The sequence below is a fragment of the Urocitellus parryii genome, chromosome 4 (genome assembly GCF_045843805.1).
Source record: "Urocitellus parryii isolate mUroPar1 chromosome 4, mUroPar1.hap1, whole genome shotgun sequence".
In the NCBI taxonomy this organism is placed as follows: domain Eukaryota; kingdom Metazoa; phylum Chordata; class Mammalia; order Rodentia; family Sciuridae; genus Urocitellus; species Urocitellus parryii.
Window position 1 is genome coordinate 188072843 of NC_135534.1, and position 576716 is coordinate 188649558.

At 43.2% G+C, this 576716-nt stretch overlaps 4 protein-coding genes, 1 non-coding gene and 2 pseudogenes across 9 annotated transcripts; 3 read left to right on the forward strand and 4 right to left on the reverse strand.

The window, feature by feature from the left end:
• The first annotated feature begins 127974 nt into the window (after positions 1-127974).
• Palm2akap2 (PALM2 and AKAP2 fusion) lies at positions 127975-462021 on the forward strand. Of its 3 annotated transcripts, XM_026391105.2 has the most exons (9): positions 127975-128251; positions 197756-197836; positions 206024-206154; positions 247139-247253; positions 248315-248336; positions 322268-322353; positions 430531-432952; positions 447866-448044; positions 458400-462021. In XM_026391105.2, the coding sequence occupies exons 1-9, from the start codon at positions 128207-128209 to the stop codon at positions 458496-458498; spliced, it is 3180 nt and encodes a 1059-aa protein (XP_026246890.2). In that variant the 5' UTR covers positions 127975-128206; the 3' UTR covers positions 458499-462021. The 3 variants fall into 3 exon arrangements, with proteins under 3 accessions (XP_026246890.2, XP_026246891.2, XP_026246892.2); XM_026391106.2 differs by lacking the exons at positions 127975-128251; positions 197756-197836; positions 206024-206154; ... (1 more) ...; positions 248315-248336; positions 322268-322353 and adding an exon at positions 354312-354448; XM_026391107.2 differs by lacking the exons at positions 127975-128251; positions 197756-197836; positions 206024-206154; ... (1 more) ...; positions 248315-248336; positions 322268-322353 and adding an exon at positions 420565-420629.
• A 13565-nt stretch (positions 462022-475586) lies between these two features.
• On the reverse strand, positions 475587-480199 carry C4H9orf152 (chromosome 4 C9orf152 homolog). The gene is made up of 2 exons (XM_026391150.2): positions 480004-480199; positions 475587-476110 (listed from the first exon to the last, which is right to left on the reverse strand). Exons 1-2 carry the CDS (start codon positions 480197-480199, stop codon positions 475587-475589), a joined length of 720 nt encoding a protein of 239 aa, XP_026246935.2.
• Positions 480200-493767: 13568 nt separating this feature from the next.
• On the reverse strand, positions 493768-495062 carry LOC113184431 (large ribosomal subunit protein eL31 pseudogene; annotated as a pseudogene).
• A 7241-nt stretch (positions 495063-502303) lies between these two features.
• Txn (thioredoxin) lies at positions 502304-513635 on the reverse strand. The gene is made up of 5 exons (XM_026391102.2): positions 513522-513635; positions 507562-507666; positions 507068-507127; positions 502931-502996; positions 502304-502422 (listed from the first exon to the last, which is right to left on the reverse strand). The coding sequence occupies exons 1-5, from the start codon at positions 513543-513545 to the stop codon at positions 502360-502362; spliced, it is 318 nt and encodes a 105-aa protein (XP_026246887.1). The 5' UTR covers positions 513546-513635; the 3' UTR covers positions 502304-502359.
• Positions 513636-513726: 91 nt separating this feature from the next.
• LOC113184408 (cAMP-regulated phosphoprotein 19 pseudogene) lies at positions 513727-558336 on the forward strand (annotated as a pseudogene). 2 transcript variants are annotated; one of them, XR_013343445.1, is made up of 2 exons: positions 513727-514335; positions 558006-558336. The product of XR_013343445.1 is annotated as a cAMP-regulated phosphoprotein 19 pseudogene, transcript variant X2 (transcript). The 2 variants fall into 2 exon arrangements; XR_013343444.1 differs by lacking the exon at positions 558006-558336 and adding an exon at positions 528502-529650.
• Positions 547286-547358, forward strand: Trnav-cac (transfer RNA valine (anticodon CAC)). Its single transcript has one exon. It is a non-coding gene; the product is annotated as a tRNA-Val (tRNA).
• Positions 558337-558472: 136 nt separating the features above from the next.
• LOC113184432 (thioredoxin domain-containing protein 8-like) lies at positions 558473-571926 on the reverse strand. The gene is made up of 4 exons (XM_026391152.2): positions 571858-571926; positions 569973-570077; positions 563214-563273; positions 558473-560026 (listed from the first exon to the last, which is right to left on the reverse strand). The coding sequence occupies exons 1-4, from the start codon at positions 571924-571926 to the stop codon at positions 559919-559921; spliced, it is 342 nt and encodes a 113-aa protein (XP_026246937.2). The 3' UTR covers positions 558473-559918.
• Between the last annotated feature and the right edge of the window lie 4790 nt (positions 571927-576716).

Genomic DNA, 576716 nt, shown 5'->3' on the forward strand with positions numbered 1-576716 from the left:
TAATCCAGGTTCATTCTCTCATTTCATCTGTTCTCAGTGTCTGTTATCTGTATTGGTTTCCCTTCTTCAAAGGGATACTATGAAGATAAATAAAAATAATAGCTATCCAGGCGCGGTGGTGCAAGCCTGTAATCCCAGCAGCTCAGGAGGTAGAGGCAGGATTGTGGTTCAAAGCCAGCCTCAGCAACTTATCAAGACACTAAGCCACTCAGTGAGACCCTGTCTCTAAACAAAATACACAAAAAGGGCTGGGGATGTGATTCAGTGGTTGAGTGCCCCTGGGTTCAATCCCTTGTACCAGAAAAAAAAAAAAAAAAAAAAGCTAGTAAAATGTTTATAATTTCAGAAGAAAGTTCTACTTTGACAACAATGATCATAATAGAACTGCTCTTTATTACGAATCCACTAAGTACTGCACTTAATAGGCACTTACTACACGTTATATCTAAATTTTTCTAACAACATTAAAGATAGGCACAATTGTGTTCATTCTATAGGGAAAGGAACCTGAGACTTAGGTTAATGAATGGGTTCAAGCTCACAAAGCTAGCAAAGAATATGTTGGAATTTTAAACAGTCTGTTGAATCTAATGCTTGTTTTTCCAACAGTTAAAATAGCAGAAGCTACGTTTATGACTGTTAATAAGGTATCGCCCAGCCCTATAAAATGAACACATTCTTGTTTTTCTGTTGCACTTGAAGACTGTTACACTCAATCTATTAACTTAAAAGAACTTAGGATGTACCTAATTTAACCTTTAATTTTTTTTTTTTTTTTGTGGTGCTGGGTATTGAACCCAGGGCCTCTACCAACTGAGCTATATCCCCAGCCCTTTTAACCTTTAATCTTAATTCAATTTAACTTTTCTCTTAAGGTTAAGTAATGTCCAATTGATAACTTTTAGGCAAGAAAACAATATGATTAGATCTGTGTCTTTGGAAGCTTGCTGTGCTCTAGGCTTGAGTGAATTGGAAGAAGATATGTTTGGAGGCAAGGAGGCCAAGAGGGAGGCTGCTTAAACACTGGAAGTAGGACTGGAGAGAAGTAAAGGGCTCTGGCTATTCAGGAGGGAGCCTGGGAAAAGGCTGGTTGGCGGTGGGAGGTCAGGATGGTAAGGCGGAAGGCAGATGCCCAGGGGGACGCATGCCCTTTCAGTTGCTAAGATAGGCAGGCAGGCAGTAGGAGAGGTTTGCAGGTGAAAACTGGGTTTCAGGTGTTTGTGAAGTGGCTACAGTGGCCTTGGAGGTGCACTTTACAAGTTGAGGTGAGTTGTCTAGGCTACAGGCTTAGTTTTGAAATGAGCACCATAGGTGTGGTTAAATACAGCCATGGCAGTGGGTGGAATTGCTCAGGGAGGGTGCCTATGGCAAGAGACAAGGAAGCTTTGGCCAGAGCCCCACGGAGCACTGGCACAAGACAGAGAGGCTGGGAGAAGGGGTAGCCAGAGCCCTGGACTCCCATCATGGAAGACAGTGTTTCAGAACTGAAAGCTCGACCCCAGGTGTTTTCCCAGAACAACAACAGAAAACATTTGTCAACCCAAAGACCTGGGCACGAATGTGAATGGTGGTTTTATTTAAATTTGCTACAAACTGGAAACAATCTAGATATGGTAAGTGAAGAAGGTCTGGTACGTCTGTACAGTGGAACACTCAGCAATAATAAAAAGGCACCATCTATACACGACACTGTCTCGTGGATGGTTCTCAAAGGCATTCTGCAAAGTGAAAGAAGTCTGTCTGCTCCATTATGTCCCGCTGTGGGGAAAAAAAAAAAACAGCAACAACATGGGGCAGAAGTGGCTGCCGGGGCTGGGGGTAGGGGAGTGCGGTGACTGTCGAGGGACTGTCGGGGGCGATGGGGATGGCCTATCTGGATGGTGGTTGGTCAGCACTGCGCAGGGTGTGGAGCTCACAGACCTGTGCCCCGGAAAAGGGCGGATTCCACGGTATGTAAATCACACCTCAGCCCACCTGAGTTCTAGTAAACACCAGCCAATAAACTGGAACGAGGAGTGGTGAAAATATCAGAGATTGCTCATCAGCCACGCAAACAGGGGACTGGGGTGTTCCCTTGTATGTGGCACTGGGGACTTTACGATGAGCGGTAGTAGTGGCAGTGGAGAGGCACAAGCCAGAAAGCTAAGAAGTGAGGAGTATGGCAATGATTGATTACTTTTTAATACCAATTTCCCCTTATTTCATGGAAATGGACCCCCCCTTTTTTGCTAGCCTCTTGACTGTGCACAGTTAAGTCCATTTTGCCCAGTGTCTCTGGAAACTGAATACGACCATGTGACTGAATTCTGGACAAAGAGATGTATTGAAAATGCCCTGAGGCAGCCTCTGGTGAGCCTTCTTTAAGAGGAAGCTAATATACATCCTTTGTCCCTTCATCTTTACTCCTTCTACCTTTGTGCTGAATGGAATGCAGATATGATGGCTGGAGCTAGAGCAGTCTAGTTGGACTATGAAGTGAATTAGGAGGGAGACCACAAATGACAGAGCAATATTTTGAAAGAGTCTGGGTCTTTTAACTCTCCTGGGAACAGAACTGCTCAACTAGCCCAGGACTGTTTATCACTGAACTTTTAGAAGGTAGAAAATCAACCCTCTCCCCTGGGCAAGTTTCCTCATTATGCACAACTGAACTTAATCTACTACAGGGAGGAAACAAGAAGCTAGTGGGTGTGGACAATTCTGTCAAGAGGCCCGACAACTGAGGGGAAGAGGAAAGGGAGGATGGTGGACAGAGAGGGACAGGGGTAGAGGGAGGGTTTGAGGGTTTCCAAATCCACACTAGAGACTGTGAAGGGAAACCTGAAGTTGATGGAGAATCTCTAGCCACAGGCGGCTCAGTGAACCTTCACGGGGTCTGGCTGTGCTTGCCTTCCAGAGGGAAAGGGGGAACAGAAAATCCACTTAGAAGGTCTGGCATTGGCCTCCTTAGTCCTTGGCCGGGTAGCACTCTCTTTCCGTCTATGGCCATCCGCTGTTGCTGGCTGGCCTCTGCTCTTCAGGCCAGTGGAGCAGGGAAGTCTCCCCGCCCCCCACCTAAGCGAGTCCACTCCCCATTTATTCTCCATCAGAGCATGTTTCAAAAACAGCTTTGTAAAGCTACAAGTCACTAACTGTGAAACTCACACAAAACGTACAATACCAGGTTTTTTAGGTTACTCACAGAGCTGTGTGATCATCCCAAATTAACTTTAGAACACCTGTCACAATATTTTCATTAATTTTTTTTTTGTACTGGGAATAGAACCCAGGGGCGCTTAACCACTGAGCCACATCCCCAGCCCCTTTTATATTTTATTTTAAGACAGGATCTTGCTAAGTTGCTTAGGGCCTGCTTAAGTTGCTGAGGCTGGCTTTGACCTTGCAATTCTCCTGCCTCGCCTCCCAGGCTCCTTATTACTTAACTTTTACACCAATATTTTCAGCCTTTGTTTTTCTCCCGTCTGTGCGTTGTCTTTCCACTTTGGCTGGTGAGCTCCACTTTGGGCAGGGACTGTGATGGTTATTCATATGCTTCGTGCTGCCTCCTCAGCACCCAGTAGATGCCAAGTCAGGGACTGGGCAGTAAGATACCAGGGAAGCTTAAAGCTTGTCCCAGGTGCTTTTTATCGCAGCCGCTGGGCACCTGGAGGGGAACAGGTTCCCGCTTTGGAAACTGTTGACACAGGCTTCCCGGAGGGGATGGGCAGGGAATACACGTCCCAGAGGAGTTGATTATGACGGGCGGGGGCTGCGGTAATTTGGGAAATCGCATTCAATATAGCTTTTGTTTTTCAAGAAACAGAGTAGGGAATAGGGACAATCATCTTCCTGGCAGGCGCCAATACGGAGTGCCACGGGGAAGGACGTGGGGTCACCAAAGTGATGAAACACTGCACTAACTTGCCGCAGCGCAGCTGGACTTTTCCTTGGGAAACTCAGATGCCCGCGGGGCTGGCCCAGCGGGGCTCCTGAGCCTGTGCCCAGCCCACTGGGGGCCGTCCTTGCTGGTTGCAGAGGCCAGGAGCCTCTTGGCAACTTCCATGGGGCGAGAGCCGCAACCTTGCCAATGACTCAATTATGTCCCTGCGCCCTCTGGGCTGTGCCACCCGCGGCAGCCGCCCCTCTCCCCCTCCCAGCCCGCTGCTGCCCCCAGGCTCTGCGCAGCGCCGCCTGTCCCAAGGGAACGGCGGGCGCACCTGGCGCCGCGGGCGGGCGCCTGGGCACTGCGCGCGGGTGGCCCCATCGCCTGGCGCGCAGCTGCCGGCGCGCTCCCTCCCGAAACCCCGAAGTGGAGTGGCTTGTCTAGCGCCCGGCGAACAACATTATCCAATTGCTTCCCGTTTTATTCGCAGGCTGGGAGCCGAGAAAGCCTGAGCGTTCACTTTCAACCCTCCAGGGGAGGAGGGTGCGGACGGGGAGGGCAGACGATTCCGGCTCCACCTCGCGCTCGGCTCGGGCAGAGCCAGCAGCACCGAGAGCCCCGCAGCAGCGCGCCCGGCCTCCCGGAGCCCCGCGATGGAGTGAGTATCCCCCCGCCGCGCGCCGCTCGCTGCCTCCTCTCCGCTCGTTGCCATGGTGACCGAGGCAGCAGGCCGATCCGGCTCGGTCCCCGTCCAGCATGGGTGTTTCATTTCAGCCCAGAGTGTACGCCTCGCGTTTCTATAGCAGCCGCCTGGGCGGCAGGAGGCCAGGGGTAGGAGCTCGGGCGTGCGGGGGTTTGGTGCGGCTCCCCTTGGCCGGCAGGGCCTCCCCCGGGAAGAGGCTGCTAAGGAGCGAAGCACGTTCTAGGCGTCCCCTAGACTGCTCAGGGAGTTGGCCGCAAGAGCCATTACTTCCGATTCCCACCCTTGTCAGCATTATTGGACTGCAGTTAAAAAGGTGGGGGGGGGGGGCGGTCACTGCGGATCGGAAGCAAATGTGGCTCTGTGCGAAGCGCGTAATGGAAGGATGATGAGTTAGTGGGTATAGGAGCCAAGGCTGCAATGTCCTGGCTACCAGAAACCAGGGGAGGACCCAGAAGAATTGATTTGCTTCTGGGGTAATGGAGAAAAGGGACAAGAAATGTACTACCGGCGGCCAGAGGTTCAATTACAAGGTTTGGCACCACGCACACTGCATGGGAGGGGTGGGGAGGAGGTGGTATGAAGACAAGAGAGGCGTCACCCAGAAAAAGACACAATAAAGGGCCCCCGGCGGTGGGTCTGGGCTAGGGTTACCCTCTCCTCTGTCTTTGCATCCCTGCGTTGCTTTTTGGTCAGTCTCCCAGCTGCTGCCGCAGCAGGGCCACTCTGACAGGCGACAATCGCTCCCTGAAAGGGTCAATTTTGGAGCCAGCTATTAGAGCCCCGTTCACTTGGTCAGCTTCTCCCCTTCCTGATCTCCTTCCACGGATACTCCCTGACATTGGAGCTGCATGAAATCACATTTCACATTGGAGATAATGTCATGTTTTCAGGTATCAGGACCTTCATGCTAAGCCCCATACACCCGAGATGCTGCTTTTATTCTCTGCGTATCTAATCGCGTGGATGCAATTTAATCCTCACCAACAAGCTCGCTAAGGCAAGGTGAGAGATGCTGTTGGCCTTAGGAGTGGTGGATTTCAGGCCCTACCTGCTACTGGTGCTATTGATGTCCTATGCCAATATTTTAATACCTCTGAGCCTCAGTTTCCCCATTTGTATAATGGAGACAAAGATATTTCTTACTCCCTACTAAGCATGACTGAGAGGATCTGATAATTTTTGTATATCTCCTAAAGGGCTTTGTAAATTATAAGCTATGTGCAAATCTAGAGAGCAGTTAAGAGCTGGGCTCTGGAGTCAGAATATCTGGGTTTGAGTCCTTGAACACATTGCTGAAGGGGGTTAATCTTTCTGGACCTCATTTTCCCCATCTGGAAAATGGGAATAATAATAGTAACTATTTCATGTGATTTTTGAGAACATTAATTAAGATAAATTAGTGTGTGTGTGTGTGTGTGTGTGTGATTCTTAGAGCCTAGCACAAAATATATTTAATATCATTTATTTTCTGTAACTACAATCTGTTATTTATTATTATGACCATTTTTTATGTTATGACTATTTTATGGGGAAACAGGTTGGCAGCTAGCTTTTTTTTTTTTTTTTTTTTTTTTTTTTTTTTTTTAGATTATACAGAAACAGAATGTCCAAAGGGCAGTGAGAATAGCACAGTCCCAAGTCACCATGGTCGTTGTGGGCAGCCAGTCAGAAGCGGTAGCCGGCATGGTGTACAGGACAGGGACCAGGCAACGTGGCCTCTGCCTGCTCCATTCTGGCTCCTCATTTGTTTTCCTAGTCTGTCTGTAACAGGAGATTGACAGTGGCCCTGTCACCTCGCTGTGTAGGGTTAAAGGGCAGTTCCTTTCATCCTCATGCTCTGCTATTCATGTCATGTATGGTGTATTTCCCCTGGGCAGAGCACATGGCCACTTCCTTCTGTGGAACAGCATAAGGCTTGCGTTCAGTTTGCTTCCTTGGAACTTTCCACCATTTCTCCTGGACCCCAGCTAAGGTTGCTGCAGGAGGCCTGTCCAGCCCTCCGACTCCTGTGCACACGATTCCTCTCCCTCTCAGGGTCCAACAGCCTCCTTCTCACCCGATCAACCTGGCCTTGACTTTCCCCATTCCACTTGAAGCAAATGTGGCTCGGTGCGAAGCGCGTAATGGAAGGATGATGAGTCCAAAGTCCTCCTGACCTTTCACATACCTCCCCAATTTCCATCTGCTCTTGGCCCCACTTCCTTAATGTAAATAGCTTTTTAATTTTCCCCACCCCCTTCCGAATAACACTTTTTTCTGTCCTTTCTTGCGTCTAACACTAGTCCCCATGTGCCAAGTCCTGTACTTGCCCTCAATCCAAATCGTCACCTCCAATCTCCCCTGTAGCACACAGGTTGCTTTGAATTATAAGTGAGACAGGGACTTGGTTTCCCCCACTCACTGTGTCTACCTTCTAAATTAACTAGAAGAGGAAATGACATTCACTTTTTATTTTTTTCATTTAACCAACAAATTTTTGTCAAGAATAGCAATGGTCAATAAAATAGTCATGATTCTCATCATCTGGAGTTCGAAGTCTAATAAGGGGTAAATTTCAAACTAGTAAGCCAGGCACAATAACTTCCACAAAAGGAAAGGACACATACACACACACACACACACACACACAAAAAAAAAAAAAAAATAACAGGAAGAGAAAGTAGGTTAGATTAGGGGCTCAGAGAAGCTTTTCTGACAATCTGATTGTTTTTATTTGGTACTGGACATTGAACCTAGGGGTTCTCTACCACTGAGCTATAGCCCCAACTTTTTTTATTATTTACTTTGAGAAAGAGTCTCACTAAGTTGCTGAGGCTGGACTCAAACATTCAATCCTCTTGCCTCAGCCTCCCAAGTCATTGGGATTACAGGCATGCAGTGAGAAGCTAATATTTAATTGGAAAACTGAAGGATGAGTAGGAATTGTGCAGGTAAGAAGTGAAGGGAGAGACTGGGGTTGTGGCTCAGTAGTAGAGCACTTGCCTAGAGCACAGGAGGCAATGGGTTGGATCCTCAGCACATAAAAATAAACAAATAAAAGAAAGGTTTTGTATATATACCTTTATATATACTATAACTAAAAATATTTTTTTAAAAAAGAAGTGAAGGGAAGAAGCATTCAGGGCTTGTACTAAGACCCTGAGACAGGAGCTACCTTGGCAAGTTGGATGAACTGAAAGAAGGGTAGTTGCGGGAGCTTGGAGTGTGGGGGAAGATGGGCTCGAGATGAGCCTGAAGAAGGAGGCAGGTAGATCACAGAGGGTAGGATAGTCCATGCAGGGACTTTGGATTTCACCCTGAGTGCTTCAGAGGGCCACCAAAGAGATTTGTGTTCTACGGTACCACAACTCAGAAATTTAAAGAAAAGAAAGAACATCTTTTCTTCTGAAGAGATTTAAAATACATGACATGGAAAATGTATCAGAGCTCAAGGAGAGGGGACGATCGATTTTCAAAGCCAGACCTTGGTTGGGCCCCAACATCTGAGAGTTGGGAGTAATCCTTAGGTTGTCAATGGAAAGGAAATGAAGTGAAAATAAGAACAGATAGTCAGGCATTCCCGAGCATTATTGGTTTTGATAAAAACAAGAGCTTCTTCAGTAAGAAAAGCATCTGATAATAAATAAGCAACCAGGACACCAAATGACTGGATCTCAACCTTTTCTTACTGAAGTGTCCTTTACGGGATGTTTGGATCAGAGAAGACTCACGCCTGGAGAGCCAGAGGCAGGGATGTGTCGCCTTGCGTTCAGTGCCCGTGTTCTGGGGCAGTACCTAAGTATCAGGCAATGGCAGGTCCGAGGCTGGCTCCCCTGTGGGCGGGGTGTGGGGCTGATGTGCTTGGGAGAACACACTTCAGCACATGCAGTTACTAATGAGACGCCACTTGGAAGCTTTGCCTCACACTTCTCTGGAGCAGTCATCCAAACAGCGTGGGCTGAGAAGCAGCCCAGAGAGTACAACACAGGGAGTCTTCCATCATTGCCATCCCTGCAGTCCCGGGGCTCTGACGACACGGATGGCAGCCTCAGACTGGAAGTGACATGCCCCACCTGCTGACAGGTACCTGTTTTTCACATGCACCTGTGACACAGAAGGAGCTCAAGGCATCCAGAAGAGATGGTGAAGCCTCTAACACGGAGTTTTGCAAATGAGCAAAACTGGGCTATGAAAGGGTGTGGTGGGGACTTGGGATCACAGATCAGTCCAGGTCCTGACCAGAAGCCTTCCTTTGCTCACGGAGCTCTCCGCTTGTGCAGCAGGATTTACTGAATATCTTCTCTGTACCGGATAAATGGTGGCCATCCCTCCCCTGTCCCTATCTTCAAGGACCTTCCCGTTGGGCCTATGTGACTATGGAGGCGAGGTGCTGTTGAACTGGTTTTCTTGCTAACCCTGCCCTGTGGCATTTTGTGTGTTCAGCACATGGTGAGCTTTAAAGAAATGTGTTCAAACACACATGTAGGGGCTGGGGCTAGAGCACATGAGGCAATGGGTTGGATCCTCAGCACATAAAAAGTGGAGTGGAGCACACGCTCAGCCTGCTAGAGGCCCTGGGTTCCAGTATCAGCATCCCCAAAAGAAGTGTGCAAAGGTTTTGAAAGTTAAATTTTATGATAATGTATGGCTTTAAAAAATAGAATGCTATGGAAGTTTGTAAAGTAAACTTCCCCATTTTCCATTCTTTCCTTCGAATCTCAGTCTTTGGGGTGGTTACCAAGAACAGTTTGAAAATATCCTTCCAGAGAGTCTTCCTGCAAACACAGAGTTGGGAACAAATAATGACATAGGTTAATACGGGTGACACTTTTACCTATGGGATGCCATAGACTGTTCTACAGTTTGCTTTTTCCACTTCTGTTATATTGTGTATACTTTTATGTATCAATATACACATGTCTACTTCATTTGCTTTTATTAATTGCTTAGTGTTTACTTTGGGAATATAGTTAATCAGCCCCTCTTTTTTTTTTTTTTTTGTACTGGGGATTGAACTCAGGGGCATTCAACCACTGAGCCACATTCTCAGCCCTATTTTGTATTTTATTTAGAGTCAGGATCTCACTGAGTTACTTAGCACCTTTGAACTTGTGATCCTCCTGCCTCAGCCTCCCCAGCAGCGGAGATTATAGGTATGTGCCACCATGCCTGGCCCAAATCAGCTCCTCTTTGATGGAAACTTATATGCAAGGCTACAACGAACATCCTTGTAAACCTTGAAAATGAATCTGAATACCATTTTCAAGAAATGAAATTGCTGGGTGAGGGAATATACACATTATAAAAATTTTCCAGGTCATTTTCAAGTCTCTAAAAATCTCACACATCACCACCTTTAACCTTCGAGAGCACCTATGACCCCCAATCCTCGACAGTCCTAGCCACATTATATATTTATGTCTGAAGTTTCTGTTGGCTAGTCTGGCATCCCGCATTGATGCCATCAGTGGTCACTGGTCCTCACTACTTGTTGGTGTCTCAGAGAACACTAGCCAGCCGTAAAATACAAGGATCCAACCGGAGCCAGAGATAATAAAATTCACAAAGGCAAAACTCAAAACATCTCTTCAGCTTTTAAAAGTGTTCAAGGAGGCTTTTCTAGAATCTGTCGGATTCAGACTTGGTAGATTGATGGCTTACTCTTAAGGTTGAGGAAATCTTTCATCCTGCATTTACCAACGGTGGCCGTTGTATTGTTGGTTTGACGTTTCCAAGGTTTTTAGCATTTGCAGTTTTGAAACATTTATTGTTCAATCAACATTTTTTTTTGAGTACCTTTTTCATCCTCAGCACAGTTCCAAGCACAGAGAACACAGCAGTGAACCCTTAAATGCTATTTAATTAGATGAGACAGACAGTACATGCAAAGTTCAATGTCAGACAGTGGTAAACGTTAAGAATAGAAATAAAGCAGGAGGATGGGGAGAGTCCTTTTTGGTAGAGTTGTCAGGGAACAGGATCCTGGGGTGGAGATTTTGAGCAGACTTGAACAAAGTGAGGGGTGAGCCTCACCGTAGAAGGAAGAGCCGTTGCAAAGGTCCTGAGGCAGGCTCATGTTTCTGGCTCAGCAGCCCTCTTGGATCTAAATGGAATCAGATCACCAGCAGCCCTTTTGTTAACTGTACTCTTTCCTGAATTTCTTATATTGATTCAGTATTTAGTTGGAAGATTCATTTTTAAGCAGGGACCAAAGGTGTTCTTTTTCCTTCTATAAACAAACAAATTGTATATAAAATGATAGAATCCTGTCTTTTCCTCCTCATAATTCTGTAAGACTCCGTTCCATTGTGTTCCGGTATTGACTGCTGCTCTGGAAAAATCTGAGGCTCGCCTGATATCCTCTTTGTAGGTGGCTTGCTTTCTACTTTCCCTCCCTGGCCCCTGTGATTTTTATTTTTATTCTTTTGACTCGTCGTTGATAGAATTATTTTTAAGCACTGAAAGCTTTGTAACTTCTCTATGATATTTCTCACTGCAATCACTCTGTTGGGTTTTCCTAGACAATGGTCATTTTTTTTTTACCAGAAATTTGTGTTTTTCATAAAGATATTTTCTTCCTGGTGTTCAGTTTTAAAAAAGATCTATTTGTTCTGTTATCTACGGCAGGGACATCTCACGGTTAGTATTGCCATAACTATTCATTTTAAATTGCTTTCTTTCCTTTCTTCATTTACCCATGAGTTTATTTATCTTTAAAAATCCATAGGTAATTGACTGTCTTTTAAAGCGATTTTGATTTCATTCTAATGTAGCTTTCATATCTGAAATAGTTTTTTAAAAATATATTTTAGTTGTATGTAGATGGACACAATATCTTTATTTATTTATTTATTTATTTATTTTTATGTGGTGCTGAGGATTGAACCCAGTGCTTCACACCTGTAAGACAAGTGCTCTACCGCTGAGCTATAGCCACAGCCCTGTAAAAGTTTTATTCTTACCTTCAGTTTATTTCCTGACTCTGCTAATTCAGTTTGCACTTGTTTATTTTTTTTTAAAGAGTTCATAATTTCAGGGCTGGGGTTGTGGCTCAGCAGTAGAGCGCTTGCCTAGAATGTGCGAGGCCCTGGGTTCAATCCTCAGCACCACAAATAAATAAGTAAAATAAAGATATTGTGTCCAACTACAACTAAAAAATAAATATTAAAGAAAAGAGTTCATAATATTTTAACTGCTTTGTATGGAGGAGAATTTATCTGAAAATTTTATGTATTCTTGTGCTTGTTCCTGAAATATATTTATCTGCTTATAAACCTTCCTTTAAAAAAAGCAGTAACTATGCAAAATAGAATCTGTGCCTATTGAAGGATTTGCATTTGTCACCCATTTGCAAATGGACACAGCTCTATCCAGGGAACCTGTTTGACTGGGAATAAGGTGGAGACTGCCATTATGGGAAGACATTGACGTTAGATCAGATATTTTGTCTCATGAATTTTTTTTTTTTAAACTCTGCAATGTCTTTTGTTTAAGAAATGCTTCATGAGTGATCGGTTTACTCAAGTGACATATCGCTGCTGTGTGGTGTGTGTGTGTGTGTGTGTGTGTGTTGGGATAGACCTTGGTTAGCATCTATGGAGCAGGGTGGGGCAAGTCATCCATCAAGGTAATTGTGATTCCCCATTTCTTTCCCTATCTCTTGCCTCCAGACTATTCTTCCATGTTACATTTTAAGTTTTAGGGTTTCATGGATAACAAAGATGCAGAGTGCACACGGAGCTCAGTTGCTGTCACTTCCTGCATCACTGTGGGGTGGAACCAGTCCCTCCACATAGATTACCCCATGACTTACCTGTCCCCTACCTCCCAATCAATCCTGGCATCCCCTGTATTCTCTCCTTATTTAGAGAGAAATTTTAAAATCAATGGAGATCTGTGGAAGTGCATAGCACTTTTAAGGGTTGTTCACTGATTTAATCAAAAAATTTTAGTTACTCTTTTTGGCAGATGATTGTCATAGCCTGTGATATGAGACTCTTAGTTCTTTGCTACTTTCAAAAGAAACACACTTTTTTTTTCATTTTTTATTTATATATGACAGCAGAATGCATTACAATTCTTATTACACATATAGAGCACAATTTTTCATATCTCTGGTTGTGTATAAAGTATATTCACACCAATTTGTGTCCTCATACCTGTACTTTGGATAATAATGTCCATCACTTTCCACCATCATTGCTAACCCCCTGCCCCCTCCTGTCCTCTCCCACCCTTCTGACGTATCTAGAGTTCATCTATTCCTCCCATGATCCCCCTCCCTACCCCACTATGAGTCAACCTCCTTATATCAAAGAAATCATCTGGCATTTGATTTTTTTCTAAATTTTCATTCGTTAGTTCATTCTTCACGTTTCAAGCAGATGGAAGACTTTCCTTTACCATATCTTTGAGCGAATGAATCCGTGAATTTTGCCTTCCTACAAATATTGTTTTTGACAGAGTCATCCTATCTTTTTTTCCTTTCTCAATTCTTAGGAATATGCATGGCATAAAAGCTCATGAATGAGACAGTAAATGCTTTGCAGAAGTTTTTGGGAGGGGTGTGGATATTCTCCACCTCACACTGCCCCTCTCTGCCCACCTCAGCTCTGTGTCCAGCGAGGCTGACCTCTGCGCATTGCATCAGCTTGGCTTTCTTGCCTTTGGACTTCCTGATGGGCCTGTCAATGGAGGGCACCAGCAGGAGAGCCAGGTCTGGGAACAGTGGGGTCAATGCACTTATTGTTCAGTCTCCCTTCCTGTCGGGCGGTGGGTGGGCAGCTTCGGCTCTTCTCTTCTGAGGGCCAGAGCTCCTGCCTGAAGCCCTCCCTACAGCCTTTGCTGCAGTTCTTTCTCTGACCACTTCCTTCCTGGGCTCCTTTAGGATGATATGTGGCAGGGGCTCCTCCTGACGCTGGGTTAGCCCCTGACCTCTCCCCCATCCCTGTTGATTTCCTTTAGCTGCCCACGGCTTTGGGAAGCCATCCCTTTGTGAAGCTCATCTCAGTTACCAGTCTGACTCTACCACCTCTTTCCAGCTGGGCTCCTAACAGAACATAAGAAGGCTGGGAGTATTGGAAGACTTACGGTAACATATTTTGTATTACTGAGATGGAACTTGGGAACTTTTGCTTGTGCACATGTTGTGATCACCAGTTTTCCAGGCTCCAATGGTGGAAAGAGATACTGGAGCATTGATGGTTAGGAGCACACTTACAGGCTACCAATGAGTTCATTCGCTTCTCATTGAAGATGTCATTTTTCTTATAATAAAAATTTTCCTTAATTTGATTCCTCAGAGGGAAGTCCTGTCTCAGTTATGAGGAGACTTAATTAGAATTTTGTTTTATTTAAGGAAATTTTATTTTATTTCTTTTTGTTAAAGGAAGGAATTTTCTTAGTCAAAATTCTGCTTTTGTGAAGGGACCTTCCTAGTGTTTGATCTACTGTTTGAACAGAGGTGACAATTTAACCTTTCCATGGTGTCCAAATGAATGCTTCCTAAATTGCTGCCATGTCAAATAAATCTACACCATCTTATTTAATCTTCTTTTTCACAGATAGTAAAAAGGCATAAAATGCAGTCTAATCAAAAGCTATTTTACAAGTTCTGAATTAATATGCTCTAAATTAAGGATATTACAGTCCATCTATTTTAATCTAGCATTTCACACTTGGATAGTTAAGTTGTTATTTAGGCTGCTTGTTCTGCTTTCAGAACCTCCATTTCTCTGTCAATTATGTTATTCCATTCATTCCTTCAACCTGCAATTATTAAGTACCTACTATGTGCTGGACACTGCACTGGGTAACTGTATTACAAACATAAATAAATAAATGTCCCTGATGTCACAGGGGTCACATTCTAGGGAGGACCAAACATGACTCTTTAAGTAATTGCAATGAGATATTCTGTGTTTGGTGTCAGGAAAAGGTCTGAGAAGCTACTGTCTGTGAGAAGCACAGAGCAGGGGGGAGAGGAGCCAAGCTGGATATTAGGAGTCCAGATATTCTAAAAGGGGATAAAATTCCAAGCTTGTCCTTAGATTACTTTAGCATCAAAGCATTGTGCTTAATGTCTACACTAGTTATCTTACCACTGGCTAAGCTACTTTCTAGAAAGAAGAATCCAAGTCAATTCCAACATTAAAACTGGCTTGAACAAATTGACCTAATCTTTTCATGTTTCTGTCTGCACTGCTGAGTCTGAGTGACAGTTCCCCGTGGTCCTGGTGCTGCAGCACTGTGGGGCTTGTCTGCCCCCTGGAGGAGCAGAAGCTGTTTTTCAGATGACAGTGCAAAGTGGGATCACAGCGAGACAAAACAAAGATTAAAAAGCAAACAAAACAAAATAACAAAGCAGAAGAAAATATTGCCCACACATGTGGCTTTATTCTCTATAATTCATATGTGCTAATAAATAAAAATAAAAACCAAACAACTTGGGGCTGGGGATGTGGCTCAAGCGGCATGCGTGCTGCCCGGGTTTGATCCTCAGCACCACATACCAACAAAGATGTTGTGTCCGCCGAGAACTAAAAAATAAATATTAAAAATTCTCTCTCTCTCACTCTCTCTCCTCTCTCACTCTCTCTTTAAAAAAAAAAAACAAAAAAACAAACAACAACAGACATGAAGATTTGTTGGGCACTGCAGAACCTTGTTAGACGCTTGGTTTGTTTTAGCATCTTTGATAAAATCACATCAAAAGTCTCTGGACTTTTAGGAGTCCAGATATTCTAAAAGGGGATAAAATTCCAAGCTTGTCCTTAGACTCTCCGGGGTTGTGGCTCAGAGGTAGAGCGCTTGCCTAGCACATGTGAGGCACTGGGTTTGATCCTCGGCACCACATGAAAATAAATAAATAAATAAATAAAAAGATATTGTGTCTATCTACAACTTTAAAAAAAAAAAGTCTCTGGGTTATTGAAAGACATCAAAATCTGCCAAACTGTAGCTATGACCCATTACAAGAAGCACTGAAGAAGTGAGTCTGGAAACGATTTTGAAGTCCCTTTAATGCCTGTCTCACCTCTTCTCTTCCAGAGGGAGGTGCACAGCTTTGAACATTAAGGGCATCAATAATAAGGTCTCATTTCCTAAGACAGCACAGGGATCAGCTGGATGTTGAATGCACAGGTCTGGGCTGGGGGTTCCGTTTTCAGGCTCTCAGTAAAGGTCGCCCAAGGTGCTGCTGCTACTGCTGCAGCTGGTTGGCGACCACATTTTGACCATGCATGTTCACAGGGCAGATGGTGCAAGGCTGGATAGAAAGCTATAAGTGGGGTCTCCTCCTTTTACACTTCCCCCAAACAACTCTCCTGGTAGGGAATTTTGCTCATGAACTAGAATTTAGCAATTCCTGGTCAACCAGGTAAATAAATATGCAAAGCAAAACCTACTTCATTTTATTTGGCGTTAACTCAGCAGTTCCAAAAGAATGAGTTAGAAAAACAGATTTAAAAATAATTAAAGCAGGATGGGGATGTATAAATGCTTATAAGGTAGAAACAGGTAATCTTATATTTTAAAATACAAATCTGAAAAATTTTGTGGTCATAAATTATTTAGAATCTAAGTATATTTTCCCTTGGGTAGATTTTTTTGACATTAAAAAAAAAACAACTGCTGAATCTAATTATCTGTGGCCTCATGTGCCTGAAAATCAGTAAGAAAACACTTGTTGTAACTGTGAAGTTGTAATTACATGACTGTGGTGGTTAGATGAATAGGATGTGCTAGACCAGGAAGCTTATGATATTCTGTTTTCTGAACAAGATGAACAAATGTGGAGATCCTTCCGATTAAGTGCAAGGGAAAGGATAATTCAAACATGTTATGGTTTTAAGTTGTGTTTTCACTTATGTAAGTTGGGATTCGCTCCTCAAATTCTTTCATTTTCAATGTTTCAAGCTAAACATTCTAAAGATATTTGAGAGGTAAGCGTCATGAAACAAAGTTCAGGCATAGGTTCTCGATTGCCTAATGAAATGATGGTTCTTAGGATGTGGGCAAATTAAAGCACAGTTTCTCAGGATGCCCAGCGTGTCTTCCCTTCGTCTTGTCAGTTATTACAAGTGTGTTACTGTACCAGGTGGTATGTGTCTGAATTCAGTACAGTAGAGCAGTAGCGACCCATGCTTGGGAGAACAAAAAACGTATGTGTGTGTGTGTGTGTGTGTGTGTATGAGACTCTCTACTTAAAAAAAATCATCTAAAGATTTTTTATTTATTTTTTAGCATTCTTTTTAATTGTAACACAACACCAACATTCACCTTGACATAATCACCAAAGCATGGAACCCGGCCTGCTCCAATTTAGTCCCCAGTACTTGCTCCCTGCTGCCCCCCAACCCACTTCCCTCCCTTCACTCCACCAATCCCTCTTGAATCCATGTACAGTTTACTTAAAAAAAAAAAAATTAGTGTCCTGTGGACACACCTGTTGCTGGACCCAGCTTGTCCTATCCAGGCACATACAGAAAGTTCTGTCAGATCATTCCACCGTTCTTCCCTTTCCCCGTCCCTTCTCCTGCCTCAGTCTCCTTCTCTGCTCTATTGGCCTTTCCCTATGTTGATGAAGTCCCCCTCCCCTCTTCGTTTTCTTCCTTTCTCTTTTAATTAGCTCCCACCCCTCCACCCCGGCCCCAGCAGGCCTCATTTTGGATTAGCTTCCACTTATCAGAGAAAACATTTGACCTTCGACTTTTGGGGTCTGGCTTGTTTCAAATGCCACCCTTCCAATATGCATCTCTCTGTCCTATTTCGGCACTTCCCTTCCAACTTTTTTCCACATTTATCCTTCTCTTGGGAATTAGAGAAGGATACTGAAGACCCAAATCCCAGGTTGTTGGAAAAACTTTGACACTTGTCAGTCTCAGCCAAAATTTTTCCACTGAATGAGATTGGCCCAAGGTATTCATGGAACCTCTTGTTTTTTTTTTTTTTTTTTTTTTTGTAGTGCTGGGGATTAAACCCAGGGCCTCATGCATGCTAGGCAAGTGCTCTACCATTGAACTACACCCCCAGTCCCCAAAGAGAGACTTTTAATAGTCTATTTCACAAAATAGGTTATTGTATATAGAGAGAATATATCTATACAATAAGTATATGTACAGAAATATAGGTGACATAAAATTTAACATTGTAACCATTTACATAAGTGGCATAATTTATCATGTTGCACAGCTACTACTTTTCCAATGTGCTTTTATTATCCCAAACTGAAACTCTATATTCATTAAATAACTCCTTATTCCCCCTTCCCCAGTCCTCTCTTCTACTTTGCTATGAATTTGCCTAATCTTGGTACCTCATGTAAAGAGTTTTATACAGTATTGTCTGTTTGTGTCTGGTTGATTTCATTTAGTATCCATGCACATACAAAAAGTTCATCCATCTTTAGCATATGTCAGAATTCTACTCCTTTTAAAGTCTGAATAATATTCCATTGTAGACTATACTACATTCAACTATATGTTCATTGGTTAATGGACATTTGGGTTGCCTAGACCTTTGGGCTCTTGTGAATAATGCTTCCATGAATATGAATGTACAAACATGTTTGAATCCCTGCTTTCAATTCCTTTTTTTGGAGGTGGATACCAAGGATTGAACCCAGGGGCACACCAGTGAGCCACATCCCCAGACCTTTTCTCATTTTTTATTTTGAGACAGGGTCTCACTACATTGCTTAAGGCCTTGCTAGATTACTTTGAACTTGTGATCTTATTGGCTCAGCCTCCCCAGCCTCTGGGATTACAGGTGCACACCACTACACCTGGTCCTGCTTCCAATTCTTTGGGGTACAGAGGTCAATGAATCATTCTTGAAAGCCTATTAAGAGTCAAATATAGTATTCTCTAGAAGCTCAACTGGACAGAGTGCCGCAGTCCGGCTGCAGCAAAATAACTGGGGGGTGACGAACAACCTGTGTAGATTGATACAGCAGGAGTGGGAGCCGTTTATTGTAGGACAGGAGGGGTATATATACATTCCACACAGCTTATCTTAATTAACATAAACTAGATACAGCAGTCAACCAATAAGGAATCTCCACAATCAATGGCTCTCTGGTGTTACTTCACAAACCACTCCCTCTGCAAAATGCCAGGCGCCATCTTGACTTGTTTACAGACTCTAACATTTCCCCCTTTTTAAAAATTTAAATAATGACCATAGTGGTTTTTACACAAACACCATAAATAATCTGCTACAAGCAGAAGGGGAGGATACAAAATGCCACAATACCAAGCCAACTGATGGCTCCATGCAAGAAGCCCTTGGAAAAATTATACCAGCAATGACACCGTTAGCAAAGATACCAAGTTACAATTTGTTGTAGATTACAGTTTGTTGTCTCAATCCAGGTAAAGTAGTGTCTCAATAGATTAACTCACAATCCAGGTAAGTTCTGCAGGCAGCTAGCTTGATCCGAAGTTTCATCCGGTTCTCAGCAACACTGGAAATTCTTCCACCTTCGTCCTCACCAGCACTGGGATGAAGGTAGGAACTCCAGCAATGAAGCTAAAGAAAATCCTGTAGTATTCCAGCAGGCACTAAGAAAACAACCTTCTGAACAATTTAGTACATTATCTCAAGGTTTTTTACATTTGAAATAAGCCTTAATAGTGCTTCCAGGTGTGGGAGAACCACTGTAGTTACTGGCCTTGGAAATGATCAGACTTCAAGGACACGGGCCTGCCGTCTTCTGCCTGCAGCGTCCAGGGCAGCCCCAGATGGCCCCGGGGAGAGTCCGGGGAGTGTTCTGGACTCAAACTGCCACTGGGCACAAGGGAGCAAGAGCCTTCGAGACTGTACCTCCTGGTCAGGTCTGGATTTAGGCTCTCGAAGTGGCGCCCTGCTCCCTGAGCTGGGGGGGGGGGGGAAGAGCTGGCTGCCGCTGCTTGGAAAGTCCTTGCTGCGCCATGACCGGCTCGCGCACGTGGCAGCCACCTCACCGATTCACGCACTCTCTGGTAACAAAAAGTATTCAGTAATAGCCTTTTGCTGCAACTTTTTTCCTGATAATCCTTCCTCCTCTGAACTTTCTTCTTTCTGACTAGAGTTCCCGGGCTTCCATCAACACATGCCCTAATTATTCTTGGTTCCACTGGGGTGCCTCCTTCCTTAGTAACTTCTCACCCCTTCCATATTTTCATCACCAAGACAATACAATACACTGAGACAAAACAAGACACAAACATACTGTATCAGTCTTCTCCATTTTCTCAAAATGGCCATTTTTCCTCTCACCCTATCTGCCTAGGGACGAGCAGATTTGCTCCCATCCTATCTATGGATGAGCAGCTTTTTTTTTTCATCATTTACCCCCGAGTGTCCCTGGGCTCCTGGTATGGGCCACCATCTGCCGCAGTCCAGCTGCAGCAAAATAGCTGGGGGGTGACCAGCTACTTGTGTATGTTGATACAGCAGGAGTGGGAGCCGTTTATTGTAGGACAGGAGGGGTATATATACATTCCACACAGCTTATCTTAATTAACATAAACTAGATACAGCAGTCAACCAATAAGGAATCTCCACACTTAATGGCTCACTGGTGTTACTTCACAAACCACTCCCTCTGGCAAAATGCCAGGCGCCATCCTGACTTGTTTACAGACTCTAACAACAGAGTCCCAGGTATCATGTGCACACAGGAATGATACAAGAACAATTTTGTATACCAATAAGTGGTACTGAAAAAAAAATTGAGGACCTGATTATGTTATCTTGGGATGCAGCAAGAGGTATATTTGGGCAGCCTCACTTAAGATAGAGCAGAAGCAGTTGGTGCTATATGCACACCTGTAACCCAGTACTGAATCCCAGTGTGAAACTGGTGATGGAAATGAGCACATGGTGGTGGATGAAGATGAGGTCAGAGACAGGTCAGGGGGACCTTCCAAGCCACTCATGGGTGTATATGGGTGTCATGAGGCCTTAAGTTCATGCAATTTTGGAGACCCTTTCTAAGAGAAAGGATACAAAACTCTCCCTTTTGCAAGTTTTACCAACACATCCTTGGACCATATAAATACCAAGTTCCTTCCAGAGCTTGTAGGGGCTGCACAAGAGAGGGGCTGTCACCTCAAGCATCAGCAATGCCACAGTGACCTGCTTCTGAGTCCTGAGAGAGAGGGGTTGGGTTTTGTTTTTGCCTTCAGCTATTTTCTGTTGCTATAACAGAATATCTGGCACTGGGTAATTTATAAAGGAAAGAAGTTTGTTTTGGCTCATGGTTCTGGAGGCTGAGAAATCCAAGAGCAGGTTCTGGCAGCTTTGGTGTTTCTGGTGAAGCACTTCTCACTGCTTCACAGCACAGTGGAAGGAAAGAGCCACACCAGTGGAACTCACTTTCATGACAAACCCCTCTCGTGAGAATGACCTCCCTTGGGAAGAACGGTGTCGTCCATTCATGTGGCAGGGCGTGGTTAGAGGCTGTTCTGGTGCTGCAAGTGATATTGGATGGTGCCTGAGTTGAGGGCTACGGCAGCCCCGACAGCAGGAAGTGGTCAGATTTCCTAAGATCTCAGAGGAGAATTCCAAGCTGGGATCCCCGTGGACAGCTGGCATCATTAACTCACTGTTTCTTCTCGGCCTCCTGGAGCCCGGGTCTCAGCACAGCACTGCAGCCATATTCAGCCGAGTTAGGAGCTCACTGGGCCCTCCAACTTTGTCCACGCGGTGTGACATTAACCTAGACCAGAGCTGCCTGCTCTTTCTCTACCCAGGTTTCGTTGTCTCTTGACGGGACGCCTGGGACATTGAGAGATGAATTCTCTGTAAGGGAGGTGCCCATCTATCACACCAAAGGTCAGAGGCCCCGGGGCCAGGATCTCTGTGGTCCACTCTCCACACAGTTTTCAACACTATGAGATGGCTTCAGATTCAGGAGGAGAGCTGCCATTTGTCATTTGCAATTTATGAATGCTCACTTCTCCAGCCACCAGCGGATGGCCTTTCGTCTGGGCGGTGAAACATCATATGACTGATTGGTTTTCTAAGGCGGCAGAATGCTCCCACTTTCTAAACCAGCACATCCGGGAGCTGAGGAAAAGCTTTGCCTGTGAGGAATCCGCCTGTGGCTTAGCCTAGTGGATTTATGTTTGGTGAAAGTAAAAGTGATATGGGGTGTGTGTGTGTGTGTGTGTGTGTGTGTGTGTGTGTGTGAGAGAGAGAGAGAGAGAGAGAGAGAGAACAGGGGAGAAGAAGAAAAGCAGAGACTTTCCCTGCTCAGACCAGCTCTTCTGTGGGTCTCAGGAAGTCCAGTGAACTGTGGGGACAGGGGACTAAATCAATTAGGGTCACTCCAAGTGAATTTGGGCAGACTAAATAAAGACACAGACACAGAAAGTACCTTTTCTTTGAGTTCAGTGACTGCTCCTCAGCCACAGCTCCCACATGGGGGCAAAGCAGGCAAGAAAGAGGAGGAACACACCTAGAACCTGGGTTTTATTAATGGGAGGAGCTAATGCACGAAGCATTCTATCCAAAAACCTGCAGAAGGGCAGGATTCCAACAAACAGGTGGGTATAATTCAACCCTTCAGGTGACCCCCACTCCCAGAGCTGCACCTTTCTTTTCCCAGGGGAGGTAAGGTCCAGCTGCATTGCAGGTGCAGTACCTGCTCAGCACCTCTTCACTCAGGACTTAAAGGTGTGTGCGAAGCTCCTGAACAGGGCGGCCCCCCGACAGTGAACAGTGACGGTGGTTGGCAGCAGGGCTCGGCAGTGGTGGTGATGAGAAAGGTATATGCTTTGAAGACTGGCTCACAGAGTAATGTTTTTTTGGGCAGATTCTTTGTGTATGTGGCAGGAAAAGAGAACTCAGGACGAAGGCCAAGGTATTTGGCTTGAGTGGCAGATAAATGATGTGCCATTTGTTCAGAGAGGGAACCCCTGTTTGGGGGTGGGGAGGCAAGGTTGGGTCCGGGCCAGGTTTTGTTTGAGATGCTTGTTAACATCCAAATAGAAATGTCAGGCAGGCAATCAGCTGTAGGAGTCCTGTGTTCAGGGAGGATAAGGCATTCAGCTGGGGAGTCTTCAGGCCATAGATGGTGTTGGAGGTCATAGATGAGGTCGTGTTGGTAGAGTGTAGACAGAACTCCCATCGATAGTCAGAACTTTTCAATAGTTTTCATGTCCTTTATCAACCTGACCATTTTCATAAATATCTCTTCTAACTATTTAAAAAATCTTATTTAAAAGCATGCATATGGCACATGTATAAATAATGTCTGCATATCTCAACACAATATAGGGATAATGGGTTTAGCACCTCTATGCCCATTCATAATGAAACCCTATAGTAGACCAGAAGTAGAAGAATTTATGTACTAAAACTCTACAGCAAACACAATACTTAAAGGAAACAGTCCCTTCAAAGGTACTTTAATTCATTCACTCATGTTTAATAGATTTCTCTATTCTGGAAATAGGGGGAAAAATACAATATGTGGTGCTGTGTGTCTAGCTTTTTGATGAGCATCAAGTTTTCAAGGTTCATTCACATTGTGGCATGTATCAGATTTCATTTCCTTTTTATTGCTGAATAATATTTCATAGTTAAGCTTTTAACACTTGAATAATTATAAATCATATTTTATTCCAACTCAAAGTATGTTGTCCCATTAAAACACTTTTTGTAGAAAATTCAGAGAAAAACGTACCCAAAAGAATTGTACATTAACAAATAAAATGAATGCACAAGGGAAGAAAACTTTTAGAGGAATGAATTTATTTTAACAGTGTTATCACTGACTTCTTGATATGTGAATCCCAGCAAAGTATCTTTCGAATGTAATGAGAGATGCCGCTTCTGGGTGAATCTCAATTTAGAAAACAAACTCATGTGTTCTCTGTATTTTCCATGGGCTAGAAGGGTATGGGCCCAGGTGAATGAATAGGAGTGCTCTTACATTCTTGTTTTGAACAGAACTTGGACGTGACATCACAAACACACACCTTCCACCTTGGTTGGTGCTAGTAGATCTCACTTTTCTCCCCTCTCGCTGGGGGGCTGACTCCACACTTCATTCCATTGCTCCTGGTTCCAAAAGTGCATGCTCCCATTGGACATTGGGATTTGTCCTTGCAGGTGTCTGTTCCCTTCATGTCTATCATCCTCACTAACAGAAGCCTCCAAATCAATAGCCAGCCTGGGTTTCCAGCGAGAAGTGACAGCTGAACAAGGGTGGTGTTCCCCAAGGATAACTGTGTGTAAAAGGCAGCCCAAGGAAGAACCCAACAGGGATTCTCAGTTGGGTGGATCCTCTGTGTGCAAGCAACAGAAGCCAGCTCTGACTGTGCAGGAAAGAAAAGTTTGGGAAGGATGTGCGGGTGTCTAGGAGACTGAAGGAAGAGCGGAAGCACAGTCTCTGGGAAGGACAGAAGCCAAGGCAGCTCCAGGTCTCCAAGCACAAGGTCCAGTGGCCAGGCCTGCAGCTGGGATGAACAACTTCCAACCCCATTCAGACTCTGAGCCACTCAATTCAAGAGTCATAGGTCCACCCTGGAATCAGAGGGAGAGCGGAAAAGACAAATAGGAGAATAAGGAAATGTAGGCTGTGATGCCAGAAGAGAGAAGGATGATGGATAGATCAAAGGAACAGCTGTCCCCAAAGGAGGACACAGACTCTATTCTACCAATACCAGAGTGACCTGAGTGAGTTCCTGTGGGCGAATCCAAGAGTCTCCTTCGGAGTTACTCTGGATTTTCTCTAAAATATGAAGACATGGATGATCCAGGCCCACTGAGTGTGGTAGTTCACGCTGGACATGGTGGCACATGCTTGTAATCCCAATGGCTCAGGAGGCTGAGACAGGAGGATCGTGAGTTCAAAGACAGCCTCAGCAACTTAGCAAGGTGCTAAGCAATCCAGTGAGACCCTGTCTCTAAATAAAATACAAAATAGGGCTGGGGATGTGGCTCAGTGGTCTAGTGCCCCTGAGTTCAATCCCCAGTAACCCCCCTCCCCCCAAAAAAAGTTTTACCCCAGAGAACCTGGATCAGTGATTTTACCCTAAGAACAGAGTCAACCTATCAACCAAGAAAAGCCTTTTAAACACATGAAACAAGAAAATTATAACTCGGGGTAAGTTATCTGAAAAATATAAACGAATGAGGTAATATACAGGGAATTATTGGGAACATCATTTTTTAAATGATGGCTTTGGTTTTGGAGTAATTGAGTGACACATCTTTTTGCCAATTGTTGGGAGCTGCCACATAGGAGTTGAGCGCCCCCTAGCTTTGAGTGATGGAAATGCAGAGACTGGTGTCCTGGGCACAGGGAAGCGGGTGGATCCCCATCTCCCTATCTCCACTCAGCATGGGAGTGGGCATTACCCAATGGGAGTGGGCTGCCTTCTTGTTCCTTTGCAATACTACCCCTTACCTTTTTTGGAAGAGCTTCTTCTATGGAAGAGCTCCCCTCAATAAATAGCATGGTTTCAGGCATGTGCTCTCTTTTATCTGCCTCTCTTGCTTCACTTGTGGGAGGTGGGGCTGAGGAGCCGAAGATGAACCCCAAGAAAAATGTACTTTCTGTGTCTGTGTGATTATTCAGTGTCAGCCCAATTTATCTGGAGTGACCCCGACTGATTTAGTCACATGTAGTGATAGCCAATAACTAGAGAGAAAAATCTAGAAACTTTCTATTAATCTGTTTATAAAACTATCATTTGCATATATAGAGGAAATTTTGGTTTGCCGTTCTTTCTAGCAGGAGGGTTTACAATCAGCTCTTGCAAAAGAGGAAGGGCCAAAACACATCCTTGTTTTATCCAGGAGGCAAATATCATGATATCTATTAAGCACAGCGGGGGCTTCATCATATATGGGGGAGATTAATTAGGCATAGGTTGTGTTTGTGGGCAAAGGCAGAGATGGGATGTATGGAAGGGAAATCATGGTCTGGGGGGGACTGACTAAGCAATCCCCACGGGGGTATGTTGTGAGGGGTGGGATTTCAGTTCTCTGAGGGCTTCTGGGAACGCGGTGATTTCAGGTGTGGAGGGGATGTGAGGTGCAGTGGCCCTTCCCTGTCATGGTGCCTCCACCTCCACCTCAGTTAGACCTGATGCAGTTTAGGACCATCTAAAGGCTTATATATCCCCAGACCTTGACTTTGCAGGTGACATTAAGATGCAGGTTCCAGGTGAGTATCGACAGCAGGGGCCTGTCTTGATACTCTCAGGACTTGGGGTCATCGCTCATTTTTGTTCCTTGAATGAAAGGTCTCTGGGGTAGAAAATCATACACCAGAAATCAGAGATAACATTATTGACCGAAGTCTGCCTAGTAATGCAGAGGAAGCCAAAATCTCACCAACGCCATAAGCATTTTATAAATAGATCTATATTTGGAGTAAAAGATTGTCCCCTTTTCACCAGTCAGTGTGATTTTAGTTGCAGGCTTTTTTTCATAGATGCCCTTTTTACCAAATCCTGTATGTTCCTTTCTATTCTTTGTTTGCTGGCAGTGTTTTTTTTCCCATTTAAATTTTTAAAAGAATAACTGTTATATTTGCTAGATCCACTTTCCTAGATCCAATGAGACTACGTGGATTCTCTATGCTAATATTTGTAGAGGCTTTTGTATCTATGTTTATGAAAGATTTTGCCTGTGATTTTCTTTTCTTCTAATCCTTTTGTCAGGTTTTGGTGTCAGTGTGGTGTTGGCCTCATAAAACCAGCAGGGAGGGGAGCCTTCCTTCTCTCTTTTTTTGAAGACTACATTTAGGTGGGGGTGTTATGGTTTCTTCTTAAAATGTTTGTGGGAATTCAGTAGCAAAGTGGACTCCATTGAATTTTTCTTGATGGAAGATTATAAGTGCAATTTCAACTTCCTTAATAGATATAGGTGTACTCCGACTTTAAAATTTCTCTCCATGTTAGTTTTAGAAAGTTGCGTTTTCCAAGAGATTGGTCCATATCATCCAAGTTGTTACATTTGACAAAATTTTTCATAATAATTTTTATCTTTTTTTTAATGTGCCTATGAATCTAGGCTGATGTCCCTTCTCTCATTAGTTTTTTTCAGATATAATTAATTTTATCAATTTTTCCAATGTACCAACTTCTGTTTTTATTGATCACTTTATCGTTGGTTTTCCATTTCATTTATTTCCATTTTTTTTTCTTTTTCATTTCCTTTCTTATATGTACTTTGGGTTGAATTCATTCTAAAGCATCTTAAAATGAAAACTTAGGTGATTGATTTGCACAACCGTTGATTGTTGTGATTTTGTTATCATTCAGTTTGAAACATGTAAGAGTTTCTATTGTGATTTCTTCTGTAACTTATGAGATACCATTCAGTATCTTTTTCCTCTTCTGCAGAATTCCTTTAGCATGTTTCTATGTCACATGTTTGTGCTGGTGACAACTTCGCTGGGATTTTGCTTATCCAAGAATGTCTTTCACCTTCATTTTTAAGGAATATTTTTGCTGTACATACCATTTTAGGTGGATAGTTCTTTTTCTTTAAGCATTTTCAGCAGTGTTTTATGCGATTCTATTGGCCTTCATTTTCATTAATTTTGGTGAGAAGTCACTCTTCATTCATGTCATTGTTCCCTTGTATATGTCTTTTTTCTTTGATCACTTTTAAGATTTTCTTGTGTTTCAGTAGTTTGACTCTGGTGTGTCTAATCATCATCTTGTAATTTTTTTTTTTTTTTTTGCCTGGGGTTTAGAGAGCTCTTAATGCTTTTTTTTTCTTTTTTCTTTCAAATGCCTTTTCCACCTCTCCTCTATCCTTTTATCTGGAACTCCAATCATTCATATATTAGAATTCTTGACCGAAATTCAAATAGATATTTAAATTTTAGAATAGTTTCAGATTTATAGAAAAACTGGAAAGATAATTCAGATAGTACCCCTTTTTATTATGTTGTTAACATTTATTATCAAAAAGGAACTAACAGTGGTATATTTTTATTATCTAAACTACACAGTAGATTCAGATTTTACCAATTGTTCTCTAATGTTCTCTTTTCTGTTCCAAGATCCCACCCAGGATACCACATTGCCTTTAGTTATCGAGGCTCCTTAGTCTCCTCTGGTCTGTGACAGTTTCTCAGACTTTTCCTGGTTTTTATCATCTTGACAATTTTGAGGAATACAGTTAAGGTGTCTTTTAGAATTTCTTTGCATTTGAGTTTGTCTTGTGTTTTCTTCGTGGTGAGAGTGGAGTTATGGGTTTGGGGGAGGAAGACCACAGATATGGAGAACCAATCCCATCGCACCATCTCAAGGGTACAAGCTAAAAGCATGACTTACTCCATTACCTGCCCAGTTCACTGTTTGCCAGTTCTCCATTGTGAAGCTACAAGAAGGGGCAAGAAGTTGAATTCTATCTCTTAAGATGGGGACTATCTAGATAATTTATTTGAATCTCTTCTATATGGGAAATTTCTCTCTCCTCCCCATTTATTCAATCATTGATTTATATCAATGTGGACTCATGGGCATTTATTTTATACTGTAGGGTATAATTAAGTGCTACCTTTTTCATTTTGTTGCTCAGAATCTTCTGTTTTGATCAGTGGGGGCTCTATCAGGTGGGCTGTTATCTGCTTAGGTTTTTCTATATTTTTACTTTTGGGAACTTTGGAAAATTCTTCACTTATGTTTTTTTCAAATGTGTTTCCATTTCTTTATTATTTTCTTGTAGGGCTCCAAGTTTTAGTACTTTAGAGTGCTCAATATTATCCCATAAGGCAGTATGAGGTGATGGTCATTTTTTCTATTTTTTTTTTCCTGATTGTACTTCCACTTTGATCATTTCTCTGGACCTATCTTTAGGTTCAGTAGTTTTTTTTTTCTACTGTATTTTCCAATCTGCCATTGAATTTTTGTTGCCAGATATTTATTTTTAGTTCCAGTTTTTTTTTAATTCTATGTTTCTACATTACTACTGAATTTTATTATCTTTTCTTCTTCAAATTATATCAATATGCCTGTAGATTCTTTGACATATTTTTCATAAGGTTCTGGTGTATTATTTTCAATATTTATCATCTGTAGGTCTGTTTCAATTGACTATATTTTCCTCATGACTCTGGGTCACATTTTCCCCATGTCCAGTAATTTTTGAATTATGTACTATATATGACAGATAATCCATATAAGAGGTTCTGGGTTCAGTTATGTTTTTCTGAAGACTGCTATACTAACACGCAGTTAATTACTGTTGGCTTCCCTTAACTTTGTTGAAGGTTGATTTTAGGACTTTTGAGGAGGTATTGCCCTTTGGCTTAGGGAGGACCCACTCTTAAGAAAGACCCTCCTGAGATTTTGGTGGCATGTCCAAGGTGTTTAACAAGCCCCTTTATGTAAGTAATTGGCAATAACATATTTAAACAAATTGGTGGGTGTCTTCTAAGAAAATCTGGCCTGCTTCCTATTCTGTATAGACTCTGGGCCTGGTTTGTTTGTTTTAATCATACATATGTGTATGTGTGAGTGTGTATGAAGAAATATTTATGAAAATATGAATAAAGGAAAAATATCTGAATAGAGGAACTCCTATGCTCTGTGTTCTTTTATTTACTGTTATGCAAATGACATCCATTATATTCTGATTATTTTCTAAAGCTTTTTCTGAACCTCTAGTTATAGTTAAAGTCATACCAAAAAAATAATATGACAATTTATTTAACTAATCCCTTATTAATGCACATTTAGGTTGTTCCTAGATTTTTTTCGTTACTACAAACAACATTACAATTCTTGACACACACCTTTGTATATGTATTCAAATTCCTAGAAGCAGCATCGCTTAGTCCAAGAATTTGTGCTTATATAATTTTATGATTTTTGCTAGTATGCTTTCTTTTTTCCTTTATTAAATTATTTATTTACTCTAATTTGTTATATATGATGGCAGAATGCAGTTCATTTCATATTACACACATAGAGCACAATTTTTCAAGTCACCGGTTGTACCCAAAATATTTTCACACCATTCGGGTCTTCATAAATGTACTTAGGGTAATGACGTCTAACTCAGAGCCCTGTGTTCTTTTAAGCACTTTGTTTTACTTGTAACATTTCCAAATGCCCCAAGCCTATCATGTATTGAAAAACACTAGGACACTTAAATTTTATTTTTTGAAAAATGTACCTATATCTTTCTAGCAGTGGCCATCAGTTAATTACCAATTTGGGTGACTATGTATTGATAGGCTACATGCTACTCTGGTAATCTAATAATGGGAAAAGCTCTAAATAACCAAAATGCTCCCCCGTACTTTGTTTGGTCATCATGGGTTACATGTTGATTTTTTTTTTTTATTTTTAAGCATCTCTAATCTTTACTACGTATTGACAAAATGTCTTATTATTATGTTGGCGTAATTAGAAGCACAGAACAGTTTGACTTCAGCTTCTCAGTCATCCTGGGCAAAGTTCACTCTTAGCAACTCGCCATCATTGTTTTAATTTAATATATGAGGACAGCTTGTGGCTGACAGGACCCAATTTAGTTCTCCTTGTCAGCAACATTTTGCCATCAGTCTTTGCTCAGTCGATACTTTCTCTTTCCAGTCTCACCTGGACACAAGTGGGCATTTGGTACCCCTCTTGTCCATTTGACTGTTCAGCACTCACATATCCTTGCCTCCCTGTCATGGTGGTCTTCACTTTTACTATATCTATAGAGACATTTGGAATGACAAAGGAAAACTCCCCATTCATTGGTATTCTAAAAGCATTTAAGTCCACCTGCCATGCTAAATTTCTTTAAAAAAAAGAAACTCAGAAGAGATAAAAAAGATGAAAATTTTTAGTTCATAAAATTGAGACAAATGACCTCTGGAAGGAATTCTCACTAATTATGGAGTTTGGCAGAAGAGCAGTCAGTGTCCTGTCCATTGCTTTGGGAAAGATCAACTTCACCTCCCTAAAAGAGGAAGTGAGATCTCCTCCCTCCCTCCCTCTCTGCCCCATCACCTGTACCATTCAAAAAACTGGGCAGCTTTATGTCCATTCATTTCAGGGCACAAATTCTATGACTGCTATGCCAAGGAAACAGGGAAGAAGATAGGGAGGAATTACTCTTTGTCCACTGTAGTCTTGGTGTTTAGCTACGAGAAAGTAGAAGACGACAAGGGAGAGACAGTGGGGTCCACCGGTGGTGTCTTTGTTGAGAGGGATGGCAAGTTTCCTTGAACAACGATGAATTCAGTTTTGTACCTGCTCCATTTGAGGCTCAGATTATTAAGATTTGAGGTGCTATCATTTTATTATAATCATTGAGACATTTCAAATAGACTCAGGGGAAATGACTGGGAGGAACTTGGACATGGGATCAGAGTTTTAAGACAGAATTGATATGGATTTGTAATGCATATAGTAGCTGAAGCCATGGATGTAGAAAAGAGAAAACGGCACCTGAATAAATCACCATGGAGAACCAACATGTTAAGTGCAGGCAAAGGGAAAGAAATAAGCGAAGTTGGGGGTGACATAAAAAGAGAGAGGGAAAGAATTCAAGGACAGAATGATGGCATTATGGAGAACCGCTTTTCTTAATTTCGACACTTGAGAGACATTTCTCTCTCGTGTTTTCTCTACATTTCCACAATAAGTACACAAGCAGATTTTGTAGGAATTTCCTTACAATGACCCTCATTGAAAAAAAAATGGTAAAATAACTGTAGGATCATCTTTTGTAGATGGAAGGCTTAGCAGGGATCATTTAATAGGTGCTAAGATTTTGGCCGTTTTCATTGGTCTGAAGTATTTCTCAAACATCTGTCCAGGGTCCACTCTTAATTTTCATTCCTCAATAAGCCCCTATATTAAGATGGTTTCCATTTCATTTCAGAATGGACTAAATGTATTATCTCCATTTCTAAAGTTGCCTTTTTCATTGTTCACCATAGTTTACACTCAAGGTAGGGTAAACAAAGCATTTGGTAGTAGGAGCAGAGGAGAAGGTTGGGTTTCATTTATAATCATTAAGATTTTCAAACAGATTGCCATTTCTCAGGACACATACTTATCTAGGAGAGGTGATCGATGGGCTCTTCCCAGTGTCCAACAGAGACAAGGTACAGACAGAGGAAATTAAAGCTCTGGAAAGAGGAAATCACTGTTAGCCGACTGTTATAGTGGCTTTTTTTCCCGATGAGAGGTAAGTCAAAATTTAATTATATCGCTGATGGCTTGGGTTTGATAAGTGTAATGGATGGTAAGTCATAGATGGCTTGAAATCAATTTTTTTTGTTCAGTGAGTAATAACGTGTTTGCTTTGAAATATGTTATCTATATAAGATTCAATGGGTAAAGCTGTCCAACCGTCTCTGAGGAGAGAACTCTGAGAATTGCAATATGGCAGCCACAAAAAAATATGAAATATATAAAATCTGTTTTAAAAAAAGGAGGAATCTATGCCAGGAACCCCTCCAGATGCCATGTCTCTGGTTCCTGGAGACAAACTCTGGACCTTTATTGGCTCTCCACTTGCTGCTGCTTCCCACGAATATTCCACACCACATATTGCCAAGCTGCGGCTGCAAAGGGCTTCGTATGGAGAGTGCTAACTTAAATGGAAATGGTCTCACTTGGAGCTGAGCCAGAGTAGAGGAAAGACAGTCTTAAAGACAATTGTTTCAGAAGTGTGAGAAGAGCAAAGCAAGAGATCAAGTGGGACGAGATGGGGAGGGAGCGTATGGAGCCAGAAGCCTCGAGAAGAGCCCCGTGTGTCTCCTTCACCAGCCAGGTGGCCACAGTGGCCACAGTCTCTTCTGTGCACAGACATGGACGGGCCTTGTCCTTCACCAGGAGTGAGAGCCTCACAGGGGAAGAGAGATTCTTGTATTTATGTTATTTTATATTTCATTGATATTTATTCTGGGAACGATCCAGTTTTCATCGATGACTCACATTTGCTTTGTGATCCACCAAGATGCCCAGGTGCTTCTCGCTGCACCTGGGTCTGTTACCTTCCTCTCACCTGGGATTTATGTGGTTGGGTTTGGAACAAATGGTGCAGATGCCATTTAAATGCTGTTCTCCGGTAATAAAACCCAGGTATGCTCAGACAGCCGCAGACTCAGGTGCACACGAGTCCATTTTTTCTCACTGGTGGTCATGGTGGGATAGGCCTGGCCGCATAGACAGGCAGTGTCTCACCTGCTCCCAACATGTGGCTGTTCCACATCAGGTGAATGGTCCACATTTAGCTTAAGTCTCAAAGCTCAACCCTGTCTTTGAATGTTACCTCAGAGAAGATTTCAACTGTGCGCTCAGAATAACCACTATCAGGACAGAGATCAAAAGCCTTGCTTTCTTCATGCCACATATCACTTTGCCAGTTAGGTGAAGGCTTATGGACTCCTTAAAAAAGAAAAAAAAACCTATAAATATATAGGATTATAACTTTTAAAAATCATATTGACATGTAAGTTATTAACATTTTCTAAAAACTCATCTGTGATGTTGTAAGGCAGGTGGTTTTTATTCATGCACTAAATACAAAGCCTAACGGAGGATCAAATAACTAAAAGTTGTGATATGGGTAACATTAGTTCAACCTATCTGCAACAAGTGTAATAGAATACAAAAGAGGCTTTGACTTCATGGGTAAAAAAAAAAATCCACTGGTGCCGCTAATCCCACTGTGGTTTATTATCTACATTCATTATTGAAAAAAGCAAAATTTCAGTTAGAGATTAGAGAAAATACGTAGCTTTTTTTTCTCTCCAAGTTCAAGGATCCCCTGAATTCTATCCTGGGTTAAGAATTCTAGATTTCGACAATAAAGAAAACGGGAGAGAATATAAGAACAGAAGAAAACTGTGAGAGATCAACCTTACATGTGACTGAGTCACACTCCCCGGCTGGGTGCTGAGGCGCTCAGTCGAAGAAATGTGGCAGAGTTTTCCCCACCCTTTTGGGTCCGAGGGTCGAGGTCTCGTGCATGGGTGTGTCTTGCTACAGCCCCATGGGTGAAGCTATGCTCACCTGTTCCTTTGTAATATAACCCCTTGCCCTGTTTAGGGTAGAATCTTCCATGGAAGTGCCTTGTGTGTGTCCCCTTCTCTTACTGTGCCCTTGGGTGTGGCCTACCCAGGTGTCAGTCAACTTGCTGACAGTGGACATCATGAAGACAGACTCAGCCCCCTGAAACCTGACCCCTTGCCTCATTTGAATAGCTTCCCTCAATAAAAGGGGTCAGCACGTGCTCTCGCTCTCTCTTCCTGCGGACCCTTAAGGTCAGAAGAGCCGACACAGTAACCCCAAAGAAAAAGGTATTTGTGTCTCTTGTGTGGTTATTTCATGCAGCCCAATTGGCCCAGTTTAACTGGAGTGACCACTGAGCCTTTTAGTCGTGAGAACAGAAACCCGGCAATTACCTTATATTTCAATGTACAGTTATCAGAAATTTTAATTGTATTTCAAACCAATGCAATAATGTGTCCCAGCTTAGTGATTGGCACAGCTTTTTTTTTTTGCATACAGTCATCTCTCAATAAATATCTGTTGATGGGACTAAGAAAAATATTGCTTTGCTACTGCAATTCACCCACGGACATGTCTTGGTCTTCCACTGAACTCTGAGCTCTTCAAGGGCACATTAATAGCATTGTGGCAAAGGAACTTAGTAAATGTTTGTTAAATAAAAAAATTCGTGTCATTCATATTAAGAATTATACATGTAATTTATATCTAAATGGTATGTTGTGATTGTTTGTATAATTATGATAGAATGCTTGGATTGTCAGAACATCTTCAAAATGTCACCTGCATAGCTTTGTAATATCTGTCAGCTAGGAAAGAGAGCTCTCACTAATTTCTGGCAGAGTTCTGTTTCATAGCCCCCATTTATTATATGTCAGAAATATACTGACATTTAACACAATAAGCTTGCAGGTGTGCGTCATCCCTGTTCACAGTGCAATTCAATGCCGTTGAGGGTTCACACAGTGATCCATGGCAGGCATTGCGCTAAGCGCAGTGGCACAATGTGGTAGAGATGAGAGAATTCTTGCCTGCAGATGGCATACAGTGCAGTAGGGTGGAATGACATGTCTAAGCCCAGATATGAGACAAGGCACACAGGGCAGGCTGAGGGATCCGAATGACAAAAGACACTGAGGTAATATAGGGTATTTTTTTCTGAAAATGGAAGACTTTTCAAATTGCTAAAGAAAGATAGGTTGAGGTTTGAATTGTAGACCTAAGTGTTTTAGACTTGTATAAATGGTTCTTAAATAGAAGATACCTCCGCTACCTTCAAACTGTCTCCCAATTCCATGTCTCACTCCGAGTCTTGTTATCTCAGATGATAAAGGTTTTGTAGGAACTTCTCAGAATCTTGATGTTCTCAGGTTAAGTTTAATGAATACCTATTTCACCATTCCCGATGGAAGGATTGCTCAAAGAATTCAGGCAACTTCAGATTTCTGCATGTAAATGCTTTCTTTCCATTACCAACCCAACAATGCTATCCTGAAGCTCTGCTTTGCTGTCAGACACTCAGTTGTGAAGCATTATAGTAGGTGTTCGTAGTAATTTTCATAAATCAAAAATTTAAGACAACAACACAATTTAATCTGGCTTTGTTCTCTTGGATACTTGAAGCAATTAAGAAGCTGTCATCTGTGTCATGTACTCTCGATGGAATACCCCGAGAAGCTCCCTGATCCATACTGAACATTTGCAGCTTAATGTAGATCAAAACATCATTTGTAAACTCTAATGGCCAGAGTGTTAGCCATAAGAATGGTATAAAGGGAACCATTCCAGAGAATATTTTTTGTGTTAATGTTTCTGGATTACTGTGCTTTGCTCACACTAGGAATACAGGTATACAGGTCACTAGGTAATCAGTCATATCTTCTACTGAAAATACATTTCTCATAGAATCATTTGCCTGTACATCTTTGACCTTTGAATGCATAGAGTCATGGAATATTTGATTAGGAAGGGGCTTAAAAGTTCTCCAATGCAATTGCTTTATTTTTACAAATGAAGATTCTGAGGCCCAGGGAAAGAAAAGACTTGCCTAACATCAAATGATCTGTTACTAGTAGATCTGGGATAGAACCCAGGCCAATGCATTTGCCCTCACATGTGGGCAGATTTTATAAGGGACTTGATTTTTTTTTTTTTGTTTATTTTTGGAGTACGTTTTGCTGTGTGATAACATTAATTCTCTGTCATGTTGCTAGGCCGTCTGACCAAGTACTATTTTGTACTTTGAACTAAGTGGGGAAGTGATCTCATTGATTAAAAAGCCTCCTTTCCTTTCCTCTGATTTCTTGCCTTTGTTTCTGAATTTATTTCCTGGGTGGATTGAATACATGGCTTTCCAAAAAGATATAGCCACGTCCTAGCCCCCAGAACCAGTGAATGTCACTGTATTTGGTAAAAGGGCCTTCACAGTACAATTAAGGATCTCAAGATGCAGTTATTCTTGATTTAGGGTGGATCTAAATCCAATGCCAGTGTCCTCATAAGAGAAAGGCAGAGAGAGTTTTGAAACATAGTGAGCCATAAGAGAAAGCAGAGATTGAAGTTCTGCAGCAACAAAGTGAGGAACACAAAGGAATGGCCACCGCCCCCAGAAGTTAGGAGAGAAGCCTGGAACAGATTCTCCCTCAGAAACTCCAAAAGGAATCCACCTGGCAGATACCTTGATTTCAGACTTCTGGCTTTCAGAACTGTGCGAGTCAAGTTCTATTGTTTTGAGCCACCTAGTTTATAGTTATTTGTTATAGCAGCTTAAGGAAACCAATACACTTCCTAGGCTCTTTTCCTTGGGCTGCTCTGAGGACTATGTACTGTAGAGGTCAAGAGTGTGAGTCCTGAGGGGAACCAACTCGTGTTTACACTCTCGCCCCCACAATGGCTGGGTGCATGACCCTGGGTTGGTTGGATTTACTGCTCTGTGACTCAGGTTTTTCTACTGTAAAATGGGGATAGTATCAGTTATCGTGGCTCGATGAATTGCAGCGGTCTGACTTACCCACAGGGATACATTCCAAGACCCACAGTGGATCTCTGGAACTGCAGATAGTGCTGAACCCTGTTGTATACTATGTTTTCCTCTCTACAAACATAAGTACAATGAAGTTTCTGAAATAGCACAGTATGAGATTAACAATAATAAAATAGAAAACTTATAACAATACACTGTGAAAAAAATCACATGACTACATGCCTTCTTTCTCTCATAATATATTACTTCCTTATTGCGCTATAGTAAATTTTCAGACTGCAGTTGACCATGAATAACTGAAACCGTGGAAAGCAAATCCACCATGAGGAAGGACTAGTGAATGTACACAAAGTTCTTATCCTAGGGCCTGGAATGTGCTCAGTGCTTCAGAATGTGAACTGATATTGTCACGGGCCCAGCCTCCCCTGCTGGTTCCTTGGCTTGTGCAAAGGGGACGCCTAAGCATTTCCTAGGCAGATGAGCTGTGGATGTGTTGCTGCGAGTTTGTGTGTCAAGCTCTGCGTGGGGAGGAAGACTTCTCTGACATGTGGGCTCTTCTCTCTTATCTGCTGGGGACTTCTTATAGCCCCAACATATCTTCAGAACTGATGGGCTTCCTCAAGAGCATCTCTCCTTGCCATACCTAGGGCAGTGGTTCTCAGCTCTGGGGGCATGCGGGAACCACCTGCAGAGGTTTCAATGTGGCAATGCACAGGCCCCACTTCAGAACCCCCAAATTATATATATATATATATATATATATATATATATATATATATATATATATCTGTTGTTTATAGGACAGGTTTAGTGTCTACAGTGAGGAGGACTTGGTTACATTTTAGGCACCACCTCTTTGGAGTTTCTAATCTGAGACAGGAAGTAGGAAAGACAAGTGAGTTGTCACCCAGAGTGGAGGTTTGCCAACTGTGGTGAGTGATCAACATATAAAACATTTCTCATCTCTCAGAGCCAATGTTTTAGTAAAATACTATAAAAAGTGAACTGTACATCCTATAGGATACTTGGCCAGTTCTCATCATTGAATGACTCAAATATGAAATTTGTTTATTTCTCACACATGAAATTTTAAAGATATACTCAATAAAACCTGTGAATTTTTTATTATTAAAGAGATGTAAATCATTTTTGTCAAATTGCTAAAATCAGATTTAAATGTCTACTTACCATACGATCTAGCAATCCCATTTCTGGTATTTACCGAAAGGAATAGAAATATAAGCATAGACAGAATTGCCCACGAATGCTCATGGGAGCTTCTTTTGTATCAGCCGTAAACTTGGAGGAATCCAAATGTCCGTCAGCAGATGAGTGGCTAAGCAAACTATGGCATATCTATACCACAAAATAGCCTTTATCAATAAAGACGTAAATTGCTGACCCCCACAAAATGTGGATGAATCTTAATGCTATTGTACTAAGTAGATAAGCTAGACTCCAAAGACTATAGTCTGTATGATCCATTTATGTGGGTTTAGAAACAGCAAAAATTTAGTGATGAAAAGCAAATTGGTCCAAGAATTGGTCTGCAAAGATGCAGAAAAAACTTTTTGAATGGATAGAAATGTTCCATATTTTAACAATGAGGAAAACCCTATGACTATATATATTTGTCAAACTCACTGAATGGTACACTTAAATGGATGAATTTTATTGTACCTAAATTGTATCTTAATGAAGCCGATTTTACATTTCCTATAAAGCTTTCTAAACATGTATTCTTGATTTTTGCACATATCTTGTTGCTGTTGAGCAATAAATAGTTTGGCACCACTTGTTGGACCAAACTTTGTGAAGCATTGTCCTGGGAGGTGGGGCCCCTAGAGGCTGACATGCACAGTCTTGCTGTCTCCAGGCCCAGTGTCTTAGGAGGTTATTATCAGAAACTTGAGAATGAGGGGCAAGATAGTCGCCTGATCCTTTAAGATGGTCCTGAAAAGAGTTCAAAAGAGCTGCTTGGGTGCATCCTTGGAAACACCACATTAGGTATTGCTTGAGTTAGGGGAGGTCTTTGGACCCTCATTTTAAGAAGGTGATTAAATTTTGACCTCCCTGAAAAGGGGCTGCAAGATCAAGCCTGCAGCAGAGACTAGACGATACTTTATGGAAAGTAGATGCTAGTAAATATTTATGGGTTGAATAAAAGGCTAATAAATGCCTTCTTCCGAAGGGCACACAATGGCCCAATTCATCAGGTTGCCAAGAAATTAGGCACTGCAGAGAAGATAATAAAAGGTTGAAACTCAAAGGAGAGGCAAATTTCATTAGAGCCTTTGGGATTCCAAATAATTCATAATGATCGGTGATGTGAGTTTGAGGCTGCAGTTGCTATTGTCATCTCTGCAACAGCCCATGTTTTTCCACACCTGTCCGCTGTCAGCCAGTATGGGGATTCATGAATGTCCCCCGCTCCAGGCAGAGTAGGTGTTGCAGAATCACATTCCCACGAGAAGGCTACTGGTGATACTGGTGATGCAGTCCATCCCCTGTGACCAATTCTTGGACTCAGGTAATCAGCAATACTAAATGAACTCAGTGAGTGGTCGGTGCTAGGTCCCTCGGTCCTTCTAATCTTCAAATTTTCACCAATAAAATGGACAAAAATAATACCCTCCCATGTGCATGTATGAATATGGCAGAACCAATCCCACTATTATAATTATAATTCAATAATAAAACAAATTTAAATAAATGAAAATAAAACCCTCCTGAAGGTCTTGTGGAGGTGACAACATGAAATCAATGTGCTGTGTGTCCGCTGGAGGGCACAGAAATAGCGTTCCTGTTACTCACCTGAGTTATGAAAAATAAGACAGTGAATCAGTAAATGCAAGACAAAAGTATCTCCTTTGTGGTCAGTGAAGGCTAAGCTGGAGTCCACAGCTAGGGTGAGACTCACGTGAGTTGCTAAGGCCCAGCATGAAGAGACCCTACCCTTTCAGCCTTGGGGGCATTCTGGGCCTTGCTGTGGAGCAGAACTGGTCCCTGGCAGAGCTGTAGCTCTTTGTTCTTGATAGTCTGAGCAGAAAAGGGGTGTTACACAGGTTCAATTCACCACTTACCTGAGTGACTCCCAAAGGGAAGAGTGAGGGAGAGGTGGACCAAGGACAGCCAGGAGTGTCCTGGAAATATCAGCTCCTCCACATGCAAAGGAGCACCAGGAGTGGGGAGAGATTACCCACCAGGCCTGCCCTAAGCCAGTGCTCCCTTGTGGCCTGACCACCCCTGGTTGCAGGGGCATCCCTGGGTCAGCAGGACCCTCCTGTTCCCAGTCTCCCAAGGCTGTTCCCCTCACTGCTCACTAGCTCCTCATCCTGGCCCATTTTATGGCCACAGTAATATTTTTGGTTTACTTCACAATCTAGAAACATGAACTTCGAAATTCTGGAGTCGTTGGTAAAAGACCTTGAAATCAGTTGCAGGTCAATATACCTTGATAATTACAAAGTTTAGAAGAGTACATCTTTTCTGGATGTTGGCTAAAAAAATAGAGGCTGGGAATTTTCTCTCCCTTTCTCTTCTTTCTCCAAAGACCCATCTGATTTGCACTCCAACTTTTTATCTATCCATCTCAAAGAATCCAGTTGGTTTAAAAATGCTTCATAATTTTGAAATGGTTTATTTTCCTTTAGTTGTTACAGCTCAATACTCCATAATCAGGAAGACCACCTAAAATTCATGATTTGTAATAGATATGCAATTATAATTGAGCTCACATCTGCATGTAGAGTTCTCTCTTCTCTGAACGGAATTCAAAGATAAAACCAACATAAGATGTGTAGAGACCTGGGATGCAATGTTCCGGATAATTAAATATATATTTGTTCAATAAGTATAGCTTACAAGTGTTTAAATTGCAAAAATTCTTATTGTGCATGTTGTACACACATGGGAACTGGTTATACAGTTGTGATCACACCCTATACCATCCCGAGATGCAGCAAGATCTTAGGGTTTTCTATTATTTATTCTACAACAGCAATTCTGCCCCATCTGACAATTCTCTCACTTCAGTGTGGGCACCCTGGCCACTTCTCAGCATGAAGAATGGATGTATATGTTTCAAAACAAAGACTGTAAAAATGGCTTTTAAGAGACTTCAGGAGGGGCCTGGAAAATCTTGAAAGAAGCAGAGAGGGTAGAAACTGAAAAGGGAATGGGAGAATTGGCATAAAATTTCAGAGGAGGTATACAATATACAAATGTTCTCCAGAGTACATCCATCTCTAGACGTATGTGTGTTCATACTCTGAATATTACACACACGCACACACAAACACACATGGTGATTCATATGTTCTACAGCTAACTATAATCTGTTAGCACAAAGGCAGAGTTAGAGAGAGAATGAGATTGGATCAGTATCTGATTGAATGGTGGAGTATAAAAATTCCTCCCCATCTTCTTTTGAATTCCACTGTGAATATTTTAGCTATGAATATTAACAACATCGCTTCATGGATCTTGGAAGGTGGAAGGATCTTAGAAATAATCGAGTCTTATTTTCCATCGAATTTTGGAATTATCTCACTAGCGTTCCAAATTCTGGTCTTCCTACTTCTATCTACTTAAGGCGATCCAGGAATGGGAACTCCTAAGTCATAAGGACACAGGTGCTCTGTATAGACAGGCTACCGTTGGAAAGCGCTTTCACATCCAAGTTGACATTCCTCCCCCATAGTGTCCATTCTCGGCTCTTCATTCAAACTTTTGTAAATAAGGAACTTGGAGGAATAAATGTAGTTCCTCCTCCTCTCTCCTTCTTACAACACTCGGAGGTTAGACGAAATCCTCATGTTGCAATGACCACCCCCAACTTACATTCCAGTCTTGGCAGTTCAAGGGGAAAATTAACATCTTAACAATACTAAATCTTCAAGTCCACAAAGATTATCCATCTCTCCTTTACCCCTCAGTATTATTTAGTTTGTCTCAGCAATGATTTTTAAAGCTTTCCAGTGTTCAGGTTTTGCACAATTTTGTTAAATTTATCTCTATGCATTTCATAGGTTTTAAAAATTCAGATATAATTCACATTGCGTAATATTTACCCCCATTAAAAAGTGTCAGTATATTCACAAAGTTGTGCAAAACTACCATTCCACAGTTTTTTTAACATCTTTTTTTTTTGTAATTGTAGATGGACAAGAATGCCTTTATTTTATTTCTTTATTTTTTTATGCGGTACTGAGTATCAAACCCAGTGCCTCACACATGCCAGGCAAGCACTCTACCACTGAGCTAAAGCCCCAGCCCATTCCATAGTTTTTAAGTGCTGTTTTAAATTTCATTCCCTACTATTTATATATAGCATATATAGTTGCTACTACATAGATATTCAATTGATTTTTGCATTTATACTTTGTGTCTTTTCTTGGTAAACATTATTAGTGCTAATAAGGAATTTAAACATTATTAGTGCTAATAAAGATTTTCTACATAAATTATCATGTCATCTTTGAAAACAGCAGTTTTAATTCTTCTTTTTCTATCCTTACCTTTTACTTCCTTTTCTTAAAATGCCAGTAAACTGCTGAATATTGGTGGTGAGAGTAGACGTCCTTACCTTGTTCCTGATACTAGGAGGAAACACTTAGTTTTTTCCAGTAGGTATCATGTGGTTTTCAGGTTTTAAAAAAAACACTGTTGATCTGGTTTATGGTTTTTCTTTCATTGATTTCTGATTTCATTTTTATTATTCCTTCCTTCTGCTTAGTTTTAATTTGATTTTTTCTGTCCCCATAAAATGGAAGCTTAGATCTTTGATTTAAACTTATCTTCCCTAATATTGATATTTTGTGCTATAAATTTCCTCTAATCATTGATTTTGTTATATTGCACTTTCATTTGCATACACTTTTATGCATTTTGCAACTTACTTTGATTATTTTTTGACCCATGCATTATGCACAAGCGTGTTGTTTAATTTCCAAATACTGGGGGACTTTTCCAGATATTCTTCTAACGTCAATTTCTAGTTTAATTCTATTATGGTCAAATTTCTGTCCTTAAGTTGATTTGGACATGTTTTACGGACTAGAATGTAGCATCTTAGTTAATGCTTTATATATGTGTGAAAAAAAAACGTATTCTGCCAATACTGAGTAGTGTGTTCCATAAAAATTATTTAAGTCAAGGTGGTTGATAATGTTGTTGCGGTATTCTATATCCTTATTGATTTTATTTAGTTACTTCTATCAATTATTGAGAAGGGAGCATTTGAATAACCAGTTACAATTGTGGATTTCTTTTTCTCTTATTATTTCAGTTTTAGGTTTATGTACTTTGGAGCTCTGTATTTTGGTGCATATACATTTAGTTTTGCTATGCTCTTTTGTTGAATTCATTCCTTAATCTTTGTGAAATATCCCCCTTTCCTCCATGGTAATAACATTCCTTGCTTTAAAGCCTCCTTCATTTGATTTTAATGTAACCACTTTAGCTTTCTTTAGGTCAGTGTTTTTAGGTTATAATATTTCCATTATTCAACTTTTAATTTATATCTGTCTTTATACTATAGTAGGGATTTGGGGCAAGCAAAATAAAAATTTTGTTTTAATCCAGTGAAACAGTCTCTGCCTTTTATTGGTTTATTTAGATTGTTAGTCATTGATGTAATTATTGATTTGGTTTGGTGTAAATACATCATTTTTGTTTTCTATTTGAACCATAAATTTTTCTTTATTTTTTCTCTTTTCCTGCTTTCTTTTGCCTTCACAGATATTTTTATTATTCTATTTTATCTTCTGTATTGATTTGTTAGCTATATGTTTTACTTTTTTTCATGTGGTTGTTCTAGTGGTTTCAATATACATTTTTAACTTATTACATTCTACTTCAAATATTATACCTCTTTAAAAATAATGCAACACCTCAGATAATTAATTATACTACCAGTTTCTCCTAATATTTAAGCTATTATTGTCATTCATCTTATTTTATATATGATACAAACCCCTTATTATATTATTATTATTATTCTCCAAGGGGTTGATTAAAGAGATTATTAAAATGAGAAAAAAATCTTTTATATTTATTCACATCTTTACAATTTCTGTCATTCTTCACCCCTTGTGTAGATCCAAATTTCCACACAATGTGTTTTGTTTCTACCCAAAGAACTTCCTTTAGCAATTCTTTTTTTTTTTTTTTTTTTCTGATGGGGAGTGGGATTGGAGATTGAACTCAGGGGTCACTGAACCACATTCCCATCCCTATTTTGTATTTTATTTCAGTACAGGGTCTCACGAAGTTGCTTAGCACCTCACTTTTGCTGAGGCTGGCTTTGAACTCAAGATCCTCCCACCTCACCTTCCCAAGCTGCTGGGATTACAGGTGTGAGGCACCATACCCTGCTTCCGTTAGCAATTCTTGTCATTCAGGTCTGCTGCCAAAGAATTTTCTTAGCTTTTATTTGTCTGAAAAAAATATTTATTTTAACTTCATTTTTCAAAGAGTTTTCAATATTTAAGAATTCTAAAATGGCTATTTTTTTCCTTCGGGGTACTTTTTTTTTTCTTTCTTTGTTTTTGGTACGGGGGATTGAACTCGGGGGCACTCAGCCACTGAGCCACATCCTCAGCCCTATTTTGGTATTTTATTTAGAGACAGGGTCTCACTGAGTTGCTTAGTGCCTCACCATTGCTGAGGCTGGCTTTGAACTCGTGATCTTCCTTGTCTCAGCCTCCTGAGCCGCTGGGCCTTTGGGTATTTTAAAGATTGAATGTCACTATCTTCTTGCATATTTTCTGATGACACGTCAGTCTTCTCTGTGATCCTCTCTATATGTGTCTTTCTAAATGGTTTAATGGTTTCTCTTTAGGACCTGGTTTCAACAATTTGGTCCTGATGTGCCTTGGCCTGGTTTTATTTTTATGCTGCTTGGGGTTGATTGAGCCTTTTGAATCTATAAGCTTTCAGGGTTTTTGTTGTTGTTGTTATTTTGGTCTTTGTACCAGAGATTGAACCCAGGGGTGTTTAACCATCGGAAACATCCCCAGCCTTTTATAATTTTTTTTTGTTTTGAGACAGGGTCTCATTTAGTACCTGGATAAATTGCTGAGGCTGGTTTTAAACTTGTGATCCTCTTGCCTCAGCTGCTGGGATTATGGGCTTATAGTTTTGATTGAACAAATAAGTGGGGTCATGTAACTTTCCTTCAAACAGCAAGGTAATTTGTATGTTAGAAATTATATACAGGCTTCCCTAAGTACATGTATGAAGACACAAATGGTGTGACTCTACTTTGTGTATAACCAGAGACATGAAAAACTGTGCTGTGTATGTGTACTATGAATTGAATTGCATTCTGCTGTCATAAATAACAAATTAGACTATAAAGCTCAGATGAATATTTTAAAACTTTTTCTCTTGAATTAGAATTAAAAAATGTGAACGCTTCTGTCATGCACATATTTACCTGAAAATAATTTACCAAGAAAATATATTTTATGTATCATATACAGTTGCCTCCTGAATCACTTCTAGATGATCTTTATGTCATACACAATTCCTTTTTAATTTAAGAGTCAAGAAAATCACAATCCACTTTGTTTACAGAAACTTATTGATAGAATCAGAAGGAAAAATGTAGATATAAACCAGCTAGACAATATGATGTTAAAATTATTTATAACAGCAACATGTAAAATAAAATATTCAGTAATAAACTTAACCAAATTGTTTGACAGACATGTGAAGAATTTTCAAAATACTATGAAGAGATACAACACTTAAACTAAATAAATGCCTATTCTTAGGGAAAAAAATCTCAATATCAGAAATATATTTACACTAAATTAATCAATAAATTTAAAATGATAACAAATGAAATACTAAATATTTTTTTCAAGTGTCTAAAGAAAAATAAATCTGCCAGAGTAAGTAGGAAAATTCTGAAAAAGAATACCAATAGAAAGGTAGCAGATTAAGACAGTCACTAATATGCCATTATGTAAAAATGTGAGTATGTAACAGATGTGATTCTGCTATCTGTATTTGGGGTAGAAATGGGAGTTCAAAACCCAATGGAGTCAAATGTATGAAAGATGATTTATCAAGAGCTCTGTAATGTTTGGAACAATCAATAAAAAAAAGGAAAAAAAAAGAATACCAATAATGACTAGCTCTTCACAAATGAAAATTTATGACTGTTGCGATTAAAACTGTATCGTACCGAGGCAAACTTGGCCAATGAAGAGATCACTGGAAAACAAAGAGTCTAGAAATATATCCCAACACTTACAGAAAACTTGCTTTTTTCATTTTAGTGAACATATAAGAATTCATTAATGCATGGTATTAGAACAAGTGGCATGTGCCATCTGGAAAAAAAATATTCCAAAAAGTTGGATGCCTACTTTATCCTTATACCACATGAAGTTCCAGCTGGATCAAACATTTCAGTGTAAAAAATGAAACCCTAAACATCAAGAAAAAAATTACTAAAGATATTTTTATAATCCTGGAGGCTGGGAAGCATAACACAAAATATAATGCCATCAAAAAAGAATAACAGCAACAAAAATAACAACACACTCGGTTTATCAAAATGTTTTAAATTTTCTTATAAAATTCCACAAGGAAAATCAAAGGTCTCTTTGGAAAAACATATTTTTTCTTTTCATCACATGAAAAAATATTGGTCATGTAAAGAAGGTTTCTGAGCTGGGCTGGGTGGCATTTGCCTGGAATCCCACTCTGGAGGCTGAGGCAGGAGAATCCTAAGCAGTTCGAGGCCAGCCTGGGCAGTTTAATGAGACCCTCTCTCAAAACAAAACAAAACAAAACAAAAAACACATGAATCAAAGAAAAAGCCAAGAGCCAAATTTTCTAAATGGGAAAAGGGCATAAACAAGCAATTCATATAAAAGGAAATAAAAATCCCTTTGGAACATATTAAAAGACTTTCAGAACATCTCATAGTAAGAGAAACATGAATTAAAGTGGCAGCAAGATGCCATTTTCTACTAGATTAGTAGAGATTAAAAAGTTTGGTAAATTATGTTTCAGCAGGGTGAGAGAAGGCAGAAATCCCCATATGTTTGCACAGAAGTATAAATTGGAGAGCAATTTGGCAATATCTACCTGATTTTTTTAGTGCCTATAGCTTTTGCCCCCTTACTTTACCTCTAGGCATCGATCCCCTTCAGTGGCACAGGCACATGTGTCCCTAGGCATATTTCTACAGGGACATCAGCATTGCTTATACTTGCACAATGGAATGGACTTAACGACCAATGGAGTGCTCCACCCACCCCTTCCCTGACCCACTGCATGCTCTCCAGCCCCCTTGAGTGCTGGCTGCTAATGACTGACAATTCACTCTTCTCCAGAAAATCATCCTCAGTTAAGTACCCTTTTTACCTGGAAAGGGCTGGGTGTTTACCCCACGGTGGCCCAAAGCCAGGGCTTGTAGTAATTGTGGTTCAAAAGCCTGGTCCTGTGCATGCTGCCAAGCTCCCCATGGGACCCAGAGAAGGTCAGACTTAACTAAAACCACGTATTGGCTTAGCTTCTCCCCAGCCCATCTTTACTTTCTGGCTTCTGTATAGGATTCTCTTGAAAGCACTTCTCAGTAAATCACTTGGGTAAGAATCTCTCTGGCTCTGCTTCTAGAATATTCAATGTAACACATACATCAGTAAGACAGGTTAAATAAATTATAGTATTATAGTATTCCATGTAGTGGAGTAATACCTAGAAGAGGGGGCCATAGTTCTCTCTTTCCTGGTATAGCATGCTTCTCCAAAATAGAGTGGAAAAAGCAATTGCAGTTAAATGTGTGAAAACAAAAGGCAATTTACAGTATGGTTGAATAAGCATGGAATGTCTCTAAAAGTGTAGCCAAGAAGTAGCAGCGTTTGCTCATGCAGCAAGGAGCCCAAAGTGGGTGTGTAGGATGAGCTGGAAGTAGACAGCATGCTTTGCACTATATTCTTATCTCTGCCTCTTAAATAGTCCATCATGTAAAGAAGTTACCCATTAAATAATATTTCAATATTATCAAAGCAAAAACCATTAGTGCTAATCAAATAACTGAGGGTTCAGAGAAAGTTACTTATCAGAAGTCTTCTGACCCCAGGAATTGGTCAGTATTTTTACAAATTAACATATCAGTACTCTAAATGGAAACGTGTTTAGAGTCCCTGGAGTGTGCAAAAATTATCTAATTATCTGTATCTTAAGGATTCTCTTTGCAACTTTGTTAATTTGCTTGGTAAACACTCTCCTTACAGTTAATGCCATGGCAACTTCCAACTGGCCCTCTCCAAATTATCACAAATTGCCACTTGTCTTCATTCAAATGAATGTGCCTTTTCTGAACCCAAATTTAATTACTGTTCATTTTATTGAATTAATTATAGTAGATTTCCTGCTGCCTTCATACCTGTGGTCACACAGATATTACTCTGTTATTAGTTACTGCTGACCTTTGGTTACAAATTATACACACATCTGCTGTGAAGTGTACGTTATATTAAGGATCAAGCATCCTGGACTTAGGTTATGTACACAAAGTGATGTCAATGCACAGCCCCGAATCCTGAGTCTACACACTGTCTCTGCCTCATAAAACAGAGGTCATGACTGACTATATAGAAAGCCTTTTAGCAGCTGAAATGTTGTCAAAAAGATTTCAGATTTCTTTCCCTGTCTATTCCTTGAAACCAGAGTTTATACACCCCCAATGACCTTCTCCTTCACCTGCATGGGTGCTACTTTTTGAGGCAGGCAGATGGTCTTGTAAAATGCCTCACCTTACCACCTCCCTTCCCCACTTCTCGCCCCATCTTGTTTTGTATCCATCTGGACATGGCACAGGAAATGCAAGACAGGAAGCTGGTGTGACTGGGTCACTTGTTGGTTCATTTGTTTTCTCATTCAGTAACATTTAATGGATCCTTATGCTGAGCCTTGCACTGTGCTAAAGTCTGGGAAAACTGGAGCAAACGTGGTCTTCAGCTTTGAGGATGTGGGAGTTACTTTGAAAGTCAGACAATAGGCAAATGTCTCCCCGCCCCCACACCTATTAAGCAGTGAAGTTTCTCTCTTTTCTGATTTTTATTTTTTATTTGTTCTAATTAGTTATAATGACAGTAGGATGCATTTGGACACCATTGTACACAAATGGTGCATAACTTTTCATTCCTCTGGCTGTACATAGTGCTGAGTCACCCCAGTAGTGTAATCCTACATATATATAGGATAACAATGTCTGTCTCCTTCTACCGTCCTTCCCACCCCCCCCCCCGCCGCCCCACCCTTCCCTTCGCTCCCCTCTGCACAGTACAAAGTTCCTTCATTCTTTCCTACCCCGCCCCCCCCTACACACACATACACTATGGATCAGCATCCGCTTATCAAAGAAAACATTTGGCCTTTGGTTTTGGGGGATTGGTTCATTTCACTTAGCACGATATTCTCTAGTTCCTTCCAGGCAAATGTCTTTTTAACATACAAAAGGAAAGAGAGAGGGCTGGGATTGTGGCTCACTGGTAGAGTGCTTGCCTCACTTGGGTGAGGCACTGGGTTCGATACTCAGCACCATATATAAATAAATGAATAAAATAAAAGTTCATTAACAGCCAAAAAAAGGAAAGAGAGAAACATTATAAAATTAAACACTATATATATTATATATATAAATTATTGGAGAAATATATAATTATGTATAATATATATAATTATATATCATTTGAGTACATAAAAATTTAAACTTTTGTGCATTGGAAATAACATAAACAAAATTGAAAGGCTAACGATGACACCTGATGTGTCACATAGGACAGAAAGGGTGAGTGGTTCTTAAAAATAGAGGAAAGAGAGCCTAGTAGAAAAATGAACAAAATGCAGCAATGGGAAATTCACAGGAAGGACCACCTTAAGTCAGCACTGAAATACTGATTTCATCCACTAGACTGGCAGAATGTTATAACTGTGTTTCTTCAAGAGGCAAGAATGTGGTTTACCAGATAGCACAGCTGTCAATAAGTAATTGGTACCTCTTTTCTGCGACCTGTCTGGTGGACAATTATATAGTATAAATCAAAAACTGAAACCAGTTCTTGCTACTTGACTCTAATTCCACTTTTCAGAATTTTATCTTGAGGGAATTATCAAAGGTGTAAGTTAAGACTTTTTGTACAAGGATGTTTATTGTAACATTTACTTATAATCATGAAAACTGGCCAACACTCTATTTCAAAATTGGATGGCTAAATTTACTCACAAAATTATAGAATGGAAAAGTATTTCACCATTAAAATCCATATTTCAAAGAGTAAGGATATGGAAAAGCACATAAGACACATTATTAAGTGAAAATAATATGAAAACCCAGTAAAAATCCAAATGGTTAGCAATGTGCACGTGGACAGGAAGTCAGCAAAGTGCACATGGACAGGAAGGATGGAGCCAGAATATTGAGTGGCTTTTTATATCTGATGGAAAAGGGAGTGATTTTAATATCTATTTTGTGCTGTATTTTCCAGTCTCACCTGTGAATAGTCATTATTACTTTGATTATATTTTAAAAGATCATACCAAATGGGAAGAAAGAGACATGAATACCACCAAATGCCTTCTTCTCTCAATCCAGTTATTTATACACAAAAGTGTTCTAAATAACTTTTTTCTCAAACTCTTTGAAGATTCTTGATGTCCTTCAAAATAAAACTGTCCCACAACATCTCAAAATTCCCCTAGAATATGATTTCTTGTTCATAACAACACCTCCAGAGCTTCCCTGGAAATCTTGGGCTATTCCTAAAAACTTACTCTAAAGAGTTCTTAGCATCCTCCCTCAATACTGATTTGAAAATGTTTGCTGGCTGCTCTGTCTCCTTTGAGGTTCTTTGAAGTTCAGGGTGCTTTAATCCAGGAAGGCAGATGTATGATTTCTTTATTTCCTTTTTCTCCACTCTCCCATCTTATGTTTTCAGACTTTGCATTTTAACACCAAATAAAATTATCCTTTCACCGGAAAATCAAAACATGAATACAGCTGGCAAAAATTTATTGAGTCAATAATATGGAGTTATAACAAGGATAAAGTATGGGACATTACAGATGGTAGACGTGGAAATTGAAATGAGCATTTTATAGCTGGAAAGAGGGAAGGTTTAAAAGAAGATTTTTGCACTAAGTATTAAATTTTAAGAGCTAATGTAAGGTTGGGATATAAAAATGATAGCTGGAGACAACAAAACGTTCTACAGCATTTTATGGCTATAAAAAAATCCTTGGACATGATAATGGAATAATTTTTTACTCTCTCTTAAAACCATTTATCATGTGGTTGAATTTAGAAATTCAAATGTACACATAGAGAACTTTTAGTTCTTTTTTTATAGTGTTATAGGTATTCAGGTCAATATTCCCAGTAAAATGTATTCAGCACAATATAACTTAACATAAAAATATTTTCCAGGCTTTGTCTGGAAGGAACAGTTTCAGTTTGGCATGTGTTTGTGTTGTGACTAAAAAGGACAACTTTTCTTATGATCTAAGTTTTGATATATAATATTTTAGAGTGGATTCTCATTTATTAAAAATGAATATATTTCAGGCAATGTTTTTATGATAATTCTAATATGTCTTGAAAATGTCTTAAAATGGCCAGGCATGGCGGCACATGCCTATAATCTCAGCTACTCAGGAGATTGAGGGAGGAGGATTACTGCAGGGTTAAAGCCAGCCAGAGAAAGACCTTGTCTCAAAATAAAAAGGGCTTTGGATGTAGCTCAGTGTGACAGTGCTGGCCTAGCATGTGCAATATCCTGGGTTCAATCCCCAGTACTTAAAAAAATAAAAAGGTCTTAAAATGATATTGAATAATGGCAAAAATTTTGGCTAAATTCACATGTATGCACTTTCTCAGAATAGCATCTTTATTCTATGCCAAAAAAGAAAGAATTGAACAAGCCCTCTTGTCAATTTTAGTGACTAATTTAGAATCACTGAGAATCATCATGCTTATTTATTCAAATCAGAAATAAAAACATTATTGAAAAGAAAGGTAGATGGTGTCAGTGTTTGGTTCATGGAATGGATATAAACTATGTACACACACACACACACACACACACACACACATACATATATTCGTTATGAATTAGGATGATAGATGGCAAAGATCTTTTATAGCACTCACAGAAGGGGAAAAATCTTTGCCTGACTGGTAGATTAAAAATAATTAATCTATAGAAGACATTAACTTAATTACATAACCGTTGGATATTAAAAATTCCATATTCTTTTATATCCTAAAACTATATTAATCTGCTCTGAGCCTCTACACCTATCTGGGGGAAATTTGATCTTAGTTTGTTTTGGAGCCAGTCTCCACTCCGCTTGACAAAGGGTCACGCTAAACGTCCTGTTCTCCTGTAGCCTAGACCACTGGGGAAGGAGCCACCTGGCTCCAGTTCACACTGGTCACTTTGGAAAAGCTCCTTGGCCCAGCCTGTGTATCTTGGACCTCACTCCAGAGCCTTCCAGCTTTGGGACAGTGGTGAGGGGACATCTCTCACAGAACAGAGTGAGGACTTCCTGTTTTGAGATGTGGCTGGAGCAGAAGGTACAAGTGCCCAGGGCCAGAAGGAAGAACAGAAGGTGTTGTTCCTGGGGAGAACAACTCAGCTGGACCGGAGAGCTGGTGCCCAGATGTGGCAGGTCCTCCGTCATGACCATGAAGCCCTCAGATGTGGGTTTCTTCCAAATCTCCCCACTTTTTAGCCCCCAAAACCACAGTTAAGTGAGCCCATGGCTCTGAATTAGCTCCCTAAGTGCAGTCTGTGAATGATAGAAATCATATGAGCCGTGACTGTGAATTCACTGGTACAAATGTGTAAATGATCGACATGGATCTGATTAAATGTGGAAAGGCAGCAAAAGGTAGTCCCTGGTGCTTCACTGCAGGGAGAGGAGGGTCCAGGGAGCACCTAGTGCACAATGGGGTGCCGATAGAATGTTCCTGCCCTCATGGATCTTACCTTCAGGAATGCACCATACTCTTCTTTAGAGAAACCAGTGAGGCCTAGGGAGCTTGGTGAGGTCTAGCGGGTGGCCCTGGTGACCATTTCAAGGTTGCTCTTTCCATCATCTTGGGCCGTTTACCCATCAGTCCCCTTTTACACGTGTTATAATATCCAAACCCAGTTCTGTCACCATCTACGTACCCCATTCCTTTCCCTCTGTCCCCAAAGGATCTGGGACCATAAAGACCCAGCTTCCCATGAGCTGCCTGTAATCCCTTCTACTCAGGAGACTGAGCCTGCCTCTCACCAGTGTTGGACAAGTCTCTTCTCCATTTCTACTCAACAAGTCTCCAAATACTGGTTTTAAACCATTCCTTCTCCTCAATCTCCCCAGTCCCAGCTGCTGAGAGTCCAGAGAGGTAAATGTGTGAGAATGTGGTGTGGGTATCAGACAGAGCCTGCACTCACCAGGGGCAGGATGTTGGCCGGGTTTCCTAACTCCATCTGGAAAATAACAGTGATGACGCTTAGGACTTAACTGTTGAGAGCTTCATGAGCCTAAAGACATCTCATGTCTGAGAATAACTCAGCCCATGAGGGCAGGGCCTGATGCCTGTCATTTAGGATCATGATTACCTTCTCTTCCAATGAGGGACCAGCTTCCTTTCTCACTTGGAAAATGAAGTGTCCATAGCTTATTGTCCTTCAGCTACTTGATATTAATTCCACACACCATTGTCTATTTCCACTCAACAATGCTCTCCAAAATGCACCTCCAAACCTGTTTTCTTGATGCCATTGTTCATGCTTCAGCTTTCTGGTTATCCTTACCCGTACCTTCTCTGGGATCTTCCTTGGCCTCCTGGCAAACTTTCTTCTCTGAAGCAAACTTCTCAGAATGCTGTCCTCCCATGGATTATCTTGTACCGCACACTGCCATGTGCCACGGTGTCCCCCACTTCTTCCTGTGTCACCTTTCATGGTTCAGTGCTCAGCATTTTGGTCTTTGCTTTTGTAACAATTCATTCGGAGGGCTTCCAGAGAGTGTTGAGTCGGACCAGACATGACTACGTGTCCCACATTCTTAGAAGAGCCAAAGAGTTGAAACTAGATACCATCCATGCTGACCAGGGGGAAGGAGAACTGCCCAAGTAAGTAAGGCCAGAGTTGTCATTTTCTGAATATAGTCTAGTGGTTAGGAGCATAGGTTTTTAGAGCCAGATTACCTAGGTTTGAATCCCTGTCTCTGATACTTAAAATTGTATGCCTTCAGTTGAGTTACGTAACCTAGTTGAATTATTTAACCTCTGTGTTTTGGATTCCTTATCTGTAAAATAAAGATAATAATAGTGCCTACTCCCTAGGGTGAATGAACTAAGTGAATTCATTATTAAGAATAGTCATAGTGGGCAGAGGTTGTAGCTCAGTGGTAGAGCACTTGCCTAGCATGTGAGAGGCACTGGGTTGGAGTCCCAGCACCACATGTAAATAAACAAATAAAATAAAGGTCCATCTGCAACTAAAAATAAAATATGTTTTTTAGAAAAAATTGATAATATCATTATAATTCTCCTAACTATCCAATCCTTCTGACCTGCCCTACTCCCACTGGAGTAAGAAAGGAGGAAAGGATTCAACCACGTCTGTCCTCAATTGGAGTCTTTTCAGCAAGGGGTCAAACCTGTTTTGGAGGGCAGGGGAGGGAGGAGATGAGATCTGAATTACATTGGAGATAGAAAGTTTAACTGGCTTGAAATTTTAATACCTTTTCAGAAAATGGAAAGCTATGGGTTTGGTCCAAGATGTTATTAAGATTTTTTTAATAAAAGACTTTATTGCAATTTTTTGAGAAAATGAACTATTTCATATTTTTTTCTCTCTCTACAAGTTGACTCCTTGATGATGAGGGATAAATGCATTGGGTCAGGCTTTCTGGCATATTCACTACGATGGCAAATTGTCAAGCTTAAAATCCAGTTTAGCATTCAGACAAACTAAGATGGCTATATTAAAAAGCACAGACAAGAGCAAGTATTGGCAAAGGTGCAGAGAAGCTGGAACATTCATACATTACTGGTGGCAATGCAGCCACTTTGGAAAACAGTCTGACAGTTTCTCAAAATGTTAAACATGGAGTTACCAAATGACCTGGCAATTTTACTACTAGGTATCTTTCCAAAAGAAATGAAAACTTATGTCCACACAAAAATCTGTCTACCAATGTGCATAGCAGCATTGTCCATGATAGCCATAAAGCAGGAACTATAAAAAATGTCCATTAATGGATAAATGGCTAAAGCATGGTATAGTCACACAATGGAATACTATTCAGCCATAAAAAGAATGAGGTACTGATGTATGCTACAGCGTGCTCCTAATGCTCAGAAACATGATAAATGGAAAAAGAAAGTCTTAAAACCTTATGTATTGTATATTCCCATTTATTTGAAATGTCCTGGATAGGTAAATCTTGAGACACACAGGTAGATTAGTGGCTTCTAGAACTGGGTGTGATTAGGGTGGGAAGCACCAGCTTTCCTTTTGGGGTGACGAAAACAGAGCACATTTGGATTTGATGGTGGTTGTATGATTCTTAAATATGCTAAAACCATTGGATAGAACACTTCAAACAAGTGGGCTTTATCGTACGTAATTTCTTTCTGAATAAAGCTGCTAAAATCAGTTTATTATTATTATCAACCTTTTGAAAATAGAGCCATAGTTTCCATAACCTTGGGTTTTTTACTTTAGGATAAATGATTTTTTCCTTCTCTTAGTAATCAGTGATACCAATGCACCGTGGTCATTTTTCTAGCTTCCCAGATTTTGAATCCATTTCCAAGTTTGGGGGGACTTTATTATGAGTCTTGGAAGGAAGGCAGCAGCTACTTTTGCCATAGTCTGAAGGTGTGGCTCCCCCTCTTTCAAATTCCTGTGTTGAAATTTAATTACTAATTAGGAGGTGGGGCCATTTCAGGGAAGTTGTTAAGTCATGGATTAGTGCCCTTAAAAAGGGTTGAAGAGAGTATTCTATTGTCTTTGCCCTTCTGCCATGAGAGGAGGCAGAAAGAAGGCTGTTACCACTCTCCAAAAGCTGGTGCTGTGATCTCGGACTTTTCATTCTCCAGAAATGTGAGAAATTTTTTTCTTTATAAATTAGCCAGACTCAGGTAATTTGTGATAGGCAGCATAAATGAACTAAGACAATCTCTCATTGGAGAAAATACCAGATACTTTCTTGCAGCAGGGTAAGAGACACCCATTCCAACCTAGGCTAGGCCAGCCTACCCCAGAGTTGGAATCAGGCAGGAGGAATAGATGAGAAGACTCAGGAATGGTGGGACATCTGTTCTGGCAATGGAAGCAATGAAGGCAAAGGATACAGCCCTCAGCAGTGGTGGTGATCTCACTGGATTGACTCGTGGCTTGGTTTGATCTGTGATCAAATGCTGCTATCTTCTGGTCCTGCCTGTTCTGCAAGCCTGGTTATCCAAACTTCAGCAGTTGTATGAGCCAACAAATATTCCTTCCAGTCAATTCCTTTCCTTCCATGATCAGTTTCTCTGGTTGCAACTAAGAATCCTGTTTGATAGACTCAGCAGACGGGATGATATTCATCCCACAGTGTCTCCAGGACCCTTCAGACACTGTAAGGTCTATTCATCCAGTGACGACTTTGTGCCATTCATGATCTTATTTATTCCTCATACTGACTTAGTGACGTAGAGACCAATAGTTCCTGTTTTACAGATGAGGATCCTTCCAGTTAGCTCCACTGCTGCTGTATTTTGCCCATTTGTGGAATAAAAGGTCTCATTCCTCTCCCTCCCACTGTTCTCCTCCTCCTTTAAATCATTGCATGCATTACTGTCATATTTCCTTATAAAATTATTATTGATCCCTCTGTACAAGAGCCCATAAGAGCTCCCCATTGTCTATGTTGAAATGCCACCAGACGCATTCACTGCTGCTTTCTGATGCCTCCTACTCGGTCCACATCTCTTACTAATTCTAAAAGAGTCCATCGAGGTTGAGCTCTGTTTTTTCTTAGTCTGGCTTTATTTACTGGAGACAGTAAGCCCTCAGTAAATATCCTTAATCTCGAGACAGACTGAAGACAAAATATTGAATTCACTCCTCATGTTTCCATCGTAAACTCCAAATTCTATGGCCGTGATGATGGGGGGGGAACAATAAAATAAGCATCAAGCATCATATGGCAGAATGTATTGGAATGTGATATTCTTGGCAGGTAATCATTTCAGAGTGGAAAATGTTTGCTAAATATAAACACTGTAAAAAACACGTGCACCCTCCAGACTTTATTATTAGATTCCCAGGGATTCTTATTTAGAAGCCGAAGAACTTGTGAAGCTATACAATTCCTGGAATGGAATTTAGGTTTGCCTTCTGAAATCAATCCGGGCAAGCCTTTTTGCACACGAGCATTCTTAGAAAGTCTTTGAACATCTATTCTTACTCACTTAACTGGTGGCATAAAGTCCAAAAATAAAAATCACCACCAAGTTCTGCTTGCTTCCTGCTTTAGTTGTACTGGAAAATTTCCAAGGAAAGCTCACGAGCTTTAGAAGTTCTCCTTTGCCTCTCCGATTGCCAGCACCATGTCATTGAAGCCTAGGCTCAGGGAAACATCTGGAATGGTAGGAACCAAAGTGAGTCAAGGAGACTGAGAAGGAAAACGCAGAGGACTGGCCCATACCTGCCAGGGGTGGATCTAGAAGGCAAGGGCAACTGTGGAGGGTCACTCAAGAGGGACAGGGTATTGTGTCTGTTAAGGGTCTGAGCAGAGAGGCCCCACCTGGATCTTGCCTTGTTCTACTTCTATTCCTCCAATGGGACTATCAGGGGCCAAATGGATCCTGGCCACCAGCAGAAGATATTGAACAGACTGCAGCCCACATTCTGGGACACTACAACATGTCTCTTTTTTGGATACGTATGGCCCTACTTTTTAATCACTGAATGTGATACTCTGTGAAAGTTTCTTATTAAATCAGTCTCCCTTGCAAGACCCAGCCTAGGGCCTCGAAGCCCAACTCCCTTCTCTCATTACACTTCCTACCGCCTCCCATGTGATTTTGCAAGACGGCAATTACTCCATTTTTGCAGCTATGAGCTTTGAGCCCATTGGGAGACACTCCTAGGAGCCCCTTGCTCACCTGGGCCACTTCCTATTGTTAAGGTCATGGCTTTCCATCAGTACACTGTCTGTTACAGCCTGGGTCCTCAGGCTTATCTTCCTTCATATGATCCTGCAGCAATTCCAGAGCCTGAGCACATTCTAATTGTCACTAGGCTCTACTCTTTACACAGGTATCAGTGGCTGTCAGCGGCCCAGCTATAGCTTAAATGTTTTGAACGGAAAGAATGGGTTAAAACCCTAGACTGATGGGCAGCAGAAATCAGGTAACACACCAAGGAGACCAGGGCTCCCTTAGCCTATATAGATGTCTTTGTGCTAAAGATAAAATTGTGTCCCCTTTGGGTAGAACAGTTTTTAAAAGCTGCTTCTCCTCTGAGTGTTATAAATGGTAGCCCCAAGAAAATAGGTGCAATTTTTAACCCCCAGTATCTATGCATTTGTCTTACTTGGAAAAAGGCTCTTTGAAGAGGTAATTAAGTTAAGGATCTTGAGATGCCATCATCGTGGGTGTCTCAGATGAGCCCTAAATCCAAAGACAAGTGACTTTATAAAAAGAAGAGGAAGACAGAGATGGAAACAGAGACTGCAGTGGTGTAACTATAAGCCAAGCAACTCCAAGGATTGATGGCACCTTGTAGCCTCCAGCACTGTGAGGATAAATATCTGTTACTTTAAGTCACTTTGCAGTAATGTGTTACAGCAGATCTGGGCAACTAATATACAGCCCTGAGAAGGAGACATAATTTTCTGGGCAGAATGCAGACTGGCTTCCAGCCTCTTCCTCCCCTTAGTCTGTTTTTCTGTGCAAGGCACAAGCTGCACAATGACTGCCCAAGGCTCTGATAGAGTTAAGGAAGTAAAGCCCAAATCCATATAAACATTAAAGAGAGACTTTGTATAGCAGGTGGAAAACTATGGATTCTGGAGACAGATGGAAGCATGGGATTCTGGCACTGTCACAAATTAGTAGGACTTTGAGCATCATTTTCTCATCCAAAGATGGGAGTAGGGAGAGAAGTGGTATACTTATTGATCACCTGCTGAAAATTATTACTCCTCTGACTTCACTGAATGGTCGGCAGAACTGGACGACAGTGCACAGTGCTGTCCTCAAGAGCTATTTGCTTCCTTTCCTCTCTCCACCTTGGGTAACTGGTGTCAGCCCTGTGGGAGCAAGAAGGCTGCTTGGACCTGTGGTGTAAGTTTGGGGTCTCTTGAAGTGGTATCTTCCCATGGTTTCTCTGGCCTTACGGGAGAACGACATGAACATACCTACTGGAGAGAAGAAGAAAGAGATAAAGTAGGAGCTAAAGTTTATCAATATTGTTTCCCTAACATAGCCACAATTTGAGTCTATCCTGTATATTTTATATTTTATTTTATACTCAGCTCTAAGTACACGAGAAAGTGGCTTAAGACAATTTCCATGATGAACACAAGTATTATAATTGCCAGGTAGATCTCTCAATAAGAATTTGAGTGGAAAAAAGAGCTTTTTATTCCAGAAGGCCCATGTTTGGATCTTGTTACTTTTGCAAGGCAAGAGAAAATGACTTTTATTTTCATTAAAAAAAAACAAAAGTAAAGTTGGTGGTGGCAACCTGGGATTAAAAGAGAATGAGTTCATATCTACCATGTGGAGTCAGTCTGGCCATTCTGAAGCTTAGGGACAGTCGTATCTTCTGAACCTGCACAGAAGAGTGTACTGAAATGCCAGTAGTAATATGCACTATGAAGAGGATTTTGGTGGTTCATAAAACTCTTGTGAAGCTTGTATGAGAATGAGTTACTGATGAGTCTTCATAGATCAAGTCATAAGATATACAAAACAGGTCCATTTTTTCATTTGGTTATATTTTGTTGTTACAGATATTTGATGGGTAATGCGAATATTTTATAAAATGACTCTAGTATGACCCTGGAGGATAGTTTGTGTGTCTAAGTTGGAGGATTTTGAGAGCCTCAAGACTAGTCCTGAGTGCTCTGGTCATAGAGATACTCGGGCAACCATCACGACAGAGCTATGATCTGGAAATGGTCAGGAGAGGAATGGCCACACCTCATGCCTCCATGAATCTATAGCAAAGCTAAAGCTCCACCTATGGTGGAGCCAAGGGTGGCTGAGGAGAAAGCTAAGCAGACATTGGCTTTTCCATCCTGGGAAATCCTTAGAGGGCTCTGATAGAGCCCTCAGATTCATCAGGGCCCTGTCTGAGATGATGTTAGACTCTCCAGCAACTGGAGCCTTGCAAGTCCTTTCATAGCAGAAGATAGCAAAACCATGACCTTTTCTACCTTGATGTATGTAGCTATTGATGAAAACTGATTCCAAATGAGCGGTGGTTTACTGAGCTGTGGCAAATGCCTGTCCTTTGTGCACGCTTGGGTGTGTATGCATGTGTGTGAGCTACTCACATTAAAAAGTAAGCTCTAAAGGACGCAGTTCTGCTGTTTGAATTTGCACAGGCATATTTTAGAACTGTGAACTTGAGCACTCAATGAAGCAGGGTTAATATAAGAGTCTTTTATGTTGAGGCTGGGGTTGTAGCTCAATGGTAGAGTGTTTGCCTTGCATGTGTGAGGCACTGGGTTTGATCCTCAACACCACATAAAAATAAATAAATAAAGATATGGTGTCCATCTACAACCAAAAAAATAATATTTTTTAAAAAAGAATCTTTTATGTCTTTATGTTCCATGTCAGCATTATCAGGAACTCTCATGGAAAGTTCATTGCTAAAGGATAGTTAAATAAAGATGCAAAAGGATTTTAGGTAAAATATTAGTCATGTGGTATCCCCAATTCAGTGGTAATATCTACTGGCAAAAGAGAAGATTAATCTCAGGGTCTTTTGCTGAACAGCATGCTGATACCCAAATCACGTTTTAACATGTTTCTTTGCAGGAAGGCTGTTTTATCTCCATCCAAGGTGGGATTGATAGACTCATGAAATGAATTTTCCTGGTCTGCAGAAGCATGTCGACATCCAGTGACATGTTTTTTCAAATAATTCAACTAATCAGGCCCATCTGGAAATAGTTGTTTTGATGCCTCCTGTCTTTCATGTGACCCCCAACTTAAAGGCTGCAGAAAGAATATGGTTTGCAGAAAGACTGAGATGTCCCTAAGTAGTATTTAGTGCCCCGCTGACAGTCAAACAAGCCAGCAGCTTCTTTGGAAGTTCAATATTGGCAAAAGGAGCCACAGGATCCTGGGGGTATGGAATGTTTAGCCCAGAGGGGCTGATAGGCCCGATGCATACCTTCACATTTGTGAGATGTGCCTTCTGTGGCTTCCTGTGTAGGTGGTCTCCAGCCAAGGTCTCTGCATACTCAGGGGAAAGCAAGCTCCTGCTTCCCAAAGCCACTGAGTTTTTAAGGAAAGTTCTTCTGTAAAGCTGAAATATGCTTATGTAATATTTGGTCCTAGTTCTGCTTTCTAAAGCATCAAAGAATAAATCCCTCTCTCTATGATGGGCCATACAGTGTAGATAAATGGATGGAGATGTTGGGTTTGACCCTGCACCATCACTGACATAGCTGGGCAATTTAGAATCCTACAGCAGCTTGGCTTCCTGATATCTTAGATAAGGATCAGAATCCCCATCACCTGGGCTGTTGTGGGGTTTGAACCAGATAATGTAATTTAACCATCCATCATGGTGCTTGGCACTTGGTGGGCATATATTGAATGCTCCCCTCCTCCCTCTACTTGGCAGCTCTTCAGACATTTGGAGGCACCAAGCCTGTTTCCTTTGGTGTTCTGTTTTCCCAGCCACTGTGCTGCAGATCAAAGGGATGGAGATGAAACTGGGGGCTGGGGAACAGCTAAGTCAATGTCTTCTCAAGTATGGGCACCAACAGGTGTTAAGAAAGACTATTTTTAGTTGGCACATGGATCATCATTTTACAATTAAATTTAAATCTATCCATCTAAATGATATATTTGTAGATGTCCTCTATTATGATGTAGATGTCCTCTATTACGCCCTCTCCTTCCCATGTATGATACTGTCTGCTTTAAAAATAAGCTTACTTGAGAATAAAGGCGAATCAAGTACAAAAAAGGGCTCTTATTATTATCCTGTTTAAATCAGCCAGGTGTGGCGGCATATGCCTGTAATCCCAGCGACTCCAAAGGCTGAGGCAGGAGGATTAAAAGTTCGAGGCCAGCCTCAGCAATTTAAGGAGATTCTGTCTCAACATGAAAAGGGCTGTGGATGTAGCTCAGTGGTAAAGTGCCCCACTTCAGGGTTCAGTCCCTAGTACCAATGAACAAATAAATGAATTCCCAAGCAAATCAAATTCTATTTCAAAATCTCATTAGCAAGGCAATCTGAAAGGCTACCGACAATATGACTCTAACTATATGACATTCTGAAAAAGGCAAAACAGAGAGACAGTAAAATAAATGATCAGTGGTTGCCGGGGATTGGGAGAAGGTGGGGGATGAATGGAGGATTTTAGGGCAGTGAAACTTGCCTGTATAATACTCTGTGTTGGATATTTTTACATATTACATTGTTGAAAATCCATGGAATATTCAACATAGTGTGTACATTCATACAAACTATAGATCTTAGTAATGTATTGATACTGGCTCATCAATTGTAACAAACGTACCATGCTAATGAGAGATGTTAATAATAGGAGCAACTGGAGCAAAGGGCTATGGAAACTCTGCACTTTCCGTTCAATTTTCTCTGTAAGCCTAAAACTATATAAAAAAACTATTAATTAAAAAAAATCTCATTAGCTTTGCAAAGTACCAATTTGATCATTTGCTTCCATTTTACCATCTGTCTGGAGGACGTTTCATGTCAAAAACCAAATTAGTCATATTTCTCATTTCACATTAAAAATGGTACCCAGTTACACCAGTGGCCAGCCACTGAGATGTTCGGACCCACGGTCTCAGAGGATACAGCGCTCCTCTTCCTCCTTAATTTGCCACCTTGCATTCAGTGCTGACTCCTGCTGTCCCTCCTCTCCCTCCCTTTGCTCCGAGCCTCTTTAATTTACATGACAGCTAACATGGACCCAGAGCTGCCCTCACTCCATGCCGGGCTACTCTGACAGCCTCCTGGGTGGTCCTCTTATCTCTAATTTCTCCCCTACTCCAAGATCATCCACCCAGATCTGTTAAAAAAAATCATGTTATAATTCCAATTTCATTCCTTTCCTCCTTTGAGGACATCCAAACCTAGGTTTCCAATCATCCAGGTGAGTGGGATGATCAAAGGCCTGGTGTCACCTGTCTGAAGTCAGGACAAGCACTGGGATGAAGATCAGCCATCTGCTGATCCACAGAGACAATTAACAAAGATGATCATAATTATCTATTGAGCACCGTAGTGAATCTGTGGTGTGAACCCAGGCCAGGGTGCTCACTCCCCTGCCCCTGGTTTGTTTATCCCCCATTATTCACATATTGGAGACTTAATTCCCAGTTCATATGTTAGTGGTATTTGGACGTAGGGTCTTTGGGAGGTAATTAGGATTACATGAGGTCCTGAGGCGGGGGTCCCCTAATTAATGGCTTCATAAGAAGAGTAAGAGAGCCAAACTAGCACACTTGTTTTGTCTCACCATGTGATGTCTTCTGCCATCTTATGATGCTGCCAGAAGGCCCTCACCAGATACTGGTAGCATGTTCTTGGACTTCCAGCCTCCAGAACCATAAGCTAAATAAACTTCTCTTCTTTATAAATGACCCAGGCTGTGGTATTCAGTCACAGTAACAGCAAGTGGACAAAGACACCCACCAGTACTGGGAGTGTTGTTGGTCAGCAGCACTCAGGAGAATTCCTCTCTAGAAATTGCTCTCACCTGAAGACAGCCACCTCCCAGGGACAGCCTGCCTCTGAAGACTGAGGATAAGGAGTACAAAGGCTTATCTCCTTGCCTTTAACCTGACGTTTCAGAAAGATCACCTGAGTACTAAAACTCCTGTTGTTGTGCTGTATCAAAACTCAGCCTCCTCCTCCTCCCGGCACTTGCTCCCCAGCGTACCCGCCAATAATCTTCCTGCACACAAATCTCTGTCTTGGCCTCCGCTTCCTAGAGAAGGAGGCCTATGACAGCATCACACCCTGAGCCATCTCTCCTTCATCGTTCAGATCAGTGTCCAGTGGTCTACGCTATTTAAAATAATAATAATTAACTATCTGTTGACTTGAATCAAATGTATGAAATATGATATGTCAAGAGCTTTGTAACGTTTTGAACAACCAATAATAAAAAAAAATTAAATACTTTCTAGGTTCCAGGTGCTTTAGAATATTTTATTTATGTGAGTTTTCTAATCTTTACATCAACCCTGTGACATGGATAGGTCTGCTTTCCAGATGAAAATATTAGCAATGAAAGAATTTGTAAATAAGCAGAATTGATTCACAGAAGTGAAGCCCATACTGTGGCCCCAGGGAAGTCTGGAACGCAAGTGACTTGAGATTGAATTACTCACCTAAGGCTCCTGGACTTCTCCCTGCCCAGGGGAAGACATGGTGCATGGGCCAGGAGATGAGCTCCGTGGGGTGAGAGGGCTGGCAGGGGTCCCCTACACCCTCATTGCCGTCTCTCTTCCAGGGACACAGCCTGGCTCGCTCGTACTTCTTTCTGCACACAGGGCCTCTGTCCTGAGCCAGCTACTCTGCTTTCCCTCCCCTTCCTTAATGTGACCCAGCCTTTTGTTCGTGCCATTTTTGTCTTTGGAAATGCTCATTCTCTAGCCCATGACCATGAAATCCCTTTTGGTTGATTATAAACAAAACAAAGCAAAACAGAAAAACCTATCTCCTTCAACAAGGTTTCCTAACACTACTCCTCAAGTCCTTCAGCCGGCAGAGTGCTCCTAGTTCTGTCCTCTTTCTCATCCCATAGGAGCTTGTCCTCAGAATTGGGAATGCTTCCTCTGGTGAGGTTGAGGATTTGCTTGAATGGAGGGGGCTCTCATCTCCCATGCCTTTTAAATCCATTGAGAAAAAGAAAAATAAGATAATTATAGCACAAATTTGTTATGCTAAAATTCCAAGTTTTGGAATACTGGCTTAGAGAAGGAGGCCCTGGTCTCTTTCTCATTCCTCAAATCTGGCCCCGGGACCCAATGCAGGTGCAGCTATCACAGAAAGCGGGAGCAAAGCAGGAGCCCAGCCCCTGTGAGATCCAGCGGGTCCAAAAGAGAACTAGAGGTTAGGGAAGGAAACACAGGCAGGAGGGGGCGGGAGTCTGAAGTGTTCCTTCAACCTTGTTTCCTGGGGGGCAGTGCCGCAGTCTGGCTGGGCACAATTCACGAGCCACTTGTCAAGCAGAAACGAACTTTATTTTTAGAAAACACACACACACACAACACCACACGAGCTCTTCTTCAGGAATTCCCCCAGAGCCCAACTGCCACCACAGGTTTCCAGCAAGCCTCTCAACCCCCACTCCTCCGGCTCTTGAGGCCAATTGGCTGGGTCACGTGGGCGGAGCCAAAAGAGTCCCCCAATGAGCAGCTCCGTGGTCTGAAAGGGCGGGGAAACAGCCCAATGAGCATCACCGCAGAGGAGCCAATCAGCTGGCAGCTGGAAGTTTGCTGGGGCCGCTGTGAGCCAATCAGCTGGAAGTTTGCTGTGGCCGCTTAGGCTGTGGCTTTCAACAGGGGAGGATGGGGGAGGCTTCTCTCTTCTGTAGAAATAGAGGAAAGGGGTAAAACACCCTTTTAGCCTGCTTCAGAGCAGCGGTGGGCTCTGATGAATGGACCAGGATGTGTGCTCCTGGTGGGCAGCTGGGGTCATCCTCCATTTGTGAGCTCTTGTTGCCCAGCCTAGAAGGTTGGGAGCATCTCAAGAATGGTGTCACCAAGTGTCACTTTCATCCAGTGCCAGTGCTCCTTTGAAAAATAGACCCCAGAATGCCAATCTCAACCCACTCTGCTAAGCACATGAGCTCGTCTCTAGATATTCCCACTTCTAGGGTGCCTCATGAGTTCTCTGTGTTTCTCAAATGCTGCCAGGCCAGGACTCTCCTGCCGGGTTGACTGGATTGGCTGGAGCATTCAACACCGGCAGGTGGGAAAGCAAGGAAGAACCGTCTGAATGTTTTCCCACGTGAGCGGCTCTTACATCAGCCAAGGCAGAAGGAAGATTTTAAATAAGCCGAAACTGTTCCATGATGTGATTCTAGGAGTGAGAATTGTGCAGATGTGGAGAAGCAAAGTTCTGTATTGTGAGAAGGCGGCTTGGCAGAACGCTCTGCCCTTTATGTCAAGCCATTTGTGAGGAGGTCTTCAGGTATCTTCTTATGTTTACAACATTATCAAGAATAAAAATGCATAAAGCAAGGCATGAATCTTTTGAGCCATCCAATCCCTAATGGTCAGATGAATCCTAACATCCAGAACCAAAAGGAATGTTTTAGTTACTTGTTGTCTGGGTCCCACTCATTAGGCTGGAGAAGGGTTGCTGGCTAAGATGCAGGATGCCCATTGGCATCTGAATTACTAGTAACTAGGTATTTGTTGTTGTTTGGAATCCATATCACTGGACATTCTGGGTCTCCTCCTGCCTCACCCCCAAAACTGACTAATGTAGGCTGCCAAGAGGGATCAGAAGGACTCCAAGGAGAAAAAATGGTGGGTGAAGACTTCAGACTGGGAAGACCCTGCTTTCAGTCGTAGCCAGGATCAAAGTCATGCATGTCTCCTTTCTCCCTTTCAGAAACAGAGGCAATTTACAGGAAGGTGAGCAGAACCAATGTTCTGGAAGGCAGAGAGCAACACCTGCAGGCACTTCTAAAGTCAGTTGGCTGATGAGGATGGGTTTGGCCTTGAGTTTTTCTGAGATTCCAACCAAGTGCTGGGGAAGGGAGGGAAGATGAGGTTATAGGGAGCTTGGGTAGCAGAGCTGGCTGGATTGGGGGCTGGTTCCCGGTGAGTTGTCTGGTTATTTAATATCCATTGTTCAAAGTTATAGGGCAAGCTTGGCCTTGATTTGGTGGCACTAAAATCCAACGAGATCCAATGTGGCAGCCCAGTTTTGAGAGAAAGTCCCCCTTCCTAAAGGGAGAGGGCTGTCAAAGAGTTAGGATCAGAGTCAGGACTTCTGACCCAGTTGGGTCCTGGAGGACATGGCAGGTAACCTTGAAAGAGATGGAGGGTTGGATAATGAACTTACTAGTGTGGGCTCATGGGCTCTTGGATTTCTCCCCACACCAAGGACCCTGCCAGGGTAGACTTCCTGACTGTGGGTCCAGCCCAGTGGTTGACCTGGGGCAGCTCATAACCTGTCTTTTTTAGCCGAGTTGACTCAGGGTCCAGGAGGGGGCAGACCTGTGGATTGGGTGGAGGAGCCAAGATCTGAATTGCTCACAGGAGGCTGGGGTAACAGTCTCCAAATTGCCTTCCCTGGTGCCGGGAATGTGTGCGGGGTAGAGAGCAGGCTGTGTACCAGGTGCCACATGAAGAGCTGCAGAAGCAGAGGGAGAGGCAGGTCGGACTGAAGCAGGAAAGTGAGTCATGGTACAAAATAGCGTCAGGTGCCACGAAAAGTCTTCCTCTGGAAAACAGAAGCAGGAAGGCTACTGTAGTCTGAATGCAAGCGCTGGCTGGACTCAGGAGCCCAGCAGGAACCTGTCCTAAAGAGGCTGCCCCTGGAGAGAGCCTGCAGGTTGAGCAGCCGTGCCCTCAGCAGAAAAGCACATCTCCATTGGGTCTGAAGCCTCAGCTGGTTGCAGTTTGCCTTATGCAAAGTCACAGAAAGAAATCCAGGTGCACCGTGGGCCCTGGGCACTGAAGCTGAGAGAGAAGAGGGTTTGCAGAAGGGAAAGAGAGAAAGTGAGGAGATCAAAGGAGAGAGGAGAAAAGACAGAAGGAGGCCACACAAACACGATGGTATTTTTTTTGTTTTGTTTTTTTGCCTTTGATCCACTCATGTAGGCATTTTGACTGATGATTCTGAAGATGAGTGTTTGCTAGATCTTCTGTTACCTAAATTTTCAGTTAAAAAAAATTTTTGTTTTTTAGTTGTAGATGGACACAATACCTTTATTTTACTTACTTTTATGTGGTGCTAAGGATCGAACGTGGTGCCTCACAGGTGCTAGGTGAGTGCTCTACCACTGAGCCACCACCTCAGCCCAATTTTTCGGTTTTTAATTTTCCATTTTTACATAAAAAAATGTGTGCAATGCAGTTAACTTCTGTAAGGTATTTCATACTCATGTGACTTTCCACTACGTTGATTTATATTAAAATGTTGAAAAGTTCACTGGTTGAGAGTGTTGGCCCTGAGTACTTCCTGGCCTAACTCCTCAATGAACTTCCAAATGCCCAAGTTTTCAGAGTGGAGATACCCTCAGCCCATGCCGATGTTTTCCCTCGCCTCGGGAGCCTGGATTTGCCCGCCCTTGGCTTTGGTATCAGTGTGTGGTCCCTGGGCAAGCGGTGTTTTCTTTTCACTTATTTGATTTTTGTATTTACTACATCTCCACTTACATTCTCAAATGTAAAATAAACTATTTCAAAATGATTTTTTCACACTTCTGGAGTTGAAACCAAGGCAAAAAAAAAATACATTGTTCTAGCAAGGAAAAATATTATCGACAGGGGTAAAATAAAAACACCCACTTTCCAAAGTCCAGGCCAAACTCTGGAATTTAATCATCTCTTATAAAAATAAGCCATTTTTGAAAATTACTTCATGTAACACTGATTTAGTCTGGAAATTGGATATCAAGAAGCAAAGACAATAAAAGCTCTGTCAGTGAGCATGGACGGACAGAGCATGTTAGTCTAAGTGTTTAGGCTAATAGACAGTCTCTGTGTGTGCACATTCTCCGCAAAAGTTCAGTTTTCAAGGCGGCTCTAGCGGACATGCCAGCAAGGTGTGAGACTTGAGAACGCAGCCTGGGAATCTGCTTCTGCCTCTTGGCCTGTCCTGCCCTGAAGGCTTTGCTGTCATCTGAGGCAAGTGATTCTGCTGAGGCAAGTGACTTCACCTCTGGTCCTAACATCTTTGTCTGTAAGTGTGATAGTGAGAGAGGTGGTTTAGGTTTTCTCCAAATTCTAGACTCTGATCCTTTCGTGAAGACAATTAAAATTCCATAAACCCCGAGGAGTCCGATGGAGTATTATGGGATGGTTCACAGTTAGGCTCTTGCTGTGGATGAGGTCACCCATATGAAGGTGCCCTGAGGGGTTGATGAAATGTGTTGGTGAGAATTCATGGGGATTTGGGGGACGGAAGACAAGGTCAGTGCTTTGGGGCCTCTTCACAAGGTGGCACCCAGGGAAACCAGGGACACAGATGAGGATGCGGAAGTCCACGGCACCTGGTCTAGTGCCTCGAATCCCGAGGCTCTTCCTGGATGCCCCAAGCTCTGAGAAGACTGATGGCGTGGGCACCAATCCAGTCCTAGCGTACATGAGCACAATAGTCAGGAAGCTCAGGCTAGAAAACAGAATCTATTCTAAAATGGAGAATGACGTTTTCCACCATAAACATGACAACTGCTAGGGATAACACTCTCTTATTTTTTTTTATTCTGTAGTTCTTGTTTTTAAAAATACAGCATGAATAAGAAGGAACAGATTTGAAAGGGGTGAGAGAATAAATCAGTTGATAATACCTTGATTCGGAGGCACCTCTCAAACATCTGAGGAGAGATATTGAGTTGATAGGTAGACATCCAGATCTGGAAGCCGTGAGGGAATCCTGGGATAGAGAGGGTTTGGGAAGTCAGTAGCCTACTAGCTGAGAGTTGAATCCACCATGAGAGACAGACGAGAAGGCAAAGATAAAACTCAAGGAAGCACTGATATTTAAGGGAGTGGCAAAGGCAAGGAACTAGTGAAATCTTTAGAGGTCATGTGGAGCTTATATTAAATTGAATTTTAAATTGTTTCATAAGCAAAAAGCACAAACAAATGGACATGATTTGTATTACATAATGATACGTGTAAATATAGGCAAGGTCCCACACCTTTGGAATTATTCATTCATTCACTTGTCACAGTGAAAGCATTCATTCTTTCAACCAATGTTTATTGAGCACCTACTATGTTCCTGGCATTACGGTAACCATTGAGAATACAGCACTGAGAAAAATAAGTTCTTTCTCTCGGGGAGATTTATTGTAGTCACACACACACGTGCACAGTACTTTAGAACCAACTCCCCAAGACATAGACCATAATGTCCTATACTCTTACAGGGCAAGGATACTCTCTCATCCTGAAGAATTGCCTATCATCACCACCAGCACATAACTTTGGCTCCATTCTTATTTTTGTCTTTTATCCACTTAAAAGGTTAACTGGGTAGTTAAGTTACAGGATTCTAGCCAAAGCATGCTCCCAGCTAGTCAGGAAGCTGAGCAGATCTGGCATCTGTCTCACATTATTACCCAGGAACTGGGCATCTGTAGGCTGAGCTCATGCTGCGGAGGCCTCGGCAGGACCTTGATCTCCCTCCACATGGTCCTTGCTCGATGACAGAGAGCGGCAGAGGTCATGGTTCAAACCTGAGATGATGGGTTCTGAGGACAAAACTTTCAAGGATCACTTTTATTGAAAACGCTGTCATTTTAGTCTATTAGAATTCTGCAGCTTCAAGTCTTCCAACAGTAGAAAAAGTGAAGGCAGATCTTTCTGCCATGGTACTTCTTACAGATTAATATTTTTATTATTATTAATTTTTTATTTATACATGACTGTGGAATGAATTACAATTCTTATTACACAGATAGAGCACAATTTTTCATATCTCTGGTTGTGTACAAAGTATATTCACACCAATTCATGTCTTTATATCTGTACTTTGGATAATAATGTCCATCTCATTCCACCATCATTAATTACCCTATGCTCCCTTTCTTCTCCTAAGATTAATATTTTTAATAGGTTTTTTAGTTGTAGATGGACACAATACCATTATTTTATTTATTTATTTATTTTTAATGTGATGCTGAGGATTGAACCCAGTACCTTGCACGTGCTAGATGAGTGTTCTACCGCTGAGCCAGAACCCTGGCCCACAGATTAATATTTTTATTAAAAATTTCTTAGATAAGTAGGAGACCAGAGATTTTCTTCATTTTGGGGTCAGTATATTTTGGGTTTTCATTAGCTGTTCAGTTAATCCCATGTTTAAAACGTTTTATCAATAGCTATCCCATAATAACCTCTAATCTCTGTGGTTCTTTAAAGTAATTCCCATACAGGACACTCCCTGCTTTTCATCTACCCACCCCACCTGTCCTCTTTTCATCATCTGGTTGAGATCTGGTGGAGGCTTACATGGTGGTGGAGATGGGACCGTTTAGTTTATAGGCAGGTTGGATGTCCTAGTTTTAATTGATGAACTTGGAGTAGCCACACACTCCTTCCTCTTCCATCATCTATCAAATGAATTTTATTTCTTTTCTCTTTTTACCCACCCTTCCTTCCTTCCTTCTTTCCTTCCTTCCCTCCCTCCTTCCTGTGCTGGGGATGGAACCCAGGGTCTCACACATGCTAGGCAAGTGCCCTACCGCTGAACTACATCCCCAGTCCTGAAGTCTAGTCTTAAAATACTGTATGAGCACACATTCTTTGGCCAGTAACTTTAAATGCATCCCTATCACAAATCAGAATAAAAATCGATTAGCCCACCCTTTGACCTAATGATGAAAGAACACTTTTAGGAGTTTGTTTTTTTTTTTTATAAATATGATCATACACATGCATAGTGACCTCTTTGCAGTTATTTACTAAAGCATTGCATATAATAGTAAAACATAAGAAAGCACTTAAGTTTTCTATATTTTTTTTCTCTATCTAATATTAAATTTCCATTCATTAGGAACTGACAAAATTGAATCATGATTAATCCGTACAAGTGGCTTTACCATGTTAAAAGAAAAGTCTATGTTTTGATGGTAATGATCTCTAACCTATATTGAAAAATTTAAAAGTCTACATTTGTGAGAAAAGTATATACCCACACATCCACATGTGCACATATTCTCGTGTACACATTTACTGTCTCTGCATGTAGAGGAAACATCAGTTGTCCCTGGAGTGGGGAGTTGGGTGACTGAGGGACAGGAGTGAAAGGGAGACTTCAGTATAGTACCCAATGGAGCCTTTTGATTTTTGAGTGATGTGGACTATTATAAATAAATATGTAAACAAATAAAAATTTTAAATTTAAACTTTAAACTCTTTCAACTGACCCTTCACAATCATGGCTTTGACAACATTTCAAGTGTATTTCCCAAACGCCCATCTTCCCTTGGCAAGCCTGCTCTTGCCAAATTGATCTTCCCGCCAAAAGACTTCCTAATTGGAGATCCATCTAGATCCCTTCAGGGTCAAGTGGCCAGGTTCCAAGTTGTCAGGCTCAGTTCCTTTTCCAGCCAACCCGCATCTTCTAGGATCTCAGTGAGACGCGCCCTGTCTCAGCCACATTGTATTCCTTCAATGTCCCTGGCTGGGGGCATTCATAGGACAGCATCCATCCCACCTTCCTTTCCTTAAGGCGGCACATCCTGACTTAGAGGAGACAAATGAGGTAGGAGAGCAGAACTCATGCTGTAAGAGGTGGCTCCTGAGTCCAGATGCCCACCCAACACAGCTCTGTGCCAATGCCACTTTGTCTTCCCCCGAGGATGACATGCACGTGAGGGACTACTGCCCCTGTGGGTGAGGGGCCTCTGTTCTCAGGGAGGAAGTCCTGTCTTTCCCCACGCTAGTTGGTGCAGCCACCAGGGACGATGTTGCTCAGCAGGTCTGAAGGTACACTTGTCCCTTTTGGAACTTGCCTTGACCCATAAGTGGCTCCCTGCTCCAGTTAATGGCATATCCAGTGTCTCTCTCTCTCTTGTTGGGTCTGTAGTGACAGTCATTTTGTAATATCTGGATTTCAGAGGAATTTTATGATCTTCACGTGGGACTTAACCTATAAAATGGCAAAACTCTGTGTATGCTCTTGGTCCACCAAAAACAACACCAGACGCAAGGTGATATTGGGATGAAGATGAGGATGAGGATGAGGATGACGCAGTGATAGGTGACAAACATGTAAGTGCTCACTCTGTGCCAGGCACTGGACCAAGCACTTAATATGCATTAGCTCATCTGATCCTCCCCATAACCCTGTGGAGTAGGCAACAGATACAAAATCGAGACTCACAGAGGTTAAGTCCAAGGTCACACAGCTATTTTACAAATCAAATATTGAGACTCCTAGAGATTAAGTCACTTGCCCAAGGTCGCACACCACTAGGTGGAGAAGCTAGGATTTGAACCCGTAAAGTGTCTCCCGTGCCCTTTAAACACTGTGCATGTTATACCCAGTGCTTTGTAAGCTGTTAACCATTCAGTGATCTTCTTGGGGTGATTTTTCCATCTTCATCAAAAATCCCCCTCTTTGAGGGCACTCCTTTGTCCAAGACCTCACACCGCTAATAAGTGGAAGACCCAGGATGTGGACCCAGCTAGTCTAGACCCCGAGACCAAGTACTTGCTCACTCTGCTCTTCTGCCTCTCTGGAGTGAGAATGGCATGGTGGTGTTGACCCAAACCCCGTGCAGAGCCGGAGTGACATAGCATCCGAGGAGCACAAGGTGAGAACTTCGGCAAGCGCAAGTCTGGCTTTATCCACTTCCTCCTGAAAGAGCACTCATGAAGCCAGTATCTTGCTGAGAGCGGTGCTATGGTCTCCCCACATAGGTATATCAATGCCCCTTGCTGTGACCCCAAATTCAGACCCCAAAGTGGTGGTAGGAGGACGTGGGCCTTGGGGAGGTTATTAGGTCAATCCCTCGGGAAATGGATTGCAGAAGGACATGAGAGAATTCCTTTCTTCTCTCTCTTTGCTTTTCACTATCTGAGGATACACAGAGAAGATGGCTTTCTGCAAACCAGAGAGAAGGCCCTCACCAGACACCAGGTCTGCTGGGATCTTGGTCTTCCACTTCAGCCTCCCAGAAGTAAATGTGAGAAATAAATGCTTGTGATTTAAGCTGCCCCATCTCTGGGATATTTGTCACAGCATGCCCAGCAGACTAAGATACCCTTCTGGCTTCACCCCTGTTCCAGTCCTACAAATGTGTCCCTCTAGTGACCTCAGACATAGCCAGAGCCATCCCTTTCTTAGGTGGGAGTGGGAGGTCTTGTCTTTGATTCTAGCCACATTTCTGGAGGAAAGGAGAAAGAGTTGGGTGGAAAGAGCTGACAGAAGCCTCCAGCTTCTTCAGTGGCTGTTTAAAGGCTCATCTCCCACAGGCACCCAGGCCTGCCCACTCAGCCACGGTGATCGCTTCCCCTGAGCAGCTGTCAGTCTAGCTTTGACAGCCCATACCAGGCCCAGAGCCAACGCAGATGATGATGCCAGGGTGCTCACCTGTCCATACGAGTAAGCCTTCAACAAACACTTATTGAACACCACCTGGAACCGTGTCACAAGGCAGCAAAACAGTGATCTCTACCCCATACCCGCCCTCTAGGAACTCAAAGACCAATAAAGGAATAATCGTACTTTAAGAAGTCATTGTGGAGATCAGTGGGACCTCTGAATACTGTCGAGAGTCACAGGATATGAAAGGAGCCTTCTGGAAGGCTCCAATAGAAACCTGTTTGGGGAGAATTACCACCATTTCAGTACAGCTGAAGAACAACAGTGTCTACAAAGAAGCAAAGGCAGAGAGAATGGATCCTAGGCATAGAGGAAGCTCAGCAGTAATTCCTTCTAAATGGAGGTCATAGTAGCCAGGATTTTTGTCTGTTTATGGATGGATCTCTGGTATTCCACAGTGTCTGAGAAGGAAGAGGCACTAAACATGTATTTGTCATCTGGAAAGAAAAAAGAATTTTGGAGATAGATTAATGAATGTATGTTGGGCAGAGTTGGGACTTTGTCCTGAAGGGTTATTGAAGGACCTTAGGCCAGTGCACGACGGATGGCTTAGATATGCATTTTGCATAAGCACATAATCAACTGCAAAAACAAAAGTAATGGAAGGGCTCAATCTGAGCGCTGAAATAAAATGTGCAAACATCATCTGTTTATAATATGTAATTGTTAATAAAATAAATAGCAGTGAAAATTTAAGAGACCAACAATAAGAATATGTGAGATGCACATTTTTAAAAATTGTGAACTTGATAGAAGAATGAGAAGACTTAACAGACTGGAGTAACACCATGTTTCTGGGCAGGAAATTTCATATTGTTAAGATGTCATGCTTCCCCATTAAATTAATATATAAGTTTAATACAGTTTCGATGAAAATCCCAGTGAGATTTTGTGGTACTTGACAAATAGCCTTTAAAATTCATTTGTATGCATAAATGGATGAGGATAGCCAAGAAAAATGTTAAAAACCAAGAAAAATGAGAAGGGAGCGTGTTTAACCAGATCAAAAGACACTATATAAATTTACAGTAACTAAGACAGTATGGAATGGATTAAAGAATCTAAAACCAGACTCTTGCGTATATATAGTTAGCGTGTGATGCTAGCTAGCATCGAGTGTTTACTGTGAGCCTGGCCCTGTTCTAAGCATTTTGTATTACTCATTTAATTCTCACAAAACCCTCTGAAGTAGGTCCTAGTATTGCCCCCATTTTTTTAATGTGATAAAGCACATATAGGTTTTTTTTTTTTTTTGAGAGAGAGAGAGAGAGAGAGAGAGAGAGAGAGAGAATTTTTTTAATATTTATTTTTTCAGTTTTCGGTGGACATAACATCTTTATTTTTATGTGGTGCTGAGGATCGAACCCAGTGCCCCGCGCATGCCAGGCAAGTGTGTTACTGCTTGAGCCACATCCCCAGCCCCACACATATGGGTTTTGATACATGTCTATAGTTACAGAGCTAGTAGATAGCATCCAGGCTATCTGACCCAAAAGTCTTCATTTAAATCACACACAAAAATGGTCCTTTTGCAGAAAAAAAAAAAACAAACCAAAAACAAAAAAATGGAGAATTCAAAAAAGTACTAGAGATTGGATGAATTTAACTATACAACATTTAGAGCATCTATTCTGAAAGAGCAATTTTAAAATGGAAAATAAAAATCTAGGAAAATGTTTGCAAAACATAGGATAGCAAAGAGTTACTAGCCTTAATATACAAAGGGTTCTTACATATGAATAAAATATGAACACCCAAATAGAAAAGGCAAAGGATCAAAATGAACAAGCCAATTCATAAAAGAAGTGATGAAATGGCCAATATGCATATAAGATGCTCAATCTGAATAATAACCCCAGAATGAATTAAAATGAGATATTTTCCTCCTCTCAGAATGAGTAAAAACACTTAAAGAGTAAAAATACTTAAAAATGCCAAGGGTTGGCAAGATCACATTGTTGTGAATAGCAATATTAGAGCTTGAGTTGAAAGGAAAACTGCACTAATATTGATCCTGCCTGTATTTAAACTTTTGACATTTTATTCATCACAGGCTTTTTGCATTATTTTAAAAAAATATGTTGCATTTAAATATTATTTGACTTGATTACTGAAATTTTTGATGTGTTCTTAAGTTTGTGTTCAAAGCAAGATGCCTCACTCACCTCATCCTAACGCCAAACTTACATGGAAAAACAAGTTGTTCCTACCTTTGACGATGATCTTCAAGAACCAATTAAAATATTAGATGGGCTTAGCCACTAGGACAGTAATTCTTTCCCTAGGATTTTTGCCTAAAGGAATGACTGGGTAAATGCATAGAAATATATGCAAATATCTTACTGTAATACAATTTGTAAGAAAAAATTTTATACATCCTAACTGACTATCAGTAGAGGACTTGCTAATAAAGTGTGATATGTTCATACAATGAAGTATTATACAGGCACTAAAAATGATGGCACAGAAGATGACATACGTAAAGGAAAAGATATCCACTGTGCACTAAGAGTAAATTAAAACATTAGAGTGCATAAAACTCTGCATGCACAATAATCCCAGGCACGCAACACACATACCTATGTACAACCCCAAAAAAGTCTCAAAAAGTCATGCAAAGTCTTCAACAGAGTGACAAGCAGAGGTAGCAAAGTGAATATTACATTTCACAAAGATCAACTCACCATGGAAACGGCCGTATGTTCTCTCACAAAACTCTTTTTTGCTAACTTACCCCTGCCTAGTTCTCTGACATATCCTATTCTCTCCAAGTTGAGAGTGCCTCATATGGCAGCAGTTGATCTGCACCCCTACCCGACCCCAGACCCAGTTCCCCCCCATGTCTTCAATTCTGTGGCTCTCCCCATCGCCCAGGAGACCTGGTGCCTCCAACACTTTAGCCTTCATCCCTGGGAGGCAGGTGGGGGAGGGATTTGTTTTATTTGGGGAATTTCTCAGTTTATGAGTCTGCTCTCCTCTCTAGAAACCAATCCTGTTATTTTAACATCCCTTTCAGCTAACCATAGATATGTGGCCTGGCCCAATCTGCTGTCCCTGCCCCAGATGTGGAATCAGAAGCTGGTGACTCAGAGCAGCTGGAACTACACAGGGTCCAGTCTGGCCATGGTGGTAACAAAACCATCAGTTTTCAGATACAGCAATAGAAGGAGACCCTTTGGAGATACCCAGTGCCCAGCATCTGTAGGTCTCCTCCAGGCCGGTTTTGCAGTGTTATGGTGACTGATATCTGGCTACCTAGCTTCTAAGCCCAGTTGCTGACCCTCCCAGAGATTCTATGAGTGACCTGACATTCTTTAATAAATCCTTCTTCGGCTCACATTAGCTAAATTTGCTTTCCACTGGTTGCTATGAACAATCCTGATGGATACTTATTTATGTTGGGCACAGCCATATTTTGTGGAAAAACCTGATTTCGATACACATTATTACACACTCCTCCCCCACAAAACAAGTTTATAGGTCATGTTATGTTGACAAGATGTTTGGGTCAGCTTCCTTCACCTAGACCTCGTAATCTGATACAGTAGCTCCTGGGCACACATAGCTATTTAAACTTAATTAAATGTAAATAAAATAAAAAGTTCAGCCACACGGCAAGCATTCAGCCACACCTGGCTAGTGGATGTCCTATTGGGCAGTGATATTTAGAACATTCCCATTATCACAGAAAGTTCTGTTGGACAGCAGAGTCTGGAAGAATCTTAAGGTCTCACCAGCCTACCACCCTGAACCATCACAGAGAGTAGATCACTTTGGGATACATTCATTGAACTATCTGACCATATAACAAAGACTTTACGTTAACCTAACATGCATATGTTATGTTTTATTTCACCACTTAAATCGGTCTTTCTTGCGCTCTGCCTTCCAACCTCCCATCCTCCCTCTCTCTCTTTGCTAAGTCTGTTGGTGAATTCATCCAAGTTATTTGGGCCTATGCTCTTAGTCTCCTCTACAGTACCTGTCTTGCCAACTTCGTGGGATTGCTCTGAGTATGATAATGGGATCCAGGAGGGGACTTCATGTTCATGATTGGTCTGGAATGAGCCTCAATATTGGATGAATCTAAGATTGTAGCCATCTGACTTTGAGCAAGTCATTCAACTGCTCTGGATTCCAGTTTCCTTATCAGTCAATTGAAGAGATCAAATGGGATCATTTCTGTTATGTCACCAACATTGAAAAGTTCTATGATCCCATAGGAAACCCCAAAGACATTATTTAAAATGTCTTCAGGGGAGCTGAGAATAGAAGCTGGTGGGCAATAGTCTGGGAGGTAGAGACAATAACCAAGGCCTCTTTATGCGAGATTGGATGGGCACTAGCCCATTTTACTGTTGGCAAAGCTTAAACCATGAGAAAGCAGAATGATAAAGCAAAGAGTTTATATCACAATCTCTCTCCCTCTGAAATCACTCCCCGGTCATATTTTAATGTACTATTAATGTTTAAATGCTCAGAAGCAACTTGCAAATAAGTTTTAAATCTGCACTTTTCTTTTTGGGTGGCCCAGTCACGCTTGGCAATTCATCGCTTGCTTTGGGAACACAGTCTACCCGAAAAAGATGAAACTGGTCCAAATAACTAACTGTGTGTTCTTCTAAAAAAAAAACCTCAAACTCACATTTCAAAGTCACCACTTTAGATCAGCCACCTGGTGCATCCCAGAGAAAGACAGCCCAAGGCCCTTCCTATTCAGGAATTCAAATGCCCATAACACAGTCAGCCTGTTGAGTCTCCCGCCCTGACAGTTTCTAATAACAGATTACAAGGTTAGTCCAAAGCTTTTTGAGAAGCAAGTTTATTCTAGGTCAAAGAGTGTTAAGCCCTAGCAGATCTGATAGCTTACAGTGTCTTGTGAGAACTTTCTACCAGGAAAATGGACATTCCGTTGATCTCCAGTAGACAATCAATCATGCTACGGATACAACAGTGACATTCATGAAGCATTTTCTACATGTTAAGCACTTTGTAAGCCTTACAGTTTTTGCTCACAAGCTCTACCCCATTTTATAGATATGGAAACAGAGGCTCTGAGAGGTTTAGCAACTTGTCGTGTTTGATACCTCACCGTTAATCAACGGCATAAAGATGGGAGGATTCAAAGCTCAGAGCTGCTGTCAACAACTTGACCCGCACACAGATGGAAAATGATCATAGCACACAAAAGAAGAGAAATGGGAAAAATCTTGTCCTGATGACAGCAGTTGACTCCTGAAGTCAGCTGTGCCTGAAGCCAGCTCCACCTGGCACCTTGAAACTCTGTGGAGTGGGTCAAGTCGCATCTAACCTCAGCTTTTCTGGGTCAATTTTCCTTTCACGTGTACTATCAAGAATCACAAGTTTTGCTTTGATTATTGTTGCCAATACATATATATATATATATATATATATGTATATATATATATATATATATATATATATATCACCTCATCAAAAGAATAACTTTTAATGCAGGAATGTATAGGAAAATAACTCAGGGTTTTCCCCTGAGTTATGGGGAAGCACATCACCCTCATGGTGGCCTCCAGGGCATGCTGGACGTGGAGGTGTGTCAGACGCGTTATTTCCTCATTCTGGAACTTAAGTCCTGAATTGCACCAGAGGGATAATTTAATGTGGCATTTCGCTGAAACATCCTGTAGATATTTTAGGTATTTGTGCAGGGAATTTTTTGACCTTTGAATAAGATATGTGCTGAGAAAGGTCTTGGGATATTTTAACATGTTAAACTGAGATAGACCCAAAGGGGGTTTATTTTGGTCTCTGTGGCTCCTACTTTTATTTTTTTTATTTTTCCCCCCCAAATCCTATTGGATTTTTAGTTTCTATGAGGATGGTTACACAGTTTTTTTTTTTTTTTTTTTTTTTAACTACAGTATGTTTCATGCTATTTGGTAGTCACTTTTTCAAAGGGGACAGTCAGTTGCTAAGCTCTCCTTATCTCCTGGGAAGGCCTTTTCTCCATTAATAATCCAGGTGTATTACTACTGACCTGCTGTAGCCACCTAGGCCTCCAGTAATCACCTCAAACTTTACATGTTCCAAACTGGGGTGCTGGATACACATTTTTCTAACATTTAAAGCTGCTGCTCAGTTCTTTGAAAATATAAGTACAGGTGATCACAGGCATCAATAAGCCAGTGTAACCAAAAGTACCGTGAAGACTGGATCTCTTACATAGAAAGTTTATGATTGAGAAATAAATATGATCAAACCTACCTTATTAGCCCTTTGGCAGAGGAGACGGGAAGTACTTCCGCTCAGTGTGATAGAACACAGCTGAAACTGGGGATTAATTAGAAGCCTGCATTTTGATGATTCTGCCCAAACTACAAGGGGACTGAATCTCCCAGAGTATAAGATGGTTCCTAGCGAGGGTTTGGCATCTTTGGAGAACCTGTTAATCTTTCTCTGTAATTAGGCTGCCAAAACACAAGACTTCCCAAAGGACATTTTATTTCCTCCAAAAGAATAATGTGCATTGTGGAAATCTGTGGGTGAGAGAGCAATGAGTTGATGAGTTATGTTGTTTGATTTTCTTCTGGATTACTAAAAGGATATGGACTGAACCTCCCTTGCTCATGACTGAATTTCTAGAATCTGTTATACTGATTGCATACATCAGATATCCAGCAACTATTTCTTGAATAAATAAATGCACTAAAGTAGTGAGCACATGCCTTGAGAAGATGGAAGCCACCTCGCAGAGGAGACTTTGGGACTAGAGTGTTAAAAAATGAGCAGCAGTTCTCTTGGTGAAAGGAGGGAGAAGAAAAAGGAGAAGAAGAACCGTAGTCCAAGGATACAGAACGCACAAAGGAATGGAGACCTGGATTTTAAGCATCTGATCATTCTTAACAGGAACCCATGAATAAAATCTTGCACCATGTAATAAATGACAAACTTTCACAATAAAAACTCAAACAAAATCCTAATTCATAAATGTCCTGCTGTGAGTATTGGCCAGAAGTCGGACTGCAGCTAAAACAAAAGTATTGTATTAGGACAATTGCTTTTGGGAGGTGAGGAACCATTTCTAGAAGGTGGTGGGTTCCCTCCCTGCTGGTTTTATAAGGCTATTACATAGTAGGGACTTTCCAGAATTTTGCCTGGGGCTGCATCACAGAGAGTAATAACTTGGGGATACATCAGGAAAATGCACTAACTGGCTGCATCGGGTACAGTGGGGAGTTCTTCCATACTTGGTCTTTGGCTGACTGCTGTGCTGTTGCTAGTACTTCTGAGACTTTGGATTTGACTTAAGCCATCGAAGACCATTTTTAGATATCGCCAGGCCTTAGAAATCTTTTAACACCTTCATCTCCTTTTGTAGAGCTAGTATATGCAGATTAGGAGTCCTTAATGAAAGATGTCATCCTTTTCTCTGCCCAGTCGGACGGACGCTTTGCAGAAGGGAATGGGGATGAACTCATTTCCAAAGGTGTCAGGCTAATGGGCTTACCCGATGACGGGTCCTACTTGTGCAAGTCCAGAGATCTCTGTAATCTTTCTAACCCACAACATATCTCAAATAGCACTCATTTGCCAATGGAAAAAAGAAGTGTAACGTGACATCCCTTACACTAATTAACAAACCATCTGGTGCAGATTTAGATAGCTAGTCTTAAAGTGCTTGACTCTGTTTTCCAATTAGGGACAATCAAATGCTAACCAAACATCCTGGAATTTGGATTTCATATTAGGTACTTCAGACGATAATCGATTATACCTACAGTATGTATTGAAGTTCACTTGGGAGTAGTTTAGTTTCCAGCAAATTTATCCATTATCTTATCTGTCCCATCTTCTTGCTCGCCCCAAAATAAAGAGATATAAATTTAAGAAAAAAAATTACTCATGATTCTAATATCCAAACACTATCACCTTTTGAAATTCAGTGAAGATCAGGGTGAACTACAATGTTTAAATTAAAGTGAAACTAAATTTGAATAGAATTTTCTTTGCATAATCGGACTGCCTAATTGTCTTTTCTCCCACTAGACCTCAGGTGTAGTTATATTACATCTAATTTATTACTAGTGGTAATTAAATACTGAAGATTGTGAAAAAAAATTTATAATATAAAATATAATAAATTATAGCCTCAGCAAAAGCAAGGCACAAAGCAACTCAATGAGATCCTGTCTCTAAATAAAATACAAAACAGGGCTGGGGAATGTGGCTCAGTGGGCAAGTACCCCTGAGTTCAATCCCCTTTACCTCCAAAATATATATTGTGCAAAGACTAATGTACAGATCAGTGGAAGAGCTATTACACATAAGACTAGCTGTCCTTCACTTCCTCAAAAGACTAGGCATGGAACCACCATATGACTTAGCTATCCCATTCCTTGGTGTTAATCCTAAGCTATCCCATTCCTTGGTGTTAATCCTAAAGAACTGAAATCATCATACTAGAGCAATACATGCGTACTCATGTTTAGGTTCACAATTCATAATAGCCAAAACATGGAACCAGCCTAGGTGTCCATCAACAGAGGAATGGATAAAGAAAATGTTATACACAATGGAGTTTTATTCAGCCACAAATAAAAATGAAACTATGTCAGAAGATGAAGGGCTGTATGTTTTCTGTCATATGTAGAAGTTAGAGAGGAAAAAAGAAAAGAAAGGTGTGTGTGATTGGGGGGAATCTCATGAAAATAGAAAAGAGATCAGCAGAATAGAGGAAAAGGACCATGGGGAGGAAGGAAGAGAGAGAGGAGAAATACTGGGAGTGACAATGGCCAAATTATATTGGTAGGTTGTGTGCATGTACAAACCTAACAACAAATCCCACCGTTATGTACAACTGAGATGTAACAATTTTAAAAATGGGAGAAAAAAAGTAGTTGTCCTTCCATGTAAACCCTGCTCCAGGATCCCCTGAAGCTCTTGGGTACATTGCCTCAGAAGAATGGGAACAAGGCCAGCATTGGGGTCAAAAAGTTAGAAATCCCATAGCAGCTCCCTCCCACAGTGACCTCACCATGTCCCATGGGTTCATCAAATGTGAGAATATCTCCATGACAAGGTTTCTGTGATGACTAATGAGATAATTTTTTGGGGGGAGAAGAGATTTTTATCCAGTGGGCAACCAATAAAATATATTTATTAATAAAACCTTGTACAGAATTTATTGCAAATTATCTATATTTATTCATTCAGCTATACTTGTCACTTTGGGGACAAGGCTTGACCTGAGGTTTTCGGACTGTGGTCTGATACTCATTTTGAACTCTATTGTCCGTGCACTTTATTTCCTTTATAGCACATTATAGTTATATCTAATAGGTTCATTTTGACATATTCATAAATGCACATCACATAGTTTCCTCCATTTAATCCCCAGTATTTCCTCTTCTCCTCCCAGCTTCTCTTCCCCCAGTTCCTTCGTCTACCCTATTGGTCTTCCTTCTATTGATTGACTGGTTGATTTTTTAATTGGTGCTTTATAGTTATATATATATATCTGGAATACATTGTGATATATTCATGCACATAGCATAATTTGGTCAGCTTCATTCCCCAATGCTTCCCCTTTCCTCTCCCTTGATTCCCTGTTCCTACTCTACTGCTCTCCCTTCTGTTTTCATGAGATCTCCCTTTTCTCTCCCTTGCTTCTGCATCTGAGATAAAACATTCAAGCCTTGACTTTCTTTTGGGGGGGAAGAGGGTTACCAGGGATTGAACTCAGGAGCACTCGGCCGCTAAGCCACATCCTCAGCTCTATTGTATATTTTATTTAGAGACAGGGTCTCACTGAGTTGCTTAGCACCTCATTTTTGCTGAGGCTGGCATTGAACTCAAGATCCTCCTGCCTCAGCCTCCCGAGCCACTGGGATGACAGGTGTGCACCACAGTGCCAGGCGAGCCTTGACTTTCTGAGCCTGGCTTATTTCACTTAATATGGTGTTCTCCAGTTCCATCCATTTACCAGAAATTATATAATCTCATTCTTCTTTATGGCTAGATAGAACTCCATTGTGTATATATACCACATTTTCTTTATCCATTTGTTTATTGATGGGCACCTGAGCTGATTCCATAACTTGGCTCTGTTAGACTGTGCTGCCATAAACATCAGTGTGCATGTGTTGGGGATAGCATTAAGTCGAAAAGCTTCTGTGCAACAAAGAAACAATTAAGAGCATGAAGAGAGAGACTACAGAATGAGAAAGAAATCTATGCCAGCTATTCTTCCAACAGGGGATTAATAGCAATACTATATAAAGAACTTAAAGTACAAAAAAAAACCAAATAAAACCATCAATAAATGGATGAAACATATAAAAAGACATTTCCCCAAATAAGATATAAATGACCAACAAATATATGAAAAAAATGTTCAACATCCTTAGCAATCAGGAAGTTGCAAATCAAAACTACACTGAGATTTCAATTTACCTCATTTGGAATGGCAGTCATCAAGAATACAAATAATGTAAATTGCTGGCACAGAGGTGGGGGAGAGGTACACTTACATTGTTGGTGGGACTGCTAATTAAATACAACCATTTTGGAAGGCTATATGGACATTTAAAAAAAGTAGGAATGGAAAAAAAAAGTAGGAATGACTCAAATACCCTACTTCTTCATATTTATCCAAAAGAATAAAAATAAGCATACTCTACATATAAAAAGGAGCTTTTATTTATCACTGATTGCTATCATCTGAGGATAGTGCATGATAATAGTCGGGGGACTTTGTTTGCTAATCAGATGGATAAATGGAAGAACTAGGAAAGGGCTAAGTTGCTTCCAGTCATTCATCCAGCACAGGGACATTTGGGATACAGGCCAGGAAGACAACCTGATCATACCGTTGACCTAATAGTGGGGGCAGGAAGATAATAAATAGGTAAATGGAAAAATAATATAATGTGGGTAATGATGGGTCTAGAGAGAAAAAGAAAAGCTGGGGAAGGGGTTAGAGAATGACTGGAAGAGGAGGAGTAAAGTGGGAAGGTGACTGTTTCAGGATGCTTAGAGAGGGCCTCTCACTGAGTTGGGAGGGCAAGTCCTGCACCCCTCGGGGCTGAAGAGTGTAGCAGGCAGAGAGAGCTGAGGGCCGAAGACCTCACAGTGGTAAATTCTCAGGGACAAGCTACAGACCAGGAACAGAGTGAAGGATATGGGCTAGGAGGTGAAGTCTGAGAGAGTGAGTCAGGGCCCAGATAAGGTAGAGCCTCTGGCAAAGAGTTCAGATTTTATCCTAAGTGGAATGGGAAGCCACTGAAGGGTGTTGAAAAGAATGCTCCCCTGTACGTGTTTAAGAAACCAGGAGGGATTTAGTGGCCTGGAAGGGGAGATGAGGGAATTAGCAACAGGAAATAGGGTGATTTTGATGCAGCTGGAGAAGGATTGAGGGAAATACATCCTGTTCCTTATCTTCCCACTGTCTTGACCAAAGAGGGATATTGAGGAGGAGAGAGATGGACAGTATAGTGCATGGTGTGACCTCTCACTGCCACCCCACCTGTCCCACAGAACCTGGAGGACCGTGCTCTAGGGTGAATGGATCTTGGATGGCAGGCAGGAAGAAGTGCCAAGTCTGGCTTAATGCCTAAGCACGGCGAGTGAGGAGAGAGCCTGGGACCCACGTAGAAATCCTGGTGTGGCACATGGTGGAACTCATGGTGTGCCTTTCTTTCTCCTTCCCTCCACCTTGCTTTGTTTCCAATTAGTGTGTTGGGTCATTTCCTCATTGGTGGAAAGACATGAGCCAGCCTGAGTCCCTTTCAAGGCTGACAGTTTATAACCCTATGGCTTTTATCTCCCGCAGAAGGGAACTCACTATGTGTAAGATTTCCCTTAATTTTCATCAGAGCATTTAACACAGTCCTTTGGGGAATCAATCTGGAAACCATCAGGGATTCTTTTTGCTTTTGACTGCTACCACAGATAGCGATTGTGTAATGGAAAGGGGGAAAGATTTTTTGCTTTTGATGTAGCAATAGCAGGAAATGGAAAGTTGCTGCTGTCAGCTACTTGGTCAGAATCACAATTTCTTTTGCACCACAAAAGAGGGCTCGTAGGAGACTGGAACGTGGTTCCAAGTAGCACAACCATACATCCAATGATGGATGCGCCATTGCAAGGGGGAGGTACAGCCATGTTTGCATAATTTGATTAAAGAGCAACTATAACAGATTCTAGATGACTTAACCTTGAGTTAAAATAAGCTCAAGGGGAAGACTGCAATTAGAACCAACTTCCCTTTTCTTGGCAGAGAAAAATCCATTTTGTTTTCATTTCACTTAAGGTACCCCTGGTACTCAATTATCTCCTTTTTAGGTAAACAATCACCTCTTTCCCCCTGCAGTAGTTTTAAATGTTTTAAGAATCTTGTAGTCATTTTTCCTTTCAGCTATATCCTGAGGAATCAATCTAAACTAACGTTTGGATATAAGCAATCTATCATAACTGGCATCTTGGAGCTAGCAAAAAAAAAAAAAAAGAGTAGATTCCAAATGAATATTGAAAATAAAGTAGAACTGTATTAACAGGTCACCATTCAGCACATGTATCTATTTAAATTTAAATTAATTATAGTAAGCAATATTAAAATTTATTTCTTCAGACATACAAGCTACTTTTCAGGTACTCAGATAGCCCCCTATTGCTAGTGTCTACCATATTGATAGAATATTTCCCTTTTCAGAGATAAATCTACTGGACAGACTTATTTAGAAATTTTAACGGTTGGAGTCAAGAGAGGAATTCTTTAGAATGTATAAAGCGGCAGGAGGGGCTTATGAAATGGTTTCCATGACATTTTAATTTCATATACTTTAGCCACAGACCTCTTTAGCAATGGATTAGGTATTAGAATCAATTAGTTACCCAGAGGAAGAAAAGTGAAACTAACTTTTCTGAAATTTTCAATGTCATGGGACTCCCCAGATCTTAGGGTAGTTTTCAAAGTGGCCAGCAACATTTGCAGCAGGTGGAAAGAAGATCCATCTGCCACACCTTCACAAGGCTCTGTCGCAATGAATTCAGTTATCCCCACCCCCAGAGAAGCAGATCAAAGCCCTCCATCTTGTCAAACTGATATGGGAGGCAAACAGCTTTCCCAGTATGAGACTCTGGTGTCCCCAGCTGTATATGGAACATAGAGAAATGATAACAAGGCCACTCAAATATTACTTCCGGTGACACAAGGCAAACGGTAACATAACCTTGTTTTCCATGGTTTAAAGAATGTGCTCTTTCATCTGCCTGGGTTTTTCTCTCGACTAGGGCTGAAGGCCCACGCAGGGCTATCGCCTTGCACATGAGACCCATTGCCAATTTCCTAAAGCTCCTGGGTGACTCAGGCTGACCTTGATCTCCAGCAACTCGAGGTCATGGGGAACTTTAGCCTCTTCTCCTGCACAACCTCTTTGTGCCGTGGGAAGGGTGCAGCGGGGTGTAGGAAGCATGTACTCTGACGGGTGTGGGAGGCATGTTCCGAAGGCTTCCTGCCTCTGGTGAGTCTGGATTAAAGACAGCTTCATGGGACAGTATCCCAGCTGAAACCATGTGGCACAGGGAGTTGCAAGGCTGAAGTACAGTGGTTTCCATTTTTAAGCTGTGGAATTGAGTCCAGAAAGGCTAAATGAAATTGCCTGTAGTCACATAGCAAGTTAATTATGGAACCAGGCAATGACTTTTTAAATCAAACTTCCTGTTGCACGATGAAGACGTTTCTTCTCTTCGCTCTGCCCTGCTCTTTATAAAGGTGCTTTGTGTGCTGAGGGGGAAAGAAAAGAAAGTGTTGATGTTGATTTTTGCTTTACAGAATTTCCTTGGGGCGTTTTTAGTTTTTTTTCAAAGCATCAGTAAAAAGTTGGCCTTCATGGACTTTTCCGCCCTGCTAAAGGCAGGAAAAAGAGACGCAGAAAAAAGAATGGTTCTTTCTCTGCTTTTCAGCAGGCACTTGGGTTTGCTTTCTGTTTGTAGGCCACAGGCTTGGGAAGATAGGTCTTCCCTCTGCTTCTCCAGTGTTAAGACTGGGGCCAAATGTGAAGAAAGCCAAGGAGACATTTCTCCCACGGTGGTTATCTTTAGTCTCTGCTGAGGTCATTGCCTGTTCATGGGCTGTGAGCCAAATTCACACTGATTCTGTGGATCAGGGAAATCAGCTACCATCCCAGCATCCAGGACCAGGCTTCTTCACAGGCAGAAAAGGGTTAAAATCCCCTTCATGTTGTTCTTGCCTTTGAATATCTACGTTGAAGTTGGACCCAGGGGGCAAGTGCTGCACAAAGCAAAATGAATGATCATAAATGCATACCTATTTGTGAATGTATGGATGGATAAACACACTCCAGAAGCAATCTTTTTTTTTTCTATAGTGACTATGAATATGAATGCAATAAGTCACTGACATTTAAATTGGATGGATTGATAATGTATTGAAAGGCGTATTCCAGAATGGTCTAGATGTTAGGACAGTGGTTAGTCTTCCCAACAAAACAAGGTCAGACCTCCACTAGTCACGCTGGCCAACAAGAATGCAAGCAAGATTATGAGTGACCCATTCTCTTAGTAGATGGCAGTGACCACACAGCCACTTTTGCTTCATAGTTTAAAAGCTTGGACCGCCACTTCCTGAAGGCTGAAGAAAGCATTTTTCCCCCTTGACCAAAGCTAAACCATTGGTGTGAGTGTGTAGCCCCTGAGCAGTCCACAGGAAAGGGTTCAATAGCCTCCAAGAGTCGAATTGCTACCCAAGGTGGTCGTATCTTTTACATATTGAGTTGCTCACTCATGTTTAACATCCTTGTGAACCAGAAAGCATTTGACAGTCCGTTAGGAGGAGAGCACAGCACAAGATTTCGTTTCTCTAGGGAAACATCAATTGGGAAAGTTTGCTGAGAAGTGTCCTTTCTCATTCTGAATCCTAGAAGATACAGGAGGAAGGTCAGGGACAACTGTTGTGGATCAGAAGAAACCAAAAGGATCCCGGGAATGCTAGGGTTAGAGTGGCTTACGGAGCTGTGGTAGGAGGGACGGGAGGACCAGTGGGAAGTAGGACCACCCAGAGGCCAGCACACTATGTAGCCTGAGTGATCATCACTTCTGGAAAGAAGTGACCAGTGGATCCATCTGTCCTGTGACAGCACAGCAAAGACTGTGTCCTTGAAAATCTTGAGGAAGTAACTGATGAATCACTGACTTCCCAGCAGTAAGACCAAGAGTGACCTCTGGCTTGATTGTGCAGAGAAGTGTCACTCCTCTGAGAGTATATTTGAAAAAAAACAGAAGCCAATGAAACAGAGACAGCAGCAGCCACTATAAACTGGAAAGAAGCGCCCCGGAGGCCTGTCAGAGCAGAAGGAAGCCAGGTTCACGGAAGGAAAGTTTGAAGGAAGACAGGACCCAGACTGAAACCGGGACTGTGCTAATTTTAGCGGGATGCATTAACTGACTTCGTTATTGCAACAACTGACAATCCAACAGGAATAATACCAGTTAGTTCATGATACAGTGAGTTCCTCTTGACTCCACATGGTTCTGCCAGGCTTCTAGAAGTCTACCCACTGGGTTCCAAAACTTATGCTTTCAAAGAACCCAATGGAAGAGCCCCATTCAAACGTGATTATTTATGTTAAGATGGGTGGTCTCTGACAAGCTTGCAGGTTTTACTCTAATTGTGCATTCCTGAAACCTTTACGATATTTAGGTGAAGGAAACCAGGAAAAGTCTGAGTCCTGGTACATCGACACCAACCTGTAGAGCATGGCTTTGATGCCATGAAGTGGAAATCTTGGTTGAGTCTTCCTTCAATGTAAATATTGAAATAAATAAATATTATGATAAATATTATGATAAATATTATGAAATTTTCTCGCGGTTGTCTCCAGAGCCCCCTGCTCAGCAAGAGGAGTTTGCAAAACAGAAGGCGCCCATTAGGGTCTTGCTACTTGATCCCCTCTCTTTGAAAAACGAACAGGAATAAAACGTACAGTTAGAAACAGAGAACATTGTCTTCATTCACAGAATAATGATTGTTAATTGAGAAAATTCAAGAAATCTACAAAAAAAAAAAGTTGTTAGAACGAAGAAGTGAATTTAGCAAGGTTAAGATCAATTGCATTTCTATATACTAACAATGAATAATTGGAAAATGACACTTTAAAATATTCTATTTAGCAGGACTGGGGATGTAGCTCAGTGGTGGAACACTTCCCGACCATGTGCAAGGCCCTCCGTTCAATTTTCACCACTGCAAAAACAAACAAATAAATAAATAGACAAAATGTTCTTCTCATGAAAACAGAATTCCTGGAAAACATTATGATCTGATTGATTTATTATGAAGGGAGTCCATTCTCCAGAAAGAAAAGAAGGTCAACAGAATAGTTATTAGGAAAACAAAAAGTTGTTCATATTTTATTTCCAAGGAGTTGGGCTCCCTCCATCAAGCCCTTTACACAGACCTAGAAATACTGGATCACTTGCCCAATCACACAGTGATTAGGGTCCCAAACTAGCCTTTGAATTTTGGTCTCTTTAACTGAAAAATATCTTTCTCTCTCTCTTTTTCCATAACACCTCTGCCAATTAACAAAATTCTTGCCCTATGTTTTATGAGTGGAGCAACATGGGCTTTCTTCTATTCCAGGTGCCCAAAGGTTCAAATCTTCTTCTTGAATCCCCAGCATTTCCATTTGGCTTTCAAAATCCAATTGTATAAAAGTACCATTTCATATTTGAACAACTTGTTCTACTTAAGCTTTCCTATATATTCCCATTTGATTCTCACAAAAAAAAAACTTGAAAATAAGGAGCCTAAAATTATTATCTCAGTTTTATAGCTACATATAGATAAGCTCAGAGAGGTATTTTTAATTTTTTATTTGTTCTTTTTAGTTATACATGACAGTAGAGTGTATTTTGACATATTACACATACACGGAGTATAAATCCCCATTTTTGTGGTTGTGCATGATGTGGAGTTACACTGGTTGTGTATTCATATGTGAATATAGGCAGGTCTTTCCTATTCCCATCCTCCTTCCCTTCCTTTCATTCCCCTTTTTCTAATTCAGTGAACTTCTATTCTTTACCCTCCTGCCCTGCCCCCACTTATTTTGAGTCAGCATTCACATATCAGAGGGAACATTTGGCCTTTGGTTTTTTCAGGATTGGCTTACTTCACTTAGCATGATAGTCTCTAGTTCCATCCACTTACCAGCAGATACCATAATTTCGTTTTTCTTTTTGGCTGAGTAATATTCCATTGTGTATATGTACCATATTTTCTTTGTCCATCCATCTGGTGAAGGGCACCTAGGTTGGTTCCATAGCTTAGCTATTGTGAGTTGAGCTGCTATAAATATGGATGTGACCGTGTCATTGTAGTATGTTGATTTTAAGTCCTTTGGATGTATGCCGGGGAGTAGGATAACTGGGTCAAATGTGGTTCCATTCTAAGTTTTCAGGTAGGTTTTTGTCTCAACCAAGGTCACTACTTTTATGTGACAGAGCTAAGAATGGAACCAAAATCTACCTAAAACTATAAATTTACAAAAAGTACCAGACTTAATTGACACCAATAAAAATTTCATTAGTTGAAGTAGTCACATTTCCAACTTGGACAATGTCTGACACCGGAAGTATTTGAGGAAATGCATGTTGTTACAGCCACTAACTTAGAGCAATAGCCTAACAAAGATGGGCAAAGAGATGCAAGGCCTCCCTAGAGAATGCCATCCATTTTTTTAAAGAAACAGCAACAGAGATCTTATAACTGTAGGCTTAGCTCATAAAAAGTTGAACTCTTCTTTGGTTTACAGGTGCAGAGATTATAGATTCAAAAACCAGAGATGGAGGGAGTCTTTGAGGTCTTCCAGTTGAACTCCCTCTTTTCTAATTGAGGAAGCGAAAACTCCCAAGTTTTAACGGACAGCTTGTGTTGGCCCCACTACTTAGGGGCTGAGTTGGTCTTAGAATCCAGAGCCAGATTTCAGTACAGTGCTGCGACACCACATCCCAAGCCTGGGAATTCCCTCCCCACAAACCCCATTTTTAGTTATATGGGACCATTTTAATAACCTTCAGTCTCCAGTTCTGATTGGCTGTGACTTTGAAATGCCAATGATGGCCACTCAGAAATCCTCTCACTGACCCTCTGCAGAGACCTGTGTGAAGGGCTACAGAGTAAGGTCACTCCCAGGGGCTCATCGGCCCTGAACGCAAAAGACTGTCTCTGGATCCTCTCGCCCCATGACTTCTCATCTTAAAAGCTTTGTCAAAGCTGGCTGCGTAAGCCCTAGAAAATATCATGGAGTACTTTGAAGTAGGTTGTTTATTTTTTCGGAAACCCATCTGCTCTTCATCTTATTTGTGTTTTAAAATGCAAATGTTGTTGGTCAGCAATTTGAAAGAGAAGTCTAATTTTTTTTTAAAAAGCACAAAGCCATGGTTTTCCTCTGATCTACCACCACCTTCTATTCATTTGTTCATTTATTCATTCAACAACTACCTAAGGGGCTTTACTACATGCTGGAAACTATTCTAGCTGTTTAGGAAACAGTGGCCGGCAGGACAAAGTCACCACTGTCCAAAAACTTTCTTTGCGGAAAAGAGACCAATAGTAGGCTCAATCTTGTACCCACCAGACGTTGGTGAGTGCTGTGGCTGGGTGAGTGGGGAGGAGGGCTGGAATTTCATACAGGATGGTTAAGGAAAGCTTCTGTGTTGGGGTGGCTGGCACTTGTGCAGAGACCTGATGGAGGTGAGAAGCAAGCCATGTAGCTAAATAGTGGAAGAACGTTCTAGAAAGAGCCAACAGCAAGGACTCATTCCTGAGTTGGGAGACTGCCTGATATGGTAAGTAGCAAAAAAGTCTGCATGGCTGGATCAGAGTGGGGGAGATAGGTGTAGCAAGGTGAGGTGAGGTCTAGGAGACAGCAGGACCAGGTCACGTTGGACCTTATAAAAAAATGAGGACTTTGGTGGCTTTTAAAAAAATTTAATTGAGATAAGATAAAACGTACAGATATTAAACATTCATTTTGCAGAACTTTGGCAATTATATACAGCCTGTACCCATCATGCAAAACCAGATGTAGGTTTTGAGCTGTTTCCATCATCTGAGAAAGTTCCTTCCAGTCAATTCTCCTCTCAACCCAAAGATAACCATTTCTATTAGTATTCTAGAACCTTCTAAGAATGGAATCATGCAGTAGGTATGATTCTGAGTCTGGATTCTTTCACTCAATACATTCTTTTGGAGATTCATGCATACTGGATCACCAGTCCTTTACTGAGCACTGTTCCATGGTGTAACTGTGTTACTGTTATGTTACCCGTTTTCCTGTTGTAGGGCAGTTAGGCTGTGTCTTGTTTTGGCTATTTTGAATAACGTTGCCATGAATATTCTTCAACCAGTCTTTTTGTGCATTTATGTTCCCATTTTTCTTGGGTACATACCCAGGAGTGGAACTCCTGAGCCATGAGTGATATCTGTTTAGCTCCACAGGAAACTGCAAACAATTTCCCCAGGTGATGGGACCATTTTACACTCCTACCAGAGGATGAGAACATTTCTGCTCCACATTCTCACAGGCATCTGGGATTGTCTGGTTGGTTTGAGTTGGTTTGGTTTTGTTCTAATCACTCTGGGCAGTTTGAAATACACCTTGTTTTGGTTTTAATTTGCATTTCCCGGCTGACTTCTGATGTTGAATGTTGTTGTCGGCTCTTTTGGTATCTATATATCCTTTTCTGGTGTAGTATCTTTCATGTGATTTGCTCAGGCTTTTAAAATGGGGCTGTTTGTATTTTTATTGTTTGTGGGAGTTTTTAAAAAAATATACATTCTGTTTATGAGTCCTTTAACAGATCTACATCTGTATTTACCTATCTTTCTACATCATTTATATATGTATATATATATATATAATATATAATGTAAAGTAGTATGTATTATACATATTATATAAGTAACATATAGTATGCACTATCAGTTATGTTTATGTTATATAATATTATGTATAATATACAGTATTTTACCCAAGTCTGCCACTTAGATATTTATTGCCTTAATGTAACTTTTGATGGGCAGAAATTTTTATTTTGGGATGAAATTTGATTTGCCTACTTTTTTCTTTTATGATTAGTATATTTTGTGTCCAGACCAGAATTGCTTGTCTACTCCAAGGCCATGAAAGTATTTTCTTCTAGAAGTGTGTGGTCTTACCATTTAGGTTTAGTTCTAAGATCCATCTTGAATTAATTTTTGTGAAGGCAGGAAGGTGGGGGGAACATGTAGACACCCAATGCCACATCATTTGTTCAAAACATTTTCTTATTAAATCATCTCAGCAAAAGGAATCAACTTTTACTCCAAGTGAGAAGAAAGTCACTGGAGAGTCTGAAGCCTTTCTTAAGGCAATTAACACTTTCTACCCTGCGTCATAGTTGAGTGCGCTCTTAATACACATGTATACCCACATTTACACACAATGACAGGACAAGGACCATGTCTTGTTGCATTTTTATCCCTAGCTTCAGCACCTGGCACAGTGTTTGGCACCCAAGAGATGCTCAATGAAACAAAGAATGAATGAATCCCAGCAACTGCAAAGTCAGCTTTCTTTTCCTTTTTCCCGTGCTTAGCATGTGCATGTACTCCTCTGTCTGTTCTATACGGCTCTCACACAGGCTGTGACCATTTCCATTTAGGGCTGTGAGTCTCAGATTTACAGGGCATTATAATGTGTGTGCAGGATTATAGATTTCTTTGACCCACACCACATAAACATATGGTGGGCCCTGCTTGGTTAACCCAGCTTCTATTTTTGTTTTCATTTCTGCTTGTCATATTTGGGGTAGAGAAGATTAAAAAGCATATGTGAGCAGCAGGGAAACAGCATCTGGAGAGCAGCCCTGCTGCAGCCCTCCCAGCGTTCCTTAAAAATGCCCAGATAGACTCAGGAATGAGAGGAAAGGGTCACCCCTGCATTTACTAAAAAGCGTGATTTTCAGACAGCCTATGGTCTTGATCCAGGAGTGGCCTCCCTGAGAGAATCACAGAAGTGGGAAGGGCTGGAGAGGGGCTTATATGTCAATTCCAGCCAGAAAGTGAAGTACCCTCCTCCTACTTCCAGGAAGCTGCTTCCTTTTAAGGCAGCCAAAAGCTGTCTCATTCACCCTTCCTTCTCTCTCTAACCTCCAACCTCAGCAATTCTGCAAACTGACAGGATGAAAGAAGAGAGGGATCTTTCCATCTCCCATGAAGCCTGTGTGGGGGTGCAATTGCATCCTGGGAAGTGTAGTTTCATAAATTCATCCCAGAGACGGATCCAAGAAGGAGGATTGATGGCAGAAATACTCTATCAGCTGGAGTTGTGGTTTTTCATGTAGGGTGAGTCAGAATCTCAAAGAATCCGAGCTGCATTAGAATCGGGAGTCTGGATAGAAGCTGTGTATCCACCTGTCCTCCAGCTGCTAGGGTGAGATCATTGTGCAAGTGCCGGGAGGGTAGTAACAAGCCAACCTATCCCCTGCATGGCTGCTGACACCAAGCCTAGAGAGCGCTCACCTTATTGAAATAATTATATTGGAAAAAGATACGTAAAAAACTACTGTATTTGGAATCAGTGAAAAAAAAGTTGCTAGAGATGCTAGAAAAAGGAGCATTTATCTTAAAAGTTTAGAAGAAAATGAGACTTCTGAAAATTATCTATTGCAGGAATCAAAAGAATATTTTAAGGATGTATTGCATTCAAAATACTCTCTGAGATTTAAGCCATATTCAAGGAAAGTAGCACTTTCTACCTTACATTGTGATTGTTTATTTTTATTTTTTATTTTTTTATTTTTTTGACAGTATTGAGAATTGAACCCAGGGCCTTGGGCATGCTAGGCAAGAACTCTACCACTAAGCTACATCCCCAGCCCATGTGTTATGGTTGTTAATGTGACCTTCTTAATATACATGCACTTGGATAAGAGAAAACAAGTCCTTTTGCCTTTCTATCCCCAACATCAGAATTGAGCAGAGTGCTTATCATGTCATAAATACTCAGTTAATGAATTCCAGCAAATGACAAAATTTGCTCTTTTGGTCTTACTGAGTGTGTGGATGTATCTTTTGTCTGTGTTTCTCTAAAAGCAGAAAACCACAAGGTCACAGGGATGACGGGAGGAAATGAGGTGGAAATAGAAATGCAAAATGGATAAGATGAGCCTGGAAGCAAAAACCTCAAGAGCAGAATTAAAATTCTTATTAGATGCAGTAAATAACTGAACTGAACCACTAGGAGATCAAATCATTATTGGAGAAGATAAATCTGAAATTTCCCTTCGAGTGGAAAGAAAAAGGAAAACGATATGCAAATAATAGGAGAGATGTTTAGATATACAGAACAGAGAATGGAGTTTCTACCTACAAATTAAAGGGTGCTTCGAGTTAGTAACAACAACAAGGATCATTATAGACTTTGAAGAAACAATTTTCTATACTGAAACACAGAACATGGGTGTCGCACTCCAAGCAAAATGAATGACAATATTTCTCAATTACGAGGATGAAGCACAATATCTTGCAGATCTCAGCGGACACTGTCTAGCTGCAGGGCCTGAGGCCCTTTGCTGAGCCTCAGTTTTCCTTCTTTAAAGCAGGCGGTTATCAGAGGGTTCTGGGTCTCTGCTAGACCTGAATGTTTAATGATTTCATAAATGTTTTATGATTTCATAAATGTTTTGAGAACTATAGGGGCTAAGACAGTCACTGACCACTTTAACATCTCATTTGAGATAAATCGGGCAAACAGGGGTTGGAAGTCTCCCCCATTAAATCTTTATTGTCCCTTAATATCATTTGCTCCAGTGTGTTAATTTGGATTCCAGGAGTGTTCTAAGCGGGCCAGATGTGCTTGTACTCGCATCAGGACCTCACAGCTCTGGTAACGTTGCCTGCCTGCGTCCTCAGGTGAGCAAAACCTGCTGATCATGATGACTCCTGCCAAGTCCAGCATTAACACTTTGGACACATGGAGCCCAACCTTCTCTCAGATTTTTGGTTCACTTCTTGTTCTTTTTCTCTTCCATAATACTCTAAGAGTAGGCATCTTCTCCATCAGCTCCCTTAGTCCTTGCAATGCCCTTAGCCACTATTGTTTTTGGCTCCCAAAGCCCCTTCCTCTCAGCCAAGGCACCAAAACACCTTTTCCAATGATTTATTCAGCATTTAAATCAAGCCTGGACAATGAGCACAGGTTTAATTTTTGCTCATTTTTGGAGCCCAACAGTTTCCTAGAATGGTGGATCCAAAAACCGTTTGGACCTGGCCATGACCAGAGATAGATGCGGGCTCAGGTTCCTTCCCAGTCCTGGCTCCCTCTGGAGAGGGACTCTGGGGTGGTAGGGTGCTCATTTCTCTTCTTCCCTGATCCCTTGATTTGGCTCCACTGACTCTGAGTGTGTAAGTGTGTATGTGAGAGGGAGAATCAGACAAGGACAGACAGACAGTTGCAGACACACATGCTTAGCTCCAAGATGGAACAGACAGGAATTGCAGAACAGACTCCCACACCCTCTCCTGTCTTACCACATCCTACTCTAGGTCATCCAAAATGTTATTCTGCTGCCAAACTTTTAGCAACAATAAAAACGTGCAGAAACCATCAACCCTGTGAGCAATAAACATGCTTAGGGGGAAAAAAAATGGCAGTCGGTAAGGAGTGCTGGGAAGCATCTCCAGATTCTTTTCCTCACAGGAGCAAGCTGCCAGACCCCCTTGGCTTCTGCATTTGATTTATGCAGAGGTCTGGGTGCCGCAGTTGTGACCATGCAGACTGGCTCTGGCTTCATGAATTCAGACCCCAGAATATAGTTTATTTGTGTTATGGCTCCATCCAAAACATGGCACAGAAACCGACGCCCCTCGTTCCATTAAAAGGGTGGATTGCGTGTTTTTACTAGCCCACAGGGCTCAGCACGCAGGAGCAACAATACGCACTTTGTTGCTGCCCAAGCTGGCCATGATGGGAGCTGTCATCCTTGCCAGGGGTGTATTGCTCTTTCCCAAGAGGGGTCGCAGCCCCAGGAACACTTCAGACTGCTTAACGGCCTGCTCAGGACTGGCCTTATATGGAATTTTCACTTCTGCACAAGGGAATGACAGCCACTTAGAGTGTCAGCCAGCAGGGAACAGATGACAGCAAAAATTCCTCTCTGCTCTTAGTCCCAGGAAATCCTATCTGCCCTGAACTATTGCTCTTTGGACCCACTCTCTGATAATGAATTTGGGAATGCCAACTGGTTTGAAGGGAAATACTAATCACTTCCAGAAGGTAGCCCCATAATTCCATGTCAGAAAGCACAGAGAAATGTCCCTTCGGCACTGATAAGTTCTTTAATAAGCAGGAGAGGCCTCCAAGAAATAGAAAGAATGCAGCAAAATACACGCCACAGAGTAGGTGCGTGGCCACATTCGTTAATATTTAATCATGTGATTAATCTTCAGGTCAAAGTTAACAGAAGTAACTATTAATTTTTAATTATTATTAATTAGTGCAACCATACATAAGTGACCTCCCACTCACAAAGTCTAGTGGGCCATTCCCACAGAAAGAAGCACTAGCAATATCCCCAGGAGGTTGAAGGAAGGTGAGGCTCTGTCCCAGGCTCTGTTTTAGTGTTTCACATCAGTATTTCATTTCAACCTCACAGCAACCTATAAGGGAGTACTATTTTTATCTTCTATTTTTGCAGATGAGGAAACCAAAATACAGAGAGGTTAAGAAACTTCCCTCAAGTCACACGATTCATTTGTGGCAGCTTAGAGTTCAAATCCAGGGAGTCTGTCTCTATCAGGATTTTAACAGGATAGGAGGGGCCATGGGCATGGCAGAGATGGCAAAAAGAACATGAGCAAAAGCAAGGTGGAAGGAGGGGAGACAAGTCCATTTGTACTGGAGCATGTGTAAGAGCATTGTGGGAAATCACAGCAGAATGCAAGCTACTGCCGCCCTGAATGCAGATGTTAATTGTAGCATAATCACTGTTACTCCTACTAATGAAAGTCGGCATTGTAGTAGTTTTATTGTTTATATCATCTATAATAGTCTAGCTTTGCTTTTGCAGGTGCCTAAGGAGGCCCTAGTGATGGATTCCACAGCCTCATTTCTCTGCGCCCTTGTTTAACAAGTGGCTGGTGTCAAGCCAGCGCCCTGGCCACCACCCCAATTGACAGTTAAAAAGTCTCAGGTATTGGGCCTCTTGTCATAATTGCCTCCTTAAATAGGTGTTTTACCCTAGAGATGTTTTGAAAATGCTATTCTAGTTCATTTATCATAATGGCTGACAAATTTGCCTGGGTAGTAATGTCTTGGGGGGTCTCAGAATTTGGTATAAAAATCATACACCACAATGCAGAATCATAAGAACCAAACTATTCTTCTTGCCAGTCATTTGCATCTTACAAAGGAGCATTTCTGAGTAGAAAGTATCATGGGACACGATTTCACTAAACATTGCTCATGTGAGTAGGGGTCACAAGTATTAGATCAACTGTCATGCTTTTCTCATTTCTCAAATACTGTCACTGCATAATTCTAAACATCACTAGTTTCCAAATTATTCTTTTGACCAGTGTCATCAAAATATTCATCAGTTGAAAGTGATTTTTTATGCTGTTAGAAGCTAGTGGCCCTGTTCTCAGTTACACGCTCAAATCATTTTAGGACACTTATTTGATTCATTGGAATGAAGTAGGATTATGTTTTTTCACCTTAATGTAGTGTCCACAAGGAAAGGGGATCTGACTATGACAAGCACCAGCCTTGTGCTCTTTCCACTTGGGCTTGGAGAACTGGGCTGCCCTCCTGCAGGGGATGCACATCACCAACCGGCCTCCCGTTCCCTATGGGGATGCTTGATTGGCTTCTTCCAAGTCCTCTTTCTGTGGCTGGTTGATGGCCACCTTCCCCTGGTGTCTTTACTGATCTTCCTTCTGCTCAGTCATATTGGAGTGGTGTGATAACTTCCATTTTATCTTAATTGTCTCTTTCAAGACCGTATCTCCAAACACAATTACATTCAGAGATGCTAGGAATTAGGGCTTCAACATACGGATTTTGGGAGAACACAAATCAGCCCCTACCAAGTGTATTCTTCCTTTGGGCCTCCAACACAACTGAAGCATTAAATATGAGGTGATAGGAGCTGCTCTTGTATTTATGCCTTTATTTTTCTGGCTTGCCAACTAGACTTTCTAGAGTGTATCTACCCATCAAGCTACAACGCCTTTCAAAAGAACTGGCACTTTCATAGTGTGTAGCAGGGCATCTGCAGGCCACTACAACAGGCTATTGGAGTTGGTCATGCACCTGCCATATTAGAACCACTTTCTAGACTGGAGCAAGTCCCTAGTGCTGGGAAATAATCACTGGACCAAGAACCAAGAAATTGGTTCTCATCTAGACTGCCACTAGCCTCCTTTTCAGCAAATCTTTTACTCTTCTTGGACTGGTTGCCTTACCTACAAAATTATAAGCTTTGCAATTTCTAAGCCTGGCTATATGTGATATAATGTAAGAAATACATTTTCATATATATATATATATATATGTATTCTAAAAATTGAGTTTTGAGAATTTGCAATTTTATAATATACTTTCATTATAAAAGTTCAAATATTAGGTAATCTTGTAGAATAGATGTAGGACCATTTTGCTCTTATCTAGAATGGAGCATATGATCTCCATCTTAGTTTGACAGATATCTGCTGGAAGCCAATTCCATGCAAGACTCAGCGCTGAGCATTGTAACCAGGATGTAGGAACTGAGAGGTGAGTAAGTCTTGATACCCTGTTCCCAGGGAGCTCAGAATCAAAATGGACCTGTTTTCATCTTTCAATGTTTTGGAGTCTTGGATAGTGTCAAAGGTCTCCATGTTAAAGAACGAGGGCTTTAATTCCTGGCTGGCCTTTGCCATTTTAAAGGCTAAACAGCTCCAGGCTGGTAAACATCACCAACACTACTTTATTGCTCCCAAAAGTGAAAATTGTACCCTTCAAGTTGCATGAGTGCAGGAGTGGTGATTTCTGGGTGGCCAAAATTGAAAAGGTCAGAAATCAAGATTATAGGTAAACCCCTAGAGGGTTATACTTAAGGACAGAAAGATAAAGAGCTGAAAAACCTGCATGAAATAGGAAATGCCAAGAAAAGACCTGTAGCTTCTCATACTCAAGAGAAGGCTGTTCACAAAAATGTTCCCCAGTGGGGCATGTTTGGATTCTAGAAGAAGAAGGAGGAGGGAGAAGAGGAGGAGGAGGAAGAGAGGGAGGAGGAGAAGTATAGTGTGAGTGTGTGTGTGTGTGTGTGTGTGTGTGTGTGTGTGTGTGTGTAGCATTCATACAGCTCTGCAAAAGTAATGTAAAGAAAGTAGAAGTTCTACCATGTTGTAAAAGGAAAAATTACACAGTTCCAAATAGGGTACCTGAATGAGAATGGCCAAGGTGACTGGCCAAGAAAGACAAACTCTTTTGCTTTCTACACTCCAGGCTGTGTCCTGGAATGTGTATACGTGCACCCCAGAAAGCTAGCCTGAATGAATTAATTGCCTGGGCTAGATGAAAGGAAGTGTTTGAACCTGGAATAATCTAGAATGTGGGTCTTTTCTAAAGGTGTCGATGGCTACCAGGATCCAACCAACTGTTGATATGCAGGATGTCTTCAATGTTGGCAACTGAATTGTGGCCTTCTCTTTTGAGACCTAGTGTGGCCCAGACAAAACAGCCACTAATTTGCAATTCGTGTTCTAGAGTATTAGTCCTATCTACATATTTTCCATTGAGGATCTCAAGCAACAAGTGCAATCTAAGACAAGTTTCCACCAAAGAAACTCTGGACAGAAGCCAGAGACTTCTACCTAGAAATCCTCCTGGCCCTTCCCCAACCTCACTTCTGGCTTCCTAGGCAAACTGTGTAATCCACTCAAGGTGCGGTGTTCCTGTGCGTCTTTCAAAATAAACCAGGATCTAACCAGGCAACCCTGGGTTTTTGCTGGCAGTTCATGTGCTTTCAAATGTTTCTCTCTCGGTACTGCACTCAGAAAATGTCTAAACAGAGGGGGGACCTGTGGAGAGCTGGGCATACACAAGGATATCCTCGGTTCTGCGTCTTCACTAATATCCATGGGGGGGGGGAGAACCACTTTAATAATAAATTATTCAAATGCGTATTCATTCTCAAAGCATTTTAAGGATGTTTACATTGAAACCAGATGCCGGCTGCACAGACCAGGGGGGCCCCCATTTCTGTTGATTTTACAGCTTGACTGCTCCTTGAGTTTTCTCAGTAGGGTCTTTGTTTCACTCACAAGTAGAAAGAATGTTCCTTTTGTTTGCTTTTCTTTGCCATCAGGGCTGGCCAGCCTCTGGAGGGAACCCCAGCCATGCTGCACTTTGGCGAGCACCCCTTAGGCTTCGCTCCTGAAAGTCACATGTGCCCAGGATGGGTGACCGTTTCTGAGGCACTGGGTGCCTGGGCTTTTGCGAGCTCTTTTTACCTCCATGTGGTTGGGATTTTGCAGTAGCTTGAGCAACAGTTAGCTAATGCTCCTAAATAGAGGCGTTGAAGCACTTGAGGAAACCCATCTCAGAGCAAGGTGAGGCAAGGATTTCTAGGGAATTTCTGGGCTTTCAAAAATGTCATCTGAACCCAAAGCTTTTATTTCTAAACTGAGCTGAATCCAGAGCTGGAAGACTCATTTGTTCAAACGCCTGCAGCTATTGGCCTGAGGGAGTGTGTGCAGGATGCCCTTGATCTTGGCTGGCAGTTGAACCTGTAGCAAGAGTCAGAAAGGAGAACCATCTAAGTCTAGGAGAAAGTAAAAGGCAGAAAGACAACCTAGCAAAACTTTTCTGCTCACACTTTCATTTGGCCTGGTTGGTCCTTTCATTTATTCAAGGGAGGTTTATGGAGTGCCTACCATGTTCTGTCAGGCTCTTTGGTGAGCACTGTGAGTACAGGAGCGCATATCTCCGATGGTGTGACAGAAGATTCTAGAATAGTATAATGTGGAAAGTGATATGAGGAGAACACATAAGAGAACTGGAAACTAGAGAAAGGCATTCACCGTAGACGAGACAGACAGAATTGAGGGAAGACTTTGGGACCGAGATGGAACCTCAAGTGACCACGAGTGAGAATTAGCCGGGCCACAGCTGGTCAAACTTGGATGCCTTTAGCAATCCTTTAGGAATCTTGATTTATTGACGATTCTGACCCAGGAGGTCTAAGGTAGTGCCTGAGAATTGGCATTTCTAAGGAGCTCCCTTGTGACACCATGGGTCTTAGTATTGAGGAGATAAATGATGAGATAAAGGCCCCCCCGCCCCCCGAGGAAAACCTTTTGGGCAAAGGAATGGTGTGTCAGGAAACCTGGAGGTTCGGAAGCACTTAGAAACAGGCAGGAAACCTCAAAAAAGAGGGGGAATGTCACAAGATGAACTTGCCACTAGAAGCAGCAGTCAGATCACCAGGGGCCTTGATGGCAGTGGTAAGGGCTGGGGACTTTCCCCCCAAGGGCAAGAGGAAACCCCAGAAGAGTTCTAAGCAAAGGAATGACCAGAACCACATCACTGGAGAAAGGTCACCCTGACTGCAGTGTGACAGATGGGCTGGGGGCAGGAGATCCATTGCAGGGCCATGGTATCTATCCACTTGAGAAAAGATAAGGTCCAGAACCCTAGCAGCACCGTGGGGAGAGAGCAAAAGCGACCAAGCTTGGAGGGTGACAGTGATGGAATCATGACGTAGAGACGATCAAGGGAGGGAGAGGTGAGCTGAAGACCTGTCTGAAGTTCACCCATCCTCCATCTCGTACTTCCACCAAGTAATGACGGGTGAACCAAGATGCCACTTGGAGTTTCCAAGATAAAACATGAGAGCTAAGATTTGCACCCAGGACTCCTTGACTCACAGCCCATGTTCTTTTGCCATACCTTCTGCTTCTCAGAGGACTTAACTCAAAGCCACAGAAGAGAAAGTAGGACGTCCTCATTCAAATTCAGCCATGGAGACCCTGCTGGCTGCAACAAGGCTTGGGTGAGAGCAGGCTCCAGAGTACAGGAGGACCTGAGCTATGCATGTTATAGGTGCTCCCAAAGCATTCAGCTTCTGCTCTCACAGATGGGAGAGGGGAAGAGAGGGGGCCCTTCTTCCCTCAGTTTGTCCAGAGTCTTCCTTTTCTCCCTTCCAAAAACAGATCAGATCAACAAGGCCCTACTATTTGGAGACCATTTGTGACAAGACATGAATTTCTGCTTCTTGGTGCTTTCTGTGAGTTTCTGGAGGTGTCTGCATGATGATCTGGCTGAAGCAAGCCAAGTCTGCAGTTTCTAACATGTTTCAAACTGCTTTGCAGGGCTGGGGTGTGGCTCAGTGGTAGAGCATTTGCCTAGCATGCCCAAGGCCCTGGTTTCAATCCCCAGCACCACATGAATTTCTCAGATGCATTTTGGATGTTTTTCTCTAAATGATGGGAACTTTGATCTGCATACACCAAAGTCATTTAAAGTTAATTCACCAAGGCATGTGGAAGTCTTGCCCATGGCTTATTAAATGACGAAAGGTCATCCAGATGGCAGGGTCCTCAATTGATGCAACATCATTGAGTCTTAAACTTTTCAAAAGTCAAAGATAGTATTTTTTTTCTTATTTCAAAAGTAATACCAAAAAATATAAAAAAGTATAACTAAAAAGAACCAAATTTTAAAAAAATATTTATTATTTTTTAGTTATAGTTGGACACAATACCTTTATTTATTTATTTATTTTTATGTACTGCTAAGGATCAAACCCAGGGCTTCGCTCGTGCTAGGCAAGCACTCTACTGCTGAGCCACAACCCCAGCCCTAAAAAAAAAAAAAAAAAACAGTTTAAAAAAGATTACTGTGTATACTTATATCACTAAAAAAAAAAAAATAATACAAGTTTGGGGTGGAGATTTCAAAGAACAGTACAGAAAAGACAAAAGAAGTAAAAAAGTACTATCATAATTTCACAGCCACGGTGCAGCCACTATCAACACAGTGACGTGTACCTGTTCATCTTGTGGTTTACTCATATTTACATGCTTATCTTTTCAATGATTGATATCATACTCTCCATACCGATCATTCAGTTATAGTATGTTTAAATGTTTTCTCTTGATCTTTTAAAATTAGATTTTATTGGAATATCAAGTATAAAACACATGACATAAGAGATGATGCAGAAAGGGTATCTTCCAAGATATGCAAAACAGCTTGGACTCTAATTTACAAAATTAGGGCCAGTTAGGCTACTACTTCTCTAAATACGTTAACATGAATTAGGGACAGAGCAGGACAATGATCTAGGTACTTGTTGTATTAGCCCATTTTCATTATTACAATGAAACATCTGAGTCAGGCTAACTTGATTTATTTACTTTTTAAACAGGGTTATTTGTCTCCTAGTTTTGGGTGCTATAAATCCAAACAGCTCGGTGCTGGCTCTGACCCCATCTTAGTGCCGCCACAGTGGGCACATATGTAGGGGAGGAGATCACAACAGGAAGCCAGAGACTGACCGAGGTTCCACAAGACATTCAAGGGCACATCCCACTTGCCTGTGAACCTTTCAACACTCGACCTCCTAAAATTCTCATCTCCCAACACCACAACCCGTGAAACTTTGGGCCTTAGTAATATTCTTCAAATAAGTCTGGTGTCTGGTCTACTACAAATCCCATAGCAGAGTCTAGGAGCTGAGAATTGAAAGGACTTTGAGAAATCATCAAATTTCAGCTCTCCTCATTCCCCTTTTCCCTTCTTTCCATCTTTCCCTCCTCCTTTCCTTTTCCTATGGTAGTAAGAATACTGTGGATGGCCATCTCACATGACTGAGGATAGACAGAGAGGAACTAAGCTCTCTGGCGTGTCTTCCTTTCAGGACACTAACCCCACCAGGATAGCACTACCTTCATGATCTAAATACTGCCCCTAATGCCCTGTCTCATTCAGGATTGGGATTTTAACTTGTGAATTTGTGGGGGACACCATCATTCCATCCATAGCACCATCTTCATAAATGGCACCACCATGTCACCCCAAACCTAGACCTTACCCCTGACTCTTATCCCTCTTATTCCATGGGAATTCCTTCTGCTTCTCCTGCCAAAGCCAGCACCCCTCAGCACCCACACCTCCACCACCTTCACCCTGCAGCTGCACAAATCCACCAGCCTCCTCACTCTCCCTGCCCCTGCCTCCAATCCCCACTCCCAGGTGCACAGCAGCCAGGAGCATCTTTAAAATGTAAACCAGTTAATGTGTCTTCCCTACTCATCCTTCCAATGGCTTCTCATCCAGAAAAGTGCAAATTCCCAATCAAGACCAAGGCTCTTTATAATTGGCCCTGCCGACTTTTATCCCTCACCTCCCACACTTCCCCTCCATTCATGTTGCTCTGGCCACAGTGGTCTTCAGCCTCCTCCTCCAAGATGCCGAGCCCATTCTGCCCAGGCTCTTGGTCTCCTTGTTCCCTCCATCTTCCCCCAGATCTTTTCATGGCTGGCCTCCTCACACCATTCAGACCTTTGCTTGTCATTAGAAGACTTAACTTCTAACTGAGCTGAATCCAGAGCCACATAAAGAGCTAGAAGACTCATTTGTTCAAACGCCTGCAGCTATTGGCCTGAGGGAGTGTGTGCAGGATGCCCTTGATCTTGGCTGGCAGTTGAACCTGTAACAAGAATCAGAAAGGAGAACCATCTAAGTCTAAGAGAAAGTAAAAGGCAGAAAGACAACCTAGCAAAACTTTTCCGCTCACACTTTCATTTGGCCTGGTTGGTCCCTTCATTTATTCAAGGGAGGTTTATGGAGTGCCTACCATGTTCTATCAGGCTCTATGCTAACCCTGAAAATATCATCCAGCCCCCACATCCACTCCTCAATATCCCCTTACTATGCTTTACTTTTCTGTAAAGTCCTCATGCAAATATTCATTATTTATTTATTTTTCTATAAAGAGAGCCCCACTCGAATGAAAACTTCATGAGCACTTCAATCCACAATTTGCTGAATCAATGACAAATTGCAGCACCATCTTTGATCACATTAGCATTTCATTCAGGAGCCTCAGGCTGATGTGAATTTCTCACTACTGCAGACAACGCCTGGATGACCTTCTCAGACACGAATCCTTGCATCCTGAAATCAGTTTCTTTAGCTATTCCTAAATACAGAATCACCTACATCAATCGGTATTTATTACATGTCAGGTTGCACCACCAAATAGACCTTCAAAAGCTTGTACTGATTTATATCCACACTCATACCAATAGGCTATGGGACAGTGTAGAATCACTTCTGAAATCTGGTCAAAAGAGATGATAGTCAACACAACAGCATCACATGATTGCATCTTTGAATACCTGTGCAAAGAACGTTTCCCTCATATCTGCTTGCCATATGTATGTAGGATTTTTAATGCGGGGGATTGGACCCAGGGCCTTGCACATGCTAAGTATGCACCACATATATTTATTTTTATGAGTTGGTGATTGGACCCTTCATCTACTATTAATCTTCATTTTTTCTTGTTAATTTGTAAGGATTTATGCTGTTGATCTGTTACACATAGATGTTACAGATATGTTTTTCTAATTTGTTATTTGCTTTCTAATTTTGATTGTGGTACTATTTCTTTGACAGACATTTTAACGGGTTTTGGACCAATTTTATCTATTTGGTTTTTTTTTTAGAATATATCCTGTTTTTTATTATACTTACAAAAAATCTCTTTCATCATGAAATTAAATAGTCACTATTTATGCTTAGCTCTCCAATGCACATGGAATTTAATCTGAGTGTTGATGGTGGGACATGGATCCCGAATATAGTAAATTTGTCCCAAAGATGAGCCATATCTTTTACAAATTTTAGTGGATATTCCATCATTTTGCCACAAATTGAAATTTCAACTTTCATCACACACTAATTGCTTTGAACCATTTGAGATTGTTTCAGACCTGGTTAGCCTTGGGTAATTTTGAGCACCTTTAAATTTTTTAAACATTTCAGAGCAAAGGATACTATATAAGAATGCCATACTGTAGGTCCTTTTTTTCACAACCCATGAATACTTTAATATATAATAAACTTGCTTAAAATAAAAAGACTTTGATCTGGTGCCTTTCCCACATCGTAAAGTAACCATTGGTTCTCAGGGCTAACAGTCTCTTATGGTCAGAAAGTTGTTTGTGAAAACCTAAAGGCAAAGAAAGAGGGAGAACAATGCCACATAGAAATTCAAATAATGCCCTGCACAACTCTAAGTAGTGTCTGTCATATAGCAAGTTATATAAATGGGCCTCTGAGTTTTATATTCTCCTGTCTATACAGTTGTAGGTAGTGATACTGAAAAGATGATCCCTGTTCTCATACCCACTTAACTCTCAAAAAATAAAAAAAAAAACAACACCGCAGAGCCTACTAGATCTTTGAGATCAACTTCATCATTTTATAGAAAAGCATGCCAAGGCCCATAAAAAAAAAAAAAAAAAGAGAATGGACTTGTGACTTGTCTGTGGTCACAAAACTTAGTGATATAACAGGAATAGATTCCAGACTTTTCTTCCTTTGCATGATTTAGTTCTTTTGTTTTTGGTTTATTTAAGATTTCTATTTATTTCTGAATAGGTAGCATATTCACATTGATTGAATTTCAAAAGACAAAAGATCACAGACTCACAAAAGTATCCCACTCATTACCCCCTCTCATCCCTCTAAAATCCCTATAAGTAAACCCTAATGCCAGTTACTGACACCTCTTTCCAGAGAGCATCCATACATAGTCAAGAAAACAGGAACCAGTCCCCCTATTTTGCCCTTAATGCTAACAGACTGTACACTCATCTGCATTTCAACTTTTGATTTCCAATATAACCTGATGATTATTCCTTATCAGCAGGTGAAGAGTTCTCTCAGCCTCTCTTACTGTAAGTGAAGCATATTCTACAGAATGGTATAAACCGCTCATTTAACTCTATTGAGGGACATTAATTTGCTATCACAAACAGTACTACATTAAACAGTGTACTCACATCGTTTTGCATTACAGGTGACCTGTAAGAAAAGTCTTGTGCAAGTGGGATTGCTGGGTCAAAATCATTGTGCATTTGTAAACCTACTGGACATTGCCAATGGTCTCCACAAGGGGTGTCCCAAGGGTACCTGACTGTCGTACACCCTCACTAACACGGTGTTCACAAATGTGGTCCACTTTGCCCATCTGATGCATACAGTGTAGTTTCCTTTTGTCTTCCTCTTAGTGTGGGTGAGTTTAAGCACCTTTTCCTGCATTAAAGGTTATCTGTGGTTTCTCTTCTGGGTTTTTTCTAGCCCTTTCCTTTGCTTACTTTTTTTTTATTGGAGTGCTGGCCTTTTGTCTTACCACTTCATAGAAAAAAGAAGAAATTCTCACTGGTTGTATTAAAATGGAACATCTTTTCATGTATTTGAGAGCCCCTGTGTTTTCTCCTCTGAACTCTGTGTTCTTTGGGGAGTTGTTAGTGATCTTTTTCTTCTCAGTTCGTCAAGTCACTTTTGAATGATAGAACCTGGATCCTTGGGCCCCTACTCCTAATCTCCCACACTGAAGTATGTTATCGTCTCTAATGACATTGCACTTTCTTTTATTTCATAGAATGGAAGAATATTTCATAAGTGTATATGTAAAAACTAATCAATTTTCTAAACACCATCCACTCAGAAAACCTGGCCTTCACACTGCGATCACTCACTCATTCAAGGCGAAAGATAATTCGAATCATTTAATCCCTGGCAAATGCATCATTATATAAGAACTTTTAGAATTAAAAAAAATGATCAAACCTATAACAAATTTTGCAAACAATTTATAAACAGGTACCAAAGTCTAATACATTTGGTAGAGAAGGAAAAAAAGCGGTGATTAATTGAAATCTGTCTGGTCCAGTTTAAATGCAAGGTCCTCTGTGAAGTTGTTCTTGATTTCCCTGGATGGATGTTTCTCTAGCCTCTGAATTCCCACAGAAGCCTGCGCCTGTCTTAGGGGGCTTATCAATGTCTGTCTTTTGTTCTAGTTAGTTACACACATGAGTATTCCTAAGAGCGCTGTTGATTTGCTGTACTGATCATAGATTTTTTCCAAAAGGAAACTTCAAAGGTCCCAAACCACAGTCTTTTTTTTAAGAATTACTGAGGTATAATTTACATACAGTAAAATCCACCCTTGTCAAGTGTGTAGGTCAATGAGTTCTGACAAATGCATATATAGGTGTGTAATCACCTCCCAAAACAACACACAGGACATTTCTGTCACCACACAGTGTTCTCTTGGTCCTTTGTTTGTCCATCTCCGCTCTCCACCATTAGCCCCTGCCAATCACTGATCGGATTTCTGTCCCAGCGGTTTTGCCTTTTGCAGAATGACTTATAAAAGGAGTCATGCATTCTGTAGCTTTTTGCATCTATTTTTACTCTCAAGCCACAGTACTTTGCAATTAAACCCAGGGGAAATAATTTACTTGTGGCTCTGTGGAATGTAGGCTGGGTAGACTTGCTCACCAAAATCATGCCAGTGGTTAGACAGCTAGCGGAGGAAGGGGAGGGAGGACAGAAACTGAGGCAGAAATAGAAGAAAACCCTAACATTTATTATAACATTCTTTTCTCTTTACAAATTGTTATATTCTCTATGCCACTAAGGACAATGAGGTTCATGTTGTTTAAATGGCTTATCCTCAGACAGACCCAACTCTGATTTGAAGGACTTTGTTCTGTGGACTTTTTCAGGCTCCTTCTTTCCTGAAGTCTAGTGAGGGGGCATTGAGGAGAACAGCTGTACACTCATGAAAGAAGTGGTCTCTTTCTCACTCACCCTGTAAACCAGAAATTAACACAAAAGATTGTTAAAGGGATCAATCAACGAGAGAGGCATCTTTTCTTTTGGTCCTTCCAAGGCAAATGCATTTCATTTTCCTTCCCAATACCTCACTGGGAACATCTCAACTCTCACATTTTTCTTATTTTCCTTTTTTTTATACTCAAATTATTTTTGAATTCCTGTGATTTTTGTAATAGAACATGTTATCCCAACACATGCCACAAAAAAACAAAAAACAAACAAACAAAAAAAAACTGTGAGTGAGTTCCACCTACCTCCTTTTGGACTGTCATTTGAATGGATAGTATGGGTCAATTTCAGGACCACTCCAGAAGCAGTATTCTGTTCGCCACTTCTTCCTGTGTTCCCTGTGTAGACCACAGGAGTAAGAATCAACATTAAGTAAATGAACTAAATGAGAATGCCTAGGAACAACTTTAAGAAATAGTTTATGTCTTGGGTCTATTTGGATATAAAATAAGCTAGATATACAACAGTACTAAAATGAATGGAAACTCTAGTCTTATGGAATTTAAAGTGTTGATAAACCAACAAGATTACATGGCAAATTTCTTTCCCAATCATGTTATTGCTTTTCTGCAAACAATCTGAGTGTTTGAAGGAAGATGGTTAGGAATGATGACAGTAGGCATCACTTTATAGGATGTTGTGAAATGAGGCCCAAGAACCAAGATAAAATAGTGTGAAAGAAATCATATTCTATCATATAAACCCAGGTCCTTCCCAAAAGAGGTTTCCAGAGTATTCCAGGTCTGTGGGAAGTTTATCCTTTGAATTTCTCATGATTCCTTTTTATAATTAATTATGTCTCTGACAATGGTTCTTTTTTTGACAATGAACTTTGGGCCATAGAAGGAGAGTGGCATCTGGATTGTAAATGTAAGTTTCTTTTTTTTTTTAATTTAAAATATTTGCCTATTTAATATTCTGGAAATTCGTAATAAAATTTCTTCCTAAAGTATAAAAAAGTTCTGTTTAATACTGGATGTGTGGAACAGTATTTATACTCACCTTTAATCAATTTATGGTGCTCACTGGCAAATATGCTACCCCAAACCCACAGAGGGATTGTAGGAACTGCCAAGTCTTAAAAGAGCTGTGTCTGCATCACAGAGCAGTAATAGACAGACGCGATGCTTTAGCAGGGCAAACCAGGCCAGAAAAGGCCCTAAATCATCACAAAGGGGCAAAAATGACCTTTGTGTGGTTTTTGTTTAGTTTGTTGTGCTTTGAGAGAATCACACATTTTCAAAGAAGAAAGAGGAAAACAACACAGAGGAAGTGACCTGTTTTCCTACCAGCCAGGGGTAGGGACAGGGACAGGGGCAGGGAAGGGACAGGGATGCCAAGGGTAGGAACCAGAGTGAATGTTAGGATTTTAGGTCCAGAAACATTTGAGTATTGGAGAGAGATCACAGATGGAACAGTGTGCCACCTGCACAGGACCATGGTCAGAACAAGGCCCCTTGGGCCCCGGGGGGACAGAGAAGCCAAGAGAGAATGGAGTGGAGTGCTGTTCAGACAAGGGAAGGCCACTTCAAGGACAGACTTGTGGAAAGGCTGGTGGGTCTCAGGAGGGCAAAGGCACCTTACAAGCTTGAAATCCAGAAGGCTAGACGTCTCCTGTCCACCCTGCAGGTGCCTGGTTAACAGCCATGTCCTAGTGATTCTCCCACCTGCTCAAACCTGCACCTTCTTCTCCATCACAGGTCTGAGGATAGAGTTGGGAGGAGGCACCACGGGTCTCCTTGCCTATTGCCCCTACTTGTTTTGTAATCCTGGGGACAATACTCTTCCTCCCATGACTCAATTTTCTCATCTGAAATATGGAAGTGATAATTCTGCACCCTCCTGAGGACCTGTCAGGGATGGTAAACAAGCTAACATGCATGCAACACTCACACGTGTACAGTGCTCCATGTCGTGGGTATGTCCATTTCCTAGGACTGTCATAACAAACCACCACAAACTGCGGGACTTCAAACAATGGAAATGTACTCTCTCATTGCTCTGGAAGCCAGAGGCTAAATTAAGGACTCAACAGGGTTGGTTCCTTCTGGAATCACTGAGACTCTGTTCTGCACTTTCCTCCTGCCTTTTGCTGTCATTCCTTGGCCTGTAGACATAGTTCTCGAGTCCCTCCTCCTTTCTCCACGTGGCCTTCTCTCCAGGTCTGTGTGTCTCCAATCTCTCTCTGCTTTCTCTTATAAGGAAACCAGTCATTGGATTTAGGGTCCACCCTAAATTTGGGGGGAAAAAATCTCATTTTAAGATCCTTAGTTTATATCTGCAGATCCTTATCTCCAAATTAGGTTGTATTCACAGGTCCTGGGGTTAGGAATTGGACTTATCTTTTGGGGAGCCACTATCTCACTCATAACAGCTGTCATGATTATTTCCCACCTCCACCCCCCCAACTGTCATGATTTTTAAAATTCTATTTTATTTTATTTTTTGTGGTGCTGGGGATTGAACCCAGGGCCTTGTGCACTCTACCAGCTGAGCTCTATCCCCAGCCCTATCATGATTATTTTTGATTCAAGATCTTACTGTCTCTGACTATGCAATTAAAACAGGCTCCCTGCTCATAGTCAGCCCTTAGCCTCATTCTCAGTAAAGTAGTCCCAGGTATCTTTCCAAAATGACTCCCTGCTTCCCTCCTTCAGTGCTTCCCAGCACCCACAGAACAGTTGGCAGCTGAACGAGGCTGTGATCTGGGGCCGGCCTCCCCTTCACAGTGCCATTCCCCACACCCCTCCACCTCACCCAGCTTTCTCCCAAGCAGGATGGCTTCCAGTGCCCTGGACACACAGCATGCTTCCCTGCCACCTGGCCTTTGCATAGCCCACCCCTTCTGCCTGATCACCATTCCCCCACCACCAATGAAGGCCTGCACATTCTTGGAGATTCAGTTCTTATTTCATTTCCTTCCTAGACACCCCCAGGAGCTCCTCCAGACCCAAGAATTGGCTTTCCCCTCTATACACCTACGGCATTTTGGACTCATCCCTGTTGCCAAATTGTGCCCATTTCCTTAAAGGTCTGTTCATGTTTGGGTTGCTCCTTGAAGGCTGTGCCTTTTTCAACTCTCTATCTCCAGTGCTGGTGCAGTAATGGAAGGTCTTGAATGATGAGGGAATTGGTTGATGGGTGGGCGCGTGGATGGATGGGGCGCGTGGATGGAGGGGACGATGGGACTGGTGGAGGGATGGAATGAGATGGGATGGATGGATGGAGGAGAGGTGGGTGGATGGGGGAGTGGATGGGTCTGTAGTTGAATAATAAGTGGAAAGAAGATGATTCAGAGTCAGAGATCCTGTGGAACCACAAAGTGAAGGCTGGACAAAAGCTGGAGTCGTCTGTGGTTAGATAAGCTGACCAGTTATTACTGAGGAGGGAAGGTGGCTGCTCAGAATTCCTATCTGTAGAGCACGAAGTAGGACAGCCATGCATCCAAACGGTCCCAGATGCGATGCCCACAGTAACTTGGAAGAACTTACTATTGTTCTCCATTCTGCTTCAGTAGGTCCAGGGTGGGCCCCTAAAGACCCATTGGATTTAGAGTCCATCCTAAATTTGGAAAAAAAAAAAATCTCACTTGAAGATCCTTAGTATCTATTTGCAGATCCTCATCTCTGTCCACAGACCACACTGGGAGCAGCCAGGCTTTCGGGGGTTCTGGTGTGAGGAAGACCCGCAGGCCCAAGAGACACAAATCACAGCTGGGTCAGGAGCTTGGTGTCCACGCGGTGACTGATGGAGGCCTGTGGTTCCTGTGACGCACGGGCTTGTCTCACACCTAGTGCCACTCTCTGCCTGGAAGCTCCTCCAGGCCCTCGCGGAACCGTCACACCCTGGGAGGGGACGCAGGCAGGCACTCTGACTTCCTGTTAAGATTTGTCAAGTGTCCCTCCATGTCGTCCCGGGAGTCCTTTCAGAAAGCACACTTAGCACTTAGCTCTTCAGAGGTAGGCCTCAGGGTCACCATTTTTGCCCATAAAAGGGCCATTTGTGTTTCAAAATGTGGAGTCGATGACCCTGCCAAGTGAGAACAGCTTTGTCGGCCTGGTTTTTGGCACAAATGACTTGAGTGTTTTCCAAACACCATTAAAAGCCAAAGCCTCTGGCTTCCATTTGGTCCAGGTGTCGCAGCTCAGAGTCCCACAGCCAAACAGGGTGAGGGAGGGGGTGGGATATGAGAGCAGCCTACAGACGTCGGGCGATTCCTTCCCGGAGGCGGATCTGCATCTTCTTGCAAACTTGTGGTGATTTCCTCCAAGCAGCCTTCCCCGACGGTCAAGCCATAAGCAAAGGCCCTCCCTGGCTGCCCGGGCCTACAGGGTGGACTTGACCGCATCACAAGATCACCCTCAAGGTGGAGCTGTTGGGGGGTTTCATGCCTCATCCTTTAAAGACCTGCTCACAGAGGCTCTGGCTTTCCACATAGTGGACTCATCCTTTAGGTTTTCATTTCATATTTTTAATTCCTAAAATCGAGAACAACACTGCTTCATTTTAAAATCCACACATGGATTAGTTATCATCCTCATCACCAGAATAATAAGAGCCGGCACAGATCTTCTCGTGGATCAAGTGGACATTGTTATTAGCCTCAGTTTACCCAGGATGACATGGAGGAACGAGAGGTTAATTAGAGGGAGGCCAGTTTTGGACCCAGAGCTTTCTGGTGCCAGCACCCTTGGCCACTGCTGATCGCTGTTAACTAGCTTTGTGAGAGTGCTGAGTACCTGCCGGTACCGATGTGCCATGGGCTTTACATGGCTTACCCCCTTCTATCCCCCAAATGCTCTTAAAGACAACACTATTCTCTCCATTTTCTGTTGGAGGGAACCCATGTGAGAGAAATGACGTCATGAGTTTCTGCTCCATCTCGGAGCTGCGGTGTGAACCCCTCTCTGATTCTGTGGCTTCCTCAGTGGACTTTGGTTCCTCTCCTCCAACCACCATGGAGGGTCTGTCTGCCTGCTCATTCCATTGGCACACACCTGGCCTGTGCCCACTGTGACACTCCTCCCTGGAAGTCCCTTTTACCATGGAAGGTAACAATCAGGTTCCAGGGTGAGCATCTGCGGGGCCATTTTTCTGTCTACCACTACCATAGAAGTCCAGGGGTGGCACATGAATCCTGAAGGATCCTTCAGCAGGTGTCCCCGATCACACCTTCTTCCCTTCCTCATCCCTGTCAGCCAGGTGGCTTTTCAGGTTGAAAATACATCCCTTCACAGCTCGCTTGGCCAAGGCTCACCCTCCCAAGGCCTCTGTGTGGTCCAGCTTCTCCCCGGCCTTCTCCTTGTTCCCTCTGCGCCTGCCACACTGGTCTGCTTGCTGCTCACACTAAGCTGAGCACAGTCACATCCCAAAGTCTGGCCTCTTTTTTTTTTTTTTTTATTGGTTGTTCAAAACATTACAAAGCTCTTGACATATCATATTTCATACATTAGATTCAAGTGGGTTATGAACTCCCATTTTTACCCCAAATACAGATGGCAGAATCATAGTAGAGGATAGGAAAGGTAGCAGAATACAACGGTTACTAATATGGCATTATGTAAAAATGTGGATGTGTAACCAAAGTCTGGCCTCTTAGCCTGGAAAACTTCCCTGGATATTTGCATAACTCTGTGGCTCACTCCATTCAAGTCTCTGGCGGAACGTCATTTCCTCCTTCCATACCCAACCCAGCACCCCACACCGCTTCTTAGTGGGCTTGGTTTTCTGTAGAAGGTTTCTGCAGTTATTGTGGAGATCTCCCTATTTTTAGTTGTCTCTCTCTGTCTTAAGTGCAAAATGATGGCTCATCTCCAGCACAAGAGACAATGCTTCTTTCAAAGCATGAGCCCAAAGCGTGTGCCAGAATGGGAGAGGGAAGGAAAGGAGGAAGGAGGGGGCAAGGTTGGGAGGAAAAAGGGGGAACAGAGGAGGGAAGGAGGAAGGAAGACGAGAAATGAAGGAAGGCATTAAGGAAGAAGTTGGCTCAGTTGACTGTCCTTTTTGTGGTTGTTATCTGAGCCCTCATCCCTTAGAAAAGATCATATTCTAAGTACTTCAAAGGGAAAGGAATCACTTTTACCTTTTCTAGGTGCATTTTTTTTTACGATATTTCTTAATGCTCTCTGTATTTAAATAGTTTCACAAAGGCCCATCCTTCAAACAAGTTCTCATCAGTTGCCATTGTACCGAACACTTAGAAACTCTGTGACTAGAGGTTCTCTGTGCCTCAGTTTCCTTCTCTGTAATGTGAAAGTAATAATACTGTCACCCTCATAGGGCTGTTACCAAGTTTACCTAACGTGCTTATGAAGAACTTAGAATGGATTCAGGGACCCTAGAAAACACCATCTGCTTATTAAATTACAAAACATTCATACTTAAATTCAAACTATTATCTCTGATCCACACTTCAAAACTTCATTCGGGAAGACACTGGCAAACTTTCAGACTTTTACTTGAGCCGGTTTTTCTCTTTCATATCATAACTCATGGGAATACTAGTTTTGTACTCCTTATTAATATAAAATAGCAAATGTGTAATATTTTCTCCACTCATCAGTGGTGATATTCCTACCAAATCAATGTTTTCTCTGTGGGCTAGGGCTCTTACGGTGTTTTTTTTTTAAATAGAGATGATCAGATTTAGGATTTTATTTGCTCAGAAGGCAAGTGTGAAATCTTGAGACCGCTCTGAAGTCCGTGGGTGCTGTGGGGGGCAGGGGCGCTGAAACCAGATTCTCAATTGTCGCTTGCCTCATTGGGTCACCACGATGGAAGTGCTCAGGCCCCTAGCTCCCTGGCCCCCTCATTAATGACATGCCTGCTCCATTTGTTTTGGCTTGAACCAACCTAAGAGCATTTTTAATTCAGCGACAGATTGTTTTCCTTGGAAGCTACAGAATTCAATGGTTTTGGATCCAGCTCAGATTCTGGCTCGAAGTTCCCAACTGGAAGTAAAATGACTTCTGCCAACAGCAGTCGGGGACGAAGCTGGACAGGCCTTTGGAAAGAGGGTCTGGGGTGTTGGAGGATATTTGTAGTGGTGCCTAATGAGGCAGGACCCGATGCTGTTTGAGGGTGATGTGGATGAATCTAGCTGATGAGTCTGTTTCAACACTGTGCTGGGATTATTTGTTTTAAATGTTTCAAGTACAGGGTCGGAATAATTGGTTTTGCTTTTGTTGCTACCTGGAATAGAAACAATTTCAAGCTCACCCTGGGAGGCAAGGATGAATTGGAAGGACACCTACTGGATATAGATGCAAGGTGGGGGAGACTGAGAAAAGTCACCCTCAAGGACTAAAGGGTGTGTAGACACTGAGACACAGGAAGCCCTAGTTGGGGGGAAGACAGTGGAGGTAGCTTAAGCCAGGGAAGGATTCGTTGGTGCTGGCCTCTTTGCTCTGCCAGCAGCTGGGCGTGGGAACTAGGGAAGGGAAGCTCTTGGAGTGCAGAGGATGAATGGGAATCTCAAACAGTCATTGGCTGGCTAGATCTGGGGCTGCAGGAGTTTCTCACAATTCTGTCATTCTTGCATTAACAACCAAGGTGAGCTTCCTAGCTCATGGAGATCAATCCTGTCTCTTGTCACTCCGTTTTTCTGATGCTCTAAGTTCCAGAACACAGACTTTTATTTTTTTAACCAAAGATTCATGGGTCTTCTAACAGTACTCTTGGAAGACTTCAAGGAATTCCTGAAACCCCCCAAATTATATACAGAATGCTATACACATGTGTATTGGCTGTGGAAAGGAGTCCATCATTTTATCAGATTTTCAAAAGGATTTTGTAACCTACCTTCTCCCCAGAGCTCAGAATCACTGTTCTTGGATGGTAGCAAAAATCCACACAGCAGAACACTTTGAACTTTTGACTTTTTCAGTCTTTCCTGATGAATGCAGGATTTGGCATAGCCTACACATTACAAAAACGGTTTGCACAGCATCAAAAGACCTTGGATTGCAGCCTCTGAAGGTGAGAGGCGATGAGCAGGTTAGCAGGAGTCATGAGCAGTCATGAGCAATGCTGGTCTAGGCTGGAGGGCCACGTTGGGGACATGGGGGCATCCCTAGTGCTGGACCAAACTTGCCACTCAGGAGCTTCCTCTGGAACATTGGCACACCTACATGGATACCTATCCAGAGTGACACAGATATCGATCAACAAATAATATTATGTGCATAATTATGAAATAGAATTTGTTGAGCACCTGCCATATGCCAGGAGCTTTGGGTACAGTGCCTCAATTGTCACAAAAATTTTATGAAATGGATACAATTATCCTTTCCATTTACAGAGACAGTAACTGAAACTAAGAGAAGCCACCTGAATTGCTCAGGGTCATGGAGTGGGTGGAAATGGGACGTGTGGTCAGGTTTGTCCTGGCCGGCCGGCCGTGCTTCCTCCCAGCCTGCGGAGCTTCATCACATACAAGCAGCCATCAGAGGGACAGGGAGCCCTCCTTCAAGGCCATGGCTTTCTGCTTTTTTGAGTTAACTGAGAGAATGACAAGCCAAGCAATCAATTTGCAAGTCACACAGGACTCTAGGAATTGAGAGGGACAACCACTTTTCCTTCCCTGGGGAGACAGGCCTACCCCGAGGGGGTGGGATTTCTGGAACTCTGTGAAGTTAACAAGAGGAGACTTGGAAAGTTCCAGAGGGAGGGGGAGGCTGCATTCCAGGCATAGCTCATGGTATGAGAAATCACCAAATTTGGAGTGGGACAAACAGATGAAGAAGGTGTCAAGTTCTCTAGGGAGGAGTAGAGGGTGCTGGAGGCCAATTATAGAGTAAAGCTCTAGCAAGATGCTGAGGCAACTTAGCCGAGCCTGAAACAAAGGAGAGCCATCCCACAACCCTAGGACCCCTCCCCCATCCTAACAGAGGAACAGGAATTTCATGCAGCTGATGGGGACTGAGTCCCAGATAGAAATCAACTGCCTGTTCCATAAGGAGGTCTTCAACTCCTTCAGAGAATTCTTTGGTCACAGGAGAAGCTGCATCAGTTGCCATGACTTTCCATTTGCAAAGATAACATAACAGGATTGGCTTTAGGGTGGGTGAGAGGGAGAAGCAGTAGCTCTAGGGGAGGAAGGGAGACCCTGAAAGACCAAGAGAAGGCGCATGAGTGCCAGCACCGGCACCACCAACCACCCTCCATCCAGCTGTGGGTACACAGCACTTAATCCCACCAGAAGAGTGGAACGCGGCCACCGCCCTCTCCTCCGCCCCACCCCTAGGAGCTGCCCCAACAGAGACACGATGGCTGCGACACCCCAATAGGAAGCCAGCTCAATTCTGTACCAGCAGTGGCCCTCCCAGCCGCTCTTCTCTCCATGGCGACAGACACTGCTGTCACCAGGGAGCTGATGAGCTGCTGAGTCTCCATTTCCCGAAGGCTTGGGCCAGACCTGGGAGCTCAGGGGAGTCGGGGAACTGCTTCCTCACATCCAGAGCTCTGAAAGAGCGCCTGCTCACACCCTTCCCAGAAAGAAGGGTACACACGCAGCTGGGTGAGAGCATCCTTCCACGTGGGGCCAGCGCAGGATCCCTGCTTGGAGCCTCCAGACTGGCTACCTTCCCTGTGGGCTCCCACGCCTTCCGGGGAGCCCCACCGAGCTCCTGGCTTCCTGCCTAAGCGTCTACTGTTGTCCCACCTCCTCAACTACGCCTTCCCCTCTGCTGGGATAAATTTAGCTCTGAATGAATGCAGAAAGCACACATGGAAGCAAACACAGACCAAACAGTCTTCAAATATAGGTTTGGCACACACACAGCTGACCCAAAAAAGATCCAAGCCTTCCCATTTCCTTGTCTTTTGCTCTTCTCTCCTTCTCTCTTCTCATCCTTGGATGGCTCTTCCCTTTTCAGCATCGACTAAATCTAATTAAACATGTAGATCACAATGTGAGGAGGCTGTTTGTCTTTAGAACCGTTGAAGTAGAAATCCTTGGGGGACTAAGGAAAATCAAGGCGTCAAGGAAAGCCCTTGGGGGCTCTGGTCATTTTTGTTTGCTGGTTTGATTCTCTTAGAAACCCATCTGTAAGTCAGAAGCACCTTTTGTCTTATACACATGGCACAGGATTTTCTCCTGGTGGGCTGAGCCCGTGGAGTCCCGCAAACATGCCCCCCTTGTCCACTCCTCATATCCCTAAGTCCCTAACTTTAAAGCCTTGTCTTTCATGATAGCCTTTTATAATCAGAACACTTATTTATTAAAACACTCTCATTCCTGAGCTCCTTTATTTCTAACAAGAATCCTGTTGGGGTAGCTAGCAAACTCTATTCCACACAGAAAAACCTATCTCTGAGTCACAAATAAGAAAGTTCAGCTCAGAGCAGTAAAATGACTTCTCTGAGGTTACACAGCAAGTGGCAGAGTTAGAATTAGGACCTAGAATTGAGCCTTTTGTCTTGTGTTCTTTTTATTGGACCTTGAGCTACTTTGGGGAAAGGCAACTTGTCTGGAAAGCCCCAGCTGAAGTAGGGGTGGGGGTTACACTTGAGGAAGGAGCAAATTTTGAGACTGGCCGGCTGTCACCTCTTAGCAAAACAGACTTGGCTGTGCCAGGATATGGAGGGTCGGCAGGGGGTGAGCATATGAGGTCCAGAGCACTGGATTTCAAAGGGCATCAGGAGGGCATGGTATCCATTGGCGGGAGCAGAAGCTCGGCTTTCCCCATCTCTTTATTCATTCCTCAGCCAGCAGGGTGGACGGGATTTAGTTGATAGGCCACCATCGCACCACTGCCAGCCCCACAGGAAATCTCCCTCTTGTCAGCAGTGCTGACTGGCAGAATGTGCCTGGCATTATAGAGTCCTGGCGAACAATGAAAGTGTCGACGGCCACACTACAGAAAGGGATTCCACGCTGACGGGGCACATCGTGGTCATTGTACTAAGGCAAACTAGAACGGCCCGTAAGCTCTCCGCGAAGCCAGTGACCCAATCGTGTCTACTGGCATCAGATCACCAGGCTGGGGTGGAACCTAGCCTTCCCAAAGACTTTTCTGGTTTGTAGCTGATTCCGTGCACGAGCCTAGAATCAACTCTACCACAGAGCACTTTCAATAACTAGGCAAGTAATGCTTTTCCTGATGCTCAAAGGTTAAGTTTTTCTTTCCATCTGCCAGGACTTATCTGTCTCCTCTTAAGAAATTATAATTATTAAATTGTTCTCCTCCATAAGATAAGATTGTAGGTGTCTGTGAATCATGAAAACGAGAGTCTGGTCAAGAGATTTTTAGATAATAAGTGACACAGAGTAGAATCCTTCCCTTAAAAAGATGCAAAAACCCCCACAAGAAACAACACAATAGAAATACCTGCAATGCTGGGCATGGTGGTGCACACCTGCAATGCTGGGCATGGTGGTGCACATCTGCAATCCCAGCGGCTCCAGCTCAGGAGGCTGCGGTAGGAGGATCTGAGTTCAAAGCCAGCCTCAGCAAGGCGAGGGGCTAAGCAACTCAGTAAGACTCTGTCTCTAAATAAAATGCAAAATAGGGCTGGGGATGTGGCTCAGTGGTCGAGTGCCCCTGAATTCAATCCCTTGTACCAAAAAAGAAAGAAAAGAAGAAAGAAATACCTACTAATAGGGGGCATTTTAAGAATATTAACAGCTCACTACTTTAAAAAAAAAAAAAGACTACATCAAAGGGTGGATAAATCAAGTCATTTACTTAATTTGGTCTATGGCACTTATAATGAAGCAACAATTGCCTCAAGTAATTCGAATCCGCTGTGGCCAATCACAAGCACTTTGCATCTGTTTTCCTTGTTCTCATAATATCCTCTCAGGGGGCCGAGATTTTAATCTGTCTTCAGAATTCATGTCATTTCTGTGTCACAACCACCTCTCGGTCCTGATTCCACTTTTCAAAACTTTTATCATGAACAAAATTATTCTGAACCAACATTCAACTAACATAGTATTGTCCCCAGGAGCCCCTGATATAACAACCCAGTGAGACTGGACATCACGTTTTTTTATTTCTGTTTATAACTGAGGGAACTGCAGTTCTGATCTATCGTGTGATTTGTCCAGGGCATCACCACAAAAGTAAATCTCGAAAAATCCAGCTGCGACGCTTGAACATTCTCTTCCACCACCGTGATCCCTCCTGCAACTCACATCAATCAAGTGAGATTGAGACAGCAACCAAGGGGAAAGTTAACCTACTGAAATGCTAATGTTCATTTCTAGCCAGATTTCCAATCGCTCATTTTGAATCACTATGTAGAGACCTTAGTCAACATGTACCTAAAGCAACATACAGACTAATTTATTTCCCATGCTGGTATTCTACTTTCTAACTCCTTTCTCTATCTCCTTGCTCCACGGGGACTCCCTATATGGATGTGTTATTGGAATCCCATAGAGAAAAACAGCACATACTTGAAATCCCATCAACTTCTCCAAAGATCTAGTAACCACGTGAGCCAAGAAGACCCCAGGCACGGTTCTCCTTTGTAGACTGTATATTATCAAACAATTCAATGCAAAAGATAGCTGATAAAAACATTTTGGGGGACTCTGGCATTCCTTTCAAAAATCACTTTTTTTCAAAGAAAAGCTTCACACTCTTACCTACCATTCCATATTACATTAAATTTTACTCCTGTAAAAGGGCTTGGTGAGTCATTTTCCTCTTGGTTTGCTGAGCTCCTGTTTCTCCCACAAGGGAATAAATTCTGATCATTTTGTGGTTCCCAAAGGGCTCATGTCCTAAAATAGATTCTGAAATTTTTATTAATGAAACATTTATTTTGCATATCTACCATTCTGTATTCTCTCCATATAATGCTTTACAACATAGCATCCATCAGAAAAACCATTAAACTGCTTGAATGGTGCTTACATGCAACACAATTTAATATCCCTGCAAGAACTAGTGATTTGTGACACACATTATTCACCATGGTCGTGTATCATTCCAGATTTTAATGTTTGGAGGGCAGATGGTAACCAATATAGTGGTGAGACTAGACTGACTCCTTCGGAATACCAGTCCATAGCCTAACGTCTAGTATGGACTAGCTACAAAATAAGTTTATTAAAGAAATGGCAAAATGTGAGGTATAAATGTCTGTGTTTGTAATGGATTCAATGATTTTACAATGTTAAAATTTAGAGATTTGAAGGGAGAAAGGTTGGAAGAGGAAATATTTTCCCTCTACCCCTTGGCTAAGCCTTGGCCACTCTTTTTGTAGGTCTTCTGGTTTCATCTAGGGTTCTTAATCACAAGCAACAGAAATGGATTCTAGTTGGTAGTAGCAGAAAAGGAATGACTCATGCTGTGCTCTGTAGCTCACAGAATAGAGGGGAAGTCTGAAGGAGGAGGCTTGGGCAATGGGCAAGACCAAAGGTAAGCCACCAGCCTGAAATCAAGTGACATTGCAAAGTCAACCAAGGGGAAAAGCCATCCTCCTGGGATAGTATAGTGTATTTACAGAAAGAATCCTCTAAAATACTGTCTTCCAGTTTCTTGCTAGCTCTTGTGCCTGACCGAGCCCAAGGTGCACACCATGCCATACCCTCCAGGGGCACCGGGAAAATGAGTCCTTGGCATTTCCCAGCTTTTATGATATTGGGTGTGGCTCTGTCTCTCACTATGGCTTGTAATGTGAGAACTCCCCAGAGGTGGGGAGGGGTTCACAAGGTGGGAAGCCAAAAAAAAGATCTGCATTTGCTACACTTCCTAACTGGCCCAGAACATGGCACCCAGCATCCTGCATTTTCCTCTCTTCTTTGACTTCTTGTCACACCTGCAGCGACCAGCTCAATGCTGAATAAACACAACTGTTGCTTATCATGGGTCTCAGACACTTTGAAATCACCAAGGAAGTACCCACCATCACAAATCTTTGGTCTATTCCTAGTAAATTCCATAAGTACAATGATTCCAAAGCCATCCTCTAACCCTCACTGTACCCCGTGGAATTTAATTCTGTGCATGTATTCAAGAAAGTCTAACACAGACTTCTGGTTAGGGACCATGTTTTAATTCTCCCCATTTCTCCCAGCTCCTTTATAAGCCATGTCTATTTTCTGAAGGCCCAGCCTGACCATGATCAGTCTCAACCAATGACCTTTCCTTCAAAGTCAACCAAGGGAAAAGCCATCCTACTGGAACACTGGGAAAACCAAGGCAACAGATATAAATCCACGCAATGGCTCTCTCCTGAGACTTCAGCTGGAAATTCTTGTCTTTACCCATTCCATCCCTGTGCCCTGCTTCATTCTTCTTCCTTTCCAAGGCTAAACAGCCCGAGATGCTAACCCAGATGCCTAATCTGGTCTAATCCAAGACTTTACCTAACGCTTGTTTTCCCTTTTGACTAGTTTTGGCCTTACTTCTGTGTTATCTAATACCTTTTGACGGCACCCGATATCACTTTAGTCTCTAGCTTGACCTGAAATCCTTCAGCTAGCTCTGCTTCCCAAAGACTACCTTCCTATCGCCATCTTCATCTTTCACAAAGATCTGAAAGGAGGAGTCCGTACTCTCTCTTCTTGCCCTTCTCTCCTAAGTGTTTCCAGGCCTACCCTCTGGACCCGCGGCTCTCCAATGTCACCCTGGCTTCCTGATTTCTGGAGCCAGTGGGTTCCTCTTAGTCTGCACCCTCCTTGGCCTCTTAGATGCATGTGACTCTGTTGAAATCCCCTGTCCTCCTGCTGTGGCTTTTGGTGCAAATCCCTCCTGATTTTTCCTCCTGCTTCTCAGGTGATCCTTTATCAATCTCCTTTGCTGGACTTTGTGCTCTTCTTCTCTGTTTTCTCATCCTGCCCATTCTCATTTCTTCAGCTATAATTGTGAAGTGAGTGGCACTTAGATACATGGCCCAAGCCTGGTTCTTCTATTTTGAAGTCCAGATCTTTCCAACAGATCACAACTAAAGGGGGCCCAGACCCTTTTCCTTCCCATCTCCCTTTCCATCACATCTTTTAAAAATTTATTGAGGCTAAATATACATGATATAAAATTTACTACTTTCTCCATTTTTAAGTGCCCAGTTTAGCAATATTAAGTACATTCACATCATGTGCTCCATCATTCTTTTTGATGCCTATAGAGCTGAGGGGGAAAGGACCATTTCTTGTTTGTTTCTTCCTGGGGCCTGCCACACCTCCCTGTCACTGGCGACCCTGGTGTTTAATGGCTGAGAACATAGGCTCTGGGAGTTCTGCTCAGAGTTTGAATCCCACATCTATGACCCTGGCTGAGGTTCCAGCCTCAGAGTGGCCTCACTTCTGCATCTTGGTATTCTCTGCTTTTGTTTGTTATACATTCTCCTGAAATAACAGCTTTGTTTATTTGTGAGGAACTCCCTGCCACAAATAACTTGTCCTGCAAGGGCTCGGGCTGGAAACAAAGAGAAAATGCAACATTTGAAGAAAGTGATGGGTCTTAGCCAGAAAGTACAAGTTCCTGATACATTGGAGCAGAGTGGGGATGTCACACTTTGGCATTAGCTTAGATTTATGACACAAACAGCTCCACCAACACACTTTATGCAGAAGAGAAAACAATCCCTCATTTAAAATGCTTAGGTGAGGGCTTTCATCCTCAGATCTCCCGTTGATTGCTCATCAAGTGACAGTTAAAAATCTCTGAAAGTTGAAAGGGCAATTCATTTGAAATGGAAAGAATTTGCCCAGAAAACAGATGATTTTTGGGCAAATTTCATGTGCATATCTCCTAAAATGCTTTCTTAACTGCTGCACTTATAGAATCATATGGATCCAAAGAGGCCATGTTGGTTTTTTTTTCTTCTTCCTTCTTCACAGTATTTATTTCATTCTATAGGGGAAATTTTTCTAATGAATGTTGGGGATTCTAGCAAGTCCTTACTGATTGTTGAGAGGAATTTTGTTTGCTTTCAGCATTTCTTTCTTTCTTTTTAGTTTTTTTTTTTTTTAGTTGTAAATAGACACAATATCTTTATTTATTTATTTTTAGGTGGTGCTGAGGATTGAACCCAATGCCTCACACGAGCAAGGCAAGTGCTTTACCACTGAGCTACAGCCCCAGGCCTGCATTTATTTCTTTTATGGATCAAGTCTTATCCATCCCCCATAATCACCCCAGGAAATGTCACAAAAGACTCACTTTAGTACAGAAGACCTTCAAAGTTACCAATACAGAATGTCACAGGATAATAATAAAAGCAGATTTCTGTAACGCCTTTTACAATATACTTGATAATATCCTTTGTAAGGATACTTCTTTGAGGTAACTCTGGGATCCTCCATGTTTTTTCCAGATGAGAAAACTGAGGTTCAGAGTGGTTAACTGAGTTGCCCAAGCTTTCACAGCTTTCAAACTGCCCAACCCAGCCTAGCCAGCAATCCAGGAACTGCTTAAGCCACATTTGACCTCACCAGAAGGGTAACTGGCCCATTTGTAGATATACCCTGCCCTCAGCTGACTAGATGCTTGAGGACCCTGCCATCTACAGCATGTGGGCGAGGCAGCTCTTCCCCGTTGGATACTTCCCAGCAAGGAGCCCAAGCATCTGGCGTGAGCTAGAAGGCGCCCAGAATACTCGGCGGCCGCAGCCCGCACGTAAGGGCACGTGCTGGGGCCCCGCATTCTGCCAGAGTGCCTTCCACTGGCGTCTGCTCAGCGGAGGCGCCACCTTGGTGGGCTGCGGCCCCAGCGCGCGCGTATCCACTGAGTCGCGAGCCGTGCGCCCTGGAGGTTGGTGGAGCGGCGCGTCCCAGGTGCCCAATCTCGCGCGCGTCGCCTATTCGCGTCCTAGGGACCCTCCGCGGCGGCTGTCCCGGCTTCTGCTGCCTGCCTGGAGCCTCCCGGGCCGCGGCCACGGGTCCCCCACACTCCAGGGGCGGAGCGAGGCGCCGAGACGTCAGGGCGGAGGACGAGCGCGGGGCGAGCGCGCCCTCCCGGCGGCTGCCCGCAGCCCACGTCCCCGGCTGGCGCTGCCGGCGGCGACCGTGAGATGCAGTTAGCGGCGGCGCTGGGGCGCAGCCAGGCGGCCGCGCGGGCGGGGACCAGGGGCTGAACCCGAGAGCCAGCCGTGCGCACAGCTCTGCCCGCTGCCCCCAAGCGACCCCGCTGCCTGGGCTCTCCTGGGTTCTAGCTAAGCCCCCCGGGGTGCACGTCAATTTCCTTGGGTGACTACAGCGTGTGTTTTGTTTTTCTTTCCTCTTTCTCCTGCCTGGGTGCCCTTCTCCAGGATGGCAGAGGCGGAATTGCACAAGGAGAGGCTGCAAGCCATAGCAGTAAGTCCACTTTCATTTTATTTTCTTGCTCTATTGTCTGGGGTGGACGGGGACCCCGAGGGTTTTGGGGTGAGCGGCATGCCAGCGTGGAAGCCTCGGGCCATATGTTCCCGGGTAAAGTCTGTCAACCCTCAGCGACGTTGTCTTTTCCTAACCCCCCCAGGGCGCATTTAGGACTGGGGATTTGAACGTGAAAGATTGGCTTAGAAATAAGATTCTTGACGCTGGGCTGTGGGGACAGACTACTCAGGCTTGGGGGCGACTCCTGGAATATTAGCACCCAGTGCTCAGGAATTCACTGGCTTCGTATGCTGGAAAAGGGAGAGAAGGACGACCTGAACCGTGGCTGCCTTCCTCTGCGGAAGCTGTTGGCCTGTTAAGTGGAAAACCAGGAGCCAGCTACTGGGTCAGCCAGCCACGCGGTGAACCTCCTCCCAGAAACCAGGAGTGTTACTCTCCCCTTCTCAATTTGATATTGACAAGGCCCTGGCCCAAGCTACCATCCTAGAGGGGTCTGAGGACTTCTAACAACTGCTGGATCCTGAGAATAATATTCCAAGGGAGCCTCTTCTCTGTGGGGTGTGGATTATCTGCAGACCTCCTTTCGGCATGCAAAAGAGCAACCGGGTTTGGCAAAGTTCATATGCACTTTCAGAAAAGTGCACTCATGTGCATCTTGGGTACAAAAAATAACTCACTGAGACTGCCTAGATTTGAGCAGTCTTGCCAGAGTGTTGCCAATGATCCACAGATGTGGTATTTTTACTGGAGCCACCACAGCTGGATTATATATTTCCTTTGTGGATGAGGGAATGATTATGGCTGTTATTTGAAATAAGAACAATTAAAAGAGAGGTCTGTTAACATAGAAGACTCTCCAGATATTCTTATACCTAAGTCCTTTTCTTTCCTTTTTTTTTTTTTTTCCTAGTCTAGGAGTTCCCTGGAAACACTTATAAATTTGTTGGAGAAATACTGAGTAATGTTTTGGAAGTGAAGTACATGAAAGTATTTTCAAAAGCCTTTGGGCAGATTCTTCTAATGCACAAAGGCCCAACTTTTTAATTTTTTTTTTTTTTAAGAAGCATTTGATGTGGTCTTGGTGGCTCTGAGACCTCCTTTCTCAAACTCTTCGAATCTGAAGGGTTCTGGGGACTTTCTCCCTGGAGGGTGAGAGCTGTCAGCAATGCTGAAATGCTATGGTTTGCCTGTGAGGCTGTTGTGGTCCTCAGAGCTGGGGAAGACTGTCTTTTCTCTCCCTTTCCCCCTTGCATGTGGATTTGGATGGTTAATGAAATTGTTCATGGTTTCTACAGTTATTGGCAAAGCAGTGTGGCAGTTTGTCATGAACTTGATAAGAATGGAGATATTCAGCTATTGGTGCCATGGAGCTGGTGGGTGTTTTGTATAAACTGGATAATAGGCTGCTTTAACTGTTGACCAAGTGGCTGCTCCAGAGAATGCTCAGTCGCTCCCATGGGCTGCTGTTGACCATTTGCAACAGTTGTCACATTTTCTGCCTTTGCATGGGCAGCTTCCCCGGATGCCTGAGGGACAGCTGAACCCCATGAAAGGACTTACTTTCTAAACACAGAGCCAGCAGCAGCTCATTCTGGGGCCACCCCCTTTCAAGTGGAGTTGAAGAATCCCAGCAGAGGCCAAGCAGATTTTCAAGAAAGATCTAGGCCATCTTTTAGAAATCTCTTGAGTGTGTGAGAAGATAAATACCCACTCGTGCCTATTCAGTGGGGGGATTGAGTTGGTCCTGAGGACCTGTGGAGCTGTTGATGATTCTCGTGAGTGGGTCAACATCGGTGAACAGGAATGTGGTCCGTAAAGATTTTCTAACAGTGACATCATTGTGGGGGGGGGGGGGGATTAAGAGACAGAAGGGTCTGGGGGGACCTGTGGTTACATGAGTAGATGGTTTTATGCCACACTTTGGCCTAGAGCACACTTTCCAGATTGGGCGAACCCTGCCTCTCTCTGCCATTTTCCTAGAGTTCTCAGGAGACCCCGAGGAGCTCATAAGTCTCTCCCAGAGCCTAGCGGGCCTGAAGTCTCTGAGGACATAAGAGGGAAGAGAAGAATGAGTTCCTCACATCTTCACCTGCTTCTGGGTCTTGGGCAGTCCTGAGTCTAGGCCTCAGTTCTATGACACGGGCCATGGGTTTTGCCTCCTGGGCTGGCTTAAGGGCCATGAAGAGGCAGGTGAAGCACCTGGCATGCAGCTGCCATGACTTGATGCTGACTGAGGCACAGTGCTCGGTTCCTGTCTTTTCTGCTGCCTGGTCCTGAAAGTTTAGGAGCAATAACCCTGAAGTGGGAAAACCAGGGACGTCCTTTTTTTTTTTTTTTTCCTTCTTGTCTTCAATTCTAAGTGAAGGCCAGGGAATTCCCAGCATCACTTTCTCTAAGTGCTTCAGGCAAGGGGTGGCGCTTAGGACGTGAGAGTTCATTCACCTATTCATTCAGCAGGTATTTACTGAGGGCCTCCTCCTGGGTGACAGGCTGCTTTAACTGTGGACCCAGTGGCTGCACCAGAGAATGCTCCATGGGCTGCTGATGACCATTTGCAACAGTTGTCCCCCTGGGAGGGGACTGGCAACACTGAGAAGATGTGTCCCCAAATTTCAGCCATAAGAGGGAAGATTTCACCCTTTTTTGAACACTTGGTTTTTGAAAAGCCGAGGTGTCCTGTGTCCTGAGGTGTATGTTACATGATTGTGTGTGGGATTCCCCCCGCAAAGGGAATTAAACACTTAGAAACTACAGAACCTTAACTGAACCTTCCATCTGAGTCCAGAGACAATCGATGAGAGAAGACGGCTTTTGTCTTATTTCCTTCAAAAGACAAGCAAGCTCATCTGACGACTGTCTCCACTCCCACCCTGTATGCTCCTTTCATCTCTTGGCACACTCCAAGAGCTCTAAATTTATAACATACAGAACGTCTCTGCCACCGAACAAACATGAATGGTGATTCCAGGGAATAAGAATAATTGCCATTTGTTGAACCTCAAACATTCAGCAAGGCACTGAGTGAAGTTCTTTATTTTTTAACCGACACTTGTTGAGCAACTCATGGAGATAAAAGAAAAGTGCACAAACAGTTGCTGTACCTTACACATCTGTGAGCCCGTGAGCACACTTGTGGGACGTGCCAGCCAACTTCAAGGATGCTTCCCAAAGAAGCAGCATTTGAGCACATCCTGAAAACTGGGCAAAATAACACAAAACTAGTGTTAGAACCTCCTCAATTACTAGAAGGCATTGGTTGATTTGTTGTTGTTTGATTATTTATTTGAAAGGGAAAGCCCAAAGCACCTAAGTTGAGTCAGTAGCTAGTGGCACAAATTCAGTGACAGGGCTGGCATGCTTTTCATCACATAGTATCTTGCTTTAGCCTATGATCAGGCTGCTGAAGGGGGCCTGATTCTGTTATGCTCTTCTAAGGATGAGCAGGTTGTAGAACTGGCCCAGCATTAAGCAGGTACCATCCAGGGTTCAAACCCACACCGCAGGCCACTGGAGCCTGTATTTTGACTACTCCCCTGAACAACCACCCACTTTTGGTAGTAGCATCTCACTTTTCCTGTGAGCCCACCATCCAGGTGGTTCCCCAGCCCCAGTAAGAGCCCATGAGACAGCAGCAGACTGCTTCCGTAGCATTGGCAGAACCTGAGGTAAACCAGGAGGCTCCATCTTTTTTGAGAGTCTTCCAAGCCTGGGTTCACTGCACAGAAACACCCAGTGTAAACCAACCAAATGAGTAACACTCTCTAGGGGAAGAAGCTGTGGAGTCTCTGTGGAAGCCAACTTCGGGGGAGGGTGTTGTTATGTCTACACATCCAAGGAAGAGATAATTTTTCTTGAGCATGAGTGAAAATAGTGAAATGATACAGAGGTCCTTTTGGGTAAAAGACCTAAAAACCACAAGGACAAGGCCACAGGCCAGCCCCAGGGACCCACATGGGTGTGTTTATGTGTGCTGAAATATGAAATATAAATCTAACCTATACTTCTTCTTTAGGGAATTTGGTCATTTACTCAGAACCCACAAGTAGAATAGTAAAAAAGAACTTTTGCTTTTGGACGGTGCTTCTCAGTTTGCATAAGCCTCACACATGCACCCTTTGCTCTGAGGTGCATAGGGCAAGCCTCGTTTTCTCCACTGTACAGTGGAGTGTCCAGAGATGTCCACACTCACACAGTGAGGGATGGAAGCATAGCAAGTCCCAGTCTCTCCTGACTCCCGATTCCCTCTGTTGGTGACACATTCAGCCTTGGTAGGGTGCTTGGACCTGGGCTGGACTTGCCACAGATACTCCTGACCTGAAGTTCACTGGCTGGAGGAGAGGGGTGGGCCTGAATGTCCCTCTGTGGAATCAGTCTTTTTGTGGCTCCCTTCATTGAAACTCTCACCTAAAAGGGGGCAGTGAGTGAACTCTCACCAGGTTCGGAGCTCTGTCCTGAGCAGGCCTGGGTGTAGGTGGTTGACTTAGGTTGGCTGTGCCCTGGACTCTCAGAGAAATATTTGTGGGCTTCTGCTTGGATTCATCTTTTCATGCCTCTTCTTACCTTGGGGTGATTATATCTTGGGTTCCAAGTTTGAAGTGGGGACACAGGGACCCAGGAGGCTACCAGCTTGATCCATGCCATTGAGATTGGCCTGCATTGGCTGGGCACAGATCCTTGCTACCATTTACCTATAACTAAGTCCAACATCCCAAGTCAGGGATTTCTCAGAGAGGTTAGAGAGCTGCAACCAAGCCCTAGTAACAAGTGTGTATTGTGTGGGGACCATCTCCATACCTGTCCCATGTGGCATGGGTGAACTGCTGACAAAGGACTAGAAAATTTACCATCCTAGTCATTACTCTGTTACCTACTTCCATTTCAAAAACATAGATGTCACTGTATTTCTAAGTTCCATGTGAAGGCCTAAGAAATGGTTTTCTGGGGATATTGGTACTTGTCATATGATCAGGTTCCCCCTGGCTGAGTCAACTGGACTGCCAAGTGGATAGGGGACACTTTGGGCCCTGGCAGGGTCATTGCTGGGTCTGGGAGTGCCAAGGCAACCTTACACAAACATGGTCAAGGGCCATACACATCTCTGGCCACTTATTTATACCTCTGAGCATTTTAGTCTCTTGAGACAAAGATCAGTTTCTCTGGCAAACTTGAAAGTGCTCTGAGGAATAGAGCAGTTATTTAAAACAAAAAAAAAAAGTTATTATTACAAAAGCCAAGCCACGGGAATTGTGGGTTATGATTCGTCAGCATCTCAAGGAAAACCAGAGCTCACTAGAGAGTCTAGTACACTCTGATGGGGTCTGTGCAACACTTTTGAGACCCCTGCTCACGTTTCATCACTGATCCCTTTTGGGGATGTTGATCAACTTGCTTGGCAGTAAGAGCTGGTTTTTATGTGGCATCACCTTGGCTAAGACAGCAAATGAGCATTGGTGCACAGAAACTGTGGTCCCAAAGGCTGTGAGTGTGTTGCACAACCTGACAGGGTAGTTACGAACATGGATTCTGGAGTCAAAAAGACTGGGCTCAAGTTCTGGTGTTTTCATTAGCATCTGTATGATGGCATTATCCCTTGGCTTCCTCATTGGTAAAATGGGTGTAATGGTAATGTCTACTTCAGGGACATTGTTGTGAGGTTTTTTTGAGGGATTTCATGGGAAATGCTCTGAGCCGGTCTACAGGAAGCACTCACAGAATTTTCTATTTATAATAGGGAAATAAAAAGTTATTAATGCATGCGTCTTTAAATGGAAAATGGACACAAAGGGAGAAAGGTGAATTCTGCAGTATTTAGCCAAACAAGGAAATTTCAGGTGAACAGAATAAGTACTAAGAGTTTTCAATGCATGGGGATAGTAATAACAACAACAATAAAAGTTGAGATAATGGAGGATTGTTTGCAATAGACAGAACCTGGAAACTTAAAGGGCTGGGGGCGGGCAGTATGCAACTTCAATGAGGGACACAGACAGTGGAAAGTGTGAGGTCTTGGAGAACAGATGCTACTTCATGGTTAAGAGGCAGTTAATTTATGCTGTGCGAGGACGTGGGTCCTATGTTACTACATCAACTCATTTTCAAGAGAAGCCAGAAATCTGATTTTTTTAAAAATGTAGGATCTCCTTTTTTTTTTTTTTTTTTTTTTTTTAGAAAAAGCACAATATCAATTAGTTTAAAAACTTTCAAAAGATTTGTGGTCACAGTGCAATTCCTGTTGGTCATCAGGTGGACGTTTTGTGACCTTTATGCATAGGTGGAGCTTTGAGCTTGACATTATGCTTTCCATATGCATTGGCTCATTTGGATTTCACAACAATGCTGGTAAAGTAGTCCTCCCAGCGTCCCCTAGGTCTTTCATAATGTTGCAAAATCAGGCTGCGTTTCCACCAGGGCTTTGAGAGTTTGGCCTCCAACTCAGAATACTCACATCTAGGTAGGTGACTGTTTTCTAAATTAACAGAAGAATCTGAAAAACAATTAGTACCTTAATGTGTGACATTTTCATTATTATAGAACAATCTTTAAGAATATTTACTTGAGGTATGCAAATCCTACACTCAAATTTGAGTCTGTCTTGTGTCTGCCAAGATGTGTGAGGTGATCCTGATTTATAATCAGTTTCAAGTAACGATATAGGGTGGCCTTGTTGGCATCAGCACCTATAATGTCAGCAACAGCCAGTTGATATAGACTTTTCATTTTTCAGCCAGATAAATCAGCATAGAACAGCCACTCACAGACTTTTTTAGAATCACCTAGAACACTCTTTGCAACACACTCCCAGTGGGTCTGAATCAGGAGAACTGCATTTTTGCCAAGTTCCTGGGTAATGCTCTTCCCAGCTACAATTGCTGGGCTGGGGAACACACTTTGAGAAACAATTGTAAACTAGTAGGAGATCAATAAGAAAAAGAGACTGTGGCCAGTGTTTTGATAAGTATCACCTGCCCATTGGGACATGCCCAGGAGTTTGTGTGGGGTGTATAGTTTGAAGGTATGACGTAGAATAAAAGATCAGCGCAGCCCAGTTTGACAGTGATGCGGATGAATTCTTCACACATCAGAGAAGAGGTCTTTCTTGGGTACTTGTTTTCATCTATTTAAATAAATGTAATTTCTGTCCATTGGTCACTTGAAGACACCTGTTGGGAGAGTTGGCCTGGGATTGGCTAGGCTGGTTGGGAGGGGTTGCTTGTGATTGGCTGAGCCGGTTGGGAGGGTTTGCTTGTGATTGGCTGAGCCGGTTGGGAGGGTTGGCTGGAGATCCTCTGACCAAAACTATGGGCTCCAACGGGCCCTTGGGAAGGTCTTAGTGGGCAGCTCTGTGAGATAAGTTGTGTGGTGAAGAAGACTTCCATCAGTGCAACGGAGGGTGATATGATGGTGCTCTAGATGTAGATGTCCTATTGCAGATCAGCCAGACAAGTCTCCTGGAACCTTCTTCAACCTGCAGGTACTGATTCACGGTGTGGCGGAGTCTCGGTGGGTGGCAGCTCTACTAGGACACCAGGATGAGCAGAAACGGAGATTCACTTACTTACTGATGGCTAATGATTCTCCTAAGTCGATCTGTGTGTACACCAGTAGGGCTTGTCATTGACGTACCCAAGAGGAGTTTATTCTCCCAACCATGTCATGCTGGCCTCCCTTGTCCTTATGTGTAGCATCCATTGTTTGAGCCAGGACTTCATTTTTTGAAGGATTCAGCCTCACCCAGTCTCTTATTTGTCTTAAAACACAAAGCACAGAGGCCTGTGGCCCAAGAGAACAAGACTGTGGGTGATGAGCCAGGCAGCACAGGGCACTTTGTAGAGGAAAGGTCGCTCATGAGCACTCTGGGTTTGGGAGAGTACCACCCAGCTGAGACCTATTTCTGACAGGAAATGCCAATAGGAACAGAGGTTGGTGTGGGGTGGCACATCTCAGAGCTATGTGTGTCCTTGCTTAATTATTGTCAGCATTTTTTAGTGGTCTCATGTTGAGCTAAAATGTTCGTAAGGAGATTATTAAATATACACAAACTAGGGTGTGAGAGACAAACAGAGACAAGACTGAAGCTTATTGGCACAGTGCTTGAACATGTATTAAAAATATTTGGGGCTAGTCTTTGACACCATTATCAGAGCTTCTGAAGCATCATATGAGCTTAGCCAAAAGAAACGAACCGGGCGGCTGGTACTTCTCCCTTGCACATGTGGAAGAGGAAAGAAAAGCCACCTGAGTCCCAAGATTAAACAAACAAACAAACAAACAAACAAAAAAGCCCCTTCTGGAGATGGAGAGGCCTTGAGTCAGACCCCAGAGCACATCTTTCTGTCCCTTCTTTCCCTGCAACAGCCAATTTCATTACCATGTGGGCTTTGGGGTTCTTGACAGTCTGTGCTTGACCAAATATCTTCAAGGGCCTTGTAAAACCTGCCCTTACTTTTTTGCAAGCGGGGAGTGGAAAAGAAGCCCTTTTACTGGTTGATTTACTATTCTAGGTGGGTGGGATTTTCCCCCCCTCTGCTAAACTATAACCAGTCATATAAGGATTCTCTTTATTTTTAAATTCAGGGCTGAAACGTAAAACTTTGAGGGTTACCAAAAAAATGTAATTCTTAAAACATGCCTGGAAACTTAACCCCTTGGGTGCTAGGTAGGCAATTTTGTTTCTCCGGGTTCAGTGCTAATGTTGATAACCTTGAGGCCGGTGAATAGCGGCTGCGGCTTCAGGATTTGGGTTGCTCTGATGTTCTGCTTGTCTCCTGTGGGATGTGACAGCAAGGCCGAGATTTAGGGAAGGTGCCTCTTGGTGGAGTGGCATGGACTTGGTGCAGCAGTCTCCCCCAGGCCCCTGCTTGGTCTGAAACACTGGATTTCTACTGCCTGACTTGTCATCTCAGACTAGTGATGATTGCTGCCTTTAATGGAGTGGGAAGTACTTTGAAATTTTCTTGTCCCAGTGGAACTGTGAGACATATCTGAAAACTCGAGGTTGACCTGAGTGAGCCTTCAGTGGGTGGTTATCCAGATTAGCAAAACCTACTCTAGGATGGTTAGGCTCCCATCCTGTTTCCAGGTAGTTTGCAGATGGCCTTGGCCTTGAACATTGAAGTCGGAGCACACGTGTTCAAAGCCCAATGCTGTTGCCATTAGTCAAACAAAACAGCAAAACTCATTCCAGGTATTAACAATAGATGGCATGAGTTGATGGGCCTGGGTGAGAAGATCCTGAAGTCTGGAGGTAGAAGACACTCTCATCCTTCCCAGTACCAGCAGTATGACCCCAGTCTCCTGATCACCCCCATCCTTATTCACAGTGAGAATGAAGGATATCAAGCCAGTGTTGGATCTGACACTGAGAATGAAGAGAGAGTGCCGGCTCTAGAAACACAGAGGAGAAGGGGCGAAGGTGAAAGCAGCTTCAGTTTCCCGGCATCACCTCTGTCTTGGCCTGTCTCAACTACTGCCTCTGGCTGGCTGCAGCTCTGTGCCCCACTAAGTCTGGGTTATAGTGAAAAAATTGGAAGCACAGCTGGGCGCGGTGGCGCACGCCTGTGATCCCAGCCGCTCAGGAGGTTGAGGCAGGAGGATCACGAGTTCAAAGCCAGCCTCAGCATGGCGAAGCGCTAAGCAACTCAGACCCTGTCTCTAAATAAAATAAAAAATAGGGCTGGGGATATGGCTTAGTGGTTGAGTGGTTGAGTTCAATCCCTGGTACCCTCTCTGCTCCCCCCACCAAAAAAAAAACAAAAACAAAAACTGGAAGCAGCCTGGCTTAGCGGTGGAGGGTCCCTTCCAGGCCTCCCCTGGCAGAGTGGATCAACTCCTCTGTAGGACTTGGGGAACCCTCATGGTTGCAAAAGCTGATCCAAAGATGGTTGCTTCATCTTGTAGCTCCTTTTAAGGGCAGGGAGGGAAGCTCCCAGTTCCTGAGAGCATCCATGTGGCTGACACCCTGCAGAATACCTTACTTTAGGGAGTGAAACCCAGACACACCCAGTGCCGGGTTGACCTGACTGAGCTTGTTAATGATCCAAGAGATCAGGCTCCTGGGGGGCAGTTCCCGAACTGCCAACTCATGCTGATTGGTACTTAGTAGGAATACAAGCCTAGGATCTTCTAGTTTTACAAGAGAACCTGGGAATCCAGCTTTTGAAAGAAATCTGTTGCTATTTAAATGTTCACCATGATTTAAACTCTATATGGGCCAAACCAAACACAATGAGATTTTAACACGGTGTGCGCTGGATTCATTCCCTGCCCGTGTCCCCCTCCCCCCTGGCCCTAGCCTGAGCCGTTAGTTTTCCACTTTTGACTTTCACAGAATATTTCATTTAATTGTAAAGCCAATACTATGTGGGGGTGGGGTGGAGGGATATTATAGCTTGGAGTTAAGTGAGATGTAGATACATGTTTGTTGGGCAGATTGTGGGATGGAAGCCCATTTTTTGTTTTGTTCTGTGTTGGCTTTGGTACTGGAGATTGAACCTGGGTTGCTTTACTACTGAACTACATCCCCAGCCCTTCTTATTTTTTATTTTAAGATAGGGTCTTGCTAAATTGCTGAGGCTGACCTCGAACTTACCATCCTCCTGCCTCAGCCTCCTGAGTTGCAGAACCCCATTTGTCATAGAATTGAGGGCCCTCTGGGAACTGGACCTTATAAGAAACTATAGGTTGGGATCAGAGTTACAGCTACCACTGAAATCAGTTCTTTATCTGGCATGATGTAAGAACTCATGAGTTCTAAGAATTAAACCTGCAAGCACCTTTTCAAAATAAAAAAAAAAAAAGAAGTTAATGAACAGAGATCAAAATTGACTTCAACTTTTTTTTTTTTTGGTATGGGCATTGAACTCATGGGCACTCAACCACTGAGCCACATCCCCAGCCATATGTTGTGTTTGATTTAGAGACAGGGTCTCACTGAGTTGCTTAGCACCTTTCTGTTGCTGAGGTTGGCTTTGAACTCTCTATCCTCCTGCCTCAGCCTTCCGAACCACTGGTATTACAGGCGTGCGTCACGGTGCCCGGCCGGACTTCAGTGTTTGATGTCTGAATTTTAACACATGTATACCTTGTGCTACTACCAGGACACACAGCAAATCCATCACTTCCAAAATTCTCCAGGAAGCACTGCTTTTTAAACTACCACTGGAATGTAAGCAGTTCTGCTCAGCCCCCACCTTGCACCCTGCTTTGAGGGCATAAGAATCAGGAGTGGGAGGACTGACCACAACAGGAAACTGTCCTTCCCGGCCACTGGGAACTGATTCATCATGAATACAACCCCATCCTCAGATGACAAGTTTTTGCGTCACCCTAATAAATATCTAAGCATTTTTCTCTCCATCCTGGCTCATCTATTTATTGTCCCCTACTAGAGTTGTCACATTTAGCAGCTTATGACACAGAGTGCATAGTTATGCCTGGGATAGACTTAAGCCATCATTTGTCATCTGAAATTCACATTTACCTGGACGTTCTTTATTTTATCAGTAAAGTCCATCTCCATCCCATGCCACCTTCAACACCAGGTTCAGAACCTACTCCTTCTGAGTCTGTGCTCGACTCCTCTGTTGTGGGAGTGAATGAACCTTTTAAATTTTAAATAGCATGCTCTGTGGAGCCAAAGGAGGCGTTGGAAGGGCCGGAGTGCCTCCTCCCTATATGGATGTGTTTTCAAGAAGCTTTTTGTGACCAACTCATCCTATCTTTTCTGAAGAACGAGAAACAGTCCCATGTGTGTTGGAAGAGGGAAGACAACTGGATTTGAGACCTTAGTCCATTTCCTAGCTCCCTTTTCTCCCTCTTCTCAGGTCCAACATTTGAATAACATAAAACTGCAAAGACTAAACTAGGAGATTGTTCACACCGAGTGAGTTTAAAAATAACATTGGAACTCTAGCCTTCAGCAAGCCATAGATCTTCCACTGCGTCGGGCAAGACAGTTTCTTGGGGTGTGTCGGGGTGAGTCACGTGGCCCAACCAGATCCTTCCCAGCCTGGTTGCTGCGGTAGAGGTTGGTACAGTGGTTGATTTGGTTGTCTTGTTTGCTTTGTTTTTCACTCACTCATTTTACTACTCTGATTTCAGAATCACATTGAGACAAGGAGGAAAGTCCATTTCAGATAGCAGCTTCAGAATGACGAATGAATGAAAATGGCCAATTTTTAATCTGGCACACAATAGCCCATGGGCCCAATCTGGCTCACAGCCTCTTTTTATAAGGCCTGAGAGCCAGGCAATGCTTTTCATATTTTTTGAGTGATAGAAAAAAATTTTTTTTTTAATTTTGTGACCCCTGAAAACTATGTGAAATTCATATTGCGGTGTCCATAAAGAAAGCTTTGTCATTCGCTTGTGTGTTGTTTGTGGCTTGAGTTTGTGCTGTCGTAGTCATTGCAGCAAAGACCATATGGCCTGCAAGGCCGAAAATGTTTACTCTCTGACCATTTACAGAAAAACTTTGCTGACCTCTGCTCCCTAGACAGCACATTTGCTGTGGCTGTGTTTGTGATTAAGGCTCTAAGAATCTTTTCGCTAAAGAAATAACTGTTGTCTCGTTGCTGGCAGTGTGGAACAATAAAACATCTCAGACATCCTTTCTGCTGTGTTCTGGGCACTATGAGGAGAGGCATTTATTGGAGAGCAAGTATGTGAGCTTTGCCACTATAGAATTTTCCCATTATGTCCTCACTGCCTAAGCCAATTGCTTGTTGTTTTCTTTTGAAAACCAGAAAAAATCTGATCTCTTAGAGGGAATGGTTTGGCCCATCCAACAATAAGGTAGGACACTTTCTATTGGCAGGGACTGAGAGTAGAGATCTTCTGAGTGAATTTTCTTTATTCCCTGGAATTTGCCAGAACCCTTACTTTCCCCTTAAGGGAAAGCAGCCACATTCCCTGAGATTGAGCAAGGAGCCCTAGAGGAGTGGTTTGCAGCCAGCCACGCCTGTGGGTCATTGGCCCTTCACTGAGATCCGTCCCTTCCTGGAACCCACAGGGCCAGTGCCTCGAATTGCTAATAAAGTGACCACCAGGTAAAAGCTGCTGGTATCCAGCAGTGACAGGGTCCATCCTGGCCTCCCTGAATCAACAGATACTTCCTTTGTGCCCCCTTCCATTTCTCACTTGAAAAGGCCAGCTGTGACTTTGAATCTGGTCTCCTGGAAATTTCCAAAGGGACTTTGATGGATTAGTGATATTTTTGAATTGCCCAAGGTTTTGAGAGACAGCAGAGCCATGGTTGTGAAATCAGGTTAAATAAAAGGTTAATACAGGACTTGGACTGGCCGCCTGAGCATGGCGGAGTGAGCAGGGCAGACAGTTGCAGCTGCTTTTTCTAGATACGAATGGCTTTTGCCTCTCTGGTCATACATGCATTTGACCCTAAAGTTCTCTACATGGGCTGCTTCCTAGTAGCTGCTTGGAGAATGGGAAGCCACCCACGGTGTGTGAGCACTGCTCCAGACAATTCTCTGCTGTGAGGGACTGTCCCATGTATTGGGTGAGGTTTAGTAGCATCCCTGGTCTCTCTCCATTAGATGCCAGTAGCATCTCCACTCCTCACCATGGCAATTACAGAGGTCTCTGGACATTGCCAAGTGACCTCTGGGTAACAAAATAACACGTGTGAGAACCACTGATGTGGTATAACACGATCTGTTACCTGACCAAATGAATTCTCCATATTGTCACCATTAGGGATTCATTCCTTTGAGTTTTGACTTTCATCATGAAGGATTGATTCCTTTAAACTTTAGAGGTTTTTTTACATTTTTACAAATGTTTTTACATTTTTCCAGAGTCCCTCAGGAGAATACAAATCTCTCAAAAAGAATAAGAAAGGCTTCAAGCTAGGGGCACAAATAGTTTTCATCTCTGATGTCAACTCTGATAGGCATGGCGGCCTGTCATGCTGTTTGGGGAAGGTCTTTGAAGCTTTATTTTGGGTGTTGAGAAAAGGACACCAGATAGATTGGAGTTGTGTTCCAAGGGCAGGAGAGGAGGAGGCCGCCAGGGGTGTGTGTAGAGCCTTCTAACCTGACTTCTCTGTAGAAGTTGGTTACATCAGGCCTCAGCCGGGCATTGTAACTTGGCCTCACTGCGGTAGGGGCCCCTGTTCACATGAGGTCCCTGTAGTCTGCTGTATTTATTAGGCCAATTTTCCAGCAGGTGCCAGAGGGTAGCTTGAGGAAGGGGCACTTCATAGAGTGCCCTGTGGGCTCGTGGAGGTGCTATAGTCTTTGATGGGGCTTTGATGGACAGGGAACATAAAGAGGTGCAAAGAATTTAACTTCCTGTCTGTTTCCTCCCCTGCCACTTAGCAGCTCAGAGTTCTGGAGTCACCACAGAGGCAGTGGCAGGGATGGCTTCTTCTGAAGGCAGTGAGGAAGGGAATGTTCCAGGCCTCTCCCCTGGGCTTGTAGCATCTTCCCTCTATATGCTGTGTCCATCTCTGTGTCCAGATTTCCTTTTTCCGTCAGGTCCCAGTCATACTGGCACCTGCCCTAATGACATCACTTTGACTTGATGACGTCTGTGAAGACCATCTCCAAGTTGGGTCACCTTCTGAGGAGCTGGGAGTTAGGACTTGAGCCTGTGTGTTCTGAGGAGACCCAGTTCAACCCATGACGGGGTCCCTGCCTTGTGGTCAAGTGGTCTCTGCATCTCACAGTAAAGGACGTCTATACCCTGCCCCGCCTCCAACTATGGCAGTGGACATTGGGCCCCAGGGAAATGGTGCAGTGGGAGGTGCTGCCCAATGGGTGCCATTTGCTTCAGGCCTCAGCCCTGTTTTCGTGTTTGCTCCTTCCCTTTAGCTCACAGCCCTCAGCACTCCATGGCCCTGTCTCCAGCCAAAGCCTTTTATCTGGAAAGGTGAAAGCAGGACGGTATTTCACACTAAGGTGTCACGGATATTACACATCCCAAGATTGTTTAGAACTAGTGAGAAAAGCTGTGAACGGCCTCAGTTGCCCAGGCCATCTGCTTTGTTCAGGACCTTGGGCGGTTCCCCTTCTCACCATTATTAATGAACCAAACACTCCCTGGGGTCACAGCTGTCTCCAGTTCGCCCAGTTCTCGCTTCCCTTGATGGGAGCATCAGTGAGCAGGACAGGTATTATTTTCCATAGAGAGAGCAGGAGCCCAGCTGAGGGGTTTGTCCGGGATCACTCAGGTTGTGGCTTGAGCCCACGCCCTCCTCTCTCTGTGCCAATTCTTTCTGCTACTCCAGTCTACCTGCCCTGCCACCCTCCCTTGTTCCTCCTGTCCCATCCTGCAGTGCAGAGACTCAGTCTCCTCTTGCCCTGCTCCAGAGCCCAATCTGGGGCCCTCTGGCCTTCCCCAAGGGGGCAAAAAGCAGCTTAGCTGGGTGGTACCAAGGGAAAGCATGAGCTGTCACAGGGTGGGTCAGGGAGCAGAAGTGGTCAGAACGTCCTGAAGTCTGGTGTGGCTGGAGCCTGGGAAGGGAAGAGAAGGGCAGGGGTGCTGGGTCGTGGAAGTCTTGTGTACCAGGAAGGGGCTGTGTACCCGGGTGCCACGGGGCCCCTGGAGATAGATGTGAGGCTTCTCAGGTGCTACTCATGGCAGAATGGAGGCAGGATGTGGTGGGGAGCTTCTCTGAGCCCTTTAGTGCCCATTGTGCCAATGCTGGAATATTCCTGGAGGCTTCTAGGTGGCTCTCCATACCATGGTCATCTTGAATTTTTTTCTTTTTGTACTAGTGGTTATTGTTGAACCCAGGCTAGTCTACTACTGAGCTACATTCAGACTTCTTTATTTTATATTAAGACAGGGTCTCACTAAGTTGCCCAGGCTGGCCTCGATCTTGTGATCCTCCTACCTCAACCTCCTCACACTGCAGGGATGACAGTGTGCAGCACTGTGCCCGACCACCTCTAGCTCTTATGACCGTCCCAGTCATTCTCTGTGTACTGCAACCCAGAAACAGCATCTTCACCAACGTCGGCTGGAGGCCTTCGAGTCTTCGGAGAGCCAATTTAGAGTTGGAATGTGAGGCTATTTCTGGACAATATGACATCCTGTTCAACTTTCAGAGGAGCCTGGGAATAAAGGGGTGACTCAGCCTGTATGCTTATTTTTAGGGAAAGCTCAGAAATGGGTCTGGAGCCACTCAGATTCCCCATTGCCCGCCAGTGCAGCGTGCTATTGGAGGAGACTGCTGGGCAGAAGTGCTGTGTTTATCATCAGCTGATGGTTACCCGGCACCTCCCACGCACCAGCATCAGGTTTATGGATGTGAAGAGAGGATGAGGAATCCACGTAAACAAACCTTTCAATCAGAGGAGAATATGGCAGGGCAATTACATTTGAGAGAACTAACTTTAGAGCTAAAGAATTGATATCGCAATTACGTGCTTTTGTTATTGGGCACTTAATACATATTACGCATTATAAGTGTTTTTGCAAAGTTACTTCATTTAATGAGAACATCAGTGCTCTGTTAGAGCATTGTTACCAGTGTTTTAATAGGTAAGGAAGCGGGCTGGGGTTGTAGCTCAGTGGAAGAGTGCTTGCCTAACATGTACGAGGCATAGAGTTTGATCTTTAGCACCACATATAAATAAATAAATAAATAAATAAATATCCACCAACAAGTAAAAAAAAAAAAAATTAAAAAATAAATGTGGGAATGTTCATTTCAGAGGTTAAATATAGACCTAAGACCAGGAATGCAAATCCAGATTTGCACTTCCAAGGCCATGCACGTGACCCTGCCCAGTTTTGTCAAACAGATATCTCGCTTGCCCTTGGGTCCTGTGTGTCACTAATTGATCATGGAAGTATTTCCTGCTCAGCTCAGATTTGGCCTCAGGATCCTTCTCAGCACAGTGCTACAGGTTGCCACTACTCCCAACATAGCAATGGCCACACTTGAAGCCTATCTGCTATCTTTCTTTGAATTTGCTCAAAATAGCAACTTTAAATCTGCAGGTTTATTTATTTATTTATTTATTTATTTATTGCTGATTTCTGTAGCTCTATTTATAATCTGTTTCTTAAATACTTATAGGAAATGAACCATTTGATACATTTTTTGTTTTGTTTTGTTTTATTTTGTTGTTCACTCCGTGGAGACTCTGTGTTGTTTAGTAGGCGGTCCTTACTGCATTGGACTGAAGAATGTCATTTTAGGAACCAAGGCCTTGATGTGGACGATCGGCTTAGGGGTCAGTGTCTGTGGGCATGAGTGAGGCATGGGGAATGAGCTGTAAGAACTCAGGCTGTTTAAGGCAGTAAAGCTTTCAAGTGGTCTGTCTGATTAATTACGGCAGGATAACAAGGTGGGACCAGGAAGGTGATGGGGAGGCTGAGAATGCAAGATGACGTTGGGGCCAACCCTGGGAACACACATAGCTTCTGCTGCTGTGGAAATGTCAGCTCAGCAGGCAATTGCTTCGACCCTGTTCAAGCAAGCCCAGACAAGACAACAGGGAGACAGTCCCCAGGACGGGGGCAAAATGGGGACTTAGGATCCAGCTTTGCTGTAGGATGAGCTAGTACTCAGTCCAGGAGGAAGCCTGTGGACATAACTAACACCTGAACATCAAGAGATGGCAATAGAAGTGTTTGCAAAGAAGCATGGGAGCTACAATGATTTCTTCAAATTCCAGAAAAATGACCAGAAACAGGTTTGAAATGGGTGCACAGTGTCCTTTTTGGATCACCCATGCAGTGTGCATTCAATAAAAATAAAACCATTTTGCTTTACTTTAAAAAAAAAGAAAAAAGAAAGAAAGGCAAGCTCAGGTCAGGAGCCTCTGGAAGCCTGTTAGCAGGGGGCAGGACATCACCATGGACCTGGGCTGTGGGGCCAGAGCTCCAGCCCTAGGAATGGGATAAGAAGAGTAGGGCCAGGCTCACTCTGAAATCTAGTCAAGCCAGGGCTGGACTAGTTGCCCAGGTATTGACATGGAATGTTGGAACATGTGTGTGAATATGCGTATCTTCATGTGTTCATGCATGCACATAGAAGGCAGGCAGGAAACTGCATCTACTTACCTATTCCTTATGCGTTGTTAGGGTTAGCAGATTGACCTGGTGTGGTTCATGGCCTGTGCTGCATGCAGCCTTCCTCTGGACTAATAGGAGGGAAGAGATGATACCCATTTGGGAGAGATGATACCCCCAAATCAAGATGGTAGCTGTTGGGAGAGATGATACCCCCAAATTAATTAGAATTCCTGATAACTGGGTTATTTGTGGCTGACCTGCTGAGCATCCCAATGCCAATGAATATCCCCCAAAGGATGTGAGGGGTTACAGCGCTACTTTGGAGGGTCCATATGTAGACATATCTCTTACATTCTTCTCACTATGGGAGGGGGCAAGAAGGTGCTGAATGTGTTTTCCCAAAATGACATAGTATTCCAGTCTTAATTTCAGCTTCTTCTGACCATTTAGGTTGGGTTGCTACTGGTAACATAATGCTGTGTGCTTAATGGGATGTTGGGTGCTCAGGGAAGAGCAGAGCAGGCTTTGTGGGTGTGTGACCTCAGCAAGTCTCATGGGTCCATAGTCCTGGACACCAGACCTTTGTTGAAATTATAAAGAGAATTTTAAATATAACACAGCACACAAATAAGCCCCAAATTTTAGTGGGTTTACTCTTTCGAAAGCATTTCCCACCACTTAAGAGTCTTCAATAACAGCTTTCTTCCACGTGGTGATTCAGGTTCCTACTATTGGTGATTTTGTTATTGCCCAGAACCTCAGGATCCTTTGCCTGTAGCCTGTCACAGGAGGAAGAGAGGATGGAGAGGGTGTCCTCACTTCTTAACTGCCTTTGCCTGGAAGTGAATCACATCACTTCCGGTCATGATTGGGAGAACCAGTCACATGGCCCTAGCGAGGCGCACTGGAGCTGGGAAACACGGGACCTAGCTGCTGAGTGGTGGCTTCCAGAAAGGCCGTGTCCTATGGAAGGAACACAAATTTAGGTGGATCAGTAGCTTTCCATGCCAAGTAGAGTCTTCCTGACAGGGTCCCTAGTGCAAAAGCAGCCACCTGAAAGCAGAGCATTGCGAACTGAAAAGGAAACATGGGAATCCAGGTCTTGTTTCAGCTCCATCAGATAAGAGTTATCACTGCAATTTCAATAAGAGAGAGAAACAGGAATTGGAGTGGCCCAGGCTTGCCTGCTTGCTTATTTATTTGTATATTTCCAATTATAGGTTTTCAAAACTGCAGATGAGACACTAACACTCTGCCGTGTACACAGAAACTCTAAGATGCCTTGCTACTTCACCAATCTACTGTGCTGAAAAACATAAAAGCTTATCACAGAATTAAGGACATGTAGGAAATGTCACCATGGATTGTTGGGTTAGTTATTTTCCACAAACCCTTTTGCTAGCTAGCCTCGTGATGTCCCTCGGTAACCATGCTCATAGGCGGATGGCCAGGTACTGGTGCCTCAATCTGGTAGATTCTGTCTGACCATTTGAATTAAAATGCTGATAACCAGAGTAGGCATCCCCTGGAATGTTATCCCCTGCTTGCTGAATTTGTGTCATTGAGCCTTTTGTCTGGATGTGTGTTATGCAAACTTAGGAGTCCTCAAAACTGTTTGGATCCAAACCAGAGAGAGGGCTACTTTGGAAATGGTTTTACCTGCTTTCCTGAAGTGCTGGTGATTTGGCAAACGGTGGTCAGAGACCAGACCTCCCATGCTCTCTGATAAATGCAGCCCATTTGGTGCTTTTATCATCTCAGCAACCTGATGTAGGTGCTGAGGTGACAGTGGGTGTGTCTGTGAGCTGTACCAAAGGGGTGGGGAAGGGAGCATGCAAATTTGCAGCAATGTGAGGAAACAGGTAATCCCTTCTTTTGCCCTGCTTCTCCCTCTCTCCCTAGTAGACAGTGTGAAAGGAGGGGATGGTGGCTTGGAATTCCTAGTGTCTGCTTGGGATGGGTATGTGCACTTTGGGAGTTAAGATGTAAATTAGGTTAACTGTGTAAACAAAGGCAGAGGCTATAAATATGCTCCATGATGTGTCCCAAGCCAAGCCCACAGAGTCCAAAGAAAATCAAAGGCTGTATCACGTAATACTTTTTCTGGGTACCCTGGAAGCCCCGCCTTCTCTGAGACATTTCCAGAGAAAGATAATGCCCAGCTCAGCTCTGTTAGCTGAACTGAATGACCGAGTTGTGGCATTGCTGTGACCAAAGCCACTTAGATGATTTCCCCAAGGAGCTTCCAGATGCAGCCAAGTTTCCTGCTTTTCCCTGAGTTAAGGGAAATCTCCACTTGCCTGGATGTTATGTCTGTCATCTCATCATTGGAGAAAACATATTACAGTCTCCTGGAGTTGCTTTCATGAAATGGAGCATGGCATCGAGGAAATAAGATAGCCAGCATGCCATCGCAGCGGGTCAGGAATAGTATCCTCTATGTATTTTGATTACATTTTAAAATTCAGTTTGCACACAATCAGGGTGCATTTAATTAACTGCAAGGCAGATTATCAGTCTTGGTTTGAATGCATCTGCATTTTAATAGCTTCTTCCTTCCAAATAATAGAATGATGGCCAATATTAACCCATTGTCCCGATGCTAAAATCATGGGAACTTGGTTGTTTTCTGCTCATTTTTAAAAATATCATTATTTATGCAGTAGTAATGAAATCAAGCAGTTATCATTTGGCTTTTGGTTAACCAGTTGAGGTTCATTTGTTAATTTTCCGCTAGACTTCTGTTGTGAGTTGAATGAATATTCCCCCGAGGCCCATGTGTTTGGGGCCTGGTCACCAACATGTGATGGATGCTATAGGAGGTGGGGCCTGGGGGAAGGAAGTGAGATCATTGGGGGCATCCCCTTAAAAGGGCTTGTAGGACCATCACCCCTTCCTGTTTCTCTGCTTCTTGGCCATCATGAGCTAAGCAGTTCCCTCCAGCATGTGCTCCCACCATGATGTTCTGCCTCACCACAGGCCCCAAAGCAATGAAGCTAACTGACCAGGGACTGAAACTAAGAGCCAAATAAACCTTGTCTCCTTATAAGTTATCTCAGATACTTTATGACATTCATGAAAAGCTAACACAGCTTCCTTTATGTGCATATTTTTTCTAATTAGCTGATGAATCAAAATGCTAATGATAGGAGAGCAAAGAACACTGGCAAAGTTTACTTTGTAGATTTTTACCCAAATCATAATTAGTTGATTTTTTTTCTCCTTTAGATTTTCCAGGATAAAGTATTTTAAAATTTTACAATTTTTTTTTAAGTTCTAAACAAAATGTGAAATGTAACAAAAAAAAAATGTGGAAGGAATAAAGTAATTTAAAAGTGCCCGGAATGAGGTATCATACTCAATAAATATTTTAACATTTTAAAAGGGAAAAAAAAGGCTATAATCTCATCACCAAACAAATAACAGGAGATTTTCCCTTGTACAGATTTTATAAAGTTGTAATTCACTCTATTTAAATATTACATCAAGCTTTTTTGTTTCATTTAACATGTTCATAAACATTTTCTCATGCTGTTATAAACTCTTCATAAATATAATTTTAATTGACTGTGTAATTGCTTATTAGGGGTATGTTTGGCTGGGAATACCAGAAAACCTGAAGAATAAAAGCTTAAGGGGATTTTTAGTTTCATGGAAGAAGAAATTGGGACAAGAGTGGAGGCTTTTGGGACAGGGGACTGCTCATAGAGGGCATTAGGGAACCAGCTCTTGCAGCTGTGCCATCCCTAATGATGGCAGCTGCACATAAACCCCAGGGCCCTCCCAGAGGAATCAGGAAGTCTGCTTCATGATCACCCTAGCTCAAAAAAGAAATTCCAGGTAGGTAACTTTCCCATCTCTGTATTGGAGGACTACAGGTACCTTAGATTAGAGTGAATTAGTACTGTATCAAAGGGCAGTTGGTTTTTAATTTTTCTTTTCTTTCTTTTTTTTCCCTCAAAATTCCAGTATGTTTGCTTACCTGTAAGCTGCAGGGTTTAAAGGCCTGTCTTTTACATACTACCCTCTAACTTGGCACTGGAAGCACAAATGTACAACTAGCCATGAAAGTAAGATCAAAACCAGCAGATACCAATTTCAGGGAGGCAGCTGTCAAAAAAAGATGGAGGGAAAATTTCTCTAATCTGAGAGCTACCCTGATTTGGGATTAACTGCTTCATGGGATTGTGGTTCCCCTGCCCAAGATGCAGGGACTGAATAGTTACTTGGTAAATTGCAAAAGAGGTCTTTTCTGATCTGGTCAAGTGAACCAGGTGACCTATAAGTTCTATGTGTCTCTATGATTTTAGATTAGGGTATATTTGCTGCAGTATTTCCCCAGCACACAGAATATGTGTTGTATGGCAGAACTTCTTGCTAAGATTGCTTTGGATTGAACATAGTTGGGTGAAATGCAGATGCTTAGAGTAATTGCCTAAAATAGACACAGTTTACCTCTTAGGCTCCTGGCTCCAATATGGTAGAAGAGCTCTCTCTCGGATTTGGGCACACCTGTGATCTGGGTCAAGCCCATACACTGTGACCAGCCCTATCTTAAATGACATACCTTGTTCCTTGATACCTGTTAGTAAGACTTCTTTCTTTCCTAATGCTATGAATTTTCCCTTTGTGTGCCAAAGAACATGTGCATGGAAATGGAGGCTCTGTCTTTGGCATCACTCAATTATAAGGCAAGGAGAAACATTAAAATATTGTCCCTTGATTCATTTGCAAAACAGGTCCTATGGAAATGCCCTTTCACTAATGTAACTCCTTTTATCTGAACTCTTGACTTAATGCTATGAAATCACACAGTCAGTAAACCTGTGAGTTTGAGTCTGTGTAAGGCAGTCCATGATTTTTAAAAAAAATATCTATGCTATAGACACATTTGTGAGTGCTGAGGATATCAGAGTAAATACGACAATCTCTGCCTTCATGGAGCTTGCATTCCAGTTGCATTACAGAATCTGTATACTGTGTCGGTTTGGGGAGTGCTGAGGACAGGGATACCTTTGTGGGATGCTCAGGGAAGGCCTTATGGCAAGGTGATATTTGAGGTATGATGGAAAGCAGGGCACTAAGTATGCAGGTATCTGGAGGACACAGGGGCAGCAGGTGCTGGCCCTGAGATGAGCGTATGCTTGATGTGTTCAGGAAGCAAGCAGAAGGCTGTTGGGGCAGGAGTGGAGTGGGTGAAGAATGTGACCACAGGAGGGGTGACTGGCGCTGGATTATGAAGTCACCTGTATACCCGCACAAGGACTTTGCTTTTAACTTTAAGTGAGCTCAAAATCTAGTGGAGGGTGTGGAGCACTGGAATTCTACAATCCAACCTGTTTTTTAAAAAAGATGCCTCTGGCTCATGTGGTGAGGATGTGGGGGGAGTAGTACTAAGGAGGGGGCAAGAGTGGAAGTGGGGGCTGGAGATGTGGCTCAGCGGTAGCGCGCTCGCCCAGCGTGCGTGCGGCCCGGGTTCGATCCTCAGCACCACATACCAACAAAGATGCTGTGTCCGCCAAGAACTAAAAAATAAATATTAAAAATTCTCTCTCTCTCTCTCTCTCTCTCCTCACTCACTCTCTCTTTAAAAAAAAAAAAAAAAAGAGTGGAAGTGGGAGATCACTTGGGAGGATGCTGTGGTCGTGGGGTGGGGTGGGCGGGGGCCCTGAGCTGTGAGGGCCAAGCTGGTAGCATCGGACGTAGTGAGGCCTGGGTGCGTCTTGATTGTACAGCTAGGGGAACTCTTCATCAGGAAGAGGAGTGTGAAGGGGAAAAGTCAAGGATGCGCCAAAGATTTTGCTGAAACATCTAGGAGGATGGAATTCCGTGGTAATGAGATAGGGTGAGCTCTGGGAAGGCCTATTGAGGAAGGAAAATATTTTGGAAATGTTGAGCAAGAGATTCTGATTTGATGCTCAAGCAGAAGTGTTGACTGGCAGTGTTTCTTGGACTATTTAATCCACTGTGACAGACTTCCATAAACTGGGAGACTCATAACCTACAAAAATTGATTTCAGGCAGTTCTGCAGAGTGGGGAGCCCCGGATCAAGGGACCAGCAGGTTGGGTGCCTGGTATGGTCTGTTTCCAGGTTCACAGTGGCACCTTCTCTCTGTGTCCTCACATAGTGGACGTGCAGGGCAGTTCTGTGAGGCTTCCCTTCTTTTTTTAAAAATTTTTTTAATTTTTTGGAGAGAATCCCAGTATGTGTATGAGAATTTAATAAAGACAAAAGTAGTAGTTTAATTCATTGGGAAGGTGATGGATTGTTTAAACACCAGCAATGGACAAAGGAAGAAAATCAACATGGGCCATGAGACCTCTATAAGGGCAAAGTACATTCATGAGGAATCTACCCTTGCAATCTAATCACCCCAAATACCCCACCTAATACTATCATATTAGCTTTTCCACATAGGAATTTTGGAGGTCATAAACCTTCAGACCACAGCAGGAAGGTAGATATGAATCTGAAGTTCTGAAGAGCCCTGAATTGATGGGACTCATCAACATTTCCAGCCAGGAGGTTGGGTAAGACCACCAAGGGGGTGAAGGTAGATGGAGAAGAGGTCTGAGCCTGATGTGCTAGACTGTTGGGGGAGATGACAAGGAACTAGCAAATGAAAATAAGGAGGAGTAACCAGTGAATTAGGAGAGAATTAACTGGAGACTTGGAATTTAAGAAATAATTTTTTTATGTCTATATCAAAGGCTGCTGATATGCCAAGAAATTTTGGGCCTGGGGATTATCCACTGGATTTAGCAACATGGAGGTTACTCTTGGTGGAAAGGTGGAGGTGTATGGACTGAATTTAAGTGAGAGAGAGGTGAGATTACCTGGGGACAGCAGGAGTGTTGACTTTTCAAGGAACTTGGCTATAAGGGGGAGAAAAAAAGGTATTGGAGATGAAGGGGAATGGACCCAGGAGAGGCTGCTTTTAGATAATAGTTCGTGTGAGAACTGTTGAGGGTGATCTGGAGCCTGGGAAACAGTGATGAGGCAGAGAGAGAGCAGCCTACAGCTGGAAGACAGTCCTTGCACCAGGGTAAGGACGCACATGGAGGTGTGTTCTCCTGCAGGAGCCTGGGAACCGAGGCGGGATGCTGCGGGTGAGCCCTGCTGACTGCTGGTTTTCTGAGTGAGACGGGGAGCAAGGTCATCTGCTGGCAGTGAGGCAGGGAAAAGAGGTGTTAGAAATTTGAGGAGAGAGGAGAAGGTGTGAAGTAATCCTCTTGGACAGTTCAGAGTTATTGGTCTAGGGAAACGCAGTCAGACTTTGGGATACCTCCAGCGACTTCCATGTTGTTGGGGATCCTGAATTGAAAGTAAGAGCAGACAGTAAAACACAGGTTCTGTGTAGTCTTCCCAGCGTTTTCAACTGAATATGTGCAGGTGCAGTAGGCAGAGACCTGGATTTAATTTGAGCTGGGCTCTTGCCAGATGAGGATGGCAAAGGGAGAGGGGCCAAGGACATTGACAGTGTGTATAGGGTGAGGTGAGAGTTATTGATCATGAACCTGAGAGGTGGCCAAAGAGGGAAGCAAGCGTATGAGGTGGGTTAGAGGCAGTAAAAGGATAATCGGATTATAAAAATAACATCGTGCTTTGTTTTCATTAACTGGATTCCCTTTTATAAATAAAATCGTTTCTATGGCACGATGGAAAGTTACTTTGTTAAAAAAAACTATAGTAATTTTTTATAGATGAAACCCTGCTATATAATAGTGATATATATTGCATTTTCTCAACATGTTACGGTCTGCCTGGAAGAATTAAGTGTGAGGCATTATGGACAGATCCTAGTGCTTCAGCAGATGGGGTGCTGCCGCCACACGGGAGCACAAGGTCACTGGCCCAACCCCAAAGGCTGGATTTGAACATGCAGCTGGTGCTTCCTGGCCAAGGGAGCAATCATCTTGGTCACAGTGATAGAGCTAATGATCAATGGGGTGTCTGGTCAAAGGGCAGAGGTTACTAACAGGGAGGCAGGACAGAGCAGCTGGCCATTGGGAGCCAGGATCTGTCTAGTCCAGAAAAGGAAAATTGGCAGCAATTGAGGGTGTCTCACCACAGGAAGATGCTCTTTGAGAAGGAATAGGGGAGTAGACATGTACCAGACACAACCACCCAAGAGGGACAGCAAGTGTGTTGGTGAGCTTTTTATCACTATAATGATATACCAGAGATAAATAACTTATTAAGAGAAAAGGTTTATTTTGGTTTAGTTTTGGAGGTTTCTGCCCATGATTGATTGGCCCCGTTGCTTTACGTCTGTGGTGGAGCACCATGGTAACGTCATGGCAAAGAGCAACTGGCACAAGAGCAAATTTGCTCACCCAATGGCTAGGAAGCTAAGAGGAAGGGGTCTGGGTCCCCAAATCCCTCTAGGGGACATGCCTTTGATGATCTCAGGACCTCCCAACAGGTCCCAACTCCTAAATGTTCCAAAACCTCCCAATAGTGCCTCCCTGGGGACCAAGACTTCAGCACATGGGCCTTTAGGGGACATTCAGCATTAACTATGGCAACATGGAATCCTGATCTTTCCTCCTGAGTCCTCAGGTCTGAGTCTGGGTCCGTTGATGGCAGAAGTAGCTCAGGTAAAAAGGAAGAATTTGAGTTGATCATTTTGTTGGGGGCACTTCCTACCATAGTCTGGGCTGGCTCAGACACTGGCTAGGACTGAGCCCAGGGGTAGAACCACTGATGGACCCAGCTGCAGGATCTGGGAAAGGCAGGGGCAGAAGAAGCCAGGAGCGGCTGAGGAGGAACATCTGCTGTCTTCCTACAGTACAGACGACGGAAGTCCTAAAAACTAGCACACCACTTATTTCATCCTAGAAAAAATCCATGTTTAGCCTCCTTGTCTGGGTTTCATCTGAACCAGGACAGGCTGTGGGGAAAGCACAGGTCCTCTTGTCAGCATCTTTATTCTTCCCTAGGGTAGGTGTGTAAGCCACATTAGCGTCCCGAGAAGCGTGGGGCTCTACTGGGCTGTGAGTCCTCATCCTAATCCAGTAACATCACTACTGTATTAGGTCAACTTCCTGTGCTTGCGTCTCCTCATCCTTGATATGGAAACCACAGCCCCCTTTCCCTCAGTAGCGTGAGATAAGAGGTTTGGGAAATGCAACAGGCTCAGCTGGAAGGCTGCTGTGGTCGGTTGGGATACAGAGGACTTGGTCTTGCAAGATAAAGTGAGGTCAGCAAGGATTAATCAGGCCAAATCAAGTCTGTGATGGTTGAGTGATTTTTTTAGAGATGATTACAGGTCTGCACCATTTAACAGGACTGCCTGTCGTGACTGAAAATATTTTCTAGAGCAGATCAGATAAAGCCAAGTTAAAAAATTGGTCATTACTATAAATCTGATGGTAGATTATCAATGACCTAGATTTCCCCGGAAGTTTTCCCACAGGGAATGAAAGAAGAACCACTGTGTGGCTGCTTCGGCTTGATTGGTCAATACCTAAGAGATCTCCACCACACTAAAAGATCGCCCGTCACTCAGCTTGCTGTCACAGATCAGGACTCACCTAATTCAGAAGCCAGTGAGATGTGTGAACCACATCTATAGATTAAATGGTCAGATTTCAACTCCAGCTGACAGCAGTACAGAACAGACTCTGGTTGCATTGTTCTTTTCCTAGTTCATAATGCTTGGTTCATTGCTAAAGCTGCTTTTTTATTTTTTTTCATTACTTGTTGATGGACTTTTATTTTGTTTATTTGTATGTGGTGCTGAGAATCGAACCCAGGACCTCACACATGCTAGGCAAGCATGCTACCACTGAGCCACAACCCCAGCCCCCCCATTTTTTAAAATATATATATATATTTTATAGTTGTAGTTGGACACAATACCTTTATTTTATTTCTTTATTTTTATGTGGTGCTGAGGATCAAACCCAGTGCCTCACACGTGTAGGTGAGCGCTCTACAGCTGAGCCACAACCTCAGTCCCTGAAGCTGCTCTTTTTAATGCCTAAAACCATTCAGTCAGGATTCCCCCATTTTCTGCCCTCCATTTAAGTAGGTAGAGTTGGTGAACGGTATAAAGAGAAGGCTCACCTGGAGGGCCCAGACCTGGAGGGCCAGAGCCCTGGACCTGAAGTAGAGACCTAGAGCAGAGCTGAGAATAGGGGCCATTCAGAGTGGCCCAGGGCCATGGGAGCTGTTCCAAGTCATCCTGGACTTTTCAAGAGGCATGTAACTCCTAGGAAGAACCAGGAGCCTGACTCTTCTCATCTGTCCTAGTGAGATCTGCAGAGCAGTGTGACACACCTGATACTCTGTACCCCAACTGATGAAAATCATCCATGTCACGACAAGATGGTTCATAATGGTCCCTGGATCCTTCTTATTGGTTCCCAACCGACTTTTGTGCCAGCCTGTCACTCATTGCTGCATCCTGAACTCTCGTCCCTGAAGTTGACTTTAACCTTACCTTTGGCTCTTTGAATTTGTGTGAATGTTAGTACTGTGCTGACTCATTCTCCAACTCCCACCACCTTGTGAGGTGGGAGGTGGGAGTGTCCTTGGTGACAACATCACAAAGCTCCCAATATTGCATTAAGACATAGTGGGTAAGCATGTGCACACAAAAGGAGACACCTAAAAGTGCGTGGTTCTGCATCACTGTGCTGTCTCCTTCCTGTGCTCAGAGAAGTGTAAATGCGTGTGTGTTGAAGTGTACACCTGTTGCACAAGCGTCAATGATAAAACGTTCCAGTGAAGACAATCTAGAATCATCCAAGTACAGGTCTAGACACATTATATGAGTCTGAACATGACTCTGGGGAGGGTTCTAAGGCTCTGGATGACCTGTGTGAAGAACCTCGTAGCAAACAGAGGCAAAGATGCAATATTTGGCCCTAGGATGAAATAAGCCTCCTATCATGGAAGAACTCATTTATTCTCCTTGTTGGCTCATGTGTTGAACAGTGTTAGCCTACTGTGTTCTATGAATTCAAGGACAGCCCAGTGGGAAATGGACTAGTTAAAAGAATTTCCAGGATGATGAAGGGCACCGAGCACTCTGAGCTGAGGGAAGTACGCAGTGTTCCTAGAAGTTGGGTACTTATCCGAGGAAACAAACTAGTAAGTGGCAACTTGATTTTGAATACATGTCTCTCTGACACCAAGCCTCATCTGTCAACCACTAGGCAGGGTCCGAGATAAGAATGGTGAACAAGGATGATGGCTTATGTGTCTGCTAGGGAGTGGATTTTACTCTATGGGTGATGGGACTCTCTCAAGAAGGGTCTAGTTGGATATGCATTTTTGAAAGAGCAATTTCATTGTGGCATAGAAAGTAATTTGAATTGGGAGACATCAAGCGTGGAGGCAAGAGGATCGTTCAGACGTGATTCTACTAATAGTGATCCAGAAGGGGAGAGGGATAGGCTCAGTAGGAAAGAGTCTGTGGAGATGTTGAAGAAGCCTAGTTGTGACAGGTAGGAGGTTGAATTGATGGGTCTTGGTACCCTTGAATAAAGGGTGAGAAACATGGAGGAATAAAGTTGGTAGCCAGGTTTCTGTCATAGGTGAGGAGATGGTTGATGTTAAACACGGGTAAAGGAACATATTTTAGGAAAAGGTGATCAATTTTGTTTGGACGTGTTGAGATCCTCGTGCCTTTGGAAATATATTTGAGATGCCTGGTAGACCACCGGACATACGGGTATGGGACTCAGTCCAGAGGGTTCAGCAGGTTCAGTAGAGTGAAGGAAGTACCAGTTTTCCTGCAGGTGATACCAGTGCTTCCCTCACAGCAACACAAACTGTAGGGTGTATCCAACCAGAATTGTTCACCCCTGTTGAGTTTTCCAAATCAGTAAGTCAGTAATTCAGCAAATAAATCTTAGGCACATAAAACGATAGGAATAAAATGACATGCACCACAAGCTCCTCTAATCAATATATACTAAGCTTATAAATCTTAGATTGCAGTGGGCACTTAAAATGTGAAAACATTCCAGTTGGCACTCCTCTGGCTGTTTCACTGAGATGAGAGCACAGTTGCTGATCTTTTGGACTGATCGGAGGAGGCCAGTTTTGAACTAGAAGTACCCATACTTAGGCATGACATCCTTCTAGCTCTAACAATGCTTAGCTTTCAAGCCTGCCTGTTATGCTGAGAATTATCAGACCAGAGAAATGTAAGTAGCTATGAGTCAGAGAGGTAGCAAATTTAATCTGAAACATTCAAACCTCTGCAATTAAATAATTCTGATGTCTTCATAACTCTATTCCCCAGATTTTTAAAATCTGAAAAACAAAACAAACAAAAAAAAAACGAAATAAAAATAAAATAAAACCAGCTTGTGGGGATTTGCCTCTCTGATGAGCTGTACAGTGTATATGGGTCAAAAAATGAAATCCAGAAAGCAAGTAGTTGGTGGCCTCAGAGCCCACAGGGATGCTCCGAATTCCTTAGCATCACAGTGGTGACCACTGAAAGTTTCATTATGTTTTGTGACTTGACACGCAGCAAAGAAGGTAGCGCAGCTGTAAACCAGCTGTATTTCATTTAGACTTGGAAACAGGGCCCCTTTGTCTGTTCCAAATGTTCTTGGCCTCATCCCTCAATTTCATGGACTTTGGTTGTTGGTGGAAAAGTAGTTGTTGAAATATAGGTTCACTCTAGGAACCTGCCACTCACCAGGACTTCTGGCAACCTTTGGGGATTGAATTTAAGCCTGTGAACCATTTTGTGATACGCAACAAGGTACAGAAGTTAATTAAGTGGGTTTCCCACATGTTCTTCTGTGACTTCATTCATAGAAACGCGTTGACAACTGAACTACAAACGTGCCATCTTCCCAGTGACCTGCGAACATAAAGGATGCAGCGCCCCCTAGTGTAAGAAATTATTTAATGTGTGTTCATTCCACACTTTAAAAAAAAATAGTAATAATAAGGTAAGGTATTAAGGAATGCACTAATGGATGTGTTTATTAAATGTGGGTAACAGTAAAATAGAAAGGGTATAAATAATCCTTTCAAAATTTTTATTTACTACACAATCCTTTAATGGTGCAGATAATGGCTGAGCCATAGCATCTTACAACTACTGGGGCTATAGAGATTCATAATATGGAAACAGGTTGTGGTTACTTCTAAGTGGATGGAGAGGGCTTGGAGTTGGCATGAGCACATGGAGAGGCTTCTGGAAGTGGCTGGCAATTTCTGTTTATTTTTAATTGAGTGGTAGTTGTAAAGGTGTTTGTTTCTTGGGAACTCATTTTGCTAAACATTAATTTTATTGTTTTCTGCATTTGTACATAATAAAAATATTTAGAAAAGGAAAATTTTGATTAACCATATCACCTCTTAAGTTTGTAGTCCTTTTCAGAAAAATCTCAAAAATGCTAAGGCATATATGGTTTTGACACTTTATTTTATCATACTTTCAAATAAGACTTAGGTACCAATGGACACGTATATTGACAGGCCAGATAGCATCATTAAAACTTGAGTTTTATGTTCTGTGTGATGTACACTTTATGTTCTCTGTGAGGCTCTGTGGATAAGTCCAAATTCAGTATTGCACTAATATTTAGTTTCTCTGGAAGTGGCCATTTAGGTTATAAGTTCATTGTTATAAACAGCCAAAGGAAGAAACTAAGATTTACATAAGAAGGGCTCTTACCATTAGAAAAAAGAGTTCCAAATTTAAAAAAAAAAAGGATTTTGCTTTAGAATTCAGAGGCAAACAGATGCTTTACTCTTTATTGGAGCTGAAATATTTGACTGTTTCCTACAAAGTTGAAAATTTCTGGAGAGCATTCTACAGGACACATTATTTAAGAGCAAATCAACATAGTTTAATTCCAAGCTATTTAATTTGTAACTAATTTTCTTCAAGATATATGAATGCATTCAACATTTTACTTTGAAGGAAATATCAAAAAGGCTTTCACATTTGTGCAATCCAGATGAAAAGTGAGAAAGAAAGAGAAAAAAAAGAAGCAATGAAGTTGAAAGACCTAAATTGATTTCAGGTGCACTTGCCAATTTTCTGTAACATCTCATTAGTTGTTTTGGAGACGTTGGAAGAGTGAGGAGTCTTTTCCATGTTCTTAGGTTGAGAAATGAGATTATGATCTAGTCAGTCTGGTCTTATATCTCCATTCCTGTCTTTTACCTTGTCATGGACAGATTCCTCCTTCAGAAGCATGGAGTGCAAGGGAAACCTCCCTGAGTGGCCACTCCTTCTACACCTTCCTGAACTCTGCCAGCCCCCCAGTGGCTGGAGTGCTTGCTCACTCTCTCCTGAATCACAGCTAATCATACATGGGTGTCATGTGTGTTCAATTTTTTTTTAATCTTTTTTCATTCTCCATCACATTGCATATAGAGAGATCAACCACTCTGAATTGAAATTAACTGTCATGATTGTTTGCTGTCATAACCAAACACCAGAAAAAACAAGCCTTTTAAAATGTGCAAATGAGCCAGTCATGGTAAGCACACCCTTGTGATCCCAGCTACTCTGGAGGCTGGGGCAGGAGGATCTCAGGTTCTCAAAATAAAAAAATAAAAAGGGCTAGGGATGTGGCTTAGTGGTAAAACGTCCATGAGTCCAATTTCCCAGTGCCAATCAACAAACAAAAATTTAAAAATAAAAAATTCTTAAAATTGAAGTGAGAACATATGCACAAAAAAACCTGGAATAGAAAATTTAGCTTAGAATTGGTGGGATTGTAAATGAATGCAACCATTATGGAAATCAGTGGAGGTTCCTCAAAGGACTAGGCATGGAACCACCACATGACCCGGCTGTACATGCTCAGTATTTATCCAAAAGAATTAAAGTCATCATGTGATGGGGACACATACCCATGTTTACAGTAGCACAATTCACAACTGCCAAACTGTGGAACCAGCCTAGGTGTCCATCAGTGGGGGGAATGGATAACAAAAATATGGTGTCTATATACACAATGGAGTTTTACTCAGCCATAAAGAAAAATGAAATTATGTCATTTTCAGGAAAATGGCTGGAACTTGAGAGTATTAAGGAAATAAGCCAAACTCAGAAGGTCAGTGGTCATATGTTTTCCCTGTTGGTGGAAGATAGAGAGGAAAAAGGAAAAGAAAGGTGGGAGGGGATCACATGGAAGGCAAAGGGAAGTCAGTAGAACACGGAAGGGGTCCAGGGTGGGAGGAGGGGAGGGAGGGGTGAGTGCTAGGCAGTGATATTGGCCAAATTATATTGTTATATCATGTGCATGTACGACTATGTAATCACAAATCCCACCATTATGTAAAACTATAGTGCACCAATAAAAAACTCTTTAATTGAAAAAAAAAGACTCTCTAATTGAAAAATGGTTAAAAATGACATATCCAGGGTGTATTTGTATAAAGTAAGCCAATATAACTGATAGGAAAAAATACACATATACGCATACCATACATAAATGAATCAAGAGGGTCTGGGTGGGACGTTTAGAGGAGGTGGAGAAAAAGAACTTTAGTCTTTTCAGTAACCTTAAGTTAGCCAAATTTACACCTTGTCGACATCTCCTTTTGAAAGGTTATTTTATACCACCAGGTAGTAGATACACAGACATGGTTGGAGTTTCCATGGTGACCTGAATCCTCTGTCTTGTTGGATGTTTAATCTGAAGATTTTCCAAAGGGTTAGGGAGGAAGTCCATTTGGGGAGTGTCCTCTTGTGTGTGTGTGTGTGTGTGTGTGTGTGTGTGTGTGTGTGATCTCAGCTGTGTTGTTTGAGGACCTTCTGCCCACTGCAGCTCAAGGCCCCTAGACAATGGAGATGAAATCGTGAAGGACCAACAGATCTCCAAGTATCTTGGAACCTTAGAGGAAGATGCTGTCCTGCTCCAGTATTTCTTAGTCAAGAGGTCACCAGCCCTGGACAGTCTATGGAGTGACTTGCCACACAGAGGCTGGGCTCGTTAGCTGCTCCTTTGGCATTTGAGTTGTGCCTCGTGAACAGATCTTCCGTCCAAGACATAAGACAGCCCAGGCCTCCTTCAGTGGTGGGCCTTGGAGGAACCCCTGGAGGGACTGAAGAAGCAGGTCTGACCTTTTTCTTTGAACATCACTTTGCACAGCACCACCAGTGGCCTTGAAGTCTGGCTTCATGACAGAAATGTAGCGTCCTGGGCAGCCACGGAGGTATGCGTCTGTTTCAGTCTCCTCCATTTCAAATCATTTTTAAAGAGCTCCCCTATCCCCATGCCAGGCATGGATTCCACTTCCACTTTCTATCACCCTCAAGGGAGGTGACAGCCTTGGGAGCTGCAGGAGGGACCGGGTAAATCCCACAGCAGGGGCCACCTGTTATCTCAGCCTGTAGAGTAGGTGCTTAATAATTTCCCTCAAAAAGGCTGAGTGAATGAGCACTCATATAATCTGCTCAGATGAATGGACCACCCACTCCTCCATAGAGCAGCTCCTGGGGTCCACCTCATCCAGGAATCCCCCAGAGGTCACTCTGTACTTATTCTCTCATGCATTCATTCAACAAACATTAAGTTCTTACTCTGTGTTAGATAAAGTTCTAAGTGGTGGGCATAGGGGCAGTGCAAAAGACATGTTCCTGCCATCCTGGGCTTTACATTATGGAAGAAAAGATGTTCTGGGATAGATGTGGGATGTCGAATAACCCCAACAAAGGGACAGTGATGCTTCCTCTGTGTTCCTGTTTGGGAAAGCTTTCTTGTGCCCACCGTGGCTTCAGGCCAGCTCTGTCTTCCTCTCCCGCCTGGACATCACTCCACCAAGCTCCCAGGGACCTTTGTAAAATGAGCTTCTCATGTCAAAAACACAAAATGCCTCAGATTCCATTGCTTACAATAGGCACTTTGGGACCAAAGGCATTTTATTTATTTTTTAAGTGAAAAAAAAAAAGTTTTTCATAAGTGAATGTTTTTCCTTCTAGACCTGGGTGCCTTTCTCTTATTCATCCCCTGCTCATGCAGCTAATCAGATTTGAAGGGTAAAATAATACCAGACTCACAGTTATATGTGACATGAGAAATGTATTAGTGAAGAGCCTGGGGTTCTAAGAAATAAAGACCAGCTTGAGCTGGCTCGAGGCAGAAGGGGAGGGGTTATTATCAGGGTGCAGGGGTGTCTCACAGAATCAGAAACAAATGTGACTGGGCCTAAGGAAAACACCAAAGAGTCACTAGAATGTTTAAAAGAGTCACTATCCCTGTTCAACTTCCTTACAGTTTCTTCCCTTCCCTTCCTTCTCTCTTTCCCTCCCTCTTCCGTTCTCCATTCGGCTTCTCTGCTTCTCTGGCATTGGGCCAATCCAATATGGCTGCCCCATAGTTTGTTAAATTCCATGTCCCAAGCCCAGTCATATCAGAGATTCCCTTCAAATCAGCTGTGGCCAGAGGCCTGGGTCACATTGTCCCAGCATTGCTCCTGGAGGTCCTTCTTCTGCATGCAGGTTAGCATCTAGACAAGGGGCTAGCAGGGCAGACAGGTGTGAAAGTACACCTAGATCTGCACTCAGGACATACCTACAGCCCATACACCCAAAGCCCTTGCATGGCTCCACGTCTAACTGGAGATGGTCTGAATTCTTTCGGGAACATGTGGTTCTGATGAGCTGTAGGGTTCAGAAGATTCATGGGAACAGCCCTGGACCTAAACAGAACACATGGTTCCAGTCCTGGCTCCTCCAGTAGAGAACTCTGATATCTTAGGCAAGTCCCTATCCTGGCAGAGCCTTCATTTTCTGTTTAAACTGGAAAGCACAGGGGCAGCTTTTAATTACTTGAAGGGCCATGTGGAGAGAGGGGACAGGTGAGCTGCCTCCCTGGTTCTAGAGGGAACACAGTGGAAACTGTAGAGTCATAACTTGTGGCTGAAGATCCTGAAGCACCTTCTCCAAGTCAGGCTGCTTAACTGTGGAACTCACGTTCCATGGAGGGTTGACACCTCCTGGCTCTATGAGAAAGAAGTGTGAAAAATGTCTCCAAAATGGAGATGCTGCCCTGTTTCCTGACAGGAATATTTTTGTGTGTTGGGGAGAGATAATGGGAATTTTGAGGACTGTATGCACACGAATACTTCTTGCATTATGATCTTCACAAAAAGAACTATTTTGCTCCAATTTGTACATTCTTCCAAAGACTTTGAAGCACAGTTTTTAATACTTATGTCATGGGGTACAAGGCCACTAGGCTGAGAAAGGATAAGGTGGGAATGTAAGTGGCATGCTCCTCTCCTAATGAAGACGATGATCTATGGCTGTAGATGAGCTGTGGCTCAGAACCTCACCAGTGAAAGGCTTTCCCTTCCCAGGCCAGTGCACAGTGATCTGTTGAACACATGGTGGATTAGCAAACACTTCCAAAGCACTTAGGAAGACGATGCCTTGCAAATCTAGCAAAGGAATTAAACAGAACTCTGAAATTAAATTGAAAATAGTTTTGCTTTGTTTGTCATTTTTTTTTATTATGACTGTTAGTGCTCGGTGGAGCACATGTTTAATAGGGCACCAACGGGTCCTGAAGTGTCTCATTGAACTTCTCCACGGGATTCTTGGATCCCTCAAGAGTTGAGAAGATAATGGCCCTGGAATTTTATTATGCATCATTATGCTAGAAAATACTTTTTGATATGGTTATAATTACTTCAGTGTACTTTATAATTTGGGGAGTTTTGCCTTGCAAAGTGGAGATAGGGAAGGCAATGTCTCTGAAATAAGTGGAAGAAAAGGGAGAATTAGGAGAAAGCTGAAGATGTGTATTTTTGTGAGAACAATTGCCTAAGGTAAAAATAGGGTGAGAATGGAGAGGGGAGGAACCTGGCAGCACCACCTGGCCTTCCTGTTGGGGATGTTTGAAGTTGATCTCACGTAATTTTTCACATCTTTTGTAAGTGGGCATAATTGATTCAAAACAGCATGATTGGGTTCTAATACAGTGATTCTCAAAATGCAGCCTTGTCAAAGGAATGCTTTTCTTGACTGCTTATGAACTGAGATAAAAATACAAGTCCTTGCTTTGATGGACGATGAGCAATCCCATAAAATACTAGGTTTTACTTATGATTAAAGGTTGCTGGAGTAACCTACTGAGCAAGACACGAAGGTTCTTTCTGAACCCAAATTGGCCTGTTACTATAGATGCTCATTAGTCCAAGGACTCTAATTAGTTGTATTGAAAAGTCTGGCTGTGAGTCGGTAACAGAGTCCGCATTATGTGACATGCATGCAAACAGCTGGAATTTCCAAAAGGGAGAAGAGCAAGTGGGACATAGAATGTCCAAAGTGAGTAATGACCAGAAAAACTCCGGAGTTGAGAGTGGTTAGTCTAGAAAAGTTACCTTCACTCCTGGTTGGGCATCACAGTTGCAGTGCTTTGAAGAACTATGTGTTGCTGGACTCCATGATGGCCTGCTGAACGAGAACCACGCTGTCGCCTGCGGACTTGGCCTTTATCTCCTCCATCAACCCAGTCACATGTCCACCCCAGGCTAGTCACACGCAAAGGGAAACAGGATTGTGAAGGTGCATCCCCTGGAGCTCAATTCATTGCTGACAGAAACAACTGAAACAAACAAAAATCCACCATAGCTGTATTTTCAGTGTGGTGGCATGTTAAGGTTCAGTTTAAAAACAAAAACAGAAAAAGATTTCTACCCTCAAAGATTGTTATGGCTTAGATTTGAGATGTCCCCCTAAAGCTCATGTGTGAGACAATACTAGAACATTCAGAGGTGAAATGATTGGGTGTTGAGAGCCTTAACCTAATCAGTGCATTACTCCATTGATAGGGATTAACTGGGTGCTAACTGTGGGCAGTTAGGGTGTGGCTGGAAAATGCAGGTCACTGTGGATGTGTCTTTGGGGGTTATATTTTGTCCCTGGTGAGGGGATGTCTTTCTCTGCTTGCTGGCTGTCCTATCCTGAGCGGCTTTCTTCTGCCATACCCTTTTTCCGTGATGTTCTGCCTTTCCTTGGGCCCAGAGCAAGGGAATTGGCCATTGCTATGGTTTAGATGTGAGCTCACTCGTGAAACAGTGCAAGAAGGTTCCTAGGAGAAATTATTCGGTTGTGAGAGTCTTAACCCAGTTATCGAACTAATCCCCTAGTAGGGATTAACTGAGAGGTAACTAAAGTGGTAGGTAGGGTGTGGCTGGAGGAGATGGGAATTTGGGGCATAGCTTTGGGGTGTATATTTGTATCTGGCAAGTGGAGACACCTCTGTGTGTGTGTGTGTGTGTGTGTGTGTGTGTGTGTGTGTGTGTGTGTGGTGTCTTGATCACCATGTGAGCTGCTTCCCTCTGCCACACTCTTCTACCATGATGTTCAGCCTTACCTTGAGCCTTGAGGAATGGAGCCAGCCTTCTATGGACTAAGACTTCTGAAACCATGAGCCCGCTAATAAATCTTTCCTCCTAAAATTGTTCTGGCCACAGTGGTGAAGACGCTGACTAAAACAGGCATCTTTGGACTGAGACCTCTGAAACTGTGAACCCCAAATGAATTTTTCCCTCTCTACATTTTTCTTATCAGGTCTTTGGGTCACAGTAGTGAAGACGCTGACTAAAACAAAGATCATATGATTCATTTAGAAAGACTAAAGGTTGTAAGAAATAACTAGATAACTAATCCATACAGGTCAGGAGTAGAACCAACCTGAATTGAGAGGCTGCCCACCTGTGTGCTAAGTACATTTTGTGCCATCTATAATCTTCAGTCTTCTGAGGTCTGTAAAGTGACCTGCATTTTTAAAAAATGAAGAAGAAGAAGAAATAGAGGTCAAAGAATTTAGTGGATTTGTATTGGATTATCTCTCTGTAATTGAGTAAGCCAGAATTGGTGTCTTTTTTCTTGGTATCTACATTTGGTTTTTGTTTCTTGGTTGTTTGCCTTGTTGTGGCAGCGTGGTGTGCTGTCTCTTAATTAATAAGGAGATGCATCATGACCTCACTCCAGTTTTCTAAAATGTGAGTTGGCCCAATGCATGCTTTCCTGTTCTTTGAGTTTGTGTGCTGGATGGGGAGTGGGCTTGTGTTTCTGTCAGAGTTGACCTTACTCCTCTTTGCCTCCGCACAGTATTATACAGCCTCATTCTCTTTCACTCATCAAATGTTGGTCAGCGACTGATTGACAGTGCCAATAAGTGATCCATTCACAATGCTACGCTCCCCAGACTAGCTTCTACATCATTCAGTATATTGGCCTGAAGCTGTACCACTAGCCAGAGATGTTTGTTTGACTTTCACTATTATTTCACAAAATGGGAATTCATTTTGTAAAGAAGACAAGTTTACACAGATACAATACACGCTGGCTTTTCTCAAGAGATGATGAGTACCACGACACTAGAATAAACAAGTAAGTTCATAGTGTCGGATCCTGTAGAGGAGAAAGAATAATACCAGCATATGAATCTAATAATGGGAGGGAATAAAGTGAGTCTTCAGAAAATACAGACCTTATGGGAGCTCAATTTATGATTAGAAAATGGATCTTGAAAAGGCCTTGCCAGAAGGTCATGATGTGGGGATAGAGTGTCGAGATTTTCTGGGAATGGACTCCTTAATGACCAATAATCAAGTGAGGTGAAAGAAATAGGATTCATTTAATAATTCTTTAGTTGTTGATATCCTAGGAGTTTGCTTTGTGCTTCAGCTCTGGTTCACAGGTGTTAACCGGCATACAGAGGAAATATTGCTTTCTTAGGTAAAGATAGTGAATGTTCCCTATAGTTGGCATGGGGGCATTAAGGACAGAGAAAGCAACATATATATCTCAGTTTCTCCAGTACGGTGGAGCAAAGACCACCGCCCATGGGTGACTGTGGCAAATGTGACTCAGTGAGTACAGGATAACAATTGAGGTTTCTAGGCTCTCCAACTGCCCCAAAGTTCTGGGATGAAAAAGGTGTGAATATTCCTTTCAGCACACAAATCAGTCTTCCATTTTTCCATCCACTCTACTGTCTTCTGTCTTCTTGTCAGAGCACACATCCTCTATTCTGGCCAGAGCATCCTTTGAGGTGAGCTGTCTCTAGTTAAGGTCTGGAACTGAGATAACTAGTTATGCTTGGTAATTCTGTTCATTTACTAAAAAAAAAAAAAAAAAAAAAAATGAGCAATCATTCATTTTTATGAAAAGCATCAGTACAAGAATACTGGTTTAGAATTTGCTCATGTAGGCATTAAATAAATGAGATTAGATAAACAGAAAACAAAGACCAGCAGGACAGAGAAAGGCAAGAATGGCCTATTTATGTAAATGGTGGGGTTGACTCCTCCTGAGCATATGTCCCAAGTAAGACAAGACGGGAGACTCAGGAATTTGCGGAAACCTCTTTTGGCCTCTGTTGAGGATTGTAGTGTTCAAAGATACAGACATGACTAGACCAGGTGGTGCACACCTGGAATCCAGCAGCTCAGGAGGCTGAGGCAGGAGGATGGCAAGTTCAAATCCAGCTTCAGCAACAGGGAGGTGCTAGTAAGCAACTCAGTGAGACCCTGTCTCTAAGTAAAATACAAAATAGGGCTGGGGATGTGGCTCAGTGGTTGAATGCCCCTGAATCCAATCTCTGGTACCCCTCCCCCAAAAAAGATGCAGATATGTCTTTCACACCTCATAGCGTCTAAACACAGCCATCTTTCCTTACCTGATTATCAGGTAAGGACCTCACGGTAGTGGGAGAAAAAGATAGCTGCAGGGATTCCTGTGAGACAGAGCTGTCAGGCACCTGAGGGACATTTTGAGGAATCTTAAGGATGCTGTTGACTAAAGCTGATTTTACCTTATACATCGACTAGAAAACATGCAAATGTATTGACTAGAAATTTGTGGTCCAGCCAGACTCTCAGGTTGGCCGGCTGTGTACATGTAAATCTATGTGCGTGGAGGACTGTGGGGAGCCGGGGAGGATCTGCCCAGTTCCTGGGACCAGGGCCTGGCACTGTTTGATCAACAGAACACATTCATCTAGACCTAAAACTCTGATCTTGGTCGCACTGCCAAGTGAGGCTGCTTTTCATGCCTGCTTTCCCTGCCGTGGTCAGAGGAAGAAAAGAGCTGTTGAGAAAAAGGCAAGAGCGACATTCGCCCAAGCAGTGGTTCCATTCACTGAGCAGAATGGAGTGTGTTTATTCAATATTCACTGAAAGGACTGGGCCAGCAGTTCTGAACCTGGTTTGAAAGAATGGCCTTGGGGGAGGAAGGAGAGGGAGAATGCCTGGATCTTTGAGTCTTCTGTACACTGTGTGCTGTGTTTAATGATCAGGATGGTCCTCCATGGATTGTCACCTTTTCACTAGTGATGCACCTGCAACTCTACCATAAGGCTACCTAGTGACAGGTGCACATGAGGAACAGAAGTCAGAATCATGAAGGCCCCACGTGGTTGGTTGTAACTGGCATGTCTGACACTCCTTGATAATTTCTGGAAAATATTGAACTTGATGATGCTTAAAGGAATCAGCCTTTTTTTTTTTTTTTTTTTTTTTTGGTGAACCAATTCTTTGTCAGTAAAGAACTCTGTTTTGATTGCTGAATTAATACCTTTGTTTTGTTTTTATTCTGAATAGAATAAGATGATCTAAAAGTTTCTCTTTTGGGGTAACTAGAGCTGTCAGTTAAATTTAAAAAGCCAATTTTTTTGAAGCAATAAAGCCTTACGAATTCTAAAGTCACAACCTGCAGCCAACTATCCAGAGTATAAACATTTTGTTCTGGGGGAAATACTGACAGACTCTTGTATTTCATTCCAATTCCAGTGGCTCTTGTCCACTAGTGACAAGGGAAAGCATGGCTAATTGGCGGGCTGAGCAGGTGCAAAGGACCGAGAGCCCCAAGAAGCAAGATCCAGAGTCTCTCAAGGGGTCAAACACTGAGTGACCTTGTACCATGGGAGTTTCCACCACACAGAAGGTGCTAGAAGTTCTCCAGGCTAAGGATTGGCAAGTCTCACTGCCTGGGTTCAAATTCCAGCTCAGTCGCTCACTAGAGTGTGAACATAGTCAAGTTATGTACTTTCTAAGCCTCGGGTTCACTATCTGTAAAGTGGGAGCAGTGATACTCATACCCGGGTCATAAGGATTCCATGTTGCCAGGAAGAAACAAGCCGTCCATGTCAGGCCACAGCACCGTGTGGCCCACACCAGGCACTCAGTGGTGTGAGTGGTTCTTTGGAACTTTCTCACTTTGGTCTTCAGGGTTACATTAATCTCTCTTTCTTGCCAAACAGCAATCTGAGGTTGATTGCCATATTCCAAAGAAAAACGTTCTTATACATTGTTGGTGGCCTGGAAATTAGTACAGCTGCTTTAGAAAGCAGCACAGACATTCCTCAAAAGACGAGAAATGGAACCACCACATAAGTCAGCTGTCCCACTCCTTGGTATTTATCCAAAAGATCTGAAGTCATATACAATAGAGGTACCCATATTTATAGCAGCAAAATTCACAATAGCCAAGTTATGGAACCAGCTTAGGTGCCTGTCAAAAGACAAATGGATTAAAAGTGATATATATTAAAAAAACCCATTTTATGTATATATATATATATATATATATATATATATATATATATATATATACATACATAAAATGGGGTTTTACTCAGCCATAAAGAAGAATGAAGTTATGGCATTTGCTGGTGAATGGGTGGAAATGGAGAATATCATGCTAAGTGAAATAAGCCAGACTCAGGAAATCAAGAGTAAAATATTTTCTCATATGCAGAAGCTGGGTGGGGAGAGATTTTAAAAAGTGGGGGAGCTCATGAAAATAGATAAAAGATGAATAGGGTAGAGCAAGGGGATTGAAAGGTAGGGAGGAAGGGAGGGCTTGAGGAAGTAATGGGGAATGAAATTTTCAAATTATTCTACATCCACGTATGAATATACCACATTGAAGCTCATATATATGTATATGAAATTATAACACACTAATTAATAATAATAATAAAAGGGAGATCAGTAAAGTAGAGCAAGTGGATCAGGAGGAGGGAGAAGAAGTGAAATTGATCAAATTATGTACCTTGGGCTGGGGCTGTAGCTCAGTGGCGGAGCACTTGCCTAGCATGTGTAGGCACTGGTTCGATCTGCAGCATCACATTAAAATAAATAAACAAATAAATAAATAAAATTTGCTGTCCATCTACAACTATATAAAAAAAAATTTAATTATGTGCATTTATGAATATGGCATAATGAATCCCACTATTGTATATAATTATGATGTACGAATGAAAATCAGTTTTTAAAATTACTTTAAAAATGAAGAAAAGCATACCTAGAAATTGCATTTTTATTAATTGCCATACCTTAACAGAATATCCAGACATCTTAAAAGACTTTCATAAAGTACAGATTTCTGATCTAGAAAATTCGTCAGGAAGCATGCAGATGTTTTTGCTAGCCCCGGCTTTCCTTTTCCCAGTGGAACCACTCCATTATGCATTGAGCCATTTCAGAGTAACTCTGATGGGGGCAGTTGAACTTGACGATGCACTGCGATAGGCCTTCTGCTTCCTTTCATCTCTGCAGCACCTGCTCTTCTTGGGACAGATGCCTTCTTGTGTTCCTCATGCTAGAACCATTGCCCCTGAAGACATAGACAGTTGCAACCAGGTTCTAAGCTCCTGCTGTATCACAATGACTGTGATGGCCTTGGAGTTCAAAGATGTGTGTGACAAGGCCATCTGGCTGAGGGTGCCTTCCAGAAAGGGGCGTCCATGCGTAAGGAAGATGTCATAAAGCACTGTGATCGGCATTGGTGAGACCACCCTGTGATGCCAGCCTCTGGGACCCCTGTGCATCCAGGAATATTCCAAGCATGATCAGTGGGGAGTGTTGGTCTTCACCAAGTAGGACTGGTCTCCATATTGCAGAATATTTAGCATCTCTGTCCTCCCAACATTAAATGCCAATGGTGTCCCCTAGAAAACAAGCAAATACTATCACACATTCCAGTCCCACCCCTGAAGACCTGAGAAGATACTGCCCCAGGTTTTAGACCTCAATCTGTAACTCTGCTGGGCAGCTCCTCCCAGGGGCTGCTTTCTCATAACGGTAGTTGATGGAGTATGAGGTTTATATGTTTTAACACACAAATGAAGTTGACATAATATCAGCGAAGGGTAAAAAAGAGTCATTTTACTATAGCAAGAAACTAGTAGAGAGGTACGAAGCCACTTCATTGTTCTTAACCCTTTTCTTCTATAATGGAAGGGGTCTTTCCAGTGATGTGCGGGTGAGAGTCTTAGCACGGTTTCCTTAGTAAATAAATCTCATGATTTGTTACTGGCAGAAATTGAGGTACGAAGTGGGGAGTCTGCGGGTGACCCTTTGTGGGGTGTGCTCCTGGGGGAAGCTGCCTGGGGAGCAAAGGGAGGAGCCTGAGGCCCTGATTTACAGGGAAGGGGGTTCAGATGACTGTCTTGGTTAGGCCTGGAAACACTGCCCTTGGAAGTCCCATAGAGGTAACAGGTCTGATTGCTGAATCATAACGTATGCCAGATGCTAAACAGGGTCCTGTGAGGGGCCTCTTAAGTCCTCACAGCCACCAAAGTGTTAGTATTTTATAGTTGGTGACAATGAGGCCTAACAACCAACAATCAGGAAAGTTAGAGCTGGGATTTTCATTCAGTATCTCCAAACAGGAGGGATTCTTTTTGTTTGTGTTGTTTTTATTGCAATACAGAGGAGCAAACCCAGGGCCTCACACTGGCTAGGCACGTGCTGTACCTCTGGGCTACACCCCAGCCCTTGGAGCCACAATTCTTGACCACTGCATGCCCAGAGTCTTACCCATCTTTTGCTAGATTTGTCCCTTTTAAAAGTTCAGGTTAGGGGCTGGGATTGTGGCTCAGTGGTGGAGCACTCGCCTAGCAAAGGCAGGACCCGGGTTCGATCCTCAGCACCACATAAAAATAAAGGCATTGTGTTGTGTCCATCTACACCTAAAAAATAAATATGAAAAAAAAAATTCAGGTTAGGTTCAGTGTGATTTCCCCATTTCTCAAATTCCTCAGAGGTGAGCAAATATTGTCACAGTCACTTTCTACTTAGTGCTGGAAGGAGTCTCTGCTTAGGTTCCTCCATGTCACAATGCCATGGTGTCTGGGGCTCCTTCACTGCTCAGCTTGTGGCCTCTGGTGCTTTTTTTCCAAGAGCCCTAATGGGTGGCAGAGATAAAGGACTAAAAGGAGTGGGTGGAATAAGAGAGGCTGGGTGGGCATTAGGATGCCTGGTTTAGACCCTACTGGAAACTTCCCTGCTGGGCCACATGCCCAGAGCCTCCAGGCTGCAGTCTCCCATTCACATGTAAGATTATCCAGGGTAAATGGAGGTGCAGCCCCAATTCAGAGCCATGGCACAACACAATCCAATGAGCACTAAGGGCCTCCAGGGGGAGCAAAGGACTGTCCTTTGGAGTATGGGTAGAAAATGTTAGCATTTCTATTTTTTTGAATTTAATTAGAAGTTAAGTTTTATTAATATTCAATATATGGATGGACCCTGGTCCCCCTTCGGTGTAGTACATGTCCTGAGCATTTCCTCAAAGAAAAAAGGGTTTCCTGGAACTGAAAGGGCTTGATAGTTCTCTTCTCATTCAGGCATTTTCAGCATGTTGTGATGTTTTATTGCATATTCTCTCTTCGGGTTTACAGAAGGTATTATCTAGTTTAAACTGAACACACCCTGCCAAATTGAAGTGGTTTAAAAGGGTTTGCACAGAATCCAAGAATTGGAAGCTAGTAACAAGATAAAATGATACATATGAAATGGAATATTGTTCGGGCATAAAAAAGAACGGGGTCCTCTCATTTGTGTCAACCTGATTGGAACTGGAGGATGTCATGTTAAGTGAAATAGGCCAGGCACAGAAAGACAAATAGCACATGTTCTCACTCATCTGTGAAAACTTAACAAATCACTGTCATGGAAGAGAATGGAATAGTGGTCACTAGAGATTGGGAAGTAGGGTGGAATGAGGAACAGAGGGGTCAGGAAAAAGGGCATCAAGACAGAAGGAGGACTGATCTGTGGGGTTCTGCACTACAGTGGGGTAACTCGAGTCTGCAGTAATATGATATATTCCAAAATAGCCAGGGGAGTACAGAGGTCCAAGCACATAGAAATGATTAACAGTTGAGGAGATGAAAACACATATTACCCTGATTTGATCACTGCACAGTGCATCTGCGTATAGAATTGTCATGGTGTATTCTGGGGACTACGTAGAGCTCAGTGTTAGAGTGTGTGCCTAGCATGCACTAGACCTTGGGTTCCTGCCCCAGTGTCCCTCCCCCAAATTATCATATTGTGCCCCATAAATATGTACAAATATATCTCAATAAAATAAAATTGCATTATCTATTTAAATAAATGACTCTGTGTTTCCTTGTGACGCCCCTGCCATGTCATGACCCAGGAGGAAGACCCTCACCAGACACCAAGAAGATTGCCAGCACTCTACTCTTGGACTGCCCAACCTCAAGAACCATGAGCTAAATAAACTTCTATTCTTTATAAGTTTAAGGAAATAAATGGTAATCACCACACCCGCAAAAACCCAAAACACTGCCACCACCCCAAAACCCTAAGCTAAAATGAACACTGATCACACACACCAGACAGTGCAGGGCTGACACTTCTCTCTGGGAAGAAAGTTCTATGTCAGCCCCAGCAAACTGTGAAAGCAAAGACATTATAGTGGACAGGAGGTTGGTCCAGGAAGCTCAAAATTGTCAAGAAGACTGTGTGAACTTGACACTCATGTGCTCTCATTGATAGTTCTATTGGTTTTAAATAACATATTGTTCATTTCATCTGCAGATTATTCCATTTTGGTACAAATTCTTTAACATACAGGTTAGTTCCATAGTTCGTGTATGTAACTTGTCTGTTTCTGTGGAGTGGGGGGATATATATGGGCAAAATATTTTATGCATGGGGATGTGTGAAAATAATTGAAGACCACTGTGCAGGGCCTGGCATGAGGGACTCTCAATAGATGTTCCTTTGTATCCTCTTTTTTTTTTTTCCTTTGTATCCTCTTGTGTCCTAGAATAGAATTGGCAGGACTCATGTGGACCTCTCTGGTGAAAGGAGGGGGCCGATTTGATTTCTAGAACAAGGTGCATCTCCAGCTGACTGGCAGTACTCACTCGCCTAGGTCTGGCCCCATCCCAGCCATTCACTCTGAGCTCCAGACTAATGTGAGAGCAAGATGAGGCCAGCTGGCTGCCTATCAGTGCTCCTCTTCTGTCACCACTCCACAGTTGTCATAGCCCTGGCATCTGACCACTAGACACAGCCAAGGAGGAGAAGCCAGGATTCCAATCTGTAGCTAGTGACCCAAGCAGCCACACCCAATTCTTTGGCTATACACAGGAAATACTGTTTTGTAGATTTGGGGGCTACTTCTTAAACTAGCGCCAGCCTATTCATTTATTGGTGAATCTAAACACAGGACATGATAGCTCTTGTTAATAAAAGCTGATTGCAGTAGCTAACATTTATTGAGCTGGGAGTCTGCCCAGCCTTCCACTAAGCACTTTCCAGAATTGTTTCATTTAATTTTCACAACAATCTTGTGAAGCAATTTCTTTGACCGCCCCATTTTACAGAGAAGCAAACTGAGACACAGATCAAATAACTTTATACAAAGAAAGTCAACTCATCATGGAAGTAAGAAATCTTGGTATCTCATTGATCTGAGAGCCATTTTCTGTTTCCAAAATCTACTTTCTAAGGAACAGAGGGAGCGTGCCATCCTAAATCTTTAAAACAGAAATGCGGTATAGGGCCCTGGATTGGATTCTGGATCAGAAAATGAACATTCATGGGAGGAAAAAAAAAGGCAAAACCCAGAATCTATAATCTGATTAACAGGCCCATGTCAATGTTAAACTCATTGTTTTGGCAAAGGCAACATAGTTGTAGGAAATGTTAGCATTGGGGAAAGCTGGGTAACTTTTGTATGATTTTTATAACATTTTTGTAAATCCTAAATTATTCCCCAAATAAAGCTATACTTCAGAAACGGAAATGCCAAACTTGTGTACGTGCTCCTGCACATGGACCTGTGTCCTTGATATGTGTCCTGAGCCCACCCCTGCACAGCCCTGCTGCTCCCTGCATGTTGTGTGACTCCAGCAGCAGGACAGTCCCATACCCACCTGGGTCCACAAGATGCCATTGAGAGAGAAGCCCAGACCATTCACATGTGACATGTCTGCCACTCTCCCAACATGCGTCACCTGTGCTGTAGAATTCCTGTGTCACAGATGGGAGTCTCATCCCCCAAAATCAGATGTTAGGAAAGTGTGTGCATATGTGTGTGTGTGTGCCCTAGTGAGAGGAATTGAGGAGGTCAGTCTTGAAGATGGGGGTAACTAGCATCCACTAGAATAAAATACCCATTTACATCGTGTACTCCTCTCCTGCGGGGCCTCTGAACAGCACCCTTTAGCAAGTGCATTGAGGGTTCCTCTGTTTTAACCCTTCTTTACCTCCCAAAAGGAGGCAAAGTGATCCCTTGGGTCACCCATCTAAAAGGCACGCCTGGCAGCTGCTGGCCACTGCCTTTGGCTGTCTCCTTCTGTTGTGTCCATGATCTAATGGCTGTCTCCTGGGTAGTGGCAGAAGGCTGCTCTAAAGACACTCAGCGATGTAGGAGAGAGCAGTCACTTCCCAAAATTGCTCTCAGGCAACCACAGAAGTGCTTGGCTTGCTAAAAAATACTGGATTAACTAGACTCAGGGATTTTCAGGATTTATGGGCCAGACTCTGCTGATTTCATTATGCTTCTTGGTGTAATTGCAGAGGCAATGTGGATTCAGCCTGTCCCTCGAAGGCCCTTACTGTGCAGGGAAAAAGAGAAAACCCATTCAGCTGAGTGCTTCCAGAGCAACACAGAAATAACGTGTTCTGAGATCTCAGTGGGGACCTGGTCTGTCACCTCAGGGAGAACGCCAGCTGGGCTCAGTTCCTGGCTGGAAACAACTCGCTGGTGTGTGTTTATGTTCATTCATTCTCTCGTTTATTTATTGAGTGGTTGCCGTTCACCAGACACCATTCCGGGAATTAAGGACACGGTGCAGGACAATCAGACCGACCCAGGCTCAGGAAGTCCCATCCTAAAGAGAGCAGTAAACATCAGCTAGATAACTTCAGACTGGGACTAGTACCTAGAAGGAAAATAAGTGTAAATATAACAGAGCAGGCTGGGGGTGGGGCAGGAAGAGTATGTTAGACTGACTGGGTGCAGCAGGTTGGTAGCTAAAGATGAGGAGATGGAAGAAGCAGCCACCCGAGGATGGCAGGTTCCTTCCCACCTCACTCTGAGGTGCTGCCCAGAAATGGGAAGAGGAGCAGTGGAGAATTCCAGGCTGGGCAGGGAAAGTCACCAGGTCAGGCCAGAAGAGAAGCTCATGGCACCAGGATTAGGGCCTGCGATAATAGGAACCTGCCCCTAGGCTAGGGAAATGGGCTGCAGATTGGTGTCATGGCTGCCCCCCAGATAATTCTAAAGGGCTTCCAAAGGCAGGCAGTTACCCTGCCCAGGGCTCAGCATGATGAGGGGAGTCTCTGGTGGCTGTGGTTCCTGCAGGAGTGCCCCACATTGGCGCTCACCATCTTTGTGATCTAGGATGCAGGTGTGAGAATAGAGAGCAGCAGGCCCTCTCATCCTATACCCCTGAAGCCTTGGCCTTGGGGAAAACATGGTGTAGGCCCAGAGCCAGGCACAGCTGGTGCAAATACCAGCCCCACCGGCTCTGCTCGGTGCACCAGGGAATCCCACCCATTGAGCTTCCGTTCTTCATCTGCAAAGTAGGGACAGTGCAGCTACCCTCTGAAGCTGTGAGACTCAGCGTGACAACTGACAATTCCAGGTGCGTGTAGCCCTCGGTGAGAGTCCTCCCTCCGCATCCTCCCCCACTCCCTCCTCCTCCAGGAAGAAGAAATGCACTGGGCCAAGACTGGTCCTTGTGGTTCTTCCATGGAGCTCTGTTCTGTAAGCACAGTGCACATCAGATGGGCTCCTTGTTTCAGGTTTACAGACTCTGTTGAGGGCTGGCCGGGACAGCATTTCAGCGTTTGGATGATTTCTGTTTTCCACAGGCTCTGTGGTTGATGATCTAACTGGGCATATGGCATTCAGTTCCACCAGCAATGTGGCCAATGGGGAGGAGGCTGCGTTGGTGCCCCTTGTTTGTGGTAGGCAAAAAAAAGAAAAAAAGCCTTCCCCACCCATTAAGGTGTATCTTTGTCAGATCCCGGGAACCTGTGAATGCGACCTTATTCACAAAGGTCTTTTGAAAATGTCATAAAGTTAGGGATCTTGAGATGCAGAGAACATCCTGGATTATCCAGGCGAGCCTTAAATCCAGGGACAAATGTCCTGGTAAGAGACACACGAGAGAGATTCCGCAGATAGACATGGAGGAGGCAGTGTGATCGCAGAGGCAGAGATTGGAGTGACGCTGCCACAAGTCAAGGAGTGCCTGCAGCCACCAGAAGCTTGCAGAGGCAGAGAGTGAATTGTCCCCTGGAACTCTCAAAGGGAGTGTCCTGCCCACCCCTTGATGTCAGACATCTGGCCTCCAGAACTGTGAGGAATTAAGATTCTTTGGCTTCCAAGCCACCAATTTGTGATCATTTGTGATGTAGCCATAAAAAGGAATACAGCCTGCCAGTACCCTGCCCCACCTGGCTCTCGGTGGCTTCCAGGGCCACCATTTGGCATTTCTTTCTGAAAAACTGATTCAGGATCATGGTTCTAAAAATTGTAAACTCCACCCGCCTCCTCCTGTGTTACATGCTCCACAAACCAGCACATGCCTGCCCGTGTGTCACCAACCTGCTCTGAAAAGCCCCTGTACTGATGACACTTTTCAATCCCTTGTCACCTTTTTTGTTATTGTTCACCTCCTTTTACAGATCTGCCTCCTGAGGCCCTGATATGTCCAGGAACTTGCCAAAGTTGCCATGGGCTATGTGTTGAAACTAGGGCTCAGACCCAGCACTCCCTGCTCTTGGCTGTGGGAAATGGGGAGCAGTAGTCCTAGGGAGATACTTTCTCTGCCACATCTGATGGAGCAGGAAGTGTGCCGTGTCACGGACTTGTGAGTCTTCATGGTTTTTATCGTGTTTGCTTTCCTGGTGACTTAGCTGTGTGTTTTCCACCACCTCCAGACACACACGCATACCTCAGTGGCCAGACTGCAGCCTCCTGGAGCCCGTGTCGATAGCAGAGCTGAGGGTCAGCAGCAGTTTATGATGCTCTGTAGTAGTCTGCAGCTGCAGCCTGGGCTGTGTCTGCTAGCTATGCATGGCCAGTAGCTGATCTCAAGCTATTAGAGGTTGACAGGACGAGAAGTTGAATCATGTACAGAGCTCAGCAGTTGTGATAGAGACTGTAAAACAGAACATATGTGCTATGTGAACTTATGGAATAAGTGTGCCAACCCCTGTGATAGAGAATAGATGTGGCCTATTTATAGAGGACATGAAGAGAGAGAGGGGGAGAGCATAGAGGGAGGGGAAGAGGAAGATGAGGTGATGAAGGGAAAGGGGGAGAAGATGATGGAGGGAGGGGGAGGAGATGGTGGTGGGAGGGGGAAATAGGTGGATGGAGAGGGGAAAAGGAGAGAGGGAGAGGGACTGACTTAAGTTTCACAAAGTACTTTATTTCTTAAAAATGTAATTCCCTTGTGGCTTCATGGAGGCTAAGGAATTAGGCTGGTGCAAGAAGCGGCCATCCAACTGTGGCAAAGAACGGCCTCCATTGGAGGTGTCCGTTGGACTCTATCAGTGTATACTGAGCTTGAAGGTTGTGTCCTTATGGGTATGATGTATGGCACATCCAGGTGGAATAAACGGATTCAGAAACACTCTAAAAGGTGTTTCGTACTTGACAGTGTGTGGGGGAAGCCTGCCACCTGCCATGTATTTGACTTCTCATTTTTGCCGTCTTTCAAACTTCTCACCAGAGTGGACCTTTGTCAGATATCAGCAGTGGTTCTTCAGTCTTCACTCTGATGGGGAACTTGCCTGAAATAAATACCGCGAGATCACAGGAAGTGCCCAGGACAGGGATAGAACAGTTCCCCTTGCTCATTCTGCTCTCCTACCCAGGGGAGGCTGAGCGAGCACAGAGACCCCTGGATCTCGAAGGTCTTTGGTAGAACCAGTTCCTTCTCCTTGTCTCAGATTGTCATCAGCCATGGACGGAGACCGATAGGGAACTCCTTGAGGCTTTGGAGGTGTTTGCAGGATCTGTTGTCTGTGAACCCAAATTTGCCTGTACTTATTGGTCTTCTCAGATCCCACCAGGTTTTCTCCTGGGAGATTGCATAGAAGAAGCCCATTCTCAGAGATGAACTGTTTCTTAAATATTGTCTTTTCTGAATTTTGAAATTTAGTAGAGCATTAAGGCATTTAAACAAAGAGTATTTACTGTAATTCAAAACCAGATTCGGTTTCCCCCGTTAATGGTGTTTTTAGCCCCACCCCTACTTTGTCTCTCCAACCTGGTTTATCACCCCCAACCTGAGTAGTAAGTCTAATGTAAACTAATCCTCAGAAAAGGAGGCTCAAGGGACTGGGATTGTGGCTCAGTGGTAGAGCACTCGCCTAGCACGGGCGGGACCCGGGTTCGATCCTCAGCACCACATCAAAATAAAGGCAATGTGTCGTGTCCATCTACGCCTAAAAAAAAATAAATATTAAAAAAAAAAAGAAAAGGAGGCTCAAGGAAGAGAAGAGAAATCAGACACCCATTGCAATGTCGAGGACTCCTGCAATGAGAAGCAGCATCCTCCCTGGGTGCTCCCAGACTAGCTCAGGACAGATCATGGTGACAGTGCCTTGGTGTCTAAGTCCCATTGTCCTGCAGTTCAGACCCAGACTTTGAAGAGCAAAGAAGGCCAGGACTTAGGCTGGGGGTGTAGCTCCGTGGTAGAGTGCTTGCCTAGCATGCAGGAGGCCCTGAGTTCAGTCCTCAGTACTGCAAAAAAATAAAAATAAATAAAAAGCCGGAACTTAGATACAGAAATAGAAAATTGACTGCCCAGTACGGAGTCTTCTAAAAAAATTTACCAAATAGTGAATTTCAGACTGATGAAGGAAGAGTTCAGACACACGTAAGCAAGAGCAGATGCTTATCAGCCTGGACCACGAGACTGTCCCATGCCAGTGGTGATTTTCCACCTCAGCTGACATTGAGACTACCTGGTGGCATTTACAGCCTCCAGTGCCAAGCCAGTGAGAGCCAGATCCCTGGAGGTGGGGCCCGCTGTGGTGCTTTTTAATGTTCCTCAGGTGATCTTAATGGTCTCCTGAAGTTATATGCCGTGGAGAGACAAGGTGAGGAGGCATCAAACTGGCTCATGCGTGTTAAGAACTGGATGAGGCTGGAAGCCAGATGTTAGAAGTAGTGGGGTGAGGGTACCCCTCACACGGCATTAATAGCCAGTGGTCTTGAAGCTTGCCTCGGATTGCAGCCGTAACTCTCAAGAGCTCCCCAAGGGAGAGGGGCCCCTGGGGAATGACAGCAGAGAACAGCGAAGTCTCACTTTACTCCTTTTTTAAAATTGATTTTTAAAAAATAAATGACAGTAGAATGCATCACAATTCTTATTACACATAGCAGCATAATTTTTCATATCTCTGGTTGTATATAAGGTATGTTCACACCAATTCGTGTCTTCATACATGTACTTTGGATAATGATGTCCATCACATTCCACCATCTTTGCTAATCCCCTGCCCCCTTCCTTCCTCTCCCATCCCTCTGCCCAATCTAGAGTTTGTCTCACTTTATTGTAAGCCAGACCTGGCATGGATCTCCACCTGCTTACCCACCTGCCATGCCTCTCCTGTGGCAGATCTCTGGTTAGGTGCTGTGTGGGAGGGCAGCAGATCAATGTGGGACAGCCCCTGGCTCGGCTGGCTGCTCTAGTGGCACAGGTAGAAGAGGAAGACACAGAGAACTGCCCTTGTGGGCTTGTCCTTCTGAAGCAGGGTCTGGTCCCCTTCTGTGTGCTAGGAATTCTCCAGTAAGTGATCAATTGAATTACCAGCTCCTCGGGGGCAGGGAGCATTTGAGGATGGTGAGAAAAAAATCACAGAGTTCCCCTCTTCTAGTCCACCACAACAAGGTTTCATAAGGAATTTCCATGTCGTGTCAACATGCCCAGAGTCTATGCGGGAGATCCTCGCCTGACAATTCTTGATCACCCAAACTTGGACTTGGAACATGGGAAAAGACTGGAAGGAAGATTGGAGAAGATCTGGCCCTTGGGCAGTAGGTGCTCACAAGAGGAAGGCGAGCAAGACTGAAGCTCCTTTCACAGCTTCCTTTTGGAGAGGAGCTCATTTCTGTCACCTCAGAAGTTTGTGGAATGGGGACCTATTGGCTCTTTGCTGCTTGCTCTGAACTGGACAGTACTGATGGACACACTTGTCTAGTCCATGAGTCTAGGCAGCAGAGGGGGGGAATACAAAGTCCAACTTTCTGGGAACACTAGAGATGGCTAGCATGGCTGAATGCTGCAGAGACACAGACCATGAAGTGACTGCCCCTTCCTTGAGTGGACAATAGAGATGAAGACGGTGCTTTTCCTAAGATTCACCGTGGCCAGAGTAAAAGCCAGGGTTACCGTGGTGATAATGGCACTCACACCATAAGTGGAGTCCCATGCCATCTTCTGAGTGTCCTGGACCCTAAGATCAAGAAAAATAAATCCCCAAAGCAGCTATCCATTGCTAGTTTCTCCAACTTCAGCATCCTGAAATTAAAGGAACGAGTACTTTAACTGGGTTACCTCTATTAATGGGTAAATATCTGTGTGGAGATTCACTTCCCAAAAATGCCAGTGTAGCACAACCAACAGCTGTCTAAGAAGTAGCCATGGGCAGCAAAATGGAAATTACCGAAGATGTCATTCTACCTGGCTCCCTGTGAATAAATAAACAAAGTGATTATGATCACAAACTCTGAAGCCACACTGCCGGGTTTGAATTATGTTTGTGCCACTCTAACTGGGGGACCTCAGAGCAAGTTACTTAGTCTCTCTATGCCTCAATGTCCTCATCTCTAAAGAGACAATAGAAGCAACCTCCTACACTGTGATGAGCGTGGATGAGTTAACTGTATCAAGCACTCAGATCTGGGTCTGACACTTGTAAGCCCCCCCATACCTTTTTGTGGTCATGATGAGGGTCATGCTGTTTAAAGCACATTGAGACGCAAGTCACACAGCTAGTGACAAAACCTTTGACAGTTTCATGTACATCTTTCTACTCTTGTCCATGCCTGTTATTTTTCTTAAAAATAAAAGTGAGATCATAGCCACACATGCTCTTTGCTTTTTAAACTGGCTATGTGAGACCATCTTTCTGTCTCATTTATCCTTCCACAGCATCATTTTAAATGACTGCATAATATTGTGGATATTTATAGTTTCACCAAACACCTATGGTTGAATGCTTAACTAACTTTCCCTTTTTAAAAACCAATGCTGCAGAAATATCATTGAGCAAAAACATTTCTCAAAGCTACAATCCCACACCCTTAGAATAAATCCCTAGCAGTCAATTTCTTGTCATATGCTTGGCTACCTTTTCCTCCTGAAGGATTATACCCCCCTCCAATAAGGAATAAAAAGCCACTTTCCCCTCCGTCTACCCAACACCACACTGTAGTTTTTTTTCTTTTTTTTATTTGGTGCTTGTACTTAACCTAAAGCTGAGCTCTGCTGTTTGGGACTTGGCTTCTCTGAACACAGTGTGATCCCGGCTTTCCATGGAGGGTCCACCTGGGATGCTCCAGATGACTCTTCCTTAGTCTTCCAGGACAAGAGAAGAGCTCAGACAAGCTGTCCCTACGCCAGCAGCCATCTCCGTCTTGCTTATTTCATCGCCTTATCCAAAAATATGTCTATGCTAGAAATTCTTTGCCCTCAGGGACTTTCCAGGAGCAGATTATTGAGAACCTGTGCCTTTCCTTTGTTCCCTGATGGACCACCAGGGTTACAACTGGCAGGTATTTGGGCCACTTCCTCATCCCTGGGTGCATCTTCTTAGACTTGAGTGATGACCAGAGAGAAGATATGTAAGGAAAAAAGCAGGAAGAAGCAGCATTGAGAAAGGACTCAGGATAAGCAGTCATTAGCAGAGGATTCTGAATTAGAAAACATTTTTTATTTAGGTTTAAACTAAAAATAGACAAAGGATCCTGTTACTAGCCTCCTGGGAACAGCTTTCTAGCCCATGACAGCTCTCACTGGTGGTGTTTTCTCTTGGCTTCCACTTGCCCCCTCATTGGATGCTGAGGACCAGGGCATCTAAGGAGTGGTTTGGGTGACTTCGGTTTAATCTGAGCTTGGCAAATTATATTGCCCATGTTAACCTACTGTCGCAAGACGGGTTCATGTAGGAATACTAGAAAACACAGAAGAACACAAAGAGAATAGTTAAAAACACTCTAAATCCTACCATCCAGACATAACCTGGTAACATTTAGCACCTCTCTAGACTGAGCTGTGGCACTGAAATTCATTTATCTATATGTGTGAGCACACATATTCATATTTAATTTTCACAAAAATGCCATGATACTGAGCGTGCTGTTCTATGGCTGACTTTTAAAAGAGTTTATTTTTGATGATTGTTTTATTTGCTTTTTATTTATTAATTCATCAATAGATGCTTATTCAGGCCCATTATGTATTAGGCTTGGTTCTAAGCATGCAGGTTAAAGCCAGGAACAAGAGACATGGTCCCTGCTCACGTGCAGTAGACATTTTGTCCTGAGGACAGACAATGAACAAATAAGTCTGGAAGAAGAAAATTTCAGGGGTGATAAGTTCTATGAAGGAAATAAAACGGGTGTATGGAGATGGAAGGGGAAGAATGAATGCCATTAAGAAATCAACCAATCAGGCAGAGCATTCCAAATGGAAGGACTAGCAATACCCAGACCCCAGAGTCTGGATGAGCTTGTTAGACTTAAATAAGTAGCCAAGAGTAGCATGGCTGCTGTGGGGAGTGGAGGGGGCCAGAGGACCAAGAGGAGGTGGCTGGGACAGGCAGCCCTGGGATCACAGAGAGGCTTCCTTTTGATTTTATTCCAAGTGGAAAAGGGAGTTTGGGGATGGTTTATAAGATGCCACCTTATTTAAGTAATCATTTGCCATTAGATTATTTTTGTGTGTTGCATAGATCTCTGCCTTGAATATTCTTTTACATAATTCATTGAGTATATCAAAAATAATTTTCTCTGGATGAATTCTTTATGATAAAGTCAACAAAAACTTTTAAAACGGCCTCACAGAAAGGTGGATTTATAATTCTGTCAGGGATTAAAGAGAAAGTCTTTTTGTCCCAGAAGAAGTGCACATTTCATGTGGGGGTGGCTTTGCAGCTTTTATTTGTCATTTCTCTGGTTATTAAAAACACTGAGCATTTTCCTTATGTTTTGTTCTTTTTATGTATGGAAGTATTCATATTTTTCTTTATAGATCACATGATAAGAATCTTTACTTACTTAAGGTCTTAGCCCTTTCACATATATGTTGCAAATATTTTTTCCAAGTTGGTACGTGCCTTTGACATGCGGTGTTCAGTTGGCACCATAAAAACCATAGTTTTAAAATTTATGTAATGAAGTTTACTAGTTGGGTTTTGTGGATTTCTTTCTATGCATTATGTTTTTGGAGTCCTTTCTCATCCTAAAATCAGATAATCACTGTATTTTCTCATGTTTTCACTATATATGTGACCTGAGTCCATCTAGAAGTTATTTTGGTGCATGGAAACATTTCTCCTTTTAAACCATGAAGGACAGTGACAACAGAAGGGACAAGCTTTTTTTACTATAGACAAGTGGGCACAATTTGGCTGTGAGATCATGCTAACATTAATAGCACAAAGAAAAGAGGCGCAGATTCAGTTTCTCCTGGAAAACCAATAGAGTCCTGGTAGACTGCTGTTCATAAGGTAGCAGATCATCATTTTTTTAAGCTAAAAAGTATTTTTTAACCTGAAAAGACAAAGTAATAGTCTATGATAAGAACAAATAACCCAAGTACATTTTAAGAAAATTGCTGTTATTAACAAAGGGGTAGGTATTTTATTTTATTTAAAAATCCCCTACATCCTCAAGCTATGGCTAACTAGGGTGAACACGGTTAAAACTCTTATTAGTTGGTTGAGTTTTATTTTCTCCTCAGAATGACATCATTAAAAACATAAAAAAAATGTTTTGTGGAGGACAGTTTGACCCTATTAAGTTCTAAAGGTTCAAATCTGTTGATTTAGCAGTTCTCCTGTTTGATTCACCCTCCAGATATAGTCACAAAAGTATATCTAAGGTATACAGAGGGCAAGATTCAGTGCCTCCCTTTTTATGATAACAAAGAAAACAGTGGGAGCCACTTAAAATACTCAATTAGCAGTGGACTGTGGGAGAATTACAGTGCATCTGTGCACTGCCACGCCTCAGTTACATGAGGTGGGGCCCCCTGTGCTGAAGCAGAAAACCTCCCAACCCGTCGCTAAGTGAAGAAGGCCAGCAGCAGAGCTGATCTGTGCTTTAAAAAGACCAGCCTACAGCATGTTGCTGGATTCATTTTTTTTTTCCTGGTGGGAAACAGAAAGAATGGGAATTGCTGTGCATAGGGACAATGTGAAGTGCGATTCAACCATGCATTTGATTTTATTTTTTGCATGTGTTGTGTGAATTTTTTCACCATGTATGTTTATTACTTCCATTTATATTTTTCAGGGCTAACTGTATTTATCTGGGCATATTATGGATTGTTGTATTTTTTTTTTAACTGGGAATTAAACCCAGGGGCACTTAACCTCTGAGCCATATCCCAGCCCTGTTTTTTAATATTTTATTTAGAGATAGGGTCTCAATAAGTTGCATAGTGCCTTGCTAAGTTGCTGAGGCTGGCTTTGAACTCATGATCCTCCTGCCTCAGCCTCCAGAGCTGCTGGGATTACAGGTGTGCGCCACCCCACCCAGGTTGGTATGTCCTTCTTTACACTTTTCTGTATTAAAAAAGGAGAAGGATATATATCAGTTATATTCACCAGGCATGCACAAGGCCCTGGATTCAATCCCCAGCACCCCACTCCCCTCAAAAAAGAAATAGTCATCAGATATTGGTATCTAAGAAACACAAATATGCCAGGCATGGTGGTGGCAGATGCCTATAAGCAGCTCGGGAGGCCGAGGTGGGAGGATCTAAGGTGCAGAGTCAGCCTCAGTAACTTAACGAGGCCCTAAGCAAAGAAGTGAGACTCTGCCTGAAATAAAAAATAAAAATGGGTTGGGGGAAGCACCCTTGGGTTCAATCCCTGATACAAAAAAGAAGGAAGGAGGGAAGGACGAAGGAAAGAAGGACAGATGGACATGATGGATAAAAGAGAAGGCGTGTACTTTCTGGAAATATGCTCATTTCTGGGAGTCTGCATTCCTTTGTCATTTTGTCATTAGTTTGAGTACCACGCATTGTGTTGTTCACTGTCATGCACATGATTTTGTTCTGCCCCAGGACAGCTATGTCCAGGCGCCCAGCGCCTCTACTGCTCACTGTGAAATCCGTGTAGGGCCTGCTCCACTTCCTGCCCTGAGACTTCTCCAGGATTTATACATCTTCCTAAGACAAGGACTGCCAGCCTAGTGGGTCTCTCTGCCCCTTGCTCTTCCTGTCATCTAGTTTTAGGGAGATATTTGCTGATACCCAGAAACCCCAGGTTTAGAGAGTCTCCTCCATTCTTGGCAAGTGACAGCCCTCCCAGCTGCTGCCCCATCTGCAGCAGTCCCTTTTGGAAGAAACTTTCAAATGGAAGAGAAATATTTTGCATTTGCTCTCTTTATTAGGACATTGAATCCCCTGGCAATATCTCCCACCGGGATTAAAGTAAATGAATATATTGGTTCACCAGGATTGCTGAAGGTTCCAACACAGCCTTGACTTATTTTTGTTCAAAATTGAGAGATGCTCACAGATGTGGTAAGAGGCCCCATTGTGGTAAGAGGCCTCGTTTTGGGGTGGGGTGGAAGGACTTGACATCAGAATGTTTTGTATTGTCAACATCTCGTTTGCTCTGGAAGGCTTAAGGCATATGACTGTGAAGTTGCTGCAGTAATTTGCCTGTGTCCAGAGTGGAGTCCACTCTTGAGAGCTAAACAGAGGTCAGTAGCACTGCACCATGGGAAAGTGCTGGAGGGCCAGGCTGTTCACCTTTCAGATCCTGTTTGTCCACTTCTTAGCTTATGACCTTGGGCCCTTCACTCATTCTAGCTAAACTTTGTTTTGTTTTTTTTTTTTTAATCAATAAGATGGGGAACATTAAAGGTCTGTACCTCAAAGTTTTAAAAGGTTAAAGTGAAAAGCTGAAAGGAGCTCCTTACTCTAATGCCCAACACATCACAAGATCAATAAATTTAACTGCCATGATTATATAATTGTCCCTCAACATCCAGGGGATATTGGTTTCTGGACCCCTGCAGATACCAAAATCTCTGAGTGCTCAACCCTCTTATATAAAATGGCTCAGGATTTGCATATAACCTATGCACATCCTCCAGTATACTTTAAATAGGCTCTAGATGACTTACAATATCTAGTTCAATGTTAATGCTATGTAAACAGTTGTTATGCTGTATTGTTTAGGGAATAATGGCAAGAGAAAAAGGTCTGCACTTGTTCAGTTCAGACAAAATCTTTCTCCCAAACATTTTCTATCTGTGGTTGGTGGGATCCGAGGATGTGGACCCTGCCTATATGGACAACCGGATGTATTACCATGGTTTTTACCACCACTGTCATTGCTATTCTTAGGTTCAACCACTAGAAAATCGTATTTTGGTTCCAGGAATAAATTACAGAGTGTCATCAAAATCCTAAGTCAAAACCAGGGTTCTAGGTACAAAGGAGACAGCTTTATTTACTGAGTTGCTGCCCTCCATCAGGTGATATGCTTGGTGCCATCTCTGTTGTCCCTTGTTTCATCCCTGCAATGGCACCCTAAGACATTTCTGTTTCCGTATTCCATGTAGGGTTATAATTCTGCCTCACACTCATGAGTCATGTGACCCTATATTGTTATCTCCCTTGGTTTCTCCTCTTTGAAGTGGGGATAAAGATGGAAGTTAACTCATTGAGTTGTTGGGAAGATGAAAAGAATCAATTTATAAAGCACGCAGGACATTGCCTGGCATAAGTAAGTGAATGCTTGCTGGTATCACAGGTACTTGAATAGGTGAAGAAGGACATCTGTGACCATAAGGACACATTGTGTTCTCCATGGCCTGGTAGAATGTGAGATATGGGAGGAACCTTAGGGCTAAGCTGGTCCAACCTACTCATTGCTCAGGTGGAGAACTCAAGGCCCAAGTCTCCCAAGGAGCTAGTGGCAGAGCCTCTGTCTGAAGTCAGATCTCTTGACCCCAGGTCAGTGCTCAGGAGGCTTCATAGGAGAAGGTGATGTGCCAGTTACATGCTGTGGCTGAACTGAATTGTTACTTCTGGCATTTGGGACTTCCTTGGAGTTTTCTGTCATTCTTCCTCCCTGGATGGAAGATGCTTAGTTTTTTCATCACTAAGTACTTATCAATATGATGTCATAGCAGATATTACCTCCTCATCAGACTATATCAGACTGCTTTCCTTTTCAGTGGTTAGTGAGGAGACTAAAGGAAGCCTTTGTGGCAAAGAATGTGGTGTTAGGACCAGGAAAGCAAAAGTACAGCTGTATGGCTCAATACTTACTTAAAGAGTAACACTGTAAAAAAAAAAAAAAAAAGAGTAACACTGTGACTAGACCTTATGAAGTGGACTTCAGAGATAATCCATATGGTCTATAAAGTGTCTCTAAAGACCTTAAACGAAAACTCTGACGTCTTGTGTATTTGGCTTGGCATTAATAAGCTACATATATTAACTGTTGTAATTACTAACAGTGTTGCCTGTAATCTCTACATGATATTTACTCAAATTTCAAGTGTTAAAGTACCCCTTCAAAAGTCAGTTTTAAAATTTGAACCAATTGATGTTGTCAACAGCCATACCGCCCTGAATGTGCCTGATCTCCTCCGAACTAATTGAGGTCTATTTAAAAGCCTTCTCTTGACCTTATAATCTCCATTAAAAGAGAAACAAAGCAGGCAGTTTCTTCATTTACCAATAGATGGCAAGATCAAGGTCAGAATACATGGGATAAAAGAGAAATTGAGTAAATAGAAATGCTAGTCAAAATTAAGCCAAGAGAAATGAATAGAGAAGTGGAATTCTCCACGTGGTAATGGTACAGGTTGTGTGGTCGCATTGCTCGGGAGAAAGATGTGATAGTGGGAAATCCAGCTCACTTGTCCTGCTGGCCAGGTCTTTTAAGGTTTCCACTTGAACTAGCTCAGGGTTCTAGTCTTTAGTTGTGTGGGATCAGAAAATCACATCCTAACTCAGCTTTCACTATACTCATCTGCAAACCCAAGTGCCATTTCACATTGGATGGACATTGCAGGGCGGGGACAGGATGTGACAAGTGCCATCTCTCTGTTTAGCTAACTGTTTGGGAAGCCTGACTGTAATCAGGATCATGATTGGTGACCTTGACTTTAGAGCCCGGAGAATGCGTTTTAATGCCTAATAGCACTGAGATGAGATAAATGATAGGGACATGTCTGCCAAGCAAACTCAGTGTTCACTGATAACTGGACAAGGCAGCTGGACGAAGTTGCTGGATTTTTCTATGCTTGATCACCATGCTTCTCAGTTTTCAGACAATACACCCTCCTTTTCTGTCCTCAGATATAAATAGCTCTGACTCTGCAGCAGCATTAAACAGGTAATTATAATTCAACCATGACTGAGATGATGTTCTGACTCCTTAATAGATAAAGCTCCTCGGGTCCATGTTTGCAAGTTGGTTTTCTATCATTTAATTCTCAAAAATGTCAATTCATGTGTTAGCATAACCTATATAAAACCTGGGTGCCCTAGTGATCCAGTTGTAGCAAGAAGTCACAGAGGAGCACGGTCTCATTGGCAAAAAAGTCATCCCAGTGTCCTTCCTGGATTCTTCTGGACAGCATTAGAGGTTTTCATTAACCACAGAAAAATTACCTAAGATTCTCTCTCCCTGATCTTTTAATCTTAATCTCTCAGCCTTTCATTTTCACTCTTGACCTTCAAACTATCTGCATGCCATTTCAATTCTTTGCTTTTTCATACCTTCCTTTCTTTTCTTTCCTCCCTGCCCTCCCCAATTCCCTTTCCAAGTGCAAACTATTTAAAATGGCCTGTTGATTCTCATTCTTCAGTACTTTTCCCTTTCTCTCTGATTCTGTTTTGCAAAAGCCTGGGAACTAGCTGGCAGAGAAAGTCACTTAAAATATCAGTGCACTGGGGAGGGACACACAGTCAGTCCCTTCTGATTCACCCTGGGAAGAGTCAAAGTAGAGTTCTCTTCATCTAGCAATAGGAAGAAGTAAGATGGCAGCATTTACCATTTCATGTATTTTTCTTTTTCCTCCTCTTACCTAAATTCCAAGCTCTTACTGGCAATTAGTGCCTGGAGTAGGTCCTCTTGTTCCTGCTGTCTGCTGTGCCCTGAGATCCTGGGTATCAACTCGGGTCGTCGGAATGGAGCTTTAGGAAGGAAAGGAAAAGCCACTTCTCTGCCTCTTTTTGCCCTCCCTGCTTAGCCTCTTCTACGCTCTCCCTTTTTCTCACAAGCTCAGCTGGAGCAACCCCCACCCCATGCCCAGTCACCACCTTGCACTTCCCAATGCCCAGGTGACAGCAGGAGAGGGAGTCTCACCAGCCCAAAGGTGGAGACAGCTCCCTGAACTCCTGGGACACCTGTCTTCCATCAGAGTTTTAAACCATCTGAACAGTGTGTGCTCCTTACTATACTAATAGTTTGCAATGTTTATAGTGTTGCAATGCTTCCAGAAAATGCTTGCCAGGAAAATACATGATTTACAGAAAGACAACGAGAGTGGCTTGCACGGCCTCCCGGATCGTGGAGGGATCTGGAAACCTTTCTAATGGATTGAGATCACTTCGTTCCAGATGTCTCTAGAGGGACCGGACGTATTTCCCCTCCCAGTGGTCTGCTACTGTCAGGGACTTACACTCTTCCCTGCAATGTTCACTCCCCCACCCCCTCTTTCATCCCACAATGAGCTTTCCATGATTTTTTTCCCCAGGAGTAGCTTTTCCAACTCTGTTCTTGTATGCATAGCAACAGTGATGACCTATCTATTCCATGTTGGTTAATGTCTTCATCATGAGGACTCTTCTGGTTTCAAGGATGGATGGCTGATGTGTTTTCAATAATATATTTTGCCACCATCGAAATCATGAGTGTCGATGAAGTTAGTTCCATCGCTCAGCTTCCTAAATTATCTATATTAATAAATCTCCTTTTTGCTTGAACTAATTTGACTAATGTCTGTATTACTTTACAACTGAAAGTGTACCGATAAATAGTGAAGCCTTTTCAGCTCCATCCAAAGAGACCTCCATGATTTCCCCTTTCTCCCTGCTCTGCATGGGCTGTAGATTTGCATTTGAAAGAGGGATACAGACACACACACACCACACACAATTTAGAAATACACATATGTTCATTATGCAATACTCTCTCTAGGCTTTAGAGATGTATCAGCCCAGATTCTGGTCCTTCCAGAGCTTATGGTTTGATTGATGGAGAAGATGTGTAACTGTGAAGTACTCAAGATACTAACGTGGAAAATCTATAGCCCATGCAGAGCAGGGAGAAAGGGGGGAGTGTGGAGCTCTCTTTGAAGGGAGCAGAAAAGGCTTCACTATTTATCGGTACCCTTTCAGTTGTAAGTGATAAAGACATTAGTCAAATTAGTTCAAGCAAAAAGGGGATTTATTAATATAGATAATTTAGGAAGCTGAGCGATGGAACTAACTTCATGCGTGACTAGATCTTGGGTCCAAATAATGTATCAGGATCCTGTTTTCTCTGTCTTGAAACTTTACTTCTCTCTTTGCGTTGACCATATTTTCTCCAACATAGGTTCTTTTTTTCTATGTGGCTTGGGAAAATTGCCATTCAGATGCATATCATCTCAGCTTAACCCTAGTATGAAGGGAGAGTTTTTTAAATGCAAATATTTATGCATCTGACCCTAGAATATCTCTTGTTGGTCTCACTTGGGTCACTGAGCCTCTCTCTCCTTAGAGCAGTCACAATTACAAGGGGATAAGGTAGTATGATTGGCCTAAACTGGTTCAGGTGCAAGTCCCGGTGACAAGGATGAGCTGGGGTATTTGTGACTGACCACAACTAGCATTCCCACTAACTCCATTTACAGTGAGTGTAGAAGTGTTCCCAGGGGAAGGAAGACTGGACTGATCAAAACTGACAGGTGGTCACTATAACTTCATTGATATTTAAGCTGTGCTGTCAGAGATGAATAGTGTGTGTCAAATGAAGCAGTAAGAGGTATCCATTAGTGTTAGAAGAAGCAGTAAGAGTAAAGGAAGGAAGACATGAGCCCAGCCTAGCAAGTCTCGACACTGCAAACTCTTATTGAGCTTGGAGCATATGGCTCAGGGATCACAGCTGGAGATGAGGCTGTGAGATAGGAGCCTCAATGGCCATTGCTTTGTCTTATAGGCCGTGGGGAGACACCTGGGCTTTAGGCAAAGGATGCAGATGGTCAGACTTCAGTATTAAAATGTCACTCTGGCAGTAGTGTGGGAAATGGCTTAGAGAAAGCGAGGCGTGGAGGCAAGATAAGTGAGGAAATGCCTTCAGTAATCCAGATGAAGATGAAATGCAAGCAGCTGAATTCACTGGGGAGTAAAAGGTCCTGATGAAGAACAGTTCCAATGGGCAGGGCAGGAGATAAAGGGGAATGTTAGGGCAGTGTGGAGGCAAAAGATGAGGAAAATGGCAAGCAGAATCAACGGACGCTGCCTTTCAATAAGATGAATGTCTAGGGTGACAGATATCTGAGTTGAGTAGGGTCATTTGCTGAGATGAAGAACATAGAAAGAGGAATGGGCCTGAAGGTAGCCAGCGAGGGATGACTGAGAGAGCGATTGCCTGTGTTGAATTGGAGGGATGCCCTGAAAGGTTGCTAGTTCAATACGGGGACCTGGGCCTCAAAGCGGAGATGGAATCCAAGAGCTTTGGAGTGGATGAGAAAGAAGGACCCAAGAGTCACTGAGTTTGTCTTAGTTAAGGAAGGGAGATATCTGGGAAATAGCAGGCTAGCCAGGTGAGGAGCACAGCTCAGAACGCAGCCATCCATCAGGCCAATGTCAAGGACCAAAGGTGTGTTCCTCAGTGGGGTCCTACTCAAGTTTACCATGATTTGACTTATACATAATTCTTTTTTTTTTTTTTTTTTTTTGGATTCGTACCTGATTCTGAACAGAGGCTGATTGCCTTCTTACCTCTTACCCAATTAGGAATGGCTTCGGGACCTAACCCCATCACTGTGCAAGGGACTCATCTAATAAAGAATCCTCTTCTGCTGTTGATGCCAAACCCAAGGTCTCGCTGAGTCAAACACAGATGGGAACAGGCCAATGGCACAGCCTGGTTGTGTATGTTGACAACTCTTTTGTTTAGAACTTGAATCCAGTTAGGTGCTTCCTTAGGGGAAATATTAATACAGCCTACATGTTTACGTTTCTTTTACAGGAAAAGTATCCCAACCCCTATTCATCCTTCCTTTATACCAACACTAGATTAATGTTCCTAAAATACAATATCATAACATGCTCTTGATGAGAACCTTACAAAGATAGGGCAGTGTCTGTACAATACAATTCAGACTTCATGGTCTAATCATCAATGGGCCTAGTCTTAGCTAATCTTTTGATTCCCTCCCAGTTAGATTTTCCTCCTCATTCTTTCTGGAACATGCATAGCATTTCTACTCTTGCTCACATAGTTCTTTTTGCCTTGAATGAGCTGCCCATTGATCGACATGTACCTATATCCTACCCATTCTTCAAGGACTAACTTGCAACCTACATCCACCTTGACCATATCAGTTTACGGGGATCCCTGATGAGTCTACTGCTTGAGCATGTACAGGTCCACTACAGAGTCCAGCTGGTAATATTGTTCCCACTTGGATTCACTATTCCAATGGGCAACTCTGGAGTGAGAACTTTGCCTATGAGTGAATGCACAGAGGTGGGAATTCCAGGGAAAGTCTTGGAAGTGACAAGATGTGTAGTTAGCACTCAGTCAACATTTGTGATCTGCATCTTGTATTGTAACAAACTGTATCTTGTTCTGGATTTAAATGTAGGAAAATTGTATATCTTGATAGTCAATAGCAATGAGCCATAAGGTCCAATAACCTCATCTAGAGAATTCCTGGGACTGGAGATGGCAGCTGGTCCTGGACATTCTTGCCTTGTCATGTGGTGCCTTTCAGATGCTGGTCAGGTGTGCTCTTCCCACTGGGCCGTACTTTCCCCATTTACCGTCATATTATTATCTGTTCTTGGACATGCTCTGCGATTAAGTAGCATCAATTATGCACCAATGGTTGGAGTCCCTTGGTGACTTATAAGTTCCTAAGATAGTCATGGGTCTCACTTTGGCAGGGAGATTCTATCCCTGACTTAGGTATTATATTCTAGTGACTCAGGATTATGAACTAATATTTCTTTTCTGTCGTTGTTTGGCACATATTTTTATTTGTTCTAATTAGTTATACATGACAGCAGAGTGCATTTTGATTCATTGTACACAAATGGAGCACAACTTTTCATTTCTCTGGTTGTACACAATGTAGAGTCGCACTATATATGCAGTCACACATGTACCTAGGGTAAGGATGTCTGTCTCATTCCACCATCTTTCCTGTCCCCATCCCCCCTCCTCTCCACTCCTTCCCCTTTGCCCAGTCAAAGTTCCTCCATTCTTCCCATGTGCTGCCCGCCCCCCTTTATGGATCAGCATCCACTTATCAGAGAAAACATTCAGCCTTTGTTTTTTGGGGATTGGCTTACTTCAGCATCCATTTTCCTGAAAATGCTGGGCTGGGGATATAGCTCAGTTGGTAGAGTGCCTGCCTTGCATGCACAAGGCCCTGGGTTCAGTTCCCAGCATCTCCCCCACCACCACCACCCCAAAAAAAAGAGCTAATATTTCTCAGTCTATTCATTGCGTGGAAAACCTTGGCTTTAACACACATGATTAGGACATTGATTCCAACAGCTGTGGTGCAGTCACATCTCAGAAACATGGTGTTCCATGAGAGAAAAGCTTCCATCCACGGAGTGGGTGGCCAGACTTTGGCATCCTTGTCTTCCCCAGGAAGACAGTGCTGTAATGTCTTCCTGCATCTGTGAGCAAAGGAGAATGGTCCAGTGCTGTACATGGCTCTATAAATCCTCCTGTACACGTTAGAAGCCAAATATAAACAAGCAAGCTCTCATAGGGGAAGGCCTTTCTATTCTTATGAACCACATTCCTGTGATGTTTGTTGTCTGCACTGGAGAAGGGCGGAGGAAAAAAAAATGCAGTATATGCTTAGTGGAAAGGATGTGGGAATGCCAGGGAAACACATCCCTTTAAAACCAGTTTCTAGGCAATAATTACCTCCCCAGAAGCAAACATGTGACTATAGGAATATTAGCAAATAACGATGATTGAGTGCTTACGGTGTGCCAGGCCTTGTTCTAGTCCTTTTGCATATATCCTCTCATTTAATCCACATCCCAACTGTATGGCTTGGGTAGAGTTGTTATCTCTACTTGAGACCCAGGGAAGTGAAAGAACTTACCAGAAGCCACACAGGTAACAAATACAGAGCTGGGAATTGGAGCCATGCAGACAGATTTCAGATTAATACTTACCAAAACCTCAGGGAGCCCCGCCCCCAGGAAACATTTCCCCCCCATGGCTCCTTTAGGCAAAGATCAAAGATAACTTCTCTTATTTACATTGTTTGGGATGCCTCACTGAATAATCTGTCCTACCAAATTTGAAATTGCAGCATATTATTTATGTATATGATTTTGCTAAAAGAAATCTGACCCTGGGGTCCCTCTGCCCTTGTTTAATTCCCTCCTGTTCCCAGTTTGTAACAACCTGTGTCTTTTGGATTGAGATTTTTATTCTTTGTCTCCAAATTAACACTGCACAGCACAGGGCTGTGTGCGTGTGCGTGTGCGTGTGTGGAAACCGCCTTTTCTTCTGGATTAAATCGTTGCAGTCTGGCTGAGTGAGGAGAATTTCTCCCACTGGCCGAGCCCACCGCAGACATGTTAAGAGAAGGCTGCTGCCTGCAACACACCCAGCAACGGTCGGGCAGGTGACGCTGCGTGTGTGCCCAGCATCTCTTGGAAGTGTCTGCACAGATGTGTGCCGCTCCTGCTCCTGCTCCCTGCCTTCACATTCCTAGAGCCAACACCCACCCACTCTGACAGCCTCTCTCTCTCTCTCTCTCTTTCTCTCTCTTTCTCTCTCTCTTTTTATTTTCAAGGAAAAAAGAAAGCGGCAGACGGAAATAGAAGGCAAACGACAGCAGCTCGACGAGCAGGTACTCCTGCTGCAGCATTCCAAGGTAAGCGGCTGATCCCAGGAACCTGTGCCATTATTAGCCATGCAGATCACACTCGGGAGAGCTGGGCAGAGCCTGCCTGGCCGCCAAGGCGCTGCAACGGCTGAACCAGCCTTTTTCATTCAATCGGGAAACCATCTCTTGGCTTTTCTTGTGGATTTCTGAGATTCAGGGCATCGTCACAGCATTCTGATTTCTCAGATCACAGTGTGCATGTGGATGGGGTGCAGGGTGGTGTGTGCCTGTGAAATGTGGTGGCTATATATAGACATTGGAAGAGCAGACTCCACATGGTCCGGGGCTGCTTCTCCTGTGCCTTTGCTCAGAGGCTCCAAATGTACTTTTTTAAAAAAATTAAAAATGTTAATATCTTTCTTGACACAGAGCAAAGGGAGATAAAGCCCTGGGATCTGAGGAAAGAACAACACTGTGCATTGCAGATTACTCTTCTATTTCATTTCTACTTTAGCAATTTTACAAGTGTTCTGTTAAAATGAGCAGTTGGCCAAAAATGGCTTTTGGATTTATTTGTCTGGATTGGGTCTCCCTTGCACTGTATTAAAAAGAAAGAGGGAGAGAAAGAGCTGTTTTATTTATTTATTTCTCTCTAAAGCATAATGCTCTTAAGCATCATAATTGATTACAGCCCAGGAGAAATCTCTGTCACTGTCACAGGGACTCCACTGGTGGCTGAATGTTGCTTTGCTCATGTTCAGAGGATAAAGTGACCACATTCCATGGCCGTCTACAAGTGGATGCTTGCTTTGGACTGCTCCTGGGCTTTTTTTTTTTTTAAGGAAGACCTTCTGCTCCAGAGAAGTTGCCATGACCTTGTGTACATAGAATTGCTTTGCTCGGGGGCTGGTTGGGAAAGTAGTGCTGAGTCTCTGGGCAATGCAAAGTAGGGATTATTTGGACATTTTTAAAACAAAGTGAACCTTCATGGTTGCATTTCCTATTCCTCTCTAGAAAACAGGGTTGTGCTAAATGAATCCTCAAAATGAGAATCATGAGCAAGCTGGTGGGTGATTTCAAAGAGCAGCATGACCTATATCTGCTTTGCATGCTTATCAGTTTACCAGTAACCTGAACCAGAGAATTGTGCTTAAAAGGGAGAAACGCAGCATGATACTGAGACTGCTGTCCATTGTGAAAATCCATTTTCAAGTAAGGGCCTGACAAGATCCATATGTTGTTACTCTTTCCTGACAACATTCCCAAGGGAAGATTGAGACTAAAATTAGTATCCTCTTCTTCCAGAGAGGGGGACTTAAAACACTGATAGAACAGAGTGAGTTGCTCAAGGTCAGTCTGGACAGGGCAGGATCTGTAGCTCAGAATACAGTCAATTAGTCAATACACTTCGGTAAGAGGCTGACATGTACTAAAACCTCTGTGAACTCTTGGTGAAAAGGTGAGCTGAGCCCATTGGGTGAGAGAGGCTGATTTGACTAGACAGCCTCTCTCCTTTCCAGCTTCAGGCTCATCTCTGCTCTCGCATTCTTTGAATCCAAAATCAGGCAGTCAACATATGTCATAAGACCAGGTTCCTTTTGTCCCACTTCTCATCTTTCTGGGTGCCAAACGAGATACCAAAGACTCATTCATTGCCTATGTCCATCACAGTGTTAGAATGTTCTGTCCATTCTTCATCTGTGCCTCCACTGATCTGTTGATCCATCATCTACCCATCCATCCAATCAACAGACAGAATAGTAAAAAGGCCTGAGTTTTGTGGGAGTAAGCAATGAGGTTCTTTCAGGGGCTTGGAAACAAGGGAATCAGATAGTTCTTCCTGAGTTTGGCTATCTAGGGGTGCACCCAGCACATTATCAAGAAGTCTGGAGTGGGAGGACTAGAGGTGACTGAATCCAGTTAAGTGGAGACCAGTGCATTGGCTTGTCTTCTCTCTGGGGAAAGCTTGTGTGGACATAATGAGGATGGATTGTTAGCCTTGAATAATAAAAAGGAGAGCTTAGAGGTTCTAAAGGTGACAGTGTGTCTTGTACCAGCTGGAGAGAGACCCCCAGCTCCGAAAGGTCCTGGGCTTCCGTGCCTGGGGAGGAAGGGTTGCTGGCAAGGCCAGAGGAGTCATAGGCCTCACTGTGGCCCAGGGGACGCCTCCCTCCTGGTCCTGCCACTCTTTGATCTGAGCCCATCCTCCTTAAAATAGTTGCATTATTTTGATAGAAGGAAGAGAGGGCCTGATGGAGGGATGAGGTCACTTCAGACACCAAAAAGGAATGGGTTCCACTTCAAATCAATTGACAGTTGACTGAACTTGACTAGTGTGAGTCATCTTCCCTAGAATCGTTTGGTTTCCAGCTTGGTGGCCTCACCCCTGGATGGAAGAAGATTCTCTGGGGTTGTATTTCCTCCTCCGGGAGCCTCAGAGGAGAGCCAGCTCTGCCCTGGCAGTACAGCAGCCTGGGAACCTCTTATCTACCCTCTATGGTAGTATTTTTTGAATACCCAGCATGTGCCTGATACTTTAAATGCCTGTCCTCAATAGTGACCACCAGGTGGATGTTGGTCTCCCCATCCCACAAGTACAGAAATACATCCATGAGGTCAAGTAATTGGCTCAAGGACACAGAGACTGTAAGCAAGGGAGCCCAGGCTGAACCCCAGGACTGTCTGCTTCCAAAGATCAGGTTCTTCCCAGGACGCTCTTCTCTTTGAGCCAACTGTTTCCTTTTGATGATTTGCTTAGAAAGATGCCAATTGCTGTCACCACTGTCTTTTCACTCTAACTGTATTTCTATGGGCTCCAGAAAGTTTAGACCATGTGGAGACTTGTCACAGTGATTATTGTAGGTTTCTTAAGTAGAAAATATTAGGAAATATGTCAGTAATTACTACCAATTTCACTAATTTTATAAAATCCCAGATGCTCTTGAAGGGAAAAAAAATATTCTAGTACAAAGAAAAATGGAAAACCATTAGAGTTTGGTTTCCTTTTTATTTAGATGTAATTCTTATATTCTTCATATAATTCTCATATTCCATATATGTAAATCACATATGAGAATCAAGTAGTCTATGGACACTTCTTGTCATGCAGTGAGATATGAATTATTTAGACAGATTCACTGGTCTCTTGTCAAAGCAAATAAATAGAATACAAGGCACATAGTTTTGACATTTTGATGTTTGTTTTATATATTTGCTCATTGCAATATTTAGGTATATACAGTAGCTTCAAGGAGTGGAATATCATTACTTTATACATGTGAGCAAACTCCTTAATGCAAAGAAGGACCAAAGTATGAAATGTTAAAACATGAGCTGCTACACCACAGTGATTAGGAAACCTTGAAGATATTTTAGTTTCTGGCCAAATTAAACTTAAGACTTTTTTTTCCTTTCCTTCTCCTTCATTCCTTCTTTTCTTTTTTCTTTTAGTGGTGCTAGAGATTGAACACAGGGCCTCGTACCTGCTAAGCAAATGCTCTACCACAGAGCTATATCCCCAGCCCTTTTTATTTTATTTTGCAACGGGATCTTGCTAAGTTACCCAGACTGGCCTTGAACTCGTGATCCTCCTGCCTCATCCTCTTGAGTAACTGGGATGACAGGCATGCACCATTGTACCCAGCCTCAGATTTCTTTTTAGAAGATGCCTAGCTCTGTTTAGTAACTAATACTTATGAGGTAGGAATTCCCAAGAAACACAAATAGAACCAGTAAGTAATTTCGGTTGCTGGATTATTCTTGCTTATTATAAAAGGAAGAAATGTGTGGTCATTGCAAAAACTCAATTTAAACGTATAAGAACATACCTAGATGAAAATATCAATTGCATCTTCCCCACCTAGATATAACCCACATGGGGTGTATGCTGCTATCCTTTCCCTGCAAGGTACCTTTATAGATTAAGATATGTAACCCTTGTCTACAGGTCTCACCAGCCTATTTGTAAAATGAGATCATATTAACATCAGAGTCCTCATTACATTAACCTTTACCTCTATTTTGATTTTTACATGTGGGTTCCTTTAAGTTCCCATACAAAAATTTATGATTTTTGTGAAATTACAACAAACCTTGTTTTACTTCATGCTTTCTGACTTGGATGTCATCCTTGGAAGATTTTCAATCTCAAACATTTACCTATGAGATTTCTTATACTTCAGTAGTTTTAACCCACCTAGAACTTATTTTCCCATAAGGTATGAGGTAAGAATCTACATTTCCCTCATCATGAGCCACTGTCTCAACTTGATTTACTGATTAATTCATCCTTTCCTTCCCTGATTTAAATGTCATCGATATCACATACTCCCTTACTCTCAAGTCCACTGTTTGTGGATTCCTTTGTTCTCTCCCTGTGCCCATCCGGGGGCCGGTGCCATTCTTGCTTAATCCCAATGGCTCTTTAATGTTGAAATATTTCATAAGGCAAGAGCCATCAACATTCTTCTTTTGAAAAACTGTCTTGGTTTTTTATTCCATGGAAACAATTATTTATTGTTTATTGTTTTCATAATAAGATTTGTGATCATGTGAGTTTTTTTTTTTAATAAATCAACTACAGTGTTACATCAGAGAAGACTGAATTTAATATTCCCTTTTGCCTCTTGGTTGAAGGGCCAGAGATTTGTCTATTTTATTGGGCTGTTTAAAGTCCCAGCACAGAGTGTGAGCTCTGTAGTGCTGCAACCTGTGCTCCGTGGGGACTTTCACGTTTGTAAAGGTTTGTCTGACACCGTCAGAACTGTCAGAATCAAATTGCTAATATTGCAGCTTCAATACATAAGCTGCCTTTGAATGATTTATTCATGAGCAGGGAACCCCAACTAGAGTTTTCTCCTAACCCAAGCTATGAAAATGGTGGTTATATTTTAAAGGCCACAGTCTTTTCTGTAGAGACAACTGAATGGGAAAAAGATGAAAGGCTGAATCATGACCCTGTGAAATATTTATTGTCAGCCCACCAAGGTCATTTGCTGAGCTGGCCTAAGGCATCAGGAACATTGCTGCAAAGAGTCTTTTGCTATTTTGAACTTTTGGCACTAATTTGAGACTTTTCTTGGTTATTAGTACATGTGAAAGAATGATTTTGAATTTAAATATTCAACAGATAACCATAGCTCACCATATAAAGGAACTTTACATCTTTTCCTTTTTCCCATCAGGTGTCCTCTGGCCCCACAAACAGTTTGAGTGGAGGTGAAACTCTCTTTCTTCTTTCAGGAGTCTTGGGTTGGCATCTCCCTATGTCAAGGGAATCATTTAACAAAATTGCAGAACTAAACCAAGATCATATAAGGTGGCACAAAGGAGGAAGAAAAGAATAAAAGGGTTAGGAGAGAGGGGAAGAGGTAGGGGCACAAGAAAATGATTGAAAATGCAAACACAACTTTTGCCTCACCCTGAGTTTAACCAATTAACCCGATTCCAGCCATCATCCACTGTGGCAGCCGATGTTAGCTTTAGCCAGATTACAGGTGAATGGTGGGGTGAAAGGCAAAACATGAAAGTTCCAGAATGAATCACAGATGAATATTTTTATAGTGCAGCGGTGAGGAAGTCTTAACGTCTGACATCAATGCCAGAATTATGAAAGATGGATTGCTAAACTTGATCAAAAAATAGACACTTGTGAGTCCTGATTTGTCTCTGACCTTCACACCTGCCCCACCCACCTGCTCCAGACACTTCTCACTGTTTGCTTAGGTCACCTTCAAAAGTGGCTTCAGGCTGGGCAAGGTGGCATATGCCTGTAATCCCCGTGGCTCAGGAGGCTGAAGCCAGAGGATCACGAGTTCAAAATCGACCTCAGCAAAAGCTGTCTGTAAATAAAATATAAAATAAGGCTGGGGATGTGGCTCAGTGGTCAGATACCCCTGATTCATTCCCCCATACCCCCCCCCAAAAAAAGTGGCTTTACATCAGTTACCTTATCTGTACATGAGAAAGATTGGGTTAATTCATCTCAAAGGCCTTTTTTAGGTGTATTAGTTGAGGATTTTTATGTTTGTTAAAATGCAGCGTGTGGGCATGGCTGTTCAGAGTCATTCCTTCAGCAGGTGCTTACAACCAGCTGCAGCCTCACATGTCAGTCTCACAGATGAATGAAAAATGCATCACTGACTGCAAGGAACTAAGGGATGGGGTTGGTTATCAAGAAGGAAATGCTACTGGAGAAGCTGGAAAGTAGTTATCCAGGTTAGGGAGAAAGGCAGTGGTGCCTGCCGATTTTGTCAATCTTATTTGGGTGCTTTTCGGCGCTGAGGATTAAACCCAGGGCCTCATACATACTAAGCATATGTTTTACTACTTAACTACACCCCACCCCTACACACACACACACACACACACACAAACACACATGATTCCTGGGTGAGGCAGGATAGTAAAGTACACCCTGTGGCCAATCACTTTAGCAGTACAGTTAGCAATCACTTATATATGAACAAATTACATGTCTTTAAATTTGTATTGGAAAATTGCAGGTCAGTTGCTATAAATTTGTCTCTCTGTGCTGTAAGAATGACCAACAGATCTCTGCAATGATTTATAATGAAATGATTTATAATTAAATGGCAACACACACACAGTAAAAGCCATGGCTGGCTTTACACCCTCTGCTGATGCATTGCTAACAAAGGGTCCATTCTGGACATGCAGGGTTTCTAGACCAAACTGTGCATCTGGCAGAGTCACCACGGTGATGAATGAGTGGCATCTGGATTTCTCTGTAGAATGGTGAATCAGAACCATTAGGGAACTGTAAATTACTGTTGCTAAATACTGGTAATTTAAAAAAACTCCTTGTATAGGCTCATAATAAGCAGCCTGCAGTCCAACAGAAAGATGAGAGTCTATGGAATTGTGCAAGGTTTGCTCATTAGAGCTACAAAAAGTTTGCTCTGAGCCTGCCTGCCCTGACTGTTGGCCTTTACCCTGCTCATCCTGCTTTATCAGACTAAAAAAATTTTTTTGAAAATTGTTTAGTTTTCAATGGACCTCTATTTTATTTGTCTGTTTTTATGTGGGGCTGAGAATCAAACCCAGTGCCTCACACATGCTATGCAAGTGCTCTGCCACTGAGCTATAATCCTATCCCCTCCCCCACCACCGCAAATTTCTTGCCAGAGGTGATGCTAAGGAATCAGGGAAGCTAGTCCTCACTCTGCCTTGACTGATCTCTTAGCTTTTACTCCTTTTGTTCCTTCACTGGCCTCTGTTACTGGGAAGAATCTGTCATGTGCCCTGAGTCCTCATACGGACTGCATAATATATTATACAAGGTGGGGTATGCTTTTAATAATGTTGGGGACCACTGCTAGGGAGGTTTTGGAGTCATTAAAAAGTTTTTAAGAAGAGACACAACATAGGTTAGTTTTTTAAAAGAACACTTTTAACTTGGACTAGACAGTGGATGATTTAGGAAATTTTACAAGGAAGTTGTAATTGCATAGAAAAAAAGGTCCTTTTTTTTAGAGACTCATACTGAAATATTGATGGGTGAGATGTCATGGTGTTTGATATTTACTTTAAAATGCTTTGGTGAAAAACATGTGGGAAAATATGGCATAGTGTTTATAATTGTTTAATCTAGATGAGATCACATGGGTATTTATTATACAGTTCACTTGATTTTTCTTTTTAATAATAGAAAATAGACACCAACAGCTGTCTCAGGGCCACACTTTCTCCAGATTAGAGTGTGGATGGTTCTGTACTGTGTCCCTGTTCAAATGTAACCTATCAATAAGCCCTTTTGGACCCACCCTATAAATATAGCAACACCCTCCATATCCCTCCCCAACCCTTGCATTTCCCAGCAGCACCATCTGGGGGAAAGTAGATACACTGATGTGTGTGTGAGTGTGTGTAAGTGTCTATTATGTGTATATAAAATGTTTGTTGTCTCCTGACTAAAGTAGAAGCTGCAAAAGGACAGAAATTTGTTTTGTTTTAGCAGCCAGAATAATGCTGGGCATGTGGTGGGTTCTTAGGAAATATTTAATAGAATTTTTTAAAATGTGGAAATAAGTCTCTCTGGCGACTCGCTGGAGGTTGGGCTGGAGGGAAATGGGGAGCCAAGTCAGTGAGGAGGTGAAGGCAGTGATCCAGGTGGAGCTGATGAGGGGCGGAGCTAAAACGACAGGCCCTGCGATGGAGTGCAGGATGTGGATGGAAAGGTGTCATCTTGTCTGTTATCCTCCCTCATTCCCACAGTCCAAAGTGCTTCGGGAAAAATGGCTGCTGCAGGGTATCCCCGCTGGAACTGCCGAAGAGGAGGAAGCCAGGCGGCGGCAGTCTGAGGAGGATGAGTTCAGAGTCAAGCAGCTGGAGGATAACATCCAGAGGTAGGTGGTTTGCAGCCCTGGGGCCCCAGGCTGAGGTTGGCAGTGCAGGGACCACTTCTTGCCTCTAGGAGGCCTTTCCCAATGAGGTCACTTTTCCCAGCACTTTAGAATTACCTAGCTACAGAGCGTGTAGGTGTCCCTCAACTTCCCCCATGACCCAGTGTTACTGCTCAGAGTTCTGAGTATTGTATTGGGGTGCAATACGGTAAGTACAGTGATGTCTTCCTGGGCCAGTGAGGTGTTGCGAGTACCTTGTCCTCTTGCAGATTGCCCCATTTTTAGTTCTTTTATCAGCTTTTGTCTTTTTCCTCCTGGGAATGAGGCTGTCAGCAGTTATTGCCCCAGCAGGGGGTATGTTTGCATATTTGCTACAGGGGATCAATTTGAAATGGGAAAATGGTAGCTAAGGGTCTTGGGGTTGAAGTGAAGACTACCTAGGGCAGGGCAAGTGAGAGTGCCTCTGTAGATTGTGTGCCTGGGCTCCTTGAGTCAGCTTGGCATTATCCACTTGTGCTGCTCCGAGGGCTGGTTGCTTTCTTTATGGATCTCATTTCATTCTGGGAGACAGGTGACCTGCTTGTGACCTCTGGGTAGCCATGAGTAGAAATGTACGCTTGCACTTGGGAACTGTTGCAATCATGAGTCTCGATAGTGAACCCCAAAGACATACTTCAGCTTCTGTCCCCATTTTGCTTAGATCCTAATGTCCCCTAAATAGCTTTCAGAGTAGCTTGGCTAAACTTTATATGTGTGGGAAATAGGCCAAGAAAAAGTTGGTGTGTACATGTAAGCACATACACACACGCATATATACACACATGATACATATATACATGTTTTCTTAGAATACTAAAAAGGTTATGGCTGAACTGTTACCAGCCATTTAAGCTATATATACTTATGTATAAGAAAAAGAGTAGGTGTTGTTATTGGCAGAAGGCTGGGAAAAAAAATGAAGACAGATTTGTGAAATAGGAATAAAATTAGTTTTATAAACTTTTCGAACAAAACTAGCCACTTCATTGTGGCCTGAGCCTGAATATGTTGTCATCATGGTCCAGTAGGTATTAAATCTTATCTGTAAACTGAGCCATGCCATATGGAGGCCAGATTCTTAAATTGACTCAGTTTTGGCTAAATGACCATTGAAATGAGGTGTAATATTAGGGACAGGTTTACTATTCGGGTGGGCATGATCATACTCAGAAAGATAAAGGAAATCTCTTTTTACCTTTGAGGATAAAGAACTCACTCAGTGCATGAAGACAAACTCTTTGAGCTCATTTAAGAGTTGGATGTCCAAGCCAGAAGGAATTAAATCACAATAGACTAAAGGGGTGGGTGCTTAGGCCCAGATTCAGGGAACACTTTAGCCCCTGTACTGGCCTTGCCAACATTAGCCAAACAGGAATTGGGTGCTAGGGATTAGCTGTGTGCCCAGAGCAGGGCCACTGTGGGCATCATCTCCTGAGGACTTTCTTCCTACCTCGAAGTCAGTTTTTGCTTCCCCTCATCTTGCATCTTCTCTACCACAGGCCCAATAACCCTTATCCAAAATGCTTATCCAGAAGTGTTTCAGATTTGGGATTTTTTTAAGTTCTGAAATATTTGCATATACATAATGAGATATCTAGAGGATGGGACCCAAGTCTAAACTCAAATTTCATTTATATTTTGTGTATATACCTTATACTCATAGACTATAGGTGATTCCATACAATATTTTTAATAATTTTGTGCATGAAACAGTTTAGTGTACATTGAATTACCAGAGGTCAGGTATGGAATTTTCCATTTGTGATGTCATCTTGGTGTTGAAAATGATTCAGATGCTAGAGCATTTTCAATTTTAGATTTCCAGATTAGAGATGCTCAACCTGTACAGCGTTCAGCATCTTTAGTCCCAAGGGAAGAAAGGATCTTCTCTCCCTCTTCCTGTAGAGGTCACTTGGTCCCCTATGACACCTGCCTAGAGTGGGGCAGAGTTGACTGTAGGGCTCATGGTAAACGTAGACACCCTGCAGTTACGGAATCTGTGGGATTGGCTGCAGACCCTGCAGACTTCCGATTTTAGCTAAGTGGCTCTAAGCTGCAGGTTGGATGTGTCTACTCTTATTTTCTCTTCATTGATAGGTTGCTGTTATTCTGTTTTTATGGCAACAGAAGCAAGGTCTATGCTCAGAACAATCTATACATTCTTAGCTAACGCAAGTCCATGGTCAAGCCCACAATCCAGGGAAGGAGACAGACAGCTTTTAGTGGAAGAAACACAGATCAGAAAAGGGTGAAGGATGGGAGTGGATAATTCCATCTTTTTTTACATGATGGTTGAAGTGAAAACTGTTAGGGAGAACCGAGCAGCCTGAGGGAACTGTAGAAAAGCCAGTTAATAAGAAAGAAGACACACTCAAACAACTCAATAGTACAGAGGGAAGGAAGAGGAAAGTAGACAGAAAATGAGTGGCTTTGGGGTCAGTTTCAGAATTTGATCATTATATAATGGGGATTTCAGAAACTATCTAATTGGATGTGGCAGGACCACTAAATAAAGGAATTTCAAAGGAAACTTTCTTTGTTTGAAGCAAAATATTAATTGGTAGATGTTTTGATTGGGGCCTGCTGGTCTAAGTCACTTGCAAGCAATAAATTAATTACTCCTAAAGAGACATAAACTGCTTTCAAACTGTAAAGTATCTGAGTCCAGTTATTCCCTGAAGGTATTTCGGTTCTCATTGTGAACCAACAGTAGATTGAAGAAACTGAAGGAAGAAGAGAGAATAGTAATCAAAGAACAGGTAAAATTCCCACAAGGAGAAAATCAAAGGAAATTTGTGCATGAAACCATTTAGAAAAAGAAAAGATGATAGTTACCTAATGCAGAACTTCTAGTACATCTGGGGTTTGTCTTTATCTCTGACCATTTCAAATATGATAAAGATAAATTTGCGTGCTTTCAAATAAAGTATGCGAATTTTCACTAAGACGTATGTCTGTTTCCCTAAATACCTTCAAGAAAAAAAGAACATAACCACCTTTCTAATTCTAAGATGCCTTACAACCAATAGCTGCGCCAGAAGAGCCAGGTTCAAGGACCCGTTCTCTTCTGAAATGTCATTCCTACCTGGGTGTTTGCCTTGATGTAGGGAATGTTGTCTCTCTTCCAGAACTATTGTTTGTGATTCTTGGATTTTTAGGGCAACCCAAGAAGAAAGATAGAAGGAAAAGAGGAAAGAAGGAGGGAAGGAAAATATAACTAGAATATTAAAGCCCGGGCATTGGAATTACCTGGGGAGCTTTTAAAACATAAGGATTCCCAGGTCTCATTACAGAAATTTGAATTCAGTGACCCATGTAAGGATCCCTAGTATCTGTGCTTTTTCAAAAGAGTACGATAATTCTGATGTGCATTCAGGTTCAAGAACAACTGCTGCCAAGAAAAAAAAAAAGAAGAAGAAGAAGAAGAAGCTGTAAAGGAAATCCCATCTTAATACTTAAGTAAAACCCTGAAGGAGAGGAAGTAAGTAGTATTTATAAGAAAATCAATAACACACACAGGATAAAGAAGGACAACCCTGACCCTTGATTTCAAACTGATTGTGGGCCTTCCTGCTTTGACTCAAGGAAATTTGAAACCGGCTCTGGGAATTCCTGGAGGTGAGAAGAGTTCTGGCAGAGAGCTAAGTCCCCTCCGCCCCACCATGGAGCCCAGCTTCCATTTGAACTTGATAAGAAGCAGCCTTGGTTTACAAGGCTCAAAATGATACAGGTCAGGAAAGCTGGTCACTCACCAAAGACCAAAAACCTTTTACCATTTTTTGGAGAGTTTTGGCTGAAATTCAAAGCTGTTTCCAAAGTGGCTGGAAAGGCAGAAGAGAAGCTGATCACCACAGTGGAGTAATAGATCATGATTCTTCTGCTCCGTTTTCTCCTGGGTAATGTCAGGAGTGTATTTTTGGCTTGCTGGAAAACAGAGGTAAGAGAGGCTAAATTAGATCCAAATTGTTGAAAGCCTCTGGGCGTGGTGGCATACACCTATAAAATCCCAGAAGTTTGGGAGGCTGAGGCAGGAGGATTACAAGTTCAAAGCCAGCCTTGGCAACTTATCAAATCCCTAAGCAACTTAGTGAGATCCTGTCTCAAAAAATATAAAGGTTTAGGGATGTGACTCAGTGTTTAAGTGCCCCTGGCACAAAAAAAAAAAAAAAAAAAAAAAAAAAAAAAAAAAAATATTGAAAGCAAAATCTATTTACCTTAAAAAATTTTTTTTTGTATGTTGACATCTGTTGTATTTCCCGTTGGTGGACTACTATATTGAGAAAGTCCAAGGGGTCATTTCTGGGTTGGGCCCATTGCCAACCATTATCCATGTCCTCAGTGTATGTGACGGAGCCCTGGGGGCTGCACACAAGCTCATAGTGATGCTCTTGGAGGCTTTAGCAATCAGATCCACACAGACCTTGTCTAATTCACATCTGCTCCAATCAGCACATCTTATTGCTCGTCTTGTGATATTCTTCACTTAAGATTCTATTTCTAATTTCTTCAGGTTTCTTTTTGGAGGGTGGGTCCTGGGAATTGAACTTAGGGGCACTGGGCCACTGAGTCACATCCCCAGCTCTATTTCATATTTTATTTAGAAACAGCGTCTTACTGAGTTGCTTAGTGTCTCGCTTTTGCTAAGGCTGAGTTTGAACTCTCAGTCTTCCTGCCTCAGCCTCCCGAGCTGCTGGGATTACAGGCGTGTGCCACCACCCCCTGTTTTTTATTAGCTTTTATTCAAGCATTTAACATATAGTTTTCTTAACTTTCTTTGTTTAGTAACAAATATGGGAAAAATTTGGTTTAGGATGCAGGTCAAAATTGGGGAAAAAGTTGGCTTCTTTGGAGAAACAAAAGCCCCATGTGTAAGGTACTGATTCCTCACAGAGATGGCTGATTCATCTGAACAGCTGTCAGTTCTAAAATATGTCACATCAAATATTCATTGAATAGAATACAGAAGTCCCCGTTGTTAACCCAGAGAAGAACATGCAGCATTTTTATTCAAATTTAAGATACAAGTGGACTGGTCCATTTCTGCTTCTGATTTCAGACTGTCTGAGTGCCTCTGTTGGCCTCTGGTAGATATCGGAATTCACTCAATTTTCTGCATTATTAAGAGGCTCACAGCAGAAGACAGGTGACATTGGGCATTCTTCTTTGTATGTTATTTTAAGGGATTTGGTCACTCACAACTGTTCTAGAAAAATCAACCATGGAAATCACAGAAGACACTGCTTGGGAGTCATTGTGTTCCTTGCACCGGCTATTTTTAACTCCATAATATGCTGTTCTCTCACAGCAGGGCGTGAAGAAGTCCAGGCTGACATCCCACATCTGTGCACTCCCAGCTTGGGTCCCCATCCCACACTCAATTTGGCAATCCAGCCTAGTTATAGTTTCCACTTTCCCTCTATCAAAATAAAACTGTGTGTACTGTATACACTATAAACCGTGCAGTGATGTCACTGTACTGTATGATATTTATTGGTCTCTTATTCTGTACTGGGTACTGGCCTAGATTCTTTGCCTCCATTTAATTCATAATGTTCCCAGTGAAGCCTCATAACCCTCCCCCAAGGTGGGGGTTGATGATGATGGTGGCGGTGACAATGATGATGGCAATTATGAAATATGGGACGGACCCCTAGTAACCCTACTAATAAGTAAAAGAAAAATACTTGAACTCAGTTCTGCCTAATTCCAAAGCACGTTCTCAAACTCCCAACAGACATTATTTTAAGCTAAGTGTTTGGGGACCTGTGATATTCAGTGAAATGACACCAGAGTTCACTCCTTGGTCCCTATGAATCCCTTTTTTTTTTTTTTTTTTTTTTTTTGGTACCAGGGATTGAACTCAGGAGCACTCAACCATTCAGCCCCAGCCCCAGCCCTATTTTGTAATTAAATTATTTAGAGACAGAGTCTTACTGAGTTGCTTAGTGCCTCACTTTTGCTGAGGCTTGCATTAAACTCCAGATCCTCCTGCCTCAGCCTCCAGAGCCGCTGGGATTACAGGCATGTACCACTGCATCTAGCTCGCAAATCCCTCTTTATGAAACAGTGCAACGTAGGCACCATGACCTGGGAGGTGGAGGCATCAGCCTATTGTAGTTGTTTTCATGACTGGTAAGACTGCCTCCTTCAGGTTCTTTCAGGAAATACAGGTTCCATTTTAGATTTGGTTCTCTTCTGTCTCTTTCCAAAGCCCTTTGCTCCCAAATGCACTTTCTTGGGTGGAGGCAGCCTGTCTTCTGGAGATGGTATGTGGATGTGGCCATGTGAAGAACTCCTCATCACACTGATGAGGAACCTGGTCCTCAGAGTTGGACTAAGCTTGGTTTGGGTCCTAGTTTGATTTTGAACAAGCCATAGAAGTTGACTTTCTCCACAGTGCCCACTTTGCAGTCTTTTCGTGATGTGTAAGGGTCATGTGCATCTGTGAAGGCTGTGTGGCTGTTGTTTTGTCCCTCCATCCCTCTAGTGAGAGTTTTCTCAGTAGCAGCACTGTTGTCATCTTGGGCTGGATAATTATCTGTTGCTGGAGCTGTCTTGTGCGTGGCAAGTTATTCAGTACGTCCATGGGCTCTACCCACTGCTTTCCAGTACCAGCATCTCCCACCCTCAGTCATGATAATAAAAAAATGTCTCCAGACAATGCTAAGTGTCCTCTGGGGAACAAAATCATTCCCGACTGGGAACCACTGCACTAAAGCCTGTTTCTAACAGGTGTTGATGCTAAGATAAAAATCTCACTATCAAGTAGTGATATACAGACACTAAAAAGACTTATAAGATAACATTCGTGATTCTCAGCGTAGACTGACAGTGTTTTAGTTGCTTGAAAACATAAGGCTTCCCTACAGCACCAAAGCATCCAAGTCAGCTCTGATTGAAAAGAAATGGTGACTTTTTTTTTTTTTTGCATCCAATGTTGTGCTCATTTTGCAAAGGCAGTAATTTTATGACAGCTCATAAAAGCCATAGAATATTAGCGTATGCATAACTGAGACAGTTATCAGATCAACTCCCCTCTGAAGCTTGAATCTGTAATGAACCCCGTGAGTGGGAGGCAGTAGGCTGTCTCTCCCTGAATGCTGAAAGTGACAGGAAACTCACTTTTATTTGCAAAGTAAAACTCAAGTCCATATCAGAACAACTCTCATTATTACAAAGGATCCTTCTTTGGGAGGAAAGTTTTGTTCCCTGTACTTTCCAGCCTCTCTCTGGTTCTGTACCCTCCCCTCCTGGGACCACACAGAAAAGCCCCCTTTATAGTTCATAGACTAAAAATCTGGATGCTTGTGGTTTGTGGTCAGCTTTGGAAGCTGTCACAGATCAGGAAGGAAGTGCTCTTAAACTGCGCTTGGGCAGTTCAACGTTGCACGTCTGTTTCTTGGTGACAGTAGCAGATCTGTCAGATAGAGCCCAACCATTGTGCCTCACTTGGGGTTTGTAGAATCCTTTATAATCACCTGGTTTGGTCTAGTGAATTGGCTTACTGTTCAGAACTATGAAAGTAGTAGGATTTCACCCATAAACCAAGCCCATGTAAGAGCCATAATTGGGTAATGCTTGCATTATTCTGTCCTTGGAACAGTTGCTGCAATTGAAGCAGTTGTATAAAGTCCACAGCTAGCTCCAAGCTTTTGGGCCTATGTTTGCTATGCCCCAAGTCTCACCTCTATGAAAAGCTTTGAAAAGAATACTTTTCTGATTTAAAAATCACTGATTTAAAAATCACTGTGTATAGCTCCTCTAGCTTATAATGTGGCCATTTCTAACCCCTCTATGTTCTTAATGGAATGAAAACACTGTACCTAGTGTTGGTACTCCTCTGTCTTGGTTTTCACTAATTGTGCCTTCTGAACATGATGTATGAGATAGTGTTTTAGTCAGTTTTCTGTTGCTATAATAAAATACCTGAGGCTGGGAACTTCATAAAATTTATTTAATTTGCAGAAAATCCAAACAACATGGCGTCAGTTCTGGTTAGGGCCCCCCAACTACATCACATCATGGTGGATGGCATTATGGCAGAAGTAGAAGGGAGAGATCACGTGTTGAGACAGGAAGCCAGAAAGTGATCATGAGGAGGCTCAGTCTCTTATAACAACTTGCCCTTGGAAGAACTCACATAGAGTTCCACATAAATGAGTTCAATCCTTTCCAAGGGCAATGCCCCCAATCACTTGAACCATCTTCTCTAGGATGCCCCTTTTTTTTCCTTTCAACCTTTATTATTGGTGCATTATAGTTGTACATAATATGGGACTTGTTGTTACATATTCGTACGTGCACATAATAGAACAATATACTTTGTAGGCCCCACCTCTTAAAGGTCTCAGCACCCCTCAAGATTGTCACACTAAGGACCTTGTCTCTAACACATGGACCCAAACCATAGCAGATAGTTTTCCAGTGATCCTACAACATGGAGGTCTTATAGTTAGGTCTGGTGGCTGAAGTCTAGTGTCCATGGGAGGCTAGTGCAGGCTTTGAAGGGGAGCAGACCTCCTGGATCTGCTGGGCAGGGATCCTAGTGTCTCCACCACAAAGGTCCAGAGCCAGGCTATCTCTTGAGTGCAACTGCTTTCACTGTGGATCCCCAGAGAAGTGTTCAGTGGGACCCACAAGTGCTCAAGGTTCTCACTGCAAGGCAGACTCTTCTAGGCTTCCCACTTTCTCCTTCACTTGAGGAACTTGGAGTTTCCAGGACAGCAAGGAGATCCAAGATGCACAACCCCCTTCCATTGTAGGATTCCAGTCCCTTAGCAAGCTCGTGCAAGGACACTAGAAGAAGCACTCTTTTTCTCCCACTCCAAGAGCAACTGCAGACATTGAGGATCCTCTGGATCTCCCACCCAAAGCTATAAACCTTACCGGGGGAAATCCAGGCAGGTGGGAGGAAAGGTGAGTTAGGCTTGGTGCAGGTTTATCAGGAGGGGGTTGACTATCTCCTTTTGGAGAAACCATTTTTAGCACACCTGCAGTACATGTTTAATCATATTTGCAAAGTGAAATATTAAAGCATGGAGGCCTAAGCGTGACTCACCCAGAGCCACAGGTGGAGTGGTGAGACCACTTGCCTCCTGCTGACCAGAGGCATCTCCCTCCTTGTTGCCAAACCTCTTCATCTTCTTTGAAACAAAATCTCTATGGAATAAAACCCAGTCCAGAAATCCTAGAGACTCATGCTTGTTCGTCCCAGGTCAAAAGGCAAAGGGGAAGAAGAGAATAATGTCTGAACATTGCTGGTGCACAGAGGACTGTGAGTTACAGGGACATTTCAGCAAGCAAAGAATGTCACTGTTGCCATGCTGGGTAGTATGAGAGCTGCCTCCTTAGCTGGATTGAACCTGGATGGACCAGGCTTCTCTAAAGACCAGTGGTATTTAACCATCTGGATGGGCCATCTGGCTCCTTTGTGCAAGGGACAGTGTAGCTCCATGTGGGAGCCACTGCTTGGGGAGACCCCTGCTTACACTTCAGCCCCCCCTTGCTCCCTCCGCCAGCATCCTTGGGTAAGCCGCGGTCTGTACAAGCATGCACAGAGGCTCTGCCCACCTCCTCGCCTCCTGGCCTCCTTGTTGGTCGTTAAGGATCCACCCCACCCTGTTCTTAACTAGCCTTAGGTAAGGCCTGAGGAGAGGGAGATGGGGCTCTTGTACAGGTCACTAGGGAACACGGACAAGTAACCCATCAATTGGGAGATGGTGGACGAGTTCCTTGATGGACTTGAGAAGGGCCCCAGGAGGGTACTTGACACTGAGGTTAGGCTTTGGGTGGGACTTCCTGGGGGCCTGAGGAGAGGGTGTGTCTGAGCTGTTAGGCACAAGCCTGTTCTTTTTCATGACATGACATGACATCACATTCTTTCACATTCTGCTCATCCCTGGAGCCTAGGAGAGCAAGGACTCTTTGGGACACTGTGTAGGTTCCTGAGGCTGCCGTAACAAATTCCCCACAAGCGTGGTGCCTTCAAACAGCAGAAACGTATTCTCTCACAGTTCTGGAGACCTGAGTCCAAAGCCAAAGTGTCAGTAGGGCTGTGCTCCCTCTATGGGCTCCTGGCCTCTCGCAGCTCTGGTTGCTTCTGGCGTTCTGTGGCCTGGGGCTGTATCACTCCAGTCTCTGCATCATTTCTTCTGTCTCTTTAAGGACCCTTGTCATTGGATTTAGGGATCTCCAAATGATCCAGGACAATCTTGAGATTCTTAAATTAGTTATACCTGTAAAGACTTTTGTTGTTGTCCAAATAAAGTTGTTTTCATTAGTGCCAGGGGTTAGAATGTGGGCTTAGTTTTTATTTTTATTGGTTGGGAGGCAATATAATCACACTTAAGCTCCTTCACTGTTGGTACCAGTTGGTGCTCAGTAAATGTTTTCAAATTTAGTTGGTCCACATTACCCTTAGGTAGTCTATAGAATTGTCGTTAAGTTAAAAAGAAAAATCATTTACATCCAGAGACAGTACAGGGCTCTAGTTAAAGGTGTGAGCGTCAACCTAACACTTGGTGGGGTCAAATCCAAGGTCTCCATAAACTACAAAATATGGCTAGGGATGTGGCTCAGTGGTCGAGCGACCCCAAGTTCAATCCCCCGTACTTACCCCCACAAAAGAAAAGGTCTTAGCTTTTATTATAAAGGTTAAAATGACACAGCAGTGTATAATAGGCACATAACCCACAATTGTTGGATTTTGCCAGAATCCCTCTGCACTTCAGAGCAGCTGAGAGCCATGCCACTGCCCTTCGCTTACCACTCCACACCCAGAGTCACCTGGAGCTAGGTGCAGAGGTCGGGGGCCACCTGTGAAGCACTGGTCCTCACCTCTGTGGTAACGGAGGGCTGAAAGGGGGTGAGCAGCAGCCTCGTGGCCCGTGATGGCTTCTTGACTAGGGAAGAGGCAGGTGTGGGTGTTGTCACCCTCGAGTGGCGAGTTGCATGTGTCATGAGCTGACTGCTAGTATTGTTCTGCGGTGGACCAGAACAAAGCCTGATCCAGAATACTTAAGAACATTGCTATAAACCAGATGGCAGAGAGACAGATATATGCCCCTAAATCACATTTTTTTTCCTAAAAATATTGTCATTGGCATAGTTTTGTACCGCTTTATCTTTAGATCTAGGGAAAAAAAAAAAAAACAAACTTGGAGACTCTTTCCGCTTAACCTCTCTCCATACTGCTCATCTTAAAGGTGGAAGAACCTGAGGCCAGAATAGCCCGCAGGACTCTCAGTACAGTCCCACCATGCTCCTTCTGGAACTCAGCTCAGGTTCTTAGTGTTCTTTCAGAGTCACGGTTCTTTTTCTGTAACAAATGCCAAAGAACATCTTAGCTCCTGAGAAGAAAATCACAAATTCCAAATTAGGGCCTCAGAATGATTGGTTCGAGCAGCTGTTTTAAAAGTACATCCTGGGGGCATCTCAACCTTCCCTACAGGCTACTTACTGTACCAGGGCTGGGGTCTGCTGTGGACTGCAAACGGTGGGAACCTAAGACACCAGCATTTAATCTTAGCTGCACAGATGTCTTAGTTGGTGATCTTGAAAAAAATCAGTTTAATGTCTCAGCTGAATCTGTAAATAGGAACAAAAACAAAATCTGCTCTCCCCGGGGACATCCTAAGAATGTTTGTCAGACCACAAGAGGAGGCTTGGAGAGATAATTTGGTTTGGGAAAGCAGAAGTGAAACTTGACTCTTCATTCTGTAAGACCCCCATGCTTAAAAATGTATCAGGGGGCTTGTGAAGCCCTCTGCCTTCCGGTAGGACTGTGCTTATACCTTTTCTGAGTGACGCACATTTCTCTGATTTTCAAGGAGAGAAGAGAGATTCTACGACAGAGTGTCTATTCTTCTGTCCTGTGCTGTTACAATATTAATGGAGTCCCAGAGTTGGTCAGGGAGGAAGCCTGACTTCCTCAAGGCACTCTCCCCCTGGGTGAGTCAGAAGGGACCTCCTCAGATATCAGGGACAGTGGCGCTTAAATTCCAAGTGTGCCCTGTGGCCAGTGGGCTCTGATACCCAGATGTTCCTCAGCTTCTCCGCAGTGGGTGAAATCTCACTGGCTTTCACATATTCTAACTGGAGTTTTCTCCACACATCTTTTCCTTCACTCAGTAACCAGCCCCTCCGTGGGTATGAATCCCTTGCTAGATACAGAATTCTAGTAACAGGAAAATGTGGATTTTCCACAAAGTTTTAGTATCCGCCACTCCACCTTTTAGCAGGGAGAACCGAGGCCAACCTGGCCTGATGATTATAGGGATGGTTGTTCCTCACTTCACCACTTCCATGCTCTGGAATTGGTTACCCAAGGTTTTGTGGCTCGGTTTCCTCATCTGTGAAATGGAAATTACCATAGTTTGCACTTAGAGGATCACTGTGAGGAGTAAATGAGTTAACACATGGAGGTTGGTTAATTCAAGAGTCTGAAGTGATGAGAGATGCTGAGGTCTGTCATGACCTAAACCTGTGTCCAGATTTTTCACTATTTATTAGTGAAATTCTGAAATGTTTCAAATCATATTCACTTTGTTCAATCTAAAAAACAAGTGTAGTTATATGGCTTTGGAGGGTGAGGATGATTTGTTGCCATTTTTATCAAATGACCTTTGTTTCTCACTCTGTGCATCTTCTGTCACCAAGATTCCATGGCCTGGGCGGGGGATGTGGTGCCGCGGTTGAGCACTCACCTAGCATGAGCAAGGTCCTGTGTTCAATCCCCAACAGTGCAAAAAGAAAAAAAAAAAAAAACCCCACCTAGTTTGTTCAGTAAGAAAAGGAGTGCAGAGAAGCCTGCCTACTGTTTACAGTCAGTGTTACTTAACCACTAGAGCATGAGGAATTGCAATAAAATAAATCGTAGGTAATCACATTTACAAGCCAAGAAGACATGATTTAATAAAAAGGAATAATTTACATAAGTGCTCTATGAAATCCATTTGTGGGTTTCTTTATTCTCTTGAGAATTAATAAGCATATACTTTTCAACAAGAAGGAATTTTAACAAATGTCACCTAAAAGCAATGCTACCCTGCTTCCTCACAACAATTGTGCCCCTCAGGTTGACCCCAGCCAGAGCAGTGTCAAGGTCAAGGTTCTGATCCTTCAAGTGCAGGTACAACTTCATCTTGCACACACCTGTTGTGCACCCACACTCTCCTTCTCCTAGATGTTCTCTCCAGACCGTCTGCAGATCAGGAAACATCTAAAAAACAAAAAACAAAAAAACCCAAAAAGCCTCTTTCCCAACATTTTTCAGGGTGCTGTATTCATAATCCTGCTTTTCTGTATGTTAGAAACAAACTCGCCTGGGCTAGTCCATGTTCACACGCGTAGGAGCCAAATGTCCTTTACTTGAGTCTCTTCCGCCCTGGCTTGTTGAATTACTGCCCCTTTTTAAAAATCAATCTCAAGGTTAGGAATCTCGGTAAGAACAAAACTATTCTGTGAAGATCAAATAGTGATGTCTGACTCTGGAATGGCCATTTGTTAAACGACAACAACTACAACAAAAACCTTTCCTGTCCTTGAGACAAACTGCACCGACTCCATGCCTGTCCCCTGGAGCCCTCCTCTCCCCTCCCCTCGCCCCACACAGCTTGGAGCAGTTGTCTCCGCTGAGCGGCTCCACCCCGCATTCACTGTCCTAGGAGTCACTAACCCTACACTTGCCACCAAGCAGTGGCCGGTTAGGGGCTCGGCTCAGGGGAGACATTTGGATCCTTACCTGAGTGGACTGTTGAATCCCAGTTGAAGCTGCTGACCGCTCCCTATTTCTGCATGAAACACTCTCCTTGGTTACCTGACGTCACACTGTCCTTGCCTTCGGTCTCCTCTTCCTTGTTCCATCCTTGAAAGCTGGCCCTGAGTCCCCTGCTTTCCTCCCCACGTCGGTCTCACACCCTGTCCGAGGGCAGTCACTGGCTGCCGTGGCTTCTTCACGGTGACCATTCGTCCCTCCCTGTTTCTCTCTCTAGCTCCACATACAGCCACTGTCTCCTGACCGTTGCCATGTGAATGTCCCCCAGAAACCTAGAGCTCAACCCGGCAGAGCCGAGCTCCTTCCTTCTCCAGCTGCTCCCTTGTCTTGGGTTCTCAAGCTCCTTGAGAAGGCATTACCATGTCCCCTTTTGTTCAAGTCTAAAGCCAGGCACTGTCCTTGATTCTCCTCACTCCCAAGCTGCGGTCCTCGTCACTTGTGTTACATGGTTCATATTTCTTGAAATCTCCCACTTTTCCCCTCCTGCTGCCGTGGCGCTAACCCAGCCCTTCATTACCGTCCATGTGGATTGTTGCAATGGCCACTCACCTGGCGTCCTCCATCAGCATTGTGTCTAACTCAAACCCTCTCCAGCCTCCAGGAGCATCTTTCAACCCTTTTATCTGATGATGTCGCTCTTCAGCTGAAAACCCCGTCCCTATTCCCCTTGGACTCTAAGGTAAAGTCCTCTCCCTACTGTGACTTAGAAAGCCACTTATGACATGGCATCTGCTGACTAAATTGGCCTTGTTTTCCTTCTTTGCGTCCTGCTGTTACAGGCCCTCCTAGTAACTGCCTGCATTTCTTTGGATACCGCTGTGTGTCCTGTTCTTTGGACATATGTCCTTTCTTCTAGGACTGTTCTTCGGCTCCTCTTTATTTGGTTGACTCCTCCAGGCCTCTGTTAACACACTCCTAAGATCCTGCTTCCCTGATCTCCAGGGTTTTGTTGTTGTTATTGTTGTTTTTGTGTTTTGTTTTGTTGGCTTTGGATGGTGGGTATTAAACATACTGAGCCATATCCCCAGCCCTTTTTCGTTTTTTTATTTTGAGACAGTCTCACTAAGTTGCTGAAGCTGGTCTCCAACTTGTGATCCTCCTGCCTCAGCCTCCTGAGTTGCTGGGATTACAGGCATGTGCCACCACTCATGGCAGTGAGCCCCAATATTTTAATGTTCTGCATTGGCAATTTTAGCCTAGAACACATAAGGAACTGTTTATCTTTCTTTTCTCCTCTAGTCTCAGCTCCCTGGAGCCAGGGAGGGTATAGAATTCACCTGTGTATTCTCAGATCCTGGTACACTGCCTGACTCTGAGAGCTTTCCTATGTATTTACAAAAAGAAGGAAGAAAAGAATGAAGAACAAGTGATACACCCACAGTAACCCGAGGTATAAATGCTGGTGAGATTTCTCTATATAGATATCTTAAGCCAAACGTTTGGGCCTTTGTCTCCATTACTCTGATTGAGATGTAATCATGATACAAACTGATGGAAGGAGACTGTTTCCTTGATGTGGCTTTCACTAGCCCAGAAATATGGACAAGTACTGCCACAAACCATCCACACTTACAACTTATTGCTCTGAAGTGACTGATAGACATTCATTTGGATCAGGATTATTAAATGAATGTCCACTGAGCATCACGCATGTGGCTAGATGTTGGAGTTATGGAAGTCAATATCTTTTCCTCTGCTCTTGAGGGTTGAACAACCTAGGCATCCAGTGGATGGAGTATGCATATAGCAGGTGCTGACAGGTGTCCTATTATTCTCAAGGTAGAAATTCAAAGAAAGGGAGAATCATGGAGGACCTTAGGATTTAGGTTTTATCGCAGTGAGGTTCGACTGAGGTTAACCTTTGTAAGAGTTATTCACCCGTGTTGAAAGCCAGGTGAGGTTAGAGAGGCTGAGATGAGAATGACGTACATAGTCATTACCCTCAAGAGACCTATCATTCACCCAATAATTATGGGAGACAACTCTTCACAGTTTCTGAACTTTGAGTTTTCAGAGGTCTCTTGAAACTTCTGGACTTTAGGTTTCTATTGCATGTGCATCCCATCATTTAATGTTCGATGGTTCCTTTCTAAGAAAAAATTCTTGCCACCAAGAGAGTTAACTTTGATTCCAGACAGTATGCTCCGGTCCCCACCCAGAACCTTCTATTGGAAGATTAATACCTGAATGCTTTAAAACTGTGATGGACCCATTCCAAAAAAAAAGATTCAAAAAAAATTATCCAGAGTCAGGTTCAATGTGTCTTAATTAATTGGAAGGAAATTTCAGGCTCATAGGAAATGAACCTTGAAGGCTGTGCTGGGACCTGAGCTGAATGGCTGTCATTGAGTTGGAGCAAATTGACCCGGATATCATGAGATGCAACCAGAATGGAAAATGAAAGCCCTTCCTGGACCAGAGTGTAGCCGTGACTCCTTTCAGCCTCCAGCAGGATCCTGTCTCTAGAGCTGGACTTGACTTACCAGATGACGCCATCGTGAGGAAACCGGGGCCACGTGGGTGTTGGAACGGAGCTTAACTGGCAGTGCCATGGAGACTTCGTGCAGACCAACCTCATTTGGCTCTTCCCGGCTCAACCACCTGTTGTAAACAGCTGGCAGGACTCAGCTCCCCTCGGCCGTCACTGTCTCTGGAATATTAGCTCTTCTTGGAAATGGAGGGGAGTGTGGACACAGAGAGGAGGATGAACAGCAGATGGCTGCTCTCCGAGATCACTTCCTCCATCAGGAGCCTCGGCATGGCCAGCCATGGGGTGGCCTTCTTCCCAGGGGCTGCTGCTCTGGGATAATCTCAGGCCTAATCACAGAAGCAGCTCTGGAGAGAAGATCAGCGTAGCTAATGGACCCAGGTTGTGGAGGGCTTTGAATGCTAATTGGAGGGACTTAGAACTTATTCTGGAGGCTGTGGAGCACTCTTAAAAGTTGCAATAAATGCAGGGGTGAAGCTAGGATGCTGGTTCCATGCTACAGTTAGAGCAGAAGGGAGGGAGAGAATTCAAAGGCAGACAGTGAACCAGGTGGGCACGTGGCCAGCTTAAGTTGAATCTGGCGCAATTGATGAAGACGCTCTACCTATCCAGGATACCAGAAGATGAATAAAAAAACAGGTTATTCAGAAATCCCAAGGTCATTGGGCATGGTGGTGCCACAGGCCTGTAATCGCAGCAATTTGGGAGACTGGGGCAGGAGGATTGCAAGTTCAAAGTCAGCCTGGGCAACTTAGGGAGACTAATTCTAGGCCTGCTTAATTGTGTTTTCTTTTTAATATCCGCAATATCTTGGGCCCTAAAGGACTTCTACCATGAATTAGAGGTTCTTCTTCCCCAGTAGTTCCCAAAGCTAAACAAGATCTTATTGTAAATGCAACTTTGTTACCAAAGTTCTAGGCCAAAGCCTGATTCTGGGGGGTTCCAGCAAACCACATTCAGCCCACTCATCCCAAAAACCAAGTAGAGAAAGAAACGGTGAAGTCCAGGAAAGGAACTTTAATCGATAGGGCCATATTGGGAAGGCAAAGTGAGATCCAGCATCTTGGCCCTGTCTGCAGGGTGCTGACATGAGCTTTGGAGGAAGAATCGTGGCCAGGGGCAGGAGGTAAACGTGATTAAGTGATCTTGGTCACACTGTGGTCTGGTTGATCATTCTCTCAGTTCTGGCTCTCCAAGGTGGCTGTGAAGAAGTCCTTGTCACTTCATAGGGCAATCTCCATTTGCTGCTCAGGATGTGTATCTGTCAGACCTGTGACCCTGAAGGGGGACAATGTGGTTTCTGTGAGAGGACAGCTGTTTAGGGCGCCAGTCTCATCATGGGGTGATCTGCCTGCAAGTCTCCGCTGTTCCTGGAAGGTGTAGGGCAGTTACTGGAGACTTCTCGGATACACGCCAGGGGCCTGAAACAGGATGCTGTAAATATCCTTACAAACTTGCTTTAGTCTTGAAGGGGGACAAGATACTTAGGTAAATTTAGGTCTAAGAAACATTGTACTATCAGTTTTTAGGTGAACACTCCTTAAATTATTAACATGCTTACATACAGAGAAGTGACTGAGTTCAAGGTCACAAAGTTAAAGGTTATGAAGGACACAGAAACAAAATGAAGATAGAGGTGCCAAGTTTTATCCTGGTTTTAGTTACCCACTGGGCCTAAGAGTCACTGCTGTTAGCAAAGGCAGCTTTTCTTTTTTTTGCAGGGGTACTGGAGATTGAACTCAGGGGCATTCGACCACTGAGCCACATCCCCAGCCCTATTTTGTATTTTATTTTGAGACAGGGTCTCACTGAGTTACTTAGCACCTCGCCATTGCTGAGACTGGCTTTGAACTTGTGATCCTCCTGTCTCAGCCTCCCAAGCTGCTGGGATTACAGGCGCATGTCACTGAACCTGGCCAAAGGCAGCTTTTCTAAGTTCCTATTATAGTATCAGAATGTGGTTTTCAGCATCAGCCTGACTTTCCTCTGAATTTCAGTTCCACACCTTGTTAACTACAGGAGACTTTGGGTAAGCTACTTAACCCATTTTCAAATCAGGAATCAATGATGTGCATCTCATTTGGCTGTGGCAAAGCTTAATTTAGTTAATGTAAGTAGGGGGTCTAATCAATGCTTAGCATAGAGTCTGCCGGCTCACCTTGTTGTTTTCCTCTTATCTTTTTCTCCTTATGCATCAGACAGAACATCCTCTGGATTCTGTTTTCTCTGCCGGAGGCAAAGCCTTCATGGGAGAGATGTGGTCAGAACAGCAGCATTCTCTCATTGTGTAGTTGCCCTTCATTTGACATTGCTTTGGGCCCCTGAAAGGCAGTGCAAGGAAGCTGTTTGTCCATTGTCAGGGGCCAGGCCACCAATGACTTCTTCTATAGTGGTTGTTTCTTTTTGAGTTCAGTTCTTTTACAGATGGAGTGCATTTAGGAACTTGTTTAGCTCCTCAGCCACTTCTCAGCACTCAGAGTGGAGGACACCACAGCCACATTGCAGAACCTCTGTTCCTAGAGATTTAGTGTGCTGTCAGCCCTGGCCGGACTTCGGAAATCCAAAGATGCAGAGGACCATTCATGCTCCAGGAGGAACTCCCTATTCAAGAGGGGACATGGCAATACCCTTACTGAGGTTGGATAGGAGGAGAGCATGAGGAGGCAGTGTGTGCACCCATGGGGGCAGGTCCCCCTCTATCTCCCAGGCACCCCGATTAACTTTGTGCAAGTCTGTGCTCAGTGCTGGGATTGCAGAGATAAATGCCCCCGCTCTGTGTCAGAGCCCCCTAGCCTTCACGAACCTCCTCTCATGTTTGACCTCACAAGCCAATTATCACTCCTGGCCCAGGTCAGTGGGTTCCCAGACATATGGGTGAAGGAGCTGCTCCTTAAACAAAAGACCAGGCACACGTGTTCTGGCGAAGCATACAGAGCCAGCTTCAGGATGGAGAGGGCTGAGTCGAAGCACGTCCTGTAGAAGGAGCCATGGGGTCCCTGTCAGCACTGTATCTGGTCTTTGTGGCGGGGAGTGTCAGAGGTGTTGGGTCATTGGTTGTGTGGTTCATTATTGCCTTTGTGTAGCCCATTTGTCACATGGTCTCTGTAAAGGCAAGGTCTCAGTGAAGATAGTTTGCATATTCCCAGGCTCAACCCTCAGGGGGCCCTCTCAGCAGGTTTTACAGAGCATGTGGCAAATTAGGCTTACTGGCTCTGTGGCTCAGCTGGAGGCTTCTGTATGCAACTCTAGGGGCCAGCTCACTAATCCTGTGAGAACAAGTTTACGAAGTGTTTAGGGTTGTGGACATGTTAACATCCATATGATGAACTTTCTCTTCCCAGGGAACCTCACAACACCACATTCACAGAAGGACAGCCGTTGCAACCAGACACTACCCAAATCGCCAGTCCCTCTGTTTGTGGAGTGACTTTACCTGCCACTAGATGGCTCCCCAAGTGAATATAAGCCTCTCCAGCACAGAGGACTTCACTCCGATTTTCCGGATCAATTTTCTGACTTATTATTATGTTTTTCTTTTTTTCTTTTTGTAGTTGTAAATGGACAGCATGCATTTATTTTATTTGCTTATTTTTCTAATGCGGTGCTGAGGATTATTTTATTTGCTTATTGTTTCAATGTGGTGCTGAGGATCGAACCCAGTGCCTCACACATGCTAGGCAAGCGCTCTGCCACTGAGCTACAGCCCCAGCCCTGAATTATTTTTAACACATAGAAGGACACACAATCTTAACTTTTACGATTCTTGAAGCCAATAATCAGTTCTTTAATTATTCTTTAAGCATTCAAATGATGGAATTTATTCACATTCTCTGGAAAATTGTTTTAACGTAAAAATCTATAGGTGTTCCTGACTCTTCCCAGTCACTTCCCAATCCTCTTTCAGGATTAAGAAGATGAATTTGAATTTATTTTATTAATAGCATGTTCTGGTTTGTCTTGTAAAGTAGTGCATGCAGTATTTAAGATACTAGTCTTTAACTTTTTAACTTTCTTTTTTTTTTTTTTTTTTTTTTTTTGGTACTAGGGATTGAACCGAGGGACACTTAACCATGGAGCTACATCTCCAGCCCTTTTTATATTTTATTCAGCGATAGAGTCTCACTGAATTGATTACTACCTTGCTAAGTGGCTGAAGCTGGCTTTGAACTTGATATCCTCCTGCCTCAGCCACCAAAGCAGCTGAGATTATAGGCATGTGCCACTGTACCAGGCTTTTTTTTTTTTTTTTTTTTAAAGAACTGAAAGAGGAGGAACAAACATTAAATACTGCCTCCATGGCAAGCAGTATTCTGAGTTGTTTTAAACATTCACTCACTTAATCTTCATAATTTTGCAGTTGCTCTTTCACATGATTCATTGTAACCATCTTGTATTACGAAAAGGAGCAAGAAGCTGACCCCAGTGCCCAGCCAGGAAGAGGCAAAGCTGTGTTCAAAAACTCAGATCAGTCAAACTCTTAAGTGCGACTGTTTTTCAGGTACCCTGTTTCTTCCACTGGGCTAAAACAATCAAGGAGACTTAACACAAATCAGATTATAACATAAAAGGTATTTGGAAGCTAATTTCTCTGTTCCCCCCACAACCAATTTTCTTCTCAATAACACAGGAATAAAATAATTCCCAATTGTTGTGAACTCCAAAGCATTGTGCAAATGTTTGTCATTATTGTTGTTGTTGTTAGTAGTAGTTGTAGTAGTAGTATAGTTTGGATTTTGTGGAAATATGAGGATTCTCATATGTGTCCTGGAAGTTTGCAATCATTCATTTGTTCACACAAAATTATTTACTTCTGGTCCCAGGTCATAGCCTCAGTGAGCAACCTCCCATACTAAAGTTTCTGCCCTAGTTCCAAACTAAGTGTAGCCTGCCCTGGAGTTCTGATGGTCAAAGGTAATGGTGAGGTGTCCTTATGCTTTTCAGAAAGTAATTATCCTTTAGTCTCAGGATCCAGAAAAGTCAAATATGATAGGGCAACTTGAGGAGCAGAACCCCTGCTGAATATGGAGATGCCTGGTGCTAATCTTGTGCAAGCCAAATTAGCAGGAAGAGGCAGTCATTTTTTAAAAGAATTATTTAGGCCATCCCTAATCTGAAAATCCAAAATCTGAAGTGCTACAAAATCTCTTTTTGAATGCTGACATGATGCCACAGGTGGGAGATCTCATACCAATGGACTTTGTTTCGTGCACAAAAGTATTTAAAATATTTTCAAAAATTACCTGGGGTTGTGGCTCAGAGGTAGAGCACTCACCTTGCATGTGTGAGGCACTGGGTTCAATCCTCAGCACTGATAAAAATAAAAGATATTGTGTCCACCTATAACTAAAAAATAAATATTAAAAAAAGATTGGCTGTTTAAAAAAACTTACTTTCATGCTATGTGTATATGGTGTATATGAAATATAAGTGAATTTAATGTTTAGACTTGAGGCTTATCTCCAAGATATCTCATTATGCATATAAAAATATTTCAAAATTTTAAAATCCCAAAACTTCTGGGGGTCCCAAGCATTTCAGAAAAGGAGTATTCAATAACAGTGGGCCTCAATTAAAAGTGAAAATCTCTGGATACATTTTGAGTGACATTTTTTTCCTTTGGACCTAACATGTTGCTAAAAGCTACTCTAATTTGGCTTTACCCTTTTGCTTTGATCCTTACCGATAAATTACTTTCTACCTGGAAGCTTCTATTGGCAGGCTCCTGATGTAAGGGAACTCTTACAGAGAGCATTTTGGGCTGGAAACCTCAGAATTCTATATCATTCTCAGAGCAACATTCTCAGCATAATAGCTGTGACTATGAATCCAGCTATCTTTTTTACTGAATTACGGTAAAGTTTATAGGGATGAAGTTCACCAAGGTATATTTTAAACATTTTTAGTTTCCAAAGTTTTTGCCTTAAAACTCCATAATAAATGTGGTGGGACATTGGCCCACTCAGCTTGCCATAGCCTCAGAACACTTGGCAGCCTGGACTCCTCCCCTGAGGCTATTCCATCTCTGGACCTGTGCAGCCTCCAGGCCACAAGGGGGCGCCCATGAGCCAGAGCCAGGATGGTTCTACTTCTGCCTCAAAACCAGCAGAGCCCCTGGAAAAGGATGCTTTAGGACCTTCTCATCTTTTTTTTTTTTTTTATTGAACCCAGAGGTTCTCAACCACTGGTCACATTCCCAGTCCTTTTTATATTTTATTTTGAGCCAGAGTCTCAAGAAGTTGCTTAGGGCCTTGCTAAATTGCTGAGGCTGGCTTTGAACTCACGATCCTCCTGCCTCAGCCTCCTTATTTGCTGGGATTATATCCAGCTGTGACTGAAATTTTAAAGACAGAATGTCTTATTGTGAAAGAATGGCAGGGGGGGCTGGGGATGTGGCTCAAGCGGAAGCGCGCTTGCCTTGCATGCGTGAGGCCTGGGTTCGATCCTCAGCACCTCACACAAAGATGCTATGTCCACCGAAAACTAAAAAAAAAAAAAAAAAAAAAAAAACACTACTTGATCTTAAGAATTGGTGTAAATTAAAAATTTTTTTTAAAAAATGGCAGGGGAATGAGAGAGCGGCTTCGTTGCTTGTGCTAAGGGGAAACCAACAGTTCAGGGTTGCAATGTGCAGCACCGGATGCTGATGTAGCCTCCTGACTCTAAGGAAGAGAAGTCTTAGCAATTGCCAGACCCCATAATAATCCTGGAGTCTGTTCCTCCAAACCATCTCCGTCTGTGGCCAGTGATATAGCCCTTGAGACTGGGGCAGGTTGCCCTTGCAGTGGGAACTCATGGGTTTGAGACACTTTCAGTCCTTTATTAGGGCTTGAGGTTCAAGTTCATGCCCTGGCCAAAACTTTACCATAGACTACCCACCGGAGCAGAAATACCTTTTCTTCAAGAATAGGAGCCTCAGCCTCGTGTGTCTTAGGCAGGTAGGCTGCCAGGGAGGGTGAGAGGTGGGTGAGATGGGAAGGAGGGAAATCCTGGGGTCTCTCTAACCTCATGCAAATTCTAACTACTGGGCAACCTCATCTTTTTTCTTTTGATTATAGTTTCGCAATTTATTGTTGCTTGATTTTTTCCAGCCCAGCCTTTGGGACCACACCACTGACAAAAGATTGACTTAGAAAATCCTCAAAGGTATTATAATGTCAACATCAATAAGTGAAACCTTCTAGCTCCCCACTGTAGACCAGGTTATGTATGGCTTTACCGTCTCTTGCCTGGACAACTTCTAATTGGTCTTTATGCTTTCTGTGCCTCTCTTACACATCCAAATCCATTCTCCTCCCAGACATAGTCTTTCTAGAAGGTAGCTGATCCTCTTACTCCTTTAAAATGAACAAACAGGAAACTCAGATGGCTTCCTGTTGCCTTTAGGATCAGACTCCTTAGGTCAGCATTCATGAGCCATCACATAGGGGACCTGACCCTCCCCATCATGAGTACATTCCTGTCCTCATTCCTTCCCAGATCCTCCTCACTCATTAGGACCCTTCTTGCTCATTCTGACTCAGAGCCTGTCATCAATGCTGTCACCTGGCCAGATATGCCTTCCAAACGTGTCAATGGTTTGTCTCATCCTTCAAGATCTTACAGAAAAGTGTCAAGCTCCTGAAATCCTGCCAGGCCCATTCCCTAAGCCGAGTTAGTGAACACTGGATGCTTTTTCTTCCCATCCCATGGGACTTCCAATTAGAACTTCACTGAGTCCTTTTTCTTCCTTTTGGCACTGGAGATGGGTTCAGTCCCAGGCTGGAGTGTTTACCACTGAGTTATCTTCCCCATCCTTATTATTTTTTATTTTGAGACAGGGTCTCTCTAAGTTGCTAAGGGTCTTGCCAAGTTGCTGAGACTAGCCTCGAATTTGCAGTCCTCCTGCCTCAGCCTCCTGAGTCTCTGAGATTATAGAAATGTGCCACCACGCCTGGCCTGAGTCCCATGTTATAATTGTTTACATACTTTCTTCCTTCATCTGGTGATGAGTTTCCCAAAAGAGAGACCGGGCACCACTCTTTGTCTCTAGCTCAACACTTGCTTGATAAATATTACTAAATGACCCAGAACACTTCAGACTTCTCCTTCAAGTTAACAGAGACCAGAGACCCGGGCTTCCCAAGCATTTTAAGTGCTGTGGCTTCTTCCCTGGCCACCTGGGCCTGGAACCCCCCCTATTTTCACTCCAGGCCCTGGTCTCCCTGCTAGGTTCCTAATCTCTGAGCCTGGTAGACCTTGACCCACAGCAGGGTGGCAGCCCTCCACTCTGGGGAGAGGAAGGGACAGGCTGAGCAGCCCGGCCTCTGAGAACACCACCCAGAACAATAGCAGGAAGCACCCAAGAGGAAACAATCCGCTGGGCTGAGCCCCTGCTGAGGAGCTTCCTGATTGGCTTGATCTCTCCTGAGCAGGAACTCTGAGAATAACTTTGGAATTATCCCAGTGGGGCGACACATTTCTCCTCTGAAAAGGACTTGTCACCTGGCAATGTCAAACATGGAAAACACAGATAGGAAAAAAAAAAAAAAAAAAAAAAACAGAACCAAAACCCAGGATGGAGCTTCCTTCAGGGAGAATCCTTTAGCTTCACCAAGCCTCCAGGCCCTGCCGTAGGCCCTGCCTCCAACCTCCTTCTGAGTCTGGGTCCCGGGTACAGTTAAGCTGTCATTTGTACCTTCCAGATGGAAAAATCCTCCCCTCCAGGGCTCACAGGTCACAAGGGCTGTTGGTTCTTTAGTAGCCTATTGAGCAGCTCATGGAAACCCACAGAGCAGGTGGCGGCAGGAGAAAACGCTCCCTTTCAGAACCGGGCCCTGCAGTAGACGTGAGCTCTGGCGTTGCAGGAGCCACAGCCATACCTGAGATGCGGCTTCCTTTCCTGGAGCCCCGTGTTCTCTTGCCAGCTGAGGTGGGAGATGGTGTGGGTGGAGCTTCTAGTCAGTGCTCTGCTAAACCACAGCACCTCTGTTTGATCAAGATGTTGGAAAAGAAAATTCTGTCCCTGTCCAACCCCCACCATCCCCCCAAAAAGGAAATAACTGAAAACTTCTGGTGTCAGAGCTGTTTCATGTGCAGGAAGGAGGCAGCACCATCTGGCAGTCGGTTTCCCAGTCTTTGCCACCAAGTACTAGTGGTGGGTCATATGTGGCACGACCTTCCTTGGCCTCAAGTTCTTCATCTGTCAAGAGTAGATTATTGTAGTAGTTATTGTGAGGAGTGCAGAGGAATGAATAATGCTTATAAACTAGCACATTGTCTGGCTCCTGGTAAATGCTCAATAAATGTTAGCTATTTTTACCCTTAATTTTGTGGGACATGAAATAATCTTTTTCAAGGAATGACTCATTGAGATGCTAACTCAAGCATCTTGAAAGCAACGAATAACCTCTAGTACAGACAGCAAGCAAAAATATGTTGGTAATTGCCACTTTGGGCAATTATAAGAGCTGTGAGTGAAGCCGTCTGGGGGTACATGCACGCACAGAGAAGCTAATGGGAATTAGCCTTACTCATCAGGAAAGCTATCACAGAATGCTGGGTTTAGGTAAAAACAATGAGTAAACAGGGTAAAAACAATGAGGAAACAGAGAGGGATGCACCCCATAAACAAATTTCACAATCTGATATGGAAGCCCCATGCTTCCTGCATGAAGGGGTGAACTCAACGAGAATCACAGGGTGGAACAGAGTAAAGGCCAGGAGTCTCCACATTGTTCTGACCCAATTCCTGAGTATCTGGATGTCTTCCACCTCTTAACTTATTTAGGTGAGCTCCCGAATGAATAGAATGAATAACAATAGCAATTACATATACACACAGCCATGCACGCCTGGAATCCAATGAAATTGTATATTGGGGGTATTTGTTGCCTTCTAAATTACCTTATCTCAGAGAAGGCAAATAAGAAAAGTTGCTTTTTTTTTTTTTTTTTTTTTTTTGATGGGGGGTGGTTACTGGGTATTGAACCCAGGGTTGCTTAACCACTGAGCCACATCCCCAGCCATTTTTATTTATTTTGAGACAGGGTCTCACTAAGGAGCTTAGGGTCTCACTAAGTTGCTGAGTCTGGCTTTGAATTTGTGATCCTTCTGCCTTAGCCTCCTGGGTCACTGGGTCTGGAGGTGTGCACCACCATGCCCAGCAACAAGTTTCTTTCAAATCAATTGTTTATACTGAGTCCAGAGTCCAGAGTTGCTGTTACTTTGAATTTGTTCTTTTAAGAAATCATTTTCTACTGAAGAAATTGAGCCAATGAATCTGTCTTGAAGCTACCTCCAGTTGAGAAACTTATTTATGCGTTCACTGAAACATTCATTTGCTTAGCTAACATTTATTGGAACCTTTTTTAAAAAATCTTTTTTAGTTGTAGGTGGACACAATACCTTCATTACCTTCATTTTATTTTATTTATGTATTTTTGTGGTGCAAGGCAAGCACTTTACCAACTGAGCTATATCCTCAGCCCACTTGAGAAATTTTAATGAGCCAGTTCCTCATTCCAGCCAAGGTAGCTGGATGCTAGAAGCCATATTCAAAGAAAGAGAAGAAATGGCACTTACTGTCACAGTGTTGATGAGCTTGAGTGAGAGCTTCAATTCCATAAACCAGTGATTAAATTACAATGGGATATGGGATGGGATGGGGTGTGGCTCCGTGGTAGAGAATTTGCCTAGCACACTTGAGGCACTGGATTTGATCCCCAGTATCACATAAATAAGAAAATAAAGGGATGTGTCCATCTACAAAAAAATTTTTTTTTAGATACACTGGGATAAATTTGCAGATAGAAATATGTCCCCAAGATAAGATGGCAAATAAGAAAGGCACCAAGAAGACTTCCAGAAAGAGATGAGACTGGAACAGTGGTCCTTTCGCCTTCGAAATATAACCTCATTGCTCTAAGGCCCTTTTTTTTTTTGTGTGTGTGTGTGTGTGTGTTTGTGTGTGTGTGTGTGTGTGATAGAGAGAGAGAGAGAGAGAGAGAGAGAGAGAGAGAGAGAGAGAGAGAGAGAGAGAGAGACTGGGGATTGAACTCTGAGGCACTCGACTACTGAGCCACATCCCCAGCTATATTTTGTATTTTATTTAGAGATGAGGTCTCACTCAGTTGCTTAGTGCCTTACTTTTGCTGAGGCTAGGATCCTCCTGCCTTAGCCTCCCGAGCTGCTGAGATCACAGGCATGTGTTTTTTCCCTCTCTTCTCCCTTTCCTCCTCCCTAACAAGATTAGGGAGACAGTGCTATCTTTTCTTCCCCTAGATATTTGCCCTTGAATGAACACACCCACTACTGGAAGGAGATGCCTGTAGAAGATCTGGGAAGTGAATCTCTCCCAAATTAACAAGTGAATCCTAACAGCCAGCCGCCAGGGTGCCCAGGGACCCCCTACCAGAGCACACCTGGAATATAACCCTTGAAGTTCCTTTAAAACCCCCTGTCCCTGATCTGGAGAGTTATAATAGCCTTTGGGACAGGAGTCCCCTGTGTTTCTCCTTTGCTAGCAAAGCAATAAACCTTAAATTGTCATTGATTGTCACTGGGGATGGGGATGGAGCTTTCGGTTACTAGACCACAGCAAATTCTTTTTTTTTTTAATATTCTTATTTTAATTTTTTTAGGTGTAGATGTACACAACACAATGCCTTTATTTTTATGTGGTGCTGAGGATCGAACAGGGTCCCACCCATGCTAGGCGAGCACTCTACTGCTGAGCCACAATCCTAGCCCCCAGAGCAAATCCTTAAAGAATACATCCTGTTTACCCAGGGAAAGGCGATGGGAGAGATCAAGGTCAATTGAGGCAAAGATGTGTTCAGAGCTAAGGCACTGAGTGGAAAAAAAAAAAAAAAAAAGGACATTCTGTGTGCAGGGATCCATCCTCCCAGGAGGCTGGGAGTGTGTGTCCTGTGAAGGGGCAGAAGGCCCTGTTTCCACAGGCCATCATCACCATTGTGTCCAGGCACAGTCTGGATTTGAGGGAGATGAGCCTGGTGAGAGGCAGAGAGATTGTTGGGAGGGTCGTTGCATTTACGGGAAAGAAGGAGAGAGCCTGTACCAGGGCTGGAGAGGAGCAGGTGTGAGATTTGTAAGTCAAATCAGCAAGACTTGGTGGCTCATAAGATATGTACAATGTGCCTAACTTTATGATGCCTACTTAGAATTTTTCAGCTTTCTGATGGTGCAAAGCAATACATATTCAGTAGAAACCACACTTTAAACTTGAATTTGATCTTTTCCCAGGCTAGTGATAGGTGGTAAGATCTCTCCATGCTGGGCTGTGGCAGCAAGACGTGTTCCTATCAACCATAATTGTGAGAGGAAACAGCCCATACTCTGCTGTGTACTGTGTTGCTAAAACGTGGCGGGAATGTGGCAGATTAGGTGCATTAAATATATAAGTATATATATATATATATATATATATATATATATATATATATATATATATATATTTGTGTGTGTGTGTGTGTGTGTGTGTGTGTGTGTGTGTGTGGTGCTGGGGATTGAACCCAGGTCCTTGTGAATGCTAGGCAAGCGCTCTACATATCCCCAGCCCCTAAATGCATTTTTGTCTCATGATATTTTCAACTCATGATGAGTTTATTGGAATACACTTCCATTGGAATTCAAGCTGCAAGTGTGTAATGATTGCTGGGGGGGGCAGGTCAGAGGTCAGCATAACATCCTGGTTATATGACTGATAGAATGACTGGCATTGGTAGCAGCCACTAAGCTCAGGAGTACCGAGGAGGAACAGCTTTATGGAGAACAGTGAGCTTGGTCTTGCTTGCATATGGTGGGTTTGAGACACCTGAGATCCATAGGGACAGGGAGGGATTAAAAAATGGAAATGTACATCAAAGCTAGAATTCAGGAGAGATGCTGGAGGTGGAGGTGGTTGGGTAGATGTCGGACTTCGTTAGGAATTACAGCATAAGGCTGGACCTGATTAACTAGGCTTCAGGTGTTGTACAGTGAACCACTAAACCAACTAGACTATTGAACCAACAAGAGCAATGAAAGAAATAAACACTTAAAAAAAATAAGAGGGACTCATATCAAGAATATAGCATCTTTGGGGATATAGCTCAGTTGGTAGAGTGCTTGCCTAACAAAAACAGACTATAGCATCCTGGCCTCCACAGGGGAAGAAGAATGTCAACAGTGTATTTTTTTTGGAGGGGGGAGTACCAGGGATTGAACGTAGGGGCACTTGACCACTGAGCCACATCCCCAGCATTTTGTATTTTATTTAGAGACAGGGTCTCACTAAGTTGCTTTGCACCTCACTGTTGCTTAGGCTAGCTTTGAACTCCTGTGTCAGCCTCCCGAGCTGCTGGGATTTCAGGTGTGTGCCAACGTACCCAGCTGTCAACAGAGTATTTAAAGTTGAAGAAGTTGGGGTTGTGGGGAGTAGTTCAGAGCTCCTGAGTTCCATCTCCAGCAAATACGTGAATGAAAAAATAAAATGGAAGAATTCAGATAGTCACACTGCAGAGGGTTAGAGATTACCTGGCATCCGTTAGGATGTCATGGGATTTATCAAGAGTAGATAAAACAACAGGAGATCGAGGAGACACAAGGCTGAGGACATGAGATGTTGAGGAGTAGGCAGTGACTGCCCTTGGAGGAATCTGGGAAGTATGATCGGGTAGTCATTAGAACAGGATGCGAGGTCAAGAGAAGTTTGCCTATTTTTAGTGTGGAGAGAATTTTTTTTTTTTTTTGGACTATTGAAAGGAGACATCTTGGAGAGAGGTTGAAGACACAGGGGAGAGGGGATGATTGATAGAATGTCATCCCAAAGGGACCTGCCCAGGGGCACAGGTGGCAGCATTGACCTCCAACGGGAAAGTCCAAGTGAGAGGCTGGAGGTAAGAAGGTGAGGCTGGACAGGACTTCCTCTCTTCCTGGAAAAAGAGACGGTTGGGAGGAAACCAAAGCTTAAATAAATCACTGAGAAAAGCAGGGCTTCGAAAGGAGATCATTCCACTTTCCTGTAATCAAAACTCTTTATTTCTGATGAAACAGACTCAAGTAAGAATTACACCCAAGAAATCAAAACTCAGCTCCCGCTTGGAAATGATTTTCTGAAGCAGAAATCAACTTGCACATGCTCTGAGGGTGGGAGCCGTGTGAGTCCAGATGGAAGAAACACTTAGAAGAGGGGAGAAAGGCTGGCCTCCGTGGGCTGAAGAAAACTTAGAGGGAAACAGGTTTTCACTTATACTTCTCTGGGGTTCAACTGGATAGCGTCACAATCAGTAACAAAAAGTGCTTCTAAGTTCCAGTTACATACTGAGATGGAGATATAAATCAATCTGATATTGACGTTATTTTTCTCCCCTCACTAGCTGGATATTTAAATTTGTTATTCAGAGGGGAATGTAAGCCAGGCACGGTGGCATACGCCTATAATCCCAATGACTCAGGAGGCTGAGGCAGGAGGATCATGGGTTCAAAGCCAGCCTCAGCAACTTAGTGAGGCCCTAAGCAATTCAGTGAGACTCTATCTCTGAATTTAAAAAATATAAAAAAGGGCTTGGGATGTGTGGCTTTGTGGTTAAGAACCCCTGGGTTCAATCCCTGGTACCAAAAAAAAAAAAGAGAAAATTTAAAAAAAAAATAGAGGGGAAAGTAGTGAAACCATGCCAAGATTAAAAAAAAAAAAATTATGTTTAACATCACCATCTCCAAGTCAGTTTTACTATCAAACACTTTAAAAGTATATGTGTGTGTTGCCCTTGCCTTCCATTCACTCAGTAAACTGAGCATCTGCCTGCACAGGGCAGAACATGAGGTACAGTGATAGAATATGTAGTCCTAGCTCTCAGTAAGTGTCCACGTGGGACCGGTAGGACTGGGAAGACGCTTAGGGTTTTAGCTCAATTCAAGGTACCTGGTGCCTAAAAGGCTCAACATGCTATGAAGATTTAGAAAAGGGGAGTCAATCCGGTTGGAGGAACTTAAGGAGCACATTACTAAAGCGTCACAAGTCAACCTGGGCTTCTGTGATTGTTTCCAGCAAGTTCAGTTGGGAGCAGGGAGGTGCTCCTTGGCTTTTGTCCCCAGCAGTCAGTTTCAGCAGAGGACAGTGTCAGGCTGGAACAGGGTTGGAGCAGAATGTGGAGCCGTGAGCATCCAGCCTGGGAAGTCTGGTTGGATTCGGGAAGGAGGTGATAGGAAGTCACTAGGAGTTTCTGAACAGGGAAAGGACATGAGCTATACCTATTAAAGGGACTTTATCTTCTCATCCGTGTTTCTGTCTCAGGGATGATGTGGGGAAAAAATAAAAAATGATGAAAAGGGTTTGAATTTCCACAGTCACCTTGCAGTCAGGGAGGTCCTGTTCTTTCACAAGGAGAAGTGGAAATCCTCTGTTTATTTAAGGGCCACAGACAATTTTTCATTATAAAGTGTCAAACAATCTGCCGTGACTCCAGATACACTCATCTAAATAAAAGGAAGCTGTTTCCTTATGAATTGAGTCACAATGAAAATATTTGGGGACTGCCATAGAAACAAATGTACCATCTTCCTGAAAGGTGGAAAAGGGATATTGTAGTGTCCACTAGTTCGAAAACAAAGAGTATTTTTCCAAGTGCTCTAACTGGAATGTAGAAACTGATATTAAGATAGAGGCAGAGAAAGGGGTAAAAAAGGAGGCTTAACAGTCTTAGAATGGGATGAAGAGATTCCCTGGCATCAGTCTCGGGCTGGCCGGGAGATCCAAGCAGCAGGTACTAAAGGGACAATGTCTTCAGAGTCCTTTTGTAGGAGCAGTTTGCCCTTGACTCAAGCCCCAGATTTCTGGGCAAGTGACTAGTTGGCTTGGGTTAGATAGATTGCCACTCCTTGGCCAAGGATATGAACTCTCTGATCAGTCGTTTCACCAAATCCAGTAGGAATCCTAGAGAGATTCCCCCCACCCACCCCCAGCAAAGAAGCTGGATGTTGTTCTCCCAAGGAAAGGGTGGGGGAAAACCTAGGCAGGTGAAACTCCGAGCTGCTCACCGCCTTCGCTTCTGTCTCTACCCTCACGTCTGAACTACATATTTTCTAGCTTCTGTTTCCACCATGTAACTGGAACTTCAGGGTCATGGGTGAGCTCTGTGTGGTTAGATCTTACATGCAGGGTGATTGGTTGGTTGCACTGCAAGGCTGCAGCGGTTTTTAAAATGCATAGATAACCACACCTTGGCTCTTCCTGATAATATTCAGCTGGCAAAGGCTCTTGGAGCCTGACTGACATACAGCACACCAAAAAGATGCTAAGACATGGATGATTATAATTGTGCAGTGAGTCGAAACTTCCCTACTAAGGCTTTGGATGCAGCAAGGATTTGGGGGGCTGAGGGAAAGGACAAAGCACAGTTGGAACCAAGCCCCATTTACAAAGATTGATTAGCAGTAATTAATTCCAAGCCTTGCAATGGCTGATTTTTTTCCCCTTCTGCTGAGTTACTGATAAGACTCCGGGCTGTGACTAGCTGTGGCCCCAGATTCTCAGCAGACTCCTTAGAATACTCATTCAAAATTCAACAATATGTGCAGTATGTGGCAAGTGTCTTGTATTAATTAGGATTTGATGTAGAAGCAGGTGACACAGACCCAGAATGCTTAAACCCATTGTTTATTTCTGCCTCCAGTAAAAATCCACGGGTACTGAGCCAAAGCTGTCTGGTAGCATTGCTCTCTGAATTCCTCAGGGACTCAACTTTCTTTCAACTTGTCCCTTTCTGTCTATAAGGATTGGTCCTTGTTCAAAGGGTTCAAGGTGGGAGTTGGAACTCCACATGCACACATATGCATTTCAAGAAGAAGGGTAAAGGAAGGGCTGAAGAAAATAAGGCTAAGAAAGATTCTAGAAGCTGCCCTACAACACTTTCACCTACATCCTTTTGGCCAGAACAAGCTAGCTGCAGCTACAAAGGATCCTGGGAAATGTGAACTTTCTTCTGTGGGGCAGTGCACCTGGCTCAGCTGTAGAGTTAGTTGCATGGCTGTGAAAGAAAAGGCAGATGGACATGGAATGACCAATAGTCTCCTCTGCATTCTTATGCTAAATACAAAGCCAGGACTTTCCTCTCCTCTGAGCATCTTCCTGAGATTCTTGTTTTGGCAAATGGGTCAGACAGGCACCCCACTTGATTGCTCAACCGGGAAATTGCAGTTCAAGAAAAGAGAAGAGGTTTGAATTAAGCACCTTCAGCCCCGTCAGCACCTCCTTGTATTCAGGGAGTATTTTCTGAGATTCAGATTCATGTCAACTACACAGCAGGGCGTTTGGCCAAGGGTGGGGTAGACCTGCCTTGTGTCCCTTAACCATGGTGGGAAGGGTGCAAAGGCTCACCAGGAAAATGCTGGGCTTGGGGGTTGGGATACAGCTCCATGGTAAAGAGTTGCTTGCTTGGGAATATACCAAGGGTCCGGGGATTTTATGAACATTTCTCTGGTATTGCTTGTGCATAGTTGGTGCTGAGTTTCCTCCAAGAGGGAGCTTGGAAATCCATGCACCACCCCCCCCCCCGGTCTTTCCACCTTTTCTCTTTGACTTTGCCTACTGTTTCTACCCGACTCCTGAGCCTCAATTCATATCTGTGCCCTGCCATGGAGGATGGGTTCCATTTGCCATAGATCCTCCCATTTTCCAGAGTGGAGCTCTGACAAATCATGGTGTGCACTTACCTCCATCTCAACACTTCCCAGGGAGACAACTCAGACAAATAGTGAAAGCAGTAGGGAGACAAACTTGGCCAAGTCTGTAAGTGAACATTCTGATGATCAGTGCAGTCCAAAGAGGGAATGGGTTTCTTGGGAGGTGGCGTACACCATAGGCATGGAGGATTTGGGTTTTTTGTTGTCGCTGTTTGTTTTTGTCTGGTGGTACTGGAGCTTGGCACATTTTAGGCATGCACTCTGCCACTGAGCTACTGCGTGAGGATTTTAAGCATAGGTAAGATCCCTGTTTGGTGGGATACAGTTCATGGACGTCATATTTATGAGGAGTCTGTTGGCATTATAAACATTCCATTCCCAGTGTGAGGGTCAGCTTTCTGTCATTGTGCATAGTACCTGAGTACTGACAAAGTACCTGAGATAATCAACCCTCAAGGAGAGAAGGCTTATTTATTGGTTCAGAGTTTTAGGAGTTTCAGTCCATGGTCAGCTGTGTTGATTTTGGACCTGGATGAGCCAGAGCATCATGGCAGGGAGCATCTGGGGAAGAAACTGCTACCTGTGGCTGCCAGGAGGCAAAGAGAGAGAAAGAGGAGGTGCCAGGGTCCCAGTCTCCCCTCCAAGGGCACACCCACCAGGACCTAACTTCCTTCCACTAGGTCCCACCTCCTGAAAGTTCTGCAGCCTCCCAATGGCACCGTGGGCTGGGGACACATGGCATTTGGGGGACATTCAGGATCCAAACTGTAGCACCCAGTTTGACCCTCTGTGGTCTGGTGAGCCTGGAAAGCATGTTGTATTGCTCTGTGCCTTCTTGTGGGAATGAGAAGTCAAGAGGAAGTGTCCTGGGAGGTGGTCAAGAGTAGTGACAAAAATTTCTGTTTCTCCAGCCAGAACCCCAGGGTCCAGATCCTGGCCCGTCATCATGTCTGTGACCCAGGGCAAGTCAGTGACCTGAGTCTGAGATCCTTTGTCTGTATAATGGGAGTTGAAGATTCTCTCTCTTCATAGGACACTGTGAAGATTAAGTATCATAATGTGTATGGCACTTAAAACAGGGCCAAGGATCTTCATTGTTGTAATTATTATCACACATTTCACTACCTATAAAACAAAAACAATATTAGAACTGTTGGCGTTATAAACGTTGTCACTGAAGTGAAGCCCAGCTGAGTTTACAGGCAAAAACCTGTCCAAGCCGAGTTTGTATGAGACTGTACTCTTTTGGATTCAACAGAAAGACCCCAGACCAAAAAAAAAAAAAAATTATTGATTCTTGTAGGCGAGAGGACAATAGCAAAGGGTTAGGGAAGCAGGGAGAATCCTGGCCCAGCATCTCACCAGCCAGCCTTGCCTACCTCCTCTTGTCTTCGTTTGGACCTTCAGGGAAGCTTGCTTCTCAGCCAAGTCTTGAAGACCCGTTTTATGGGGTCTAGGCAAGGCACAGCAAAAGGAAAGCACAAGATGAGCCATTGGGAAGGAGGACAGGGGTACTGGGGCATCTCTGAGGCCTATGCTGAGCCACAAAACTAGAGCACAGTGTGGCTGACAAGGCCAATCAAGGCCACATGCTCCTGGGTGAAAGTAGGGACATAGGATATTTGGAGCCATGGACCATGCTATTCTCTCTCTTTTCATTTCCACCTGGCGAAGGCATCCTTCAAAACTAGCTAATGTATCACCTACTCAGTCAAGGTTTTTCTTACCACCTGGTGTCAGTTGGAAGTTGCATTCAGTTGTGATCACAACAGTGGCTTAAACTCATAATAAGAAATCTGGGGCCAGATACTCCAGAGGTGGTATAGTTGCTCCATTATACCATCTGGGATCCAGGTAGTTTCTCTCTTTTTGCACATCCAGCTAACCTTACCATCCTCTGAAGGCACAAGATGACTCTTCTGCTTCTAGCACCATAGTCCTTATGATAGAAAGAATGGTGGACCACCAGAGATGTTTGTATTCTAGACCCCAAAACTGTTAAGTTACATGGCAGGGGGGAATTATGGTTTGTATTAGTATGCTTTCTGTTGCTATAAGAAAATCCATGAGACTGGACACTTTATGGAAAAAAATGAGGTTTATTTAGCTCACAGTTTTGGAGGTCGAAAGTCCATCATCAGACAGCTCCATCAGTTCAGCCTCTGGTGAGGGCCTCCTTAGCTATATCACATTATGGTAGATTGCATCATGTGACAGAAAGTGCAAGAGACAGAGATCCCATGATAAGAGAAGAAGCAAAAGGAACTCATGGGCCATTTTGCTCTTTTTATAACAACCTGCTCTTGCAGGAACTAACTGCAATCCCTTGAAAACTACATTAATCTCTTTTGAGGGCAGTTCCCCCAGTGACCTAACCACTTTCCACTAGGCTCCACCTCTTAAAGGTCTCACCACTTCAACATTGCCACACTGAGAGCCAAGCTTCTAGCACAAGAAACTTTGGGGGATGTACTCAAACCACATTCAAACCATAGCAAAGTTTCGAAATAGCTGACTTTAAAATAGGGAGATGAAGGGCTGGGGACATAGCTCTGTAATAGATTGCTTGCTTAACATGTGCAAGGTCCTGAGTTCAATCCTCAGTACTGTTAAGTAAATAAATGGAGATGATTATCCTGGGTTGTCTGGACGAGCCTGTTGTAATAACAGGAATCTTTAGAAGTAGAGAAGGGAGGCAGAACAGGAATGTCAGAGGGTGAGGTGACAATAGAAGAATGCTCAAAGAGATGCAGCATGTTGGCTTCAAAGATGGAAGAAGACTGAGGCAAGGAGTATGAATGGCCTCAGGGATCTGGAAAAAAGGCAAGGAAGTGACTTTCTCTGAGAGCCTCCAGAAAGGGACACAACTCTGCCAACCCCTTCACTGTAGCCTAGTGACCCCCATGTCAGACTGACTTGCACAAGTGTAATATAATATATTCATTTTGTGAATATATTTATTCAATTTTGTGGTGGGTGTTCTAGCAGCAACTAGAAACTAATACATCTCTTTAGCATGAGGTCCCTGCAGCAGGCAGGAAGAAAGGAAAGAGCAAAGGTTCTTGCCACTTACATAAACTCTTCCTTTCTTTATAGAGCTTTCTCAGTAATCCCTCCTAACAATTTTACTTATATCTCATTAGCCAGCTCTGTGCCATGGCTGTCTTTATCTTCAGAAGAAGCTGGGCTCATTGCCATCCCCAGCAAAATACAGATTCTGTTAGTGTAAAAAAAGGGGAGAAGAGATACAGGGCACACTACTTGGAGTTTCTACCACACGGGTCTAGGCAGAACTGCCGATTCCACAACTCATCATTCTTCCCTGGTACCATCTTTTTGGGTTGTAGTGTAATTTATGTGTTTATGTGACTGTGTTTGATTTTTCTCTCTGTCCCTGATGCTCTGCAGAGTCTGATGCAAAGAAAGTGTTGGCATAAAGTGGATGAATATGAGAATAAGTTTTGAATAGAGAACAATGGAGCCAGAGGCCCTTTGTATTTTTCCTGTAACAATGTTCTGTGGCGGTTAGGGACATTTTATAAGACCATTTGACCCCGAAGGGAAACTCATCTCCAGTAAATTAAACCTCCGCAGCTGCAGTATGTCATCTTTCCTTACAGTTTATTACAATCTACTGTTTGCTCAGAAGAAACTGAGCACAGCCGGTCAGAGACTGTTGGTACACCTGTCACAGGCCACAGAGCCTGCATTAACCTTACGTATAAATTACACTTCCTGCCCGTTCTTTATTTTTAGCTCAGCCATATCTATTTGGCACCTCCAGAGAAGACTGCATTAGGTTTCAGACATGAGACTACCAGGCAGCAGCATGTCCAGCCCGGCTGGGATGACAGTTATTAACCCCATGACGCTGTCTCTTGGGAGGCTCCTCAGCCCCAAGACTCAATTTTCCTGAGAAACATCATGGCCTGGGCTATCCAGAGCTCCCAGACCCTGGCCCGAGGCCACCTGTGCATTTGTAGGAAAATCTGCTCCTTGGATCTGACCTCCTGAGACTTGCATAGGCGGCCTGTTTCCCTCAGTCATCCCCTTTAGGGCGAAACTCAGTTGTTATCACCAGGGTTTGGTTTCACCCCCTCCTTCCTTCTCAGTTACGCAGCACAGTATCACGGCCCAAATCTTCAGGGCCTGAACTGTATAGCCCAGTGCCCTGAAACCCATAGGGCAGGGGCAGGCTGTGGCGGCAGGGAGGCCAGCCAGTGGGCATCGGGTCCCAGGGAAGTCTTAACCACTTGGGGCTGTGGCACCGGAAGTGAGTTACTTGGAGACAGCCATTTTTTTTTGTCAGCCATTTTTAACTGTCTCTTGTTTGTTTTAGAATCCTCTGCAGTTCTGTACAGCAGCCAAATAAGCTCAGTAAATGTTGGTTTTGAATTTAAATAGATGTTAGGGGGTGCCATTTAACCTCTTCACTTCAAACAGAGAAGCTCTCAGGATGAGGCCTCAGCAGGTATTTTTGTGTAAGTGAAACAACTGATTAGTTAAGTAATATGTGAATTTTTCACTGTGAAAATTATAAAAACAAAACTAAGATCATCTATAATCCTATTACCCGGAGACAACTACCACTGATATTTTCCTGTTTTCTCAGTCCTGATCCTCATGAAGGAGTGCCCTGTTTCCTTCCAGATTTCTCTGAGGATTTGGGAGTAGGGGGACAGGGTAGTTTATGTTCTTTCTAATCTTGTAGCTTCAGATGTTATTGGGCATATAAATATGCACATGCTATAAAAACACACACATATTATACATATGATTGATCTATATCATTGGAATATACATACACACATTTGTCCTGTCTCAGTGAATGGTTACCATAATAATGCTATATAAAAAACTCCCTTAAGTTCATTGGCTTAAATTGAAAGTCGTTTGTTCTTGCTGACACTTCTTTGAGCAGGCTGGGTATTTGCTGATCCAGGCTGGGCTCTGCCAAGTGGCTGACTTATGGTCAGTCCTGCCTGCACTTGCCTGAGCTCAGGTCTGCTCCATGTGTGTTCTTTTTGAGGCCTGGGCTGAAGAGGAAGCAGTGGCCCAGAGAAGGTCTTTTCTTGGTGCTAGTAAAAGGTACAAGGGGTCAAACTTGGAAAGCCCAGCCAAGCCTCTGGGTCATGTCTGCTATCATCTCATTGGCTACAGCAAGTCACGTGGCTGAGCCCAAAGTCAAGAGGGAAATGTGTCCCCCACCATGAGGCTAGCACCAATGAATCAGGGAAATATGTACTTTTCCCAAAGAGGCACAGGGGAAGAGAAGGAATATTTTTGAGAATAATATAACCTGCACATCCCAAATGTTTGCTGAAGTGCTCTGCCCTTTGAGATTTCAATAAAATCTGCTCAGAATTCACCTGCAGTAGTGTCATCCAGGCTGTTCAGGAGACCTCTAGCTTAGAGCTGCTCCACCCATTGAATTAGGCCAATTTATGGGTCTTTGATTGTCTTGTATTCTCCCTGTTCAACACTCACATCCCTTTTCTAGGTTCTCTTCAAAATAGTTCACACAGGCGTGTGTAGAAGATCTTGCTGAACATTCGGAATAGCAAAGGAGTGTTATACCTCTGTGTAGAGAGTTATACCTCTGTGTACAGGCTCCTCCCGCCTCTAGATTCAGTGCGAATCTCAGCCCACACCCTGGCCTCTCCAGCTTGCTGAAGGTTCACCCTATCTCAGAAATTCCCACAGTCTTGTCCTGGCTAGGCCATACCTTTGTGTAATTTGGTTTGGCTTCTTTTTTATTCATTTGACACATGCATACAGAGTGTTTGTGATCTCCCCTTGGTGTATTGTAGTATAGATGGGGAAGTTAATAATGTAGTTACTATTGGGGGGGGCTAGATAATCCTTCCTCATGGGGGACTGTCCTGTGAATGGCAGGATATTTAGCAGCATCCCTGGCTTCTCATTAGATGCCAGTAACGACAGTCCTACTCCTCTTGGGTTATGAGCAACCAAAATATCTCTAGACATTGCCACATCTCCTCTAGGGGACAAAGCCACCTCAGTTGAAAACCATGCTCTAATATACAATAGATTTCATTTAAAAAATATATACCTGATAAACCAAAATAATACTCTTGAGAAACATTCAAAGGAGGGTGACATTACTTTCTTGGGGTGAATCTCCTTGGGTCAAGGCTCTGTATCAACAAACTGGTTACTTAATTTTGCCAAGCCTTATTGATCTCATATGCAAAATGGGATTCTCTACTCTTAGGGTCATTGGGAAGGTCAAATAAAGTAGCCCATGTGCTTCCTTAGCTCTTGGCACAGAATAAGTTCTCACTAAAAGCTAATGATTATTCTTATCATTTCACTGGAAGAACACGGTTGCTGAGACTTCCCCCAAATCATGGCTGTAGCTGCTCTTCTGTAATATTCTCAGAGTCTCCTGGAAGTGCTGAAATTTCCCTTTTGGAAAATATATAGGAGGCTGCGTGAAAAACAAGGAAAGTTCCAGAAACGTAGGGGGGCAGTTACATCTGTCCCTTCCATCTTCCTTCTTTTTGGCAATAAAAGCTGTACCACTAAGGGAGAGGACAGCAGGCTTCCATGGGTTTTGGGCACCAGCCATTTCTTAACAGTGTTATTTCCTTTGAGCAAGACTGACCCTTCACCTTTTGGCCATCCTGAGAGCAGGGCAGTTATTTTGAAATCACTAGAATATGAAGCTACTTCCTTCAGATATTATGCTCTGTAAACATTGTCCATCTACAAATAAGAAGCATGCCCAGGAGTTGGGCTGGAGGGGAGCTACCAAAGCACATTGCACAGTAATGACTTTGAACTTGTGGAGGTAGCCCTGGGTTGTGTTCCTTTAACCAATATCTACCCAGTGACAAAACTGGAAACAGAGCACTCTGTAATAGAAAACCTTGGCCTGGCTCCTCAGCATAATGTAAAGACTGCTAGGAAGGTCCACGTCACCCCACAGGAAGGACGGAGCTGCTCTCTTGTCCGTGGACGGCAGGACAATAAAGCAACATGTCCTCTGTTTGTTTGTCTTCCAGGCTGGAGCAGGAAATCCAAGCGCTCGAAAGTGAAGAATCCCAGATATCTGCCAAAGAGCAAATCATCCTGGAGAAGCTAAAAGAGACAGAAAAATCCTTCAAGGACTTTCAGAAGGTGAAGAAACCAAATATGATTTCTCTAAGTCCTGTCCATGGGGAAGCAAGCCCTAGGAAGATGTCACCAAAGAGACCAGTGGGTGTTGAAAAGTCAGAGCCACACACTCTGTGAAATGAGGGACAAGGGTGTGAGGATCACATGCCATCCCTAAAGCTGAGTGGCCTGCCTATCTTTGGGCGTGCACCACGTGGTCTGCTGGGAGACCTTGAAGAGAGTCATGAATTAACCCCGTCGACCTGCTGTCCAAACCTTTTTCTGCCTAATGCCTTAAAATCTTCCCCTATTGGACTCCAGAACTCTAAAACCAAATCCTGCTCAGCAGATTAAACACTGTCCCTGGGGCTTTGCTTCTGGAGTCTCTCCTTTATAAAAGGGCCAGAGGCAGTACTGTTATCAAATGGACATGAATTTCAAATACAGAGTGAAATCTAACTGTACATAAAAACAAATGACGTTGTGTAGGAAAGAGCAGAGAATCCAGAAGGCCGGTGGGCCCTGAGTATCTCAGGACCTTCCCTCCATTCTGTCCCTCCTGTTTCCGCAGTACCTCAGTGAGAGACAACCAAACTAATGAAATGGATTTTAAGATGAGATTTTCTAATATCACTTCTTCAGCACAACCCAGGATATTTTCTAGATCATTAATAAAATCAATATGATAATGAATTGATCAAAATTTGGTCTAAGATGGGGATGGAGTGGGGCGTGGTGGCACATGCCTGTAAACCCAGAGATTCAGGAGGCTGTGGCAGGAGGACTTCGAGTTCAAGGCCAGCCTAGGCCACTTAGTGAGACCCTGTCTCATGATAAAAAATAAAAAGGGCTGAGGATGTAATGTGCCCTTGGGTTCAATCCGAGTACCCAAAACAAACAAAAGTTGGTGATGATAAACCTTAACAATTCCCTTAGTTTTGTGGATAATTGCTCAGAAGAAAAGAGAGCATGGGGTTCGCCTGCCACAGTCACATTCTGAGCCAGGGCCTGGGAAGGAGTGGCTGAGGGCTGAGGGACGCACCCCGCATGCGTAGTAATGCTCTGTCCTGCTTTTGTTTCCACAGAGCTTCTCCACTACGGATGGAGGTAAGTTCCGCTGCCCCACTGTAGATGGGTGCTTTTCTCCTGCTTAGGGGTCTCTTAACCCAGGCCCACCAGGAGACGCAACATGTGGCTTTGCCAGGGTGTCAGATGGAAGGACAGCCCTGTGGGCAGGGCCCCGAGAAGGTCCACATTCCCCATCTTTACCGCCTCCCTTCTTTAAGACGTTTCTCCGCCTCCAGCTTCTGTTATAAAGTCGGCCATTAGTTCTCGAAGGCTCACTGCCTGGGCCTTTCGTAAAACGAGCTCAGCAGAGAAGCGAGCTAATGTCAGGACCAGGTCCCTGCAGGAAGGGCCCATTTGTCCTGATTAAACCACACATCAGAAGGCCATTTGGCATTGAGGAAGCCTGTCTAAAGCCCCTGGTGTTTCTTTTCTTCCTTCCCTCCCTCCCTCCCTCCCTCCCTCCCTCCCTTCCTTCCTTCCTTCATCTCTCTCTCTGTTTCTTTCCCTTTCTTTCCTTCCCCTCCTTCCCTCCTTCCCTCTCTCCTTCCTTTGAATCAGAACACTGCAGTTCCTCCACTCTTCCAGGGAAACGGAGCTGGGCAGAACTTCCCTCCCTGTGGAGAGAGCTGGCCCAGAGCACAGCAAGGGTGCCCTGGCTTTCGGACCCCACTGTAGCAGGTCTTTCTCCTCCTGTCCTTTTTGATGCCCTGTTCTCTCCTCTGCCCTGTTCTGCCCTCTCCTGAGCCGTGAAGATGAATATGGGATTATGGGCTTCCGGTCCTTCACTGGGTTCCCCTGACCTCAGCTGCAAGCCTGTGATTCCCACTCTGACTTTAGTCTTCAACTAGATCTTCTTAAAAATATGGGGACTTGTTGAAGGCTCGCTCATAAGCCACCTGCTCACCTGGCTCTTGTGAGGTCAGCCTCTAGACCAGGAAGGTGATGAGGAGCCAGAAGAGTTGGATCCGAAAGTGTTCCCAGTGCCATTTGGAAAAATTTGAGGAAAAATTTTAAAATGCAGTGATATATAGTGCATTTTCCTGAATCAGCCAAAGGCCAAGGACATTTGTGATAAGAATAGTTCTGACTTGGGGTCGGGGGGTAAAGATATGATTTTTTTTTTCCCCTTCAGCACAAAAAGGCAAGAGATCTGGATTTTTGGCTTCTGGGTAACCTTTGGGAAGATATTAAATTAAACTTCCTGCTCTCAGGTGTGTAGGCAGGACAAGCCAGCAGGGACTCTGGGAGAAGAGGACCTATGACAGTTCTAGGAAGAGAAGCTGAGCCCTTGCTCAGGTGTGACCCAGTGGGGGCCCTTGTTCTGTGCTTTGTGGGTGGGGCATGGACTGAGGAGGTGGCCTTGGTGAATTGGGGTTGCTGCATGAGAAGAGAGCCAATCCTACATGATCTGCAAGAATGTAGGACGTGTCAGGCTAGGCTGGGCTGGGACACTGACCACAGACACCCACTTACCTACAGAACATAGGTTGTTCTACACTTTGACTTTGTTCCTTCCTTTCTCAAACCAGGACCTTCCCTGAATTTCATTCTCTCTGATAATTGGGGAAGAGGAGGGCCTGCACATCTTGTCCCCAAGGCTGGAGCCTCTCTAGTCTGTGACTTAATGACAGAAATGAGGCCATGTTATAAGCTCTCGCTGTGTGTCTCTTTTGCACCCTGAACTTCTGCTCTCCTCCCGCGTTCCACCCCACTGTTCCCACCCATTCCCCTATGGGCTCATATTGCTGGGAGGCATCCTGACCAGGACTGAGAAGAGGGCCTGCGAGAAAGTGGCCCTTGACTCTGTCCTCCATCACCTTTGCCAGAGTGCGTGAGCTCAGGCTTGGGAGCGTGTGAAAGTCTGAGGCATCCCAGGAAGGAGTTTCCATGTTTTCAGTGTCACTCTGGATGGCGATTCCTGCCATCTATGGTTCAGACCAAGCCTGGTGCCTTCTCCATCACATCACACCTACTAGCCAAGGAGGAAGTTTGGAGGGGGGAACACAGGCTTGGAAACACGTGATCAAGGTACAGGTCATGTGTGGCCGGCGGGGAAGAACTGAATGAAGCACGTCGTCCCACTTGAGGGATTTGAGGATTACTATTTTCTCATTCTGTGTTTCAAAGGCTCTGAGTTACCCAGACCCTCTTAGAAAGAGCCAATTGTTACTAAGAACTAACAAGAAACTACTGTAGAACAACAATACCTTAAGAATTAACCCTAAATTTCTGAGACACACTGTTTGGATTCTGTTAACTGTATAGATGCTGCACCTGATCAACAAAAGCACCCTCTATGTTTGAGGTGTCAAGGGGACAGCTGGTGATGTGTGTTCACGTGATGACCCTTCTTCTGGTACCCTGAATGCGTCACCCTCCATGTGTCAGAGGAAATGGCCTAATGCACTGCGGGGTCACCAATGGCTTTTGAGGCCATGGTAGCGCTGGTCATCAAGAGCAGTTTATTCCAGACTTCAGTAGAGTTTCCTGTTCATGTATATTCTGATCCTCCCACCCCAACTTTTATCACATAGCAGACCCCTTAGCAAGTGGATGGGTTATTTTTACTGCCCTACACAGACACAGTGTCTTGTGTAACTGTAAACTGCAAATAGTATGTGTCTCCTGTGTCTCAGCTCTTTACCCACTGAGAAGCTGGTATGATGCCCTTGGCCAGAACAGGTAAAGGAAAACGTCAGTCCTGGGCTCATCTCAGTCCTTGCTGTGTGACATGGATCTAGGGTTCCCAGCCCATCCCAATCTTTGGTGGCCTGGAGCCTTCCCTGCATCAGAACCTTTATACCAATGATTTAGAAATCTCAGTCTTTAGTTGCTTGTAAGTCGTATTTTAAGGAAAATTTTTAATTTTGTTTCTCTAGTCTGTGTTCTTTATAGCTACTATAAGTGGCAGTGCTGGAACCAAAGGCATCCTAAGTTTCTGTTCTTTTAAGTGATTGCTCTCTACCTTCTCTGAGAATGGGGAGATAATTGATGGACCTCCTTGACTTTGTAAGGAAGAGGGCAGTTATTGATGGAGGCCACCTAGAAGAGTGGAGGCCCTGTTCATTATCCCTTGGCTGCATAACTGCTTAATGATAGCCAGGCGTGGGGCTTGGCACAGTGACACATGCCTGTAATCCTAATGGCTTGGGAGGCTGAGGCAAGAGGATCACAAGTTCAAAGCCAATCCCTGCAAAAGCAAGGCACTAAGCAACTCAGTGAGAACCTGTCTCTAAAAGAAATATAAAATAAGGCTGGGGATGTGGCTCAGTGGCTGAGTGCCCCTGAGTTCAATGCCTGGTACCCCCCCAATAAATAAATAAAATATTTAATGATGTCCCCTTCTGTGTCCCCTCCCATACCCCACTCTCCTCTCTCTTGTCTTAGCAGAAGCCATGCCACCCCAGACCTCAAGAAATATAACTCCTGAGCTTGTAGCCAGTGAACATTAGGTAAGGGTACCCCTGTCACCAACTCCTATCTGACTGGGTGCCTCCTAGAGGAAGCTGAGACATGAGCCCTGGGATCCACAAGCTCTTTAAGAGGCAGAATCCTCTATCTTCAAGTGGATTTTGTTTCTAGCTGCTAAAACTTGGAGCATGCAGAGTGCCCTAGATGTTGTATATTTAGCATAGAACTTCCTAGACACATGTGTGACCTGTATGTGAGCTCTTACCTGATCAGAATGACTTGAACTTCCGTCTCATTCAAATGCAAGAAGTCAGATTTACTGAGATCCCATTCCACATATTTCTGGAAATCCTCAGTAAAACTCAGAAGTTCTGCAGATCTGCTCTGGCCACTTCTTTGCTCCTGAACTGTCCCTTTGGTCCCAGATTTCCATGGACCATCATTACCAATCTGCCCTGATGCCTCAAGACAAGCTTACTTCAAGTACTGCTTTCTTTGGTCCTGCCTTGGGCTGGTTTGGAGCACCGGTCCTTCCCACAGCTCCCCACAGTGAGAGCTGAGAGATGTCTGTAGTCAAAGTTCAGGAAAAACAGAAGCACAGCTCAGCATGGAAAAGGTGCAACTTCAGACACATGGCCACTCTCGGAGCCCCTGGCTCAAATCCTGCCTATCCTCAGAGGACCCCCCCCCCCCCCGTCACCTCAAAGGCTCAGTTCCCTTCCTTGCAGTGAGAGGAACTTCAACCATGTCTGCCCTGCCTGGGATCCAAGCTCCAGCACACATAGATCCCAGAGAGAGAGAGAGAGAGAGGGAACCATGAGGCTGACTCCAGCCTTATCTTATGTCCTGTTCCTTCTTCCCTTGTGCTTGATGGTGAGGAGGGTTCTATTCTCTTAGAGAAACAACCCCACCTTTGCCCTAAGAACATAAAACAGTGTAATATCAGTACATTCTGGATTGTCCAGACTCGCACACAAATCAGCAAATGGTCTGGTTGGTGTAGAATACAACTAATCCTCACTCAGTGTCTGTTTATAGCATGAAATTTAAGAAAGAAGAAACCTGCCAGAACTAAAGCAATATCAATGGGGAGAAAGAGGGGAAGCAGGTAGGAGATGTGGAAGGAGGCAGAGGTGACAGGGCTGAGTGGATGCTGGGAGTGGCTGGCAAGCCCAGAGACAGTGCAGGTGATGCAGCAGCTATAATACAGGTTCCATTTTAATGGACATTTTGAGTTTGAGGTGATTGGGGGATATTTAGTGGAGATGCATAGTAAGCAGTTAGAAATAATCATGAATGAGTGATTGATGTTCTGGGATTAGCATCACATGGAGCCCAGCTTTCTAGAATCTTCTTGCCTTTGCTTTTCCACTTCTCTCTGGGAATACCCAGATTCTTCTTGTCTCACGCCAGTGATTACGTTTTCTCTTCTGATAGCTTGGCAAACCTGTAATATTCATGGCCTCCAAGTCATACCTTCTATTTTTTTTTTTTTAAAGAGAGAGTGAGAGAGGAGAGAGAGAGAGAGAGAATTTTTAATATTTATTTATTTAGTTTTTGGCGGACACAACATCTTTGTTTGTTTGTGGTGCTGAGGATCGAACCCGGGCCGCACGCATGCTAGGCGAGCGCGCTACCGCTTGAGCCACATTCCCCTGCCCAAGTCATACCTTCTAAATGGGCTTGTCAGTTTGCTTGTCCGTACACCGCTGAGGGTCTTGCTCCTTTCATAGCCACATTTAACTGTTACTGGGCTAACAGGGAGTTCACTGGGTGGTATGATTTGGAATCTCAGAATTTTTTTGCCTGAAATTCTAGCCTGGAGTTTAGAAATCATGGAATAAAATTCTGGAGTTTGTTTTAATGCATATGAAATCAGTCTTTTGAATAAATAAGGCACATGAATTTAGCTGTATTTTCCTGTACTGTGTAGTGCCCCCATTTTCATTGTGAGGATCCATGTTTGGTCAATCCCGCCAAGTTGATAATGGCTTTCACTGGCCCATCTCTGATTCTTTTTTGGCCCCTGAATTCGTCCTAGACTCTAGAACTTTCTGATGACTCTTCCAATACACAGAGCAGTCCTGGGGCTTGAGCTCTCTGGCCGGGATCCCTCCTACCTCAGCTACTCTGCTGAATACCAGTCACTGGGCAAATGCTTGGCTTTGTTTACTCTGATCCTCTTGTCCAGTGGCCATCGAAGCGGTCCATTATGTAGGGCAGACAAGCTGCTGTCTCGGCAGTGAACCCATTGGGCCTCCCGACACTGTGCCTAATTGTATTCCCTGTTCTCTGCTACCAGATGCAGTAAATTACATTTCCTCCCAGCTCCCCAACCTGCCAATCCTCTGTTCACGAACAGCAGAACCGTAACCTGGGCAGGAGGGGACCAGCAGAACGTCTGGTAAGTCCTGGGGAGTGCTTTGGTTTGGCACCAGGACTGTCCAAGGGGCTTGCGTTTCTCTTAATAGCGAGATGGGTGCCTTGATGCCTTTTACATAGGGGATCCCCTCCTTCAGCCCAGCTTCAGCACAGCATGAACAGTGGCCACACAGGTAGGCACTGGCCCCTGATGGGTGCTTGAAGAGCAAATGGGAGGGAATTTGAGGAAATCAGAATTTTGCCTCCGGCTCTATGGGAACCGTTCTCTGATATTATGGTCTTTATATCTGTCTTTACTCTTAATCTGTAGTGTACCTCCAGGGAATTTTATTTCCCTCATTCAAATTGCACAAATTGAAAGCACTCTGATAGAAGCTGGGTGGAAAGTATTTTCAAAGCATATGAGACCATTGCAGGAACCCCTGGGTAATTGAACTGTTTGTATAATTTGAATCTGTAGTTCCAAGTCTTCCCAGTTCGGGAGTTATTTAGATTTTGGGGGGTGGGGGGAAGTAGCAATTTAAAGATTAAATGTTTCTTACTGATATTTCTGACAATGGTAAAGATTCTAAAACAAGACATTGATGAGCATAGAGTCTACAGAGAGCCATGCTTTGTTTCTTGTGAATGTGCCTCAGAAATCAGAACCGGAAGGATGCGAATAATAAACCCCTACACCAACCCATTTGCTCCACACAGAAATGCACCGAGGGCTGGGGATTCAGTGAAAACGTGAGTTTCCCAGAGTCGCACAGTTAGTGACAAGGTAGGCAAATTCAAATAGGAGCAACAGGTTTCACACTGTCTCCTCTAGGTAAGTCTGTTTAAAACAAAGCATGTAATGGCATCTTGTAAAGCAAAATGGTCATGTACTTTTAAGCCAGAAGTCTTTTATATAGGCCTAATCTGAATATTTTATGACATAAGCATAACATTAAAATAATATAAAAAGTTTTAATGTAAAAGTGAAAGGAAAGCAAGAATTGACATAACTGTCATGTCCACTGGCTAAATCTGAATGCCTACTGGGCATCTCTGCAGACACCTCAGGATACTATTTTTACATACAGACTCAGAAAGTTCTAGAACTAGATGGGACTGTAAGTGATGTCTGGCCAAACCTGGACCAGGTCCACATGTCCCTGGACAATTAGAGGATGGATATCCCAGAATCTACAAAGGAACCACTGGCAGTCACTTAAACAGTGGGCTCTTTTGGGTGCTCCGAGACACACTTCTGAGATCAACACGCATACCAAATGTTGAAAAGTCACACGCCTCCCTGCTTGTTACTAGAGACTTGGGGGATTGATTGTTTCCTCCCAACTCCTCTCTGTAAGTTCCTGCCCCTCAAAGGATAGGTAATATGATCCAGCTAATGGATCAGCTCGTGGATGGGGTAGGACATGTATATGGGACTTAATTTTAAGAGATAGGGAAAGGATTTGCACACTGTTGGTGATCAAGGAACATGAAGTTCAAGGATAACAATGTGCTTTGTAAATGGGGAATTCATGTGCGACCACAGCCTGGCATCCTTCATGTTTGAATATACTGCAAAACCATATTCACCTAAGTAGTAAATGCATTTTTAAAAGCATGTGTGATCAGAATCTTTTTAAAAATAAGTTTTCATCTGCTTTTGTTTATTAGCTGAGAACTAATTTGCATAAATGCTTTACTCTGGGAATACATATAAGGGAAGGTGTGGAAGGAATCAAATTTCATGTGGTTGACTCCTTTGTCTGGGCTGCTTCTAGAATGAGCAAACTATCCATTGTAGTTAACAGTGGCCACACAGAGCCCATATGGCATGCCAACCAGTGGCACTCATCAGTAGAATTCTAGATACAATCCATCCTACATTAAGGACATCCTTTTGGAAATTTGCAAGATCCTAGAGCCATTTTTGTGTCATCTGTCATGATGGCATGATGCAGACATTCTAGTTGTTTGGTATTAGAAGGTTTCAGACTCTGTATAATTAGAATTTATTTAGAACCGTTGCTCTTCAGAACCGGGAGGCATGTACCCCAGTCCCTTATACTAATGGTTGAATCCTTGCTATAATGGCCCTCCGCAAAGAGGTCCTCAAACAACAGTCACACTCTTCAGTGGTTGCAGCCTGATCTCCTCCAGGTTGCCCATTCTGTCTCTAGATGGTTCTGACTGTTGGGAAATTCATCCTCTGATGGAGCTATCATTTATCTGCCTTCATCTTCCATCTCTTGTTCCTTCTCCTTCCCCCTGGAGCTGCTCAGAACAAATCCAAGTTGGTGTTCCTTCAAGCATTTGAAAATGACAATCCCTTCCTGTCTTTCCCAGATCCTCACTTTAAATGTCCTTTCCGCCACTGTCCCAGCCCCTGGTCCCGAGATGATGAGACTGTTTGGCAACACCCTCTGCCATCTCTGCCCCTCTCCTCTGCACACTCCCCATTTTGTCTCTAGTCTTCTTGAAACAAGGTGGGCAGAGCTGTCCAATGCACCCTGAGAGAGGCTGACCAACCCCTGCAATGAAGCAGGATGCCACACACCAGTGGCTGCCTCTGTGGCGTCTGGCCTTTCAGCTTCTCTTTCTACAGTAAAGCTTCACCTGCCTGCTCAGCCTTGCTGTTGCCTTTTCTGGGTGAGGCCTCATTTCTGAATCCTTTCAGTGGAAACCTGCAGTCTACCACCTCCCTCCTGTTCACACACCATGTCACCTGCTCAACACGTAGAAGCACCTACAAAAATCATTCCTTCATCTCAAAAGACAAAAATAAGAATGAGCTATGAACCTTTCTGCCCTTTGTCAATTTGATATGACTTATATTTCTTTTTGTAAGCTTGTCTCTAGCAGATGTTGGGGATTCCATGGAGCCAAGGCAGGGAGGTGGAGGGGAAAGTTACAGGACGTGACAGTCTCTGGTGTTCTCTCTCATCTCAAACATAGCGGCTTCCCCTCCTTGTATTTCCATTGTATTTTCATTTCTGCATCAAATTCCATTTGAATAAAGGGTATGGCAGTTTTGAAAGTAGAAAAAAAACTTTATTATATATTGCTAGAGTCTTTGTAACTCATGATTATGGTACTTGATAGCCTCACTCTGCTTCAGTTGAGTACCACCTTGAATCTGAAATGCAATCTTCCATTATTTTTCATCATTTCACATTGAAAAAAAATATTGCACATTGAAACCAAAGTTAGAGCCTGTGGCACACCACAGGGTCCCAGTTTGTAGTTAACAGGCTCAATTGCCAGCACCTTTCCTGATGTTCAGGATTCCTGAGACAAAGTCAGGGAGAAGGAAACTGGGACCCTGAGCCCAAAGTACCGAGGACCTTTCTGACTGTGGTGCTTGGTTGGTTTCAGTCTTCTCATCAGAGCTTTGATCTCAGTGGTATTCTTGCTGGTAATTTTCAGACTAGCATCTGTTTTTCTTTACCAAAAAGATAAACACAAAATCAGAGACGAGAAACTGACTTTTGCCTTTGCTATCCAAGGACATCACACCCATGCTAATTTTTTTTTCAGCAATGAAAATCTATTCTGTCACAGTCTTGGAGGCTAGAAGCCTGAAATCAATGTCTGCAGGACAGGTTCCATGTGAGGGCTGTGAGAATCAGTTTCATGCCTCTTCCCTAGCTCTTTAAAGGGTCATTTATGTATAGACACTTGGATTTCTTTTCACTGACTCATGACAGTTGTACATATCTCTAGGGAACAGTGTAATCGATCAGTGTATGAATACAACATGAAATGATCAAATCAGATGATTAGCATTTCCATCTCTGTTCTTTGTATTGGGAACTCCTGTCCTCTCATTCTTTGTGAAACATGTAATAAAATGTTGTAAACTGTAGTCACCCCACTGTGCTGTAAAATAGTAAGGTATCTTGGGAAGACAAATAATTCAAAGAAAAAGTTTGGGATGAGAGGGAGACTCCACTGTGAATTAATTTCCTCATTTTCATTGTCGTCAGTATCATAAGAGCTGATTTCTCATTTCCAACCTCGAGAGAGGGTGTGCACACCTATGTACGAGTATAATCATGTGCTCTGAGGGTGAAAACTACACATAGGTGTGTTCCTTCAGTCAGCCAAGCACACATGTCACTTGTTAATCACATGTCAGGTTGCAGTGCCAGCTCCTGAATGTTTCTTGTACTGGGGGACCCTAGCTAGGCGCCCCTGGTGGGTGACAGTCGCCATCTGCCTATCTGCCGCTCTCCTGATGCACTTTGCACATCACAGCTGTCCACGGCACCATGACACAGCAGAGCTGTTAGTTTTCATCATACAAATGAGAAAAACGAGGCCCAGAAATGTGGAGTGACCCCGAGTCGGAAGCTGATCCACTGCGTTTCTGCCTCCCCCTGACTAACGACAGCAGACGTGTGGTACCTGTACTTTCCGTGTGAACCTCAGCCTTATTCTTCCTCCCATGATTCCAGAAGGACAAAGGAAGTGAGTTGGGAGAAGCCCCGAGTCAAGGGATTCAGCACTGATGGAATTCTCTACCCTCCAGGAACTTGGCCTTGTTTTGTGTGTTCTTGGATTTATTTCTCAAAAGAAGTCACGTCACTTGCTCCCCGGCCTCCCTGTGTCAGATGACCTCGTTCCTCTTCTCTCAGCTCCCGACAGCCTTTACAGTTGCTTGCTGTTTGCTCGAGGTGGAGGAAACAGGCAACAGGGAGTGGATGGGGCCGGGGGAATGGGCTGGAACCTGGACCCGGCTGATCTGCTCCTCATACCCATCCCATCTCGGGGCCCCTGAGCCTCAGGCCACAGTGGCTTCTGTCCTGAAGCCCTCACCTTGGCTTTTAGGTAGGTGACTTCCCAGGGGCCTCCCTGTCTCCTCCACACCTAGGTGTCTTCAGAACCCAGACCCTAGAATTATCACCCCCCATTGAGGTGAGTCTCCTCCTTCAGGGAGGGTCTCCTACTGATGGAAGAATTAGGGGGAGCAAGAACCAAGAAACCATACACAGAGGCGCAAAATCAAAGCACTTTATCGCTGTTTGTTTGCATCCCTCTGAAGAAGCCAGCCATATCTTGTTTTGTTTGTTTGTTTGTTTTTGCTTCAGAGATTGAACCTAGGATGCTTATCCACTGAGCCACATCCCCAGCCCCTTCTTTATTTTTTATCTTGAGACCATGTCTCGCTGAGTTGCTTAAGGCCTCACTAAGTTTCCAAGATTGGCTTTGAAACTTGCAATCCTCCTGCCTCCGCCTCCAGAGCCGCTGGGATGACAGGCCTGCGCCACCCTGCCCGACTGCCACAGTGGTTCTGATTCTTCACTCATAGTGCTCAGCTGTCTCCCTGGATTGTTGGAAGGGTTAGTGAAAGTGCTTTATCTACTCCATCAGTATGTAATGTTTGGAAATCCACAGTTAAATATGTTGTTGAATAAAAGTGTACTTCCATACCCCAGTCAACCTGTGAGTGAAGTGTTCCTTGAACTGTCTTGTATCTCACACGTTTCGCTTCTTGCCCAAGTTCTTCCTCCAGGAAGTTTTGGAGAACTGTTATTTTTGCATATGTCTATGGGGCTCTTTGGGAATCTCCTTCAGGGGCTCCCCAGAAAGCCCCTCCCCTCAAGAATACTTTTTCTTCCCCACCTCTCCAAGATGAACAGAAGCACCAGGCCCCTCTGACCCTCACCACTGCACGCACTTCCAGCATGGGAAAGCCTGAGGGCAGCCAGAGGCAGATTAGAGGGCATTCTTGGTGGTGAGAGACAAAGGCCTGCGAGAGGCTTTGGAATAAACTACTTGGCAGCAGTCAGAAGCAAAAGAGGATTGAAAATTGGGTGCATTAGGCTAGGTGTGGTGGGCCAATCCTGTAATCCCAGCTGCTTGGGAGACTGAGGTAGGAGAATCCCAAGTTCGAGGCCCCTTTAGCAACTTAGTGAGACCCTATCTCAAAATAAAAATATATAAATAAAGAAAAAGAGCTAATAGAACACATGCTTAGCAGGTGCCATGGGTTCAGTCCCCAGTACCAAAAGAGAAAGAAACAGAACAAAACCCCCAAAATGTTGAATTTAAAAGTGAAGTCTTATTATTCTACTTGTTCATATCCACCATCATTCATAGTTTGTGCATTTTGGAGAACTGAAGCAAAATCTAAGTGCTTACTCATACAGAATACATTTAAGATAAATCTTCACACCTCCTGTGCTATTTTCTGAATGTCTAAATAACATCTCATGTTATTCTCCAGGAGGACCAAATATTGTTCTTGGGGTAAGCCAGATATTCTTGAAGGGTTCAAGAGTAAGTGCAGGAAGGAATTGGGAGCATATCCTTGAGGAACCTGCTAAAAATCTGATTCCTTTAAAGACTTGTGTTTTATCTGAGGGAAAAACTATGAATATTGCATTTTATTGCATAACATATCTTAAATTTTTCTTATTATAAAAGTTTGTTAAAAAGCTTAAAATATTCTACACTCAGATTCTAGAAATATTGAAAGAAACATGCATAACATGTAAACATAGATGCACTCTGTAACCCTAATAAAACATGTCACATATGGTTCATTGGTGTGGCTGTGTCATTACCTCACCCCTTTATGTGTGGATCTACTTAACCTTCCTAGCAAAGAGCTCATCATACCTTTGTTCTTTCCAGTCTCTGATTCTAGGAGCAGAACAAGGTAAAGTGAGGTTTATTGTGTTGGGGGAGTTGGGAGGGATTGAAACGACAATAACATGTCCTCATTGGCACCAAAGGAACAGGGACATTTCTAAACATTTCTGTGCTAATAATTTGTATCCTTCACATACATATGTGAAAATAAAAATATTTTGTTCTATATTTTGTATTGATGGTGGGTCAATGTGTCATTTTGTTCACCTGTCTCTGGATGATTGGGGATAATTCAATATTGTACCTGCAAACTGACAACCTATGTCTCTTGAGTGTGTTAATGGTAGTAAGATAGAACATTGTGGCCCAAGACTGTGCTTTTTAATTTAACTGTAATATTTCAAGAACAGGCTTTTGGAGACCATGCAAAATTTTAAATTCATATTTCACTTCCCTGATGACATCATGTAGAAAATCAGGAAATAACTGAGACAAATTTTTCTTTTGACATCACAATCTTAGTGTGTGAGCCCATGTACCTCAGTGACAAATAATGGCTGGCCTTCCATTGTGTCACTTGAGAAAACTCAAAATCCTAATACAAAACAAGTGAAACCTCTAAGACAGTAATGGTGAAAATCGGGCATTGCCTTTTGCTCCTTAATCTTGTTGGTGAAGTGTGAACTGTTAAAAGACTGTCTTATTATGCAAGCAGACAGAACGATATCATTGCTGTTTTTTAAAATCAGTTTAAACATTAATTACTGTATGTAACTTCTTATTGGTGTAATATTATTATACAAAGTACCTGTGACTATGTTAAGACCATCAAATTAGACTCTTTAGTTAGTAGCATTTGTTTCATGGATGTGAATGTCTGGAACCTTCTATACAAAAGTTTCTAAGGTAGGTGCTGGCAGAGTGGGAGAGTCATAGAAAGGTGGCAGGCAGCAAGTTTACTTTCAAGGATCCTAAAAGTCTATGAAGGTGATGAAACATTCCCACAAACAATTATACTGCTGGGTGGAAATTGTTAAGTGCCCTCAGATAAGTTTAGAAAAAGTGTTCAGAGAATCTAAAGGAGAGAAGGATGACTTAGAGATGGGAGGACCCAAGAAAGCTCATGGGAGAGGGGCAGTTGACCTTGAATGGGTGATGAATGGGTCCTATTTGGTTGTGTAGAAGGTCAAAAGAAGGACATTTCAGAAAGGAATCATAAAAACAGGAAATACTTAGATATGGAATGGTGTTACATGGTTGTGCTCAAGGAAAAGGGAGTGATAGAATATATGTTTGAAAAAATAGTTTGAATCTTCTTAGAAGGTAGATATTCAGAAAGGTGGGGACTCAAACCATGATAAGCAAGGCTCTAGAAGTCTGCCATCGGACAGGGACAAAGGGCAGGCTAGGCCAAAGGACAACAGGCACAGGGGGATGCTGGGCTACGTCCTGGGAACCGTGAGAGGTTTATTGTGGCCAGAGTGTGTGGAGCACAGAGGGCTGGGAGACAAGGCGAGAAAGAGGGTTGCAGGCCACTTCTGAAGGGAGCTGGCCAAGTGGTGGAGTTTGGTGTTTATCCTCTATTGACAAGAAGCAGCAGAGGTTTCCCAATAAGGTGACTTCATGGGCAAGATGGTGAACAGGCATGGCACAGGCTTGGCAAACTTTACCTGTAAATGGCCAGATGGTCAATGTTTTAGACTTTGTGGACCACATAGGATCTCTATTGCATATTCTTTATATTTTTTCTTCCTTTCCTCCTCCTCCTCCTCATATTCTTTATATTTTTCTTCCTTTTCTTCCCCTCCTCCTCACCCTCCTCCTCACCCTCTTCCCCACCCTCTTCCACACCCCACCCTCCTCCTCCCTTTTAAAACTGTGAAAACCTCTGAGAAGGGAGAGGCCCCAGGCTGCCCTTGGCTCTCTGGCAATAGCCTCTGTCCCTGAGACAGTGGAAGAGAGAAGAGTCAGGAAACTTGGAAGAAGGCTGTCGTGCGGGGTGAGGCTGTGGGGGTGTGAAGTGGTGGTGAGGAGATGCAGGGGGTGGTCTGAAGCAGGTCTCCCTTGCAGTGATTGTTTGGCTGTGAGGTGAGAAGTTAGGAAGAAGACCATGAATCATGTGTGACTCTGACTTGAGAGACGGAGTGAGTAGTGGTGCTGGGGGTTTTAACACCAGGACTGTGGAAGAGTCTCATGAGGAGGTGGGATCACGTTGAGGCTGCTGAGTCGGACGTGTCAGTGCATCATCCAGGTAAAGAGGGCCCCCACAGGTGGCTCTGTGGGCCTGGGACCCAGCTTCCTCCCATCCAGAAAGTGTGCCTCACAGGGAGCCTATGAGGGAAAGGACTTGAAAGGATGAGGTGTCCTGAGAGTGTGTCTATAGGACAGGAAAGAGCTGGTCCTCAGGAATACCAGATTGGCAGCAGGTGTGGGGTGAGTCGGAGGGGACAAGACTGGAGAGTCCGCTTCCCCAGTAGGAAGTTCTTCCAGCAATCCAGGGAGGAGGAAAGGAGTCTCATGTTGGGTCATGGCAGTGGAACAGAAAGAATATGACAGAAAAGATATTAAGGGGCAGGATGGCAGGGACTTGGCACTGTGTACATGGAAGAAGAAAGAGCCTACTGTGATTTCATCCTTAGACTGTAGTGTCATAGGACGCCGCTGCGTCTGTCTTGTTCTTTTCCTAGTTCTTGTTTTGGAAACGTCCCTAGTGACTGAAGTACTTACAAAGCATGTGACATGAATAACTTCACACTTTGTAATTTTTGCAAACACCCTGTTTTATAGCATAGTGGAGGATATCCATGTCTCTCCTAGAAAAGCCTGGGCATATTTGCCCTCATAGCAAAAGGAAATCGAGAGGGCTAGAGATGTGGCTCAGTGGTAGAGACCTTGCCTAGCATGTGCAAGTCCCTGGGTTTGATCCCCAGCACCACAAAAGAAAAGAAAACCAGGAGGGGAAAAAACAGGAAATGAGAACACTTGAGGAAAGAGTTGACAAAAGATTTAAGGTTTTGGAACTGGGACACATCTTAACCAAGGGCTTTTAGATTGTCTGTAAACCCAGGGAAGCCCACAACCAAGGTAAATGTGTGGGTTGTCAGCCTTCCTGTAATTCTTTCCGCCTAAATCTAAAGTCTCGTGTGAACTTGTTTTATCAGTTCTTCCTTGAAAGTCTCAGTGTCATTGAGATACAGTGACTGTGTACTTCTGTCTTCCCAGTGCATTAAGCTGCTGTGTTAAAACGCACACGCAACCGCCTCTGTCCACGGTGTGCACCTCACTCTAACACTCAGGATGCTTGGCGGTTAGAATAGAGAGGGCACAGAGCCATTTTTTTTTTTTTTCTGTCTGTTTGGCAATTAACCAATCACTGGCTTTTTTTGTTGTAACATGCACTTCCTTTCTCTTGTTTTCATTCAAGCTGTGTACGCCATGGAAATTAATGTGGAGAAAGACAAACAAACAGGAGAGACCAAGATTCTCTCTGCATCTACCATTGGCCCAGAGGGGGTCCATCAGAGAGGAGTCAAAGTCTATGATGATGGTACCAAAGTAGTGTATGAGGTGCACTCGGGAGGCACCGTGGTAGAAAACGGAGTGCACAAATTAAGCGCAAAGGATGTGGAAGAGCTTATTCAGAAGGCTGGACAATCAAGCTTGAGAGGAGACCACGTGTCAGAAAGGACTGTGATTGCGGACGGGAGCCTCGGCCACCCCAAGGAACACATGCTCTGCAAAGAAGCCAAGTTAGAAATGGTCCATAAATCTAGGAAAGATCACTCTCCTGGGAACCCAGGGCAGCAGACCCAAGCCCCCAGCACGGAAGGGCCAGAAGCAAGCTTGGATCAGCCCGTCACCATGATTTTTATGGGCTACCAAAATATCGAAGACGAAGAGGAGACGAAAAAGGTGCTAGGCTACGACGAAACCATCAAGGCTGAGTTGGTCCTCATCGATGAAGACGATGAGAAGTCATTGAGAGAGAAGACAGTGACGGACGTGTCCACCATTGATGGGAACGCAGCCGAGCTTGTGTCCGGGAGGCCAGTCTCAGATACCACAGAACCCTCGTCCCCAGAAGGGAAGGAAGAGAGCCTGGCCACAGAGCCAGCCCCAGGTACCCAAAAGAAAAAGCGCTGTCAATGCTGTGTTGTCATGTGACCACTTCTTTCTTCCCTCTTCCTCTGGGCAGCCTCTCTACTCTCCACCACTTACATAGACCTCACTCCACCACTAACTGCAGTACTGTGAACTGGGAGCAGACACCTGCCTTGCCTTGCAGTTGGATTGCTTTGATCTCTCTTAATTTTTTTTCCTTCTCACCTGAGAAACAATGTGCATGTGTGTGCTCCATTTTTTTCCTCCCAAGAACTTGCTTTTCCTCTCAACCTTTCTGTTGTGTCTTCGAGAGTGAATCGGTTCCTTTCTGCTCGATTGGAATGGACTCTTCATCTCAGCCAATTATCTTGTAGCCTTAATTTACTTGACTGGAATTGAACCCATTGGCACGGGGGCTTTCATTTTTCTAGAGTGTTCCTCTAACATAGTCACACACACACACACGCCACCACGTCCCTGACTTCTCACTGCCTCCCTCACTGTGGATCTTGTTTTTCTGTCTCATGTGGCAAAATGCTGTGGGCTCCAGCTGGTTGCTAGTGTAGCCAAAAGTGGACCTTCCTTAATCTGTCCATCCTAGGGTGATGCTTTTTGCTGCCTTATGTATGCTTCCAGATTACAGTATTGTGTGTCTATGGCTTTCCTTCTGTTAAAACCTGAATCGAAGTTCATGGGAAAGAGAGAACCCAGTGTGTGTCACAGATGAAGTATAGGCCTGAGTCTAACCACTGCCCATCAGCAGCTGTGTCTCTTTCTATGGCTTAACCGATGAACCCTTTATACAAGAAGCACCGTTTTAAATTTTCTAAGGACATGAGACGACCATTGTTTTAAGCCTCAGTCGAGATCTCCAAGCTCAGACAGGCCAAATCCATGAGCCTTGTTTCTATTCTTTAAAAAAAAAAAAAAAAAAAAAGTAAATTTTTATATTGTTTTTCTTTTTATTGGATATTTTCTGATCATGTTAATCTACTTTCAACGAGAGGATCATTTTGAGAAGTATCTCTGCAGTGACCACATTTCTAGAACAGTCTTTCTGACCTACAGTGGTTGCTTCCATGCTCCCACTTCATCTAGGATGGTGCTGTCAGCATTAACTGTCCATCTCCTGTGCCCGGTTGATTCGAGTCTTGCATCTGTACTCTTTTCTTTCTGTTCCCATGAGAATGTTTCAGGTAACTTCGACATGTAGGTTTACCTGCCCTTCAAAAACCCTCTTTAAGATGTTAAAAAAAAAAAATGTTGAAAGATGAAGAGAGACTTATCTTCTCAGTGTCAAGTACTTAAATGCATTCATCATAGGCACACTGACTGAGCTCCTTAGAGCTCTGTTTCTTAAACTTCTGGAGATTCTGAACATCAGGAATATTTTTTATCTAGAACGTGATGGAGTCCTTGAAATGAATTCTTAGTGCTGCCCCAAAGTGAACAGCCGCATGTATAGTAAAACCAAAGGGAAGGAATTTTAAAAAGAATAATAGTAGAGTAATGAAATAAAAGTGTATTATTTACCTAATTTTAATAAAAGATAGCGTCACTTTAAGTTATGTGCCCAGATGCTTGTAGCATCATGCACATCATTCACAGAATTATCTATATTGCCATAGAACCTGGTTTCAGAAACAGCATGACATATTACTTAAAGTCTTAACTCCTGCAGAAAGGAGCTCAGAAAAAAATCAAGGTAGTCTTGAGGATGTGTTACAGAAAATGTAATTTGTCCTATTTAGTTGGCTCAGTGCTAAATCTATTATTATTTTTAAATGTCTTGGCTTGTAACTGTATTTATTCCAATTGAAGAGGAAAAACTGACATTTTAAATTTCTCACAGTTATTTTTTCTCAAATAATTAAATTTTTAATGAGCACAAAATGATACATTTCACCTCTAATAGGGAAACAGAAAAAAAAAAAAGGTAAAGAAAGGAAAAAAACAAAGGAGTTAAGTTCTGCTTTCTAAAATGATTCCCTCCACAGCTTTGTTTTGGATAACTGAGAGAATTATCTCTAAGTCTCAGGTTCACCAAAGTAGCTTCAATGGAGTGAAACTGCTCTACTATCTAGAAACCTGGTTTTAATGTCTATAAGTCTCACTACTCTGGATTTCATCTTCCTCAAGAAATGATCATTTAAATATTTCAATATTAACTAAAATAAAAAGTAGATAAACCTATTTCCTTAGAAGGAGAAAATGGTTTTAATGTTTTGGACAATCTATTATTTTAAGAATTTACTTAGGAAAGAAACAATCTAAAGGTTTGCCATAGTTTTATCCTTTTTACTCACTTGGGGATTAACTCTGTTCGATGTAAGTTGTTAAAAAGCACAGTTAGCAAATAGAATGGCAGAGCCGGTTATTTCTGATGAACAGAATCGGTCTTGGGGGTAGATGACTCCCTGAAACGATCTGTCCTTTCCTAAGTGATTGATTTACCCATGAAGAAAACAGTCTGCACCCCTTCCTACAACACAGCTCCTACGGTCAGAAAGACCAGTGATAATCCACCCGCATTCATCACTTGCTATGGGGAATTGTGACTGGCAAATTCTATGAATTAGACCTCTCTATACTTTTATGATTAAAGCTTATCATTTAATGGGTTTCAGGAAGATGTGTTGCCTTTCTTGAATTTATTTGTGGCCACAGTAAACGAATGTGTGTTTGAATATGGCATCTATATATTTGTCTATTTTCTATGATTTTCCTGTCTTAATGGGGGATGCAGGCTCAGCCAGCCCTTTTACGGGATGCGACCTACAATCCCACCTACAGCAGCAAGCTACCCTCTTAACGATGAAAATGTAAATGGAGTTCTGATTGTAAGCATTCTGCCTTTCCTGCTGCTATTGACATTCTCTCTCTGAAAATTGTATTATGCATGGCCCCCTTTAAGGATGCAGGGTATTTGGTTATATAACCAGACTAACTAAAGAATCAGTAATAGAGCTCCAAAACCATGATTCCCAATTAAACTAATGTTTAGCTGAGCTTTCTTTTAGAATTTTAGGATCAGCTCCCTTTTTAAATAAAAAGAGGAACTGGATGCTTGGTGTACACCTATAATCCCAGAGACTTTGGAGGCTGACTTAGGAGAATTGCAAATTTGAGACCAACCTCTGCAATTTAGGGAAACCCCCTCAGCAACTTAGAGAGATGCTGTCTAAAAATAAAAATAAAAAGGATTGGAGGGCTGGGGATATAGCTCAGTTGGTATAGTGCTTGCCTCTCATGCACAAGGCCCTGCCTGGTAAAGGGCCCTTGGGTTTAATTCCTAGTGCCGGGAATTAATAAATTAATTCTTGATGACTTAGTATCTTTGATTTTTTTTTCTTTATCTTCCTTTTTTTGTTTTGTTTTATTTTTAAGACAAAACTTAAGGTTTTTTTTTTTTTACCTTTTACCTCTTTCACTCATGATAATATTATTTTCCTTAATAACCAAAAAATAATTGCCTCTAAAAGTGATTTGCTAGTGTCCAGTGATATCACTTAATATCAGGGGTCAAGAGGAAAAGAGCTAGGGAATTCCCTCCCGGACAAACCCAAAACATTATTTCCTAAAACCTCCTGAGCAATCTTAAAATTATTCAAAGACTTTTAGGAAACTCAAATTCTAGAGTTAATTTGTTTTATTAAGTTACTCTTTGAAATGTTATTATACATGTATTTGCTTCAAATAACCATCTTCTCCAGTTTGCTTTCTGGTGATAAATGTGTTTCTCTACATGCAAATAGAGTATCTTATTTCTATTAGGGTCAGATTTTTATAAAAGGGGGAAAATGATATGTAGAGAGTTTCCTGGATATATGTTATCATTTCTGGGACAAAACATTGGAGTCACATGGGAACATCTTATTTTCCTTAACTTCTTGCAGAATTTCATGTCAAGGGATTATTGAAAACTGCCATTTATTTAATGCCAATGTACCAATGAATATCAATGTCCTCAAAAGAGGAGGAAAGAGTATATGTTGATAGAGGCAGAAATCAAACTACCATACCCAGCTTCCTTTTAAAAAAGCATTGACCTTGTCCATTTAAAAACAGAGAAAATGCACTGAGTAATGTTCCAAGGTTAAGATCTAGAAACTCAGTCATCTCTGTTCATCACAGAACCCACCAGAAAGTTCAACTCGCTAATGAACGCTCTTCTTGTAGATGCCTTTTCATTTCCTGCAATGTTAGATTACAATAGTAACCATTCCAAGGCAGGCAGTCTCCTGTTGTATTTCTGCATCATGCACATTAGTAATCAAAACTACGAATTCTCTGCATATTTAAGAATAGGTCTCAAAATTTTATAAATATGCAATCTTTGGGAAGCTCCTCGATTTCTTAAGCAACATCTATTGAACGCTACTGATGAGGATAGAACCAAAAAGTACCCTTTGTCCTCTGGGTTAGAAAAACACAATGAAACCTGGGAGTTGCTGGTATGTATCATAAAGTAGTTGGAAGTAAAGAGGAAGATGGAATCTTTGATTCCTGCTACCTGTTCGCCGTCATTTGGGTAGCCTTCTTCTGGACTTATCAGGAAAATCTTCCAGCATTTTCTAGGGAAAAAGGAAAGTCAATAATTAGGAGCACAGTGCAATTTTGCGTCTATATTTTTATAGCTTCAGCAAATTTCTTCATATAATTCCCATTTAAACAACAAAAAAATGCTTCTTGTTTGAACGTAGAAAGGTATAGAATAAAAATGACATTTGGAAAGTTTCAAAGGGAAATTTCCCTGGGAAGTCCTTAGACCAGCTCTCTCAGCTGCATGTTCATCTAGCTTATATCAGCCTCTGCTTCCCCCTCCCCTCCTGTGCAACATCGCAAGGTCGAAACTGTTGCCCAGAAAGCTTGCTGTCAGTGTGAAATTGTGTCATTTGGGGGACCGCAGGACTTTTCTGCGTCAAAGATCTGGACAGCCTTAACTTTTGTAAAAAAAAAAAAAAAATTAATTTTTCAATGTTCTCTTTTACTAAGCAGGAAAACAAAATGTTTTCTGAAATCAATAACTTTTATATACTTTGTGACTATTTTCTAAGTTTCTACAGGTTGAAGTGTGAATGGTCATCTTCTCCCCATATTGCCTCTTAGTGGTCACCTGGGGCTATTTTTTTTTTTTTTTTTTGCAAGTCACGGCATTTTTTTATCAAAAGCTCACGAACCATACAACTCTCCCTAGACATTAGGCAGTCCTTCTGATGTGAAAGAACAGAATTACAGAAAGAAAAGAAATACAGGGTGGCTTTCTTTTCGTTTTCCTCTGGTTAATGTACTGTATAGCATATATGTTTACAGAATGTATCTGCCTTGTGATGTCAACAAAATGAATGACAAAAAAGAGTTCTGATGTGCCATTTGATAGTTTGCCTTAGCATCACTGTTTATGTTCTCAATTTCTGTCCTGTTTAAAAGAAACAAACAAAAAAACACAGGTTGTATTCCAAAGCTGTATCCACACAACATTTCTCTTCCCCACTCCAACCCAGCCTTTTTCAGAGCTGTGAATTCCATCACAGGAGCCTTCAGGCAGAACCTTGCAGGTGTGGCCCGGAGGGGCTAAAGAAGGGCATAGCTTGGGCCTTACCAATGACCAACTGACCATGTTTTTGTGTTTCCATCTGAGTCTGCAAAATCACACTCACATTCCTGGGGCAGGCCCATGGGGCACAAGACAAGACCTCTCACCCTCATTTCCTCATAGTCCTTCCCACTGAGAGAGAGAGGTGAACTTGTGGACCCCCTCTTTGGCTCTGCAAGCACAGTTTAAGCACAATTGCATAGCTTGAAAAAACAAGAGAGATGGACTCAAATGGAGCCATCGCCGAGGAGTGTGTCTATTCACTGTAGTCTAGACGAGTAGCAGGATTCGGGTGGGAAGAAGGAGTGGCTATAGAAATGGAATATTTTACATTTATGTGTTTTTTAAGGAATAATATTTTTTATAATGAGATCTGTATGCATTATGGAGCTTGAGTTTGCAAACACCCTCGATCGACTAAGTTATTTCTTCATTCCATTAAGGTTACTTTCTGGTGAGTTCTACAGCACTATCCCAGATCTCGAGACACAGGTAATGGTCTCATACCCTGCCCTTGCACTGCCATTGCATGTTTCCAAATAGAATAAGGTTGTAAGTTTGAGCTTGCTATATCTGCCATTAGATAAACCATGTTATGTGGCTTGACAGCTCTCTAATCTACACCTTGAATAATACATAACAATCTTTTGGAAGGAAATAGCTCTTTTTAAAGCAAGCCAACTTTAGCAGTTACCAAAATCCAACTCTACTACATATTTAATGAGTAATTGCTATGTTTATGGTTAAGGGACCACTCTTAGTGACACATTTGAGTAATATACATGACATGGTGGGTCAGAAGCATCTGGCCATCTGTAGTCCACATGTAAATGTAAAAACCAGCAAGATACAACTTAGCAGGCATTGGCCTTGTTCACATCACTGAGGCTGAATCGTTCTTTCAGAGTTCAGTAGAAATGGGAAAGATTGTCTTTATCCATCATCCATGAAGGAGCTTCTGAATTTTTAGAGTTCTTGAATTTTTGTCCCAATTTTCTGCCAAATTTCTGAATTCTCATCTGATCACACTCAGTTTCATGAAGATCTTTGCCCACTCCTGTTCCTACAACTCATTGACGGAGTTAAGTCAGACCTCAGAGTCTGCCCACCACCTTGGGTTAGACTCTCTGCCCAAGGTAGCATCCTTTCCCTCTCTGAGAACCCAGGATCCTCCTCACATCAAGGCAAAGTCCTGAGAGCTCCTTCCATTTCAAGAAAAACAGCCCCTATGGTTCCCATGCAAATAATGTTTATTTCTTCATCACCAGAATCCCTCCAACAAGCCAGCTCAAGCTCTTCTGTGAATATTGCTGTCATGGCGACAACAGCAAAACTTGAAATGCAATTGCCTGAAGGTGCTTTGGGAGAGACAATTTAATCAAAACAGGAAACCTACGGGTTTTGAGATTAGGTGGGCAGGAGATATCCAGTCACTTAATTTTGCAATGACAAGTCTTTCTATACAAAGAGGCCACCAGGCAATAGCTGATCTGCACTGTTCTGCATGTTGCTCCAACTCTTAATTCTCTGATATCCTATTCTGGCAAGTGGGAAGAGTTCTGTCCTTCACAGGGTTCTGGAACATTCTTTCCTCCTCCTCCTCCAGCTCCTGATTTGGGAAAGTCAAAAAATCGTACAGGGGTTCCAGAAAATGTTGTGTCTGATGCAGCTTTTCGGTGAATGTAGGTTGTCGATGGAATTTTCAGCTTTAGCAGCTCCCTCGGGGCGAGTGACATCTCTGTAAATACACCCATTTGTGGTTGGTTGGTGGGGGTGGGGGGTGGGAGCCTGTTGTGCTTACTCTGAATTAGACTTGCTGGACTAGCTGCTGTACTTTGTAACCTGAAGTGTACTTTGACTGTTCTGTTTCCTTCAGATGAAAAAAAAAAACACAACAAAAACCGACTTCAGAAAAAAAAAAAAAAACACACACACACACACTGCCAGCAACAACTGATGCTGTACTTGTAGCTTCTCTCTGTTCCTCTGTACAGTATTAATAGACAATAAACTGCCTTTTCACTGCATCTACCTCTGCGTGTCTGTGCCCTAATTCTTTTCCCTTCTCACTTGCTGTGCGTGGGCTCTGGGCTTGACTGTGCTGGGTGCGCCTTCAACCACTCACTAAAACCTAATGCTCAGCCAGAGGCAGCTCTCCAACTTAAGCATGCTGCAGAATCACCTGGGGGTCCCTGGGAACAGTATGGAGGCTCAGTCTGGCCTCTGAGACTCAGACTCAGATTCCTGGGGTGGGGGGCCAGTAATCTGCATGTTTTAAGATGTTCCAGGCGATTCTGAGACATGTGACACCTGACCCATGGGTTTGGGTGCCCCTTGGTGGGGCTCTTGACAGCCTGTCTGACCCAGCCTATTTCCACACTAACTCATCTCCCCACATTTCCTCTCTTCATCTCCTTTTCACCCATCTCTCTCCACACCTGTCATACCTGGTCTTTTTCCTTGCAAGTCCCAGCAGCAACCCAGACTGTGATCCCCTGGGTGAACTCAGATTGCCCCTAAGTAATAGGGTCCACCCAGTGCAGTGTTTTATACAGGAGCACCCAAAGACATGGGGACTTTGCTTCACTTGGTCACCATTGTATCCTCTTTACCTGGAACAGGGTCAGCACATTTTTTCTGTAAATAGTAAAAAAAAAATTTTTGGCTCTGTGGGCCAAATGATCTCTGTCACAGCTACTTAGCTCTGCCACAAAGCAGTCTTAACACAATATGTAAATGAGAGGATATGGCTATGTCCCAGTAAATTATTTAAAAAGCAGGTACTAGGGCTGAATGCTCTGTGGGCTTGTAGTTACCAACTCCTGGCTTATATCAGGGCCTGGCACATAGTAGGTGCTCAGTCAAAAGTCAAACAGTTAAGGATTGATAGAATAAACAGCAGATGGGACACCACCTGCAGAGCTGTCATAAGGCATTGCATTCCTGGAGCATAACAAGTAAATGGATTCAGCTGGGGAGTTCTCTTCTGCTTAGGTTTCATGGTGAATTTTTTTGATGTCTTTATGTCTGGAAGTTAACTTTGAAGAGGGAAACAGGAATGGTGTCTCGCAGACTGATCAAGCAGCCAGGTTGAGATTGACAAGACTTTCAACCAATACCAAGAGGAGGAAATATGAGGACATCTTGTCCTTGTGAAAAGTGCCTGAGACGCCATGACTGGCTTGCCTAGAGGGGCCAAAGCATTTGGTCCAAGTGTTTGTGGAGCTGCTTTCTCTAATCCATCCTACACTGTGGGTGGCAACGCTTTTATTTTTTTTTAAAAATTAAACATTATTCTCCTTGTTAATGGAAATACTCTTCAATGTGTGCACATATAACTAAGAACCATGATAGTACATATACACCCCACAGCCCTACGGCATACCAATGGGGACAAATGTAGGAGCTTGCCCCCTGTTGTTGTGGAGTCAAAGAAAATTTAATTTATGCAAAGCCTGGAGTAAGTGGAAGTGGATGACAAATAGGTTACTTGTGATGGGAAAGTATCTGTCCCCACCAAAGATCTCACCCTTCTTGAATGTGAAGATTATCAGCTGTTCAGGTGTGGCTTAGAACGGGTCAAAAGGGAAACTACCCCGCCCGCCTTCAGGTGGTGACTGCTTTTGTGGTGCCTTGAATCTTCACCCTGTTAGGTTGACATTGCTATGACTCTGTTTTTATACATGAGAACGTTGAATCATGGAGACAGCAGGTGTAACAGGGCTAGAAATTGGTGTCGAGTCTAGGTAGGGGATGCACTTTCTACTTCTTTTCACACAGAAGGCACTATGTCATGAAAGTGGTATTGGGATGCCAGTGGGATTGGATACAGAATGATTTGGTGTCCTTTATGCAAATAATAATAATAATAATTATTATTATTATTATTACACTAGTTCTTATTTCTTTACCTTCCAAAGGAAATCCTCTTAATGGCATAGCCTCCTAGAGGCTGGGAGGTGTTTCTGTGGACCCATTGCCAAGGTAATGGTGAAGTTACCAGTTGTTCTTTTACCTGTTCATTACGAGTCTTGTTGGCAGTTTTTTCTTCCTTGGTTATAAAAAAGATTCTTAGAATTGCCCAAGTTCTGTGAAGTCTAGTCCAGATTCAATAAGTCTAAGGGAGACAAGGACTGGGGGTATAGTAGTTCAGTGGTAGAGCATTTGCTTAGCATGCTTGAGGCCCTGTGTTTGAGCCCTAGCATTAGAAAAAAAAAAAATAGTCTAGGAGTGGCATGTGGATCTTGGAGTAAACAGGTGGTTTGGTTGTCGATGGTGGCGATTGTCATTGTTATTATTTTGCCTGTGTCATAACAGTTAAGAAGAACAGTGTGCCTATGGCGTGCCAACACCTTTTGAGCTAGGATCTAGTACTTTCACACAGCCACTGGTAGATGACACTGCCCCCACTAGTCCCCAAGACTCAGCCCTTCTGCTTCTTTCAGAGTCAAATCCTCCACTTTATTGTCAATACAGAAGAGCAAAAACCTGGCAGTTAAGTTTACAAGATCTCTAAGGGATCCTCTAGGACAGAAGTCACATAATAGTTATCCACAGGCTCAATCTGCCTAGTTATGTCAGTCACCTGCCGATATTTCAAACTTAATTTAAATGCATTGTCAATAATTAGCAGAATTCTTATTTTAAAAGTATGGCTTACCAACTTTTCTTGATAACTCAAAGTCTCTAGCAACAATAGTGCTGCTTTCCTAGCTGACATTTTCTGGGGCTGAAGGTGGCTGCCCCTTTGCGGGGGGTGGGGATAGGTGGGGGGACACCATACTCTCTATCCACCACCATCACTTTGTCTTATCTTACTCCTAACCAGCTTCCTGTGTTCCCATCACCTGCCTGGCCCCTGCAGGCATTTAGCATGTGATCCTTAATCTACAATAATCCACTCATTTCATGGCTGGATCAAACGAGTCCTACATGGACATGGGAATCACTCAGAGCAAGGTAATGGCAGAACCAGGACCAACGTCCCCTGAACTCGCTGGAAAAATGAAGCCTGATACTGTGTTTGATTTGAATCTGCTGGTGGCACTTTTAGTTTTGAACAGGCCATAAGCAAAAAAACTAGTACCAGGATCAGGTACTTTTGCTACAGAAGAACTCGCTTGATTGATGTGATAATAGATTAACATAGGCTGGTGGGCTCAGGCTTACAACTCCAGTGGGGGGAAAAATACATTTTCTACATCAGTCAATAGCCTGGGAATGATTTTTCTCTATATTCTTTTTTTAAAATTTATTTTTTATTTATATATGACAGTGGAATGCATTACAATTCTTATTACACATATAGAGCACAATCTATATTTTTTTAGAATAAGTGAACAGTATAGTGTTCTAAGGAAATCTGTGGTATCATGTGCTTCGTGGTAAAAAGTTTCTTTCCTGGGAAAATGTTATCAATGGTTGAATAGTTCTGGGGGCTCCATATTCCTTCTTAGTAAAAATAATAGAAGGCAAAACCCATGTGTACTTAAATGTGATCTTTCCTCCCCTTTTAATTTGCAGTCTTTTGTTGTGTTCTTGAAATCTTGTGTTCACAGAAGAGTAATATTTTGCATAATGTTCACTTCCTTCTTTTACATAGAATAATAATAATCATCACCAAGTGTCGCAGTTTAATAAAAGATAAAAACAGAGACCTTTCTTTTCAAGGTCTGTCATCAAAAACCCAATGGTATCCACTGATTTTTGTTGTTGTTATTGTTGTTTGTTCTTTTTAGACATACATGGTAGTAGAGTGTATTTGGACACATTATACCTACATGGAGTATAACCTGTTCTAGCTGGGAACCCGTTCTTGGGGTTGTACATGATGAGGAGTTTCACTGGGCATGTATTCATACATGAGCATGGGAAGGTTATGTCTGATTCATTCTACTGTCCTTCTTGTTCTCATCCCCTCTTCCTTGGGATTAATTGTCTGTTCTAACTTTAAAGGCTCATCAAATTCAAGATGATAATTATATTTCTCATCTTTTTTTTTTCCACTTCTAAGTCATTGAGTATTGAAAACAAGAGCCACAGACCAGGGTCCTTAGGTCCATCCCAAGGACATCCCGGAGGCAGGATGAATTCTTCATCAGTGTGAATTGTCTGCACTGTTTAGAGTCAGCTAACTTAATTCCATTTCATAGATTGTTACAAGCAAAGTGTTAAGAATGGGGTCTGTTTTCCCTGGTCATAGCTCAGAGACTCAACATTCCTTAACTCGTTTTTTTCCAAACTTTTGGACTTTGGGGTATCACTTTATTTTGTCCTGTGTGTAGACCGACCTATATACCATTACTTAGCATTTTAACCCACTTCTCTGACTTAAACTTACTTAAAAGGCAACTCTGTGCTTAAATAATATGTCATGATTATTAAATAATAATGCCATAAAAGCAACACAAAACCATTGTGAATCAGCATTATTAATTTCCAGCTGCATATGGGTGGCTGGTTGTTACCTGAGACTAGCTCTCTCATGTTGAAAGGAGGAAAGGGTTAGAGAAGGATCAGAACTATACTTCCATCTCTTTACTTTGGATGAAATGAAAGGGAATCAAAATGGCAATAACTTGGGGCTGGGGTGGTGGCTCAGCGGTAGGTAGAGCACTCGCCTCTCACATGTGAGACCCTGGGTTCTATCCTCAGCACTACATAAAAAAATAATAATAATAAATAAATGAAATAAAGGTGTTGTGTCCAACTACAACTAAAAACACAAACAAACAAACAAACAAAAAAAAACGGCAATAACTTTGTTGGTATGGGATTCAGTGTTATGTAACCACAGAACCCTTAAACTTGGGAAACACTACCTTACCTTCTGTATTTTTTTAAAAAATTCCAGTTCTTCATTTTGAAGATGAGGGTGAGAAAAGCAGAGTGACTTGCTCAAAGTGACAGGAAGAACAGAGACGGAGCCCAAATTCAGATCCTGGCCAGAGTGACTTCAGAGTCTTTCTGCGGCACCAGGTGCCTGTCACGCAGATCCTTTTATGAGGAATGAAGTAAACATATCAGTAGAAAATTTAAGCTCCAGTAAGATCCCCATCATTTAAACAAACAAAAGTAGCATCTGCTCATGTGGAAGAGCTGTCTTTGGCATAAGCAGTTTTTCACCCACAGAGTCTGATCTGATTGGGCTCCAGCTACGTGACTTGAGAGAAGTGAGTGGCAGATGTGAATTTCCAGAGAGGGGGAAGGTGACACAGGGTACAGGCACACAGGCACGCCTGTGCCTTCTGTTCAGTATGCCAGGGGATCCAGCCAGCTGACACCTCATCACAAGACTTCTTGGTTGACTCTTTTTTTGGTGAGGGGGAGTACAGGGATGGAACTCAGGGGGCACTCAACCACTGAGCCATATCCCCTGCCTATTCTGTATTTAGAGACAGGTCTCACTGAGTTGCTTAGCGCCTTGCTTTTGCTGCGGCTGGCTTTGAACTCATGATCCTCCTGCCTCAGCCTCCCGAGCTGCGGGATTATAGGCTTGCACCACCGTGCCCAGCTTGGTTGACTTTTAAAGTGTCAGAGATTTAGTGAGCAAGCTAAACTGGCTTAACACTAGAGAATAAGCGAAACTTAATGGGAAAAGAACCAAGGACCTTTCAACCTCACTCTTCTCCCTTCCCTTCTCTCTTTGCCTTTTATTTTCTTCTGTTTTCTACTGAATGAGCCCGTTTTTCACCTGAGATGCATTCCTACCTATCTCAGTCCCCTTTTGGTTGCTATAACAAAGTACATGAGATTCAGTAGTTTATAAAGGAAAGAAGTTTATTTAGCTGTCAGTCTGGAGGTTGGAAAGCCCAGGGGCATGGCAACAGCATTGGTGAGGATGTCATAACATGACAGAAGGTGAAAGGACAAGTAGCACATGCAGGGAGGCGGACACAAGGGGCAGCCTCCCTTGATAAGAGCCCACTATAACTGGTCCAGTCCCATGAGAAAGGCATCAATCCTTCTTAACAACCCCTTAAAAGCCACCTCCTAACCCACCACAATGGCAACACATTTCAACATGAGTTCTCAGGGGGACAAACCATTTTCCAAACATGGCCCCACCTTCTAGGGTTGCTGGAGCTCTACTTGTTGCAAGAAATGAGAACATTTAGAATTAGAATCCAAACATTTCTTAGGAATATGATATGAGCCCCCTTCTACCCACCTCCCATCCCCAGAGATCCTGATTTAATTGGTGCAGGTGAAGCCAGAGGCATTTATGACATGCTCCAGCTGATCTAGTGGGTAGCCAGGGTTGTACGCAAAAGCACAGAAGGGACGGGGGATCCAGGCAAGAATCTGTGGCTCAGTTCTGCCAGCATGGTGGGGGGCATCCCTGGGTCCTCTTGGAACTCCCATCAGCAGGTTCCAGGCAAGTTTAACAGCTGAAGCAGAGACAGGGAGTTTTCCTGGACCTAAAAGAACAAGGTGGATGTTACTAGATTTTTCAGAAGTGGCTACAGGCAAACAGATACTCTGAGAGTGACCAGTCATTTAAGAATCAGGCCGCTGAACTGTACCAATTCTGGCTGGCGCGAATGAAACTGGAGATCCCTAGCAGGGCTGCCAGGTATGATGTTCACGTTGTATACTGCAAAATACTCTAAGGACTCCATCACACCATTTTCTATGTGAATGGCATCCTTAGAGAGTTGTGCAGTGCACACCACAGTGTGCTCATTTGGGCAAAGATATCCTATTAGTTCTTCAGAACAAATAGCTTAAAATCAATGAAAGCCTCCATTGTGATCTGAGCACTGCAGCTAGGTTAAACTCTCCACGTATGCCAAGTTGAGGGAGCCACTTTTAACTCTGGTGAATATCTTCCAGGGACCAATAACTGGGTCACATTCGCAGGAGCTGGACACACTCTTCCTTATTTTCTGCAGTTAAGTCTAGCGTGTATACAATACATGGTATAAGATGGACGCTTCATGTGTTAGAACTGGGATCAGGGGCCAAAATGCAAAGGGCAGGCCGAGTAGAGCAACATTGTCCAGGCATGACAGGTTCACCAGGGGGGGCCACTAACGAAGGCTGTGACCAGAGTGACCATACTGGGGTCTCTGCTTTGCCACCCCTCCCACACCTGAGGCCAGCCTTTCCTTTTATCTATGCCTTGGAAGTTCCCCGTGATGTATAAGCAGTGCTCAGGGCACAGCAAGACCCCTTTACCCAAAGAGACCGCTTTGAAGGATTGGGCAGAATTTTGTGTGACAATCAGCCACTTCATTTCAAATCGTTTCCTTTGTTTCTTTTCCATTTTTGATCAGTTTCTTATTCTTACGGGTACTAGAGGAAGAGGATCCATTAAAGCAAGAAAGCAGGATCACTCTCACACCTGGTGCTTACTAGGCAGGTAGAGACCCACAGAGGACCTGGGCTCTTGGCCTGTGCCATTCATGTGGTGCCCACTGTTGGCCTTAGAGGAGATGGCTGTTGGGTGTGTTAGTAGTTAGGATTACCACCAACCATGCACAGGAGGGAGGAGAGGGGCTTAAGGTTCCTTGCAAATGCACATTCATGCAGCGAAACCAAGAAACACACCCAGGTCTATGCAGATGCTCCCCAAGGTCTGAACCCAAGCTTGGCAGTGGCTTAGAGTTATGGTTCTCAAATCCAACTGCATTTTCCTTTGTACCTCAGCTTCTTCATGCATAGAATGGTGATGAGGGTTAACTGTTTTAAAAAGAGTTTGGGACACTTCCTGATAAATGTTGGCAGAATTAAAATGTTAGGTATTAGTAGGAATCCTGATAGTGGCTTGGAGAGCCGGGGAGCAAAGCCCTTAGACTGGTCAGCAACTCTGGTCTTCGGGGCCCTCTGCCTGGTTTTGTAAATAAAGTTTTATTAGAACACAATTGCATGTATTTATTTATGTGTAGTCTATAGATGCTTCATGGAATAGTCAGAAAGGAAACCATGTGGCCCCCAAAAAACTAAAATATTTGTTGTCTGGTACTTTACTTTTGCTTGTCCCTGGTTAAAGCATAGGTCATAGGTTTGAACCAGTGAGAACAAGAGAGGAAGGGACAAAGGCAAGAGTGGCCCCACCCTGCCCCACACAATGCTCTGTAGGTTGAAGTGCCAGTGGGTCCCAGTTTGCCTGGGACTTCCATAGTTTTAGCTCTAATACTCAAATTCACATTCCTATTTAACTACCATTTCCTAAGCACTGATTAAATGCCCTGAAATATATACAAAATGTGTTTGGTACTGGGCATTGAACCCAGGGGTGCTCTACCACTGAGCGGCACCCCAGTCTTTTATTTTTTATTTTGAGAAAGGGTCTTGCTGAATAGCTTAGAGCCTCACTAAGTTGCTGAGGCTGATCTTGAAGTTGTGACCCTCCTGCCTCAGCCTCCAGAGTCCCTGGAATTATAGGTATGCACCACTGCACCCAGTTACCAAATGTTTTAATATGTTTTACATTATTTAACTTTCACAAGAAGTAGTTTTTCAAAGTTGATGGAAAGATCACCTTATTTTACATCTGAGGTCCAGAGAGATGCTTGTGCAAAATTGCAGAGCTAGGATTCACACTCTGGTGCCCTGACCTAAATCTGGAATTTCAAGACTAATCAGGGCAGACTTTTTGGAGGAGATGGATTTGCATTTGCTCTTGAAAAGTAAGTATGGTTGTCAATGAGCAGGAAGAAGACACAGGTGAGGGTATTCCTGACCAGAGGGCCCAAGGTGGCGAGCTTGGGCAGTCTCTGGTCATTTGATTTGATAGGACACCAGGAACCTGAGGGGACTCGGGGAGATGAGGCAGAAGTGGCTTGAGGCCAGGATGTGCATAGACAGGTGGTTTCTCAGTAAAAAAGTCACAAACTAAAAGTTCAAGTGTAGGTCTGTAGGCATATTATGTTTGACCTTTTCTGTAATCAAAGCTGTTTGGTTTGGTTTTCATTTGCATTTATAATCAACAATTCCTACATTTTTATCCTCTCTCTGTAAGTCAGAAAATCTAGCCACATTGATCCACATTTCCAGGAAGCTAGAATTAGCTAGAATTGAATTCAGCTGCCTCTTTTCCATGGGGCATCTACTTTCCTTGACCAATGCTATCTTCTCTGCAGGCAAGAGGAGCTCCTGTCCTGGCCCTGTGTTTTACAGATCCTTGCACTGGTCACACCCTTTCTAATGGGGCGAGTCGTGTTTAGGTGAAAGGGATTCACCCACTCCCTGAGGCCTCCTTCCTGCTCCATGCTATGCATCAGATACCAGAACTCAGAATTACCTGCTTGAAAAGCCCATCTCATTTCCAGGACTTACATGGGCCTCTTCCCTGTATCTGACTTCTCCCTGGTCAGTGTATCAAGGGGAAGCGGTTTGCCTTAAAGGAAGGGTGTGTGCGAATAGAACTTTGAAGTGCAGGCTCAGGTGTCCACTGTGAGGGACAAGGCCCCTGGGGGTGCAGGACAGAGCTGGGAGCCACAAGGGAAGCAGGTAACGGGTTGGAGGATCTCACTCACTGGGTCTCCATGTGAGACTCCCAGGAATCCAAGAACTATTTGAACTTGGCCTTCTGAATCAGGATGAAGTATATTTTCCAACTTAGAAGGGGCAAGTATAGTTTAATAACTTTGAGTATGATTTCCAACTTTTCGATATTAAGGACTGCTTTATCTGGGCCTCTATTTGTGTACTTGTTCCAAGCCTCCGAAATGTTGCAAATAGCTGCAACTCCACCCATTTTTGCTCTCTAACATCAGAGCTGTGTCCTTCATCGACAGGACCTGTTGGTCCTTACTGGCGTGGGACTTTGTGGTCCTTACTATGAGTAATCAGTGTGATCAAAGAGGCTGAGGATTTTTGATCAAAGTGACAGGGAGAGGCAGGGAGGCTAGTGAGGAGTCATAAGTTTGAGCCAGTGAGAACAAGAGAGGAAGGGACAAAGGCAAGAGTGGCCCCACCCTGCCCCACACAGAGCTCGTAGGTTGAAGTGCCAGTGGGTCCCAGTTTGCCTGGGACTTCCATAGTTTTAGTTCTAATAGTTGGTGTCCCAAGAACCCCCTCCAGTTAGGGTCGCACTGGGAAGCTTGGTTTTCCTGTCTTCCACTTAAACATCAGCCATGTTACATGGTGACCTTACTGTTCTGAGCTGGCACTGAATCACGGGCTTTTGACCTAAGTACAACTTTGCTTCTGGAAGAAAACTGTACAGCTATTTCTATTCCTTAACCCTAAAAAAAAAAAAAAAAAAGTTCTCCTGACCAGGACAGTAACTTTCAGGCTGTAGAGTCAGGTGTATTGAAGACCCAATTAATTCTTTCAGAGGCTTATGATCCAGATTCATGCTGGAAGAGAAGAAGGTGTTCATCCAGCACACCTTTGCTAGACACAAGGATGTCATTTCTTCATCTGTTTCTGGCCATTGTTATCACTACCAACGTTAACAGAGGCAGAGCCTCAAGTTCCAGGTAGCTAGTCACCTGTTCTAGAAGTAAATGTGTATTAATAAAACCAGAGTCCTTGGAAAAATAATATTTAAGCCATAGACACATGGCCTTGGACAAGTGACTTGACTTCACCGAACCTCCTTTTCCTCATCTATGAAGTGGAACTTCAGTAGATTTGTGTTGAAAATAAAACTGGAAATGGCCTAGCATGGTGGTACCCACCTGTGATCCTAGCAGCTCCGGAGCCCGAGGCAGGAGGATCGTGAGTTCAAAGCCAACCTCAGCAACTTAGTGAGGGCCTAAGAAACTTAGTGAGACCCTGTCTCTAAATAAAATATAAAAAGGACTGGGGATGTGGCTTGATGGTTAAGCATCCCTGGGTTCATTCCTTGGTACCAAAAAAAAAAAAAAAAAAAAACCCCACGGGAAATGCCTTCTGTGAAAAGAATTGAAAGCAGAGACTTGAGCAGATACTTTACACCACTGTTTATTGAAGCACTGATCCCAATACCTGAAAGGTAGGGGAAAAAAACCCAATGTCAGATGTCTAGATAATAAAATGTGGTATAGTCATATGATGGACTATTATTCAGCCATAAAAGGGAATGAGATTTTGACATATGCTACAACATGGATGGACTTTGAAACAGCGTGCTAAGTAATCAGATAGGAAAGAGTCAAATATTGTATTATTCTATTTGTATGAGATTCCTGGACTAGTCAAATGCATGGAGACAGAAAATAGGATAGATTTAACCAGAGGCTGGGGGATGGGGAGTTATTGTTTAATGGGCGTAGACATAGAGTTTGGTATGATGGAAACATTCTAGAAATGAGTAGTAGGATGGACATGGTTGTACAACAATGTGAATGTATTTAATGTTACTGAATGATACACATAAAAATAGTTGCAATGGTAAATTTTGTAAAATATAATTTACTGAAAAAAAAAAGTGTCTCAAGTTCAGGTAGTAGCTTGTCTATCATGCACCAGGCCCTGGGTTCCATCCCCAGAACCACAAGAAAACAAAAAACCTCTTGTAACACCCGGCTACTGACAATACAAAAAAACAAAAATTACTAAGGTATGCTGAAAACCAGATACAGGGGTCCTAGCTGCTTGGGAGGTCAAGGCAAAAGATCAAAAGATCACTTGAGCTTCGGAGTTGGAGACCAGCCTGGGCAACAGTAGAAAACCCCGTCTCAGCAACAATAACAAAAAACAATGCTACTGTTAACTGAGTGGAGAGATGAGTTCATACTTTGAACTAAAATAGGTTAAGGAAGAATTTGCCAAGGAGCTGGCATTTGGAATGGACTTTGTAGGATGAGGAGATGAGGCGAGGAAGGAGGCAGCCCAGGAGGAGGATGTGTGAGCACACCTCGGGGTGCGTGTGTGTCGTCAGGCAGACCTGCTGCTGCTGCTGTGCCCTGTGGGTTTCTGGTGGACACTAGAGGTGGGGGCCAGGTTTCAAGGCACGTTGGCCTGTTTGGTTGCCAGGCAGAGCAAAGCCCTGGAGATGTGTGGGCAGGAAGGATGGCAAGAGCGGTGTTTGCAGTAAGACTAACCTGAGGCATTGTAACAAAGGAATTGAGGTGACCAGAGGCTAAACACACAGCCAGATCACTGCTGCAGGAGCCTTGGCTAAATGAGGATGGTGGCCACGATGCCAAGAAAGCAAAGGATGGAGACTGATGTTAAAGGACACTTGATACACTTCAGATTTGGGGAGATGGAAATGAGGAATCGAAATGTCTAGAAGCAGAATAGCTAAACCCTGGAGCCAGGTCCCCTGAAATGTTACCAGTTCTGTTGTTTATGACCTTGTGTGACTTTGGGTTACATTATATAATGTCTTTGTCCTCAATTTCCTCTTCTATAACATAGGATCAATGACATGACCAAACCTCTCTCACCAGGTTGTCGTGAAGGTTAAGTGAGTTAATATTTGTGAAGTACTTTAAATAGTGTTCAACACAGGATATGTGCTTGCTATTTTTATCTATTAAATCTGGGGAGTTGGTATACTGACATTGGTTATGTTATTTTTATTTTTTATTTTTTGCATTTGAATTTTTTGGTACTGCCAAGGAGTGCTTCTCATGCACGTGAAATACTTGGTAGTCTCGTTCAAATGCAGGTTCTTGGCTCAACAGGTCAAAGGGGGGCCCACAGTTCTGCATCCCTAACAAGTTTCCAGGTGGTTTGATGCTCCCAGGCCATTGACCACATCCTGCCGTTGAGGAATGGAGGTCCCCGTGTTTCAGGACTGGGTGCTGTTCTTATTATCTAATGCTGCATAACAAATCATCCACACACATAGTGGCTTCAAACAAAAACAGTTGTATTCAACCCTTTACATCCATGAGTTCCACATCCACATATTCAACCAACCTTAGGTGGAAGATATTGGGGGATAATTGCATCTGTACTGATCATGTGCAGACTTTTTTTTTCTCGTCATTATTCCTTAGATAACACAATAGAAAAACTATTTACATAACATTTACATAGTATTAGGTATTGCATTAGTTATTAATAGTGATGATTTAAAGTACGTGGGAGAGGCAGGCACCGTGGTGCACACCTGTAATCCCAGCAACTCCAGAGGCTGAGGCATAAGGATTGCAAGTTAGAGGCCAGCTTTGTCCACTTAGCAAGACCCTATCTTAAAATAAAAAATAAAATAGCTAGGATGTAGCTCAATGGTAGCACATTCCTGGATTCAATCCCAAGTACTGAAATAAATAAATAAATAAAAGTAAAATGTAGCAAAGGATGTATATAGTCTATATGCAAATATTATGCCATTTTATATAAAGAACTTAACATTTATAGATTTTGATATCTTCTGGGGGTCCTAGAGCCATTCCCCCATGGGTTCTTTGGGATGACTATGTTATTGTCATTGCTGTTATTATGACATCTCATAGTTCCACATGCAGTTCCTGCTCAGATCTCTCCTGAGGTGGTGGTCAGACCATAGCAGGGGGAGGAGCACCTTGAAGGCTCCCTTGTTCTCATGTCTGGCAGTTGGTGCTGGCCCTCACCTGGGACCTCACCTGGGACTGTCAGCTAGAACACCTAACCTTTATACCCATGGCTTCTCCATGTGGCAAGGAGCCCTTCACAGCTCAGCAGCTAGGTTCCAAGAGAAGCTAGGCTTTGCCTAGCCTGGCCTCCACAGTTTCTATTTGAGAAGCGGGTCACCAAGACCACCCATATGCAAGGGAAGGGCAATTAGACTGCATGTGTTGAAAGGAGATGAGTCAGAGAACTTGCAGGCGTGTCTTAGAGCCACCACCCAGGCTTGTGTTGAGGTGGCTCTGACAAGGGAAGGTTGACAGGGTTGTTTCAGTGGGTCTGAGCTGTTGTGGAGGACCAGGTGGCCCTTCAACAGGCAGGATGGGGTGTGAATATCTGGGTCTCTAGCTCCCCCACTAGGCTTTACGGTCCATGAAAGCAGGACTTGGTCTGTCTCTGCAATAGTCTGATGTCCAGCAATGTGCTTGGCACCAAAGGAGACCCAATAAATACTTGTTGGACTAGTGAATGATGAAAAAGGAGGTAGGACCAGTGCTCTGGGGTCTGAGAGGATGCTAGAATTTGGGTAACCTGCCCAGAACAAGCCTCTTGGTAAGAGAGACTCCTGCATTTGCTCAGAGGCCCCTGGGGCCTTCACGGTCCAGCTGGTCCAGCAGCTTTGAGCCCTCTCAGGACCGGTGACTGTGAGAGGCCTGGATCTCAGAGGAAACCTCTCCACTTGCACAAAATGGAAAGTGAAACTGGGATTTCAGGAGAAAATGAAAACTGACAGCGGCTAGCCTGATCACAATGAGATCTTGTTTGGAAGTGGCTCTCTCCATTTCCTGTTTATAGTCTCAACTGAGAGCAGAAGTGAGCAGAGCTCGCAGGGGCAGATTTTCTCTCAGGATTTGGAGCTAGATCAGCAACAGGAAGCCGTCAGCATTCTCCCAAGACAGAAGCCCCTCTCTTGGGTGGGCTTCTGATAGCCCTCCCTGGCAATCACTTCAGGCACCCCACCGTCCACCACTCATGTCCAGCTTCCAGCCTCCGAACTACTGGGGACTCCGTGTGATGCCTGTGTAAAGGAATTAGGGAAGGAGGCCCAGAGGCGTCCCAAGGTGATTGTCAGGGCTGACTGTGGGTTCTGCTTCACGACGCCCAGTGAGTCTGTCAGTTAGACTCAGGGACAGACTGTCTTGCCAGGGACTTCCTAGGATACCTGTCTATCAAAATGTCTACCATGGGATTTCTTCCAGGGACTGAGCGTGTGATCCCCCTATTTTCCGAGAGTGACCCAGTTCATGTGCTGTCTCTGGAACTATGGAGTTTGACACAGGCAGAAGCATGTGGGGTACTGGAGCTGAGACGGCAGTGACAGAAAGCAGCCGAGCAATAGGACTGTGAAGTATAGGGACTTCTGATCTGACAGCTCCTCCCTGCACACTTGCAGGCACTGGGGGGGGGGGCACACACACACACATATGTGTACACATACACACATACATGCATGCACACACACCCCCCAGAAAGGCCTCTCTGAAGACAGAACACCTCAGCTGAGGGGAAGCGGGGAGGCTCAGAGTGTTCCAGGCAGAAGGAACTGTCATCGTGAGGGCCAGAGGTTGGTTTGTGGCTCCTCTGCGTTTGCTGTCTGGCTTCTGGGACTGTGAGCCTCCCTTACTTGAACCCCCGCCCCCCACCCCGACTAGCCTTCCAGCGCCTCTGGCCGTCTCTCTTGCTCCTAAACATCACTCACAAGGGGTAGCGGGTGCCCATCTCAGTTCATGCAGTCATGGCAAGAAATACCCCTTCATTCTCTTTGTGATCAGATTCTGAGCCCTGTGCTGCCGGCCTGGCAGGCAGTTCAAGCTCAGGTATTTGTGGGGCTCTCCCCAGCCTCGGTTTGTGCACAGGTGCTGTGCTCATCTTGGGCAAGGCCCACCATCACTGGTCCTTGTTGGGATGTCATTGTCCTGGCCATCACAACCCCTTCAGGGCTGGAGTGTGGGTGACTTCTAAGCCAAATGTGGGGACAGAAGCTTTGGCAGAAGCTGGGAGCCTCTGGCCTTGGCATCGGGTTCCCCCACATACCACGGTGTTGCTCTCCCAGACTCCTCCCCCTGGGGCAGCCCAGAGCCTCCCCTGCCAGCACACCCCACCAGCAGGCAGAGCTTAATTTCGGAATTCTGGCTTTTGTAAAAGACCTGAAGGCCCGCTGACCAAAAGCGACTTCTGTCACACTCTCTCCTTCCCCAAGGCAAGGGACCACAAAACCCACCCACCTGCTAGAAATGGAGAGGAGGGAGCAATAAAGGAAGCGCCACACAGATGTTTCCTAGACCTTGCCTCTAGGGCCTGTCTGTTCCCAGGGGTGCAATCCATCAGCCAGGGAACCTGAGCTCCCTGAGAACAAACCCCTCTCTGTGGTGAAGGATCAGACTGGGCTTTCTTCTAAAATTTTGAATTCATCTCAACAGTACTTTGTAAAGTGCAACAAAAAAATGAATTATTAGAAAAAAATGAGACAAAAATAAGAGTACAGGTGCCCATTTTGTTGTTATTTTAGATTCAACAAACTGCTCCACAGATTCCTAAACCGATTCTCTCCATTTCCTTACCCACTTTGTCACAGACCAGTAACCAGTTAGGGAGGGGCACAAATTGGTGGCCTGCACACTTTGAGGAACATTGCCTTAGAGCAGTCAGGAGGGAGGATGGACCCATGTCACTTCTGGAAGTGTGGGGCTTAGGGCTGTGGGGACTCTTCAAGAGGTGAACATAGAAGCCGGAAGCAGGGTAGTCATTACTTGGTGAGCTGAGAAACTAGAATTCAGCCTTCTCTTATTATAGCTGCTTACAGTGTAGAGAGACACATCCTGGGGAAGGGACCAGAACCATCTCTGAGCAGGATGCCTGTGACACAGTCCAGCTCTGCCACTTGGTGCCTTGTCTGAGGATGAGTGAACAGTTCTGAGCTTTAGTTTACTTGTTTTCATAGAGTCTTTGCAAAGTCTGGCTGAGTTAACAAGTGTCACATTGAGTTGTGCCTTTGGCAAATAGTAAGTACCTGCTAATATTAAAATTTCCTAGACGGGTGTGGTGGCACACACCTGTAATCCCAGCAGCTCAGGAGGCTGAGACAGGAGGAACACGAGTTCAAGGCCAGCCTCAGCAACAGTGAGGCACTAAGCAACTCAGTGAGACCCTGTCTCTAAATAAAAAAATAAAATAAGGCTGGAGATCTGACTCAGTGGTCTAGTGCCCCTGAGTTCATTCCCTGGTACCCCTGACCCCCCAAAAAATATTTCCTTAGGAGAAAAGATGCACAAGGGTGGGAATTTTTACTCTGGTGTTTACTAAATGTTTAGAATCAAGTGTGGTACATAGTAGGTGCTCAGTAAATATCTGAGAAATGAATGAATCCATCTCCTTATCCATGCTGAGCTTCAGACTTTCATGTTTATTCCCTTCTTCACTGTTCTTTAACAGAGAAGGGAATGCCTCTTTGCTCTCTGGGCTACTATCCTAGTTAGTGTCCACAGTATATTTTCTAAGACTCAGGTCATTTGGAGACTTTTGTCTTCAAAACCCCATACATTCCCAAAAGACGTGACTTAAGCCAGATGTGACTCACAGCTATAATCCTGGCTATTCAGGAGGCTGAGGCTGGACAGAGTGCTAAGTTTGAGGCCAGCCTCAGCAATTTACTGAGACCCTATCTCAAAATTATAAAAGGGATGGGGATATGGTTCAGTGGTAGAGTGCCTACGGGTTCAAGCCCCAGGACTTAAATTGCCCCTCAGGTGTGAACTTCCTTGGGCAGGGTATTTTAAGACCAGGCTCAAGGCCGACTTTATATTACAGAGTATGAAAAACAGATCTCCTTGGGCTGGGATTTTTCAAGTCTCGCTTCTAGGCATATGACTCACTGCATGCCTGCTGCCCCAGCAGGGCCATGTCCCCTGCCCTGAGCACGTTGTTCTTCCAAAATGTTCTTTGCAATGCCGGCCTGTTGAGATCACTCATTTTACTGAGCCAGCTTAAATGCTGAAGCCATTTTTGATACTCAGTCAGAGGTAATGTCTCTCCTTCACATCTAATAACTCTTTTCTATGGCCTCTTTGGACATGGACAATGTTGAATAGTGTGGGTGCTTCCTGCAGGACCTGGCATATAAACACAGGTTCAGTGGGTGGAAGTTGGGGTTTGGCTCCACCATGGGAAGCCAAGTGTAGGCATCAGTGAGAAAGAGAGGAAAGCCCCCTGACGGCTTCCCCAATCCCCCTTTCCTGTTAGTACCCCTTAGCCTTGGGCAGTTTGGGGTAACTTGCTGATGAGGAGGAACAGTAGCCCCAATCGGAAACACTGTGCCAGTGTAGGGTGAGGATTATTCAGTTTGGAACCAGCAGAAGGGGGATGAACCTGGTTTGTTCATGAACAAGGGCGACAGCCTGGTGCAGGGGTTAGTGCTTTGAGGCTGGCACCTCTGGCTCTGCTGCTGGCTGACTGCATGACCTTTGGTGAGCTTTGCACTTCTCAAAGCCTCTGTTTCCTCATCCGTATAGTGTGGACAGTGTTGGCAACTTCCCTACCCACCCCTGCCACTAGGTATATAGCAAAGGGGTAGCAGAGGGGCCATATGACCCACTACTGTCTACACTGAGTGCCGCCAAGATAACAGCCTACAAATTCTGGTACGGTGTTATGGGGACAGAAGGTTCACAAATATTACATCACCCTTGGGTGCCATGAGCTTTGCTATCTCACTGTATTTAGAACAAAATTGTGAGCATTAAACATGTCTAAGGGACTTAGCATACTTTTCTCTAGTAAGGACTCAATAAACATTAGCAAAAATGTTTAAATTTAACTCAATAAATTCTCAGTTGAAATGAATGCTGTGTACACAGCTGTACCCTAGTAGCATCCGGTTTTTTTGTTTTTGGTTTTGTTTTTTTTAAACTCCACTTCCCTTTGATGTCACCTTGAATTCATTCTAGTAATTAAATGTCTCACCCACAAAATCATACAGGAACAGTTGATGCAAGAGAGATCTTAGTATTTATTTGTTCATCCTGCCAAGATTGACTAGATCCCTCCTTTGTGGAAGGCACTATGTATTGGCCAGCTTTGTCTCCGGGTTGTGCTGCTGTAATGAGCATTATGGAGGAGGGAGAAAATAATTGGAAGGGGACTGGGGTATAGCTCAGTTGGTGGAGTGCTTGCCTCACATGCACAAGGCCCTGGGTTCAATCCCCAGCACCACAAAAAAAAAAAAGAAAAGAAAAAAGAATTGGAAATAATAATATGGTCTGCCTCATGCTGTCACAAGTGCTGTCTCATAGTGACACTATGGAGTAGGTATTATTATTCTCATTTTAAAGAATGGAAAACTGAGGATTGATATGGCTAACTTGCTCAAGATAGAGCCAATAATTAGTTCAACTGCCTGGCTTGGAGTGTATAACGGGCATTGTGCTGGATGTCAGCTTCTTGCATGATGATGTTTAAGACAGGGACTGCTCCTGTTCTACTGGAATTTGTGTTAAATGAGAAGCAGATAAGTCCCACCCATGAGTGGGTTGATGCAGGGCACAGCCTCCGTCCATGGTGGAGTATCCAGCCAAACTCAGGGCAAAAGACACGGACACATCTTGATGACATCAGAGAGGCTGAGAGCTGAAGGACAGGGGCGCATGGCTCTTGTCAAGGCCCTTCCTGGTGGGATGAATGCCAAGGTGAGTGCCAAGGGCACTCACAGAGGTCAGCGCAGATGGTCACGTGCCCAGCCTGTGGTCACAGGACGTCTGAACCCCTGGTTGTATGGCGGGGTCCTTCCATGCCCTTCCTACTGTCTTCTCTGATCCTATCTCTGATCCTATCTTCTCTGATTCTCAGGCCTCTCCTGGGGCTTTGCCTCTGCCTTAGACACACTCAGAGCCACAGAAAACCAGACCCAGAGACTTCAGCATCAGCCTGAAAGAGAAAGAGAAACCCAGATTTGATCCGATTTTGAGTCAGCCCAGTGTCACCACCTTGCTTAGACTACCAGAGCACGCCACTCTGGCTTCCCCAGATGGTTTCCATTTTAATGGCACGGCATTAAAAAGAAGAAGGCGAGAAACCCCCTGCCGTGGCCTGGAAAGTGGGCAATAACATAAGACAAACCAGCTCTTGATGGTGGCTGCTTCTGCCCCAGAGCCCAGGCCAGCCCAGGGCCTGTCTGCAGCACAGTGGATGGGGGAGGAAGCAGTTGCTTCTCAGACACAGGCAGCTTCTCAGTGAAGTGGGGCCCTAGCAAAAAAGTAGGCTCAGTGTCAAACTTGCCCTCTTGGGATACAGAAGGCACCTGAAATGAGAGCACAGGAGCCCCACGGCAGAGTCTCTGGCCAAATATCACCTCTCTGAGGAAGTATCTTTGAAAGAGGGGAGCCTGCTTTCTGCTTGGTATGGTCACACAAATCTTTGAACATTTCAGAAGATATCACACACACACACACACACACACACACACAAACAAAAAAAACACAGATATATGTGTACACACACTTACACACATGTATGAGAATTAGAGTTCTCCAGAAAAAAAAATCAAAACCAATAGGATAGATGTAGATACGTAGGAAAAGATTTATTATGAGGCATTGGCTCCTCAGTGGAGGCTGAGAAGTCCCGATGGAGGCTGAGGAAGGGCTACACATTGCTGGTCAGCTGTCCACAAGCTGTAATTCCAATCCAAGCTTAAAGGCAAGAAAATAGGGCAGTAAGTCCCAGCCCAAGTCCAGAAGTCCAAGAACAAGGAGCACTAGGAGAAATGGATATTCCAACTCAAGCAGAGATGGCAAATCGGCCCTTCCTTCTCCTCTTTGTTCTATTCCAGCTCTCCACAGGTTGGATGATGCCCACCCACATTAGTGAGGGAAGATCTGCTGTAGTCAGTCTACCTGTGCAATATAATCTCCTCTGGAACACCCAGTCAGACATATCCAGCAATGATGTTCCCTCAGCTATCTGGGAAACCCTTTGCCCAATCAAGTTGATACAGAAAGTTAACCATCACAGTATATATACATGCATGTGTGTGAATAATTTTATTACTGTTGACTATGAACACTAATGTGTTTTGAGTTTACACTCCTTTCAAAAGTTCTGTCTCAAAAAGGAGCTCATTCTTGGAAAGACCAGCAGACTGACTCAGCCCCATGCCATGGGCAGGGAGCCTGCAAAATATGTGCCTGGGAGCCTCCATGGCACATTCCTTGCTAACTGTGACAGAGGGTAAAAGGAGGAAGGGCTACACATTGCTGGGTACCATAGGGCCTACATTTTTTTTTTTAAGAGAGAGAGAGACAGAGAGAGAGAGAGAGAGAGAGAGAGAGAGAGAGAGAGAGAGAGAGAGAGAGAGAATGAGAATTTATTTTTCAGTTTTCGGCGGACACAACATCTTTGTTTGTATGTGGTGCTGAGGATCGAACCCGGGCTGCACACATGCCAGGCGAGCGCGCTACCGCTTGAGCCACATCCCCACCAGGCCTACGTTTTCAGGGTAGTCAAGGGGGAATGAGCAGCTGAAGCAATTGTGTACCATGCCCCATACCTCAGTAATCCAGATAAATCATATTTTAATACAACAGTTTTAAAAATTAAATTAGCAACTTACAGCCATGGACCATCTACCTATCTACCTGTATTTATAAAGTTTTACTGAAACCATTTTTTATTGAAACTAAGTTTTATTGGAACCAGGTTTATTTTGCCTACATCTTATACCCAATGCAATCCTTGCTTGTCTTGCCTTAGTCCTGGCCCTGTGCCAATTTATTCACTTATCATTCTTTCCTCAATCCTGCCCCCAGGAAAACAGGAAACAGAGCTAACAGTTGATAGTTTACTTTATGCCAAGTACTATTGTAAACACTATGCAGATATTGCCTCTTTTAATCCCCCCAACAGTCCTACAGGTAAGGCATAATTATTCATCCCACTTTGCACATGAGGAAACTGAGGCATAGAAAGGTGCAGAATTTCTCCCAAGATCAAATGACTAGGAAGAGGTAGAGCCAGAGTTGATAAGCAGGTTGTTTGAGGCTTCAATAGAGGATCTCTGGAGGAAGGAATCCTCAGGTCTGGAAAACCATTGTAGAGGACATGACCTTTGAGCAGTATGTTGAAGGATGAGTAGAGGTTTGCTGAGGAGAAAGAATAAATACAGGCCACTGTAGTGTTTCAGAAGAACACATCCTTGTGGAGAGGTGACATCTGGCTTCCCTAGGCCCAGGTGCTGCCCAGGAATCAGAACAGCAGCAAAATAATATAAAGAACCAGCATTTATTGAGTGCTTGCTGTATTGCTAAGTGCTGAATTAAGTATTTTACACATATCATCTCATTAAATCTTTAAATCAACCTGTGATGTGGCTACTACTCTTCTTTCTGTTTTTCAGGTTAAGAATTTAAGGCTCAAAGAGATTAAGTAACTTACCCACAGCCTAATAGATAATAAGCAGCTTATCTAGTGCAAATCCAGTAGGCACAGTTCATATTATAGTTCATATGAAATCCAAGAACCTAGAGCCAGAGCTGCAGGTTTAGCCAAAAGACTGTGCCAGGTTTTCTCAAACTTCATAATGTATCTGAGTCACCCAGAGAACTTGTTAAAATTTAGGCGCCCGGAATCAGACATTGTGATTGTACAGGCCTGGTATGAAGCTGAGAATTTGCATTTCCAGAAGTTCCCAAGTGAGGCTAACGCTGCTGGTCCGAGAACCAGACATTGAGAGCCAGGCATGGACTCAGTCCAGTGCAGTGGTTCTCAGTGAGGGTGTTGCCCTCCAAGGCTGCACTGGGAAACAGGAGGTAGTCGATAAGCAAAGCAGATCTGGTCTCTGGTATAGAGACCAGAATCTCCCTGCTGAAGACTCTCCCATCGCACATCTTTGTATCCCGGGTGCCCTTCTTCTCTTTGATGCCTGCATCCATTTTCTTGATCATCTAGGCTCTTATTACTTTCTGTTCACATGGACTTTAATGATTTGTCACACATGCTGGTGCTTCTGCAGAATTAGGCAACCTATGTCCCACCACCTCTGTTCCAAGCCTCACATGCTTCCTGGATCGACGCAGACTTCACCAATGTGAGGGAGGTGCAGAATGATCATGTGTTTCCTGGTGGTTCTCTGGGCTCCTCAGAGGCCCAATTATACCAATAGTAATTTGTTCCCTGTATTAGTCAGGAGCCTTTGGGTTGCAAGTGACAAAACCCAATTTGAACTGGTCTGGAAAAATTGGGTGCTTATTGACTCACATAGCCTGATCACAGGAAGGGCGGGAGCACAGCTGGGCTGCAGGCGTGACTAACCAGGGACTCCAGTGCCCCGGTGCTCTGCTCTCCATGTCCTGCCTCTTCTGATTGTCAGCATCATCCGTCAGGCAGGCCCTCCCCACCAGCTAGAGTCATGGCTATCTTCAAGTCCCACACTCCATTTTCACCTCAAAATAAGGATAAGGAAGTAGGGCACCGTGGCACATGCCTGTAATCCCAGCAATTTAGGAGGCCAAGGTAGGAGGATCACAAATTCGAGGACAGCCTCAGCAACTTAGGGAGGCCTTAAGCAACTTAACAAACCCCTGTTTCAAAATTGGAAAAAAAAGAAAAGAAAAGAAAAGGACCCGTGGCATAGCTCCTTGGTTCAATCCCCAGTACAAAAAAAAAAAAAAAATCCTGCATACAAGAAGACACTTGACATAGTTCCTGGATGCTGCAGAAGGACTCTGAGTGGCCTGACTTGGATAATTGTCTCTCCTGGACCACAGCCCTTAGCCATTTCAGATGCCCCACCCAGATGGGTTAGGAAAGGGTTTGCAGATGTTAGCTCTCCCTCACAACAGTGTTGGAATGAGTCAAGAAGCATCATCCAGAACACAGAGGAGGAGATGATGGGTAAAAAGCAAAGCCCCAGAGATGAGGGAGCAAGTGAATAGTGGGCACCTACCTCGTCATTGGCAAGTACTGAGTTGGCAGCTAAAGGGGGTACAGAGGGTGGAGGAGGAAATTCCCCACCCCCACCACCACCCCAGAGTGCATGGTCCAGAGCAGACCTACACATGCCATAGAAGACAGTGGAACTTGGCAGGAATTTCCGTGGATCACAGCAAGAGTGGTCAAACAGTTTGAGTAAAACCTGGGTTCTCATGGGCTCCTTTCCTCACCCGACTTCTGAGCACCTACCATGTGTTAAAGAACAAATCTGCACACAAACTTGGTGGATGGAAATCCTAAAGGTGGCATCGAACCTGGTCCCCAGTTGATCAGCTGCTCCCAAAGATGTATATGAAGTTCCCTGGAAAGGAGCGTCTACATCATAACTAGTTACCGTCCTCTCCTTCTTATGGACTCTTCCTTCACACTTCCCTGTCCCTTGGCCCAAGGCGTCTCTCCATCCTTGCCGGCTCGTCTCATCGAGGATCGTTTCTCTCGCCTGTGTCCCTGTGTCTCCCCACTCTGGATCCTTCAGTGGAGATTATATTCCCTTTACGTCATCTTCCTTGAATTCTCCCTGAGTTTCCTTGGCCATTTTAAGGTGTGGCTTCCAGAACGTGTTAAGGAAGTGGAGCAATCACTGCAGAAGCCCCCAGGCCATTCGGCAGTGCCCGTGTGGACACACTTGAGGGCGTTCCTCTGACAAAGTGGTGAGCTGGCCGAGGGCGACACGGAGAGAGGACAGCAGGCTCTCGTTTTCTCTCTCCACGTCCCTCTCCGCTCTGGTCCTCGTTTTGGTCAAGGGTTGAGCTGTGAGGGTGGAGGGAGGACACAGCCCTTCCTCAAGCCCCCTCCTGGGTCACAGTCTGAGGACCAGTGTAGCTTCAGGAAAAGATGTGTGGCCATGTGGGTCCAGTCCCCTGTCTGTCTCTCATTCTCCCGAGAATGCCACTAGCCCCTGCCTCGACCTTTGCAGAAAATGTAGTAAACTGGGCCTAAAGTTGTTTAGGGTCGTCTTTGTACTTTCCATATTGCCGACACCTTTCTCTGTGTCCTCTCTTCCCGGGAGCTTCAGTGGGCCATTGTCTTGTCTTTATTCCCTCCATGTCTAGGACAGTGGCTGGAACACAACCCCCACTCAGCAGATGAACCATCCATCGGCAGAGCTCACCAGGGAGCCCGCTCAGCTGTTAAAGAGTAAGGGGTGGGGTAGGAACATGGATTGTGCAATTTTCTATCATGTTGTTGGGTTTAGTGAATGATAATTCAGAACACCCTTGAGGTTCCCTTTAAATTCAGAACAGACTGAAAAACAAGACGTCATGAGTTTGTTTGTTTTTTTCTTTTGGAGGGTGGTATTTTTACTTTTTATCTTGTGTGTGTGTGTGTGTGTGTGTGTGTGTGTGTGTGTGTGTGTACAGCTGATTGGAGAAGATGCTTTAGATCTTGGGTTGAATGCATCCCTCAGCTCAATTAAAGCCTCCCACGTAATGGCAGATAGGTCTGCATGACCACAGGCCTCTCCTGGGAGCTGGCTACTTTTCAGAGAACAGCTGTTTTCAGAATATTCCTAAGGAGAGGAAAGGCTGCCCCACACGAGTGCAGGCCCCCGTTCTTGATTTCTGGGTCCTGGGAGCTGAGTTCTAGTGTTCCTGAAGCCCTCGCTGATACCGTCTCGGTAGAAAGCCACTCCATCCTTACTTTTTTCTTAAGTTCCAGGAGTTTGGCCAACAGCAGACGCACCCCTAGAATAAAGGAAAGAACAAGACTTGGGCCAGGAACACCATCCCCTGTGTCCCCCTCCGCCATCTTCGTCTCCTGGGATAAAGCCACCTGCTAGCTCTGAGCCTTGTTCTCTTCAGAGAATGGGGATGGTATCATCTGCCCTTGAGGCTAAGGGGACCTTCAAAAACTTACTAAACTGTCCAGATTCTTTATGTAAAGGGTTCTTCTTCTCAAGGCAGTTGGGGGGACCAAGTGAGAGAACTTACACAAGTTCTCTGGAAAGGACTCCGCAGGCTCCTCTTGGAAACTGAGGCTCAAGAGGCCTAAGTAACATGCCCTAAGTACTTCAGCTAGGATTTGGCCTCCAGTTATACGTTGTGGGCTCAGGTCTGCTCGTGCTTGGCCTCCAAAAGCCAGACCTCTCACTAGCGCAGGGCTTCTGAGAATGACTGCCTGGGCCACTTGATAACATGAGCTTGGAAGTGTCACTCCAGACGCGTAAAATCAGAATGTATGGAAACAAGGCCTAGAAACCTGCCTTTTAATTGGTTCCTCAGGGCACTTACAGCAGGAGCTCAGGCTGCCTGATTGCAATGCAGTGGAGCTACCCCCACACAGCAATTGTTCTAATCAGTTATTTTCACTTCAGTAGTGACTTAGCATTCGGACCCCTCTGTAATGTACAAGGGTACTCTTCTAAACGTGGCTTCATACAATTAAGGAGAAGAACCTCAGAGTGGTCAAGAACCTAATTTCTGGTACCACGCCATTTCGGGTCCAACCCCAGCTCAGGTGCTTGCTAGCAACATGATCTTATGCCTCTCTTTCCCTCACTGTACAATGGGTTGAGCTTGACTTCCTGCCTCTAGGACTGTTAGGAATAGACATTTATGCCTGCACAGACTTAACTCCGGTTTTCTGGCTCCACTTCCAGACTTTTAGAAATTTAATCTTTGCTTGTTTTTCAAAGTCACTTAAAATTTAAGGGCTGGGGTTGTGGCTCAGTGGTAGAGCACTTGCCTAGCATGTGTGAGGCCCTGGCTTCTATTCTCAGCACCATATATGAATAAATGAATAAAATAAAGGTCCATCAACAACTAAAAGAAAAAAGAAAAATTAAAGCAGTAAAAGTACCTTGAACCCAGTCAACCAACAAATATGTGCTGAGTGTTTCCTAGTGTGTGCAGGACACTATGGGAAGGCCCAAATGGACATTACTAGCCACACCTAAGCTGCTGGCATGGACTTGAAGGATTGAGATGGCAGAAAAGTGACAGAAGACAGTGGTGTTGCATGGCAGGGGCTGTCAGGGAACTGAGACCAGGGCCAGATGTTAGGTCTGGCTGAGCTGCCTCTTGGTCCCTATCGACAGAACTTTAATAATTAAGGCATTTTCCTGGGCGTGGAGGTGCGCTCCTGTAATCCCAGCTACTTAGGAAGCTGAGGCAGGAGGATCATAAATTCAAGACTAACGTGGGCAACTTATCAAGACCTTGTCTAAAAATAAAAAGTGCTTGGATATAACTCAATAGTAAAGCACTCAGGCCCAGGTTCAATCCCCAGTACCACCGCCAAAAAAAAAAAAAAAAAAAAAAAAAGAAAGTTTTGATTGGACTAATCAGATAAATGCCTCTGAGCAAGTTAATGAGTCATTAGCATAATATGGCTTAGCAAACTTCTCTGTGAAGTCAGGCCGAGACAAAACAGATTGGGGGGGGGGAGGTACAGGGGCTGTTTTGTCTTGGTTTGGTTAACAGGGCAGAGCCAGCTGGCTGGCTGCCCATCAGACTCTCTTAGCTTTGGGGAGGGGGCAGCAAAATACAGAAAACTGGTACAGAATCGGAAGTGGCCCCACCTACTTCTAAAATTTTCCCTAGCTGGGCGCAGTGGAGCACGCCTATAATCCCAGTGGCTCTGGAGGCTAAGGTAGGAGGATTGCAAGTTCAAAGCAAGCCTCAGTAATGGTGAGGCACTAAGCAACTCAGTGAGACCCGGTCTCTAAATAAAATACAAAATAGGGCTGGGATGTGGCTCAGTGGTCAAGTGCCCCTGAGTTCAATCTCTCATATCCCCCTAAAAAAAAGTTTTCCCTAAAATCCTTCAAACATATGGGAATTATTGAGAAGGGGTCTTCTCCCTTTGATGAGAGACAACCTCAACAAAGTCCCCTGCTCTCAGGCTGGGTTACAGGCTTCTGTGAGCTAGCAAGGAGGCCTGGATTCATTCCTTTGCAAAGTGTGTCATCGTGTGATATTCCCAGCTGTGTCACTGCTAAGTGTCAGTGAGGGCCTTTGGCTGATTTGGCTGCCTGCTGGTTAAGAATCCATTCAGTCCAAGAGTCCAAGTGATCAAGGCACTCGGCTAACTTGGCAGAGCTCAGCTGACTCAGGAATGGCCATTCTGACTCTGGGAGCCTATTCCTGAGCCTGCATTCAGTGGTCCTCAAAGTAGCCATGCTGAGGAACAGCTTTAAAATAGCTACAAACTAGGAAAATCAGGCCTGGGATATTTCAACAAATTTTTACTACAGTCTGCAGTATGGAAAGAGCATTGTCGAATGTGTTTCTTATTTAATGAGTTGTTCTTTTACTACTCGATGATGGCAGGATTCAAAAACCAAAATGATATAAAAAGCTGGGCATGGTGGCACACACCTGTAATCCCAGCAGCTCAGGAGGCTGAGGCAGGAAGATAGTGAGTTCAAAGCTAGCTTCAGCAAAAGCAAGGTGCTGAACAACTCAGTGAGAACCTGTCTCTAAATAAACTACAAAATAGGGCTGTGGGTGTGGCTCAGTGGCTGAGTGCCCCTGAGTTCACTCCCTGGTACCAAAAACACACACACACACACACACACACACACACACACACACACACACACACTGTCACATTTTAAATGTATGGCCCTATTTCCTCCTCTGCCTCCCCCAAAAAGTAACCATTTTTAATTGATCTATTATGAATACTTCTGATGCACAGGTGATCAAAATTTAAAAATAGTCTTATTACTTTCTCTTTTTTATATAAAGGACATGATATGCCAGGCATGGTGGTGTACACCTGTAATCCCAGCAGCTTGGGAGGCTGAAGCAAGAGGATCATGAGTTCAAAGCCAGCCTTAGCAACTAAGCAAGGCCCTGAGCAAATTAGCAAGACCCTGTCTCCAAATAGAAAATAAAAAGGGCTAGGGATGTGGCTCAGTGGTTAAGTGCCCCTGGGTTTAATTCCCAGTATCCAAAAAAAGGACATGATATTACATACACTATTGGGCACCTTCTTTTTATTATTATTTTTTAAATTAGTGACATTCTGAAGAGCTTTCCATGTCAATACACACGAACTTGATTCACACACACACACATATATATATAAATACACACATGTACACATATATATGTGAACACACACACATATAAAAGAATAAAGTACACATGATGGAATATCTCTCGTTGGCAGTACACATCATGGCATCGTTCCATCATGCGGATATAAATATTTCTTATTTCATCTTCCAACTCTCTCTGCTTGACTGATAGTGCACTGTGGGCTCTGATCTCCCTGAGGGGTTTGGCTGTGTCTTAATGCATGTAGGGACCAGTCAGACAATGTGGTGGCAAAGTCAGTCCCTAGACCAGGAGACACCCCTTGTTGCTAGGATATTCCGTTTGATCTGAGGCCAAGCACTGCAAGCTCTCGAGATATCACCCAACAAGGTATTTTGAATGAAATCATGAGCCAGGGTACTTGGTGATATCAGGAGATGATTTATACCAAAACAAACAAACAAACAAAAATTATTTGTTGAATAAATCACCATAATTAATGTCTTCTCAGAAGTGAAAAATTATTTAGGAACAAATAATTCTGATGGGATGCTAAAAATCCTCCTGAGGGGTAGATTGACTTCATCTTTCTTTTTAGTCTTGACTATTTTTTTGGAGCTAACTGTTCCATTGCCTTTGAAATCCTTAATCCCATGTATTCTTTTATTTCTTCGGTACCAGCAATTGAGTTCAGGGGTACTTAGCCACTGAGCCACATCCCCAGGCCTTTTTTTGTATTTTACTTAGAGACAGGGTCTTACTGAGTTGCTTAGGGCCTTGCTATGTTCTGAGGCTGGCTCTGAACTCATGATCCTCCTGCCTCAGCCTCCTAAACTGCTGGGATTACAGGCATGCACCACCACATCTGGCCTCCATGTATTCTTAATAACCCTATTGAGGTAGCTAAAATGAACTAATATTGTTAAATAGATCTCTGCTCTCTTAAAGGGATCTCTAAGTATCAAATACATTCCTGAAAATCTCCTTGGAACCATTGCAATTCAAATGTTCACTTCCATAGAAAACTTACATCTTAAAGATGATATGAGGCTGAAGTTGTGGCTCAGTGGTAGAATCCTCTCCTAGCATGAGCCAAGCCCTAGGTTCTACCTGCAACTCTGCAAAAACAAACAAATGAACAAATAAATAAATTAAATTAAGATTATACACAATAACAACCTTGAGGGACTGGGAGTGTAGCGCAGTGGTGGCACATGCCTGTAATCCCAGCATGAGCAAGAGGTCCTGGGTTCAAAAGATCTTATCATTGATGATGTAAGGTGGGTTCCATTAGTACTAAAGAATTTATGCTTTATAACTTTGGAAAATATATGTATTAACAGTTTAGAAAGCAGGAGACCTCTGTATATGATATTTCTGAACTAGGCATTTGCTATCTATATTGTGGTAAAATGTATTTGGGACTTTTTTCCCCATGTGAAATCTGCTTAATGGTCTTGTAAAACTCTCTTGAGTTTTCTTTTATCCTGCTACACACCTCCCAGTTAATTTGACACCTCTCTCTCCTCATTAAACTGGCTCCAATTGGTAATTCCTCATCGAATTCAAAAGAAATGTACGCCCACCCCCTGCCCTACACCAGAATCCAGATCCTAAACAACCTTAGGTTGTACTTCAAAATACAAAGAAAGCTAATCTCTAGTAAAGCCTGGGTATAATGTGTTACTTTAAGTCAACACTTGAGAAATTCAATGGCATAAAACTGTGTGAAAGCTTAGGAGGGGGAGTGAATTTGATTAAATGTTATTAAATGTGTTTTCTTGAATTATTTTGCTACAGTTCATAGCAAACCCCCCAATTTTGCAGTAATTTTCTTGGCCTTGGTTTTCTGATTGGTCTTAATTTAGCTGTCAATGCTATGAATAGAATTCCATTTCACGGTGACCCTTAAAAGTGGAATTCTGAAGATAAAGGGCTGTAAGTGCCTCCTACAAAAAGATGCCTGCAGCCTTCCCGTGTGATCTGAATTGGGTAGGTTTCCTTTATGTCCAGTTTTCTCCTTCTCAACATTTCCTCTGATATCCAGACAGACCCGGACAGTCTTCTCAAAGCACTGGTCGCTCTGCCTTAGATTTTCTATTTCCCTTGTGTTTGTGCCAATTAAAACAGGCCTCAGGCTGTGCCTGTGACATATTTTCGGAAATTCCTTGTGTAAGAAATGTTGATGCACTCTCTCTGGAACTGTTTTCCTTAAGTCTTGTCCCCGTACTTCTTTCTAGCTCTTTCCTTGCTCTTCTTTGAAGTCTGTGCGTGGTTTTTTGAAAAGATCCCTCATATGTTTTGGTTATTGCGATGGGTGATTGCATCAAAGCAAAGCTGCAAATCACAGGCATGGAATGACTAGTTCTAGAAGCATTTCCTAATGCACATGCCACCCCTCCTCTGGAGATGTTTCTCTGCCATTTATGATGCTGTCTCCTTTCTCAGAAACTTCTTTTTATAGTGCTGTGGATTGAACCCAGAGCCTCGAGCATAGTAAGCACATGCTGTACCACTGCGCTAGGCTCCTGCCCCTTGCCCTCTCTGAAACTTTAAAATAAACACTTCAATTTAAGTAATTATTTGTTAATTCCAGATACATTTACTAAATTTATTTACTCTAGGTATCCAAATATCTTTAGTGTTTTCCCTCGATCAAATTTGAAAATCCCACTTTAACCAATTTTATATAATAATTATATGGGATGTTTCCCACAACTCATCATCTCTGTTTTTTTTTTTTTTTTTTTGTAGTACTGAGTATTGAACCCAGGGCCTTGTGTTTCATGTGCTCTGCCACTGACCTACATCCCCCACCAAGCCCTTATCTTTTATTCTGAGACAGGGTCTTGCTAAGTTGCCCAGGCTAGCCTCAAACTTTTGATCCTCCTGCCTCGGTCTCCCAAGGAGCTGGGATTTCAAGTGTGTACAACCGTGCCTGGCTTTCTATGACATTTTTGAGTCACATCCCAGATCTACTAAGTAAGTCCAAGTTGTAAAACTCCTCTCTGTAGGCTGGGAAAGTAGTTCCATGATGGAAAACTAGCCTCGTGTACACAAGGCCCTGGTTTTAGTCCCCAGTGTGGAAGGAAGGAAGGGAAAGGAAAGGAAGGAAGAAGGGAGGGAAAGAAGGTTTTCCTCATAAGATGTTAAAATTTAAAAGCAGGGGAATGAAGGAGAAAGAGAGTAAGTGAGGAAGAGAAGGGAAGAAAAAGCAAGCAAAGAGGTAGAGGGGTGTGTGGGGAAGTAGAGGGGTGTGTGGGGAGGTAGAGGGGTGTGTGGGGAGGTAGAGGGATGTGTGGGGAGGTAAAGACTTCTGGATAATTTGGGACTGAAGGACAGATTGAGTCTGCAGCAAAAAAAGATCGCCCCTTGGCGCGCCCCAGTGCCCCTCCCAGCAGACCCCTCTACTCACCTTATCTGAACACAAGGTTGTGCTTCCGGCCATCTGGCCCCTTGGTGACTGCAAAGGCAAACAGTGGAGGTCATTGACTGGTAACTCATCACCAATGTTCTCCAACTCCCTTTTTCTATCTGGTTGCACTCACTGCTTTCCAAAGTCCCTGTCTTGTGGTCAAACTAGTACAAGTGCTGTCTCAGGCCGTCACGCTCAGGTAATATTGCCCCCAAATTCCATTTGCTTTGAATACACACTTTCTTCGAAATGGCGCACCTTAATCAAAAATTATGCCTGTAGGGGATGGGGTTGTGACTCAGTGGTAGAGTGCTTGCCTAGCACACATGAGGCACTGGGTTTGATCCTCAGCACCACATAAATGTAAAATAAAGATATTGTGTCCACCTAAAACTTTAAGAATAAATATTTTTAAAAAAATATGCCTTGTAATCCCAGGCTCTGGAGGAAGATCGCAAGTTCAAAGCCAGGCTCAATAACTTAACAAGGACCTAAGCAACTCAGCAAGACCCTGTCTCTAAAATAAAATATTAAAAAGGACTGGGGATGTGGCTCAGTGGTTAAGTACCTCTGAATTCAATCCCCATTTAAAAAAATAAATAAAGGGCTGGGGATGTGGCTCAAGCGGTAGCGCGCTTGCCTGGCATTCGTGAGGCGCTGGGTTCGATCCTCAGCACCACATAAAATAAAATAAAGATGTTGTGTCCACCAAAAACTGAAAAATAAATATTTAAAAATTCTCTCTCTCGCTCTCTCTTTCTCTCTTTAAAAAATAAATACATAATAAATAATAAAACACCTTTCTTTAATATTTATCACTCCTAATAGGTTATCTTCAGTACATTATTCTGTTAAGAGATCCTTCTCAGGGGTGCTTACTGCTCCTGGGGATAACATGAAGGATGAGAGAGCTCTGTGAGCCAGTCTCCACCGGTGGTGTGCAAACGCCTAGAGAAGCCCTGCAAACATATTGCCAGCCCAATCCAATCCACCCTTCCCTGTCCTGCTGAGGTTGTAAGTCAATGGGCTGCCCCTTCACACGTCAGCCCAGTGGGCACCATGTGCCCACAGAAGCACTTTCTTTCCATAAGTGACACTATATGTGAGACTACCCCAGATTGACCCCAATCTAAAGGTGAGCCCTGAGGGACAGTCCTGGTTGCAACCAGCTCTTCAGATTCTTCGTCCTTGCTGCAAGAGCCTCCTTTAAAATGGCTCCAACATTTAACTCTCCATCAAAGCAGCAAAGACAGCTTCCCTTGACCCCATGGGCCTCAGCCTAATGCTACAAGGCACTCAGGTGCAGGAGGGTCCTTTGGAGACAGTGACACTGGCAGAAATCAGCACCTTTGTCAGAGCACCTTGACTTTTGCTCACTGTGAGATCAGCATGAACCCCCAATCCTGTAATTCTGTGTTCATATTTTACTCTTGGAGAAAGGATAAGACAATAACATTTATGAGCTTTCTCTGTGTTTTCCAAATTTCCCCTCAGTGCTGAGGAATTTGTTTTCAACTAATGTGGGACTTTACCTTTGGCTAATGGGGACTTTCTTAGTTAAGCTCCAGGATATGGGCTCCTTGATGGTATTTATTTCTCACTTCTGTTCTGACTGTAGGGACTGGGAACACAGCCCCAGGTGGGGCTGCTCTGAGAGGGACGTCCCTGCTGCCTTTTGAAAACCTCTGTGTGTCTCCCACTTTTGCTTCTTCCTCTGATGGTTGGTCATTGCAGTTTTAACTCTCGCCATGTTTCCTTAACGTTTTGAATGGAAGGTGGCCCTCTGGGGGACCATCAGAGGGAGCAGCCACTCTCCTAATACTGGCTGCGGTCCATCCCCAAGCTTTGTTAGCCCGAGGATGCTAAAGGGCCTTGTTCAGCGAGGCTCTGGTGGCCACTGGAGAAGCAGCCCACAGCTCTATGGCTGTAGCCACCAGACTCCAAGAGGCACCAGGATGGTGAATGTCCTAGGCACCTAAGCAAACAGAGGTCTCCATCAGGACATGGCTGAAGCCTAGAATATTCCTACGCCACTCTGTAGACAAACAAAAGACGTGTGTTTGACTCCAGAAGGCCGAGCTAGGGACTAGTAGTTGCACGAAGTTAAATTTTAGCTCAATATCAAGAAGTACATTCGGTCATGAAACCTGCTAAAAAGAGAATAGGTTGAAACAGGTAACTTAAAACAACCCTGTTTTCTAGGTTGATATTTTTGTTCTCATACTTCTAGAGGCTGGAATTCAAGATCAAGGTGTTTTTAGGGCTGTGCTGTCTCTGAAGTCTCTAGGGATAGATCCTCTGTGGCCTCTCTCAGCTTCTGGTGGCCCCAAAGCATTGTGTAGCTCGAGGCAGCCTCGCTCCAGGCTCTGCCTGTGTCTACAGAGGGCCATCTTCCCCGGTGTGCCTCTCTCTCTTCTTGTAAGGGCTAGCCCTACCGCCCCTACCTTAAATTGGTTCCATCTTCAAAGACCCTATTTTCAAATAAGGTCATATTCTGAGGCACTCAGGTTAAGGACTTTAATTTAACCCATAACAGGCTGCCTCTATGGAAGTGAGTTCCTATCCCTGGAAGTGGGCAAACAGAATTTCCTTTTTTTCCCCCTCCAGTACTGGGGATTGAACTCAGGGATGCTCTACCACTGACCTCCATCCCCAGCCCTCTCTTTTTATTTTTTGTTTTGAGACAGGGTCTTGCTAAGTTCCTTGTCCTGAGACTGGCCTCAAACTTGCAGTCCTTCTGCCTCAACCTACTGAGTCTTGGGGTTACAGGAGTGTACCACCATGCCAGGCTAAGAATTGGGATTTTTCATGATGCTTCAATTGAAATAGAGAATGAGGGCTGGGGGTGTGGCTCAGTGGTAGAGCGCTGACCTAGCATGTGTGAGGCACTGGGTTTGATCCTCAGCACCACATATAAATAAATAAAAATAAAGTTCCATCAACAACTAAAAAAATGAAACTTAATTAAAAATTTTTAAATAGAAAATGAAATTTGATGACTTTTAGTATTTCTTCCTCTTTTTCCTCTTCTTCTTCCTCTTCCTCTTCTCCTCCTTCACCTCCTCCTCTTCCTTCTTTTTAAAAAATCTTTGCCTTCCTGGCAATGGGCTAGGCAAGCGCTCTACCACTGAGCTACACCCCCAGCCCCCAGCAGCTCTCCTGACCATTAGTATTTCCTGATGCTCTGAGTCCCGTTGTAAACACTCTAGCAACTCTTAGGACCATTTTTGGTGCAATGTCACATGCACAGAAACTCAGTCCCACTCAGAATCTGCCAAAGGAGACCAATCTTTCCCTTTAATCCCTGAAGAACATCAGTGGAGATCCCCTTTTCTGTCCCCTGCAGCTTCCCCTCTTGCAGGTCTCTTTTCGTTGTTGTGCTTTGGGTCACAGCTGACAGAATGTTAATTCAAAGTGGCTTTAAAAAAAAAATCACATTTCCTCCGCTGGATGCAGTAGTGCATGCCTGTAATCCCAGCGGCTCAGGAGGCAGAGGCAGGAGGATCGCCAGCCTCAGCAACTTGGTGAGGCCCTAAGCAACTTAATGGAACTCTTTCTCAAAATTAAAAAAAATAAATAAAATAAAAAGAGCTGGGGATGTGGCTCAGTGGTCAAGCACCCCTGAGTTCAATCTCTTTGGGCCAGCTCTGTCCCTTTCACCTCACTACATTTGCCAGTGGAATTCTGACCACCTCCTGAGGAAGGAATTGAGCCTTATGTGAGTTGAATGGACTAGGAAAGGAGGACAGTGTCCAAAGGGAAACAGGCGAGGGAGGGCGCTTTTCGCAGGATAAGAGGAAGCAAATGGCCCAAACCACCTCTGCACACCAATTCTCTCTCCTCCTCCTCCTCTCTCCCCAACCAGGCAGCTTTGCATTTGTTTCCCCCCTCCCCCTCCCTCCTTCCTCTCACCTTCTCTTCCTACTATTTCCCCAATTTTGTATTAAAAAGGCTGAGCTACTGGGCTGGGAAATACTCTTTAAAGGTCCTGGAAGGGAGAGAAATGAAGCGGATGCTGAGTGCTTTCAGCAGCCGAGAGGAGGAGGGAGGGAGGGAGGGAGCTCACATTAATCATTTTTCCCCATCATTTATCAAATCACCAGAGTGAGCCTCTGTTATTTTGAATTTGTGGGTATTTTTAAAAGTTTGCATCTGTGCCCAGGAAAGACATGAACTTGCACATGGCAGTGAAGGAAGGATGGGGGTGCCAGTACTCTGGTGCTAAGTTGTGGGTTCCTCCCAAAGGTCTCCTGGAACTGTCTGTGCCTCTGCTCCCGGACTACGCCAGTGGGTCAAGCCCGACTCCCAAAGGGGACTTGAAGCTTGAGAATCATCAGATTTCCAATGGCTCAAGCATTCTGGAATTCAAAACAACTCTGGGTCATAGAACATAAAGACTAACTTTTATCTTTTATTCTTTTGCCTTCAGCACAATCAGTCCCATGGCAGCTTCAACTCAAATACTTTAAACAGACCACCCCTGCCCCCAGCACAGTTAGCCTGCTAAGAGCATTAGTGTCCCAGCCAAGGGACTTGGTCCTGTGTCTGGAATCCACCCTGACCGCATCCTGCTTTCCTATCCTCCATCACTGATCTTGCTTGTCTCTCTGTTGTGACTCCCATCTGCCAATCCCCACCCACAGGCTTTGTAAGCTAGCTGCTGGTACTCACACCCCAACTCTCTGGGGGTGCCCCTTCCTTAGGCTCCTTACTCCCAGACCCTGAGGGGAGACTCTGATCAGGAGCCCTGCCCTGGTCCTGGTTCTGCAGGTTGACCTCTACCCACTTTCTTAGCTGCAAGTCAAGGACTGGCCTGTTTTATACCCTGACCTGAGGGTATCAGGTGAATTCATTTATTAGGCCCACCTTAATAATATACTGCAGCGTCTATAAGGAAGAAAGCTGCCACTTATAACTTCTGGGCTGAGGATTACCCTCAGACCCTTCCTGAACTTTCCAGAGGGTTCTTTAAAAATATCCTTTTTCTATTTCTCCTTGATTGAGGTAGGTTTTCTGAATGAGGGGGAAGCTCCTCACAGGTCATCTAACACCTCTAAAATGCCACACCCACCCCCCAAGAGCAGGAGAGGAAGCTCTGGCAGGACTCCCAGAACTCAGAGCGGAAATGTAACATCCTGGCCACCTACCCGTGGGAGGCCTTGCTCAGGGAGGGAAGGAAGGGGACTGAGCAGCTGGAAATGGGATTGCCCGGGAGAGAACCACCTCCCACACTGGCTGTCTGCTTAGCTCCCTGCGGGCTGCTCAACAGCTGGTCTTTCCACCTGGGGGCCCCATGGCTGGTGCACCACAGATGCCAGGTGTGTGGCTGAAGAGGGAGCGCTGTGACCAAAGCTGCATTTCTGAAAAAATGATGCTGGTCATGAGGGGGGGACAGATCTGAGCTGGAGAGAGGCATGGGGGGAGCCTGCAGAGCCCAGCTTCTTCATGTCCCTTCCGGTCCTTCAGCACAGTGGCACCCTTTCCAGCACACCAACTGGGTGGTTGACCCTTCAGAGTCCAGAGCCCTAAATAGGCCCCCATCACCGCCTTCCATTCTGTCTTAATTATGTACTGGTGGACAAGTCTTCTCTGAAGGCAGATTGGATCCAAGATGGTAGCTTGGGTTTTTGTTTCATTTCACATCACATATTTAGGGAACACATAGCAAGGGTCTTTCCAGCTAGTGAAATCTGGTTGACAACCCTAACGGTCAGATTGTGTGGAAAATAGAACTATAGCCTTTGTTGGACCTGGGAAGGGCCCCTCCCCACTACATGATAATAACTACAGAATAACTTGAGAATGAAACCAGGTTGTGGTTTTTTGTTTGGTTTTTGTTTTGTTTTTGCAGTGGGGTACTGGGGGTTTAACTCAGGGGCACTCAACCACTGAGCCCCAGCCCCAGCCCTGTTTGGTATTTTATTTAGAGACAGGGTCTCACTGAGTTGCTTAGCACCTCACTTTTGCTGGGGCTGGCTTTGAACTCGAGATCCTCATGCCTCAGCCTCCTGATCTGCTGGGATGACAGGCGTGTGCCACTGCACTCAGCTGCAACCAGATCTTAAACTGTTAGTTTTCTAACTCCCGAGTCAGGACCCTGTTTGGGAACAATCCCTTAAGTTTGCTGTTAGTAGGTACGGTTGCCTAAAAAGGCTTTCATTTCTGAGGACCGGCTCAGACGAGCCCAAACAAACCATTTTCAAAATTAGTTTGGGCCACAAGGGTCTTATAAAACTCATTTTAAACTGCAGCAGGATCCTCTTCTGCTCTCATTTTCATGGAATTGGAGTCTGCTTTCCCCTTCCTAAACAGAAAGAAGCTTGAAATGCACCTCTGAGACTAGGACAGGCGATAACACACCCAGTTTTCTGACCCACTCTCAGATGCTGTGACAAAGAAGAACCGTAGAAAGAGAAAGGTAAAAAAGCTGCATTGATAACTTCTGGGCTGATGATTACCCTCAGACCCTTCCTTTCTTTTCTCCTTCAAAGGAGGCCCAAGACTCCTGGGCAGACAGCGGTACCTGGAAAACTGTTACAGGCTCATGCCCAGATATGCGCAGTGTGTGCTTGCACATGTAGCTATGTGTATGGGCTAAGCATGTGTGCATGTGTGTGCATCTGTATGTTATACACAAGTGTGCACAGGGGTGTCTGTGCACACGTGTACACATAGAAGCATTTGTACGAGAAGGCCAAGAACACGTTCGCAAGTCTGCTTCATCTCCAGAGGGGTGTTCCCTCCTCCGGTCCTTCTAAGCAAGGCCATATCCTTTTGCAGAGTGCTTAAGGGCAGTGAGTTGCAGCATAAGCAGCCGAGTGGGAAAGCCTCATCCAGAACCCAGATTCACACCTTACTCATGTGTTCTTGGCCAAATGATGTACCTCTCAAAGCCTTGTTTTTGCCGTCTGGAAAATGAGCATTTAAAATAGTGCCTACACTTCACCTGGAAATTTTTAAATTATTATTAATGAGATATTATGTGTGAAATACAGCACAAGGAAGAGCACACGATAAGCACTCAAGAAATGAAAGCTGACGGTAGGCATGGTGGTGCACGCTGTAATCCCAGCAACTCAGGAGGTGGAGGCAGGGGGATTGCAAGTGTAAAGCCAGCCTCAGCAACTTAGCAAGACTCTGTCTCAAAGTAAAAAAATAAATAGGGCTGGATTTGATCCCCAGTAAAGAGAAAAAGAAAAGAAGAGGTGGAGGGAAGACAGAGAAGGAAGGAAGGAAGGAAGGAAGGAAGGAAGGAAGGAAGGAAGGAAGGAAGGAAGGAAGGAAGGGAGGGAGGGAGGGAGGGAGGGAGGGAGGGAGGGAGGGAGGGAGGGAGGGGAAGGAAGGAGAAGGAAGGAGAAAGAAATGCTAGCTATTATTATTATGATTCCTTTTTAACTCATGGTTGCAAAGAGAGGCTCAAAGGGAAACAGCTGGCTGTTTTCTAGCCCTGGGTGCTATACGTTTCACTTTTTCTCCTGTGAGGCCTCTGGCTCTTTTGGGGGTTTCTAAACCCAAGTTGGAGGTCTGAGGCTCTGGGTGATTTCATATTCTTCCTCATCTTTTATCTCTCAAAAGTCCGGCTGCTCAGGTTTCCTCGGCACCACTAGACTGTCCTGGGATCCCCAGGGACCCTGTGTTTGGGCTGTCTTTGCTTCACAGGAGAATGCCCAGATCCTAGTTGCCATCCAGCAGCCCTAGGATCCCCCAGGATCCTAAATTGCTAAATCACAGTGGACTAGGTCTGGGGCCAGTCGTGGCAGTGCGCAGCTGCAGGAGTCCCACCACAAAACCTTCCTTTGACCTGGGCCTTGTGAGCTCAGATGTCAGCTGAGTGGAAATCTCAGGGAAGAAAGCTCTGGCTCTGGGAATCTTCTTCATTCAATTATGCCCTCAAGGCTTCCTGTCCCATCTCCAAAAACAAATAAAACACTCATCTTTTGGGTTGTTGTGAAGTAGTTCAGGGTCAAATAGCCAGAGTTTAGGTCTTTGGGATTTAAATATTATTCCATCCCTCACTTCCTCAGTGGTTCTAGCCTTCCCCGCCCACCCCCCTAGTGGCAGGGCCTCATGCATGCAAGGCAAGCACTTTACCAACTGAGCTATACCCCCATACCCCCTGATTCTAACTTTTTTAAGTCTCAGTTTAAATGGGGATAGGATACTATTGTGCCTGCCTTGTGTGAGTGTATAAGGATTGAATGAGACACCTCCCACACAGGCCTGGTGCTTGGCCCACCGCCTGTCCTCAGTACTGTTTCCCTTCACTATTGCTAAGATGGCAGCCACATTGCATAGAGAGAGCAGTGGGCTTGGGAAGTCATGGAGGCACACTTGGCCAGACATTGAGGTTTTTCTCTGTGCATCTTTGGGATCTCTGAACATGCCTCCTCCTAGGCACCCAGAGAGGCTTCCCTGACTCAAGGAGGTCTAGATAGAAGGCGGAGTCCCATGCCTTCCAAGTGAGTTGGAGGAAAATTCCTTGTCATACAAAAGTGGTCCTCTTCCCAAAGAGCTCTCGTGGGGGAGGGGGAATGTCCCTGCCACCATTGCTTCTAGAGTCCCCTGAGTCTGGCCCTTCTATCTGTCCTAAGGAAAAGAAAGCTGGGGCTCTGGGTCAAGTATGAGCCACTACCTGGAGTAGGGTGGACTGGGGCAGGATGACACCCTGCCCTTCTCCTCCAAAGCCCTGGGCAGGGCTTCCCATCCAGAGGAAGCAGGCCCCATCAGCTTATCCTTGGGTGGAGTTTCCCGAAGGCAACTGTTTAAAGGCAAAACATTGTTCCCAAGTTCCGCTGGGTTTTCATATCCACCCTGCTGAGAACTCCTCCAAGAACAAAGTGAGATTTTAAAAAGCCCACGGAGTTACTTGGAGCCAAAGCCAATTAAAAGGAAGAGAAATATCTGGCCCAGTCTCAATTCCAAGGTGGTCTGTGCCTGGGGAAGAGCAGGGAGAAACCTCGGGACACAGACCCCAGCCCGGTTCTATTGTGTTTGGACAAAATACTTTCACAATGGGCCAATATTTTGTCTGTAGAATGGGTTGATAAAGTTTGGGCCCCAGAAAGAAGCCTGGTATAGGGAAGACAAGAAGATATTCTTGTCCCTTTTGGTCCCAGCTTCGCAGCTACTGCCAGTGAGACCTTGACAAGTTCTTGTCCACCTCAGAGCCTCGCTTCTTTTATGGAGACACCCAAGCTGGGCTCTAGCCATCCTTGCAGTCCACACCTGTGTCAAGGTCATGGCTGCGGGGGGTTGAGATGGGTATGAAGAGGAGCGCGTGCTGGATAGATCCGAAGGATGGAAGCCTCTAAGAAGGCTTCCAGAAAGTCGAAGCAAACAAAGCTGTGTGCTCATTTCGACATCCTCTGTTCTGTTCATCAGCCAGGCTACATGGATCATAACTGTTTGTCGTTCAAATTTTAAGACAGCTGCCACATAAGCATGGCTCTGTAAGGTGGTAAGAAAAATGACCAGGGAAAGGCCATGTGGAGGCCAAGGGGCACTCATCATTGTACAAGAAACTTCTACCCTAAAGAGAAAGTGGCGTAGGTGAACTTAGGTCCCTTCCACTCCAGTTCAATGTGGGAAATATATAATGAGCCCCTACTGTGTGTTGGACCCACTGTGCTGACTGGGGCTGAGGTGGGCCTGGAGCTGGGGCTGGTGAATGAACAGCCCTGTCTTCAGAGCACTCAAGGTCTCCCTACCCAGATGGTTTATGTCTGCTGACTACATCTCCATGTGGTTCCTTCCCGGGTCCCTTGCTGGTCCTGGAGCATAGACTGGATAACTGAGACATGGGACTTGCCACCATGGCCTTCCCCTTTCCCCTTTAGATTCCTCCTTTTTCCTTTGAGTACTGTCAAGATCCTATCTCCCAAACCTGGCTGCCCCAAACCAATAATTCTCATTTAACAGACACTTGGAGGAAACTAACTATATCAGGCCTGGTCTCCGCCCACAGGTGTTTAGCCCAGTCAATAAGGGCCCGCTGACGCAGCCTTGACCAGCAAACACTTTTGGACACACTTAGGGCTCTCTCCGCCCAGGTTCTATTTAGTCCCTACAAGTGGGGCTAATGACCAGCATTGTGAGTTCCCCATGACCATGGAGGCTTAAGATGTCACTCTGGGATGAGCTAAGACCCCACAGTGGAAGAACTTTCCCTGGAGGCAAGACTGAATTCCAGTACCACCTGGGTACTTAACTTACATGCCTTCAAGGATATATTTCTAACCAAATAAATGAGAAAAATAGAGAAGAAAAATAGGAATTGAAAATGAGATTCTGCATGCTGTTCCAATCTATGTGTGTGTCCTTTTGTGACTGACCCTACTGATGGTCATCAATCTCCCCAATTCTTTCTTGCTGGCCAAGATCCTATTTTTCCCTTTGTTCATCTTCCAGGTTTCCCATGTGTTCAGAGAAAGTTGAGACCCTCCCCAACCATGGGGCATCTTGATTAGTTAACCTTCAAGACAACTTTGATAATTCTGTGCTCTTTTTCCATGAATGATTTAGGAATAGGGTTTTGGCTTTTTGTTTTTGTTTTTGTTTTTGAGATGGGATCACTGTGTTGTGAGTTGGTCCCTGAGCTTAAGAGATCTTTCTGCCTCAGTCTCCCAAGTAGCTGGGGCTACAGGTAAATACCACTGTGTCAGGTTTATGTTGCATTTTGACCAATGAAATTTTGGGGGTCAGATTGAATGAGTGTTTGGGTGAGGGTGCTTTTGTGGAAGGCATCTTTACTCTTAAAAATAGGTAAAGGAGCTGGGCACGGTGGCACATGCCTGTAATCCCAGCGGCTTGGGAAGCTAAAGCAAGAGGATCATGAGTTCAAAGTCAGCCTCAGCAACTTAGCAAGGCCCTAAGCAACTTAATGAGGCCCTGTCTCAAAAACTGGGGATGTGGCTCAGTGGCTAAGCACTTTTGGGTTCGATGAATCAGAGAATCATCCCTTTTCCTGCTTCTGGGCATTATTTTGATGCATGAAATGGCAGTGTCCATTTTAGTATCATAGAGGAAAGACAAGAGAATTACAGAGGTCAGCTGAGGCCACTGGACCACTGACTTAGCCACGTGCCACCCTGTCTTTGGACTTCTTGTTCCATGAACCAATCAGTCCTCTGCTGTTTAAGGCACCATTAAATGGTCTTTATATTTCCTGTGACCAAAAGCATCCTCAACAATGTACCCCAGTATGAGGGCGACTAGGGAGATGCTAATCTGCGGTTCCCACAGTTGGGCTCAGCTCCTGTGTCTCTCACAGCCTGAGTGTCAACAAACCATGCGAAGTCTCGAGTCTGGAGATGTGTGTTTTTATACAACGTGATCCCGAGTACAAGCCAACAGCAGCATCTGGTCCGTAACAGAAGAAGGAGGTGTGTTTTGAGACTAGAACAAACAGTGACTCCACTGGGCGCACTGATGGTGCTCCTGGGAGACTTAAGGAATGCTCAGGGCGGTTTTGCTCGTTGAGCCTTTTGCCTTTTGTCTACAGAAACTAAACCCTTCATGGGATGCACATGGACTGTGCAGTGGAAGCAGAGAGTGGTCCCCAAGGAGAAGGAAGTAGGGACCACTGTAACCTGATTGAAGAGATAAAACTTAAATGGCAGGATAGAGCACAGCAGATTAATCCAGAGAACTCTCTATAATGGGAGCTGGAGGCTGATGGAGAAGGCTAGTCTGGGAGTCCTCTGCTGTTTAAGGCAGAGGACTCTCAAAAGTGGGGTCTAGGTTGTGCTCTGTCATGAACAACTCCCAATTCCATGCTTTAAAACACTGAAGCTTTAGTTCCCACTCATCCTCCATGCCCATTTGTGAGCTGGCTGTCATTACCCTATTCCTAGGACTTTGGCTCAGAATTGCCATTATCAGCTGGGCACCTGTAATCCCAGGCTCAGTAGCCGGAGGCAGAAAGATGGAGAATTCAGAGCCAGCTTCAGCAACTTAGCAAGGCCCTAAGTAACTCAGCAAGATCCTGTCTCTAAATAGTAAAGTATATATATAAAAAAGTGCTGGGGTGCTGGGGCTATAGCTCAGTTGGTAGAGTGCTTGCCTTGCATGCACAAGGTCCTGAGTTTAATTCCTAGCACCACAAAAGGTGGGGAGGGGGCGCACTGGGATGTGGCTCAGTGCCAAAGCACCCTTGGGTTCAATCCCTGATACCAAAAGAATAATAATAATAATAAGTATTACCACTACCCAGCTAAGCAGGGTGGTGCACACCTGAAAACCCAGCAACTTGGGAAGCTGAGGCAGGATGATCACAAGTTTGAGGCCAGCCTCAGCAATTTAGCAAGGCCATCCCCCTGCCTCAGCCTCCCGAGTCACTAGGATAGAGGCCTGAGCCACCACACCTGGCTCAAGGTGCCCTCTGGTACATTCAGGTCCATTCACAATTTCTTTTCTTTTTGTCTTATTATGCTTTCACCCAGTGACAGACAACTGGCGATTCTAGGGAATCTGAGTATAACTGGTTCCATCCCATGCAGGGCTTCCCTCTCCTCCTGGGCCAATTCTTTATTTTTATAATAACTAGGATCAAGGGCTAGGGATGTGGCTCAAGCGGTAGCGCACTGGCCTGGCATGCGTGCGGCCCAGGTTCAATCCTCAGCACCACATACAAAGAAAGATGTTGTGTCCGCTGAAAACTAAAAAAATAAATAAATATTAAAATTCTCTCTCTCTCTCAAAAAAAAAATTAAATTAAATAACCAGGATCAAAATAAGAATGCTCTCAGTCGATGCCCCTCCTTAGCCGCCTTGCTGTCTTCGATATTCAGTGTGATATTCTGTCTGCTCTTGTTCAAACTCACAAGCTATTTTGTCTATAGATTTCTACACTCCATCCTGTGGCCATCTGCCCTCAGCCAAACCAGTCTCCCTGCAGATCCTTCAGTGTGTCCCTGCTTCTCCACCCAGACCCCGAGCTCAGCTCCCACATTCTGTTCACACTGTCCCGTTAACTCTCCAACACTGCTCCCAGAAGCGTTAAACAGGAAAGAAAGGAGCTGTGAAAATTAGCAGAGCACAGACAGGGACTACAGACAGAGAGGTCCATGCTAGGGATCTGGAAGCTGAGGCTGAAGGACTTACTCATCTAACTGTGTGTCTAGGTGGGAAGATGTCTAAAAATACAAACAACAGTAAGTGTTGGCGAGGATGTGGAGGAAAGGCACACTCATACACTGCTGGAGGGCAGCAATGGTGCAGCCAATATGGAAAGCAGTATGGAGATTCCTTGGGAAACTGGGAATGGAACCACCATTTGACCCAGCTATCCCTCTCCTCAGTCTATACCCAAAAGACTTAAAAACAGCATTCTACAGGGACTCAGCCATATCAATGTTTATAGCAGCACAATTCACAATAGCTAAACCGTGGAACCAACCTAGATGCCCTTCAATAGATGAATGGATAAAAAAAATGTGGCATATATACACAATAGAATATTACTCAGCAATAAAAGAAAATAAAATCATGGCATTTTCAAGTAAACGGATGGAGTTAGAGAAGATAATGCTAAGTGAAGTTAGCCAATCCCAAAAAAACAAATGTCAAATGTTTTTGATGTAAGGAAGCTGACTCATAGTGGGATAGGGAGTGGGGAGCATGGGAGGAATCCACAAACTCTAGATAGGGCAGAGGGGTTGGAGAGGAAGGGAAGGGGCATGGGGTTAGAAATGATGGTGGTATGTGATGGACATTATTATTCAAAGTATATGTCTGAAGACACAAATTGATGTGAATATTCTTTATATACAACCAGAGATATGAAAAATTATGCTCTACATGTGTAATAAGAATTTTAATGCATTCCACTGTCATATATAAATTAAAAAATTAATTTAATAAAGCAATAAAAACATCCTTGTAAGCCCAAGTTGAGGCAGGAGGATTGCAGATTTGAAGCCAGCCTCAGCAATTTAGAGAGGCCCTGAGCAACTTACAGAGAGACCATGTCTCAACATAAAAAATAAAAAGGGCTGGGGATGTGGCTCAGTGGTTGAGTGTCCCCCAGTTCAATCCCCAATACCAAAACAAAACAAAACAAAAATATTTAAAAAAAAAAAAACTTTTCTGTCCTCACAATTTAAGATTAAGGCCATTTTTAGCATTTTTTATTTTGGGGAGCTGTGTACCAGGGATTGAATTCAGAGGCACTCAGCCACTGAGCCACATCCCCAGCTCTATTTTGTACTTTATTTAGAGACAGGGTCTCACTGAGTTGCTTAGCCCCTCACTTTTGCTGAGGCTGGCTTTGAACTCAAGATCCTCCTGTCTCAGCCTCCCAAGTCCCAAGCCTCTGGGATTACAGGCATGAGCCACCACGCCTGGCTTAAGAACATTTTTAAACCAAAGTGTTATATCTTTTTTTTTTTTACTCAAGCTTGCCATAAATAAGTTATAGGCTATCAAATTTGAAGTGTTTTCTTGATTGCAGTCTAAAATTTTGAGAATGCTAATGTTTGTGTCTCTTCCCTCCCTCCTCCTCTTCCTGTACTGGGGATTGCACCCAGGGCTTCGCATTTGACACCAAGCTATACCCACAACCCTCTTATCTCATTCTTTTGGCCATAAAACTCTTAATAAATATAGTATTGATTGCAAAAGGCATGATCTTAGCAGAGAGAAATTTCCTCCCAAACTAGAATAATACATTTTTATGCTGCAGAGTTAAATTTGCATAATTAAAGATAAAAGTACTTGATCCAGCCTGACACAGTGGTGGGTGCCTGTAGTTCCAGCTATTGGGAGGCTGAAGCAGAAGGATCACTTGAGCCCATGAGTTTGAGGCCAGCCTGGGCAACATAGTCAGACCCCATCTCAAAAGAAAAAGAATGCCTGATATAAAATGATTTTTATTCATAATTTTTGTTATACATTCTATCCATTAGCTATTATTATAATAACCCTGCTTCACAAGTCATTCTGGTACTACTCAATAGACCTTGGACTGGGGTTGAGTGACTTAAACTTGGATTGTCTCTGACATGAAGACTGAGTTCAAGTCTTCTCCCCATGATTCCCATTCCTTTATAGGTTAGCTGGGACATGTCCTTCTCATGCTAAAGCAGTACTGCAAGAGGTCAAAGCTCACCATACAAGCCCATTTCCAAACTTTGCTACTCTTAGGCCTATTTACTTCCTATCAAATTGCAGGACAAGGAAAAAAATTTCTCCCGTAGTGGGAGGGGAGGGGAATGAATATTTGCAGAACAATTTTATAGACTACCATTTAAATTGAATATGCTAATCACCATGGTGCACTCCTGTAACCCCAGGTACTGGGGAGGCTAAGGCAGGAGGATTGCCAGCCTTGGTAATTTAGTGAGACCCTGTCTCAATAAAAAATTAAAGGGCTGGGGATGTAGATCAGTAATAGAGCAACCCTGACACTGCAAAAAAAATTTCTAAATTAATTAATTAAATGCCATATGGTTATTCATTTTGCCCAATGTATGTGTCTGTATGGGTCAGACCTACTAACATGGCTTAAACCAAGAGTGATGATTAGTCTGTTAATGCAAAACACATCAGGGAAATAATCTATTTATGTAGGAGCAGAGATTTCTGTCCCAGAAATTTGAGAATAAGACAAAGCCCACAATGTCTTTGCAGGAATTTCTAAGGCATGTCACCAAACTCCTCTGACCCAATTTCTGAAACCTGGTCGGAGTCTATTTGCGCCTTGCAGTGAATTACAGTCCAAAGATCTTGAGTAATTCATTGTGCAAATACCTAGTAAAACGAGGCTTTTAAGACCCAGCATTTAAAATAAGGACATGTAACCAATGCTAATATATTAAAATTTAGTTAATTTCATACTAGTTTATTTAAATATCATGTAAGTTCAAATAATTGTTAGTATTTTATCACCTGGGTGGTTGATTCATATTAGAAACGCTAGTGTAGCAAACTTACTTCTGTTTTCGTTTTTTTTTTTTTCTTTTGTTTTGGTGCTGGGGGCCTTGTGTGTTAAGCTGTAAACTACCAACCCCTGGGCTACATCCCCAGCCCTCTGGTTTCTTAGCTTAGCACAGTGCTGGTAAATATGTCTTGTGGGGCAAATCTGGCCCACTGCTTGTTTTGATAAATAAAGTTTTATTGGAATCTAGCTGTGCCTGTTCGTTTATATGTTGTCAATGACTGCTTTTACTCTATAAAGGAGGCTTGAGAATTGGCAACAGAAAAGATAAGACCAAGCCAGGGTGGACATAAGTTAAATTATAAAAACTAAAGATTAAAGGAGAAAAAAGTAGTTTAGCAGTTCATGCTGCCTACTTCTTTTTTTAGGGGTGGGGGTACCAGGGATTGAACTCAGGGGCACTCAACCACTGAGCCACATCCCCAGCCCTATTTTATATTTTATTTAGAGACACATTCTCACTCAGTTGCTTATCGCCTCACCATTGCTGAGGCTGGCTTTGAACTTGCGATTCTCCTGCTGGGATTAAAGGCGTGCATCACCACGCCTGGCCCATACTGCCTACTTCTAAGAGAACCTTTTGTTCTTCATAACTAGATAACATTATGTCACTGATTCATAAGGAGTTTAAATTAGTTCCATGGGTTAGGACATCAGAATTATTAGTGTCCATTTTCATCTAAGATATTTATTCTCTTAACATTCTCTTAACATTCTTGGTCCTATTGAAACATTTCAATATTCAAAAATACTGCAATGATGATACTCAAGAGAAAAGCCATTATCATGTGTATGCTGGTCATTATGATCTGTGTGGTACAATTTTTTAAACTATCATGTCCTTCAAAAACAAAACAAAACAAACAAACAAAAAAGACAAGACCACAAAGCCTAAATATTCACTATTTGGCACACAGTAAAGTTTCTCAGTCCTGAATTAATGTAATATGAGACTGTTGGAATTTTGGAATTTGGGTTATTCACACAGGTCTACGGGTCTCAGATGAATATTATTCTTGAGTTACCTTTAGGGAAAATTATTTGTTAAAGAAATCAGTGATGTAAACAAATAATGCATGCAGTTTTGCCTAAAAAAATAATCTTTTAATATTTCATGTTCTAAGCACTCATTTCTAAAACAGTTATAATACCAGTTATAAATTCATATGGGCTGGGAGTGTAACTCAGTGGTAGAGTACATGCCCAATATGTGAGGTAAGACCCTGGGTTTAATCCGCAGCACTGGGTGGGGGGGAATATATATATAATCTTCTTCTTAAAGTCGACCCTGAGAAATTGAAGTATTCTTTATTAGCCTTTAAGGAGATGACTTTACTTGTAATACATTGAAAGTCATTACTTCAAACTTTTCACTAAGGCCATCCCAGCTCTATTTACCTTATCATGTCTGGATTAGTGCAGCTTTATTAAATTGTGTTCCTTCAGAACAACAGCACCTGATCTCTTCTTTGAGGTCAGATAGAAGAAAACCTTGCATTTTTCCAGATATCCATTCTTGGACAACTTTAAGAAGAAAGAAACACTAGCTCCCCAAGAGATGTGCAGGGAAAATGCATATAGATTTAAAAATGATAGTAAACTCTTAAAAGTGACGATAAACTCTCAGACCTTTCCAGGGGGTATGTGGAATTGAGAACAGGGAATTATCTGGAGTCATTTCTACTGAGTGCTGACGTAGCTGTGTATGCTTCTGTTCTGGGATTCACTTTAAGGCCCATGTGAGACCTCAGTATGAGGCCTGGACGTTGGAGGAGTTCATTCCAACCCCTTCTGCAACATCTGGGGTAGGAACAGAATCTGTAAAATTCAGGATTTTTAAAAAATTGTACCATACTGATCATCACATTTTTGAATAATGAAGTCCAAAAATTGGAGATTAGATAAAAACAGAAGAGGTGCTAACTGACCACACTTCCAGAAGAAAGCTTTCCCAGGAACCCCCAGGTAGGTAAGTGGCCACGGGTCACCATCTGTTTCCTTTCGTCCAGGCTTGGAATCTACCAAAGGACATCTATGTGTCTTTCCATGTCTGCTGAATCTACTTGGCTCAAATGGACTTATTTTTTCCCCCAGGGGTCGGATGGCGAAGTGTGCTGCTAACAGGAGATGAGACAGGCTCAGGTGCCCCAGAAACATCCAGCCCAGACATGACTCTGAAGGTAAGGGATCTTTCTCAGGTGGATCCTCCCAGTGTACCCTTAGAGTGATGGAGGCCTCTGCAGGCTTCTCTGGGGCAGAACGAGCCTCACCCTCCACCTGCTGGGCTCTCTGTCTCTATTCACTGATGTCTCTCAGTGAGACACCCGGACATAGAATTTCCTGAATTCTGGTACTAGATTGGGAAACCACTTGAATGCCAGAATCTAAGACACGATTTCCAATGGGCCCGTTGTGGGGTCTTCAGTGAACATCGGTCTGTACGTAGGCTATTTGCAATTGGTAACCCCGGTTGGGACAGTGAAGCAAATCTGAAAATTCTGAGCTGAGAAATCAGGCCCCACTGTGCCTTATGAAGAAAGGTCAGAGAGGCATGAAGTAACTTTGATCTCGACTCAAGATTTCCAGTGATGTCAGCGGGAAGGCAGCTCGTGGGCCATTCCAGCTAGAATGCTAATGTCCAAAGGTTTGCAAAATGACTCATCTGGGAATCAACTAAATTATCACTGCTCAAGTTAAATGCTTGAAATTGGTAACCATTGCCTAGATTAAGGAAACCCTAGTAAAAGTTATCAGAGCCTCGACCACTTCCCTTCTATTACTGGTTTCAACACAAAAGAGTGGGCCTCCTCTATGGAATTCTGTGTTTTAGTAAACAAAGTCCGGGGGTGGGAGAACTTTCTCACATCTTTGTTTGAATGATTAGAATTTTAATATATGCGACTTCTGAATATTTCTTTGAAAAACAGAAAGTAATGTCCCTTTTGAAATTGGGATAGAACAGATGTTTCTCTCCTGGAATTATTAGAAGTTATACAAGATAAATTAATTTAAGTTTTTTTTTTTTTTTTTTTGTAACATGCAGGCTGAACTAGTAATGTTATCTATGTTAGAAAGTTCAAGGCAGAAATTAAATGTGAGATTAAATGAAAAACAGGACAGTAGCCTGATTGGTCAAAAAGGCAACTAACCTACATAACAACCATCCCTGCTGATAATTCATTTTGCCTGTCATTGTGTTTAGCAGGGTTTGCAATATTATAAGTTGCAATGGTATATTGGTGCTGTGTTGACTGTTAAGGCAAATCCTGACTAGTTTGAATCTAGGATTAGTGTTGGGCAAAAGGCAGATGGGTGCCAACAGTGAAACCCGATGAGTTTAGATTTTCTATCTCAGAATCTGTTATCTTTTTGAGAATTTTTTTCAGAGGGTGCTGAGGATTCAAACCAATGATCTGTGTACCCTTAGAGCGATGGAGGCCTATGCAGCCTTCTCTGGGGCAGAAGGAGCCTCACCCTCCACCTGCTGGGGTTCTCTGTCTCTATTCACTGATATCTTTCAGTGAGACACCCAGGTATAGAATTTCCTGAATTCTGGTACTGGATTGGGAGGCAAGCACTCTTCTTGGGCTATGTCTCCAGCCCAAGAATTGGTTTTTGTGAGATGTATTTCTGGTATAGCTGCAGATGTGGTATGTATGGGTGGACAAATAAATGATCAGAAAGATGGGAGTTGGTTTTTATAAAAGCAAATGATACCAGGTGTGGAGATGCACACCTGTAATCCCAGCTACTTGGGAGACAGAAGCAGGAGAATCTCAAGTTCAAAGCTGGCCTTGGTGACTTAGCAAGACCCTTAGTAATTTAGTAAGACCCTATCTCAGAATAAAAAATAAAAAGAACTGGGGCTATATAGCTCAAAGTTGGAGCATTTGCCTAGAATGTGTGAGGCCCTGGGTTCAACCCCCAGCACTGTGAGCCCCAACAAATAACAACAACAAAACATTAATAGCAATAGAACTTGGTTTATCAGGGCTGGGGATATAGCTCAGTTGGTAGAATACTTGCTTCACATGCACAAGGCCCTGGGTTCAATCCCCAGCACCACAAAAAAAAAAAAAAAAAAGAACTTGATTTATCGACACTTCTCAAGGGGAAGGAATATCCACAGAAATTATACCTTTACTTCTTCCACTTTGATCTTCTTCTGATAGACATATCTATTTTAATGCTAACAATTATTCTTTCTGAAAAAAAAATTGTACTTTTTTGGGGGTTTTGTTCTTATTTTTTTAAAATCATGATCATCTGAGTCAGGTGAGGTAGCGCATGCCTGTAATTCCAGTGATTCTGGAAGCTGAGGCAGGAGGGTCTCAAGTTCTAGGCCAGCCTGGGCAACTCAGGAAGACCCTCTTTTTTTTTTTTTTTTGGTAGTAGTAGTAGTAGTAGGGATTGAACCCAGGGGTACTTAACCACTGAGCCACATCCCACCCCTTTTTATTTTTTATTTGAGACAGGGTTTCACTAAATTGCTTACGATCTTGCTAAGTTGCTGAGTCTGGCCTCAAATTTGTGATCTGCTACTGCCTCCTGAGTCACTGGGATTAGAGTCTTGTGCCCCATTTCCAGCTAATTCTGTCTCAAAATAAGCTAAAAAGGGGCGGGAGGTATATAACTCAGTGCCCCTGGGTTCAATCCCCACACCAAACCAAACCAAACCAAATAAACAAAAATATCATAATTAACTGAATGTAGTTTTAGCTACTACCTGTAGTGTTTTTTTTTTAATATTTATTTTTCAGTTTTTCGGTGGACAGAACATCTTTATTTTCTTTTTATGTGGTACTGAGGATCGAACCCAGCGCCCCATGCATGCCAGGCGAGCACGTTACTGCTTGAGCCACATCCCCAGCCCCTACCTATAGTGTTTTAGTACTATGTTTTATTTTGAAATAGCAAAGTCATGCTTCTAAAAATATATACAATGTAGATAAGTGAATTCTTAAGCAAACCTGTCATTCTAAGGAATATTAATAATAAGAGTATATATATTATTTTTTAGTTGTTGATTAACTTTTATTTTATTCATTTATTTATATGTAGTACTGAGAATCAAACCCAGTGCCTCACAAATATGAAGCAAGCACTCTACCACTGAGCCACAACCCTGGAACAAGAGTAGTTATATTTAAAACACCTTCTAAACACATTGAAGTAGGTAGGCACGCTACATGGGCCTGCCTGACTTTGTTTTTTGAGGTGCTGGGGTCCAATTCAGGGCCTTGCAAGCATTCGGCTACTGAGCTACACCGCAGGCTGCTTGACAGTTTTAAATGATTCGGCTTAGTGGGTTGAATTGCAAAACACCACTCCCCCACCCTCAAAAAGATTTGTCCAAGTCCTAACTCCTGGTACCTATGAATGTGACCATATTTGGAAAAACAGTCTTTGCAGATATAATTAAGAATCTTGAGATGAGATCACTGCACCTTAACTGGGTGATGTTAAATCTAATGACTTGTGCCCTAATAAAATAGAAGGAAGTGGATATGCGTGGAAAAGGCCTTGTAAGGAGACAGAGACAGAGATTGTAATTCTGCAGCCCAAGCCTAAAACCCAACCGAGGGTTGGGGGTGTCAGTCAGTGTCAGGGAGCTTGCTCAGTGTATGTAGGGCCCTCCCCCAAATGAACAAACAAATGGAGTCACCAGTAGCCAGAAGAGGCAAGGAAGAAGTCTCCAATAGACCTCTTGAGGGAACATAGCTCCGCTCATACTCTGAACTGTTGGCTTCCAGAACGGTGAGAAATAAATTTCTGTTGTGTCAAGTCACTAAGTTTGTGCCACTTAGTTATGGCTGCACTAGGAGATTAATACTAGGACTTTTCCAAGAGTCACTCCAACTTTTTTGTGTGTTTGTTTGTTTCAGTTGCTATCTGTATATTTTGAAGTGTTGGGAAGGGAACCCAAGCCTTGTCCGTGCGCTCTACCACTGAGCGCCACCCTGTCCTCACCTACTCTTTTGATTACTAAGGCCATGGAGGTTGGTGAACCAATATTCTGCAGATTCCTCTCTATTACCTGATTTCACCCTGCTCACCCTTTACAAAGCTAATTTTACCTGCTCTTGTTTTAGGAGAACCAGTAGTCTTTTTCAGTTTGTATCATCACCACTCACTAGAAGAAAAAGGTAGTCTTGTTTCAGGGCAGCTTCTGTATCGTATCTTGTTCTGTTTTGCTGCTTGTCCAGACACTGATGAACTAACGAATGAAGAAATAAAAGGCTGGATCAGTATTTCGTTAAACTTGCCAGGCTGTGAAATCACTTGCAGTGAAAGAAGGAAAGAAAGAAGGGGGTGGAGATACAGTGCAGTTGGTGGAGTGCTTGCCTCACCTGCACAACGCCCTGGGTTCAATCCCCAGCACCACCAAAAAAAAAAAAAAAAGAAAAGAAAAGAAAATTTTCCAGGATCCTTTCAACAGAAAATCTGAGCCTAAGAATTAGCACCTTTTTTGGGGGGAATCAGGGCTGAGGATCACCCCAGGGCCTCCCTCATACTAGGCAAGTGTTACTGCTGAGCTCCATCCCCAGCCCCCAAAATCAGCTTTTTTTTTTGGACAAAGAGTACCAGGGATTGAACCCAGAAGTACTTCACCACTATACCACATCCCCAGCCCTTTTTATTTATCAATTTTTATTTTTGAGACAGGGTCACACTAAATTGTTTAGGCTCTGACTAAATTACTAAGGCTGGCTTTGAACTTGTGATTCTCCTGCCTCAGCCTCTGAAGTGTTGCTGGCATTATAGGCAAGTGCTACTGCACCCACCTAAGAATTAGCATTCTCAAATGCTAAGTGCCTCTATAGTTCCAGCTACTTGGGAGGCTGAGGCAGAAGAATCACTTCATCACAGAAGCTTGAGACCAGACTATGCAATATAGCAAGACCTCATCACAAGAAAGAACGAGAGAGAGAGAGAGAGAGAGAGAGAGAGAGAGAGAGAGAGAGAGAGTGAGAGGGAGAGAGAGAGGGAGGGAAGGAGGAAAGGCGAGTTAGCATTTTTTCTAAGGCTTGATTGCTTCTGGAAATCCTTGCCTTAGCATCCTGCTGACCTTGCCTCTCTAGTTGTCCAACTTGTTACCAGAGACAGGATATTTTGAGTCCCCCAACTCCAGCACCAGGATGACATGCAAATTCCTGAAGCATTCCATATTTAAAACAAAAGACAAGGGCTGGGGTGTAGCTCAGCGGTAGGGTAACTTGCCTGGCCTAGGGCCTATTCAATCCCTAGCATTGCAAAAAAGAAAGAAATGGGATGGTGGGAAAAAATAAAAAAAGCATGGCTTTTACTCAGTGCTTCTTGGATCTTCCTCCTCTCCTTCCCTTGGTTAATTTTCTTTGGTTCAAATATTCCCTCCTCCATCAGCACTTTCTGGGCAGCATTGCTAGTCCTTCTCCTCCATAGCCAGACACATAAAGAACCTAGATGTCATTACATAATATCCAGCCTCTCCCCTGCCAGGAAGCCACTTCCATCAGGGCCAGCGTCCCCAGCGCTCGGCCCGATGTCCAACACATGTGTGCAGTCTTCTCTATTGAGAAAGCAGATGCGCATCCACCTTCACCTTGGCTGCACTAGGCCCATCTCAGGCTTTTCTCAGGCTGGCTGCCTCTGTTCCCACTCGGGGTCTTCCTCTTGCTGCCCCACTTCTGACTTCCCCTCGAAGGCCACTTTGCTCTGTTTGGTTGTTCACTTAGCAGCTCTAAATTACAGCTCCTTTCTTTTTCTCTCCCTTTTTTCTTTTTACTGCTTTGGTTTTCTTAATACACTTTTATTAATGTATATTGTTTTCATACTGTGAAGTTCCCCCCTGTAAGTGTATGATTCAATAATTCTTAGCAGATTTACCAACCATCACCAGTTCTAGAACATTTAACAAGATCCTTCGGTCCCTACTCCAGCCCCAGGCGGTGGACTCATGCAACCTGTGGTCTTTTGTGTCTGGTTTAGCACATATTTTGTTTTGTTTTGTTTTGTTTTTTCGAGTTTATCCATGGCATAGCTGCTGTCACTATCCTTTCCATTCCTGTTAATGTTGGCCAATATTTCGTTTCTGAGTATGCCACTATTTGGGTACCCCCAACACTGCTGATTTTTTGTGATGCTGGGGCTCAAACCCACAGCCTGGCACACGACAGTCAAGTGCTCCACCACTGAGCTACGTCAGCAGTTCTGGGTCATCTTTTTATTTATTTATTTAAATTGTTTTTAGTTGTAGATGCACACAATATCTTTATTTTATGTATTTTTTCTTATGCAGTACCGAAGATGGAACCCAGTGTCTCACGCATGTGAGGCATGTGCTCCGCCACTGAACCACAGCCTCAGCCCCTTTCTTTTTATCATTTTTGTCCATTCACAAGTTGATAGACTTTGGGCTGTTTCTACTTTCTGTCAGGAACGCTTCCACGAACAGGTACATGTGGCTCTTTGGGTGGACCTATATCTCACTGGACTTGAAATTGCTGGGTCATGGGCTGGGGCTGGGGCTCAGTGGTGGAGCACTTAAGCACATGTGAGGCACTGGGTTCAATCCTCAGCACCACATAAAAATAAATAAATAAAATAAAGGTATGTGTCCACCTACAACTAAAAAATATTTTAAAAAAAGAAAAGAGGGGCTGGGGATGTGGCTCAAGCGGTAGTGTGCTTGCCTGGCATGCATGTGGCCTGGGTTCGATCCTCAGCACCACATACCAACAAAGATGTTGTGTCTGCCGAATACTAAAAAATAAATATTAAAAAAAAATTCTCTCTCTCTCTCTCTCTCTCTCTCTCTCTCTCTCTCTCTCTCTAAAAAAAAAGAAAGAAATTGCTGCATCATGTGGTAACTCTGTGTTTAATGTTTGAAAAACCATCAACTACATTTTCTACTGTGTCTGGACCATTTTACACCCCACCAATAATGCATGGGTATAAAGTAACCATCCTGGTGGATATAAAGTATCTCATTGTGGCTTTGATTTGTATTTCTCTGGTGTCTACTTGAATATCTTTTCTCTTTTCATGTGCTTCTTGGCCATTTTGTATGAGGTTAGTGTTTGTGTATGTGTGTGCTAGGGTTGAACTCAGGCCTTCCCATATGCTCAGCAGGTGTTCTACCACTGAGCTCCACACCCACCACCTTTGCAGATCATTTTATAAATAAATAAATAAATTTATAAATTTATAAATAAATAAATAAATAAATTTTATATATATATATAAATTTTATATATATATATATATATATATTTAGTTGTAGTTGGACACAATACCTTTATTTCATTTATTTATATGTGGTTCTAAGGATTGAACTCAGTGCCTCGCACGTGCTAGGCAAGCACTCTACCGCTGAGCTACAACCCCAGCTGTGGCAAGCCATCCATGGGCTGTGTGTTGAGCTATGTGAATTGGAGCTATATGAGGGGACAGGCCTGGCACTGGACGCTGATTGGGCTGTGGAACTCAAGTGTGCCTTTCCTCTCTCTGCCCGTGATCCCACATAGCACCTGAGATGGGTATGACTTACCAAGATGTCAATCAATCTGCTGACTACCAGACATCACAAAGTCCACCTTTGAAACAGTATCCCCTGCCTTATTTGGTGAAGAACATTCCATCGAATGGAATCTGCTTTGTGGGTCTTCCCTATAAAATAAAGAGATTCTGGGTGCACGCTCTCTTGCCTTCCCGCGTGGAAGAGGACCCTTGAGGTCGCAGAGCAGTCCCACCCTTGATCTGAGAAACGCATGTCCATGATGTCCGTGATTTCTTCGCCGTTTTCTTAGTTTAATGTTGTAGCCATCTCTTTTGAACCCAGCTCATCTGGTCTGTGCCAGCACCTGGCGAGACCCAGCCCTGCAGATAATTTTTTAATGGCTTGATTGCTTTTGTTTGCCATAATTTGTGCATTTTTTACAGCAAAGCACCCTCTCTTTGTCTCATTGCAAGTTCTCAAAATTTTCTGCTGGGCATGGTGGTGCACACCTGTAATCCCAGTGGCACGGAAGGCTGAAGCAGGAGGATCCTGAGTTCAAAGCTAACCTCAGCAACAGCGAGGTGCCAAGCAGTTAGGTGAGACCCTGTCTCTAAATAAAATACAAAATGGGGGTGAGGATATGGCTCGGTGGTCAAGTGCCCCTGAGTTCAATTCCTGGTACCAAAAAAAAAAAAAAAGAAAAAAAAGTTTTCTGAGTGAGGAACTTTGTTCTTGACTAAAGTGGGAGGGGGCACTCAGCTCATCCTTTCCCTGTCTCAAAATAAAATATAAAAAGGGCTGGGGATGTGGCTCAGTGGTGAAGCATCCCTGGGTTCAATGCCCAGTACCCCAAACAAACAAACAAACCTAATACATGTTAAAGAAATACCTGTATGATTAAAATGTTGTAATTGCGTTGTCATTCTAATCAAATATAGAAAGTAATCCCCTCGTGCTGTCTTTACCTTGCCCTCTTCTGTGTATAGTAAGACTAAAAATTGTGTTTGTAAAGAGAAGCACAAAAAATCCTAGAATAGCAGAATTTTTCTGGGAAAGGAGCCTGTATTCACATACACTATTTTCTGTCTGTTGCTTAAGCAAGAAGCAAGGTTGATAACCTTTCAGGCACACTGGAGATTCCTCCTGCCATAGAGTCACTGGAAAAGGGCAGGTTTTCTAATCCAGAAGGCAAGAAAGCCATGTTATTTCCTAACATGTTGCTTTCTGTACGTAAAACTTCTTGCTGGGAGAGAGGCTGTTCTCCTGGAAGGACAGATGTTCTCCATTAAAAAAGGGGGAAAGCATTTCAGCTTTTCCGGTGGCCATTAGATGCCACAGGTTAGAGCTTTCTTTGGCTTTGGCTTTAAGAAGCCTTTCTGCTGAGAGCCTTTTGTTGCCAGAGGTGGAGAACTAGTTGCCCTTTGTATTTTATGATGACGGCATTAGGAAGGATTCTTTGGGGCTGGGGCTTTGGACAAAAAGATGCATTTGGGACCAGAAGTCCTTCCTACGCTGGTACTTACATAAAGATCGCTCTAAATTTGCTTCTTGGCCAAAGGAAATATTTTATTGCAGATTCTTTTTTGAAGAAAAGAATATTTAAATCCTTTTAGGTTACTGAATCTCAGAGGAGGTTGTTAATGGTGGGTAAGAGGCAGACCCGTATTATATGGGTTAATTTTCAGGATATCCTTTAAAAAAATACACCTTTGGGCTGGGATTGTGGTTCAGCGGTAGAGCACTTGCTTAGCACAAGTGGGACCCGGGTTCAATTCTCAGCACCACATTAAAATAAACAAATAAATAAAGGCATTGTGTTGTGTCCATCTACAAAAAAGATTCTCTCTCTCTCTCTCTCTCTCTCTCTCTCTCTCTCTCTCTTTAAAAAAAAATACAGCTTTGGTAGGACTGGGGCTGGGGCTCAGTGGTAAAGTGCTCGCCTAGCATGTGAGAGGTATTGAGTTCGATTCTCAGAACCACATAGAAATAAATTCATTACATAATAAAGGTCCGGGGCTGGGGATGTGGCTCAAGCGGTAGCGCACTTGTCTGGCACGCTTGCAGCCCGGGTTCAATCCTCAGCACCACATACAAAGATGTTGTGTCCGCCAAGAACTAAAAAATAAATATTACAAATTTTCTCTCTCTCTCTCTCTCTCTCTCTCTCAAAAAAAAAGAATTAAAATAATAATAATAATAATAATAATAATAATAATAATAAAGGTCCACTGACAACTAAAAAAGTATACAAAAAATAAAATACACCTTTGGGGCTGGGGGTGGAGCTTAGTGGAAAAGCACCTGCCTACCAGGGGAGAGGTGCTATCTAGGTTCTATCTCCAATATCACAAAATAAAACGAAAACAAATAATTTTTAAACTAAAAGAAAGATTAAAAATACACATTTTAAAGGAAATGGAGATGAAAGTTTCCATTGTAAACTATAATACACCATGTCAACGTTGGTTATTTATTATCCCAATATGCTACATCCTATTTGTCAAATAAATGAACTCATAGCCATCAGCAACTCTCCATTATTATGTACAGATTCGAATATTGCAGGCAAATGAAAGATCTCAGGTACCTTCTCCCCTGGCCCTTTTGTTTTTTCACTGTGTTCCCTTCCCACCGATAAAAGCCAGCACTGATCAAGTGTTTGCACTGATCTGAGGACTATGCTAGACCCTGACATGCAACACATAATCTTCAAAACAGCCCTGCTAAGGAAGAACTGTTGTGAATCCCATTTTGCAGAAGTGGTGACTGTGGCATGGTAAAGCAAAGTAATTTACTCCAGACCCTAAAGCCAGGTGTGCTGGAGCCAGGTTTTAAACCCAGGTGGAAAGACACTTCTTTTTTCTTTTCAGTAGTGGGGATTGAACTCAGGGACACTGGACCACTAAGCCACATCCCCAGCCCTATCTTGTATTTTATTTAGAGATAGGGTTTCACTGAGTTGCTTAGCGCCTCATTTTTGCTGGGACTGGCTTGGAACTCACTATCTTCCTGTCTCATCCTCTCAAGGTGCTGGGATTACAGGTGTGTGCCTCTGTGCCTAGCACTGGAAAGACACTTCTGTATTTGGGTATTAACGTATGCACATCCATGTTTTTACTAGCTAAATCAGGAGAGCTCCAAGGATGGGGCAGGAGTAGCTTAGCCAGATAAAATATTGGTCACCAGTGCCTAAAGGTGTGGCTCAATGGTAAAGTGTGTGTCTAGCATGTGTGAAGTCCTGAGTTCAGTCCCCTGTGCTATTAGAAAAATGCTAGACACCAGGTTAAGCTTGAATTCTAGATAATCAATGAAAAAAGTTTTAACTTTAGTATGCCCCTTGTATTGCACCAGACATACTTGTACTAAGAAATTGTTGTTTACCTAAAGTTCCAATTTAACTGGGTGTTGGGTATTTGTATTTGCCAAGTCTAGCAGACACAGAGGGGAGGGATGAAGGGAACAGATAAATGTGTTCATATTTTGATCATTGTAGTCTGGTATTATTTGTGAGTTTAGATTCCTTTCTCTCTTTCTTAGCCATGGCTTCCCTCCCCTCCCATTTCAGGGATGACAGTTACTAAAGGACAAGTTACAATTTGGTATCAAGATCTTAGTTGGCTTTATTTCCAGTTCTTCTCAGCCCGGCAACACTCATTCCATAAAGTGGAATAAGTGTTATAGTTGGCTGAGAAGATGGTTTTGTAGACAGAGAAGGGCTAGAAAAAGCAGGAACAGGGGACTAAAGCAAATGGGTCATTTCAGGGATATTTTTTAAGGTGGGGACGAGAGACAGAACCATTTTGTAAAAATTAAAGCAGAGGGAGATTTCTTGTCATGCTGATGGGCCTTTTAGGGAAATTTGGCCATCTTTTGCTAAGTTTTCTTTTTTGCTATTAGTATGTGCCCCACCCCATAACATGACTTTTCTGAAGCCTGTTCTAGAATCTTTATTTCAGCTGGGCTATCATTATTGGCCTGATTCATTTTCTGCAGACAGTTAAAATGTTGATGAAATATTCTTATGATTTTACCAATTCTATGAATTGGTAACATTCCCTGGCTCTCAGCAGTCACCTCCTAAAATAGATGGCACTGGCCTGGATATTCCCAGCAAAAGTTCCGAAACATTCACAAATATTTCCTGAACACATCAGTGCATTTCCTTCTACGCACATTTGGAGTGTTCCAACGGCGGGAATGACTAATGAGGTAAAGCCCTAGAAACTGTCTCACTCTGATCTCACAGATCAGAGCCCACATTCGAATATTCTTGATTTCTCAGGCTGGGGATACAGCTCAGTTGGTAGAGGGCTTGTTTTGCATACACAAGGCCCTAGGTTCAATCCCAACACCACACACACACACACACACACACACACACACACACACACACACATCCCTGATTTCTCAAGACTGATTGTCTCCAATCCAGCTGTGTGTATGTGTGTGTGTGTGTGTGTGTACCTGTGTATCTGGGACTGACAACTCAGAGGTACTCAGCCACTGAGCCACAACCCCATCCCTTTTTATTTTTTGACACAGGGTCTCACTAAGTTGCTTAGGGCCTCACTAAGTTGCTGAGGCTGACCTTGAACTCTTGATCCTCCTGCCTCAGTCTACTGAGTTGCTAGAATCATAGATATGAACCAGAGCTCATTTGTACATACCTGGGTCTACAACTTCTGATGGAATAAGCCAAGCAAACTAAACACAGGTCCTACTGATGCAAACCACTAGTCTGTAGTGTAATTAAAAGACGGTTTCCATTTAGGTGGGGAACCTGTCTGCCTACCTGCTTAATATATGAAAAAATGATTGTTTGTGTTCCTGAGGGTCCCAAATGATCAGAAATGATTTCTGAAAAGCTGGGTAGAACTCGAATAGTCATTTATGATAGGCCTTGTCCTTCTAAAACAAGTCAGGTAGCCAAGGCTTCTTACATCTTTAGCATAATTCTTGGAAGTATCTGTTGGATTCCTAGGAAGAATGATCTTGCTTCGTTATGTAAACATTTGAAATTAAGTGAGGATTAGTTCTCCCATCTCAATAAATTGCCAAATGCCTTTTCCACTTCTTCTATCTTTTTTCCAATGGCCTTCCCCTTGATTTTTTTCTGATGTAGTAAAAACTTATAATTAAAAAATACACTCATGGAGCTGGAGTTATAACACTCACCTAGCATGCATAAGGCCGGGGGTTCAATCCTCAGCCTTGCCAAAAAAAAAAAAATACTGTAAAAATCATAACACATGTGTAAATTGCATGTAAAAAGACATGTGTTCAGATGGGATGATTGATTTCCTAACCAGGAGAGTGGGTTGCAAAACCCTAATAGGTCCATGTACCAAGAGTTGGGCTCTTTTATGTCACTTGAGCTTATTACCATTGCAACAGTGGCTACTTCTTCAGACATGAGCCAGCAGAGATGTGACATATATTTTAGCTTGGCATTCTTAAGTCTGTTTTTGAAAAGAAAAAAGGTACCAGGCTGGGGTTGTAGCTCAGTGGTACAGTGCTTGCTTAGCACTTGTGAGGCACTGGGTTCGATCCTCAGCACCACATAAAAATAAGTAAATAAAATAAAGGTATTGTGAACATATACAACTAAAAAAATATTACAAAAAGAGAGAGAGAGAAAAGTACTAGCAGCTACCATCCCACTAGCTGTCCCAAGGGATCTGGGCTGGAGGGGAGGATACAGAGGATACAGGGTGGTCACCATAATCCCCATGGGCTCACAGATTGAGTTTTGATCTCTAATACTTTCAGTCTTCTAGTGAATTTCAGGTAAATAAAATGAATACCGAGAATAAAAACGAACATTTATGGAGAACTTTTCGTGTGTCGGCTTTGCTCTGGACACTGGGGGCACTATTTTATTTCATTCTCACCACAATGTTGTGACGTGAAATTATGAGGATCAATGATCTATTGAGAGCCAGGTGTAGTGGTGCATGCCTGTAATCCCAGTGGCTCTGAACGCTGAGGCAGGAGGATTGCGGGTTCAAAGCCAGCCTCAGCAATGTAGCAAGGCTGTAAACAACCTAGTGAGACTCGGTCTCAAAATAAAAAGTAAAAAAAAAGGAGGGAGGATGTGTGTGTCTTGGGTATGTGGCTCAGTGGGTAAGCACCCTTGGGTCCAATCCCTGGTACCAAAAAGTAAAATCTAAAAAAATTGGGGCCAGGCTCAGTGGCACACACCTGTAATCCCAGCGGCTCCGGAGGCTGAGGCAAAAGGATCACAAGTTCAAAGCCAGCTTCAGCAAAATTCAGGTGCTAAGCAACTCAGTGAGACCCTGTCTCTAAATAACCTACAAAATAGGGCTGAGGATGTGGCTGAATGGTCACTGAACTCAAGTGTCCCTGAGTTCAATCCCTGATATTAAAAAAAAAAAAAAAAAATTGGACTGGGTTGTAGCTCAGTGAGTTCTTGCCTTGCACAGGTGAGTCACTGGGTTAGATCCTCAGCACCGCATAAAAATAAGTAAAGTAGGGGCTGGGGTTCTGGCTCAGTGGTAAAGTGCTTGCCTAGCATGTGTGAGGCCCTGGGTTTGATCAATTCTCAGCACCACATATAAATAAATGAATAAAATAAAGATCCATCAACATCTAAAAATATTATTTTAAAAAAATGAGTAAAAGGGGCTGGGGATGTGGCTCAAGCGGTAGCGCGCTCGCCTGGCACGCGTGTGGCCCGGGTTCGATCCTCAGCACCACATACAAACAAAGATGTTGTGTCTGCCGAGAACTAAAATAAATAAATAAATATTTAAAAAAAATGAGTAAAGGTGTTGTGTCCATTTACAACTAAAAATAGTTTTGTTTTGAAAAATATACAGAAAGGGGCTAGGGTTGTAGCTCAGTGGTAGAGGGCTTGCATAGCATGTGTGAGGCCCTGGGTTCAATCCCCAGCACCATGTAAAACTAAATAAACAAAATAAAGGTATTGTGTCCATTTACAACTAAAAAAAATTAAAATTACAGAAAAAAAAACAGGGTGCAGAGACATTAAGTAATTGTGTCAAAGAACAAATTTATAACAATTTAAAGATCAAGAATTGGGCAACACTTCATCCCATAAAGTAGAATAAATGGTACAATGATCCAGCAGAGGAGGTTGGTTTTTTATTTGTTTGTTTTGCAGAGCTAAGGCTTGAACCCAAGGCCTCAGGCTTGGGAGGCCAGTGCTCTACACACCCAGGCCACAAGGTTGGTTTTACAGAGAACTAAAAATAGCCGAAGCCGGCATGGTGGCACACATCTGTAATCCCAGCAGTTTAGGAGGCTGAGGCAGAAGGATTGTGAGTTCAAAGCCAGCCTCAGCAAAAATGAGTTGCCAAGCAACTCAGTGAGACCCTAAATAAAATACAGAATAGGGCTGGGGGTGTAGCTCAGTGGTCGAGGTCCCCCGAGTTCAATCTCAGGTACTCTCCCTCACAAAAAAAAAAAAAAAAGAAAAAAAGCTGAAAGAAAGAACAAAAACCAGATTGGTCATTTCAAAGTTGTTTTCCTTTTTCCTCCAGTGACATGGAGATAGAGCAATAGATATGTAACTGATTTGGTTAACATCAGATTACTCGAGTTTACCTTTAATTTTTTGCAGTACTGTGAATTGAACCAAGGTGCTCTACCACTGAGCTGCATCCTCATCCCTTTTTATTTAAAAAATAAATTAATACAGAGTCTTGCTAAATTGTACAGATTGACTTCCACCTTGCAATCCTCCTGCCTCATCCTCCAAAATCACTGAGATTACAGGTGTGCACCACCCTGCCCAGCTTCTGGTTACCTTTTTCTTGTAAGGATCAGGGAAAAGGGAATTTCATGAACCTCCCAGTGGAAACTTGCTCTTTTTTGGAAGGTTAGCTGTTGGCTCACATTTCTCCTGGTTTCTTAGAATATTCGGTAAACAACTTATTTTGGTTCATCAACTTGAAATTTTGGATGGATGACTCCATTTTTATTTTTAGTCGGGTCTGTTGTTCTTTTCTTTTTTTGTGTGTGTGGAGGGGTACCAGGGATTAAACTCAAGGGCTCTAGACCACTGAGCCACATCACCAGCCCTATTTTGTATTTTATTTACATCAGGTTCTCACTGAGTTGCTTAGCGCCTAGCTGTTGCTGAAACTGGCTTTGAACTCCTGATCCTCTGCCTCTGCCTCTGGAACCTCTGGGATTATGGGAGTGCGTCACCACGCCTAGCAAGTCTGGTCTGTTAAGACCCAATGCAGGAACCTGGCTCCAAACAGTGGCCTCCTATCATGTTTATTTAACACAGAGCCACAGAGTGCCAGAGCCCAGAGGTAGCCCAGTAGCCTTTGCTCTTAAAGACCATGTCTACCATTTTGCCTCGTAAAACACAAAGGTGATGCTTATTGCAGACCTGTGAGGGAGGTCCTGATCCGTATCAAGCTGTTCTGCAGTTGTGTTTGAACTCAGGCATTCTTCAAATGCAGAGCTACAGTTTCTCTGATGGTGAGGAAGGAGAGGTGAAATAAAAGACATAAGTAGAGAAGAGACATAAAGGAAGGACAAGAAAAATGTAATTTTAATTTGAAGTTCCGATTACTTTTCCAGGCCTGTCCCACTCTATCTTAGTTCTTCTCCCAAGTCTGTCACTCCCAAATTTCTGGGAATCTGTAAATCTTATTACAGTTACCATAAAATCACTCATGATAATTACTTTATACATTATTAATGCACCCTCCAATAGATTAAGCAAAGAGAGATAGAATATTTTAAGAAACTTATGACTTAGGGGACTTTCTAGCATTATCTCTTGATCAGATATGGAGACCAGGTCTGTTCAAGGATCCTGAGAACAAATAGACCACCATAGATCCCATCACCATAAACTGTCCTGGATAACCAGACAGATGACATCACCACATACCTTCCCCCACACACCCCTCTTCAAGTTTCCTTTAAAAGAGGAGTCAGAATGTCTGTGGATGTGACCCAGTGCTAGAGCGCCTGCCTAGCCTGTGTGAGTCCTGGGTTCATCCTGAGCATGGCGTAAAGCAAAGTAACAAAAGAAGAGAATGGGCTGGGGCTGGGGCTCAATGGCAGGGTGCTTTCCTAGCACATGTGAGGCACTGGGTTGGATCCTTAGACTGCATACAAAAATAAGAAAATAAAGGCATGTTATCCATCTCTAATTACAAACAAATTTAAAAAGGAGAAGAAGAGGAGGAGGAGCAGGAGGAGGAGTAGGAGGAGGAGGAGGAGGATCTTTCTGGGCCTCTGACTGACATATGCTGAAATTCTGTCCCATCTGTAGGCCGAGGACCCTACTAGTTTAGAGTCAGTCCTCCTCCTACCCATACCTTCCGGGAACTCCTGGGACATTTTCCAGCCACATCTTTTCTCTGGTTCTTAAGAACCAGTTGTTTTTCAGCTTTGTCTTTGGGTCTCCTTCCCATCAGCATTCTGATGACATTTTTCATTAGCATTCTGTTGCAGTGATTCATGAACATAAGACAGAACCGCTCCAGTATAAAAGGGCAGCTGAGACTACAGTGAAAACTAGAGCTTTCATTGAATCTGGAGAAATTCAGCATTCAGAAGTCCAGAATGGATTAGACTTCATGACACCCAACAGACCTGACCTGTGGGGAATTAATTATTTTAGTTTCTCTAGGATATCTGCATTTCTATGTTATGCCACATGGAACATAGGATTTGTGGATATTTAAGTTAAAAATCAACTTAATGACTGTGGTTTCAGATCAATGCCCCTGGGTTCAACCCCTGGTAAATAAATAAGTAAAGAAAATGATAATAAAGAGCTAACACCTACTGGGAATCTAAAAGGATGGTGCCACGGCCTTTATAAGCATTAAGTTACCCAGAGCTCACCATAAACCCATAATCGATACTATGCAGTTGCCCTGATTTTAAAGGCTAGGAAACTGAGGCACAGATGCAAAGCAACATGTGGAAGGCCCTCTCCAGAATCAGAGGGGTCAGCTGCCAGCACACCCCCCCACCACGGCTCCAGAGCCCCTCTCACCCGGGACCCAAGCTCGCTCTTCTGCCTGCATATTTCTTGGGAAATGCTGGGCCAGTTAACCTCACAACCCAGCTTTCACTTGGAATTCAGACCCACCGCAAAGAAAAGAGCAGAGAGTGTGCCTTCCCCATGGAGGGAATCAATCACGTTCAAGCCACGCCTTCTTTGTGTAAGTGACATGTCTGAAAATAGCTGTGTTTTGTGATTAAGCAGTTAAAGAGAAAGAATGCCACAGATAATAGGAGACAAAAGTGAAAGGCCAGATGAATTCACCCATGGTAAGTGCAGAAATCTGGGGTCAGCGGGGTCTTTTCATAGGAAATACTAAATTCTTTTCTAGAATCACATTGTGGAAAAATCTACTTGGCTTAGTATTTTAAAAGTGCATTCTCCTCTGAGCCCCCTAAAATCCAAAACCTGTTTTACCCAATAAACTTCAGAAAGCATTTTTGGTGAGTGACTTCTTTGCTTTTGCAAAGAAATCTCCTAGAAACCCTGATCAGAGAGGAGTTGTTTTGGACTGCTTAGTAGGAATGTTTCATTGAAATGAGAATAAGAAGTATCAGGCTGTGTGTCTGGTGCCTGTGTGTGGTTAAATGCATGCGAGGAAGGCACATGAGGAGTTGGTGTGTATCGGGTGCCTCTGGGGACAACGCTTCCCCTTCCAATCATGCCTGGAGCCTGACCCTTCCGCTGCCATCGCCACTTGACCAGAGGATCTGGTTCAAGCCATTGTTGTCCCTTGCCCAGATGACTATCATAGCTTCTGAGTGGTCCTCCTAAGTAATATACGCTCCACACAGAGGCAGCCACAGTGATATTTTAAAAGCCCAAACCAAATCAAATCATTTATGTATTTGAAATAATTTAGTGGCTTCTCATCATACTCAGGAAAAAAAAAAAAGTACCCAAAGTACTAATTACGGCTTGCAAGGACCTCGTGATCTGGTCCACTGCCAACGTCCTCTCATCCACATTCCTTAGCTCTGCAGGCCTCTTGGCTGCTCTAGACGTGGCTGCCCAGAGTCTCCACACATGCTGTTCCCTCTGCCAGAATACGGTTCCTCTTCTTTCCCCATATTTTTCCTCAGGTCTTTTTTTCAGGTTTCTGCTCAAATGTTACCTTGTTCAAGAGCCTGTTCTTGACCATGTTATATGACATAGCACCTCTCCTCTACCACCATCAATATGTATTCCTCACTCAGCTTTATTTTCCTTATAACCAATTTCCCCTCTTGATATATAATGCATTTTTCATATCTATGTGGGTTAACTCAGTGGGCCTTTGATTTTCTTTCCTATTACCTATGATATTCTCCTTTTTCTCATTCTCCACATTCTATTAGGCACAGCAGTGCACAGCCATACATTGGTTGAAATCAAAGAGAGAATGGCCTGAGAAAGAAGAGGGGTCTGAGCCCCAAGTGTGGCTTCTCCCAAATTGAAGTCTGGATAGATGAGAAGGAGCCTGTCGGTTAGCTCTCTGTTACTATATTAAGATACATCAGGCTAGGTGGGCTGGGGCTGTAGCTCAGTGGTAGGGCACTTGCCTGGCAGTGTGAGGCACTGGGTTCCATCCTCAGCACCACATAAAAATAAATAAATAAATAAATAAAGATATTGTGTCCATTTAAATTAAAAAAAAAAAAAAAAAAAAAGATAGATGAAGCCAGACATGGTGGTGCATGTCCGCAATCCCAGCGGCTCAAGAGGCTGAGGCAGGAGGATCCTGAGTTCAAAGCCAGTCTCAGCAATGGCAATGGTGAGGTGCTAAGTAACTCAGTGAGACCTTGTCTGTAAATAAAACACAAAACAGGGCTGGGGATGTGGCTCAGTGGTTGAGTGCCCCTGAGTTTAATCCCCAGTACCAAATATATATATATATATATATGATAGTCAACTTAAAAATACAAAACGTTGCCTGGCCCCTGCATGAGGCCCTGTGTTTGATCCCTAGCATTGCAAAAAAAAGAAAGAAAGAAAGAAAGATTTATTTTGACTCACAACTTTAGAGATTTTAGTCATGGTTGATTGGTCCTGTTATTTTCGGTCCTGTGGCAAAGCAATACATCATGGCCAGAGCATAGTAGAGAAAGCTGTTAACTTCATGGCAGCCAGAGAGCGAAGAAAGACCTCCCACTAGGACCCCTCCCTAAGGTTCTACCACCTCCCATCAGCACCAGGTTAGAAACCAAGTCTTTAACACTCGGGCCTTGGAGGGCATTTAAGATTTGAGCTTCAGCGCAACTGGAAACACATACTGAGAAACAATGGCTAGTGGGATCCGAGGGGAACCCCGAGAGTGTTTTGGAAGGCAGATGAAAGAAGCCATTTGAAAAGGAGTGATGGAGATTCTGGACTGGATCCTGCTGAAAGAGCAGGCAGGTGGGTTCTGAGAGGCGGTCACGGGTCTGGCCACCCTGAGGTCTTGGAGGACTTTGACATGTGCTGTTTGGTGGGGTGATGGGGACCAAGGAAGTGAGTGGAGGGTGGGGAAGTAGAGATATCTCCTAAGAGTGCTTGCTTTAAGGAGAACAGAGAGTTGAGGTGAAATAAGGAAGTTGTTTTGAATTTTAATTATTGTGAAAAAACAACATGAGATCTATCCGCTTAAAGTTTTAAATAGGCAATATAGTGGGGTTAATTTAATTATATGCACATGAGATATATTTTTTTAAGTAGAAAACCACAGCATATTTAATGAGATGAGAGAATATTGCAGGGTGGGGGAGGGTACAATTCCTGGGACAGTGTCCTGGAGAAGATAAGACTTGCAGAGCCTGAGAAACTTTCCGAGGCTGACACAGCCCACCGGTGATGGAGCAGGATTCAAACCCAGCCCCTGGGCTCCAGAGGCCTTGTGAGTCAGTGACATTTTGCTATTTTGTAAAATGAGAAAAGTGAATGGAGTGACATCTAACTTTCATCTCAGCTCTAATGAGTCTAGCATTCTGATGTGCCCTCACCCGTCCAAGCAAAGAAATAAAAAAGGCCCCAGGGTAGCTCAGGAAAAGCAGCCCCAGGGCTGATGTGAACATACAGATGAGATAGGCCCTATGCAGGCCTATCTCATCTCAGCCTGTCCATAAATCACTGCGCCAGTCAGGCACCCCACTCCTCTGTGCCTGAGTCCTTTATGAGAGTCCCAAACTGTGTTGAGATGTCTGGCAGCTTTACTCATTCATATTATCTGTCTGGCTTCTTAAAGTATTTCAATTTGCAATGCTGGCTCCTAAAATTATCTATGCAGTAGCTTAAAAAGAAAAGGAAGGGGGGGCTGGGGATAGAGCTCCGTTGGTGGAGTGCTTGCCTTGAATGCACAAGGCCCTGGGTTCAATCCCCAGCACCACCAAAAAAAAAAAAAAAAAAAAAAGAAAAGGAAAGAAAAGAAAGAAAAAAGAAAAGAGAAAGAGAAAAGGAAAGGAAGAAGTGAGGGAGCCAGCCCAAGGAGGGGAAGAGTGAAAGAAGGAAGGAAGGAAGGCAAAGAAGAAAGAAAGGGAGACAGGGAGGAAAGCAGGAGAGGAGGGAAGGGCCTGGGAGCTATGGAGAAGGCACCTACTTGATGAGTTGGAGAATGCACATGACATCCATGTTTTAGTCAACTCTATTATAAACTATTATAGTTTCTGCAATAATTTTATGTTGGCCAAGGTCCCCAGAGGCTATAAATCATGTTGCAGAAGAGGCTTTTAACATTCTCCATAGCTAAATGATCTTCACACTTTATCATCTTACTGTGACTTAGAGGAGTAATTAACTTACTCTGTGTATATAACTCTTAAAATAACTGGGCATGGGGCTGGGGATGTGGCTCAAGCAGTAACGCGCTCACCTGGCATGCACGGGCGCTGGGTTCGATCCTCAGCACCACATAAAAATAAAATAAAGATGTTGTATCCACAGAAAACTAAAAATAATTATTAAAAAAGTTCTCTCTCTCTCTTAAAAAAAAAAAAAAAAAAGCTGGGCAAGCTGGGGCACTCTTGTAGTCCCAGCTTCTCAGGAAGATTGTTTGAACCCAGGAGTTTGAGACCAGCCCAAGCAACATAGTGAGACCCTGTCTAAAAACAAACAAAAACAAAGACCCTTCATCTTTGGTGGACTTACATTCACACTTGGCTAAGCCATTTGATATGCTCAATAAAGTAGAAGGAAAGGATATTTTCTCATTGGACAGTTGTCAATATTAAAACATTTGACAAGTAAGTTAAAGGCTACTGTAAAAATAGCATTATGATAATCAAGATTATTAAAACTTAGAATGTTGATCTTTTCTCTCTGATAAGGCTGAAAATTTGTAGGATTCTTTCCATAAATTCATGGCCTATATGGTAAAAGTTTAGTGGAAGAGAAACACCTAGAAAGAACTAAGAAAATTGTGGAGTCAGTTGGGCATGGTGGAGCACCCCTATAATCCTAGGGGCTCTGGAGGCTGAGACAGGAGAATTTCCAGTTCAAAGCCAGCCTCAGCAACATCTAGGGACTAAGACTCAATGAGACCCTGTCTCTAAATAAAATTCAAAATGGGGCCAGGGATGTGGCCCAGTGGCCGAGTGCCCCTGGGTTCAATCCCTGGTACCCGCCACCCAACAACAACAACAAAAAAGAAAATAGTATAGTTGTTTTTTTTTTTTTTTTTTTTTGTAACAGGGATTAAACCCAAGGGTGCTTAATCACCAAGCCATATCTCCAGCTCTTTTTAAATATTTTAAGACAAGATCTTGCTGAGTTGCTCAAGGACTCACTAAATTGCTGTAGCTGCATTTGAACTCTCAATCCTCCTGCCTCAGCCTCCCAAGTTGCTGGGGTTACAGGTATGTGCCACTGTGACTGGCTTGGATAGTCTCATTATAAAATAATAATAATAATAATAATAATAATAATAATAAAATAATAATAATAATAATTAATAAATAAATAAAGACTGGTGTAGCTCAGTGGTAGAGCATGTGCTGAGCATGCCTGAGGCCCTGTGTTCAATCCCCAGCATTGCAAAAAAAAAAAAAAAAAAAAAAAATTATTCATCCTAGGAGCTGGGGGTGTGACCCAGTGGCAGAGCACTTGTCTAGCATTCACAGTACCCTAGGTTCCATTCCTAGCACAGCTTAAAAAAAAAAAAAAAAAAAATCTTCATTTTACTTAAAATGGAAGAGGACTTTAAGCACCACTGGAAATGAAAGGCAGATTTGCATTCCCAGATCACCAATGAGAGGTACATTTGCTTGGTCAACTGGCTGGATGAAAACTCTCTTCTGAAATTTCATGTTGTGGCACTTTTCCAGCATCCTGGTTGTATACATTCCAAATGTATTAGACATATCTCGTGTTTTCAATGCCATGCTTGATGAGTACCTTGTGTTATGCTGTCTCTCCATCAAGGAGTGAGTGTTCACTAGATTTTTTAAATGCTTCAATTGTAAAATGAGATAAAATTCTCAGCCAAGAAACCTAGACCTCATAGGACTTCACAGGACTTGGTTGTTGTTAATTACCAAAGTAATACTTGAATACATTCTTCTCTTTGGTGGGGAGCAGTTCCTGGGAATTGAACCCTGGAGGGTCTAACAACTGAGCTACATCCCCAGCCCTTTTTATTTTATTTTGAGACAGGATCTTGCTAAATTACTGAGGCTGGCTCAAAGTTGGCAGTCCTCTTGCCTCAGCCTCCTGAGTAACTGGGGTTACAGGCATGTACCACAATGCCTGACCTGTTTCTTTATATCAGAACCATTGAAATGTGTATTTCACTGGACAATCTGGAAAGTGATGTCAAGTAGTGAATAGAGAAGGCACAGTCCAGCCACAGTGTGGGATACAAGGAACAGTTAGATGTGCATGCCTTGCTTGGGTTTCGAGAATTCTATGGGAGTGTTTTTAAAGGGCTTAACAGGCTGGAGCAGCTGGGGTGAGTGTACACAGGCCACTTCCGTACCTGAGAGGTTTGGCAGAGGAAAGGCCAAGTGTGAGGAAGCAGGATAAGGAAATAAACATGGAACAGGCAGGAAAGAAGCAGCCAGCGACCCGGGAGGGGAAGTGAAGGAAAGCCAGCAGCACAGGCTGGGCCAAGAAGGGAGTGCACCCAGCATGCTGGCCAAGTATTCCACAGGACACTGTCCCCTGGGGTGTAGGGCCAGAAAGAGACTCACACGGAAAACTTAAGCGAATCTGGAGTCCGGGGACCCAGATCACCCAGGAAAGGCACACCACACACACACACACACACACACACACACACACACAGAGTTTTTCAGCTACTTCTGATGAAAGCCAGCAGGTGATCCACTAACTTATAGCATCTCCAGAGTTGACCCCCACTCAGCACCAGTCCTAGCCATAGAGAGGAGAGAACTTTCAGAAGAGTGTTTTTAATCAGATAAACCACAGTTGTAAATTAGTACGAGTGTATGGACTGCCAGCTGTGGTGTCGCATGCCTGCAATCCCAGCAGTTTGGGAGGCTGAGCAGGAGGATCATGAGTTCAAAGCCAGCCTCAGCAACGGTTATGTGCAAAGCAACTTAGCGAAACCCTGTTTCTAAATAAAATACAAAATAGGGCTGGGGATGTAGCTCAGTGGTCAAGTGCTCCTGAGTTCAATCCCCAGTACCTCCCTATCAAACAAACAAACAAAAATCAGCCAGGAGCCATGGTGCAGGCCTGTATTCCCAGCTTCTCTGGAGGCTGAGGCAGGAGGATGGTGAATTCAAAGCCAGCTTCAGCAGATTAGTGATTAGTGAGGCCCTAAGCAACTCAGAGAGACCCTGTCTCTAAATAAAAAAAAAAGGGCTGGGGGATGTGGCTCAGTAATTAAGAGTTCCTGCTTCAATCCTTGATGAGAGAGAGAGAGAGAGAGAGAGAGAGAGAGAGAAGAGAGAGAGAGAATATATCCAAGATCACCGGAGAAATGTGTCAATTGGGGAATCCAAAAGTATACAAAATATCCAGAAGAGTAGTAAAATCCCTGTTTGGGTAGAGGATGAGCAAGTGATCAGAGTTCTAGGACTAGTTGACCAGCTGTCTCAGTGGTTCCACTATACATGGCTAATTCTCTTCTGTTACATTTGTTAAAATTGCTTGGACTCCTTCCAACATGGTGTTGGAGGTCATCCTGAATATACCTCACTATTTTTATATATTTTGAACTTGAGTCAGGTGTCTTAGTCCATTTTCTGTTGTTGAATATCATGCTGTAACTGTATAGATTGGGCTATTTATAAAGAACTTTATTTAGCTTATGGTTCTGGAGACTGGAAAGTCCAAGCATACGGTGCCAATACCTGGTGAGGGCTTTCTTGCTTCTTGGTAGCACAGGGGTGGAGGCATCCCTGGATGAGACAGCAAACATGCTAGCTTAGGTCTTTCCTCTCCTTAAAAAGTCACTAATGTTATCATTGGAGGCCCCACTCTGACGACCTTATCTAATTCTAGTGACTTCCCAAAGGCCCCACCTCTAAATGCCATTAACATAGGATTTGGGGCACTAGATTTCTAACATATGAATTCTGGGGACACACCTAAACCAGAGCACAGTAGGATTATGTTAATTCTCTTGGTCACTTTTGCTCTGAGTTCCTTCTTCTTCTGAATTCTTATCCTCACATCCATCTGGCCTCCCTGTTCCTGATCTCTACCCTGCACCACACCATGGGAAAGCCCCTTGACTTGGGTTCTCCAAACAAATGTTGTTTTCAGATGGTGATGTGTTACCAGGAGAGCCTGGGTCTCAACATAGCACCAAGACAACTTTCCAGGTGCATGTGAAATATTCTTTTGCCCCTCTGCATGACCTGGAATTTCTTTCTTTCTTTCTTTCTTTCTTTCTTTCTTTCTTTCTTTCTTTCTTTCTTTTTTAAGTATATCTTTATTTTATTTTTATGTGGTACTGAGGATTGAACCCAGTGCCTCACATGTGCTAGGCTCTACCACTTGAGCTACAACCCCAGCCCTGGAATTTCTTATTCACTGACTCCCCTTTATCTTCCCAGTCTTTCATGTGACTCCATAGATCTTATAATCTTTTGAATTTCAAAAGTGAATTTCAGGCTTAAGTGCATAAATATTTGTGTGTGTGTGTGTGTGTGTGTGTGTGTGTGTGATGCTGGGGATTGAACCCAGGACTTTGCCTATGTTAGGTGATTGCTCTAACTGAACTACATCTCCAGCCCATGTTGGTATTTAAGACCATTTTTTTTTAATCTCAAGAGATAGTACCAAATTGTTTTCAGGATTTACCAACTTATTATTACAATAATGATTTTAATTGTTCCCTCAACAATAGTTATTATTTATATTTTAAGTACTTACCTGAATATATAAAAAATATTATCTCAGCTTTGTTTTTTTTTTTTTTGGGGGGGGGTGGGTGGATAACTAGGGATTGAACTCAGGGGCACTTGACCACTAAGCCACATCTCCAGCCCTATTTTGTATTTTATTTAAAGACAAGGTCTCACTAAGTTGCTTAGGGCCTCGCTTTTGGTGAAGCTGGCTTTGAACTTGAGATCCTCTTGTCATAGCCTCCCGAGCCACTGAGATTACAGGTGTATGCCACCGCACCTGGCCTTATCTCATTTTCGCTTGAGTTTCTTTAATTATGAAGAGTGTTATGGGTCAGATATGAAGATATGAAGTGTTACTTGTGTGTGTGTGTGTGTGTGTGTGTGTGTGTGTGTGTGTGTTTGTATGGTGGTGGTGGGGATTGAACCTAGGGCCTTGTGCATGCAAGACAAGCACTCTACCAACTGAACTATATCCTTAGCCCGATATGACATTGAGGTGTTCTTCAAAAGCTCATGTGTGAGACATTGTGAGAACTTTCAGAAATGATTGGATTAATCAGTGCATTTATCCACTTCAATGGATTAACTGGGTGGTAACTGCAGGCAGGTAGTTATGGCTGGAGGAGGTGGGTCATTGGGGTGTGTCTTTGGGGCTTATATTTTGTTCTTACTGATCAGTGCTCTCTCTCTACTTTCTGATGCTGCCTTCCTGCACCACTTTTCTACCAGGATGTTTTGCCTCATCTTGGGACCAGAACAATGGAGCTGGCCGTCTGTGGACTGAGACCTCTGAAACTGTGAATGCCAAATAAACTTTGCTCTTATAAAATTGTTATTTCAGGTCTTTTGGTCACAGTGGTGAAAAAGCTAACTGAAACAGTTTGAGTATTTCTTTACCAGTTCAATAGCCAGTTGCATATATTTAACCATAAACTACCTGTTCGATTTTTCTACTAAGAACCTGGTAATATTTTTCAATTTTCTTATTTGATTTGTAAGAACTGTCCACACATTAGAGATAATACCTATTGTTGTACATGATGCAAATATCTCCTCTAATTTGTTTATTCTTTTAAACTTTCAGGGGTGTGTCTTATCCCGTGGGGATGCCTTTGGCATGAGATTTTTCCTAGTTTCCAATGACCTCTCCTGCTACCTTTTTGTTGTTGTTGTTCTATTATAATGACAGTAGAACACACTTTGACACGTCATACATATATGAAGTGGAATTTCTCATTCTTCTGGTTGTCCATGATGTAGAATCACACAGGTCATGAAGTCATATCTACTTTCTGTGTGTGTGTGTGTTGCTGGGGATTGAACCCAGGGCCTTGTCCATGTGAGGCAAGCACTCTACCAACTAAACTATATCCCCAGCCTGGATACTTCTTTTTGATGTAAAGTGCCACTGACCTATAGCTGTTAGTTTGAGGACAGCGAGCCTGTTTATTGTTCTTATGTTCATTTCCCTTTTTCTTACTCTTTTTTTTCCCCCTGTAGCCAACTTTTCTTTTCATGGAACCCATTTAGCCCTTGGGAGTCATTCCCAGATGATGCTTCTTAATCTTTTTCCTTGCTAGAAAGAGAGATGGTAAATTCTCTTTTATGATAAACTAGACCTGGTTCCTCCTTCTGGATTTCAGATCAGCTCCCTGAATCACTCCAGTCTTTTTTCTAGTTTCTAATCTTCTCTAAGGTTTCAGACATCTGTCTACTTATAGGCCATTATTTGTGGATTTAGTTCATTTGGCTCAGTTTTTTTTTCTTTAGTTGGAGTTGGACACAATACCTTTATTTTATTTATTTATTTTTATGTGGTGCTGAGGATCTATCCCAGCGCCTCGTGCATGCTAGGTAAGCGCTACACTGCTGATCCATAACCCCAGCCCTATTTAGTTCATTTTGAAGAGAGGCTGAGAAGAGATTCTGTTGACCTGTCTATAGGCTGACTCTTTTCCCAGACACCTGGCCTTTTTATGTGTCTTTGGTAGATACATCCTATTTTTTGAGTTCCCTGGAGGCTGCTCTTGCTCAGGGCACAGTTTAAAGTGGGTCAGCAGCATAAGAGAGGCCACAGGAACAGTAAATGTACACTTAGGCCACAGCAAAACAAATCCTAATCTTCTCACCCCCTAAGAAAATGCCCATAGGTTTTGTGTCTTAGAGGATGTAGGGCCTTTGAGAGCATGCAACATTTACACTTCTCAGCTACAGTTATTTCATGGAGTTACTAGTCATTTATTTGCTTCAAATGTGCTCCTAAAGAGTATCCAGAAGTCAGGCGTGGTGGCACACGCCTGTAATCCCAGAGACTCTGGAGGCTGAGGCAGGAGGATCAAGAGTTCAAAGCCAGCCTTAGCAATTTAGCAAGGCCCTCAGCAACTTAGCAAGATCCTGTCTTTAAATAAAAAATAAAAAGGAAACCAAGCGTGGTTAGTGGTGCATGCCTGTAATCCCAGCAGTTTGGGAGGGTGAGGTAGAAAAATGGCGTGTTCAAAGCCAGCCTCAGCAACAGCAAGGTGCTAAGCAACTCAGTGAGTCTCTGTCCCTAAATAAAATACAAAACAGGGCTGCGGATGTGGCTCAGTGGCCGAGTGCCCTGAGTTCAATTCCTGGCACAAAAATAAATAAATAAATAAATAAATAAATAGGGCTGGAGATGTGGCTCAGTGGTTAAGCACCCCTGGGTTTAATTCCTGGTACCTGGTACAAAAAAAAAAAAAAAATTAGGAAAATAAATGTGCTTGCTTCATAAAATATTCTCAATTTTAATAACTGACTATGTTAAGAAACCTGATGTGATGAACCCAGACTTAAAGCTAGCCCTGAGTGATGAAGCCAGGCTTTCGAATCTCCACTCTTCTTCAGATTCTCACATTCTTAAGAATCACATGGGCAGTGGGCACGTTTCTGTACACCTATAATCTCAACTCCTGGGGAGGAGCAGATGGAAAGATAGCAAGCTTCAGACCAGCCTGGGCAGCTAAGTGAAAACTGTCTCAAGGTAATATAAAAAAGGCTGTGGGTATAACTCAAGGATAGAGCTCTGGAGTATGCACATGGTCCTATGTTCAATCTCCAATACTGAAAAAAATTAAAAAAAAAAGAAAGAAAGAAAAGAAAAGAAAAAGAAAGAAAGAAAATCACATGGGAGCTTTATACAGTTTTATTAGCTCTTTCCCCAGATTCTGATTTAGTTCAAGTTGGAGCCCAGGAATCTGCATCTTTTTGTTCTGTTTTGCAGTGCTGGGGATTGAGCCAGGGCTTTGAGCATTCTAGAAAAGCACCTACCATTGAGTGCTTTTCCCAGCCCTTTTTATTTTAATTTGAGACAGGGTCTTAACACTTTTCCCAACCTGACCTCAAGCTTGCAATCATCCTACCTCAGCTTCCTGAGTAGCTGGATTACAGGGGTGAGCCTCCACACCCAGCTAGTATTTTTTTGGTGGCCCTGGAAATGGAACTCAGGGGTCTCTTCCATGCTAGGCAAGCACTGTACCCTGGGCTTTATTTCCAAACCTAAAATTAATTAATATTTTTAATATTTTTTTTTTTAGTTTTCGGCGAACACAACATGTTTGTTTGTATGTGGTACTGAGGATCGAACCTGGGCTGACGCATGCCAGGCAAGCGCGCTACCGCTTGAGCCACATCCCCAGCCCCCTAAAATTAATTTAAACAAAACATTGACACTGCTTTAGAAAAGAAGTAATTCATAGTAAGGTTGGTATAATGTGCTTTACTCTTTTAATAACAAATTTTATTTGTAAATTTTTACACCTACTCTAACTTACGATCATATGAGGAGAGAATGATGAAGTACCTGTCATGGCACTGCTTATAAAGTATCACCTCTGCTGTAATTTTAGAATTCTTCCTTGGAGAGTCTGTGGTCCATATGAATAAATAACTGTGATACTTTACATGCTCATTTCAGTGAGTTTTCACATGATATTAAAATGTTAAAAACAGGTTAGTAAAGGGCTGGAGCTGTGATTTAGTGGTAAAGTGCTTGCCTAGTGTGCATGAGGCCCGGGTTTGATCGGTAGCACTGTAAAAAGAAAAAAGAAAAATCCATCAGATGTAGGGCACCCAAATATTTAACTCATTTAATCAAGGACATGTGGATTGAAAGAAAGAGGAAGAAAGGATGGAAAAGAGGAAAGAAAAAAGAGGAAGGAAAGAAGAAAGGGAAGGAGGGAGGAAGAGGGATGGAAGGGAGAAAGGAAGGAAGTCCATTGAAGGCTGAAGCTCTGGAATCTATAGCCACTGGCCAGAAAATGCTATTGAAATTCAGCAATGTAAAGACAAATAAGCAAAAAGAATATGAAACAATCTCTAAATGCCAAGAAAAAGGAGTCTGTTGACATTCAGGAAACTGAGGACAGTTAAAGTCTCCCTTGTAGGCTTTATCCTCTATCCCTGGGTAAAGGTGCAAATAAACCTCAAAAGTTTATTGCATCTTTGGTGGATATAGGCTTTTGGGTAGTTTCCAGTGGTATTATTTCTTTGTACTAGAACTCAGGGACCTTTGTGGTTGAGGAAAGTAGAGTCAGGCCCTGGCTCTGTCTTCCTATGCTCAAAGCTCAGTCCTTGTCCCTGATGCCAATCCAATAACAAGGAGAAAAAAGAAAAAGATTTATCTCCTTTGCTAGCAAAGGAGAAACACAAGGTATTACTGTCCCAAAGGCTGTGATTCTGCCCATTAGTAGGAATAGGGGGCTTTTAAAGAGGTGATTCAAAGGCTAAATTCCATGGATTTCTGAGATTTTCTGGTACAATCCCCAAAGTCTGGATTACTTTGTTCCTATGGTGGGTGTGTACTCAAGGACAGATTTTTTTTAACATTTTTTTTTTCATTTATAGATGGACAAAATACCTCTATTTTATTTATTTATTTTTATGTAGTGCTGAGGGTCGAACCCAATGCCTCACACATGCTAGGCAAGCACTCTACCATTGAGCCCAGTCCCTCAAGGACAGATTAACTTTGCCAAGGATGGGGAAGAATGGTAATCCCTTTTCCCCTGAGATTAGGGAGTGGGGGAGATTAGGGAGGAGCAGGGAGAGAGGAAGAGAAAGGAAAATGTCCATTATTAAAAATAAGTTGGAGGGGGCTAAGGATATAGCACAGTTGTAGAGTGCTGGCCTCGTATGCACAAAGTCCTGGGTTCAATCCTTAGCATTCCCCCCCAAAAAAGGGCAGAGCAGTAAGGGTTATATTCAAAGCAGAAAGTGGACCACAGTTATCTTCCTGCTGTGGTTGACATGCAAAATTGAGTCCAGGACCTCCTCTAGGGATTGAGAAAGCTGAAGGCCACTTGAGGTTGAAAACTCAAGGGGTGGGGGAGGGGCTCTGACTTGCGATGCTGGAGAATCACCAAGAAAGCATGCCTAAAGAAATCGGACTTCAGGTGATTTTTTTCAGTATAGAACGTGTGGTAAAGTGGAACACACAATAGCTTTTTTCTTTTTCTTTCTTTTTTTTTTTAAAGCTGTTTTCTGTGTAGGACGTTTGTGTGAACATTTGTGTTCTCTCTCGGGATTTCTAGATGGTCCATTTTCAAAGGGTCATTAACATTACTTAAATATTCATGGTGGGGGAGGGGATGACAGACTGAAATTTCAGAAGGCTCCAGAGGGAGGGATGGCTGGCCACCTGCCTGATCGAGCCCCACGCTGAGTATCAGCTGCCTCCTTCCCCGCCGCTGGCATTGTTAACGCGCGCTTTGACACCGTCAAGCTCCCGGCTGCGGCACTCGGAGGGCAGCAGGAAGCTCTGGCAAGCCAGTGATCTTTGAGCATCTGTCCACATCTCAGCCTCAGGATGGCAACAAAGGGAACCCCTAAATACACCGGGACAACATTACCGTCACCAAGACGCACTCCCGAGCCAGTTCCGGAGATCCCGCTAACACCAGGGCCAGTCCTGTGTTTGAGTAAGGGACGAGGGGCTCTCTGCCCCCTCGGGTAGGAACGCGCACAGACAACACACACTCTCACATGCAATCGTGCACAAGTGTGCATACAGCACACACCCACTGGCTTGTGACCGACGCTCCCACCGGTGCGTTAACACAAGTCCACCTGCTCAGACACAGAGCCCTCCTCAGTTAGGAAATACCCCGCTTCCCGCGCCCCATCCATCCCGCCACCTCTCCATCCCTCCATTCTCTCCGCTCATTCATTTCTCGGTGTTTGTGCATAGAGGGTCCAAGCCGCAGAGCAAAGGTGGGTGGCTGTGTAGGGGATAAGGGTGGAGAATTGCAGACCGCCTTCGCTGAGCGCCGGGAAGGGGCGGGGAAGGGGCGGGGCCGGTGAGGGCGGGCGGGGCTCGGTGGTTTCCAGAGCGCCCAGCCGCTGCGCCTCGCGGCAGATGCGCTGGCCCCAGCCTCCGGCTGCCGCGCGCCTTCCCTCGGATTCTCGGGAACGCCCCAAGTAGGAGGCAGTCGCCGCGCGGCTCTGGAGCCGAACTGGAGGACTGCGCCCGCGGGAGCCGGCGCCCAGAGGTGAGTGTCCAAACTGGGGCGCAGCAGTTTCAGTTCCTTGGGCATGGAGAAAGAGTAACTGGCGAAAGGTTAAAGATCTGGGAGTCTTTGGAAGCACCGCCGGCTTTAAAATGATCCTTGCGTAGCGGATCGTGTGCGGCTGGAAGGATTTTGACCATGTGCTTTTGAGTTCCTAAGTTTGGGGAGGGCAGGCTTTTGGCTGCCTTAAAAATACTTAAAAATAAACGTAGGCCGGGCGCGGTGGCACTCGCCTGTAACCCTAGCGACTCCGGAGGCAGAGGCAGGAGGATCGCAGAGGTTGGAGGCCAGTCTCAGCAATTTAGCGAGACCCTCAGCAGCTCAGCGGGACTGTCTCACAATAAAAAATAAAAAGGACTGGGCATGTAGCTCAGTGGTAAAGCGCCTCTGGGTTCAATCCTTAATACTAATAAACAAACAAACAAATAATTAAAAAAAAATAGAGGACCCCCCCCCGCCCCCCTTTCCCCACCAACGAGATGAACAGGAAAAGCAGTGAAATAAAATGTGGCTGTGGTTATCTCTCCAGACCCGGCAGGTTGCAGATGGAACCTCTGGTTCCAGCCCGCGAGGAAGGTGCTGGTCCTGCCTTATGGTTTGGGGGCTCTGTGGGCATTTTCGGAAAGGCATGAGCTTTGTGGGGAGACTGAGGCCTGAGCTGGCCTGGTCCCCAGCCAGCTGGAGCCTTTTCGTCCTGAACTCCGGATTCGATGCCGGGGGAGGGAGCGGCCCTTCTGCCGGAAAGCGAGAGGGTGCCCCAGGTCGCAGCTGAACCAGGAGGTGGGACCTGAGGCTGGACCCTAAGCAGTTAGAATCTGATGTTTTATCCGGGATGAAGCCAGCACACATCTGTTTGGTCCTTCGTGGGGACACTTTGAGGAATGGAAGGAGGCGATCGTGGAGGGGCGGGGAGAGCCCTGGGCAAGTTGTGCCTGTAAAGTCTGTGGAGGCGACGCGCCCGCAGGGATGAGCGAGGAGAAAGTCTGGCGGTCCCGATAAATTCTAGAGAAACCGAGGACCGGAGGGGACTCCAACGAAGCCTGTGGGAGCCGGGAGTCGGCGCCGCTGAGCGGTGGCGCAGGTGGCCGGATGAGGCTGGAGGCTGAGCTGCGCGCACCTAGCAGCTAACGACACTGATGCCAGACGCCCGCCCTCCCTGGGGATCCCTCTCAACCCACAAAAAGGGGGCCTCTGAAAAGGGGTGACTCGTTTAGAGGAGCAGTGCATTGTCTCTCCAGACCCGGTACAGCCAGTTTCCCGTGTGGGGCAGTAGCGGTTTGGCTCCCATAGACTTGTACCCTTCCGTGTAGCATGAAGTGCTGTGGGAATTGCTGGGCAAGACTCCTGAAGGGACTTTTCCTCCGCTTGCTCCTGTAACCTTCTTTGAATGTGTGTGGAAGCTTACTTCTCCCAGGAAGAGCCTCCCTGTCCCAGCACTCGTTCACAGTCAGCCTGGTGGCGGAAGAAGGACAAGCCCACCTGCCATTGTGATTCCAGGGGATCTGTTTCCTTGTCTTTGTTCTGATTAGAGTTCACTTAAGCATCACACTTTCCTTCCTGGAAGTGTTCCCAATTTAATTAGACGTTCCCTCTTTCTCCCAGATACAGATCATTTTTGGACATGTTACTATAAAATTTTATTGATCTCAACATTGATCAATAAAATTTTATAGTACATGTCCAAAAATGATCTGTATCTGGGAAGTTTTACTTTTATTTATTTTGTTTTATTTTTTTAGACATGAAGACTTGTATGTGCTAAATAGCACTCTGCTGCTAGCTGTCTCCTCTCCAGTTTGACCCTTGGCTCTTTAAGAGCATCTTCTACTTTGGGTGAGGGCACACTAAGAGTCATGTGGACCCTGAAATTACTTTGGACCAACCAACAAAATTAATCCTGAGCCAGGAAAAAAAATAAAACCAATACAGCCTAGGTGTCCTGATTCCTCAACTAACAGACAGACAGACAGTGCGTTAGGGTTCATTCCAGTTTCTTTCTGGGATGCTGAGGTGCTATCATGAGAGGGATGGCTGGGCATCAAGATGGGACAAACATTTTGAAATCCCCATTATCTCATAGTTCTGGCATGACAGTTGGCACAGCTTCCTGCCTGCAGAGTTCCAAGTAGTGTGGTCAGAATTTATTTCACTTTCATAAGTGGCTTGTTCCGACTCAGTAGCCTCAGGATCTCTGGTAAATAAGGTGAAGCAGGTTGTCTTCATTGTCAAGGGAGGGGAAACATAACCCCCCTGGTCATTTTATTTCTGAAACTTTCCATGTTTATTGTGGGACTAACCATTAAATGTCATTTTAAAAAAATGCTAACACTTTGGACTTGGTAGTTATTATTTTAATTATTGTCTAGATGTTGTTCTTACAGATTGGTGGGTTCTTAAAATCCCCATGTCCCAGATTTCTATCACAGTTGTTATTACTGTTCTCTGCTTATTAGGGTAATGAGAAATGTTTCTAATAAAAGTGAAATTGAATTTTGGTGGAGGTGTGTTGAGGGATTTTTAATAGTGAGCATGCTGAAAATTTATTTCTAAGGACCAAAGGTTTGGTGTTTAGTTTCATTTGTACTTCTCAACACTGGTAGACTTGATGTGCAGGTTTTTGTTGTTGTTGTTTTAACTTCTATTTGTGTGTGTGTGTGGGGGGGGTGGTAATGGGGATTGAACGCAGGAGCTCTCTACCACTGAGGTACATCTCCAGATAGGGTCTCAGGAAGTTGACCATGCTGTCCTTTAACTTTTGATTCTTCTGCCTCAGCCTCCCAAGCAGCTGGGATTATAGGCAGAAGCCCCAGCACCTGGCAGAATTGATACTCTGCCTCCAATTAACTTCTGGAATGGTCACTCTTTGATCTTTAAAAAAAAAAAAAAAGAGTCTCCATTTTTTTAGATAATTGATCAGGGACCCTGTGCTAGTGACTGGAAATTTGAAGTAATTGGTCAGCATACTTAGGAGGCTTAACAATTTTAGCAATTCTTAATAGAAATGGTATCATTTTCTTTATGTCCAAATTCATACCCAGAGGTAGATTTCCTGTGACACTTTAAAAAGAAAAGATGAAAAAATAACTTAAGCTTGAGGTCCCTTCAGTGGCACCAGCCTCACCCAGCAATCCTTTGGGTGGCTTATGGCAGAGGGAGGCACAGCTCCATACACTCTTTTTAATATATCCCTTTTTTATAAGATAATCCTCTCTATGAACATATGCGGTTACTATTCAGATTTTGGACATTTATCCTCCAAACACATTTTTTAGGAATACAGTATAGGAAAGTTTAAATTATCCCTGTCCTAAAAGGAAGAACTGTCTCAAAGAGAGAGTTTGTCTGATTTTCTATAGTACGTGATTGACTAGAAGTACTTAAGAGATGGAGGGCTCTAAGTGACAGAATACCTGCTCTGAGTGTAGTGAATGGCCACATGGCTTTCCTGCCGTGGGGAGTTTACTGTGGCTAAATCCTGTGGTCTTCCCATAGGCAGTTCAGGATTTTGCCACCAGGTACATCAATAGAATGTGACTAGAGTTTGTTTCCATCAAACAAACTCAGCAGTCTCATAGTACTCAAGGCCATGTAGGAGATGCCACTCTGCAGGCACATGCTGCTGGTATCCTTGTCCAGGCAGAAGACCCTGATGGTGATGAGAAAATGGATGGAGCTTCCCTTAAGTGGATTTGAGGGGATGAGTTTTGTTGTCTGTTTTGTCTTCTGTGCTGACTAGAGGGAGTCATGGATGTCAAGGAAGCAGGTGGAGCTGTAGAACACAGTGGGGGAATGTCACTTGTGTTTTAAACCCTTTTATCTTAGGTGTGGGCAGGGGTGTTGTGAATGATTTTGTTGCTTGATTGGAGCAGATCAGGTAAAAAAGAGCCAAATATATAGATACTGTAGTTATTTATGGCTATGGTGTTGCCCAAGCATCTTAACCGCTGGCTAAGTTCTCCCTAAGATCTTGAGCATGTCACAAAATTGGAATCTTAGTTGGGAACAGTGTGACATGCCTGTAATCCCCGTGACTCGGGAGGTGGAGGCAGGAGGATCGCAAGTTCAAAGCCAGCCTCAGCATCTAAATGAGGCCCTAAGCTATTTAGCGAGACCCTGTCTCAAAATAAAACATAAAAAGGACTGCAGTTGTGGCTCAATGGTTAAGCGTCCCTGGGTTCAGTCCCTAGTATAAAAACCAAACCTAAAAAAATAAAAAAAAATGGAATCTTAGTTTACTCATCTATAAAGATGGGGATACCAAAAACATCTCTTTTCCAACACATGTGTTAAATGAGATGTAGACCAAAGACTGTTGTTTGTGTTGTGCTTTTAAATTAACCAACCTCTTCTTTGATCTTTATGAGTGGTACAAATGATAAGCAAGCTGTTTTTAAAGTTAACATTTAAATGCCAGCAATTGAGGAGCAAGTCATTTTTCATCCCTCAGACTGAGCCAGCAGCCTTGACTATGGAGCTTCTCCAGGCCTGACACCCCCCACCCCAGTCCTCTCCTATTGACCCCAGTGTATCTGGTGACATCCTCCCTTCCCCTAATTCTTTTCGTTTTTTATTTTTGGTGCTGGGGATTGAACACTCGGGGATCTCACTAAATTGCTGAGCCTGGCTTTGAACTTGGGATCCTCCTACCTCCTGAGTTGCTGGGATTACAGGCATGTACCACCATGTTCTCTGTTCTTCCCCTTATTCTTAAAGCAGTTGCATTTAAAGCAGTTATGGTAATTTCTTCCACTTTTCTTGCCCCCTATATGAACTTTCAGTGTTCGATATCATTCCTTATTAGGTAAATGGACCCCAGTTTTTAGGACTATAAACCTGTGCTTTAAGTTCATCAGTGACCCATGGTGTGATGGATGCCATTGTACTCTTCTTCCCATACTAGTGGGGATTTTCTGCAAGTTTTAGTAGCCAGGGATTTGCAAGTTGACTGTTTTCTAAATCAGGAATGTGGATTAAAATGTAAAGTAATAATTTGCCATGAAGGTTAAAATTTTTTTTTTTTTTTTTAAACTGGGGATTGAACCCAGGGGTGCTCTGCTGTTGAGCTATATCTCCAGCCCTTTTTATTTTATTTTGAGATAGAATCTCCCTAAATTACATGAGGCTGGCCTTGAACTTGTGATCCTCTTGCCTTAGCCTTTGACGTAGCTGGAATTACAGGTGTGTACCACTGTGCTGGGTTGAAGGCTGAAGTATAAAAGGTTATAAAAGGTTTTCGGAAGAATCTAAGAAACCTAGTCAATCCAGTCCACTTTGTCTTATCATTTGATTTCTGACAGATTTGCCTAGAATTTGTTCCTGGGATGGATGATCTTTTTTTTTTTTTTTTTTGGTAGTGCTGGGGATTAGAACCCAGGGCCTTGTATATATGCAAGGCAAGCACCCTACCAACTGAGCTATCTCCCCATCCGGAGGACGAATGATTTTGTAGCACCATGCTGAGGTGGCTGGACATAGCAGAAACACTGAGTTCATTCTTCAGCATTAGAAGTCATTCTTCAGAAAATAACACAGAAAAACTATCCTCCACTCTTGGCCCAAACCTCTTCACCAAGTGAAAGGATCCGGTCAGTGCTGTGGTCCTGGGCTAGGAGAAGCCTGTACATTTAACGAATTTCGTCCAATTGAAAAAGTAGCCAGGGATCTGCAGCGGTGTGATTGAAAAAGTAGAAAACCATAGCGCACAGCCTAGTTCGGGTGCCTCTGTGCAGAGTTTTCTTTTCAGTTAGTGTCAGGTGGGGGGAAATTCCCCCTCAAAATGTCTGTGGAAAGGGACTGTCTGGCTCAGGGCCAGCACTCCATTGTCTACACCCTGCGCCAGACACTTGGTTTCCTGGGAATCTCCGCTGTTTACTTGGATGTGTGGTTCTGTCACTCCCAGCGTCATCCAGGGAATCCTGAGCCCTGACACAAATGTCAGGATCACACCTTTGAGGAGCCTGGATTCTGGCTTTAAACCACCTGTCGTGGTGATGCCAAACGGAGCTTGACAACTTCCTGCCTCAAGGCACAAGCCTATAGTGGATCTTGAGTACTTCCCCACCAGCCCACGTGTGCTATCCTGGTAAGGAAATGCACCCTGGACAAAGTTCCCCAGGGGAATTCTCAAGTAAGCTAATAAATCCAGAATTGCCAGCCTTAGGTCTTGAGGGATTTCATATCTGGAACTCAGAGGCAATCCACAACAGGTCTCTGGATACTGCTGAGCTTTCTGACGTGTGAAAACCCTAAATTCCTCATCTGCTACCTGCAATTGGTGAGAAATTGAATGAATGTATGAAGATAGGTAATGCAGGTCCAGAAATATCAGCCTTCCTCCAAACTATGTAAAGACACATTATTGCTTTGCACATACTTTAGCAAGGAACTGGCTTAATGCATCGGGCTGCTATGACAAAATACCACAGACTGGATAGCTTAAAAACCACAGAAAGTTATGTCTCACAGTTCCCAAGGCTTGGAAAATGTAAGCTCTAGGCACTGGCAGGTTTGTTGTCTGGTGAGGGCCCACTTTCTGGTTCACAGGTGATACCTCATTGTGTCCTCAGTATAGAAGGGGTAAAGAATCTCTGCAGCCTTTTTTTTTTTTTTTTTTTAAATGAGGGCATTAACCCCAGTTTCTAGGTCTCTACTTATAAAACCTAATCACCTCCCAGGTTCCTCACCTTAATTCCGTCATTCAGACTACATTAGGGACCTTAAGACAGTACCTGGAGTTGGTTGGGTGTGGGCTTTAGAAATTTGCCAGGATTTCCAGGTTTTAGTCTTTTGTAGGTTAGAAAAAGAGGGACTTCACGTAACCAGAGTCCTGCTGTGTGCATGTGGCTGCCCCCATACCACACCAAGTTCCAGGGAGAGGGTGAAGGTGAGGGATCTTCAGGAGGCCATTCATGCCCATGGCCCATTCCTGAGGGTCTGTGGAGAGCCTGAGGGACTAGGACTGCGCTAGTGCTTCCTGTAGCAGAGACCCCAGTGGAACTTGCTAACCCCAAGGCAAGGGACAGGGGGACACTACCTGCCCTTCCTCCACCCTGCAGCTAGCTGCCAACTCCGTCTCCAATTCGAAGCTCTGCCAATGCCCGCCTGAGCCCGGCACCTGGGTGAAGTACAAGGAAGGCCAAACCACACTTTGCTGGCAGCAGTTAGCTGCCAGCTTTCAGCCCCTGTCCCAGTGCCTGTCCCAGTGCCTCTGATGGTGTCAGCCCACGTTATCATGACATCATGTCTTTGGAAGAACGCAGAAACCTACCTTATATGGAGCAGTGCCTCAGTCTTTTTTTTTTTTTGGTATAGTGTACAAACAGAGACAGATACAATACACCATTGTTTAGCTATTTTTATGTGAGGGTTTGGAGGAGTGATTTTCCCCAAAGGAACACATTTTAGTTTATATTCTAGAAAAGTCTAGTATTTAACAATCCTGAATTCAAAAGTTTTTTTTTTTTTTTTTGGCATGTGAATTAAAATCAAGGGTCTGAGTGCCATGTGCTGTGTGATTCCAAAGCTATATTTAGCTTGGCAAATTATTGTTTTGCATCAGAACATTTTTATCCTTGCAAAGGATAGCAGGAATTCCCCTCTGATACAATTACAGGTGAGCAGAATTCATTTGAGGAAGAAAATGAACAAACCCTACTGGCAACTTAGATCACATCCAAAGCACTGTGATAATTCCCATTTGGGATCATTTTTCCTTTAGAGGAAAGTTTGGATCAGGGTCAAGTGCAGCTCAGAGATGGCCCTGGAGAGCAGGAGGCCTTGCTTTTGCACGCATTCACAATGTGTACTTTGTTTTAAAATATTCTTTTCATCCTATGCTTCAGTACCAAAGCAATCCACAGCCTCCAAAGGATAACTGACGTTCTGGTGGGACCCGCACAGGGGTGTTGAGACAGGGGAAGGAAAAAGAGAAGTTATCAATTGAAATGGACTGAGTTTTCTCATGGGGGAGGAGCTATGGGGAAGGAAAAGGGAATAACAATTTTTTGAGTGCCAGATACCAACTTGGTTGCTTCCCCTCCACTGTCTTACATAATCTTCAAAATCACCATCATTTTTCAAGTGAGGATACTGAAGCACCCAGGGACTTCACGTAACCAGAGAGTCCTGCCGCTACTAAATAAATGTCAGGCCAGCTTTCCTACCTTGCTTCCTTCTTTTGCTAACCCAGTGCTGTAAGACCTTGCCACTCCAAGTTTGCTCCAGGATTCTGCAGTGTTTGTGTCACCAGCAATATGTTGAAACTAGAGAATCCTATCCTACTGACTCAGAATTTGCGTTTGAACAAAATTCCCAAGGATTCCTGTGCATGTTGGAGTGTCAGGAAACTCTGCTACCATGGCTTTGGAGGAAGGTTTGGCAGTTACCATTGTGAAAACTAGCCAAGCCACAGGCTGGACCTGAGAGATCGATCTGTCTCAGTGAGGGCAGGGATGGATAGAGATCAGGGGTGCAGCTAAATGTCCTACATGCCCAGAACAGCCTCTAAAATTTCTAGAGTGTTGAGAAACCCTGGTATAATTGTCTGTATCTAAAATTCACACTCTGTAGGTATGTTTTTGTAGCTTCCGATATATGCTAATCGCAGTAAGCAAATCTTAAATGAGATGATACAAATTGCAGTGCACAAGGCAAATGTGAATCTTTTTATTGGGACTCAGAGAGCAAAAGAACTTAGGTTGATGCAAGATTTCTGTTAGCTTACTTTTGAGAGTGTCTAGCTTTAGTACCAACCGTGCAGTAGAAATGTTTCTCTAGGCAAGTCCCGAGTGCCCATGATGCGGGTGCCACAAGAGGACACCCACCTCCGAAGCAGTCCTGCCTGGCACCCTTGTGTTGCTTTGTTTTACTCCTAAGACTTGCCCAGCCCTACCTTCAGCTCCCAGGCAGGTTGTGCCAGTCAGTGCGCCACCTGGAGGCCCGGGAGGAAGGAAAGAAAGTTCCAGGCTGGGCAAGGGAGGTGGCACACACCCTGTGACCTTCCTTTTTGCCCCCCAGGTCCCTGCTTCTCTATTCTTACTCAGATCCTTTGATTCCACCACCCTGGAGGCATCTCTGCCGCGGACACTTCGCCTGCCTTCCTTCTTCTTTTGCTTTAAAGCCTGGTCCAGAACATCTGGAACTATTTTCCCCTTCATCTCCCCTGCCCTTTAGCCTCCTCTTCTTCCTTTGGTGAGCTGAAAGTGAAACCAGGCTGCTTATTGTGTATTGAATGCAAAAAAAAAAAAAAAAAGTTTCAAAATGAAATTACATCCAATAAAGAATCTCAGTTGTTAACCCCCAGTTCTAAAAGCCCCCTTGAGAATTACCACAGATATCTCCACCTACTTTCTTGTTTTACTCTGATTAAACTTGCTTTACTTCAAGGTCCAGAATTCTAACACAAGAGTTGTTTCTTGTTCTTCTTGTGTGCTTCTGCTTTCTTTGATTGTTGTTATTATGAGGATCTTGTTTATTTTGTTTTATTTTATCTTATGGTAATGGGGATTGGACTCAGAGGTGCTCTACCACTGAGCCACATCCCCAGTCATTTTTATTTTGAGACAGAGTCTCACTAAGTTGCCCAGGCTGGCCTCAAACTTTCAATCCTCTTGCCTCAGCCTCCCAAATCACTAGGATTTCAGGCACATGCCACCTCACATAGCATGCTCACTACTTGGTACTGGGGATTGAACGCAGGGACACTCAAGCACTAAAAACACACCCCCAGGCCTGTTTTGTATTTTGAGACAGGGTCTCACTGAGTTGCTGAGCGCCTTGCTGTTGCTGAGGCTGGCTTTGAACTCACAATCCTCCTGTTTTAGCCTCCCAAGCTGCTGAGATCACAGGTGTGTACCACTGCACCTAGCTTTATTTTTGAGATAGGCTATCACTAAATTGGCCAGGCTGACCTTGAATTTTTGGATCCTCCTTCCTCAACCTCCTGAGTAGCTGGGATTACAGGCATGTGTACCCATACCCAGCTAAAATGTCAGTCTCAAAGGTATATAAATGACTGAAAGAAAACTGAAGGTCAGGGTGCCTGAGAGAGGGCCTGCTGTGCTATTTGTTATTGTAATCCATGCTTGAATGCTTGCTGTGGGCCAGGTACATCTTATGTTAGCCTCACAACCACTCTGGATTTGGGTAGGATTAACCCAAAACTTTAAAGATGAAGACATTGCCACCTGGAAAGGTGAGATGAATAGGTCAAGTCCAGGCTTATATTTCACCCTTAGTCTGGTTCTGTGCTGGATGAGAACAGGTGTAGAGACAGCTGTTAAGAGGAAGGAAGACAGACTGAACCAGGAGTTTTTGCCTCCAGTATGGTTGAGTTAATTCATTCTAACCGCCTGAATATCAGTTGCCCCTGGGGCTTAGTTTCTTAATTTGACTTTATGTATTTATTTTGTTTAGAACTGGGGATCCAACCCAGGGCCTGGCAGGTGCTAGGCAAGCTCTCTGCCACTTCTGCAAGGTCCATTGAACCCTCTTTGTCCCAAATGTCGCTTCTCAAAATCTGCCTGGAAAAATCATTATACAATGTCGCTTGCAAATACCAGTTCCTGAGGCTGAAGGGACAGTGCTTTCAAACCAAGCAGAGTCTGTAGGAAGAGAGGAAAAATAATACAATAGGGGGTACAATTTAGTGAAGCCTTGGCTTTTACCCCAGTTCATTTTTATCCACAGATTGTGATCAAATTTCTTTCAATGGGTGTAACTTGGACAAGAGTTACAAATTTCTCTATTTTTTAAGTGAGTTCAATCTTCCAGAGTAGATACTCTTTGGTTCAAGGTGAGTTTAGGTTGCTTCCTGATGATCATGAATATTTATTGAAAGTCAGGCCCTGTTGTGTGTGCCAGGTAAGGATGGTCACCTTTAACCCCTGTGACAACCTCAGAGGGAGAAACCATTATAATTTTTATTGTTACAGATGGAAGACATTGAGGACAGAAGTTTAGGACCAGGGGACATAGCTAGTTTGGAAAGCCAGGATTTGAATCCCTTAGTCTGGCTTTTTTATATATTGTCTACATAATTACCCTCTTCATTCTGCCCTCTTGCTGCTTAATATAGGCAAAGCTTGCCCTTCCTTCCTTCCTTCTTTCCTTCCTTCCTTCCTTCCTTCCTTCCTTCCTTCCTTCCTTCCTTCCTTCCTTCCTTTTTTTCTCTGTGCTGGGGATTGAACCCAGGGCCTTTGTGCATGCAAGGCAAGCACTCTACCAACTGAGCTATATCCCAGCCCACCCTTTCCTTTTACTGTGGCTGGAGGTGTGAATCTCTGTCTATAAACAAAAACTACACTCAGAACCAAACCACACGGCATTTAATAATTTATCTAAATTAATTTTGTCTCTTTTGGGAGTTTGAGGCAGGAGGATTGCAAGTTGAAGGCTAGCCTTAGCAACTTAGTGAGGCCCTAAGCAACTTAACCTGTCTCAAAATAAAAAAAAATAAAAAGAGCTGCAAGAATAGCTCAGTGGCAAAGCATCTCAGAGTTAATACCCAGTACCAAAAAAATAAAAATTAAAAAAGTTTAATTTTTGTCTCTAAGCCTTGAAGGTGTCCAACTAACAGAAAATTTAACCTGAGTAACTTTAAAAACACAACAACCTTGCAAGTATATTCAGGACCTGAGGTTTTGGAAGGTGTGCCGTTGAGAGAGGGGGCATCCATCACCGGTTTGCTGTCCAGCCCTTGATGTGTTAGCTGGCTAGGGTTGTCAGAGCAAAGTGCCACAGCCTGGGTGGCTCACAGAGGCTAGAATACCAAGATCAAGGTATTGGCAGGGCTGGTTCCTTTTCAGGGCTGTGAGGAAAGGATCTGTCTCAGGTCTTTCTCTTTGTCTTTCCTCTGTGTAAGGCTGTGTCCAAAAGTCCTCTTGTTGGAACAACACCAGTCACTTACCAGGCCCACCCCAAAGATCTCATTGGCCTCACAAGACTTGGGCTACTGTCATGTATAACTAAAAAGAACAAATTAAGAAATTTTTAAAAAGACAGTAGAATGAATCGGACATAACTTTCCTGTGTTCATGTATGAATACACAACCAGTGTAACTCCACAACATGTATAACCACAGAGTGGGAAGTTATATTCCATGTATATGTAGTGTGTCAAAATACATTCTACTGTCATGTATAACTAAGAAGAACACATTGAAAAAAAAAAAACTACAACATAAGACTTGGGGACCAGCCGAGGTACCGGGTTCATCCCATAACACATGTCTACATTGCCTTGGCCTCCTTCTGTCCACATGGTCAAGTTTGAGGCTCTCTGCTAGCCCTTGCAGATGTGGGTCAAGACGTTGGACTCCTTGGGAGGTCTGGGGACCTGGAGCCTAGGCCTCCTCTTTGAAGTCTTGCCAGTTCTCTTAGGAGCCTTCAGGGAACAGGGACAAACACCCTCTAGAACACCCTGCATAATTTCATTGGTGGCTTAGATTTTTCATGAAAGCCAGGAAGAACCTGGATTCCTGGATATCAGAGCCCAGAAGTGAGCAGTCAGCAACTGAGCTGCCTATCTAAGGAGGAAGAAGGTGGAAGTAAAGTGAAGGAAGATGATGTTTATGATAAAAACAACAGCAACAACAGCTCAGGACAATAATTTTTGAAAGCCAAAGGAGAAAAGTCAGCTCAGTCCTCCAGTGGTGAAGGGCCTGTCTTGCCTGATCCCTGAGCCCAACCTAGGTCTGGAACACAGTGGCCCTTGAATGCCCTGTGGTGGTTGGCTGAGGGTATCTGAGGGTCCAAGTGGTCCATTCACTTGAAGAGCATCCAGTGGGACAAGGCTGGGTGGTGGGTGGTGTGTCCTCAGTGGAGGCTGTGATGTGTAGGAAAGGACCTGGGGGAAGGGTTGCTTCCTGCGAGGCAGCTCTGACCCTGGGGCTGGGGCAGTTCCTTCTTTACCACACCCATCATCCAAGGAATCCCAAGCTGTTCTGGCTCAGCCCTGTCAGGGTGGAAGCAACCCCTCCCCATATATAGTTTTACCACAGTGACTCCAGGATAAGGGACATGGTGGATGCCTGGACTTGTCTTCTGCTATTCCGAGAGCTAGATATGGGAGCCCCCACACAGGACGGGCTTGAGGTTCCAAAGATGTACTTTTCTTGGAGTTTGATGTTTCCTCTTGCTTCCATGGCTGTTGGAAAGGGCATATCCGGAGAGTGACATGTGGATTGCGCTGCTGTGAGTGAGCACAGCAGTGACAGCCTCTAATAAATAGGGCATGATGTAAAAATGTGGATGTGTAACCGACGGGATTCTGCAATCTGTATTTGGGGTAAAAATGGGAGTTCATAACCCACTTGAATCTAATGTATGAAATATGATATGTCAAGAGCTTTGTAATGTTTTGAACAACCAAAAAAAAAAAAAAAAAAAAAGGCTTGTTCCCGGCAGAGGGCTGCGGTGTCACACCAGCAGAATGACTTTCTGGTGGAGGATCAGCTTTGGGACATTCTCGACCTGCCTGAAGGATCAACGGAGGCGTGGTACGGAAAAGGCATTCCTATGACGGACATCTGTTCTGGTGTTTTGTTTGTTTGGTTTTCGTGCTGGGGATGGAACCCAGGGCCTCCCACATGCCCAGCGCATGCTCTACCACTGAGCTGCAGCTCCAGCCTGTTCTAGTTTTTGCCTTCTGTTTGTTTGTTTTCTCATTTTAATTGTGGCCAAATACACACGATATAAAATTCATCATCTAATTTTAAGGGTATAGTTCTGTGGCATTGAGTGCATTCACATTGTGGAGCCACTGTCACCACCACTGTCCCCTCACAGAATGCTCTTGGTTTGCCAAACTGAAACTCTTCCCATTGAACAGCTCCCGCTTCCCCCTTCTCCAGCCCCTGGCGACCACCCATCTACTCTGTGTCTCTATGAATTTGTCCACCATAGAAACCTAATGTAAGTTCAATCACTAGTGCTCGTCCTTTTGAGACTGGCTTCTTTCACTCCGCATGTCTTGGAGATATTTATCCATGGTGTAGCTATGTCAGAATTTTCTTCCTTTTAAAAACAGGACAATATGGGTTCTGTCTCTAGCACTGAGGGAAAAAATAGAAGGAAAGAAAGAAAAGCTGAATAAGATTCCACTTTGTGCATGTGTGCGTGTGCGTGCGTGTGCGTACGTGTGTGCGTGTGTGCGTACGTGTGTGCGTGTGTGTATGTGTGTGTGTGTACACCACATTTTTAAGTTCATTCATCCATTTGGGGGTCCGTTGCGTGCTTCCGTCTTTTGTTTTGCCCTTGTTTTGAGAGGCGTGCTGTATCCATCCCTGAGCTCCTCAGGGGATCAAAAGAATTCTCTGCCGGTGTTTTGAAGGAGTTCACTATTTCTAGGAAAAAACACAAAGTTCAAATAATGAGAAAAAGTAAATTATGGTGCAGAAATTATAGAATGTGAGACGCCAGTTTTGCTAGGATCTAGGTGCAGATTTGTAAAGTGAATGGCTTGGAGTTTTGGGGAAGAAGATGGCTTATACAGAGCATAGATTGAAATTCAGGATTCCAGAGTTAGGTAACCAAGCTCATACCCTGGCTTTGTCACTTCTATGTATGTTACTGTGAGAACCTTTGTAAGCCTTGGTTTCCTCATCTGCAAAAGGGGGATGCAGAACTCATATCCTAGAGTTTTTGGGGAGGAATAAGTGATAAAATGTAGGTAAAGAGTTTAACAGAGAGCCTGGCACCTGGTTAGCACTCAGTACTAGAATATAGAGGAAGCAACATTTTGCCTACTTAATGTCATTCTGTATGGCTCTTTTTAATAGCCTTCTTATCCTCATAATATGACTTGAAACATTAGTATCTGTTTTTGCTGCAGTTTTCCAAGTGTTCGTGTTTCCTATTCTGTCTTTACTATTTTACCTACCCTTAAAATTATGGTAAGGGTAGTTTTTGAGACTCATTATTAAGTAAAGAGATAGCTCTCTTTGTTTTTATCATATGACTGATAATCAAAATAAATACAGCCTGACTTTCTTATCATTGGGAGGATACAGAATGAGGAAGAAAAACTGTTAGTCTAATGTTCATCTAGTTCATATGACTGACCGGAAGGGAGCTTGCTTTCTCAAACTCTGTTCAGGCTAGAGAGAGTGAGAGGCTAGGGTCCAGTCTCTTGAGTAGACAGTGACTTTGTGGCTCTTCCCTCAGTAAAGACTTCATATTTAGATTATTTAAATTTAAAGTTATACTCTTTTTTTTATTAATAATTAAGAAACATTTTTATCCTACTTTTTTGGGGGGAGGGGGTGCTGGGAATTGAACCCAAGGCCTTATGCATGCTAAGCACATGCTAACCCTGAGCTGTAACCCCAGCCCAAGAAAACTTTTTAAAGTTATAAATAAAGTAAAATTAAATAACTTTGTTGAAGGAGACATTTTGCTGCTAATGCATGCCTTAAAGTATTCTAGAAGTGAAGTTTAAGGCACATCATCTGGCTGACGCATTACTTAACCTATTCTTGTTTGTCGGCCTGGTATTTCCCACTCCGGAGTTCATGGACTTCAAGGCAGTTGAGTCCATTATTAGCGAGGAGAAAAAAACATCTGAGTCTCCCCAGCCCCAACAATAGATTTTTTTTTTAAAATGCGTTGTACACAGTCCCCTTTCAAAAGGCACTTGGGGGGTGGGTGGGTGTGAACGGAGGAATTTCCTCCTCCACCCTGCTGTTGCTAAGCTGTAAGCTAATATTGTGAGAGAGAAATACCCAGGTCTCAACTTTCCTGGGGACTAAGCTCTGTATTTTTGTTTACTGGTGTTAGTTGTAGACTTCTTTCTCAATGATGTGTTGAAGCTGAATGGCTTGTACCAGAATTGGCAGATTTCTGAGCTTTGTTTAGATTAGTGTGGGGCCCCTCAGACACCTCCCTGGGGCCCTTTCTGCACCCCCCCCCCCAATGGTTTTCTGGTTTTGTCTATTAACATTTCTGATCAAGAATTTCTTCAAAGTTGAGGATTGTCCAACCTCTCAGAAGTGGGAAGCGTGATGATGTGCGACCTTGACATTTATTTTTATATTTGTCGTTAGAAGTGAAAATGAAACTGGGATATCTGTTTTATCTATTTATTTGGATGCTTTTTGCCCAAATCTCCTGACAGTGATGAGGTGGTTAAGGTTGAAACCACTCGTGTGCCCTGTAGGCAAGTGAGGATTTAGCAAGTGAGAATTTTCCGGATGGGGTTTAAATTCTCATTTGCTTATGTTCCAGACTTTTTTAGAAGACCATAATTTAGAGTATCCGTAGAACTTGGAGCAGGTGGAATTACATGGGATGGCTAATCCTCTTGAGTTTATATTTTCTTCAATACACTTTCGTGATGGGTTGGTTAAGAAGGACAAAGTCTCCAGCAGATTTCACTTGGCTGATTTTTGTGTTTTGGTTCATTTCCTGTTTTCCTGATTAGGCTTCTGTACTCTCCCATTTAAAGGGGCAGCTGAGGAGCATGGAAAGGGTTTGGGTGGTGGCGGAGTTGCTGAGGGCAATGACAGTGGCCTTGGTAACACTTCCTGGTTATGGTGAGTTGATGGACCCACTAGACCTCCAGCTGCTCTGGTGGTGGGCCTGAGGTTTCCTGGAGGGAGAGCTAGGTGGGAATTTTCTTTAAAAACGACAGCTCCTCTCATAATTCAGAGTGACAGAGCATTTACCAAGGAAAGCTCCTATGACGTGGACATGAGAATATAGCATAGGAAGTGGACATTTTTCAGTGTCACCTTGACTTAAAATTTCCAGTAGGTCTTTCTTTCTTTCTTTCTTTCTTTCTTTCTTTCTTTCTTTTTTTCTTTTTTAAGAGAGAATTTTTTAATATTTATTTTTTAGTTTTCTGCAGACACAACATCTTTATTTTATGCGGTGCTGAGGATTGAACCCAGCGCCGCGCACATGCCAGGCAAGTTTGCTACCGCTTGAGCCACATCCCCAGCCCTCTTTCTTTCTTTCTTTTTTTTTTTTTTTTAATTATTTTTTTACTTATAGTTGGACACAATGTCTTTATTTTAACGTGGTGCTGAGGATCAAACTCAGGACCTCACATGTGCTGGGCGGGCGCTCTACTGCTGAGCCACAACTCCAGCCCTTCCAGTAGGTTTTTCTTTCTTTTTTTGCAGTGCTGGGAATTGAACCCAGGGCCTCATGCATGCTGGGCAAGCACTCTACCACTGAGCCATATCCTCAGCCCAAGATTTGATTTCTTAAAGATAGAATAAACTATAGTAGTTTATATAAACTACAGTGTCAACAAAACCAAATGTAGCCCTCTCTCTAAGAGGAAGAGGTTGTAGGGAAAGAGTCCAGCAGAGGCCGGGAGCCCAGGAGGACCTGATCCAGTGATTATACCTCTGGAAGCCTTGGTTTCGTAAACTGCAGATTGGGGTTAATATTCCCTATGACTGGTTATTGCTGATAAGAATTGAGTGCAATAATAAATCCAAAGTGGCTGGCACATACCAAGTTTTCAATGAAGGTAAATTTCCCTCCCCCAAACACTCAGAATCAAATGCATTGACATGTGTTTTGAAAACGATAACAATTATAAATCATTATTTGTGGATACCTCATAGTTGACTTCAGAATATCGGTCCCAGGAACAGAAGAGAAATATCCTGTGGTTATGAGATGGATGTATTTCTAATGTGAGTCCTCTGCATATTGTTCTTGTGGCTTATTAGTGTGTTAATGTGGTTAAATTCTTTCATATTCCATATCGTCCCCCACCCCCCAGTACTGGAGATTGAACCCAGAGCCTCGTGTGTGCCCGGAAAGTGATCTACAACTGTGCCACACCCCTAGAAGCCCTCCATTCCATGTTCTTGATGGAGCCGTACTGTGGTAATGATAGCTTCCACCTGATCCAGCTGCTCCTCTGATCTGGGTCTTTGGGGGCAGACAAATGAACTGGAGATATAGCTGTGACCCAGTGACTCCCAGTGGTCACTTCCATGCATCAGTTTCCTCCTGCTCTGATTTATCAGAAGGATGCAAACATGATTCAGAGGTAATTTTACAAGAACTTTTACTGGTTAAATCATAATCAAGTGACTATTTCCATTCTCCTAATGTCACTTGATTAAGTCAAGGGTGCCCACCCTTGATTGCCCTGACTCACGGAGGGAGGCTGCCAGCTAAGGAATGGCGAGGCTGGAGAGGAAGAGGGTTGGCCTCATCCCCACCCCACAGGCATCCTGGCAGACTCCAGAGAGGGAAGCACCAGATTGTGACTCCTAGCAGAGTGACTAACCTCGCACAAAACCCACTGCGGAAACACTTTCACCTACTTTAAATCCGTTCATGTTCCCCTAAGAGGACGTTTTTTGTACATAAAGAAACTGAGTCTCAGAGAAGCTAAAGGAGTGGCTCAAAGTCACACACTTGGGTCTGACAAAATTCCAGAAGGATACAGACTACCAAATTGGGGGAGCAGAAGAGAGAAACTTTTCACTATTGTTTGGGTAGTTCAGCAAAAATTTGACAATTTTTAAAATAGTAATTTTTTTCCCTGGGAACTCAATTCTGTTTATTATATTTGTAATTATTATTCACATTTTAGAAAATGTAAGGAGGACCTTATCAATCCTTTATTGAATCTTCTCATTTTTATAGACCAAAAAATTAAGACACGTGTAATTTGGTCGATGTGATCGTTGGGTGGTGATAGAAAATCGATTTCAAAACTTCATAGAGTATATGGGATGGTGAAGTTTTGTGTTCTCCTTACTAGGTATTTAGCTGCCTGAATGAACTCAGATGACTACAGGCTGTGCTGCTCTGGGAGGGTCCTGATATTGACCTTGGGGTCTGTGACCCCGGGTCAGAGCATGTACTTTTTCATACCTGCTTGAACCTTGGAGGTGTGTGTTTTTCTCTTTCCTTCCCCTTCCTCCTCTCCCTTCCTCCCTTTTTCTTTTTGGTTCCACCCAGCTGCACTCCCAGTCCTACATTCTTACATTTAAGCAGGGGCTGCCTGACTTAGGGAAACCTCTGCTCTCCTCCTCTGGCTTCCCCTCCTCATGGCCCCTGTGGACCCAGTCTATTTTTTCTCTAATGTCTTTAACAGTCATTAGCTCAGCTCGCTTTCTCTCATTCTGTTAATGCTCACCTGGATGGACCCTAGTCCTCTGTAACTCCTCCTTTTTTACCCATATCAGTTATTTTTAGTTTAGGAATTTTTCTGTCCAGTGATTGCCCTGTTCACTGGTGCTTAGAAAGGGCATATTTTCACATTATTTAGCACTGTCATGGGTGGTTTGGCTAAAAGTTGGTCTGTAAAATTCTCCTAGGATGATCTAGTTTTATCAAATGGTAAAATCTTGGTGTTTTAGAGGCACCTGTGCTCTGTCCATCTTGGACTTCATGTGTATTGTTTATAAATGTACAAGATCTGTAAGATCATTTCAGTAGAAAAATCTGGCAACTTGTGATTTTCTTGCTAATATATATATATTTTTTAGATAGTGCAGACAGCAAGCTTATAAGGACACAGTAAAGGGTGGGTTATCAGTCATTCATTACTGAATTTTTCAATTTTTCCTTCTCAGGAAAATTTTCTGAACCAAATATAACACTAATCTCAGGGAAATACCATGCTTAGGTCAATTGGTGAAATGTCAAATTTTTGCCACGTTCCATCATAGCAGCAAACTTAATGTAGACAGAGGTGATGGTGGAGGCTGAAAAAGAAGTGGAAGAGAGAATGAGGAAAAAAAAAATCTAAGTCTTTATCATTTCCTTAGGACTGTACCCAGTTTTCTCCTTTCAAAAGTGTTAGGCTGAGCCTTTTTTATTTGTTGTATTGTGAAATATTAAGAAAAAGGGCCACTAATAATGAGATCACGCTGTACTCACTCAATAGCTTTATATACCAAGCGGCAGCAGCATATCTCACTCTGCATACATTTTTGAGATTTATCTTGTTTCATTAAAACTGCAGATGTGTGTCATCTATTTTAATTGTCTGCATAGTTTCAGCACCAGGCATCTTATAGGTCTTGTAATATAGACAATGGCAGGAAATTGAAGAAATGGAAAAGGGAAATAAATTCCACCACTTCCATGTGTAATGATTTTATTCTGTAATAGTCAGGGATGGTGCACATGAGATGCCCTGTTAAGAAACCAGATCTAATGCAGGAAGATTAAAATGTTTTGACAAATTTTGCCACTTATTTGGAAATCTCAGAAACACAGAGGATGCATCTGGAGGTGGCTGAGGTGGTCCAAGTCCATTGAGGGCTTGGTGGGGGCTGTGGCCATAAGGACCAGGAGGCTCATTCTCCCCTGACCTTTCATTTGACTTCTGCCTGGCTGTGTTCCCATCCTTCCTCCTTTTGTCTTTTCTGTGAGGGTAAGATTCCACAGCAGCCTTCCAGGATCGGGCACTTAAAATTTTGCCCTGAGAATTTACCAGATAAATTCTTGCTTCTCGTAAGCAGCCGCTCAGCAGACAGGGTGGCACAGAAGAGAAATGGGGCGGGGTGTCTAGCTGTGGCGTGGGCGGTCAGCGCTGAAGCAGGACTTCTTCAGTACAGCTCATCCTCCTGTGTGTGGAAGGCGGTGAGGGGCCAGGACAGCAAAAAGGGCTGCGCAAAAGACCCTGAAGTCAAGCTGCCTGTAGTTGCTGAGGATGGTGCGACCATCTCCATGACTCAGCCTGGCAAGGGGCTGACCAGAATGGGTCAGAAGCCTCCACAAATTGCCTGCTGTTAAGCTTGGATCTTTCTAGAATCAGATGGATGATAAACATTAACCTGTGATTTCATTTGTGGAAAAGAAAGAAAAACTGAAGCTGGACCTGAGAGAAGTGACTTGTCTTGTGTCCTCTCGTGTCTCGTAGAATTGCAGCAAAGGGCTTGTTGAAAGGATGGGGGTAGAGATGGGGAGACATTGGTCTGAGAGAGGTTTGCAGCTACGACTAGTGGTCCTCGGGTGCGGGCACAGTGCTTTGGGGAGAGAAACGCTCTAGAGGGGGGCGCACCACCTGGGGCACAGTCCCTCCGTGTGAGTCTTGCCCTTCAGATGCAGCCAGATAACCCAGTTCTCAGACCAGCATCTGGTTGGTTGATTCCCTCACCTCCTGGTTCCTCAGCTTGGCATCATCTCTCTTCTGCATTCTGCCTCTGGTCTCCCTCCATAGGACACCTGAAACGCCCCTTCTGGCTCACCTGGCTTGCTTTCTCCTCTCCTTCCTTGCTTTACTTGGCATGTCCACTCCATTTTGATTTTCTAATGAGAACCGTTTAATTAGAAAATGGACATGTGAGGCCATGAGCAAAGGAGAAATACATCACAGTTTATTTCTAGACCCTTCACCCGGCACCACTGAGAAGTATCGCCTCGGGATTGGTTTCCACCCTGGTGCTTGCCAGATACAAGTGAGGAAAATTACAATCGATTCTGCACTTCTCAGTAATAGCCTCATTATCAATTCCAGGGCTCTGAATGAGTCTTTCATGTGAAGCCCTGAAGCCTCTATCTGCAAGTCCATCTTCATGACACAGTGTTCCCAGCAAGCATGCGTCCGTCATTGTGGGTCTTGTGTTTTCAGACAAAACACAAAGCTTTGGGGAAAAGAAGGCACTTGACTGAAAACAAAAACAAAAACAACTACAGGTGGTTCTCCCATGGGGGTTCCTGGGGACACTTGAAGGAAGGGAGCCTCCTGACCTGAACGGAGCATTGCCCCCAGCTGCTAGGACAATGTGACACTTTCTGGATCACTTTGTGCGGGATCCCCACGCTCAGGCCAGGGTTAGCCCAACTTCTTGTTTTTATCTCAACTAAAAGCCTTTTGTTCAAAAAGCAAACAAGCGGCCTGGGTTCGATGGTCAGCACCACATACCAACAAAGATGTTGTGTTCGCCGAGAACTAAAGAATAAACATTAAAAAAATCTCAAAAAAAAAAAAAAAGCAAACAAGAAAGTTCAGATGAGTCCAGAGTGTATTTTCAATGCCAGCCCCAAGGGTATAACTAGAGGGCAAATCATATGTATGATTCAGTGTCCCCAGGGATTAAAGGTTCCATAACGAAATGTCACCACTTCTGTGACTTGTGCAGAGGAGAGATTTACCTTTGGCAAAGTGCTGTGTCTACAGTCTGGGACTGTATTCGTTTCTCTGCAAGTTCTGAAAAACTGTTCTATATTTCTCAGTGTCATTGTTGTGAAGATGTGTTAGTATCGGGCTATTGTGCTCCTTACTATAAACTTCTTAGCTACTATTTTGTTCCAAATGTGTGTGTGGGGGGGGTCAGGAAAGATAAGGAAAGACCTAGAAAATGCCCTGAATTGAAGGAGACTGGAGGCATGAAAATCAAATGCTATTTGGGACCCTGGGTATATTTTGTTGGCAAGACCATCATTGGGATGACTTAAAATTTGCATGGGGTCTTTGATTTACGTGGTAGAAAATTCTATCAATGTGAATGGCAAGATTTTGAGACCAGATTGCGGTTAGGTAGAAAAATGTCTTTGTTTTTAGGAAATGTGCACAGAAGTATTAGAAAAAATTGGGCATTACATTTGCAATGGACTCCAGTGGTTCAGAAAATATACTTAGTATCCATACACATGTAACTTTCTACATTCGAATGTAGTATTCTAATTTTTAGAATAAATAAGTAAAAATAATTAATATAAGGAACGGATTAGAAGAATATGATTTGGAATTCAAGCAGTTTTGATGTCCCTTGGCGATCTTGAGAAGGTTCTGGAAAACCATGAAGTGTCAAGTTGGTATACACCCAATCCCTTGCTCTTCTGAGGTTCGAGTGGAAAGACATTCCAGATATGTTGTGAAATTTGCCAAGGTTATAGTGTTGCTGTACACAGGATTTAATCTAAGATCAGATGCCTTATCTTCAAATTCCACTGATGAGAAGTATCAAGCTGGTCCATAAAAGTGTTTGAAGACTGAATCAGATGTTCATGTGATTTATAGAAGTATGTAATTTTTCCTTTAAGAGTTCATTTTTCCTGATTAGAAAAGTTGTGCTTAGTTATAAAAAAAGATAGATACAAAACAGTATCAAAACAATGAAAAGAAAACTCAAACAGAATCTTAACACTTGGGAATGACACGCAACTGGTAGCGCCGGGGGCTTATTTTCTTTGACTATACTTTTTTTTTTTGTACTGAGGATGGGAAACCAGAGGTGCGGGACCACTGAGCTACATACCCAGCCTTCTTTTATTTTTTATTTTGAGACCGGATCTCACCAAGTTGCTAAGGCTGGCCTTGCAATCCTCCTGCCTTAGCCTCCTGAGTCACTGTGACTACAGGTGTGCACCACCACACCCAGCTCTAATATACACTTTTTAAATTGCCCCCATTCTTTATCTATTTATTTTTATGTTGTGCTGAGAATCGAAACCAGGGCTCTGCCCGTGCTAGGCTAGTGCTCTACGGCTGAGCTACAACCCCAGCTTGCCCCCATTCTTGACATGTGCTGAATGTGTTCTTCTGTATCCTCATGTTTTTGCTCACTTCAACAGAAACTTTTTCCCATGTAACAAAATTTCAAGTGTGTATCTTATTTTTTCATTTTGACAAATTTTTTCTGGTACTGAGAATTGAACCCAGGACACTTAACCACTGATCCACATCCCTAGCCCTTTTAAAATTTTATTTAGAGACAGGGTCTTGCTCAATTGCTTAGGGCCTCGATGAATAGCTGAGGCTGGCTTTGAATTTGTGATCCTTCTGCCTCAGCCGCCTGAGCCGCCATTCTGACAATTTTAAACTTAGAAAAGAATCACAAGAATGGTGCAGTTTTTGCATTGCCTTCTCCAATTGTTGATATTTTCCATATTTTCTCTTTATATTTATGTCTATATGTTATATATACATTGTGTATAATTTTTAATATTTTTTTCTGAGCCATTTAAAATAAGTTGCAACTACTGTGCCCCTTTATATTACTTTATATAGCTGTGATAGTATTAAAAAATTCAGAGCTGGGCACCATGGTGCATGCTTGTAATCCCGGTGACTCATGAGGCTGAGGCAGGAAGATCATGAGTTCGAAGACAGCCTCAGCAAAAGAGAGGCACTAAGCAATGAGACCTTGTCTCTAAATAAATTACAAAATAGGCCTGGGGATGTGGCTCAGTGGTTGAGTGTCCCTGAGCTCAATCCCCAGTACCAAAAAAAAAAAAAAAAATTCAGGAAACTGGACATTTAACATTAATACAATACTGTTATCTAATTAAACTTTATCTTCAAGTCTTTTAAATTTTTTTTTTCCAAAATACCCTTTCTAGCATTTTTTAAAAACTTCCAAACCAGGGTCCAATCTAGGATTACACTTTGCATTCAGATGTTCATTTCTTTAGCCCCCACTTTAGAATGGAAAAGTTCTCCAGTTCTTCTTATGTCTTTCAGGACGTGAACATTTGTGAAGAAGACAGGCTAGTTCTGTGTGCAGTGTCCTTCCATGTGAACTGGTCTGTTCCAACATGTAGACTTCTGTGGCTGCCATATTGCATCGAATCTTAGTTAGAATCCTAGCTAGGTTTATGTTGGGTGACTTAGTTGTGTCCAGCATCTGACTTTATAGCTAGCAATGCAGCAGGCATCCTGATGTTTAGACTTTTGTAAGCATCCTTGGTCATTTCTATTTGATAGGATCCTGGAAGTGAAAATACTGGATTGACATCCTTATATAGACTCCTAAGGCCTATATTCCTGTTGCTTTATTCAAAGGTGAAACTGGCCGTAGTAAAATCTTACAAGTTGCCACAATGTCTACATGTATGGAAGCATTATTTGATACCCCCAAATATGTATGATTTTCATGTTTTTATGTATCAATTAAAATCTGATAGGTTGCCAAATGAAACTCCATTTAAAAACCCAGAGATATAAAACCAAAAGCTATGGGATATAACCTATGTTGTTACTTTTTTTCTATAATGTCTTTGTCAGATGCTTTATCAAGGAACAAGGTAGGGTCTCAGGTTATGCACACGTAATATCTAGACGTGTGCAGAGTGGAAATAACAGACACTGCCTCTGAGCAATGAGTGTGTCTCAAGCCACTTTGTATGTGTTACTTAGTTATTTGAAATTGATCCTGGCACCTGTCAAGGTAAGATTACTGTATCCTTGCTTGGGGCTCCCTTTTAGCTCCCTGTGTAGATAGAACTTTAATGTTTATTTAATGGGCATTTCCTAATCTCTAGCACTTGAGTGAGACTGTCACACAGATCATACCATCCCGTGCTGGGCCCAGGTCTCAGAAGCAATTCCAATGGGTCTTTTGTTTCATGACAGGCTCCATTTGGGAATTGGAATTCCGGGAATCAGTGCTCTCAATAGTTAATAGACTGTCGCAGTCTTGGATTTGAGCCTTAGGTTAACCACTTATATAGTTGTGTGACAATGGGTAAAAATCCCTTAACCTCTCTGATCCTTGATTCATTTATCCATGAAAGTGGATCATAATGGCACCCCCATCCAATAGGGCAGTTGTGAGGACTGCATGAAGTAACACAAAGAAAGCACCTAGTGTGGCACTTGGTACATTGCAAACACATTCATTAGTGTTAGAGTGCATTCACTTTGAGGTTGGGTTTTCACTGTGGCCAACACACTTTCACCTCTTGGAGGAGGTCCCAAGCTGCTGTTGGTTCTCCCTCTGGACTGGTGGGAAACCCCAGATGTGGAGAGGTTATGTGAGCGGACTGGTAACTGGTGAGGCTGGGCATGCCTCTCAGGTCTCTGGCTCTTGGGCCCAGGGGCTCTCTTACAGTGGCCACTGTCTGTCTCATAACCTCATTCCAAAGCTATCTGGGGAAATGTCGGCTAGACCCTGTCCCACTCTCCTGCAGATACTGCCTTGATTTAGACCAGGCATTAACAAGCACCTTCTGTCAAGGACTGGACAGTAAATACTTCAGTCTTTGCAGCCCTCGTGGTCTGTGTTGCAGCTACTCAGTTGTGCTATTGAAACTTGGAAACAGCCTTAGACATTACGAAGATGAACAGGCTTGGCTGCGTTCCATTAAAACTGTGTTTACTAGAACCAGCAGCAGATTTGGCCCAGGGTCTGTCTTTACCCACCAGCCAGTGTATTTCTGGCATGGGCTATGTGTTCATTTTATTACATTAGCCACATGATGCGCTTCTGTGGGGTTCTTAGACCTACTCAAGAATACTAGTGGCTTAGACCTGGTCAATAGAAGGCTTTCAGTAACTGTCTGCTGAATATTTGAGAGCTATGTATTCTCCCATGATGAATTCTTCTGAAGTTATCTATTGCTCTGTTTTGAAAAACATGACTGTTTTATTTGGCACTTAGGACATTTTTTTGGGGGGGTGCTAAGGATTGAACCCAGGGGTGCTTAATCACTTAGCCTTATCCTCAGCCCTTTGTCATTATTTTTATTTAGAGACAGGATCCTGCTAAGTTGCTTTAGGGCCTCCTCGCCAAGTTGCTGAGGCTGGCTTTGAACTTGGGATCCTCCTGCCTCAGCCTCCTAATCACTGGGATTTTAGTCATGTGCCACCATGCCCAGCTAGTGCTTATGAATTTTTAAAAAATTTATTTTTGTTGTCTCCCATTGTTTGGGAATGTCATTAAAAGCAGATTGGGAAAAGAGTTTTTAATCCCCCAATGCAGATGAAATAATATTTTCAGGATTTTCTTAGTGTTTATTATGTATCCGTTTGTTATTCTATTTTCATTCCCTTGTGAAGAGGGTAATTTTTGATCAAAACTCTCTTTGGGGGACTTTTTTTTTTTTTTTGATTAGGAAAACATCTCACTGTCCCCTTGTACTACTGTTGACTCAAGTTATTTAAAAATAATGGCTGAGGACACATTTTGCTCTGTAATCTGAGAGAGAATCTGCTGTGACTGAGTGTTTGCTCCAAGAACATCGCTCATGGTCACGGTGGCCTCCTGACCCTTTGGCCAAAATACATTTAGCTGCACTTCGTCTAAAAGGTGTCCAACAATAGCAACTGCATGGAACGACTAATTTTAGGAAACTTGTATAGTTCATTTGAAATATTGCCCTAGGCAGTTCAACCTTGGCTGAATAAAGACATTTGCTTTTAAAATCAGTACTCTGTGCCCTCAGTGATTATCTTACATTAGCCTGCCAAGAAGTATTATTTCCCATTTGTAAGATTTGATGAAGTGCCTCAAAATTTCCTCTGGTCAGCTTTTAATGGGAAAGGAAGCAAATACGACACTGTGGTGTCTGGTGAGGAGTGGGGACACGGGGTGTATTTAACTGAGATGTTAGGAGCCTGGGGATGTAGCCCAGTGGCAGATCCCTTGCCTGGCGTGTACTAGGTCCTGGGTTGAATCCCCTACACCCAAAACCAAAACAAATGAACCTCAAAAAAAAAAAACCCCAAAGAAGCCAGGCGTGGTGGCCCATGCCTATAGTCCCAGCAGTTTGGGAGACTGAGGCAGGAGGATCGCAAGTTCAAAGCCAGCCTCAGCAACTTAGGGAGGCCCTGTTTCTAAATAAAATATAAAAAGGGCTGAGGATGTGGCTCAGTGGTAGAGCATCCCTGGGTTCAATCCCCAGTCCCCCCCCCCCAAAAAAAATCCCAAACAACAACACGAACAACAATAACAAAACCAAAAAATAAAAATTGCGATGTTAGGTTAATTTTAAGTCTCCTTGGTTTTTCTACAAGGAAAAGACCTGGAGGGAAAATTATTGATTCATCCAGTGGTGAGAGCCGCATGCTCACTTCTTGAGGGTGCAGAGCGTGATGCTGTCTCTCTGTCCCTGTGTTCTTGGTCTCTGATTGGAGGCTTGGACTTCCCTCTCTTACAAAGTGACTGTCCTCTCTTCATCATCCAGTTTGATGCACAGACATGGAGCAGTACTGCATGGTGGGCACAGTGCTAGGCAGCCCCGTGAAAGGACAGTGAGGAACCGGGAGACGGGCGAGCGAGAAATGCAAGACGGAGGCCAGGCAGAGACACACGAGAGTTTATTATTATTGAGAGTTTATTATTTGTCACATCTCTCCATAGAGGAGGTGGCTCAGGGATTTATGGGGGTGGCTCAGGGACTAGAGCTGGGCGGGTCCTCATGTGGGTGATTAAGGGTGGCTTTGGTAGGAGGGAGTGGTGAGCCTTTCTCAGAAAGGCCCTTGGGTGGGAAAGCCTTAAAATGGCAGTTGTCACTTAAGATGGCCACCCAGATGCTAAGCTAGGACCTTACACCCGGGGCATACACACTCCACCTGTCAGCCCTGAACCCAGCTGGTGACTAGAAAGTGCAGCTGAGGAGGAGACTCATGCTGGTGATGCCAATGGGCAGGGAAGGCTGCATCTGGATCCTCGGTGCCTTCTGTTTTCCTGAGAGAAAGAAAACTTTAGAGAGAAAAAGCCACTCATCCTGTCAGCTTTCATCTTTAGGCATGAAGTCCTATTATCAGGAGAGGGTTCAACAGAAGTTGCCATTGAGGTCGATAATTCTGGATACCAAGACCACAGAGGTGTGAGGTCAGGTGTGCTGTGACAGGCAGCTCATGAATGTCTGCTTGGCCCACGCTTCCTGGTTATGGGCGGAAGTGAGAAGCCTGTGCTCAGGGTGCTGGGGCAGCAGTAGCTGTTGCTGTCATTCCTGGTGATTTTCCATCTCCTAATGCTGGCAAAAGCTGTGTTAATTTTGTTGATAAGCCAAGTATTTAAAGCTTCTCAGAGAAACCAGTGAACGAAAGCTCAAGAATGTCCAGTTTATGTGATGTCTTTCCAGAGACTGAATGAAAGACACATAGACATTTAAATGGGTGTAGCTGGGGGTGGTTGTGCACATCTAGAATCCCAGCTGCTTGGGAGGCTGAGGCAGAAGGATCACAAGTTCAAGGCAATTTAGTGAGATCACTCTCAAAAATTTTAAAAAGAACTGTGGAGGCCTGTGGCTATAGCTCAGTGGCAGACACTTGCCTAGCCTAAAATGTGTGAGGCGCTGGTTCTATCCTTAGCATTGCATAAAAATGAACTAATAAAATAAAGGCATGCTGTCCATTAAAACTACAAAAAAAAAAAAAAACAAATAAAAAAAGGACTGTGGGTGTAGCTTAGCAATGGAGTGTCCCTGGGCTCAATTCCCAGTACTGGGTAGGGGGGTGGTGGTGGTGGTGGGAAAGTAGGGAGGCCTGTTTAACATGGTAATATGCAGTTATTGCTTTAGGGGTCACATTTAAAATTTTTTTTAAATACATTTTTTATGGACACAATACCTTTTTATGTGGTGCTGAGGTTCGAACCCAGTGCCTCACACATGCTAGGCAAGTGCTTACCACTGAGCCACAACCCCGATCTCTAGAAGATAATTCTTCTAAGAGTGCACTTACTTGATTTTCCAGAGTCTTCTAAAGACATGAGTATTTTGGGGGGAAAGAAACAGTCAAATAAGTTCAAGTTAAAAGTTTACCTCTGTGAAAAGTGATAAATCCAAAGATATTTTTATTAGGAAGAAACAATTTCAGAACTCGCACCAGAGCGTTTCATTGAGAATGACTGTTGATGTTTTGGAATTTATGTTGTTAAAAAAAAGCTGACTTTGGAAAGGCAGGGGTGGGACTAGCCTTGTGTCCCGCATATTGCCTATAATCATGTGTTCCTATTTTGAGGAGTGTCTGTTTTTCTCAGTGGATCACATTCTTAAAACAGAGCATCCCTGGTTTCCTCTTGGCTTGGCAGGGTACAGCATTTTGATGATTGCTTGGGCAAACCCATCATGAAGAACCCCAGGGCTGAAAGGGACCAGCAGCCCTTCCCCAGGGGCTTTTCCTGCCAACAACCCAGCTTCATTCTCCAGTGGTAGCCCAACTCAAGTGATAGGAAATTCTGTTTCTTGTCACTTATTTAATAACTAGAATCGCTCACCTGGTAGCTTCTCTTCTTGGGCCTAACCCTTATTGGGGCTTCACAGTCTATGAGTCTCTCTTTCTTATGAGAGCTCTTCTGCTATTAGAGATTTGGGGGCAGGGTTCTCCTGCTGTATACGAACCCTCCCCTGCAACTCACCAAAACTTATTTTCCAAGCTAAATATCCCCAGTTCCCCTCCGGCTAAAGCCCTTCATCACTCACCTCAACCCTTGTAATATGTGGAGTTGAGAGCACATCCTGTGTTCTGGTCCAGAACCTCACCGCTCTGGTTCTTATGTTTCTGTTAATATAGCCCAAGGTTGTACAGGCAGTGGCCTCTTAACTTGGGAGGGCCGGATTCTAAAAGCTGATGTGGTAAAAAAAAATCACCCTTGAAATCATCTATGAAAGTACAGTCTGTAGAAACAACACACAGTGTTACGTCGATAACAACAACCAACAAAATCTTAGCTATAAAAGACTTCTGCATAAAGATTGATTATAACCATCTGCTTTTGTCCTCTACCAAAGAAAACTTCATGAAGAATGATAAATAAGTAGTCTCTTTTTCGTTATTCTAGTAAAAACTGTGTAACATAGGATTGATCATTTTGGCCATTTTTAAGTGTATAGTTCAGGGGTATTAAGTTCTTCCGCACGGTTGTAACCATCACAAACATTCTTGGCTAGAACTTTTTAAAAATTAATTTATTCATTTTAATTAGATATATATGACAGCAGAATGCATTTTGATTCATCGAACACAATTGCAGAGCAACTTTACATTTCTGTGGTTGTACTTGGATAGAACTTTTTTATCTTCCCAATCTAAAACTCTGCACCTATTAAGCAGTGATTTCCCAACTGCCTGCTTCTCCCGCCATCTTTCTTTTTGTCACATGGTTTGGCCACTCTAAGCACCTCATGTTAAGTGCACCACACAGCATTTGTCCTCTTGTGACTGGTGTATTTCCCTGAAGGGAGTTTTTTAAGGTGGCTGTCCACAAGTGCAGAGGTAACAGGAGAGGAGACAACAGCAGTGAAATTTGGGGCAGCAGGTTGAAGCCGTCTGTGTGGGTAAATAAGGATGCCTGGTTAGTTTGACATATTCCCGAGCCTTATGCACTATGTCATATACATCAGTTGGCTCTTAGCCTTTCCCATTAACAACTTTTTAGGATGCTGCTCTGATTAGATTTGCAGAATTACAAAACTTCAGCTTTCAAGTCATTTCCTTTAGATGTTGTCAGCAGCAGCACCAGCATCAAGAGGGAAATGATTTTAAAGCTGAAGTTTTATACCCAGCCAAACTTTCACTCAAGTGTGAGGATAGAATAACGACATTTCAGACATACAATTTTTCAAGAAGCAGCTAGAGAAGGTAGCCCACTGAGATGGAGTAAAATAGGAAAGGGAATGATACAGGGAGTGATACAGGAAATAGGAGATGTAACATGAAACAGGCAGGGGAAGCTTCTAGATGCTGATGGCAGGAACTGTGCTCCTTGTGTTGTAAGAGGCCCAGGAGGTGATTTTATTTGTAAGGTGGAATTGATAGAATTGATGCATCTGGATGTCATGATAAGAAACTTAGAGATATGAGAAGTTTAGATTTAAACTAGTAAGACCTATAGATAAAATACCAATCTAAAGGGAGGGGAAATAATGTTATTAACTCTGAATAAAACAGTAAGATGCTCAGGAAAGTACATCCTAACCCCATTGCTCATCTGGAAGTAATTTTTCATTATTATAATCCTATCTTTGAAAATTTTCATATGATGATATTGGGAAAGTTACCTTCGTGTGGTGAGGGCATCGATTGGAAAAATCACTAAATTTTCATTTTTAATATTAGGAAGTAATGAATAATGCCAACAATAAATTATCACAAAGAAACAATGTAAAGTTTTTCACCTAAAAGACGTTAAAGTCTTGGAAGAAGAATTGGAGGGAAGCAGGCTGAGTATGGGGACTGGAGGAATTGTTTTCTGTAAAAACCATAGAATTGTTAGGTGCTTTAAACTACTAATTCAAATTAAACCAAATGTGGGAAAAGGAAAGAGAAAGGTATTGGTGGATATGCTCCAGCAAAATGAGGGAATAAGTTAAAGAAGTGGAAGGTGTAGGTTGCAGAAAACCAGGGATCCAAGCTTGGGAGAGCGTAAAATGAAGTCTTAAGGATCCGCTAAGGAAGGCTGTGGTAGGAAGACAAGGAACCGTGGGACAAAATGGAACATAGTTTTTTTTCTGCTGTACTGAACTATTTAGAAATTGTTATTAGGAGGTTTCACAGATTTGGAGCTTTGAGAGAAGTTAGTAATATGTACGTAGAAAACTAAACAATTGGCATATGAGGTAATTATTAACTTCAGAGAAGAAAAATTTGAAAAGAACATAATTATAATGTGCTTCTTAGGTCAGTGGAATACAAAACTTACATAATCCTAATAATAAGTGCAATGAAGAATAAGTAACCATAATTTGTGAAGTTAATAAAAATATTGGGAGAACAAGCAGATGGGAAGTTAACAGGTAAATGTCTAAATTTGTATATCACTGAAACATCTTACTTAGAGAAGTGTAGAAATACCCAAAGAAATAAAGAGTTGAAAGTGGTATAAGGCTGAGGAGAGGATGTGGGGCAAATTTAACTATTAAACTACTATTTGATTTTTTATTTATTTATTTATTTTTTTGGTATCCGGGATTGGCCACTGAGCAACATCCCCAGCCCTATTTTGTATTTTATTTAGAAACAGGGTCCCACTGAGTTGTTTAACGCCTTGCTTTTGATGAGGCTAGCTTTGAACTTATCCTCCTGCCTCAGGCCCCCAAGCCACCCCACCCAGCTATTATTTGATTTTTAAAAACTATGTGCTTGCTATGTGCATTTTTTATTCAGTGAAGGTAAAAATTAATTTAAATATAAAAAGTGAAATGAATTGAAATATACAAAATTAATTGCAGCTTTCTGGGCAAGGTAACAGCTGTTTAATCTTATCAGTACATGTGTTTATTGCTGTAATGATTGAGGGAATAATATCTGTGAGTACATCTAGCACAAATGATAAATAAATGTGTACTAGATTTGAATCTAGAGTACCTTAGCCAGACCCACACAGAGGTCCTTGAAAAGCTGCAGAGAACGACTTAGTCACTATTTGCTGGCGGGATGGCTGACTTTCTTCCTTCTCTTTTCTTTCTTTTTCTTTTTTTTTGTATCAGGGATTTAACCAAGGGGTGCTTAACCACTGACCCACATCCCCCAGAGTCAGGGTCTCAATAAATTCCTCAGGGCCTTGCTTTTCTTGCTGTGAGTTTTCTGATTAACACTGTTGTTCCTGTAGGCATTGGGCTCAGGAGATGGGTGTGTGTGTGTGTGCGTGTGCATGTGTGCATGCGCATATGTGTGCACATGCATTAGCTTGTAAAGTCAGTCCAGATGACACAACTATACCAGCCTGTCTTTGGCCGCCGTATCGCTTTGGGCCATCAGACTTGTGGACGCACAGGTGGCATTTTCCATCCCCTTCCTACCTACTGTGTTTGTCTTAAGTGCAATGCCCTTTTCCTGTTTCTTCACCACTCGTCTATCCCTGGGGTCATGAAGTTCATTTAAAAACAGGTAGTCATTACATCTCCTTATTTGAAGTCTCTCTCCCATTGCTCTAAGAATAAATCCTGAGCCCTTGGCATTCAAGACCTAGGGGCCTCGGAGTGGGCCCCACCCATGCCTCTGGACTCATTCCTTGTCTTCCCATCCCCTGCTGAGTCAAAGGGAGGTCGTAGCATTATGCCATTTCATGTGTAGGTGTCTGCTTTTGCTGTCCTTGCCGCCAGGAATAGCTACCTCCCTGTCACACTTGACCTCCTCACCAGTCCTTTCTAGCATGCCAGTCCTTTCTAGCATGGGTAGCTCTGCCTGGCTTCATCAGCCCTCCCTCAAGGAAGACTTCTGTTCCTGTCCCTGCTGAGTGAAGTGTCCCCTTTTGTGCTTTCATGGAGAGCACGGAAGAGCCTGTCAGCAGAGCCACAGAGCCAATGCCTTACCTTGTTGCTCCCGAGGTGGGTCTCTTTAAGGAGGTGGTACCCTCCATGGGTTGGTGGGCCATGTCTGTGTGGGTCATTGTGCTATGCCTAGTACCTGCCACAACTTGTCCCCACTAGGGCTGGGACTGATCATATGGCCTTCAGGGTTATGGCTATTTGTTTGAACCCACTCAGCGAGAGGAGCTTCGTGTCTGTCCTTGCAGAATCTTAAGTCTCTAAGTCTTCAACCTTATGACCCTGGTTTGCAGGGTCCTTACCCCTCGGCTGTAGCAGGGAGCCAGCCATCCTAACTGATGCCCATTTGGATGCGGGATTAGATGCTGTGAATGAGCTGTGGACCGTGGCTGTCTCTGTCAGGTCCTGGTGAAAGCAGTTCACTAGCCATGCAGGTGGATCTCCCTTGTTTTCCATTCCACCAAGATGGCACTTCAGCCAGATAAGCTGATTTGTTCATTGATTAACTCAACAACGATTTCCTAAGTGCTCTGTGCCAAACACGGTTCTAGGTATTGGGATATGCAGGAAGTGAGATGGACAAAGTTTCTGTCCCAGGAAGCAGCTATAGACAACATCATTTCAGGTGGTGGTAAGTGCTAAGAAGGGAGAAAGGGAGTGTATCCAGTAGATAATAGCCAACGTGTGCTTAGTGGCTACCATCTGGACAGTGTAGAGAAGATAGGACACTGCTGAGCCCAAGGAAGAGCCTGGAGGGGGTGGGAGAAATGGCAAGTAGAAAGGCTTCAGGCCGACCCAGACTGTACATAGGAGTGACGGGAGGGAGGCGTTGACAGGCTTGATGTAAGCCAGCCGGTGAGCAGGGGAAGTTTGATCACTTGTGGAGGAGCACGTGGATGTATTTCGAATCACTGCCTCCTTAAATTTCACTTATTGAAATTGGGACTGAAGCCAAGACTAGATATGTCTTATAGAATGAAAATGATCTCCAGAGATAATATAAAGCATTCGAAAAAATGAGAGGATGAGGCCAGGGTCCTAGTAGCCTAGTGACCTAACTGCTCACCCCCTAAAGGTTCCCACCGCCTCTCCCTGTACGCGCAGACTGGGACTACAATAAGAGGTCACACTGACAGACTCCAGCAGCCAAGGATGAGGTCACCAGCTTACCCCTCGTCTGTAGCAGGGAGCCAGCCATCCTAACTGATGCCCAAAGCAGAATTTCCCATATCTTTACTCAAATCTCAAAAGAGGATACTGGGAAAACAAAACAAAACACATCAACAACAAAACTTTTAAATACAGTTTTTGATAAAAGTGGGATTGTTTTGGGAGGGGGGTACCAGGGATGGAACTTAGGAATTGTGTCTAAGGGTCTTAGAATTAGATTCTTGTCCCATTAACAGGGCATCGGTGTCTTGGCTTCATCTTGTGTCCCTTTTCACGAGGTGCCCGTGTCCCTTTTTGCTCCTGCCTCTTTGCTAAACAGGTTTTCTTCCTCTCTTTGTAAAGGTGCCTTTGTGTGAACCAATAGAGTTACTTCTCTTTACTGTAAACACAGTGTCCAGTGACTCTTCCTTATTGTGGAGAGCCAGCAGCTTTACAGGAGGAACACACCTTGAAGGTCACTTTCTGCTGTTTTTATTATAGAATAAGTCATGGTGACTTCATGAAAATAAGAGCAAAATGAATTGCCCGCTGCTTACTCTGGCCTTGCCATCCCCTTACCGTTGAATCCAATTAGCAGCTAGCATTTGTTGAATCATAATCGATCTGATAAAAATGTAATCTGATCATTAGTAGCTGTGTAAAAATAAATACAGTCGACTCCTGTTTCATTTGCCCTTGAAGGCTCCAATGTGGTTCCAAACTGCACCTTTGAGTTGGAGAAGTCGGGCCGGTTCACGTTGCAGTCTGTGTGGTTTCTGGGGCAGTGACCGCCAGGTACCTGTGCACAGGTGCAGGATGCGGGCTCAGTCCTGTTTCACCTGAAACGCTGTGACCTGGCTGAGGGCTGTGTCCTTACACTGGAGGTGCAACCGAAGAAAGGGAAACCAGGGCGAAGCTGTAGAGCAGCTGGTTCTCAAGATTAGGTGCAACCCAGGCAGAGTTAGGTCATGATCGCTACCTGGATGCTCTTCTCTCTCTTCACGGTAGGTCACCGCGGTTCTCTGTTGTTAAGTTCTGCTGCTGGCTGTTGGGAGAATGTCCTTTCACCTTTCATGCCTCACTCTCCTTAAGACACATTTCCCCTTTGTCCTTTAGGGACATTGCATTTCTGAACTCAAGGTGTTAGGTCACCCAGAGAGCATGTACCTAGCATTTCAGACTGGAAGTTCCAAACAGCTGAGCTGTGCTCCTGGGAGCAGGGTTTCTTTAAGAAAGCAAAAGCAGAATAGCTCTAAGGTTACACAAATGCTGCTGCTCTTTAAGTTTGGGTAAACGATTGCTCTTTCCCTGGCAACCACTGCAACACCTTCACTTCCGTAGGGCTTTCTTTTCAAGGAGGTAGAGCTTTGGTAGAAGTGTTCTCTGGGATTTTTACCTGATTATTCAGTGCTGCAATGATTTCTAAGTCAGCTAATAATGATCTTAGATGCACTGCTGGAAGCTAGGCCCCTGAGCCGTGGAACGCATGGAAGGTATATCTGCTCTAGTTATTTGCCATGACCTTGAATGTGCTGCCAAAGTCGGCAGGCATGGGTAAAGCTATGAGTATCCTTCTTAGGGTTTGAAAACGGTGACATGAATTCCCTCTCAGACCCTCTTCTGGCTAGGTGTCCTGGTCCTTGCAGGGGTTTGGTGGCAGTTTTTGTATCTGTTTCCCCGAGCCTGCATCAAGAGTGGGGAAGATAGCTGTGTGACCTGTGTATGTGTCCACATGGTGGTGGCGAAGGAGGGACGGGAAGCATGGAGCCACCCAGGTGCACTTTTTTAAGCCCACAAAGGCCCTGGCCATGGTCACCAACAGTGTCTGTTAACTCAAGAGAGGGGACTTAAACTTAGAAGTTTTTCAGATTTATATGTGTTGATTGGTAAAATAATGTGTGTGATCTCTCTTGCTTTTCTGAGTCCACTTGGTTTTGTGTGTGTGAGTGTGTGTGTGTGTGCGTGTGTGTGTAAAATGGGTTTTCTTGTCCTTGTTTAAGAATTATTCATTTTCTATTTATACAACGCAAAATCAAGATTATAGCACAGTTCCAATATCCCCCATATATATATGTGTGTGCATGTGTGTGTGTCTATACATCTCATCTCTATATATTTACAGTACTGAGGATTGAACCTATGACCTGGCACTTGCTAGCCCCAAATATATTTTGTTTTTTCCAAATTTCTGTTGGCCCATTTGGGTATCACATTTACTGTTACTTCTGAAGATAGAGCCGAGCCATTTCATATCCTGGTCACACAGCAGTGTCTGACTTTTTTATCCATAAGATTGAGCGAGAGGTCAGAAGTCAGATTTGAGTCACTGATCCTTCTCTCAGAGAGTTATAAATGGGAAAATGCTGTGAACTGACTAGTTGTTTCTTTATATGTGAACTCATGAGTGTTCAATGGTATAGTGTATTATATATATATTACATATATATTTAACAAATTTTTGTTGATGCCTTATAATTATAATAGTGAGATTCATTGTGACATTTATACATGCACATAATTTGGTCAGTTTCATTCTGTACAATATAATAATTAAAAAACCTGAAGAAATTTGTAACAAATAGTATAATTAAACTAAATACTATAAATAATATACTGACAATGAAAAAAAACCAGTTTTTTTCAGTTTGTTTTTGTAAGCTTAAACATGAACTTTATATATATATATTTTAGTTGTCAGTGGATCTGTATTTTTATTTCTATGTGTGCTGAGCATTGAACCCTGTGCCTCACACATGCTAGGCAAGCGCTCTACCACTGAGCCACAACCCAGCTCAAACATGAATTTTTTAATGTAAGTTCTGTGTTGTTTTAAAGTCACTGAAATGCCACTAGAAACAAGAAGTGTGGCTTGCCCAAGTCAACCTGGCTTAAGAAGAGGAATTTAATGGCTCATATTACTTACTGAAAGGTACAGAGATATGTACCTTCAGGAACCGTGGGATCCAGGCGTTTAGATGACATCTTCACTGTCCCTCTTTCCCCATTCAGCTGTGTTGATTCTCCCTGTGTGGACTCTAGTCTCTGGCAGACTCTTGTTTGTGGTGTCAAGGCAGCAGCTCCAGAATTTTAAATCTGATTTTCTCAATTCCTTGCAGTTCCAACAAGTCTCAGAATGAACTCTCATTGGCTCTGATTGGTTCTCCTGCCCCTGATGGGTGTGGTGGGGATAAGCGTTTTGGCCCTGGAGGCTTGGGTCATGTGCTCATCTTAGAGTCTGTGTGTGTGTGTGTGTGTGTGTGTGTGTGTGTGTGTGTGTGTGTTTCCCTAGACCACAGGGCAAAAGGCAGAGACTGGAAAAAGGGAGAGTTCTTTAATGGAAATAGTGGGATGTGGGTGTCAGATCAAAACAACACATGTCCTCTACATTCAGGCCATGTTGCCAGATTTTTTTTTTTTCACTTTAATAATCTTAGAAACATTTACTCTAGGCTGACCTTCCAGAAAGACAAACATTTTCAGGACTGACTGATCAATTGTTTTTTGACTTATTATAAGATAACCACTTACTCTATGTGAAGGGCATCATTTTGGAGGAGAATAGTGGAAATCAAGTGGCTGTGGGACTCTGCTAGCCAGGGTGACAGGGCATGCTGGAAGCTGCTCTTGTGCCTGTCAGGGCATCAATGAGGACAGGAACCTGGCACCTGAGGATAGAGCCAAGACATAAAAAGAGAAGAAATCAGATCCGCAGTTGGCACCTAATTTCAGCTCTGATTAACGTTGCCAAAAGAGCAGAAATATTGTCTTGGATCTAAACATCAGAAACATGGGATGAGGATTCACGGAGGCTGAAGACTTGAGGCTGGGGATGTAGTTCGGTGGTATAGAGTTCTGGCCAAGCACGTGTTGAGGCCCTGGGTTTGATCCTCAGCACCCACAACAAATAAACACAAAAGCAAAGTCAGCCATAATTAGTCTAATGATGCAAAGGGCGGCTGCCTCTGTGACCTTCCTGATCCAGCCCCGCCCTCCTCTCCAGCCTGGGCTCCCCCAGGCCTGCCTTGCACTTGGCCCTGGCCTGCCTGCCATTCAGAGTGGTGTTGCACCACCCTGTCCCATTCACTGCTCATGTTGCCCCGCCCAAGACTCAATTCAGATGGCAGGCTCTCTGGGAAGCATTCTTGAACCAGGCCTTTCTGGCTTAGGAATCCCTGCCCTGCGATCTCCTAACACCAGTGTCTTTCCCACCAGTCTCAAGCAGGAGCCCTTTCATCCCAAAGAGGTAATGCGACAATGTTGGGAGACATCTTTGTTAATCAGGACAGGTGGGTGCTATTGGCTTAGAGGCCAAGGATGCTGCTAAATATCCTACAAGGCACAGAGTGATCCCCACAGGGAATCATATGGCCCTAAACATGAGTGTACCACAGCTGAGGACCCTGGTCACCATAGCGTTTGCCACCTTGTTGGATGCTTCTGTCTTGGGGCCTGTCATCACCACACAGTGGGTGTGCGTATGACATCTTGGCATATCTGATACCACAAGGCCTGGCACAGGGGATGTCCTTAGAAAGAGTAGTTTAAAGACAGCCGAGCCCAGGAGAAGATGAAATCATTTCCTGGTTTAGTAAAACAAGGAACAAGACAGCCAGAGGCCCTGAGCAGGGCAGCCCTTGTGCTGGGCAGCCCTTATTTAAGCCTGAGAGCTTTCCTTTATCTTTTCATGCCTTTGTCCTCTCAAACTTTTGAACTTTGGAAGAAATTAAAGAAATGTTGTGCACAGAATACTTTGACACGGTTGTATTATTAGGATAATATGTCCCCTGGCAAAGAACGACTTAGGAATGGGCAAGCTGTTCAGAATGAATTGATTTTCAAAGATTCAGAATCTGAGGGAAAAAAAAACTACTAAACCCTACACCCCCGAATAGTGGATTCCTAGCACGTGGTAGGTATTCAATAATTGTTAGATAAGTAAATCCTTAGGCTTTAGTTGAGGGTTTTGGAATAAATTGCCTCAAAGACCTCATTCAGATGAGTGTATCTTTAGTAAAATAATGGTGTCTTTGAAGACTCATCAAGAACTATTTTTCTATTCTTGTGCCAAACAGGTGTGTATCTGGGACCACATTAGTGTTCATGACCTAGGTTATCATTCAAACATTCAGTTTCTGCAGACAGAGAAAATCTAAATGAAAGCTCCTAGGCTGATGGGCAGAAAGCTTTTGGAGAAATGAAGCCGGATGGATTTTTTTTCCTTTGTCCTTCTGCAGGTGGGGTCATTTTGGGAATTGTTGGAGTGATGGCTTGATCCTGCAGGAATCCCCCTCTAGCCACTGGGGGTGCATGGTAATCTGATCAGCATTAACTTCACACCCACCCTCCTGGGAAGAAGTGGCTTTGCAGGGTTTTGGTGGGGTTGCTTCTGTTGAACTGGAGGGTGTAAGGTGCTGGAGCTACAAAGAAGACGTGTGTGTGTGTGTGTGTGTGTGTGTGTGTGTGAAATATACATAAGATTAACCAGAAAACTCAGTAGCATTAACTACACTCAAAATGTCATGTAACCATCCTCATTATCTATTTCCAGAATTTTTTCATCATCCCAAACACAACCAGACAACATCTGCCTTCTGTGTCTTGGCTTCATTTGTGTAGCACAATCTTTTCAAGGTTTGTCTGTATTGTTCCTTGTGCTAGAATTGGTTCCCCCCCCTTTTTCAAAAAAAAATTATTTTTAGTTGTAGTTGTACACAATACCTTTATTTTATTTATTTATTTTTATGTGGTGCTGAGGATAGAACTCAGGGCCTCACACGCGCTAGGCGAGCACTCTACCGCTGAGCCCCAGCCCCAGCCTTGATTTCCTTTTATGGAGGAATACTATTCCATTGTCTGTGTACACCAAAGTCCGTTAATCCATTCATCCAGTGGGTGTGGATTTTCCCCTACCTTTTGGCTGTTGTGAATAATGCTGCTGTGAATGTAGGTGGTCTGGTACTTGCTGGAGTCATTGCTGTCCTTTGAATCTGGAACCTAAGTTACTCTCCAGTTGTACATTTTGCACAAAGGACTAGGTGGCTTGGCCACATCCTTTAGCTGCTTCTGGCAAAGATTTCTGCTGATATGTATCCTTACTTCTGACTATTGTGTTGTTGTTTTTTTTTTTTTCCCCTACCAATATTTGGGTGTCTGGTTAGTAAAATTTGATGGGGGGGAAAAAAAGGAAAAACCAGAAAGTAACAGTTCTAGGCCCAGAAGAAATAATGAGCCTCAAGTTATCTTGGGGCTGCTGGACCTTTTTCTTCTTGTGCCAAGCATCAGTGTGAGGCAGCGGCTCCCTTTTGCCCTGGGATTTTTTCCTAGGAGCAAGGCACTGCCAGAAAACCCCAGAAAATCCCCGTGGAGACCTCTCTGAAGACTATATCAATGGGGGACATTGTGTAAGGGGCTCATCCAGAATACATGATGCAGGATGGAAACTTATTTGGTTATTGAATATTAAAACTGGCTGTTTTGCTTTGCACACTCTTGGTAGCTGTGAGTGAGTCCTGGGGGTTGGCCTCCTTTTAACTTGAGCTGCTTGTGTTTGGGCCTGTGATTTGCTTTAGAAACAGAAATGGGCCAGCCCCCCCTGCAGCCACCCAGGCCTCTGGCTGTGCTTCCTTTTTACCCTGGGATTTCCTTTGGACCCTGAGCTCTGAAAGCAGATCACATCTGGCCTGCTGTCAAGCCTGAGAATTGCCTTTTTGTTCTTGGGGAGCTGTATAAAACAAGTGGGAATTGGGGGAAGAAGACCTTTTTCTAGCATAAAAATACATGACTGTGATTCTTCCCTTCCATCCCCCTCCCCATCTTGAGCTATTTTTGAGAAACAAGGCTTTTGCTGTCCCCCACACCGTCCCACCGCAGGGCACAGTGGTTGTTAAGAGTCTCAGAAGAAGGAGTATTGAGCTTCTAGGATCAGAGCCTCTTGGGCAGGCCACTTCTTATCCTGGTTGAGGCTGGGACCAGCAGAGTGTTGAAAGTAGTCCATCTCTAAGTCTACCCACCTCTTTGCCTGCTTAAATCTACAGCACTATTCAATCAATCCCCTGAGCCAGTGAGTCTGTGATGTCCACAAGTACATGCGTGTGTCTGATTTGCAATTAGAGTGTAGAGAGCTGCCAGTTCCTTGCTATTTCTTCTATGCATAAAAGATGAGGTATTTCTCCTTGGCTTATTCTGACCAATTTATTCTTATCACTCCAAAAAGAAAAAAAAAGCAGCCTTAATATCAGATTTAAAGGCCTCTGGCTCTGCTGATGTGATGTGGGTCTGTTTTCTGTTTGATAACTGTCACAGCCACCTGACTTTTCCTTCTGGCTAGCAGTGACCTTGATGGAGACATCTAAGTGGTCCGTGTGTGGCGCAGTGGCAGGCGATGTTGGTTTGGTGCTGTTCAGACATTGGTTGTGTCAGGTGCTGGGGCCCCCAAATGAGGCATATGCCTTCCCCCACCTAGTGGTGTATCATCTAGCAGTCTTGCTACTTCCTGGGAAAGAGACTTTTTTTTGGCACAGGACAAATTCATCATAAACATGAACAGGAAGCCTGTTGATATTTTGTTTTTATTCATAGCATGAATGATGTCATAAATAAGGAACTTCACTGTGTCAGCGCCTCTTTTAATAGAAGCAGAAATTTCAGGCTGAAGCACAGAATTTTAGAACGCTGGTTCTGCAGCCAAACTGCCTATATCCAAATCTCAGTTGACTTTTCCATAAAATACGCTAATAATAGTACCAGTTTCATAGATTCCTAGGGGTGGGTAGTTACATGAATTAATTCATAGAATGTGTTCAGAATGCAGCCTGGCATTTTAAAGCTGTGTTACGGATAAGCTTGTGATTTATTCCTTCATTGAACAAAAATTACGTAGCGGTGATGGTTGCACAAATCTGTGAATATACTAAAAACCAAAGTATTGCAAACCTTAAAAGGGTGAATTTTAGCCTGGTTTGGTGGCACATGCCTGTAATCCCAGGGGCTCAGGAGGCTGAGGCAGAGGGATTGTGAGTTCAAAGCCAGCCTCAGCAAAAGTGAGGTGCTACTTATCTAAATAGAATACAAAATAGGGCTGGGGATGTGGCTCAGTGGTTGAGTGTCCCTGAATTCAATCTCTTGAGGCTGGTTTCTGTTCTCATGCAAAATCAAACCTTAATAAAGAATGGTGATATGACCTAAGGACCTCGCCATCCCACCTTCACTAGCTCTTTCTTACACTTCCCATACTCCCTCCATGTTCTCCAAGACTTCACATAAATACATTGCAAATACCTAAATAAATACACTTCGAAAAATAGGCCAACATATCCACCACTACCCGCTTCCCTGAGCTTTGGATATAGAATAAATATTTTTCAGTTAGATTTTCTGGGTATGATATTGATTTCAGATTCCCAATTTTTGACATTTAAGAATTATAGCGTTCTATTGCAACAGAGAGTCTTTAAAAATCACCTTCCTGAATGAATGCTGGGTGCGGTAATCCCAACGGCTCGGGAGGCTGAGACAGGGTAGCTGTTCAAAGCCAGCCTCAGCAATGGTGAGGCACTAAGCAACTCAGTGAGTGTCTGTCTCTAAATAAAATACAGAATAGGGCTGGGGATGTCGCTCAGAGGTTGAGAGCCCCTGCATACAATGCCTAGTACTGCCCCCACCCCGACCCCCACTAGCAAGAACCGATTGCAAATTTTGTCTCCATGGTAAAGAAAAATCTTACTCATTCCCGATTTCCTGGCTAAGTCTAAAAGTCTCAAATACATAAGAGAGGAGCGCTTTAGAAATAAATAAGGCTGTTGTTTTTTCCTACTGAATCCACGTGTACAGTAATAGAAGCAGAAGTGGATTCAGAGTTGCCCTGCGGCCTTCTGCTCCCATCAGCCTGTGCCATATGCTTTGTTCTGGGATTTCTTCCTTCTGCTGACATCTGGTGCCTAGGAGAGGGGGAAACTGCTTCGTCTGAACTGGTGAAATTACTATCAGGAAAAAATGCTCAAGTTTCTAGGCAGCCAGGGATGGATGTTTTTCTGAGCATCCTGAGCAACTATCTTTCGGAAGGAAGCATAAGAAGGCACAAGTTATCAGCCTTAAGTTCCCCAAGATGAACTTGAAGCACGTCTTCCCACAGGAGCCCAGACAGCACACAGACTTTCCCTAGCAGCTGGGCAACATTACCTCGGTGACATTTAATGAATTGCTTTGCCCCCAGGGAGTGGAATTGTAGCAGGGTCTATTATGAAATCTCATTTGCTTTGCATGAATCAGTTCAGGAGTCCCCAGAAAATAAAATCTGAAAAATGAGAAGTGGTCAGATAGAACTCTAACTTCCAGATACTCATTCAAAACAGGTTTGCCCTGAAATTGCTCTGCCTTGGCAGGTTAAAAATTATAGTAATTTTGTATTTCTGTTATGCAGAGGGCTTTTAATTGATTCCCATTTCTTGTGAGTAGGAGCAAAACCAGTTGTCAACACCTTTTGGCTTCCTCTCTAGCACTGTGGCACATAATGGAGCTCTGAAAGCCAAGGGCTGGGGGAACAGTAGGGGGAGGGGCAGGTGAGAGGAGAATCACACACAATGCATGTGTGTGTGTGTGTGTGTGTGTGTGTGTGTGTGTGTGTGTATGTGTATGAAACTGATCGGATCCAGGGTCTTGGCATGTGCTGCATCCCCAGACCTCTTTTCAAAACACTTAAGTACATTATCAAGAAGAGTATTAATAACTGCATGGTATAGTTTGGATCTGGAATGTTCCCCAAAGATTTATATATTGAAGGCTTGGTCAGAGGTGGGGCTCTTGGGAAATGTTTGATGGATCCTGAGGCTCTGATCTCATCTGTGGATTCAAAATTTGGAGGTGGAAACTGTAGGAAGTTCAGCGTCCTCGGAGGAAGTAGGTCACTGATGGGCATGGCCTTGAAGGGTGTATTGGTGTCCTGGTGCCTAGCACTTTGCCCCCCCACCCATGCTGTCAACTGTGGACTGAAACCTCTGAAACCATGAGGCAAGATAAATCTTCGTCCTCATTTAAGTTGTTTTTCTCAGCTGTTTTGTCATAGTGATGAAAAGCTGACGAGCACTGTGTCATAGATTCATTCTAGCAAACAACCTTCTATAAATCCAAATTAACAAGTGTGAGAAATTTGATCTTTGCCGCAGTCTGGCTAGGCACAGAATCACGAGCCACCACACACCTTGTAGATTCAAACAGCAATTCTTTATTCCCGAACTCACACTGGCCCTCTACAAACACGATCTGGGGAAATTCAGGTTCTGCCCGCAATATTCACGTACTCCACCAGGCTTTTTATCCCAAATAAATTCCACGAGAACTCAACGGGAACTCAGGCAGCAGGATACGCCCTATTCCCAGCAGGAATAACCTTAAACCTGGAACTGTCCTGAACCCAGATTGTCTTAAACCCAGAATGCCCTAAACCCAAGGAGCAGGATACTTCCTAAAACCTGCAGGATACACCCTAAGCCTGGATCCACCCTGGTCCTTGAGCAGGGTCACCTTTCTCAAACATACATGCAATGTCACAGCAAATGTCCAAAGCAAGTCCATTTCCACGAGTCCTTCCTCTAAGCAACATGGGGTACGCTGGCAAGGAAATTTCAATGCGTCATTCCTACTTGGCAATGGCCCTCAGCAGATCTTAACCCACACTGAGGTTTGGAAGGACAGGGTGGGCATCATAGGGGTCCACAGAAAGACAGAGGTTGCCTTGCTGCTGTCCTGGAAGTCGAGACAGTGGTCAGGGTCTGTGTAGCAGGCCCAGACCCTTCTAGAAGGAAGTTGATACTTGGCTGTTTGTTCCAGTGTCTGTCTCTGGACCTAGTCTCTTCCCAGTTATCTCAGGGACACTGAGGCAATGTATCATGACACTGACGGAGTGTTTGATTTAAAAAAAAAAAAAAAAGGGTGGTGGAAGGGACTCACGTTTGGTTCAGACAACAGTCCTCCAGCAAAAGCCTCTGCTTATATAGGGTGAGGCCAGGAGTCTGAGAAAGCTCATTGGAAATGGATGGTTTAATTGTCCCTCTGCTGCTGTGTCCCAGATAGAAAGCACCTTGTACCCAGAAGAGGTAGAAAACTGTGTCACCTGGCTTCTGATATGTAGTAACCCCACACCGACCCCTTGAAGACTAGGTGAGCTCTTTTGCAAAAGGGGGATTATATTTAGGATTTATGTCAAGGAACTTTTGCAGAACTCCTTCTCGGTTACCATAAAAACTTTCCCAAGTGGACATCTTGGTGACATTTCCCAAGTTCATCTTGGTGACAAAAATGTGTGGCTGGACTAAGCCCTGGGGGCTGGGAAAGGGGATTCTCCTACCTTACTTGAAACCCGTTTGAGGACTCACCACGCACTGATGGCCTCTGCTAAGTGAGCCCAGGGTCATATTCAGGGAGGTGAGTGCCTGGAGAATGTCAAGTCATGTTGCTTCCTGACTCAAATAGGTGCTCCATCAGGACTTTTCTGGAAATCTAGCATACAGTAAGTGTGACTAGAGATTATGAAGAATGCTTGATAGGCGTGGAAGCTTCTGAGAGCCAACGAGTGTCCCTGGTGTATCCGAGGGTGCATGGAGTATGACTGTGAAGTTTTCTACCAGGTTCCCTCCTCTGTGTTAGTCAGCTCTCCATCGTGGTAATGAAATGCCTGACATAATCTGCTTGTAAAGAGAAATGGTTTATTTTGCCCAGCAGTTTTGGAGGTGTCTGGTCCATGACCCATTGGTCTCAGGACATGGGGCCTGTGGTGAGGCAGCACGTCATGGCAGGAATGGGTGGTGGAGAAGTGCCACTAACATCATGAACGGGGGAGCCAAGAGCAAGGAGGGGCCAGGGTTCCAGAGTCCTCCTCAAGGGCACATCCCCAATACCTCTTCCAAAGGCACCACCCTGGGGACCCAGCCTTTAGCACATGAGCATTTGAGGGTTAGTCAAGATCCAAACTGTAGCATCCCCTCTTTTTTTCTACCTTATGAGGGAATCAAATCTAGCTAACATAGAAATCTTAAAAAATCAGGCCTTCAGGACACTGGGCTGCCCCTGGGAGTTTTGCCATGGTGTACTAAGGTTCCACACCTTCCACTCCCCAAGTGTCCCCAAAGTTCGAGGGCAGATGTCTAGAAATGGAGCCTCCTACTCCCCCCACCGAAGGGTCTCCAGAACATTCACTAGGAGCTAATCCCCCTCTCCTTGTCACTTTCTGGATCATTTGAAAGTCAAATTGAGGGTAGGAAAACTTGCTGCCTACTCTCCAGGCATGAGCTCTGGGACAAGGCTGATGGCTTTGTCCTCTCCCCACTTGACATTTTGGGGCAGCTGTTGCCATCCTTTTCCGCTGGGCTCCCTGGAGGGAGCACACGGCTGACTTCTGTGGGCCTCAGAAATCACCTACAGCTGCTTGCGTGCTTTTAAAATGTCAGTCCTGGGTTTTGGCAGGAGGTTCATCTGGGAAATCCTCTGTATGAAATATTTTCCTTTTGTATATAATGCGTGACCTGCTTACTAGGCAGCCTGTTGGATCCATCCGGAGGAGCTTGGCATCCTCTTAGATTACTTCCACCACCCCTGGTGGCTTCGCCACCATGACAGCCCTGTCAGCCGGGCACTGCACTGTGTGTTACACACACAATCTCCTGTGACAAACACAGTTACACTGCAAGGACCACATCCTGTCCCCCTTTCAGATAAGGAGATTGAGACTCAGAGATCCTACAGCGAGCAGGCGCAAAACTAAGATCCAAAACTGGTTTTGTTCTTGGTTGATACTAAATTCCACTTTTTTTTTTCTTTTGGGTACTGGGGACTTAACCCAGAAGTACTTTACCATTGAGCCATATCCCCAACCCTTTTTATTTTTTGAGACAGAATCTTGCTAAAGTTGCTTAGGGCCTCACTAAGTTGCTGAGGCTGGTCTCAAACTTGCAATCTTCCTACCTCAGCATCCCGAGTGACTGGGATTATAGCACGTGCCACTGTGCCCAGTTCCCCATCCTCTTTCTATCTCTGCGGTACAGTTGGTGTCTTAGCAGCACCTGCAGCCTCAAATGCTTATCTAGTACCTTCTGAGAGCTGTAATAGGCATATTAATGGAACAGTGCTTAAAGGGACAGGCTTACTTCTCTATCTAGATAATATTTACTGAGCTGCTAGAAAGATGTAACTTGTTCAGAAATAATACGGGGATTTATTATTATGTATTAAACATCTAAACTTTATCAAACAGAATCCATTTGTCATACAGTGTTATTGGCTTCATAGATGTTTTGTTGGGGCTAGGGAAAAATCAAATAGTCAAAAGTTGATAGATGAAGTCTGGCTTCACTCTTTATATAGGGCTTGGAATTGTAATCTCAAAGTCCTTGGACCACTGACTCTTGGAGCCCCAGGGCAGTGTGCATACAGCCAGGATCCAGGGCACTTGGAGCAGAAGCCAGTGTCTTATCTCTGACCAGACTCTTAGCCTTGGGGTTGGGGGCAGCTAGACCAGCATGTCCACTTATGTATCCATGTGACATATATAAGTTGCCCCAACAGGTTTATTTGCTTGAGATTTGATCTGTTATCAGTGGAGGCACTGAAACTAAAGCCTCCAGAATTTGATGGGCCCTGTTCTACAGAAGAAAGTATTTGCTACATTGGAAAAGATTACACACACACACACACACACACACACACACACTCTTTCTTTCTTGCTCGGACTTCTCTCTGGCCACATGAACTTGGATCCATCTGCTCCCTTGTTTCTGGTCTGTTGTTTTAATCCATCTTCTGTTGCTATAAGTGAATATCAAAGGTGGGGTAGGTTATAAAGAGTAGAGGTTTGTTCTTCGGGTTCTTGAGGCTGAGAAGTCTGAGACCATGGCGTTGGTATCTGCCCAGCATCCAGAGAGGGCCTTCCTGCTGTGTCAGGCGTGGTGTAAGCATCATGAGGACAGGTAGAGCAGTGCCACAGAGGAGGCTCCATTTTATGACAGAGCCACTCCTTTGATTAATCCATGAGTGGATGAATCACCCCCTAAAGGGCCCACTCCCCACACCTCATTGTGGGCATGAGATGTCAGCCATGGCACCTGCCTTGTGATCCCTGGAGCACCTTGAGTTGAAGTGCCAGCTGCTGCATCTTTAGGACCACTCAGGGGTCTCCACACCAAAAAACAGTGGAGCCCATTGAATTTCCCACAGGAGGCTGCCTATGTTGGTTTGTCACTTGGCCACCCAGTTCTCCTTCTCCCTCCTTGTCTGTGATCTCAGTGCAGGCTGGGAAACTTACAAGAGTGTTGCTTTTTTTTTCAGTTTAAAGGGCAAGGCATCCTATTTTAAGTTCATTTCAGCCTCAGACTGGAATCTGTCCAGATTTTTGTTGGGGTTTTAAATATTTACCACCAACAAATTGAGATTTAAGTTGAAACTGGTCCTGCTTAAAATTTGTCCCAGTACACAAGTCATCCCTTGCTTGACGGTCTGGTAGGTGCGATTCTTGAATCTTTGCTTCCCACTCAGGGCAAAACAGTTAACGATTCATCTGCTTGTGTTCCAGTGACTTGAAAAATAAGCATTTAAGCATCAGCACTCCAGAGGCCTCATCTTATCAAGTCCCGAGGAATGGTTTTTATACTAGTGTAAGCCCTTGATTTATCAGCTTCAGTGGCCTGGAAACTCCTTAGACCCGAATATTTGGGATGAGCAGAGTAGACCTAGCTTCGGAATTCCAAGAAGGCAGAACCAAGATAGAGAGCTGCCAAAGCTCACAGATGTGGAATGAAATCAATTTCAAAACCTGATTCTTCTGCTTAGTTGGAATGCGCTTAAAACCGGGACTCACTCGAGATTTTGTGCACCTGGTTAGAATGTTTCAGACCTTAAATTCTGTTTCTCTGTGTATCATAGAAGTTTCAACCTGTCTTCTCTGCAGTGCCATAGAAATGCAAAATAGTAGCAGGTGTGTCTTATGTTCCTGAGGCTATCTTGAGTCTCATTGTCTAGAATGCAAACCCTTAGAGATTTCAGCGAACAGATTGCCAAACTCACTTTCGTTAGAGATATTATCTTGTAAGTTATATACTGTGTCACGAGTCATCCCCCCAAAATAGCCCTGATCTTAATACAAGAGAAGAGATAAAGATGGTAGAAGGAGCAAAGCTACAATCCCTTTTTAGACTTTAAATTCAGGCAGGGCTCTGTGTACCTTTCAGTGATGAGTTTTTAGAAGAATTTATCCTGAGGGCTAAGAAATGAGAAGCTTCAGTACACAGGTATTCTGTGCCTACTTTGGAATCTGGCTTGCAGGAAAGCCCTTGGGTTAATTATACCAGAATGGAGTGTTCAGAATGAATTTGTGACGTAATGCATGTCTTGAGGGCCTATAATAGCATTCATCTATGCTAGGGGTTCCATTATTGCATCTAAATGCTTGTTTTATTGTTACTTAATTGGGTTGCTTTATAGATTCTACTTGGGAATTGAATTAACTTCATTGAACCTAATGGGTATGGCACTTTTCTCTAAAGTTTTGGGCAGATTTTGTCATTGACATCAGGTGGCTATTGATTTACTTCTCCACATGTGTACATGCACTGTGTATTTGTCATTAAAAAATAATTAGGAGTTAATCGTCAATAGGATTCATTTGGTGACTACAAATTAATATGTTTAAACCCCTTGATACTTGACCCTATTAATATCCTGTTCATTGGTGCTAATCCACAGAGCTAATGAGATGCCAACTCACCGTTTGTTACTGTGTAGGAGACAAGGTCTCTCTGTTCACAAGTGGGTGCACAGAAGATTCACCAGCAGTCACATCAAGGAAGAACTAACTTTATTATAAGTATCCTTTGGACTTGCAAGCTCTGTGAGCTAGTTAATTTTGCACAACAGCCTGTGTGTTTGCATTCCAAAGCTTTTTTAGCATGAACTATGCTGTAAGAAGCACCTATCCAATAAAGTAAAGCAGGCGGGGCTGTGTCTCTCTAGCGCTCTTATTTTCTTCTTCAGATTCTTTCTGTTAGAGCCAAATTTCCCAAGTCTTGCTTTGCAAAATACAAATATATAAATCATTAGTCGACACCACAGTCTTAGTTGTTTTAGAAGTTATTAAGTGGTTACCTCTGCATGTCTTTGCATTGATGAACATTGGCCTCTTTGCAAACATAATTTAGTATTTTTTAATTGATTTTATTTTTTTAAATACACAACAGCGGAATGCATTACAATTCTTGTTACACATTTAGAGCACAATTTTTCATATCTTTGTATATAAAGTATATTCACGCCAGTTCATGTCTTTATACATATACTTTGTTCTGATTTAGTATTTTTGATGAGGAAAACCTTGGGTCATCAGGTTAGCTAGAGGTGGAGACATGGTTGGACCACCCAGCATCTCAGCATGGTCATGACTCTGACCCAGATGGACAAATAAATTTATGACTGTAGGTTGGGAGATTTGACCATGAAGGAGACCTGAAGTCCAAAGAGCTTGTCTCCTCAGAGGAGCAGCTTTATGGAACGTGAAATGAAGCTTGCCTAAATAGGAGGGGCATACTTAAGAGCTGATCTGGACTTCATTGTTGGAGGGGTGTGTAAGACTGCTGGGGTGGGGGTGGGGGAGCCTCCCTCTGTGTATGCATGAAGGACAGTGTTAATGACAAGAGTGGTAATGGGTGCCCAGTGATCATGGAGGATCCCTGTGCTGGTCCCAGGGAAAGAGGAGAATGCAGGCCTAGGCTGGATCCGAAAAGGCTGGGAGGACAAAGCCTCATGTTGATTTGTGTGTGTGCACAAATGCACGTGGGCACAGGCGTCCATCAACAGCCCAGGGATTGGATTGCCATTTCAGTTCTCAAACAAACGGCTTGTTTCTTAAACTGAGAGCAGTTATCTCCATTAGGAAATACTCAATTCCAGCAATTAGGCCTGAGGGTTAAAGAGCCTCCTTCCCTCCAATCTGGTTTGCTCTGTTCCCAAACAATGCTTTGATGTGCTGGGGGCTCCTAATGGAAGAGAAGTCATCAATTAACCCAACTGAAGGTTAAACTGAAAACTAACTTTTCAAGAAGGGGATTATCTCTGAGTGTTAGCCACTGATTGACATTATCTATCTGGGGATATCTTCTTATGCAGGATAATCTCCACCCAGGCCGGAGGTTACAAAGATGCAAAAGTATTCTAGTTATTTGGTTTGTTTGAAAAGTGAGTTTAGAAATAGGATCTTAATATCAATTGAGGCTGAGGTGGAGATGACCATAGTTTACTTTTGAAACAACTTATTTTAACTCCTTCAACAATTTTTGGTTATAATTTTTTTAAAATTTGCTATTTTTTTAAATTTAAAAGTAAGAACCACATATATTTTGTGATAGGAAGCTGAAATTAACAATAAGCAGCACAGTGCAGATGAAGACAAATTTGTATGCTTGAGATTTGCAAATTAAATTTCTTTTTTTTTAAACTTTCAGATACCTTAAACTAGTAACCAATGAGTATTAATGGCTAAGAGTTTAGAAAGTGAATTTTGTGTTTTTTCTTTATTTTTTTAAATTGATGTAGAAAGTGGGTTTTTTGAAGATATTTATTTCTCTGTAATGATATAGCCAACAATCATTTTATTTCCTTTTAGTCATCCCAGCTATGTTTGCTACCAGGTAATCCATTTACCTAGATTCTGTGTCCTAATTAAACTCTGAATATTTCAGAAATCATGACCCATATTGCTGAGTAAGTTCAGAGTTTCTGTGTTGGGTGATGAAAAGTTTTGGAAATAGTGCTAATGATTGCACCATATTGTGAATGTAATTAATACAGTCGCAGTGCACACTCTACATGGTTAAAATGGCAAATATTATGCTGTCTGTATTATAACCCAAATTTTTAAAAGTCTATAAAAATTATTTTCCCCAGTTGTTTTTTTCTTTTTCAACAAGTAAAACATTTCAGAGTTAACAAGTGTAGTGCAAGGAGAAAATTTTAGAATGGAGTTTATTTTTCATGGGGTTCAAAAGCCAAAGCCTTTAAATACTCTTTTTAGTAATAGCAATAGTGGGCCTGTAATTGGAAGAAAAAATTTTGGCAGCAGAATAGCCTGTTATTAAAACTTCAGAAACATTCAAAGTAGAGGTCATGTTTTGAGGTTAGAGGTCATGGGCTGAGGTATGTAAAACCCACTAGGAAACACAAAAGCGGTGGTGTCCGCATCCTCTAGGAAAGAGGGCAGTGGTGACAGTCCTTAACTGTGACAGGTGAAGGGCTTCTTGAATGCCAACCCTGCCCCCGGGGAGCTCCTGTCATAGCCTTCCAGGTGTGACTGGGTCCTTACTTCACTGGGTTATGGAAAGTCACCAGGACACCTCACCTGGGAGCAGGTATGACCTGGTCCTTGCTGAAAAGCTGAGATGAATTTGCCTGGGAGTGGGAAAGGAAGGACATGTCAAGGTGCAGGGACCAGTGAGGGGACCTTGATGGGAAGGGCTCAAGAAAGTATATCAGGTTTGAAAAGAGTGGCAGGTCTCTTCCTTCCAGATTTAGGAGTGTTTTTGGTGTAGTCTTTCTTTCTTTCTTTCTTTCTTTCTTTCTTTCTTTCTTTCTTTCTTTCTTTCTTTCTTTCTTTCTTTCTTTCTTTCTTTCTTTCTTTCTTTCTCTCTCTCTTCTTTCTTTCTTTCTGTCTTTCTTTCTTTCTTTCTTTCTTTCTCCCCCCCCCTTTTTTTTAAAGCAATGAAAAAAATAGAACTATCACATTATCCAGCAATCACATTGTGCCCAGAAACAGGGACCTCAGCTCAGGATGATGGAGTCCTTGACGTACATGATGATAAAGGACTTAAGCACAGCTCAGCTATTGAGGCACAGAGATTCATTCAGGAAAGGGAGTGGTACACGTCCAGATTGGGGGTGGGGGTGGTGCAGCCTATCTTGAGAGTAAAGTGCTTTGGGGGTTCTTGGGCTCTTAAAGGAAACTTGGTGAAGGTTGCAGGGGTGTGGGGATAACATCAGTCTGGTGATCACAGATGGTTTACGAAGGTTTGGCAATTCTTAGGATCCTTAAATTGATGTCTTCTCCATTATCTGATCAATGCTTAGCTTTGGGAAAGTATTCAATGTGACAGGATTCTGGGAAAGTATATCACAGGTTTGCTCAATCTGCTCTAAAAATAGAAGTGTCAGTGGGCTAATTAATAGCGCACAGGGCAATTTTCCTGAGTGGGTGAATTCCAGTAATTTTAAGATTGTGAGTGAATATTTGAGGATTTCCCAGAAATTTGGGAGTAGAAAGGCTTGGTAGAGAGAGCTGACATAGGGAGAAAAGGTGGGAGGAACTTGAGCATAAGGCTTTCAGATAATAGTTTCCTTTTCTTTTCTTTTCTTTTCTTTCTTTCTTTCTTTTTTTTTTTTTTTTGTACCTTTGTTTTATTTATGTGGTGCTGAAGATCAAACCCAGGGCCCCACACATGCAAGGCGAGCACTCTACTGCTGAGCCCAAGCCCCAGCCCCTCTTCTTCCTTTATTTTTTGTCTTCTTTCATTTCCTTTATCCTACCTCACCACGTCTAGATCTATAGGCAAAGGAAATGAAATCAGTATGCCACAAGGTGGCTGCAGTCGAATATTCACTGTGGCTTTATTCACCATAGCACAAATTTGGAGTCGCTCTAAGTGTCCATCTGCACATAAATAAAGAAATGTGTCAGCTGAGTATGGTGACTACACACCTGTAATCCCAGCAACTCAAGAGGCTGAAGCAGGAGGATCCCAAGTTCAAGACCAGCCTGAGCAACTTCGTGAAAATCCTGTTTCAAAATAAAAAGGGCTGGGGATGTGGTTCAGTGATAAAGTGTATCTGGGTTTAATCCCCAGTTTAACCCTCCCCCACCATAGGCAAATGTGGTGTACATACACAATGGAATACTACAAAGTCTTAAAAAGGAAGGGAATCCTGTCATTTGTGATAACATGGATGAACCTGGAGGGCATGTTATTAGGTGAAATAGGTCTACATAGGAAGTCATGCTACATGACCTCACTCACGTGCAATATGAGAAAAGTTGAACTTCGAAGCAGCATTAAATGGTGATAACTGGAAGCTACTGGAGAGGGCAATTTGAAGTTTGAAGTATACTCTTGACTGAAGCCCACTGCTTGTACACTATCAAAAACTCCTAAATTGAACTTTCATATACATTGAAGACCTTCAGTACATCAAAGCACAATCTTGGCTCCTGTCACCCCTTTTTCCCCCAGTGCTTCCAGCATCTCACAGCTTAAGATGTTTGCTGGTTGGGTTCCTGAGACATTGAAGCCCCCCCCACCCCCCAGCCCCTGCTATTTCCTGTTCTTAGATCAGCACCTTCTTCTGTGCTGCTTGTTTGGGGAGGGTCCGTGTCCGGAATGGACTGGCTGCTCTGAGCTCCCTGCTGGAGCCTGTGTACAAGACAAACACAGACCCTTGGGAGTGGCCAGACACTATCTGGAGAATTCCAACCATTCAGCTGAAGAAAAGTCACTCACCTAGAGTGTTAGAGGACGAGGAGAATGCCAGGCATCTTAAGTAGGGGTGCATGGCAGGCACCATCTCTGGACTGTCACCTAGGAGCCCGGTGCATTCTTAGACTCAGCTGGAAAGGCAGGAAAGACCTCAAGATGTGCTTTGGAGAGCCACACAGTTTAGATCTCCACTTGGGTGCTGGCACTGGGTTCGATCCTGAGCACCACATAAAATGAATAAAATAAAATGAATAAATAAATTGCGTCCATCTACAACTAAATAAAATAAAATATCTCTACTTGGCACTGACTTGCTTTGTGTCTTTGGGCAAATTAAGCTTTGAGCTTCAGTGTTTTCATACACAAAATGATGATAATCACTATTCTTCAGAGTTGCTGTGAGGTTTTACTGAGACAGTGTATCTAAGGAGCATAGTAAAAATGCCCACAAACCTAGGTAATTGTCACCATTATCATCCATATATATCCATGGGGGATTGATTCCAGGACCACCCTTGGGTACCAAAACCAAGTCTCTTATACAAAATGGTATAGTATTTGCACATACATTTAAATACTCTGTAGGTTACTCATAATACCTAACACATAAATGCTATGTGATTAGTTTGCTACTGTATTACTTAAACAGACCTTTTTCTTATTATTCCTTATGTTCGGCACAGACATAATTAAAAAAAAAACATGGTGGGTTGAATCTGTGGATGCAGAACCTTCAGATTTGGAGGGTTGCTTGTTTATAGTATGGTAGAAAAAGGATGTAGTAATTTTTTCATTGACCAGAGGCAAGTCAGTGGTTAAAGTCCCTGAGCCAGTCTGCCTCAGTTCCAGCTTTGCCACTTACTGCTGGAGCCCCTGGGCAAGCTGAGCTGCCTGAACTTCACCTCCTGAGCTATGCAATTGAGATATCAAGAGCACTGGCCTCACACACAGGCTTGTTGGAGGAGTCCATGTGAGTGAATGACCTAGACTTAAGCCTGGCCTATCATAAGTCTTCAGTAGAGGTCACGATCAACAGATCACCAGTGCTGGCCAACCCCTAGAAGGACTGTGGACCCTGGGCTCCTTCTCCACTTAGTGAGGAGCTCTCAGCCTTTGCTTTCTTATTCCATTTTTTGGCTCTTCCTATCTTGTCCCCAAGTTTTAAAACAGCACGAGCCAACCCACCTGTGATAATGCTTGAAATATCCTACCACCAAGAGGGAGAGCAAGCCTGAACTAGCAGGTGAGGGACATTCTGGGCGGGCCCAGCTGCCTCCCTGCATCTCCCTCACAGCCTTAGTAGGAAGCTATGTTCATTTCCCAGCAAGGGACTAGCAACAGAATGGCTTAAAACAATCACAGTTTATTCTCCCATAGTTCAAGAGGTCATAAATCTGAAATGAAGGATGGCAGGGTTGGTTCCCCCTGCAGACTGGGAAGGAGAATCTGCTCCTTTCCTTTCTCCTAATTTCCTGCTGGTGCTAATAAGGCTTGGCATTGCTTGGCATTCCTTGGCTTGTAGATTCATCACTCTAATTTCTGCCTCCATCCTTTTGTTTTTGTTTATTTAAAATAAATTGGCTACTGGGGACTGAACCCAGGGGTTCTTGACCACTGAGCCACATCCCCAGCCCTATTTGGTATTTTATTTAGAGACAGGGTCACACTGAGTTGCTTAGCGCGTAGCTCTTGCTGAGGCTGGCTTGGAATACTTGTGATCCTCCTGCCTTAGGCTCCTGAGCTACTGGGATTACAGGCATATACCACTGTGCCCAGCTTCTGTCTCCATCTTCATTTGAAGTTATCCTCTGTATAGGTGTCTGTATGTCCTCTCCTTATAAAGGGCACTAGTCCTTCAAGTTAGGGCCACCCTTGCCCATTATGACCTCCTCTTGACACATTACATCTGCAAAGACCCTATTCCCAAGTAAGATCACAGTGTCAGGTTCCACCAGTGCATGAATGGGGGCGGGGCACAACTCAATCCCTGATATCAGACCCATTTCACAGATAAGGAGACCAAGTCTCTGGGGAGGAAATTTCAATTTGATACCAGAAGTTTCAAACCCTGGCTTTTTCTCCAGTGGGTCCTTCCTAACTGGATCACTTTCCTACACACATTGAAGGAGGAGATAGTAAGGTGTAAGGCCACAGCAGCAAAATGGTCAGCAGCAGGTGGCCTCAGATCAAAGGGCCCTCTGGAGGGTAAACAGGATGAAGCAGAGGCTTTATGAGCAGAGGCCCCTTTCTTGTTACTGGGTCTCAGATTTTATCCTGTTTCATTGTTAGTCTCTCTCTCTCCCATCTGAGCTATATCCCCAGCCTGTTATTGGCTCTAAGGCAAGGACAGGTCTGCTGGCATCAGTGATGGGAAGGAGCACATTTCTTTGCGCAATGCTTATTGGCCTCTATTCTCCCCGTATTACTGTACTTGGGCTCATCATGCATCCCCCTGGTGGATGGAGAAATTCCTTGTCTTCCTTCTCCTGCAGAGGTTCCTTCCTGGCATTCAGAGCCACAGAAGCAGTTGTCGGAAGCAGGTGACTAGCCCTCAGCTGTCCCCAGAGTTGGGCTGCCTAAACTTCCCAGAGTGTGGTCTGCAGAGCCGGCCCAGGTGCACTTGGAAGCGCAGAGGTGTGGACAGAGGGATGAGACTTTAGGAACTCTCCTGGTTTGGGCTAAAAGCAAAGACTGAGGCACACTCGAACCAAGGTCAGGTCGGTCCTCAAGGTCAAGGGTACATGTCTACAAGTGTACCCGGGCACCAGGCTTAGAATCCCCTGCAGACAATGGCTTGAGTCTTCACGGTTGGTGGCTGCCTGCCATGCCCTGTCCTTCATCAGACTGGTGTCCCCAGTGCCAGTCCTGAACTAGAATGGCTGCTCAGTCCCGGCAGAGCAGCACTCTGGACATCTGGACTTTCCTGGAGTTTTCTTTTCTTGCCAAAGTGCGTGGAGTGGATTGGGTCAGACCTCTGCTTGCTGCAGAGTCTGGCTTCACATGTGGCTTTGAGCTTTTGAAGAAAAGGCTGTTCTAGAGCTCACAGAGTGGGAGACAGTTCATGGTGATGTTCCATGAACATGTTGGTGGGACAGTGGCTGGAGGGCTAAACCTTCCAGAGCCTTCCACCGGTTTCCTTGTAATCTGTGGGCATTTAAAACACCTTGTCTTTGGGCGGGAAAACACTTGGTGGGCCTGATCCGTTTCCTGGACCTGGCTCAGTCTGAGTACCTTGTTGACTTCAATCCTTACCTAAGGATTAGGAACTGGGTGACAGAAAGGCAGGTAATCGCCTGGCAGATTTAGCACTTGGGTCCTGGGGTTCGAATTGCTAAAGTGCAGAGTTGTGGTCCAACACCCAGCATTTACTTTAAACATTCATTAGAGGTGTGGTGCTTTTGCTTACAGAAGACTAAATTTAGCAAGCCCAAAATATTATTAACTTTGCTCAAAGCTTTGAAATGTTTTAGTTAAACAAAAAATGGACTCCAATTCAGTGGATCTCTGTGTGGTATGCGTGTGTTTTGTAGGTGGATCGGGAGTTCGTTAGATTGGCTTACACATGCATTTGGGGGTGGGTGGATACCGTGGATTGAACTCAGGGACACTTGACCACTGAGTCACATCCTCAGCCTTATTTTGTATTTTGTTTAGAGACAGGGTCTCACTGAGTTGCTTAGTGCTCACTTTTGCTGAGGAGGCTGGCTTTGTTTTTGTTTTTAAAGAGAGAGAGAGAGAATTTTTAAATATTTATTTTTTAGTTTTTTTGGCAGAACAACTTCTTTTTTTTTTTTTTTTTTAATGTGGTGCTGAGGATCGAACCCGGGCCGCACGCATGCCAGGCGAGCGCACTACCGCTTGAGCTACATCTCCAGCCCGGGAGGTTGGCTTTGAACTCACGATCCTCCTTTCTCAGCCTCCGGAGCCACTGGGATTACAGGTGTGCGCTACCGTGCCTGGCCATACATTTAAGTTGAATAGATTGAGAGAGACTAAAAAAGAGACACTTGTTTAGAATAATAGGTAAAAAGTCAGCCCCTAATTTTTGTTCTCTCCTTGGCTCATCAGATCTTGGGAAACTGGTCCATGGGGGTTTCCTATGACATTCTGTCTCTGACATAGTTCATGAAATTCTGTGACATTTGACACCCCCCCCCCTTTTCCAAATTTGGTTACTCAGAGTGTTTCACAACTTTTCTGGGAATGGGCAGCTCATGAAAGGGAAATGTCTATGCATCATAGAGAGCCAGTGACCTCTCTTCCATGAAGCAGGAAGAATATATTGTCCTCCAGTTGTGAGAGTGAGAGCCGGCTGACATAAATGCCTGATATATCCAGCAACAAAGCAGAACCTTCCAGAGAGAAGGGCAAGCTCTGATGCACCTTTGTTCATCATGGCTGAGTGAAGAAGGCCTTTCCATTCCTTACATGGAGATTTGAGAAACCTAACAAGTAGACACACCCTGGCCTTTTCAAAGTCTAAATGTATATTTAAAAATTCAAATTTGTAACCTTTATTAATGCATGGTTATTTTCAATTATTGCTTCTCTAATTACAATAGTAATATGTTCAGTAACATAAACCTTTATAAATTACAAGGTACAGGCTTCACTTCACCTTTTCATCCCACCCCCAACATTGTTTTTCCCCATTCCAGCTCTCTGGGGTTAACCAAGGTTAATACGTTGATGTGATTCTTCTAAACAATTTATATACAAAGGATATCCTTTAGACAGTGAATTAATCTCCAGGTGCCTAATTGCCCATTACAGGTGCCGTAAGTCCTGTTAGTTCTCACCTACTTAACTATTTATATTTTTATGTACTTAGTTCTTTTTTCAGAAGGTAATATTTGCACGAAGTTGAAAATTCAAAAGGTGTAGAAAAGGACAAAGAAGCTTAGTTTGTTTGGCCTCCCTGCTCCCCGTTCTGGAGAAAACCTTTACTATAGGTTTCTGAGGACCTCTACCATAACCAGTCTATATATATCCCATATACTTACGCATGTAAAAACAGATAAAAATATTCATGAGATTGCATTTATTTTGTTAACATGAAAACTAGTGCACTGTATCCAATGTCCTGTAATACTTGATACTTAAAAGTTGCATAATATTCCACCTCTTGACTATATTAGTCTTCTGTTAATGTAGATTATTTGAAGTCTTTTTATAGTTGCAAGCAGTGTCACCTGGGAGAGCCTTGGGTATAGATCATTTTAGACATGTGCCACCAGGTCTACTAGATTCTTGAAAATAGAACTACTGGGCCAAAGGCATTGAATATTTGGAAGTTGGGTATATATTGTCAAATTACCATCCAAGTTCCTGAAGCTGGATGAGGGAAACACTTTCCTCACATGCTGATAACTAATTTTACAGGTGGAAAACTTACCATTTCATTTTGTGTCTCTCTTGTATAAGTGAAATTGAATATAAAAAGACAATGGAGAGAGAGGCTTCACTCAGCACCAGAGGACACATCTTCAGGGGGAAAATGGTGGTGGGCCCCCACAGGATCTGGCTTTTTTATATGGCCTTAGAAGAGCCAGGTCATGGGAGAAGCTAGTTACTTTTGGCAGCCAGGGCCAGAAAATGAGGAGGAGTTTAGGGTGTGATGGGAGGACCGGTCGGTAACCATACCCTTCAAGTGGGATTGAAGATCTTTAATGTGTATAAGAATAATTTATATCTCTTTATGGCCTATATCTTTTTAAAACTTTTTTGAGTTTTTGATTTCTTTTGGTTATTGATTTGCAAGAGTTCTTTATATATTATTATTATTATTATTATTATTTAAATTTTAGATGGACACAGTATCTTTATTCTGTTTATTAGTTTTACATGGTGCTGGGGATCGAACCCAGGGCCTCACGCATGCTAGGCAAGTACTCTACCACTGAGCAACTATATCAGCTCCTGTTCATATATTATTATTGGATCTTTGGGATGCATGCTGCAAATCATATTACCAGTTTATTTTAACTGCTACTCACTGGGTCCTTTTAATATATGGCATGCTCACCATAGGCCAGCACTTCTGAAGCTCTGTCCTTCAAACTTGATGTTTTATAACTGATCTAAGAGAGTGCTGTTAAACCATGTACAAAGAAGGAGGAACTGTTGGATACTACTCACTGACACACACTTCTGATTTTTTCCTTGGTACTGTGGATTGAACCCAGGGCATTGTTCCACTGAGCCACATCTCTAGACCTTCTCATTTTAAATTTTGAGAAAGGGTCTTGCTAAGTTGCAGAATCTAGCCTTGAAATAGCCAGTCTCAGCCTCCTTAGTCGCTGGGATTACAGGTGTAGGCATACCTATTTGTATAGCATCTTTCTAGTTTGCCATGCAGTTATGATAAATATCCTTTCTACAGGTTTCATAGCCTTCTATGAGCTTCACAGATCCTCATTTTTTGAGATGCTGATACTTAATTGCTACGCATTTGCGTTGCCTGCAGGTGTTTACTGTTTTAGACCATATGGCCATGCCTTCTTCTTTAGAAGACCATATGGCAATGCCTTCTTCTTCTTCTTCTGTCCTCCGAGATACACTGTGGTGGTGCCAGTGCTCCTGCAGGGGACATGAACATATTGTCTGAGGGACTTATGAAATGGGGAGCAGGAAGGGGAAGGGGCACTGTATGGGCTTGCTAGACGCCTCGCCCCTCCCCCTTAAGTGTCACCACTAGTTTCATCTGCTTCTAGAATGAAGCATACATAGTAGGGCTCCAGGCTCCCTTCCCTCCTGTTGGAGCAGCGATAATGGAGATGGTAAAGGATACAGAGCACGGGTCTGGGAGTTGGTTTCTCTCGCTGTAGAATAATGCTTCTTACAGAGATAAGGGAGGTGACAATGTCCCACAGAGCTGAGTGGTTCACATATTTGTACCTCGCCCCAGGCCCCTGCTCTGTGGTTCAGTGTCCTGAGCACCAGAAAGGATGTTCCTTGGGTCTTTCTAAGGAAAGTCCCTGTTCCTAATTGCCTTCTCTCATCCATTTCCCCTTTAGACATTAAGGGCTGGCTGTCAGAATGTTTCCCACACTTTACTCAATTAGGGATTCCTCTGGATAAACAAGTGCCTATTTTAAATTGTAAATAGTCTCTTGGGATTCACATCTAAGTATAAATTGCTTTAAAGATGTGGCTCCATACTGAGATGTCAGGCCTTTGGAAGCCTGGGCCTCTGGGGAGGAGGGGGCTCTGGCCATTCAGAAGAAGCTTCTGGAGATGCTCAAGGCTTAGGCTTCCTCCAGCATGTGCTTGAATGGGGTCTTGGAACAGTATAAAAAGCTGCAAAGAAAGCTCCCAGAAACCTTCCCAGAGCCAGCTGTCTCTCCCCTTCCCCCCCATGCCAAGACAGAAGGCCAGGTGTTGCTGGCTGCTTTTGAAGCCAGCCTGCTACATTACTGGGCTCCATCCAGTTCCCCCTGACCCCATCCAATCTGATTTTGGAATATTCTGTCACTCTCAGGTACAAGTGACTGATAACTGCTAGAAATGGGATGGTTATATTCAGTAAATGACAATCCTTCCTCTAAAAAGAAAGTTCTGGCAAGGGCCATGTCAAAGAATGTTGATCTTATTTCTGGAACTCTTGAAATCTCTCTTGGCAGAAGCATCCAGGACTGTTCTGTCCTGGCTCCATTGACACCTGCTGCTTCTCGACTCTGTCCAACAGAACCACTCATGTGCCCAAGGTTCATTCTGAAACCACAGAATTACAGAGACTAGGGGAAGTGAATTTTGAGAGTTAACCTAGTTTAATTGTCTCATTTTGCAGGTCAGAACACCAAGCCCCAGGCCTTCCCATAGCGCCACAGCAGTGGGCCAAGGGCTCTGCTGCCTTATAGTACATATGCCTTTTAAATTTTCCTTTTGCCTCTTCTGCTTTAATTTAGCCTACTACCTGGGCCTGCTCCCTCCTGCTCTTCCCAACAGCTTCCCTGGGGGCAGAAGTCTGATCCTGCACTGCTGTTTGCCTGTGGGGAGGGGTTGGCCACCATGGCCTGGGGTCTGCTGCTGTGGAGAGGGGGTGAGAATCCCCATTTACTGGGAAGATTAAATAGAAGGTGTGTAACAATAAATAGCACTGACCTGGCACAGAGTAGGTGTGCAATAGATACCAGCTAAACAACAATCATAAGGTTATCAGCTGTTGCAAAACCCCAGCTGCTGGGCCCTTGCCTTGCTTCCTAGCCAATCAGGACCAAGTTTCAAATGGCTTCCTTTCCCCCTAGTGCAAGGCTCCCTCAGAGACTAACCAGAACAGGTTGCAGCATCAGGAGGATCAAACTGGCACTACAAATTTATTTGCATGAACTAAGAAAACCTCCCCAAGCTCAGAGCCTGTGCCTGGGAGGTGGCAAAAGGACAAGCAGCAGCCAGGTGTTGCTGCAGATTCTGTTCTGCCCATGTCTGCCCAGGGACTCAGGTGTTAGCAGAGGTGGGCTAGCACTGTGTGCTTTTACAACCCAAACTTAACCTTGCCGATGTCATGTCTCCCTCTTCCTCTGAGTATGAACCACTTTATTGGAGTACCTAATGGTGACTTTGCTGCAGAATATTTTTTTTAAGCTCTACCTCCCCCCCTTTTTTTGGCAGCTGGGCAGGGGTGTGTGTGCATATGCATGCATAAATATGAGTGTGAGAGCATGCATGTGTGTGTGTATTATTTTTTTAGGCTGCCCTAACAGAGTTCCACAAATTGAGTAGCCCACAAAACCGAAATGTATTTTGTCTCACAGCCCCAGTTGTTATTCTTCCTCCTCTGTCCTTCTTTTTTAAATTTTTTTTTTTTTTTTTTTTTAAGATAGGGTCTTGCTATGTTGCCCAGGCTGGTCTCCAAACTCCTGGACTCAAGCAGTCCTCCAGCCTCAGCCTCCCAAGTAGCTGGGACTCCAGGAGTACACTTAAGAATGAGGAACTGCACCCAGCCCTGGTTCCTCATCCTTCAGCAGAGCAGTGCCATCCCCATAGCATGTGATTTTCCCTCCTTGACTAAGTAGATAGACATCTTGAAATGCCTTTGGCTACACCGTAGAACATTCCAATTATTCAGTTATTCCAAAGAGCCACATAAAGTCTGAGTTTCCAAAGAGCTCTCTAGTGACTTGGTCCTACTAGGTTAGTCATTGAGCAACTACTCGATGTTTTTAAATAGATTTCAGCATTGAAAAATGTTGGTTAGATGTTCTAAATGTCTGCAGAGTTTCAGCTTCCTAGGAAGCTTGCCTAGGTTCCATCTACTCTGGTTTTTCCTTCCTTGCTCCCTGTGTTCCAGAGCGTCCTGGGAGCTCTGTGTTGCTGGCCAACTCGCAGGCCACAGGGGAACCCTGCTGCTGTCTTTGGCTGTTTATGCCACTTTACCAGAACAAACTGCTCCCAAACTGACCTCAAATCCCCTAGCCCCAGAGGGCCATGCATAGCATTTGTTGTCCTTTCCACATTCAGCTTACTGTAAATCTGTTTTCTGTCTCCTCCAAAGTCTTACTGAAGGCAATGAATGTCTCATTGCACCAAGTTGGTCTGAAATTCTGACTTTCTAGTCAGCTGGACCCTTAGCTATGCCTCCAATTTTCCAGATCAACCTAGAGCTCCAGGGAATGAGGTGGGTAGAACCTGGGGACAGAGATGGGAGCCAGTGGGTGTCTGCAGGTAGGGGACACTGATAAACACCACCCTACGAGGCTGAGCGAGACAGTGGTGAACAAGCAAGAGAGGGACATCTTTGTGACACTCATGTCTCTCTTTAAGGCAAACACAGATCTGTTTTCCTGGTGGCAGAAGGTTATTGGTTAGCTATGCAGTGGTGGAGCCATCTACCCCAGTGCTCCTTGAAATGGGAGCCCTCACCTCTGACTTGAAGCTCACCCGCCCACTTAAGTGTGGGCCTTCATGTAGCCAGTTAAAATACATCAATAAAAAGTGCTTGTGAGATAATGTGAAGGAAAAGCAAAAAAGACTACCAAATTGTATATACTGCCTGGCTTCAAATACATTAAATATGTATTTTTAGAAAGGAGCCAGTGGTGGCCCATGGCCGTGACCCCAGCGATCCCAGGATTCTGGCATGCAGGGATGCTAAGTTTGAAGCCAGCCTGGGCAACTTAATGAGACATTTTTTAAAAAGAAGAATGCAATTCGATATTAACTATTTTTCTCTTTGAGCGGAGATTATAAAAGCTGTCCCAAAAAGTCTGTTTAACTGGAGATTTCTCCAGGATCTTTCAAAAATTTTTTTTCCAGCCCCAATACCACTGGGATAGTAATTCCTTACTTGTCCCAAGGCCCATCTTTGAATTTTCAAGAATTGGTAACTGGTTTATATGGACACCTCCAAGCTCTTGCTTTGCTGCTCAGCCCCTGAGCTTGACAGAAGCAGGCTGGAGCGGCCTGCAGCAGGGCAGACCGCTGCCCTCCAGGCCTGGCCAGCTAGGGAGGGGCCAGGCCTGGGGGGCGGTTAAAGTCCTTCTTGGTATGAATGGCCTTTTAGGGAGCAGAGGGAGGGCCGATGGTGACATCACAGACTTCAGTCAGGAGACTCCAAAGGAATTTGTCCAGCTCCAGCCAGTGTGTGCCCTGGAATCTGTCTGGAAAAAGAGGCAGTTCTGACCGGAGACACACACTCTTGGGCTTTTGCCCTGGGCAGGGTAAGCATGTCTGCTGACCTATCTTTTGTCCTTTCTTTCTAATGTAATAGGAGAGTGTTCTTCTCCTATTTGAGGCCTGTGTCTTTACAGAGGAGGGGTTTTGAGTGGTGTGATGCTGGACCGTGGAGGCCTTCCCTTCTAGAACGTGGGCAGCTGAGCTCGGATTGGCCTTTCGGCGTGCTGCTGCTGCTTTTATTATTTATTCTTATTATTTTTGCAATCTTGTAAAACTCCTGGCTCTCGCGGTAGAAAGCAAAGGAAGCTCTGCATCTTAGTGACAAGCTACACAAGTCATCTGTGCCAGGAGAGGCTTTGAAGACCGTCTGAGAGTGTGTCTATGACAGAGTATTTGTCTACGTTTTTCCAGAACAGAATCTGCCTTATGAAGGGACCAGTGACTCTGTGACTAGTTTTCTATTCATCCTCTTGTATTTGTCCAAGAGATGCTCTGCTACTCTCCATCTGGCCTTCTGCTTCTGTGTTGTGGGGCTCACGGTGTCCACAGGTGGACTTGCAGCTTCAGCCTCTGAGGTCCCGTGGGGATGGAGGAGCACCTCCTCGGCTCTGCTCGTGCGCACACGGTCATCTCTGCTCTTGGGCACAGAGGGTTAACGCTTGAGCACTCCTCTCTCCTTCCTCTGGGCTCTACCTCAATGTAGTGGATTCTGGTGGGTCCACAGTGGTACTCAGCTTCTGTCCCTGCCATTACTGATTGGGCCAGGCAGGAACCCAAGATCCTGAACTATTTTAAAACCAAGAGAGATGTGACTTAAGTTACAAAGATCTGGAGGTAGGCTTGTGTTTGCTTTCAGTGGAATCGCCCGCACTAGAAGTTTCAGGCTGCAGAGGCCAGAATTCGCTCTGTGGCCTTGATCTTGGTTTATTCCAGAGGTGGGGGACTTTGCTGCAAAGTAGTGTCAGTGCAAAGGGACTTTGATGACTAGAGCCTCCGGCCGCCACCCCTAAGGACTCCTGCAGGTCTCATTGGGGGAAACAATAAACTTACCTCTCTTTTCATTCAGGGGAACCCAGAAAGCTCCCAGCGCCTCTCAGCCACTCCCTTAGGGCTGGGTCTCCAAGCGGGGAAAGAAATAACCCTTTCACCAGTGGCCACAGCGAAGGCAACAGCTTCCTTCCTTTCCTCCCCTCCCCAGCGCTCACCCCCTCCACACACACACAGTCTCCAGTTTATTTCACAGAAAGCCCAAGCTGTAAATGTGTTAATCAACTCCTTGACACAGTCCAGATGCACAGTTTGACATTTGCACTGGCACCTTTCAGCAGGGGGTGGGGGGCCTTCTTACCTTAAATGTGAACCACTTTTCTTCATGGGAATGTGAGTCAACATAGGTGAACCCTGTTCCCCAAGCAGGGGCTTCCAGAAGGGGGTTCATGTCGAGCTGGGCCTGAGGCATGAGCCAGGGGGAGTAGTAGCAGGACTGTGACCACTGCTCTGGCCAAACCCACAGAAGCTCTCTGAAAAAAGGCTGAGCCTGTCTGAGGGGAAGTGGGACTTTGGCCACCAAAGAGTTGAGGTTTCTTTTTAGAACTGCCCTAGTCACATTCAGCTGTAATGGCTTCATGACCCAGGAGACATTGTTAGTGTTAGTCGGGGGTCAGGGCGTTGACCTCAGCCAGCCTGGTCTAAGTTTAGCCTGCAACTGCCCAGGAAGGCTTGGGGTCTGAAGCCTGGCCGCCTGCCTTCCGTCAGCCAGGAGGGGTCTCTGGCCTCCTTGGGGAGGGGTTGAGCCTGGTTTCCCACAGTCTACACAGGCCCTCAGTTTTATTGGCCGGAAGCAGCTCTGCTGGGGGGTGGAAGAGGAAAGGCTGCCTAGTCCTGGAATGTGGCCCGTACTCATTACCACCAGTCCTCTCCTCTGCATGTCCCTGGAAGCAGGACGTGGAAAGAGAAAGCCAGCATTCCTGCTCTCTGTGCTTCAGGGGTGGCCGAAGAGGCCACCGAGTTCTACTCCTCTAGCCAGCCATCTTCAGCAGGGAGGGCCAGAGGAGCTGCAGGACAGCCAGCCGGGGGGGACTTTGGTGGGTTCAGCTTCCTCCATGAATTCTGTGTAGCCCGCACTGCCAAACACCGTTGAATAGGCCCAGAATCTTCTTTCCAGTTATTGCTGTGCTTCCTTCACCTTGTGCTGTTTGTGCTTTTTATGTGAATTGGTACTTGTTCCCTCCAAGCCTGGTGAGCTCCATGCTGGGTAGTGGGCAATCACTCAACTCAGCTTTGGGGACACGCATGGCCCCAGGTACAGGACATGAGGGAGGTGTCGTTTCACTCCTTCCTCCCATTGGCCTTTGTGACGGAGACATCTGGGTCCAGAGAGTTAAGAGTCTAGAAGGACCACTCTTGCGGCAGCCATGCAGGGCCCGCCGAGCTAATTCTTTGCTAGATGGTGATTGTGCCCTGTGTGCTAAACAGGGGACTTGAGAAAAAGAAAGGGGGGCGGGGAGGCTTTTTGATTTCCCAACTATGAGGAAGTTTTTATTTCCTAGCCAAGCCTCTGTTCCTAGGCCAAGAGTGAGGGTATATTTTTGATAGAACTTAAAATAACTGGATTAAAGGATCGGGTCACCTATTACCTGGGGAAAGCTTTTCCAATTTAAATATCACGGCTTTAGAAGGAAGTAATCTGGGTTATTCAGAACTGAAAAGCCTGGCTGTGCAGCAGGTACCTGATGTTTGAGTGATTTGGGTCACTCGCTGTGCATTTAGGCTAGGAAGCCCGGAGGTGGGGTCCTGGTGGGGAAGAGGGGAAGCTGTGAACCAAGCAGGTATTCAGAGTGGACAGGAGTTTCAACTTTCTGGTCTGGTAGGGAACCAGACACTGTTCTGATGTCTGGACCCAGCCAGACCTGCTAAGAACATTCTTTCTGGTAAAGAGGTGCCTGGCTGCAGGCCCAGGTTCCCTGAGGAGACAAGAAAGCACATTGGTGTCCATCGCCCAGCAGAGCAGGGGCCCCGGCTTCTAGAATCACACTTGTGCCCTTGACGTTGTGGTGTTGGTGGGAAGTCACAGCCCTTTCCCACTGTGACGTGGGATCTTAGTATTTCACCTTTGGGAGGCTGTCAGAGAAATCAGAGCATCCGAGGCTAGCCCACAGGGTGAAGTGCCTGAGACTGTGCAGGAAGTTTCTATCTGGAGGACCTGACAGGCAGAAGCTGAAACTGTGCCTCTACGGAGTCTCTCTGCCTCAGTCTGAATAAAGAAAGGGGTTATTGACTCTTTAAAGCCAAGTTCTGAGTCTCACATCACCTACAGAAATACAGGAGAGCAAAGGTCAGCCAAAAAGCCATGTAAATATTCTTTCAATCCATCAATTCTTAACATTCCCCACGTCATTTGGGAAGCCTCCTGTCAGAGAGAATACCTTTGGATAGACTGGGATAGAGTTAAGGACTGACCTTTCAATATCTGCTATGCCAGTTACTAGCCAGGTATGATCTTAGGGAAAAGTCTTTTTTATTTCTTGAAACTTCTTATTCTGAGTCTTAAAACGGCAGTAAGATCCCTGCCTTTCCCATTTAACAGAGAGGTCCTGGTTTGTGTGTGTGTGTGTGTGTGTGTGTGTGTGTGTGTGTGTGTATGTCAGCTGAGACTGTGTACATGTGTGTACTGTGGGAGGATAAGCCGTCAGACAACTGCATGAGGTATGACATTCCGTGTCCGCAGGACAGGCTTGCTCTACTGCCTCATTCACTCAGACATGCATGTGGCTACCTGAGTCCTGGGGGTGGCAGCTTCTGTTCCATACTATGTGTGACACCACCTCCCTTCCCATGTGAAGGGACCCCCAGGTCTGGGTGGTTCTTGACTGGCCATTCTATTGCATCTTCAGTATTCGACTTTTGAGGACGTTTTACAAAATTATTCGCTTTACATCTTCCTAACTGAATTTAGCTGCAAGTAAAAGTGACACTTAAGGATCTGGGGTGGGGAAAGATTAGGGAGATTAGAGAGATACCTTGGGGTTTGCCTTTTAGTCTTTCCTGGGTCTTTTTGCCTATATTCTCCTCATGTTGACTGCTTTTCTTCTTAAAGTTAAAACGTCACCATTACCCATTGCTCTTTCCACAAAAGAAAGTCATTCTGCTCCCAGAAAGAATTTAATATGGGTAATTTACTCCTCTGTGTAAAATCATTGAATAATAATGAATATTCACATTGACCATTTTATCATTTTCATAGTATTTTTAGATACATTTTCCAATCTAACTCTGAAAAAGATTTGAGATATTAGCCCTGCTTAAAAAGGATTTAAGAGAGATTTTTATTAGCCCTGCTTACAAAGGCTTTCAGAGATACTTATCATTAGCGCTGCTTACAAGTTCGGCTCTCAGAAGAGTTCCATAATTGTCGAAGAACTTTTATAGTAGAACAAAGAAATAACCCCAGATTCTGGTCCTTCAGCTCCAGACACTAAATTACCACATTTTCTGCATCACTTAGATGAAGGGGTCCTAGGCATCTGTGTTGTCAATTCACCCAAGCTAATTTGCTTTATGTAACTTTTTTAGGACTTTTAAATAAATTAATAGTGACTTTAGCTGCAAACAGGTTATCAAGTTATATTAAATCAGGTCATAGGGCCGGGGAGTGTAGCTCAGTGGTAGAGTACTCACATAGCACTTGTGAGGCACTGGTTTCGATCCTCAGCACAACATAAAAATAAACAAATAAAATTAAGGTATTATGTTTAATCTATAACCAAAATAATAATAATTAATAATAATAATAATAATAATAATTAATAATAATAATTTAAAAAGCAGGCCATAGATCAAGTTCTGGTACTCACACTTACATTTGTTAAGTAAAACTCTTAAAAACAGGCATAAAAATAATTTTCTGTAACCTCCTGGTCTCAGCTTTCTGAGATTAAAGAGGCTCTGGTCCCACCTTGAAGGAAGATAGATGTGGCAGTTTTGCAAAGGATGTTGTTTACTGGTTAGTGGGTGTTAAACCACTTGGGTCCTCTGAACCTCAAACACCAGCCATAAGTCTGTAGAAACCACAAAGAGGCTCACCCTCTTTAAATAAAAGGGTCGGGTGTTTGGCTAGTCCACAAATTTGAACTGCATCAGTTTCCGCCCACTTCATTCATTATGCTAATTGACAAGCCACTAATTTCACTAATGGAAACCCATTTCTGACTTTAATGATGCTAATTAGCAAAGCTTCAGGGGTCCTGGAGAGTTAAAAGGGAACTGAAATCCTGGAGGAAGCAGCACCTATGGAGCCTGGGATTTCTGATTAGATCCTAGTTGACTACTCCTTGAGGGTCTGTCTATTCCTAGGATGCTTGTCTGTCCCAGAATGTAATTTAAACTAATTTCAGAAACACATAGCTGCCTTATAATGTCTCTACCCAAGTGTTTTAACCAGCGGTGAGCTATTCTGGGAAACCAGGAGGATGGCAGGTTCTCTGTACCATGGTATTAGGGCTCCACCTGGAGGGTGGCTGTGGCAGGCAGAGGATCTCCCACAGCCCCCTTGCCACCCTCATTTTTCTAAACAGCACCCTAGTTTTTTCTTTGACCTTAGAAAACGCAATTTGGTGATTCTTTGATATCTTCCTCTTCTTTGCATTGGGGCAGTTTATATCAGAAAGGACTTTCCAATCGATTTGATGAATGCATATTTTATCTGATTCTGGAGTCAGGGTCACTTTATCTGAAGCATGGGGAAAATTCTGGTCCTTATCTTCAAAGGGAGCAATAAGCATTGGTTGGTTTAAACAGGACATCATTTAATGATGCCCAGTCCAGACATGTGGGATTTCCAGTTCATTTGCGTTTACCTGGTGTAGTTTCTGGTGGCTTTGATCACATGGGGTCATCATGCGTGGAGGTAAATTCTTCCTGCCCAGAGTAGAACTTAAGAATTCGCTCTTGTTATAATTGTTGCCTAACTTCACCAGAACTCAGGACCTCTGATGCATGACTGTGAATCAGTACAGCAGAGCTGTTTGCCTCATTAAGTACTTTACTGAGTAGGGCCTAGAGCCAGTGACTCTCAGAAGTAGTTGGAAATTGAGTATCAGGAAGAATTTTCTAAATTTATAGGAAGTACAAGGCCTGGACCCCAGGTAACTCACAGGAAGGGAAACCCCTTTCCTGTTTATACCTTCCAGTGTTTAGATTAGAAGGAGGAGGAAAAAAGAATACTGGAAAAGAATCATCTCAAATTATAATGGGACACCAGAATTAGATTTTTGGGGGAGGGGATTACCAGGGATTGCACTCAGGGGCACTTGACCACTGAGCCACATCTCCAGCCCTATTTTATATTTTATTTAGAGACAGGGTCTCTAAATCAAATAGAAATAAAAGCCCTGCTTTTGCTGAGGCTGGCTTTGAACTTGCAATCCTCCTGCCTCAGCTTCCTGAGCCACTGAGATTACAGGCGTGTGCACCACCTAGGCTTACATTTTTAACCAGCAACCAGTATTTTTAATATCTTGGGTTGACAGATCACAGAACCTAACTTACTGGTTTTTTTATTGAGATGTAATATTTGTACATCTTCATGTGGTATATTTATGGTAATTCAACATGCATCAAATCAGAATCATATACACTTTCATCTTGGGGAATTTCATATACTTGTTATCATTTATGACTCAAATAAAGGCAATATTTTTTAATATTTATTTTTTAGTTGTAGTTGGACACAGTATCTTTATTTTATTTTTATGTGGTGCTAAGGTTGGAACCCAGGGCCTCGCACATGCTAGGTGAGCGCTCTACTGCTGAGCCACAATCCCAGCCCCAAAGGCAATATGTTTGACACTAAAAACACATACCACCAAATACTCTTCGAAGATTTAAAAAATTTATATCGGGAACAGTTGTTTCTAGTTCAAAAAGGATGTGTTGAAAAAGTCCATATAAGCTTTGAATTCTAAAAAGAAAAGGCTAACGTGTATCCGCTCATCCATTATGGACCACCTGAACTGTGAGGCCTTTGGGGGAAAAGGGACAGGGCTGACATGAAGCTCAAAAAGAGAGCTCAGGACATCCTGTGAAAATGGGCCCCCGGCACTGCGACCTCCGATCAGCAAGGAAACACAGAGAGGAAAGTTCTTCACTTTGTCTGACTCTAAGTCAACTCTAGAATAGGGTCTTGCTTCCTGGGAAGCTTGGGAAGTCCAATTTTTCTTAAGGGATCTCTCTTCTGAAGCTTATTGTTGCTATTAATTCCTTTGTGGCCCTGAAGAAGCAGCCTCCTTCCTGCATGTTGAATGAACGGACTCATGAATAAATGAACTAGAGAATTATTTGCCTTTTGTCCCTCCACATTTTCCTCCTTCCCTTCCTCAACTATTCTGAAGTGTTTTGTGTTTCAGTAGAGCATTGATTTTTCAACCACATGTCAATCCCAGTAGCTTCCTGCTGTTTCCTAACCCCCACCTGCCAAAGCTGAAAGGGTAGAGGGAAAACTGCTTTCCCATGAATTCGTGGCCAGATGAAGCTGGAGTTAAGGGCAATGTGACCTGTGTGGCTCCTGGTTGGCCTGTTTGTTCCAGTAATAACTGTACACGGAACCGGTTCATGTTGGCCTAGATTGACTTGAAATTGAATGTCAGCCAGTGTGTTTCAGGCATCCAGATTTTTTGTAATTCTTAATGACTTATGAGAAGTTACTGATATTTTTCTTACCAAAACATAGTTTAGCTCAGTGGTTTTATTTTATTTTTTTATATCTTTATTTATTTATTTTTTATGTGGTGCTAAGGAGCAAACCCAGTGGCTCACGTGTGCGAGGTTTAATTTTACTAAAAAAATTTTTTTTTCAGTACAAGGGATTGCATTCAAGGGTGCTCTATCAATGAGATACATTCCCAGCCCTTTTTATTTTTTATTTGGAGACAGAGTCTCCATAAATTGTAAAATTTATGATCCTCAAATTTGTGATCCTCCCACCTCAGCCTCTTTGGTCCGGGATTGATTATAGGCATGCACCACTGTGAACAGCTAGCTCAGTGATTTTAAAGGGGCAATAAAACCTTCTTAGACATCTTTAGTTCTTTCTAAAATAAAAGAACCGTTAGTTATAATGATCGAAAATAAAGACCTTGGCTGAGGTTATAGCTGAGTGGCGGAACGCTTGCCTAGCATGTGTGAGGCACTGGGTTTGATTCTCAGTACTGTATATAAGCAAATAAAATAAAGATCCATCAACAACATACACGTGTGTGTGTGTGTACCTTTAAAAAAATAAAGACCTTAGTGATTATAGTCATTAAGTACAAGACAAGGAACTTTTTGGAAAATCTTAAAAAGGCCAAACTAATTCTGGAAGAACATCAAAGATCAAAAAGGTGGGCTGGGGCTGTAGCTCAGTGGTAGAGCGCTTGACTAGCATGTGTGAAGCACTGGGTTTGATCCTTAGCACCACATAAAAATAAACAAAATAAAGGCATTCTGTCCATCTACAACTACGAAAAAAATTAAAAATAATCAAAAGGTATTGACAAAGAAGGAATAGCTTTTATTGTTGCCTGTTACTAGCAAAAAAATACATGCTACTTGATTGATTCAAGTTTGAAGGTGAATGTGGTAAGTGAAGGAGGTCCCTAGTTTCTGCACAGTTATTAGAGTTTTGTAATCCTGGACATAGAATGAATGCTCAAGCTCTTAGACATCATGAAATAAAATTTTAATTACCACTTTTCCTGGAAGAATTTTGTAATCATTCCCTGAGAATCATCATAAGGCAGTGTTTTAATATTACAATCTAAGCCTTTAAAATTGTTGAAAACTTAAATAAATGAAAAATCGTACCATTTGAGAGTTTTGCATTGTACCACGTCAGTAGTACCAGTATACCCTAGGAAACAAAGCTGACTAAGGATTAAGGAAATCCTTGAGGGGAGCTCAATTCAAGTTCATAATTTATTGCTAGAATTCTCTCAGATAAACCCGAGTCCTTTGATGTGGGGGAAAAAAAAGAAATCACGAATTTAAAAAGTACTCTTACTAAAATAGTGTCAAATAACCAATTCCATGAATGAGTTCAATAACTGATGGAGAGCTATGACATGTTTAAAAATGCATCAAGAGGGGCTAAAATTGTGGCTCAGTGGTAGAGCACTTGCCTGGCATGCGTGAGGCCCTGGGTTCCATCCTCAGCATCACATATAAATAAATAAGATAAAAGATCCATTTACAACTAAACCGCATCAAGAAGACATGATTTTCTTACCCAACCACAAATTGGAGATATCAAATACAAAGCATTTTAGAAACCAGAGGGGAGGTGCCAGGGGTCATGACTGGCTCTCCAAACAACAGTCCACTAAGGAATATTGTTTTGATGCAGCCCCTGAGAACAGAACTATGTAGACAGTGGCTCTGGTTATGGTGTTTAATGCACACGGTCAGTTACAGCCATGGCAGTGGGGCACTCTAGCTGAGAAGGGCCACTGAAGGGATCTACTGTTTTTTAGTATTTTATTATGGAATGATTTTCCAAAAAGTTCCTTGTCTCTGGCAGAGAATGGTGTTTTTAAGACTTGTTCATGCAAAAAAGACCTTCTTTTTATAACCGGGGACATGTACATAGCCCCATGACAAAGGCTATGAACTATTTTAGAAGACTGCGGTGCATCAATTATGTAACCTTTTCCAAGTTAGGAGATCAAATTTAAAAATGGAGCCAACATCCATTGAGCATCCAATAAACAAGATGGAATCTGTAAATTCGAGAGGGTTAGGCACCTGTTCCCACCACAAAATTAATATTTGAGATATTACTAGGAGGGAGATCTCTACTTAAGAACACTTGCCGTTGTTGTTTCAGTTTTCCTTCCTGAATGCACGACTCAGCAGTCACATACCTAAGAGAAGCAATATTTAACCTTGACTTTTGTTTTCTCTTTATTCTAGAAGCCCCCGCAGCTTTCTGAGGATGATATCCAGCTGAAAACCGAGAGAGACAGCGGTCGTGCCAATCTCCTGGAGCCTGCTCCCAGACCTCTTCCCTCAGATCACCAAAACATGGAAATTGAGGTGTCTGTTACAGAATGTAAAAGCGTTCCTGGAATCACCTCCACCCCCCATTCCATAGACCACCCCTCCCCATTCTATTCACCCCCTCACAATGGCCTCCTCTCTGATCACCATGAGTCCCTGGATAATGATGTGGCCAGAGAGATCCGATATCTAGATGAGGTGCTGGAGGCCAACTGCTGTGATTCTTCGGTGGATGGAACTTACAACGGGACATCCTCCCCAGAGCCTGGTGTGGCCACCCTGGCTGGCAGCCTGAGCCCACCAGCCCACTCAGCCGCCCAGCCGGAGCCTGCCGAAGGAGCCGCGGGCAGGCAGGCCCCCCCGCACATCGAGCTCAGCAGAAGCCCCTCTGACACCATGGCCGAGACGGAAAGAGTGAATGGCCATCCCCCCGACCAGCCCCGGGACACGCTAGGGGACAGCCTGCAGGCCCCCGCCAGCCCCAGCTCCTCCACCAGCTCCCGCTGTTCTTCCCGAGACGGGGAGTTCACGCTCACCACCCTGAAGAAGGAGGCCAAGTTTGAGCTGCGCGCCTTCCACGAAGACAAGAAGCCCTCCAAGCTCTTCGAGGAGGACGAGCGTGAGAAGGAGCAGTTCTGTGTGAGGAAGGTGAGGCCCTCGGAGGAGATGCTGGAGCTGGAGAAGGAGAGGAGAGAGCTCATCCGGAGTCAGGCGGTGAAGAAGAATCCCGGCATCGCTGCCAAGTGGTGGAATCCCCCGCAGGAGAAGACCATCGAGGAACAGCTGGACGAGGAACACCTGGAGTCGCACAAAAAGTACAAGGAGCGCAAGGAGAGGAGGGCCCAGCAGGAGCAGCAGCAGCTGCAGCAGCTGTTGCAACAGCAGCAGCAGCAGCAGCACCCCCCTCCAGAGCTCTGCACAGCCCCTGCTTCCGCTCAAGAACGTCCAGGCGGGACTGAAAAGGAGGACATTGTCACAGAACAGATTGACTTCTCTGCCGCTCGCAAACAGTTCCAGCTGATGGAGAATTCCAGGCAGACGGGGGCCAAGGGCCAGAGTACACCCCGGCTGTTCTCCATCAAGCCTTTCTACAGGCCTCTGGGGTCCCTCCACTCTGACAAACCCCCGACCATCCTGAGACCGGCTTCTATTGGGGTAGCTCCAGAGGACAGCTGCGTGTCTGCAGCCCAGGGGCAGAAAGCCCCCGGGACGCTGGAGAGCCAGTCGGCGGGAGGAGGCCCTGGCAGCACCGCCCCTCAGGGAAAGGAAGGGCCCTACAGCGAGCCCTCCAAACGGGGGCCCTTATCTAAACTGTGGGCCGAGGACAGTGAGTTTACCAGCGCCCGGGCCGTCCTCACCGTGGTCAAGGATGATGAGCACGGCATTTTGGATCAGTTCTCCAGATCGGTCAATGTCTCTTTGACCCAAGAGGAGCTTGACTCAGGTTTGGATGAGCTGTCGGTGAGATCCCAGGACACCACGGTCCTGGAGACCTTGTCCAACGACTTCAGCATGGACAACATCAGTGACAGCGGGGCGTCCAACGAGACAGCCAATGCCCTCCAGGAAAACTCCCTGGCTGACTTCTCTCTGCCTCAGACCCCACAGAGAGACAACCCCTCTGAGGGCCGAGAGGGCGTCTCCAAGTCATTTAGCGATCACGGTTTCTATTCCCCGTCCTCCACACTGGGGGACTCCCCGTCGGTGGATGAGTCCTTGGAATATCAGGCTGGTCTCCTGGTGCAGAATGCCATTCAACAAGCCATAGCCGAGCAGGTGGATAAGGCCGCGCCCCAGGCCAGCAAGCCCGGAGCAGAGCAGGGGAGACCTGACACGACGACCCTCGAGGGAGCTGACACCGGAGCTGCTGGCCCCGAGAAGCCCCAGAGCATGTTTGAGCCACCTCAAGTGTCCTCTCCTGTTCAAGAGAAAAGGGATGTATTATTACCAAAGATTCTGCCTGCAGAGGACAGGGCTCTCAGGGAAAGGGGGCCCTCCCAGCTACCGCCAACCGTGCAGCCCAGTGGCCCAGTCAACATGGAGGAGACCAGGCCCGAGGGGGGCTATTTCAGCAAGTACTCGGAGGCTGCCGAGCTGAGAAGCACAGCCTCCCTCCTGGCCACTCAAGAATCCGACGTGATGGTTGGGCCCTTCAAGTTGAGGTCAAGGAAGCAGCGGACGTTGTCCATGATCGAAGAAGAGATCCGAGCAGCCCAGGAGAGGGAAGAGGAGCTGAAGCGGCAGAGACAAGTCTTGCAGAGCGCACCGAGCCCCAGGACCAGGAACGCCCCGTCGCTGCCCTCCCGAACCACGTCCGGCTACAAAACCGCCCCAGGTAAGTGGAGGCTGCCTCCTGCACTCGGGCACGCGGGAATCTGATTCAACATGGGATTTTCCGTGTGGAGCCTCCACTGCGCGTGTTGGCAGGGGGCACTGGCATGAGGCTCTCGGCGCCAGGGGGGTCAGAGTGCCCTCTGGAGGAACCTGGAGCCCCGATGGTGTCTCCCACTTCCCAGCAGAGGTGGTAGCTCCTCGCCTGTGGTTCCATCTTGTTCTTGGCTTATTACACAAAATCGTTTTCTGTTATCGGAGGGGCGGCCTCTTGGCAGGGATCGGGTAGTATATGGCACAGAACCCGTCAGGGTGGGCCCACCTGTGGACTGCATGAAGTCAGTAGCTTGACCTTCAATGACTCGAATGAAATCAAACCTATTCGATTTGGGGGGACGTGCTCTGCTAACCCTCAGGGGTGTTGGGTCCCTTCCTAGAAGTCCTAGTTGCGAGTCAGTGTTGCAGACTGACCCATGGAGGACGTCTCTCTCCATCTTCTGGGCGATCGGATTTGACTTCTCTTACGTCACCACAAATCAGTTATAGGCGTGAACAGCTTGATGACAGTCAATAGCAGACTGGTATGTGCCACCGTGGTTCCACGAGTATCTATCACCTGGTGACATTGTAGCCGTTTCTTGGGGTCAGTACCCTCTATGATGTTCACACAGGGATGAGGTGACTTAACAGTGCATTTCTCAGAATGTGTTCCCTGACCCTATGGGATGCATGCCTGTACTTTGGAACCCGGAGTGGTCTCATCCTATTTAGAGGGATTGAGTTAGGGTAAGCAAAGGCTGGCCTTCAGTCTCCTCCTGTTGTTTTCCCCACCCCCACCCTCCGCAGTCCCTTTCTCGAATAGATGGTGTAGATGGTTGATGTTAGTTAGGGTAATTGTTGTTGCTCCTGTTATGGGTAACAGTGCATGTGAATTTGATGGGAATTGGGGACCCATGCAGTTTTTCTTAGAGAAGAGCTGTTCCTATGTCTTCAGTCCGTGCTGAGATCAGTGCAGACATTGATAGATACAGCATTTGAAAACTCCTGAAGCAATTTTCTATCGTCCTGAAATCCAAATGTGGGGTTTCTTATTTACAAAAATATTGATCCACAACGGACTGGAAGCGGGAGGGATGGGTCCTTTGCCAGAGATAATTTTAGAAGCATTACTTTAAAGTAAAATTGTCCACCGAGATCTTAAGTCATCTTGACGCTTGGCCTCCATTGCATCTGTTATGACGCAAAGTCACGCTTCAGTATTGATTTTTAAATTTCGAAACCACTTCAAACCTTAAGAAAAATTCCCAAGTACAAACATGTTTCTAAGAGTAGATTGCCAACACGATGCCCTATGAACCCCAGTTTTGTAAAATGCCCCTCAGTTTGGGCCTTTCCCATGATGACATTCAGGTTGTGTGCATCTTTGGTAGGAACATCATATATTTGGTGCTGCATCCTCACTGTCTCCAAATAGGTAGTAGCTGGTATTAGTGTGTCCCATGTCGGGGGCAGCTTTTAGCTCTGATCATTTAATATTATGATTATTATTTTGGTGGTGCTGGGGATCGAACCCAGGGCCTTGTGCATGTGAAACAAGCACTCTACCAACTGAGCTGTCTCTCCAGCCCTCATTTCATATTATTTTTGATCTCTTTGGTGAGGGAAAAGCTGCGAGGCTTCCACACGGTAAAGATACCTTTTTCCATTTCCTTTGTGGGAGATACTTTGATTTTTTTCCCCCACTCCTCTGAGATGATAAATCTATTACTTATATGTCAGTATGGTCTTATGGAAAAGTATTACATTCAATAATTCAATAATTTATCATCTATTTCTTGTTTTGTTTTGGTACTAGGGATTGAACCCAGGGGCACTCTAACCACTGAGCCACATCCCCAGCCCTTTTTATTTTTTACTTAGAGACAGGGTCTCACTAAGTTGATTAGGCCCTTGCTAAGTTGCTGAGGCTGGCCTTGAACTTGCAATCCTCCTGCCTCAGCCTCCTGAGTGGCTGAGATTACAGGTGTGGGCCAGCACGCTCGGCTCATCTATTTCTTTTCTCAGTTTGTTCAGAAAGCTCTCACGGGAGTCCTTTCAGGCCAACTTCAGTGTCCTTTTGAGATGTCCTCATTCTTTGAGCATCACCTTTTAAGGATGTTCTAGTTTCATCTTATGCTTTTCCAACCCTGAAATCATTCATATCTTCAAAGAGCACTTGCTTCTTTTAGCAGAGAATGGTATTTAGAAACCAAGGTCTGGGTATCGGGTGTGCTCAAGCGAATTGTCGCTGCTCCCAGGTACCCTCAGTGGACAGATTTAAAGATCAATCGATCTATCTATCTATCGAACCCCAAGTTAACTCTGAGATATTTCAATTCTATTCTGGTACAAGATTCATTCATGTTTTCTTCCTTTTCATATTTATAGCCTCCTTCTTGATAACAAAATGCTTTGATTATTCCAGTTATCCTCAATATGTTCATTACTTGGTTAATCCCCCATCCCCACCATATAGCCAGTCTCCCGTTTTCCTCTTCAAACTTTGGTACCAACATCACTTTCTGGATGGCCCCTGCCCACCCCTTCACCACTACCTCCTTAGCCCACTTGGGCTCCAACACTCCCTAGGGAGTCACTGTTGTGCTCTGCCCACCTGCATTGGCACATCCCTCTAGGCCACTGTAGCTTCTCCACCCCCACTGCAGGCAACACCTAATGTTGGGCTGAATTGTCTGATAAGGGAAGAAGAGGAGCACAGGGACCTCCTTCAGGTCATGGCCACAGAGCCAGATGAGTGCTTGAAGCAAGGAGAATTTTGAGAGAGGAGTTTTTGTCCAGGCCTAAGAGTGACAAGTCACCTTTTTGCAAAGATTCTTAGTTGTCAGGTTTACTTAAAAATTTTTAATTGTGACCTGGCTTGGTACAGAGATATCTGTTGCGCATCCTGTCCTGGAAAAACGTCTTTTGTACCAGCTTGGTTTCAGCCCAAGCTGGAGAGTGAACTACATGAGTAAGTGATATTAAGGGAACTTGAAGTCTCACTGATGGAGGAAAGTTCTTTGGGCACCTCTACTCCTTCTGCTCACCTGAAAAGCAGGTACCATGGTTCTCCTACACATACCAGTTCGAGCTGGCTCTGCCCTCTTTTGCACTATTTTACTGGAGAACCTACTCTAATGCACATATGACCAGCACTCTATTAGTCTATTCAGATTGCTATAATAGAATACCATGGACTGAGTAGCCTATAAACAACAGAAATTCATTTCTCACAGTTCTAGAGGCTGGGAAGTCCAATATAAGGTGCCAACAGATTTGATGTCTGGTATTTCCTGGTTCATAGATGGCATCTTCTCTTGGTGTCCTTGCATACTGAAAGGGAAGAAGCAGTCAGCTCTGTATGGCCTCATGCATAAAGGCTCAGCCTTCAGGGTCTCATCACCTCCGAAGGTCCCCACCCTGTTGGTAATTAGGCTTCAGCATATGAACTGGAGAGGGGAGCACAAACATTCAGACCATAGAGGGGTGGGTATTTTGATTTTTTTTCTACTCCATCTCTTAATTGAACACTCACCATATTGCCTCCCAAATTACTTCTAGCATGTAAACAGTTGCCTGATATAAAGACATTTCTTGTCATCAAGCTTTCCCACCAGGATTGAGTTGGCCTTAAAACAAGTCAGGGCTTAATATTGGCACCTGGCATCCAGCAAACCAGGACCACTTTTCCCACAGCTTCTCTCCATGCTAATGCTGATCTCCTTTCCCAAGTCTCACCCCCACAGGATAGATTTTGGTCCCTTTAGGAAGATAGTAATTCATCTGTGTAAGTCTGCACTCTGTCCTGGTCTGGTTGTCACATTGAACACAGTCACCATTATGACGTGTGCCCCTTATTCCTCCATGCTTATTTCGAGAACATTTAAAGAAGATACCAGTCTTCCCAGAATTACAACATGGATAAAAAGAAACTGAATGCAAATGCAATTTTTTTTCTGTCCATGCCTGGAAACCTTTGTAGTTTTGCTTGCCAACCAACCTCCAAGTTTGAGATGAAGGAGGAAGCTGACACATTAGTCTGAGAAGTCAAACTGAACAATCCATGGCCAGGGTCAGGACCGCTGGCTCTAACTTTAGTTTTGTGAGAGGTATTGCTAAGTCCCTACAGCACTGCTTTACACTTCCTGCCAGAAGAAGTGACTCAGTGGTTTGTTGTGACTCAGATTGATGATTCAGTATTAGGTGACGAAAAATATAATTTCTAACTTCTGGTAGAAATATGCTGGAATCTTAAAACTTTAAGGCAGATAAAATTTACTGATATCAAGATGCCAATAAGAAGAGATGTACGAACCCTTCCCATTGAAAAATTATCTAGACACAAACCCTATTCCCTTTAGTGTCAAACAGATTTGGTTTTGCTTTTAGTTTGTTTTGTTTTGATTCTTAGCTTTAAAGGATGGAGAATGATAGGAGTTCTATTTTGATATAGCCATTTTCAAAGACTCTCTGTCTGGAAAGTCCATGTTGTTGGCTCTCATCTGACTTTTAAAGGAAGGAGAGCCATTGAAATGGAATTGGAGTGACATTTGTTCATAAAAGGTAAACAAGGTGGGCAGTCCCTGCCCTTAGGGAAGTTTTGGTTCAGTAAAGGAAATGACAGCAGCACAGCGGCTGTATGTCAGAGAATCAGGGGGACTGGTGGGAACACAGAACAAACAGTATATCCTCATATCCTCATTTGGAGGAAAGGGAAAGTCTTCTTTCCTTGGGGAAATAACCATCTAAGCTGAGAATTGGAGGCAAAGAGGTTGGGCTGAAGGGAGTGGGATAGATTGCTCCTAGAGAGGTTCAAAAGGAATCGAGAACTTGGCACACTTGAAGTATGTAAATCAGGCCAAGGTAGGTTAAAGGAAGAGTTTCGAACAAAACACAGATTGATTTGGAGCCAGGTAACAAAGAGCTACATCAATCCCATTAAAGGTTTTAGACTTGAAACTTTATTCTGTCGTCAGTGGAAAGCCAGTGAGAGCTTTCCAAGGGCTAATTGTCTCTGCCCTGAATGGGCGGACTAAAAGTGCCCCTGCTTTAATGAGTGCATTATGCAGGGTTGGATCGCTCTTCCATGTTCCAGTACTTCTGAAGGCATGCCATGCTGCCATCTTGACAAACTGTTTGCTGAGAGTTTGCACGTGTACGCCCCCTGCTGACAGAGTTCAGAAGTGGAGAATAAAGGAAGCAATTTGGCATCTGCAGGAGCCCTATTTAAAGGGGAGACCCACATACTGCTGTAAAACACTCTTGAGAGAGAATTAGAGGAAGAGGGGGTATCCAAACATTTTTATCAATGTTACATGCAGTTAACATCATGTTAGACATGTTTCAAATGTCTTTTCATATTGGGGGTGCCAACAGACCGTACTCACTTTAGTGCCTGTGTCTATTATTAGATATCCTGGTTTCACTTCCAAGTTCTGAGCATGCCAGAGAAACCCAGGTGACGATTGGTTTTGTTTTTTTGAAACAGTTTCTGTTTCCATACTGGATGTTAAATTGATCTACCAAGTCAGATGATGTTGCCCAGTAGGAGGGTACATTATGGTGAATGGTAAGAGGAGGTGTGGATATCGGTCCCGTTAGCGGCATGTCTGCTCTTGTCTTCCAATAGTGGAAAGATGTGATCGCTATACATCTTATAAAAATGGAATTTACAGGGAGTATTGATTGACTTTTGAGGTCAGTTTGGATGAAAATTCTGCATGAGTGATCATTATATCACGCTAAAGATTATTAACTGGGTTCCCCCCTCCTCATTATCTTTAAATATCACAAAGGCAAGTCCTAGAAAGAAAGAAAAAAGATGTATATTGTATGTGAATATCAATACAATATTCATGAGGTGGAGCTTGATGGCTCGTTTCATGCTATATTCGAGCTGGACAAGGCCAAGTTCCATTGCTCCACAGTAGAAAACCCTTTTTCAGCAACTGGAGGAGGGTTCCACCACAGGCCTAGTGGGAGGGGGCTATCAGCAGTATGAAGGCCTCCCTCTCCTGCCAGGCAGGCACTTACTCACTGGGCAGCTTGCAGGGGCCCAGCTGGCCAAGTGAAGCTAGCTAAAGCTTAATATGGAATGTCCAACAGATGGCTGTTGTCCACTGCTGCATTTCCTGAACATTCTCTGGTGACACAAGTCTAATCACAATAGCCATGACTCAACAAGACCTTAAAGCTGTGTCCCCTACTAGTTATTTCACTCATATTTTTCTCATTTCTCCCAACAGTCCTCTAAAAATCTCACACAAACTCTCTGAACCCTTGATATATTTCTGGATGCAGACTTTCTGTGATTTTAGAAGGGTCATGACGGTCTTTGCTATTATTTATAATGCAGTACTGATGCCATGGTTTAATATAACTGGAAAGTTCTAGGGAAGAACCCTGCCATAGAATGAAATGTCTGCTGTAAAACTAAGGGAAAATGAGTTGCATTAAGTGGATAAATAAATACTAAGAAGAGTCTCCATGTCATGTTTTGCTGCCAAATAAATTATGAGAAAAAACACTTGGTTTTCAGAGCTGTATGAATTTTGGAATGAAGCATAAAAACCTATACTGTTATGCTCTTTCAAAGAATTAATACTAGCTCCCAGAGAGGCTGAATAAATTGTTCAAAGCTACTCAGCCAGGAAGTGGTAAAGCCTGGCATGAACCCAAGCCCACTTGCTCTAGACTCTGTATCTTTTTCTAGCCTCTCCTGTACCTCAGCTGATCCTGCCCTATGAGTAGCCACTCCCCTCTCCAGCCTTCAGGGACTGAACTGAGCTAAATCTCCCTCTGCCTTCTCCTGGTCACAGGCCCAATTCCTGCATTTTCTGGGTCCTTTCTGAACATCTTTTTTTTTTTTTTTTTTTTTTTTGAGCCAACATAGCTCTGGAATTCTCTGCTTTCAATGGCCTGGGCATATGAGTTTGGCTCTCAGAAGCCACAAAACAGCACTAACATAGTGACTTTGAATGGTTCCTTATTACTTCACAATGGAATTCCAGTGCCCCATTTATAAGTAGGCTAAATTGCTGGTTCTATCCCAAGATTTAGGGAGGTAGTGAGGGAACTGACATAATCCATGTCAATTGTCTAACTTGGCTGTTCTTGTGTTTTCTGGTAGTTCACTGGAAAAGGCTTATTCCCTGAAATCACTGAAAGAACAGGGTATACACGCAAGAAATTGACTTGTCAATTTGAGGACAAGCAGGGATAAATGTTCACTCAGTTAACTTTACATGAACGTGTTAGGTGTAGCGGGGTCAAAATGAACTAATTTAAACCCGTGGCCTTAGAATGTCATGATTGCCTTTGATTGTTCTCTTTTCTTTTCCCTGAACCTCTCGGTTTATCTGAACCTTGCAGGTATGTTCCTTTAAAAAATACACGCCATTAGGAAAGAAATTGGTAGGAAAAGCCTCCATTAAAGCAGCATTTGGTAAGAGGTGAGGGTATATAGTAGAGAAACTTTCAGCCTTACTCTTGAGAAGGCAAAGACTCCCAGATTTTTCTCTGACAAGCCTGGGGTCATGGCTCTTGGAAAAAGGCAGAACATGCCCTGTCAGCTTAATTTCCCGTGTGCAAGCAGGTTCTGCTCTCTTGCTAATTGTGCTAGCTCTTCTGATAGATCCAGGTGTCTGAGTTGGCTTCTGCTGATGCTTCAGCTTGATGGGGTCAATACACATGTCCTTGTTTGCTTGCTCCCCCGCAGCTACTCCATGCTCCAAGTTTGTGGGGAGCTCTCCATGGAATTAGACTCAGCTACATACAAAGAAAGTGCATAGTCTTGAGCTGAGAAAGAGGAAGTGAATCAATGTCTTTATTTACTTTTTTTTAATGTGGTGCTGAGAATTGAACCCAGTGCCTCACACATGCTAGGCAAGTGCTCTACCACTGAGCCACAACCCCAGCCTCCCCAAGAGGAAGTGAATCAAAAGACATAATTCTTGCAAGATCCCTGGTAAGAAATGAGCTAATCAAAGCCAGGCTTGGGAGCAGTATGTCCCCAGTGACTGCTAGAATCAGGGCAGGATATGACTGCATCTCTTACTGATCATAGTGACTTGCTCTGTGCTTCCCAGTGAGTTTGACATTTCAGATTCATTTGATGAGAATTACTTAGGAGTTGCTTTCTGCAATGACTGTGAACCTGAAATAATAACAGAATGTGTCATCAAATTGTTTCTATTCCTAGTTTTTAAATTTTTTTTTCTAAGTACTTCCGTGGAATTAAAATTACTCTTATAAAACTTGACTTGAGGAATGAGTTTTCAATAGTCACTCTTTTTCAAAAACAAAGGAATGACAAATTTCATCATTAAATGTATTGGGTGATAGTAAAATTATAAGTATCACCATCAGTTTGCTTCCCTATTTCTTATGGGGAGGTGATGTTCATCCAGCCAAGCCCACCATGTTAGTAAGAATGTGTTTAATAAAAAGATCTTGTGGGAAAGTATGCTTTTCACTATAATTGTCATTGATACTGTTTTAATGAACCTTTTATCTCTTTTTCATCTTAAGCTTGGCTTCCCTGGTTCTATCCCAAGATTCAGGGAGATGGTGGGGGAACTGACATAGTCCGTGTCAACTGTCTAATGTGGCTGTTCTTGTGTTTTCTGATAGTTCACTGGACTCTTGCATTTTATCATCTTCCAGTGCCATTCACAGGGTCAGCAGTTCATCAAATAACCTGTCTTACCTTGAAGCAATTGTATTTGACATTTTCTCAGATTAGTTCCACCAGGAAGGGTTATTTCTCATTCCTGAGCTAGGTTTGGGACACAAGATTCCCATCATTCCATCCTGGGGCCTTCAAAGGAGGAGAAGAAAGAATAAAAATGATCAGCTCCTAGTGTGGGTCACAGCCTCTGTGTGCTCTTGGGCTGACATTCAGGATGTTCCCTTTCACTGAGAGGAAAGGAAATTGCAACTGCCAAGACTGAGCTCCTTACTTTCTGTAGAATTGTGAGTTGCTTTAGATGTTTGCGACGTAGTCCTAGCGCAGTGTGAAGAAAGAAGGTCACTGAAGGAGGCCTGGGCCAGGCATGTCATCTGGTGGGTGTTTTTGTTCTGTTTGGTGTGGCTTTTCAATATGAGTGGGTGGTGGCTTTTTCTTTTGAGAAATGTAGAAACAAAGGATCTTTGAAGACCTCAGACTCCATGGAGAATAGAACCTAACAAATACTCTAAACTTTTGATTTCCACAAAATACCTCTAAACTTCTGGAATTCACATTTGTTACTTTTTTTTGAAGTTAGATCTGTTCCTACAGAAGGAGGATTTGAGCTGTCAGGACTGACAACAGCTGTGTTCCGAATATACACAGCCCTCTCCCGGGTTCCCTAGGGTGGGAAGAATTGCAGATTCTTTTCTCTGCCTCCTGTCAGCGCAGCCCACTTCAAGTGCCCCAGGGAAATCCTCTCTTGCTTGGAAAAATCCCTAAGTGTGGCCAAGGCACGGCTTGCTTTCTCTGGACTAGAAAATGCTTTATCTCTTTCTCATAAATAAACAGGAAACACAAATTTGTGTTGCCCACTTTTCTTTTCCACTCATGGACACAGTGCTGGCTAATTTGTAATGAAATCCTACCTGGTTTTGGTAATGGATTTATAATGAAATTCTCTTTCCGTTCCTTAGACTGCCTCACCATGAGACAGCCCCTGAGCCTACCCTCTTAAATGCCTACAATGTACCTGCTTTTTCCTCTTAATATATTCGGAGTATATTTCTATGACTTTTAACTAGTCTGAAACATGATTGGTAATGGCTAAAAACTAGTCATACCTAATGTAACCATTCTCCTGTAGGCTGATACCTTGGTTCAGTTATCTTTTTAATTTCTAAGGTTGAAGTTCTTGTACATAAGCTTTGTGCTCATTCTTAATTGTCAGCCAAGCTAGCTAGTGCCAGAAAGTTCCTTGGAAGCTGGTTAGCCAGTATTATACATCAGAGAAGCATATTTCCTAAACTGCCTTCCTTGAAATTTTAATAGACATTCCATGAAGTGAGTTTCTCTGGTTAAGTAAATTTGAGAAATGCTGCATTTTTATTCTTGCATTAGCAGTTCATGGTTATGTTAGGGCCAAACCCAGAAGTCTTCCAGTAGGACCTTTGTCTCTGTCTCTCTGCCTTTCTCCCCCTCGCCTTCCTCTCCCCTTTCTCCTTATTTAAATCCAAGTTTATTTTTACAATGCTTTTTTGGGGGGTTGTTTTGCTTGTTTACAAGATTGAGGGTCCCAGCTCACATAGCTAAGGTAATAGGACACACGTTTAGAAACAGCTTTGAAATCGATCCAGCCGAGCCAAGTTGCTTACCCTCAAACACCTGCAAAAAAAAGTCTAAGTCTGATATTACTATAGATGGAGTAGTTTGAACAAAAATCACATTTATGACATAAACTCAAAAATGTTTCCTGTTCTGCACTCAGAATTTCAGTCTGATTTTGTTCTGTTGTTTCCCTACAGTGGATGTAGAGGTCACCTTGCACCTGTCCTCTGCTCTGTTAACCATCGGGTCCACTCTTCTGTCTAAAGCAACCCAGGGCTGCCCTTAGCTCTATGTGGCAGTCTGTTCTTGTTGTTTCTCAGGACAGTGACTGGGGGGGTCCTTCAAGAGAACTCTTCTGTGGAATGTTAAGTCCAGGTGAGAAACTGGACACTTATGAATTGGAGGCTACTTGGAGGTATTTCAGCTATTGAATCACTCAGCAGGTGGATAAACCTCGGCCAGGGCCAGGTTGGATGGGGTAAGCTGGGAGGGAGGGACCCTGGGGAAAGAGGGGCAGTGAGATTCACTGTGAGGTAACTCACTGTTTGGGGCATGTTCTCGAGGCCAGAGAACTTCAGAGGGCCTCATGGTGCCACTGGTAAGGATGTCACTGACCTCGCAGGCCTGCGGCACAGACCATTCACTTCCCATTCCTGTGATGATCTCTGAGGTCCAACAGTGGAGGTATCTGCAGGGTCCACTGCTGGGGGAAGAGCAGCAGAAGTTTCTCACCATCCTCGTTGAGACAGTGGGGGATTACAGGGCCCAGCAGAAAAGTCTGGCCAAGCCAGCTTCCCCTGACACTGTCCAGACGCACGCCTGCGGATGAGGCACAGCACCTCCTTTGTCTGGGGACCTGTGACAGCCCCACCTGAGGCCATGACATGACCTTGGTTGGTTATCTGAAGGAAGCCTCTTCTCTCAGGTTGTTGTCAGCCACCTTTCCTCTGGGGACAGCTGCTCTAGCCTACTAAGCCAGCCTTCCTTCCTGTGACCTCTGGTGGCTGTCACTGGTAACATTGCTGGAATGATAGGAAATAAATAAGCAGGAAGTGTCTTTACTGTCTCGTGGCTGACCACATCTCTGTAGCCACCTTTCACCTCCACAGCTTCCTTGCAGCCTTCATCTCCTCCTAGAGATCAGCCACCACCAACACGGGGTTTGGGTGCCAGACTATAATTGTGACTATCAGCTGTCACTTGGGCAGGAGTTAGCCTCTGGGCCTCCATGGGCTAAGCCATCTCCAGGTGTCAGGACATCCACCCTAACTACTTCACAATATTGTCGCAAGGATTCAGTGATATAAAGGCCATATGTGAATTGCCATTGTCATTGCCTCAGAGCCATGAGTGTGATTCTGTGGCCGTGGAATGTTTGATTTCATGTGTTCCAGGGAAGGCATTTGAACTCTTTCTTCTGATTCCTTGTGGGAGGTTCTGTCCCAATCCATAAGCATTTGCTAAGCGACTAGTACATGTGTTTCCTCGTGGACTTAACTGGTTTTATCAGCTCATGTCCACTGCCATGTGCCATGTACCACAGCTCCTGCCGGGATCCATCAGTGACCAGGACCAGCTAGGCCCTCCATTAAGGGGGTCTTCATTCAAATGCTTGGGGGGTTCACTGATAGTTGAAGCGTTTCATATCCTCAGGTCATTTTTGCAGTTTGTAACAGATGCTTCAATAATCAAGTCAGCTTGTGAAAAGGCTTTCACAGGAGGTAAACCAAGTTCTTTGAGGCGGAGAGGTGGGGCTGCTGCCTGGTGTGTGAGAGGCAGCAGCTAGAGGCAGTGGATTTCCACTGTGCCTTCTAGTGCTAGACGAGTGGCCCATGGGAGATTACCTGAATACTTGAGGCCAACAACTGGAGATGACAACAAAGCAACTTGGTGTCTATTTCTGGTCCTGGAAGAGCTGCAGGATACTCATGAAACTGTGTCCTCACCCTGGAGTCACATTATCCTTTGAGATAATGGTTAAATGGTAGCTGGACGCATTGGATGCTTTCTGTTCTAAATACTAATTTTATAAGTGCTAACTCCATCTTTCTAACAACTATCTAAGGGCAGGTACTTCTGTCATCATATCCGCTTTACAGATGAGGAAACTGAGGTATAAAAACAGTGAGTTGCCAGCCCAGAATTACTTGGCACCTAAGTAGTAGATTCAGACTCCAGCACAAGGGCTCCAAAACTTGTGTGCTCACCTCTGTGCTGGACCACTTCTCAAGCCATCAGTTTAAAAGTCAGTTGTATGCTAAGTGTTCAGGGGTAAAATGACCCCAGGTCTGGGATTCTCTTAAAAAATGCAACAAGTGGAAGGAAGGAAGGACCACAGATGTTAAAATCTTGATAAATATTTATTGTAGGTTATTTAAAAATGCCTATGGAGTCATTATTAGCAGTTCCTAACTTCTATAATAAAAAAATAGAAACGATTTCTTGTGAATTTGGAGATTTTGAAATATTTGTTATTGTTGGTATCAAGAGTTTTAAAATTATCTGGATCATTGCATATGCTTTTTACTAAGTTAATCAGTGCAATTGTGGCTGTGAAGTGGAATCCCTCTTTTGTATGTTAAAAACTACTTTCCTCCAGGTGCCAGGGAGCACCCGTAATCCCAGTGGCTTGGGAGGCTGAGGCAGGAGGACCACAGTTCAAAACCAGCCTCAGCAGCTTGACAAGGCCCTAAGCAACTTAGTGAATTGACCATGGCACACACCTGTAATCCCAGCGGCTCGGAAGGCTGAGGCAGGAGGATCGTGAGTTCAAAGTCAGCCCTAGCAAAAGTGAGGCGCTAAGCAACTCAGTGAGACCCTGTCTCTAAATAAAATATAAAATAGGGCTGGGGATGTGGCTCAGTGGTCAAGTGCCCCTGAGTTTAATCCTTGGTACCTCTCCCCACCCCCACTCCCCACCCCCACCCCCCCAAAAAAAAGAGAGAGACGGGGAGGGGGGGCTGGAGATATGACTCAGTGGTGAAGTGCCTCCTGGGTTCAATCCCTAGTGCCCCAAACAAAACTACTTTCCATCTAGTCAACAAATGTGATGGCCGTGTGCCTTATTTTTTTTTTATATTGATAAGGGTTCCCCTGCTTGCGCAATGTGTTCAGTGGAATAGTGTAACATTTGAGTTGGAAGAGCTCACAAAGACAGCTCCTTCCCAGACTCATTTGGCAGCTGTGGAAGTGGAAGCTCAGAATTTAAGTGATTGGCTGGAGTTTAAAGTGGAGCATTAAAAGCATGATCTATTGCCAATCAGTAACCAGTTAATGAGGGTGCAGGAATTAAAATCTGGAGTTTCCAAGCTCTAGGCCTTTCCAGGTCCATTGGAAGGAGCCTGTGCTGGTAAGGGGCCACAGCCACCCGCCTGGAGACTCAGACTCAGCCTACACTTGGGACTCCTGCTATGTCAGGCAGGTGCCAAGTAAGGAGTCTGGGATGTGAGATGAAGGCAGCGAGTTCCCCCAAGCTTGGGACCAGAAGGGGTCACGTGGGACTTCAACTTCCCCTGGCTCTACTCAGAGGACTAAATGTGGCTTCTTCTCGCACCCTTTAAGAGCCTCACGTGGATCAGCTGGTGCCCCCAGTGCCACCTACTTTGGGGCTTGAAAGGACCCATTTATTCTGTTTTCTCCACATTCCTTGTTGCAGAGCCCAGCTGTGTCACCCTCAAAGGGCCTGTGTAAAAAAAACCATTGCCATTGCACCTTCTCAGAGGCGCACCTGGGTCTCAGTGGCACTAAAGTCTACTCTTTCATGGGCCAGAAGCCAGGGCCCCAGGCTTTTCCCAAGAGAAGAATGCAAATGGTCTTAGCAAAAGTGTCCAGAGTCTCCACACCACTGGCCTCATTTCCTTATCTGAGAACTCCTGGAGTGCATCTCAGAGCTAAAATCTCACCACTCCACGCCTGGTGGATACCCCCTGCCCCTCACGTCCCACCCCCATACACACTGCCTTCGCTGGCATTCGTCCCTTAAGGTTTGGAGGATCTCAAACTCAAATGCTTTCGGGACCCCAGCAGGTAAGATGAATGCATGAAGCTGACCCATGTAAGACTGGAGTGACCTGAGAGGAATGGTCATGGTCTCTTTCAAAGGGTTTGCCACACTGTGATGCCCATGTAGAAAACCCCGGGCAGAGCAGCCGGCTCTTGGCCACCTCTGACATAGAGGACACCAGGAAGGCCAGGTCCCACCTCTGGTCACCCCTGTGACCTCTGCACAGCCTTAATACTGCAGAACCTCAGGTTTTCTCATAAGAATTGGGGCTCAAAGGCTTCAAGGTGCCACCTCCTCCAAGTCTCAGCCTCTGACCTGTGATAGAATACACGTCTCCATAGCAACCAGGGCCAGGATGGTCTGACCAACATATTTGCAAAATGCCCGCCAGGCCCGTGTGATCTAACTAATAACCTTTTAAAACTAGTGTCCTTGTTTTATTTTGTCCCCTGTAACTAAATGGCCCACACTTAACCTTCATTCTGGGGGTGCCCTCGATGTCAGAAGTTGCCTTTTCTTTTTTGCCAGTTTTCTCTTCTTTCTGAAAGCAGCCATGAGCAGATGAGCTTAGAAAGGGTGTTCTCTTCGTGTTGTTTCAGGGAAAATAGAGAAAGTCAAACCTCCTCCATCCCCCACAACCGAAGGCCCCAGCTTGCAGCCTGACTTAGCCCCCGAAGAGGCTGCCGGAATCCAGCGGCCCAAGAACCTGATGCAGACCCTCATGGAAGACTATGAGACACACAAATCTAAAAGGCGCGAGAGAATGGATGATAGTAGTGTAAGTTTTTCCTCCTTTCCTTTCACTTTCCGAGGGCGGCCGTCCTTGTGGTGTGTGGTGTACCAGTTCAGGTGTGGATGTGTATACAGTTGTCTCTGAATAGCATCGCGGTTCCAAAACCAATTTTCAAATGTGTGGTTTAACATGAGTGGATTGGGTTTGGGTTTCTGCCTTGGTTCCCAAACAGTGGCCTTTTCTGGCCAAGGATAGCTGGAGCCCACTGGCAAGGGTGGTGCACAAGATGTTTGGTGTGTGGAAAGACAACACGCACGGGCGATGCTGCGGGGAGGGAGCAGGAGTGAGCGCCAGGGAGCCACTTGACCTACTTTGTGCACATTCTGTGTTTTTAGAGAACTATGAAATTCTGCTTCTTCAAAATCTACATTGCGAGCAATCACTATAAATATTCCACAGTGCTCAAAAAGACAAGGGTGAGCTGGGAACGGTGACACACTCCTGTCATCCCAGTAAATTTGGAGGCTGAGGCAGGATGATTGTCCCAGAAACTCAGCAAGGCCCTGAGCAACTTAGTGAAACACCATCTCAAAATAAAAAGGACAGCAGTCATTGCTCAGTGGTAAAGCACAAAGCACCCCTCAATTCAATAACCCGGTTGCCCCCCACACCCCCTCCCCCGCCCCCCCAAAAAAGGAAGGCATGTGTTTTGGGTTGTTTCCAAGCCTCTTTTGCAGTTTGGCAAGAAAGAACCATTTTAAATGACAGTTGAAAACCACGGGACTACCCTGTCCCTGACCCCAGAACTTTGCATGCGGCTTTCACATGAACTATGAAGGAAGTCATCCACTCTGGTTTCTTTGTCCTGCAAGAGACTTTAGAGTTGTTCCATACGGTCCCAAGGAGCCTGGGATCAGCCTCAAGGTTTCACGCCATCCCCAAGGAGTGTCGGGCATCAGTCTCTTTGCATCCCTGGAAGTAATCAATCCCTGGCCCAGATGTGCTCGAGTCCCACCTAGCTGGGATTGCTAAACTGTCTAGTTGACCCCAGGAGGTCCTGGTTTATGCCTATTGTCCCGGCATAATGATGAATAGCACCCCTTTCCCTTTAAAAGGTATCCTGCTTTAGATAATGAACTACCCGGTCACCTTAAACTTGAGTGCCCTTGGGTTCACAGTAGGAAAGTCCGCACCCATTTACACTTTTCCTAACTCTGGCAGGCTCATCCCAGGTTAAAGGACTTCTGGGACAGAAGCCAGGACTGAAAGTTGCTTTCAAAATATGTGGTGAGAAAGAAAGGAAGAAAACGCACACAGGGGGAGCCTCTGGTCTGCTCTCTGAATTTCACAGTGGCTTGGGGCCTGGCCTGTGGTGTCTGCTGAGGACACTCCTATTGGGCTTCACTGTGGTGAAGGCAGCAGCTCCTTCCTGAGCCTGTGGGACATTTTCTGCCCACTAAGTCTCTTTAGCCAGCCCTTTTTTGCAGCCCCAGTTTTGGTACAGAGTTCACATTTAGGTATTTTTGGTGGTCTGTGGCTGCATTGAAAGGTGGTGCAGAAAAGTGTATCCAGAACATACATCAGCAGCTTTGGTGGAGGTCCGCCGAGTGGTTCCTTCATGTTACCAGGTGGACGGGAAAGAACAAATGGACCATTTTAGTAGCGACCCATTCAAATGTTTTCCAAGCACACTCTGTGTTATCTCTTGTATGTGCTTATTGTGTTGGAGTATAGATATTAGAGAAGAAACACTGTACACAGCAGGAAAGAGCCAATTCTTAGTCATTTGCTAGGCCGAGGGCTGAAGTGTCCTTCGTACCTGCTCTGACACACAGGCAGCCACCTCATGAAGGCCAGCCAGGTTGGATTTCCTTTTGGCATTAATGAAGCCAAAAGTAAAGTATGGAGTCAGCATTTTTATATTCTAATTGCCCTTCCCTTACACAGCGAAGAGGCAGCTTCCTATCTCTATTTTGCCCAAGTAAATCAACATTTCAGATAAGGAAGAAATCTACGAACAAATCAAGCTGTTGCTATTTCCAGGTCCTGGACGCAAGGCCCAGTGTTTTGAAGTAGAACTGACATTACAACCAAACCCAAGTGTGTTTTTAAAAATTCTAAGAACAGGACAAAACTTATTCAACCTGGTGTCTCCTCTTTTCAGAGATCCAGTCTCAAAAAAAATATACTCAGATTGCTTCTAAAGCAATTACATGATTTTCAGCCAGACTGGATTTCTGAGCCACCTCTTAGCATGTCTATTAGCCCTTCCAGTTTAGGGGATCTTTTCTGTTGTATCTATATGAGTCACTGGAAAATGCATTGACGTTTTCCCCCTAGCTGGTCTGTGGCCCTTTTCCGTTTTTCTTTAGTTGTCTCTTATATGAGAAGGACAATAACAGAGAGCAGGTGGGTTGCTTGGTAGCCTGGCTTCCTATCCTAGAAGCTAAGGGCAGTTCTTCTAAAAGTAAAATAATTCTGTTCTCCTGCTCTGTGCACATACACTATTAGCAGGGCAAAATGGCATTGTAGATTGTGTACCCTCTAAGAACCTCAAGTGGCTCACGCTGATGTCCCCAGTGTCACCCAGTGCCATACAGCATCTGCCCTGGCATCTCACCCGCCAACATTTCCTTCCTACAAGCCCCCTGGCAGCATTTCTGCCTGCCCTTTTGGAAATTTGAAACCACGTTTTAAGGATCCTGTGGGTTCTCCCCCAGGATCAAAACCCGAGCCTAGAAAGTAGCAAGTCATTTATAAATTGAATAAAAAGAATTCTTTCTTGCTCTGCATTCTCAAGGAAAATGCAAACCTAAAAGCAAAAATTACATATAACTGGGATATATCTGTGGTGAGATAACACCAGACACATTGATAGCAATGAGCATGAAGAAAGAGAAGGAGCCCGCATGAACCAAGCCTGCAGTTTCCCTGAGAGAATTCTGCCATCAGAACTGAGAAAAACTGTTGCCATTTAAAACAGGTCCAGGGCCCCCTAATCACATCAGAGCAGTGGCAGTATGTGGAGCTGTCCACAGCGCGGGGGCCCTGCTGTCTCCAGTTTTCCCACTTAAGGAAAAAAAAAAATGTACAAGACAGGCCAGGAGGCTCCTGGCTCAGGAAACCTACTCATTTTGCAGTTGGTGAGCAAAAAAGGTCAGCGACATATGTAACATTGCCCAAAAAAGTTATCCTCAGATGGCTGCACTTACTACTAGAACCTGAGCAAGGCACTCCCTTTGTGGTCAAAGTCCTCACCCACCTGGACGGACTTCCTGTACGGACATCAGTGGGTGTCTTCTTGCTCCATGTTTCTGCCCACTCATTAGTAGAGTCCTTGGCTAATTTTTTGAGGAAGGAGGGTTGTATGGCCACCCCCACACCCAGGGCAGCTTACCAGCCTACACAGATCCTTGCATGTATTAGAAAAAGACCCTGTTTCCTCAGGGAGGCTGCAGCTCTGCCCCAGCCTCAGTGTTCATCCTTTTAATCATTCACTCCTTTAACCTGGTAATTTTGCAGTGAGTGGGCCCAGATGTAGCCACCTGTCTTTAATTGCAGGTTTCTCTTCTCCGGAATTGTTATCTTACTGGAAATGCCCTTTTTCTGGATCTGATTGCCATCTCTGGTCAGTCCTGCAACTCATAATGGACTGATGAGTTATCCTTTCCTAAAGGGCTTCTTGGTGCCTTGCAAAGGAGCTGTCTTGAGGTGGGGATGGAGGAGACCCTGCCCACTGTAGATCTGGAGGGCGGTTGGGCTGGCGGGCACACATCAGGAGCTATTTGGATTGCTTTCCTTCAGGCCTCAAGAAGCCCTTTAGGGAATGGATTCACGAGGCCGTTGTGAGTTGCATGACTGCATTTAGTTAAACAGTATGCTTTTGTTCCCACTCCATGACCTGAGCCTAGGAAGGTGAAGATGAGGGTTCATTGGTTCTCTTGAACATGATGGTAGATGCCTCCCCCTTTTCCAGCTAAAGGGAGGTGGCCTTCTGTGTATTCAGTCCCATCTTCACTTCTAACACAGGATCTACTCAGCAGGGTTTTCCTGTGTTTTCTGTCTCCCTCCCTCCCTTCCCCACCCTCCCTCCCTTTTCTCCTGGCCTTCCTCCCCTCTCCCTGGCTTTTTTTTTTTTTTTTTTTTGTGGTGGTGCTGGGGATTGAGCCCAGGGACCTGTGCATGTGAGGCAAGCACTCTACCAACTGAGCTAGATCCCCAGCCCCCAACACTATTACTATTGAAAGTTCTTGCAACCACCCTTGCCTGTCTCTGAATAAGAGAAAGCCTCATCAGTTCCCTGGACTGTGTCAGAACTAGGGTCTGGCACTTCCTGCCTCTTTAGAAGAATTCCCATCTCAACTTTCCCTCTAAATGAAGTCATGCAGCTGTACTCTCACTGAGTGGGTGAAGGAAGCCCATCTGCCCCAGCGCCCCTCCCTTCCCCAGGCCCTAGAGGAAGCCCAGCCACAACCAAGGATGCTTCACGTTGCCCATCTCGTTCGAGGGCTCTCAGACCACAGGGAAGGTGCAAAGGAGAGGAGAGCTCCGAGCTCCTCACCTCCCAGCCCTTAGTCTGACCACTTCAGAACTGTAATTTTTAGGTGTTCCATGTAAGAAATTGCTGATGCCCACAGATTTGTAAGCCCATAGACTCAGGGGTACTAAGTCTATATGACTAACAGTACCCCAAACCAGTCAACTCCTCAGATGCCCTATGCAGTGTAAATGCAAGCTCATTACCACAATTCTGGAAGGGGCTGCCCCACATTGGTTTTTTTTTTTTTTTGTCTCCTTTCCCATAGTTAGATCTACTCGACCCCCAACCCCATGGATTTTTACAGAGGACTTTTAGTCTTCTATAAGAACTAAGATTATTTTAGTATTGTAGTGTTCATATTAATTCTAAGTAACCATCCTAACTGATGATCACAGGACCACCCCATTCCAGGGTACTGATGAGGGTGGCTGTGTATATGGTCACCCAAGGCCGTGCCCTCTTTAGAGATCAGGGTCTTCTTTGAGTGAACCTCAAGGTTCAGAGAAGCCTACAGGAAGAGTTTTTGAAAAGCTGGCTCCAGAGCCTGGCAAATCCAAAATGGAAGGAATCCCGTTAATTCAAAGTGCAGAAAATGAAAGCGACATCTTGAATTAACAAAGTGCGGCTTATCTGATATTTTTATTAAAGGACAATAGGGTATCTACTTGCTCCAAGAGATACAGACTTTGAAATAAACAAATATCAGATGAAGCAAGTCTTGGCGTGGGTGTGTGGTGGCCTCCTGGAGTGACTGCCCCTCCTGCCCGCCCCTGGCGTGGTACGGGTTCCAGCGGCGGGGTGCTCTGTGAGTGTCTGCTGTGTACTAACCCTGGTCTTTTCCCTTCCTGCCAGTACACCTCTAAGTTACTGTCTTGCAAGGTGACCTCTGAGGTACTTTTCAACTTGTCTGTCTTGGTGTCAGTGCATGCTCGATGCAGGTGCATGCTGTTGTGGTCTGCCGTTTCCTGATGTGTTACAAGAGAATGGCAAGAAAAACAGCTTGTCTCCACGTGGATTTCCTCCTGCCTTTTCTGAATCGGGGGACTGCCTCATGGTGCTGGAGTCCATGCAACGATGATTCCCTGTGCTGTGCTGTGCGGTGGGGTTGGAGAAGACCTTGCCCACCCGTGGATCTGGAAGACGTTTGAACTAGAGGGCACAAATGATGGGCTGTTTGGCTTCTTTTAGTTTCCTGAGGCATGAGTAGCAAATCTAATCTGGTCTGGTTAGAAAATAGTACAACTCATGCGAATTGAGCTGTTGATTCTAACCGGTCCCTCTTACCTTAACACAAATCCAGAGAGCTCCCCCATTTCATGGATTTAGGATGAGTTATTCCAAATATGAACCAACCCCATGACCCCGACCTTCTGATCTTTCAATTTATACTTTTGTTTTGGAAGCTTCTTCTTTCACATATACAAGTCCTTATTTACTCACCTGGTTTATGATTTATTAAGGGTCTACCATGTGCCAGGCACTGTTCTGTGTTCCTGATGTCGTGGAGCCGGCATGCAAAGTCCCCAATTATAGAATGCAATCTGATAATAAGACCTACTCCTCCAGCTTTGCCCATTCTTATTATTTCATAGCACTTGCTAAATATTTTTAAAAAGAAGTTAATGTTGCAAATACAATTCAAGCCCTCTTGTTTCTTCTCCCAGTTCTTATTGCTCAGTCTCTTTGTCACACCTTTTCTCTCCTGAGGGGTAACTGTTCTTGGCATTGGTGTTCATTTTCATGCATGCTTTTATACTACACATGTATGTACACCTAAACATTGTCCTATTTTTTTTTTGCATGTTTTTGAATTTTCTATAAGTGGTAAGTCATATGGTGGTAGCCTCTGCTGCTGACTATTCCGTCTGCATTGGTTTTAGATATGCTCATGTGAATACCTGTGGCTCTAGAGCATTCAGTATATCTGCTGTATAGTATTCCACTCAATGAATATATCACTATTTATTCACTCTCTTATTGATGGAAATGCAGGTTGTTTCCAGTTTCTGTTTTTGTTTGTCATTATAAACAGTGCTTCAATGAATGCTGTTGCACATTTCTCCATGCACCTAGGAAAACAATTTTCCTAGTAGGAGAATTGGGTGTAGGGCTATCATGTACTTGCATTCCCTAAATATTGCAAATTATTCTTCAAATCAGTTGTGCCAAACCCATGTATGTATGTACACCTAAACAATGTTCTATTGTTTAGAACATTGTTTAGGTGTACATGCATGCATGTATGTGTGTGTGTGTGTGTGTATATATATATATATATATATATATATATAAAATCACTGTTTAGCAAAATAATTATATTTAACTATAGATTTGAGCTGTCAATTATTTGCAATTTTTGTTCATGACACAAAATGAACGTTGAGAATACCTTTTTCTATTTTCCTATGTTCCTTCCTCATAGTCCAAGTGTGGTTCTCATCTAGGGAATGACAACTTAGAATCAGACCCTAATCTCATCTCCTATTTCAGTGAGTATAGTTCAGAACAGTGACAATCCAGTCAAATATATGTGAGGAAAATAGAATTGGACACAGTGTAACTTTTACTAAAGAGAAAATAAGAGGGAAAAATATCAATATTTAAGAGGGATAACTCATTAACATATCTTTTACTTCACATACCCCAAAGAAAATTGTCTATGCTGATTGCTATTGAAGTTAAGCTGTGCACTACACATTACAAAGACAAAAACAATGTTAGAGGATTGCTCAGAGAGAATTGATCTCCCCCCACATCATCATCCTGAATTTGAATTAATTTGTGAGAAAACAAAAACAAATCAGGTCTCGGTATTATTATTATTATTATTATTATTATTATTATTTTAGTTGTAGGTGGACACAATACCTATATTTTAGTTTATTTTTATGTGGTGCTGAGGATCGAACCCAGTGCCTCATAAGTGCTTGGCAAGCGCTCTACCACTGAGCCACAACCCCAGCCCTGGGTATTCTTTTATCTCAATAATTTTTTAGTTCTTATGTTTTCCTCTCTTCATTTCTGTGGAGAGTGTGTGTTGCTCTTTTCCAGTGCTTCTCCCTCCAGGCTCACACGGCCACGTAGCCTGATGGCTCTGAGCATCTACTCTGCACCCAGAGTGTTCTGGGTTCAAATCTTGGCTTTTCTTCCTACTGACTAGGCAGCAATGGGCAAATCACTTGACCTCCCTGTGCTTCCGTCTCCATCATGTAAGATGGGAGTCATGATGGCCTGAATCTCACAGAATGTCCTGAGGATTAAATCAGTAACTGGTTTGTAGTACTTATGACGTGTGTGCTATGATTATAGCCCTAGAGGCATGTGCTTTTAGCCCAGAAAAGAAAAGCATAGACTATTAAAAAGTAAATATGCAATAATTAAAATAACAACACTAAATTTGCTAGAGATTTACATACACATATATACATGTGCGCGCACACACACACACACTGATCTGGGTTTTAGTTAAGGAGCAAGTGCTCATACCAAGAACTTGACTTTTGAATCTTCAAAGGCCAGTTGTAGGATGGCTTTCTCCAACACAGTCCTGGATCACAGGGCCTATGAACCCAACGATGGTTTTATGCTAAGGTCTCAGTTATCTCAATGGCGATTCATTTATTGCCTTGTCTATGCTATTACCAAGGAATTTAGATTTTATCAGAAAATCAGATCATGTTAAGTGGTCATCCAAATTAAGAGAAATGAATTAAGAAAGGAAAACTCGTCTGATGTAAGTTGACCAGTAGGTGTTCAAACCCAAACTCTGCTAAATGTTCCCCTAATTAGGAGTACTGACGTCTGCCCATCACATTCTTTGTGACTAAGCTCCACGAGGAAAGGGACTGTTCTGTCCCCAACATGCTAACACTCTGCCTAACCACAGGTAGGACCCCAGTAAATGCTTGTAAGGTGGATGGGCAGACAGATTATAGCACGAGCTCCCGAAGAACATGGCAAGCTAAATCTGCTCAAGTTGATTATTAAAATCGGGTTTAAATGACAAGGAACATTTGAAAAGGATGGGGACTCTTATACTCAAAACCTTGGATTTATTTCCAGCTTTTTTTTTTATAAACCTTTCAACATCAACTTGTATTGCAGTCCAAAAGGCAGTTGATCATTTTACACAAGACAGAGTCCCTTATATAGATGCTGTGTGCTTATATTCCACTTCACACAGTACAAATCCTTTCACATGATGATAGAAATAATTATTGAGACCTTATTGTTATTTTTTATATATGATTATTACTCATTAAATTATTATTCACATGGAACCGTGCTAAAATAGCCTTATATGCATTGCCTCATTTATTCCTCAGGTCAACTGTGGGTTTTATGTTCCTATTTTAGATGGGGACACTGAGGTGCAGGGGTGACTTTTCCAAGGTCACGCAGTCACTAGAATTTAAACCTGCCTGAGTTCACACTGCCTCCTGAGAAAGTCTGCCAAATAGGGCAGATGTAGATCCCCAACGGACGAAACTGGAAACAGGGCCCAGGCCTTGCAGGCCCAGTCCAGTTCTGGTTCAGTTCCATGTTATCCCATGTTGGCCAGAAAAATGCTCTACTTAGACTGTACCAGTTCTAGAACTATTATTTCTTCTAATTTATTTTTCTTAGATAACAAGGGAACCTCGGTGTGCTTATCAACAGGACACTTGATGACATGGCTTAGGTGCCTCACAATGCATCATTCATTCAGCAGACATGACTGAATACATCCCAACTCTCCCTGCTGGGGGCAAGTAGGGAGGGCTTTGCAGAGGAAAGCACATCAAAGCTCCATTCATTGGACAAAGATGCAGAGAAGCAGGTTGAGATGGACCCCCAGACCTTTAGTCTCCTCAGAATCTGCTTATGCCTATTTTACCAGCCCTGCCTGTAACCTGCATCTCCGGCTTCTCTGGAGTTGTCAACATCAGTGTCCCCTGCCTAAATGGGGGAATAATAATCAAAGCCTTCATTGCAGTTTGGAAAACCAACCAGTACTGGCTCTACTGAACTTTTCTTTAAAATCAGAAACTCTGCACCCTAAACTATTGCCAGAGTAATTGGTTGGCATGATTGGTCTTGCTTTTACTGCAAAGACCTAGGACCAATTCTTGTGTGTTGGCCACATAAATGCCATTCATCTGCACCTTATCTTAATAAAATTTTAGCTGGAACATTTTGGCTAAAGTCTTCCACTCAGGAGTTTACAGATTGTGCTAGTGAACAGGAGGGAAGGAGGACCCATTTCGGTGGTGGCAAGCCCACTTGTCTTTGATGTTGTCACCTTTGATTTTATTAGTACATGTGGTCCTAAAGAAGTTTCATCAAAATGCTGAGATTGCTTTTTGTTGACCCCCAAAAGCTATATTTTTCAGTTACTGACTCTTTGTGTTTAATTATGCCAGAGTAGATTGGTGTGATACAAATATGATCATACCTTCCATAGATCCACAAAGCTTGGCTTGTATCCACACTGGTCCAATAGTTAGGAATTACTTTCTGATCTGCCTGTTTATGAAGAGACTTCAGGGGATCTGTCCTTTGTGCCGTCCAATATATAGTTATTAGCCAAAGGGGCTATTTACAAATTTTAAGTAAGTTAAAATTAAGTTAAATATTTAGTTTCTCAGGCTTGCGTTTCAAGTACTTGGTAGCCATGTGGCAACAGTGGCCACCATATTGGATGGCACAGTTCCAGTCTCTCCTCCCTGTCCTCTCTACCAACCGCAGAACCAGACACTTCATTACTTTTCATTCATGTTGATGCTGTTGAGGAGGAGAATAGAGGAAAGAAATGGGAAGTTGGCACGTGTACGTAATTAGCATCATGAACCCTGAGTAATTTTTTTCCCTTTCTCTTCAGGTCCTTGAGGCCACACGGGTTAATCGAAGGAAGAGCGCACTGGCCTTGCGCTGGGAGGCAGGGATCTACGCCAACCAGGAGGAAGAGGACAATGAATAAACTTCCTTCGGCCCAGGAAACGTCTTTGGTGCTTGGGATACCAAGAAACCAAGAAATGATCACATCAAAGCATTTTGATGGACTATTTATTAAAGTGCATACAAACTCAGCAATCCTTCTGTAGACCAGAAATTGCAACACACAACAATGAAGAATAAAGCAAAAAGGGGGTCCACCCGTCGAATTCTGAGACCCAGGAGTCAGAAGAAAAAGGATTTCTTTGTGACTCAAAGAAGCCTCTGGATTTGGACCAGTCCACAATTGATCCAAAAAGACAAAGACATCATAAGCAAATCAACATATTTGCTGAGGGCAGACCTTTGACCAGCCTTGGTGGGTGATGAGGACAGACACTGAGGATAAGTCCATTAGTGAGCTGTAGGGCCCAGGCTGTTGCCATCTGTGTGGCACAGGGTATTTCTCTGCTCTGGCTTCCCACCCCTTGCTCGTGGCATCCAAGGTGTTGGATTGGCACCATTTTCTCCAGCAGCCATACAACGAATGGTGTTCCTCTCTGTGGTTGCCCCAAAGAGGCAGTTAGGATAATATTTCTCTTACATTTGATTATTTTTAATTGGGAGCAATTAATGATTGCAATGTATACAATCCATATTTTTAAGACAATATATCTTCATGTTGCAGATGCAATCTCTTCTACACTAGGAGGTTGAGGAATGTGGGGTGAGAAAGCCAAACCAAATGGATTATTTTAGCTTTAGGATCTTGTCCGCTTATACTCTTGACTGATGTGTAGTTTAGAAGAACACATTTTCACAATTACGTTTCTTCACGTGAAAACTATATTTAGTGGGCAACGACTATTTTTATGATGGGATAGGGGAATATAAACATGAATAAAACCTGTACACATTGAACAGCTTGGTTCAAGATGGTAGGGGTATTTTTAGATGGCAATAATTGGGGGGAAAAAAAAGGGTCAAACTCTGCCTTAGAGAGGTAGATGGCAAGAAATAAAAGTGTTTATAACTATTTTGTATTATAAAGTGAGCCTTAGAGGTAGTAGGAAGAAGGAAGGGATGTTTGGGGTCAATAGAAAGGAAACATTAAAGTCAATGAAGGTAGGGGGAGAACGAGGGAGGAGGGAGAGGGAGAAGAAGGACATGAAAGAGATTATTTTTTGGCTGAATGCTTTTCAGGATGCTAAAGAGAAAAATATAGAAATTTTAAGTGCAGGCTTGGAATCAACTACAAATCCTAAAGATGGTGTGTGTGTGTGTGTGTGTGTGTGTGTACACCTTTGTGTGTTTATGTAACGAGTGTATGTTCACGGGTGTGTATATGTGTATGTGTGTGTGTGTGTGTGTGTGTGTTAAATTTCGATTGCTCACGACACCTGGGTGTACAGTTATTTCCTCCAAAGATGTTAGCCAGCATCAGGAGTGAGTGAGAATTTCTTTTTTATGAAAAGGGATATAAAGGCACCGAGCTGATGCAGTATTTGTAATATTAAATTGACCTAACATGGTATTTGCATGAATCACAATTGCAGAGTTTTGAGTAGTTTTGTAATTTGACATTTAGGAATGTATCCTATTTATTCCCATGCTTTGGATTCATGCTTAGTATACACTAGAGGATGCTAGCTTTACTCTTTTCTGTCATTTAAAGCAATATGATAAGGGCATTCAGTAATTGGGTGCCCTACATTTCTGGATGAGAAAATAACTAACCAGTCTTCGTTATTTTTCCTTTGTTTTAAAACCATTTTTTAAAAGCAATAATTAAATTAGATCTCATTAAAATTCTTTTTTTTTGTTTTCATATTGTTATGTCATAAGCTCTGATATGTTATTCTCATAAGTAGCAATTCCACAAAACCCGTATGTAGTGTTACACACATTATCTTTGCTTTTTTTTTATCTTTGCTAGTGTTGACTTTGAGGGAAAGTTTATTCACAAATGGTGGGCATAAAGTAAAAAGATGGAACTGGCCAATAATCCCTAAAGATCCTTTCAAAGTGCCTCCAGTACCTGTCGTATGCACCCACATTCTGCAGATTGTAGCCAACCTTGCATGTGGGCATGTGGCAGTTGGGATGGTTCATTCTCCTGAATGTTCAGCCAAGTGCTAGCCATTGGGGGACACTGAACAAATAAGACCCCGGATACAGGAGTTCATTTTATAGTGGCAGAGGCTGGCATGGAGCCAGGTATTCCCAGGAAGGTGACCTCCATGTTAGAGCAGAAGTCCTGCCCCATTGGAATGGGAGCGCCCAGGAAGGAGGACCGCCGTTTGTCTAAGGATTTCTGGGCTGAGGACCGAATGGGAGGGGCGTTCTCTAAGGAGACACATCAGAGGAGCAGAGGAGGCAGCAGCACCTGTGGCCCCCAAGCACAGTGGCAGTCAGGATGGTGGCCAGTAGGCTACATTTATGGGTTGCTCAGGAAATACACTGTGCTTCATGTTTTGGGACAGACATGGAACTCTTAGAGAGCACAGGCATGCTGTTGACCAACTCTCCCCATTTTTCACAAGAGGGAACCATTTTCACCACTTACCTTAAGCTTTTGTTCTGTCTGGAAGGGGATCTTGTACCCACGGGTCAGCTGCCATGGAGAAGAGCTGGCGCCTGGGAGGAACGTTAGGAAGCCACCCAGTTCATGGAATCACTTTCAAGGCCAGCCACCTTGACTGAACAAGAGGCACTGGTGGCTCTAGAGCCAGGATCCCTTGGGCCACACTCCACGAATAGATGAGGAAATAAATGTGATTTCTGTGACTCTTTCTCCCAGTCACGGACCTGTTTTTACTGTGTCCCCTACATCTCCAACCTCTACTAGTTCCCCCAAATTGCCTTCCGGATGACTGCTATTTCCTTGCTCTACTCACTGACAATCCCATGACATTCCTATTAAAAATGTAAATTACGGTTCCCCTGGGTAGAGCCAGGTTTTCTCTGTGCTCTTTGGTTTTTTTTATTCATTCAAGAAACATTCCCCCTCACTGCCACCCCATGCTTTGCGCCATGGACAGAGCACTGTGCTTTGGGATTCCACATGAACCCCTGTAGCTTCCTGAAGATGGAACAGACCCCTGGAGAAAAGTCTTTCCTGTCTAATCCACCGGGAGAAAGAGGCTCAGGAAGCTCTCTGCCTCTAAGGCTCGGCCTCACCCTTCCATAGCGCACAAGCTTGTTAATGTCAACTAGAACAAATGTTGAGATTTTGCAAACTGTTAGAGCCTTCCCGGAAGTATTCCTTGCTGCAGTGTTTATGGATGTTCAGTTTCTTCCAGAGCCGACTAACCACTGACACGCCTTGGTTCTCTCATCCAGAAATTATGGAAACAGGGTCTGTCAGTGACAGAGGTTGGTTGAGTTCTACTTGGATGACAATGCAATTACCCATGCATGCTGCCCACCCTAGGCGATGACATAGAAGCAGTATCTATATCAGTGTCCACACACACACACACACACACACACACACACACACACACACACATAACAAGAAACACTAAAGCAGTGTTGACTCTTGTCGCTGAAGACAAACATTTTTTTTTCAAATGAAGAATGGATTTAATTAAACTATGTATTGGGAAAAAAATAGCCTAAGTATTAGAGAAGGTGACTATATCCAGTTTTAGTTACAGAATCAATTTCCTGAATTTTTAGCATTCAGTGAGCTGCCAAGTTTGATTGTGTTGCTCTTTATCCAGATGACATTTTCTTTCTTTTTTTATTGGAGGAGGGGGAAAAAAGCAGCAATACTGTATTTGAAAATTATACTCTGTATCTGGCTTTCCTGTGTATGTTAACCACTTCGATGTTATTATCCTGCTTCGGTTTTATAGTGATTGTGAGGCATTCAATGCAAGTATACAGTTATTTTCTCATTAAAAACCCCATGTGTGTTGTGTTTTTATAAAGGATGGCTACTTGTTTAACTGAGGGGAGGTGGGAAGACTAGCCTAACCTTGAGTACATGCCTGGGCCCTTGGCCCCTGCTTCTGTTGCAGCACGTATGGGACAAAGGAATGCCATTGTAGCAGACTGTCCCCAAAGCCCCTTCTCAATATACAAGATGATCGGTGGCAATCCGACCATCTTGTATGTTTGGTGGTGCCAAAGCACCACCCGCACCCCTCCCCTTTCTCTCTCCTACTAGGAGTGAATCCGGGGGCACCCTACCACTGAACAACACCCTCAGCTCAACCCTTATTTTTTATTTTGAGACAGGGTTTCCATAAGTTGCTGTGGCTGGCCTTGAACTTGGGATCCTCCTGACTGCTGGATTTATAGGCGTGGGTTATGCGCCTGGCCACTGTATCTCTTGTAAGAACCTCATGGGGTGCACTGTTTTGGTTTCCATTTTACATGTGAGGGAACTGAGGCTCTGGTAGGTTAGTTTGTTGATGCCATGTAGCTCGTTGGTGGCAACATTTGAATTTGAACCTGGGCATCCTGACTTGAGTGTTGCTCTTAACCCTCGCACCCCAATCCCCCAGAAGCACACAATGGCACTTTCACATATGAAGCCGGAGCAGACCTGCGTGAGCTCTGGGTGGGCTGGCAACGTCTCCTCCTGCTGGCCCTCCAGGCTCAGGTTTGGTGTGAAAATTCGGAGGAGTGGAGTTTGCAGAGGAGCAGCAAAGAAGTTTCTTCCTTTGGATGAACTTTCTCTGGGCTCCTCTCTTCAGGATCATCTCTCCCTGGAGATGGTAAGAGAAGATGGCCTTGGCATTCCCACTGTTGCCAAAGAGGAATCAAATGATTGTGTGACAGAAATGCATTAAAATTAAAATTGTGGTGATGATTGCATAACTCCAAATTGACTAAAAATCATTGAATAGTATATTGAAATGGGCAAACTGTATTATGCAAATGATACCACAATAAAGCTCCAGCCAAAAAAAGAGCGGGGGGCTTAAGGGAGGAGTAGGGAAATAAAGGAACCCAGAGTACGAGTTTGGGGAAAAGGGCCAAGGACTCCACGTGCCTTTAATTGGGGGGGAAAATGCCTTTCATGTCAACAGTTTATGGCCTCCAGTCCACCCACTAATAAGGAAGGAAGCGCCTCTGTGGGGCACCCTCCAGGAACCAGGGGCTATGGAGACAGTTCCAGATTTGGTGGCCTTAGGCAGAGCCAAGTCAGTCAAGGAACTGCCATGGTGGGTGGAGGCACTGGGAGCTCAGGCTGTGTCAGGCCAGTTTCCTCGACTGGTGGAGAAGGGATGCCGAGTCTGGGGTAGCCTGGATGCAAGTCTTTTGGGATTCTTACTAAGCAGGCTCTCATCACGACCCTCCCATGTCAAGGCATCAAGACTTCCCTAGGCCAGGGGCGGGTATACAAGCTTGTGGGTCTGTGATAGAGCCTCAGTGGGAAGGGTCGGGGTCTATGCCCCTTACCCCAGGTTCATCTCCATGTTTTGATGGTGGCAAGATGGCAATCATCATGGCACATGTAAGGTGATGAAGTTACCTTGGAGCACACCCCTCCCTGCACAGATCCCACCCAGAATTCATAATTGGGCTGCTGGGGACACAGAGAATATGGGGAACTGAAAAGTAGAACTTGGAAGGTTCTAAATGTACGAGATGATGCCAAAGGAAAGAACAGGGTCCCAGGAGATACCTGGTGATGCCACACTGGCAATTTCTAAAAGTATCCTGCCTTCTCTGCAGGGGAGGAAGAAGAATGTTTGCACAGTGCAGATTTCTTGTACCAAGAAAAAGTGATCTCAACGCCCATTAACTGTGATAGGAGAGTTCTTGAAACTTCTGAATTCACAGAGGATGGACTCTGAACCACTGGAATAAAATTGCAAATCTCTATTTTTTTCTCTGACCATGTACTTTGAGCACATACTAACTCTTCAGTGTTCTCTAGCAGGTACCATCAATGTGCCTGTTGGGAGCAGTGGTCTTCAAATTTGAGTGGGGCCCATGTCATCTGGGAGGCTCATTACACCCAGTTGGGGCCCTTCCCCTGAATCTCTGATTCAGTGGGTCTGAAGAGCAGCACAAGAATTTTCAACAGAGTTCCCTGGAGATGCTGTTCCCACTGGCCCAGAGAACTCATTTTGGGAATCAATGGTCCAGAGTGATTCGCAAGACATGAATAAGTGTGATCCTACCCCACTAATGTTTGAAAACTAGAGGGTGAAGTTGGAGATGTGGCTTGGTGGTACAGTTGCTTTCCTAGCATGCCCAAGGCCCTAGGTTCAATCCCTAACAACACACACACACACACACACACACACACACACACACGCCTGGGAAACAGATTCATGCCACAGGTGCATATGATTCTGGGTGTTCACTCTATTTGCGAGAGTTCTGTGCGCCTGCCCAGCACATCAGTTCACCACTTCGTGGGTTTTGGTTAAGCACCACTTCAACTCTGATTATCTGGTGAGGCCCTCTGACAGGGGCTAGGCAGATTAAGGAGAAAATAGGAAAGAGAACAAAATTTACATCTGTTCGGAGTTTAATTTCAGGTCCAGATCAAGGGATTCATTTGACCATCAGAAATTTTGATGGTGCACAGTGATGACAAAAGTGTAAATTTGGACTTAACATAAGGATTCGATAGCAAGTTAAGAGTCTGAGCACCGAGATCTCATGCCTCTTTGTTTAACTTTGGCTCCTGTCTTTCACAATCACCAGGTGAAGTCTATTTTCTTTCATTACAAGGTTTGGTGGTCAGCAAGAAGGCCTCAGGGCAGCTACCCCTTCTACCCTGTCCATTGTGTAAGTTAGGAACTGCCTTCGGGCCAACTAAGCAGTGACAACAATAGCCCAAGCAAATAGTGACCTTTGTTTTTGAGACTGGTAGAACTGGAAGTCATCTCTTGATTAGACCATTAGGATCAGTGGTGCATCATCTGACCACAAATCTCCACCTGTGAGAAGGTGCCCGCCAGTCTGCCATCACCTATCTCCTATATAAACCACCCCTGCAAGATGGTTCCTTAGGTAAAAAAATCCCTGACATCTTCCACTTAGCTTAACTTAATAAAATTCGTTCATTCCCACCACTGTGCCTCTTGACTGATTGGCATTCATGGTGCAGCAAGCATACTGAGCTCGTGCAAAGTAACAGCTGGTTTGAATGGCCCAGATATTCTCAAATTTCCTCTCACTATTGGACCCATATAATTATATATTCTTCCAGACATAGAGGAATCCATGTGCTTTTACTAAAAGCCAGAGAGGTTTCAGAACCCTTTAGTGGAAGGTCACAATGTTCCAGGAACTTGCAAGGAGATATGTAGGAAGGAGCTTCTCAAGATGAAGGTGAAGGCTACAGAAGCATCTTCACCCATAGGGGAAAGTTGCTGTTCCTCAATTCTCAATTGTCTTCAAGATGCCCATCTGTGCCTGCAAGTATGAAATATGGCCACAAGGTGGCAGTGCTCCCACAGGTAAAACCCTTCCATGGTCATGGGCCCTCCTTGGGGGTTCAAGGACGACTTTCACTTTCCACTAGACAGGAATCCATGGAGATGTATACAGAGTCCCCTCAAACACTGCAGCAAAACTACCCTGTGTACAATCCTACCTGTTGCTTCGTGCAATGTAACCTGTTGTCAAATGTGGCACTTCACTGACATTTCCATGGAAAGCCTACCATTGTGGCCAGATGGCAGGGGACACCTGCATGTTTCTACCAATAATAGCTCTCAGTGCTTAAGGGCACTTGGCGTGGATTATTTAGTTCAACTCTTAGAACATTCCTTTGAGGTTCGGGCTGTTAGTATCCTCTCCCCGTTAAATGAAGAGACTCCTGCTCAGAGAATTCGAATAATTTGCACGCGCGCGCACACACACCCACACACACACACTTGATGAAATTATCCCAGTTCTAAGTGCCCATTTCTGTACTGGATAGAGTAAATCTAGATGGTCAACAAAGAGGGACAATAAATAATTCAGTGCCTGGAAAAAGCAGAAGTTTCTCTCTCCCATTATAGTCCAAGGGTAGCATTTGAGGTCTGGGTTTTAAGCACTCATTTAGAGACTTCAGCTCTCTATCCTGTTACTGCCACCCCCAAGATCTTGTTGTCATGGGCATGGCTCAGTTTTCTATACCTTAGGAATTTATAAGGTCTAGTAAGCAGTGTTACAAAAAACACAAGTGGCTCCATTTCCTGGGGCCTCAATGGCAGTGGTTTCCCTGCATCAATTAAGACAGTTGTTAACCTACTAAAGCTTGGGAAACCATAATTCCAGGAGTTTTGCTGCTTCCATAAAAGCTGTTAAAGGAACAACTCCAAGTAAGCCAAAGGAATAGGCTGTTAAGAGTTGATTGAGGGGGCTGGGATTGTGGCTCAGTGGCAGAGTACTTGCCTAGCATATGTGAGGCCCTGGGTTTGATCCTCAGCACCACATTAATAAAAGAATAAAGAAATAAAGTTATTTTTTTAAAAAGAGTTGATTGAGTTGCATGACTTCTCTCTTTGCATTTCCATACCTAGTTCACTCTTTCCTGTCGTTATGTTACAATAGCACAAACTATGGGAAGATGAATAGCTACAAGGAAAGATGGGAAGAACATAGAAGAACTACCTGATAGTCCTGGAAGGACCTTGTTATGGTTTGGATGCAAGGTGTCCCCCGAAAGCTCTCGTGAGACAATGCATGAAGCTTTGGAGGAGACATGATTGGGTTACAGCCTTCACCTAATCAGTGGATTAATCCCTTATGGGATTAACTGAGGGGTAATTGGAGGCAGGTGGAGTGTGGCTGGAGGGCGTGATTCCTTGGGGGTGTGGCTATGGGGTGCATATTTGAATCTGGCAGGTGGAGTCTCTTTCTGCTTCCCTCTGCTATACTCTTCCACCATGATGTTCTTCCTCACCTTAAGCCCCGAGGAATGAAACTGTCCATGGACTGAGACCTCTGAAACCGTGAGTCCCCAAATACAGTTTTTCTCCTTTACAATTGTTCTGGTTGGGTCTTTCAGTCACAGTAGCAAAAAAAGCTGCAGCACCACATACAAACAAAGATGTTGTGTCCGCTGAAAAACTAAAAAAAAAAAAAACTGACTAAAACAGACCTCTAGCTGAACAGAATACCCCTAGATCTTAATGCAAGGATTCTGCACACTTCCTTGTTCCAACACCAATATCACGTGAATACTCACATTCCACAAATCCTGCATATCACTGGACTAGAATTGGTATGCATAAGGCCGGCTCAAAGGGACTGTGACCCCCATATAGACAAACACACAGGTACAAATAATTGACTTTGTTCAGATATCCTTAGCCCCATTGCACTTTTCTTTGCTTCTCAAGGTCATGTAGCTCCTTGTACTCGTATTAGTTTATCTCTGAGCTGCAAGCCTTGCGGATTGACTGGATAAGATTCCTGTGGCTGATGAATATGTTTGTCATGTCGTTCAGTTCTGTTAATCTGGGCTGGTCTGGATTGACGGCATGCTTACCTCCAGACCCGCCTGGAGCTGCGGGAGGCATTAAATAAAGAGAAATGATGTTCTTTAACCATGGGTTCCTGAGTGGTTTCTGAAGGAATGCACCAGCCTACCTGTAATGTTTAGTAATAATAATTGGGTTTATGATATGGTTTTGGTGGAGCCTGGAGACTTCTGACATTTAAAGCTGACCACTATAAGAACCTCCCATCAGGGCTGGGGATGTGGCTCAAGCAGTAACACGCTTGCCTGGCATGCGCGGGGAGCTGGGTTCGATCCTCAGCACCACATGAAAACAAAATAAAGATGTTGTGTCCACCAAAAACTAAAAAATAAATATTAAAATATTCTCTCTCTCTTTAAAAAAAAAAAAAAAGAACCTCTCATCACAAGTAAACTTTAGGTTTCTAGTATTTAGGTACTTTTCATGCACTGGTGGTTTGGAGACCTGGAAACCCATGTGGCTCAGCGATGGAAAGACAAAGAAGCCGGGGCCTGAGACCCGCAGACCTCTTTCAAAGTACATCTCTCTGTTGTGACTGCTGAATTTTAAGCTTTGCTTGTAATACAGCTGTCTGAGTAGACACTACCTGAGCCCTGTGTACTTCTGATAATTAATGTGCAGTCCAAGCACATCTTCTTCACAAATCTTTACAATCTTTTTTTGGGGGGGGCAGGGTGAGGGGGGTACCAGGGATTGAACTCAGGGGCACTCAACCACTGAGCCACTCCCCAACGCTATTTTATATTTTATTTAGAAACAGGATCTCACTGAGTTACTTAGTGCCTCACTTTTGGTGAGGCTGGCTTTGCCTCGAAATCCTCCTGTCTCAGCCTCTCCCACTGCTGGGATTACAGGGGTGCACAACTGTGCCCGGCAACCTTCACAAACTTAATGTCATCTAAATTATCTGTTTGCTATGTGAACTTGGTCCTTGGCCATCAGTCTGGTTAACTGGAGAGATGAACAGGCTGTTATGAAAGGAATGATGAGACATGATAACTACAACCCTCTGGACTCCATAAACATTGCAAAAGAAATTTCAGGTTATCGCCCCTAGCTGTGTGCAAGATGTAAACAGCAGAAAGCTCACTCTGGGCAGACAGAAAATGTGAGGTCTGAGCAGGTTGAGGCGTGTAGGTTGTCTTGTAGCATCAGATTCTTTTTTCCAAGCTCCATCATTGCAGACTTGAGTCAATTCTGAATCTACAGCAAGAAGAGCAAGAGTGTGGTAGGAATTTGCTCAAGGAGTTCAGAGGAAAGCATAACATCCTAGGAATTCATTTTAAATGAGTCCTGGGTTTCAGAGGAGTGAGTAAGACATAATCATGGTCCAGCTCTCAGAGGAGGAAGGCAGATGTAAAAAGGGACAAGCACCCAGGACAGGGCCATGTGGATGAGAAAGGAACTGGAGGTTTACACCCACATGCATGGAGCTGCAGACGGTTATAGGCAGCCACAGGAGCAGAGAGGCATCATCCCATGTCAAGGAGGACCCATCTGGGAAAGACAAAATGCCAGCACTGAGCTTCTTCCCAGTCCATTTCATGATCATATGGCTCAAGTAAGTTCCCACCTTATCTCCCCCACTCCCAATTTGGCTGAAGAAGACAAAGTTGTGATCTTCCATTATGAACTGAATATTTGCACACACACACCCAGCTTTATAAGCTGAGGCCTAATCTCCAATCTGGTGGTTTCAGGCGGATCATCGAGGCAGTGACTAGGTCTTAAGGATGCCCCCCCCCATGAATGAGATTAATGCTCTTATAAGAGATCCAAAGAGATCCCTTGCACCCTCCACCATGTGAGGACACTATACGCAGTCAGCCCTCTATGAACCATGAAGCAGGCATCCACCAGACATCAAATTTACCACTGAATTAGTCTTGGATTTTCAGGTTCCCAAATGGTACAAAATAAATTTTGTTGTTGATGAGCTCCCCAGTTGAAGGTACTTAATTATGGCAACCTGAACTAAGACCTACCCCATGAGTTCTGCCTTTTCGGTGTGTTCAAACGTACTTGCTCACCCTCAAGAACAAAGTGCATGACTTTCCATGTCTCTGTCCCATTCGTCCCAGACAGAATCTGGCATGCAGGAGCTACTTGGTGTCCAGGAAAGACACGATTCTGCCTGCTTTTCACCACCACCCCAAGCAGGTACACATAAAGCAAATCACCTGGGGCTTCACAGTCACAGGCCCAGGGACTTCTAGAGCAAAGGGAAGGATGCTCAGTACCTTTCCTATGGGGGCTGGCAGGGCACGACTTTTCTTCCCTGTCACCTCCATTCCCTCTTCAGTATAGGCTATTAAGACTGCTTCTTCTTCTTCTTCTTCGTGTGTGTGTGTGTGTGTGTGTGTGTACACATTTTTTAATGTGTTGCTGAGGATCAAAGCCAGTGCCTCACATGTGCTAGCACCATGTAAAAATAAATAAATAAAATAAAGGTATTGGTCCATCTTAAACTAAAAAAAAAAGTGTGGGGGTTTTAAAAAAATAATAAGGTCAGTCTTTCATTCCCTGTTTGTCTCCTTCTACCTGTCCTCATTTCTTCTCTCCTGCCTCCGAAGGCCCACTCATTATTCTCTCGTTGAATGACTGCTCAGCCACTAGGCTTGGCACAGGAGAAGGGGGGGGGGGACTTTGGAGGGGAAAACCACGGTGTGGGGCGGTTGGGAAGAGAAGGTGCAGAAATTGCCTCCCGCCTGTGACCACTGGCCGCTTGGGTCAGCAGAGGTGGGTGGAAGAATCCAGGCAAAGGTCAAGAACGGAGCTGCAGTGCAGCCGAGGTGGGGAGGCAGGCGGCTGGATCTGGCCTAATCTTCTCCCCAAGGACTCCCAGGGCTGAGTCCCTCAATAGCAGGAGCCTGTTGTCGCCGCCACGGCTCCACATTTAGTCTGCAGAGGAAGAGCGAGGCCCGTGTAACCGGCCAAGGGAAAAGACCGCGACCACAGGTAGTCACATAAAGGACGTGCCCATTCCCTACCTGTGCCCCCAAGTGGCGCAATGCGAGAGGAAAGCGCGGGGACTAGTGAGCCTGAGGACCACGCCCCTCCCTTAAAGGTACAAATCGAGACTGTTCTGGGTGGGGTACTTGGGAGCAGTAGATGGAATCTGACTTGACCTTGAGATGGACTTTTAAATTCAGGCAGTTTCAAATCTTAAGAACTGGAATGAACAGCTTTAATAACGGAGTGACTCAAAAGTTAGGAACTCGGACTGCAACAGCTTGGGGGAGCCTGCCCTCTAGCGGGGGAGGAGAGGTTGCACGGGTTGGGTTGGTCTGCCCTCCTCCCCGCAGCCCCAGGGCATGTTACCCTCCAGGGCTCTTGGAGGTAACTCAAGTTCAGTGTCTACAACTGCAAGGAGGGGACTGGATGCATGCCTCGAGTTTGCGTGGTGCCGTGCAAGTTGGAGGCGTGGCAGCCACCTGGGGGAGCCTTCTCTGGGTACTGGGAGGCTGGGGACCTCTAAGCAAAGTCACCTGCCTGGTGCAGGATTTAGGGCACCAGGTGAGCTGGTTCTCTACCTTAGGAAAGCGCCTTGGGCTAACACTGTGCAGAGGCTGGAGAGAGCTCTGACCAGCACAAGAAAATCAGAGGCCTGGGTAGTATGCCAGCCAAGCTAGTAACCTGAGCCCTTGCCCCAGCAGGTTTGACAGCTCAGGAGTTGGTAGGGGGTAAGTGTAAATGTGTGTGTGACTGACAAGCAGATCGTTCTGGTCTAATGCTCTTGGCAGGAGCAGCCTTGTGGGAAAGGATTGAAAGAACACAAACATGAGCCCTTCCCCCAATCTCCTCTCCCTTCAAGCTCTGCCTCCAGAATACCCAATCCTCTGCCCACATAACTTAGCAGATGAGCCTGTTCCCCAGGAAAGGCAAAGGCAAAGGCACCCCCAGGCCAGCCTTGGTAGCAGTCCCTCAGGTCTGACCCGATCTTGACGACTTGTCCTGCCCTTGGATGCAGAGGTTCATCCGATAGCATCACCTCTGGGACCCTGGCATCTCAAACCCCTGCTCAAGAAAACACAGCTGCAGGCTGAAGGATGGGGCTGCAGAAAAAGGGGATTCGTGGTGGGTTTTCAGTTAGGAAAGTGTCTGGCACGAACTCTTGCCTCTTGAGTTCTGAAGGTTCACACCTCCTGGCTCTCCTTTCTCCCTGGTCACTCTTTCTCAGTGTCCCTCATTGTCTCCTTCTCTTTTCCTCCCATTTCTTCTAAGTAAGGATTAGGGATTTTCTCCTAAGCAAAATGAGAGTTTGCGTGACTCATTCCAGACCATTCTCTCTGTACAGTCTGTGTAGGGGACTCATCCTTTCTCATTCTCTGAAGTATCTCTACATACTAATGATCCTTAAATTCATGATCTCTAGCCCCAAACTCTAGTCTTCTATATCCACCTGACTACTCTAGACCGTTGTTTCTCATGAGCACCTCAAACTCAATATCCTTTAAACTGAACTTGTACTTGTCCTCTAATAAATCCTACTGATTCTAGTCCCAAAATATATATCAAATGTATTTATCTTTTCTCCATCTCTTCTACTTCCTCCCTCACCTAAACCAACAGTATCCCTCCCACTAAACTGGCCCTGCCCACTTCTTTCCTGACACTGTCTCTTAAATTGACCCTAAATTCATTGTTACTACAACAACCTGAGTGATCTGGTTAAACTACTAATCAAATCATTTTAGTTTCCTAAACCCCTCAATGGCTGCTTATTGTTTTCAGAATGAAAGCTAATACTATGGTTGCCTATGAGTCCCTTAGAAACCTGGTCTGTTATCTACTTGGCCCTTAGCAATCTACCTGTATTAACTTGTAGTGCTGCTCAGCCATGTTTCTATTTCTTCTGTCCTTCCAGGCACATGGGATGACTATACTTCCTCATACAGACATGACTGTTTAGGAGAATGAAGTGTGAGCAAAAGTGATTTGAGAGCCATTATATAACTTTTAATGCACTTTTCTCCTCCTGCTATGCTGATTAGGGAAACCATTGATATGGTGGTGCCAGAAGAGTGGAGATAAAATGTGGAAATGTGAGTTGCTGATAACACTGTACATGGAGAAAAGCTGCCCTAGAAGTTTGCCCACTGCATATAGTAGACTTTTCATAAGTGAAAAATATTGTGAGATTTGGGGTTGCTTGTTACTGAAGCAAAACATAGCCTGTCCTGATTGATACATTGCCTTAGCATCTGTTCCTGCCCTTGTTTACTGTACTAGAATCACACCAGCCTTCTTTCAGCTCCTCAAACAAAGCAGGATCTTTTGTCCTTCAGGGTCATTACACATCCTGTTCTTTCTCCTTAGAATGATCTTACTTCTACTAGTTGTTCCACTTTTTACTCCTAACCAAGAATTCATTAAAGAAAAAATAATCAAATCCTGAAAGAATCTATAAATTAAGGGGAATAGAGAGATTGGTGCCATTGATCAGGAGGGTAAGAAGGGACATGGTTCTGATTTTCTAACTCATTCATTTGAACATTTACCAAACACCCTCTCCATGTGCTGGAGCAATAAGAAAAATGAGGCATTCTTCTTGACCTAAAGGAGCTCATAGACTTCTATGAGCTAGGACATCCCAAAACTATAGGAGGAATGGGAGAGGAAGACACAGGAAGTCAATGCTAATTGTCACAAATGCTGAAGAAGTAAAAGAGAAGAAAAATTTTAAAGAAGTCATTGAATTTGGGCAGAAGCTCATGGCTAAAGATCTTCAGAACAGAAGCAGTCTGCAGGAGGTTGATGGCTGAGAGAGAAATGAAGAGGGAGATGTAATGAACTTAAAATAATAACCCCTGCCTCTTATTGAGAATGCCAGGAACTCTTGCACACATTATTTTCTTTCTTTCTTTCTTTTTTTGGGGGGTATTGGGGATTGAACTCAGGGGTACTTGACCACTGAGACAAATCCCCAGCCCTATTTTGAATTTGTTTAGAGACAGGGTCTCACTGAGTTGCTTAGCACCTTGCTTAAGCTGAGGCTGGCTTTGAACTCATGATTCTCCTTCCTCAGCTTCCGGAGCCGCTGGGATTACAGGCATGTGCCATCATGCCCAGGTGAACACATTATTTTCAATCTTTCAAAAGTGGGCATTTTTCTCTCTTGTTTTTACAGAAACTGAAATTGAGAGATTTAAGTGGTCCAAATCCTACATCAAGAGCAGCTGGATTAAAACCCAGGTGTGCTGACTCCACACCCATGAAGTCTCCATCATCCTGTATGCAGGACAGAGGTGTCCTGCATGTACTGCCAGACCTGCAGGAGCCTTTGGAACAATGAGGAGAGAAAGTTTTTTTTTTTTTTTTTTTTCATTTCTAAGAGAGGTTGCCTGTGAGACCCTTTAAAAAACAAAAGCAAAGAACAAAGTTTTTTGGTTTTGGTTTTGGTTTTTAAAAGAATGCTTCCTGGGCTGGGGCTGTAGCTTAGTGGTAGAGCACTTGCGTGGCATGTGTGAGGCACTGAGTTCTATCCTCAGCACCACATAGAAATGAAGAAATAAAAAGGGGCATTCTGTCCATCTACAACTACAAAAAAATTTTAAAATGAAAGAATGTTTCCTTCATTTTCATTAGAGTATAAGAAACAACTATATCTTACTAATCATCCATGAAAGGAATCACAATGAATCCTCAAATTGAAGTACATTTCTGGGCCCTCCAGGAGCAGGTGCATAGAAAGAGAATCTGAGAAGAGAGAAAATCACCTTGGGAGTGTTTAAATGTCATTGATGAAGTTAAACAGTGACGATTCACATCACCCACAGCACCTACTTGACTCTTAGGTTTAAAAACACGTATTGGACCTAAGGAAGGACATGAGGGATCCAAGTTAAGCTAAAAATGGGGCAGACTGTGGAAAAATTTTTCAAGAAAGAGTATTCATTTTTTTGTTGTTTTTTCTCAGCCTTCTATAACTATATATTTTCAATAATGGGAAGTCTTTAATATGCAGTTAATTTGCAGGGAGAGAAGAGAGAAAGATGAAAAAAGGAAGAGAGGAAAGGATGGAAGGAGATTAGTCTGTGACGAGGCTGGCATGTCTCAGTGACAGGTGACAGATGGCCACCTTTCCTAAGGACCCCTTAAACACACAAAATAGTCAGTTTGGCCCTGATCTGACCCTGTTTACTCAGGGCGACCATATCCTATGGGAGACTACAAATGCAATGGTGTGGTTGCTACAAATGGGTGTAATGACTTCCAAGTGACATGGCCCCCAAGATATAGCAGTCAGGAAAAGGTTCTGAACGCTCAGACTCGTATTATTCAGAATATATTGAGGGAGGAGTCAGAAAATATTGAAAACAAGATTGTCTATTCCCCTTGAGCCCTGGGCAATACTCAGGTACTCCATTGGCTAAAGTCCCCACTCTGTTTCAGAATTCTCCTTTTTCAGGGTGTCCTACTGGATCCCCCAAAGAATGGACATCCAGGGCACCATGGTGAACTCTTCTTACAGAAGCAGATGCTTGATCCAACAGTACTATCTGATCCTAAATGGTGAGCAATCTGACCTCTTGGTGTTTTGAAGGTCAAGATCATTCATGTTCCCACTATGAAGTTCATTTCCCGCAGTTCTTACATTTGGGATAGTCCAGCTGTTGCTGGGAGCTAGAGGCTCTGCCTTGCTGGCTTTTTGATGAGACAGATCTGTGGCTCAACAGAAAACTTCAGGTTGGGCCATATAAGCCCAGGTTCCGGGCAGCTTCGGAAATCCTGGGAGTTTTCCTCCGGGGAAACGGATAGTAAGCAGGTCTGCCAGACCTGTGGGAGTCCTTTATGGAAGGAAGAAACTGAACGTCGGTTTTTAAGCTGGGTCCCACGATCTTTGTTGGGGAACCGCCCACCTGACATTGACCCTGGGCCCTCTCTGGGAGTTTGGTTCCTTGCAGAGTCCGGTGACTGTTTTCAAACAAGTGTGGGTCTCCTTCTGGTCGGAGCCTTTGGTCAGACCCCACAGGCTGGCCCTGGGGCTTCACTTGGCTGGTTTCATGGTGGAAGGTTTGGACTAAGCGATGCATCTCTAGGTGCGTGTGCCATGGAGACTCAGGAGTCTGAAGACCGCTTCGGTCGGCTTCTTCCAGAACCCCCTCCACCTCAGGATCTGCCTCTTCCAGGGAGAGGGTGCTCCTTGGCTCCTTGTTAATCCAAACAGGACTGATCATGGATTCAGCAGAATTATGCGTGTGTCCTCCTGAGAAAAGAAGGCGTCAGCAGCGTCATCAAAGGAAGACACACAGGCAGCTCTCTCTCTGTCCAAGCAAAAAAGCTCAGAGCTTTCAGGATAAAGAAAGGCCATACCCAGAATGTCCAGTGCACGTGTGCAGATACACAGAGACACACATGGTCCCGCTTGCTCAGGCACACATGAACCCCCACCCAAGCCACACCTACTCACATACAATTACATTGTTATTCAATAAATAGTCATTGAGGACTGAAGATGTGCCAGGCCTCATTTTTTCTAGGTCCCAGGAATATAGCAGGGAACATTGAGAAAAAAACCCACATCTTCATCTGGATTTGTCCTTGAAAAGCAGAAAGACAATAAGCAAATTAATTATGGAAAAACTCAAGCATAGTGGAGGATTAAAAGTGAAGGGTGTGAGCTCTGGGAAGAGAGATGGGAATCAGCATTTGAGGTCAGAAAAATAGTAGGAGCAAGAGATAACACATATGCTGCTGTAATTTGGCTTTGGAGTGTCCTCCAAATGTCCCTGTGTTAGAGGGTTGGCTCCCAACATGTGGTGCTATTGGAAGATGGTGGAATCTTTAAAAGGTGAAGCACTTTTAAAGGAAGGAAGTTGGGCCATTGGGCTGCCCTTGAAGGGACTACTGGGGCAGCAGCCTCTTTCTCTCTTTTGGTTTACCAGCTACTATTAAGTGAGTAACCTTTTCCACCACACACTTTCATCATGATGTGCTATATTGCCACAGGTCCAAAGCAATGACTGTGGATTGAACCGATGAAACTGTGAGCCAAAATAAGTCTTTCCTCCTTTTAAGTTGATTTTCTCAGGCATTTTGTCATAGTAGCAGCACACTGACTCACACACTCACATGCATGTAGATACATTTACACTCTCCAGGGGAAAAGGTTATTTCTATTTATTTTTGTATTTTTTACAGTGCTAGGGATCAAATCCAGGGCCTTGTACTTGCTAGACAAGTACTCTACCACTGAGGTACAACCCAGTCCTTTTTATATGAGTTAGAGTCTCACTAAGTTGCCCAGGCTAGCCTTGAACTTGTGATCCTCCTGCCTCAGCATCCCAAGTAGCTGGTATTACAGGTGTGTACCACCATGTCTGATAGAAATTTATGGGGTTTGTATCTTTCCTGAGATTCTGATAATGAGTTTACAGAGGAAGGAGGAGCCGTGTTCTGAAGTACCTCCTTGTAGAGAACTGGCCATTTTCCTTCTCCTAGACTACAGACACTGAGCAGCTTTGCTTTTCCAAACTGGTTTCAGAGGTGAAGATGCAGACTGATGTCTCCCTTCTTTCTCAGGAATATTACTATTACTTTTTTTTGGGGGGGGGCAGTTACCAGGGATTGAACCCACGGGCACTTAAACACTGAACCACATCCCCAGCCTGTTTTTGTATTTTATTTACAGACAGGGTCTCAGTGAGTTGCTTAGAGCCTTGATAAATTGCTGAGGCTGGCTTTGAACTCCTGATCCTCCTGCCTCATCCTCCTGAGCTGCTGGAATTACAGGCATGCACCACCACACCTGGCCACTATTACTTTTTCCCCCCACCATTTTGTTGAAAATGGTAATTCCTTGTGAACTCTCAGTGGCACGGGGGTTGAAGGGATGGCAGAAAGGCATTTTCTTATAGAAAGCTAGTCAGTGACTGGTCTGGGGGTCCTCTGAGATGTCAGTCAAGTTTTCTTGAGTGTCCTGGCCCCTCTTACCTTAAAGAGGCCCCAAAAGTGACAAAGTACACAGCAAGAGTGGGGAGGAGATTGTGTTGGAGGAAGAAAAATCAGAAGAAAACCCTTGAGCCCGGATTCTAGGAATCCCAAAGAAATGGAAGGAACAGAAGATAGAGGCATGCATCTCTAGAGAAGCCAGTCCTGCCTACAGAATTCTATTTAATGACAGGGTCTTACTGAGCTGCTTAGTGCCTCCCCACTGCTGAGGCTGGCTACACTGCTGAGGCTGGCTTTGAACTCACGACCTCCTGCCTCAGCCTCCTGAGCCTCTGGGATTACAGGCATGAGCCACTGAGCCCCGCAGCAGCTGCACTATATCCTTAAAGTGACAAGCACGAAAACCTTTACAGATATTCTGAAGCCTATGTGCTTATGGGAGAACAAGGAAGGGCAGGGATATAATGGGAGAAGCTAGGAACTGGTCTCCAGCAGGAAAGGGCCCATGGTAGACAGGCAGGTCTTCAGAGGAGTACCTGCTGAACTGTCCATCCCAGCCTGCAGTCCAAAGTGGACAAAGGAGAGAATGTAGCATAGCCAAACCCCTGGACTTGACCTCAGAGCAGAACCTTTGTTGCAATTTCCCCCATACTTTCGAAATAGTGCTGCTTCTGCTCTGTCCAAGCAAAAAAAGAATTAAGGCAATTGAAGAACATAGAATAATTTCATACCATTTTTGTTCTTTAAATCTGTTTTGTTTGGGTCTGCAGGGGACTGGGAATGGCAAACTTGGGCTCTGCTCTAAGACCTCATGCATGACCGCCACTTCATTATATAGCATGCTACCTGTCACAATTACATAAAGGTTGTAGCACCACAAACTGCTACAAGTGTCCTGAGAGACCCTGACCTGCCTGGGGGACCTGAGTACTCTTTGCATTAACCTGCCATGAAGTATCACATGGTCGTGTTGGAAAAGGAAGCACTGTTACCAAGTGCAGGAGAAAGGATCATCAGGGAGGGTGGGGCCGGGGAGGGTGGATTCTATGGGAAATGACAAGTATGAGGTATTTTTAGTATTTTTGAATCATGCCCTTAAGAAATTGGATTTGTGAGTCTGAATTGCAGGTGTGTTAAACACGGTTTTCATTGCATGTGGGTGTAATTTAGTAAATGTCTGCTGAATGCCTGAAGGTATACTCCTGAGAGTGGGATAGGGCATTAGAATTTTGCAGCTTATGCCCTGCTGAGGTGGGGCCTTTGGCTGTGCCAGTTCCATCCAGATGGATCCCACTGGTTGGCAACAGCCCGAGTAGTGAGAGCTGGGCTCCTTCCGTTCAGAAGTGCCCTATTTGTCTCCCAAAGCTTTCCTTTGGTGGCCTTTTGGAGAGCCTTCTTTTGAAGGGCACTTCCTGCCCTGGACAGTGAGGTCCCTCTGGGCCCTGATTCCTTCTTAGGCTGACTTGACAAAAGGGAGACCACTCCAGCTTTGTTTTGCTCTCCTTTCTTTCTCCCCACTGAACTGAACTAATACCTGCAGAAACTCTGAGGGTGTGACTTTGACCTTTCAGAGGCTCTTCCCTCCTCCCTTGGCCTGTTCCACTCTGTTGGAGGATGAATGGCTCGGATTTGTCAACTACTTACTTTCTGAGCCTCTGTGTCCTTAACTTCATCCTGGAATGAAATCTGAGTTCCTAAAGGGGCTGGGGGTCTCCCCATGAGAAGGGGGCTTTGTGCCTGATCATACTGCCCTGGCTGCTGTTTGAGGCTAGATGAGCCTGGGGTGCTTCATGGACCCCGAGTCCTGTACTTCCTCTGGCCCAGGATTGTGGGAATACCATGTCTTCTTTCTCCAGAGCCAGTTCCTTGGGTCTGCAGTTGGTACCTCTGTTAAATTCAGGCAGGAAGCAGAGTGTCTATCACCCCAGCTGGCTGAGCAAGGGGGCACACCTGGTTCACCAGGCTGACCAGTCTAGCAAGCTCAGTACCCAGGTGCACAGGCCAGGAACTGCTCTACTGGTCAGATGCCTGGCTGAGGCCCTTGGCTGACTTGGCCTGGGGGAAGATGGTGTGGAGCTGTCCTGCTCAGGTCTCCCCTGATCTGGGTCTGACTCTGCTGTTCTCCAGTAAGAGACTGGCAGAGCAGGGCCCTGCCCTCCATTTAGCCCACAGACAAGTCCTCCTCCCCTAGCACTTGCCCAGCTTTACCTTTGGGGAGCACCAGGAGGTGGATCTGGGTCCTCTGCTGCCTCTTCAGGCCTTCATACTGGGCTCGCAGGAGCTGGATGCTGACAGGGGGTCCTTGCCCCGGGGCCTGAGTGCAGGAGGAGCCTTCAGCCATGAAGCAGGACCCTGGGTGCCCAAAGCCCAGCAGGGCAGGCCACGGGCAGGCCAATCCCTTCATCCGGATCCGGGAGAAAAACAAACACTGAGGGGTGAGGCAGGGGGAAGGGGAGGGGGAGAGAGGGAGGGGGATAGGCAGAGGGGGGCGGTGGGTGCAAAGGGAGGGTGGAGAGCAGAGCAGGAAGTGAGGAGAGAAGGTGGAAGGAGAAAGGGGAGGAGAGAAATGAAGGGAAGGGAAAGGTAGAGAGGGGGAAAAAACTGAAGGGAGGGGAGAAGGAGGGAGGTTGGAGGTGGGAAGAAAGAGGAGAAAGAGAAGTCCTAGTGAGAAGGAAGATTTGGAGAGGGGACAAGGAAAGGGGAGGAGGAAGGAGGTGATGGTGACAAGGAGGGATGGATGGGGCTAGAGAAGAGCAGGAAGATGGTGCAGGCGGGAAGCAGGGACGAGGGGTGGGGGATGAAGGGAAGACAGGCACAGCTGCTGAGGTCCTTTGTGAGGCCCAGGAGGTCTCTTACTCCAAGTCCTCCACTGCTTGATCCTGAAGTTTAGAATCCAATTCCAAGAGCTATAGGGAGCTCCCCCATTTCCTGCAGCACTGGAGCCCAAACTGAGGAACGCAGGTGCCTGCCCAGCTCACACACCTCGGGCTGGACACAGGTTTTGTTGGCTCATCAAAACCTGCTGGCTTCGTTTGCAGCTGTCAAAAGCAACCCCACACCAGGCGCAATGGTGCACTCCTGTAATCCCAGCTGCTCTGGAGGCTGAGGCCGGAGGATCAGGAGTTCGAAGCCAGCCTCAGCAACATCGAGGCGCTAAGCAACTCAGGGAGACCCTGTCTCTAAATGAAATACAAAATAGGGCTGAGGATGTGGCTCAGTGGTCGAGTGACTCTGAGTTCAATCCCCGGTACCAAAAATAAATAAATAAATAAAATTAAAAATAAAAAAGCAACTCGGCAGCAGCCCCACAGAGCTGGTGCTGGAGATGCTGCACTGTGGCCGTGTATTAGGGGAATTCACAGCAAAGACCAACGTAAGATCTCATGTCAGATCCTGACACACACCCTGGGCAAAAGCCCAGCCCCAAAGTCTGCCATGGGACAGAGCCCAGGGGAGCCCTGGCCTTGAGCCAGCCCCACCCCTTTGACATTCGATGCAGCCTCTGTGGTCTTGGTATTTGCCAACCAAGCAGTACATTGATGTTTCTCTCACCCACAGCCAGGTGCCACCTCCCGCTCTGCTTGCCAGCTCCACCATCTCTACATCCCCTTCGAATGCCAGATGGTCCCTCTGTGTTACCTCAGCTGTGACCTATCCTGTTCCACTTGGTCAACTAAGTCCTTTTCTGTCTTCTTCTAATATGATGCTCACAGATTGCCAGTTACCCAATATCCTTGCAGAGACAAGGCAAAGGGAACAGGACACTTTCATGTTCAGAGATGAGACGGACAGGATCCAGCAGGGACCGGGGAGATGGAGGGCACATCTTCATTGGACAACATATTTGTTTCCTGGGGCTGTCATAACAAAGGCCCACAACCTGGGTGGCTTCAGCAATAGATTTTTCTTTTTGTCCCCCAGTTCTGGAGGCTGCAAGTCTAAGATCAAGGCGTTGGCAGGTTCAGTTCCTTCTGGGGGCTGGGAGGGAGACTCTGTTCTGTGTCTCCTACTTCAGGTGGTGGACTGCCGGTCCTTGGGGCTGTTGACTTATAAAAGAATCACCTGATCTTTGTCTTCACATGATGTTCTCCCTGCGTGTCTTAGTGTCCCAATTTCTCCTTTTTATAAGGTCACCAGTCATTGGATTAGGGCCCAGCTTAATGACCTCATCTTAACTTAGAACTAATGAAATTTACAATGAACTTATTTCCAAATAAGGTCATGCTGTGAGATTCCAGGAGGACATGGGAACCAGGAGGACACAATTTGGCTCATGTTAGGTAGAAGGATGACAGTCCCTTCACGGAGATAGGCTCAGGGGGAGGAGCAGGTTAGGGGAAGCAAGAAGAAGGGGATTTGTTTTAGATGGTATATTTGAGGTGCCTATGGTCATCTGGAGGGTGTTGGACACTTGATAGAAAGACCTGAGCTGGAAATGCAGATGTCATTATTTGTGAAAATGTGGCAAAACTTCTACCATGAGTCAGGTACACATAAAATCAAGATATGGGTTCTTTCCTTTTTTCTTTTTGGTGTCCCCACTAGTTTCAAGTTCATGTTCACTGGGCAGTGAAGTCATCCTTTATGCTCCTGACTTCATCTTTCTCCTCTCTTTTCCCAGGTCTAACTTCTTTCTCTTGGGCCCTGGTTCATGATAATATTCGAACTATTTGAGGAAGGGTGAATGTTTCAGGATGGATGGGTCTTCTCCAAGATGACTTTTAACATACCCTCTGGGTTCTGATGTGTCTTAAAGTTGCCTTCTTTATGTCATCAAGGCCCCTTCCTAGGATCCCAGCTTGCGTTGAATAGCACTCCCTCAGTGGTGGAGGTGTGAGCTCTTGGAAGAGGGCTCTGGAGGAGAAAATACCCACCCTACCTCCTAGGGATGGAAGTCTTCTGTTTGATGTGCCAACTGAAGGCTGGGAATTGGATGAGGTTTTTAACTGAGGGTGTTTTAAGAGACCACATGCTGGAGAAGACCAGTATTTAAGAAGTAAGAAGGAAACGTTGGAAACTAAAAAAAAAGTGTAGCACAATGATAGGAGAAACAGTGAGGAGGGGCTTCCCAGACTATAAAGGTGGTCAGAATGGCCCAGGACAATCTCCTGGTCTCCCTACCTGCCCTATGGAAGAGCACCTGAGCTCTTGGTGTGCATGGTTCGTTATCCGCCTGGCTACATGGTAAAAACTCCACTGCTCAACTGCCTCCTCGGAATATTCTGATTCATTTAGTCCGAGGAGAGAATATTGGAAGAATTCAATGAGTCTGGGAGGAGAATGTTAGTATATTTTTTTTTTTGGGGGGGGGGGTACTGGGGATTGTACTCAGGGGCGCTTGACCCCTGAGCCACATCCCCAGCCCTATTTTGTATTTTATTTAGAGACAGGGTCTCACTGAGTTGCTTAGTGCCTCACCATTGCTGAGGCTGGCTTTGAACTTGCAATCCTCCTGTCTCAGCCTCCACAGCCTCTGAGATCACAGGCATGCGCCACTGTGCCTGGCTGGAAGATTGGTAAATTTCTAAAGTTCTCCACTGCCCTACTTTTATGGTTCCCTAGGTCTATATTTACCCATTTTTTTTTTCTGGGTTCCTGGGTCCCTGGATAAGGAATAGGTAGTGGGAGATGGCCAAAGCTGCTTCATCTCTTTTTATCACTGGGTCTCTCCACCTGAACATGGGACCTTTCCCTGCTGGTCCAGCTGCACCTGCCGTAAAATTGGGCTCAATTTCTACTGTACTTTAGCATTTTCTGTCAGCACTTATCTTTTGGTATTAACAGTTTTTGTCTTTTCATTGTGTTTGTCATTTCCATGAGAATTAGTTAGAGGCTGCTATTCTAATATTATCATTATCATTTTGCAGTGCTGAGGATCAAATGTAAGGGCCTTGTACATCTTAGGCAAATGTTCTACCACTGAAGGACATTCACAAGTTCCTTTTTTTTTAGTTCATATGGTTTCTCTGTTTTAATATCAATATCTTTAATCCATTTGAAATTGATTTTATTGGTAGAGTGTTAGGTATAAGGCAAGAATCTAGCTCTTCTTTTCCTTCAAATAATCATCAATTGTCATAATACCACTTATTGAACAAGCCTTCCTTTCCTTGTCCTTTGTGATAACAGTAATGATAGTGTGAGGGGAAATGGCAATGGTATCCCATCCTGAAGAGTCTTTAGAAATAATTTAAAAATATGATTGAGGCCAGAGCCCTTGCTGGAAAATGACTGACCACTGCCACCTCAGGGTGATAGACCCCCCCAGGGAAGCAGGAAGTAAACTACAAGGATGCTCAGGGTTCAAGATTTTGGAGTAGGAATGAAATACTGTGTTATTTGAGGAAATCTTTTCTATCTATATGTATTTATATTTTACCTGCTACATGATGTCTGATTGAAAAAGAGTCACGTGCTTCATCTAGCAGGTTGGCTCATGAAAGGAACCCACTCTTCCCATGGCTCTTGCTGGAGCTTATGGTAGTGCAAATTGGACCTAGAGGACCCAAGACCACTGGGTGCAAGGGATCCAGCTGCTCAATGAACCCTGGGTGGTGACAGATGCCATTCACCCCTGGGGCACCACTCCTGAGACAGCACTTTCACTGGAGACCCTGCAACACAAAGATCAGTGTTGGTGGGTGGAGATTCAGAGACTTGAAGAGAAAACCCTCAGGGGAGTTGGTTTGAGAGTCAAAATTTTGGAAGGCCAGGTGATCAGTGGGGGCAGGCAGGAGAGAGTCCTGCCCTTGTGAAGGACTTCAGCTTGGGTTTCTTTTTACTGGTGACTCCAGGAGTGCTTAAGTTTCTTGGATTCTTAGCTTTTCCTCTTCCTACAATAATTTCATTCTGAGGTAATCCCACCCCTACAGCTAGTGAGGTAGGCTGGTTGGTAAGGAAAGGAAGTCTTCTCTCTGGTTCCAGTGAAGGGGACCTCATCCTGTGGAGTGGACTGTAATTTGGGGGTCTGTATGGTAACAGGCAGTGTAATAGGAGAGCCAGGGGCAAAGGAGAAGGACTCCGGTATCAAGAAGTGTTCCAGGTCAAACTTATAAAATCCAAATTCTCAGTCTTATAGAGTAAGGGAGATTCCTCTGAAAAAGGAGAAAGTAGACAAGACATACGAAAACAGTTACATTTCCTGAGCCCAAACGGCAATGGACCAAGTAGGTACTAATCGCTCTGTGCATATTCAAAAATTTTTATTATGATAAAATATGCATAACCCCAAATTTACTCTTGTTAACTATTTTTAAGTGTACAACTCAGTGGCACTAAGTATATTCACAGTGTTGTGCAACAATCACCACTATCCATTTCCAGAGCATTTTCAACCTCCCAGATGGAAATTCTATATTCATTAACTAATAGACTTCCCCATTACCATTTCAATGAAGGCCTGCTAACCTCTGGTATACTTTCTGTATCTACAATTTTGTCTATTTTAGGGACTTCATCTGGGAAGAATCATTCAGTGTTTGTTTTAGTGTGTGTGTGTGTGTGTGTGTGTGTGTGTGTGTGGTGTTTGGATTGTTTCACTTAGCGTGAGGTCCATACATGTTGTAGCATGTATCATAATTTCATTCCTTTTCATAGTGGGATAATTTCCCATTGTAAGGACATATCACATTTTATTTGTCTATTCATCTGTGGATGACTAAGTTGCTTCTACCTTTTTGGTATGTGAATGCTGCTATGAAGATTGGTGTCTGCTTATTTATTTGAGTCCCTCATTTCAATTTTGTTGGAAGTCCTGGATCCTGGTGCTGTATGTTTAACTTTTAGAGGAACATTACGAAGTCAAATTTAATTCCCCATGAGGACCCTGGGGGAGAAGCAATGTCACTATCTTTTCTCCTTCATTTTTTACATGAAATCCACTTCTAAGCTGTAGAGATTCTAGCTCTAGAAATATCTTGTTTCCATACACCTGTCTCCACCTCCTCCACCACCAACCCAGTCTCTGCTGTCATCATTTCTAAGACACAGCCTCTTAACGGTGCTCCCTGCTTCCCCTCCTGTCCTTCCCCGTCCATTCTCCTTGCAGCAATTAGTATTCCCCCAAAGGCACAAAACAAATTGAACCTCGTGTCTTCCCCTGGTTCAGATCCTTCGGTGGCTTCTCAATCCACTCAAGCTAGTGTTCAAATCCTTCTTGTGGCCCATGAGGTTGTGCCTGCCCTGGGCTCCCTCACTCTCCAGTCTCTGGGTCAAGTTTCCCCAAATTTCAAGTTTTCTTACAAGCAGATTATCAATAGGCCCAAGATGGAGACCCACAGACCCTGGGACAGATGCCTTCTGCTGCAAACAGCTCATCCATTTACTCTAGGGGCCCCACAAATTGTATCCTTTCCTAAGTGTGCCATGATGGGAACGAGGGGAGCAAGCTCTCTGGGCACTTTGGCCTTCTCTTGTTTTACTGAATGCCCTTGGTGTCTTTCCTCCTTGGAGCTCTGGTATGTGCTGCTCTCTGTTTCTAGAACACTCTTCTACTTACCTTCACCTCCAGCTCTATCGGCACTGCATCCCCAACCTTGGAAGCAGGCACCTCTGTCCTTGCTTCTTTGAAACCACTTTCAATTCTTAGCTTAAACAGAGTGTAATGTAAGAGTCAAGACCATGGACTATGGAGACTTCGACCTTCCCTACCGCTAGCAGGTAACTTTGGGCCAGTTACTTAATCTCACTGTGCCTCCATGTGGAGCAGTTCCCCAAAAGGGGGAGGCAGCCCCAGCTGAGCAGACAAGCAAAACAGACTTCATCAAGCATGACCTTCCAGGTGTTAGGCATGGTAGCAAAATTGCTTTTGTACTGTCCATTTAGTCGTCACAGTTCTGTGAGGCAGGTGCCATCGTATTGTTGTTCTCGTCCTTGTTCTCCAGATGGGGAACTGGGAGCTCTGCAATGGTACGTGGCTTAGTTGAGGCCAGGGCTCTCCAAATTCCAAATGCTGCCGATCTTCAGCTTGTCAACGCTCTCTTGCAGTTACATAGAGAATACTATGTCAGGATGCTGTTGCCCAGAGCAGAGAAGTCAGGACCACCAAGACTGATAAGAATCCAGTTGTAGATAACCGATCCCAGTCTGGCCCGTTGATGTAGAAGATTTCATACAGGGCAGTAGGTGCTGATAAAAGACTGGGAAAGCAGAAAGAGCAACACAGGCCTTCCAGATAATTCTGCCTCTCTCCTTATATATTTTTCCAAGTGTAACAGGGGTCCACTTTATGCTCTGAATATAAACCTTGCTGCTCGGCCACTGGTGGCTTATTTTAAAAATGATATTTAAAACATTTTTTCCTCTTCTCTCCAGAGGGAAACAGGTTAACAGTCTTCCTGTCCTAAGCCAAGCTGGTTGCCCTCCCCCTCACTGTTCATGAGAGTAAAGAACCTCCGGACCTGGAAACTGGAACAATAGCTCTTTCAGATATGAGTTAAATATTAATTAGATCTATTGATAATGATGCTTGAAAAATAGCCTTTGTATCCCCTTTTCACTTTTATTTGTTTATTTGTTTTCTGTGGTACTGGGAGTTGGACTCCAAGGAGAGCTGCCTACTTGAGCCCAGATAGCAGGGTATTCTACCACTGATGTACACCCCCAGCCCTTTTTACTTTTTATTTTGAGAAAGGATCTCATTAAGTTGCCCAAACTGGCCTCAGACTTGTGATCCTCCTGCCTTAGCCTCCTGAGTGGCTGGGATTACGGGTGTGCACCCCCAAACTGACTGTATCTGACCCCCTTTGGAAAGCCCTCTCTTCTCCCTGGCCGTTAGAACAATGGCCTCTGTGATGTCAGTTGGTGCCTTTCTCCTTTGCTAGCAAAGAAAATACAAAGCAATACAACTTTTCCCCCAAAGCTTGTCCTCATTATTAGACCAGCATCAGGGAAAAGGACTGAGCTTCGGGTACAATGAGGGAGGCTGGCATAAACACTGTTTCCCATCATAAACTCTTGCCACTGAATTTGCCATTCTCTCAGCATGAGGTGGAGCCTCCGTTACCCTCCTGGATCTGGGCTTGCTGAACAAAATCTCTGCTCAGAAAAGTCTGGTAGACGGGAAGCTATGCTATTCCTGGGGTAGCTCCTTGTTGTTGTTGTTTTTTTAAATTTTTATTTATTTTTTATTAAAAGTTTTTGTAGTTGTAGACAGATAGCATGCCTTTACTTTATTTGTGTATTTTTTATGTGGTGCTGAGGATCAAACCCAGTGCCTCCCATGTCCAAGACAAGTGCTCTGCCACTGAGCTACAGCCCCAGCCCCCAACATTTTTTACTTTTTATTTTTAGTTTTACATGACAGTAGAAGATATTTTGGAAGATTATGCATACATAAAGTGTAACTTACTTTATTTAAGTTCCCACTCTTGTGGATGTACATGATGTGGAGTTATCCTGATTATGTATACAGATACAAGGGTAGGAAAGTTCTGACCAATTACTTCTACTGTCTTTCCTATTCCCTTCCCCACTCCTTTTCCCTTTATCTAGTCCAGTAGATTCTATAATTCCCCTCCCCATCCTCCCTTGTTTGGGGTTAGCATCCACAAATCAGAGAGAATATTCAGCATTTGGTGTTTTGGGATTGGCTTATCTCACTTAGCATGATATTTTCCAGTTCCACCAATTTATTGGCAAATGACATAATTTTATTCTTCTTCTTGTCTGAGGAATATTCCACATTCTCTTTATCCATTCATATGGGGTAGCTCTGACCTGTGGCTTCTGACAGCTTTTTGGAATGCTTCTTCTTATAATTTGCCTTTTTTGAGTCTACACACTATATTGTGAGCAGTCTGAGCAGTGTGCAGAGGCTGCATGTAGTTGCTTCAGTCAACAACCTCAGAGGGCAGCTTCCGTCAATAGCCAGCATCCACTGCCAGCATCCACTGCAAAGTCAGTGAGTCCTTGGAGACATCCAGCCCAGCAGAGCTCCAGGTGACTGCAGCCCACCCAACATCAGAATGTAACCTCATTAGAAAACCCAAGGAGAGCTGCCTACCTGAGCCCAGACAGCAGAGGAACCAGAGAAATCATAATAAATTGTCATTCTAAGTACCTGTGTTTCAGGATGGCCCATTACACAGCCGTGGGTAACTGGCATGTTTCTGACCATGAGAGCAGTACCACTGCTACCGGAACTGCCGAACAGAGGAACCACCTGCTAAGTTGGGAAACTTCCAGGACAACTCCTGGCACCCATATCACAGTGTCTCTGCCACGAATCAAATCTACAGATATGCCCCAATCCTGCATCTACCCATAACCTTACGAAAGTGCATCCAGTTGGATGAGCTGAACCGTGTGCACTCTCCTAGCTGCAAGGAAATCTGGGAAATATAATTATAAAAAGCTTCCCAGCCTTTGTAAGATAAAAGAATTATAGCAGGTATTGAAGAAAGAAATGCATAGTGTCAGCCACCCATCCCAACTCCTAAATGACCAAGCAATTGTACCACCCAAGAAAGAGAACATTCTAGAATTTTATAGTGCATAATTCAGACTGATTTCACCCCAAACACCTTTTGTGCTCATTATTCTGCAGATCTTGGGGACAAAGCTTATCACATTCAATTATTATAATGTTCAAAGAGATCTTATCTGTATCCAGCTGAATATCTGTATCTCATTCTGAAAGTTCTTTGATGTCTGCTATCCTTTTAGCAAATAGAGCAACTGAAACAAATGACGGTACTTTGGTGATTCGTTATATTTTAACCTAAGAATGGAGCAACATTTGTAGGCTGGATTCATTGTACTTGAAAATGGAACAGTTGATAGGCTTAAACATGGGTCAATTTTATTTTTAAATTTGTTCCATCTTTAGCTTTTTTTGAAATAAAGGTAAAACTCATTTTTAAATGAACAATTGAGGGGCATCTAGTACATTCATAGTGTTGTTCAACTTCGGCCTCTATTTTCTTCCAAAACATTTTCATCATCCCAAACGGAAACCTTATACCAGTTAAACAGTCTTTCTCCCTTCCCCTCTATGGCTAGTCTCCAGGAATCACTAAGCTGCTTTCTGTTTTTACGGATTTGCCTCTTCTGGGTATTTCATATAAATGAGAGTGTACAGGGTGTGTGACCTTTTGTGACTGGCTTCGCTCAGCATAATGTCTTCAAGTTCTTCTAGGTGGTTGTATGTATCGGTTCTTGATTCCTTTTTATTGTTGAGCAATGCTCCATTGTATGGATTGTCACTTTTTAAAACCCCGTTCACCCATTGATAAACAGCTGGGTTGTTTCCACCTTTTGGTCATTGTGAACAGTGCTGCTATAAATACTCCTGGATAGGTTTTGGTTTGAATACCTGTTTTCAGTCTTTGGGATGTACACCTAGGAGTAGAATTGCTGGGTTGTACGTTTCTTGTATGTTATTTTCATTGCACATTGCAAAATTTCCTTGAATGAAAATTCAATGATATAGAAAGATTTTTGCATTCTATGCTTTGGCTTTTCTGTTGATAATTCAAGATCTCTGCCCCATGGCAGGCTAGCCTTTTGTGTTAGTTGATGAGTGTGGTTTTTTTTTTTTTTTTTTTTTTTTTTTAAAGAAAGGGGATTATAGTTTGTACTGGCAAAATAACTCCCCGGCTAAAAAGAGTTTGATTGAAAAAATGACACCTTCTTATCTGTTTGTACTCCCATCCCCCATTCCTATTATTTCAGATGGATTAAAAATTGATTGTGAAAAATGCACACAAATTCTCCCAAATTTGTTTTTATGTGACCTATTCAAAGCATTACCTATCCAGTTATTATTTGGTGTAAAAATTGTATAAAATCTGTAAGTAAAATTTCCAAACAATGTAGTGATTATATATCTGGAGTCTGCAGCCAGAATTTCTGGGTTTGAATTCTGGATGTTCCACTTACTACTGGTGATATGCAGGAAAAGCTTCTTACTCTATCTGTTCCTCAGTTTCCCCATATATAAAATGGGGCCAATAGTAGCACTGTTGTAAGGATGCAAAATCCTTAGAACAGTGCCTGGCCTGAGATTAGCTTTTATCGAATAGAAGTTCATAAATTCATCTAGGTAAATACAATACCTATAATCAAGGTAATTAATAGAACAACTTCTAGAGGAAGTTGTTACTGATTTTAGATTCAATAATGCTCATCACTTTCTATGAAAGAACAGGTTTTTTCCTTCGTAACATAAAACATGAAAGCTATTGATAGAACATTAGAGGAAAACATAATGTAATAATTTATCTAAAATACCCAAAGAGAGGTACTGTGAAATTTGAAAATAATTTCACCAATGACAAAACACAATGTTCTATAATAACTGTCCCCACCTCTTGGTTTTGTCGTCGGGACTCTTCCATTCATTCAGCAAGTACTTATTCAGCTCTTACAAGGCACAGTACTACGTATAGACTAAGGAATAAAATAAATGTTATACTCATAGAACTTCCAGGCTAGTGGTGGGGACAAAAATGAAAAACAAGTTAACAATTTTATAACTACAATTTATGATAAGAGCCAGAAGAGAATGCAATAAATAAATGAAATAATATATGTGAAGTATCTGGTAGAGTTCTTGGACCTTAAAAAGTGTGCAATAAATGTTATATAACCATTTATTATTGCAATTATCATCACAATTTATCCAATTCACTCACCTGTAAAAAAAAAAAAAAAAAAAAGTCCATTATCTTTAGTGTAAATTTCCTGCCCTCTAGTGGGGACTTCAAGTCATAGCTGCACAAAAAAATAGGTCTATAGTTTGATGTTACAGCAGCTGTTATAATGAGGGCCTGATTGTTGGGATGCTTAGCATGGTACCTCTCAGGCCCTGCGAGACACTTGCCTGCTCTAGGACCTCATCTGGGAAGCTCAGAGGGCTTTCCTATACATCTCAGTGCCATGTGACCCCACCACTCTTCCTGGATAGCCACCCAAAGTTAGCCAACAGTCTGTGTGAATTGGCTTGGGGTGGAAGCTCTACTAGGTAGGGATCCTCATGTAGAAAGGTAGCAGACCTTTAAAACAGGACAAGAAAGAGCTGCTTAATCCACAAAGAAAATGCATGAAAACATTTGAACCATGGTTTTAGCAGAACATTAGAGAGAAGCAGGTCTGGCTGGGCCAGGACTGCCTCCCACCCCAAAGAGGCTGCAGTAGCCCCAGGGAACTCCACGTGGGGCTCACGACTGTTGTCCTTTTTTCTACCTTCTCTGAACATCTTTACTTTAACTCAAAATTACATCAACAAGTCTAACCAACAGGGGCTGGGGTTGTGGCTCACTGGTAGAGTGCTCATCTAGCGTGCATGAGGCACTGGGTTCGATCTTCAGAACCACATAAATGTGAAATAAAGATGAATATTTATTAAAAAAAAGTCTAACCAACAAGTTGCTTTAATATGCCATCCTGTTTCAACCTTATGAACCCCCTGAGGAAAAGATATCATTATCCCCTTTTTTAACACTTCTCTGAGGCACTGAAGGCTCAGAGAAGTCGAGTGAGACCCCCTAAGGTCCTGAAGCTAATGGTGGGCTGGCCAGGATTCATACCCACTTCTCTCTGTTGAGCATAAAACTTGTGCTCAAGCCACGACCCCTACCCCGCATACTGTGGTATCAAATCCTGAGTTTATTACAGTGGCAAGATGAGATGTTTTACTATAATAAAACCCTCTTTAAAAATGACTAGGTTCGACGACTTTAATCTGGTTACCATGTTCTGTCCAAGCCTTGAACATCGGGAGCACCTAGGAGCAACTGGACCCTTGCTGCATAAATTTTATTTTCTTTTAATCATTTCATTCTGAATTTGATCACTGACTGAGAAGTCTTCCCCAGAAGTCTGGGCCCACATTCTGGGAAACCATTCTTGAGACAGATGAGTGCTGTCTCAAGGTCCTTAACCTAATTGAGGGTCTCCATCAGCACCACCCACTCAGAATCCCTTGAGTAGGTACCATCATGGAAGCCTTCACCAGACACCAACCTGCTGCCGCCTTCATCTTGGACTTCACAGCCTCCAGAACCGTGAGAAGGAAAGTCCTGTTGTTTAAATCACACATGCGCGTGCGCGCGCGCACACACACACACACACACACACACACACACACACCCCACAATCACTTGAGTAAATTTTTAAAAAATCACTTATGTTGGGGGTTCAGCTTAAATCAATGGACTCTCAATCACAGGAGGAGCAGCCTGGGCTTCCATACTTTTCAAACTTGCTTGCTTGCCAGGGTGCAGCCCAAACCCCCAAATGCTGAACTCTTTAAGTGGTTGCTGGTCAATCTACTTACTTCCAGAGAAACCCTTTTTCTGTTCACATTCCTGGCTAATCTGTGTGTGGAGCTGCAGCTACAGAGGCCACGGTGGTGAAAGGGGAGGCTCTGCTTCTAGTCTCATCTTCCTCTGAGGCCTATGCCCGGTCTGAACATGAGCAGGACTTGGACCCTCGGCACTGCTCCCTGAACTCTGATCCTGTCCTCCAGACTCGGGCAAGTCAAGCAAATCTAATTTCAGCCACTTTTGCCTGAACTTTACCCACAGCTATCTGACCTGTGGGTTTGCCTTATCTTGTTATTCAGGCCCTGAGCTTCTGCTCAGCATGTCATCCAAGTGTCCAAGTCGGAGGCCTTTGCTCTGTGTTTACTTACACTGGGAGCATCTGAAGAGCTTGTTAATTGAGCATAGATCCAGATGGGTGCACTGAACAGGAAATATATTGAAAACCCTACTGTTTCTTGCTTTTTGTTTTGTTTTGGTCCTGGGGGTTGATCCCAGGGGCACTTAATCACTGAGCCACATCTCCAGTCCTCTTTTTTTTTTTTTGTATTTTATTTAGAGACAGGGTCTAGCTGAGTTGCTTAGAACCTTGATAAATTGCTGAGGCTGGCTTTGATCTCGAAATTCTCCTGCTGTGGCCTTGAGCCTCTGGGATTACAGGCATCTGCCACCACGCCCAGCTTCCTGCTTTTGTTTTTAACCAGAGATTTCAGTTGCATTTGTGTCTACTGGAAAAATGACTTTTTAAAAGTATAACTTTATATGAAAATTGGTGGTTAGTTCTCACCCACATTGACTGTAGGATTTTGAAAGTGGTCACCCGTACCTAGGTAACGAAGGTATAGGAGCTTGCCTGGTGATTCTTTATCTTCACTGCATTTTGTGTCAAATGCACACAGATACGACATGGGACATTCCTTATTCCTTTGGTCCAGACAGCTTTGTTGACCCTGGTATCGATGTGTACATCTCGGGTCCCCACCTCCTTCATGGAAAATTTCTGGATCTCTTTGAGTGCCCAAGGAGCACCTTTGAAGCCCAGTCTCTGGATGCACTTCTGAATGTTGGTGGTGTACTCCCGGGGTTACCACCTCGCTGATGGCAGAACATCTCATCTGCTTCTTGCCACCCTTCTTTGAGGGAGGCACTGTGGAGGGCTCAAGTTAAAACAGAAGGTGGATAATGAACGACTTTTGGATTCTAGAAGGTTTTGCTAATAACTCTTGGGCTTCCCGAATTTGCCCAACTTGAACTCGCCAGGTAAAAGTTGCTCAATTTGGCACCACCTTTTCTTCTTGAGTTTTGATATTCAACTTAGCCCTTTCTGATATTCTAATAAGCCATTTTTGTCTTTTGGTGGACTTGGAGGTGTGGTAAGCCCAAGAGCAACTGACTCTTTGACCATCTAAATCAAGTTAGGTGTTTACTGGCCTTTCAACCTCTTAGAAGTTCTTTGCATTTGTCTTTAATTGATTCTCCTTGGAAACTCTCTGCACATGGGCCTGGATGGCCTCATTTTCTCCCTGGAGAGTGACAAAGGAATATGTTTATTCAGCTTGAATGTCCCCAAATTTGGCCCAGCACTTCTAGGAGAGCACTATAGACATTCTTTTGAATGCACAAAGGAGAAAGAAAGTAGCAGGAAACTATCCATGACAAAGGATAAACAAACTGGGCCTTTGGGAAGTTTGTGAGCCTGGAGGAGCCTGGAGGAGCCTGGAGGAGCCTGGAGGAGATGGCAACCATGTTTCTGTTCATCTTGGCTGCACTTGCATGTTTCCCACAAGCAAGGAGGAATGAAGTATTTTTTTTTTTTTTTTTTGGTACCAAGGATTGAACCCAGGTGTGCTTTACCACTGAGCCACATCCCCAACCTTCCTCCTCCTTTTAAAATTAATTTTATTTTGAGACGGGGCCTTGTTAGGTTGCTGAGGCTGGCTTTGAACTTGTGATTCTCTTGCCTCAGCCTCCCGAGTTGCTGGGATTACAGGCATGCACCACCATCCCTGGCTGGAGTAAGAATTTAAAGAAAGTATTGATCCATTCAGAATTTGGAATTTATACTTTATCCCGAAAGCTAATTGATACAATCCCAGGAGAACTTCTCTGATGGTCCATTGACAACAATAAAATCCTCCAACAGTTTCTATGTTGAATTTATGTAGGGGCCCAAGTGGAGAGTGAATCTAAATCAAAGAGAAGTTAATTTTCAAGTCACACACAAATTTATACAGATAAAGAAAAACCCCTTGACATAAACAGCTTTACATGCTCATGACAAAGGTGGCACTGTAGAGCAACACAAAGAAGAAATGACCTTTTCAATAAGCACTGTTTAGTCCAATGCATATTCATGAGAAAAATACACCTTGATCTCTACCTTGCATCACATACTAAAATCAGGATGAACTCTAGGTTCACATGTAAAAAGATAGTACATCTTCCTTTTAGAAGGAATCATTGCATGTTTTTTACTTACTGAGGGAAGGCTAAGGTTGCTTCTGGAAAGACAAAAAAAAAAAAAAAAAACCAAAAAAACCCACTAATAAAGGATATGATTGATAAAATGGTCTACATTAAAATTAAGAAATTCCTGGCAGGCTGTGGTGGTGCTACTCAGGAGGCTGGGGGAGGATTACAAATTGAGGACCATCTGGGCAATTTATCAAGACCCTGTCTCAAAAAAAAAAATTAAAAAGAGCTAAGAATATAGCTTTGTGGTAGAGTACTCACCTCACATGTGAGAGAGCGTGGATTCAATCCTCAGCACCACACACACATACACACCCCCAAATTTTAATTTCTTATAAAAAAATACTAGTAAGAGTAAAAATGCAAGTCACAGAATGGATATAAAAATGCTCATCAATGGACTTATACTAGAATATATAGAGAATCCCACAAAGCAATACCGAAACAGTCAAAAACTTTAATAGTTTCTTCACAAAAGAGGCCAGTAAGCCTGTGGAAAGGAATTCAGATAGGAAGTGAGCAAAATAGCCACATCGCCTTCCTTGTCTTCTTCTTCTGGTACAACAATATGTCAAATAATTTTTAGTTGAAACTACATTTATCCCTGATATCCTAATTAAACTGAATATCAATTTACTGTTTGAATATATTTGACCCCTTTTTTTGCATCTATAATTCCATTTTGAATTCTCCATCCTGGCCAATAGTCCTTCATTTGTCTTATTGTTTTTATGTATTTGGCCATTCTACCCCCAAATTCCAAAATAGTTTTTTCCCCCCTACATTCCATTGCTTTTTGCAGATATTGTATGGTCTGTTAAGCAAAGATTGCTTACACAGGACTCACATGCTTCACCTGCTACTGTTATTTAGAAGAACCTCAAGCCTACTCAGTATTGACTTATTCTTGCTCAACATAATTAATGGTTTACTCACTTTTTTTCAGTTCTAGTAATTGCATAAACGTGTGTGTGTGTGTGTGTGTGTGTGTGTGTACAAATGGTGTTCATATTCCTTTCATGAAGAATCTAGTTACTAGCATCTAACTTAGACATCTAACTTAGACACAGTTTAGATAGTAATCAATCAATACCTACCTTGGCCCAAGGTAATCCTGAAGACTAGTTGCAGAACACAAAATAGTCACAACAAATTACTTTTCCTTGAATTTAGAATATAAGAGCCAGCCTCTGTAGTTTCTGTTTTAAAATGAAGATTTGATTCTTCGGGTGTAGGGACGTCAGTGGGTTAGATGATTGACATTGAAGGGATGGTTGGTTACTCACAGTTCCAGGAGGAGGGAACAGCACACAGGTTAAGTGCCAGATTGGTCAGGAAGGAGGGGGGAATGTGAGCAAAGCCCTTTACTGTGGCTTCTTCAGAAAGTAACAGGTGATGCAGAGTAAACTCATTTTATCAATAGCTGGTTTGAATAATTTCAGTGGGCTCTGGGGCAAAGGCACTGTTTGCATGGTACCTGGCTTTGGGGAGAGACAGGCAGGTGGAGGGACCCTGAATATAAGAGCCCCTATCCACAGGCCTTACTCCAGGGCTCTGAATTGGTGGGTTTGCATATGAAAGACAGCCCACAAGTGAGTCCAGTTACCATCTGTAGGAATTGGCTAGCAGTCCTGGGAGAATCAGTCTCCCCAAGGAGATAAGGTTCCAGATGTCAACACATCAGAAAAGAAAGGCACGCTTTATACACCTTTTTGGGAAATAACTGGTGTTAAACGAAATACTATTATTTTCTGTTTTGTTCATCCAGTGGAAAATCATTAACTTGAAGCAATTGTGTTTTGCTAGAAACAATCTCGTGTTATCCAAAGGATTAGGGTCACTTTCCAGTATGATTAGCCAACAAACACACTAACATCCCAGAGGATTGTCCTTTTGGGTCAATTTGCTGACTTCACAGATGGAATTTTTCTGTGTCTTACAAGGTACAGGTTACATTTATTCCTTCTGAATTATGCATTCAATATGAATAATTCTCTTTTCTGTTTCAGCGTTTTAATTAGTAGCTAACGAATCATTTAGCAAATATGAAGTTGCAAGAAGTTAATCTCACTTGAAATTCAAGTTGTGGATTTGTTAAGAATAATTATCTTGTTCATTTTCACCATAAATTAAATCTCCATTAATAATTTATAATGCCCCATTCTGAATTTTACAAAAATTAGGCTCAAAAAGTCTACTAATTTTCAGCATTGCAAGTCTTAAATTAAGTCTTCTTATTTGAAAAATTTCCAATTTTTTTCCCCCTCTCTTGAGCTCCACCCCCCCCCCTTGAGGTACCAGGGCTGCACTCAACTACTGAGCCACATCTTCAGCCCTATTTTGTATTTTATTAGAGACAGGGTCTCACTGAGTTGCTTAGCGCCTTGTTAAATTGCTGAGGCTGTCTTTGAACTCATGATCCTCCTGCCTCTGCCTCCTGAGCTGCTGGGATTACAAACATGTGCCACTGTGCCTGGCATGGAGATTTTTTAAAAACCTGTTTATTATGATCTTGACTTGTACTCAATGATCTAAAGGATTAAAAAGTGATGGGTAGTTGTTTCAAACATTCAACATTTGAATGTACATTTATCTAAAAATAAAAATTAGATGTTAGAAAATTTTAAAAATTAGAATAGTCTCATGTTTTCAAAAGACAGTTTTTCTTTCTTTTTTTGGGTGGAGGGGCAGGTGTTCCAGGGATTGAACTCAGAGACACTCAACCACTGAGCCACTTCCCCAGCCCTATTTTGTATTTTATTTAGAGACAGGGTCTTGCTTAGCACCTGGCCATTGCTGAGGCTGGCTTTGAACTTCTGATCCTCCTGTCTCAGCCTCCCGAGCTGCTGGGATCAAGGCGTGCGCCATTGTGCCCAGCTCAGTTTTTCTTTTTAATTATATTCAATATTGTCCTAAAAGTCAAAGGACAAAAGTATAATTAGTCAATAAAGCCGAAGTATTTTGTTTCTGTTTTTGTTTTGGATGGAGCACAAGGCCTCATACGTGTTAGGCAAGCACTCTACCACTGAACTACAATCCCCGGCAAAGCCAAAATTTTAAACATGTTAAATATAAATTAAATCTTCCTAAGTGTTTTTATAAAAAGTAAAATGATTCAATTTTAGTATTCGAAGTCCATCATCATACCAACGTGACAAATTATCATTAGTATCAGGTTTCACATGTTCCATCTAGGCCGATATTTATATACAAGTCCAAAAGTGAGATGAATTTTGTAATATGGGAAATGTTCCTAGCTGTCATGTGTGTGCAACTGTTGCAACATGTCACTAGCTTGTGAGTTCCTAGGAAGTGAGAATTGAAACAAAAAGAAAAGAAAGAAAATGGATCCTCCTGTATTCCAGGGAAATACTTTGTAATACAAGTATAAACTACCTGCCAGGGGAAAGAAGAAAAAGTGGAAAATCGAATTGTTCTACCTGCCAGGGAAAGGAGAGAGGAAAAGTTCATTGTTCATTTCTCTTACTTGTTGCTCCTTCCACTCATTTCCTCCCTACACTCCAGCTCCTACATTGGACAGCAACCAAATACCACCACAGCTGGATCAGTCCTGAAGAGCTAGGCACCAAACAAGGTCAAAAACAACGCTTGAAAGAACGCTGGTGTATTAATTATCTGAAAACTGGCCTAATAGGTTCTTTTGTTGGTTTTGCCAAGGCTCCTTCTAACACGTGTCTTTTTCTGCAGATACACACAAGTTTCATTGGGGGTATATTCCACTCTGAAGAATTCTTAAAATCAATTTTACATCTTTATGGTATACTTGTAGGGAATGATAGAATGCTGGTGGTCCTTCCTCCAGGACATCTATGTCTTAAACTTCAGCGTTCTAGAAGTCACCTGGGGAGCTTGTCTAAAATGTGGACCACTGAGTCTCCTCCCCAGAAATTCTAACTATGCAGAAGTTCAGGAAACTGCATCTGCTAGAGGCTTCCAGGACTATAGTGTAAGATATACTGGACTATGCCAGGACCCTACCTTTGACTCCACTGTAACAGTACAGGTCCTGTTTCTCAGTGCAGTCTCTGCTGATATCCCTACCCTTCTGCACATTGATCCAGCAATTCTCCTTATCAGCTATACATTTAAATCACTTGAAAAACCTTCTAAAAAATGATTGGTGGCTGTGCCTCACCTAAAGCAATGAAGCCAGACTCCCTGGAAGTGAGGCCCGAGCTACCAGTGACATTTTAAAGCAACCCAGTAGATTTGACTGTGCAATCAAAGCTGAGGACAACTGTTCCAATCCATCTTCTGTCTCCAGTGGTCTTTCTTAGCATGGATTAAAGTATTTTAAGATTCCTTCTTTACTAGAACATATTCCAGCCTCTATTACAGAGAAGGCAAACTGGATACAAGTGCAGCATAAATTATTGATCTTTCATTGATCCAGCCTGCCTAAACCTGAGGCTCCAGCTACAAGCACTTGGGTGGTGTACTGAGCAGCCAACTTTGCCCTGTTTTGCTGCCCACTGTAGATGAAGCACTCAGAGATGTAAAAGGAAAATGGCCCACATGCCCAGGAGGCTCAATAAAGGTGTGGCTGGTTAGGAAAGAGGGTGCTGCGGGATCTGCCCAAGCAGTAGCCCCAATGCTCTGTCTTCACATATAATTTTTCTTTTGGTCAATTGTCACTAATATGCCCTCTGCATGGCTATGACATGATTGTTTCAATAGCACCTTTGCATTCTCAGAATTAGTTATCATTTTGAAAAACTGGAAGACATGAAATTGGATTTGAAACCTACCATTATCACAATAAAATCAAGTACATTGAGCAATAAAAGAAAAGGAAAAACTGCTGTTTCACTTAACTATAACTTCAATGCTCATCTAACAGCCCAATAGTGGATATTATTTTTTTTCAAACTTTCAGCACTTATTTGTGTGATTAAAGTTTTCTATAATTAGTTACTGGCTAAAACATGAGGGAAAAAATTAAAACTTGAGTAGGAAATGTGTGTGCCATAAACTATTGCAAAAAATGTTTGCAATTTTAAAGGCTACAATCCACTTGACTTCAAGGTTTTATCAATAGCAAAATAAGAGTTTCCATTTACTCAAAAATGGTTGAAAAGAGAATCTCCATGTGGAGAATGCAACAACAACAATAATAAAAAACAAACAAACAAACAAACAAAAAAAAAAAACACAAAGAACTGGTATCCAGAATGGATAAAGGATGCCTGAAAATTATAAGGACAGAAGTTAGATCCCCAGAACTTACTTTATAATTTGCAAATTCGTTTCCTTGGACCAACATCTCCCCATTCTTCTCAATTACTTGGTCCAGTCTTTTGGTTCCCTTTGCCTCATAGAATACACAGCAACCTATTATCCACTCGCTTGCCTCCTAGCTAGAAAGTAAGCTGCAGGAGGACAGGCAGAGGTCTTGATTACAGTCATATTCCAAGCCAGTACAGAGCTTGGCATCTTATGGGCATTTCTCCAGTTTTGAGAGACCACCTACGTTCATCACTGATTTTATTTTTTAAATTTTAATATTTATCTTTTAGTTTTCGGCAGACACAACAGCTTTGTTTGTATGTGGTGCTGAGGATGGAACCTGGGCAGCACGCATGCCAGGCGAGCTCGCTACTGCTTGAGCCACATCCCCAGCCCCTCATCACTGATTTTAGATGAGGCAAGAAAGCCAGGTAGGGGCCATCATCTTACTACACACTCTGATCCTACACCGAGAGGTACATGTTTGGTGTTGAACTAGTTGTGTCCTGGGGGAGTTACTTAAGCTCTCCTGTCTTCACTGGCAACTGGGGATGACAGAATTTACACCTAACAGGACTGTTACATAGATCAAATTAACAGAAGGCAGATGCCTAGCATATTTTCAATTCTAATTGATCCCCATTATCAAACTTGAAAAACATGTCTTCCAGCAGGCCCCCAGACCCTTGCTGTTTAGGACACAACAGTCTTCTTTGAGTAACTAGCAGTTTACACTTTACCACTCAGGTTGGAGCCTCTATCTGGCCTAAGTCTTTCTTAGAACCCAAACCCTCATGGTAATGTCTGGGGCAACTCCCCTTTGATTGGACTATGAAAAATTTCTAATCAATGTAATAAAGCTCTTGTTACCATTAACATAATTAGCGTTGGACTGTGACCTTTGGCACAGGAATCTTATACTAGATATACACATTTCCATTCTGGGTGGACACCCATGTTCATGCTGACAGCAGAGTAGATTTACCTGCTAGAACAGAGAATATTATCTTCTCTGTTCAGAAAAGTCACAGGATAATAAATTCTAACATACTATTCTGTTTCCTGTATAACCTTAATAAGATTTTTCCAGAAACACGTTGATAGTAACGATTTTTAAAAATCTTCTTAAAATAATCGTTGGCTATTAGGTTACTAAAACAGAATACATGAAAATAGATGGGTGGTGTACACATTCCACTACTTGGGAGACTGAAGCAGAAGGACTGACTGCAAGTTCAAGGCCAGCTGGGGCAACTTTGTGAGACTCTTATCTAAAAAAAAAAAAAAAAAAAAAACAAAGCCTGGGGCTGAGGATGTAGCTTAGTGGCTGGTAACTGTGAAGCCCTGGATTCAATCCCCCAGAAGTGGGGAAAAATAGACATTAGATGGTCCTTTTTTATTTATTTTGAAGACTATTCAGACACACCAGGCAGTTTTAAAAAGGGTAGAATTAATATTTTATTGTCATTTATAATCAGATGGCAATTGGGTATATAGCTTCCATACTTCATACTTTTTGTAAATTAAAAAAATTACAAGTTTTAAACAGCTGACGGCTGGTTACATTTTTCAGAAAACACGATTAGACAAATTCTTTGATGGTGGCTTCGAGCTTTTCCTTATTAGCTCCAGAAAACTCACCCACCTGTGAAGGGAATATTGAATTGACGTTAGATGTGGCATTACATCTCTACTTTGTACATATGATCACAGAATGAAGGAAGGATGGGGGAAGAAAAAGAAGCTTATTTAAATAAACTTCAGTGAATAACAGTTCTTTTAAATTAAAAAGTCGAAAACAAACAACAAAAAGAACAATCTTCAAAGTCACAAGGCTCAAGTACAAGTTTCTAGCAGAACTACCTCTTAACAATGATGAACGGCCTGTTGATGTTTAAGAAATCCTACATACTTTATGATATAAATATAAAGCACCAATCACAGAGATTTAGAGTCTAGTTCTATCAAAGATCAATTATCAGTTAGGTATCACATTATGTGAGTCAATGAAAAATGGCCTACTGGATACTCTTGAATGAAGAAATTAGTGATATGCTTCACCCTAAGAAGGGAAAGTCACTTCTATCGTTTTCATTCATACCACATGCCCTCCTTTTGTCCTGCGAGTCTTCTTAAAGGTCAGATGTACATACCTTTTGACCCTTCTTAAAAAACTGGAAGGTAGGCATGCATTTGACTTCACAATCTGCAGCAACGTCCTAGGGGGGAAGGGCAGGTAGCAGGGGAGAAGATTAAAACAAGACCGAGGATTGAGCATTGATGAAACAGTCCCAAATCAGATTCCTTCTCATTATACACTCCATGTCTCTGCATTAAGACAATTTTAGCGATTGTCATGAATGCCATGGCAGCACAAAAGCCAAACTGGTTCTTCTTCAGAATTAGCAGTTCTTGCTTCTTATTTAGTCTCTCTAGTCTTATTATGGGGTTCCTACTTATGAATCTACATACCTGTGCTAACTGATTCAATTTTCTCATCAACTCTAGAATTGCTGAAATAGCATGCTTATTTTAAAGCCTCCAGTTTATTATAAACTATTTTCCAGGGAACTTCTATCAGTTTACCAGTATTTACCTTGACTTTTGCCAGCTAGCTTAAGACCCTGCTTTAACCAGATCCTCTGGCCCTAATCTACCCCATCCTTTGAAAGCATAGGATTTATAGATTTTTGCATCAATCAAATATTTACTGATATTTAAATAATGTTGAATTATTAAATTATTAAAATAATGTTGAATTACTAAAAACTGTGAGCTTTTCCAGGTCCATTTGCTCAATGGCCAAAGAGGGGTAATAATTGTCATCGAAGATTACATAAGATAGAGTATTCACAATGGCTATCATTTCTTCATGTTCAATATTTCCTACGATTTTTATTTTTGTATTTCTTCTAGATTTATTTGAAAATAAATAATGATACAACATTTTAATTCTATGATTAATTATTAATATGTGGCTACATAGACTTGGTTCTATTTTTTGGGGGGCTTTCTAGTTTTTTCCTATGGATCAATGTACTGTGGTTACAGGATCACAATGTTTTGATTAATGCAGTTAATATATATGCTGTATTTATGAAGCTGAGGCTAACTTGTCTCCCTAGTTTGTTTTGTAAAAAAAACTTCCCAGAATTTTCCTAGCAATACTGTTTCAGGACATCATGATCTGTTTTGTTGAAAGTGGGTTAAAGTTAGATAAATTTGGGAGTACTGATATTTTAATAATGTTGAATCAATGTCCATGAACATGGCATTATCCATCTACTAAAATTATTTTATGGATCCCAGTAAAGTTTGATAGTTCTATTAACTATACTGAATCTTTATTGCTAATATCTTATTTTAAATTTATTTTGTTGTCCAGTGTTTGTTTTTGCAGTACTGGGGACCCAGGGTCTCATGCTTGCTAAGCAAATGCTCTACCATTGAGCCACACACACCCCAGACCCATGTCTTTTTTTGTACTGGAGATTGAACCCAGAGGTGCTGTACTACTGAAATCATCCCCAGCCATTTTTAAATTTTATTTATTTACATGAGACAGATTCTCACTAAGTTGCCCAGCTCCAGCATCACTTTTTATTTTATAGACTACTTGGCTATCCTTATAGTGATTGGAAAGGCATGCACACTGTAGAAAAATTTTCCTTTGAGCTTTAAACAAATTCTTAATCTTAAGGTTTTTTTTTTTTTTTTCTTTTTTAAAAGACCACTCCTTTCTTTAAAAACAGAAACCTGGCCTGGTTCCAATACCACCGAGTTGGAATTTGACAATCTGATAAATGCAACTTTCCATCAGCTGCCCCTGTAGTCAGCACTAAAGTCTGACTACCCGGCAACCCTGGCAACCCATTGTCCAGTTATGGTTTTGCCCAATCTTAGATTTTTATTAGTAAACAGAATAGGACTTTGCTTAACCTTATGAAATTTAATTTCACTGGCTTCTAGGCTAACACTCCACCTCTATCCTTAACTCATTGCTGACTCTTGTTCCAACCAAAATCAAAACACATGGCATTCCAAAAGGTTGCAAAATATTCAGGTCTAAGCTACTTTGTTTCTTGTTTAATTTACAAAATAAGTATCACACCCTGTTGGCTGTCAAAGAAATAGGATCTATTCAAAGGGGGTAGTCCTCATATCTTTTTGTGAACATAAAATTATTTTCCTTGTGTATCACTTTATACATCCAAGTCAGTCTTCTAACTGTCCATTTGCACCTGTTGTATCTACAAGATAATTTCTTCCTAAGAGTTTAGGGAACTATAAAAACCCCTGTGCTGCTCAATTTTTAGAATAGTGAAGCAAAATTAAAAGGCCCCAATTTGTCAGAGGGCCATTTCAAGTTTTGAAAGACACTTTCAGGGTGATGGCAAGTGTGCCCCAAGCAGACATGAAGGACTTCATGGGAAGTCCCCACCTGTTCTACGCATCCTACTTCCCAAAGGTTCAAGATGGAGGCAGGAAGAGCGCCTGTCTTTGGTAAAGTCTAGGGTGCTGCTCTGCTCGTACATTATGTCAGCCCACATGCTGCAGTCTTCTCACCTATGCAATGGTGAGTCACTGTGAGCATTTTATGACAATGCATGTGAAGGACCTACCATGGCATCTGGCACATATTATTACTTTCTAATAAAAATTATGTTTTTATGTGATAGAGTCATTAGCATTCAGTTTATGTAGTCCAGTGCCAATTACTCCTGGCTAAAGTGACCATATAGGAAAAAAATGACTAAAAAAAAATTAAATGGGGAATAAGAATCCTCCCCCCCACCTATAAACATGAGCAATTATGCTAACCCCCCAACACACACATACAAAATTCTGCAATACATCTAGAGCAAAAACTGTACTGAACCATAACATACATTCATTCATTTATTCTATATCTGGTCCCAAAACAGCCTGTTCACAGACAGAGATTGGTACAGTTGGGCATCCGTTATCCAAAATGTTTGGGACCAGAAATGTTTCAGGTATCAGCTTTTTGAACTTTGAAATATTTGCATAGATTTTACTGGTGTCTTTTTTTTCTTTTTTTTTTTTTTTTGGTGATCTGAAAATTTGAAATCCAAATCCACAATTTTTTGAGCAGATCTCAGTGTTCAACATGTTTTGGCCTTTCAAGCAGAATGTGTGCTTAGGGATATGGAATCAGTCTAATAATAGACAAGATTCACTGGACATCTATGTGCCGGGAAGTATTCTAAGCATTTTATAGAATCCTGATGACGATGATGTTGACCTGACACTGCCATTTTACAGAGGATGAAACTGAGGCACAGAAAAGATAAATAACTTAACTATGTCTCCATTTTAATGAGAGTCAGAAGTGGGAAATAAAGCAAGCAAGTCTGGGTGGAGGATCCATCCCGTATCGCTATCATAAATGCAAAAGGAAAGATAAATCAGGGGGACACCTAGGAAGGGAAAAAATATAGTCCAGGGAGCAAAATGGGGTAACTGGAGAAGAGTTCATGGAGAAAAGGGGAAGCCTGTGACTGGGGCAGGTGATCTGCTGTTGGCAGACAGCTGAGGCTCCAAGAAGGTGAGATGAGCTTGAAGCAGAAGCTGGTGAACCAGGATGAGAACCTAGGTCTAGCACCTTTGTTGCTACATCACACCCTGCCAACTCCTCCTGCCTAAAATGCTCCCACATCTGGTAAAGATGTCCAAAGGTGCTGCATCCTGAACAGGCTTTCCAAGTTCAGTGTACCATGTGAGCAGCGAGAGCCACGTGCTAAGACCTCCATCTGTATCCACCACAAGGCAGCATCCTCTAAAGTGCGATGGAAAGACAGGGGAGTCAGATGACCTCACTTTCAATCTGACCTCTGTCACATACTCTTTTCAACTCCAAAGACAACCTCTCTGTGTGTTTTTTCATTTGTAAAATGGGGATGACATCAGCACAAAGACCTAAATGAATCAATACTTATAAAGCCTATGGATTTAATTATTGTAGTCAATTTCTATTTATTGAGCATTACAGAATGGCAAGTAGAATGTAGGGTTTTAGAAAGTGGGTGAGTGATATGATTCAGAAACCTTGATCATACACCTTATCTGTTTTTGTGTTTACTTTAGGATATGATGTACTTAGCTCCTGATATCTAGGATTAAGCCCATAATCATCACCATCACCTATTCTGAAATACAATATTTTAGATAGAATTACAGTTCTATCATTGCTTGATACTTTTTTATGCTATTCAGAGAAAAAGGCCAACATGAAAAGCTCAGTAGTATCTTGAATTTCAGCTACATACCTGACAGTCGTCCACGTCTACTTCAAGGAACAACACATTGGAATACTTTTCAGAGAGGGACTGGAAAATTTAAAATGCAAAATCCAAAAAAATTTAGAACTGGATAATGGCAATTGATATACTCAACCTTCTTTTGGAAAGTTAACGAAAGTAGAGACTAATTAAAGATCTAAAAATTTAGCTTTAAGAACCAGGTCGGCATAAATAAAATACATTTTGATTTTCCTCATGTAAAATAATCTGGCACATCAACTTTGAGCCAAATTGGGCCCATGTTTCAACTTGAAAAAAAAGCTAAACAATTTCAGATAAACAAAATTAACTTCTGAGAGTTGTCTACAACAGGCTACATGCATTGAATCTATATTATTTAAGTTATTATTTTTTGCTGCTACTTTTAGACTATTGATCCAGCAAAACAAAAACTACCACCCCCAAACACCTCTTTTAGCTTGATGACTTCTGACCCCAAAATACCAAGGGCTCATACTCACATGAAAGAAAGGCTTGATCATTTTGCAAGGGCCGCACCACGTGGCAGAGAAGTCAACTACTACAAGCTTGTCTCCTGCAGAGTTCAAGGCTTCCTGAAAAGCTTCCTACAAAGGGCAGAAGAAAAACAGGCTGAATAGTTTCATTTCCAAAAGTTCTGGAGACTTGATGACACAAGTACAACTCAGAGGTCCTGCTTTCAGCAAATTCCAATAAGTCAAAGAAACCAGGTATGAAGGAATCCTACACCAGCCTTACTGTCACTTGAGAAGATGAAACAAGATACAATGCATAGAGTTCCTGATACTTATGTCTTCACTTTATTTGTTGTTGTTGTTTAATAAAGTATCGTGAACTGGCTAACTTATATTCAAACTAAGTAAATGAAAGGAAAATTAAAAAATAACATTTTTACGCACAATGTCTCCATATCAAATCTAGGTATCTGGTAGACAGTCACTAAATTCTTATGGACTGACAGAGAGTCACTGCAATTGAAGAGGTCACAAGGACACAGATTTTTTTTTTATTGATTTATTTTTAATATATGATAGTGGGATGCATCGCAATGCATATTATACATATAGAGCACAACTTTCATATCTCTGGTTGTGTATAAAGTATATTCACACCAATTCGTGTCTTCATACATGTACTTTGGATAATGATGTTCATCACATTCCACCATCATTTCTAATCCCCTGCCCCCTCCTTCCCTTCCCACCCCTTTGCCTATCCAGAGTTCATCTGTTCCTCCCATGCTCTCCCTCTCTACCCCACTATGAATCAGTCTCCTTATATCAGAGAAAACATTTGGCATTTTTTTGGGGGGGGATTGGCTAACTTAACTTAGCATTATCTTCTCCAACTCCATCTATTTACCTGAAAATACTACGACTTTATTCTTACACTGCTGAGTAATATTCTATTGTGTATATAAGCCACACTTTTTTTTAGAGAGAGAATTTTTTTTTAATATTTATTTCTTAGTTTTCGGTGGACATAACATCTTTGTATGTGGTGCTGAGGATCGAACCCGGACCACACGCATGCCAGGCAAGCACGCTACGGTTTGAGCCACATCCCCAGCCCCAAGCCACATTTTTTTTTTAATCTATTCATCTACTGAAGGGCATCTAGGTTGGTTTCACAGTCTAACTATTGTGAATTGTGCTGCTATAAACATTGATGTGGCTGTGTCCCTGTAGTATGCTGTTATTAAGTCCTTTGGGTATAGACTGAGGAGAGGGACAGTTGGGTCAAATGGTGGTTCCATTCCCAATTTTCCAAGAAATTTCCATACTGCTTTCCATATTGGCTGCACCAATTTGCAGTCCCACCAGCAATATATTAGTGTGCCTTTTCTCCCGACATCCTCGCCAACACTTATTGTTGTTTGTCTTCATAATAGCTACCATTGTGACAGGAGATGAAATCTTAGATTAGTTTTGATTTGCTTTTCTCTAATTGCTAGAGTTGACGAACATTTTTTCATATATTTGTTGACTGATTGCATATCATCATCTGAGAAGTGTCTGTTCATGTCCTTGGCCCATTTATTGATTGGGTTATTTGTTTTTTTGGCGTTTAGCCTTTTGAGTTCTTTATACACCCTAGAGATTAGTACTTATCTGAAGTGTGAGGAGTAAAAATTTGCTCCCAAGATGTGGGCTTTCTATTCACCTCACAGATTGTTTCTTTTCTGAGAAGAAGCTTTGTAGTTTGAATCCATCCTATTTATTGATTCTTATTGAGGAAGTTGGGGCCTGATCCCACATGATGGAGATAAGGGCCTACTTTTTCTTCTATTAAGCACAGGATCTCTGGTGTAATTCCTAGGTCCTTGATATACTTTGAGTTGAGTTTTGTGCATGGTGAGAGATAGGGGTTTAATTTCATTTTGTTGCATATGGATTTCCAGTTTTTCCAGCACCATTTGTTGAAGAGACTATCTTTTCTCAAATGTATGTTTCTAGCACCTTTGTCTAATATAAGATAATCGTAATTTTGTGGGTTAGTCTCTAAAGGACACAGATTTTAACAATTGAAAATTCACAAGCTACTCCAAAAGAAAAGCTAAGATTTCTGATTAATTTGTCTATGAAAGAATATGCAAAAAGCTAAAAATAAACAAACACCCCTGAAAACTGATCCCCTAACAGTCATTTTCTGTTGGTGTAAGGATATTTTCTTGTTTGTGCGCACATGCATGCATGCATATTGGGTTTCCAGAGCTGAGATGACATTGCACATCAACCTTTGATTTTTGCCCTTTAGTTCAAAATAATACCCTCATCATTGCTCATGAGAGAAAATCAGTTTTAGTTCCTCATGAAGAAAATTTTCTGTAGATATTATTTTGCATAAAGAATACACATTAAGGGGCTGGGGTTGTGGCTCAGCGGTAAAGGGCTCACCTAGCACGTGCGAGGCCCTGGGTTTGATCCTCAACACCACATACAAATAAATAAAATAAAGGTATCGTGTCCAACTACAACTAAAAAAATAAACATTAAAAAACTCCCAGCAGTAATGATGAAGAGATCGTTTACCACCACCTCCCTGAATTATTTACCAATGGTCTTGATACTGTAACCCTAGGAACCTAACATTCTAGTTACAAGGGACTCATTTTAACAATAGTCAGTGTTGACCAAAACCCAAACTGGGGCAAGGAAGATAAATCAAAGCACAAACCTCTGTATCTGAAGTCTAGATTTTCTTCAATTTGCAGGTCAAACTGGGTTTAATAAAAAATTAATAACACTCCCTTCCCCCACAAGAATTATATTAGATCTGGTTCAATAAAGAAGGAAAGTAAACGAATAAGACACTGTAAGGTAAAAACACACACCCCAAACAAAAGCCTAATGTGGGTTCCTATAAACTACAGTTATTTTCCTAGATTTTAAATTTCTACCTCATGTTTTTGGAATGGTGTGCTTCAGTAACTTTTTCAGTTACGCAGGCCCATCTACCCGACTTTTGGATGTGGAGAGATCTGGGCATGTGGGGTGGGGGATAGGGATGCAGCAGAGAGTAGAAGAAAGAAATCATTTTTCCAAGCCACTACTGATTGTTCCAGATAAAATTACTTCAGAGACTTCCCTAGGATGATTTTCAGGTCTAACAAGGTTTCTTTTTGGGGCAATGATTTGGTTCACTATACCACATCCATACATGCACATGACACAATCTGATCAACTCATTTTTTTTTTTTTAAGTTGTAGATGGACACAACACCTTTATTTTTTTTACTTACTTGTATGTGTCGCTGAGGATTGAACCCCATGCCTCACACATGCTAGGAAAAATGCTCTACCAACTGAGCTACAATCCCAGCCCTGATCAACTCATTCTTTACTGCAAGAATCTGGTAAGACAGTACAAAAGATGAAGTGACCTTGATCAAAAACTTGATGAGATTAACTTTCAAGGATATCCCCAAACAGTTCTGAATCCAATTCAAGCAAAACTACCTAAAATTCTGACAAGAGCTTCTGGCTTAAGTGAACATAAGCTACAGAGCCAGGTATATGTAGATTTCTCATTAAGATTCTCTTCTGACCTAACTTTGCCTAAAATAGATTCAGCTTGAAAATTATTCAAGATTACCTTATGAAAAAGCAAATCACAAATTTTAGCTCTCAGAAACTAACAATCATGATTGATAAATGTTCCCATCACTGACACAGATAACCTGGAAACAAAACATAAGGTACATAAAACAAAAGTAGAGTCTAACACCTCTTTTCCAAAACACATTCAATTCCAAAAGTGATGAGCATGAGAAGTTTGAAAAGCATTTAATGAAGTGCTTTATGTGTAGGAGTTCAAGAAATGGTAGTTGTCATTTTTAAAAAAGAAAAAAATTGTGGGTAAACTACAACTTCTGATTTCTTCTTCCTCATTGCATCTACGGCCCATTATTGCACTCATGTCTGGAACAGGCCCCATACTACCTACACAGTGCCTCAGAAACAGTTGCTCTGGATGGCCAATGGTACCGACTTTAACACACCAGGATGAAAAAATTTAGAGTTGGGTATGGTGGTACATACATTACCTGTAAATCTCAGTGACTCAAGAAGCTGAGGCAGGAGGATTGAAAGTTTGAGGACAGCCACAGCAACTTAGTGTGGCTCTAAGCAACTGAGTAAGATCCTGTGTCAAAATACTCAAAAAAAAGGACTGAGGGTGTAGCTCAGTGGTTAAGTATCCCTGGTTCCAATCCGAGTACCAAGATAAATAAGTTGTTTAAAAAAACAAAAATAAAACCCTGATTGCCATGCCCTTGGACTCAAGCTGTGGTGCTTTCTTAAGTAACAAATGTCTTGTCACCTTTGTACACCTTTCTTAACTGGACAGAGAGGAGGGTCAAGCTACCATGGTTACAACAGGGAAGGTCAGAGCAGGTATTCCCCAGGAACCAAAAGCAACTTCCTGTTCCTAGTTGGGTGGGTTTGTGAGCAAACTAACCCAGGCCACTCCAAGGTCTTCTGGCTCCATAATGAGTTCCACCAGCTTGGTTATACTGAGGTTGCCAGACGCCTAAGAACAAACTCTACCTTCCCTTCCTTTCCCAGGCACAGGCTGTGTTACACAGATATTGAAAAATGTATATGGAACAAAATGCACTATTAAGGATCTCTTATCTACAAATGGGGGGAGGGTTGCTGTTTTTTAAAAAACAAGGATTATGATAATAAAAAAATTAAAGATGACAAACAATAACCAAAGGAAGCTGAGATTTACTAATAACCAAAGTAACAAATGGATCAGAGACCATCACACACATTGCATGTAACAACTTCTGTTTCTGAGGCCCATCTGCACCAAACAGGTACTCGGAGCGCCAAGATTGCCTTCCTCTGCCTTCTCAGGGTGCACGGGTGTGGGTAGAGTACCTCAGGGTAAATGATCTCGAGGGCTCTGCCATCTATCAAACTTCTCCCACTCACTTTCTGAATCTCCTTTTAACAAACAGTTCCGATTGGCTACAGTACAGACATTATATGTCAGGCTGTGGGTTTTCCAATCAGGAGGATATTCAGCTCGCAATAACTTTCGAATACGGGAACACTTTTTCCCTTGGGCATGTTTAAAAGGACAGTACCACTAGCTCGTACCCGAAGGCCGATGAGCACACAGCCGGACGCAGCTACTCCAGGTTCCGGCAAAACCTGAAGGTGGGCGAACCACTGCTGGGTAGGGCAATCGAGGCCCCCGGGCCCAGCCTTGGGGACTGAGTCATTCCAAAGCCAGCGCTGCCGGAAACACGCCCTGCGCCGCAGGAGGAGGAGTCCCGCGGGCGCGGCCTGGACCTCACTTCCTTGGAGCCACCTGGGGCACGCTCCTGAGGGTCTCCAGCAGGGATCCGTCTGTCCACTTTGTGCGGAAGAGGAACGCGTCCTGCTTGGGGCCGGACACTGATGTAACAGATGGGGTCTCCGGCCTAGACCTGCTTTCAAGGGGGCTCACCGCACCCCACGAGGGTGGATTACACCGCATACGGAGAGCGTGGTGACCGGCGCCTTCTCCAAGGGCCCCTCTAACTCCTTGCCTGGATCCGTATCTGGATGCAGATAGGGGCTAAGGGCGGACTCTGTCCATCCCCTCTCCTTCCTCCAATCGGGGTTTTCAGGGTTTGCGAGTGCAAGAGGTGCAGTATGGGTACCCCCAGGCGCTGCACGCGTGTTACCTCCACAGTGCCCAGGGTACAGACCGGGCTGGGCACCCCAATCCCGCCCTCCAGGGGGCCTTCGCCCCTCTCCTCCCCTCCCCCAAGGCATGTTCGGCAATCTCGGGCGCGCCTAGGGCCCGGCTACTCTCAGTCCCAGGCCTCCCCACCGCGTCCCCTTTCCCCAAGGATGCGGAGAGGCGGCCTCCCCACCTCCCGGCGCAGCGCCTTCCCAGCTACAGAGGCTGCGCTTGCGTGCTGGCCTTTCCCGGGCGCACGTACCTTGCTTTCGATCTGTTTCACCATTTTGGCTGTTGGGGGATCTGACAAGAGACGGCTGCAAACGATGTAAACGAATGCAAGGCGCCGGACAGAGCTGGGAGGCGAGCGCGCAGCCCGCCTTCGCTTTATAGCGACAGGGCGGGGCGCCGCGGGGCGGAGCGCGCGCGCGCGTCTTGCGTGTAGCGGGGGCGCGCCCGCTTTGGCCTCCCGCGCTCGCCAAGGCTCCGCGGCCGGCTCCGCCCTCGCCCCCGTCTCCCGGAGCCGGACGGGGGCGGGGCCTCGGCTGGCGCAGGCGCCGAGCGGAGCTTCTGGGCCCGCCCCCCAGCTTGATCCTGAGACCTAGGCGCCACGCTGCCCTTGCCCGGCTGCAAATGATCTACGGAACTGGTGGAGCGACCTAGAGGGACTTGCACTGCGCACGGCGGTGGGAGGCGGTTGGCTATCCCAGAGCCACAGGGTCCCTCCGTGGCCACTTGGGAAGGCGTCAGCCATCCTAAATTGAACACGCCCAGGCTGGAAATACGTCCAGTCCTGGGACAGCCCAGGCAGGGCTGGATTCCTCAAAAAGGCTGGCTTTGCTTGGGCTCCCCAGCACCGTGTGCCCCATAAAGTGCTGAGTAACGATGACTAGGAAGTGTCTGTGTGAGCGCCCTTGCCTCCTTTCCGGATTTTACCGCGACAGTTCTCTTCTTTCTTCCTCTTCTTTCACTTTCACCGATGAACCCACTGCTCCAGAGTGACACATCAGTTTAGTACTCTAGACGGCCGGGCGACTGGCTGGGCTCTTGACCAGCAGACAGTTGCGTGGTGAGATGTAAGTGCAGCCGGAATGAGCTCTGCAATTTTGTTATACAGTTGTAACGCCGGGCAGGGCCTGGTCTCAGGGGGTCACAGTTTTGCTTTTTGTAAAATGGGAATCATGATGGTCTCTATCTAATGGTGGTGGTGTTCTGAGGGATTAAGTGCTCATAAAGCGATTAGGACAGTGCTTGGCACATAGTAAGCACTCAGTAAATCGTTCTAATTATAGCCGTTGTGCATACTAATTAGGCTTGCTTGGTATCTTGAGCCGCCGGACTTGGCTACCTTATATTTACACAGTTGCGTGAGTGTTTTCTAATCCAGGACCACTGAAACAGTTTGTATTGATACAGGGATGCATGTGCAGGTTGGGTCTGGGGATCTGGGGGTTGTGTAAGATAAGTCTGTTAGCTGGTGTTGTGAAGCTGGGAGTGCCTGTCAAGAGCCGGAAGTAGAGGTGGAGCAGCTGTTGTGCTGGAGAAGAATGAGAGCCAGAAGCCTGGGAGGGAAATCCTTGAGGGCTTTTCAGAGCTGAGCAGCTGTGGATGAAGCTACAGCTAGGTGCCCTTGGTTGGGGGTGGTGAAAACAACTCCTGGATTCCCCCTCCCTGCTCTTTCAAACAGAAAGGAAGGAAGAAAACCAGAGTTTTTGAACCAGTTTTGCAAAATTTATAAAAGGCTGAGTAGTTTGGGGTCATAGGTGAAGACATGCACAAGGGACACATACTAAGGACTGTCCTACACACAGGGAGAACGAACTGCCCTGAATGCAGCAACCATTACAAACAGAGTATGGACTGCTGTGGCAGGAGGAGTCCCACGGAGCACTAGGGGAGCCGAATCTGTAACTTGCCCTTCTACCACTGGGTTCTCAGTCCAGCTGCAGTCCCCTTCTCTGGCTTATCTATTAGTTGGTGAATTTGTATATGCAATGACAACAAATCGCTGAGCTCTAGGAGAGGAGCTGTAGAGATCTCTGATGGCATCCAGGACACCCTCAGCTGACATTTCTATGGCGACTTCCCACATGCCCGGTGACTCAGTTGCAGGAAGTGCTGACTCCCTCTCACCTCCACAGAACCAATATATACTGGAGTAGATGAGGCAACAAATAATAGAGAATAAGGAACTGGGAGTCTGGACTGCAATTAACTCTCATTCTCATCCTCACTTGGATAACTCTAGGCCAGTGTAAATAGCCTTTCTGTGTCTCAGCTTCCTCATCTGTGATGGGGATAATAGCACCTTGTGCTGTTACAAGGGTTGAGTGTCAAGCAAAAATACTGTATATGTACTTTGAACTGGGCCTGGTGGGTAGTGTATGCCACATGAACTATGTATACAAGCTGTTGAGCAGGGGAACCCAACTGGAATGACGTCAGAGCTCCGGTGAAATGGGAGACTAAAACAGGTGTGTTACTCCTGAGTAAATTAAGTGATCAGGAAATTTGTAATGAATAGTGAACTCTGTAACATGATTCTCAAAGGAAGAAGAGAATCATGTCTCCAAGGGTGGAAGAAAAGGGCTAGATCTGGTCCTAAGAAGCAAGTGCCCCTTCGCCCAGGGCCATGGGAAACTGAGTCCTTAGGATTTCATTTGTAGGCACCGGAAACTTGTTTGGGACAGCCCAGAGTGGAACCCATTTGGGCAGAGAAGTTATAGGGGCAAGAGGAGGAAGAAATGGGAAGGGGAATAAAAAGGTCCTTACTTGGGGAATTGGCTTCATATATGAATCAGAACTCCGAGTTGCAAGGAAATCTAGCTAAAACAGTCATAAACCCAAAAGAGAATTAGGAACTCCTATTGTCAGGAGCTCTAGTTGCCTAAAACTATCATGGAGCACCATTTTGATTATTTTATTCTCAGGTAGGCTGTCGGCCTTACCCAAGAGTGGCCCAGTCAGTGCCAGGCTTCAGTTCCTTTGATTGGGCATCTCTGCGGGAATAACATCCTTCTCATTCTAAATGTCCCAAAGGTTGATCTTCATTGATTGGCATGGGGGGGGGGTGCGCAGAACAAGGTGGAGTTAACCTTGCTTGAACTGTTGGATCAGTAGAGGAAAATATAGGGGATTACCAGTGAAGGGGAGATGGATACTAGAGGAGCAAAAAGGATATTTTCATGTTGACAAGAAGAGCAGAAATAAGCCAGGTGCAGTAGCACATGCCTATAATCCCAGCAGCATGGGAGGCTGAGGCAGGAGGATCGGGAGTTCAAAGCCAGACTCAGCAAAAGTTAGGCACTACGCTATGCAACTCAGTGAGACCCTGTCTTTAAATAAAATACAAAATAGGGCTGGGTGGGGCTGGGGTTGTGGCTCAGTGGCAGAGCGCTTGCCTCACACATGTGAGGCACTGGGTTCTGTCCTCAGCACCACATAAAAATAAGTAAACAAAATAAAGATATTAAAAAAAAATAGGGCTGGGACATGGCTCAGTGGTCAAATGTCCCTGAATTTAATCCCCAGTACCAAAAAGAAGGAGGAGGAGGATGAGGATGGGTGATGAGCTTGCTTCAGGTTTCTGAGTCAGCTCAGTCTGAGGCTCCGTGAGAGACAGGAAAACTAGATTGGCTATCTTTGTTTGGGGACTCAGCCTAGTTTGAAGGGAACACAACCACAGGGCTTCTGAAGCAAGCTTTTCTCAGATCTCAGATTTCTTTTTTTTGGGGGGGGTGGGGGGTGGGTACCAGGGATTGAACTCAGGGGCACTCAACCATTGAGCCACATCCCCAGCCCAATTTTGTATTTTATTAGAATTGGGTCTCACTGAATTGCTTAACCCCTCGCTGTTGCTGAGATTGGCTTGAACTCGAGATCCTTCTGTCTCAGCCTCCCAAACTCCTGGGATTACGGGCATGTGCCATCATGACCAGCTCAGGTCTCAGATTTCTTTGACCACTTAATTTGACGTACCTGGAATTGATGGATGATACTAGAGAGTCGTGGAGCACACCCAGACAGACCTGGGGAGATCACAGTGTTTTGAAGTAGATTTTGGAACCATGTTTAAAAGAGTTGAGATGAGAACATAAAATAAGAGACATGAAATAAGTTCAGAGTATTATGATAAAATGGTAGAAGGAAAAGCAACTAATAAATACTTGTGGGAAAATCCTTATGTCCGTCCAGAGCCAGAGCCAGGTGTGTCTCCTTCTACTCAAGGTCCCATTAGGAGATAGATACTATGTTCCCCAATTTGCAGGGAAGAAAATGAAGTTCAAAGAGGTCATTTCATCATACCAAGAGCTCACTGATATTTTTTGTTGTTGTTGGTACCAGGGATTAAAATCAGGAGTGTTTAACCTCTGAGCTTCATCCCCCACCTTTTTATTTTTTACTTTTGAGACAGGATCTCCTTAAATTGCATGGGTCCTTGATGACTTGCTGAGGCTGGTTTTGAACTTGCAATCCTTTGGTTTCAGCCTCCCCAGCTACTGGGATTACAGGCATGCACCACCACCACACCTGGTTTTGCCAATTCTGCTCTATTCATGGAGAAAAAGAAGAATCAGGACGATCTTCCAGCTCATTCACAAATCTCGAATTCCCTTCATTTCACCAGTTAAAAAACACCTAACATCCTTTATGCTAGTTTCTGACCACCATAGATTACAGTAGTCTAAATATAAATTGTTTGGATTTTAAAAAGTAGTTGACACATAAATATATATCACACTTTCCATGCAGAGTATGTTTTTCCTTTCCTTTCCTTTTGGGGTGCTGAGAATGGAACCCAGAGCCTGTGCATGCTAGCCAAGTGCTCTATCACTGAACTACATCCAGCCTCTCAATGCTATTTTATTTATTTTTATTAGAACATTATAGTTATACATAATAGTTGGGTTCATTTTGACAAAATCATACATGTGTGGAATTTGATTTACTCTAATTGGTCCCTGGTGCCTCCTCTTTCCCTTTCCTTCTCTGTCCCCCAGTTCTCCTCTACTGATCTCCCTTTTGCTCATTTATTTATTTATTTTTGATTGGTGCTTTATGCATATACATAAAGGTGGAATTCACTGTGATATATTTATATATGCACATAATGCTAAGTATTTTAATCAAGTTTCAGATAATATAATAACCCCTGTGAATAATTGATCTACACACTACTGCTTGTTGTATTCCACTGTGCACCTTAGAACCCTCTGGGTTTGGTAAGCACCATTGTATTCTCAGATTTTTTTTTTTTTTTTTTTTTTTTTTTTACTTTAAGCTTATCTCAGTGTATGTCACAGTATGACCTGCAACCCACCCCCCGCCCCCCCGCCCTGTATACCACGGCCAGAAAGTCTGGAAAATGCTTTCCATTGCTGCTTCCAGACTCCTTCAAAAATCCCACAGAGGCCATCCATGGTGACATAACCCTGTAATCCCAGAGACTCAGGAGGCTTAGGCAGGAGGATGACTAGTTCAAGACCAGCCTTGGTAAATTAGTGAGACCCTGTCAAAATAAAAACTAAATAAAAAGGACTGGGGATGTAGCTCAGTGGTAGAGTGTTGCTGGGTTCAGTCCCTAGTATCACAAAAAATAAAAACAAAACATTAAAAGATAAAAAACAGAGGGAAAGGGAGGGAGAAGGGGAGTAGCAAGGATGGTGGAAGGAGACGGTCATCACTATACAAAATACATGTATGAAGATGTGAAAAAAAAAGATAAAAAACAATTTCATGAACTTCAGGGGAAAACTTCATTATTGTTGTTGTTGTTATTATTTCATCTTATTATTTTGGACCAAGAATTGAAAATGGGTGGTTATCCACCGAGCCATATCCCCAGCCTCTTTATTATTATTATTATTATCATCATCATCATCATTGTAATTTGTTATATATGACAGCAGAATGCATTACAATTCATATTATACATATAGAGCACATTTTTTCATGTCTCTGGTTGTATGCAAAGTAGAGCCACACTACTCATGTCTTTATACATGTGCTTAGGGTAATGAAGTCCATCTCATTCCACCATCTTTTCTACCCCTATTCCCCCCTCCCTTCCCCAACTTCCCCTTTGCTCTGGAGTTTGTCTAATCCTCCCATGCTCCTCACCAACCCCACTATGAATCAGCCTCCTTATATCAGAGAAAACATTTAGTATTTGTTTTTGTTTTTTTTTTTTGGATTGTCTTACTTCACTTAGCATTATATTCTCTAACTCCATCCACTTACTTGCAAATGCCATGATTTTATTCTCTTTTAATGCTGAATAGTATTCCATTGTTTATATATACCACATTTTCTTTATCCATTCATCAACTGAAGAGCATGTAGGTTGATTCCACAGTTGAGCTATTGTGAATTGTCCCAGCCCTTTTTTTTTATATATATTTTATTAGAGACAGGGTCTTACTGAGTTGCTTAGGGCCTCACTAAGTTGCTGAGGCTGGATTTGAACTTGTGATCCTCCTGTCTCAGCCTTCTGAGTTGCTGGGATTACAATTATTATTATTATTAGTTTGAAAAAAAAGTGTAACTTGACTGTTAGTCATCACACAGTATGCAACAAAATTAATTAAAATTTACTGTGCAACTTCTATTACAATCTTGGAGTAGACAATTTATTTATTTTTAAGGAAGACACAAATCACCAATTATGAAAGGAAAAAAAATTAATAACTTTACCTCACCTCAAAAAAAAATGTTAAGGATATGTCAAGCATGATGTTGTATGCCTGTAATCTCATTGACTTGTGAGGCTGAGACAGGAGAACCAAAAGTACCAGACTGCCCTCAGCAACTTAGTAAGACTCTGACTCAAAATAAAAAATTGGAAAAAAAAAAGACAGGGGAGTTGGGAGATCTAGTTTAGGAGTAGAATGCCACTATGTTCAATCCCCGGGACCAAAAAATAAATAAAATAAAGAAATTAGGGGCTGTAGCTCAGGGGCAGAACTCTTGCCTAGCATTTGTGAGACTCTGGGTTCAATCCCACACCACATAAATAAATAAAGAAATAAAATATAGGTATTGTATCATTAATTTTTTAAAAACATTAAAAAAATTAATGAGCTGTTGCATATGTTAATTAGCTTATCTAGCCATTTCACTCTGTGTGTGTGTGTGTGTGTGTGTGTGTGTGTGTGTGTGTGTTAAAAACAAAACAAAAACAGGAGACAAAACCAGTCTTGCAGAGCTGAGAAGGGATATATGTCACAATGAGAAATTAACTGTCATCTAAGTAAAATTAAATCAATAAAATAATTATTAAAACTAAAACTTCTTCTTTTGAAAAAGAAAGTTTAAAAATACTGAAAAGGAAAGTCACACATTGGAAGAAAATATGCTGAAACAGATATCTAAAAAAAGACTATAATCCAGAATGTATAGAAAACTCTTACAACTCAATAGTATGACAGACAACCAGTAAAAACAAGACAATAGATTTGAACACATTTCTCGAAGATGTATGAATGACCCATAATCAAATGAACTGAGAGATGCTCAATATCATAAATCATTTGAGCAATTCAAATTAAAACCACAGTGAGTGCTGGGGTTGTAGCTCGGTGGTAGTGCACTTGCCTAGCAATGTGAGGCACTGGGTTCAATCCTCAGCACCACATATAAATACATACATACATACATACATGAACTACTACTGTATACCCCCTAAACTGATAAAGTTTAGCAAAAACAAAAACCAAACCACCAAATGTTGGTCAGATTGTAGATTCACTAGAGATTATTCATATATTACTGATTGGAATGTAAAATTGTACAATCACTTTGAAAACAGTTTAGTAAAAAAAAATTAAAATAAACTTAGACAAACATTACCATATGACTCAGTAATTTTACTTCTAGGTATTTACCCCAAATAATTTAAAAATATGTATTCACACCAAGAATTACATAAGAATTCTCACAGCAGCTTTATTCATAATAGCCTCACACTATTAATAACCCAAATGTCCTTCAACAGATGAAATGATAAATGTGGTATGTGAATTCAATAGAGTACTTTTCAACAACATACACAATAACATGAATGACTATAAATACATGGCTGAGCGGAAGAAGTAAAGATTGTAAGAATCCATTCATATGAGATTCTAGAATAGGTAGGTCTATAGTGACAGAGTCCAAGGTACTTGGGTGGGAGGACCTATGTAGAAAGAGGAATAGGGAAACATTTTTGTGGTATATAGCTCATTACATTTCCACAATCAAGGAAAAATGCACTAAAGTGGGTATATTTTATTTATTATGGGTACAACTATACCTCCAATAAAGTTGATTTAAATAGTAAAAATATGTAGTCTCTGAAGAATCCTTCCTAGGGACAAGAGCCATCCTTAAGGACACAAAAATACATTTACAAGGCAATAAAGATGAATAAATTGAAACATTTAGATTGTGCTCTGATTTCTGCCTTGCAAGTTGAAAGAATGTCTAGAGCAAGAGTGGGTATAAAAGTAGGCACATCTTTTATAGTTATTGTAGCTTTCAAATAGGATGTAGCTGCTAAACAAGACAATCTAACTGGGTGCCTTTCTAACCTCATCCTAAATTCAGAGACTTGGACAACTACCATATCAGTCTGATTTGTCACTGTGGCAAAATGCCTGAGATAAACATATGAGGAGGAAAGGTTTATTTTGGCTTGTGGTTTCAGAAGTTTCAGTCCATGGTCAGTTTTGGGCAAGGCAGAACATCATGATGAAGAGTGCACGGTGGAGCAAAGCTGCTCCCCTTCTGGCAGCCAGGAAGTGCATGAACGCATGCTCATGTGTGCAAAAGAAGGGAGGAGAGAGAGAGAGAAAGGGGCCGGGGTCCTAATACCCCCCTTCAAGTCCACATCATGATAACCCAACTTCCTTTGAACTAGGCCCCACTTTCTAAAGGTTCCACCAGCTCCCTACACCACCATGGGCTGGGGACCAAGTCATCAACACATGGACCTTTAGGGGACATTTAAGATCCAAACTATAGTAAGCACAGAGGGAAAACTATAAGGAAACAGATCTGATGGATTCATTACAAAGGACCACCCAGGAAGATCCAAGCCATCCACAGTAATGCTTCAAGACTGCACAAAGCTCAGAAATGTAGGGTAAGAATATGCACAACCTCAGATCAGGCAAATTACAAAGATATCTGCTCTCACCACTTCAAGTCAACATTATACTGCAGAATCTCATGAGAGCAATTAGTCAAGAAAAAACGAGTAAAAGACATCCAGATTGGAAGGGAAGAAAACTTTCTCTTTGTAGATGACATGATTCTGGATAGAGAAAATCTTGAGGGACAAATACTATTAAAACTAATAGTTTCAGCAAGGATGCGGGATATAATCTCCATATATAAAATTCACAAAGAATTTCTAGGGTATACATTCAATAAAAGAAGTACATGATTTATACAATGAAACTACCATTAAATGGAGTTTAATGGTCCTGGGGCACATGCAAAAGGATAAAGTTGGTCCCTATCTCACACCATTTACAAAAAATTAACTCAATTTATCAAAGATCTAGACTATAAAACTCTAGGAGGAAACATTAAGTATCAATTTTTGTGACCTCAGGTTAGGTGAAGATTTCTTAGACATGATGCCTAAAGATTATGAAACATACAAGAAATAGATGTGTTGGCTTTCTTCAAAATTAAAACATTTTGTGCCTCAAAGAGCATCATCAAGGAAATGAAAAAAAAAAATAACCCACAGAATAGGAGAAAATATTTGTAAGTTGTATGTCTGATAAAGGACTTGCCTTTAGAATATATAAAGAAATATCAACATAAAAGACAAGCCATTTAAATAAAATAAACAAAGGATTTGAAAAGACATTTTTCCGGGCTGGGGATGTGGCTCAAGCGGTAGTGCGCTCGCCTGGCATGCGTGCGGCCCAGGTTCAATCCACAGCACCACATACAAACAAAGATGTTGTGTCCGCCGAAAAACTAAAAAAATAAAAAATAAATATAATAAAAAAGAAAAGACATTTTTCTAAAGAAGGTTTGCCAGTGGCCAATAAGCACATGAAAATATGGCCAACACCAGTAGCCACGTGGAAGTGCATCACAAAACCAGAAAGAGATACTACTTTACTAAGATGGCTATAATAAAATAAGGCAGACAAGTGTTGGGCAGGATGTGGGGAAATTCTAACCCTTAGACATTGCTGATGGGAATGAAAAATGGTCAAAATTGCTGTGGAGAGCAGTTTGATAGTTCCTCAATAGTCAAACCCAGTCACCATATGAGCTAGCAATCATATTTCCAGGTATATACGCAAGACGAAAACACGTGAGCACACAAAAACTTGCATGAATATTTAGAGTAGCATCATTCTCAATAGTCAAAATGTAGAAATAACCCAAATGTCCATTCACCAAGGAAGGGATAACAAAAGTAGGATACTCATACAATGGAAAATAATTTGGCCATAATAAAATATCATAGATCTCACGATAATACAGTTCTGATATATGCCACAACATGGATGAACTTGGAAAACATTATGCTAAGTGAACGGACTAGACAGAAAAGGCCACATAGTATATTATTCCATTTACATGTAATGTACAAAATAGGCAAATCCATACTGTCAATAAGTACCTTGGTTTTTTCCAGGAACTAAGGGGAGTAAGAATGGGCAATGACTACTAATGGGTCTGTAGGAGTTTTTTTTTTTTTTTTTTTTTTTTTTTTTTTTAAAACATCTTTTTTCTTCCTTTTTTAGGTCTTGAAAATATTCTGAAATTTGATAATTGTGAGGATTGTATAACTTTGGAATATACTGAAAACAACTGAACTGTTAAAAAAAAAAAGTGTGTGTGTGTGGGGCGGTAGGGAATAAGGATATCCATTCAGCTTTCACCAATTATTTCAATGCATATAATTATTCTTTGTAAAACTTAAAAAGAGAAATGGAAAAGAAAGACACTATTTCCAATAGAAGTGAGTCCAGTTCCTGCCATCACATTTGGGAAACTTCTCCCTCCTAAGAGCATGGGTAGACACAGGAGGAATGTCCTTGCCCTGTACCATTGACAACTGGTCTTCAGCCAAGAATCAACCTGGCTCTTGCAGGGAAGACAACTTGCTTAACTCTATCCACTAGCCATAAAGTATGTATTTTTTTATTCATCTGGCCCTTAATTATAAAGACATTGGTGTGCCAAATCATTCCATGGCCCTCAACAACCCAGCTATGCACAATTATTCTTGTGAACAGGTTTAGCTTTTAGGGAAAGAGATAGATCTCAGGAGAGTTTTATGTGATTGGATTTTTAAGACATAAAAGAAGTACAAGTTCAATTGTATTATATGGCTCTCCAGGATCTCGAGTCCTGGAACAATTTAGAAATCCCTTGACTATAAAGAAGTAATTAAATGCTTGTTTCTGACCATGGCAGCTCTGAGGATACAGTCAAGGTGACACAGGCCAAAATGTAACTCATTGTTATTGGATTTTTATGCTGTTATGGCCTTTAGCTTCTGTTTATCACTGTTAAGTTGGCACAAGTAGGTGAAGCCTAGAGTCCCTGATAACACTCCTCCTAGGGGAACAGGGTCAGTCCTTGATTAAGTCTTGATTTTTTTATATTAATTCATCTAAAATTCATTAGCAAAGAGGAATTGAAGAGACAACATGATTTAAAAATGTATGGTGCCTAACACTCCTCAGACGTGAGGTTGTCTTCATTTTGCTGTTAAAAAATACCTTGGGGAAACTGATTCACGTAAAATTGTTGTTAAAAATGGTTATTGTTATTATTGAGTTAACAAATTTATTTCTGAGAATTCACAAATGGTGGTCTGGAAAGGCACTTTTCAGATAAAAATGGGAAAAAAAAACACTGAACAGTATATTTATATAACTTCGACTAGGGGTGTAGTTCAATGGTAGAGTTCTTGCCTTGCAAATGTGAGGCTCAGCACTGCAAAAAGATAAGAAAACAAACAAAACTATAAATGGCCAAAAAGGAAGAACTTGTAGTGGAATCAAAGTATTTCAGCTAAAATAATTATGAAATCTAATATTATTTGGATTAATTGAGTTTAAACTACCAATTTTGTTTTCCATCATAGCTTCACTTCTATGCTGGTCAAAATGAACTATAATCAAATAATAGATAAGAAACATAAATGCATTGAAGTATTTAAAGTATGAATAAAAGAAGGGGAGGACTAATTGGGCAATTTTCCATCTTGATTTGCAAACTGTTTTCTTTGATTAAAAAAAAAGTTTAACTTCAGCCAGGTGTGGTGGCACATGCCTGTAATCCCAGCAGCTTGAGAGGCTGAGGGAGGAGGATCAAGAGTTCAAGGTCAGTCTCAGCAAAAGTGAGGTACAAAGCAACTCAGTGAGACTCTGTCTCAAAATAAAATACAAAAAATGGGCTGGGGTTGTGGCTCAGTGGTAGAATGCCCTGAGTTCAATCCCCAGAACTCCCCCCCCCAAAAAAAAATGTTTAACTTCAAGTTTAAGAATTTTTTATATTAATTCATCTAAACTTCAGGTCTGATAAAACTTTTAAATAATAAAACCAGGAAATTTAATTTAAATATTAAAGAATCTAATGTTGTGTTTGGTGTGGTTCATGCAGGTGGTTGGCTGGAGTACATGGGTCTCCTGGGCACAACCCTTCATCTGCCAATAGGTCAGACGAGGTCTCTTTATGTGGTAGTATCTAGACAGTGTTGGGAGATGGTGAGGGTGGAAACTTCCAGGCTTCTTGAGGTTTAGGTTCGAAAAGTCCCACAGCATCCCTTCTGCTGAATCTACTGGCCCAAGAAAGTAAAGACCAGTGAGATTTCTAGGGATGTAGGAAAAAACTCCACCCTTGGAGGAAGAAATATCAAACTTATATTGCAAATTGGTGTACTTATAGGGAGGGATTGGAGGACTCTCTGTGACTAGCCTTTGCAAGCCCTGTGCCCCAGTCCTTATTTTCATGGTTCAAGAGACAGTTTTGTCATAAATTCCTTGTGCTGAGCATCAGGATGGGAGGAGAAAAGGAACTAGAGCTGTGTCCCAGAAGTTGTACATATTATACCCCCATCATGGATTAGAATTTAGTTATAAGGCTGGATCTAGCTAGAAGAGGGGCTAGGAAGTATAACCTTTGTTCCAGGTAGCCATGTGCCCAGGTAAAATGCATGGATTCTGTGTATGATAGAGAAGAATGGATTGTGGTGGGACATAACCAGTAGTATCTGCCAGATAGAATACATCATGTTTTGTGCCCATCCCATATGACAAAATGTTTTCAACTAATCCACATTTCTTAATTTCTACTTTCACTGTCACCACCCCAGTTCTGACTACTTCATCTCGGATCTAGATCACAGCCACACCCTTTTAATCCATCTTTCTGCCTCTGCCTGCATTTCTTTAACCCATTCTGCAGACAACCAGGATGTAAGCTTGAGCTTATCACTAGTTTACTTGAAACCCCAGAGTGATTTGTTTTTCCATTGGTCTCTGAATAAAAACTCAAATACTGACGAAGACCCGTCACAAGACCACAGGTGATCTGGTCCTTACCTGTTGCATGACCTCATCTCATGCTGCTTTCCACCTGGAACCTGCTCTCTCTCCAGGCGTATCACATTTTTCTCAGTTCCTCTCTCAAGCACTGTCTGATTTGGGGGGCCATAGTAGAGGTAACTCACCACACCCCCATCTTCTTCAAGAGCTTGTAATCAATTCGGAAGAAGACTCATGGGTCAGACCACAGAGATCCAAGTATCCGATTTTTCTTCAAGACACTGGACTGAGAACAAGATTATATGTGCAGCTATAATCGTACTTTCTTGGGAGCCAAAATTTTCTTGTAGAAATACAAGGACTAAGGAATAGGGGTTTCATCTCTACTTACATCAGGTTCCTTTCTGTTTTATTTCTTGATGATTCCAGAAACTACTAAGTAATTCGCCTAATGATAAAATGTCATATTTTATAGTACCAGTTTCTTTGTTACTATAGTTCCTAAAGAAGTGTGGAAACATTAAGTTTTTTTTTTTCTCCCTTTCAATAGCACTTTTACAACTTATGGGAAGTTTATTACTTTTTCAGTTTACAGGAAATTTATTGTTGTCACAAAAAATAATGTCACACTGAGTCATTTTCTCAGGAAATCATTAGCTTTTTCAGGAGAAATCTGATAGTTGAAACATATAGCCAAATACCAGTCCCTCCCAAGAAAAATAAACAAACCTACAGTGCAGTAGGATTCAATCTTGAGTTCAGGGTTAGATTTTGTTAAGTTATACTTTTGAACGTTTATTCATCGAATACAAACAAATTTGAGTTTTACCTTCTAATCATTTCTCCCTGAAAAAAAGCCATGAGCTCTTCAATGAAAAATGTGGTTTGACTATCCAAGGCTTAAATATGTAGCAAAAAGTGAATTGCTCTGCTATTTGCACTGTGACCATATGAGTCTCTAGGGCAGGTGGGGATGTTCCTGAGCCAGGGAAGGAGACAGAGGCACCCACGTGGGATGACTTGTCAGAATTAGACCCTAATACTGCTCCAAAAGTGAACTCCTTGCCTCTCGCCTGAGACCACTTTTGATTCTGGATGGTCTCATTGGGCACATGGGGAGAACCCATAGTGTCAGTTAGAGCTGTGTTCCCTGTGACAGCAATCAAATTGACCTAGAAGAGGAAATTTCAGAGGGAGGGCTGGCTTCAGTCATGTCTTGATGAAGGAGGTCAAGCAGTGTCACCAGGACCCTTCTTTCTTTTTTGGTCTTTTGGTCTACATTCTCCGATTTGCCTTATTTTCAAACGGGCTTCTTGGTTGTGGTAGTCATTTAGTCACTTCACATCCAATGACAAAGAGCAGAGATAGTCCGTGCCTAAGTCTTATTGTATCCCATTGGTTCTGGGTGAGTCACTAGGTTGCCATGGCTACATGTGGCACCATACCTTGGTCACTGCTCCACTACTGGGGTAGGCGGGAGGCAATTCTCCAGAACCCAGGATTCTGTAGGAGCCCACAGGGGCATCTTCAGCTTCTCTGGAAGAATGGTGGCTTTGGTTTTACTGTCCTGCTAAGCTTTCACATAGTGTGGGAGAAACACGCCTATAGGAAGAAATCAGGCTGAGTGGGAAAAGAAGGACAGATGCTGGGTGGGGAAAAACATGCCCCACATGCCTGTAGTTTAGTAGCCTGTTCATATTTGCAATTCACGATTGTTAAGAGAATCTTCAGATTTTTCTTCCAGAGCCAGGCTAGCAGCTCCAGATATGGGGGATGAAGTTGGAAAAGTCTGGAGCAGCTGTGTCCACTTTATAAGCGCCTCAGCAACCAATCTTTATCAGCATTGGATCAGCTGGGAGCCCAAGAGACCCACCAGTCCTGGCAGCCATGCTGAAGAGCAAAGTTCAAGATCTAGACCCAACACGCTTCCTTCGTGACCTAGAGAAGACAGAAGGGGGCTGGGCAGAGGGAACGCTCTGTCCGGAGGCGGCCTCGATGGAGCAGCAGAAGGAAATGGAAGATAAAGTGACTAGTCCAGAGAAAGCTGAAGAAGCAAAATTAAAAGCAAGGTATTCTCATCTGGGACAAAAGCCTGGAGGTTCCGATTTTTTAAGGAAACGATTGCAGAAAGGGCAAAAATATTTTGATTCTGGGGATTACAACATGGCAAAAGCAAAGATGAAGAACAAGCAACTTCCTACTGCAGCCCGGGATATGACAGAGGTCACTGGTGACCATATTCCCACTCCACAGGACCTTCCTCAATGGAAACCATCCCTTGTTGCTAGCAAGCTGGCTGGCTGATTAAAAGAGCTGACCTGCATGAATTTTCTAATTCCCATTATTTCTCCTCATATGTTACTTACCCACTTTTTATTCCTTTCATTCACTAAGTCATTTAAATGAGACTGACAGCTTTGCAGGTAGTGATAGTGTGTGCTGCTGTTGTTAGGGAATATACATGTGTAGAGGTTTTGATTAGTTTTAACAGTGCACTGATGAAAAGGACATGTTGGAGCCATGTAAGTAATCTACCTGAAAATATTTGTATATGTCACCTAACTCCTAATATAGGTTCCAACAAGTAATAAGCAAATTTTACAATTTTAATGTTTTGCCTTCCTCACTGATCTTAATTATAGCTGTTTATGTTACTCTTATTTAATGTAACCTCTGTATTGATTTCTTCTGGATTTTCCTTCTGGGTTTTATCAAACAGAAGTTTAAGCCACAAGTTTGAAGAAAGATCACAAATTCAAGTGAAAATAGGAGGGGCTTTGAAAGATTTGTATAACTGTGCTTGAACTTGAATGGCCTTAAACCTGTTTCAGCTTTAACAATAGAATTTTATTTGGTGTAACTTATATGACTTCAGTGCTTAACAGCTGCCATTGAAGCTAGTATTCTTTTTTAGTTTTGTAGTGTTAAATACAAATGTGAATGAAGTATGCAAGTGCATCAACTGTTGAATTCACTTTTGTGCCATTTTTGTAAATACAGTAGTTTTGCACACACACACACACACACACACACACACACACACACACAAGACAGAAGGCCAGTGTTTCCAGCCTGTGGCCCTCAGCTTCATTAAGTTGCTCTATCATATCACCAATGATAACTGGTATATTAGCATCAACCCTTGATTCAAAGGAAATTCAAACTGTAGAAATAGAGTATTCTGGGGAAGTAAGAGAGTTAATAAGAATTCAATATAATTTAGAAGCCAAAAATATTAATAAAGCTTTTTACAATGTAGGTTTTCAATGTGCTCATATTCTTTAAAAAAAATTTTTTTAAATTGTAGATGGACACAAACCTTAATTTTATTTATTTATTTTTATGTGATGCTGAGGATCAAATCCAGTGCCTCACCTGTGCTAGGCAACTGCTCTACCTCTGAACTATAACCCTGGCCCTGTTTATATTCTTAATAGTAGTAATGTCATTGTGTATGAGAAGAATTTAGTTTTATTAGTCAGGATTGGCCAAAAGAAGTAAGGGAGAGAGTTTTTTTTTTCCCCCCAAGGCTGGAGCTTTGTAACCCTTAACCTTAAAGCTATCTAACTTTCTAGAATTGTTTTCATTTTACACTTAGCTCAGTTGGAGCAGGAAGTATTGTATAAACTTCCTTCAACCACTGACAAAGCAGAAACCTGCAAAGAACTCTATTCTTTTTAAGGCCCAGACTTTAGTAGAAGATAGAACTATACTATTTCTGCTTTAAAAGAAAAATGTTCTTTTTCCTATTTAATAGTTTATAATGATTTCAATGCTAGAGGACAGGTTCAAGTTTTAGTAGGGGATGCTGAGGTATGTATAACCAGGGTCCATAGTTGCAAGCTTATAACATGTATGGTGTAGTCTTACGGGATTTCTGGTACTAATGCAAAACGAGGCTTGGAAACCAGGCAGAAGAAAGGGAGGTTGGTAGCAGCATGAAAAACAAGTCCTAAGCCCAGTCTGATGATAACTTTCCTGACTTGGCCACTCAGTTCTGCTGCCACTGGACACTGGATACCATTGGATTTGGTCTGTCAAATGCAATACTTAGTTATACTGGAATTTCAAACAAATGAAGCTTTTCAGTGCCAATATGTCCCATGCAATATCTGGGGCATACTTATACTCAAAAAAAAATTACACAGAAAATGATTTGTTGTTTATCTGAAATTCTAATTTCACCGGGCTGCCTGTATTTTCACATTAAATCTGACAGTTCTGTTCTGGATGTCCCATTGCCATTGCCACCCCTGTCCTTGGAAACTAGCCATCATCTGCCACTCAAATGAATTTCCCAGGTGGTCCCTGGCTTTTTGGTTCATGGGTTCTGAAATGAACTTGACTGAGACAGATAGGTGACCTCAGAGGAGCAGCTGCTACAAGCCCCTGCTCCAACTGTGAGGGCGGTCAGAGAGCTCACAGGGCTGTTAGTGGGAAGTGGCCTCTGTCCTCTCCTGTGTCTTAAATTTTTCAAAGATGGAGGGGGAAACAGCAGGGAGGTTTAGATATGAGGGCAGAGGGATACCAATGCCGCATTCCTCCTCTTTGTTATTATTCAGTATCCTGTGAGTTGGGGGCCAGGCATGGTTAATATAATTCTCTTTTCCGGTGGCTGGTTTAAGAATCCAAACCTAAGCCAGCTGGCAGGTGGCATCACTCTGGCCAAGGTTATTTCAGAATTGTAAACATGATCTAAACTGGGCCAATGAGCTATGAGTCTGTTAAAAGGGTCTAGGGAAAGTTACCTCATTACTGATAACCTGCATAAAGAAAAGATCTCGTTTTCCTATCACATGTTGTTTTATGTCCTGGTGAATCCAGGAAATCCTTGTCGTCTTGTTTCCAGTTTGAGACGAAGAACAAAGAGAGAAAATAAGGGCAGAAAGCATCTGAGTATTTACTGAGAATGGAGCTGGAACCATTGAATTCCCTGAAGCCTGTCCTACATCTGGACATCAGCTCTGTGCACTGACATGTTTTGATTTGGCTCACACAGCTTCAAGTTGGGTGCTCCGGTGCTTATAGCCAAAGACAGCTCCACAGAAAAAAGGATTCGTGAATGTATGAGGCAGCTTCAAAACTTATCATTTATTAAACGCTGAAAGTGTAGCCTAATGTTGTTTTGATTGAATTGGAAATTGTTATTATGAAATGGTGAGACAAAGATTAGTATTTAAATTAATGCAACACAAACAACAGGAGATCTGCTTCATTAAGTCAGGGAAAAGAAGCGGTTTATAATTATTGCCAGATTCTTGCTCTTTTTGCCTGAATGACCAGAGAATGAGGCAGCCTCTCAGGGAGAGAGTACCCTCTGAGGAGAGAGACATATTTAAATTTCTGGAAAGGCCTACAGTGCAAATATAAACAGGATTTTGAGAACCCTGCCCTCCCCCTCCTCCATCTTCATGTGGCAGACAGCTGTGCTTTGGCCGGCCTCACAGCCATTCCTACGTTTTTGGTACTAGCATCTGCCTTTCCTTTGTATCACCCTGGCCTCCACCATTCTCCACCATCTTGTCAGGACCAGCCATCCAGACACACGTGTGCTCCCCACCACTGAGCACCAAAGGTGGGCATGTGGCTTCAGGCCTCTCAAACTCTCCCAAGAATTCAGATCTCTAGGGAGTGATGCAAGAAGGAAAATCCTTAGAGTCAGATTCCCAGAAATACCTGGTTCCTGTCCTTTCTGAGGTTTGATTCTAGGGTCCCCCATTGGCTCTGCTGAAGGTAGCTTAGCTGAGTACTTAGCTGAGGTAGAGGTTTAGAGTGTGTCTTCTGAAGTTTCAGGTTTTGAAGTTTGGCTCTCAGTGTGGTGAGGTCAGCAAGTGATGGAACCTTGAAGAGATGGAGCCTAGTACAAGGTGGTTGGGATGTTAGGGGAATTACACTTGGAAGGGACTAAGTGATTCCTGGTGGTGGACCCCCAGTAGCTCCACAAGAGGAATGGATGTAGAAGAGAAAGACTGATATCTTGTGTGATTATTCCCCTCTTGCACAACCCCCCACCATGATTTCATCTGCCATGACATAGTCATAAAATGGGACCCTCACTAGAGTCAAACATATGTCAGTGTCATGTGCTTGGACCCAAAAAAAAACTATGAGTGAAATAAACCCTTCTCTATGAAGTACCCAGCTAATCAGGTGTTTTGTTATGTACCCAGCTAATCAGGTGTTTTGTTATAGCGGTGGAAATGGACTTATACAGTATGCCAGCAGAAGTTTCTGTTGCATGGTACCAGAAATCTTAGCCAGTATTCTCTACCAACAATCCTTGAGCAAAACCAAATCTAAAGATGTAGGAGGTATTCTCTAAGCATATGCAAATACAAGCCTCACGTACACCTGCTTATAGTAACTTCTATCATGTGTCTAAGCTATCAAATAATCAATTATTAGAAAAAAAACTTATTGAGAACTAAGGTGCATTTTGTTTAAAACTTATGGAGCACTTATTGTGTATAGAGGCATTGCTCATTTGCTTAATCCACATTGCAATATAGTGGTGTGAATATCATTATTACGCTCATTTTACAGATTTCAAAACTGAACCACAGAAAAGTTAAGTAATGCACTCAAGATCACACAGCTGGTAAACAACAGAGCCATGATTCAAACTGTGACAGTCTAACTTGAGTCTGTCCACTTCTGTCTTGTCTACTTGGTAGAACTTGATCTTCAGAAGACTGAGACAAACTATAAAATCAACTCCTAACAAATAAGATTAGAAATATACAAAAGCATCTCAATGATAGAATGTTTTCTAGTCCAGAAGCAAGAAAGTTTAACAAAGGTGTCTGAAAGTCTCTGGGTTCCAACTGCCTTTTTTTTTTTTTGAGCTAAATAAAAACTGCTTAGGATTTCCAAAGGGAAAAATGTCCATCTAATTAGTTAGCAAGTGTGAACCAAGCCCAAACACCTGCTACTGTTTTTCTTTCACGGTTGCCAGGTGATCCATGAGCAGTCCTGGATCAAAAAGTAATTGTAATTGACACCCAGTATAATTACTTATATAATTTTAACTTCTTAAGTTCATTTCCATTAAAATGGCCCCGTAAAACTGGGATATTTTCAAGACTGCCATGGAAAAGGGGGATAATAGGGGACCAGAGCCTTATTTACAGTTGACTCAGCTGTGAGTCATGTCCTCCACAGTGTGAATTCTCTCACCCTACCATCATTAATGCTAATAAATGTTTATGGTATTATGAACTCTCTCATTCAAATTCATGTATTGAGTACCTACTAAGTGCTGAGTACTGGGGATGTGATAGTGGATAAGCAGACAGAATACTGTCTTCAAGAGGTTGCTATTCTAGAGGGGAGTTGTAAACCCACCACTGCTCCATTGGAAAAGCCTGAATTCTCCAGGCTCCTGATTATTATCATCACTATGTAGAATAAACAAATGCACATGCCCAGCAACTGGGGAGACTGAGACAGGAGGATATCAAGTTCAAGGGCAGCCTGGGCAACTTAGTGAGACTCTGTCTCCAAATGAAAAATACAAAGCTGTGGGGGTGTAGCTCAGTAGCAGAGTACCCCTGGGTTCAATCTCTAGTACCATAAAAGAAAAAAAAGGAAGGAAGGAAGAGAGGGAGGGAAGATTCAGCTGTCTTTGGGGAGACATCATTTGGCTTGGTCTTTCCAGAGGCATCCAAGGAGAGGGCACTGTGGCCAAAGACTGCTTTGTAGAGATGGTCATATCTGCTGGGTGATCATGAAGATTTATTATTGTGTGTCCAAGATTTCATATGTGCCCACGTACTTAATTCTCACAACAAACGAAGATCTACTAAATTCTACAAATTTGCTGATGTGCCTATTTTTATATCTTTGATTCTCTGAAATTGAGATGTGTCTTACAAACCATGGCCTCTTATTATTGCTGTCAATGGGGCATGGTGTTAATGGGGTTGTTGCCTGCCAATGTTGCATCTGATCATAGCTGTTCACGGGGTGTGTGCATACATATGCGAGTGTGTGTGTGTGTGTGTGTGTGTATGTTCATGTTTGTGGTGCTGGGGATTGAAATCAGGGCCTCATACATGCTAGGCAATCACTCTACCACTTAGTCACATTCCTAGCCCCTGTTCCTATCTTTACATTTCAATTAAATTATGAACATTGCTGATACTGCATGTGTTTGGCTTATTTCTTGATTACCATATTATCCTGATTCTTGTCTGAATCCTTCTGTTGACACCTACTGGTAAAATCATCTTACAGAACAGGGTGTCCATGTCATGGAAGAAAGTCTCCTAGATGGGGCAGGGAGTCAGGAGAGGTAGCATCATGGAGCACTTTAAAGAATGGTAGTTCACTAACCCTATTGATGGAAAGAGGGTAGTTTTGTTTGGAAAAGTGTTGAGGGCCACGGCCGAGTCGGGATGACGCATGGCATTTTTGCCAGAAGTAGTGGTTGAGAGGTGACGCTAGCGAGCCATTAAGATGATGACTTTTGAGTTCTGGTGGAGTTCCCGTTGAATTCCACTTGTGGGGATTCCCGGAGAGTTCCCATTGGTTGGGGAAGTGCCTGAGGAGGGATTTTCTGGTTGTTGGTTCCTGGAGGAGCTGCATGGCGTTCGGGGGAGTTCCCAGGAGCGTGTGTGGAGTGTGCTGGTGGAGTTCAGAAATAAAGTTTGTTCCTGCTTCAGTGGCTCGTGATTTGTGCCCAGCCAGACTGCGGCAGAAAAATTCCAAGCAAGCATTGTATTCTAGTTTGATAGGTTTGTTTTTCTTTTAGGACAGATGATGTGTTTTACCATAAAGAGCATTTTAGATTCAATGAGATTGCAGATTATCTCTGGGAAGCTGATGCACGATAATGTGAATTAACTTACCTCAAATCCCACAGCTAGAAATGGCAGGGCCACGATTTAATCCTGAACTTGTGGTTTCAGTCTTGAAACTCCGTTAATCATTGTCTCATACTGCCTCTCAGTATGGATGTGGCTGGTTATCACAGTCTGATTTACCTAGTCAATCAGTATTCATTGAGTGCCTACTGTATACCAGACATTGGCATATACAAAAGTACAGTGGTGAGTGAGACAGAATTTGGAACTATCCCCATGAAGTGCATAGATTAATCAGGGAATAATCAAATAATTGCGGGAATAGATGTCAATTTGCAACTGTGCAATAAAAGGCAGGAAGCCTGTTGTAAGGGTCCTTTTACAATCTGGAAAGTCAAGGAAGTCTTTCTGAAAGAAGAGTCTTTTGAGTTAAAGTGAAATGGGTGGGCAGGGAAGAACACCCTAGAAAGAGTAAGTGGTATGTTAAGAAGGCCCAGTGGTGGGAAAGAACTTGGAGTGTTTTCAAAATGGAAAAAAGCCAGTCTGGTGTGTGTGTGTGTGTGTGTGTGTAGGTTAGAGGGTTATAAGATGATGGTAGAGAGCTAGCTGGGGGTAAGATCACACATGGCTCGGAGTCTTGTTAAGATTATAGACTTCATCCTGAAAGCAATGGTACTCCCCCAAAGGTTGATGGTCACCATTATTGCTCCCTGGATCTCATTCCATTTCAATAAATCTGAAAATACTCCAAGGCTGATTGACACTCTATGGAAAGGAATAATTTTCCTGAAAGACCTTGATAGGCAGCTATTTATTTATAAGGCATTATTATTTCCCCTACTACTACCTTCTCTGACTGAATATATGATGAAACTTACCCATAAATAAGAAATGTTTATATAATTCTCAGATTTCTAAATTACTATGCATAAAAGATAGTTTAAACAAAGCTTATTTGACTATGTGTAACAGGTGGAAAGTATGCAGTGTAGCAAGATCATCTCTCTCTCTCTCTCTCTCTCTCTCTCTCTCTCTCTCTCTATATATATATATATATATATATATAAATATGGAATGCTAAAGGAAAAAGTCAAATATGCCTCTTTGAAATAATTAAATTTGGAATGCTAAAGGCCTGTCTCATAATTAATTATATTATGTAACTTGATGATACATAAAATAGTAAATTTATAGTTGGTATGATCTCAGATTTAATGATGTAGAATGTGAACAAGTCACGTTCCTAGAAGCGGAGCCTAACACAGATATTGGGGTTTTGTGTTAGTTTATTTTCTGTTACCATAACAAAATACCTGAGGCTGAATTCTTTACTTACAAAAGGTTTATTTGGGTCACAGTTCTGGAGGTTCCAGGGCATGCTGCTGATTTCTGCTCTGCTCTGGTGAAGGTCTCATTGTGGATGTCATCACAGTGCAAAAGTGCACGTGAGAGGAGAGACCACAAGGAGAGAAAAGAAGCCAGAGCTTCTTATCTGGGAAGGGGCTGGTCCTGTGACCTCTCTCTAGGGTCACCCCCTCTTCACATTGCCACGTGGAGGACCAAGCTCCCAATACATGAACCTCTGGGGGACACACTCAAACCATGTCTAAGCCATGTAAGTTCATAAAATGTGTGGCCTCCTGAAAAAGCCTGTGAGAGAGGATCTGAAACAGGAGATAGGAAGACAAAGAGCCAAGCACGGTCTTGCTCAAGACTAATCTCTGGTAAACTCATAGAAGTTGGCTCTGAAGCCTGAGCTCCATCACGGCTTCTCCATTTAGGCAATAGGTCTTCTATATCCCTCCAATTCAGGCACTGACCATGGACTGCCTTTGGAAAGGTTGTGGCCTCCAGGGCCAAGCATTCTGGTCAGCAGAGGGTCATCTTCCTGGGAGAAGGGGGCAGCTGGGAACCACCAGGAGGCGGTAGTCACAGCAACCAGTTGTTGGCTCCGGACTTGGTTCAGAGGGTGTGGAGGGCCGTCACAGCATCTACGACCACAACCTTGTTCAGCTTCGTGGTTCAGAGAGTTCACAAAGTAAAAAACAGCTACTCTGAGAAATGTAGTCATTCCTCATGCTAAAACCACGAGAAATATGTCCTCCATAATATCCTTAGAGTAGCCTTGGCCACCAAGTGTCCTAGGACTGACACCTCCAGCTCTCTTGATGACAGGGCTGTCAGAGACTATGAGAAGTCACGTCTGCCAGAGGCAGAGCTATTCTGATATGTATGTGGCAGATTTGGCTCTTGGAATAACCCAGAATTTCAGATTCTATCCAGGGGGCAGCCCAGAGGTGAAACCATAGAGTGGTTTCCCATCTCCTCCGGTCCCTGCTTTACCTTTCTAGAATCTTCTCTCTCCTCTTAGCGGCCTTTCCTCTATACACCAACTCTCCTCTTGCTCGGATTTCTGTCGTTGAATCTTTTCTGGGATGTTTCTTCTTTCTTTCTCTCTCACTCCCCATCTCCTCAAGGAATTTACCTTTAAAATTTTTTAAATCTCGGGGGGGGTGGATTTAATATGATGCACTTGGGCATATTTGCCCTTTGAAGACCACTGGTGATTGAAGGTATTTGGAATATTTTAAATCATGTAATATAGATAACCTTTTCATACAAACAGCATACACAAGAAGGTCAGATAAGGAAACAGCAGAGGAAAGTCTGGAAGATCTATTTCTGCCAGCTCACTTTGCCCACCAACCAATCTGGACCCTCATTCTTAGGTAATTCTTCCTCTTTCTTCCTGTATCTTCATTTTCTTTTTATAAAACAAAGAGTGGTTGGGTGGATGGCATTTCCAGGCCAGGTCAAGGACACAGAGAAGGGTGCAATAATTATATTAATTTTCCTCTTTGCACTGATAACGAGAGAAACAGTAATGACACAACCAAGCATTCCTGAATGTTGCCAGGCCCCTTTCAGCTCCAAGCCTTTTAGAAAGGGAGATGTCAGTTGCCTTTCTGGTTAATAAGAGCTAAACGTCAATCTTTGGATCCTTCTTGACAGGATCAGTTTGAACACACATCTATACTGACCTAGAATAAGTGCTATGCTTAGAAAAAATCATAATATGACTAAAGTAGACTTTCATAGACCTGGTGAGCACTGGAGAGACTGTGGCTTAATTAAATTAAAAAAAAATTGTATCACAGTCAATTGTCCAATGCTACTGATTTCAAAAAGAGGCTTTGGGGTAAGAGTGACATGGTTATAAAGGCAGGTGCCAATGAGGACTTTGCTAGGTTCAAGTTAAGGTATTTTAATAAGAAAAAATAAGTTTAATGATAACTGCAGTTAAATTAAGCAGGAGTGAATAAGGGCTAAGCTTGGAGAATGGCTTCTACCTGGTGAGAGTTCACTTGCTAAAAGTAGATTATCAACAACTGCTGTGGTTTGGATTTGGAATGCCCTGCCCGCAACTCATGTTTGAAAACATGATGATCTTCCATGCAATTTCGCTCAGAGGTGGAACTTTTAGACAATGATGAGGGCTGCAACTTCCCAGTGGATTAGTCCATTTGATGGATAAATAATTTGAATGGACACCTGGGTAGTCACTATAGGCAGGTGGGATGTGGCTGGAAGAAGCAGCTCACTGGGAATGCAGCCTTCAAAACGGTGTCTATGCCTGACCCTTCTTGTCTTTCTTTGCTTCTTGGATACCATGACTTGAGAAGTTTTCCTTCACCACATCCTTCTGCCATAATGTTCTGCCTTACCTCAGGACCAGAGCAATGGAGCCGGGTGGATTGAACCATGGATTGAAACCAGGAGCCTGAAATACATTTTTCCCCCTCTAAGTTCTTGTCAGTTATTTTGGTCACAGCAATGAAAAGCTGACTAACACAATCAGTTTGAATTTGTACCTGGGCAACTGTTGAGAAGAGCAGCTACCATCTTTGTTCAGGTGTGACCACAATGGTGAGTGTCTGTGATCAGAGCACATATTCAATAGGACATCATTTTTTTTGGTGGGGGTGGGGGGGTGGGGGGTACTAGGGATTGAACTCAGGAGCACTCAGCCTCTGAGCCATATCCCCAGCTCTATTTTGTATTTTATTTAGAGACAGAGTCTCACTGAGTTGCTTAGTGCCTCGCTAAGTTGCTGAGGCTGGCTTTGAACTTGCGATCCTCCTGCCTCAGCCTCCCGAGCAGCTGGGCTTACAGGTGTGCAACACTGCACCTGGCTCAATAGGACATCTTGATGGGAAATATGGGAAGATCAGGTTTTATGCCCAAACAAACATTTTGCTATTTTAAGAAGTGATTACTTCTTTTTCTTTATTTTCTTATTTGTCCACACTTAATTTATCAATGATTTATGAAAGACAGTACAGAGTTTACTAGTCACTTACACAGTTTAATTTTTTGCCACACTTTACCCTACCGTGGTTAAACATTGTCAGGTTTATGAAAAGCACTAAAACACTGAGCATTTAAAAACTTCAGTTTATTTGGCTGTCTTTGGGATGCCCAACCACTTTATTATACTTTAAACCAGAGACTGTTGGGGAATATAAAAGAAGAAAGGAGGGAAGGAAGGAAGGAAGGAAGGAAGGAAGGAGGAAGAGAATAAAGAAAGAAAGAAGAAAGTCAACGTGTTCAGTAAGATTATAATCTGGTAGGAAAAGTTGAAATGAAAAGACAATCTTCCTCATTACCCCCGTCATTACCACTCTTGAATACCTGTTAGGGGCAGGTACCACACAGAACACTGCACATTATCTCATTTAGTGCTCTCGATGATGTTTTGGGAGGTAGCCATCGTAACCTGGCTTACAAATGAGAAAACTGAGCCCTGGGAGGCCTCTGGCTCTGCAGTGACTGAGTCACAGCTGCATCCTGAGGTCTTTCTGATTTCAGAGCTTGTGATTCTTTCATTCCTGCATGCTGCCCCCACAGGAAAGCTTCAAAACCAAAGACAGTGATTAATTGCCAGCTTGATTAATAGAGACAGAGCCAGTCCCAACCTGGAGGAGATTCATTCCTGGCTGCTGCTGATGTTTATTGTGTCTGCATTTGGGCCGACTATTAGTTCTCACCCTCCTAATGTGATCTGTGTGGGGGCAGATTAGAGCCTTGTAAAGTGCACAGAAGCCTTGCAGTGTGTGAGTTGTTATTATGTGTTACAGGCAAGATAATGAGAACTATAGACAGTTTTGCTCCTTCCCGTAGGACCAGTTTATAGATTATAGATTATAGAATCTGAGCACATTATCTTTTCTCCTTCCATCTCTACCTGCATTTCTAGGTAGTAACAGAAATGGATTCCTGATTGCATTTGGAATCCTGGAGTCATTCATTCAGTCATTCATCTAACCAATATTTACAAGTCTCAAAAAAATACCTGCTAATATCCTGGGCGCCGCACACACAAAGATGGAAAACCACAGCCTTTGTCCTTAGGAAGTTGTCTCAATGGGAATAGACATAGGGTTTCCCAATTTAGAAATAACAAGCCTGGGAGGCACACTTAATCTATTCACTTTTGGAATAGAGATTCTTCTTACAACACAATTTTTTTTATTATCACATCTTAAATAGAAGATGAATACTTACAAATGCAGGTGGAAGTGGAAGGGGAAAAGATAATGGGCTCAGATTTAGTGTATTCTATAATCCATAATGTTCTCAGAAGTAGAAATAATCTCCCCAAAGGATTACAATGAAAAAAAATGGATTTTATTTTGAATTCTTACTTGGTATGTGGCTTAGCCAAGACTCAAAGGCCAACCACTCTCTTTCTCTTGCCCTACCCTGCCAATCTCTCCAGCAGGAGGAGCAACTATTAGAGAGATGATAAAGAGAATAAAAAGAAATGTAGAGGTGGGCACAAGGGAACTCTATAGTTTCTGCTCAGTTTTTCTGTAAATCTACAACTGTTCTAAAAATAACATTTTAATTTTCTAAAGTATATATATAAGAGTCAAATTAAGACTTTCAATTGTTCTTAAAGAAATTCCTGACGGGGCTCAGTGGTGCTGGCCTGTAATCTCAGCAGCTCTGGAGGCTGAGGCAGGAGGATCTTGAGTTCAAAGCCAGCCTCAGCAATGGCGAGGCCCTAAGCAACTCAGTGAGACCCTGTCTCTAAATAAAATACAAAATAGGGCTGGGGATGTGGCTTAGTGGTCGAGTGCTCCTCAGTATGCCCCTCTCCCCGCAAAAGAAGTTCCTATTACCCTGAAATGGTCTCTCACGGTCCCATCAGTTCACAGGCCACATTTTGTGAAGCACTGTTTAGTCCAAGTTTTGATTATCAGAAAGAAGAAGTGTCAAAAGAAGGAAGATGTGTCAAATCTGCCCTTTGAATTGTTTCCTGTCCATGGCAGGAGGATGAAGTTTTGAGTCATTCCTCTTCCTGCCAAACCCCTTCATGCTCAGGCTCTCACCTTCATTTCCCCCTCCCCAAATTGCTCATGCACCCCAGGCATTATTTTCAAACTCTCTACTCTTCCCTGCATCTGGAACATTCTTCCCAGTCTTTGCCCGTCAGACTACACTCATCTATCATGTGCATCACCAGCAAGCTCATCACATCTCTCCAGGTCAGCCCACACAGTCTTCTGTGAAGCTTCCTTTGGTCCTTCCAGACAGAGGAAAGTGTTCCTTCCCTGGTACAGCCACGGAGCCCTGTGTGCACGGCCACTGGGGAAGCCATCTTTTTTTGTTGGTTGTGGTGGGTTTTCAGGTCTACCTGAAGTTTCCAGATAAAATACATGGTACCTAGTTGTATTTAAATGTCCGTTCATCCAAGGGTGATTTTTACTCTACCGCATGTAATATTGCCAATTTATGTAATATTGCCATTATTACAGGGTGCCTAGCTCTAGATATGACACCAATAAAAAAACTGATGGGGCATATTTTATTTGCTTTGAGAGAATTTTGTCATATTCATTTATCATGCCTTGACTTTTCTTCAGCACATCTGTGCTTCCATTTGGGCTCGACCGTTTCCTAGTGGTGAGACTGTGAACCAAGTACCTCCTCTCTGTGCCCTTTCCTGCCTCTTCCCATGAGAATGGCTATGACTGATGTCCTGCAGGGTTTGGGGAGGACTTAATAAGATGCCGTTTGTGTGTGCACATGTGTGGACGCCTGTGTCCCTTTCGGAGAGGGAAAGCTTACCAAGTGGATCTTAGTGGAAGTCTCATTGCTTAATTTTTTGATAAGAGTTTTGAATCTGCTTTTCTAATTGTTTATCTGGGGTTCTTATCAAAAGTGTTGCCAATTGTTTTTGTCATCACTCTTTTGTTCTAATGCTTCATCAATGTTTTTCATCAGTCTTCTTTTATACTTTACCTGTGTGGCTCAAGCATGAATGTGCAACCAGAGTCACCTGGATTTCTCACGTGTCCCCACACCTGCACCCCTCAGGGTTCTGGTTCAGGATGTCTGGATTGGGTCTGATGTTTGCATTTCCCAGGCAATGCTCCTGCTCTTGGTCCCAGATGCTCACTTAGAGATTCCCTGTACTAGGCCATCCCTGACAAAAATGAGGCCCCTTATATCAAGGGCTTTCAAACTCAGTAGAACTCACAATAAGTATATTTTACATCATGACCCTAGCATAAATGTTATATAACTAAGCAAGTTTCATGAAATAATACTTCCTATGACTATAATAGATGCACTTAGATTTTTTTTTGTTGTTGTTCTAAGAAAATGCTGACCCATTAATTACAATTTAAGAACCATTATTAGATTATGCCCTGGCTGGATAATACATGAGTGTTTGATATATAAAAATTGGATTAGTAAAAAAGCACAACTCAGCATTAGACAACGAGGTAAGAAATAAGTTACGTCTCCTTCTCTTTCCCTATTCCAATAGAAAGGCCATAATAAAAACATGGAACCTTCCACCTTTAGGCAGGGGAAGTCATAGGGAAACCTTGCTGCTGAGAGAGAGCTAAAGAAGCCTGGAGTTTGCAGGGAATGCCCTTGGGCTCTGAGGTATGCACTGTTTTCTGGTTAAAATGGAAGGCAGGACGGAAATAACAATGAAGAAAAGGACACATCTGCTTGCTCCAGCATGTGGAGAATACAAAATGCCTGGGGCTGCACGGGGAACTCCATGTGACATCTGCACATCTGGGCATGGAAGTCAATCACCTTGTTCCTCTTCTTTATAGATGCTTTCACGGATCTTCCCAGAGGGCCAGGGACTTGTGTCAGCTCTGGAGCAAGGTCCTTGGATCTCCTTTATCTAAGATGCACACATTATCTGGTATGATTTGACTGTCCCCAAAGTTCATAGGTTGGAAACTTAATCCCCAATGCAACAGTGTCCAGAGGTGGGACTTTTAAGAGGCAATCAATGGATTGCTGTCATTATGAGGGGAGTCTACAAGTGTCTTCTACATCTTGCCTCTGTCTCACTCATGTGTTCTCTTACCCTTCTGCCTTCCACCATGGGATGACACAGCAAGCAAGATGCCAGTACCTTGGTATTAGACCTCCTGGCCTCTAGGACAGTAAGAATAAATATGTTTTCCTTATAAATTACCAGTCTGTGGCATTCTATTTTAGCAACACCAAATGGACTAAGATCCTACACAATTGCATTATTAAACTTTCATACATATAAATTGACTTTTCCATGGTCACTAGATAATTTTCAAATTATCCTTCCTACAGTGTGGCCTGTGAGGACTTACTCAAAGTGTCAGACACTGTCACTCACTTTTACTAGTGTCGTTCTGGTCCACAGTTCCCTGCTATATTGTTGTTGTTTCCACAGCCCGGCTCTCTAGAGTAGAAAGCTCCAAGCTTCCATCCAGGCCTGGACATCTTGTCTGGCCCAGTCTGTGTCTGAGCCTCACTCAGATATCACCTGGGCTTGGGAGAATGGCATGCATGAGGAGTAGGTGGAGAGAGACAGGTTCAGATCTCAACTGGGTTCTTGCTTTAGTCGAGTCAGAGAAACTCTTTTTTTGTTTGTGGAATGCACCTAGCATACATCTGAGTCCAAAGATTTAAGAAATACCATGGGGCACAGGTCCTTCCACGTTTGCTCTGTGGCAGGGTTAGGCTTATGGGAAAGAAATGCAGTCAGACCTCCAAAAGTGACGCACAGTCTCCTCATCCCATGAACATTTCCATCTGTCCCTTCTGGGCTGGAAAGATACATAGCATCACTAAAAATATTTGTGTTTTTTGTTTAAAAAGGAAAAGAAAAAGGAGAAACAAAACTTTTTTGGGGAACCATTTTTTTTTTTTTTTGCACTGGAGATGAATTCAGGGCCCCTGGCACATGCTAGACAAGTATTTACCAGCAAACTACACCCTCAGTTCTTAACCAAAATCCTCTGGTAATCTCCAAGTCCAAGTCTGATTTTGAAAATTATACCTTTCATTAGCTGTATCTCACTTCCTTTGTTTTTTTTTCTTTCTTTCTTGATGTTAGGAATTGAACCCTGGGCTGTGTGTCTGGTAGGCAAGCACTCTGTTCAACCAGAGAGCTACACTTCCAACCTTCTAAATGGCTCTTTTTAAAATGAGGGCATCCGACAAGATCATCTGAATGTTTTGTTTCATTTTTTTTCTTTTAGTATTTGGGATTGAACCCAAGGCTTTGTGCAAGGCTGTACAACTGAGTCACACTCTAGCCCTTTTTTGAAATTTTATTTCAAGACATGGTCTCACTAAGTTTCCCAGGCTGGCCTCAAACATGTGATCTTCCTGCCTCAGCCTCCAGAGCAGTTGGGATTCTAGGTGTGCACCACCACACCTGGCTCGATCTGAAATCTTTTAATCTTTAATTTTGTTAAGCAGTGAGTTTAACTGGTAGAATTTAAGACCAGCATGGTACCATTATATATGCTCAACTATATTACTTTTCTTAAATCCTCGGCCTCAACTTTGGCAAACATACAGCAGCCTGGGTTCTAATACAGATTCTTCTGGGCAAAATTGAAGGAGTTATTTTACTTCATCGTGTCTGTTTTGTCCTGTGTAAGAAAATAGGCATAAACATAGTACCTTCCAGGCTGGGGATGTGGCTCAGTGGTAAATGTTCACTAGTATGCTTGAGTCCCTGGATTTCCATCTGCAGCACTGGAAAAGGAAGGAAGGAAGGAAGGAAGAGAACTACCTTGCTAGCAGGCAGTGGTGTGTCACATCTTACCAGCTCACAAGAGGCTATCGTGTATCTCTCTTCCAACTCTGTGTTTAGGGATGGCACTAGCAACCTAAAATTCTTATGTATTTACACTGCAGAAATTGGCAATCACTAGGAACCACGACTTTTTCCTCCTAGAAAGCCACCTGCTAAACATTGCCCAGTACAATGATATTGACAGGATTGTTGTACAGGTTAAACCTGGTGATGAATGTAGAGGGATTACCACATTGTTTAGCACAGGATATTTACATATGCAAGTATGGATGCATGTGTCAGCTCTTAACAGTCAAGTTTTGTTTTTAAATTGTCATTTTATTTTGATTTGTGTTGTTATCTTTCCTCTGAGTCTTTTTTTTTGGGAGGGGGGGGTACCAGGGATTGAACTCCAGGGCACTCAGCCACTGAGCCATATCCCCCGCCCTATTTTGTATTTTAGAGACAGGGTTTGCTGAGTTGCTTATAGTGCCTCACTGTTGTTGAGGCTGGCTTTGAACTTGGGATCCTTCTGTCTCAGCCTCCTGAGCTGCTGGGATTACAGGCTTCTGCCACTGCTCCCAGCTTTCTGTCTGGAGTCTTTCCCAATTGAATGGTCTGGCTGTTCTCTTTGGTGGAGGTGATAATGTATGACTGGGAGTGGTTGGCAGAGGCTACTTTCTGCTAGAAAACTGAAAAACAAAGAGCATCTATCTATAGTGATAGAAGGGATGATTCAGGTGCAAAGAGAAAAGCAGAGGAGAGAGAGAAATATGTGAAATTCATGGATTTCCCTTCCCTCCCTCATCTCCCCACCCCCAGTTTCTAACCTCCTATCAAGTTTTATTTTTAATGTTTGTTACAGCATTTGGTACAGAGCAGGAGCTCAATAAGTATTTATTGAATGAACAAGTTAGCAGGTACCATTTTCCCCTACTTTGTAGCCCAGAGGATTCTAATAAAGAACACAGATCCCATTCTTTGTTAAAATCTCAATCATTTATGGCTGGGGAAGCTGGCTCTACTTTTTCTGATTCCAGTGTTCATCCAGAGGCAACCTCATGGGGAGTACAGTCATAAGAAAGAGTCATCTTCTCTGGGCTTCAAATATCTTTCTTATTTATTTATTTATTTTTGGTACCAGGGATTGAACTCAGGGGCACTTAACTGCTGAGTCACACCCCCAGCCCTTTTTAAAAAAATTTAATTTTGAGACAGGGTCTCATTAAGTTGCTTAGGGCCTTGCTAAGTTCTGTGGCTGGCTTTGGATTTAAGATCCTCTTGCCTCAACTCCCCAAGTTGGAATTTTAGGCATATGCCCTGCTCAGTTTTTTTTTTTTTAAACTCATTTTTTAAAAAAAATTTAAACATTTTTTTTTTTTTTTGAGAGAGAGAGAGAGAGAGAGAGAGAGAGAGAGAGAGAACTTTTAATATTTACTTTTTAGTTTTCAGCGGACACAACATCTTTTGTTTGTATGTGGTGCTGAGGATCGAACCCGGGCCGCATGCATGCCAGGCCAGCGTGCTACCGCTTGAGCCACATCCCCAGCCCCCTGCTCAGTTTTTAAAAACATATTATAGATGATAAAAGAATTATCTAGGGGCTGGAGATATAGCTCAGTTGGTAGAGTGCTTGCCTCACATGCACAAGGCCCTGGGTTCAATCCCCAGCACCACCACAAAAATAAAAATAAAAAAACCACAACACACACACACACACACACACACAAAACATAAGAGAAGGGATTATATGTTTTCTGTTTTTGTGAGATTTAGAAATTATTTTTAGGAGAATTTTAGAAAGGCAGAGGAGAGAAAAATGACAGTTCAAATATAAGATGCTGTGTTGGAAAGAATTTTGTATTGCAAACAATGACTTAGTTGGTGAGAAAGTTCCATTTTGGAGCACTGTAGGATAATAAGGCATTTATTTGTTCTCTGATCACTGTGAAGAATTGCATCTTTGGAAATCTCTGGAAAACCTTGATGACCTGGCATTACTTAGCCGTGCATGGCCTCTGCTGTGAAGGTCAAGAAAACATTGCCTAAGGAGCGAACTCAGAGAAGTGCTAAGGCTGCCTTGGAGAATGGAAATGACACAATTCTGATATTGCAACAGTTTTAAGCAACGTTGCAGTTATATTGCAATATGGTATTCTGCTATTCAAGTGTTAGGAGAGAGAAGATAGAACTCTACCATGTTTGCTGGAAATAAAACAAACACGTTTGCTGTTGCCTTTGAAAATGTCACATGTATATTTTGATTTGGTAGCAGCTTACATGAACTGTTGAATCGTCTCTTCCAATCTTTTAACATCCATTCCATAAAATTCAAAAATCTGTTTCAAACACACAAAGGTAAAACATTATTCAAGCATTACAAAGATGTTGAAGCTTTGAGGAATTTCTTTCCTGGTTATAAAATGAACTCCTTCATTACCATAATCTTCAAGATACTTTAAATATAAAGAATACATTAAACATTAAATTATGATATTTTAACATTTGTCACCCTTTCAAAATTGCTTACAGCAATATTTTCCAGGTTTCTATAATTCTCCACAAAATCCCTCTTGTCTATCCCAATAATTGGAAATTCCCAATAATTGGAGTTTTTTTGCATTGGTATTGAGGACCTATTAATTCATATACATGATCTTCTAAAACCAAATGGCTTGTGTCTTCTTATTCCCTGACTCTGTCATGTCATTGTATAGAATTGATTCTAAGATGCACATTTCCTTTTCAACATTTTACATCTCTTGGTTTTAATCAGAACACTTTTTAGTAGTATACGAAGTAGTGGTACATTTTTAATAAGCATTTATATTTGATGAAATATGGAAGCCCCAAACCCTTACTGCTCATTATGATTTTAGTATAAATTGTATTTGGTGGTTGGAGAGAGGGAAGGGTGTATAGGTAAACAGAGGCTGGAATTGGGTGAAGACTTGTTTCTAGTAAGGACGGTTTTGGCACCAAGAATGAGGTCAGGACTTTGGAGCAAGTGTTGGTAAAGTCCAGAACAAATTTCAGTGCTCAGTGTCCTGCAGAGAATGTAACTATCCACACTCCTGATGATTCTGCTTCTCCAGGCAGCAGCATTCTGCCTGGAGAATTCATTTATCTATTTCCTGAGTGTAAATTCAAGGCTTCAACTTGCTCTTGATCGCATTGACTTACCTGCTCGGCTGTGGATCCACTTACCTGCTGGGCCATGAATTCACTTGTATTACAGCAAAGTGTTGCTTTGATTCTTGAGAATACAGTTTCCTAGGTGTGGGTGCAGAATTTCATTATTTGTCTGAGTTGCCTGCTTTGTAACCATCTCCCTATAAATAATTCCCCCTTGGCTTTGGCCAGGGGAGGAAGCTGTCAGAAAGGATCTGCAAATGGTTTTCTTTCCTAACAGATGACTGCTGAATGATTGCTCTGGGACATGAAGGAGTTTCATAATCTGATTTTAAAGGAACTTTGTCCCTTTAGCCAAAGCTGGAATGAAATGGAGGATGGGAGAGGTTCTGGGTTCCACTTCAGTCTCTCTGTTTTTCTCATGGGAACTGGAAGAGTGGGCTTCATTATGTGGGAGCAGTGGCTCCTACTTATCCATTTATTGTACCTTCTGCCAACAATCCTCCTAAGTCTCTACCCTCTACTTTTCTGATACAGAAGTAGCTTGACATCTGAGCAGGAGACAGACACTGGTAAGGGTTGAATAGGAAGTTCCTAAGGTGTGTCTCTTCCCTGTTACTGCCACCATGAAAGTCCAGGTAGTTATCTGGACTCCCAGTGGTCTATAAGAAGATATATATACATACATACATATATAGATATATATGAATATATATATTTTGCATATGGCAAAAGCCTTAGTGAATCTGATTATGTCTGCTTATCTTAGATTGTCTCTTACTGCAAAAATAATTGAGGAGTCAGAGAGTTTTGGAGCCCCAAAAGATGGGCTTCTCTAGGTGGAAACTGTTTTCATGGTGGGATGTCACAAGTTCTAGGAATGCAGGGGCCAGGGAGGAGAGATGTGATATGCCTGTGCTATGCTACTTGGATAGCCATCAAGGTCATCCAGAAGCCATTGGTGCAACAAGAGCCCCAACTATTGTGGAGTCTGACTCTTCTTTCTTCTAGGTACCTGGAATCTAGCTCAGGGCACTCTCACCCATACTGTCACTCAAGCCAGGAAACTGAAGCCACATTAAAAAGAATTCATATACATTCAAAACCATGCAAAGATTATAATTGTACAGCTTGGAAAATTATTACAAAGCACACTGTGTAGCCACACCCCACATCAAGGTATATTTAGACACCCCTGCCCTGTCATTTCCCAAGCTCAAACGCAATTTCTACTCTGAATTTTTCACAATGAATAGGTTTTATCTGTTTATGAACTTTTACAAATGAAATTCTCTAATGTGTATTCTTGCATCTGGGTTCTTTCGCTCAATGTGATACTCAGGAGATTTATCTTTGTAGCAGCAGTACATTTATTTTTCAGTATTCCATTGCAGGAATGTAACACTTTTATCCATTTTGGCTATGACAAATGATGCTTCTGGGGACATTTTTGTTCCTATCTTTGTGAGAAATCTTTTGGGACACATAAGAACTCATTTGGGGTGTATCTGAAAGTGGAATTATAGAATTCTACTTTAGTAGAAACTACCCAACAGTTTTTCAAATTATACTCCATAGACTTTCAAATTATGCTCTACTTGCAAAGGAGGAAGATTCTGGTTGCTCCACAGCCTTGGCAACACTTGGTGTTTGCCAATCTTATTCATGTCAGTCATTCTGGTGGCTTTAGGTGACATCAACTTTGCTACATAATTCCATGGATGTTACCTTTGTCCACTTTTAGCTGAATTTTAGTAACAGCTCTATAACTTGTCTCCTGTCTTATTTCTCAGTCTCCTCTCCTTCCTGAAGCTCAAAACCACAAATCCACTCATGCCATCCTTCTTTGTAAACTTCCTCAACATTTCCCCATCACCATCAAATCCAAGCTTGTTATAAGGTCTCTTTGATTTTATTCTGTCTACCTCGCTGTCCCTCCCCCTACCACAGACTCTCAACTCTAACAGCACTTCAGAGTTAGATTCGTTTGTCCATTTAACAAATACAGTTTGACTATCTCATATCTGAAATTCTAGGGTCTGGAAGTGTTTCAGATTTCAGATTTTTGGATATTTGCATATACATAATGAGGTATCTTGAAGATGCGACCCAAGTCTAATGAAAAAATTCATTTACATCTTGTGTATATCTCATACACATAGCCTGAAGATAACTCAATACAATATTTTTAATAATTTTGTGCATGGAACCAGATTTGTGTACATTTGAAGCACCAGATTTGTGGCTTATGAGAACACTCAAAAAATCTCAGATATTTTGGATTTTGGATTTTTGGATTTTTGGGAAAGGGATAGTCAACCTGTGCTTTTTTTTTTGAAAAGAAAAACTGTATTTAATGAGTGCCTACTATGAGCAAGATATATTGTGAACAAAACAGACACAATCCTGCAGGAACTCATAGGCTAGTGATAATTTTATCATTGTATTGTTATTCAAATAATTCCTGACACATACCCATGCTATTTTCTAACACTCTGCTTCTTCCCATCTTTTCTCAGTTGCTAATATTAAAAAAAATTTTAGATGTTGATGGACCTTTATTTTATTCATTTATTAATACGCAGTGCTGAGAATCAAATCCAGTACCTCACACATACTAGGCAAGTGCTCTACCACTGAGCCACAACCCCAGCCCCTTAGTTGCTAATCTTATCCAGCCTTCATGGTGGTTGAACATGAACTCATGGCATCGTCTCTGAATTTTTTCATTATGATCCCATGGTACTCTGTACATTCCATGATTAAATAATTGACTTTGTCATCTGTGTGTTCCACCAGAGCAAGGATGGACACTAACCCTTATTTTTCCCCCATATTTTTGGTTTCTAGTTTAGAACCTTACAGAATAGGCACTATATTAATGGGTTTAGCATAAGTTATTCCATATTAATTTCTGGTTATTGAAGTATGAGTATGAGATTCTCAGTAGCATTAAATTTCAGGGATTAGGTACCAATTGTCTTATTCTTTCTTTGTCCAATTTGTCAATATTACATTTGTGTCTCGACTAATAGACATTGCATACACAGGAGCTTAGTAAATGCAGCTAAGAAATGAGAAACAGCTACTGACAAGAACTTATTTTATAAGTAACCTTCTTTTGAACATATGCAGTTTTCCATGGATAGTGTGGGAATTGGTTTCCATGGATAAGCAAAATACATGTATGATCAAGACCCTTATATAAATGGACTGACATTTCCATATAACTTACGAATGTACTCTCATACACTTTAAATCTTCTCCAGATTACTTATAATTTTATAATTATGTTATTATAATTACTTATTGTATTTTAATTACTTTGTGTTATTATAATTACTTATAATAACACAAAGTAAATACTTCTTATAATGTATTTTTGAGGGAATAATGACCAGAGGAAAAAAGTTTGTATATGTTCAGTACAAATGCAATTTTACTCCAAATACTTGTGATCTGTCATTAGTTGAATCCAAAAATGTGGAACATGTGGATATGGAGGGCCAACTGTATAAGGTAGACAATTAGTTTGTGAACTGTACCCAGAGTGTTTTCTCATTTTAAGCTGATGCTGGGCTGTGCCTCTCAAAGGCACACGTCCATTGGAAGCATTAGTTAAGTGTGTTTATGTCTCTTCTTGCCTTTATTTTTTATGTACAGCTGCTACCCCAAGAATGATTGCTAATGAGAGCTATGAACGCCAGTGTCCAGAGACCAAGGGACAGAGGGAAGCCGTTCATGAACAAAGTACCACCCAAGCCCAAGAATTAAGTTTTCAAAATCTTTTATTATAGACCTTTTCAAATATATACAAAAATAGAGTACTGGGATGACCCCTACCCCACCATTTATCATCAAAGTTCAACCAGAGGCAGTTTTCGGAAGGTCAAAGGCATTCGGTCACCTACAAAAAGTCTATTCCTGTTACTGAGAAAATACAAAGGGCTGGAGACAGTGGAACTTCCTAACACATGAATTTCTGAGAGTAAAAATTAGACTTCAGAGTCTGACTAATGATGATGCATTCATAGAATAATTATAAGAAAATGTCTTGGCCAGTTGATATGCAATTTTGGTTGAGTGAATACTGAAGTTATATATTTGGACCAGCTACACAGTTCAAATCAATCTCGTCATTTTCCCAGACATCTGTACTTAGCTAACAACAACAGCAAATCCTGAGGCAGCAGCAGCAACAACAGCAGCAGCAAACAGAGTAGCACAGAACCACCAACCCACACAAGACATTTTTGGGGGATGGCTGTAGAAGTGTTTGTACATACAATTTCATCATTTATAATAATATATTATTTTAGAAGGGTTTACACTAAGGCATTCAATGTTGTGAATAAGATGGAAGAGATGAGAAGTTTTCAGATTATCTCCACCATCTGCTAAGAGGTGGGCAGGGTGCTATTTGATCCTGTCTTGGCTTCTCCCTTTGAACCCCACCCACTTCTTCCCCAGTGCCGCAGTCCGGCTGCAGCAGAATATGGGGGTGGGGTGGGGGTGGGGGGGTGACGAACAACTTGTGTACATTGATACAGCAGGAGTGGGAGCCGTTTATTGTAGGACAGGAGGGGTATATATACATTCCACACAGCTTATCTTAATTAACATAAACTAGATACAGCAGTCAACCAATAAGGAATCTCCACACTTAATGGCTTGCTGGCCTTACTTCACAAACCACTCCCTCTGGCATTTTGCCAGGCGCCATCCAGACTTGTTTACAGACTCTAACACCCGAGAACCATCTGCATAAGGTCAACCCAGTATTTGAACGCTTCCCCTTGACTTTTCACAACATCCAGGGCAGGCATTGCAAATGCAAGAAACTCAGTGAAGGTTTTTGGAGTTGAGCTAAATCCTAACAAGAAGGAAGCTTGAACATATGCCCCCAATTTCAAGAAAAGAGCTCATAGAAGCAAGCTGTTAATTCCCTCCCCCCCTTATCTATAGGAGCTATCTTTTCAACTTGTTCTCATAGTGAGAAGTCAGTAAAATACTAATTTATTTTCCTTTTCTTGTTGCTTGTTTAGAAAGTTCTTACATATTTGACTCTTTGAGCATTGCCGGCATAAATAATGGTAGAAGTGCTTTTCTTCTTCTGTGTTAGATTCAGGTTCAAACTTCATTGATACAGGGCCAGATAATACCTATTTCATGATTCATAGGCTACTCTAATTTGCTGTTGTATCTTGCATATAAACAAATGGGTGTGGCTGGGTTCCATAGGTCAGAGGGTCTGATTTGACCCTCAGGCCAAACTTAACCTGGGCCTGCAATTGAATGGTTGACAGGCTGCTTGAGGGCCATGTTCTCAGCACAGTGTGGTTTTCCACAGAAGGGGAAAGGAGGAATGGATCTGATGTTGAGAGAATTCATCTCAAGCCACACAGAGAATAGGAAAAGTGATTTGGGACTCTGGCCAGAGGAGATGTCTTCTGCCTGCTGGAAATGTGAGATGGAACTTTGTTCTCAAGTATAAATGTGGCTATAGGGGCTCTTCCTTCAATGGCCTATACCCCCGTTCTCATGTTTCCACTGAAAACATCAGCTCAGATGCCTTCTTTCTACACGGTTACACATGCCTGCTTTCTACATCCTCCTCTTTCCCCCCAGTTCCGGGGCAAGCATGTCTTTTAAGCCTAGGTGAAGGAGTGAGCTCATGTCTGTTCTCTCTCTTTCGGGGGATGCTCTGCTCAGGTGAGCTTTCCTCTGAGTCCCTTTGGACAGCTTTCTTCAGAGGGGTCTGGAAGGCTCTCATGCCTTTCCTCACATTAGGATTTTGACAGTTTTGCAAAGCAGTGATCTCTCTTTTACCTGGGCAGTAAGCTTGCCCTCTGCAGCCCCAGATTCTCCTATGGGCAAGTCATCTCAAGGTCAAGGCTTCAAGAGAACTGTAGGCAGTCTCTTGACACCAGTTCCAGCTATGTTCTTCAGTGAACACAATTGAGTGTCATGACTACTTATAACAAAAGTGATGTTTTAATGGCCTGCGTGACTCCTTCTGAAAGAAGAACAAACGCTGGTGATCTGGCTGCTTCCTCTTGCAAGTGTTCAAGAGAATCCTGACTGACTCCTCACCAGTTCCCAGGAGTGTGGCCCTCCAAGTGTGGTATTCGTGGTCAATGACTTTGAAGTGATGCACCATGCCACTCTGGCTTGTCAACTTGTTTCACAAAACATCATTATTGATGATGTGCACCTGGACTGACGGTTGTGGTCTTGAATTTCCTGTTGCCATGACTGGTTGTGTAGGGATGGTGATATAGTAAGATATATTTAGGGAGCAAACACAACCCCCCTGCCCTGCCCCCGACTATCGCATAAAGGGGGACTACTGTACTTACAATAGAATACTGTGTTAAAAGAACCAGCCAAGGTGCCCCATCTGGAAAAGTAGAGCAGGAATGAACTTATTTACCACAATGTATCTTCTTGGAACATGGTGTGATGTTCTAGATAAAAACATTAAGGGGTACAGCAGAAAGGGAAAAGCCTTTTTGATTACCCAAAATTTGTTGTGGTTTTCTCCTTAAGTGGTGTGGCTCATGTTGTATCCCTGCCAGCTGCTCTTCTAACCTCTATGTGAACATTTCCAGCAACCAAGAAATGCCCATAAACCACCACGGGTCATTGCAAATGGCCTCATTTGTTTTCATTTTTTGAAGTTTTGTCTTATGATTTATATACTTTAAAAATAATTGAAATGAACATGAATCAGGGCAAAATAAAATAATGAAAACATAAAGGATGATGAGATGTGGGAATGTCTAGGAATATCAAGAAACTGCAGGACGGGGAGGCTACTGAATTCAATCAGAAGAGGTGATCCTGAGATTCTTGGAATAATGGCAAAAGAGAAATGCAAAGACTTTTTTGTTCTAACGAAAGGAAGTGGATCATATTTCCAAACGAGGTGAATAATCTCCTACCTAGGAATTATCATAAGGCTTTTATGCCATGCACATTTGAAAGGGTATAATGGACAGTGGCTCTTTGCCAGATATTTTACCAGAAATGTGAGGACATTTCTAGTAACAATCCTTAATAGAAACTCCACTCTAGGGGTTTTAAAAAAACCAGATAAATAGAACGTAATTGCTTCAATAAATCCATTTCCAGTTGTGCTGTCCCAGATGAAGGATGAAACACATTTATGGAGTTGGTTCCAAAGAAGTGAATTTAATTTTTTCTCTACCCCCAGGAAGATAGTGGATGTCAATGAGAGATTTCCTGGTCAGTTCTATTGCAAGGGAAAGAAAATTCGCATGAATGAATCTTTTTGCCTGGCCACCCCAAATCTTCTCTGGTTCTAGGGGCTTTCTTTTCAGAGCCCTATGAGGTAGAACTGGGGGAGGTTTTCAGCGGTGTCAAGGTTTAACTGAAGCTCTTGATGCAACAGTAGAAGTGAGGATCTGCAGAACCTACAGTGCTGCTCAGTTGCAGGGATATCTCTTTAGGATCTCTTCCTCCCTTTTTACGACTCTTGTCTTTTGCATAGAAGATGGATTTTTTTTTTGTCAAACAGTTTCATTATTGCAATTTTTACTGGAGTTTTAAAAATGGTATCTAAATTGATCCAGGTATGATACATCAGGAGACATGATTACAGGTGCAAACAAAATTTAGAAGTGGACTCCTTTGTACATTGCAAGTTCAGATAATGGTATTTTCTAGCAGTTATCCAGCAGTAAATCAAAATTTTGAGATCTTGGTGCTATATTTTGAACCTTAAGTGTCTCCAAAGGTCTATGCAGTAAAGGGTGGCACTATCAGGAGGGCTTGTAGCCTTCAGGGACAGGGTAGAAGGTCTTCAGGTCATGGGGGGCATGTCTTTGAAAGGGACTGGGGGACTCTGGCCCCTTTCCTTTTCTCCTTTTTGCTTTCCAGCCATGATATGAGTGGCTGTTCTCTGCCATGTGCTCCCTACCCCGATGTATCTCAAAAGCAATGAGCTACAGGAACTGAAATCTCCAAAACCATGAGCCAAAATAAACTTGAGTTAATTATCTCAGGTATTTGTTATTATAACAGAAAGTTCACTAACATTCATGATCTGGGAGTGCCGGCATTTTGTTCCATTAATTCAAGAGATCCGTCTGTACCCTTTAGATACCTTTAAAGATATACTTGTTTTTAAGAGTATCTCACCTCCCCTTAGAGGGGGCTTTCCAACCTCCATAGAGAGCTGAGACCAAATAGGGCCAAGCCTTTGCTCAGAAGAATGGCTAATATCTGCTCAACAGTCTAGATACAGAGTAAGTTGGGAACTGAGAGTCTTGTATCATCATAAAATGGGAATAAAATCTATTGAGGGGCAGCAGCCACCAAGCAATAACATCTACAGAAGGAGTGAAAACAGAGAACTGTACTGAGCCAGACGGAAACTTGCACTGAATTAGATGGGAACAAGACCAGGCAGGAAGGCAGAGCCAGAGTGAGATGTAGGCAAAAGACAAACATTCACTCATGCATTCATCTGCTTACTCATTTGTCACACATAGAACATTTTCTCTCCACCCAAGGTTCCTCTAGACACCAGGCTTTCAAATCAGATCTGAACGACTCCAAGTGCTTGGAGTTGAGATCTGAGTCAAACAGAAAAGGGCAGGGAACAGTGGCTTGAGTCAGACTTACGGCGATATCTAAATGCCAGACTTGAGCACAAGTGTTTAGTGATGATTCTGGAGGCAACGGAGCAGGGAAGATAGCACATTTTAAATAAGGAAATGATATACATGGAGCTGGGCAGGAGTTTATTTGGAGAAGAGAACAAAGTTATAGAGTTACAGCTTGGGAGTAAAGAGGGCTGTTGCATCTGTCTCAGTAAAAGGTATTTATGGCTTGAACTAGAAGTAGGGATGCAATTGCTAAAGGGCAGAAGGTAGGAGGAGAAGAGGTTAGAACTTTGGGAAGCACTTATGTTGGAATCCAGAGGAGATAAGCCAGAGGAGAGCTTGGGGGAGGGATCAGAGATAGAAGCCCAAAGAGGAAAGACGTTTCCAGAATATACCAGCTGGTTCGTTAACTGTGCTTTTGTGTAACCAAGAAATATGAGGATTGAGGAATGGCTATTTCAATTAGATGTGTGGAAAGAGTTGGTGACATTAAGGAATGATAGATGAGGGAATGTGTGGAAAATAAAAAATGGAAATATTAAATGTATTCTACTCTTTCAACAGGAAATGAAGGAGACCAGTTTAAGAGAACATCTAATATACACAGGAGAATTTTTTTTGACAGAAAATCCAACTCAATGTTCCCATGCCTACAAGGACCTAGGGGGTATCTCAGACTTCAGACATGGACAAATGCAGTGTTCAGTTCATGCCATGAGCATCTGCTGGTGTGAGTGACTCCGCTGCTTTCCTCTATGGTGGCTTCGTCTTCAGTTTTCCGTATGATGACAAGCTAGTTGTCATAGTTACAGCTCCATCTCTTCCCAAATTCAACCTCAGTGATATCAAGGGGAAGACGTTGACCTACTGCTCAAGCCTAGGTCCTGGAATCAGCTCTGGTTTGTCTTGGATTGATTGGCTTGACTAGAACCCAGGGCCCATTCCTGATGGAAACAGACTTCATTGACTGGTCTACACCTAGAGATGAAGTCCCCAGAGAGCACCTGGGCCAGGATGGAAAAGGACATGGCTCCCAAAAAGAAAATCAGAGATCTGCTGATAGATCATGGAAAATGGAGGCCAGATGGCACAAACACAAGTCCAAACTCCAACTTTAAAATAGGGTAACTGAAGGATAGAGGCCTGGAACAGAAGGGAGGGAATGCAATCCAAATACTTGGATGGAATCAATTTTTGGAAGAAGGACACATTCTTATTTCTGAGATGGAAGTGGAGAAAATAATAAAATAGGATGCACAGGTATATAACTTGACATGGAGGTAGTACATGTTGGGAGAACATATATTAAATAGCTTTAATTTTCAAGTAAAAACACAAGGGAAGGGAACATGTAATGTTATTTTCAAAAAAATAAGTTAAATTCATTGCAACAATTATAGTGCAGCAAGTATATAACAAATAATAACTGAAAATAAAATTCTACAGTTACATGTCAAATGCTTTTATTCATTACACTGCAGATACAAATCTTCATAAAGTTTCAGAATAAACTTGTTTACACATATTCTTTCAACATTTTGATTGAATACAATTTCAGAGAGTGGATGTATCCTAATTTACTTAGTCACTCTACTAAAAATGACATTTAGGTTGCTTCCATTTATTTATTTTTTTTCATGCTGTAATTATTATGATACACTTAGCTGTTTATTTTTTCTTGAAGTGTTTCTCTGGCCCAAGTTCCCAGGGATGAGGTAATTGTGTGAAAAGGAATGAATATTTTGTGCCTCCTAAGTTTGTGGCAAAATGACATTTTATGAGATATGCACAATTGTCCATATCTCCAGCCATATATGAAATGGCTACTTTGATCACGTGCCAAATATTTTAAATATTTTATTCCATAAATATCTTCAAGAGAACAGCTAACCAGCTAACATAACACGTTGGGCACTTGATGCCAGGGTGGGTCTGACACTTTATTCTATTAGTGAATTAATTTTCACAACAACCCTGTGAGGGGAAAATTTATTATGATCCCTGTTTTCACAGATGGGGAAACTTGGATATACAGAGATGAAGTACATGTTCCAGGTCCCACAGGTAGGCGGTGGGAGAACTGGTATTTGATCCCTGGGAATCTGAATCTAGAATCTGCATATTCAGACATATTCATCTTGCCCTGTGATAACTTTTTATGAATGTTTTTCCATGTGGTGTTAATGATGTGTCTACATTGGTGTGAGAATGTCATCATGTTCTTTTCCAGAAGATTCTTTCTTGATGGTTCTGCCCCAGGCTAGGGTAACAGTAGAATAATCCTTATGAATTCTTATGTCCAAACACCTCAGATGGTCTAAATGGGGGATATTTTTAATAAATCTTGCATTTTTTTTAACCTCTTGGCCATATGTAAGTTCAGAAATAAAAATTACTAAGAGTTAAAAATAAATGTGTTGTTTCACCACCCAGGATATCGTAGGATTTTTTCCCCCTTTCTTTTTGCTCTGATGGTTCTATAATCTAATTTGACCTTGCTGGTTTCTATGGAAACATACCTTCTGGATTTTCTTGAATATCTGAAATGTGGGCACTGCTTTAATGTGACAAGCATCAGCCAACTCCTGGAAAGGAAAAGAAATGGTAAGAAGTCGGAGTATTGTTGTCTTCTCTCTGTACCAGCTATATCACTTGTTGAATTATCAGGAGGTATGTCTTAAAGCTCAGGGACACCTGACGCTTTTGGTTTTGGTTGTTGTTGCTAAGGATTGCTACCATTTGAGCTACATCTTCAGCCATTTTATTTTTTATTATGAGACAGGGTCTCAGTAAGTTACCGAGGGTCTTGTTAAATTGCTGTGGCTGGCCTTGAACTTGCGATCCTCCTGCCTCGGCCTCCTGAATCCCTGGGATTACAGGCATGTGCCACCACACGAGGCATGCCTGACAGTTTATAAACTCTCCTGCCAAGAAATTTCCAAGCATATACTCAGAGCCTCCAGAAATGTGACAATGGAGAATGAATGTTCCCGTATTCCTACGCTGTTCCATCCAAGAGCTCTAGAAGAAAGGAGAGGGACGGAGGCCAAAACAGAATGGATGCCGAGTGAATGAACTCTCTTGTCAAGGACCTTGTGAAAGACTGCAGAGGAGCCCATTGCAAAAATAGGAACGAATAAAAATACCTTTGTAAGTCATACTGCAGACATGGAATGATGTATGGGTCTAGCATTTTAACACACATTTCTTTCTTTTAATACCTACACCCTCCTCACTGCTCATCTTTGTGAAAGATTTGGAGTCCAAAGGCAAGAAAATAGACTGAAATCCCAATAGTCTTAATCCATTCCAAATTACTTCCAAGTGGTAGGATGGATTTCTTTTTCCTCTTGTTGAGGACGCCAAAGAAAATTAGCCCTTCACAGGATAAACTGAATTGGACCTCTCTCCTTAATATAGCTACCTTTTACTTGGCATTAAATCTCTTTCCCCACCCTAATGCAAACACTCATACAAACACACATGTACACACAAACACAGTAAATTATAATTTTCACGACCATAGTAATGATACCCAAAATAAATAAATTACTATTAAAAAGTGTTTTTTGTTTCACCTTAAAAGATAAGAGTATAGTAAAAAAAAAAAGTCTGATAATTACATGTGTTAGCAAGGATGTGGAGAAGTTAGGACTCTTATTGTGATGATGGGAATATGAAATGGTGTAGTTACTTTGGAAACTAGTTTGTCCATTCCTTAGAAGTTAAGTGCTGAGTTACCACATGACTTCAAAATTCCACTCGTAGATATATATCAAAAGAAATGAAAACTCAGGTTCACACAGGAACTTGTACATTAATTTTTATATTAGTATTATCTACAATAGTCCAAAAGTACAAACCCCCTGAATGTTCACTAATGGATGAATGGATAAATAAAAGGCGGTATTATCCATATGGTGGATTATTATTATATTATTCAGCAAAATAATGTAGTACGAATACATTTCATAACATGGATGAACCTTGAAAATATGCTATGTGAAAGAAGCCAGTCGAGACCACCTATGATTCCGTTTCTATGAATGAGCAAATCTATATATAGATGGTATGTAGATTTATAGTTGCCTCCTGTGGGTGGGTGTGGTGCACGGAGGGAGGGAATTGCCGTGATTGATAAAGAGTATAGTGTTTCTTTCTGGAGTGATGAAAATGTTTTAAAGATGACTGTAGCAATGGTTGCACAAGTTTGTGAATCTAAAAAGAGACAAAGAGATGACGTTCCTAGCTGTGCTTTCTGAGTACACAGGGTATGATTCAGCGGAAACGGTAATTAAGTACTGTCACACTTTAATGAGGCTTAGAGGAAATGGAGAAGTGGAACTTCTATTACACACCAGGCACCATGCTATATATCATATGCATTTTATCATTTCTAATAGTCTTTGTCATATTTAGCAAATAAATAAAGTTTATAAAGGTTCAACCTCTACAACTTCAACCTTTAAAATGCTCAACAGTGAATAACATATTTTTTTTTTAATCCTAAAGCTTATTCAATCCAAGGTATCTATAGACCACTTGTTATTGTTATTACTATAGTTTGGATGTTGAATGTTCCCAAAGCCCCACATGTTGAAGGCTTGGTCCTGGGGTGGGGTTATTGAGAGGTGATGAAACCTTTAAAAGGTGGAGTTGAGTGGGAGATCTGTAGGTCAATCCCCCTTGAAGGGGAGTGTGGGACTCTGCAAACTCTTCGTTTCTCTATTTTGCTTCCTGGCAATGACGCAAGCAGCTTTGTTCACCATGCTCTCCCACCACGATGTGTTGCTTCACCATTAGACCAAAGCAACAGGGCCAATCAATCATGGAACGTCCAAAACTATGAGCCAAAATAAACCTTTTCTCTTTATAAGTCTATTATCTCAGTTATTTTGTTATAGTGATGGAAAGTTAACACAGTTATTTTTCCTTGTTATAAGTTAACAAATGTGCTGGATGCAGTGGCACATGCCTGTGATCCCAGATTTGGGAGGCTGAGGCAGGAGGATCTCAAACTCAAGGTCAGCCTGGGAAACTTAGCAAGAACGTTTGTCAAAATAAAAAATTAAAAAGGCTGGGAATATATCTCAGTGGCAGAGTGCCCTTGGATTCAGTCACTGGTACCACACACACACATGCACACAAAATTAAGAAATAATTTTGCAGAGATATTATATAGAGGCAAATTTGGGTTGAGCATATGAGGCTGATTATTTTGGGTGGGGTGGGGTAGGGAAGGATGGCTCTAGAGATAGGAGGGAAGAAATCCTGGAATCTCTTGTGATATTTAAGAAAACCCACAAAAAAGCACAAGATAAAGTAAGAGGAAAACAAGTTATAATAAGATGTTTATAATATATTCAGTTTGGTTTTAGAAAATGATCAATAATTTATCACAAGATGGACATGAAATTATTTTTCAACATGAACTTAATTCCATTTGACTGGTATTATCTTCCTGGAGCATCTCTGCTGAAGAAGATTCTGGGGCAGAATCTAGGGCAAGTGGTGGAGAACGTTGGGATTGATTAGTGAGGGCTGCCATGGTATAGGGGTGGGATGGGGCAGCAGGAGAACACATATTTGCTAATTTAAAAAAAAAGTAATAAAAGTCATATAAGAGCATTATGTGGGAATTTACTATGGTTTATTAAAAAAAAAGTGAAATTCTACTTGATTCTACTTTGATTATGTAATCATGGAGACAATGCTACTCAATTACAATGCAAATGGTCGTAACTATCCACAGGTTGAGGGTAAGATTCTTACCGGAGAATCATCCACATCCACGATAGCAAACCTTACGTTTTGGTATTGTAGAGGCATGTCCTTAAAAATGAAAGAATAAAGATTCCCCATTAGCTTTGTGCTCATATTAAAGCACACATTAGAGGTGTCTAGGTGTCTTTTGGCAAAAACAAGAAATGAGCACAAAGTTGTCCAGGCGAGCTAAGCATCATTCTGGTGTTTTACTACTGCCTACAGCATGAAGCCCCAGGTCAAATGCCAGACTGTGCCAAGGTGAAGAAAGGATCAAGGGCAGAAGCTGAGTCCAAAGAACCAACCCGATGACTAACATTTCAAAGCTGGAAAAGGGACAGAGACAAAGCAAAGCAACAGTGAGGCGTCTTTGTGGGTGCAGACCTACCCCGCAGGGTCTGGGGAGGGATGGGGGCTTTTTCCTGGGAGCAGGTGGAAGGACACTGTGTTCTTCAGGATGCAGTTCTCAGCTGGAGGTGGAGCCCAGTGGTAGAGTGTTTATCTAGCATGCGCGGGGCCTGTGTTCCATCCCCAGACCCACATTTTTTTTTCTAAAATCCACATTTGATCATGACAAAATCCTTATTAAAATTCTTCTATTTTAGGCAGGTGTGGTGGTGCCCTCCTGTAATCCCTGCAGCTTGGGAGGCTGAGGAAGGAGGATCGTGAGTTCAAAGCCAGCCTCAGCAACTCAGCGAGACCCTGTCTCTAAATAAAATATTAAAAAGGGATAGGGAGGTGGCTCAGTGGTTGAGCACCCCCTGGTTCAATCCCTGGTATTAAAAAAACAAAAGCAAAACAAAAAAAACCAAACCACTTCTATTTTGACTTTCCACACACACACACACACAGAGAGAGAGAGAGAGAGAGAGAGAGAGAGAGAGAGAGAGAGAGGAGGGTCATAAACTTATAAAACAAAATCCTTCCTCACCAGCCTCAGTTTCCTTTTTGAGGCTCACCTTTTGCCACGTCCATCGTATTCGCTGGGGCAGGCGAGCTGGGCAACCATGACGACTCCATGCGATTTCCCAACAAATCCACTACCCTCCCTGTTCCAGAAATACACTTTTCAGGGAGCATTTTTATGTCTGCCGATTCTCTTAGTTGAGGGTCCCCAAACTACACCCTGTGGACAAAATCCAACTCTCTACTTGTTCTTATCAAAACAGTTTTATTGGAACAGTCAGGCATTTTTGTTTCTGTGTTATTGGGTTTTGATCTCCAACAGCAAAGTTGGGTCAGAGACCAGAGGGCCTGCAAAGCGGATGATATTTACTAGTAGGTCTTTACCTTGCTCTAAGTTATCAAGGCCAGGTCAAAGGAGATTGTGGAGGACAATTAAGACTTAAGTTTAAAATCACTTCTTAAAGCCCCACATTATCTTATGACTCATTTTTTGAAAAATTCTCAGAATACATCCTTTAGCATTATTTTCAGAGAGACTCTGTGGGTAGTAGATTTTTATTTTTTTATGTGTGTATCTGAAATGTCTTGAATTCTTCTTCCCTCTCCCTTGAACAAAGCTTTGGCTAACTAACTTCATTCCACCCCACCTTTCCTGCAGAGCCTGAAAAATAAAAAAATAAAATAAAAGGAAAGGAATAAAAAGGAAAGATTCCTTGCAGCTAGAGTCTGGGTGCACACACTCTTGGTTTTATCAGCAGGATGCTTGCAGGTGAAGAAGACATGAAGCTACTTTCTTCCTGCTGCACAGAGAGAGGGGGCACTGGGAGGCAGTTCTGCAGGAGGCAGCCGCAGAGGCTTCCAATGTCCGGACACAACGCCCTGGATGTCTAGAGGCAGCTGGGGCAGTCACAGCGGAGGTCCTGGTTCCGACTCCCTGGCTCTTGCTCTGTGGATGGTGCTTTTCCCACCCCATGGAGGCCTCATGCTTCCCCTCACTTCTGATTATGGCAATGCTGGGATCCCCACAGGTGGGCCTGCATTGTTCTGAGACCCCTGTTCATGGAGTCTCAATCCAGAGTCTGTTCATCCAGCCTTCCAATGATTTAATAAGCATTTAATTCAATAAGTATTAATTTTTTTCTGTCAATTTGGTTTGTTTCCAGATTTGCTTGTTGGCTGATACAGTGACCTAGAGTAAGTGGAACCTTTGTCCAAACCCCTCATGTACTATGAGTTAAAAAAAAATTACATGCAATGCATGTGTTTTCTTGCAATAGTTTGGGCCTTACAAGAAAAATTAAGAAAAACATGAAATTCTTCCATTCACAATTTCTCCCAATTTTCACTCATTCATAGAAAAACAAACTTGTTTGATAAGCATTTTTTGTCTTCCCCTTTGTGTGTGTGTGTGTGTGTGTGAGAGAGAGAGAGAGAGAGAGAGAGAGAGAGAGAGTGTGTGTGTGTGTGTGTGTGTGTGTGTAATATAAAGGTTTATAAATAAATACAGATACCTTTATAAGTAAATGTAAGTGTTTCTGTTTTATGTAAATGGGACCATACTATACACACTTTTTCTATACTGTGCTCTTCTTACCTAATGATAAATTGTCTTAGAGTTAATCTCATCATTCCATATGGGCCTACTTCATTTTGTTTTTTAAATATCTGAATAGTATTTTACAGTGAAGGTGCACCAACATTTATTTTAAAAATATGTTTGCATTAGTCTGGATTCCAGCAGAAAACAGATGGCACAATCAAATTAGTATAACTCGTGGAAGTTTATGCAGTGACTAACTATGATTACCCGTAAAGGCAAGGCAGGTATAGGAGGAGCTTCAACAGCCAAGATGTAGCAACAGCAGAGCTGTTACCCCTAGGGTCTGAAGGCAGGAAGAAGGGAGTTTACCAAGACTTAGATTTCATTTTACATTATGAAAACACTTCCTGTAGGCTGTAGAAATTTGATCAGTTGTAACTTTGTGCCACGTGAGTAGATTTGTACTCCTGCACTTGAGCACTGGCTATCTCTGTGCAAAGTTAGGGAGATTCTCTCTCTTTTTTTTTTCAAGTTTTGAGTGTCAGAATGGAAGGGTCTGTTAGATATTAAAATTTTCCTTCTGGGGGGGGGGTGTCTGTGATTCCAGCCCTTACCTCTTCCGTCTCTTTGAAGCATCTAGACCCATATCAATTATAATCAGAGGACAAGTGCTTCAAGCCATTTGCCACAACCAGAGCAGCCAGTAACAGAAACAGTTCCAAGGAATATCCAATATTAACAGTGCCTGTGGAAACCCCCCATCACCGGAGAGAGGCCCCCACACCCATTATAGGGTGCACCCCACATACCATACTGTCTATGCAACAACTGCCTAAATGGCTAGAGTCCCTACTCAAAGACGTGTAGAGACAGTAGGTCTCTCCAGCTCGGATACAGTATGCACTTTGCCCACAGTTGCTAGTCTCAACCAAGGAAGCTGCAGGGAGATTACACTGAGGTGCCAGGCTGGAAGTAAAGTCAATATTGTACACTAAGCTGTCATGCCAAGACACGTTGTCAGGAGAAAGCTGCTTCCTAAGACAGCTGTCCCACAAAACAGTAGAGATATCCATCCAACAGATGCATAATTTTCAACACAGAAGTACAGAAGCACAGTAAAACAAGGTAATATGACATCTTCTAAAGTTCGTGACTCTCTAGTAACAGATTCCATAGACACTGAAGTGAATGAAATACCTGATAAAGAATTCAAAAGAACAGTTTTTTTAAAAAGTCCAATGAAATCCAAGAGAATACAAACAATGATATGAAAGAAGAAAGACAATGCAGTATTTGTATATATGAGCAAGACATGGAGGAAAGAGAGATTTTTGGGGAAAAAAGCAACATCAGAAATATTGGAAGTGAAAAGCTCAGTATGAAAAATTCACTTGAAAACCTCAACAACAGACTAGATCAAGCAGAAGAAAGAATATCAGAGCTCGAAAGCAAGTCTTTACAAATATTATATTCAGACAGAAATAAAAAAATTAAGGAAGAATGAAAAGAACATTCAAGATCTCTGAACACCACTAAAAGATCAAAGGTTGTCATTACGGGTGTACCCAAAGGAGAAGAAATAAAATGTCAATGGCATAGAAAACCTACTGAATGAAATGCTTCAGAAAATTTCCCAAATCTTGGGAAAGACAAGGACATCCAGGTATAGAAGGTCTTTAGAATCCTAAATAGAAAAGACCAGAAAAGAACCTCACCATGACGTATTTTAGGAAACTGTCAAAAGTAAAGGACAAAGAAAGAATTTTAAAATCTTCAGGAGAGAAGCATCAAGGCACAATTAAAGGCAAACCCATTATACTAACTGCCGAGGTTTCAACGGAAAAGGCCAGAGGGCATGGAATTATGTATATAAAGTCCTGAAAGAAAATCACTGACAGTCAAGGTCACCCAGCAAGGCTGTCCTTCAGAATCTAAGAAGAAATAAAGATCATTACTATAAGCATACAGTAAGAGAATTCATGACCAATAGGCAGCCTTCTAAAAGGTACCTAAGAGAATCCAACACCCAGAAGTGGAGGAAAGGTAACTACAATCATGAGAGCATGTGAAAGAATAAATCCCAAGAGAAGCATAGATATGCAAATGAGAAATAGGAAGTAATCAAATATTATCACTAGAGTAAAGCCTCTAACTACACTTTTCACAAAATTTAAGAAGATGGAATCAGCCTAGGTGCGCATCAACACATGGATGGATAAAGACTGTCTCTATGCATCATATAATCTTAATACTACAAGGGAGTATTATTTAGTCATAAAGAAGAATAAAATCCTACTTGCAGAAAAATAGATGGAACTGGAGGACATCATGTTAAGTGAAATAAGCCAGACACAAAAAGTCAAGTATTTGCATGTTCTGTCTCATATACATGGAAACTAAAAATGAAAATAAATAAATAAATAATTGACCTGAAAGTACAAGGGAGATTTCTAGGGACTGGGAAGGGTGTAGTGAGGAAAGGCTCAGGGTGGTGTAGAAGAAGGGTGGATGCACATGATCAATTCAAGAGTATGTGGAAATAGCACAGTGAATCCCATTTATCTGCACAATGGAAATAGAAATAAGTAAAGTGAAGAAATGTTTTTTTTTTTAAGTGTTTCCTCTATGTATTCCAAGACATTGTAGGCATGTTGAGATGACATGTAGCCCATTTCTCTGTTTGACCGTAAGTTCATTTTTAATTAAATGTCAAGGTTGGGACTGTGATTAGAATCAGTTTAGGTGGATTCAAGTAAAAAAAAAATGTCAAAAATGTTAGAAACCTCATTGAGAATAGAACAGAATACTTTTAGTTTTCAGTTTCATAGAGGAATCAAAACTTTGTTGTTGTTTTTCTGTACTGGGGATTGAACCTTGGTGCTACCACTGAGCTACATCTCCTACCCTTTTTATTTTGAGACAGGGTCTCTCTTAATTTCCCCAGGCTGACCTTGAGTTTGAAATCTTCCCTCTCTGGAGTCTCTGGGATTACAGAAGTGTGTATTGTGCCCGGCTGAAGACATTTTATATTTGAAGGAAAGAATAAATTTCATGAAAGAGAGCAAAAGTAAATGTGAAACTTCTGCAGAATAAGAAGAAATGAAAAGAAAATGCCCTGAGATTCTTTCTGTTTTACCAAAACCGAATAGTATAATGAGCTTTTAAGTGGGACAATAGAGAAGTTAGATGAAACAGTATATTAAAATTTTAATTTGGAGACACTATAACATATGAACATGTAGAAAAAGTTTGAATATAAACATACCATGACACTAAGTAGATTATTTTACTAGAATATTTTACCAAGAAGAGCGGGAACAAGAAAGGATGTGTAAGACACGGTTTGCCTGTCATTTGCAACAGCATGAATGGACCTGGAAGATATTATGCCAAGTGAAATAAGCCAGTGGCAGAAGGACAAATATTACACAATTTCACTTCTATGAAGTATCTAAACATTCACTTATAAAACCTGATAATTGAACAGTGGTTACCAGGGAGTGTTGGAGGAGGAGGCGTATAGAGGGAGTTGTTCAATTGGTAGAAAGTTTGAGTTTTAGAAGATAAATGAATTCTAGAGATCTGTTGTACAGTGTAGCATTTATTGTTAGCAATATGATGCACACTTAGCAGTTTGTTAAAAGGGTAGATTTCAGGTTAAGCATTCTTACTACCTCTTTCAGGGAAGGGTGAGAAAAAGCATAGAGACACAAGGACATTTTTACAAGTGATAGATAATGCTTATTACTCTAATTGTAGAAATGGTGATCACAGGAGTTTGCTTATGTCCAAATTCATCAGTTGTGTATATTAAATATGTGCAGTTTTTTTTTGGTCTATCAATTATACCTCGATAAAGCTACAGAAAAAATGAAATAGAGAATGTCTTTTAAAAAGAGACCTATGATCTTTTCCCCCCCCTTATAATAGAATTGAAGAATTAGGGAATGATTATTCTTTTATATTATAGCTAAAAATAAGTATCATATGTATCTTATCTATGCCAATATTTTAAAGTTCTGAACTCTGGAACTTTGGCAAAATGTCATTATTGTAATGTGATTAGTTTTTTTTTCATTTTTATAGTTGGACTCTTTTGCACATCTTGACATTCCTTGCTGAATTATCTATAGATGAGTAGTATTAATCTTCTGGTGTCAACGAATTAGATCCCAGTGAATTTTCTACCATTTCCTCAGGATGCCCCAAATGGCTATCCCAAAATGTGTCATAAGTGCCAAACTTTAAAGAATTTCTGGGAAAATTATTTTGGGGGCTTAAATTCCTTTTATAGCCATGAACTCAATACTATTGATACTTACATGAAAAACAGAACACATCTCTTTGCAGAAACCACACCAGTTTGCTGAAAATTCAACTACCACAAGTTGACGTCCAGCATCTTTCAAAAATGTGTTGAATTCATTCTGAAACCAGAACACAAATGAGGAAATGTGCTCAATCACAGAATCTCATAGAGCCTTACAGAGAATAAAATCACAGGGCTGGTGGGATTGCAAATTAGTGCAACCACTGTGGAAAACAGTATGAAGATTCCTCAAAAAACTAGGAATAGAACCACCGTATGACCCAGTTATCCCACTCCTCGATATATAACCAAAGGATTTAAAATCAGCATACTATAATGATGCAGCCATATCAATGTATACAGAAGCATGATTCACAATAGCTAAGTTAAGCTATGGAGCCAAACTAAAGGCCCTTCAACAGATGAATGGATAAAGAAAATACACAATGGAGTGCTACTCAGCCATGAAGAAGAATGACATTATGGGATTTGCAGGTGAATGGATGGAACTGAGACTATCATGCTAAGTGAAATAAGCCAGTTCCCAAAAGTCAAACGTTGAATGTTTTCTCTGATATGTGGAAGCTAAAACAAAATGGGGGAAACAAGAAAGAAAGAGAGAAAAAAAAAGAGGTGAGGGGAATTTCATCAAAATAGAGGAAATATCAGTAGAGTAGATGAAAGATATTGAGGAGGAAGAAGAAGGGATGGAAAAAGGGAAGAGTGGTGGAATGATCTGACTGAAGTTTTGTATGTGCATGGATACGGCCAGGTGGGTTCAGTATCAGGTGTGCCCACAGGACACTAATTAAAAAAAAAAACTGTAAATGGATTCAAGAAGGATTGGTGGAGTGGAGGGAGGGTAGAGGGAGCAGGTGGGAAGTGTTGGGGACTAAATCAGAGCAGGTTGAATTCCATGCTTTCGTGATTATGTGAAGATGGATCCTGCCTGGTGTTGTATCATAACTAAAAAGAGTTAAAACAAAACAAAACCTTAACCAAGTGCCCTACCCTACTGTTCTCAAGCCAATACAACCTTTTATAAATGTGTCAGAGGTCTGACATATTTCCCTTTGTAAGTACATATAAATGATGAAAATTCCACAAAACATTTAGGAGTTTATTCACAAAATGAGTTGGTAATGGAAGCTGTTGTTGGTGAATTACCTCTGGAAAGAAAATGAGGTTGGCCAGAAAGAAATGAGAGTGGCTAGGTTGGAGGTGAGCTGTCATTCAAAATGGAAATCTATATTTGATTTTTTTTTAAACAAAGCCTTAAAGATTTACTAATGGTGAAATTAAAGGAAGAATTAATGTAACACCTTCAGTAATTTCTTGTTTTGTTTTGGGGGAGTGATCATGATTCATTTCTCCAAGTCAATATAGGACTCAACCCTGATTCACCTAGCTCCTCTCATGGTCTTTAATGGGCACCTGGAATGTCTACTGGTGACTGAGTGATTTGCTGCTCTAGAGGGCTCTGTTCAAGATTTATTTTTCCTTTACCCATTGGAATTGCAACAATAGAAGCTTATTTACTCCGTGCTTGATGTTTTGTCCTATAATCTCCAAAAACACTCTCTGGGATATGTACTATTATCATTTCTATTTCACAGATGAGAAAGCAGAAGTTCATTAACTTTCTCCTGGTCAGCCGCTGGTGAGTGATGTAGCTGGGGTTGTTAATCTAGGTGGTTTGCCTCCAGAGCTTATACCCTCTGCCAAAGATACAAAATCATCTCCTGAGTTCTTCATCTTCTGCTGATCTTAACTGCATCCTGTGCTCATCCCTGACCAATCATTAAGATGGGGTGCCGGAAGCCATCCATTACCCATCTGAACTAAAGCGGTGTTGAAGCCATTGGGCAGGAAAGCCAGGTATCAGGAACTGCCAGTACCAACCCCACTGGTTGGAGGATGCCTAGTTCATGTGGCGTCCTACCCAGCTCCATCACAAGTTTCAGCATAGCACCGGAGATGGAGTGACCCACAGGAGCCACACAGCTTCTTGGAGATGAGTGTGACCTGCCAAATGCCAATCAACCTGTTTACTGCAAGACCCCTGCCACACTGAGAAGCAAGCACCAAGACTCCTCCCGCTGAAACCTTATCCCTGTTTTTGGATGTACTTCCCCTTAAATAAGGAATTGGGGCCCCTTTTCAATTGTTCAGTCAGGACTGGAAGGCCTATCAGGCACTCCTCTTTTTCTATCTAATTTCTAGCTCTGTCTTTATTTCTTACTGATTATTTCAGACTTTTTATTTCCCAGGCAGCTCACACTGCCCGAGCAGGGACCTACCCTGGTGGGACACCTGGCATGAATGGGGGAGGGGATCATGAGTTGGATTAAGTCAAGCAGGGCCCATCTCCATTGGGGACGGGGCTCATACTGTTCATGTGCCTGCTCTATAGTAGTGGGGTTTTGACAATCATGTTCCCATTTGGTTTAGTTTCAAGTGGATAAAACTGAAAACTCAAAGATGTGCTTCTTCCTATACCCAAATTCCTCTAGGAGAGAAGGATTACAACTGTGATCTAAAACACAGACAAGAAAACTTCTTGCCTTCATAGAGCTTACATTTGAGAAGCAGAAGCCAACAGTAGGATGGATAGTTAAAATAGGTAGTTTGTGATTATAGTGATAACTGCCAAGAAGAGAAAAGTGAAAGAAGAAGGAAAAACAGGGAGTGAACTACAAGGATCCACCTCAAAGTCTTGTACCACCTTGAGGTCCACTCAAAGAGAAGGGACAGTTGAATAAAGATGGGAACGAGACCGTGGGCCCTCAGGAGAGGTCTCTGGGGAGGAGAGGAGAGGGCTTCTCAGGGAAGAGCAAGGCCCCAGGTTATCCTGTGAGATCCCTAGGAAATTTTTAAAATGAAGTTTCAAAAGCATTTGCCAACATGCGGTGTTTTAAAACAATTTTTTTTTTGTAACAAAGTTACATGGCAGTGCTTTCTTTTAATCTGGTCATTGTCATTTCTGCAACCTTATGTATAGTCACATTTAGGGAAAATGTCCAAAGTCTAAATCTGAGGGTCTGGTGGCTGTGGGCTCAGGAACCATGACCTCCCCAAACCCCCACCTATATCCTCTTCTAATATGGCCTGATTCTAATGCCCCCATTAGTAGGATTGAAGATATCATCCCTTAAACAAGGTAGGCCCCTGTCTTCTCTTGTAGAGGCAAGTTTCTTCTTTATAATGATCTCTGCCTTATACATGAATTTAGATTTATTGGGACAGTAACATTGAGAACCAAATCAATAAATGGGTTAAGGAGGGGCTGGCATTGTGGCTCAGGGGTAGAGTGCTCACCTAGTACATGTGAGGCCCTGGGTTTGATCCTCAGCACAACATAGACAAATAAAATAAATAAAATAAAGGTATTGTGTTCAACTACAACTAAAAAAATATTAAAATATGAGAAATTTTAAAAAATGAACTAACGAACTGAATAGACACTTCACAGAAGAAATACAATTGTCAACAACTATATGAAAAATTGTTCAGCATCTCTAGTAATTAGAGAAATGCAAATTACAACTATACTGAGATTCCATCTCACTCTGGTCAGAATGGCAATTATCAAGAATACAGGCAACAATAAATGTTGGTGAGGATGTGGGAAAAAAAGTATATTCATACATTGCTGGTGGGGCTGCAAATTGGTGTACCAATATGGAAAGCAGTGTGGAGATTCCTCAGAAAATTTGCAGTGGAACCACCATGTGATCCAGCTATCCTACTCCTTATATACTCAAAGGTATATCCCACTCCTTTTATACCCAAAGGACTTAGAATCAGCGTACTACAGTGACATAGCTACATCAATATTTATAGCAGCTCAATTCACAGTAGCCAAACTATGCAACCAACGTAGATGCCCTTCAATAGATGAATGGATACAGAAAATGTGGTATTACTTAGTCTTAAAGAAGATGAAATTATGGCATTTGCCAGTAAATGGATGGAACTGGAGAATATCATGCTAAGCGAAATAAGACAATCCCCCCTAAAACAAAGGCAGGTGCTAATATATGCAGGTGCTAATTCATAATAAGGTGGGGGGGAGGCTAGGGAAAAATAATAGACCTACTTTGGATTAGGCAGAAGGGAGTGAAGGAAGGAGAGAGGGCAGGGATTAGGAAGAATAGTAGAATGGATCAGATATTGTTACCCTATGTGCATATATGATTACACAACTGGTGTAATTCTATAACATGTACAACCAGAAGAATGAGAAGTTATACTCCATTTATGTATGATGTATCAAAATGCGTTCTACTGACATGTATAACTAATTTGAACAAATCACACACAGACACAGACACACAGACACACAGACACACACACACACACACACACACACACAAACTCCAGAAAGTTCTAAAAACAACAACAAAAAAATCTACTAGGAATTTTTGATACTACTGGTCATTACTATTCTCCGTCCCATTCCAGAGGCATGTCTGAGGCTTCTGATCTCTTTCCTAGGATGCAAGAAAAGACATCAACCCTCTCACTTCGATAGAATTTTCCAGGTCCTACTAAAGCAGAATCTATGAAACAGGATATATTGGGAGCTGGCCAAGGTCCAGATAGAATCAGAGCAAGAAATAGGAATTGGGGAGGAAGAAAATCCTTTTTGACCAATTTGTCCCTTGGCTGCCTCTCTAGATGGGAGCGAGACAGTGGGCCCTCAGGAGAGGTCTCTGGGGAGGAGAGGAGAGGAACAACCCAAAGAGGAAGAATGGGAAACCTCCCCTTGCTCCACAGCAGAGAAAGAAAGGGGAGGTGAAGGAAATAACTCTTGTTTACCAACTTGGTTTTTAAGGTGGTCACTTCTGAACTATTTAATGAAGCCAAGTAAATACTTGCCACGTCTTTAATAACATGCACCATGATTTATATCGGAGAATTGTTGACGAAGCTCTCCTGGGGGCTCAGGTGGATTAATATAGCTAGACTATTTGTAGGATGATGGAGCTCTCCTGTGGGCTTGGTGGATCAATATAGCTAGATTATTTGTAGGCTCTTTGCTGGAATATAAGGGCAGTTTCTCTGTGACATCATTGAACCTACAGTCTCAGAACCTGGAACTTTGGCAGAGTTTGGATCTAGTTTCACTTTTATGCCACAGCTAGTTAGTTAACTTGTGGTCAGCCAAGCCTCAGCAAATGGAGGCCCTTGTTGCAGAATCAATAATGTGTCTGATTTGTTTGGGTCTTTTATCACCGATTTCCATACATCCTTTTCCCTTCTCCAACCTCCACCCTCAAATCACCAAATGAGAAGTAACTGGGGGAATAGTAAACACATAATAGATATTTTCATTTAGGACTTCAGAGGAATTCTTTTGCTCTTGAGAAAAATACTAAAGCCTTAATCCTAAAATAGGTTTCCTGAAAAAATTTATGAGTCATAGATTCCCTGACTTTGTTATTTTGCTCTATTTAGAAGGTAAAGAGACTTCACTTTTAGCACTAAATCAGAGATTGGCAAAACTTTTCTGCAAAGGGCCAGATAAGACCCTTTAGGCTTCAGGAGCCACAGATAGAATTTTTTTTTTTTTTGGCATGTTCTTTGTTTTTATAACCTTTTAAAAAATCTAAAGCTATCAGCTCACACAAAAATAGTAGCAGTTTGGCAAAGCCCTGCAGTTGATGATTTGCCATTTTTCAGAATTCGGTGTCAGAAATAAACCAAATAGGGCCATAGCCTATGTTCTTCAAATCTTCAGAGCAACAAGAACAACAAAAGTGTGAGAAATTGCAGATTTTGTCATAGAACAAAACTCAGCAAAGTTCTTCTTTCTATTTTATCCATACATCCAGCTCTGGGCTCTAAGTGGGTGAAGTGGCTGGCCCTGGAGGGGACTCATACTTTTTCCAGTTGTCCCCTTCTTCTGTTGCTTTGAGGACACAAAGAATTCTCAAATGGCAAGATGCCATTTTTCTTGTGAATGTTCAGCTATTTTCCTTCTACTATATATATATATATATATATATATATATATATATATATATATATATATATATAAAGATATTTGAGAAGGATAGGGGAAATACTGGGAAATGATATCTGCCAAATTATATTGTTAAATTGTGTGCATGTACAAATATGTAACAGCAAATCCCACCATTAGGTACAACTATAAAAAAATAGTAATTTTTATAGCATCAATTTAAAAAAACATGGAAAAAATACTAGTAAAGTTTAATTTTATTTTGCTGCATATGGATTTCCAGTTTTCCCAGCACCATTTGTTGAAGACGCTATCTGTTCTCAGGAAGACATTTAGCAGTGGACGAACTGAAGTCAGAATGAATTTCATTTTTGTTTTTTTCTTTTTGCAATAGGAAGATAACTACCATTTCCATATCCCTTTCTACCATTTTTGGAAAGATGGGTCAGAATTAACTCTCAGACACAACTAGTAAAATAGCAAACTTCTGCTACGTCATGGGTTTCCCCAAGTTGAGCAAGGTGGGGCCAGGACTTCTCCCTTTAGTGTTAGGGCGTGTAGACTTTTCCATAAGCTAAGAAGCTTGCCCAGCCCAAGGGCAGGGAGAGTACAAACCTGTAGCTCACAGAAGACTGTTTATTCTCAACTAAAATTAAGCACTATTAAAATCCAGAAAATGGCTAGATTTACCAAGATTGACACTTTACTTTTTTGTTTTGTGGAAAGAGTGCCTAGTTAATAGGTAGGGCAAATTTCTAATCATGGAAAAATCTTCTGAGTCAACTGTTT

Coding starts and splice junctions, on each gene's coding strand:
- Palm2akap2 (XM_026391105.2), top strand. CDS start 128,207: ATGGCAGAGGCGGAATTGCACAAGGAGAGGCTGCAAGCCATAGCA. Junction 248,337..322,267: donor CTTCTCCACTACGGATGGAG/GTAAGTTCCGCT, acceptor TTTTTCCCCCAG/GGGTCGGATGGCGAAGTGTG. Junction 448,045..458,399: donor AGAGAATGGATGATAGTAGT/GTAAGTTTTTCC, acceptor CTTTCTCTTCAG/GTCCTTGAGGCCACACGGGT.
- C4H9orf152 (XM_026391150.2), bottom strand. CDS start 480,199: ATGAAGGGATTGGCCTGCCCGTGGCCTGCCCTGCTGGGCTTTGGGCAC. Junction 476,111..480,003: donor CCTCCTGGTGCTCCCCAAAG/GTAAAGCTGGGC, acceptor TTCTTTTCTCAG/GAGGACACACGCATAATTCT.
- Txn (XM_026391102.2), bottom strand. CDS start 513,545: ATGGTGAAACAGATCGAAAGCAAG. Junction 502,997..507,067: donor TAGACGTGGACGACTGTCAG/GTATGTAGCTGA, acceptor CTTCCCCCCTAG/GACGTTGCTGCAGATTGTGA. Junction 502,423..502,930: donor TTTTTAAGAAGGGTCAAAAG/GTATGTACATCT, acceptor TTCCCTTCACAG/GTGGGTGAGTTTTCTGGAGC.
- LOC113184432 (XM_026391152.2), bottom strand. CDS start 571,926: ATGCTGAAACTTGTGATGGAGCTGGGTAGGACGCCACATGAACTAGGC. Junction 563,274..569,972: donor AGATGTGTTCTGTTTTTCAT/GTAAGTATCAAT, acceptor TTCATTTTTAAG/GACATGCCTCTACAATACCA. Junction 560,027..563,213: donor TGGATGTGGATGATTCTCCG/GTAAGAATCTTA, acceptor TTTCCTTTCCAG/GAGTTGGCTGATGCTTGTCA.